At 43.0% G+C, this 545,623-nt stretch overlaps 5 protein-coding genes, 1 long non-coding RNA gene and 1 pseudogene across 29 annotated transcripts in view; 4 read left to right on the top strand and 3 right to left on the bottom strand.

Moving 5' to 3' along the window:
- The first annotated feature begins 58,416 nt into the window (after positions 1-58,416).
- Positions 58,417-90,308, top strand: SYNM (synemin). Of its 2 annotated transcripts, XM_032176056.2 has the most exons (5): positions 58,417-59,346; positions 66,634-66,758; positions 81,019-81,089; positions 83,677-86,123; positions 87,036-90,307. In XM_032176056.2, exons 1-5 carry the CDS (start codon positions 58,537-58,539, stop codon positions 87,342-87,344), a joined length of 3,762 nt encoding a protein of 1,253 aa, XP_032031947.1. In that variant the 5' UTR covers positions 58,417-58,536; the 3' UTR covers positions 87,345-90,307. The 2 variants fall into 2 exon arrangements, with proteins under 2 accessions (XP_032031947.1, XP_032031945.1); XM_032176054.2 differs by having other exon boundaries at positions 83,677-90,308.
- A 312-nt stretch (positions 90,309-90,620) lies between these two features.
- Positions 90,621-298,351, bottom strand: TTC23 (tetratricopeptide repeat domain 23). 12 transcript variants are annotated; one of them, XM_058427131.1, is made up of 14 exons: positions 298,301-298,351; positions 272,590-272,638; positions 210,072-210,700; positions 190,326-190,525; positions 183,510-183,633; positions 180,690-180,840; positions 180,380-180,505; positions 161,999-162,176; positions 137,051-137,156; positions 116,163-116,290; positions 110,576-110,725; positions 94,000-94,048; positions 93,620-93,879; positions 90,621-92,424 (listed from the first exon to the last, which is right to left on the bottom strand). In XM_058427131.1, the coding sequence occupies exons 4-14, from the start codon at positions 190,503-190,505 to the stop codon at positions 92,293-92,295; spliced, it is 1,584 nt and encodes a 527-aa protein (XP_058283114.1). In that variant the 5' UTR covers positions 190,506-190,525; positions 210,072-210,700; positions 272,590-272,638; positions 298,301-298,351; the 3' UTR covers positions 90,621-92,292. The 12 variants fall into 12 exon arrangements, with proteins under 12 accessions (XP_058283114.1, XP_058283113.1, XP_058283118.1 ...); XM_058427130.1 differs by lacking the exons at positions 272,590-272,638; positions 298,301-298,351 and adding exons at positions 208,017-208,101; positions 212,037-212,233; XM_058427135.1 differs by lacking the exons at positions 272,590-272,638; positions 298,301-298,351 and adding exons at positions 208,017-208,101; positions 212,037-212,233 and having other exon boundaries at positions 210,523-210,700.
- LRRC28 (leucine rich repeat containing 28) lies at positions 212,189-350,916 on the top strand. Of its 6 annotated transcripts, none has more exons than XR_009209553.1 (11): positions 212,193-212,423; positions 216,799-217,026; positions 237,436-237,476; positions 248,132-248,169; positions 248,691-248,828; positions 293,492-293,698; positions 311,208-311,310; positions 320,148-320,323; positions 321,927-322,086; positions 327,701-328,256; positions 347,433-350,916. XR_009209553.1 is itself a non-coding variant. In XM_032176051.2 (10 exons), exons 2-10 carry the CDS (start codon positions 216,835-216,837, stop codon positions 347,503-347,505), a joined length of 1,128 nt encoding a protein of 375 aa, XP_032031942.1. In that variant the 5' UTR covers positions 212,200-212,423; positions 216,799-216,834; the 3' UTR covers positions 347,506-350,916. The 6 variants fall into 6 exon arrangements, 2 of the variants coding, with proteins under 2 accessions (XP_032031944.1, XP_032031942.1); XR_009209551.1 differs by having other exon boundaries at positions 327,698-328,256; XR_009209552.1 differs by lacking the exon at positions 212,193-212,423 and adding an exon at positions 212,538-212,645 and having other exon boundaries at positions 327,698-328,256.
- On the top strand, positions 218,476-221,124 carry LOC116482360 (endoplasmin-like; annotated as a pseudogene).
- Positions 350,917-414,763: 63,847 nt separating the features above from the next.
- Positions 414,764-418,543, bottom strand: LOC131381103 (uncharacterized). The gene is made up of 3 exons (XM_058427192.1): positions 418,254-418,543; positions 416,392-416,491; positions 414,764-415,468 (listed from the first exon to the last, which is right to left on the bottom strand). The coding sequence occupies exons 1-3, from the start codon at positions 418,541-418,543 to the stop codon at positions 415,064-415,066; spliced, it is 795 nt and encodes a 264-aa protein (XP_058283175.1). The 3' UTR covers positions 414,764-415,063.
- A 20,890-nt stretch (positions 418,544-439,433) lies between these two features.
- LOC131381264 (uncharacterized) lies at positions 439,434-441,016 on the bottom strand. Its single transcript, XR_009209890.1, has 3 exons — positions 440,874-441,016; positions 440,281-440,433; positions 439,434-439,885 (listed from the first exon to the last, which is right to left on the bottom strand). It is a non-coding gene; the product is annotated as an uncharacterized LOC131381264 (long non-coding RNA).
- Positions 441,017-528,503: 87,487 nt separating this feature from the next.
- The window catches only part of MEF2A (myocyte enhancer factor 2A), a 158,186-nt gene continuing 141,066 nt past the window's right edge, over positions 528,504-545,623 (top strand). For all 7 annotated transcript variants that reach the window (XM_032175784.2, XM_032175781.2, XM_032175783.2 and 4 more), the window contains exon 1: positions 528,504-528,623. The gene's annotated coding sequence lies outside the window, so the exon portion shown is untranslated. The remainder of the gene's footprint in view (positions 528,624-545,623) is intronic.

Raw genomic sequence — 545,623 nt, 5'->3', positions numbered from 1 at the left:
TGTGTCTTAGTGTGACCCCCAAACACAAATAAATCTCCCGATTTCCTAGCCACCCCCACCTCAGTAACTGGCATCTCATTGGGCCAAGAAACTGGGAGTTCTTGAACTTCTCTCTTTCCCTTCATACTTTATCTAATCCACTAGTACTGTCAGTTCCACCTCCAAGGAGTATCTAGGGTCTGATTATTTCTTATTCCCTTCTGGAACAGCTCCCTCAACCCCTATCACCTGTTGCTGAGACCCCCACCTGGGTGCCTCCTACCTGGGCTCTCTCCTGGGTGCTTCTCCACTTCATGTTCCACACGTGGAAGTCAGAGAGATTCTTTCAGCATGCTGGCCGGGTGCAGTGGCTCATGCCTGTAGTCCCAGCACTTTGGGAGGCTGAGGTGGGCAGATTGCTTGGGCCCAGGAATTCAAGTCCAGCCTGGGCGACATGGTGAAACACCATGTCTACAAAAATGCAAAAATTAGCCAGACGTGATGATGTGCACCTGTAGTTCCAGCTACTCAGGAGGCTGAGGTCGGAGGATGGCTTGAGCCCAGGGAGACAGAGATTGCAGTGAGCCATGATTGAGCCACTGCACTCCAGTCTGGGCAACAGAGCCAGACCCTATCTGAAAAAAAAAAAAAAAAAAAAAAAAGAAAAGAAGGATTCTTTCAGCATGTAAATCAAATGGGGTTAGGGTTATTCCGCTGTTCAAATCCTTGCAGTGGCTCACCATTTCACTCAAAATCCACAGCCCTCACTGTGGCCTGCTCAGTCGGCTGTAGCCACATGGGTCTAACTGTTCCCAGGAAGACAGAGCTTGTTCTAGCCCCCATTCTTCTGCTGGGGATGCTCGCCCCACTGAGACTTGCAAGGCTGCATCTTCTCTGCATTCAGGAATCTCCTCTGATCGCATCACTGGAAAGGACTTCCTGTCCCCTGCATCTGAAACAGAACCCCCCCCATGCCCTGTGTGGCTCTGGGGCCCTCCTTCACCTTCATACATTCTCATCCCGCCTGCTATTCTGTTACCTGTGCATGTGCTGTTGCTTGGCACCTAGTAGGCACACAGTAAATGTCTGGGGAATGAAAGAACAGGGGATTCCTGCTGCCTGACCATCTGGAGCCATCTTGGTTCCTGTCCATTTCCTAAGCCATCAGGTTTGGTGAGTTCTGTTAGCCTCCCAACGAATGCCTTTCTTACGTAAGCTTGCCTGAGTCCATTTTTGACAGTACTTTCCAGGAGCTCAGACTGATGCACCTCTTACAAACACACACACTCCTTTCTTTCAGGTGTTCCTTATATTATCTCATGCTCTCTTGAGATGAGGGATCCATAGGAGTGGATCCAGCGAGGAGCCACCACACCCTTGACAAAGATGTGGCAGGGTATGAGGCAAGGCAGTCAGAGAGTGGCAATCCCGCTGACTTTAACTCCTGCCCCCCACAACTCAACCACCAGCTCCTTTGGCCCAGCTAGCGTCATCTCTCATCTGGACCCCAGCAAGAACCTCCTACCCAATCTCTTCTCGTAATTCAGATCCTCTCTGGATCACTGTCCACACTGCAGCCAGAGGGGTGCTTCTATCCCTCTGTGAGCTGTGAACCCAGTCACAGCAGTTCACAGCAGTTCACGTGGTTCTCAGCATGGTCCAAGTTCCGCCTGACCCCCTCAGCCCCCTTGTTCCCCCTCCCCCCGGCACACACACCTCAGAGGAGCATGTCAGCTCCTCTGATCCCTCCTGGTTCTCAGACCCCTGCCCAATTTCTGCACCTTTGCCCCACCCTGGGATAGTGAGGCAGACACTGTCAGTGCCCTGGGACCTTGGTGGACAGCTCTGTGGTTCCAGCTGACAGCTCCGTCCCTCCAACACCTGCCTCTCTCTGCCTGAGAGTCCTCTGTGGCTACAGCGGGGCAGCCAGCTGGCTCAGGGTGCAAGTTGGAAGAGCTGTGGGATCAATGCTCTCCTAAGAGCATCCTTCAGCCATGAGTGGAATTTGGAGATAAGCACCTAGCTCCTCGCTTTGTGGGTGGGACGCTCCTTAATGTGTTTCCCATGGTCCCTCAGGAGATCTCCAGCAGGCCTGAGCTTCCATTGCCCATGGCAGAAAGTCTCCCACTGACATTCCCTTCCCTGTCTCTCTTCCCCACCCCCTGTCTGAGTTTACCTCCCAGATGAATTCCTCACACACACACAAACTCTGTCTCAGGGTAAGCTTTCTGGCGAAAGCTTTTTTTTTTTTTCTTTTGAAACAGGGTCTTGCTCTGTCACCCAGGCTGGAGTGTGGTGGCACGATCACCTCTCACTCTAGCCTTTACCTCCTGGGCTCAAGTGATCCTTCCACCTCGACCTCCTGAGTAGCTGGGAGCACAGGCACGTGCCACCATGCCCTGGCTAATTTTTTCTAGAGACAGGGACTTCCTCTGTTGCCTAGGCTGGTCTTGAACTCCTGGCCTCAAGTGATCCTCCCACCTTAGCCTCCCAAAGTGTTGGGATCACAGGCATCAGCCACAGCACCTGGCCAGCACCTCTCCTTCACAGCATAAAATATACTTTGTAATAATAGGCATTAAAATTGCTTTTCAAATATCTGTCTCTCCAGTATATTCTAGTCCAGTCTTCTGCTCTTCACTAAATTCATAGGCCCCAGCACCCTGCCTGGCACCTAACACTCAGTCACTACTTGATTCATGAAAAGATGAATGACTTGAGCACAGAACTAAGTCTGCTTTTATCTACTTCCTCTCTGTGACATTTGCGGTGGGTGATCACATGACCTCTTTAAGCACCCATTCCTTCCATGTAAAGTGAAGCTAATAAATAATGTTGACCACCCAGGGCTGACACAGGATAATAAATGAAATCATATACAAAAGAATTTAGTAGATGGTGAATGGTCAATACAGTCATGTGCTACATAACATGTTAGTCAAGGATGGACAGCTTACAGGACGGCGACCCCATAAGATTATAATACATGCAGGCCAGGTGCGGTGGCTCACGCCTGTAATCCTAACATTTTGGGAGGCCCAGGCGGGCAGATCACTTGAGGTCAGGAGTTTGAGACCAGCCTGGACAACATGGTGAAACCCCGTCTCTACTAAAAATACAAAATTTAGCTGGGCATGGTGGCTGGCGCCTATAATCCCAGCTAGTCGGGAGGCTGAGGTAAGAGAATTGCTTGAACTTGGGAGGCAGAGGTTGCATGAGCCAAGATCACACCATTGCACTTCAGCCTGTGTGACAAGAGCGAAACTTGGTCTCAAAAAAAAAAAAAAGATTATAATACATGTTATTATGAACTTGTCAAAACCCATGGAACTATACGACACAAAGAGTGAACCTTGGTGTAAATTCAGGATTATAGTTAATAACAATGCATCAGTGTTGGTTCCTTGATTGTAAGAAATGTACCACATGTAAGAATTTCTTAGGATAAACCACAGTGGGGTGGGTGAGAGAGCAGGGGATGGGTGTATGGGATTCTATGTCTTTTTGCTCAATTATTCTGTAAATCTAAAACTGTACTATAATAAAGCTTATTGTTTTTAAAAAGATCATAATGCTGTATTTTTACTCTGCCTTTTCTATGTTTGTTTAGATATACAAGCACTTACCGTTGTATTACAATTACCTACAGCATTCAGGACAGTAATACGCTGTACGGGTTTGTAGCTTCAGAGCAACGGGCTGTATCATACAGCCTAGGGGTGTACTAGGCTACGTAGGTTTGTGTCAGTTGACTTTATAGTCTTCATACAACAACGACATCACCTTATGACAAATTTCTCAGAGCGTATCCCCGTTGTTAAGCAATGCATGACTGTAGCTGGTAACTGTCGTTACCATCCTCAGGTCCAAAATAGACCTGCACAGCAGGGCACCCGAGGAGCACATGGATAATGCCCGGAGGCAGAGAATCAGGAGACAAATGGGAGGAGGGCTGACACATTCCGGAGATGCAGACATCTGTGCAGGGTCAGTTTTTACCTGCCCTCTGTTCACGTGTGGGATGCGACATTGAAGTGTTCTTGGACAATGGACACCCTGGATTGCCATCAAGGGCAACTGCACCATGACTGCTCTCTGAATGGGGATGCAGAGTCTCCATCCCAGAGACTGGGATAGCGCAGGATGGGCGTGGCATGTGAAAGGCTCAGAGGGGAGACACAGGTGCTGGGAGACTCCCCAGGCAGAAGGTAGGAGGCTTCCCACTTCCCAACACCCTCAGTCTTGCAATGTGGAGTGTGCCTCAGTGGCCTCTCCCTCAGCTCAGGGCACATTTAATGGCAGGAAAGCAGCACCTTAGTATTTGTCCAGTGACTGTTCTCAAGCTTAACTGTTAGAGAAGTGACCAAAGGTCCATGACATCTAATAATTTGCCAATTTGCTCAGGCACTGGTTTGAATTGCATCAGATTGGTGTGAGGAACAAATCGTCACGCAGCTTGTGACCAAACCTAGTCAACAGCCCGGCATCCACCCTCAGTGTGGATTCGTAATGTTTTATTTATAGTTGTGTGTGCACTGACTCTCATTAAGGGTCTACCGGGATCTTTAGCTCAGCAGGTTCAGTAAGACTTTACTGCATTTTTACGTTTATTTATTATCATTATATAAAATACCACATATGTACAAATATGTATATTTATACTTATTTGTAATATTTACACTGTTAATGCATTTTGTTACGTATTCTGTTTATATTATTATGAATCATATTGTTAAAGCATTCTGCTACACTAGGACATTGAAGATTGCTAAAGTCCTTCACACCCAATCTTTATGGATATCAAGGTTTTTCTTTGTTATTTATTTTTGAGATAGAGTCTCCCTCTGTCACCCAGACTGGAGTACAGTGGCTCCATCTCGGCTCACTGCAACCTCCACCTCCCAGGTTCGAGCAATTCTCCTGCCTCAGCCTCCTGAATAGCTGGGATTACAGATGCCCGCCACCATGCTTGGCTAATTTTTGTATTTTTAGTAGAGATGGGGTTTCAACATGTTGGCCAGGCTGGTCTCAAACTCCTGACTTCAAGTGATCTGCCCACCTCGGCCTCTCAAAGTACTGGGATTACAGGCGTGAGGCACCACACCTGGCCTTTCCCTACTATTTAAAATGGGCTAGCCTGACCCAAAATGGGAGGAGTATGGGTCTCCTGTGTAACCCAAAACGCTTCTAGTTACCCCTCCCCTGCCTGCTTGGTTTGTGAGTGCCATTAGCAGCGGAATTGATCACTGATATAGTCTGGCTTTGTGTCCCCAGCCAAATCTCATGTCGAATTGTAATCCCCAATGTTGGAGGTGGGAGTCTGGTGGGAGGTGATTGCATTATGGGGCGGATTTCCCTGTTGGTACTGTCATGGAGATAGTGAGTTCTTGTGAGATCTGGGTGCTGAAAAGTGTGTGGCGCCTCCCCTGCTCCTCTCTTCCTCATGCTCTGGCCATGTGAAATGTTGGCTCCGCCTTTGCCTTCCACCACGATTGTAAGTTCCCTGAGGCCTCCCCAGAATCTGATGCCATGCTTCCTGTATAGACTGCAGAACTGAGCCAATTAAACCCCTTTTCTTTATAAATCACCCAGTCTCAGGTATTTCTTTATAGCAATGAGAGAATGGACTAATACATTCACCATTAAACCATTAAAGTTTTTTCTCTATTATCAGTCTTTTTTTTTTTTTTTAGGCAAGTCTTGCTCTCTGTAACCCAGGTTGGAGTGCAGTGGTGCAATCTGCAACTTCCACCTCCTGGGTTCAAGCAATTCTCCCATCTCAGCCTCCCAAGTAGCTGGGATTACAGCCATACACCACTATGCCCTGCTAATATTTGTATTTTAGTAGAGATGGGGTTTCACCATGTTGGCCAGGCTGGTCTCGAACTCCTGACCTCAACTGACCCACCCACCTAAGCCTCACAAAGTGCTGGGATTACAGGCATGAGCCACCTGTGCCTGGCGTTTTCTCTACTATCTTTCTGATCCGTGGTGTACTTGGTAGGGTATAGTGGACATCTGTCATATTTGCCTGCTCAGCATCCCTGACCTCTTTTAATAAAGGGAAGCATGATTTATTTTACAGACCCAAGTCTCTAAGTTTTCTTAGGCCTGGCCAACAAGGGATAAAAAAAGGGTCACTGAAAGAGCCAACCTGAGAATAAAGCCAACAGGGAGGAAAACAGGGCTGAGATATGGAGAAGGCCAGTCCATATAATGTTGTTAATCTCCTGGATCAAGCTATGCCTGAAGCTGGACCTTTCCATTATCAGTTTCATGAGCCAATTAAATTTCTTTTTTGCTTAAATCAATCTGGGTTGGATTTCTGTCTTTTCCAGAAAACAGAAAGAGTCTTGACAAGCCTGGGCTTAAAAGGGCTGCCGTGGATTTAAGAAGACAATAGTTAGGAGACCCAAAGGTAGCTGCTGTCCACTGGCATTATATCTACATGTGTAATTAGCCTTCTGTCACTGGCTTCTGCATCCGTTTCAAAGACACACGGCTAACTGCCAGTTATTCACACTGAGGAGTCAGTTTTAATTCCTCTCCATGAAGACCCTGCAGCTCACTTTACAGGACTGTTTATGATTTATTCTTTCCTCCTAGGTTGCCCATAACTGCAAAGCCACACACTTTGGTGCCAGATGGAACCTGGCCCTGCTGTATACTAACTCTGTGACACTGGGTAATTTACTTAGCCTGATTCTGAGTTCCTTGTACATGCAATAATTTTGTCTACATTCTAGGTTTCCGTAAAGATTCAAATGTATATGTAAAGAGCCTTAGTTTGTAGCATATAGCTGACCCATCAAAAGAAGTAGCTGATTATACTACTGGCCACATGACTGAGCCCTCTCTTAAATGCTAGGCCCTGGGCTAAAGGTTTTTACAGGCATTATTTCATGTAATCCTCTGAACTGCCCTGGGAGGTATGCCCTCCTGTGCTCCTCAGGGGGCAGGTACTGTGTTAAGTCCTTCACATATGAAGATATCATTAAATCCTCACAACAGTGGGAGCACAAAGAGTTTAAGGAGTGTGACTAAGGCTGTGCAGCTCTGTTCCCTATGTCCTTGCTCCATTGCTGGGCACCACTGCCCCTCCAAACAGGGCAGTCCCTGAGATGATGGTGGGACAGTGTGACATTCCTTTGGCTCCATCTGCCTCAAGGCATAAACAGAGAGCAGAATCCAGGCAATGGAATGGAACCATATCTCCATTTGGGAGTAGTTTCATGGTGAGGAGAACCTCAGGAAGAAGTGCAGAGCCAAGGCAGGCGTTAGGGACCTCTGGGCTCCAGCCTGCCAGAGCATCTGAAAGGGAAATGGCAGCAGGACTCTTACTGGCTCCTGGGATGGGGACCTGGGCTCTGGGATGTCAGGGCAAACCCGGATGGGGTTGCCCCCAACTGGAAGTGACTGCTGGTTCTCATGGAAGCTGGTGCCTGGGATCATCAGAGTCATTGCCAAGGAGAGTAAGCCTGCCTCCTGGCCTGTCAGCTAGGCAGTGCCAACAAGGGACCAGCAACAAAAGGTGCAGTCCTGAGCAAGACACGAGAGCAGTGGAAAAGGCCTGGGTTTTTCCACTAGGAGATGGGAGGCCTTACTGGAGCTGATCAACTTGTTCGTACTGTGGCGCTGACTGTAAGCAATACAACAATGCTGGAGAGTAAAAGCTACAAGATACTCTCGCTGTCCTTTTCCCACAGAAATATACTATGTATCAAGCTAAGTAAATGACTGGAAACCTGGAAACCCCCCAAAACTGGTAGAAGCAGCTTCTTTTCTTTATTCCTTTTTTTTTTTTTTTTTAACTATTTCACACACAAAAAAAGAGCTAGAGAAAAACCATGTTTCTTGGATTTAATTTTGTTCACACAAATTTTCTTTTTGAAAAAAGAATAAACTGGAACCATCTAATCTAAGGTAAGCATGAAACTGTCACAGTGACTCTTTTGAAAGTTGTCTGTAATTGTGTGACTTGGAAAATTAATTTCTTTCCAGATGAAGAAACCTGAGGCAGGTCTTATGAGTGAGAATTATTAGTAACCATCTCAGGAAGCAGCTCCAACAATGAGGAGGGGCGGAGGACCGTGTGGGACCTGCTTGCAACTTGCCTAAAATAGAAAATAGAAGTTCGCAACAGCTTCCCTGCCTGCCAGGCCCCTCTCTGGAAGGCTCTGTGGGGTAACAAGTACCGTGGCAGGATGCTACCCAAGAGCCTCTCTGGAGATGGACAAGAGCCCCTGGGGCCTTTGGAGCGAAACGAATGCCCCCTGGCTTCCTTCCCACCTCTGGGGAGCAGGTTCCCCACTAGACCCACCTCCACGTGCTGACGCCCTTTTGCTTCCTTCTGCTGAAAAAGTCAAACCAGTTACTGTTTTGATTCTTTTTTAAAGGTCTTCGAAGAATGACACATATTACACGAGCTTTATTTGGAGGAGTCATTGGCGAGGTAATGTGCTCTTAACCGTGGAACAAGCCTTGGTGCCGAAGCGTGAAGGACCGGGGTTCGAATCCCAGCTTGGTCACCTTCGCCTTTTTGAGCTGCGCAGGATAAGAAGGTTGGGCAAGGCCCAGCCTGCGCTTGGCTAGCGCTTAGAAACATAATCCCAGCACTTTGGGAGGCCTAGGCGGGAGGATCACGGGGTCAAGAGATGGAGACCATCCTAGCCAACATGGGAAACTCCGTCTCTACTAAAAATACGAAAATTAGCTGGGCGTGGTGGCGCATGCCTCTAGTCCCAGCTACTAGGGAGGCTAATCGGTTGAACCCAGCAGGCGGACGTTGCAGTGAGCCGAGATCGCACCACCGCACTCCAGCCTGGGGGTCCCAGCGAGACTTCGCTGCACATCGCCAGGCTCACCTGAGAGGCTGCAAAAGCAGGGGTGGAGGGAGGAGTGAGGAAGAGAGGGAAGGGGGTGGGGAGGAAAGTACCCGAGCCGACACTGATCCCCAAATTGTACCTTTTTAATTATCTTAGTAACTTTCACCCCAATGGCACGGCTTATCTTAACACCGATTACCGCACCCCGCACCCCCCGCTATCTTCCCCCACTCCGTGCACTCCCAGATGCTCACAAGAAATCGACATGGCAAAGTCACACCCTCAAACTGAAACGGTTTTCCAATTTTGGAAGCTTGACTAGCCATAAAAAGGTTTTGTTTTCTTCTTTTCCCTCTTCTTCCCTGCCTGTGACGCCGCCCCCTCCCCCGCCCTCCGTCCCTCCCCCCACCCCCACCTCCTCCCCCACCCCCTCCCCAGTCTCAAGAGCGGATCCGCGCCGGCCGCGGCGGAACCTACGGGCCTGTTTACCAGCGGCTGCTCCCTGGCGCTGCCCGGCGCCGCCCCCTGCCGGCGGGAGTCGGAGCTGCTCCCGCGTGCGCGCCGGCCGCTGCGGGCTGATGACCCAACGCCGCAGGCATCTGAGGATAACCTTTCCCCTTTCTTTCCAAGACCAAATAAGGGGGCTCTTCCCTCTGCGCGCCAGGCCCGCGGCAGTTAGGCCAAGGGGCGTGGAAAGGAGGATCCGGGAACGAGGCAGACAGTCGGCAACAACCGAGCACATTGTTCCCGCGGCGCCCGGCCTCCCCCTCCTCCCGTGGGCGGGGCCCGTGCCCACCGTGCCCACCGTGCAGCCCCAGGCACGGGGAGCCAGGAGGGATCGGCGCGACCCCGGACAGCTCCGCCAAGCCCTCCGGCCCCTCCCCCTAAAAGAAGCGAAGGGCAGGGTGCCCGCGGGCCCTCGCCCCGGTGCAGACCCTCCAGGCTCGCGGGGCAGCAGACCCGGGACCCCGGCGGGGGCCAGGCCCGACTGCCCGGCCTTGAAACCGTGGCATCGCCCCCGAGGGAGGGAGTCACTGGTGGTTGACAGTGTTTGGTAACCACAGAAACCGAGATTTGACCTATATTTTCGAACATGGCCTCAACTCTAGCTTTCCTTCTAGAAATCAAAGTGAGAGAATCTGACTTGCTGCTAATTTTCCTCCTGCTTTATATTCCAAAATGCCACCCGGAAGGCTAGGCAAGTCAGGAAACCTCGCTGGCGGTGTGGATGGCTGGTGAGGGTCCCCGGTGCTCCAGTTAGGAGGCAGGGGCTGCTCCTGCCGGCCACCAGCGGCCGGTGCATTTCTGGAGGGCAATTGGATGATATTGATCAGGATTTAAAATAAGCGCATTGTTTGACGATTTCATTGCACTTCTCAGTGTTTATCCTAAGTAGGTGCTGAGAAGGGTGCACAAAGATAGACATTCTAAACACAGAGGATGGCCACAGTCCTGCTTAACAGTAACAGTAGTTGGCTTTAACTGAGCATTTACTAAGTGCTAGAAACTGTTCTAAACATTTTACAAATAGCTACTCACAACATCCCTATGCTGCGGGGACTGTATTATTTTTTATTTTTATTTTTATTTTCTGTCGCCCAGGCTGGAGTGCAGTGGCACGATCTCAGCTCACTGCAACCTCTGCCTCCCGGGTTCAAGCGATTCTCCTGATTCAGCCTCCCCAGTAGCTGGGACTACAGGTGTGCATCACCATGCCCGGATAATTTTTTGTATTATTAGTAGAGACAGGGTTTCGCCATATTGGCCAGGCTGGTCTCAAGCTCCTGACCTCATGATCCACCCACCTCGGTCTTCCAAAGGGCTGGGATTACAGGCGTGAGCCTCCGTGCCCGGCCGGGGACTGTATTATTAATACAGTCAACCCTCCATATCTGTGGATTCAACCAACCATGCATGGAAAATATTCCAGAAAAAAAAATTCCGCCAAGTTCCAAAAAGCAAAACCCGAATTTGCCATGCGCCAAGTACTACTACATTGAATCCACGAGAATGAAATGAAGTGTTGGCATTGTATGGAGAATTATAAGTAATCCAGAGAAGATTTAAAGTGTACAGGAGGATGTGTGCAGGTTATATACAAATATCACACCATTTTATATAAGGAACTTGAGCATCTGTGGATTTTGGTATGGGGCTCCTGGAACCAATTCCCCATGCATACCGAGGGACAACCACACCTCCATTTAATACAGGAGGAAACTTCTCAGAGATGCTAGATTTCTGCTGACCATCACCCAGCTGGGGAGTTGCACAGCCAGGATTGATGCCACGCTCTGAGGCTCCAGAGTCTGTGCCCTTGACCGCAACACTAAATGTTTATCAATGGGGATTTGATTAATTTAGAATACATCCGTATAATGGAGTATTTGCCGGCCGCTTAAATGGTGATGTAGATTGGGAATAATTGGCATGGAAAAACGTCCATGACATATTGTTGAGTGAAAACAGCTGGTTATACAAGAGTGTGCCTAACGGGATCTTGCAGTTGTGCAGAAGGGCGCTCACAGCTGTGCTAACCATGGTCACCTTTGGGCAATAGAATTTCAGGTGGCTAATTTTACAGGTATGTTGTCTGTGTTGTTGAACTCTTTTTTTTCTTATTGTTAATCACAGTCCAGGCTGTGCTCAAATCCCACTTTCTTCACATAAGCCTTTCCTGATCCCCAAAGTTGGAAGCTGCAGCTCCCCATGATTCTGACAAGCGGGAACTTGTGTTGGAAAGTTATTCAGCGGCATGGGCATGTACCTGTGTTGTCAGCTCAACTGTGAACTCGGGAGGGAGGCACAGACTGTTTCATCTTTTTCGGTATGCCCATTTGTATATTGCATGGTACTTTACCCACTGCAGGATTCAAATATTTATCAGTAATTTGGTATAACTCAATGGTGATGGAGCAATCCACAGAAAAATTAATTGCATTAGTTGTTTGAGAGCTGCTTCCATTAGCTAGGTGGTAAGTTCCTTGGGGACAGAGATGTACCTGTTCCTTTCCTGTCCTGGCACTAGGGCAGTGCCTGCACACAGTAGGTGCTCCATAAATGTTTGCTAAGTGACTAAGCCCAGGCTGCTGTGCCCCAAGCAGCCTTCCTCCTTAAGGAATAAAAATGAGAGCTTCTTTACTTTTCTCGGGGACCTCTGTCTGTCTGTCAAATGATAGTCACCTATATGGACCAGACCCCTCAACATGAATTGGCTCTGGTTAACATAGCAGAAAAGGGAAGCTCTTGAAATGGATGGGAAGGCAGGAGAAGGCGGCTTGGAAATTGGGCAGGAAATGAAGGAAGGAAGGCAGGAGGAAGACTTGGCCAAAGTCATGCCAGGGAGAGGCAGCTGACTCTGGCACCCTTGGGCACTGCCACCACCCACACTGGATTCCCCCCTGCCCTGCCATGGCCAGCTGCCCCTGCAGTACATGAATTCTGTCTTGTTCCTGTGTCTTGGATCACTTGCCTGAGAGTCAAGGCCTCAGAGGGAAGATCAGGTGGCTAAACCCAAGTGCTGTGCTGGGTGTTGGGCTGGGAAACGTTTAACAGCTTGCTCACCAGTGGGAAAAGCCCTGATTTGTAGCATTTGCTGACTTCCATGGTGAAGACATTCTCACCATGACTGATTTTTATTTGCCAACCATTTAACAACCAGCTCGAAGGATTCCTGAGAATTTAAAAGTTGGTGCCGGTGGGCTGGTGAGCTGTGCTCCAGCAAAGTCCTGTGTGTGCCCCATTGCCTGAGATTCCCACAGTAGGGAAAATCCCCTGGAAAGGAAGCGGGAAGGATGCCAGGTAGCCCCGCAACACCAGCACACATCCATATCTCAAAGCAATCCAGGGTATTGTGGCAGGGGTGCTATAACCCAAAGTGTGCTGGCCCTTCTACTTGTTAACAGGAACTTTCCGAGACAATACCCAAAGGAAGGTGAACGATGAAATTTAAGATTGTGGGGCAGGCCAGTGGGGCAGATGTTTGAAGGCAGAGGTGGCTGAGGGAAAGATGTTTAGATCTGCACCCTTCAGATCTCAGACAGTGTCCCTCCTATACTTGTAGCCCTCCAAGAACAAGGACCCAGCCCTGAATTATCCAATAAGTTGTCGGGAAACAGAGAAGCCTTCTCCAGGAGAGATCTGCCTCTTTTCCCAGGTTTCAAGTCCAAGGGCAAGAATAATTACAACAGTGGCTACTATTGTGTATAAAGCCTACATGTGCCAGGCACTGTGTGAAGCACAGTCCTTCACCTAGGTAGCATTTCTAAGGGTAGGTCACTCATGGATAATCCCCCTGGGATTTGAGCCCAGGCTGTCTAATGGCCAAGCCATGTTCCTGATCACAAAGCCATCCTGACTTGGCCCATCTGTTGGTTGTCTCTGAAAGAACCACGAGGCATGCCCACATTTTGGAAAATGGAGACCCATTCAAAACCCTGGAGCTCCCAGACACACATTAGATTAAAGAGACTGCAGAGACAATGTGGTCAAACTGATCTACACTGGCATCTGAGGTCTGCCCCTTGGCAGCTTCCTTCTATGTGAAAATGGATCCAGGGATGCCCAATGCCAGGGCTACGGTGGAGCCATGTTGGAGCACAGGACATCCGACACATCATAGGCTGTGAGTGGCATTATGCATGTTTAGAATATTGTTTACTTAAGTTGAAATTACTACGGACATTTACTATTTTTGTTTTTAAAATCGTCTCTCAGACATCGCTTAGCGATATTCACACATCAATTTTCGAGTAAAGACATCAAAATGCAGGAGACTGGCTTATTGAGCAGGCAGTACTCCTGGGATGTCATCATGAAAGGGGGCAACAAAGTGCATCATTCCTGCTCAGCTTTGTCATAAGAGGTTTCCTGCTTGTGGGGCCTGGCAAGGGGCTTCCGTGGGTTCTTTGGCCGGCCCCAGTGGAAATACTTGACTGCATATGTTATGACAAAGGCGGTGCATTTCCCCCAGGCAGGCTCACACCCCTGGTAGTCTACACCACACGAGTTCTTTCTGTTGGGATTCTATTGCCCAACAGGGTCACACCTGCTCCATGGGGAAATGTCACACATTTTCTGTTCCATCAAATTGTGGGAGTAGAGACCCCTTCCGCTCAACTAGTCAGCTCCTCCCTTGTCCTCAAGGTTTCCTGATCAGTCATCAGATACTAGTTCACTGGGTCCCCCTTGATGACAAGGGACACATGTCAAGCTCTCCATGTGGTCCCTTGAAACCCCATTCTCCTGATTGAGGGAAGGAGGGAGGCAGCTTCACTCCACCCTTGCTGGGTTGGTTCTCTCAGCTCAGGCATCTGCAGAGCCGTGCCCTTTACAAATTTTCTCTAACACGTAATGACCCGATGCCTCCAGGGGTCTAGGCTTGGAGAGTCATAAGACTGGCTCCACGCCCACCACTCTGGAAAGCTCACCACTCCAGCACCTAAAATTCCAACTTGGCAATCCTGCAAGAATTTACCAACTGAGTGATGATTACAGGGGTCTTGGCCTGATGATATTTTGCTATATCCTACACTTAGGATTTAGGCATTTCATTCTCTGTGAATGAAAGAACACACAAAAATGCTTAAAAAGGTATACACTGACTGGGGCCAGGCGTGGTGGCTCATGCCTGTAATCCCAGCATTTTGGGAGGCTGAGGCAGGTGGATCACCAGGTCAAGAGATCAAGACCATCCTGGCCAACATGGTGAAACTCTGTCTCTACTTTTTAGTACAAAAAAGTAATTTAGTAATACAAAAATTAGCCAGGCGTGGTGGCACATGCCTGTAATCTCAGCTACTTGGGAGGCTGAGGCAGGAGAATTGATTGAACCCAGGAAGCTGAGGTTGCAGTCAGCCGAGATCACACCACTGCACTCCAGCCTGGTGACAGAGCAAGACTCCATCCAAAAAAAACAAAAAAAAAGTATCCACTGACCACCATGTGAGATGGGAAAGAACTGGTAGAAAGGACAATGGGCTGGTTCTTGGACAAAGAGTGCAAGACATGCCAATGCTCATTTTCATCATGATCTGGAATCTTAAGAGATGTAAGAACATAGTAGGAAGTAGAGTGTGATGTGAATCTGGAAGGGAACCCCAAGGGTGAGGGATGTAAGACAATGGCTGGTGGGAAGATAAGACTAGAAGAAACCATACTCTGTGTCCGGTTCTCTCTTGCAGATTAACCATGTTCAGTCGTGGGTTCTACACTGAGTCCTCTCATGTCTTTCCATCAGAGTAGTAGCAGTGACTAAAAAGGTCCCCTGTGGAAATTGTGCCTCCCTGCCCTTCCACCTCTGCGTCTGTGTTCTGGTATCCTGGAGGAGAATGCCAGTCATCAGCCATCAGCCACAGCCACTAAGTGTCACCTAACAGCTCTCTCTAGACCCTACGCAGCCCACGTCAGTCAGATTAGTCATGCTTTGTAACAAACAACCCCCAAATCTTGGTGGCTTAAAACAATGAAGATCAGCTGGGCTTGGTGGCTCATACCCGTAATTTCAGCACTTTGGAATTACACGCCTATAATCCCAGCACTTCTGTCGCCTAGGCTGGAGTGCAGCAGTGCTGTCTCAGCTCACTGCAACCTCTGTCTCCTGGGTTCAAGTGATCCTCCTGCCTCAACCTCCCAAGTAGCTGGATTACAGGAATTTGAAGCTGAGGTCAGGAATTTGAAACCAGCCTGGCCAACTTGGTAAAACCCTGTCTCTATTAAAAATACAAAAATTGGCAGGGGGTGGTGGCGCACACCTATAATCCTAGCTAATCAGGAGGCTGAGGCAGGAGAATCACTTGCCTGGGAGGCAGAGGTTGCAGTGAGCCGAGAGCACGCCACTGCACTCCAGCCTGGGTGACAGAGTGAGACTGTCTCAAAAAACAAAAACAAAAACAAAAAAAACCAACAAAGGTCTATTTCTTGATCATGTCACATGCCCGTTGTTGAGAGACTAGGGGCTTGTCCCGGCACTATCCTCACCCCAGGACCTAGGTGGGCAGAGGAGCTGTGAGCTGGAGTGTCACCAGGTACCTGGCAGAGGAAGAGAGAGCTTAGCAAATAGTGCACAGGCTCCTGATGCTTCCGCCTGGAAATAACACAGCTCATTTTCACTCATGTTTTATTGGCCAAAGCAAGTCACAGAGCTAACTCCAGTCACATGGCTAACTCCAATCCTATCATTACCCAGAAAAAAAATGAGAACTATTTAATGCACAGCACTAAAGACGACCCCGGGGCCTTCTCTCAGCCCTGTCAGAGGCGTTCAGAGGACAGGTGTCTGGGCAAGCAGGAATGGGACACACACCAGAAATGGGTTAAACAATTTGGGTTAAAAAGAAAGGACCAAGGAGAAGGTTGTACCCGTAAGACAGTGGTGGTAGTAGGCTTGGGGGGTAGCTGGGAGGAGCGGTTTGAGAGAAGCGGCCTGAGTGGCTTGGTGGGAATGGAAGAGTCAGGATCCCAGGGGAGTGAGGAGTGAAGAGGTTTTCATTGTCAGCTCTTGACTTCTCTGGATTCCCACCCATGGGACTTGCTTTGTGAATGCAGTGGATTCAGCTTGGATCCTCCACGCTGGCTTCTGTTAGCTGAGCACGCCATCCACCTCCTGAGCACAGCGAGGAAATATTGACTATTCTCCTCTGCTCTCTGTGCTGTCCTCTCTGACCCTACCAGACCTGCCCTAAGCCCCTAACAGGGCATCTATCTTCCTTCCCCTTAGAAATGGGAAATGCCTCATTGAGTTGCCTGAAGAATCCTTTATTTATTTATTTATTTATTTATTTATTTATTTATTTATTTATTATTATTAATATTTGAGATGGAGTCTCACTCTGTTGCCCAGGCTGGAGTGCAATGGCGCGATCTTGGCTCACTGCAACCTCTGCCTCCTAGCAGAGCAATTCTCCTGCTTCAGCCTCCCAAGTAGCTGGGATCACAGATGTGCACCACCACGCCTGGCTAATTTTTTGTACTTTAAGTGGAGACGTGGTTCCACCATGTTGGCCAGTCTGGTCTCAAATTCCTGACCTCAGGTGATCTGCTGGCCTCAGCCTCCCAAAGTGCTGGGATTACAGGCATGAGCCACCATGCCTGCCCTATTTATTTATTTGAGATGGAGTCTCCCTCTGTCGCCTAGGCTGGAGTGTAGAGGCGCTGTCTCGGCTCACTGCAACCTCCACCTCCTGGGTTCAAGCAATCCTCCTGCCTCAGCCTCCCAAGTAGCTGGATTACAAGTGTGGGCCACCCTCACCTGGCTAACTTTTGTATTTTTAGTAGAGACGGGGTTTCACCATGTTGGCCAGGGTGGTCTCAAGCTCCCGGCCTCAAGTGATCAACCCACCTCGGCCTCCCAAAGTGCTGGGATTACAGGCATGAGTCAGCATGCCCAGCCAGAGTCCCTTTATTTTAAAAAGTATTATAAAAATTTCCAAATACTGGCCGGGCACGGTGGCTCACACCTGTAATCTCAGCACTTCGGGAGGCCGAAGCAGGTGGATCACGAGGTCAGGAGATCGAGACCATCTTGGCTAACATGGTGAAACCCCATCTCTACTAAAAATACAAAAAATTAGCCAAGCTGGTGGTGGGCACCTGTAATCCTGGCTACTTGGGAGGCTGAGGCAGGAGAATGGCGTGAACCCAGGATTTGGAGTTTGTGGTGAGCCGAGATGGCGCCACTGCACTCCTGGGCGAGAGCGAGACTCCATCTCAAAAAAAAAAAAAAAAAAAAAATTCCAAATACTGAGACATAGAGAGATGAGTACAGTGCACCTCCATGTAGACATCATGAAGGATGTTTTCCGCAGTTGCACTAAGAACAGAATCGCCATGCTAAACTCTGCAGAAACTTGGTCCCATCTTATCTGCATGAGAGCCTTATTATTTGTCCCATTTTATAAATGAGGAACTGGGACCCACAGAAGCTAAGCGACTTGGCTAAATTTACACAGCTAGTGAGGACAGAGCTGATGGCACATCCACCCCTGGCAGGGCCGCTGGACGGTGCTACAGCCTCAGGGGTAGATAGAGCTTGGCTAGAGGCCATGGCAGGGAAGCGGGCATGTCTGTCTTAACAAGGTGCTAGCCACATGTGAGCCTGGCTCCCCTTCCAGCCTGCTTTGCTCTGAGCCGGAGCGTCACTTATCAGGAGCTAGAGGAGGAGGCAAAATCCAAGAAATCAGAGGGACCCTTATCCCCAAAGAGGGATCGTCGTGAAATGCAATAGTGTGGGCGCATAAACATTCATCTGCCATTTACGCTAGCATTTATTCATTCAGTATTTACTGAGCACTGACGCTGCACCAGCTCTGAAAATACAAAAATGAGTGAGCCAGGCCTGGCCCCTTGCCCTGTAGGGGAGACTCCTGCCTTTCTGGGTGACTGACTAGATGATCTCAGACGCCTTCACTGGAGTCTCCGTTTCCTCACATGTGAAATGGGAATAATGAGCTACTGAATTACACACTTTAAAGTGGTTAATTTTATGTTCTAGGAAATTTATTTCAATTTTAAAAATAGGCAGAGTGATAGCCTCTGTACAGCAAGACTATTGCGAAGATTAAGTCAGCTCATGCACGTAGATGAGTGGGAGCTGCTACCTCCTTCCATGCCCATGGGCAAGGGTAACATTCTAAGTACTGAACAACCCAAAAGGCATAGGCAGCAATCGCTGAGAAGGTCAGAGCTGAATATGGGCCTTGGTGTTGCTGTGTTTTCACAGATAGATCCCTAGACGGTTCTGGTTAGTGGGTGCTGTTTGGTCTTATGAACAGGTTTCCGGCCAGGCACGGTGGCTCATGTCTGTAATCCCGGCACTTTGGGAGGCTGAGACAGGCAGATCACTTGAGATCAGGAGTTCGAGACCAGCCTGGTCAACATGGTGAAACCTCATCTCTACTAAAAATACAAAAATTAACCGGGCATGGTGGCGCACACTTGTAATCCCAGCTACTTGGGAGGCTGAGGCAGGACAGCTTGAACCCAGGAGGTGGAAGCTGCAGTGAGCTGAGATCACACCCCTGCACTCCAGCCTGGGTGAGAGAGCAGAGCAAGACTCCATCTCAAAAAAATAAAAATAATAATAATAATGAGTAGGTTTCCTAAAGGTGGCTGGCCTCTCAACCCCAGCTGGCTGAGGCCCATCCATGCTGCTGGTCTCCAGGGCTGGAAGCACGTGTGGATGGACCCCACTCCTAACCTACATACCCATCCCTTCTAATACACCCACCCTTGTAAGTGCAGGGCCAAGAATATCTGGAGAGTAACAAAAGATTACAGACATACACAGATCCTCCTCTCGTGCTTAAAGCCTGTGTCTTTCACTCTGGTGGGTGTCTGCAAGAGGAAGAACAGTTTGCTACTCTCGCCTTGGTAACGAGCCCTTTCTAAGGACCTGCCATGTCCAAAGTTCCCACAGAAGGATGCATCAGTCCCCTGTACCTGCTGGAGGGGAAAGGTGTGAGCAAGAGCTTTGCCCGTTGCTGCTATGAATTCACCTGAAATAAATTAATTTGTTCTGTGCTAGTTACAGGCATGTTACAAAGCTTCTTCTTTTAAAGTGGCAGCAAATGTCTCCTGATATTAATGAGGATAACTCTGGGGGAAAAAAAGTCTCTAGAAAGGTCTTTTCTTCTTCCAGAACGTTAGGCTGTCTACGTCTCATTACTTGGGGAAGGTTCTCTTTCTCCTGCCTTTTCCATGTTATTAAAAACAAAAGCTAGCAGAAGAAATAACTAAAATCAGAGCAGAACTGAAGGAAACAGAGACACAAAAAACCCTTCAAAAAATTAATGAATCCAGGAGCTGGTTTTTTGAAAAGATCAACAAAATTGATAGACCCCTAGCAAGATTAATAAAGAAGAAAAGAGAGAAGAATCAAATAGACACAATAAAAAATGATAAAGGGGATATCACCACCAACCCCACAGAAATACAAACTGCCATCAGAGAATACTACAAACACCTCTACTCAAATAAACTAGAAAATCTAGAAGAAATGGATAAATTCCTCGACACATACACTCCCAAGACTAAACCAGGAGGAAGTTGAATCTCTGAATAGACCAATAACAGGCTCTGAAATTGTGGCAATAATCAATAGCTTACCAACCAAAAAAAAGTCCAGGACCAGATGGATTCACAGCCAAATTCTACCAGAGGTACAAGGAGGAACTGGTACCATTCCTTCTGAAATTATTCCAATCAATAGAAAAACAGGGAAGCCTCCCTAACTCATTTTATGAGGCCAGCATCATCCTGACACCAAAGCTGGCAGAGACACAACCAAAAAAGAGAATTTTAGACCAATATCCTTGATGAACATTGATGCAAAAATCCTCAATAAAATACTGGCAAACTGAGTCCGGCAGCACATCAAAAAGCTTATCCACCATGATCAAGTGGGCTTCATCCCTGGGATGCAAGGCTGGTTCAACATACGCAAATCAATAAATGTAATCCAGCATATAAACAGAACCAAAGACAAAAACCACACGATTATCTCAACAGATGCAGAAAAGGCCTTTGACAAAATTCAACAACCCTTCATGCTAAAAACTCTCAATAAATTAGGTATTGATGGGACGTATCTCAAAATAATAAGAGCTATTTATGACAAACCCACAGCCAAAATCGTACTGAATGGGCAAAAACTGGAAGCATTCCCTTTGAAAACTGGCACAAGACAGGGATGCCCTCTCTCACCACTCCTATTCAACATAGTGCTGGAAGTTCTGGCCAGGGCAATCAGGCAGGAGAAGGAAATAAAGGGTATTCAATTAGGAAAAGAGGAAGTCAAATTGTCCCTGTTTGCAGATGACATGATTGTACATCTAGAAAACCCCATTGTCTCAGCCCAAAATCTCCTTAAGCTGATAGGCAACTTCAGCAAAGTCTCAGGATACAAAATCAATGTGAAAAATCACAAGCATTCTTATACACCAATAACAGACAAACAGAGAGCCAAATCATGAGTGAACTCCCATTCACAATTGCTTCAAAGAAAATAAAATATCTAGGAATCCAACTTACAAGGGATGTGAAGGACCTCTTCAAGGAGAACTACAAACCACTGCTCAATGAAATAAAAGAGGATACAAACAAATGGAAGAACATTCCACGCTCATGGGTAGGAAGAATCAATATCGTGAAAATGGCCATACTGCCCAAGGTAATTTATAGATTCAATGCCATCCCCATCAAGCTACCAATGACTTTCTTCACAGAATTAGAAAAAACTACTTTAAAGTTCATATGGAACCAAAAAAGAGCCCGCATTGCCAAGTCAATCCTAAGCCAAAAGAACAAAGCCAGAGGAATCAAGCTACCTGACTTCAAACTATACTACAAGGCTATAGTAACCAAAACAGCATGGTACTGGTACCAAAACAGAGATATAGACCAATGGAACAGAACAGAGCCCTCAGAAATAATACCACACATCTACAACCATCTGATCTTTGACAAACCTGACAAAAACAAGCAATGGGGAAAGGATTCCCTGTTTAATAAATGGTGCTGGGAAAACTGGATAGCCATATGTAGAAAGCTGAAACCGGATCCCTTCCTTACACCTTATACAAAAATTAATTCAAGATGGATTAAAGACTTAAATGTTAGACCTAAAACCATAAAAACCCTAGAAGAAAACCTAGGCAATACCATTCAGGACATAGGCATGGGCAAGGACTTCATGTCTAAAACACCAAAAGCAATGGCAACAAAAGCCAAAATTGACAAATGGGATCTAATTAAACTAAAGAGCTTCTGCACAGCAAAAGAAACTACCATCAGAGTGAACAGGCAACCTACAAAATGGGAGAAAATTTTCGCAACCTACTCATCTGACAAAGGGCTAATATCCAGAATCTACAATGAACTCAAACAAATTTACAAGAAAAAAACAAACAACCCCATCAACAAGTGGGCGAAGGATATGAACAGACACTTCTCAAAAGAAGACATTTATGCAGCCAAAAAATACATGAAAAAATGCTCATCATCACTGGCCATCAGAGAAATGCAAATCAAAACCACAATGAGATACCATCTCACACCGGTTAGAATGGCGATCATTAAAAAGTCAGGAAACAACAGGTGCTAGAGAGGATGTGGAGAAATAGAAACACTTTTACACTGTTGGTGGGACTGTAAACTAGTTCAACCATTGTGGAAGTCAGTGTGGCTATTCCTCAGGGATCTAGAACTAGAAATACCATTTGACCCAGCCATCCCATTACTGGGTATATACCCAAAGGATTATAAATCATGCTGCTATAAAGACACATGCACATGTATGTTTATTGCGGCACTATTCACAATAGCAAAGACTTGGAACCAACCCAGATGTCCAAAAACGATACACTGGATTAAGAAAATGTGGCACATATACACCATGGAATACTATGCAGCCATAAAAACGGATGAGTTCATGTCCTTTGTAGGGACATGGATGAAACTGGAAACCATCATTCTCAGCAAACTATCGCAAGGACATAAAACCAAACACCACATGTTCTTACTCATAGGTGGGAATTGAACAATGAGAACACACGGACACAGGAAGGGGAACATCACACTCCAGGGACTGTTGTGGGGTGGGGGGAGGGAGGAGGGATAGCATTAGGAGATATACCTAACGCTAAATGACGAGTTAATGGGTGCAGCACACCAACATGGCATATGTATATATATGTAACAAACCTGCACATTGTGCACATGTACCCTAAAACTTAAAGTACAATAAAAAAAAACAGTTTGTTCCCATGTTCACGTGTGGCTATAGGATTAGACCACATGCAAGAAATTCAACAATTGGAACTGGGATTGGAATTGGGGTCAGACTGGGGAGAAAAAGTCTGCCAGCTCTATTTGCAGAAACCCACATGGAAGATAAATTGCAGTGAGAAACTCTGACAGTCAAGTGAAATAATTAATACATCATTGTGAAGTATTCGAAATCACATTCCTCAATATCATTTTCCCCATTTGGCTGCTACCAGTGAATTGAGCTGTGTGATCCTATAGTGTAGTGCTGCTCTCCCCGCAAGAAGCTCACTGGGATTAGGAAATACTAATGAATTAGGTGGCACATGACTCTGAATATGCTATTATTACACCTACGTTACAGATAAGAGACTGAATCATCAAAAAAATGTAAGTAATCTGCTTGGTGTCAACTTAGAAGTCACAGTGATGGGCTGGGCATAGTGGCTCATGCCTATAATCCCAGCACTTTGGGAGGCCAAGATGGGTGGATCACTTGAGGTCAGGAGTTGGAGACCAGCCTGGCCAACATGGCGAAACCCCGTCTCTACTAAAAATACTAAAAAATACCACCGGGCATGGTGGTGGGCACTGTAATCCCAGTTAGGAGGCTGAGGCAGGAGAACAGCTTGAACCCGAGAGGCAGAGGTTGCAGTGAGCCAAGATTGCGTCATTGTACTCTAGCCTGGGACACAAGAGCAAGACTGTGTCTCAAAAAAAAAAAAAAAAAAAAAAAAAAAAGGCACTGGTGATGATTTGGAAGGATCTGCTGCCCTACCCTGGCTGATATAAATTCATAGTTTTCCCAAGGCCAAGGTTAGCAGACAAAAGTGAGGGGCAAGATATTTCCTGAAGTCTCTGGCCTTCAGACCTCTCCTCATTGTGTGAGGGGGAAAGGGGAGGCTGGGAGGAATCTTGCAGAGACAGGAGGCATCTGGGAGGACCAGTGTGGGGACTGCACACCTGCTGTTGACTGACTGTTGCTAGGAGGACAGGGACAGACAGATTCCAAATAGAGAAACAGGTGCATTGCTCCAGGGCTGCAGCTTCGGGCCCCTCGCTCAAAGTTATCTAGAAGACCTGTATGTCTTTGACATATGGCCCTGAGGGTGTGGAGCAGGTGAGGAGGTGGGGTGCCTTGCACTGTCCCCAGTCCGTTCACCTCCTATTTTGAGGCCAGGAGGATGGGACAAGCTTATGTCTCCCAAAGACTGCTGAGAAGAGACCACTCACATCGCTTTGAACTTGGTCCAAGAGAGGAACCAGAGCCTGGGAAACTTGGAGAGGTCGCTGGGTCCTGAAAACGTTGTCATTTCAACCCTGGGGGTGCTTTTATGTTTGCAGGAGATGGAGGCCTGCAAGCATTTTTGGGAAGGTGTTTCCCTAGGTTCTGGAAAAGCCACCCAGACAAGCACACACGTAGGGAGGCCATCTGCCCCATGCAGGTGCAGGTTCTTGAACAGGGAGGCAAGCCGACTGCATCCAACCTTCGGATGTGATCTGTTCGGCCTAAACAATGTTTTAAAAATAAACAAGTTCACAGTTAAAAATTACCATCTCCTTCTTTTGTTTTTTTTTTTGTTGTTGTTGTTGTTTTATTTTGAGATGGAGTCTCGCTGTGTCACCCAGGCTATAGTGCAGTGGCACAATCTCAGCTCACTGAAACCTCTGCCTCCCGGGTTCAAGTGATTCCTGTGCCTCAGCCTCCAGAGTAGCTGGCATTACAGGCGCGCACCACCACACCTGACTGATTTTTGTATTTTTAGTAGAGGCAGGGTTTCACCATGTTGGCCAGGCTGGTCTCAAACTCCTGACCTCAAGTGATCCACCCACCTCAGCTTCCCAAAGTGATGGGATTACAGGCATAAGCCACCGCGCCTGGCCTTACTTTTTCCTTAAAGCAACAAAACCTGAAAATCTAGCATCGCTCCACCTACATTTGCAGACGGCCCCCAACTCCCCTTTGGACAGGGTTTGTAGGCTCCTGTGCACCCCTCCCCCATAGCACCAATATTGCTTGTAGCTCCCCCACCCCACATGGAAGCTGAGCACTTATCACTTCATTTGCACCATTGTTTTCATTACAGAAGAGCCTGTGTTTCTTTGTACCTGGGTCTCTATCAAACATAGATCAAAATAATATGGTAAGGTGTCTCTGTGGCTCCTCGGAGGCATTTGGGTTTGCATCCCCTGATATAGGAGATTTTCTCTTGAAGTCAGAAGCCAGTGACGTTTCCTTTGCATACTATTTTTCCTAGAAAGGGATCTAGACAACCTGCAGCATCCAACTGTTGTTTGTTTTTGAGGAAATATTAATAATAAAGCTAACATTTATTGAGCACTTGCTCTGCGCCTCACAATTTTCCAAGCTCTTCACATGAATTTTTTTTTTTTTTTTTTTTTTGAGATGGAGTTTCGTTCTTGTCGCCCTGGCGTGAGTGCAATGGTGCGATCTTGGCTCACTGCAACCTCCACCTCCCAGGTTCAAGGGATTCTCCTGCCTCAGCCTCACAAGTGGCTGGGATTATGGGCATGAGCCACCACACCCGGCTAATTTTTGTATTTTTAGTAGAGACGGGGTTTCACCATGTTGGTCAGGCTAGTCTCGAACTCCTGACCTCAGGTGATCTGCCCGTCTCGGCCTCCCAAAGTGCTGGGATTACAAGTGTGAGCCATGGTGCCCAGCTTACACGAATTAATTTATGTAATTCTCACAAGGATATGCAGTAAATACAATTATTGCTAATTTATTTATTTTTATTTTTTTGAGACAGGGTCTTGCTCTGTCACCCAGGCTGGACGTACAGCAGTGCACTCATGGCTCACTGCAGCCTTGACCTGGCTCAAACGATCCTCCCAACTCAGTCCCATGATTAGCTGAAACTATAGGCACGTGTCACCATGACCAGCTAATTTATCTTGTTTTGTTTTTTTGTTGTGATGGGGTCTTGCTTTGTTGCCCAAGCTATACATTACTGCCATTTAATAGATGATGAGACAGAGGCATAAAAAACTTGAGTAATTTTCCCAGTGTCTCTCAGGGAAGAAGTGGCAGAGCCAGAATTCAAACGCAAGCATCACAAGCCATGGGGCCCCAGAGATGGGGCAGTTACCTGCTATGCTATCCTGCCTGGGTGTGGCTTTCCTGGACCAGTTTTCGCAGGTTCATCAGTCAGGATAGGCTACTAGACCATGCTACATACAGAAGCAACACTTGAATCTCAGTGGCTTAAAACAACAAAAGCTTATTTCTTGCTTATGCCACATAATTACTGAGGGTCAGCTGATGTGTCATCGTGGTCCTGGACAGACAGAGCTAACCCATCTGGAACACTGCCAGTTGCCATGGCAAAGAGGAAAGAAAGCATAGCCCCTGTGCATCAGCTCTTAAAGGCTTTTCCCCTAGAAAGTGGAGCTCATCACTTCTGCTGCAGTTTCACTGGCCAAAGCAAGTCACATGGCCAAGCCCAACTGCAAGAGGCTGGGGCAGTGCAACCCTCCTGCAGAGAGAAGGGCTGGCGAGCAGTTTGCAGAAGAGGAGATGAAGCTGACTTGCAAGATGCACATTTGTGAGCCTCAGGAAATAAGTAGAGTTGTTTGGGGGCCCAGAGGACAAAGTTTGCACGGAGTTAGGAAGATGGCTTTCCTCCCTACCTCTGCTGCAGCTCCTTAGACAGCACTGGTGGCTTCAGAAAACTCAGGACGCCCACTTCTCAGGACTATTGGCATGCAAAGGGGCATATTTCTGTACCCAGTGCTTTGCATATGCTGTTTCCTCTGCCTGGGTCTCTTCCCCACCCCACCTCCTCACCTACTTAGTTCCTTCATCCTTCATATCTCATCCATAAGTTCAGTTCCTCTGGGAAGTCTCTCTTATAGCTTCCACTGGATTAGACGCCCTGTCTGCATAGCACCCTTTGGTTTTAATTGCCTGCACTTATTAGAGATTATCCTTGCATGTGGCTCTGCATGATAATGTGATTGTGCTTATTTTCCCCAAAAGCCTGGAAGCTTCATGAAGGCAGGCTCCAAGACTGTCTCACTCACCTTGCACCCCCAGCACCTGGTACAGTATAAGGCACATCACCAAGTCTCTCCTTAATGCCAATGAATGCCAATGAAGACAGGCCATGCAGTGGGGGACTGCAGCTGATAAACACGGCTTTGGGCACATGGGGGGGTTCCCCTTCTAGGACTTCAAGAAATAATTTAGGGGAAATTTCCAGGGGTTCAGAGGTCCTGTAGCTGAGGTAGAGTCAAGATAGGAGAGAGTTCATGGAAAGGATAAGCAATATTTTATCAGAGGCCCCCCAGAACCCCGATCCTGAGTCAAGGATCAGGAGGCAAGTAGTTTATATGAGAGGTGATCTCAAGGCGCACTGGCAGGGGACTGGGGAAGGAGGCAGGAACGGGGAGGAAGCCAGCCATTCTTGTTATCGGTGTGGCCACTGAGCACATCCCACCCACCACACGCATTCTGGGTGTGGTGTAAAACACATGCCTAGAGTTATCCCATCTAAGCAGTGAGGGAGCTGGGGTATTTATACACTGACACCAGTTGATCATTGATCCAGGGTTGCTCTCAGGGGTCTGCCAAGTGGACAACAGAGATGGATTCTGCAGCAAGAGAAAACCTCAGATGGAAATGCAGGTGCTGGCAGTTGCAGAGCAATGGGTATGGGCAGGGCACAGTTGGCATCTGCTTCACTAAGGAAGAGTCCATTTACACCATTCTCACTGTGGCATCTCCTATACTGGTGAGAGCTGAGGTTCTAATCTAAGCTTCTCAACATCCACTTTGCATTTTTTGGCTCTCTGGGAGTGCTCTGGGAAGTCCTTGGCATAGACTCAGGCTAGTCTTGTATAGAATTTATGTTTATGGCTTGGCCATATCTCTACTGCTATTTCATTCATCATTCATTATTTCACTTAACAGACCCCTCAGACATTTACTGAATTTCTTTGTTTGGCAGGCACTGACCTAAACGCTGGGGTACAACAATCAGATAAAGCACAATCTCTGCTTTGAAGTACTTTATAAAGCAGTATTTCCCAGGATTTAGAGAGGTGCTAAATGCCAAACAAGATATTTTGTTAAATAAGTTTGAAAAGCTTTGCAAAATACCACCTCTTCTTGGATAACTGCAAAGCACATTGACATATTAAAGGCTCTGAGAATGTCTGCAGAAAATATATCTGTTAATTTTACCTAGGATTTTCCATACTTATTTGGCATTGGAGCCTTTTTCTACCAAATTGCCTTTATTAACATCCCAAGGAACTTGAGTTCTGTGGAACATAGTTTGACAAAGTTATTGGATTTCCATCTAATCCATTGAAGGCCTTAATAGAGAAAAAAAAAAGGGCTGAGTAAGCAAAAATTCACTCTCCGGTCTTTGAGCTGGGTCATCAGTCCTTTGCCTTTGGAATTAGACTTGAACTGGAACTACACTGAGGGCTCTCCTGGTCTCAGGTCTTTGGCTTCAAGACTGGAACAATACCATCAGCTTTCCTGTGTGTCCAGCTTGCCAACAGCAGATCTGGGGACTTCTCAGCCTCCATTATCATGTGAGTTGCTTCTTCATCATATATGATATATCCTGTTGCTTCTGGTTCTCTGGAGAACCCTAACTGATACAAATTTTGGCTGAGATTTTTGATGGGATGGTCCGCAGGGCCTCATGGCTCACGGCTGCTTTATAGATGAATAGCTACAAAGGAAATCTCAAATCCTTCACATGAATTACCTGCTCTGGGATACAGACACTATCTGCCTCCTCGTGGAGTCAGAGTTCTTGGTTCTCAGAAATATATGATTTGTATATTCATTAAAAACACTATTTATACATTCTGATGGGAGAAAGTCCAAATAATAGAAACACTGATACGTAATTACACTTAGTTTTGGAGCTAATTTTATTGCAAAATTGTCCTTAAATTGTTTCTTGACTTTGCCCTTAATCATGACGTGTTAAACACTCACAGGAAATCAGCATATGGCTCTTTAATGAACCAGCAGTGCATGACCAAGAAGTGTGGAGGTTGGTGTTTATTTCGAGATCAAAGGGAGAAAAATGAAGCCCAGAGGTACTTATTTTCAGAAAAAAAAAATCACACTCTTGTGTGTGAGGGTGACGGGAATCTTCTTAATTTTTCTCCTGACCTATTTACTCCTACCACTAATCTGAATCTATAAACAGGGTTTAAATATTGCCCCTCTGGCTCTTTACTACACAGTCAATTATTTACTTTTAATTAAGAGATTTCCAAAGAGCATCCTTCCATTTCACCCTTGCAGCCAAACAACAGAGGGTGTGGCCTTTCCACAAAGAATGACTTTCTGTAACTCACATCCAAGAAAAGACACTGAAACAGGAAGAGACTAAGGAGCAGTTCCTCTCTTTAACTTGAAGGAAAGCCAGGCTTAAAGATGATAATTTTTTTCCCCCAGAACTTAAAAAAAAAAGTTGTATGCTCACTACGTGATGCAGGATGAGGCCAGAATCTGGCACAATTCCTGGTCCCAGGTCTGTTCCGTTCCATCCTTGGTTGCTTCCTGCTTGCCTCCGTCCACCTCCCCAAGAGTTCGGCAAAAACCTGGTTGTTGAAATGCTGTAGTGTGGATAACACGCCATCTAGTGGTTAACAGGACAATTGCAAAAATAGCTTCACATCTAAATGACGAGTTAATGGGTGCAGGAAATCAACATGGCACATGGATACATATGTAACAAACCTGCACATTGTGCACATGTACCCTAAAACCCTGAAGTATAATAAAAAAAAAAAGTAAAAAAAAAATGCATAAATAAATAAATAAATAATGAAAAAAAAAAAAAAAATAGCTTCACAGGTCATATGTCAAACTATTCCAAAATTGGGCTTCAGACCTCAGTTATCTATGCCACTGGTTCTCAGGGTTTGCTTCACATTAAAATCACCTAGGGAGCCTTTAAAAATCTGATGTCCAGGCCGTACCCCATCACAATTAAATCAGAGTATCTGGACGTAGGGCCCAGACATTAGCATTTTTAAAAATCCCCAGGTGATTCCAAAGGGCAGCCAAGCTTGAGAACTGGTGACCCTTGCAACCAAAACAATGGATTAAAAGGTAGAAACCCTTTATACAGTTATTATAAATCACATGTATCATAAAAAACATTTCATGTATAAAGCATATATAGAGGTTGCTTTTTTCCTTCTTCTTTATAATTGGATTTTATTGATTTTGTTTAGACAGGGTCTCACTCTGTCCCCCCGGCTGGAGTGCAGTGGTGAGATCTCGGCTCACTGCAACCTCTGCTTCCTGGGTCCAAGCGATTCTTGTGCCTCAGCCTCCCGAGTAACTGGGACTACAGGTGTGTGCCACCACGCTCAGCTAATTTTTATATTTTTAGTAGAGATGGGGTTTCGCCATGTTGGCCAGGCTGGTCTTGAACTCCTGACCTCAAGTGATCCACCTACCTCAGCCTCCCAAAGTATTGGGATTACAGGCATGAGCCACCATGCCTGGCTTATAATAGTACTTTAACATTGCTTTTTCAACTTAATATGTTATGGATATCTCATATAGTCAATATGCTAGATCTAACTCATTTTTTAAAAAAAACTTTTGTTTTAGGTTCAGGGGTACATGTGCAGGTTTGTTATATAGGTAAACTCATGTCACGGAGGTTTGATGTACACATTATTTTGTCACCCAAGTATGAAGCCTAGTACCCAATAGTTATTTTTTTCTAATCTTCTTCCTCCTTCCTCCCTCCACCCTTAGGTAGTCCTCAGTGTCTGTTCTCTTTTTTTGTGTCCATGTCTTCTCATTGTTGAACTCACACTTATAAGTGAGAACATGCAGCATTTGGTTTTCTATTCCTGTGTTAGTTTGCTAAGGATAATGGCCTCCAGCTCCATCCATGTTTCTGCAAATGGCATGATCTTGTTCTTTTTTATGGTTGTATGGTATTTCATGGTGTATATGTACCATATCTTCTTTATAAAGTGTACTATTGATGGGCATTTAGGTTGATTCCATGTTTTTGCTATTGTGAATAGTGCTGCAGTGAACATAATGTGCATGTATCTTTATAATAGAATGATTTATATTCCTTTGGGTATATACCCAGTAATGGGATTGCTGGCTCGAATGGTGGTTCTGTTTCTAGCTCTTTCAGGAATCGCCATTCTGCTTTCCACAATGGTTGAACCAATTTACACTCCCACCAACATTGTATAAACATTCCCTTTTCTCCACAACCTCACCAGCATCTGTTATTTTTTGACTTTTTAATAATAGCCACTCTGACTGGTGTGAGATGGGATCTCACTGTAGTTTTGATTTGCATTTCTCAAATGATCAGTGATATTGAGCTTTTTTTCTTATGCTTGTTGGCCACATATATGTCTTCTTTTGAAAAGTGTCTATTCATGTTCTTTGCCCACTCTTTAATTAGGTTGTTTTCTCCTTATAGATGCTGAATATTAGACCTTGCAAATATTTTCTGCCACTCTGTAGGTTGTCTGTTTACTTTGTTGATAGTTTCTTTTGCTGTGCAGAAGCTCCCACATTTTATTAGATCCCGTTTGTCAATTTTTGCTTTTGTGGAAATTGCTTTTGGTGTCTTCACCATGAAATCTTTGCCAGTCCCTATATCCAGAATGGTGTTGCTTAGGTTGTCTTCCAAGGCTTTTGTAGTTTTGGGTTTTACATTTAAGCCTTGAATTCATCTTGAGTTGATTTTTGCATATGGTGTCAGGAAGGGGTCCAATTTCAATCTTCTGCATATGACTAGACAGTTATCCCAGCACCACTTATCAAATAGGGAGCTCTTTCCCCATTGCTTGTTTTTGTCAGCTTTGTCGGAGATCAGATGGTTGTAGGTATGTGGCCTTATTCAATGCTATTCCTATCAAACTACCAAGGACATTCTTCAGAGATCTAGAAAAAACTATTTAAAAATTCATATGGAACCAAAAAAGAGCCCAAATAGCTAAGGCAATCCTAAGCAAAAAGAACAAAGCTGGAGGCATTACCCCACCTGACTTCAAATTATACTACAGGGCTACAGTAATCAAAACAGCATGGTACTGGTACAAAAACAGACATTTAGACCAGTGGAACAGAGCAGAGAGCCCAGAAATAAGGCCTGATTTTCAATAGCTGTGAAAAATGAAAAAGCATCTATAAATATGTGTCCTTTGAGGTATAACATCCACCAGTGGATTTCTTTGGTTAGATGGTGTATATGTTTGACATTTAACCAAAGCTTCTGGCCAGCATTCTTTGTCCAAAGGACAGTAATTCACTCTCCCACTAATACTGTATGAACTGTTCCATCTATACCTTCATAAGCACTGAATGCTATCAAGCTTTTTAATTCTTGCCAATATGATTTGTGAGAAATGCTATCATGTTACCTTATAAAATACATTGCATTTCCCTGTCTAGTGAGTCTGGGGATCTTTCATTTATTGACCGTTTTCATTTCCCTTCCTACGTATTGCCCAGTCACGTCCTTTGTGTGTATTTCTGTTGGGTAAGTTTTTTTCCTTATCAGTTGCAAGAGCTCCTTATATATTACAGATATTAACTCACAAATCAAGAATGTTGCAGATATTTTCCCCAATCTGTTCTTGTGTTTTAACTTTTATTTTATTACTTTTTATTTATTTATTTGAGACAAGGTCTTGCTCTGTTGCCCAGGCTGGAGTGCAGTGGCCCAATCACAAACTCCTGGGCTCAGGCAGTTCTCCCACTTCTGCCTCCGTGCCTGGCTGGGCTCAGGCAGTTCTCCCACTTCTGCCTCCATGCCTGGCAAATTTATAATTTTTTTTGTAAAGACAGGGTCTCCCTAGGTTTCCCTGGCTTCTCTTGGCCTCCTCAAGTGATCCTCCCACCTGGGCCTGGCAACGTGCTGGGATTACATTCATGAGTCACTGCACCTGGCCATGTTTTAACTTTTTATAGTCAAGCTTGTCTTTTCTCTTCTGGATTCTAGATTTCCTGTAATGCATAAGCCATACCCCCCACCCACACCATGCTCCAATCTTGAAATTATACACATTTTCTCCTAAATTTATTCTATTTTTTAAAATTTTTCATTTAGGGTTAATTCATTCATAATGATTTTATTCATGGCTGGAGGTGTTATTTTCCGGATCAATGACCAATTATGTTAGTAGTATTAATTAAATAAATCATCTTCTCTCCCACTGAACTAAAATGCCATCTTTATCATGTATTAAATTTGAATATATACTCAGTTTTTTTGACTTTCTGGTCTTCTGATCTGTACACTTATTTATAAGCTAAAGTCATACGGTTTTAAAATTATTATATTAGCTTTCTAGAAAGCTTTAATAGCTGGTAAGGGAAACCCACTCACTGTCTTTTCACAATTAAATATTTTTGTTGTCAGTTCTAAAACATTTAGAATTTCTCCAATATAAATGCTAAATACTTTTTATATAGCCCCAGGAAAACACCATTGATATTCTGATTGGAATTTAAGGTACATATTTATTTGGAAATCACTGACATTTATGATTAATTCTTCCCATTCAAGGATATCCTGTGTCTCACAATTAGTTGAAATATTGTTTTTACACCCTGTAACAAAATGTATGGCTTTCTTCATGGAGGTCTCATAATTTTTGGTAAATTTTAACAGTTAATTTTTCTTTTCTTTTTTTTTTTGAGACAGAGTCTCGCTCTGTCGCCCAGGCTGGAGCGCAGTGGCGCGATCTCGGCTCACTGCAAGCTCCGCCTCCCGGGTTCACGCCATTCTCCTGCCTCAGCCTCTCCGAGTAGCTGGGACTACAGGCGCCCGCCACCATGCCCGGCTAATTTTTTGTATTTTTAGTAGATACGTGGTTTCACCGTAGTCTCGATCTCCTGACTTCGTGATCTGCCCGCCTTGGCCTCCCAAAGTGCTAGGATTACAGGCTGATAATTTTTCTAAGTAAATAATATAATGGCTATACAGCACTTAACCCAAAAGTCCCATGTGTAGTAACTATTGCAAATGTTAGGCATTAAAATTGTTGTTGTTATTTTGATTATTAGCTTTACTTATTCTCATTGAGTAAAATCATAGAAAAGATAAAGCTTGAAAAAGCTCTTTGCTGGTTAACTCACATGGATCCTTGATATTGTACAAATGTAATTTCTCCCCAAAATTGATCTATAGAATCAATACAATTCCAATAAAAATTCTAGGAGATTGTATGTGTGTGTAAATTCACAAGTTGCTTGTAAAATTTATATAGAAGAGCCAAAAATAACCAAGCTAATCTTGAAGGAAAATAAGAGGACTTATACTAGAGGATATTAAGACTTCTTATGAAGCTCAATAATTAAGACAATGTGGTATTTGGAGCAAGATTAGACAAATGACGAATACAACAGAATAGTCTAGAGGTACACACACATGCTCAATTTATGACAAAAGTGACAAGTCAGAGCAATGGGAAGGTATGATCTTTTCAATAAACAGTGCTGGGTCAATTAGAAATCAATGTTTATGTTAATCTCTATAAACATTTTACACTAAAATCAGTTCCAGATGGATTATAAATCAAAATATAAAAGGTAAAACAAGAAAACATATAAAAGACAATATAGGAGAATGCTTTCATGACCTTGGGATAGACAAAGATTTCTTTCACAGGATACAAAAAAAAAAAAAAAAAAAAAACAAAAGAAAGTAAAACATTGGCTGGGCATGGTGGCTCATGCCTGTAATCCCAGCACTTTGGGAGGCTGAGGTGGATGGATCACTTGAGTTCAAGAGTTCAAGACCAGCCTGGACAACTTGGTGAAACTCTGTCTCTACTAGAAATACAAAAATTAGCCAGGCATGGCGGTGGGCGACTGTAATCCCAGCTACTCAGGAGGCTGAGGCAGGAGAATAGTGTCAACCCAGGAGGTGGAAGTTGCAGTGAGCTGAGATCACACCACTGCACTCCAGCCTGGGTGACAGAGCAAGACTCCATCTCAAATAAGAAAAAAAAGTAAGCAAAGCATTAATAAATTGACCTATATTAAGATTAAGAACTGTTTATTGAAAGGCACCATTATTTGGCTCAGCATAAGAAAATCAATCAATGCAATATACCATATTGTTGGAATAAAAGAGAAAAAAACAACATGATCATCTCAACAGATGCAGAAAAAGCATTTGACAAAATCCACCACCCTTTCATAATAAAAACACTCAACAAACTAGGAATAGAAGGGAACTCCCTTAACCTGATGAAGGGCATCTATGAAAACCCCACAACTAACATCATTCTTAATAAAGAAAGACCTAATGGTGAAAAGGCAAAAGACCTAAGATTCTCCTAAGATCAAGAACAAGGCAAAGATGTCCATTTTCATTATTTCTATTCATCATCGTCCCAAAGGCTCTAGCCAGGGCAATTTGGAAAGAAAGTAAACTAAGAGGCATCCAGACTTGAAAGGAAGAAGACTATCTCTATTTGCAGATGACATGATCCTGTATATAGAAAATTCAAAGGGATACATACCAAAGAAACTTATTAGAATAAACGAGTTTAGGAAGGTTGCAGAATACAAGATCAATATACAAAAATCCTTTGTATTTCTATATATGAGCAATGAGGAATCTGAAAATGAAATTAAAGAAATAATTCCACTTATAGTAGCATTATAGGGAGTAATATAGGAGTATATTTAACAAAAGATGTTTAAGATTTGTATACTGAAAAGTACAACACATTGTTGAAAGAAAGAAGATTTAAAGAAATGAAAAGACATCCATGTTGATGGATTGGAACACTTAATATTGTTAAGATGACAATACTCTCCAAATTGATCAACAGATCCAATTCAATTCCTAGCAAAATCCCAGCTGCTTGTTTTGCAGAAGTTGAAAGCTGATCCTAAAATTCATATAAAATTTTCTGATTCAAGGGACCCAGAATAGTCAGAACAATCTTGAAAAAAAAGAATGAAGTTGGAAGACTCAAACTTCCTTGATTTCAAAACTTACTACAGAGCTACAGCAATCAAGGCTTTGTGGTACTGGGATAAGGACAGCCATATAGATCAATGAAATAGAATTGAAAATCCAGAAATAAACCCTTGCACTAATGGTCAATTGATTTTTGACAAGCATGCTGAGGCAATTTAATGGTAGGAAGGAATATTCTCTCCAATAAACAGTGCTGAACAACTGAAGATCCACATGCAAGGAATGAAATTGGATCCATACCTCACACCATATCCCAAAATTAACTTAAAATGGATCATACACTAAAGCTCAAACTATCAAACTCTTAGAAGGAAACATAGGTGCAAATCTTTATGATTTTGGATTAGGCAATGATTCTTCAGACATGATACCAAAAGTACAAGTAACCAAAGAAGAAATAGATAAATTGTACTTCTTCGAAATTAAAAACTTTTGTACTTCAAAGGATGCCATCAAGAAAATGGAAGACAACCCATAGAATGATAGAAACTATTTGCAAATCATATATGTGATAAGGGACTTGTAGTCAGATATAACTCTTACAACTCAACAATAAAGAAACAAATAATACAATTTTAAAATGAGCTAAGGATTTGAATAGACATTTCTTTCTTTTTTTCTTTTTTTTTTAAAAAAAAAAAAAACAGTCTCACTCTGGCACCCAGGCTGGAATGCAGTGGCGTGACTTTGACTCACTGAAACCTTTGCCTCCTGGGTTCAAGTGATTCTCCTGTCTCAGCTTCCTGAGTAGCTGGGATTACAGGCATGTGCCACCATGTCTGGCTAATTTTTGTATTTTTAGTAGAGATGGGGTTTCACCATGTTGGCCAGGCTGGTCTTGAACTCCTGGCCTCAAGTGATCCTCCTGCCTTGGCCTCCCAAAGTGCTGGGATTACAGGCATGAGCCATGGCACCAGGTTGAACAGACATTTCTTCAAAGAAGATGTACAAATTGCCAATAAGCAGATGAAAAGATGCTAAACATCATTAATCAGGAAAATGCAGATCAAAACCACAATTAAATACCACTTTCTATTCTCTAGGATCGCTATAATAAAAAAGATAGACAATAGCAAGTGCTGGCAAGGATGTAGAGAAATTGAACCCTCATACCTTGCTGATGGGAATGTAAAATGATGAGGTTGCTTTGAAGAACAGTTTGGTCATTCCTCAAAAGGTTAAACACAGTTACATATGACCCAACAATTTCACTCCCAGCAATAAATTCAAAAGAATTGACATCATATGTTCACACAAAATTTTGTACACCAGTGTTCATAGCAGCATTATTTATAATGGCCAAAAAGCAAAAAAAAATTCAAATGTCCATCAGCTGATAAACTGATAAACAAAATGTGTTATATGTACACAATGGAATACTCATGTCACAACATGGATGAACTTTGAAAACACTTTCTAAGCCAGACACAAATGGTCACACATATTGTATGATTCTATTTATATGAAGTGTCCAAAAAAGGCAAATACAGAGCGATAAAGTTTAGGTTAGTGGTTGCCGAGGATGAGAGGAGAAGGGAATGGGAAGTGATAGTTAAAGGGAATGGAGTTTTTTGGGGGATGATGAAAATGCTCTGGAATTGGATAGTGGTGATGAATGAACAACCTCGTGGATATACCAAAAACCACTGAAACATACATTTTAAATGTGTATTTTATGGTATGTAAATTAGATCTCAATTTTTAAAAGATCTCATTAAGAAAAAGAAAAGTCAAGACTCAGTGTGCGAGGAAATATTTGCAATGTGTAACCATAGAGGTACAACCAGAGATACAAGAAAGTACTTGTGGCCGGGCGTGGTGGCTCATGCCTGTAATACCAGCACTTTGGGAGGCCGAGGCAGGTGGATCACGAGGTCAGGAGATCGAGACCATCCTGGCTAACACAGTGAAACCCCGTCTCTATTAAAAATACAAAAAAAATTAGCCGGGCATGGTGGCGGGCGCCTGTAGTCCCAGCTACTCGGGAGGCTGAGGCAGTAGAATGGCATGAACCCGGGACGCGGAGCTTGCAGTGAGCCGAGATCACACCACTGCACTCCAGCCTGGGCGACAGAGCGAGACTCCGTCTCAAAAAAAAAAAAAAAAGTACTTGTATTTCACACATACAAAGAACAAAGCAGGCAGGATGTAGTGGCTCACGCCTATAATCCCAGCACTTTGGGAAGCCAAGGTGGGCAGACTGCTTGAGCCCACGAGTTCGAGACCAGCCCGGGCAACATGAGGAAACCGAACTCTACAAAAAAATACAATAATTAGCTGGGTGTGGTGGTGCATGCTTGTAGTCCCAGCTACTCAGGAGGCTGAGGTGGGATGGTCACTTATGTCCAGGAGGTCGAGTGATGGTGCCACTGCACTCCAGCCTGGGGACACTACCACACTCCAGCCTGGTGATGCCACTGCACTCCAGCCTGGTGACACTACCACACTCCAGCCTGGTGACACTACCACACTCCAGCCTGTGATGCTACCACACTAGTGACAGCCTAGTGACAGAGTGAGAACTTTTCTCAAAACAAAACAAACAGAAAAGCAAATCAATGAGCAAAAGACACACAGCCCTGCAGAAAAATGAGCAAAAGATGTGGACACTTCATAAAAGAGGTTAACATAGCCAATAAATATATGAAAATAAATGTTCAGTTTCAGTAGTAATCAGAAAACTGTAAGACCCTAATCCTAACTCGACTACTACTCCTAACCCTAATCCGAAACCTTAACGGTAAATCCTACCATAACAGCTATAATTTAAAATTTAAAACTCTTGGGACATTACCCTTTCTCTCCTCCCCAGAGGGAACCACAGCTCTTGCTGCTACTTGCTGGTTGTGTTTGAGTTTGAATGATATATTCTTTTGAATCTGGCTTCTTTCACTCAACGTTCTGTTTGTGAGATTCACCCACACTGCTGTGTCTCGTGCCAGGTCATTCATTTTGGTTACTGTGTTGTATCCCATTGTAGAATAGACTATAGTTTACTTATTCATTTTTTCTGTTGCTGAGCATTTGGGTTGTTTCCAGTTCTGGTCTATTACAAATAACACTGCTATGTGGAGTGAAAGAAGTCAGATACATAAGAATGCATACAGTGTGATTCCAGCATACAGTGTGATTCCATTCCACTGGCTCGCCCAGTCTATTGGGGTGTGTGTGTGTGTGTGTGTGTGTGTGTGTGTGTGTGTGTGTGTGTGTGGTGAGACAAGGCCTGGCTCTGTTGCCCAGGCTGGAGGGCAGTGGCGCAATCTCACCTCACTGCAACCTCCACATCCCAGGCTCAAACATCCTCCCACCTCAGCCTTCCAAGTAGCTGGGACCACAGGTACATGCCACCACACCCAGTTCATTTTTGTATTTTTGGTAGAGATGGGTTTTCTCCATGTTGGCCAGGCTGATCTTGAGCTCAGGAGCTCAAGTGATCCACCCGTCTCAGCCTCCCAAAGTGCTGGGATTATAGGCGTGAGCCACTGTGCCCAGCTTCCAGTCTATGGTCTTAAAGGGAAAGGATAGTGCCTGGCAGGGGACATGAGGGAGGCTGCTTCTGGGTGCTGGTTATCTTCTGTTTCTGGATCCTGGTGATGGCGCAAGGGTGTGCTCACTTTGTGATTCTGTGAGTGTACCACTCACAGAAGACACTTAGGATTTGTACACTTAGGATTTGCACCATTCCACACTTCAATCAAAACCGATTTAGGAAACTCAAAACTCACTTGAGACCAAATTGGGCAATGTATTTCCTTTGCTATCCACAAGCTACTAAAGCCACTTTATGAAGACAGGCAAGCTGGAGCTACTCCAGATGGAGGCTGGCCACGGGGCATTTGTCATGGGTATTATTTATAGGCTTGAGTATTCCTCCTAGGCTGCCCTGCTTTTTGGTTTACTTCTCAGACATCCTTGATTCATGGGCTCCATATAGTACCTCCTTGGGTCTTCATCCCATCCTCACAGTTGCTGGTGATGGCTTTTCCATTCTTGACTGTAATAAGAGCTGATAGTATGAATGACAATAGAATCCATTCACTCTTTTAAGGACTTCCTTTACTGTAAGTAAATTACTAACAGTGATGGACAATCGGGTGAAATGATCATAAGAAAAGATATTTCCAGCTGGACACAGTGGCTCACAACTGTAATCCCAGCACTTTGGGAGGCCGAGGTGGGTGGATCACTTGAGGTCTGGAGTTCGAGACCACCTGGCCAACATGGCGAAACCCTGTCTCTATTAAACATACAATACCAAAAATTAGCCGGGTGTGGTGACTCACACCTGTAGTCCCAGCTACTCGGGAGGCTGAGGCAGGAGGATCACTTGAACCTGGGAGGTGGAGGCTGCAGTGAGCTGAGATCACACCACTGCACTCCAGCCTGGGCAACTGAGTGAGACCTCATCTCAAAAAAAGAAAAAAAAAAAAAAAAAGAAGGAAAAGATATTTCCTAACTATCCTAAATTCTGTTACATTGACACAAACAAAGATATTTGTTCCTTTATAAGTTTCTGGAGAAATCAGAATGAAAAGCCCCATGCCAGTATTATTTCAACAGTCCCTGAAACACGGCTTTGGAGAAGCACTCTGCAGAGCTAATGCTTTATACATGGGCATCTCCACTCGGCATCTGGAGTGTTAGTTGCACTTGCTATATTTTAATTTATTAGAATATGTATTCTAAAACAGTAGGCTGGAAATCTGACATATATCCTGATTTTTTTATCACATTGTCACATAAGGGTGTTTCTAAATTCAATGCCTTTCAGAAGAGAATAGAGCTGCTTGAAAATCGATTAAGTATATTTAATCATGCAATCCAGTCTCTTAGACGCACAGGAAACATCCTGCTGCTCGCTTGACAGGATGGGCTGTGAGTCTGGCCAGGCCTTTCTGCCTAGCCTTACTGCACAGCCACACTTCTCCTCTGTAATCCTGCCACCCTCCCAGATGCCACAGCCTCCCTGGTTGTTCCTCTGCCCAGGGTAGAGCCCAAGGGAACAGGCCACAGGAGCCTTCCTTGGGAAGCGCCACTCCACTCCTGGCCTTCTCGACAACTCTTCCACTCTGCCAAGGGGGAAAAATGTTTCCTGGCCTGGGGGTTCAGGGTGGAGGGCAAAAAGCTGTGTTCTTTCTCCAGGGTAGTTCTCCCAGGTGCCACATTCACGAGGTTTCTTCCATCACCCCAAGACTGAGGCATTGGAAAAGCTAAGGCCAGTGTCTGAATCTTTGCCCTTCCCTACTTTCTGCTGATCATCCTTCCCTAAGTGATCTGGAAAGCTGACAATATGGGGAAGGGGAATCTGGCTATTATTTCAGATATTACCCACCCCCTCCCACACTAGCAGCCCTGGGTCCCTCGTGCCTCCTGTCTAATCAAATCCCAGAAAATGACTGAGCCTCCACCGGACTCAGTATTCATGTCTGCCCAGGTATTCTAACCTTGTGTCCTGCTGTACAAAGTTCAACAGGAATTACTCCCAGGTTTGAGCGTGGTCTGGGGTTGTCTTCACACCACAGCCTTCTACTAATTTGCCAGGCAAAGACCTGACTGTTTGGGATCTGCTGCCTCCCCGCCCCCCACCCCTACCAGCCAAGATCCCTGTGTCAAAGCCCAGTGTGATCTCAGTGGAAAAAGCATATCTAGGACCCAAGATCTGGTACTTGTCACCCCATGACCCACTCTGTCTCGTCCTGTCACACTGAGCAAATTGTTCAAAACTCTGTGGATTGGTCTTGTTGCAAAATATCAATGACCTTTGCTTCCTCCCTTCCTGACAGTTACGTGGGGAGAGTCAGTGAAACACTGTAATACCATCACTAGCAAAACAGCAGCCTACTGGACTTGAGACACTTTCACATCTATTATCGCATCTATGCAAACACTTGGCTTCAGAAAAAATAATCCTCATGGGGTATACAAATATAAAGGAGGAGAAATTGCTCTTTAATACACCAAAAACTACCGAGTTTATCTTCCAGAATTCCGTTCCCTAGTATAGTATTTCCATTTTGATGGGTTTTTCTGCTATTCACTCCCCAAGCATGTCTTTACTTCATTCACAAAGGGAAAACTCACACGGTGAAGCAGCACTGCGTTCAGCTCTGTGTGGTCTAGCAATTGGAAAGGGATCTCTTGGAAGGAGCAAGGAAGCTACCGCAGTGAGCTTGGTGAAGCAGCCAGGTTTGCTGAAATCAATAGGAGGTTTGCAGCCAAACAACTCTCCAGTCGTGGCTGGGCGTGGTGGCTCACGTCTGTAATCCCAGCACTTTGGGAGGCCGAGGCAGGCAGATCATGAGGCCAAGAGCTCAAGACCATCCTGGCCAACATGGTGAAACCTCGTCTCTACTAAAAATACAAAAAATTAGCTGGGTGTGGTGGCACGTGCCTGTCGTCCCAACTACTCGGGAGGCTGAGGCAGGAGAATTGCTTGAACCTGGAGCTTGAACCCGGGAGGTGAAGGTTGCAGTGAGCCGAGATTGCACCACTGCACTCCAGCCTGGTGACACAGCAAGACTCTATCTAAAATAATAATAATAAAAAAAGAACTCTCTGGTCTTAAGTCCCCTGAAAGACTTGACTCTCAGACTGGGCATCCCATCAGCTTCTCCCTCTTCCCTCCAGCCTCACACATCTTGTTTCTTACTCATACTTCTCCTTTATTCCACAGCAACACCAAAAAGTCCAAAGCTCCCCATCCAGTTAAGACTATTTAGATCTTTTTGTGTGTGTGTGATGGGGTCTTGCTATGTTGCCCAGACTGGCCTTGAACTCCTGGTCCCAAGTGATCCTCCTGCCTCAGCCTTCTGAGTAGCTGGGAATATGGGCATGGTGGTTTCAATCTTTTTGACTCAAGAGGCAATTATTAAGTTCAAGATGGGGTTTATCTAAATGACCACATAAATAAGAAAATACTGCAACAAAAGCCCATTTGATAAAGCAAATGCTTTCAGAGCAACACACTTTTAATCTTCCAGAGTCACCTCCCACCCATCCATATCTCTCATTTTTCCTAATTTCTTTTCTTTTTCTTTTCTTTTCTTATTTTTTTTTATTTTTTGAGACATAGTCTCACTATGTCACCCAGGCTGCAGAACAGCGGCATGGTCTCGGCTCACTGCAAACTCCGCCTCCCTGGTTCAAGTGATTCTCCTGTCTCAGCCTCCCAGGCAGCTGGGATTACAGGCATGCACCACCCCGCCCAGCTAATTTTTGTATTTTCAGTAGAGACAGGGTTTTGCCATGTTGGCCAGGCTGGTCTCAAACTCTTGACCTCAGGTGATCTGCCCACCTCAGCCTCCCGAAGTGCTGGGATTACAGGCGTGAGCCACCACACCCGTTTTCCTAATTTCATTTTCACGTGCACTCCCATCCTTTCAACAAACCTATGTTGAGGGTCTCTTCCATAGAACACCAAATCTAGAGACCCATCGTGGGCAGAACAGACCCTTGCCCTCCAAATGTGCCTTATCACCCTCAGCATTCTCTTTCCTCTTCCAGCCCCTTCTTACCATCTTTCCAAACTCATCCCTGCACTTGTCATCAGCCCTTGCCATCAGCTGATGAGGCCATCAGCTACTTGTTTTCATTTGGGGAGCCACCAGGGCTCAAACCGAAGCCAGAGAAGACACAGGCCTCCTGAACCCACCCTCCATGCTCTTAATTCCCTTCCCAGCCTCCTGTTTATCAAGGATGTTCTCCATTTTAAACAGAAAATCACTTCTTGTCACTTGTCCTGTCAAAAGTCTTCTGTTAATCCAGTCTAACCTGGTAGCCCCATTGCCCAGCCGTCTGCTTCCAACCTTCAGCTATTTTTCTGGAGGTGACTTAGCAAGCTGCACTCACTCTTCTCCCCAGAGAGTTCCCCGGGCCCGTGGCTGCCTGGGGAGACATGTGCAAGTATTACCACCACTCAAGACACATTTCTCATGATGAGGCGGAAGTGAAACAAAGCAAGCCTGTACCTCATTTTCATTCACCACTGAGGAATTGCAAATGTTGTGAAAGCGAAACACATTTGCATTCTTCCAATCACCTAATTTATCTGGATTTCCACCTTCATTTGTTAAATAAAAGATTCAGTGAAGCAAAATCAACAAGGCTTTGGGAACTCTTATAAAAACAAATAAAATAAATATTGTGATTCCACAATATGTTTTGACATATTTTGTATTATCTCTTTATGCTTCTGGCTGGGGGCAGGAGAGGAAGGATTGACAATGGTTGTAAATCAGGCTTTTCCTGAATGCAATAGCTGTATTTCAGGGACTTTACGCTTATAGAATTTTAGAGCCAGAAACAATTTGTATGAGTTATCTATTGCTGTGTAACAGAGGACCTCAAATCAGCAAATATTTATTATCTCACAGCTTCTGAGGGTCTGGAATCCAAGACTGGCTTACCTGGGTTGTTTGGGCTCTGATTCTTGCATGGAGCTGCAGTTAAGCTGTGGGCCAGGGCTGCAGTTGTCTGAAGGATTGGCTGGGGCTGGTGAATCCACTTGCAGGCTCACTGGCATGGTTGCTGGCAGCTCTTGGTTCCTCACAGGCTGTGGGCCAGAGGCTTCAGCTACTCACTGCCTACGTCTCCAAAGGGTACCCATGACATGGCATCAAACTTCTCCAGAGTGAGGGATCCAAAGCAGAGAGAGAATGACCAAGAAGGAAGCCATGGTACCTTTTTTTTTCTTTCTTTTTTTGAGATGGAGTTTCGCCCTGTCGCCCAGGCTGGAGTACAGTGGCGCAATCTCGGCTCACCGCAACCTCCGCCTCCCAGGTTCAAGCGATTGATTCTCCTGCCTCAGCCTCCTGAGTAGCTGTGATTACAGGTGTGTGCCACCACGCCTGGTTAATTTTTGTATTTTTAGCAGAGAGGGGATTTCATCGTGTTGGCCAGGCTGGTCTTAAACTCTTGATCCACCCACCTCGGCCCCCCAAAGTACTGAGATTACAGGCGTGAGCCACCACGCCTGGCCCATAGTACCTTTTATAATCCATTATAAGTGACATACTGACCACCCTAGGTATAATGACGAAGTAACGACAGGAGATGAGGATCACTGGGCACTGTCTTGGAGGCTGGCTACCCTAGAATCTTAAAAATAACGGAGTCCTGGCCGGGCGCGGTGGCTCACGCCAGTAATCCCAGCACGTTGAGAGGCCGAGGCAGGCGGATCACGAGGTCAGGAGATTGAGACCATCCTGGCTAACACGGTGAAACCCCATCTCTACTAAAAATGCAAAAAATTAGCTGGGCACGGTGGCGGGCACCTGTAGTCTACTCCGGAGGCTGAGGCAGGAGAATGGCGTGAACCCAGGAGGCGGAGCTTGCAGTGAGCCGAGGTTGCGCCACTGCACTCCAGCCTGGGTGACAGAGCAAGACTCTGTCTCCAAAACAAAAAAAGAAAAAAGAAAAAGAAATAATGGAGTCCTGTTCCCTTAATGACCGCTAAGGAAGCTAAGGTCCGAGAGTTATAACCTCTGAGTGAGTTGGCCAGCATCACACCAGAGGTTAATCACCAAACCGGAACTTGAACCCAGACTTTCTATATTTTAAAACATTGCAATTTAGCAGCTACATATTTTACTCATTCAGTGCTTATCAAAAGCAAGAACTGGACTAGGCAGCATGGAGATTCCAGGATAAAGAATACAATCATGGTCCCTGACCACAAGGTCACAGGAGTGGTGTGGAGTGGCATATACTGAATGAGATTACCCAGTAGAATGGAGCACACTTCATCAGAAAGTTACAACTGAACACCCTTGACAGTTCAAAGGCAGGCCTGATTTCCACCGGCACCCTCAGGGCAGGCTTTGCAGAGGTGGTAACACCTGAGTTGGGCCTTGAAGTATAGATGGATTTAGGCAGATGGGGATGGATGGGGCTAGGCTGAGAGTCCACGATTCGACCCCAACGTCTCCAAATCTAACTCTGTGAGCTTCAACTATGGCAGTATTAATCAAAGGCTCCAGCTCTGAGTTACCCTTTTGGCTGCTGATGACTAAACTTTGGGGCTATCTGGAATGAGGGCCTTGGTAGCTTTTGTAAGAGCTTCAGTTGCCTTGGCTGCCGCTGACATTTTTATTGATGATGCTGACACTTTGTGATCGAGAAATTGAAACCAGCTTCCTGACCATAGCTATCGATGTCATCCAGACAATCCCCCAATACAGTGGGAAAACAATTTCAAGTAGTTTGTGAGTCCATAAATTATCCTTGCCTGTTGATTTAGCTGCTTGCGAGTTGATGTAGGAAATTTACTATCGAGGAGGTGGTAAGAGGTTAGAAAGGGTGGGCTTGAATTGAGGGCAGCATTTCCCCAACCACAGGCCAGGAGCCTTCAGGAAGGTGGGAGTGGAGCGTGGCCAGCGGAGGTCCATTACAGAATGTGTTCAATCAGACTCATTATCCACCACATTTAGAAAACCCACAGGTGGGCCGGGTGTGGTGGCTCATGCCTATAATCTCAGTACTTTGGGAGGCTGAGATTGGGTGGATCACCTGAGGTCAGGAGTTCCAGACCAGCCTGGCTAACATGGTGAAACCCCGTCTCTACTAATCACACAAAAATGAGCCGGGTGTGGTGGCAGGTGCCTGTAATCCCAGATACTTAGGAGGCTAAGGCAAGATAATTGCTTGAACCTGGTAGGTGGAGGTTGCAGTGAGCCAAGATCACGCCAGTGCACTCCAGGCTGGGCTGGGCGACAGGGTGAGATCTGTCTCAAAGAAAAAGAAAAAGAAAAGAAAACCCACAGGTGTTGATGAATGCCAGGCCCATGTAATTGATTAATGTGTAGATGGCATCATTTGAATGAAGGGTTTTGAAATTATAAAGCAAGATCCATTAATAAGTCATGATATTAAATTTATGGCACCAATACAGCATTAAAAAGGAGATTAAAACACTGGAGGGATAAGTAATGCTTTGTAGAACTTTTGTTTCAGTTACTTGCATGTGTGTGCAATGAGAAATATATTTCCTTTTGATGTGGTCACTGACAAAACAGTTTGTGTTTTATCTACTTTATATTTTTTTAAATATTTTATTTTTGGAAACAGGGTCTTGCTTGCCACCCAGGCTGGAGTGCAGTGGTGATCACAGCTCACTGCATCTTCAAACTCCTGGGCTCAAGCGATCCTCCTGCCTCAGCCTTCTGAGTAGCTGGGACTATAGGCACACCACCACGCCCAGCCAAGTTTTTTATGTTTAGTAGAGATGAGGCCTCACTATGTTGCCCAGGCTGGTCTTGAACTCCTGGCCTCAAGTGATCCTCCTGCCTCAGCCTCCCAACGTACTTCAAAGTACTTTAGAAACATAAAACTAACATTTCAAATGATATTGTAGATAGTGCTTCTTGGGATAAATGTATCTTTTTTTTTTTTTCTTTTGAGACAGAGTCTTGCTCTGTCACCCAGTCTGGAGTGCAGTGGCGCCATCTCAGCTCACTGCAACCTCCGTCTCCTGGGTTCAAGCGATTCTCTTGTCTTAGCCTCCCAAGTAGCTGGGATTACAGGTGTATGCCACCATGCCTGGCTAATTTCTATATTTAGTAGAGATGGGATTTCACCATGTTGGCCAGGCTGGTCTTGAGCTCCAGACCTCAGGTGATCCGCCTGCCTTGGCCTCACAAAGAGTTGAGATTACAGCCGTGAGGCACCCCGCCCGGCTGGGATAAATGTCTCTTTAAAAAAATCAACTTTATTGTAGCACACTTATTAAAATTTACTTTTTTTTTTTTTTTTGAGATGGAGTCTCGCTCTGTCACCCAGGCTGGAGTGCAGTGGCACGATCTAGGCTCACTGCAAGCTCCGCCTCCCGGGTTCACGCCATTCTCCTGCCTCAGCCTCCCAAGTAGCTGGGACTACAGGCGCCCGCCACCATGCCCGGCTAATTTTTTGTATTTTTAGTAGAGACGGGGTTTCCCCATGTTAGCCAGGATGGTCTCAATCTCCTGACCTTGTGATCCATCCGCCTTGGCCTCTCAAAGTGTTGGGATTATAGGTGTGAGCCACCGCACTGGGCCAAAATTTACTAATTTTAAGTGTGCAGCTTAAGGAAGTAGATATGTATAGTTGTGTTACCACCACCCAAGTCAAGATGTGGAAGAGTTCTGTTTGACCAAGAAGGTTCCTGTTCCCCTTCCCAGTCAGTCTCCTTCCATCATCCAGCCTGTCGTGTACAGCCAGGGGGCCAAGGTACCTAGGGCAGAAGCACAAGGAGGGTAAGTCGATCAATATGTATTGAGGATCCACAGCACGTAGGGCTTTGTAGGTCAGAAGATGTCCAGGGCTTTGGGTTTACTCTAAATGAAATGGGGAGGCATGGGAGGGTTTTGAGCAAAGGAGTGATCTGATCTAGGTTTTGAAAAGACTATGGAGAAACTACTTTACATATACACAAGGGGTGAACAAATAAAAAACTATACTATCGGTAATGAGAGCCAGGCTTCTCACTGCTGGAGAAAGAAGTTACAAATGAGAAATAAGGGAAGGAAGGCTAGAATGATCCTTGTGGATGGGAGTTGGAGGTATCAGTATGAACTTGTGTGTGGACAGCCAGCTAGATACATAGAGAAATAAATATAGACATGCCTGTAGACATGGGTTACATGTGTGTATGTGTGTATGTGTGTGTAGGTATGTGTGTTGCTATCTTAACAACAGTAAATCTTCTAATCCATGAACACAGGCTGTCTTTCCATCAATTTAGGTCTCTTTAAAAATGTATCTTAAGAATGTTTGGTCATTTTCAGGGTGTAAGTCTTGAATTTCTTTTGTTAAATTTATTCCTAAGTAATTTTTTTTATATCATTATGAATGGAATTTCTTTGTTTGTTTTTTGTTTTTTGAGATGGAGTCTTGCTCTGTCCACCCAGGCTGGACAGTGCAGTGGCACCATCTCAGCTCACTGCAACCTCCATCTCCCGGGTTCAGGTGATTCTCCTGCCTCAGCCTCCCTAGTAACTGGGATTACAGGCACCTGCCACCACGCCCAGCTAATTTTTGTTTTTTGTTTTTGTTTTTGTTTTTTTGTAGTTTTAGTGGAGACCAGGTTTCACCAGGTTGGCCAGTCTAGTCTCAAACTCCTGATCTCAAATGATCTGCCCACCTCAGCCTCCCAAAGTGCTGGGATTATAGGCATGAGCCAGTACACCCAGCCATGAATGGAACTTCTAAATTAAAGTTCCATTTACACAAAAATAAAAAAGTAAATGAATATTAACTGAATTTTTGGATTGTTTATTGCTAATGGGTAGGGGAGTATTGACAGTTCCCGGCAGGCTGTCGAGGTGTGGTTGCTAAGACTTTCACTTCATGAACTGGGACAGATACAGTAGAAGTGGAGGCAGGTGAAAGGGTAAAATCCCATGAGCTCTTGAGAGGTTTGGAGGGAACAGTAACTAGAAGGACTGTAAAATCAAGTGATTTTTGCTAAGTGCCACTAACTCATTAAGAGAGAAAATGTCAGTCTCAGATCTGTTGCTCAGCGATTTACAGCCAATTGTGAGAGTCACAGGGCCTACTTGGCTGCCTTTAAAGAGACCCTCACCCCCTGCAGGCAGAAGGCAGAGAGAACGGAAGAGCAGGCACAGCTTCTGATTGTAAGAGAGGCTGAGTTCTCATTCTAGGCAAGTCTCTAATGTCAAAGCCAGGGCTCTGATGGGAAACGAGTGGGACTGTGAGACTTGGGATGGGGGTATTTGGGGACTGCAGGTAAGAACCAAGGATCTCCAGATTCCCCCGCAGAAGTGACCCACTCCCTCTTTCAGGAATACAGGCCCCTGCCCCCCACCGCCAACTTCTGCCAGAAGACTACGCAGAGGCCACAAATGTTAGGCAGGGGCCTTACCAGGCAATGCTTTCCCTTCGTGGTCCACCAACACCTCTCTCCTGGCCACCAGATTTGTATCTAAGGTCAAACCTCAGCAAGCCCAGCTGGGAAGTACTGGGCCAGCTCAGGAAGGAGGGGAATTATACAGAAAGGGTGCTACAGGACCTGATTCATGCAGGCCAGCAGGGACTGGAGCGGAAAGCCTGGGAATGGGAGGATAGGTGGTCTGTAAGGTGCTGCGTCAAGGTGGGCTTGTGGGTCAAGGCTACATGGCTGGAGTATGGGAGAGTTGCCGATGTGGGGGCACTGTCCTGCGACAAGGATTCACTCTTCACTCCCTGGCAAGGGCCTTGGGCAGCTGCTAGTGTGCTGCTGGGGTGGCCCTGGGAAGTCTGGGAAAGGGATAGTACACATTAAATGAATGAAGTGGAGATGCCAGGACAGAAATGCGGGAGGGAAGGAACAAATATCAGAGAAGTGGGCGTAAGACCAGAAAACCCACCAGGCTAGCTACGCTCCTTGGGAGGCCTGGAGGATCCTCCATCTATCAAAGTGATAAGGAAGCAGCTGGTGAGGGGCCCCACCCCATTGAGAAGCTGAGTGGTACCTGTCCTCTGGAGGGGAGGGACTGACAGAAGAGACGCTGTTACAGAGTGGCCTCTCTGGTGGGAATGAGAAGACGCAGCAGTGGCTCTCAAACTAGCATGCATTCAAATCAACTGGAGGCTCGTCAAAACACACAAGGTTTCATCCGCAGGTCCGGGCTGGGGCTAGAGAGTGTACATTTCTAAAAAGCTCCGAGGTGATGCTGCTGTTGCTCATCCAGGTACTAGACTTTGAGAGCCACTGGCTACAGGCCTAGCAGAGGGTGGACGGCAGCCCGTAAGTCTCAGAAAAAAGGTGAGTATAATCACTGTAATGAGCTGCAGAGTTGGAACGGCCATGGGGGTGGGGAGTGAACTAAGGGTTCTGCAGACTCAGGGATCTGAGAGATCTGTGACTCATAGAACATGGTGTTTCTAGGGGAAAGATAAATGCGCTGCCGGCAGAAACATCCCCAAGTATATATATAATCAAAAACACTTCTAAGCAAAGTTATGATCCAGTTTTCTGACCCTCAGCCACCAGAACACACTGGCTGAAAGGAGGACCCAACAACCTCTATGGCAAGTGAGAGCCTTGGTCCTTCCCCAGAGCGACTGCAGCCGGTTAGGACACGAGCACTAATTTCTTTTCAGGATGGTTGGTTCCTACTGTGGTGTCCAAATTGATGCTGATACCCAGGGAGCCATAGCACCACCATGGCCCCCGTGTTAGAGTAGGGATCTATGGGGGTCATGTCATCCACAGAGCCCTGGCCCAAGACACAGCGGGGTCAGAACAGCAGTCTGGGCTGCAGCGACACATCCGAGGATCACTGGCATGTTATCGTATTTAAAGCCATGAGATTGGACTGGAGCAGCAGCAGGTAGACAGAGAAGAGGTAAGTGGCTAAAAGACTGGTGGGTGGCAATTAGGGGAGGAGCAGGCACTTGTGACAGCGTTGGGGAAAGAGAGCAACCTCCTCAAGCTCTCTGGCCTCCCCAGGCCCCAGGTCTATGAGGAAAACGGCTGTGTCTTTCTCCTTTCTGTGTTCCCAGGGCCCAGCCCAGCACCAGGCACATAGAGGGGACTCAAAAACTAGCTTTCGAGTCACCCTACCATGAACACCACCAACAAACCCCACAGAAAATGCGCTTCTAAGGCAGGGGGAGAGCAAATATGCTGCTCTTTGAAGGCAAATGATTCTTTTTTTAGTTCTTCAGTGGAAGTGAGAAGTCTTGTCCCTGTTGGGAAGATTAAACAGGGGATGTTTCTTTGTCACTTGGGGCCCTTCCCAAGTTCATTTGTAATGATTATGACATGACTTTCCAAATTAAGAGAGGGAAGTTGTGCAGCTTAAATTAGTGCATTTTTTTTGATGTGACAAATGCTATTTTTGTACCTTTTGAAAAGGCAGCCTATACCCCAACAAACACCTGCTGTGCTCCTATGAAACAGTGACAAATGATCTGCCCACCCAAAATAGCCAGAAGAGCTGTGACAGAGCGGGGACACTGTGGGCTCTGAGCAAGAGTGGCTGGATGCAGATTTTGGAGTGAGATGGAGCATGAAGACGCTGTGTCCTGAGGCCTTTACATTCTCATCTTACTTATTCCTTGTAGCAGTCCTATGAGGGAGGGGTTATCCTTACTTTACAGAAGAGGAAGCTGAGTCTGGGAGGTTCAAGGACTAGCTCGTCCCTGTCCTCCTGCTCCCTACACCCAGCTGGTCGCAGACCCTGCGGGGCTGGCATCATCTGCATCTGTGCCCTGACTCTTCAGCCTCTCTCCCTGGCCTTCAGGAGACAGACCTCTGACCGGTGGCCTCCATGTGGTCCTGGGCTCCAGGACTTCTCCCATGAAGATGACCAACACTTGCTGAGTGCGGTGTGCTAAGTCTTGTGCAACGCATCTCACACAGCATAACGGGCAGTGTGGCAAAGTGGGTAGGGGAAGGGTTCAAATCCTGGTTCTGCCACTTTTTACTTGCATGGGCTCGGGCAAGCTGACCACTCCGTGGCTCAGCCTCCACGTCATTCACCTCGAGCTGATGGTCCCCGCTGCACAGGCTGCTGTACCGATTGTGAGTTCACCCACATGAAGAGCTCAGAACAGTGCCCGGCGCGGCAAGACTACACAAGGACTAACTCTGATGGTGGGAGCCAGGAGGCTTCCTTGTGGTCCTGGCCTGGCAGCATCTTCCTCACCTGGGAATGGACTAATGCTTAGCCCACTCCAGGCTATTGACTCTGAAACTCTGTGTGTGCGGCCCAGGGATCTGCATTTTAACAAGCTCTCCAGTGAGGCCAATGGACGTGAAAGCTTAGTCCTTCTAACACCTCTATAAGGTCTATTTTGTTTTCATTCTTACTATTACATGGATAAGGAGATGGGCTCGGAGGGGTTGTCATGCCTAAGCTTACGCAAGTGCCAGGATGCAAAGTGGGTCAGTCCACTCTACACCACTGTGCCTGGCCCAGCCCTTCCTGCCGGCCTGACGCACCTCCCTTTCCCACTGGCTTCATTTCCTACCTGGCCAAGCCTGTCCGGGGCAAGCGTGCCTCTCAGTCCGCAAACTTAGGGAGGCAGGGCATAACCACAGGGTGATGAAAACTCAATCCCCATCCATTAAAGGGGTTAGAGATCTGACCCCCTTCCCTAGATTGCACCAGAACTGCTGAGGACTTATACAGTGCTAAGCCACCAGGGCTGGGGGCCCACCTGGTCCTCATGCCACCTATCAGTGCTGGCATCCACTAGCCTTCCAAGAGAGCCCTAGATCTTCATCCCTACAGGCAGAGGCTGGGACAGTGGACCACTTTGGCTAGTTAAGCGGCTTGTTCACTGCACAAACATATCCGGATGGGTGATCAGTGGGACTGAAATCCCACCTGTGCTGCCCTTGCTGCGCTGTGGATGTGGGTGCAGGGCAGCCTCCACCCTGAGGCAGGGCATCTCTTCCTTAGCACCAAGGAACCATCCACGGACCAGGTCATGCACCCAGTGGGCTCATTCATCTTCCCAGAAAGGGAGCCTTTCCCTAATTTGCACAAAGGAACCTTAGAGACGGATGTGGCCCTGCTGGCGTGGCCCCGTGCTGGTGCAGTGGCTCCCACAGGTCTGCGGTCCTCTGCCGTTTCCAGGTGGCGCTCAGGCACCTGGCCTCACTCAGGCTTGGGGAGATGGGGTGCAGGGGGAGGGCATGGAGGAAGGCTATCCTGGGCCGTGCCGCGGCCCTCCCTCTCAGGCCCACAACTTCCCCAAGGCTGCCTCTGGGAAGTAGGGCACAAGGGGCCCGTGGGATCGGTGCTTGGATCCCACAATATAACTGGGGTTTTGCTGTCTCCTGGGGCTCTGCCCAGGAAGCGGTGCAAGGCTCCCCTCACTACGACCCAGGGCTGTGCTTCCATTCCACTCCATCACCCCTCCTTCAATATTTTCTTGCCTCCGCGGAAACCCAACGCTACCCAGCGTTCCTTCAAGATTTTCTCCCCAACTTTCTTCCAGCTAGAAGTCCTCCCCGAGTTCCTAAAATCTTGGATTTTGGAGACCAGTCAGGCCTTTTCTTTTCGTCTAGGGCGCAGGCCTCCCTTCAGGCAGTGAGCAGAAGGAATGAGCTGGGGTAGAGGGAGAGGGAAGGGCAGATCTATTAATCGCCCCACCCCACAATAATTGCGCATGCCTGGGAGCCCCGTGGAGCGCAGGCCACACTGTCCCAGGTCCTCCGAGTGGGAAAGACTCGCTATTCCCGCTTCCCCAGCCCGGAGCAGGGGCTGATGCAAAAGGCTGTAGCCCCCCGGGCGCGCAGCCTCCTGCTTCTTGGACTTTGGTAAAATTCTGGCTGCGGGCCCGCGCTGCTTCCGATCCACGGCGCCGCTCAAGCGAAGGCTCAGGGGGTCCCCCGCCCCAGGCGGCCCCAGAGCCGCCCCTCTGGTCTCCATGCCGGAGCAGCGCCCTTCCATCCTCCTCGAGCGGCGCTGCCCCAGCGGCCTGGAGTTTTCACCCCCGACCGCGAGCTTCCTACCTTTCATCCACCCACCGCAGGAAGGGGGCGCACATGTCACTCTCTTCTCTCCAATCCGGCTACATCCCGGAGTTCGGTTTTCACTGGAAACGACACCACCTGGGGTTGATGGTCCCTAAGGTGTTCAGCCTGCGAAAGAGGGCTGTGGTTAAAAAGATAAAAATACACTAATGCCTTACTGGGTCCTAAGCAATTTGTTTTGTATTAGGTCAATTCTAGAAAAAAAAATGTACATGTCATTTTTTTTCATTCAAAGTAAAAACTGTTTTACTGAATCCCACGCTCTATCAGATATCACCTGTGTAATCTAAGCTGGAAGACTCTCTCTATAAATATTCTATTGAATAGAAGAACGTCAATAAGAAGTGAAGATTGCAGGACTTTTATTTTTGCCATTAAGCTATTAATAGAAATGCATAGTTGTTAATATGTTACCAACGTGGCTTTCAAATTTTTATTACAAAAAATAATAAAGTATACACTGGTCCTTATCATAAATTCCACATAGCAAACTGATTCTGGCAGAATGGTTTTATCGATTTTTGCAGAACTCTGGTGTTCCTAGTGAATTTATGGTTACAGTTGACAAATGAATGCAGCACTATGAATATTGATTGATATTTTTGTTTACCTTAGCAAGAAAGACAAAGGTGAAATAACTGAGAAACTTCATTTATTCTTCATCATGATGTAACTTTTTAAATTTTTTTTTGTATTTTTAAATTTTGTGAAGACAGGATCTCACTCTGTTACCCAGGCTGGAATGCAACGGCTCAATCACGGCTCACCAAAGGCTCGATCTCCTGGGCTCAAGGAATCCTCTCACTTCAGCCTCCTGAGTAGGTGGGATTACAGGTGCATGCCACCATGCCCAGTTAATTTTTGTATTTTTTGTAGAGAGGGGGTTTTGCCATGTTGTCCAGGCTGATCTCGAACTCCTGAGCTCAAGTGCTCTGCATGCCTTGGCCTACCAAAGTCTTGGTATTACGAGTGTAAGCCACCACACCCAGCCATGAAGCAACTTCTTTCCTGATCTGGATACAAGATTTGACACACCGGACAAACATTTCCTCAAGTTTTTGTGCTATTCACAATTCAGTAGCTACAGACACAACATACCACTAAATTTAATCTGCACTATTAACATACTCTCCACTGCTTTTAAAGGCTAGACAATCAACAAAACATGAAATCCACAAAAACAAGTCATTGGCTGATTTCTGTGTTGTAAATACTCAAGCTACCAACACGATGTCAGTGAATGTTGAGTAGGGTAGTACACATCAAATGGCATTTCTATAGGGCAGGCACACTACTCATTCATAACTTCAAGAACAGATCATAGGAAAATGCAGTGAAATACTGAGGAAGTGATACGTTTTGAATATGTGTTTGTTCTTTTTGTATAATTAATTGTAAGCTTCTATAATTAATTTTTAACAATGGCTGTGTTTAACAAGTGGTCCACAAAATTCTAGAAATTTAACAGTTGGCACTCACAAACCTGTGGGAGCCAACCGCAGTGCACCACTGCCAGGCTCCCGTGACTTCTGGCTTCCACAGCGGGAGGCATTGGCAAGAGAAGGGAGGCTTGGAGGAAAGAAGAACTGGGTTTTCCTCCTCCTGCTCCCTCCTGGGATCCATTCTGCTCCTCTTTTCCAGCGCTCTGGGCTTCTCCAGGCTCAGCCAACACCCTAGGGCGCTAACAGCTTCTTGACTTCTTGCTATTTGCTGGTCCCTGGTGCTTCCTCATCCCATCCACCCCCAGCCCATCAATCATTCCCTTCCCTTTGAGTTTGCCCCTGCTTCCTGGCCAGACCGTGCCTCCTCAAGTCTGCTCTTGTGGTCACAACTCTAATACTTCTAGTCACTTCACCCCTCCGAGCTTCAGTGTTGCGAGGATTCAGTATGAAGCAGCAGGATATTATCCTGAAAGAGTAGCTGGGGGTACTTCCCCCCTCCCCACTCCTGGCCCTGCTAGTTCCTGATCCCCTGTAACTCTTTCCCTACCTGGGCAGCTGTATGCTGGAGCAGTCAATTCCGCAGGGACGGGATTTACAGCAGAAATGGGGGAAAGGTTTTGAGTTTCAAAGTCCAAGACCCTGAAGGGCACCGGGCAAAGAAAGACTGATGAGTCACTGCAAAGTGTCCTGCTGGGACTCACTGGTCCCTGAGAAGGCTCTCCCACCCTGCAGGGCTGTCCCCTGCCCAGCCAGGGGATGTGGGACAGCAGAACCCCTGTTACCGTGGGGAGTCAAAGAGCTGAGAACAAACAACTGCAGCGGAGTCCAGGCAACTGTGAGAGCTGCCCCCCTGCACCCTAATGTCCCAGAGGGGCCCAGGACTGGCAGGGTCTCCACATAGGTTTGGGCGATGACACCACAGCAGCTCTGTTGTTTGACAAGCAAAGGACAGGTGTCAGTGTGCGCCTGGGGGAATGGGAGGGTGGACAATGATGGGGTGATGGGGGTCCAAATCCCCCTGTCCCACACCAAGGTGAATAAACCCAAGCACTGAAAACACCCACTCTCCACCCCCACTTAGTTTTAGCAGAAAAGGACAGGGAATTATTCATTGAAAGATACTAATTTCCACCAAGTACAGAATGGGGTCTCCAACACAGGGTCTCTAGAAAAACAAAGACCCACTTTCTGCCTTGCTTGTGATTGGAGGCTCATGCCTGTGACAAGGAGAGCACTAGAAGCTTTGTCAGAGGCCCTGGACCAGCTCGCTGAGTAGTCCACCTTTCCATGCCATCTGTAAAATACACCAACTGCTGGCCCTGCCATGAGGAGCCCTCTGGCCAGTGGATGACCGTCCAGGTCTCGCCCTGGACACTTGTGTTGCCACAAGTTCAAGGGCACCCCAACCAAGGGTCAGCTGGTTTGTCCCTGTGAGCCTTAATGACACTTATACTGAGAACTGTCATTCATAAATAACTGCCATGAAAACTAATGAAATGCAAGTGTACAAAAAAGAGCTGTGGTTTCCATGGCAATTAAACTGAATACTTTCTTAGGGAAATGCTGGAAAGAAACAGCTGTCACATTACGGGTGTGTGTTTGAGATTTGTAAAAGTTCGGGGAGATGTTAGATGTCCAGAAAGTTCTGTACTTGGAGCACTTTATGGTCTCTAAGTTTTCACGCCAAATGAAAGAAATTCGTTTTGGAAAATGTAATGTACTATGAGGGTAGTTTGTATAAGAAGGGCAACTGGGACTCCGGTCAACTGACATCAAGAGAAGTATTTTGCACATTAAAGTACTGGCAAATGGATATATATTTATGTTTTAAGTTAAAAAGATTATTTAGGCTGGGCACGGTAGCTCACGCCTGTAATCCAAGGACTTTGGGAGGCCGAGGTGGGCGGATCACCTGAGATCCGGAGTTCCAGACCAGCCTGACCAACATGGAGAAACCCTGTCTCTACCAAAAATACAAAAAAAAAAAAAAAAAAAAAAAATTAGCTGGGCGTGGCGGCGCTGGCCTGTAATCCCGGTTACTTGGGAGGCTGAGGCAGGCGAATCGTTTGAACCCGGGAGGCGGAGGCTGCGGTGAGCCAAGATGGTGCCATTGCACTCCAGCCTGGGCAACAAGAGCGAAACTCTGTCTCAAAAAAAAAAAAAAAAGATTAATCAATGCACATGTATGTGCAATGTATACACACACACACACATACATATATATGAGATGGGGTCTCACTCTGTTGCCCAGGCTGGAGCTCAGTGGCACAATCAGGCTCACTGCAGCCTTGATCCTCCCGCCTCAGCCTCCCAAGCAGCGCGTGTGACACCACCACACCAGGAGATACATATACACACACATATATATTATGTATATATAATATATACATAATATATATGTGTATATATATATATATACACATATAATATATACATATATATTTTTTTGGTAGACACAGGTTCTATGTTGCTCAGGCTAGTCCCGAACTCCTGGACTCAAGCGATCCTCCCACCTCGGCTTCCCAAAGTGCTGGGATTATAGGCGTGAGCCACCACGCCTGGCCCATATAATTTTTTTAAAAATAGAAAACCCACCAATCTCCAGGGCCTCGGGTAAGAAGTCTCTCGTAAATGGCCAGCACCACAGCAACTCAATAGGCTTCTATTTCCATCCACAAACGCCAGGACGCTCGTATGCTGCGGGCATGGGTGACGGGGCAGCAGCAGGACGCCCTCTCCGGCGTCCCTTGGCAGAGCCTGGCCTGGCTAACCCGCCACCCCGCTCGCTGTTACCCGATTGCCCGCGCCGACCACCTGCGGCCGCCAAAGTGCCGCAGGGGGCGCTGTGCGGCCGCAGAGGCCGCGCCGGGCCGCGCTCTGATTGGCTGGAGGCCGCGGCCCTCGCCCAGTCCGCCCGCCCCGTCCGCTAAGTGTCTGGGTTCTCCCGCTCGCGTCCCAGTCTGCGGGCCTCCGGGGCAGCGGCGAGGCCGGAGCGTCGCGGCGGAGGGGACAAGACCAGGACAAGACCAGGGCAGGAGGAAGCCGGCCAGCCGCGAGAGCCCCGCACGCCCGGCAAGATGCTGTCCTGGCGGCTGCAGACGGGCCCCGAGAAGGCCGAGCTGCAGGAGCTCAACGCCCGGCTCTATGACTACGTGTGTCGGGTGCGGGAGCTGGAGCGCGAAAACCTGCTCCTGGAGGAGGAGCTGCGCGGCCGGCGCGGGCGAGAGGGCCTGTGGGCCGAGGGGCAGGCCCGCTGCGCCGAGGAGGCGCGCAGCTTGCGGCAGCAGCTGGACGAGCTGAGCTGGGCCACTGCGCTGGCGGAGGGCGAACGGGACGCTCTGCGGCGCGAGCTGCGGGAGCTGCAGCTCCTGGATGCGGAGGAGCGCGCCGCCCGCGGCCGCCTGGACGCCGAGCTGGGTGCGCAGCAGCGCGAGCTGCAGGAGGCGCTGGGCGCGCGCGCCGCCCTCGAGGCGATGCTGGGCCGGCTGGAGGCCGAGCGCCAACGCCTCGACGCGGCCCACGAACGCGACGTGCGGGAGCTGCGCGCGCGCGCCGCCAGCCTGACCATGCACTTCCGCGCCCGCGCCACCGGCCCCGCCGCGCCCCCGCCACGCCTGCGGGAGGTGCACGACAGCTACGCACTGCTGGTGGCCGAGTCGTGGCGGGAGACGGTGCAGCTGTACGAGGACGAGGTGCGCGAGCTGGAGGAGGCGCTGCGGTGCGGCCAGGAGAGCAGACTCCAGGCGGAGGAAGAGACGCGGCTGTGCGCGCAGGAGGCAGAGGTCCTGCGGCGCGAGGCGCTCGGGTTGGAGCAGCTGCGCGCGCGGCTGGAGGACGAGCTGCTGCGGATGCGCGAGGCGTACTGGCTACAGGCCCAGGAGCGGCAGGTCCGTGCGCGGGGACGGCGCGTTGACCCTATACCCCCTGCTGTCGCTCCGGCACCCTGCCCTTGAGGGGGTGGGGCCCGCCCAGAGGGTGCCCGAATGGCATGGGGACCCGGACTCGGTCCGCTGGTCCATCACTCAGCGGGCGAGCGCCGGGCTTCAGGTCCTAGCGCATCGCCCCGTCCCCGTCATGGGGTTAGGTGGCAGCTGCTTTAACTCTTGACGCGCGTGACTGGGCGCATCCTGATAGGCCACCCTGTTAGCTCTAGGTTTTCCTTCCATTTTCCGTGCTTCATAGACTCAGTAGACCCAGATCTAAGAGTCAACCGAGAAACCTCTGTCACTTGCAGAAGTGACGGCTTGTGGTAGCCCCGCTGTCTATAGCGCTCCTCAGGGGAAAACTCAAATTAATTTCCAAAACGGTTTTTATTTTGCCAATATGATTTCCCAGTTGGAAGCCGCAGTTGTGGCTCTCTGGGCGGCTACCTTGTTTGTTCTTGGGAGGGGCAGCAACCATAATGCAGAAAAGAGCTTGATCGAAGATGTTTTGCTCACAGCACACGCTGACGTCGGATCTCTGCGTAGTGTAAAAGTTGTGGGAAAGTGGGGCCCTTTGGCAGGATGTTATTACAAGTGCAGAGTGATATAAACAGTTACTATTCCAGGGAAGCAAACCCTCTGACACCAGCGGGGTGACACCTGTGGCTGATGTAAACTATGCCCAGTCCAGTCCTAGCGTTTGGCCCCCCGCCCTGCCCAGCCTCACCCAGAATTGGAAATATTCCCAAATCACACTATCAGTACTTCTCAGAAGGACAGTTGGAAATAACATCTGCACAATTTCACAAATATTTTAAGAGTACAGTTTGCAGCTGTGAGTTAAAGATTTGAGACTGACTTTTAGAAATTAGAAGTGAGAGGAACATGGGGGTTGTCATATGGAATGACTGGGGTGATGTGACAGGTATCCACAGATGATAAGTAAATACCTGTTGATTCTCCGTGGGTCCCCAGCACTGCGCTAGACTTTCAGTATGGAAAGAGCTACAGGCTAGATGGGAAATCATAGAATGCAATATGGCACTAAGTTGGGATTTAATCTTTTGAGTTGTGGGTTTTGTTTGGCTTCTGCCTCATAACTTTTGAAAGTGTTCTCTTGGGGCTTTGCCATAGCTAGAGCAGGGACAGGGACTGACCCAGTGTGTACCGATTTCCACTTGGGAGCACTTGTGTCCCTTCTCAATGACAGTGGCCAGGGGTCTGAGTTCCACAGGTCCTATACCCGTTGTTGAGTGAAAGTTTAAAAATGCCTTAATGGCCGGGCGCGGTGGCTCACGCCTGTAATCCCAGCACTTTGGGAGGCCGAGGCAGGCGGATCACCAGGTCAGGAGATCGAGACCATCCTGGCTAACACAGTGAAACCCCGTCTCTACTAAAAATACAAAAAATTAGCCGGGCGAGGTGGCGGGCGCCTGTAGCCCCAGCTACTCGGGAGGCTGAGGCAGGACAATGGCGTGAACCCCGGGGGGGCGGAGCCTGCAGTGAGCCGGGATCGTGCCACTGCACTCCCGCCTGGGCAACAGCAAGACTCTGTCTCAAAAAAAAAAAAAAAAAAAAAAAAAGTGCCTTAATGTGGCATTCAGGGAGATTTAACCAGTGGCTATTGTGACTCTCCAGAAAGGAGTATCTGTCAAACCTACTGCCCAGGGAACTCCTTTGTAGGGAATCTTGGCTACCAACTGAGGGGCCTGTGCTGTGCAGGCAGGTTTAGAAAACGCTGCTTTGAGCCACACTGTGTGGACCAAATCGTCACCCTGCGTTCACAGCCACAGCTCAGTTGGCACATTTCAGACCTTCAAACTCTGGTTCCAGTGTTCTTTCTTAGCGGCAAAGCCCTTTTCCCCACTAATGAAACCTTCAGTGGAACTCCTGATCTGAGCCATATGAAAGCAGAGTTCCCTGACTGGAGGAGAGACGGGGACTTGGAAGTGCAGTTAGAATCCTGTCCAGCCCTCCTTTGACACAGAGACTCCAGGGCCCACCGGGGAAGTGCTTTTCCTGAGGTCATACCTGCCCTCAGAGTGGGGCTGGGACCCCACTCTCAGTTTCCCATCCAGTGATACCTCTCTCTTGTTGGAATTTGCTGCCTTTTCCTAAAAGCAAAGAGCGAGGAAAATGTCAATAAGGACCTGGTTTTTTTTTTTTTTTTTTGGTTTTGGTTTTTGTTTTTTGAGATGGAGTCTTGCTCTGTCGCCCAGGCTAGAGTGCAGTGGCTGATCTCGGCACACTGCAACATCCGCTTCCAGGGCTCAAGTGATTCTCGTGCCTCAGCCTCCCGAGTAGCTGGGATTACAGGAGCCCACCACCATGCCTGGCTAATTTTTGTATTTTTAGTAGAGACAGGGTTTCACCATGTTGGCCAGGCTTGTCTCAAACTCCTGATCTCAAGTGATCCACCTGCCGTGGCCTCCCACAGTGTTGAGATTACAGGTGTGAGCCATGTGCCCAGCCATTTTTTTTCCAGTTCCAATTTGTAGAGGTTTTATTGCATTAAATGTTACCAGTCACTACCTTGTCCGTATACTGAATCTTCCCTCAGTTAAGTCAACCCCATTTCAAATTGCATTCTAGAAGATTCAGCACCAATCACAGAGATGCTAGGAAGTATGTGAAAGAGCGAGTATGGATGATTTAACCCCAAGCCTGTAATTTTTTTCAGGTTCTGTAGAAGCTTACTGTGGGGAGACTGAAAAAATCCTAAAAATGGATTTAATTAGTATATGGTAATAAATATCTTATTACTAAGAGCCTTTAGCAAGTGCTTCCTGTGTGCCAGGTACCACAGATGCCCTTCACAAATATTCACTCTCAGTGCCCACACCAGTGTTAGGAAGTGGGTAGTAATATTAGCTCCATTTTACAGAGGGGGAAACTGAGGCACATAAGTCACCTAATTAGTAAGTAGTTAAGCAGGATTCAATTCAGGCTCCAGTGCCTGAGCAACTGACCACTGGGCCGCCGTTTCTCTCTTCTGTCTGTTCGATCAGAGAGAAACCTTTAACCAGTATTCTTGGATTCATAGCATAATGATAATTGCTCTCCCTAAGGGATAGCCCGAGGTACTCTGCTGATTTCCAGTCCTAGAATGCTTTTAGACCCCTCCAGCTGGCTGATGTCAGAATAGTTTTGGCATTAAAACTATTTTCTTTCATTTCTTTTTTTCTGTGTTCCATGTGCTTTAATGCCCCCCTCCCCTGGAGGCAGGAGCTGGAGGCAGTAGAGGGTGCCGCCACATCGTGCCCAGCTCTGCCTGCCTCTGGCTGTAGCTTCTGTGGCTCAAGGGGGAAGATGCTTGCTAGGATTCTACTTGAAGGGAAACGTCCTTCCCAGATGGCCCATGCGCCTTCACTGTATGAGGCGATAGTCATTGGCCTGCCCCAGGCCTGGCCTCAGATTTGCCCGAGAAGAGTTTGCTGAACTGACATCCAAGTTCCCAAATGTGATCTAGATCACTTAAAGCCTGAGTAACACACCCAGGCTGCAGGAGGGGGCTTCAGAAAACACTTGAAGACGTTTGTGATAGGGGGAAGACCAGCTTTACCCTGCAAACGCTGAGATTTTTGCATATGAAAGTGAGCCCTTAGCTGCTGAGGCTGACTGTTTGGAAAAGGCTTCCAAGCCCCCAAAACATGATTGAATGAAAACTTTATGTAGATAGCAAGGTGGGGTGGGATTAGGGTGGGATTAGCTAAGGGTCAGGGCTCTGCAGCTGTCCTACCTGGCCCTGAATTCTGACTCTGCCGCTCTTTGGGCCGGTTACGTTCCTTAACCTGTCTGCAATTCAGTTTCCCCATTTGTGAAACGAGGTACTGGAAGTAGCTCCCAGGGTGTATACAATTGGTTCATTCGTTCAGCTAGCAGCCGTTGAGCATTTAGTGTGCCAAGCTCAGTTCTTCAGGGCTGCAGATTCAGCAGTGAAAAATGCCACGTAAAACAAGGAAAGTCCCTTGACCTGAGGCCTTCAGGTGGAAACAGTGCATGGTTTTTCGGGGATGCCGCAGCCAGGCTGCCGATGTGGCTAGGGCACAGTGAGCAGGGGGTAGGGTGGCCACTGCAGGACTTGAGCATTCACTCTGAGTGCCATGGGAAGCCACTGGACGTTCTGGCAGAGGAGAGTTAGGGCCTGGCTGTGGCTTAATGGAATCACTGCTGCTGCTGTTTTAAAAATAGACTGAGTGGGCTCAGGGATGCCTTAAGAGACTGTTGCAGTAATCTAGGCGGGAAGTGCTGGAGGCTTGGACCAGGGATCTCAGAGGGGGACCTGCCTTCAAGTTGAAGCCAACAGCATTTGCTGCCAGATTGGATATGATGGGAGAGGGAGAAATCACAGTAGACGTCAGGCGTTGTGGCCTGAGCAACTGGAAGAAGGAGGTGCCCTTTACTGCAGGCGTTGGTTAGGAGGACGGGCCTGGGTGGGAGATTCAAGTTCAGTGTACATGTGTTCAGTTTGAGATGCTTCTTACATACCCACCTGGGATTGTAAATGATAACTTGAGTTCAGGATGCTATCTGGGCTGAGCTATAAATACTTCGTTGGCATCCAGTTCATGCTTATTGTTATGAATACATTTAATTTTTGTGTCTAACTGAAGTTATCACAGTATTTAAATCCCCTGGAGCGCTACCTTTCAAGGTTGCAAATGACAGTGATATTTGTGAACTGTCTCACAGGTGTGCTCAATGAGCGATAGCTCAAGTTTGGCTAAGAGAAAATTAATTCTTTTGATACTAACAGCAGCATGCCTTTCCTGGTGCGAGGCAAGATTTCATCATCAGTTGTGATGCTGCCCAAAAGTTCTCTAAATAGCAAAAAGGTGACCTCTCTCCCAAGCTTTTGCAGCATGAGGTGAAACTGCGTCTGCTTGGGTTAGATTTAGCGTCCTGTGTCTGGGGCTCCAATGCCTCTGTCCTGACCCACAGCTTGCAGACTGGCAAAGCAGGGCCCAAGTCTGAAGTTTTATTCAACAGCAGGATTTGTTGTGATTTCTGCGGAGACCGTTGGGAGCCAGTTGAGTCTTATATTCCTGCTTCCAAACGTCAACTAATTTTCCTTTGACAGTTTAGGAGGAGCTGACTCACATGGAAATGTGACTGAAACTGTACTTACTCCAACTTCAGCACAGTTTGATTTTCCTCTCTGTATTTTGTGGGGTGCAGACTGTTCTGTGTGTTCTGGGAGGAGAATCTTCCTGCATGCCCCTTTGAGGTGACTGGGCTTTCTTGACCCGCTCGGAAGGTTTGTGGTTGGAGAGCTTTCATCGTGTTTTTTTTCTAAGTAGTTTAACAACATTTGAACTTCTTTGTAAGGAATAAATTACTATAAATTTTCAATTTGTAATAGTTATGTCAAATTTCCTATAGTAGGAAGGACACACATACATACACACATACATACATACATGCATACCTACAGCCCATCTTGTATGAGAACCTTGTACCTGAATTTGTATTCCCTCTAAAACGGGAATGTAGGATTTTGACACTGAGACTTGACGATAGAATGTGTGAATATTGTGGCTAATTGTGGCAGTGCTGTCACTTACATCAAGACTGGCAGTTGCTCTTTGGTGAGCTTCTCTGTTTGTAATGCCAGCTGTGGGATCTGTTACCGTTTTTCCACCCTGGGACATAAGCCAGTGATTTTTAAGTTTACTTCTTTGCTTTAAAAGCTAAGGGGTTTTAAACTACTTTAGGACCCTTTATATTCAGAGGGAACCTAACAACAGTCGCTGGCATAGAAATAGAACTGTTATGAGAAGTGGAAATAGTTATTGGCTGATCATGCATTTTAAAAAATGATAAATTCCGGCTGGGTGCGGTGGCTCATGCTTATAATCCCAGCACTTTGGGAGGCTGAGGTGGGAGGATCATCTGAGGTCAGGAGTTCGAGACCATCCTGGCCAACATGGTGAAACCCCGTCTTTACTAAAAATACAAAAATTAGTTGGGTATGATGGCGGGCGCCTGTAGTCCCAGCTACTTGGGAGGCTGAGGCAGGAGAATCGCTTGAACCTGGGAGGTGGAGGCTGCAGTGAGCTGAGATTGCACCACTGCACTCCAGCCTGGGTGACAGAGCGAGACTCTGTCTCAAAAAACAAACAAACAAAAAAACCAAAAAGATAAACTCCATGTGCAATCTTAGTAGAGTTCGTTCCTTGGTTTCACAGACATACTTATTGTGGACCCTCAGCATCTTGCTGGGTGCCTTTGGTGAAGGGATTCCAGCAGCAATGAACATAATATTCCCTCTCCCAGTAGTCTTACCGTTTCCGAATTCTACAAAGATAAATGTTTATAGGTCTAGCTTAGTTTAGTTAATTATGTTCAGAAATAATGCAACTTCCCATTACAAACCAGAAGTTAAAACTATATGGACTTATTTCAATGTTTAAATATTTGCTTGGTTAATTGTTCCCCTGAGTAACTAACAACCTCCGCCTCCTGAGTTCAAGTGATTCCTGTTCCTCAGCCTCCTAAGCAGCTGGGATTACAGGTCTGTGCCACCACGCCCAGCTATTTTTTGTATTTTTAGTAGAGACAGGGTTTCGCCATATTGGCCAGCCTGGTCTCGAACTCCTGACCTCAAGTGATCCGCCCGCTTTGGCCTCCCAAAGTGTTGGGATTATAGGCGTGAGCCACCACGCCAGGCCCAAAAAGAAGTTTTATATCTGAGTCTGTATTTTGTCATTTATGCCCAGAGTGCATTTCTCCCCAGATGATCTTAAAGTAGCTTTTCTAAGTGAAACAAAACTCTGTATCAGTTTACCTGCTTATTATTGGATAAATCATGACTTTGGGGAGTACATTCCAGTTCAAATCTGAGTGACTTATGTTTCAAATATTGTAAAACCCCTGATTTCTAGTCTTGGCTTATTTTCCATAGCGTCTTAGTGACTGGTTTGAGGTACTGGCTTTCCTAAGCAGCCTGATGTCTGAACGGTAGAGATGATTTGAATAAACCCCTAAGCATTCGTTATTAATGGATAGTCTGAGCAGAGAAGCCAGTGTCCTATCAAAATGTTCCATATGCGATAAAAAACTTCCATATGGAAGAGATACAGCATTGGAGACCACCCTGCAAATGACTGCGTGTTTAATAACCCGGGATGGTTTTCAGGTCTGCTAATAATCCTGGTCTGTTTTTCAATTCAGCCCTGAATTGTTGGTACCTTCAGTTCGACCCAGTAAAGCTCCAGTTCTCTGATCTAAAAGTCTGTCTATTCTCTTTAGAGAGCGATTGACTGCCTGGAGGATGAGAAGGCGACCCTCACCTTGGCCATGGCTGACAGGCTGCGGGACTATCAGGACCTCCTGCAGGTGAAGACCGGCCTCAGTCTGGAGGTGGCGACCTACCGGTAAGGAGGCTGTGCTGAGTTGGCCTTGATGAAGCCATGGGGGTGGGACTCGTACATGAAGGAAACTGGTCTAGGGACCATAGCCTTTGTGGAGTCCCTGTGGCTTTGTGACAAGCAGAGAGCAGCCCTTGGCATGGCCAGGCAAGGAGTCCAAGGCCAAAAGGAAGAGGAAGAGTAGGGGCTTGCTTAGGTCACTGAGCAGGTATCACAGGTATCCCCAGTGTGGGAGTAGCTGAGCCCTGCCCCCTTATCTAGTGTTTGTATGTTCTGGGGACTGCTGAAGAGCTTTACACATGTCAACGTGTTGGATCCTAGGAACGGGAGGCAGTGTTTACAGATGAACAGACTTTGCTCAGAGAAGTTACAGAACTGGAAAGTGGAGGGCCAGGATGTGTTAGTGTGTTTTCATCCCGCCATAAAGGTCCTACCTGAGCCTGGGTAATTTGTAAAGGAAAGAGGTTTAATTGACTCACAGTTCCGCAGGGCTGGGGAGGCCTCAGGAAACTTACAATCGTGGTGGAAGGCAAAGGAGAAGGAAGAACCTTCTTCACGAGGTGGCAGGAGAGAGAGCGAGCTCAGGGGAAACTGCCACTTTTAAAGAGTCAGATCTCATGAGAACTCACTCACTGTCATGAGAACAGCGTGGGGAAAGTCGCTCCCATGGTCCAGTCACCTCCCACCAGGTCCCTCCCTTGACACGTGGGGGTTGCAATTCGAGATGAGGTTTGGGTGGGGACCCAGAGCCAAACCATGTCACAGGATTTGGACCCAGGAAGTCTGTGTGTATCTGCCTGTTGATTGTTGCTTTGAATCTCAGGGCTCTGGTGCCACCCTGTGTGGGTTTGGCCCTGAACTGAATCTCTTCCAAGAGATTAGCATGGTGCATGGTAATGTAGGCCAACTGGCTTTATTTATCAAGATGTTGACTTGAGTTCAAGGTAACCAGCTCTGATGAAAAGGTCACAAAGCGCTCAAAGGGGCTGGGTGGGGCAGAGAATGCAGTCCAGTCCCCCTGGGTGTGGCCTGCAGGCCGGCAGAACAGTGCTCGCCCCCTCCTTGGCATCACTCCTCCCTTCCCCTGGGTGCCAGTGGGTCTTTGATTGAGGTGGTGCCCCTTATTTCCTGGCAGCTCTCATGCTCAGGGCTGCTATGAAGGAGGTAGGATCTGTGAAGCTTACAGTGGAAGGAATTTTAGAGACCCAGGTGCTCAACCTGCAGGAACGCTAACAATAGGCAGCTTTATGGTGTTCTTACTGCCTGCCAGACGTGCTGCTAAGTTCTTTGCCACTATTCTTTGCTCCGAGTCAACCTCTGAGGTGGGCACCACTCTCCCCTCCTAGAGGTGAGAGAGAGAGGCCGGGAGGTTGGGGCTGCAGGCTGGTGAGGGGCAGAGCCAGCCGGGTCTGGTGCCAAAGCTGTGCCGTGCCCACCAAGCCATGTAAAAAGGGCAATGTGCCTGCTCCGTTCCCAGGATTGTGGAACATGTGTCAATGGAGGGGGTGAGCAAGCTGTGGAAACCGCTTTGGCAAAAGAGTCAAAGTCTGGTCATCAAAGCCATATTCCAGTGGTGTCTCCTTAACAGGTAGGGGAGTTAAACCTGGAGAGGTTAAGAAGGGGACCAACTCCCCTGGTGAGGGGTAGAGCAGGGACCATCCCCAGGCCTAGTTCAGCACATCTTGTAGGCTGTCTCAGTAATCTTCTGATCATGATTTTTTTTGTTTTTTTGAGACGGAGTCTCGCTCTGTCTCCTAGGCTGGCATGCAGTGGCACGAGCTCAGCTCACTGCAACCTCTGCCTCCTGGGTTCAAGCAATTCTGTTTCAGCCTCCTGAGTAGCTGGGACTACAGGCACCTGCCACCATTCCTGGCTAATTTTTGTATTTTTAGTAGAGACGGGGTTTCACTTTGTTGGTCAGGCTGGTCTCGAACTCCTGACCTCAGGTGATCCACCCGCCTCGCCGCCGCAAAGTGCTGAGATTACAGGTGTGAGTCACTGCGCCTGGCCCTGATCGTGATTTTTTGCTCTAAGAATAATATCAAGGTGGCCTGAATTGCTTTGATGTCTATTAAAAGGGTATCTGGCTGATATGTTGCTTGTAGTTTACATTGCAGCCTGGACCGGCCTCACTGTCTTTATTTCCTGGAAGACTTACATCAGCCAGGGTTCATCCCAGCCCTCACTCCCATTAGTGAAGAGGGAGCAGCTCTGTCAGGCAGCCCCTGGCCTGGGCCCCAGGAGGCTGCTAAGGGGTGAGGCCCTCCCAAGGGCATGGCAGTCTGTGGAGGAGCCACGGCTTAACTGAGGGATGAATTGAGGGCTGGTCCTGGGGCTAAGGCCATGAGGGCCTGTCTGGATCCCCCATTTGAGAGCCTTGCTGCAGCTGAGGGGCTGCTGGCCGGGGCTCAGAGAAAGGGGAAAAGATGCTGGCAGGCTGGACTTCCCAAAGCCCGTTGTTGGCATTCTCTTTGGAAATCTTGTGGGGTGAACAGTTGCACAATTAAATCGGAAGGGCATTGAAACATATGTTGAGTTAGATGATCTAAACTTTAATATGGAAAACTTGAAAACACTCAGGCTTTATATGGGGGAAGAAAGCATTAATCAGGAATTTTTCATTTGTGAGTGACAGAAACTCTCCTCAGACTGCCCCAAGTCAGAAAAAGAATTTATTACTCATATACCTGCAAGTCTTGTGCTGGTCCACTCTGTGTTATGAAGGAATAACTGAGACTAGATATTTGTAAAGAAAAGAGGTTTATTTCGGCCCACAGTTGTGCAGGCTGTACAGGAATCACGGTGCTGGCATCTGCTCCTGGTGAAGCCTCAGGAAGCATACAGTCATGGTGCAAGGTGAAAGGAGCAGGCATGTCACATGGCAAGAGAGCGAGCAAGAGAGGGTGGGGAGGTGCCAGCTTCTTTTTTTCTTTTTGAGATGGAGTCTCACTCTGTCACCCAGGCTGGAGTGCAGTGGTGCGATCTGGCTCACTGCAACCTCTGCCTCCCGAGTTCAAGCAGTTCTCCTGATTCTCCTGCCTCAGCCTCCAGAGTAGCTGGGACTACAGGCACCTGCCACCATGCCTGGCTAATTTTTGTATTTTTAATAAAGATGGGGTTTCACCATATTGGCCAGGCTGGTCTTGAACTCCTGACCTTGTGATCCACCTGCCTCGGCCTCTCTAAGTGCTGGGATTACAGGCATGAGCCCTTGTGCCTGGCCGGTGCTGGGTTCTTTTAAACAACCAGATCTCGTGTGGACTCATAGAGTGAGAACTCACTCATTATCGTGAGGGCAGTACCAAGCCATTGATGAGCAATCCACCCACATAACCCAAACACCTTCCACTAGGCCCCACCTTCAACACGGAGGTCACATTTCAACATGAGATGAGGGGAAGACGCACATCCAAACCGTATCAAATCCTTAGTTTCAGGTGCAGCTGGTCCACATGGTGGGATGGGCTCTGTCTTCTGGACTCTTCCCACCACATGCCTGGGTGGGGCCCGAGCAGCTCCAGGCTTAGGGCCACCCAGCCTCATGCCCGCGGTCAAAGGAGGGCATCGTCTCGGCCTCTCCATCTCTGTTGGGTCATGTTCCTGCCTCTGAGCCCGTCACTGGCCAGAGGGACGAAGGGCTCTAGAGCTTTGGGGTGGGGTCCCAGCCTCTTAGGAGTCACATGGACTGAGACTGGGGTGGTGGGAGTTACCCCAATTCAGGCACTGTTCTAGGGCAGATGCCAGGCAGGCCTGGAAAACTGACTTCTGTATCTGTGTTTGATAATGCCCCATGCCAGATAAATCTTTTCCCTGCAGGGCAGTTGGATTTTTCTATTTTCTTTTCTTTTTTTTTTTTTTTTTGAGACGGAGTCTCGCTCTTTCACCCAGGCTGGAGTGCAGTGGCGCGATCTCGGCTCACTGCAAGCTCTCCACCTCCCGGGTTCACGCCATTCTCCTGCCTCAGCCTCTCCAAGTAGCTGGGACTACAGGCGCCCGCCACCACGCCCGGCTAATTTTTTTTGTATTTTTAGTAGAGACGGGGTTTCACCATGGTCTCGATCTCCTGACCCTGACCTCGTGATCCGCCCGCCTCGGCCTCCCAAAGTGCTGGGATTACAAGCGTGAGCCACCGCGCCCGGCCTCTATTTTCTTTCTGTAATAGTTCTCTGAGTTAGAATCAGGAAACTTATTTTGTGCCTTGTCTCTCTGGAATTTTGAGCTCTTTTCTTCGTTTCTTCCCTACTTCGTCCTGCCCGCTGTTCTCCATCCTGAAAAGCCAGTGTAAACACGGGCATCCTGCCTGAGAGTGCGGGGCCTGCCTTTTTGGTAGGGTGTTCACAAGCCACGGGCCCAGCTTTTCCAGGGCATCGATCGCGAGCTGTTTCTGCTCACTGTCAGCAGTCCGTCAGCCAGGGCAGAGTTTATTTTGTCTGTCTGTGGCTGGCGTTTCCCTAACCCGATTATGGATTGATGTGGCCATCTCCTAGGAATTTAGGAGCGACTCGTGCTTTCAGGAGAGCAAGTGATGGATTTCACTGTACCTCTTTCTGCCTTCCAAGTTTGCGTGGGGGAAAACGAGGACCCCTGTCAGGAGCCTGCCTGACCGGCCCTGCCCCGCTGCTGCAGACTCCCAGCCGTGCTGGGTCGGGTCGCTGCAGGCCTCCTGCCACTGTGCTCCGGTTTAGTCTCGGAGCTGCCCGTCGACGAAAAAGACATACAGATGGTTGAATAGAACGCATTTTGTATAAGCCAAAAACTTAGCATTTTTGAAAATCACCAGTGCATGTCTGGAAGACAAACCCTCGTCATCCTCGACGTGAGTCTTTCTCAGTAGGCTGCACTGCTCCAATTCGGAGGACAGGTGTGAAGTTCCTATTTGTGTTAGTGGACTTGCGCTCTTCTGACCCTTATTCTTTAAAGCGCCCATTTGATCTCTGCAAACCTTGACCCACCTGTGGTGGCCGTTGGCCCAGAATTGCTGAGTTGATCGTCGTCACCCTGTGGCTTACTGGTTCTCATTCACATGCGAGGGAAGGGACTGTGGCTCTTTAATGCTTAAAGCACAGTTTGCTGGGATTTGTCCATTGTCCCAAGGACTCTCAAATGTACTGAACACCCCCCAACCCAGATCTTTGGCCCTTCTAGGTGACTGTCACAGGGAAGGAGCAACATTAAAGTCATCATAAAATAATGTGATTGTAAACTTGTAATTTCCAAAGAGGCTTGCAATTTATAAATAAATATATAATTTAATAAAATAAACATGAGATAATAAAATTAGTCTGGGCGCGGTGGCTCACGCTTGTAATCCCAGCACTTTGGGAGGCCGAGGCGGGCGGATCACGAGGTCAGGAGATCGAGACCACGGTGAAACCCCATCTCTACTAAAAAAATACAAAAAATTAGCCGGGCGTGGTGGCGGGCGCCTGTAGTCCCAGCTACTTGGAGAGGCTGAGGCAGGAGAATGGTGTGAACCCGGGAGGCGGAGCTTGCAGTGAGCCGAGATTGCGCCACTGTACTCCAGCCTGGGCGACAGAGCGAGACTCCGTCTCAAAAAAAAAAAAAAAAAAAAAGATAATAAAATTAAATTAAAACAAAGCAAACCTCAAAGAGTCTGAGACTGGAGTTTTGCCTTTGGCCAGTGCATGGCCAGGGAAGCTGCTGGCACCTCGCCTGGCAGGTGAAGATGAGACTGAGACCTCTGAGCATCCTAAGACGTGCAGCACCATCCCGCCCTTTCCTCCTGCATTGCGGGTGGCAGTGAGCAGGAGCTGTGGGGCTGGGCTTGGGGCCGTGGATACTGAGAAGAGAGGAGACACCCTGCCTGCAGCTGGCACCAGACTGTACTGGCTCTTGTGCCCTGTCGAGAGTGGCTGCAGTTGTGTGGGGCTGGAGGTACTGGTCCATTTGCTGTATGATCACAGGGTCTTGCCTGGAGTGTGCGTTTTATTGCACTGGCCGCAGAATAGTAAGGGGAAGATGCCCAGGCACAGGGAGGGGCTGCACCTGCGAATCTCCCGGCCCTCAAGATTCTGAGTAGATTAGTGACAGATGGAACCAGCACAGTGGTTTGAAACCTCCCCGGATGATTATCAGGTACCACCAGGGTAGAGAATCCCTGGTCCAGGGCCTCACTGCTCACAGGGTGGCAGCATGCACATTGTGAGGCATTGCAAGTTTGTTGGGAATGCAGAATCTTGGGCTCACCCAGACATACTGGACCAAAGTTGGCCTTGTAACAAAATCCCAGTTGATTCATGCACACACTGCTGTTGGCAGAGGGGCCCAGGGGCAGGTAAGTGCGAGGTCTTCTCACAGCAGCCTGGAAGACAAGATGAAGGATGGGTTGATGGAGGAGAGGGGAAGCAGTCACAGTAGGAGGCGGGGCCTGCACCAGGACCCACGTGCCAGTCTGGGCTGTTTGCAGTTGCATGTGGCAGTCCTCTTAGAGCTGCACTGGGCCTGTCCGAGGGCACAGAATCCTGTGGAGCCACCTGGAGAGACCGCACTTGAGAGAAGGTGATGACTTGGATTGGACAGAATCTGAAGCTCTGAACACCCCAGATGAGCAACACAACTCATTCCTTGAAGTCTTGTTTTGCAGAATCATGTCAAAATGAATAGTTTGTCTCGTTTTCCCAACATTTTGTTATGAGAATTTCCAAAGATAAGAAAAGTTGGAAGAATAATGAATGCTCCATTTGAGTTCTCCAGTGAACATTCGACTACATTTGCTTTATCTCATGACTGTCCACCCCGTATCATCATCCATCTTACTTTTTGATGCATTCCAAAGTAGGTGCCGTTATCTCAGACCATGAATGGGTAACAGGGAGTGACAGCTGCCTTCTGTTTAGTACCTACCATGTGCTAAGTGCTTTGTAGACAGTATCTCCAATTTTTATAGCTTCACCAAAGAAGTTTATTTTCCATGTGATGAAACCCAGGTTCAAGGTTACTTAAAAGGTTACACAACTCATAATTGGAGAGCCTGAGATTTTAACTTCAGGCCTTAACCCAGGGCTGTTCCCTCCATGCCCTGCTGAATGTGGAATTGGAAAGGAGCTGGATGTACTGGGATGCCGGGCGGATGATGGTACAGACCTAGTCCCTGTCCTCAGTGGTAGGGTGATGTGTTGGGTGCAGTGGGAGGGAGGCTGATGAGGCATGCAGGGAGGGCTTCCTGGAAGAGGCAATGCTTGATTCTTATAGGAAGAGAAGCTGGAAATGACTTTTTGGAAAGGGTTTTCCAGGCAGAGGGAATGGCCAGGGGGAGGCCCTGAGGACTGAGCTAGTGTGGTATTTATGACAGTGCCAGTCTCTGGGCAGCTGGGTTTTGGGGGCCTGTCATGCAGGGCCATGTGTGATGATGGGTAAGAGCCGCACCTGCCCTCAGCCTGCTCTGGAGACACTTGTATGCAGGATATGATGCCGGGTGGGGGCCTGCAAAGATACTCCCAGTGTGGGCTTCATGTCAAGGAACGTGGGCTGTAGATGAGGCAGCGTGGATCTGGGAGCCTGCCACACAGCAGGGAGCCCGAAGGGTCGCGAAAGACACTCCAGCACGAGGCTTCTGGAGATGGGGAGGGAGTTGTGAGAATCAGGGGAGGCTTCTACAGGGATTTAAGATTGATGAAGGTCTTGAAAGAAGGGGAAATGTGAGCAGACACAGAGAAGACGGGAGATGGACGGTAGGGGGTAGCATGGCAGGAGGGACACAGTATGTTGAGGTAAAAAGTCAAGCATATTCCAATAATGGAATGCACATTCCTAGGAGGTAGTGTCGATGGTTCACTGCCACCTAACAGGGAAAGCTATCCATGGGTCACCGCTGGATGGAGCACTTCAGACCGAGGTGATGAGAAGAGATTTGCAAAGGGATGTGGGGTTTGGGCCTTTGGGTGCTGGGGGAAGTGGGGAGATGGGACTTGGACTGGCAGAAAGGAATCAGGAAGGAGCTCCAGGTGGGCAAGTTTGAATAAGAGAATAAATTGAGGGAGGAACTTGCAAGGGGAATGAGGAGAGGTCTGGGAATGAGGCAGAGTGCAGGGGTCTTGAACGCCGGGAAGCTGCAGTGGGGCTTTCTGTGGCATGCAAGGGCAGTCCTAGGGCCAGCACTATGGAGGGGGTAGGCGATGCTGGGGAGGCAGCTGCAGGCAGAGGGCAGGAGGCCCGCAGTGCTGGGGTGGATGGGGTGTCTGGGTGGCTGCAGGGAGGCTTCCAGAGTTTCCTGCAGTCGCTAGCGCCCAGGCATGCAGACCTGATGGAGGTGGCTGTGGTAGGAGGGAGGAGCCTGAGGGGCTGAGAGGTAAGGAAGTATGAGAGACACGTGCCACTGTCACTCGCTGCAGGCTAGCACAGAGTCTGTAAAGCAGGTGCTTGTGAATAATCGGATGATAATTGATAAGATGGTGAAAACCCTTGTAATGTCCAGAACCTGCAGCGTCCCAAACCCTCTCACTGCTGATGTGAAGATCTGGTCCAGATTCTACAGATTGAGGACGTGCCGAAGCACAGATAGAAAAGAAACAGCTTCCCCATACACACACTCAGCATAGAGCCCAATCATCAGCAAGAAGCTGTTAGAAAACATAATCTTTCAGAAAAGACACTCAATATTGAAACAACAAATGCAAGAATACCCAGGAGTGGACAGTGCAGAAACCACAGAACAGAAGGATGCAGAAACAGCGTGCGTGACATGAGGCCCATCCTAGGTTTCTGGTCTGGAAGACAGACAGTGCGGTCTCTGTAAGAATCCAAAAAGAGGCTTTTGTGTTCTGTGTTTTGGGGATGAAAGATATGATAATTGTTCTAAATTTCACCTGAAAGAAAAAATGGAAAGCTGGGTCAAAATGATTTTTCAGTAGAAAAATTGAAAGAAGCCTTACCACGGCAGATTGGAAAATGCAATGCAGAGATGTATTTACTGCCTGGGGCCTTTAAGGCAAAAGTCCTTTTGAAAGGTTCGGTTAGAAACAACAACATCCAAAAATATTGTGTGTGCCGGGGAAGGGCATGGGAAGCTTCCTGTTTCTTCTTTCTGATCCCAGTTGGCAGAAGCAGCATGTTTTAATGGAGAAAAATGTGATGTTGTCCCTGGTCTCGATGTAGACTGCTAATGTAGCAACACAGAGTGTTAGGTAACAGGGGTACCTTAATGGCGCCGGTTCCGGGTTCTTCTCCCCTCCTTGACCGGGCACTGTCTGAACCCGCCAAAGGAGGGCCAATCAGAAAGAAGCATCTCCCGCCTTCCCTTGGGCCCGCCCCACGTAGGCCCAAGGGATATAAAACCCAGCACACCAGCAGCTCACTCTCTCCTCTTCTCTCTCTTCTCTTCTCTCTCTTCTCTCTTCTCTTCTCTCCTCTTCTCTCTCTTCTCTTCTCTCTCTTCTCTCTCTCCTCTTCTCTCTCTTCTCTTCTCCTCTCTTCTCCTCTCCTCTCTCTCCTCTCCTCTCTCTTCTTTTCTCTCTCTTCTCTTTTCTCCTCTCCTCTTCTCTCTCTTCTCTCTCTTCTCTTCTCTTCTCTTCTCTTCTCTTCTCTTCTCTTCTCCTCTCCTCTTCTCTCTCTTCTCTCCTCTCCTCTCTTCTCTCTCTTCTCTCCTCTCCTCTCCTCTCCTCTCCTCTCCTCTCCTCTCCTCTCCTCTCCTCTCCTCTCTCTTCTCTTCTCTTCTCTCTCTCCCCCGCGCAACCTGACCTCTACCTGTCCAATAAAGATCTCCTGGCTGCCACCGGTGTCGTCTCTGACTAGCCTGTCGCCCTTCACAGAGGACTCATGTTTACATCTCATCATTCTAGTGGTATCTCTGATTGCTCCATTATTTTTTAGGCCACCTGTACCTTTTCACGTGTCTATTCAAAGGGAAACGTTTCTTAGGGGTTTCCTCAGGGTTTTGCAGAAGTACATTTTGTTTTTTTAAGCTAGATCCCACCTTTTTTTGGAAGACTTATAAAAATGTGTGAACACTGAGACTTATCTAGTTACTAGATAAAATACTTGAAGTGAATAAAAATCTTGTAATTTTAAGAATAGGGTTGGGCATGGTGGCTCACACCTGTAATCCCAGCACTTTGGGAGGCTGAGGCAGGCGGATCGCTTGAGCCCAGAAGTTGGAGACCAGCCTGGGCAACATGGTGAAACCCCATCTCTACAAACAATACAAAAACAACTAGTTGGGTGTGGTGGCACGTGCCTGTAGTCCCAGCTACTTGGGAGGCTGAGGTGGGAGGATCACCTAAGCCTGGGAGGCAGAGGTTGCCGTGAGCCGAGATGGCACCACTGCACTGCGCTCCAGCCTGGGCGACAGAGCAAGATCCTGTCTCTAAATAAATAAATAAATAAATAAATAGAATATATAATTGAAAGGATCGACCAGTACCTTTGGTTGCTGGTCAAATAAATGAGTTAACATTCAGTTAACCATAAAATACAGGTGATCCACAATCCCTTCCCTTGTTGACTCATTTTAGTTAGCTGGAAATCAGTTTTCTTTGGAGGATGTAGAAGGAGGTGGTGATGACGTGAATGCTGAAGTTTGGTGAGCTCTTATTCTGTGACAGCCATGGTTCTGAGAACTTTCTGCTTCTTGATTAATTCCTACTGCCAACCTGTGAGTTCTCTCCATTTCAGAAATAGGGAAACTGAGTCACAGTGGGTTGAGCGGCCTGCCAGGGTCACAGAACTAGGAAGTGGCAGGCCCCAGATCTGAATCCAGACATCCTGACTCCAGAACTTTATCCTGTGCTTCCTTTCTGTTTTATGAGTAACGTTTATCTCTGTTGATTATCTGATTTTTTTTTTTTTCAGTCTCTAGTATTGACCTAGAGATGGCTCTGGGATGTGATTGAATACTGACCCCAGAAGGGATGCCAGGAAATGGCCCAGCACTGCCACGTTACCTCCTGTTATCCTTCCTATGAAGCTGGTGGTCATCTCACCTTTCCCATTCGGGTGGCATTGCTGGTCATGGGAATGAAACTCCCCTCTACCCCCTCCCTTCTCTTCCCTGGTCTTCCCGGAGACTGACCAGCCACAGGCCCACATCTGGGGTGACCCAGGCAGTGCCTCCACTCTGTGCGGAGCTTGGTTAACATTCAGTTAACTGAATGTTAACTCCCTTGGCACAGTGAGAGCCGAGGGAGGCGGTTCTGCGGCTCCTTGTCCAGCTCTGGAGCCTCCCTTTCTTCTCTGTACTTCTTCACCTGTTTGCTAGGAAGCACCCTGTGAATCACCCACAGGCCCAGGCCCCGGCCCCGGCCCCGGCCCCGGTGCCGGCCCCAGCAGGCTCCCGCACAGGCACGGCTTCTGGGAACATCCTGACAGTGCCTCATTTATGGGGCTGTACAGAGCAGTGGCCTTGTGCCCACAGTGCTGAATCACAGCAGATTATTCAGAAATTCCATTAGGATAATCTATCCCAGACGGAGAGCCTTGCCTTGGGGCCTGCTCAGGACGCCGGGTGGCCCATTAGGGCCTGGCGCCTGGCCAGAGGCCACATTACGGTCGGCTTCTGCACTGTGGGTTTGTCTTGGGCTCCTTAATGAGGCCAGGGACTTGAGTTTTCTTGCACTTTTACTTATTTTCCTGCATAAGGGGCCACCAGCCTGTGGAGCTGTGTGAAATGCCCACAATAGCCCGTGACTCAGGGCATTGGCATTTCTCACAGTCCCCGAGACTTGGGTGCAGATTTCCTCCACCGCTCTCAAAATAACCAGGTTTGATTGCAGCCTCAGAGAACATGCTACGCATTTCTTAAAGTGGTACGAACCTATTCCTTAAAAATGTCCCTTGCAGAGCCTTAGAGGAAATCATAGTTTCTGGCTTCTCCTCAGAGTCTTGTTGATGCTTTCGCCGTGTAGTCCTGGGGCCGTGTGGAAGGAGGGTGGCTGCCATTGGGCTGGGTGTGCTACCCGAAGCATGAACTCAATGGCCAGTGCTCAGCCGGGTGCTCACAGATAGTAAAGGTGACGTGTCCCTGCCTGCTAGGATCTGGCCATTGAGAGGGGACGCAGATGAGGGACAGCTCCTTCTCCAGCAGGAGCTTCTTACTGTCATAGGAGAGCTCTGCAGGGCCATTTTGGATGAAGTCACCAAGAGAATTTACTTTCATTAATATGGCCTGGAGGGTCTGTCTGCAGGATTTGTGCTTTCTGAAATGTGTGTGCAACACCATGGTCTCTGGCCCCACTGGGAGGCCTAGCGGTGTCGCAGGGGAGGGGGCTGAGAGCTCAGGCTGCCTGGGTTTGCATTTTTCTCTTTACTGGTGAGCTGTGTGCCCTTGACCAAGATGCTATCTCTGCACCCCACTCTTCTCACCTCTAGAGCGAGGATGCGGCCACAGGCCCTGTGTTGGGGGTGGCTTCGACTGTGTTAAGTACATGAGATTGACCACAATGCCAGGTGCTCAGTGTCAGCCAGGGATGGTAAAGGCCTAGAAAGGGGAGGCTGTGGGGCTGTATCTTGTCCCCTGAACCGGGCCAGAAGCCCCACGCAGGGCTGGTGCCTGTCTCGTGTACTTCAGGGTCCTGAACTCTATGAAGGTGTGGTGATGCTTTGGAATTCTGGAAGAGGAGCAGAACCATTCCCCTTGGAGGGGTGGGGAAGACGTATTTTTCCCTGGACAGCAACATACCTTCCGTTCTAACTTGAGCAACTCAAGGGAGAGGCCCCGTGGTACCCGAGGTTCACAGCTGAGCCAGGCCGGGAGGATCTGAACTAGAACCTAGTCTTCCTCCCCACACCCTGCTCTGGCTCCTCAGCTGTAGGACGCCACCCCTTCTGCTGCTGTCATCCTGAGGTGCACACCCTTGGAGCCTGGCTTTGACCCTGAATGTTCCTCTGATTATATAGATCTCAGAACTTGCTCAGCAGTGAAAGCTGTTTGTGTTCCTGGAATCTAAAATGCTTGGTCATGAGGGTGTGGGATTAATGGATTGGTGTCCTGTTTCCTGGCCTCTGCCCTGAGCGAAGGGCTGGGCCTCTGGACTCGGGCCCCTGCACATCCACCGTCCACCCACAAGTGCTCTGCAGTCACCGCTCCGGGGCAGGCCCGCTGTGTGTGCCTTCGCGAGAGTGCCTCCTGCCTCCTTTGCTTTCTTCCAGCCGCTCACAGGGTTCTCATGTTCATGGGGCTCACCATGTTTCAATAGATGGAAATACAACTCAGTGCAGTTTGTCCAAGCTGCCAAGTCCCTGCTCGGGTGTGGGCACCCTGCTCCGTTTTTGTGCCCAGCTCTCAGCCATAAGATTGGCATTTCTCAGTGGGCTCTGGTTCTGGATGCCTTTTGCCGTGTGCAGTGTGTTTCTTGGAACCGGAGTTAGTGACTTCACGTGTTGCTCTAGCAGCTGAGAAACTGTTGCACCTAGAGCTGCCAGCAGCCCAAGGGGTCTTCGTGAGTGACTGGCTGACAGGCATCCTGGTGCTAAGCCCCTCACCAGCAGGCTGGGTCTGCTGGGACCACTCTCCTCAGCTCTGGATCTGAAGCAGTAGACGTGAACAACCTAATGAAGCCTCTGTAATTTTAGAACTTTGGAGCAGACATATAGCCAAAGAAATCACCTCGTTCAGTACTTCTCACCATTTTATTAAAGGAGATAACAGGATGTCAATTTGGATGAAGTGAGGCCCCTGGGGGTAGCAGTGGGAGAGGCTTCTGATGGGCGGCGCTTTAGCACTACCTTTTCCGTCTGCCTGCCTTCTACTTTTTTTCGTCATCTCCAAGATGACCCCCTGGAACACAGTTTGAAACCACAGATGCAGTTTGGCTGCCTTACAAGTGTCAGTCCCTGCTGTGCTCCTGGTCAGCCCTCTGCAAGCTGCCCCCCAAGCTGTGACTCCAGGAAGACCCCAGTTGGGGGTGTAGCTGCTCTGGGGCCCTCTAGCCTGGGGCTCACATCTCTCCAGTGTCCCCTTGCTCCTACTCCTCTTCACCCTGGACTGAGAAAGCTGTCTAGAAGGGCTTGGCTCGCCAGTACTGCCGAAGCCCTGGCCTGGTCATTTTGTTCACCTGGGCTAGTAGGGGTTGAGCACCATGCTGGGTGCCAGGGATGTGGCGGTGAGCAGAGCAGGCGGCCTGGCCCAGGTCTGCTGAGGCTGGTGGTGGGCTTGCCAGCCCTATGGTGCGGCCCTGCCCGAGTCTCCTCTTCAGGTAGAAGTCCTAAAACATGTGACACTATGGTCGTTGGCCACATACCACATACTACGTTTTATTAGAGGCACTTCTTCTTTCATTTCCTAATGAATTACGTTTTTAAATTATTTTTACAGGGCCTTATTGGAAGGAGAAAGTAACCCAGAGATAGTGATCTGGACTGAGCACATTGAAAACATGCCACCAGGTAAATAAAAGCTAATGATTTAACTTAGCTTTAGGCATCTGAACTGTTTATTCTGTGGTAGGTAGTAAAGCACCGTCATCTGGAAGAAGGGGTTAGATACGCTGTTTAGATAACAGGAGTTCATCTCTATTTAAGTACCAAGTAGATTTTAGTTTAGTGTGACATCATTTCAATTATGTGAATGAGAAGGTTTGGGAAGGTGCTTGATAAACTTGGTCCCTCTCTCGACAGGATGCAGGAGCGGAAGGGGCTAATGGCACTGGGCAGTGTGAGGGCGAGCAGGAGTGCACATGAACTTGTGTTTCACAGCCCTGGAAGGGACACTTCGTCCATTTCCAGACCAAGGGGTTATGGTTGTTACACCTGTAGAGGGAGGTATGGCCTTGGATGGCAGGCAGGCAACCCTCTGGAACCTGCTACCCTAACAGGAAGAGATAGGGGAGTGGTTACATTGTGTCCACCACCCTAGGTTGGTGTGGGCAGCTCAGGAAAATGTGTCCTGGTGCCTTGAAGACTATCTTATTCAGGCCGAGAGCCTCAGGACAGGGCCCATCCTTCCTATGGCTGCAGAACTGACATAAGATAATTAATGTTCATTAGGAAGATCCTAAGAAACTGAGGGATAACTTGTTTTTTAACCTTTTAAAGCCCTATAGACTCTTAAAGAGCTCTGGATAAGCAAGTGTCAGTTAAATTACGTATAGAATGTTGAGTTCACACCTTAGGCAGCATGGTTTTAGTCTTCATTGCTTCTTTTAGGCACCTCATGGATTTGACATGTAACTGGGTTGAGAATAATATTTGGGTTCTAATCTATAACTGGAAGGGATCTGGTCTTAGACAACATGCAGCAAATTTTCTTTCTAATTTTGAGAGTAAGTTTGAAAAAAGCAAAGGCGTTCATGGAAGGGTAGGCATTGGTCAGCCTGCCTGGCATCAGTTAACATATGACATCTATAAAATAAGAATTAACTCCCCAGATTTCAAGGTTTACTTAGTTACCTACATTTTTAACCTGTGGATACCTAAGTTTGGACATCCATCGTGTAGCCTAGAGAGAGGGGAGAAGGAAGAAAAGGGCCCAGGAGCTCCGAGGAAGACCAACAGTCTAAGCCAGGGCCCTGCTCAAATTTTCCCAGTAGTAATTTTGGGGCCGAGGGAGAGCACATGGAGGGGCTAACGGCCTTTGCTATTAACTTGCTTCATTCATTCATTCATTCATTCATTCATTCATTCATTCTTTCTTTCTTTCTTTTTCAAGCTTCTTGAAGGAAATAGAGACTTAATGTTTGTAAACTAAATTTGTTCTGGCAATTAACATATTATGCCAAAAGCTTTAGAATAAAAATTACTAGTTGGGAATTTTTTTATTAGACTTTGAGCTTCTAGATAGTTCTGTTCTGTTGAGTAAATGTACAGATAAGTTCCTAGGTAGTGAACTTATCAATACTTACTAGTGTGCTTGTGTTTCTTTTATAATATGGCATAAAATAATGTTGGCCACTTGCCCACTAGCCGCTAGACCTAAACCCAGTCTGTAATCTTCCATATTTGTTGTTGAATCTTAACTGTAAATGAGGTGGTTCCTGCACTGTTGCTTGGGGGTTCATCTTCTGGGACTTCTCAGTTGGATCAGTAGGATCAGTTGGCCTGAAAAGAGGAGTCTTGTAGAAAATGTCCTGGCCTGGTCTCTTTCCTGTACGTTGGGGTCTGTCCAAAGGAGGCCTCTGGCCTTGGCTCCATAAGGGAGAGGGAAAGCCTTGTCCCCGCTAAGCCAGCTGGGGTGTGGGTAGACACCAGGGGCACTCGCGGGGTGGACGGTGCTCCTGGCTACGTTCTAACCACCAGCTGCCATTCCTAAAGAGCAGTTTACCCCGCTGGGGTTTGGACACCCCAAAGGGTAGCATTGTCTGCAAACAGCCTGGAGCAAAGCTGGAAGCCCTGAGGACTCCCAACTTTAGGATCATGACACTAAGACAGACTGGGGTGTTTCTGCACTGGCTCCTTTTCAGATAAGTGTTAAATGTAAAATAAAAGATCAGAAAGCTTAAAAAAGTTAAATTCTTTAATACTTGTTGGCCCAATATGGAAATCAGTGAAAAGTTTAAGAGTATATTAAATAGTGGAGGATAATGCTATTTGTTGTTTAATAATGACATACTTTGTAATTATAGAGCTCTTCTCTGCTAAAGTAAGTAAATTAAACTTACCTCAAAAAGCAGAAATTAATGATTTCAAAATAAAAGATTGTGAAATTTCAGCCACAAAAACGAGCATCTCTGACCTTTCTGGGATATGCATTGTGCTTTGTGATTAATGTTAAGACGAGTGAGTATTTTAATATCAGTAACTGGAGAAACGTGTTAGGCTGAAGTATTTGTAGCGCTACCTTTTATTGTAACAGGATTTTGTAAACTGCCAAAAAATAATTTGGGCACCAAATATAACTTATTTTTATAATGAGCTTTCTGTGGTAACAGTATATATTTATTATGATGGAATGGGATTTGACCTGCAACAATGCCTTTAGATGGAAAAGGGGAATGATGCCTGTCATTTTAATGAACCCTTTTTTCAATTTCTACAGAATTCAGACACAAATCCTATCACTATACCGACTCACTATTACAGAGGGAAAATGAAAGAAATCTATTTTCAAGGCAGAACGCACCTTTGGCAAGTTTAAATCACAGCTCGGCGCTGTATTCTAACCTGTCAGGGCACCGTGGATCTCAGACGGGCACATCTATCGGAGGTGATGCCAGAAGAGGCTTCCTGGGCTCGGGATATTCTTCCTCGGCCACTGCCCAGCAGGAAAACTCATACAGAAAAACCGTCAACAGTCAAACCAATGTCAGAACTTTCTCTCCAACCTATGGCCTTTTAAGAAATACTGAGGCTCAAGTGAAAACATTCCCTGACAGACCAAAAGCTGGAGATACAAGGGAGGTCCCCGTTTACATAGCTGAAGATTCCACAATTGCCCGCGAGTCATACTGGGATCGCCGAGACAATGTGGCAGCAGGTGCTTCGGAAAGCACACGGTCAAGTGAGAGGACCGTCATTCTGGGAAAGAAAACAGAAGTGAAAGCCACGAGGGAGCAAGAAAGAAACAGACCAGAAACCATCCGAACAAAGCCAGAAGAGAAAATGTTCGATTCTAAAGAGAAGGCTTCCGAGGAGAGAAACCTAAGATGGGAAGAACTGACAAAGTTAGACAAAGAAGCGAGACAGAGAGAAAGCCAGCAGATGAAGGAGAAGGCTAAGGAGAAGGACTCACCGAAGGAGAAGAGCGTGCGAGAGAGAGAGGTACCGATTAGTCTAGAAGTATCCCAGGACAGAAGAGCAGAGGTGTCCCCGAAAGGTTTGCAGACGCCTGTGAAGGATGCTGGTGGCGGGACCGGTAGAGAGGCAGAAGCAAGAGAGCTGCGGTTCAGGTTGGGCACCAGTGATGCCACTGGTTCTCTGCAAGGCGATTCCATGACAGAAACCGTAGCAGAAAACATCGTTACCAGTATCCTGAAGCAGTTCACTCAGTCTCCAGAGACAGAAGCATCTGCTGATTCTTTTCCAGACACAAAAGTCACTTACGTGGACAGGAAAGAGCTTCCTGGGGAAAGGAAAACAAAGACTGAAATAGTTGTGGAGTCTAAACTGACTGAGGATGTTGATGTTTCCGATGACGCTGGCCTGGACTACCTTTTAAGCAAGGATATTAAGGACGTGGGGCTGAAAGGCAAGTCAGCCGAGCAGATGATAGGAGACATCATCAACCTCGGCCTGAAAGGGAGGGAGGGGAGAGCAAAGGTTGTCAACGTGGAGATTGTCGAGGAGCCCATGAGCTATGTCAGCGGAGAGAAGCCAGAGGAGTTTTCTGTCCCATTCAAAGTTGAGGAGGTCGAAGATGTGTCCCCGGGCTCCTGGGGGTTGGTTAAGGAAGAGGAAGGTTATGGAGAAAGCGATGTCACATTCTCAGTTAATCAGCATCAAAGGACCAAGCAGCCCCAGGAGAACACGACTCATGTTGAAGAAGTGACAGAGGCAGGTGATTCAGAGGGTGAGCAGAGTTATTTTGTGTCAACTCCAGATGAATACCCCGGGGGGCACGACAGAGATGACGGCTCCGTGTATGGGCAGATCCACATCGAGGAGGAATCCACCATAAGGTACTCTTGGCAGGATGAAATCGTGCAGGGGACTCGAAGGAGGACACAGAAGGACGGTGCAGTGGGCGAGAAGGTTGTGAAGCCCTTGGATGTCCCAGTGCCCTCTCTGGAGGGGGACCTGGGTTCCACTCACTGGAAAGAACAAGCTAGAAGTGGTGAATTTCATGCCGAACCCACAGTCATTGAAAAAGAAATTAAAATACCCCATGAATTCCACACCTCCATGAAGGGCATCTCCTCCAAGGAGCCCCGGCAGCAGCTGGTGGAGGTCATCGGGCAGCTGGAGGAAACCCTTCCTGAGCACATGAGGGAAGAGCTGTCCGCCCTCACCAGAGAGGGGCAGGGCGGGCCGGGGAGCGTTTCCGTGGACGTCAAGAAGGTCCAGGGTGCCGGTGGCGGTTCTGTGACCCTGGTTGCTGAAGTCAACGTCTCACAAACTGTGGATGCCGATCGGTTAGACCTGGAGGAGCTGAGCAAAGATGAAGCCAGTGAGATGGAGAAAGCCGTGGAGTCGGTGGTTCGGGAGAGCCTGAGCAGGCAACGAAGCCCAGCGCCTGGCAGCCCAGATGAGGAAGATGGAGCGGAGGCCCTGGCTGCTGGTGTTCGCTTCAGGCGTTGGGCCACCCGGGAGCTGTACATCCCTTCAGGCGAGAGCGAGGTTGCTGGTGGGGCCTCTCGCAGCTCGGGACAGCGCACTCCCCAGGGTCCAGTGTTGGCCACTGTGGAGGTCAGCAGCCCCACAGGCTTTGCCCAGTCACAGGTGCTGGAGGATGTGAGCCAGGCTGCAAGGCACATAAAACTCGGCCCCTCTGAAGTCTGGAGGACTGAGCGAATGTCATATGAAGGACCCATTGCAGAAGTGGTGGAGGTAAGTGGGGGAGGTGACCTAAGTCAGGCAGTGAGCCTGACTGGAGCCAGCCGGTCTGTGAGGCATGTCACGCCGGGTCCCGGTCAAAGTCCACTGTCCAGAGAAGTCATCTTCCTAGGCCCTGCCCCTGCCTGTCCGGAGGCAGGGGGCTCGCCAGAACCTGGCCCAGCAGAGTCTTCTGCAGATTCGGACGGATCAGGGAGGCACAGCACATTTGGCTCCAGACAATTTCATTCTGAAAAGGAGATTGTTTTTCGGGGCCCCATTTCTGCTGCAGGGAAGGTTGGTGATTATTTTGCAACAGAAGAGTCAGTGGGTACCCGGACTTCTGTCAGGCAACTCCAGTTAGGCCCTAAAGAAGGGGTCAGTGGGCAAATCCAGTTCGCAGCTCCACTTTCAGACAAGGTGGAGTGGGGTGTCAGAGGAGATTCTGTACACACGGAAGGGTTGCCAGGGAGCAGCACATCCGTCAGGCACATCAGCATCGGGCCTCAGAGGCATCAGACCACCCAGCAGATAGTTTACCATGGGCTGGTTCCCCAAGTGGGGGAATCTGGTGACTCAGAGAGCGTTGTGCACCAGGCCACTCACAGTCAGACCTCAGGTAGACAAACCGTTATGACTGAAAAGAGCACCTTCCAAAGTGTCGTTTCTGAATCTCCCCAGGAGGATAGTGCAGGGGACACAACAGGGGCAGAAATGACATCGGGCGTTAGCAGATCCTTTAGGCACATTCGACTAGGTCCTACAGAAACGGAAACCTCTGAACACGTTGTCATCCGTGGACCCGTGTCCAGAACATTTGTGCTTGCTGGTTCAGTGGACTCCCCTGAGCTAGGCAAGTTAGCAGACAGCAGCAGAACGCTAAGGCACATTGCACCAGGGCCCAAAGAAACTTCGTTTACCTTTCAGATGGATGTGAGTAACGTAGAGGCGATCCGCAGCCGGACACAGGAAGCGGGAGCTCGCGGTGTGTCTGACCGTGGTGCCTGGAGAGACGCGGACAGTAGCAATGACCAGGCAGTTGGCGTGAGCTTTAAGGCCTCTGCTGGGAAAGGAGACCAGGCCCACGGAGACCAGGGCAAGGAGCAGGCCATGTTTGATAAGAAGGTGCAGCTCCAGAGAATGGTAGACCAAAGGTCGGTGATTTCAGATGAAAAGAAAGTTGCCCTCCTCTATCTAGACAATGAGGAGGAGGAGAATGATGGGCATTGGTTTTAATAAGCAGAAACATTTTGTTTTAATGGCATCCTGTTGGCGACGTGCCAACATCCAAAGGCCTTAACTTATTTTAAGAGGCCGAGGGAGTCTCTGAAAATCTCCCCTTTTTTACTTTCTTAAAGAGTACTCCAGGCATTGTCAATTTACTTTATAGTTAATCCGTAAAGGTTTCCAGTTAATTCATGCCTTAAAAGGCACTGCAGTTTTATTTTTGAGTTGGGACTTTTACAAAACACTTTTTTTCCTGGAGTCTTCTCTCCACTTCTGGAGATGATTTCTATGTTTTGCACCTGGTCACAGACATGGCTTGCATCTGTTTGAAACTACAATTAATTATAGATGTCAAAACATTAACCAGATTAAAGTAATATATTTAAGAGTAAACTTTGCTTGCATGTGCTAATATGAAATAACAAACTAACATTTTAGGGTAAAAATAAATACAATTTAGACTCTTTCTAAAAAGTCTTTTCAAAAAGAAATGGGAAATAGGCAGACTGTTTATGTTAAAAAAATTCTTGCTCAATGATTTCATCTTTAGGAAAAAATTACTTGCCATATAGAGCTAAATTCATCTTAAGACTTGAATGAATTGCTTTCTATGTACAGAACTTTAAAAAATAATAGTGTTTATGGAGAGGACAGCTGTAGTCTGTTGTGATATTTCACATTCTATTTGCACAGGTTCCCTGGCACTGGTAGGGTAGATGATTATTGGGAATTGCTTACAGTACCATTTCATTTTTTTGGCACTAGATCATTAAGTAGCACACAGTCTGAATACTCTTTTTTGTTATAGCCTAAGTTCTGGAGTGGCCAGTTCCTATCAGACTGTGCAGACTTGCACTTCTCTGTACCTTATCCCTTAGCACCCAAACATTTAATTTCACTGGTGGGAGGTAGACCTTGAAGACAATGAAGAGAATGCCGATGCTCAGACTGCAGCTGGGCTGGCAAGCTGGCTGTGTACAGGGAAATTGGAAACACACAGTGGACCGTGCCTCCTAAAGATGCTTTTCCCAACCCTCCATTCATGGGATGCAGGTCTTTCTGAGCTCAAGGGTGAAAGATGAATAACAACCATGAACAAACCCACCTCACGGAAGCTTTTTTTGCACTTTGAACAGAAGTCATTGCAGTTGGGGCATTTTGTCCAGGGAAACAGTTTATTAAATAGAAGGATGTTTTGGGGAAGGAACTGGATATCTCTCCTGCAGCCCAGCACCGAGATACCCAGGACGGGCCTCGGGGGTGAGAAAGGCCCCCATGCTCATGGGCCACAGAGTGTGGACCTGTAGATAGGTGCCACTGAGTTTAAGATACTGGGATGAGCATGCTTCATTGGATTCGTTTTATTTTACACATTGGTATTGTTTTAAAGTTTACATCTGCAAAGTGTAGCATCACATATAAAAGGTTTCGCTAGCAGCACAGCATTTTTTAGTTCAGGCTAGCTTTTTTCACATAATGCTGTCTCAACTGTATTTCCTGTAACACGGTATCATAGCACTGACTGTAGTGCACTGAGGAATAAGAGTCTGAGGTAGCACCACCCTCGGGCAGGCTACAATGACAGCACTGGAGGGTCTTCCCTCTCAGATTCACCTGGAGGCCCTCAGACCCCCAGGGCGCACATCTCCCCAGGTCCTGGGAGCAGCTACTACAGGTAGTTTCCGGAGAGCGCGTTTTCTTCATTGGTAAGTGGAGGAGAAATGCAGCACAGCTTTCAAGATACGATTTTAAAAACACCGTGAATCAGAGTATGGAAAGAAAGTTGATTTGAATGGCAAGTTTTAACCTTTGTTGTCCATCTGCCAAATGAACTAGTGATTGTCAGACTGGTATGGAGGTGACTGCTTTGTAAGGTTTTGTCACTTCTAATACAGACAAAGATGTGCTGATTTTGTTTTAGCTGTAACAGGTAATGGTTTTTGGATGGATGATTGACTGGTGAGAATTTGGGCAAGGTGACAGCCTCCTGTCTGATGACAAGACAGACTGGTGGTGAGGAGGCTGAGTCTATGTGGGTTCAGTTTGATGTCAGTGTCTGGGCTCATGACTTGTAAATGGAAGCTGATGTGAACAGGTAATTAATGTTATGACCCACTTCTGTTTACTTTGGGAAATATCTTGGATCTTAATTGTCATCTGCAAGTTTCAAGAAGTATTCTGCCAAAAGTATTTACAAGTGTGGAATCATGAGCTATTGTTGGTTGCTAAATCTGTGAGTCACCCGGGAGTGTGCCCTTGACATTGTGACAGGTCACCCCAAAGCTCCATGTCCTTTAAAACCAGTCACTCTGGACACAAGAGAAATCAACTTCGTGGTTGGATGGGGCCGGAACACAACCAGTCTTTTTGTATTTACTGTTATTTAGACAAAACAGTACCCACTGTTTCTCAGTTTCCTACTGGTGGTTTTGATATTGTTTGTTTAAGATGTATATTTAGAATGACATCATCTAAGAAGCTAATTTTGCTAAACTCCTGTTCCCTACAATGGGAAATGTCACAAGAATGTGCAAAAATAAAAATCTGAGGAAAAACCCACATTGTTCCTCAAGAGAATGAATATTTTCAGTAGATTCTGATGTTTCCTTTGAACTCGAAATAAAGAATCTGTGTGTTGACATGCATGTTTTTAGGGTAGCAGAGAATTACTCGGCAGACTGTATATGAAAAATTCCAGTTCTCTAATTCCTCACCCAAATCAGAACTCAATATTGGGAGCACAGAGCTAGAAGGCATGACAGACAGAGCGTAAGCCAATTGGCTTGTAATCAAATATACACTGGACAATTTGTGGTAAAAATGTCACCATCACAGCCTGAAGGATTAGTGGCAGCAGGATACCCACCAGCCATCCCATTTGGGATGGAGAGGTTTCTTGGGATGTGGTCCTTTGAGTGCTAAACCCAGGACTGTCCTGGGCATACCAGGACAGTTGGTTACCTTATAAGTGCAAATCGGAGGGTTAACCAAGAAATGGCCATGGCCATTTCTTAGGGGCTTGAAAAAACTGAGGTAGTTTGAGACAAAGGAATAGCTAGATATCTTTACCTGTTTGTAACCTTATAGCCCTTTAGCAAAAATAGAAGAACACAAGTAGCTGCAGTCTTCCTCTCTTGTCGAAGTCAACAGAACTAACAGATGGGAGACATTGGAGAGAACATTCTTCAATTCATTGTTTCCTGGGGTGGGGGCGCTAAATTTTAAAAATGTGTTTTAGTTTTTGTGATTCCAAGCTACTCTTCAAGAAATACAGAAAGGAAGAAGTAACATCAGAATTCACATTTATTTCAAAAACTCAGCATGGACTCTCAGTTCAGACTGCTGTAACAGAAAGCCATAGCCTGAAAGGCTTAAAAAACAAACATTTGTTTCTTACAGTTCTGGAAGCTGGGAAGTCTCAAGGTGCCAACAGATTCACTTCCTGGTGAGGGCTCTCTTCCTGGCCTGCAGATGGCTGCCTTCTCACTGTCCTCACATGGTGGAGAGAGATCGTCTCTCTGGTGTCTCTTCTTATAAAGCACTAATCCCATTCATCAGGGCTCCACCCTCATAACCTAATCACCTCTCCAAGGCCCACCCCCTAATGCCATCCCTTTGGGGATTAGGGCTTCAACGTGAATTGGGAGCATATGAACATTCACCCCTTAGCCGACTCCACCCATGTCAACTAGATAGGACACACGGTGAGTAGTGACCACATCTTACACCTTTTTAGCACACTGATGTCCGACAGGCCTGGGTCTGGGACCAGTGTGTATCAGCAAGCATGGTCTGTGGGGCCAGCTGTCAGGGTCCTGAGGAAGACAATGGTCCCTGCTTCTCTCCACCGTGGTGGCTCTATTGAGTTTATTTTCCCCATCAATAGTGGAGGTGGTGCCCTGCACAAATGGCCCTAGGGTGGTTTGGATGTCCCACTAGGGGCTGAAGGGGAGGGCCCTGTGCTGCAATCTGCTGTCATCTTAGCACCAGCCTGCAGCCTCATGGCGACAGTCTGTGGGACCAGGGGAGGGAGGGGAAGGGACGGCACTGCCCACATCTGCACCCCTACCCCTGGGTGTTCCATCCACCTCGATCTGGCACTGGATCTCCTCGTTGACGTCGTGGAGAAAGGTGCTCAAAGCTTCCTGTTCGACTTTGCCATCCTCACACGACTATGGCCTCCTTCCAGGGGGCTGAAGACTGCTGTGTACACGATAGTGTGCCAACTCAGGAAGCAGCTCCAGGTGGCGTCCAGGTTCGTCCTGCCTGCAGTGGAGGCCATAGGAGGGATGCGAAGCAGCAGGGAGTCTGCAGTCCTCCCCTCGCAGCCTCCTGCTAGCCTTTCTTTTCACTCCCTTACACCTGCCTCCCAGGCCCCAGGCCAAGTCAGGTGTTGGCCTCCTGCCCCTCCTACTGGGCTCTTTCCCAAACCCCTTTTCAGGCTCCAAAGAACTCGGAGGCAGAGGCTGCACATTGAAAACACATGCTGACAGCAGCGCGTTCAGGTTTCCCTTCATTAGCGTTTTCTTCTCATGTTATTGTCAATCCCTATTAGCCTCCTATAAGAAAGGACTTTCTTCCTGAATTTCACTGTTCCAGATCTGACTCCAGACCTATGCAAGGAGCTGTGTGTACAAGCAGATGCCGGGCTGACTCCTGCACAGGGCGCACTGAACTTTTGAAGAGAAGTTTTTCAGCCACAGTAGTGCTGATGGGTAAAAATTCTTGTTGGTAAGAAAAACCACTTAGGTGATAGAAAACTGCTTTATAGCATATATCACCCTGAAGGGCATCCACTGTCAAATGTGGCCCACGGGAGGCTTACGGTCTCACTGATGCATGTTGGGGCCAACAGTTGGCCTTGGAAATCTATCCTGACTGTTGAATTCCATTTTCTAGGCGGAGACGATTTGTACAGCACCCTAAATGACGGTGCCCAGGAATGTCCTAGGCTTTTTCAGGGTGGGGGCCTCAGTCTGCTGTTGTGCCGGGCTGGGCCTTCCCCAGCAGAGTGTCCTGAGGGATGCTGGTGCAGAAGGCCACTTTGGCTTTCGATGCCTGCCTTGGCTTTGAAGCAACCTTGGGGGCCCTGCAGACAAGCAGAGGGTGGGGTGAGTGTGGTGTCCCTCAGCCCCCCACACCGTTCCCATCCAGCCTTTGCTGCCCAGCAGGTGCCCAGACCCATTCATGAGAAGCCTTGGGAGGGGCTATAAATGAGAGGAGAATTGTAGCACAGAGCATAAAATGAGATGTTTTCCTCCCATCTTTTATTTAAAAAAAATTTTTTTTTTTCATACAGCGTCTCACTCTGTCACCCAGGCTGGAGTGCAGTGGCCCAATCTCAGCTCCCTACAACTTCCGCCTCCCAGGTTCAAGCAATTCTCGTGCCTCAGTCTCCCGAGTAGCTGGGATTACAGGCACATGCCACCACGCCTAGCTAATTTTTGTATTTTTAGTAGAGACGGGGTTTTGCTGTGTTGGCCAGTCTGGTCTCAAACTCCTGGCCTCAAGTGATCCACCGCCTTGGCCTCCCAAGGTGCTGGGATTATAGGCATGAGTCACCTCGTCTGGCCCCTCCCATCTTTTAAAATCACCTGTGACCATCCTCACTGAGCTGAGGCACCCCACTTAGCTGGCTTGGTGAGCAGGACATGGGTGACGAGGATGGTCAGGGTTGCGCTGGAGGCCTCCCTGGCTCGCCTTCCCAGCCCTCAAAGGGGATGGCGCCCTGCTGGCCAGGTTGTTTCTGCTCCGGGCTGTGGCCCTGTTTCCCTGAGCACAGACTCAGGCAGCCCTGGGGCTGCTCCCTGCGGACCAGGCTTTGTGAGATGGGCCCTCCACAGCAGAGCGCTGGGCCTCTGCTCAGGGGCTGAGAAAGGACGTAGGGGGCCAGCCTTTAAGGTCAAGTCAGTGAACCTTCCAGCTCCAGTCCTGACAACCATCCGAGGGCGGAGGGAAGCCGGAAGCAGAGCTGCAGGAGGCCATAGGAATTCCTGGGGCCCTCCCCCTGCAGCGGGTGCCTTAGCCTGCAGGGGCTGGTCTGCAGGAAGACAACATCCAGCATGTATTTCTGACTTAAAGATGAATTATTTTTAAATACCTGGGCAAGGAAGATCTTTTACAACTCAGGTTTCAAAGGAACTTGTCCTTTATGCAAGTTATGGGAAGTCAGTAAAACATTCCAGAGAAGGTTACACAGAACCTTCTAGAACCAGCTTCCTCTTGAGATTCTGAATGGAAAGGGAATGAGATACTCAGAGAAAGTGTGAGGGAAGCCAACTCACGTGGACAGGATGCCCATGGCCTGCTGGGTGGCCAGAGTCCTTTTGTCCTGCGGTCCATATAAGAGGGTCTGGATCTGGAGACACTGTAGAACACCAAGCAACTATCATGAGGCTACGGAAATGTCGCTGAGAGCAGGAAAATAAGGTCTCCCTTGAACGAGAGAAAGATGACCTCATTCTTAGGCCCTGCTGTGATGGAATTAGCACGTTCCTGGGGTTTCTCCTAGTGACTGACCTTTGATTTGGATGTTCTGAGGGATCTAGGCAAAAATGAACAGTTTTAGCACTATTTCACAAAACTCTCTGTGACTATCTGTATGCAAAAAAATAGATTTAAAAGTAGTATTTTTAAAAATCAAGGCAAGAACCTTGGTACTGACCAGATGATGGGCTCCAGTTTCTGTTTTTAAATGTGGCCCTTGCTATAGCCTGGAGAAGATTTAAAAAAATAGTTTTGTTTTTTTGTAAACACATACTCTACTTTTATTAATATATAGGCTTTCTATATTCTTTACTACACAGCAATGTCTTAGTTATTAGGAGTCAAATATTCAGCTTATGGATTATCCAGGGCTGCCTTTGGCTTGATTTCTCCCTTCTGCTTGCTTTAAGTCTTGCCATTTGATTGCTTGTAGTAGGCTAGGGCAAAGCAAGGAGAGGAGATAGATGAAAGTTGTGCCAAAAATGGCCAAAATAATTTTGAGAAAGAATGAGGTGGAGGAACTTGCTTTACTGGATGCGAAGACCCTTTTATTATTATTTTTTTAATAAAGTAATTAAGACAGCATGTTTGTCACCCGGAGTAGACAAAAAGACCAGTGGAACAGGGCAGAGAGCCCAAGCCTTGACAGATGACAGAACTGGCCTTGCAGAATTGGTGAGGAAGAGGTGGGCTAGTCAATAAATGGTCCTGGGACCGCTGGTTTTCCAAACGGAAGAAAATGGATCACTACCCCAAATCAAACACAAAAATTAAGCTCAAGAAAGATTTAAAGGACTAAATGTGAAGTGCAAAACTTGGAGCTTTTAGATGAAAATATTGGAAAATACTTTTTTTTTTTTTTTTGATGGAGTCTTACTCTGTCGCCCAGGCTGGAGTGCAGTGGGGCGATTTTGGCTCACTGCAACCTCCACCTCCTGGGTTCATGTGATTTTCCTGCCTCAGCCTCCTGAGTAGCTGAGATTACAGGCACCCGCCACCATACTTGGCTAATTTTTGCATTTTTAGTAGAGATGAGGTTTCACCATGTTGTCCAGGCTGGCCTCAAACTCCTGACCTCCCGTGATCCACCTGCCTTGGCTTCCCAAAGTGCTGGGATTATACGAGTGAGCCACCATGCCTGACTGGAAAATATCTTTATGATCTTGAGGTAGGGAAGTATATCTTGGACAAGATCTGGACAAAGCAAAAGTGAAAGACTGATAAAATGTAACTATATGAAAACCTAAAATATTTGTGCACCAAAATTCACCATAAGCAAAGTAGAAAGACAAACCATGCTGAGGAAAGATTCTTGCAGTGCACAGAAATGAGAAAGGTTTAACATTCAGAATACATGAAGAATTCCTATAAAGTAATGAGAAATACCAAACCAAACCAAAACCTCTCAATAGAATCACAGTCAAAAGGTATAAACAGATTATTCAGAGAGTTGAAATCTGATGAAATAAACATGCTTAATCTCATTAACAACCAGAAATACAAGCTAAAACTTCAACGAGGTAGGTAACATTTCACCCATCAGACTGCAAAAACTACCAAGCTTTGTTAAAGATACAAATCAACAAGAATTCTTTTACATATTGATAGTGGGTATTCAAACTGGTATAGCCCCTTTGTAAAACAATTTAGCAATATTTAGTAATGAATATATAAACTGTGATATGTATATATTATATATGTATGTGATATATAAATGTTTGATATATATATATGTGTATATATAACCACATATATGAATCTCATGATTACAAAGTCAAGGGGAAAAAGAAAACTACAGATGAATGCATATAATATATATTATAATTTAATATGAAGTTTTAAAACATGCAAAACAAAACCATAGTAAAATAAGAAGAGCATGGGAATGATATCAAATTTAAAAAAGTAGTTATCTGGGGATGGGGTAGGTATAGAGGGGACTTCAACTGCATGGGTCATGTTTTATTTCTCATATTGAATAGTGAGTTCAAAGGTCTTTGTTATGTTATCCATACTTTCCTGCATAACTGAAATTTTTCATAATATATTTTTAAAAAATTGGATGGATTGTGCTACATGGTAATAGCTTGAGTAAAAAAAAAGTGTGAGGGTTTGGGGACTTACTACTGAAGGCTGTTTATTCATTCTGATCTGCCAACCATTTTTAGGTCTTCAAGAAAATTAAAATGCAAGCAGCCAAGTGCCTTTGTCTTTATAAGCTGTGGAAACTATAAAAACTGTCTGAACGTTTCAGTCTGAGGAATTGAGAATGTGGTTTTCAAATCTGAGAATGTGGTTGTCCTTTGAAAAAAGTAACTATCAGATGAGAATATGACAGGATTTTTTAAATAACAGAAAATATTCACTATTTCGTAGTCATTTGACTAAGAAATACACAGTATCAAGAAGTAGTAAACTCTTCTTGTTCTTTTATTTAATGCATAATTCAAATTCTACAAAGGCAAGGATCCCTGTCCCTCTGTCCAACAAGCCCTTGACTTTCTAAATCTGCACGGGGACCTTGGCTTGGCCTAGGCAGTGGGGTGAGCTGCTCATTCCATGGGGTTGAGCCAGCGTTGCTTTAATGCTTTAGGTTGTTGTGACCCCAGAAATTTAGGAACTTTGACTAAGCTCCATTGCTTTGAGGGGAGGGGATGGGGACGTGTTTTTGACACCCATGGTGCCTGATGAAAACCCTTCCAGCACCCTGCATGGGTTACAGCTATTGGAAGCCTGGGCACACTGGGCCTGGCAGAGGAGGTGGTGCTCAGAAAGGGCCACAGAGCAAGAGAGGTAAGATACTTCCCCCCACCGCCGCCCATCAGTGAGAGGGCCCTCTCTCCAGGGTTAACACTTCTTACCAGAATAGACATTATTTTGCCCAGAAATAACTTCACTCAGTGTAAAAGGTCAGGGCTAATTTTAAAGCCACCCAAACTTCCCTGTGTTTATATATTTATGAGTGCCTCTGATGCAGCTCATTTTGAGAGGTGATGTTGTCACTGCTTGTTGTTAATTCATTCACTGTGGCATTAGAGTTTTACTGACACTGTAACAATTACTTGAGACAGTCTGAGGTCTCAGTTCACTCTGCCTTAACAGATTGCCTTCAAAATCTAATACTCGGGAGGAATTTCCATCCTACTCCTTTGGTGATTGAAGCTGCTTCTCCTTGGCCCCTCATTCTCTAGGGAAAGAAATACACCACTGGCTGAATATGCACGAATTCCTGGGAAGAATGAGAAGGCAACTGACAGTGCTTACGCAAATTCTCAGTGGGTCTACAACCATCCCCACTTGTTACAAACCTGTGTGCTGATCATTTTCACTGGGAGCAGTTTCACTACTATGTTCATAGAGAAGAGTGGAGTTAGGAGAGAAGATTCTGGTTGGGTCAAGAGATCCTTTTCAGTCATCAGGCCCTGAAGAGGGGAGCCCCATCCTTACCCTACCCCTAGACCTTTGTCAAAACTCAACTCTTCCTGTTATCAGTATATTTTTTCCCCCTAAGGTTACTTATCCTTACTAAGGAGATTTGCCCAAAATTCCAGCTGAAGTGAAAAGAGATGCAAAGGGGTGTCAACTAGGAGATAGAAACAGATCCTCAGCCCCTCACTAATCCCTTGTGTGATTACAGTGTAAGAGCAGGCACCAAGGCTGGAAGAATGGTCATCCATTAACTGACTACTCTTCCAAAGATAGCTTTTTAAAACAGCAAAATAACCTATTATGGACTTCTACTAGAAAATGTTTTATATAGCTATATATTTATCTAAGAAACATAGATTGAATTTTTCAACATTCTGCTCTTCTTAGCTAAATTTACTTAAGCATTTTTGTGTGAAGTAGGTGTTTTGATTCTTTTGTTAAAAACATAGGCATTGACAGAGAGGAAGTCAATAAATGTTAATTGAACCTACTGGAGCCAGGCATTGTAAACATGTCGCTGAGCTAAGTAAAGAACTCGCCAAACCTTGACAGTAGAACATTCTCCATCATAAATAAGGGTATTCTGTGCTCCTCAGATTCTTCTGAGAGGCAGATACGCTCCTCCTTGAAATCAGCCACTAAGGGGTGTTTCTCACTTTTCTTTAAAGTGAACAATAAACTGAACTCCTGAGTGTCCAGATGAATTTTAGGAACCATTCATTACATTGCTCTTATTCTCTTTGATTGTATATGCAGGGTTGTGAGAAGTCACTTGTGTTTCTATTACTCCTTAAATACCAAACAGGGAGCTCTTCTTTCCCTTGCAGGAAGACAGAAGGGAATATCTGCTTTTATACCAGCCTGCAGGCTGTCTAAATGGGGCCATGTTTGTCTTGCTCACCACTGTGTTCCAGGGCCTTGCACAACCCCTGGCACACCAGCCGATGCAGTAGTTGCTAAGTGAGTGAATGATTAAATAGGACAAACACGTAAGCTGGGGAGATTCTTACATGGAGCCTTTAGACTCCTTAAGACACAGTTGGACCCTAGGGCTCCAGTGGCTCATCAGTTACTAAAACCTCTGCTAGGGAAGTTCCACTGGGTGTGTGGTGTTTAAAACCCTCGAAATTACAGTCCAGCCTTCAGCAGGAGAAAGACTGCTATTCACTATTTGCTGCTTACTCTTAGGACTCATTCGGAAAGCTGGGGTGGTTAAGAGACAATATTAAGTATTTTCGATGCAAACTTTCAGAATTCTTTTTGACATGACTTTGAGGTTTGAAAGCTAGGAGTCCAAGGAGCCCAGGAGCCAGGCAAGCTGGGATAGGTGCCATCAGTTAGCCATCTTCCTAGCTGTGGTGACTTTGAGCTAACACCCTTCCCAGTGTGGACAGAGGGTGGCTCAGTGGCAGCTGTGGGATCAGGGTTAGGTGACTCGGTATACTCTCATTTAAACACCCACAGGAATTCAATACCCAAACTCAGGAAGAATATTCTCTGTTTTAGGGGATCTGTGAAAATGTGCAGTTGCTACTCAGGGCCACTTTCACAGCAGCATCCTGCAGAAGTAGACTGGCAGTGTCTCCCTTCCTCCCTTAACCTCCTGCCTAAGGTCCCAGAATTGCATCATAACTTCTATTGAGGAATTTCAGATGATGAAGGTACCGATGGAACACACCCTATTTATTAATGGAGACAGTGCAGCGAGGACTGCAACTAAAGGGTCATTTAAGTTACAAGGCTACATGACTCCATAACAGAAAATCGAGAAAAGCATACTATTCATTCCTGGTAAGGTTCCAAGCCAGGCTTGTCAAGCTATTACTTGTATTTTGTACTTACATGAAATGAAAAAGCTAAAGAAAGGTAAATTTTAAAAAATTGCTCTAATGCTGAGGATGTGAAATCACTATTCTTTACACACATTATCCAATGCCAGATTATGTCCATGGGGGAGAAATTACTCAGCAACTTGAAAATTGTGCTTCTGTTTTCACGTCAATTCTCAAGGCTGATACTAAGAGAAAAGATGACTTTGGAAGCCTCACTATTTGGAAGTGTGAAATGTGATAAATCTTTCAAGAAATACAAGTATGCTTTCATTTACCAACCATTACAAGGCAGGCAGAAATGACTAACTTGGGGGAATTGAAGGAACAACCCAAAACTTAATTCATCAGACAGCCTTCCCCTACAGAAACACAGTCAGGGGTAGTGGGTGGTTTTTCTGAGCCACCCAGAAACCAGCCTTGTCCTGGCTGGACCCACGTCTTCGTCCACATTCACCACTTCCTGAAGCCTTGTCCTGGCTGGACCCACGTCTTCGTCCACATTCACCACTTCCTGAAGTAGGTGTCTGCTGAACACCAGCAACACGCCAACCCTGTGGCTACTTTGGGGATGGAGTGGAGAATGGGCAGAAGTGAGCCTTGCTCTCAGGGGGCTTCCAATGGAGTGGCAGAGAAAGATATTTTTAAAATACATAAACATAACAATTTGTGATAAGAGCTACAAAAGAAAAAAGACGACGGGGCTATGAATGAATATCGGAGGGCCTTGGTGGTGGTCGATCCAGGGTTCCTGGGCCAGCAGAGGCCTATGTGAGGAGGTGACACTGGAGTGAGACCTGAGGACTGGGGAGTCGGCAGGTGAAGAACAAACAGGGCAGGATGGGGATGGAGGGAGGTGGTGGGGATGGGGGGAGGTGGTGGTGGTGGTGGTGGTGGGCTCACAGGGAGAAGAATTCCGAGTGTTTGTTTGAGAGACCACACCCCTGCATCCTCTTTCTCTCGGTCTGTGTCTCTCTCTCTCTCTCTGTCTCTCCCTCTTTCTGTCTCTGTCTATCCCTCTCACACAGCCCTGCAGCTCCCTTACTTGGAGGGCCACTGATCCTATGACCAGAGGACTGAGGCACTGGTGGGTAGGTAGGGAGCCTCCCATGAGAGAAACACAGGGAAGGTGGGAAGGGGGATCCTGGGCTTTGCAGGGAAATGGGAGATGAAGGAGACAGGGGGTGAGGTCCAGCCACTGACACCCGCACAACTCCTCAGAGTGGACTCTTTCAGAAAGCGCTCCCTGAGTATCTCCTGGGTGCCAGCCCTGGAGGCATGGATGTCATCCTTGCTGTCTCCCTCACTCCTCACCTCCAGGTTGCCAAGTCCCATGGGTTCTAATGTCCTTATCAACATCCCTCGACTCCCCTACGACTTTGTCCCATCCCTTGGCCACTGTACTGGAGCAAGGTACCATCATCCTTCTCCACAACTGCAATACAAATATTTAGAAAATAAATGCATTGGCAGGACTTGCTATGGAGAGAAATCCTGCTGTGTACCCACATAGAAATTATGGTTTTTCAAGTGGAGCCGGCTTTTTATATAAAGGCTGGATTTGCCTATTTCTAAGCCAGCCAAGGCAAGGGATGCAGACTCTTAAAGCTGGGCCTTCTGAGCTGCCTTCTCTTGGCAAATTTCCCTATTACATGGAGCTCAGCGATCTGGATCAGTCCTTCCCGAGTCTGTGCTATCCACACCAGCCATCCCTGACCATTGCTCTTTCAACTTGTTTAAAGTTACACTAGATTTATGTAATAGGAGCTTTTGCTTTTCCCTCCATCCCCGGCCATGTACCCATAAACTCACTGTTCCAGTGAAGCTCTGAAAAACCGCTAGAGAGCCTCAGGCCAGGATGGTCTGTCCAGACCCACAGTTCTGCACCCCTCCAGACCTTGTGGGACAGTTGATGACCCTCTGAGGCACTGTACACTCACTAAGCCATGGTCAGAGTTCTGATGTTTGAGGAGCTTTTCCACGGCAAATGTAGCCTTGGCAGTGGGCAGTCTGTGTACACTACAAATCAAGTGTTTTCCAGGGGATAGCAAACATGGAGGGGCACTGTGCCTGGGTGCCATAGCTGGGCAGGCCCAACCTCAGGAGGGTGCCTTTTCCCCGCAGCTGATGATGCCAGGGAGGCCTGTGGTCAGGAGAACTGGAATTCTTATTCCCACACAGCCTATAGTGGGCAAGGGAGGCTCCACATTCATTCTTGTTTTTTGAGATGGAGTCTCTCTCTGTCTCCCAGGCTGGAGTGCAGCGGTGTGGTCACGGCTCACTGCAACCTCTGCCTCCCAGATTCAAGCAATTCTCCTGCTTCAGCCTCCCAAGTAGCTGGGATTACAGGCATGCCACCACCACACCTGGCTAATTTTTGTATTTTTAGTAGAGATGGGGTTTCATCATGTTGGCCAGTCTGGTCCTGAACTCTTGACAGGTGGTCCACCTGCCTCAGCCTCCCAAAGTGTTGGGATTATAGGTGTGAGCCATAGCGCCGGGCCTCCAAATTCATTCTTTTTTTTTTTTTTTTTTTTTTCTGAGACAGAATCTTGCTCTGTCGCCCAGGCTGGAGTGGAGTGGTGCAATCTGGGCTCACTGCAAGCTCTGCCTCCCAGGTTCACGCCATTCTCCTGCCTCAGCCTCCCGAGTAGCTGGGACTACAGGTGCTCACCACCATGCCTGGCTAATTTTTTGTATTTTTAGTAGAGATGGGGTTTCACTGTGTTAGCCAGGATGGTGTTGATCTCCTGACCTTGTGATCCTCCCGCCTCGGCCTCCCAAAGTGCTGGGATTACAGGCGTGAGCCACCGCACCCAGCCTCCAAATTCATTCTTAACCAAGATAAGAATGAATGACCATGACCCCTTTAACAATTGTCTCTCATTCTCATATAAACTGATTTACAAACATCTTCAACTCATGAGTGTTTGAAGAGTCTTTAAGCACACTTCTCAACCCAAGAACAAGACTTTTTATATGCAATTAATGTCATTATGACCTTCTCTTTAAAAAAGGTGAGCTGTTGCAGTCCAACAATGGGTTAGTCAAAGATGATTAGAAAAATCAGGATCAAGGACAAATGAGGCTCTACACATCAAAACAATGTGGTGTGGCGTGGTGACTCTGTGGGAATTCCAAATTTGGCTCTGGAATTCCTGGTATATCCAGGACAACAAGGAAAACACCAAATATGCTAAAGGGAAAGTACAACAAAGTGGGCCACTGATGGAATTATAGGGAATAGATTCTAACATAAGGTATGGCCTTCCCTAGGAAGGCTGTGTGTATTGGCCTGCTTGGAGGAATGGCTGGAATATAGCAGGGACTCGATAGCCTATTCTCCAGTCTTGACCTATGACCACATAAGACCTTCCTAGGCCGGGAGTGGTGTCTCATGCCTGTAAGCCTAGCACTCTGGGAGGCCAAGGCAGGCAGAGCATGAGGTCAGGAGTTCAAGACCAGCCTGGCCAGCATGGTGAAACCCCATCTCGACTAAAAATACACAAATTAGCCAGGCATGGTGGCAACGTGCCTGTAGTCCAAGCTACTCGGGAGGCTGAGGTAGGAGAATCACTTGAACCCAGGAGGCGGAGGTTGCAGTGAGCCGAGATTGCGCCACTGCACTCCAGCCTGGGCGACAGAACAAGACTCCGTCCCCGCCACCCCCCCCCCCAAAAAAAAAAGAAAAAAAGACCTTCTTAGCACTGGCTTTCTTGCCTACAGCCTCCGAATAAAAACTATGTTCCAACTCCTTTCTTAAAAAGATTCATTTTAGTGGGCTTTGAGTTTTTGAAGAAAGGGGTCACATAAAATTATTTTGTTGTGTGGAAATGTTTAATGCCCACAGCTAGAGTAGTGAGGCAGTGGACTGAACCCTGCTGAAGATAGTACCTAATACGGAGGCCAGATGACGACTGGACCCAAATCCGCCTTCACAGTGTTCTTGGGCTCAGCGTACTCCTGAGATGTTCCTGATCCATGAAGCAGCCTTCAGGAGTTCTTTCTGCAGCCTTTCACCTGATGAAAATGTTGGTGATGATGACCATTCTAGAATACAATCAGGTTTCTATGTTGTGCAAGTAGGTGAACTTTTGCTGTGGAAATTTCCATCTGGAACCAAGAGAATTCTGTGATTTTTCCCCTGCAGGCAGATGCCTTTAAAAGGCAGATCAATAATATGGTTTCCTTTTTGGTGATTTAATCCCTCTGGATGCCTTGTTTCCCAGGTCTTCCTGTTTTTTGTTTTTCACGCCTGTGGGTCCATGCCTGGACCATTCAGTGCAGGAGGGTACATCTGGAAAAGCCACTGTTCAGTGGGTTCCTGCTACTGAGTTGAAAACGTCGGGGATGCAGCTGTTGTTGTGATAAAAACAAGAGAAACAGTCGGCGGGCAGTGTTTAGCTTTAGGAACTGCTGGCTTCACAGAGTTGAGTGCTAAATATGGCATTTGAGAAACTCCAGTCAGCAGCAGATGTGAAAAGCATGTTTCAAGTCCCCATTTGTGCCCTGGTATTCGTAGAGCAGTCAGCCTGTCCTCAGATAGGTACATGTGGAGGAGCGGAGATCAGAACTGCATGCACCACAGTGCACAACCTTCAGAAATACAAGTGCCCATCGTTTCTCTTGGAGCCTGGCAAACAGGTATCTTTAAGATGCCAATGCCATTGTTTTCAGGACTGATGGTAAACAAGGCCAAACCAAAGGAAAAAGGGGTCACCAGCTTCTACCACAGGCTTTGGGGTGATGCACCCTTAGAGTTTCTTGAAGCCGAGCTGATTTTTAGCCTCTAAGGTGGCAGTGTGGCCCACAGCAGTGATTCTCCGCCTCCGCCTAGGAAACTGGCGAACATGCAAACTCCTGGGCACCTGGCCCCTGCCCCAGAGACTCTGATTCAGAAGGTGACCCTGATGCAGGGGGCTTAAGATGCACACTTGGTGAGCCACTGGCATAAAGAGTCGGGCCTTATATAAGAGTAACCTGCCCACAGACCACTGGCTTACTTCTGGGAGCCGCAGGCCCCTTCTCTGTTTAACAGAGCTATGCAGGTCTGACGTGCAGAGTTGCTGTGAAGATGAGGAATGATATATGAGCCACACCTGGCAGCAGCGAGTGTGCGGTGGGGCACATGGTACCAGTTCAGTCCCACCAGGAGCTAGCGGTAACAGTGTGAAGGTCTGTGTGGTCCTGTTCAGCCCTGCTCAAGTTTCTGTGTATCTCTGTTATCATTTGCCACCCTCCTCTATTCTAAGGTCCTTCCCCTGCCTGGGGTGCAGTGGCTGGGCCGAACCCTAGGAAGAGTTTTTCCAGACGTCATCTACGTTCTTCACGGGATAAGTGAGGAGGGGCGAAGGAAAGCAGGTATTCCCAGTGGCAGGCAGCGCCTTGGCTCTGCGTTTTCCTCTCTCCTGCAGAGGTGCTGATGGTTGGAAAAGCTTCCCAGCGGCCTGCAGAGCCCGCACGGCCCGCACGGCCCGCACGGCCCGCACGTAGGCAGTCTCCGGTACTCATTAGAACAACCTCACTCAGTTCATCTCATTCGATCCCTAAAACTGTGGGATGGAAGGAGGACAAAGAAAACTGAGTCCTCTTGTCTCCATTCTTGGACCACTCCATTCCATCCTCAACACTATCCTCATAGTGATTAAAAAAAAATTCCAAAGGACAACTCTAGACCCGTTGTGCCCTGCTTAGCATTCCCTCCAAGCTCCCAGCTGCTTAGAGCAAGTCTCAGAAAAATTTTCTGCAAAGGGCCATATGGTAAATATTGTAGACGTAATAGTCCAAGAGACAAAGTTGAGGCTACTAGGTAGGTGCAGCACTTATATAACAAGAGGGAAGACAAATTTCCACAAATTTCTTCTGATGAAATTCAAGATATAATAATAAGCATATTTTTTTAGGGCAATATAGTTCTATAGTTCTACTAATGAGAAAAATAGATTCATTTTGGGGGGAGGATAACTTTTCACTTACTTGAAGTTCAAAGGTAGTGTTCCCTATCATCAAATGGGTTGCAAATGATCATGTGTGAAAAATGTTTAACTTGAGGGCCACACAAAAGCAGGTGGAGGGCTGCATTTGGCCTGTGGGCCATAGTTTGGGACCCTTGCTTAAAGGATCAGGTCTCAGCCCCTTCACCTGGCAAACCTGGTCTTAGGGATTTGCCCTGCGCCTCTCCCACCAGCAACCCTACAGCCAGCCAGCTCCAGCTGCTTTTTGTTCCTTAGATGTACTTTGCTGTCCTGCCTCTGAGCATCCTTCTTCCATCCCACTTCCCCGCCTGGGAATTCCTGTTTCTCTTAGCCTATACTCTTTTTTTCAGGACTACTTATCTGGACACCTTCCCTAAATCTCTTCACTCCTGTAGATCCCAGTATGGAACTGCCGCATGGAACTGAGCATGTAATACACTTGGGAGGTTACAGTCTGTAACTCCCTCATTGGTCTGGGACATTTTTAAGGGAAGGGGCTACTTCATTCCTATTGTATTCATTGCACATGTGCCAAAAACAGGGAGGGATGCTGGCAACCCTGTCCCAGGTCTTCTGACTATAGGATAGTGTTTCCTGTGCCACCTCCACCCCAGGCCACCCAGTTACCTTGGAAGCACCACGTTTTTATAGCTTACCACTCTCCTGGCCTTGGCTGACTGAGCCAGGGGTGGGCCCTGGATTCGAGCCAGGCCTGTCAGTCTTTCCCTGAGGTCTTTGAGGTCTTTCAAGCTGAGACAAGAAAAGGCACAGGGACAGAAAGTAAAACTCTGGAGTGTTGCCAGCCTTGATCTTCACCTTGAGGGAAGACATTGCCATGAGAGATGAGGAAGATGTGCAGAGAGGAACAAGGAGAAGTCCTGGACAGAGAGCACCCTCCTGGCATGACAGTCTAGCTGAGGCTCAGCTGCATCCTGCCGGCTAATCACTGGCTGTCGGCCCTTATTTGGAAACCACAAGACAATAGACACCCCTTTATACCTGAGCTAGTTTCAGTTGTATTCTGTCAGTGACAACCCAAAGACTCCTACTGTCCCAATCTTGGCATTCTCCCCACCGTGCCATTCGCTTCCAAACATTTTTTAAGCCCAGGGACCCCTTGTTCAAAAACAAGTCTTACTTGGAATTCCAAGATGTGAAATAGACGACCCTGTAGTATACACTGTGCGATATCGACCACCTGGCCAACATGGCGAAACCCTGTCTCTACTAAAAATACAAAAAATCTCCACTCCAACAACTCTGAGCCACGTGATTAAGGCTAAGACACTTCTCGCTCAGCCTCAGTTTCCCTCTTTATAAAATACAGAGTAGAGGTACCCAAGTGATATAGTTTGTATATTTGTCCCCACCCAAATCTCATGTTGAATTATAATCCCCAAAATTGGAGGTGGGGCCTGGTGGGAGGTGATTGGATCCTATGGGTGGGGATTTCTCATGTTTTAGCACTATCCTCTTAGTGCTGTCCTCATGATAGTGAGTGAGTTCTCATGAGATCTGGCTGTTTAAAAGTATGTGGCACTTCCCCATTCTCTCTTGCTCCTGCTTTCCCCATGCGACGTGCCTTCTCCCACTTTGCCTTCTGCCGTAAGTAAAAGCTCCCTGTGGCCTTCCCAGAAGCTGAGCAGGTACCAGCATCATGCTTGTACAGCCTGCAGAACCATAATCCAATTAAACCTCTTTTCTTGATAAATTACTCTATCTCAAGTATTTCTTTTTTTTTTCTTTTTCTTTTGAAATGGAGTCTTTCTTGCTCTGTGCCCCAGGCTGGAGTGCAGTGGCATGATCTTGGCTCATTGCAACCTCTGCCTCCCAAGTTCAAGCGACTCTCCTGCCTCAGCCTCCCCAAGTAGCTGAGATTACAGGTGTGCGCCAGCAGCTAATTTTTGTACTTTTAGTAGAGACGGGGTTTCGCCAGGTTGGCCAGGCTGGTCTCTAACTCCTGACCTCAGGTGATCTGCCCAGCTCGGCCTCCAAAGTGCTGGCATTACAAGCATGAACCACAATGCCTGGCCTCAGATATTTCTTTATAGCAATGCAAGAATAGCCTAATAACCAACTCTTAGGGTTACTGTAGGGGTTAAATGAGTTAATATACACGAATCACTTAACACGGTGCCACCAGTGTAACAACCACTCAAAAAGCACTGGCTCGTTTTTATACAGGGTCTCACTTTGTCACTCAGGGTAGAGTGCAGTGGCATGATCTCAGCTCTGTACAACCTCTGCCTCCTAGGTTCAAGCGATCCTCCCACCTCAGCCTCCTGAGTAGCTGGGATTACAGGCGTGTGCTACCATGCTCAGCTAATTATTTGTATTTTTAGTAGAGACAGGGTTTTGCTGTGTTGGCCAAGCTGATCTCAAACTCCTGGTCTCAAGTGGTCTGCCTTCCTTGGCCTCCCAAAGTTCTAGGATTATAGGCATGGGCCACCATGCCTGGCCAGCACTGGCTCTTACTATATGGAGGTGACAGATGGGGAAATGCAGGGAACCTGCCACCCTCAGCTTCTGTCTCACCTCTCCCTCACTAAGATGTCTTTGGCATATAGGTAATGTTCAAATTATTAAAAATGATTGATTTAATATATTTCTTCCTGCCTAGACTGGGAACTCACGAAGACAAGGTTCATATTTGTCTTGGTCACTGTTTTCCCCCAGGTCTGGCTAGCACATGACTGGCCTATTGAAGGTGCCAAGTAACTATTTGCTAACTAACTGATAGCAGATACATGTCATCTCATTAACAAAGAGGTGTCACACGTGTTATCAAATCTGTCTTTTGCAGCAGAATCAGAAAAATCATAAGAGAAAAATACTTGATTTACAGGATAGCCCCTCAGAACTAGTTAATTCATCTGGTTTGATTAATTATGTTACTTAGGGTTTCCCAGGTTTTCCCCATTTTGAAACTAATTAATGTAATGAAAACATATGATGTAACTTATGAGATACATTTAGAACAATAAGAGAAAATTTCATATTCATAAACACTTAGATTAATAAAATGAAAACAAATGAATTAAATTCCCAACTCATAAACACAGAAAAAAATTTCAACAGAGCAAAACAAAATAAGGTACAAGGACAGAAATAATAAAGATAAAATCAGAAATTAAGGAAATAGAGAATAGGATTTATGGGATTAAAGTCCTGGCTCTTTGAAAAAATTAACACAATAGACAAACTAAGTCAAGGAAAAAGGGAGAAAACCCAAATATAAAACTAAGAAATTATAATGGGAAAATAACTGTTTAAAAGTAGAAAGTTTTAAAATTCATGAGACCACTTTTCAAATCTCCATGCACATAAATCTGAAAATATAAGTGAAATGGATAATTATCTAGAAAAATACAGTTTGCCAAAATGACCCCATTAGGGACAGAAAGCTTCAACAGACCACTTTTTGTAAAAGAAATAGAGAAAATTGTCAAGGAATTTCCCTACAAAAGAAGCACCAGGCCTAAAGGATGTCACAGAAGACATAAACCTCCAAAGACTACAGAGTTTCAATGCTGCATAAATTCTTTCAGTGCATGAAAAATAAGGTAAACTTCCAAATTATTTTTATAAGCAAATATAACATTGATCCTTAAACAAATAATACATACAAATATTGGCACAAAAATCCTAAAATAAATGTTAGCATACAGGATCAACATCTGCTATGGTTTGAATGTGCCTCCCAAAAAGCATGTGTTGGAAACTTAATCCAAAATGCAACACTGTTGAGAGATGCAGCCTAATGAGAGGGGATTAGGCCATGAGGACTCTGCCCTCATGCATAGATTAATGCTGTTATCTTGGGAGTGGTTTGGTTATGAAAGGCTGAGTTTGGCCTCCTTTTCTCTCTCTCCCTTTCTCTCTCTCATTTCCTTTTGCTTTCTGCCAAGGGATGATGCAGCAGGAAGGCCCCTGCCAAATGCCAGTCCCTGGATCTTGGACTTCCCAGGCTCCAGAATTAAAAGAAATAAATTTATTTTCTTTATAAATTACCCAATCTCTGGTAGTGTGAAATAAATTTATTTATTGTGATTTATTTAAGGATCTGAGAAGAACCATCTGATAATCTCCACTGATGCTGAAAAAGCCTTTGGTAAAATTCAACATTTAGTTCTAATTAAAAAAGCACTCGTGAAAATAGAAATTGATGGATACTTTCTTAACATGATAAAATACATAAACCTTAGTTCTAAAACCAGCATCTATTAAATAAAGAATCACTAGAGGCATTTACACTAAGATCAGGAACATGGCAAGGATGCCCATTATCTCCACTACTGTTTATTATTATATTAGAGGTATGAGCCAATGTGATTAGACAAAAGAAATAAATTGGAGGCATAAGAACTGGAAAGCATAAAGTAAAACTAAGTCTATTTGCAGATAATGTAATAGAATACCCCCAAAACCTGGGAGAATCAATGATTGAATTAACTCAAGCAATAAAAGAATTAAGCAATTAGCAGGATATAAAATTTACACAGAGAAACCAACTGGGTTCATATATAAAAAAATCAAAAGATATAACAGTAGATAAATCTCCATTTATAATAGTAATAACGAAGATCAAATGGTTAGAATTAAACTTAATAAGAAATATACAAAACCTATATGAAGAACGCTTTTGGATATGCCTGAAAGATATAAAAGTAGGCATGAAGAAATGGAAAGATACCCCTTGTTCTTGGATAGGAAAACTCAATATCACAAAGTTGTCAATTCTTACAAGATTTATTTATAAATAATGCAACAAAAATACTAGCAAGCTCTTTATGGAGTTAGACAAATTGATACAAAAATTCATGTAGAAAAATAAACATGGAAGAATAGCTAGAACACCTGATATTCTAGTAAAAGAAAAGCCATAAGGGGTGTCTACTCCTATCACATATAAAATCTCTGTCATTAAAACTGTGAAATATTGACACATGAATAAATAGAAAGACTAGTGGAAGAGAAGAGAAATCTAGAAATAGACTGAAGTCCATAAGGAAAATCAGTATATGATGAAGGTGTCACCTGAAGTCACTGGAGCATAGATGGGCTCTCTAATTAAATGGTGCTGGACAACTGGGTGGCCATTTGGAAAAAAGGTAAGATTAGATCCATTCCTCATGCCATCCACACAAATAAACTCCAAATTTAAAGAAGAAAAAGAAGAATGACAATTGAAGAAAATGTAAGAGAATTCCTCTATAAACTCAGTATATAGAGAGAGCACCACAAACATAAAGGACTGATAAATTATACTATGTAAAAAATTAAAAATATTTGCATAGTATAAATAATTGATAATTCATTTAAAAAATATGTATGTCTAAGAGGCTTACTATGTCTTTTACCCAAAAAGTATTAGCTTAGATCTACCACAAAAGTGATGTCATCCTATCTAAACAAGCCACTTCTAAAGTTTCATTTAAAAGAACCACCACAAGGGAGAGAAATTGACCTTGGAGAGGGGAGGGAGAGTCTAGTCTCCTGTTAGTACTAGTTCCAGCTTTACCTTCTTCAGTTTCTTGTGGGCCCCACTGTGGTTCCCCTGTGCCAGGTCTGCTCCTCCCAGGAGCCAGTATGTCTCTGCCACCTCGGGACTGAAATCGCCAAATGCTTCCACTTTGGCTTCCAGGGACTCTCTCAGGATCGAGGTTGCTCTCTGTGAAAGGAACAAAAAGCTGTCTGGTTAACAAGCTCAAAGGCCGATTAGGATCATTACATAACTTGTATATTTTCACATGGGTGTGGCAGTCTCATGAGCTGAGCCTATTCTCCTCTTGCTGCTGTGAAGAGATACCTGAGACGGGGTAATTTATAAAGCCAAGAAGTTTAATTGACTCACAGTTCCGCATGGGTGGGGAGGCCTCAGAAAACTTATAATCATGGCAGACGGCACCTCTTTCATAGGGCAGCAGGAGAGAGAAGTGCTGAGCAAAGGGGGCAAAGCCCCTTATAAAACCATCAGATCTTGTGAGAATTCAGTCACTATCACAAGAACGGCATGGGGGTAACCGCCCCCATGGTTCAATCACCTCCCGCAGGGTCCCTACCATGACACATGGGTATTATAGGAACTACAATTCAAGATGAGATTTGGGTGGGGACACAGCTAAATCATATCACCTCTGGTTGAACAGGAGTCAGGAAACAACACAAATGTGAGGAAAGGTGTAAACTATGAAGAGACAAGACACCTGGCAAAATAAACCAACTCAGCCATTACATGAATCCATTTCAGTTGAGTAGTAAGAACAAAAGCTGACATGGATCAGTCCTCACATGTCAGTAATTGTGCTGAACACACCCAATTTGTGTGGATCTCGTTTAATTTTTGCTGTCTTCTTTAGATGGGTAAAATTTTAATCCTCATTAGGCAGAGGAGGAAACAGGCACAGAGCAGTTAAGAAACTTGCTCAGAGTCAGAGGGCTCAGCTATGGTGGTGCTGGGATCTGAATCCAGCCAGTAATCTTCATATCTTTTTTTTAAAAAATCCGTCTCAGCAGATCTTCCATTTTACAACAGCAGGTGGAAATCTGGAGTTTTTTTTTTTTTTTAGACAGAGTCTCTCTTTGTCTCCCAGGCTGGAGTGCAGTGGCATGATCTCAGCTCCCTGCAAACTCCATCTCCCAGGTTCAAGTGATTCTCCTGCCTCATCCTCCCAAGTAGCTGGGATTGCAGGCGCCCACCACCATACCTGGCTAATTTCTGTATTTTTAGTAGAAACAGGGTTTCATCATATTGGCTAGACTGGTCTTGAACTCCTGACCTCAAGTGATCCACCCACCTTGGCCTCCCAAAGTGCTGGGATTACAGGCGCGAGCCACAATGCCCGGCCTAATTTTCATACATTTTAGTCCCATGCTTTTCTCCCTCTGTCCACAATGCCATTCTTACAGAAGTGAAAATACAGCATTCCTGGGCAAATTATCTACGTATAGAACGTCCTGAACACACTCCAGGCTTTGCTATTCTCATAGGAAATCGTTTAGGAAACTGAAAGTAAACATTCCAACATGACATGACATTTTGTTTGGTTTATTCAATTTATTTATACTAACATGGAATAAAAAATATGAAATGGTCAGGACCCAGTATTTCCTGATAGTAGCTTCTTCAGACACCAAAATATGCAGGGGGAAACGCTGTTAAAGTATGTCAATCCTCCATACTTTCTCCAGAAATTCTTCCATGATCTTCCACATGAAGGCACGACATCAGCTGCAGAGCACGGATGCTGAATTTAACTGCCAAATACAGCAGGGACCATGGGAGCTTCCTCATGACACAGCCCCAAAGGGGTCCCGAAAGTGCTCCACAAACAGAAGGACGAGGAGGGCCTTTAATCCTTTTGTTGGCAATAATACAAGTTAGGGGCTAGGGCCGGGGTAGGGGAACCACATTACAGGTGCTGATGAGGTGAAAGAGGAATCTCTGTAGAGGCAGAGTAATTGTGTAACTCAGCAGTGAGGCCCCACTGAGGTACATGAGGGACTAGAATTTAAATCTAGACTTGCCTGAGGGCAAAGCCCATCACGTCTCCCAAGTTCTGCGAGCAAGGACTTAGACTGCTGAGAGTGTTGGGTTTGGTAATATTTCTGTGGGAACTGACTGTCAGACTTAGAGAAGCCAGTGACGGGGAGAAGACCCAGGGAGACTCCCTTTCCCAAATAAAGCTTTAGATACCGTCTACAGCCTGACTGCGGAAACGGGGAGATGTGAAGGAAGTTAAATGGCACGGGTTTCTAGGAAACTGAGATGGCATCAACCTCTGCTAGGAAAAACTTAACAGAGAGGAGTGAAGAGTAAAGAGGACTTAGGTGGGATGAGAAGAGGGTGTGGGCCACCGGGAGCACAGGAGGAAAACATGGCCTGTTAAGGGCCAGTGAGTGGCCAGGCTGAGGAAGTCAGAAAAGATTCTTGAGCAAAAGAGTGGCACAACTAGAAGACAAACCCTCACAGAGTAGCTTAACCTGTGGCAGAGTGACCTTCACTTACATTTGACTTTAAAAGTCATTTCGTCCCCCAAAGATCATGTTCCACAGTACCCATGGCCATGTGCTGTGGGAACAGCTGGGATGGCCTGAGCACAGCCCCATTCTTGGCTCCGGGACTGTCCTTGGGCCCGACCCTTGTTGGCCAACACCTGCTAGAACCCACAGTGAGAGGTTTGCAACCAAATGGTGAGAACAGCATGAGGCTGCCATGTTTGGCTGGGCAGGTGGTGCCACACACAAGGGTGCCTGGCAGGAGCATGGGGAGGGCTGAAATCCAGCCTATGGTCCCCTCCAACATGGGCGGTATCTACCTGAGGAAGGGGCAGCTTTTTCTATTATGATAAGGGCATTGGATGGGCTGGCAGTGGCCCTAGAATGAAAAGAGCTAGTTTGCTAAAATCTTCGAGGGCAGCTTAGGAGAGTGAGGTGCAGCTTTTGATCAACACTGATCTGGGTGACTTGGGCAAGGGCAGTGAGGCATAGCATCAGTGACACTGAGCACTGGCTGACTCAGCAAGACACTATGGTGGGAAGCCAGACAGTACAGGGGAACTGATGCATGGCCCACGGGAGTCAGAACAGTCAGCTGGCCTGTGGCCAAACATGCATCCACCTCTCTGCTCACCACTCCTCACCACAGGCAAGACGGTCTCTGCTGTCACAGGTTCAGTCTAGTTGCAAATAGATGTTAAATATCCACATGAATATATACTTACAAATATTTGATGACATCAAATGGATTCTCTAAGGAAGAATAATGGGGAGTGTCTAATGAAGCCTGGGGATAGGAATCAGAGAAGCTGGTAAGAAATGAAGAATGGGTTAGCATTGGCCTGGAGATGAATGAGGAAGGGCCTTCCAGGAGGAGGAAACAGAAGCTGGCACTGCCCGGAAGTGGGAATTAGAAAAGGCCAGTGTGGCAGGAACATGGATCAGGGAGAAGAGGCAAAAATGAGCCTGGAAATGTCAGTGGAGTTGAGGTCGTGGACGGTACTGTGGGCCATGTCAGGATTCTGATTTATCCTGAGGGCATCGGGGAGCCAGTGGACTGGCTTTTACAAATGAGTGTTCAGTGGTCAGATCTGCTTTTTGGAAACATCACCATGGCTTCCTTATTCTGAGTGGATTATAAGAGGGCAAGCATGGAAAAAGCAGCTGAGAGACAGGAACTTGGTAGAGCGGTCCAGGCAAGAGATGATGAGTGGCAGGACTAAAGACGGAAAGCAAGGGATGCAGTCAAGATCTATTCTGGAGGAAAAAATGGCTGAGGAACTGGATGGAGTGGGGCATGAGGGGGCAAACCTACCCCATTATTCTGACCTGAGCACTCCCCTTAAGTCTTCTAGAGATGTGAGAGGGGATGGGGAGGGAGGGAATCTGAGGCCCCTGGAAGGCCCCTCTCTCTCCCTGGGGTTGGGTGACCGAGAAACATCCTGAAACTCCCATTTGTCCTGGTGATTGTGGCCCTACTTTGGCCTGAGAAACATGGGTATATCTGCATAAAAGCCCGTGTTCCCTAACTGACAGAGGGCAGGGGTGGAGGGGGGATTAAGGATGAGAAAGGAGCTGTGGGGGAGGAGGTCTACAGACGGTAAGGGAAATAAAGTTTTTCATTTCCAAGATTTGCCATAATAGGTTAGAGCTGAAAAAAACACATAGTCAGCCCTCCATATCCATAGATCAAAAATTATATGGGAAAAAACAATAAAAATAACAATACAACAATAAAAACAATACAAATAAAAAATACAGTGTAACAACTATTACCATAGCATTTACATTGTATTAGGTCTTATCAGCAATCTAGAGATGACATATTCAGGAGGCTATGTCTAGGTTACATTAGAAATGTGACACCATTTTGTAAAGGGCTTGAGCATCCTTGGAGTTTGGTATCCTTGGGGGCTCTGGAACCAATCCCCCACAGATACTGAGGAACAACTATATATATATATGTGTGTGTGTACACATATATGTACTGTGTACATATGTGTGTATATAGGTATGTATGTATGTATGTATGGTTTTCTAGGAAACTGAGATGGCGTTAACCTCTGATAAGAAAAGCTTAACAGAGGCCGGGCGCAGTGGCTCACGCCTGTAATCCCAGCACTTTGGGAGGCTGAGGCGGGCCGATCACGAGGCCAGGAGTTCAAGACCAGCCTAGCCAAATGGTGAAACCCCATCTCTACTAAAAATACAAAAAAATTAGCTGGGCATGGTGGCGGGGGGCCTGTAATCCCAGCTACTCGGGAGGTTGAGGCAGAGAATTGCTTAAACTTGGGAGGCAGAGGTTGCAGTGAGCTGAGATTACACCACTGCACTCCAGCTTGGGTGACAAAGCAAGACTCTGTCTCAAAAAAAAAAAAAAAAAAACTTAACGGAGAGGAGTGAAGAGTAAACAGGACTTAGGTGCGCTGAGAAGAGGGTGTGGGCATATATGCACACATACATATATACATATATATGCACACATATATATATATAATTGTTCCTCAGTATCTGTGGGCGATTGTATATGTATATATATGTATTAATATGTATACACACACACACACACACACACACACAAAAAAATAAAGCAACGGTATGTTAGGCTTTTCAAGGAATACATTCCCAAGAGTTTAATTACAATGAATAGAAGGTCTGGGTCTTCTTCTATTTTTATAAGCCATGTAAATCAGGCTTGTACAAATCAATACTAAACAACTCAGCTGTAACTTCTGCACCGTATAGTTTTCCTTAGATATGCAAATTCCATTCATTACCCAAACTGAGGAGGCAGGGATTAGACACACTAACTGCCACACTATTCCAGCCAGATCTGCAGGACTTCCATAAGCAGGGCCTGTACACTATTTCTTTAGGATCTTTTGTAGGTGGGCATGACAATCTATATTCTCATAAAGTCTCCCAGCTTCTAAGAGCAAGTATCTCTGGAAGCTGCCCCAAAGGAGCCCTAGCCTTATTTGTGTGTCCCTCTAGAGACTGGCACATGCTTTGCACACAGTAGGTGCTTAATGGATGCTTGCAGAGTAAAGGAGTTGCCCTTTGGATATCAACTGTGAATAACTAGACAATTGTGATCCAAACTCACTTACCTCTTTTTGTCCAGTCATTTGTAGAAAATGGCAAAATTCATCTTGAATTGAAAGAAATTTGGTTCTTCCCATCCCTTCAGAATCCTTAAGACGAGCCATGCTCTCTTGAAAATACTGCTCAGCTACATCTGAAGAAAAGCATTTATTATACTTTGAAAACTGCTCACAGATTTGAAATGGAAACAGAATAAATATACTGTTAGCAGTGTTGAGCTATTTGGAAAGAGGTATTGGGACAAGAAAAAACAGTTAAGACTGTCATTTGCCCATTAATCTGCCTGTTTCATTACAAAGAATTTAGGTCTCGAAGGATACCGTAATTTACTTTCTTTAATTTTCATACATCTAGCTTTCCCGGTGATACATAAAGAAAAGTTACTGCAGAAGAAGAAACTATGCCCCAGATCTGAACACGCTGGTAAGTTTTCAGGTTGATCAACCATTAATTCTTCCTATAACTTTAGTTATAGGGTAACTATGACTTTACTGAGGGTAGGACTCTGAAAGTTCACTTATTTTGATGGATTTGGAGTGTAATCTTGGTACATATTTCTAAAACATGAAAAATTTGGAAAATACTGCTGACATGCTGCCGAGGGAAGAAATCATTCAAAACCCCAATCATTCCAAATACTTCAACATACTGGTTATAATATAACACAAATATTTTTAAATGCATGCCAATCTTGAATGCAAGAAAAAGAAAACCTCAGGTATGGAAAATGACGAGAGAACTAAAAGCCAGAGAAGTGAGTGGGAGCTGAGGTTGAATGGCCCATGAGCATATTAGAAAAAAGGTCCATCTACTAGTACTGGGGTTTTCTAAGCCTGAGCAGGACTAGGGATGAGGCCTGAGGCTCATTTGTGGTGGAAAGCTGAATAGAACTCCCTGCAAAAAGCTGGTGTGGCCAGCAGAATTCTAAGGTGACCCGTGACCCTTGCCCTTGTGTAGTCCCTCCCCTGTGGTTATGGATGGAACTTGTGAGTATGAAGATACAGTTCTCCTGAGATGAGCTTATGTTATAGGGTACAGCTGACTTTAAGAAAGTGAGATTATGGCAGGGGGTGGTGGCTCACACCTGTAATCCCAGCACTTTGGGAGGCCAGGGTGGGAGGATCACTTGAGCCTGGAAGTTCAAGACCAGCTTGGTCAACACGGCGAAACAAAAAATAAACAATACAAAAAAAAATTAGCCAGATGTGGTGATGTGCACCTGTCATCCCAGCTACTTGGGAGGCTGAAGTGGGAGGACTGTTTGAGCCCAGGAGGTTGAGGCTTCAGTGAGCTGCGATCACACCACTGTACTCCAGCCTGGGTAACAGAGCCAAGACCCTGTCTCAAAAAACAAACAAACAAACAAACAAACAAACAAACAAACAAAAACCCAGAAAGATTATCCGCTGGGCCAGACTTAATCACAGGAGCCCTTTAAAAGCAGAGTTTTCGGGTGGAGCCAAGATGGCCGAATAGGAACAGCTCCGGTCTCCAGCTCCCAGCCCCAGCGACACAGAAGACGGGTGATTTCTGCATTTCTGCTTGAGGTACCGGTTTCATCTCACTAGGGAGTGCCTAACAGTGGGTGCAGGACAGTCGGTGAAACGCACTGTGCGCGAGCCGAAGCAGGGCGAGGCATTGCCTCACTCGGGAAGCGCGAGGGGTCAGGGAGTTCCCTTTCCTAGTCAAAGAAAAGGGAAACAGACGGCACCTGGAATATCAGGTCAGTCCCACCCCAATACTGCGCTTTTCCAACGGGCCTGGAAAACGGCACACTAGGAGATTGTGTCCCGCACCTGGCTCGGAGGGTCCTGTGCCCACGGAGTCTCGCTGATTGCTAGCACAGCAGTCTGAGATCAAGCTGCAAGGCGGCAGCGAGGCTGGGGGAGGGGCGCCCGCCATTGCCCAGGCTTGCTTAGGTAAACAAAGCAGCCAGGAAGCTCGAACTGGGTGGAGCCCACCACAGCTCAAGGAGGCCTGCCTGCCTCTATAGGCTCCACCTCTGGGGGCAGGGCACAGACAAACAAAAACTCAGCAAGAACCTCCACAGACTTAAAGGTCCCTGTCTGACTGACAGCTTTGAAGAGAGTAGTGGTTCTCCCAGCACGCAGCTGGAGATCTGAGAACGGACAGACTGCCTCCTAAAGTGGGTCCCTCACCCCTGAGCAGCCTAACTGGGAGGCACCCCCCCCAGTAGGGACAGACTGACACCTCATTCAACCGGGTACTCCTCTGAGACAAAACTTTCAGACGAACTATCAGACAGCTGAATTTGTGGTCTCACGAAAATCCGCTGTTCTGCAGCCACCGCTGCTGACACCCAGCCAAACAGGGTCTGGAGTAGACCTCTAGTAAACTCCAACAGACCTGCAGCTGAGGGTCCTGTCTGGTAGAAGGAAAACTAACAAACAGAAAGGACATCCACACCAAAAACCCATCTGTACATCACCAGCATCAAAGACAAAAAGTAGATAAAACCACAAAGATGGGGAAAAAACAGAACAAAAAAACCGGAAACTCTAAAAAACAGAGCACCTCTCCTCCTCCAAAGGAACGCAGTTCCTCACCAGCAACGGAACAAAGCTGGATGGAGGATGACTTTGATGAGTTGAGAGAAGAAGGCTTCAGACGATCAAACTACTCTGAGCTACGAGAGGAAATTCAAAACAATAGCAAAGAAGTTAAAAACTTTGAAAAAATATTAGACGAATGGATAACTAGAATAACCAATGGAGAGAAGGGCTTAAAGGAGCTGATGGAGCTGAAAGCCAAGTTTCGAGAACTACGCGAAGATTGCAGAAGCCTCAGTAGCAGATGCGATCAACTGGAAGAAAGGGTATCGCTGATGGAAGATGAAATGAATGAAATGAAGAGAGAAGGGAAGTTTAGAGAAAAAAGAATAAAAAGAAATGAACAAAGCCTCCAAGAAATTTGGGACTATGTGAAAAGACCAAACCTACGTCTGATTGGTGTACCTGAAAATGATGGGGAGAATGGAACCAAGTTGGAAAACACTCTGCAAGATATTATCCAGGAGAACTTCCCCAATCTAGCAAGGCAGGCCAGCATTCAGATTCAGGAAATACAGAGAACGCCACAAAGATACTCCTCGAGAAGAGCAACTCCAAGACACATAATTGTCAGATTCACCAAAGTTGAAATGAAGGAAAAAATGTTAAGGGCAGCCAGAGAGAAAGGTCGGGTTACCCACAAAGGGAAGCCCATCAGACTAACAGCTGATCTCTCAGCAGAAACTCTACAAGCCAGAAGAGAGTGGGGGCCGATATTCAACATCCTTAAAGAAAAGAATTTTCAACCCAGAATTTGCTATCCCGCCAAACTAAGCTTCATAAGTGAAGGAGAAATAAAATACTTCACAGACAAGCAAACGCTGAGTGATTTTGTCACCACCAGGCCTGCCCTAAAAGAGCTCCTGAAGGAAGCACTAAACATGGAAAGGAACAACCGGTACCAGCCACTGCAAAAACATGCCAAATTGTAAAGACCATTGAGGCTAGGAAGAAACAATAGCAACTAACGAGCAAAATAACCAACTAACATCATAATGACAGGATCAGATTCACACATAACAATATTAACGTTAAATGTAAATGGGCTAAATGCTCCAATCAAAAGACACAGACTGGCAAACTGGATAAGGAGTCAGGACCCATCAGTGTGCTGTATTCAGGAAACCCATCTCACGTGCAGAGACACACATAGACTCAAAATAAAGGGATGGAGGAAGATCTATCAAGCAACTGGAAAACAAAAAAAGGCAGGGGTTGCAATCCTAGTCTCTGATAAAATAGACTTTAAACCAACAAAGATCAAAACAGACAAAGAAGGCCATTACATAATGGTAAAGGGATCAATCCAACAAGAAGAGCTAACTATCCAAAATATATATGCACCCAACACAGGAGCACCCAGATTCATAAAGCAAGTCCTCAGTGACCTACAAAGGGACTTAAACTCCCACACAATAATAATGGGAGATTTTAACACCCCACTGTCAGCATTAGACAGATCAACGAGACAGAAAGTTAACAAGGATATCCAGGAATTGAACTCAGCTCTACATAAAGTGGACCTAATAGACATCTACAGAACTCTTCACCCCAAGTCAACCGAATATACATTTTTTTCAGCACCACACCACACCTATTCCAAAATTGACCACATAGTCAGAAGTAAAGCTCTCCTCAGCAAATGTAAAACAACAGAAATTATAACAAACTGTCTCTCAGACCACAGTGCAATCAAACTAGAACTCAGGATTAAGAAACTCACTCAAAACCGCTCAACTACATGGAAACTGAACAACCTGCTCCTGAATGACTATTGGGTACATAATGAAATGAAGGCAGAAATAAAGATGTTCTTTGAAACCAACGAGAACAAAGACACAACATACCAGAATCTCTGGGACACATTCAAAGCAGTGTGTAGAGGGAAATTTATAGCACTAAATGCCCACAAGAGAAAGCAGGAAAGATCCAAAATTGACACCCTAACATCACAATTAAAAGAACTAGAAAAGCAAGAGCAAACACATTCAAAAGCTAGCAGAAGGCTAGAAATAACTAAAATCAGAGCAGAACTGAAGGAAATAGAGACACAAAAAACCCTTCAAAAAATTAATGAATCCAGGAGCTGGTTTTTTGAAAAGATCAACAAAATTGATGGACCGCTAGCAAGACTAATAAAGAAGAAAAGAGAGAAGAATCAAATAGACGCAATAAAAAACGAAAAAGGGGATATCACCACCGATCCCACAGAAATACAATCTACCATCAGAGAATACTACAAACACCTCTATGCAAATAAACTAGAAAATCTAGAAGAAATGGATAAATTCCTCGACAAATACACCCTCCCAAGACTAAACCAGGAAGAAGTTGAATCTCTGAATAGACCAATAACAGGTTCTGAAATTGTGGCAATAATCAATAGCTTACCAACCAAAAAGAGTCCAGGACCTGACGGATTCACAGCTGAATTCTACCAGAGGTACAAGGAGGAACTGGTACCATTCCTTCTGAAACTATTCCAATCGATAGAAAAAGAGGGAATCCTCCCTAACACATTTTATGAAGCCAGCATCGTCCTGATACCAAAACCTGGCAGAGACATAACCAAAAAAGAGAATTTCAGACCAATATCCTTGATGAACATTGATGCAAAAATCCTCAATAAAATACTGGCAAACCGAATCCAGCAGCACATCAAAAAGCTTATCCACCATGATCAAGTGGGCTTCATCCCTGGGATGCAAGGCTGGTTCAACACACGCAAATCAATAAATGTAATCCAGCATATAAACAGAACCAAAGACAAAAACCACATGATTATCTCAATAGATGCAGAAAAGGCCTTTGACAAAATTCAACAACCCTTCATGCTAAAAACTCTCAATAAATTAGGTATTGATGGGACGTATCTCAAAATAATAAGAGCTATCTATGACAAACCCACAGCCAATATCATACTGAATGGGCAAAAACTGGAAGCATTCCCTCTGAAAACTGGCACAAGACAGGGATGCCCTCTCTCACCGCTCCTTTTCAACATAGTGCTGGAAGTTCTGGCCAGAGCAATCAGGCAGGAGAAGGAAATAAAGGGTATTCAACTAGGAAAAGAGGAAGTCAAATTGTCCCTGTTTGCAGATGACATGATTGTATATCTAGAAAACCCCATTGTCTCAGCCCAAAATCTCCTTAAGCTGATTAGCAACTTCAGCAAAGTCTCAGGATACAAAATTAATGTACAAAAATCACAAGCATTCTTGTACACCAATAACAGACAAACAGAGAGCCAAATCATGAGTGAACTCCCATTCACAATTGCTTCAAAGAGAATAAAATACCTAGGAATCCAACTTACAAGGGATGTGAAGGACCTCTTCAAGGAGAACTACAAACCACTGCTCAATGAAATAAAAGAGGATACAAACAAATGGAAGAACATTCCATGCTCATGGGTTGGAAGAATCAACATCGTGAAAATGGCCATACTGCCCAAGGTAATTTATAGATTCAATGCCATCCCCATCAAGCTACCAATGACTTTCTTCACAGAATTGGAAAAAACTACTTTAAAGTTCATATGGAACCAAAAAAGAGCCCGCATCGCCAAGTCAATCCTAAGCCAAAAGAACAAAGCTGGAGGCATCACGCTACCTGACTTTAAACTATACTACAAGGCTACAGTAACCAAAACAGCATGGTACTGGTACCACAACAGAGACATAGATCAATGGAACAGAACAGAGCCCTCAGAAATGACGCCGCATAGCTACAACTATCTGATCTTTGACAAACCTGACAAAAACAAGAAATGGGGAAAGGATTCCCTATTTAATAAATGGTGCTGGGAAAACTGGCTAGCCATATGTAGAAAGCTGAAACTGGATCCCTTCCTTACACCTTATACAAAAATTAATTCAAGATGGATTAAAGACTTATATGTTAGACCTAAAACCATTAAAATCCTACAAGAAAACCTAGGCAATACCATTCAGGACATAGGCGTGGGCAAGGACTTCATGTCTAAAACACCAAAAGCAATGGCAACAAAAGCCAAAATCGACAAATGGGATCTCATTAAACTAAAGAGCTTCTGCACAGCAAAAGAAACTATCATCAGAGTGAACAGGCAACCTACAGAATGGGAGAAAATTTTTGCAACCTACTCATCTGACAAAGGGCTAATATCCAGAATCTACAATGAACTCAAACAAATTTACAAGAAAAAAACAAACAACCCCATCAAAAAGTGGGCAAAGGACATGAACAGACACTTCTCAAAAGAAGACATTTATGCAGCCAGAAAACACATGAAGAAATGCTCATCATCACTGGCCATCAGAGAAATGCAAATCAAAACCACAGTGAGATACCATCTCACACCAGTTAGAATGGCCATCATTAAAAAATCAGGAAACAACAGGTGCTGGAGAGGATGTGGAGAAATAGGAACACTTTTACACTGTTGGTGGGACTGTAAACTAGTTCAACCATTGTGGAAGTCAGTGTGGCGATTCCTCAGGGATCTAGAACTAGAAATACCATTTGACCCAGCCATCCCATTACTGGGTATATACCCAAAGGACTATAAATCATGCTGCTATAAAGACACATGCACACGTATGTTTATTGCGGCACTATTCACAATAGCAAAGACTTGGAACCAACCCAAATGTCCAACAACGATAGACTGGATTAAGAAAATGTGGCACATATACACCATGGAATACTATGCAGCCATAAAAAATGATGAGTTCGTGTCCTTTGTAGGGACATGGATGAAACTGGAAAACATCATTCTCAGTAAACTATCGCAAGGACAAAAAACCAAACACCGCATGTTCTCACTCATAGGTGGGAATTGAACAATGAGAACTCATGGACACAGGAAGGGGAACATTACACTCCGGGGACTGTTGTGGGGTGGGGGGAGGGGGGAGGGACAGCATTAGGAGATACACCTAATGCTAAATGACGAGTTAATGGGTGCAGGAAATCAACATGGCACATGGATACATATGTTACAAACCTGCACATTGTGCACATGTACCCTAAAACCCTAAAGTATAATAAAAAAAAAAAAAAAAAGAAAAAAAAAAAAAAAAAAAGCAGTACAAAGGAAAATATCTTCAAAACTTAGATCAAGAGAATTATGATTCTTCCGATTTAGTCACAATGATGAGTAAGAGTAGTGCTAAAAGTTCCATTATTATAGTTTGTTATATCTGCCACGCCTTCCATGAACTTGAGCTTCTTCATTAAGGACATAAGGGTTTTGTTTGTATCAGGAACTCTGAGTTAGAAGAGTTTTGGAGTTTGACAGAATTTGGTTAAAGCTCAGTTCCTCCACTTACAGTTGTTTTTGCTTGGCCGGATTTATTAAACAATTTGAGTTTGGGTTTATTTGGCTATAAAACTAGAATAATTTTATCTACGTCAAATACTTATTGTGAAAAATTAATTGAAAAAATAAACATTGGCTGCTCTGGTGTAATTAACATAGTGCCTGGGATACAATAAATGCTGTTTAATGTTGATGTTCTTTCTTGCCATTTTTTCCCTTAATATATAACAACTTGAACTCTGGACAGACTTTAAGATTCACTTTCACAAGCCCATAGTTGTGATTATCATTTTTTGATGACTTGTGTAATAATTCTGCTATCAATACAGCAACCCTTTGCAATGTTTCTTCCTATTTCTAATCAATGGCAACCTCAGTCTCTTTCACATGAACAGTAGCAGTAAGCTAGTGTTCTTATCATCCTGGTTTGTTGCTACTTAAATATATGGCTTACTATTCATGAATTCATCTTGTGTTTATGTCATCTGATAATGTAGGAAATTTTTTGGATTTCTGATTTTTGTCTTCTCAATTATCCTCAGAAGTATTGATGACCATCAGGCTGGGCGTGGTGGCTCACGCTTGTCATCCCAGCACTTTGGGAGGTCGAGGCGTGCATATCACCTGAGGTCAGGAGTTGGAGACTAGCCTGACCAACATGGAGAAATCCCATTCTCTACTAAAAACACAAAATTAGCTGGGTGTGGTGATGCGCGCCTGTAATCCCAGCTACTCAAGAGGCTGAGGCAGGAGAATCACTTGAACCCAGGAGGCAGAGGTTTCAGTGAGCTGAGATCACACCATTGAACTCCAGCCTGGGCAACAAGAGTGAAACTCCATCTCACCGAAACAAACAAACAAACAAACAAACAAAAATTAATGGCTATCTGTATAACTGTACAAAATATTAAGAAATGTTTTATAGATCTTTGCAGCCATAGTCCTCTGGACTTCACTTTCAGTTGACCTGAGTGTATTGTCTATATTCCTTTTCTATGGAATTTCAAACTTTGCCATCATCCTACTCATTAATTTTTTTCTTATACATGTGATTATCATGAGACTTTGTTAATGTCTTGCTGAAATTCTAAAGTGCTCTATGTATGGGTCCATCTGATCTGGTTTTCTAATATTTGAATCAATAAAGAGATTGCTATCATTCTAAAAAAAAAAAAAAAAAAGCAGAGTTTTCTCTGGCTGGTAGCAGAAAAGGAAGTCATATTTATGGAAAGCATGACAGAGATTTGATGAGAAGGATTTTGCCTGCTGCTGAGATGGAGAGGGATATGGTGGAAGGACCTGAGCAAGAGCAGCCTACGGAAGCTGAGAGGGGTCAATGGCCACCGGCTCTCCAGGAAACAGGGACTTCAGTCCTACAGATGCAAGGAACTCAACTGTGCTCATAACAGGAACGAGCTTCAGAAAGGACCCAACCTCCAATTGAGAGTGGAGCTGGCCAACAATGCAATTTCAGTCTGAACAGAGAAGCACGCCTTACCACACCAGACTTCTAACCTACAGAACTGCAAGGCAATAAATGGGTGAGTAAACAAATTTGTTACGCAGGAAATAAAATGAATACAGCCAGTGCTATGGTCTGAATATTTATGTCCCCCTCAAATTCGTGTGTTGAAATCTAACCCCCATGGTGATGATATTCAGAGGTAGGGCCTTTCAGAGGTAATTAAGTCATGAGGATGGCACCCTCATGAATGGGATTAGCGTCCTTATAAAAGACGCATCAGAGAGTTTCCTCATTCCATCCACCCTGTGAGGACACAGTGAAAAGACAGCTGTCTATGAACCAGGAAGCAGGTCAGGCACCAAATCTACCAGAGCCTTGATCTGGGACTTTCCAGACTTCAGAACTGTGAGAAATACACTTCTGTGGTTTATAAGCCACTTAGTCTATGGTGTTTTGTTACAGCTTCCCAAACACTAAGACAGCCAGGAATCTCTAAAATGAAGATAAGAACAATTGCACTGGTTCCAGGTGTGGACTTAAGGGTGTCTATCCAGAGGTTCTGACTAGAAAAAGAATACCTGAAATAAGCATATATGTAGTCTGAATGTGTACCACCTACTTGGTCTGGAAATCCTGAACCAAGAAACCAGCACAGAAACTAGTCTGAAACTGGAAAAATCACAGGGCTCTAGCATAAGGGTTGGCAAACTTATTCTGTAAAGGACAGGATGGTAAATATTTTAGGCTTTGCAGGCCATATGATCCCCATTGTTGCTATTCAACTCTGCTGTTGTAGCATGAAAGCAGCCGTAGACAATACATAAATGAGTGAGCGTAACCATGTTCCAATAAAACTTTATTTACAAAAACAGGTGGTGAACAAATTTGGCCCATGTGTGTAAGTTTGCTGCCCCTACCCTAGAAGAGGAAAATGTGACGGCTTCCTCCCCCAAGAGACATGGGATTCCCACAGAAGCACCTGTTGAAGAGAGCTTCATGGTGACACATGACAAGCACATAAAGCCTGTTGGGGAAGATTATGACCCATATATACAGTGGTCTACTTGACATTTCCACTTGGAAATATCATATTTATTATGGAGCACTGTATAAAACATTACCTTTTGCTTTTAGAAATTTCCTCAATATTTGGTTATTCCCTTCTATCATATCTAGTTTTGTATTTGTACTTTCTGTTTTCTTGATTAGGCCAGCTAGAGTTTTATCTGTTTCATTATCTTTTCCAATGAATTGATTTGGATTTATTTTTCTCATTCTGTGACGGTAATGCCAGGTGCTTCTCAAGTGGCCTCCATGATCTTCAGGTACAGCTCTCTAGAACACATGAGGATCAAAAATCCAATCAGCCCCTGTAAAGTGTGCTGCTTCTTGGAGGCAGCAGGGTAAGTGGCAAAGAGAGCAGGCTCTGGGCTTGCATTACCTAGGCCCAGGTTCTGGCTCTGCCCCTTACAGCTGTGTGCCTTGCTGTATTCCCCATTTGGAAAAGGGGACCATTATATTAATAACTCCCTTATAAGGAGGTATAAGGAGTAAACAGATTAATCATATGAATAAATGATAACAGGACTGACATATAGTTGGTGCTCAATAAATGTTGATTTTAATTTTAGGGACAGTTTTGATAATTATGGCTATGGGTCCCCATACTAGGCTGAAATAGCAGGCAGACTGGAAGCAACAAGTGACAGAAATGGACAATGAGAGGACAGAAACATGAAAACACACAGAGCAATTAAAAGACACAGAAGTCTAGCATCCTTTGCAGATAAACAGCCCTGTACACCTCAAGAGCTCTGAGAACATGCCTGAAATTCACAATGAGAATCCTGGGTCTTAAGAAATGATCTAATTACATTCCATAGGATCTGTGTTAGAAAGGAGAGATGTAAACACTTTGGAAATATGTCTACCAAATCTAGTCAACCTAAAGAAAGCTTAGGTCTGAAACAAGTTATGTTCATCTGCATGATTTACTCCATGTAGATTCTAGGCAGTTGCCAGACAGGAGCAGGAATTGCACTCAATGCCAGCTGGCCCTGGGGTCTGCAGTTAGGCAGAAATCAATTGAACTGGATTCCTGTAACCCTTTCTTTCAATGGGGCCTGTCCCCAGCCAGACCAGCAGATGCATTTCTGGAGCACTACTCAGAAGTTTTTGTCTTGGTGGGAGAAAATCTACCACATGGAAAATGTTACATCTCTTCCTCACAGCTGACCCATGTGAGAAAATGTTACAGATTTAATGTGCAAATTGAGTATTAACTTTGGCTACTTTGATAATCTAATGTCAGCACATGTTGAGGATGAAGTGGCATTAATTTTGTTGATTATAAAAGCATTACAGAGATGAACATTCATGTCTAAAATGAATGAAGACAGTCAGGAGTGGAGTACTCTTTTGGTATTTTAATTTTCTGGCTAATTGAGAGTTAACTAAAGAATGTAGCCGAGCAATTCTTTTTCAAAGTAAAGGTCTTTCTGCATCTCAGCCTTGTCCCTAAAGATGGGCCCTTACTGTGCTTACCATGAAGACCTGCAGATGTATAAGGCATGGGGCAATTGGTGCACTGAGTTTCAGACTCTGGGCTCTGGCTGAAGCAGCATTGCCATGCTCAGGGAAAGGCAGGGGCCAAAAGGGCTTAGGGAGCATTTCCCTGCCCTCTCCTGGGGAGGAGCCAATCTCCCTGGCAGGGGTGGACACAGCCACACCTCACATCTTTCTAGCCCTTTTCTTTGTAATGTTCTCCCACCTCCCAGGATTCCTTCCCCTAACTGCCCCGAAAAGTACCCCATTTGGGCTGGTCCTCTCAACCCGAGAATGGCATGCTCCTTTCCCTCAGTGCAGCTCAGCTCACAGAGAAGCTTTGAGGGAGGACGCTGCAGGGTTCAATTCCAACTAATGTGCAAATGGCTCCTAACCTCAGACTTAGGGATGCCCAGTCATATTTTCCAAAGAGGATGCTTGTTAGTGTAGGTGGAAGAGTACACTCCCTCCGGAAGAGGGAATGGGTGCGAGGGAGGAAGGAAGGGAGAAGAGTGCAGAAGGAGCGTATTCCTTACATGAAGGCAACGTGGCTATGGAAGGGACAGAAGGCCAGGTGTTGTGGTGGGCAGACGGACATGGGCCCTGCCTGGGAATCTGCCTCTGGGGGCAGCCTCCTCAAGTTGCTGCTCTCTTTCTTCCTTTAAGTCCTTGGCTTCTTTAAGGTTTTGTGCTTTTCCCATTTTTGTTCCTGGTAGGTCTCTAGTCACAGGAGGATAAGGCCATATAGAGGGTTCCCAGACAGATGTTGTCACATGCAAGCCAACCACACATCAGGCATCTGTGAACTCAGGTTAGGACCCCTGTATATTAGAATGGCCTTAGAGCTTAGGAACAGAGGAAGGTCTAGTGCGTCCATGTGTGCACCTTCCCTGTCTATAGATTTCAAACCACTTTTATCTTTATCTGGGATACAAGAAAGCTCCTTTATTGCAAGATCCTGACTTATTCCCCCCAACCCCCTCACCTCCATATTAACTTTGAGAACTAAATCCACATGAGCAGTCTTTGAGGGGAGGGCAAATTGAATCCTATTACTAAAGCAAAGGGGTCACTTCCTGAGAAGCAGTTTATTCTGGCAATGGACATCCCAGTCTATCTCCACCTGGGACAAGTGACAACAGGATTTCCAGAGGGACAGGAAGTCATGGCTGCCGCCTCCCGGCCTGAACCTTGTGCCCTGAAACAGGGTGTGGGTTCACAAAGAGCCAGCAGTTTCAGCACTCTCACACAAAGCCATCCCTACCTTTGAAAGCCACTTCTAGAATCTGCAATCTGATGCCGAAGGCCTGGGCAGAAGCTGAGGTCATTTTCTAAAACACAGGAGCATGACTTAGCTTGTAAATCTGAGCCCTAATGGCACAGGCGTTCCAAGGCCATGAATCTTCTATTTTCGCTCTAACAGAATGTTTAGGTTGTCTGTGAGTTAGAGCAGGGAGAAGGTGTGGCTCGGTGGGCAGGGTGGTTTGATGTCTCTCCAGATGGCTCTGTCTGAGGACTTGGAGCCATGTCATTCTAAAAGACCCTGAAAGATTCTGTGTAGAGATGTTCATATACAGGCAAAAGAAAACAAGGCTTCATCCCAAGAGCAAGAGGAATGCAGGACTGCAATGTGGCCCACTGGAGGGGAGGTCAGGAGGCTTTTAATTAAAATAAATTCCAGTAACCCTGCGTTCATTTTCCTGTGGCTGTCCTAAGGCAGGAGTTGGAACAGTAAGGACAGCTTTCATTAAGAGGGAGGCCTCTGTGTACAATGTGACGATTGTCTTTTGTAGCAGTCTTAGGAAATAGTCCCTACTCTGTACCAACTGCAAAGGACCCCAGGGAGTTTAAAAATGGAAAGTCCCAAATCTTAGCCTGGTGCTAACCCAGAGGAGCTCCTTTACCCAGGAAACACAATGAAGCTACGTAGACCCTGCTGGGGGCTGCTCTTCGAGTCTGTTAGCCTGTGGAGGCCACATGGGAAGTCTGAGAACACATAAAGCCCGGAAGAGACCCTTTCCTCACCCCAGAGCCTTCAGTGGTCCCCACAGGAGACCCTCTTCGTGAGGAACACTTTCGCAGTGCCATAGACAGGGGCCTGTGACATGGCTTCAGGGAGTGGCAGGACTGCTGCTCACCAGCTGTGTGATACAAGGAAGTCCGTGGCCATCTCTAGGGACAGGTGTGCATCCATAAAGTGAAGTGATCCAATGGCAGCAGACAAGGTGAGGCTCGCAAGGTATAAATATGCAGAGTGCCCACACAGGGCCTGGTCGCCATTGGGATCTGCCTACCTTAAGTGTCCTCACCACCAGGAAAGTGACCAGCCCCCCTCCACCACCACAACTTGGGGCCACCATGTAGTGAAGGCTTCCAGCAACCTCAAGTTCCTGTCACTTGTCTTGGTGATATAGATGTGTTTTCCATAAGCTGCCTTAAAAATCCTTTTTGAAGCCAAGTCGGGGTATAAGTTACATAGGCTTCTCTAAGAAGTTCTGAACACAAATTACAAACCAGCTCAGAAGTGAAAAACCCAAATCTCATGAACGTGGTCATCATGCTGCTCACGCACTTCAGCCTCCCCAGGAGAGAAATGAAGGGACAGGCTTTGCTCTCAGACACAGTGAAGGGACAGCAGTTGGTGAGCAAGCTTGATGAGGTTTCAGCTCTGCCCCAGCTAGAGGGGCCAACGCACAAACTTGGGTGGGGAACAGGCCTCCTCTCCTCCTCTTCCACTGGCCCCAAGGGCTGCCAACCCCTGCAGCCCCTACCTGCCTGTCCTTTAGGGCTGCTCAGAGCCCTGTACCCTCAGCAGGGTGGGGTAGGGATGGGGCAACTCCCTCTTTGGGTCTGGAGTGTGGTAAGTGGGTAGCACCTAGGTTCCATTCTAGGCCTTGCTTGGCCTCTAACTTGCTGAGTGACCCTGGACCCCAATCCCCTAGATGTGACTACTCTAGGGTGACTTCCAGAAGTTTCTGAGAAGGGATCCTCCTAATGCTGGTGAAAATAGAGTACGGGGTATCTCTTTCCTTCTCTAGGCCTCAGCCTCACTCCACTGCACCCTCACTTCCCCTTTCTCCCTTGCTCCCCGTGGGGCACAGAGCAAGGATGGATGCCACATGTGCTGCTTGGGGAGCTCAAAGGCAAGGCCAAACTCATGCTGGTTGGGCATTTTGTAAAAACAAATGGGCCCTGAGAAGGGACAGAGGAAGGTTCTCTCAGAGCGCACAGGGGCCCAGGGGAGTGGGAAGTCTGAAGGGAGACAGGCAGCTGGGGCATGGCCAGCCATGGCTTACTCTCACTTGACTGTACCACCAGGCCCCACTTGGAGGCTCAGATTGGAGGCATCATGAGAGAGGCAGCAGGGACAGCTAAGAAGCGCATGGGAAGGTAAAGGACACCTCACTGTGGCTGCTCCTAGGTGTCCATGTCAGGGGCCCACAAGACCTAGAGCCTGTGTATATCAGGTGTGACTGATTTCTGGTCTCTCTGGAACACACGGGGCCCAAGGAGCATCAGTAACCCATTGAGCAGGGAGTGGGGAGGGCCCAGCACTGGGCAAGCTGAAAAGGCAGGCCACAGGGGGAAGACTTGAGAAAAGGGAGGGTCGTGTAAGGTAAAAAAGAGGAGACCTGGGTGAGATGCAGTGTCCAGCTTCTGATACTGACATTTTTCCAGTCTACTGTGTAAAATGTGGCTAGAGGCTAGGACCAGTGGGGGTGGGGGAGATATACATATTTGTGCATAGGAAATTATATCTTAGGAATCCACTTAGTCAGCCCCTGCCCCCTAAGCTCTAACCAGACAGAGCCCGTTCCATCTGCTGTCACTGAACGCTGCAGAACTCCCCGGCCTGCAAGAGCCCAGACCACAGATGGGGCTACTTCCAAACAAGGCCGCCTGCACTCAGCAGGCTCTGCCCTCTCAAAGGCTGAAATGTTCTTGGCTTTGAACCATTTCATTTTAATATCCTTTAGGAGATGAGTTATAAACACAAAGCCAATGCCCTGAACACTTAGCAGGGCTGGGAAAGCTGTTAATACCAAGTTTGTCTATGGCTGCTCTGGGAAGCTGGCCAGGCTCAGGTTAGTGACATTCCAGGAGCCTGAATTGGGAATCTTTATGCAATCACAAGCCTTCGTGACTTCTTGGGCAGTTTTGTCTGCATAAGGAATACAGGGAAGGCACAGAGCAAAGGGATCAGCTTGCGCGTCGAGACTGAAACACTTGCTTCTTGGCCAGTGGCGTTTTGTTAGTGAGAGGGCAATGCCTTCAATGGGCATTCTGCACGCAAGCAGGCAGGCTACAGAGAATCCTCAAAGGAGAAATTTTTCTCATCAATAATTATTTTCTTCAAAAATCAAAACCAAAACCAACCCCCTAAAAGTCTTTTTACCCCATACAAACAGGTTTAAGCACAGGAGAGCAGAGCTAAGATTCCCCCTTGGTGCTGGGTGGAATGTGCAGATTTGCTCCTGGGATCCAGCCAGGACTTCTGAATTAGAAGTGACCAACGTCCAGGTCAGAAAGTCCTGTGCTGTTGAGAGCTGTGAGTGATTTGGTTGCCCCTTAGTTGCTACACAAAGATAAGCTGCAAATTGCCCTCTCTTATTTCTCCCTGGTGGAGGCAGCAGAGGCCTGGAGAAACCTAGGCCGCAGTAGATTTCTTTCATTCCTGCTGTGGGGGCATTGGCCACGTGAGGGGACAGCAGAGAGGTGACATAAAAGACACTGGGAATGTACCCACCTGTGCTCCTGCTGCAGCCCCTGGCTGTGTGGTGCCTGTTGCATTTCTGCTTCTAGAGGGAAGCTGATTCCCCACATGTGCAACACGTGCTGGCCTGGTGAGCTCTTTTCCAGCCTTTCCCACATCTGCCACTGTGGGCACAAGGATTTCAATGGCAGCAGTTTTTAAACTATGTTCATGGGGTAGGGAATAGTTTGAGAATTCTTCTTGCTTTTATTGCTCCTGATTTGCCCATTTAGGTGATTCGTTTGAGGCCTTAGGGGCAAAGGTTTGTGCTCCTTTTTGCACCTGTTCCAGGACTTCATGATGCTGCAGGACAATCAGCATTTATTTCTAGCCCACTGCTTCTCTGCCCTGGCTCCTCACTTAGCATTTACTCACCTTTAAGGCCTCAGTAAGCTTTTTTCCTAACAGCATCAGGGTGATAAATAGTTCAAGTGTCTTCTGATTGATAGGTGCTGAATCTGACAAGGGCCTGCCTAGGAGCACTATACAGACTGATGGGGACTTGGTCCTTTTGGGGTAGAACAATGAGTAGAGACAGTAGGTCCTTCAGATTCATGGTACCTTCTGGTACGAAGAGGTGGCAGTATGAACTCATCTGTAAAATGGGAGGTCCTGTCCTGCCTCCAAGGGTTGTTAAAAGGATTCAGTGAGCATGTCTGTGGAAGTACCAGCACCTGCATACAAGAGGTGCCCAAGTGCTGCTGCTATGGTTGTCACTGTCATTGTTGCTGTCATTATTATGATTCTTGCTTGCTCCTGAGTCTCTCCGTCTTTTCTTTTTTTTTTTGAGATGGAGTCTCGCTCTGTTGTCCAGGCTGGAGTGCTGTGGTACAATCTTGGCTCACTGCAACCTCTGCCTCCAGGGTTCAAGTGATTCTCCTGCCTCAGCCTCCCGAGTAGCTGGGACTACAGGTACGCACCACAACACCCAGCTAATTTTGTTGTATTTTTAGTAGAGATAGGGTTTCACCATGTTGGCCAGGATGGTCTGATGGTCTCTATCTCTTGACCTCGTGATCCACCCACTTCGGCCTCCCAAAGTGCTGGGATTACAGGTGTGAGCCACTGGGCCCGGCCTCTCAGTCAACTTTTGCTTCTGCTTCAAGCAACCAATCCTCCAGGCCTAATGCAGAAGCCACCCCCTTTCCCAATTTGTAAAACTATCAGTCCCAACTCCTTGTGCCTGGGAGAAGTTGTCTTCTTACCCATCTACTTTATGTTTCTCACATTTTTTTTTTTTTTTTTTTTTTGGAGACAGAGTATTGCTGTGTTGCCCAGGCTGGAGTGCAGTGGTGCAATCTTGGCTCACTGTAACCTTTGCCTCCCAGGTTCAAGTGACTCTCATGCCTCAGCCTCCCAAGTAGCTGAGACTACAGGCATGTGCCACTACACCCGGATAACTTTTGTATTTTTAGTAGAGATGGGGTTTCATCATGCTGGCCAGGCTGGTTTCGAACTCCTGACCTCATGTGATCCACCCATCTTGGCCTCCCAAAGTGGTTCCTCACATATTTCAATTCTGACTGGCAAGTGGGCTTTCTGAGTGCACGTCACCGAACGTCCTCAGCTGCTGCAGGTTGGAGCTGAGATTCTCTGCATGCTCCTGGGCCCCAGGCCTTCCCATTGGCACTCCAAACCCTTTTCTCTGGGCTGCCTTCATTCTTCCTGTGTCCCTTGTCTGCCCACAGATTCTTTGGTGGGCCTAAGGTGGGAGGAGACATATGCAGTGCCAGACCCTATAATGTGACATGGCATAAAGAGCCTCGGGGGTGGTTGGCTGCCTGGGTTCATATCTTTACCACTCACTGGTTATGGGCCCTTGGAAAAATTACCTAATCTCTGGGTGCCTCAATTTCTCCATCCAACAAATGGGGATAAATGTACCTATCTCATCGAGTTGCAAGGATTTCTGAATTAATAAATGTAGTGCGGTGAGAACCATTGCTGGTATGCCATATATAAGTGGTAGCTATTAATATTATAACTGTGTGAAGTCATTTAATTATCACATATTTATTATCTGTATCAAGTAGGTATTATTATCATTTTCAATTTAAGAGAAGGCAATAGAGTGCTATATTTAGACTGGAAAACTTTTTAAAAATATATAACTAAAATTGGATTGCCTCTGATTCTGTAAGTCATGCAAAGCAGAGTGGCCTAACTTCACAGCTATGAGACAATAGCATTCTAGGGCACAGATTCACTAGGTCCCACTCAATTCATACCTGCAGTCACTACACTGAGCACTGGGTCAAGTGCTGGAAACCAGAATCCCTCCAAGCAAAAAGATGGTCTTTTGGCCTTAGCCTCCTCTCTGTTTGGTATTCATTCAGGAATGGACCCACCTCCCCTTACTCTGCCAGTTTACGCCCCCAAGGAAAACAGGAAAGATCTGACAGCAACCTGACACTCTTGCTTTCCAGGTCAAAAGTCACAGATCCAGTCTTCACACTTGTTTTGCCTCACTCAGAGCCTTAAACATATTTCAGTTAGTTACTATCAGTTAAAAATTGGGCTGGGTCTGTGGTGGCTCATGCCTGTTATCCCAGAGTTTTGGGAAGCCAAGATGGGAGGGTAGCCTAGGGCCAGGAGTTCGAGACCATCCTTGGCAAGACTCTGTCTCTAAAAAAGAATTTTTTAAATTAGCTGGGTGCAAGTAGTGTGTACCTGTAGTCCCACCTACTTGGGAGGCTGAGGCAGGAAGACCACTTGAGCCCAGGAGTTTGAGGCTGCGGTGGGCTATAATTGCGCCACTGCACTCCAGCCTGGGTGACAGATTGAGACCCTGTCTCTAAAAAAATAAAAAATAATTAAAAAAAAATTGAAGATTCTCCAATAAAACTCCAAATTTCTACCTTCTCTTAAAAAAGGAGCTCTGCCAATATAAGCTTCCCTTCCACATGGCTGCCAGGGGCTGGAGCTTAAGTAGCAGGTATGGGTTTTAGTTTGCCACAGTCCTCACCACTCTGTTTCGTCTCTCTCATACTACAGCCATCAGTTAGCTACCATTTATAACTATGCTTGCTGCTGCTGCTGGTTTCTGATAACCACCTGCTTCACTCACATTGGTTCCTGTAGACATTTAGATTTGTGACTTGCTATTCTAGGAGTTTCCATCAAACATGTATTTTAAGTGTTTTATTAATAGGTATGGAATAGAAAGTACTTTCCTCCTATTACATGAATTTTAGGCACCAACAAGCAAACCTGATGATTAGTGTGGAATGTTCTAGGGAGCGGGGACAAGAAAGGTCACCTGTCTCCTCTCTCCATCCTTACACAGGCTCCTCCAGATCTAAAAAGGTGCTTCAAGCTCTAGCAGGCCAGAATGAGAGATCTGCAAGGTGAATGGACAGATGGATAAATGCCGATGACCCCTTCATCAGTTCCTCTGTGGACTGAAACTCCCTGCCTGGCCCATGGATCTTTTCGGACCAGGCTGTTCATTGAAGCTTTCCCTTCACCTTCTCCCATGTGCTGGCCTCATTTTAGCCGGACTTCTGCTTCCTGAATCAACCCCATGCCTTCCAGATATTGATTTTATGCTTTTGAGCACAGTGGACCTTATTTTATTCAGTACATAATTATTTTTATCTGATATCTTGGAATACACCCCTAGGTCTTCTTTATGAATTGTACTACATTTCTGAATATTATGACCAAAAAAAAAAAATCATTAGTACTGTGTTTTCTGCCAATGGAGGCACATTGTATGCTCTGTATGCTCTGAGCCCAGGATGGTGGATTAAATAATTCCTGAAGCTTGATGCTCTACCTATTATGTGGCGATAAGAAAAACCGTAAGAAAAAGCCATAAATGGCAATTTCCTTTTGGAATCCTGAAGCCGTGTAAGTTCATCCTGATGGAAAGTTCAGCCCTGACAGTGTCTGGAGGCCGGCTGGCCCAGAGGCTGAGCTGTTGCCACAACAATCTTTAAAAATAGATCACCTTTGAAAGCAGAGCAGATTTCCCGTAAGCCCAGTACAGATGCTCTGGGGCTCTTAACAGCTAACGTTTGGATAGAAAGTAGCTGTATTTAAGAATAAAAGACTAGAAGAAGGCTAGAAGGGGAGAGAAACCAAAGGACTCCGAGGAAAGCAGCAGAGTAGCATAGCTGCAGATGATCAGATAAAACAAGGAAGGCTCCGTGGCGGGCCTGTGTCGTGGCTCTGTCCACCTGTTAACCCACCTAGAAGGCAGCTCGTTTACAGACCCAGGTGCCTGTGAGACAGGAAGAGAAAAGGATTCTTCTCACCATGGTGCTCGTGTCTCCCTGAAGCGACAGCAGCGTGGGCGACGATGTGTGCAGAATCTGCTGCCTCCACTTGAGAGGGGCTTCTACTCAGGATGATGAGATGTGCCTGTCACCACAGAAAGAAGAAACATGTTGTTTACATACTTGGCAGCAGCAACAGGGAACTAACTGTCCTTGCAGAGATAAGCAGAAAGCCAAGGAACTTTCCAGCAAGCTAGAAGAAATTATTTATGTGGAAGTGAAATCAACTTGCAGGAGAGCTGGATTTTAAAAGGACTGAGTAGTGGAGGGAACACTGGACAATGAATCCAGATGGCTCAATGCTATAGCCAGGGCCTGTCACTAAGCAAATCATTAAACATCTATGATCCTTTGAGCCCAGTGTCAGCAAAGGAAGGGGGAGTTACAAGAAGTAAAGAGATGGATAAAGGTGTCAATGCTGTGCAGAGAAAGCGGGCAAGCCCAGTGCCCTGCCTACCAGTCAGCCCCAAAAGTGGGACCTACCCGTGGGTGTCAGCAGTCTCCCCACAGAAATACAGATCCCTCCTTTGTGCCTGTGCCACCAAGCCCATTTGCCTGCACCCTCTACAAACTTGCTCAGGGGAGCTGCCCAATCACAGAAAGAAGCTCAGTTCCTTGAAAATAAAGTCCACCAAAATGTTTTTGCCCAGGCGCGGTGGCTCATGTCTGTAATCCCAGCACTTTGGGAGGCCAAGGCGGGTGGATCACTTGAGGTCAGGAGTTCAAGACCAGCCTAGCCAACATGGTGAAACCCCGTCTCTACTAAAAATATAAAAATTAGCCAAGTGTGGTGGTGCATGCCTATAGTCCCAGCTATTTGGAAGGCTGAGGCATGAGTATCGCTTGAACCTGGGAGATGGAGGTTGCAGTGAGCCGAGATTGCACCACTGCACTCCAGCCTGGGTGACAGAGACTCTGTCTCAAAAAAAAAAAAAAAAAGTTTTTAAACAAAAAACTATGATCTTATGAACATAAAATCACAATCGTCCTTTCAAATAACAATGCAAAATACATGCTTTCAAATAAAAAGTAACTACTCATCTCCCTGTCAGCATTTGGAGTTTTAAAATACTATTAGTAACATGTTTACATTCATTCATACTTAGGATCGCCTACTATAGGAGTGGCATGGGCTAGAAAGTGTGGGCAGTACAAAAAATAAAATATGGTGAAGTCAGATAATACACTGATGTGAGTCAGTAGGTAGTTCACAATTAATTGCCAAAAGAGTGACAGAATACTAAAATGCCATGAGTAGGCCAGGCATGGTGGCTCACAACTGTACTCCCAGCACTTTGGGGGACTGAGGCTGGTAGATCGCCAGAGCTCAGGAGTTCAAGATCAGCCTGGGCAACATGGTGAAACCGTGTCTCTACAAAAAATACAAAAATTAGCCGGCCGTGGTGGCATGTGCCTGCAGTCCCAGCTACTCGGGAGGACTAAAGCGGGTGAATTGCTTTGAGCCCGGGAGATTGAGGCTGCAATGAGCTATGATTATGCCACTGCACTTCAGCCTGGGTGACAGAGCAAGACCCTGTCACACACACACACACATTCACACAAAAAGATAAAAATGCCATGAGTTTAAAAAAAGAAAACACCAGATTGGGACAGGCAAAACACACTAGCAATTCATAAGATGTAAGCTGCACTTTAATTCTTTTTTATTTGTGATACCAATTTTAATTTTCTTGATAATTGTTATCTTCATTTTATACATGAGAAAACTAAGATTGCTGAATGGGTGATTACGATATCTCACAGCAAATAAGAGACAGAGATAAGAGTCTGACTCTGATCCTCTAACTTCAAATTCTGCTATTTCTATCATGTCCTGAGTGCTGCCATTCCCCCCATCCTAGCCAGTGGTGGGAGATATCACTAATTGATGCCAGCACACTCCTCAGGGAACCCCGATTCAGTCCTCAGGAGCTGTGATTCATCCATGGCAGCTGGCACAGGAGATCAAGTCATCCCAGTTGAGCATTCTAGTCTGGACCATGCAGTACCTCCTCCTCTTGTGACCAGCCGAATGCATTTCTGAGACTATAATCAGGGCAGAGATAGAATCTTTGACTCTAGACTGTCACCTTACTTGTCACATGTTAAAATCTGCTGAGCTACTAGCTCTGGACTTTTTATGATGGGGCTACTCTAAAATAAGATTGCAGGTAATAATTTTTATTGCTGCATTGGAATAGTCAGAATTTCTTATTCTTAAGTGCCAACAATACCCTTTGCTTTAAAACAACATTTCTTATTATAGAATATAAAGAATTGAATATGTGATTTTGGCAACCCCAAATTAGCCACTGTCCTTGATTTGGCATGAAAGGCCCAATCTTAAGCTCTGACTTGAAATGTTTTTCAAATAATGGGCACTATGAAATTCAACTTCATGTATGCCTAGACAATAGGAGCCACAGGGATAGAGTCAAATCATTGCTTGTGTAGTGTTTGGAGAGAGGAAAAAAGAGAGGAAATACCCACTCCCTCAAAAAAAAATACCAAATGCAAATTGAGCGATGTTTACTTTGTTTTTCCCCTACTATCTCTACGATCTGTTATTTGGAGAAAACAATCACTGTGTAATGCCAGAAAAGCTTTAACTCATATGATGCAAAGACATATAGTATTTTAGATTAAAACTAAAACAAGAAAGATTTTATATTTTGTTTCTTTCTATTCAATATTATAAATTCAAGAAAATGTTAATAGATATGTGTCTAACAAAATTATTTTCAAATGAATAATTACGTGTTCTGAAACCAGTGTAAGTTGTTTTTTTGCCATGGAGACAAAGCAAAGTTTTCCAAGAGCAAAATACACACAATATCAAGAAAATGAGTCAGGCTGGGCGTGCTGGCTCATGCCTATAATCTCAGCACCTTGGGAGGCCGAGGCAGGAGGATCACTTGACCTCAGGAGTTTGAGACTAGCCTGGGCAACATAGTGAGACCCCATCTCTACTAAAAAATAAAAAAAATTAGCCAGGGGTGGTGGCATACACCTGTAGTCCCAGCTATGCAGGACGCTGAGGTGGGAAGATCACTTAATCCTGGGAGATCAAGACTGCAGTGAGCCGTGATCGTGTACTGCACTCCAGCTTGGGTGACAGAGCAAGACTCTGTCTCAAAAAATAAAAAAAGAAAGTGGGTCCTGAAAGCTTAAAGGGATCTCAATTTATCACAAAATTTTCATGACTTAAACATTTTTCTACATGAGATGCTAACATAAGCAAACATTTATTATTCATTATTCACTTCAGAAACTCAATCCCTAATGTAATTTATTTGATGTTCATGAAGCTTTTAAAAACCATACGCTAGAGGGAAGGGGGTTTGATGGGGGGACACCCATGATGTCTAAAACGTGCAAAATTAGCATCTAATTTATTCAGTAAAATTCAATTTAATTTCATTTAATTTAATTCAGTCCTACTCAATTCAATTTATTTTAATTTTTAAATGCTTTCTGCATGCCAGATATTGTGCTAACAGTAGGAATTCCCCCGAAAAATTAGGCAGGAATTTTAGTTTTAAAGGAGCTCACATGTGAACTACAAAAATGTAGGATAGTTTGTATTTTATGCAGATTTACAGACACCGCCCCTCACTAGGTTTTTGCACCCAGCTAACTAACTTCCTATCTACCCTTACTCTTGTCATCATTTCCCAAGATTTCAGTATCCATGGGATTGGCCTGTACTCAATCAGGCAGGAAAGAGATGGCACATGTAAACAGGTTAATAGAGGAAAAGAGGTCAATAAAATGATTCCTGCCATGGAGGAAACCCAAGATGAGCGTGCTGGGTCCCAAGACAAGGTGCCGGGGGCATTTGCTATAACCAGAAAGAATTGTAGGGAAATGAGCAGTGGGTTTCAGTAGAGACGCAGCCTACCTGCAGGGACCTTGAGGGGAGGGGCTGGAGGAGTGGATGCTCTGTCCCCATGTCTTCCCTGGTCCAGGCTGTGTATCTCTCAGTCTGAGGGAAAGGGCACTGAGATGGTAATTAAAGGTCAGCCTCTGGGGCACAGAGTAGGGCTGAGAAGGATGCAGAGTGTAGCTGAAGGACCAAACGGAAATGTCCAGCAAACGACCCAGCTAATACCTTGGCCTCTCAGGTTTCTGACAAACTTACTTTCCTCCTTACTCTCAGGTGCCCAGTCCCTGGGTCACACTCCAGACCTCATCATCACTCACTCAGTGTTACCACTGCATCCTCCAGCTCACAGACCCATTTTGGCTCTTGAGGGGTCCTAGATCTATTGCCTCCATGCACATCTACTCCACCGCCCCCTGACATTCTCACTAGTCATCCAACCCTCCTGCTGTCCTTCCCTTCTTGTCCAGCTTAATGGGCACCGCCTGTTGCCTGTATTGAAAATGCCCTCCACTGATGCATTAATTGAGATGGTAAAAAATGGGGAACCACGTAAATATCTATCAGCAGGGGAATGAACATATTGTGGTTTATTCTACAATGAACATATTGTGGTTTATTCTACAAGTTCTTGATTGAACTCCATCTACATATGTTAACATGGTTATATTTCAAAAACATACCACTGAGTGAACGAAGCAACTTGTAAAAGGATGCAAACACCATGGCACCACTGATTTTCAAGTTTCTTTTCTGGAGCAGAAGAACCCAAACAAAACCTTCTGTGGTTCTCAATATACACAGCAGGAAAGAGCAGAACAGCTGCTCTCACAGAAGCAGGTGGAGGGGCCTGGAAGTCTGACTACCTGCTTCCAGCTGGCTGCCCCAGAAGAACCTCCATGGAACATGAGGGCTCAGGGTGACACAGATTGAGAACCACAGCACATGCTGGGCAGTGAGGCTTCCTTAGGGAGTGAGTGCAAAGGAAGTTGACAAAGCTAGTGATAAGACTACACTGTCTTTCCAAACTCAACCATTGTTCACAATTTTCAAACAATGCTTCATTTGCTAAGGGAATATAACTACCCTGTTACATGCATCTGAGAGCATTTAAGGACTAGGAATCACAGTTAACAGAATCATAGGCATCCTGCTTGCCTCTCCTGGATTTCTGCAAGAGATCAAGTAATGGGCCTCGCTGGGGCTCCATAATTTGACCACACTCACTCCTTCTCCTCATGATTTATTCATCTCCCCAGGGCTTGCATTTCCCCTCACGTCCTTTGTTCTTTTCAGTATCTTATGGTTACATTTATCAACTGTCATCTTGAAGCTGAGGAGGAATGTTTAATATCCCCAAATCCCTTGGGGTGCTGGCATGTTGGACCGGGTTAAAAACAAACAAAAAACTTCTAATATCCCACGTTGAACAAGGTCATTAATTAAAAAAAAGAAAAAAAACTCATCCACAAGACCAAGGACCTCAACCCCTGCCAAGGCACAGAGCAGCTGTTCCATCCTGGTGCCTTGTGTGTGTGTGTGGGGGGAAAGCACAGATTCCTCAGTGCCAATCAAGCTGTCAATAGATGCAGCCAGAGCCAGAGCTGGCAGACTTTTATCTAACTGGGCCTGTCCCCTTGGATTTGTAAAATGTGTAATATTTCCTAGAGAAAGCTTGACGACTAGTGAAAAGGATGAGAGATACTTCTATTTCTGCAGGCAGACCCCATCATCTGAACACTCAACTTCAAACCCTGGGAGGAGTCTGAGTGTGGAATCCCAGCTCTTGGGGATGGGGTGAGTCTTGGGGGTGAGGGAAATATATTTTCCCCCCACTTTGTAATAATTACGGGTTCAGTGACAGAGCAAAATCTCTCCTACAGCAAAGTAGAGAGTAAGTACACAAGAAGATCAAGGTACATTTGTGGACTTAGCTTGAATGTATTTACTCTGGAGATGAGAACACTCAGCGAGGAGACAATAGAAGTCTTCAACTTAGTCACAGCCAGGATCTCTTTGTACAGCTGAGGGTGAGCACTGGAGGGACACAGGGAAGGAGGGAACTAACATCGATTAAGCATCTTCTTCTGCCAGGTGTGGCACTAAGTGAATTTTACCACTTACCAGTTCACTCAGTCTCAAAATGACCATTGAAAGTGATGTGAACAGCCCAATTTACAGAAGGGGAAATTAAGCCTCCAGGAGATTAGGCTACTGGTTGAAGGTCACATGGTGGGTCAGCAGCAGAACAGAGATTCAGACTAAGGCCTGTAATTCCAAACTGCATATTTTTCTAGTCTAACGCTTGGTTATTGAGAGGGTAGAAGTTACAGAAAGATGATTTTCTAATCAATGTAATGAAGAGCTATTTAAGGGTCAGAGAAAGAGGTTGTCAAAGAGTAGACTCTGTCCAGAAATGGAGTGGGCTGCCTAGAGGGAAGAGCGAGATGCTAACATGTGGATGCCTGAGCAGCTTCTAAACGCTTCAGAGGGATGCCATAAAGGAGAGAAAAGCGGCAGATGGTGGATAGAGACGATGTTATGGTGCCATCCACCAAGAGTCTACGACTCTGCTTTGTTTCAAGTTTGTGCCTTAATTCAAAAGAAGTTCAAGTCCACTTGTCATTGGAGGTGTGAGCTTGCTGTTTCTTTTATAACTGACCAGCTGTGAAGTTGCATAGCTTTCCTTCTCACCCTGCCCAAACTGGTCATTTCACCCTTCAAATTTAAGCTGACATCCTTATGTAAGACAGGGTCACGTTGCAGCCCCAGGTTGCCATTTCCTTCCCTCTCCCATCTCTGCCCAGCAGGGAAGCCTTTCATGGCCACACACACCTTGGAGGCCTGGGGCAGCTGGTGAACCTTGGCCAAGAAAAAGACGGAGCTGGGAATCCCTGGGGGATTAGATGAACAGGAAGTCACTGGGAGCAGAGAGTATTGGAAAACTGAGTTCTGAGGGCGCTGGACTAAGCCAGTTTCTTTTAATAGTCAGAGAAAGTCCTCAGTGGCAGCTCTCCAGTTGTCAATTTTAGCTCCTCCAAAGAGCTGGGGAGAAAAAGCACTACTCTGTATAAGCATTACCAACAAAATAGATACCTCAAGGGCTTATATTTTCTTGGTTTGGTTGCAAGTATGTGTTTTCTTAAAACTTAATTAGATTTTTAAATGATAAGAGTATTACCTGCATATAATCTTAAAAAATCTTACGTGACGGAAAAGAATAAACAATTGAAATTAAAAATACTCCTTCCCCCTTCTACCTGCCTTACCCTCTTTTTCTCCCCATTCCCAGCCTTAAAGCTAATCAGTTTCCTGTATTGTTCCAGAAATAAATCTCTCTGTCTCTCTCTCTCACACACACACACATACACACGCACGCACAATCATAACCCAACCACGTGCCGCTCTAACTTCATCTCCTATGACCCATACTGGGCTCCAGCCACAATGGCCAGACAGATAAATTGCATTTCTTTAATTACGAGTGAGGCTGAGGATTATTTTTGTATGGTTATTGGTCATTTATGTTTCCTCTTCTGTAAATTGTATGTTCCTGTCTTGTGCATGTTTCTACTGAGTTGTCTTTTTTATCCAGATTTTTAAAGAACCCTTTCTATATTTTCTCCTCTTTGACATTTATGTTTTGACTTCATGATATATTATCACAGAGTAGTTTTTCATTTTTACGCTGTCAAATTTATCACTTTCTTCTTTTCTCTTTTTTTTTCTCTTCTGTCTCCTAATGTATACTCATCTGTATATATGCAGAGAAAAATTGTTCAGCAAGTGTCAACACTGGCTATTTTTGGGCAAGGAGGCCTGAGGTGACTGGTAGCATATATTTGACCTTTCCTATATAGCTTGATTTTTAAAACACAAAGAACATGTATCATTTTTAGAAAAAGTAGTTATTACTTAAAAAAAAAAAACCAGTAATCTTCCCCTTTGTGGCACTTGGATTGATGTCATTCTTAGAAAATTTTTATAGTGAAACAATATGAAACAATAAGTGAAATAGTACGAAAATGGACTAATACAGTAAATTGGTACCAGCAGAATGGGGCATTGCTATAAGATACCAGAGAATGTGGAAATGACTTTGGAACTGGGTAATGGGCAGAGGTTGGAAAAGTTTGGAGAACTCAGAAGACAGGAAGATGTGGGAAAGTTTGGAGCTTCCTAAAGACTTGTGGAATGGCTTTGGCCAAAATGCTGATAGTGATAAGGACAATGAAGTCCATCCAGGCTGAGGTGGTCTCAGATGGAGATGAGGAACTTGCTGGGAACTGGAGCAAAGGTCATTCTCGCTATGCTTTAGCAAAGAGACTGGTGGCTTTTTGGCCCTGCCCTAGAGATCTGTGGAACTCTGAAATGAGAGAGAAGATTTAGGGTATCTGGTGGAAGAAATTTCTTTCTTTCTTTCTTTTTTTTTTTTTTGAGACAGAGTCTCGCTCTGTCACCCAGGCTGGAGTGCAGTGGTGCGATCTCGGCTCACTGCAACCTCCGCCTCCTGGGTTCAAGCGATTCTCCTGCCTCAGCCTCCTGAGTAGCTGGGACTACAGGCACGTGCCACCACGCCCGGCTAATTTTTTGTATTTTTTGTATTTTTTTTTAGTAGACAAGGGGTTTCACTGTGTTAGCCAGGATGGTCTGAATCTCCTGACCTCGTGATCCACCTGCCTCGGCCTCCCAAAGTGCTGGGATTAGAGGCGTGAGCCATTGCTCCTGGCCTGGTGGAAGAAATTTCTAAGTAGCAAAGCATTCAAGAAGTGACAGAGCATAAAAGTTTGGAAAATTTGCAGCCTGACAATGCAGTAGAAAAGAAAAACCCATTTTCTGGGGAGAAATTCAAGCTGTCTGCAGAAATTTGCATAAGTAACAAGGAGCTGAATGTTAATCACCAAGACAACAGGGAAAATGTCTCCAGGGCATGCCAGAGACCTTCACAGCAGCCCCCCTCATCACAGGCCCTGAGACCTAGGAGGAAAAATGATTTTGTGGGCCCAGGACCCCCTTGCTGCATGCAGCCTAGGGACTTGGTGCCTTGATTTTTGCTCCAGCCATGGCTAGAAGGGGCCAAGGTACAGCTTGGGTGTGGCTTAAGAGGGTGCAAGCCCCAAGCCTTGGTAGCTTCCACGAGGTGTTGAGCTTGCGGGTACACAGAAGTCAAGAACTGAGGTTTGGGAACCTCTGCCTAGATTTCAGAAGATGTGTGGAAACGCCTGGGTGTCCAGGCAGAAGTGTGCTGCAGGGATGAAGCATTCACAGAGAACTTCTGCTAGGGCAGTGTGGAAAGGAAATGTGGGGTGGAAGCCCCTACACAGAGTCTCCACTGGGGCACTGCATAGTGGAGCTGTGAGAAGAGGGCCACGGTCCTCCAGACCCCCAGAATTGTAGGTCCACTGACAGCTTGCACCGTGCTCTGGAAAAGCCACAGACACTTGATGCCAGCCCATGGAAGCAGCCAAGAGGGGGGTTGTACCCTGCAAAGCCACAGGGGCGGAGCTGCTGAAGGCCCTGGAGCTCACCTCTTGCATCAGCATGACCTGGATGTGACATGGAGTCAAAGGAGATCATTTTGGAACTATAAGGTTTAATTACTACCTTATTGGATTTTGGACTTGCATGGGGTCTGCAGCCCCTTTTGTTTTGGCCAATTTCTCCCATTTGGAAAGGGTGTATTTACCCAATGTCTGTACCCCCAATGTATCTAGGAAGTAACTAACTTGCTTTTGATTTTACAGGCTCATAGGTGGAAGGGACTTGCCTTGTCTCAGATGAGACTTTGGACTTGGACTTTTGGGTTAACGCTGGAATGAGTTAAGACTCTGGGGGACTGTTGGAAGGGCATGACTATGTTTTGAAATGTGAGGACATGAGATATGGGAGAGGCCACAGGCAAAATGATATGGTTTGGCTTTGTGTCCCCACCCAAATCTCATCTTGCACTGTAATCCCACAATCCCCACGTGTCATGGGAGGGACCTGTGGGAGGTAATTAAATCGTGGGGGTGGTTTCCCCCATGCTGTTCTAGTGATGGTGAATGAGTTCTCATGAGATCTGATGGTTTTATAAGTGTTTGGCATTTCCTCTGCTGGCTCTCATTCTCTCTCCTGCTGTCCTGTGAACAGGTGCCTTTTGTCATGATTGTAAGTTTCCTGAGGCCTCCCTAGTCATACAAAACTGTGAGTCAATTAAACCTCTTTTCTTCATAAATTACCCAGTCTAGGGTATTTCCTTATAGCAATGTGAGAATGGACTAATACAACTGCATTCTACATCTTTCCTAATTCTAAACAAAAGACTAGTATTAATATTTTCGGAGGTGTTTAAAATTAAAAATAGCATTATTCTGATTATTTACAATAAATTGATTGCATATGTATAGCAAATGCACAGCAACTACTAAGAGCCAATCAGAAGCGCTGCCATTAGCTGAGAACTCTGCACCTACTTAGGAGCCATGTGGGAGCACTGAGCAGCCATCACCCCAGGCCTGACCAAGGCCAGTAAGTTGTTCAGGCTGAGACCTAAAGCTAGATTTTCTGGCTCCAAAGCTGTCAGTAGAGCAACTGATGAATTTAATGATTTCATTACACTTTGCAAGTCAAAATACCCTAAATTTGGGAACTCTTAGAGTGGCAGAGCTACCCTGGAAACTGAAAAGAGGGATATGCAATTCAAGTGAGAGACGGGAAAAAGCAACCCAAGCTAGCACTGCTATGGGTGTGTTAATTTATACACACCCATAAACATACTCTCACTCACATAAGTAGAACCCTGTGATTTTTCTTTTGGATAGGAAAATAAGGTTTTATTGCCAAAATCTGCCATGAGGAGTTTCAGAAACAATCACATTTGCATGGTTTTCTTCCGGACCCCTGCAGCAGAGGGAGGGATGAGGTAGATGACGGCTCTTTCATCAGTCCCTGGGACTGCTGCCTTCCTTGTGTTGGCTCTCCAGGACTTGGTTTATTTTTCTTCATTTTAATGAGTTAATCACTAAAATGCTTTGGAACTTTTCTGTATTTTACAGGAAATAAAAGGTCTTTTCTCTCCGGGTATTTCTGTCACTCCAAAGGAATGAAGGGTGAAAAACAACAGGGAAAAATAACAAAACCTCTTTGTGTATACTTAATAAATGGCTTTTATACATGGGTCCCTTTTGACGGCTGTGGCCTTACTGCACCTTTCTGTATCTTAGGTAAATCTCCTAAAGGAAAGAGAAGGATTGAAAAATGTTTAATAATTACTGTTAAGAAATAAAAGTAGCGTATACTGGCAGAAGGCCTAATAGTTCACAAAGCACTTTCCATTTTGAACCTTTGAGTAGTTCTATGAAGTGGATGGAATACTTTGTAGGTTATTTTTTTTAAGGAGCTAAATGACTTGCCTACAATCAAACAGCTGATAAATAGAATAGTCTGAATTCCAACCCAGATTTTTTGACTTCAAATTCAATATTATTATCATTTCACCAAGGTATTTCTTTAATAATCTCCAGTTAGTTTTAAAACACTCTCTAATCTTTTTTAACCTCAAGAGTAAACAACAGCAAAAGTCGCCTATCAAATTTTATAAGTATTATAAAAATGAGTGAATTCCACTATAACCTGGATACAGGGAAATCCTTCTAACTTAGGGTCACAGGAAAGGTTGAAAATTTGAACACATTTAGAAAACTTGTGTGGCAAAAAGCAGAAATAGCACTAATAAATGAGTTCAGTAAGGTTGCAGGATACAAGATAAACATAAAAAATCATATATTTCTATACATGAATAATCAGAAAATGAAATTTTAAAAGCTTCCATTTGTAATAGCATGAAAAATAATAAAATACTTAGGAATAAATTTACCCAAAGAAGTACAAAGCTTATACTCTAAAAACTACAAAACATGGTTGAATGACATGAAAGAAGAGCAAGTAAATAGATATCCCATGTTCAATGATTCAAAGACTTAATATTGTTAAGACGTCAATACTTCCCAAATTGTGATACAGATTCAATGTAATCCCTACCAAAATCCTGGTGTTTTTGTGTTTTGTTTTGTTTTTTGCATAAATTGACAAGCTGATCCTAAAATTCACATAAAAATTCAAGGGATCCAGAATAGCCAAAAGAATCTTAAAAAGAAGAACAAAGTTAGAGATTCACACTGATTTCAAAACCTACAACAAAACAACACTAATTAAGACAATGTGATACTGGCATAAGGATAAACATATAGATCAATGGAACAGAATTGAGAATCTAGAAATAAACCCTTACATTCATGGCCAATTCATTTTGACATGGGTCCCAAGACAATTTGATTGTGAAAGGATAGTCGTTTCAATAAATAGTGCTAGGACAACTGGATAGCCATATCCCTCTCTACCCCCCCAAAAAAGGAAGTTGGACCCCTATACCTCACACTATATATAAATATTAACTCAAAAGGAATCAAAGACCCATGTGTAAGAGCTAAAAATTATAAAAACTCTTAGAAGAAAACACAGATGTAAGCCTTCATGACCTTGGATTAGGGAATGATTTCTGAGATGTGATGCCAAAAGCACAAGCAAAACAACAAAAGAAAACAAAACAAAACAAAAAAAACGACAAGTTGGACAATCAAAGTGAAAAACTTTCGTTCTTCAAAGGACACTATTGAGAAAGTCAAAAGACAACCTACAGATTGGGCAACACCTCACAGATAAGGCTCTAGTATCTAGTATCCAGAATATGTAAATAACTATTATCAGTCAACAATAAAAAGCCAAATAACCCTATTAAAAATGTGCAAAGATTTTCAATAGACATTTCTCCCATGAAGATATACAAATGGCCAATAAGCCTATGAGAAGATGTGCTACATCATTAGTCATTAGGGAAATTCAAATAAAAAGCCACAATGAGGTATCACTTCATACTTAACTGAAATTTAAAAAGACAGATAGTAAGAAGTGTTGGTGAGGATGTGGAGATATTGGAACTTGCATAAATTGTTGGTGGGAATGTAAAATAGTGAGGCTGCTTTGGAAAATAGCACAGTAGTTCCTTGGAAAGTTAAATATAGAGTTACCATATGATTCAGCAATTCCACTCGTAGCCTTATACCCAAGAGAAATAAAAATATATGTCTGTACAAAAAAATTGTACATGAATGTTCACAGCAGTATTATTCATAATAGCCCAAAACTGGAAGCAACCCAAATGTCCATCTACAGATGAATGGATAAAAAAATGAGGTGAATCTGTATAATGGAATATTATTCCACCATGAAAAGGAATGAAGAACTGATACATGCTAAACATGGATGAATCTTGAACACATTATGCTAAATGAAACAAGTCAGACACAAAAGACCACATACTGTATCATTCTGTTTATATGCAATATCTAGAATAGAAAAATCCATAGAGATAGAAAGTAAATTGGTGGTTGCCAAGAGATGGGGGAAGAGGGAGGAATGACTGCCAATGGGTATGGAATTTCTTGAAAATACTCTGGAATTAGATAGCAGTAATGGTTACAAAACTGTGAATATAATAAAACCACTACATTGTACACTTTAAATGGGTAAATTTTGTGATATACAAATTTTCTCAAAAAACACTATGAACTAAATTTTAAAGAATAAATTGGGTGAAGATATTTACAACATATGTTATAAATAAAGGGGCAATATGTATAAGATATGAAGGATTTCTAGCAGTTAAGAAAACTGGACCAAAGCTTCCATTTAAAAATGGTGAAATGATAGGAATATTTCACAAAAAAGACAATTGACAAAAAATATATGAAAGTCACTTAAACATATGAAAAGGTGTTCAACTCCTTTTTAAAAAATATAAATGCAAATTAAAACTATCCTGAGATGTCATTTCTCACTCATTAGATTGGAATTAACTCAAAAGCTTGACAATGTACTTTGTTGAAACAGGTTGTGGGGAAACTGGCACTATCATACATTGCTAATGGAAATACAAATGATACAAGCTTAATTAAAAGGCAATTTAGCAATGTAGTAGTAGAATTCCAATAAGACAAACTTACCAATTAAGTTTTGTAGTAAATAAAACCACCAATATATACTCCCTTCAACCTACTGGTCCCATGCCTAGGAATTTTCTCTGAAGATACAACTCCAACAATACAAAAATAATTTCAAAATATTGAAACCTATTTAAATGCCCCAAAGTGGAAACTATTTGGAAAAAACCCATAGTACATACATAAAATGTATTATTATACATCTCTACAAGTAAGGGAGATTTCTGTGAACTGCTATAAAGTTCATAGTATGAAGGTTTCCAGATATACTGTTATGTGAAAAGAGCAAACATACTAATAACAAATAAATAACTTGGTAGGGAAAAAGAGGGACATTCCTAACAGCAGAATGCCAACTGATAAGTGTGAATAAAATGGTAGAACAGAAAATAATTATTTTCAACCATCACAGTTATGACTGGTTCAGGAAAGATTCATCAATAGATGTGTTAAACCCAGAGGGAAAATTTATGTGAGAAGCAAGATATTTACACAATCTTAAAATGTGTCTTTAAAGATGCTTATTAGCTGCAAGGGGAAAATAGTTACTATACAGTGAAGAAACTGTACATCACCAAGAATGGGTGATAAAAATTAATATCACCAGAAAAGGACAGATGGATTTCATGTGCCTCCGAATGAAATATCACAAGAAGGTACAATAGCCCTTTGTAGTATTCTAGCTCGGCATGCATCACTCATAAGGAAACATTAGACAAACCCAAACTATGGAACAGTTTATAAAACAGCTGACTTACATTCTTCAAAAATTTCAATGTCATAAGAGACAGACTGAGTGAGAAACTATTCTAGATTAAAGGAGAGAGGAGCCATGACAACTAAATGTAATACATGATCCTGGAGTGGATCTTGCGTTGGAGGAAAAAGAACTGCCATAAAGGACCTAACTGGGGCAATGGACAAAATGGAATATGCCCAATGTTCAAACTTCCCTGAAAAGCCAGGAGTAGTGGTTCATGCCTGTAATCCCAGCACTTTGGGAGGCTGAAGTGGGTGGATTGCTTGAGCCCAGGAGTTTGAAACCAGCCTGGGTAACATGGCGAAACCCCGTCTCTACAAAAAAAATATATAAAAATTAGCTGGGTGTGGCAGTGCATGCCTATAGTCCCAGTTACTTAAAGGGCTGAAGCGGGAGGATTGCTTGACCTGGGAGGGCGAGGCTGCAGTGAGCTGTATTTGCACCACTACACTCCAGCCTGGGTGACAAAGCAAGACCTGTCTAAAAGATAAAGAAAGAAATAAAATTCCTGGCTTTGATAGCTGTATTGTGGTTACATAAGAAAATATTCTTGTTTTTTGTTTTTTTTTTAGATGGAGTCTTGCTCTGTTGCCCAGGCTGGAGTGCAGTGGCGTGATCTTGGCTCACTGCAACCTCCACCTCCTGGGTTCAAGCGATTCTACTGCCTCAGCCTCCCAAGTAGCTGGAATTACAGGTGTGCACCACCACGCCTGGCTAATTTCCTTGTTCTTATAAAACATACACTGAAGTATTCAGGGATAAAAAGACATGATACATTGAACATATCTTCAAATGATTAAAAAATATAAACAGTTATCTCTGAGTATATGTGTCTGTATATATATGTGTGTATGTTTGTATGTATGTCTATATAGATAAATAGAGAAAACCAATGTGGCAAAATACGTTACAATGGTGGTGAATCAGGGTGCCACAAATGAAAGGCACTACATAACTCACTTCCCATTCCCAAAGTGCTAAGGACTCCTGAGAGTGACAAGACCTACATGCCGCATGCATATTTGAATTCCTTTGCTGATTCCTACTTTTAGACATTTATATTTCTTTTTATTTTTTTTTTGAGACAGGGTGAAGTGCAGTGGCATCCAGGTTGCAGTGCAGTGATGCAATCTTGGCTCACTCTAGCCTCGGCCTCCCAGGCACAAGCCACCCTCCCACCTCAGCCACCCACCCGAGTAGCTGGGACTACAGGTGTGTGTCATCACGTGTGGCTAATTTTTGTATTTTTTTTTTGTAGAGACAAGGTTTTGCCATGTTGCCCAGGCTGGTCTTGAACTTCTGAGCTCAAGCGATCCGCCTGCCTTGGCCTTCCAAAGTGCTGAGATTACAGGCATGAGCTACCGCGCCTGGTCTACATTTCTTTCCCTAAGCTAAACTGTGGCCTGGGGACACTAGTATCTCACAGACTCATTAGATCTACTCTTGATTCATAATCCAAATTGGCATACTTAATGCACTATAAAGCCATAAGTAAATGTGTTTGATTTCAACTTAATACCTTTCAATTTTATTTAACCGCAAACACTTTTTTCTAGGAAGACCTATGAACTCTCATGATATGCTAGTACCCTATGGAACACAGTGTGGGGAATGCTTCTCTAAACCAAACTCAGATCTTTGAATGCATACTGTTGGTGTTGGCTCTTGGAGGCCATCTTTCAGTTCAATGAATTTTGTCAGGAGAAACGGTCCTTGCTGGATGACTATGTGCATATTATCACTTATATGGTTTGGCTCTGTGTCTTTCCCTGCTGTTCTCGTGATAGTGCATAAGTCTCACAAGATTTGACGGTATCATAAGGAGGAGTTTCCCTGCCCAATCTCTCTCTTTGCCTGCTGCCATCCACATAAGACGTGACTTGCTCCTCCTTGCCTTCTACCATGATTGTGAGGCTTCCCCAGCCACGTGGAACTGTCAATCCAATTAAACCTCTTTCTTTTGTAAATTGCCCAGTCTCGGGTATGTCTTATCAGCAGCATGAAAACGGACTAATACAGCAAATACAGCAGAGAGGGTCACTGCTGAAAAGATACCCAAAAATGTGGAAGTGACTTTGGAACTGGGTAACTGGCAGAGGTTGGAATGGTTTGGAGGGCTCAGAAGACAGGAAAATGTGGGAAAGTTTGGAACTTCCTAGATACTTGTTGAATGGCTTTGACCAAAAGCCTGATAGCAATATGGACAATACGGTCCAGGCTGAGGTGGTCTCAGATGGAGATGAGGAACTTGTTGGGAATTGGAGCAAAGGTGAATCGTGTTATGTTTTAGCAAAGAGACTGGCAGCATTTTACCCCTGTCCTAGAGATCTGTGGAACTTTGAACTTGAGAGAGATGATTTAGGGTATCTGGTGGAAGAAATTTCTAAGCAGCAAAGCATTCAAGATGTGACTTGGGTGCTGTTAAAGGCATTCAGTTTCAAAAGGGAAAGACAGCAAAAATGTTTGGAAAATTTGCAGCCTGACAATGCAATAGAAAGGAAAATCCCATTTTCTGAGGAGAAATTCAAGCCAGCTGCAGGTAATGAGTGAATTTTCATCACCAAGACAACGGGGAAAATGTCTCCAGGGCATGTCAGAGACCTTTGCAGCAGTCCCTCCCATCACAGGCCTGGAGGCTTAGGAGGAAAAAGTGGTTTCACAGGCTGGGCCCAGGGTCCCCATGCTGTGTGCAGCCTAGGAACTTGATGCCCTGTGTCCCAGCTGCTCCAGCCTTGGCTGAAAGGGGCCAACATAGAGCTTGGGCTGTGGCTTCAGAGGGTGCAATCCTGAAGCCTTGGCAGCCTCCACATGGTGTTGAGCCTGTGAATGCACCGAAGTCATGAATTGAGGTTTGGGAACCTCTGCTTAGATTTCAGAAGATGTATGGAAATGCCTGGATGCCCAAGCAGAAGTTTACTGTAGGGGTGGGGTCCTCATGAAGAACTTCTGCTAGGGCAGTACAGAAGGGAAATGTGGGGTGGGAGCCACCACACAGGGTCCCTCCTGGGACACTGCCTAGTGGAGCTGTGAGAAGAGGGCCACCGTCCATCAGACCCCAGAATAGTAGATCCATTGACAGTTTGCACCGTGTGCCTGGAAAAGCTGCAGACACTCATCGTCAATGTGTGAAGGCAGCTGGGAGGGAGGCTGTACCCTGCAAAGTCACAGGGGTGGAGCTGCCTAAGACTATGGGAACCTAATTCTTGCATCAGCATGACCTGGATGTGAGACATGGAGTCACAGGAGATCATTTTGGAGCCTTAAGATTTCACTGCCCTGTTGGATTTCAGACTTGCATAGGGTTTGTAGCCCCTTTGTTTTGGCCAATTTCTCTCATTTGGAATGGCTGTACTTACCTAATACCTGTACCCACCTTGTATCTAGAAACCACTTGCTTTTTACTTTACAGGCTCATAGGCAGACGGGACTTGCCTTGTCTCTGATAAGACTTTGGACCGTGGACTTCTGAGTTAATGCTGGAATGAGGTGAGACTGGAGGACTGTTGGGAAGGCATGATTGGTTTTGAAATGTGAAGATATTAGATTTTGGAGAGGCTGGGGGCAGAATGATATGGTTTGGCTCTGTGACCCCACCCAAATCTCATCTTGTAGTTCCGATAATTCCCACATGTTGTGGGAGGGATCTGGTGGGAGATAACTGAATCATGGGGGTAGGTCTTTCCCATGCTGTTCTAGTGATAGTGAGTAAGTCTCATGAGATCTGACAGGATCATAAGGGGGAGTTTCCTTGACCAATCTGTTTGCCTGCTGCCATCCACATATGACATGACTTGCTCCTCCTTGCCTTCTGCCATGATTGTGAGACTTCCCAGTCATATGGAACTGTCAGTCCAATTAAACCTCTTTCTTTTGTAAGTTGCCCAGTCTTGGGTATGTCTTTATCAGCAGCGTGACAATGGACTAATACAATCACTGATGTCTTTCCATGAACTTAAGAAACTGGTAGCTGAGACCTTTTTTTTGAATTTTTGAAAGTTTTAAAGTTTGTGCTGGGCACAGTGGCTCACATCTATAATCCCAGAACTTTGGGAGGCTAAGGCGGTCATATCACTTGAGGTCAAGAGTTCAAGACCAGCCTGGCTAACATGGTGAAACCCTATCTCTACTCAAAGATACAAAAATTAGTTGGGTGTGGTGGCGGGTGCCTGTAATCCCAGCTACTCGGGAGGCTGACGCAGGAGAATTACTTGAACCTGGGAGGTGGAGGTTGCAGTGAGCTGAGATCGTGCCACTGCACTCTAGCCTGGGTGGCAAGAGCAAGACTCTATCTCAAAAAAAAAGAAAGTTTTAAAGTTTGAAACTTTTATTAAAGTTTTGAACTTTAGAAACTGATAGCTGAGACATTGAGGATAGATCTGGATTTAGTCATGAAAAATTTAGAGAACAACTTTTAGAAATTGGATAGGAAGACTCAATGTTGTCAAGATGTGAATTCTTCCCAATTTGATATCCAGATTCAATGCAATGCTAATAAAAATCCCAGGAACTTATTTTGTGGATATTGACAAACTGATTCTGAAGTTTGTATGGAGAGGCAAAAGATCCAGAATAGCCAATGAAATATGGAAGGAAAAGAACAAAATTGGAGGACTGATACTACCCAACTTGAAGACTTACAATAAAGCTACAGTAATTAAGACAGTGTGGCAGTGGCAAAAGAAGAGACAAAGAGATCATGGAACAGAATAGAGAGCCCAGAAATAGGCCCACATAAATATAGTCCGCTGATCTTTGGCAAAGGAGCAAAGGCAATACAATGAAGAAAAGATAGTTATTTCAACAAACCGTGCTGGAAAAATAGTACATTCACGTGCAAAAAAAAAAAAAAAAGAATTCAGACACAGACCTTATACCCTTCACAAAAATTGACTAAAAATGTGTTATAGACCTAAATGTAAAATAAAAACTAGCTGGGCACAGTGGCTCACACCTATAATCCCAGCACTTTGGGAGGCCGAGGTAGGCGGATCACCTGAGGTCGGGAGGTCAAGACCAGCCTGACCAACATGGAGAAACCCCGTCTCTACTAAAAATACAAAATGAGCCGGGCGTGGTGGCGCATGCCTGTAATCCCAGCTACTAGGGAGGCTAAGGCAGGACAATTGCTTGAATCTGGGAGGTGGAGGTTGGTGAGATGAGATTGTACCATTGCACTCTGGCCTGGGCAACAAGAGCAAAACTCCATCTCAAAACAAAAAACAAAAACAAAAATAAAAACAAAACAAAACAACACTGCAAAACTATAAAACTCCTAGCACATGACACAGGAGAAAATCTAGATGACCTTGGACTTGGTGATGACTTTTTAAATATATCACCAAAGGCACAATCCATGAATGACAGAAATGATAAGCTGGATTTCATTAAAATTAAAAATTTCTGCTCTGCAAAAGACATTGTCAAGAGAATTAAAAGAAAAGCCGCAGACTGGGAGAAAATCTTACAAAAGACATATTGAATTAAGGACTGTTGTCCAAAATATACAAAGAACTCTTAAAAATTCAACAATAAGAAAATAAACAAATTGATTTTAAAAATGGGCCAGTAACTTTGACACCTCACCAAAGAAGATATACAGATGACAAGCCCATGGAAAGATGCCCCATATCATATATCACCAGGGAAATACAAATTAAAAGAACCATGAGATACCACTACACACCTTTTAGACTGGCCTAAATCCAGAATGCTGAAAACATCAAGTACTGGCTTGGATACTTGATGGATATGAAGGATATGGAGTGACAGAAACTCTCGTTCATTGCTGGTGGGAATGTAAATGGTATAGCCATTTTGGAAGGCAGTTTGGTGGTTTCTTACAAAACTAGTGGTTGCCAGAGTTTAGGAGGAAGGAGAGCTGAATAGGCAAAGCATGGAGGATTTTTAGGGCAGTGAAGCCACTCTGTGTGATACTATAATGGTAAATACATGATGTTATAAGTTTGTGCAAACCCACAGAATGTACAACGCCAAGAGTGAACCTGAATGTCAACTATGGACTTTAGGCGATAATGATGTGTCAATGTAGGCTTATCAATTACAACAAATGTATGACTCTGGTGAGGGAAGCTACGCATGGTGGGGGGCAGGGGCTATATCTTTTTACATGCCACTCAATTTTGCTGTGAACCTAAAACTGCTAAAAAAAAAAAAAAAAGCCTATTAAAAAGTTTGTTGGGAGGCTGAGGGGGACCTCTTGAGTTCAGGAGTTCGAGATCAGCCTGGCCAACATGGTGAAACCCCGTCTCTACTAAAAATACAAAATAGCGGGGCATGGTGGTGCACGCCTGTAATCCCAGCTACTCGGGAGGCTGAGGCAGGAGAATCCCTTGAACCCAGGAGGCAAAGGCTGCAGTGAGCCGAGATCGCACCACTGCACTCCAGCCCAGGTGACAGAGCGAGACTCTGTCTCAAAAAAAAAAAAAAAAAAAAAAAAAGTTTGAGAGATATGGGTTAAGATAAAAAATTAAAGTAAATTTGAGACTCTATTCTGTAAAATGACAGTAAAATAATGTAAAAAGCTGGCATGGTTTTTACAAAACTGCTTCATTTAAGAACAAACAAAGAAAAAACTGCTGGTGGCGAGGTACATCAAAAACAGTTCTGTGGCAGAATGTTAGTATGAATCCATATGAACTTCCTCCTACTAGTTTAATTTCTGGACATTTACTCCTGGAAATAATTCAAGAAACTATGAAAGGTTTTTGCATAAGAATGTTTACAGTTATTGATACTAACGAAAATTGTAAACCCGCCAGTGTTCCTATGCTAAGTAAATGTTGCCATGAGCCACACAGTGACCTAGGCCAGAAACCTGGTGTAAAGCTGGACTCCTCGAGATGTGCACAACCCCTAGGCCTGTCATGTCTACTCCACACATATCTCTCAGATCTGTCCATGCTTCTCCATTTTCACCAGCACCACCTGAGTATGGGCTGTCTCACCCCCAACCGGAACTGCTGCAGTCATCATCTCTGAGTTATCCCCCTGCTTATCTCACCACCATCCAGTCCATTCTCCATACCAGAGTGGTCCCTCCAGAACGATAATCTGATGATGCCAATCTCCCTGCCTGAAAACCTTCATCTGCCCTTAGGAGGAAGCTCAAATTCCTCAACATGATTTTTAACACCTACCTAAAAGATACCCGTCTACTGCCTTTGCCATTCCCACTGCCGAAGCAGAGGGAGCTTCTTATAGCTTCCTGAATGTGTCAAGCGTCTAACCTTCAGACCCTACCATGTGCTCTGCCCTCTTGCCTAGGCTTGTCTTCCCCCAAAAGCATCTCAGTACTTTTGGTAACTGCCAACTACACTTACTATTTTTGCTCCCTCACATCTCACCTGCTATATAATCTGGTTTCTGTTCTTTTTTTGTTGTTTTGAGATGGAGTATCGCTCTGTTGCCCAGGCTGGAGAGCAGTGGCACGATCTCGGCTCACTGCAAGCTCTGCCTCCCAGGCTCACACTATTCTCCTGTGTCAGCCTCCCGAGTACCTGACTACAGGCGCCCACAACCATGCCCGGCTAATTTTTTCTGTTTTTAGTAGAGATGGGGTTTCACCGTGTTAGCCAGGATGGTCTTGATCTCCTGACCTTGTGATCCACCCGCCTTGGCCTCCCAAAGTGCTGTGATTACAGGTGTGAGCCACTGAACCCGGCCTGATTTCTGTTCTTACCATCACCCCAGTATTCACCTCAACAAAGTCATCAATGAAAGAAAAATAAAAGAAAAATAACATAAAAGGAAAGGAAAGAGAAAATTAAAAACATCCATATTTAGCACTATGTATCAGGCACTGTGCTAAGCTCTTTACAAACTTATTTATCCTCTCTGGAATTCCATGTCCTCCAAAACAGTGAAGGTATCAAAAAAGGGAGGGAGGCCAGGCACAGTGGCTCACGTCTGTAATCCCAGCACTTTGGGAGGCCAAGGTGGGCAGATCACTTGAGGTCAGGAGTTCGAGACCAGCCTGGCCAACATGGTAAAACATCGTCTCTACTAAAAATACAAAAATTAGCTAGGCATGGTGGTGGGCGCCTGTAATCCCAGCTACTCGGGAGGCTGAGGCAGAAGAATTGCTTGAACCCAGGAGGTGGAGGTTGCAGTGAGCCCAGATCGTGCCACTGCACTCCAGACTGGGCAACAGAGCAAGACTCTGCTCAAAAAAAAAAAAAAAAGAAAAGAAAAAAGAAAGGGACAGAGGACACCACTTTCATTTTTCCTTTTCCTCTTGTTTTCCTGGCAGTCTTTCTCTGTTTCATTTGCTAGGTAATCCTTCTTTACTTCAGCCATGAATACTGAAATTCCTCAAGAATCTGTCATCAGTTCTTTTCTCCCTCCATCAACTCTCCCTAGGTGATCTCATCCTCTCCCAGGGCAATCACTATGTGTAAATGGATAACTTTCTGACCTACATTTGAGCATCAGCCCCGATTATCTAACTGCCTATTGTCATTTCCACTTGTACGCCTCACAGGCATCTCAGACTCATCATCTGAAACACAGCTTGTCATCTCTCCAATACCCAGTCACACACCAGTTCCCTGGTAGAAATGGCACAACCATCTACTCAGCAGTCCAGGCCAGAAACCTGGGGGTCATCTATAGCTCTTCCCTTCCTTCTTTCCCCCACATCCAATCAATCTCCATGTCCTATCAATTCTCCCTCCTAAATCTTTCCTACATCCATCGACTTCTCTTCATCTCCACTATCTTCATCCTAGTTCAAGCTACCAACATTCTCAGCTTTGGCTACCTCAGTAGCTTCTTAAGTGATCTAGTTCTATGGTTGGCACAACCTCCCCAATCCATTCTCTACAAATCAGCCAGAACAATCTTTCTTAAGTACTGGTTTTGAATGTGAGCATGCCATTTATTGGGTGTGTACTCCTGGGCATATCACTCAACCTCTCTAATTCTTGGCTTCCTTATCTATAAATGGGAAATAATAATGTGTCACAGGGTGGTAATAATGATTAAAAGAGACAATCCAGATAAAGTGAGAAAAAGGGGCACTCTAATAAACTGTCAGTAGGAGTATAAATTGTCAGACAAATTAAAATAAGAAATATTAATGAAGTACTCTCAGGACCTTGTCACTGTATCTCATTTCAAATAACAAGAATGGATTGGTCTGTATCTTACAAATTTTACAGGAAAAAATTATCAGAAAAACTTTTTAAAAAGTGCCTTTGGCATGATACAATATAAAGACATAAAACTCACTATTATGGTTAATTTTACATGTGAACTTGGCTAGGCTATGGGGCCAGGTTGTTTGGTCAAACGCTAGTCTAGGTGTTGCAGTGAATACACAGTATTTTGTAGATGTGATTAATATTCACAATCAATTGATTTTAAAGGAGATGACCCTGGATAATATCGGTGGCCCTCATCTAATGAGTTGAAGACCTAGAGTGAAAAACTGAGGTTTCTAGAAGAAATTCAGCTTCAAGACTGCAACATAGAAATCCTGTCTGAGTTTCTCCTGTGGATTCCAGACTTACCAGCCCCTAAATTGCATGGGTCAGTTCCTTAAGAGAGGCCGGACCTGGTGGCTCATGCCTGTAATCCCAGCACTTCGGGAGGCTGAGGCAGGAGGATCACTTGAACCCAGTAGTTTGAAACCAGCCTGGGCAACATGATGAAACCCTGTCTCTCCAAAAAAAAAAAAAAAAAAAAAAAAAAAAAAAAAAAAAAAAAATCAAAAACAAAAAAACAAACTCTGTCTCTTTCTCTCTCTCTCTCTCTCTCTCTCTCTCTGTGTGTGTGTGTGTGTGTGTATATCCTATTGGTTCTGTTTCTCTGGAGAACCCTGATGGACACACTCACTGAGGAATCTTATAAAGATAAAGTAGACTTGCAGCTAACAGACATAACTCTAGGTGGCTTCAGGTGAAGACTTTAGAATATAGAAAAAAAGAGTCCTTATCAGTTTGGTAACATACACTCTAAATAAATATTAAAGGATAAAGAAACCACCTTTAGGGCATCTCAGGCTGTTTGTGGTTTGTGCAACTACTAACAGGGGACAAGTATCAGCACTTGCCCACATGGCCATCTGATAAGAACACCTTTGTTGAGTATCTACTCTAGGCCAAGTGTTGTCCTTATCTAGAGCAAATGACAAAGCCAGGCATTTTCAGAGCTGCTGTGCCACTTGTGTCTATGAAAAGCATTGGGTCTAGAACAGCTTTGGTAGCCAGGACCTTGTAGCTTACCTGGAGGAAGTGGTTGATGGATACATCGTGGAGTCCCAGGGCTTGCTCTACAATTGCTAATTCTCTCAATATGGGTACACACTCGTGACTTTTTTCACCTTTACTGATCTCAACATATTCCAAAGCTGCTTGATAGTGGGACAAAGCTTCTTTTGATTTCTTCTGACCTTGATATACCCTAAAAAAAATCAAAGGAATTATTTTATTTAATAATTAAAATAGAAAATACTGAAAATACAGGTGAGCTGGTAGTTGGGATGTGACTCTTTGATCCCTGGTATCCAGGTTCGTTTCCTTGCTAACTAAGCATTTCCTCTAAGAGCCAGCACGGCATGGTGGTTAAGAAGATGGGCTCTGGAATCACCAGGAAGGTTTAAGTCCTGGCTTCACCACTGACTAGATGTACAACCTTCCAGTCACTCAGTTTCCTCATTTGTGAGTTAAGGATAACAGTGCCCACACTTCATTGGGTTATTATGAAGATTAAATTAATTGATATTCATAAAACACCTAGAATAACCTCTAACACACAGTAAGTGCTATATGGGTAGGTATTGGTTTAAAAACTGTTAAATACTTCACAAAACAATGATAGCAACCATCAAGGAAAGGATGCTGAGATGCTGATAACTGATCTGTTGAGAAATTTTAGAAATTTCCCAATATTGAGGAGGATGTGAAGCACTCTCATTAACTGTTGAGGAGAATATAGTTTGGGCATAAACTTTTCTATATCAAATCATACACATGTATGTACACACACACACACATACACACATCCAATTTTGCTAATTCCAATTCTAGGAATTTATCTTGAAGTGATACTCTAGCAGGGCAAGAAGATATATACACAAGAACATTTACCTTAGCATTCTCTATAATGGTGGAAAAGTCCAAAGCACTTAAAATGCACCAATAGGAGACTGTGCAAGCAGGTGACAGTAAGTACATCTATACTGTGGAATGCCATGTAGCCATGACAATTAGTGCTGATCTGTATTTATTGACACAGAAGTTTACCCATTCTATATACTTCAGTGAAAGGCAGGCTACAAAATATTCTGTATATCATCACAGGCATGTGAAAACTTTATATCTAATCTGCACGTACACATATGCACAGAAAGATGGCAAAAGCCATTGCTATGTTAGCAATACTATCTCTAAGCTGTTCGACTGTAATTTTACATTCCTTGTTTGTGCTTTTCTAAATTTCCCAAACTTTCTTCTATGAAAATGCGTTACTTTTATATCATAAAAATGCTAATTTAGAAATTATAAGTAAAGGTGGCAGTGGGAAAATATTTCTATACCTTCTTAGAATAAGAATCTCTCATATAAAAAATGTATCCCTACATGTTTTTCAGCAAACACAACATATATTTAAAAATAATCTTCTCCAGCATATTTGTTAAGACTATTAGGAACCTTTTCTTTCATGGAAAAATTTTATGTGCAAAATTTATAATCCCTCCTATGTTGCCCTCCACTCCAGAACTTTTAATATCAAAAGGCCTTGTGATTCCCAAACTGCCCAAGGGAAAACTAAAAGACTACAAAAAATAGGTATTATTTTCACCTCAACCACTGGGTATTTTTCACACCTATTTTTGCTCTCCAAAGGAATTAACTGATAGAAGTAAAGATACTTTTCGGATCTGTGGTCCAGATGGCCATAGTGGAATAAAATGCTGATTGAACAGCTTATTAATCTGGATACCTTCTATAATTGTGAAGAGGTTTAAAAACTCAGGAAGAGTTCAGGGACTAAGGAGGGCTACAGCTTGTAGAAACTGTAATCTGGGAAGGAAAAAGATTAATAGGCAACCCAGTAATACTGGGCTTCCTTTCTGATGCTGAAGGAGCTTAGAATGTAGGGGCTAATCCTTAGTTTTGTAAATATCATACTTTATATTTGAAGAGAAAACCCATTAGAACCTTTGGTGATAGAAAGAGTCTCAGAAACATATGGTTGGTAAGAAATCATTTAGCCAAAAACTTAGATTCCGTGGTAGACAAAGCTTAAATAACTAAAAATGGGGGTCAGCAAACTATGGTGTGGGGGCCAAAACTGCTGTTTTTGTAAATAAAGTTTTATTGGCACAATGCCATGCCCATTCGTTTACATATCATCCATGGCTGCTTTTGAAATATGACAGAGTTCATTGGTTGCCACAGAAACCATATGGCCTACAACATCTGAAATACTTATTATCTGGGCTTTTAGGGAAAAAGTTTGCTGACCTCTGGTCTAGAATCTAGAGAAAGTTACATACTTCCAAAATGATTTCAGATTTTTTTCCACCTAATTTAGCCTAGAGAACTCAGACAATGCCATGGATATTTGAGAGAAGGAAAAAAATATTCATCTTTTTCCTGTCTCATGTTCATAAATGATGCAGTGTGCCACTGAAGTAAAGAATGGGTCCTTTGTTTCCCAGACTGCCCGTAAAAGTCACAGAAGAGAAATGAAGGAAGTACAAATGCCAAGATAATTTCATCTGGGCAACTGCTTTTAAAGAAAGCAGTATTTAAAGTTTAGTAATCAAGCTCATAAATGAGCAAAAAAGAAAACAATAACAAGGCTTGTATTCATTGATATATCAAAAATTCCTTCTTTCCTGAGATAAGTCACTAAAGAAAAGTGTTTGGGGGTTTGTTAATAGGTGAAGACCATGGAAAACTTGTAGCCACCTATTAGCTATCTCAGCCAAAAGCACAGCATATCATCCCAAGTTAACACCTGGTCACCTTTTCAGGTCTCAGAAGTCATCCTTCAAATACCTGACTCCCAGAGAAAATGTTATGGAAAAGAACAGAAAATGAGAGGCAGGAAAATCAGTTGTAAGTAAGTGGGAGTAGAAAACCCAAACTGTAGTCCGAGCAGCCTTGTTGACAAAGCTTCGACAAGAACAAGACGTCTCGAACCTTGGTTCCGTCATCCGAACACACTGGTTGTTGTGAGAATTGAATCAGATGTCCGTGAAAGTGCTTTGCAGACAGAAGCATATCACACAGATTACTATTAAATGTCTACACATAATCATATCTCTTACTCCTTCTCCTCCCAACCTGCACACCATATGCAACAGCCTCAGTTTGTTCCCATGTTGAAACGGGCTCAATTGTGATCTCAGCTCCACCCCAACACCAACCATATAAGAGTTGGGAAGGTCCAAATAATAGGCAAAATCAAAGAAACTGATTGGAACTGTTGTGTAAATGAGGTGGGCATTTTCTTATCCAATTGAACTTTAAAAAAACAGAATAATGTATTATAAGAATACATACACATCACTAAAAGTAAGAACACATAAATAAAAACAAAAGATATATAAAAGGAGATACCATGTACACCAAAGCTCCAAGTGGATTAGAGGACAAATTTTTTTAAAAATTAAATTATTATGGATACATAATAATTGTATATATGTATGGGGTGCATGTAAAATTTTGATAAAAGCACACAAGTTAATGATCAAATCAGGGTTATAGCATACCCATCACCTCAAGCATTTATCATTTCTTTGTGTTAGGAACATTCCAGTTCCATTCTTTGTTATTTAAAAATATACAATAAAATATTCTTAACTATAGTCAACCTGTTGTACTACCAAACATTTGTCTTATTCCCACTATTCACCTATATTTTTGTACCCAATAGTTTTCCCCTCTTCATCTCCCACTCCCTACTCCCCTTCAAAGCCTGTAGTAACCATCATTCTGCTCTCTATCTCCATGAGTTCAATTTTCCTTTTTTCTTTTTTTTAATCTTTTTAGCTCCCACATTTGAGTGAAAATGTGATATTTTCTGTGCCTGGCTTATTTCACTTAACATAATGCCCTCCAGTTCCATCCATTTTGCTGCAACTGACAGGATTTCATCCTTTTTTAATGGCTAAGTAATATTCCATTATGTATATCTACCACATTTTCTTTATCCATTCATCCACTGATTGACACTTACGTTGAATCCTAGGTTGGCCATTGTGAATAGTGCTGCAATAAACATGGGAGTGCAGATATTTCTTTTGATATACTGATTTCCTTTTTGGGGGGTAAATACTGAGTAATGAGATGGCTAGATCATATGGTAGTTCTATTGTTAGTTTTCTGAGGAACTTCCACACTATTCTCCATAGTGGCTGTACTAACTTGCATTCCCACTAACAGTGTATGAGTGTCCCCCTTTCTCCACATTCTCACCAGCATCCATTACTGCCTTTTTGATAGAAGGCATTTTAATCGAGGTGTGATATCTCATTGTAGTTTTGATTTGCATTTCTCTGATCATCAGTGATGTTGAGTATTTTTTCATATACTTGTTGGTCATTTGCATGTCTTCTTTTGAGAAATGTCTATTCAGATCTTTTGCTCATTTTAAAATCAGTTTGTCTTTTTCTATTGAGTTGTTTGAACTCCTTATTTATTCTGGTTATTAATCCCTTGACAGATGTGTAGTTTGCAAATATTTTCACACATTCTGTGGATTGTTTCTTCACTTTGTTAATTGTTTCCTTTGCTGTGCAGAAGCCTTTTAGCTTGATGTGATCCCATTTGTCCAGTTTTGCTTTGGTTGCCTACGTTTTTCAGGTCTTCCTTAAGAAGTCTTTGCCCAGACCGATTTCCTGGAGTGTTTTCTCAGTATTTTCTTCCAGTAGTTTCAGAGTTTCAGTCTTAGATTTAAGGTTTTTTTTTTTAGACAGGTCTTGTTCTGTGACCCGGGCTGGAGTGCAGTGGTGTGATCATGGCTCACTGCAGCCTCAACCTCCTGGGCTCAAGTGATTCTCCCACCTTAGGCCCCAGAGTAGCTGGGACTATAGGTGCACAACACCACGCACCTGGCTAATTTTGTTTGTTTGTAAAGATGGAGTTTCACCATGTTGCCCAGGCTGGTCTTGAACTGCTGTGGTCAAGCAATCTTCCTGTCTTGGCCTCCCAAAGTGCTGGGACTACAGGCATGTGCCCCAGTGCCTGGCCATATTTAAGTCTTTCATGAATTTTAATTTGATTTTTGCATATAGCGAGAGCTAGGGGTCTAGTTTCATTCTTATGAATATGGATATCCAGTTTTCCCAGCACCACTTGTTGAAGACACTATCTTTCTCCCAGTGTATGTTCTTGGCACCTTTGTCAAAAATGAGTTGACTGTAAATGCATGGATTTATTTCTGGGTTTTCTATTCTGTTCCATTGATCTATGTGTCTATTTTTATGCCAGTATCATGCTGTTTTGGTGACTATAGATCTGTAGTATAGTATGAAGTCAGGTAATGCGATGCCTCCATCTTTGGTCTTTTTGGTCAGGATTTCTTTGACTATTTTGGGACTTTTGTGGTTCCATATAAATTGTAGGATTTTTTTTTCTATTTCAATGAAGAACATAATTGGCATTTTGATAATGAGAGTTGATATTTTGAGAATGCATTAAATCTGTAGGTTGCTTTGGGTCATACGCACATTTCAACAATATTGACACTTCCAATCCATGAACATGAAATCTTTTTGCATGTCCTCTTCATTTTCTGTCATCAATGTTTTATAGTTTTCATTGTAGAGATCTTTCACTTCTTTGGTTAAGTTTATTCTTAACTATTTTATCTTATTTGTTGCTAGGTTTTTTTTTTTTTTGTAGCTATTGTAAATGGGATTACTTTCTTGGTTTTTTTCTTTTCAGATTGTTAGCTGTTGGCATATAGGAATGCTACTGATTTTTGTATGTTGATTGTGTATCCTGCAACTTTACTGAATTTGTTGATCAGTTCTCATAGCTTTTTGGTAGAATCTATAGGTTTTTCTGAATGTAAGATCATATCATCTACAAACAAGGATAATTTGAATTCTTCCTTTCTAATTTAGATGTCATTTATTTATTTTTTCTTGCCTAACTTCTTGGGCTAAAGCTCTCTGTACTATGTTCAATAAAAATGGTAAAAGTAGGCAACCTTGTCTTGTCCCAGATCTTAGAGGAAAGGCTTTCAGTTTTTCACTGTTCTGTATGATACTAGTTGTGGGTTTGTCATATATGGCTTTTATTGCGTTGTGATATGTTCCTTTAGTAAGTTAAGTAAGTTCCTTTAAGTCCTTGTTAAGTTTTTATCATGAAGGGATGTTGAATTGTATCAAATGCCTTTTCAGCATCTATTGAAATGATCATATGGTTTTTGTCTTTCATTTTGTTGATGTGAGGTATCATATTTACGGATTTCTGTACGTTGAACCATCCTTGCATCCCTGGGATGAATTCCACTTGATCACGATGAATGATCTTTTTAATGTGCAGCTGAATTTGGTTTGAGGTTTTGTATCCATATTCATCAGAGATATTGGCCCATAGTTTTCTTTTTTGATGTGTCTTTGTCTGGTTTTGGTATTGAGACAACGCTGACCTCATAGAATGAGTTTGGAAGTACTGCTTCCTCCTCAATTTTCTGGAACAGTTTATGTAGGATTGATATTATTTCTTCTTAAAATGTGTGGTAGAATTTAGTACTGAAGCCATCAGATCTGGGCTTTTCTTTGATGGATGACATTCTATCATTGCTTCTATCTTGTTACTTATTGGTTTATTCAGGTTTCTGATTTCTTCATGGTTCAATTGTAACAGGTTTTATGTGTCTAGGGACTTATCCATTTATTCTAGATTTTCCAGTTTATTACATATAGTTGCTCATAATAGTCTCTAATGATTCTTTGAATTTCTGTGGTAGCGGTTGTTTTGTCTCCTTTTTTGTCTCTGATTTGACTTCTTTGGGTCTTCTCTCTGTTTTTCTTAGTCTACTAAAGGTTTGTTGATTTCGTTTATCTTTTCAAAAAACAAACTTTTTATTATGTTCATCTTTTGAATTTTTTTAGTCTCAATTTTATTTATTTGTGCTTGGATATTTATTATTTTTTTATCCGAATTTGAGGGTTAGTTTGCTCTTGATTTTCTAGTTCCTTATGACACATTGTTAGGCTGTTTATTCGAAGGTTTTCTACTTTTTGGAGGTAAGCATTTATTGCTATAAACTTCCCTCTTAGTACTGCTTTTGCTGTATTATATATGTTTTGGTATGTTATGTTTCCATTTTCATTTGTTTCAAGAAAATTTTTAATTTCCTTCTTAGTTTCTTCATTGCCCCAATGGCTGTTTAGGAGTCCTAAATTTAAAAATAAAAACTTTGATATGTTTGAGAGAAAACATATGGAAAAGTAACCCTGTGTCTTTGAGTAGGGAAGGATTTCTAATATATACACAAATAAGAACAGAAAAGATAGGTAAAGTTGATCATATTAAAAATAAAAACTCTTGTGCATCAAAAATCAAGGCAAACTACACATTTGAAGTACATACAATATATGTAAACAGCAAGTAACTTGTTTCCAGAAATATGAAGACTATCTACCAATTTTTAAGAAAAATGCAAATAGCTCAATAGCAAATAAGCAAAACATGTGAATAGATAATTTACAGAACAAGAATTCCAAATGTCTAGCAAACATATAAAAAGATATTTAACTTCCCTATCAGAAAAATTCAATTAAAGAAACCATAAGGGCCGGGTGCAGTGGCTCACGCCTGTAATCCCAGCACTCTGGGGAGGCCGAGGCAGGTGGATCACTTGAGGTCAGGAGTTCGAGACCAGCCTGGCCATGGTGAAACCCCGTCTCTACTAAAAATACAAAAGTTAGCTGGGCCTGGGGGCATGTGCCTGTAATCCCAACCACTCAGGAGGGTGAAGCATGAGAATCGCTTTAACCCGGGAGGTGGAGGATGCAGTGAGCTGAGATCATGCCACTGCACTCCAGCCTGGGAGACAGAGGGAGACTCTATCTCAAATTAAATTTATCTATTTGATAAATAAATTTCTATCTATTTGATATCAAATATCTATTTGATAAATAAACCATAAGATATAATTTTGCATCCATGTAATTGAGAACTATAAGAAGCCTGAGGACGGTGAGTAACAAGAATTTACACACCCTGCTGGTGGGAGCATAAATTGTTAGAAAGCGTTTGGTAAATCCAGTAAAATTGAAGATGCAGATGCTTGTCAAGTAAACAATTCCACTCCTGGGAATATACCTCAGAGATAATCCTGCATATGTGCCCAAAGAGACTTATATAAGAATGATCATGCAAGTAGTGTTTATAATAGTAAAAAACTGGAAACAATTCACATGTTCACCCTCATCAAAATAGACAAATTAAGGGAAAGTCAGACAATTAAACGCCATATGGAGGTCTAAAATGAAAAGACTAGAGCTGGATTATATCAATTGGTAGAGATATATCTCAAAAATACAGATGTAATGGGGAAAAAAGGAAGTTACAGAAGGAAACATACACATAAAGTTTTAAAATATGACAAATTTTATACATATATATACACACACATATATATATGCTATACATATACATAGTAAAGGTACAAAAACATTCAGAGGAATGAAAAACACTAAATTTCAGCATAATAACTGCCTATAATGTATGGGAATAAAATAGTATTGGTAAGAATGCATAACAAGCTTCCATTTATCAGAAATAGATTTTGTAAGCTTAGTAGTGTGTATACTATTCTTTACACTACAGAATTTACATAACAATACTACATATATATGTGCCTAAAATGTTTTATTAAAAAGATGAGTACAACATGCAATTGCACAAAGAATGAAGCACATCCTACCCCTCATCTCCTGAGGTTGCTGTTGCCGGCTATTTTACGGTCCTGGCACTAACACAGCCAGAAATGGAGGCTATCAAGCTAATGCAACCCACAATAAGCCTTCTGAAGCTCATTATGAGTACACTATTCACATAAAAGAAAAGGCAAAATAGAAAATAAAATTAGTTTTATAATATATTTAATAAAAAAGGAATTGAGAGTACTACATCAAGAAATAACTAAATTATAGTCTTACATCCATCTACGACTTACTTAAAGCATCAGTCAATTTTGGGTAATCTTGTGTGTTTCCATTTTCTCATACGTAATGTTTGAGAGCAATATTTTCTCCTTTCCAGTTCTATCTACCTGCCAGGGATGATTTGAGGATTTATTATCTGGTGTATCCACAATGAACTTGGTAGCTTCAGAAATACACTAGACAGATGAAAAGACAGAAAATTTTGAATAACAGAATGTGGCAGTATGTTAATTTAGCAGGTGCACAACTTAAGCCATGGCGTATTTTACTGAATGAAAGTTTATACACAGTAATTCTACAGAGCACAAGAGGAGACACTATCTCATTGCAGACAAGTTTCAGATCTCACAGGGATGGAGACTCGTTTTAACAAGCAATAAACAAATGCAATTTCTGGTATTACTAAGGCAACAGAGTTTCCTTTTAAAAACTCTAGAATTTGGCAAGAATATTGAGCACCAGTATAAAGGAAAGGCTTTGTGTGAATATCACTGATCAGAATCTGATGAAAAACCAATCCCAAATGATAACAAATGGGATTTTCCATAGCCAACATGAGAAAAGAGTTACATCTGGGTCTCTTTTTATCACCTGATACATACAGGTAAAGGCTTTGCTCTGCTGAATGCATTGTGGGGTTTCCAGTCTACATCAGTGAATGTAATCTGTGCCATGGTCAGGAGCTTGGAAACTAGCGTTGAATAAGCAGGGCTCTGCTGGGCCACTTTCCAGCTTTATCGCTTCCTGCCTGTGTGACCCTGGAAGTGACCTCACTTCTCTCAGCCTTAGATGCTACATTTGAACATGGGAATACTAACAGTATCCACTACACAGAGAGGACTAAGAATGAAAGGAGATGACATCTGTAAAGCACTTAGCAAAAGCCTGACACAGAAGGTGGTCAGTAATTGGTAGCTAGTGTGGTTTTAAAAAAATCATTATTATTATATTTTTGAGAAGGGGTCTCACTCTGTCACCCAGGTTGGAGTCCAGTGGCATGATCTTTGCTCACTGCAACCTCTGCCTCCCGGTCTCAAGCAGTCCTCCCACCTCAGCCTCTGGAATAGCTGGGACTACAGGTGTGCACTACCATGCCTGGCTAATTTTTTGTATTAGTAATTTTGCATTAGTTGTATTACTTTGAGACAGGGTTTTGCCATGTTGCCCAAGCCGTCTCAAACTCCTGGGCTCAAATGATCCGCCTGCCTTGGCCTCCCAAAGTTCTGGGATTACAGGTGTAAGTCACTGTGCCCTGCCTATTATTTGATATATATTATTATATATTGTGTTATTTATTTAGAGATATATGATTATATATTTGTTACATATTAATACTAATAACATGTTATTTTAAAACATTATTCTATTATTTAAATCATTATTCTTTTTTTTTTGAGACGGAGTCTTGCTCTGTCACCCAGGCTGGAGTGCAGTGGCACAATCTCGGCTCACTGCAAGCTCTGCCTCCCAGGTTCACGCCATTCTCCTGCCTCAGCCTCTCTGAGTAGCTGGGACTACAGGCGCCCGCCACAATGCCCGGCTAATTTTTTGTATTTTTAGTACAGACGGGGTTTCACCGTGGTCTCGATCTCCTGACCTCGTGATCCGCCCGCCTGGGCCTCCCAAAGTGCTGGGATTACAAGCGTGAGCCACCGCGCCCAGCCTAAATCATTATTCTTATATATTTAGGAAAATGTACATTATAAGGGTATAATGTCAGAAAAGGAAAGACAGAAATGCAGTGCTCTAAAACATTAAAGCTTTAGGAGATTCAAGAGATAGAAAGCAGATAAAGTATATGAAAGTAACCTGTGCCATGTGGTTTTTCTTTGGCTTCCCCACATTGAAAAAAATAATTAAAAAAAAAATCAGACTTGTGTAAGTTAAGAGCATATCTTCAATCACAGAAATATAGGATTAGGAAGAGTCCCAGAGAAAACAAGCAATTTCTTTCTTTGTTAAGTAAGCAAAAAGTATTCTAGGCACGTAGTGTCCCATAGGAGGGGCTGACAGGAGAAACATGTCTGCTGGAGAAGAGCAGGACATTCCCAGGGAGCAGGCAAGGGAGAAGCAGGACTTTGAACATATGAGCATTTGTTAGAGCCTTTATGCCCAAAAGAGAGAAGCAGAGAAAATGCAACTTAGACATCAAGGAACCTCAGGTGATGGTAAGAACTAAAAATTTTTTTAAATGCTGAGTCCAGAAAGCAAAAGTTAGATGTAGAAATTTCTGACTGGACCAATTTTGGGAGGACTATGGGATCTAAGAGCAAAGGTTATTATTGAAGTATCAAAAATTCCACTGGGAAGCATTTCTGGAGCAGCTTATGGAACTAAGTAGACCCCATCATCTCAACAAGGTGATGGCAGGTAGATACATACTCTGTTCCCCTTGCCACTTCACTTCTCCATTATCTTCTCCTCCTTCCTAGGAAGTACGAATTAAGGGAGAAACCTTCCCCATCCCCTTTCCTTTTGGAAAACTTGTGTTAGAATAACTTTCCAAATCTCACGACTTCAATGAATCAAGAGAGAGCAAGACAAAGAAACAAAATCAAGCTTAAGGAAATAAGAATATACAGGTTGGGTGCAGTGGCTCATGCCTGTAATCCCAGCACTTTGGGAGGCCGAAGTAGGTGGATCACTTGAGGTCAGGAGTTTGAGACCAGCCTGGTCAACATGGTGAAACTACAAAAATTAGTTGGGCGTGGTGGCACACATCTGTAATCCCAGCTACTCGGGAGGCTGAGGCAGGAGAATCGCTTGAACCTGGGAGGTTGCAGTGAGCCAAGATCACGCCACTGCACTCCAGCCTGGGTGACAGAGTCTCAAAGACAAAAAACAAAAAACAAACAAAAAAAAGAAGTATATACAATTGTCTGATTTTAGCTTAGATGATTCATGAGAGCAAAGAAAACAAAATGTAGCCTTCCCAAGGCATAGGGAAAAATGCAGAAAAAAATTGCACACCAAGGGCAGTCTTGAAGTACAAAACCTCAATATGTGATATAAGTACCTGATGTAAAATCACCTCTGGGATGAAACAGCAGAAAGGAAAATGTTCAATTAGATCATAATGATAATTATAGCTGCCCTTTTCTTTCTTGCTTGCTGGCTTCTGAGGGTCTCCCATGCACCTAGATGCTTTAAAGTAATATCTTTTTAATCTTCACAGCAACCCCTGGCGGTCTTATTATTCCCACTTCAACAGGAGAGGAGAGTGAGGCTCCCAGGAAGCACAAGATCTGCCCAAGTTCTACAGCTGGGAAGTTTGAACAAACACTGATTTGAATCCAGGGCTTCTGACTCCAAAGACTACATTTTTTTTTTTTTAAATACAGATGGGGTCTCACTATGTTGACCAGGCTGGTCTTGAACTCCTGGCCTCAAGCGATCCTCCCATCTCAGCCTCCCAGTGTTGGGATTACAGGCATGAGCCATCATGCCGGGCCCAGAGCCTACATTGGTAATGACACCATGGCACACTGCTTAGAAATACCTGGGAGGTGTCTTGTTGATGCCCTGAGGAAATAAAAGTGTTTACTCATTCCTGAGTTAGTTCAGCACAGTCATGCCAGGCAAAGTGTTCGCTGGACATGCTGCGGGAGACTTCAAGGACATGTCAAGCAGTCAGAGAGAGCTGGGGGAAAATCACATGTTCTGGAGCAATAGTCTCAATAGATCATCATCATCCTGCAGAGAAAGATAATTTAAAGAGGGATGTGTGTGTGTGTGTGTGTGTGTGTGTGTGTGTGTGTGCATGCATGTGCAATGGCATATGCCTGCATATACAAAGACAACTATTTCTCTCTGGGCATCTATAAGTAACCAGGATAGAAAATAATTCTTAACACTGGGGATAAATTTGCCCATTTTTGCAAGTGACTTTCTTTACCAGATTTAAAGAAATATTTAACTGTGCACATAGGAATACATGATTTGGATTCACTCTCCAAAGTTAAGAAACCATTACTGTATGAAGTAGCACCGGAACAGAGGAGAGGAAGAAGGGGAGAAGTTTCAGGCCATAGTTAGGGATGGGAGGCACGGAGCATGAGTCACCCTGCGGCACTTATCTGTCAGCCCAAGGAGAAAGGCACTGGGCTGTTGCGATGGGCACCATAAAAGGACAGGCAGGAGAAGGAAGATGATACACTAAAAGATACCCTTTTAAGAGGGACATAGGACTGAGTGCAGTGGCTCATGCCTGTAATTCTAACACTTTGGGAGGCCGAGACAGGAGGATCGCTTGAGCCCAGCCTGGGCAATATAGTACTGAGACCCTGTCTCTACAAAAAAATAAAATTAGCTGGGTGCAGTGGCACGTGCCTGTAGTCCCAGCTACTCAAGAGGCTGAGAGGGGAGGACTGCTCGAGCCCAGGAGGTCAAGGCTGCTGTGAGCTGTCACTGTGAAACTGTACTCCAGCCAGAGCAACAGAGTAAGACCCTATCTCCAAAAAAAAAAAAAAAAAAAAAAAGAGGGACATAAATCCAATGAGCGCTGCCTGAGAAATTATCTTGGCCTTCCACTTCCAAGACCTGGCAAAAGAAAAGGCCCTCATGGTTCCAGTGTAACTACAGAAGTGCATAAACCCAAAACACCTTGTTAATTTCTAAAGCAGATCAATTTGGACAAAATACATTTCAATAAGGAAACAAAGCAAAGTAATTGAATGAAAATTATACAGGTTAAACATGCACATTGTGGTGATTATATCAGGGTGAAGAATTAGGATGAAAAGAAGTAGCAAAGTTTGAAACAACTTGGCTAAACACAAAAGTAACTTTGTAGAACAGTCTGGAATATTAACTTAAATTCTTGTTGGCTATTCAGCCTAGATGTGTACAGGGCCCGCCATCTGCTGGCAAGGCTTGGTACTGCTAATTTGGAAAGCACTCAGAGGAGGTGCCAGAGGATCATTTACTCTTTTTCATAGCAACACTGCTCAATATTAAATACGGATATATTAGTCAGGTCTCAACAGATGCAACAAATATTATATCTTGGATCTCTGAATTGTGTATTTCCTATCTTATAAGACAGAATACCTAATTTCTGGCAGGAAGGGATTCTGGACTGGTAAAGCCCTCCCAGTCACTAACAACCTTCTTCCTCCTCCAGTTATACAAATGGAATTGTACAGCATGATTCTTTTGCATCTGGCTTCTTTCACTAAACATTGTGAGAGCCATTCATGCTGTTAAGCATAGGAGTAGTTTTAATCATTTTATTTATATTAACAGATCACATTTTTTCTGTTTTACTTTTGGTGAACATTTAGGCTGTTTCTAACTCTTGACTATTACAAATAATGTAGCTTTGAATATTCTTGGCTATGTCTTTTGGTGAAAACATGCATGCATTTCTGTTGGGTGTATAATTTAGTAGTGACACTGCTGGGTCAAAGGGTATGCAAATGTTTAAATTTAGGAGACAATGCCAAATAGTTTTCTTTTTTTTTTTTTTTTTAGACGGAGTCTTGCTCTGTCGCCCAGGCTGGAGTGCAGTGGCGCGATCTCGGCTCACTGCAAGCTCCACCTCCCGGGTTCACGCCATTCTCCTGCCTCAGCCTCTCCGAGTAGCTGGGACTACAGGCGCCCGCCACCACGCCTGGCTAATTTTTTTTTTTGTATTTTTAGTAGAGACGGGGTTTCACCGTGGTCTCGATCTCCTGACCTCATGATCCGCTCACCTCGGCCTCCCAAAGTGCTGGGATTACAGGCGTAAGCTACCATGCCTGACCTCCTGCCCATCTTTCTATCCAGTTATGTGTCTTTGTTTAACTGATATATAAGGGTTCTTTTTAGATTTCAGATATAAGCCCTTTGTCAGTTGTACGTATTACAAATATTGTCTGTAGTATAAGATATATGTGATTTAAATACAGGACAACACAGCACCAAGCAGAGAGGATAAAGAGTGCTGGCATGCTCAAAGGTCCTTGCATTGTTCAGGAAGTGGTTAAATGATTAATTTACAATTAGATTCTAATAAATCAGGAATATAAGTGACAAACTCCACAGTAACTACTAGAATAAAAAGAAAATGACAAGGCCAGGCATGGTGGCTCACACCTATAATCCCAGCATTTTGGGAGGCCAAGGTGGGTGGACTGCTTGAGCCCAGGAGTTCAAGACCAGGCTGGGCAACATAGCAAGACCTCATCTCTACAAAAAATACAAAAATTTAGCTGGGTGTGGTGGCGCACACCTGTAGTCCAAGCTACTCAGGAGGCTGAGATGAGAAGATTGCTTGAGCCCAGGGAGGATGAAGCTGCTGTGAGCCATGATCCCACCACTGTACTCCAGTCTGGGCAACAGAGTGAGATCCTGTATACAAAAAAGAAAAGAAGAAGAAATAAAAGAAAAAACAAGGCCGGGCGCGGTGGCTCACGCTTGTAATCTCAGCACTTTGGGAGGCCGAGGCGGGCGGATCACGAGGTCAGGAGATCGAGACCATGGTGAAACCCCGTCTCTACTAAAAAATACAAAAAATTAGCCGGGCGTGGTGGCGGGCACCTGTAGTCCCAGCTACTCGGAGAGGCTGAGGCAGGAGAATGGCGTGAACCCGGGAGGCGGAGCTTGCAGTGAGCCGAGATCGCACCACTGCACTCCAGCCTGGGCGACAGAGCGAGACTCCGTCTCAAAAAAAAAGAAAAAACAAGAGAAAAGAATGTATAACTTGCAAATTAATGGGTATAAAATGGAATGACAGAAATATTTGATTAATCTAAAGGAAAGCAAGTAAGGAAAAAGAAAAGAACAAAAAATTGGTAGGAGAAAAGGAAATTTAAACCCAAATAAATATTTTTTAAAAGGTATTGTAGAAAATATATACCAAAAGAGAGCCAGGATATAGTATCAGACAGAATAGATGTAGGGGACATAAAAGGACAAGGTCAACTAACCAATAAAGTGATAGGTTAAGAAGATATGAGGCTGCTAAACTCTCCTCTCACCCCAACAAAATAGCTTCAGGATATATATAACAATGCAATACAATTACAAATCAGTAACATCAAGATATCTTGAAAACTCTCATACCTGCAAACCAAAACACACATCATTTGAATAATCCTTGGACTAAAGAGTAATTTATAAACTGAGTTATGAAATACTAAGAAGTTATGACAGTGATAATGCTTCATGATAAAATATATAGAGTTAAGTAGGTCTTGGAGGTAAATTTTAGAGAATATTTTTGATATTTAGCTGGAAAAGACTTTCTAACCAGACTCCCAAAGCATAAATCATTAAGTGAAAATGAATGCATTTGAGTGAAGCAAAATTAATAATTTCTAAGCCATGAAGAACACCATAGACAAAATTTGTAAGTGGGCAATATATGTAAGAAAATATTTATATCATTAATATTTATAATATACAAGAAAACCCTGATTATCAATAGGAAAGGTACAGGAAACTCTAAAAGAAAAATGAGAAGGAATACTAACAGGCTATTCATAGAAGGGGAATCCCAAGTGGCTAAGACGTATATGAAAAGTATTCAAACTCACTAACAGAAGAAATGTAAATAGAACTTTAATAATTAGATAGCACGTTATATGCACCAGGTTGGCAAAGATCAACAATGTCAAATATTGCCAGCAGTGTGTTAGGAACCCACCCGCCCTGCAAGTGGGAATGCAAATGCAGATGGGTGTCGTGGTTGGCTGGTGCTTGGTGAACTTAAAGTTTGTTTGTACTCAGTACCACCCCTGGAATATAAACCTCAGAAAAGCAATACCACCCTTGGGATATAAACCTCAGAAAAAGTGTCACTTAGCCACGTAAGTGAAGCTGTGTAAGGATGGTCATGGCACCACTGCTATGGCAGCAGAGAGCTGGGGACAAGCTGAATGTCCATTGTTAGGAGGATGGACAAACAAAATACAACAAATGCATTCTATAGAGCATTATACAGGAAACAGAAGCAATGAACTAAAATCCAGGCAACAACCAAAACGTGCTGAGTGGAAAAAATAAGAAGCAGAATGAAATATATGCTACAAATTTATACAAATTTTCTTTTCTTCTCTTTTTTTTTTGAGACAGAGTCTCACTCTGTCGCCCAGGCTGGTGTGCAGTGGTGTGGTCTCAACTCACCACAACCTCTGCCTCCTGGGTTCAAGCGATTTCTCCTGCCTCAGCCTCCTGAGTAGCTGGGATTATAGGCATGCGCCACCATGCCTGGCTAATTTTTGTATTTTTAAGTAGAGATGGGGTTTCACCATGTTGGTCAGGCTGGTCTTGAACTCCTGACCTCGTGATCCACTTGCCTCAGCCTCCCAAAGTGCTGGGATTACAGGCATGAGCCACTGTGCCCGGCCAAATTTATACAAATTTTAAACACATAAATATAAAACAATATTTATTGTTTGTCATTCAGAGATACATACTCAAAAACATAAGCCATCATTAAAGTATTTATCTGTGATGTGTGTGTGTAGGAGAATGAAAGAAAAGATCAGAGATGAAGGGAAAAATTAATTTAAAAATCCATGCCAGAGGATTTGCATAGATGAATGAGCTCTGCACTTGCAGTTCAAAAGCCACCCAAGAAAAACAAAAGAACAAGCGGAATTGTGATCACAGAAGAAATATCTTTAACTGCATGAGTCAAAGTTGGTTCTTCCCACTTTCCATTCACATGGAAGCATTAGGCGTGTTCTCCTGGGGCCCTTTCCTAGCACCTTTCTTAAAATGATTCTGTGGGTTCTCTGAGTTGTCTTGGGAATCAACCTACACATACAATCTAGTTAGGAAGGTAAACTGAATTCTTCCGGCTTTGGCTAAGGGCACCCATGTAGGTCAACTGGGATTCTCTGCCTCTTCCAACACAGACCTTTCTCCACCTTTTCCTCTGCACAAGTCCATCTTTCCAAAGAGTGTGGGCAAACTCTGTCACCCCAGTACTCTGAGGAATTGGCTTAGGTTGCTCTTTGGAGAGAGATAAAAGTACTAACTACGCACAACCTTCTCTTCATATCTCTTCCAGCTGAGTTTATTTGGTGAATATGGAGTAAGGTGAGGAACAAAGAACAATCCTTTCATTATCATGGATTCAGGTATGTTTAAGATCTTTCTCCTTTGAGGCTTTCATCATAAAATCAGCCTGTTGAAGCATTTTAGACTGGAGCAGGGCAGGGAAAAAAGGAAGGGAGGGAGGAAGAGAAGCGTGTAGGGGCTGGGGGTGAGGAGGGAGAGCAGGTAAAATGAAAGTCAAGAGAATCATGATCAGAACTCTGGGACCCAGGGCACTCCATAGACAGTGAAAAGTGTCACTGATGGATGCCCTGGTTGGGGCTGCTCTGACATGACTGTGTTCCTCTTTTACTTTCACACAGTGACCTCCGGAGAAGCCATGGCCGCAGCCTCATGGAGATGCTCCTCCTACCTGAGACACATTCTACTGGCAAAGAGCCTCCAGCCATCGTGTATGCAAAATCCTAAACTTGAAACTTACTGTGCAAATGATAATCTGATCCGTGCTTCAATTTCTATCCATTCTTCCTTTATAATCCTTCCACATTGTAGCAGCTCCTTTGAAAGTCTCTCTGCTTTTGTCAAATTCTCTGAAGCTTCCTTAAATCTGCATTGTGTTCAGGAAATTTTCCACTTGGTTCTAGATTCTACACCCCATGTCCTGAACTTCCTTGGCTCCCATACTTCTAATCACACTTCCTAAGTTATCCATCAGCATCAGCTTTTTACTTGGCATGTAAGTATTACGTGAATAGTATTTCTATTTGCAAAAGTTAGAGGCAAAAGGATACTTTTGAAGGGAGAGTAAAGCTCTGCCCATGGTATGGAAAAGCTCAATGGAAAACTTGAAAACATCTGTATTCTCATTATAGGGAGGCACAATGGAGTTGGCGAGGATTTGTCTGGCTTTTTCTGCATGTTGTTTCGCTTGCAGTGACAGTCCTGCAGACAAAGAAAAACAGGTCTCAGTTTCTCTTTCATCTCAAGTGGACAGGAATACAGTTCCCTATGGTCTGGGAATCTAACAAGGTCTCCTTCACATATTGTCAAATGACACATGGAGACGTATCTGGGCAGCATGAAACACTGTCATGACTGTAACAACCAAAGAAATGTTTTATACCAAGTACTCAAGATAAATTTTCCCCCCAAATGGTCTTTTTAGAAATAAACAAAATGAGCTGGAATTGAACAGCTTTGAAACCTCACCAATAGCAGAAGTAAAATATGTTACATATAATTATAAGAAACAAACTGAATACAAGAACTATAGCATTCTGAGCAGGAAATAAAATATTCATGAATTTTAATCCTGGCTGTGTAACTGCAATCTTAATGAAATACTAAAAATTCTGAATCTTCAGCTCACCCACCTATAATCATAATGTCAGAGAGTTATTTTTTTAACATAATACATATCTGATATCTACAAAAACTTACAAACACAATTCCAGTGAGGTAACAGATTAATGTGTGACAATTTCATATTCCTATGTGTTAAGAGACTAATATGAAACAAAATGGAGCAAAAAAAAATTCCGACTAAGAACGAATTCCCCAGTGTGTTCCAGTGTTCCTCCATGGGCTTGTTAATCTGCGGGAAGGGAGGACTGAGATCGCCAGCAAGGCTTCAGGGCTTTGCACTTCCCTGTACTCCCATCCTCCTCCCCTACACTGACACCCACTTCCACTCACATACACACAGCTCCCGTCTTATGTTCTTAGTTACACAAAATTGTATCTCAGATCTCTAAAAAACCTGTCAAAATATGAAGTTAATTCTGTTCCTATGTCTATAAAACAGGAAGAATATATTTTCTAATGCAGAAAATCAAGGGTATGCTTTTTATGTGGGAATTCTTACACAAGATTGTCTTATTACATATTTTTAAAAAGCACAGACATGTATTAGTGCCGCCTGTGCTTGTGATGTTACACAAAGCATGTTGGATTGTATTTTCAACTGTGTCGAGTCCCTGAAGGAACCTGAACTCAATTTACTGGCGGCAGCATAGGGTGAAGTTCAAGAATATTGACTGCCCAGGATGGATCCCCCCCTGCTCTACCACTTATTATAAAACGTCGGCCTCAGCTTTCTCAGCTGTAAACAGGGATATTAAAAACACCCACCTTTGAGGACTGTGGTGAGGACTGAATAAGGTTATGCATGGAAAACAACATGATGCCTGGCACCAAATGAGACTTTAATAAATGGTAGATACTGCTTTTACTTTAAATTGAGAAAGAAAGACTGTCACGCAGAGAGGCAGCAGGCTGTATAAGAAAAGCATCATCTGAAACCCCAGATGGCAGGACAAGCTGGCATTGAAATCCTGGGTCTGAGTCTCAGGTCAGCTACTAATTCACAGTGTGGTATGGGGAAAGCTGTCCTAACTCAGACTCATTGTTTTCCCTGAATCTACAAAACGGGGTGGGAGGGCAGAGTTTAAATTAGATAATCTCCAAGGTCCCTAAGAGCCTTTGATCTAATAGGTAGGACCAGTCTATAATCAGATTTGGCCAAATTTATTGGTGGCAATAATGAAACGCTTGGTATAGAATATGCCTAGCATTTGGTGTTTTCCACTTCTATGATCTTTATTCACTGGGCCAACCCTGGAAAGCTAGCATCACCATCACCATCATTATCACTTTTCAGCTGAAGAAGCTGAGCACAGAGATGCTCTTGTCCGTCTTGTCTTAGGCTGCACAGTCAGTAAGTAGAAGCCATCATCATATCCTGGGTGTCTACTGTTTTTGCCTTCCCTGCACCCATTCTCCCCTCTGTTTCCCTTTTGGGATCCTGGCTCCTGCACATCCAATCCATGTGATTTGGCGAAGGCCTGCTTCTCCTTCAGGATCCAATGAAGCCAAAAGAAGGTTTAGCCAATCAGACTATTCCTTGCCTTTGGTATACAACCCAAGTTGTTCCAATTAGAACCCTTCCCAAATCCTGGGATTTTGGTGGAGGGACATTCTTTTACTCCTGGGAATGCTTACAAGGGAAGCCTAAAGTTGCAGGCAGTCTTGTTGCCACCATATGGGCAAAGCCTGGCGAAGAATGGAGCAAATACCAAGAAAAACAGAGCCAAGCAGTGGGAGAGACACAAACTGAATCCTGGTCACATTGTTTGAACAATGGATATAGCTAAGTCTAAAAAGTTGTTCCCTTGAATTTTTAAGTTGTATGAGCCAAAAACTTTTGTTTATGCCAATTTGGGTTAGTCTTTTTAAATTTTTTGGTTATTTACAGTCAAGAGATTCTCCAATAAAAGTGTGAATGGATCCCATTCTGGGCCCCTATTCCATACCTTGGGTTTTTTCCTACAAAGTCTTCTGGCCCAACAGATTAATTTTCTCCTAAGAACCTTACTTTTGAAATCATTAAAAAAAAAAAAAACCCAGAAAAGTTAAAATATTTTTTCCATTTTTCCCCTTTGAATGTTTACAGGTTATATACCTTAACAACTCTTTCTAAAAAGAAATGGCTTCTTGGTATTTAGAAAGGAGAATATTTAAAAACCTGATCCTTCTAATTAAGCGTGAATCAAATTTTGGGGAGAACAGCAGAAATCAACCAACTGATCCCCCTCAGTCTAAGGCGAGCTTACCTTTCAGCTGGAGGTAGCCTTGAGCCAGATTAACATGTGCCTCTGCTAGTTTCCAGTGTGAGTCTCCATAGCAAATTCTTGTCAGTGCTACGCAACGCACAAGCTCATGGACGGCCTGTTTGTACTGTTAGGAAGAGAAAACAGGCTTACCAGTTACACAACTTAAAACTTAAGAGTCACAAAACACAAAATCAACGTGCTTTTATAACCCTTTGATAAATACTGAGTGACTACTATGTGCAAAACATTGTTCTAAGCACTTCAGATGTATCAGAGAACAAAACAGACAAAGATCTATTTGGGGTGGTAGAGTGTACATCTGGTAAGATGAAATAGACAATAAACATAAGAAGTACAATTTATAGTACATTTAAGGGTGAAAAAAAGAAATAGAATTTAAAAAATAGAAAAAGTAGAGCAGACATCTAGTCATTCTCTAGGTTTCCCAGCTGCCCACCAATGAACAGCTACTACATACGCAGGCACAACAGGAGCAAATGGTAGTGTTTTCAAATACTATACTTTGTGTGTGTGTGTGTATGTGTGCGTGTGTATAAGACACGGTCTCACTCACCTGGAGTCACCCAGGCTGGAGTACAATGGCACGATATAGGCTCACTGTAGCCTCGACCTCCAGGGGGCTCAAGCAATCCTTCCACCTCGGCCTCCTGAGCAGCTGGGACCACGGGTGTGCACCACCACACCTGGCTAGTTTTTTGTATTTTTGGTAGAGATGGGGTTTTGCCATGTTGCCCAGGCTGTCAAATACTACACTTCAGCTCTCTGTTCAAAACTTTCCTTAGCCATCTATACTAGCATAGCAAATGAGATCAGCAGGACTTACAGACTTGATTAAAGTAGCAAGAAGCACATTTTCATTCAGGGATAGGACAAAAAGAACAGAAAACTGGATTCCCAGCCCCAGGTGATCTCAGAGCAGCCATATCCTCAAAGCAGAGCTGGCAGTTTTTAAAACACAGTTCCAGGCTGCACGGTAGCTCAAACCTGTAATCCCAGCACTTTGGGAGGCGGAGGAGGGTGGATCACGAGGTCAGGAGATTGAGACCATCCTGGCTAACACGGTGAAACCCCGTCTCTATTAAAAATACAAAAAATTAGCCAGGCGTGGTGGCGAGTGCCTGTAGTCCCAGCTACTTGGAAGGCTGAGGCAGGAGAATGGTGTGAACCCGGGAGGCGGAGCTTGCAGTTAGCCGAGATCGTGCCACTGCATTCCAGCCTGGGTGACACAGCGAGACTCAGTCTCAAAACAAACAAACAAACAAATAAACACCTCAGCTCCAAAATTATTTGATACTCCTTCCATTCAGAGATGGAGGTCTATGTCCCATTCCCTTTGAATCTGGGCTTTATGACTGTTTGGCCAATAGGACCTGGAGGAAATGATGCAGTGCCAGTTTTCAGGCCACAGTCTAAAGGAACTGGTGGCTTCGCTTTCTGTCTCTTCTTGGGTACTCACACTTGAAACCTGTTATGGGCTGAACTGTGTCTCCTCCCCAACCTCCCTGAATTCATATATTTAAGTCCCAACCCCCAGCACCTTATAATGTAACTGTTTTTGAAGATGAGGTCTTTAAAGAGGTGATTTAAGTTCGAAGGAGGTGTTCGGGCGGACTCTAGTCCAATACAGCTGGTATCCTTATATATGAAGAGGAAAAGACACCAGGGATGGGCATGCACATGGAGAAATGACCACGTGAGAACACAGCAAGAGGGCAGTCATCTACAAACTAACGAGAGAGGCTTTAGAATGAAATCAAGCCCTGCTCACACCTTGATCTTGGACTTCCAGCCTCCAGAACTGAGGAAATAAACTCTGTTCTTTAAGCCACAGCATCTGTGGAATTTTGTTAGGACAGCACCACAAACTAATACAGAACCCAACCACAGTGCTGTGAGGAAGCCAACATGGCCCCATGGAGAGAAGACCCACATAGAAAGGCCTGATAGTTTGAGTGAATCATTTTGGCGGCAGATTCTCCAGACCCTTCAAGACCAGCTGAAGCTGTGTGGAGCAAAGCTGAGCAAACCCCACTGAGCTCTGCAAAAACTGCAGGCTCATGAGAAAAATGAATGGCTGTTTTTGTTTTAAGCCACTAAGTTATTGGAGTGTTATGCAGCAACAGATAGTCAGAACAGCAAGAGAGATGGCTGAAGAAAGAAAGCTGAAGGGGTCAAAGCAGAGGAAGAAAGGTAAGAACAAGGATAGAGTTGTGGAGAAGATCCAGGATACACCTAGGATGCACCCCCATCAATGTCAAAGCTCAAAGGGCTTGCATTTCCACACAATTCCTACATGCATTGGAAATACCTTCACCCTAAAACAACATTTTTCTTGACAAAAATACACAGCCAGACAGTTGGCCAAAGGAGAGTCACTTTTGTGACCTAGCAGGAGGAAGCTAAGGAATACATGCTCACCATAAAGTGCTGAAAGAAGGTGGACTGTGGTATTTTTTTCTACAGTAACATGTTTCTTACTACAAAAATAACGTATGCTCATTGTCAAAATATAGATGAGCAAGAAGATAAAAACTAAAAATCACCTGTAAGTTTACCCCCTAGAGATATCTAGGTAGCTAAATATCCCTTTGTTCTTTATTTTTGTGAATCTATCTTTATATATTTTTTCTTTTTCAAAAATAGGTTCATAAACTACATGCAGGTTTACAGCTGCTGTTTCAACAATTGATGAATAACTTGTCATGTCATCTTCTATGATGTAAGTTTGAATGGCTGCACAGTATTTTATTATATGACTATCATAACTGCATTACTCAATCCACTCTTTATTGGGCATTTAGGTGTTTGTAAATTTCTTATTTACTGAATATCCTGTATGGATAGCTTTGCACATACCCATAAACATTTCCACAAAACAAATTCCCACAAATGGGATTGCTGTGTAAAGGATATACAAAATTCTGAGGCTGTGAGGAGCCATTGCTGAAGTACCTCTCCAAGAGGTTGCACCAGTTCATACTTTCAGTACAGCATATGTGAGCAGAAATGCCCCTTATGTTGAACTGAGTACAAACTGTAGAGTTTTTGTTTGGTTTTTAGTTTGTCAATTTGTCAGTTAGCCCATTTCTCCTTGATTTAGTCCACATTTTTCTCCCAAATTGATGAGGCTGAACATCTTCATGTGTTAACTGGCTGTTTGTACTTCTTTTGGGAATCACCTTTTTATTGCCTCTAGACACAGGAAGTTTAGGGAATGACTACTTTGGAGAGAATGAAAGAGAACAACAACTACAGTGTATGAAAGAGAAGGAAATGATGACAACATCATGGAATCCAGACAGACAAAAAGAGAGGTAGATCTGTTTTGATAATGAATCTGTCCCAACTACAGATTTCCAGCGAAGGGGACTGTGCAGGCTGAGCTGGGCTTCCCTGACAATAGTCTTAGTTCTCAGGACCTGAGTGGGGATAGAGGTACACAAGAAACAGCTTGTCCTCCCTTCACTTCCTTATTTGTTATAAGGCATGGTCCAAATATCCCTATTGGTTTTCCAACCTTTATTCTACCAGTTCCAGTGACTTTAGCAATAGGCATCGGTAAGGGGCAGACAGAAGACAAGGACGAAGTAGGAAGGCAATTTCAAAACTGGGAGGAGCCTTGGAAATAATGTAACCTGGTCCCCTCAATTTAAAGATGGAGGAATATAAGGCTGGAAAGTTGAGATGATTTACCAGCAAGTAGTAGCGCCAGGAAGTGGTTAAACCATGAGGGGATGGATTGAGGACTCAGAAGCCAGCTTGAAGGGTCTCTCACTGGCAGATATGGAACAATCTAAGCTTCCATAAAAATAATAGGTTGTAGTGTATTTGAAAAATACAATTTCCTGAACCCACACCGATAGGAATAAATGAATGATAAACAAGCTGTGAAGAAAGAAAAGCTCTTCCTTATAATAGAATGCCAACAAACAAATGTTGAAAGAATGTGGAAGTCAGAGACTGGCTATGTGACAAACAACACAGTAATAACTGATTCAGGTGGCAGAGTGAAGTTTTAAATATATACATAGTCTCAATCTACCCACAAAATACTTATTAATTACAAAGGGAAAAATCGCATTTCTGTAGTAAAGAAACCTTCCAGACAGCACCTTAACCAAGTGTTCAAGGTTGCCATCACTGTACCGAGACAAATAGACATTCTGCACCTCCTGACCGGATGCACTAAGGAGCGCCCCATGTCACATCTGTGGTACATCCAAATGTACAATCTGAATAGAATCATAAGGAAGCATAAGACAAACTCAAATAGAGAGATATTCTACAAAACAATTAGAGTATATATTTCCAAGATATCAAGATCATGAAAAACAAAGTAGGTTAAGCAATTGTTTCAGATTAAAGGAGACTAAAGAGACATGACAACTCTATTTAACATGAATTCACAGACTGAACCATGGGTCTGATTGTTTTCTGTGAAGGACATTATTAAGAAGAAATATAAACAAGGTTTACAGATTAGATAGTAGTATGATACTGACATTAATTTCCTAATTACAATCACTGTACTGTGGCCATGTAAGGGAATAGCTTTATTCTTAGGGAATAAACACTGAAGAATTTGGGGGTAAAGGGCCATAATATCTACAACTTACTCTCAGTTCAGAAAAACAATGAGAGTCAGAGAACAAAGCAATAAAGCAAATCTTAACAATGACTGAATCTTGTACCTTTTCTGTAAGTCAGAAATTATTCTAAAATACAAAATTACCAAAAAACTGATATTTTAAAAAGTAAATTACATCATGTTAATACCTTGCTGAAAATATTTTTAAGGCCTTCCAGGGCACTTAGCTTGAAACCTGCAAGGCCCTAAGTGAACTGACAGCCTCTCTCACTCTATTTAATGTCAGCTTGCAGCTTCTTCTCCTTGCTTCCAATGTGTCCTGCTTGTGCCTACCTTGTAGATGTATGTGGGCTGTCTCCTCTCCCTAGAACTTTTTTCCCCTCAGCTCCTCCACACTGGCTCTTCTCTTCCTCAGGTCTCAGCTCATCTGTCACGTCTTCCTGGAGGCCCTCCCTGATCACTCTACCCAAGACGGAGCCACTCTACGCCCTCCTTAGCCCTTATCACAGTCTATAATTATCTGGTTCATTTACAATGTTGATTGCCTCTCAGGTCCATCAGGGTACGCACCTTGTCTGTCCTGTTCACCATTGTATCCTGGATTCTTCACCAGAATCACAGAACAACGAAATGTTTAATACCATTCTAGCTACACAGAAAAGAAGTTAATTCTTTACATTTGTTAAATGCCTTTGGGCATGAGGGCTTAATTCTTTTGCAGAAGTCTGTTTGAGAAAGGCTGCCAGCCTAGAGCCTACAAATAGTAGGTACTGAGTGAGTATCTGCTGCATAATGAACAAGCACAACCTCAAAACCAAATTTATGCTCTTTCTCTATAATCCTGGTCTTTCTCCTGTATTCGTTATACTGATGAAGGTCATGGACAAGTCTCCAATCACCAAAGCAGACTCAGACCTTGGGTGGTGGGAATTCTACACACCCCATCTTTCTCACTCTCACATCTCCATTCCCTATGTCCCCTCGGTCATCCAGCCCTGTCCCACTGATTTGCATTTCTAAATTCCTTTCAAAAGAGCTCAGCATTTCTATTTGTCTCTGCCACATGTAGTTCAGGTCCTCATAATTACTTGCCAGGATTACTGCAAATATCCTCCTAACTGATGCTCCTCTTGCAGTTTTACTCTTTTTTTGTCCATACCCTTCACAGCTATGGGAGTGACTGTTCTTAAAATCAGACCTGCTCATGGCATGCTTCTGCTTATAACCTCATGGTAATCCTCCATCATCTTTAGGAGAAAATCAAAACTCTTTCACTAGGCCTTGAGTGCCCTCTGGGCCTCAGTTCCTGCCCATAATCCAGCTTCTTTTCTTGCCCTGTGTCACTAACACATTAGTCCCAGACAGCTCCTTATAGTTCCCCAGACAGACTGCACTCCCTCAGACCACTGGCTCTTGTCCATTTGCTACCTCTGTCCAGAACATCTGGTCCTCTTCCTCACCTGTCCAACTCCTAAGCACTGTTGACCAGTGCAGTCTACCTAACTCCCATCCCAAGAAAGTGTGCCTTAACTGCTGTCCCTCTACCACCTCCAGGCTCACTGTCCACCCCTTTGTGTTTTGCATCTATGTCACTTGAGCTCTCACAGAACTCATCAACCTGACTACCATTATCTGTCTCCTGTCTATCTTCCCAACCAAATCCCGAGTCCCTCCAAGACAAAGACTGTGGCTTTTCCTTCTGTGCCCCTGGCACCTACATTGCACCTGGCACCTACATTGCACCTGGCACATATTAGGCATACAATAGATATTTATGATGAATGGATGAACAGGACCCAACATATAAGAGGTGATAGAGAAATGCCTACTGAATGAGTTAGTGAATGAGTAAAACTTTTGAGGAAAGAATGGGAAAGAAGCATGCAGAGAACAAGATTTGAGATTATAAGGAATTACAAGCTCTATGAGAGCAGAAGCTGCATCTGCTTTGTTTGTGTTGTATCCCAATGCCTAGACTTGGCACACAGTGCGAGCTCAATAAATATTTGTTGTTGGCCATGCCAACTGCTGTGCTTGGAGCCTAGAGGTACTACATTCATTCATGTTATAACAAAGGCACTGTCTTATATACTTTCTTGTATCAAACTGCTGAGATTAGGAATGTAATCCAAAACATTCTACTTCTCTTGATTACACCTTATAGCTCAATTCTCAGAGTAGAAATACAGAAACAAAAGTCTCCTTACTTCATGACTGTTGGAATAGGACTTTGCTTTCTCTTCACAGAGGTGGAGTTTCTCTCGAGGAGGCTGGAATAGTGCTGTCTGAGGCAGCTTGTTTTGGAACTTCTTTCTATGAGTGATGCTAACAGCAGCAACAACTTCATCTAGGTGGTTGGATATGTGGGTTTCCTGTGATTCTTGCATATTTTTATATACATTGTCTTCTAATTTTAAAATAAAAAACAAAGATGTTAAATGATAATTTCCATAGTTACTTTTAGAAATATACATTTCAACACTATACCCATAACTTCTTTGAAATTAGTAGCATTATATCCCAAAAGATTATGGTGGCTACTACTGACCTGCTGATTTCTACTTTCAACTAATTAAACCTTCTTTCTTTATGCATATAGACATACATATATATACACATACATACATATACACACATACGTACACATGTATATAAACACACACATACATACATGTATATGTGTATATGTGTGTATGTATTATACACATACATATATACGTATATAAAGTCCAGTAGAAATTAGTTTAGCACATATATATGTATTTATATGTACATATATATATAAAGTCCAGTAGAAATTAGCTTAGCTCAAACAGCTCTCAATGACCCCAGATTAAATGAGCTGAAGCCCAATTGACCCTGAGGTAGAAAGTAAATAACTGTTGTTACAACTTTTGCCTCTGGCCAAGATGAAGTATATTAACTACACTTATCCTCTTGCCTGAAATAACCCAAAACAAACAAATAAACAGCCCACAGAACAAAGGATAAAACAATGGTTTCAAGAAACAAGACAAGCAATGAGAGAGCAATTCCTGAGAGATGGAAAAAATAAGTCACCCCAGTTTATTGCTTTGAGAGAATTTCCAGGAAACAGCACAGGGAAGAGGGGACCCAGAAGTTATCCCAGTGGACTACCTGAGTTGAGGAAGTAGAGTTGAGAGTTTGGGGAGACCAAGGTGACTAGAACTGACAGGATAAATTACTGAAGAGGAGAAGGCTCCAGAGACAGAGGAACCAAGATATTAGCAGAGGGACACCCTCAAGTATAGGGAGAGAATACTGATTAGCATGTGTGTAAGAAAAGTATTTAAGTCTGGAGAAAGAATCCTTCAATAAGGTTACAGGGAACAGTGTGTTGTGCTAACATAAGGCTGGTGCCTGTTCCCACCAACCAGACTGAAAAAATTTTTAATTCATGAGGCATTAGATAGATAGAGTACTCAGAAGCCTTTTATCTCAGTAGAGGTGATAATTAGCTCTAGACTGAACACTGCTCAGATCACACAGATCAAAAAAGTAAGACCTAAAAGGATCAAACTGTTTCCAAGTGACTTGATTGCACTAGAGGACAATACTCAAGGATGTTCATAGGAATACTAAAATAACCAACACCTAACAAGGTAAAATTCACAAAGTCTAGCATCCAAGGATTACCAAGCATCCAAAGAAGCAGGAAAACATCGCCCATAATGAGAATAATCAATCAAAACTGACCCAGAATTGACACAGATGTTAAATTAGCAGATAAAAACATTAAAACAGTTATAATAATTGTATTCTATATGCTTAAAAAGTTAAATAGACATGGAAGAAATAAAAAAGAACCAAATGGAACTTCTAGATAGAAAAATTATGTGTGAAGATGAAAATGTGTGGGATTAATGGCAGATGAGATAGTGCAGATGAAAAGATGAATTTGTAGACATAGCAATAAAAATTATCAAAAACGAAAAAATATCAGTGGGCTGTAAAACAACTTCAAGTTGCCTAATATATATGTCATTTGAGTCCCTAAAGAAAAGCATATTAGAGGAGGGACAGAAAACATATTTGAAGAAATAATGGCCAATATTTTTCCAAATTTAAGAAAAAGCATAAAGCCAGAGATCCAAGAAGCTCAATGAACACTAAACACAAGAAACATGAAGAAAACGATACCAAATGAAGTCAAAACATCATAAACAAATTGCTTAAAACTATGATAAAGCAAAAATCTCAAAAGTAGAGAAAAGACACATTACATATAAAAAATAAAGATAAAGATAACAGATTTCTTAGAGGAATAAAAAGCAAACAAGGAGAGAGTTAAAGATACTGCTTATCTTTAAAGTATGGAAAGAAAAAAGTTGTCAACCTTAAATTCTGTACTGGTAAAAATACCTTTTGAAAACAAAATTTTAAATAATTAATCACCAGAAGACTTGCACTACAATGTTCTCAAAGAAATGTAAAAGGAAGTCTTTCAGAAGGAAGGCAAATGATAGCAAATGGAACTCTAGTTCTACAAAAAAGACGACCTTGGAAATGGTACCTACATGGGCAAATATGTAAGATTGCTTTAATATTACAATCATGTTCAGCTTCATGGCATTTCAGTCAATGACAGACTGCATATATAAAGGTAGTCCTATAAAATTATAATGGAGCTGAAGAATTCCTATTGGGTAGTGATATAGCAGCTGTTGTAACATCATAGCATGATGTATTTACTCATGTGTTTGTGGTAATGCTGGTGCAAACAAACCTATTGTGCTGCCAGCCATATAAAAGTAAAGCATACACAATTATATACAGTACACAATATGTGATAATATTTGATAAATAACTGTTACTGGTTTATATATTTAATATACTACATTTTATAGTTATTTTAGAGCGTACTCCTTCTACTTATATATTTCTAAAAGTTAACTGTAGAAAAGCCTCAGGCAGGTCCTTCAAGAGGTATTGCAAGAGAAGGTATTCCATTATCATCATAGGTGATGAAAGCTCCATGCATGTTACTGCCAATGAAGACGCTCCAGTGGGACAAGATGTGGAGGTGGAAGGCAGTGATATTGATGATCCTGACTGTGTAGACCTAAATTAATGTGTGTGTTTGTGTCTTAATTTTGTTTTTTTTTTTTGAGATGAAGTCTTGCTCTGTCGCCCAGGCTGGAGTGCAGTTGGCGTGATCTCTGCTCACTGCAAGCTCCGCCTCCCGAGTTCACGCCATTCTCCTGCCTTAGCCTCCCAAGTAGCTGGGACTACAGGCGCCTGCCACCACGCCCGGCTATTTTTTTGTATTTTTAGTAGAGACAGGGTTTCACCGTGTTAGCCACGATGGTCTTGATCTCCTGACCTCATGATCTGCCCACCTCTGCTTCCCAAAGTGCTGGGATTACAGGCATTAGCCACTGCACCTGGCCTGTTTGTTTTGTTTATTTGTTTTTGGTTTTTGGTTTTTTTTTTGAGACGGAGTTTCACTCTTGTTGCCCAGGCTGGAGTGCAATGGCTCTATCTTGGCTCACCGCAACCTCTACCTCCCGGGTTCAAGCGATTCTCCTGCCTCAGCCTCCTGAGTAGCTGGGATTACAGGCATGCACCACCATGCCTGGCTAATTTTGTATTTTTAGTAGAGACGGGGTTTCTCCATGTTGGTCAGGCTGCTCTGGAACTCCTGATCTCAGGTGATCCACCTGCCTCGGCCACCCAAAGTGCTGGGATTACAGGCGTGAGCCACCACGCCTGGCCTGTGTCTTAGTTTTAACAAAAAAGTTTAAAAAGTAAAACAAGAAAACAAAAAATTTTAAAAATAGAAAAAAGCTTATAGAGTAAGGATATAAAGAAAGAAAAATTTGGCCAGGCGCGGTGGCTCACACCTATAATCCCAGCACTTTGGGAGGCTAAGCTGAGCGGATTACAAGGTCAAGAGATGGAGACCATCCTGGCTAACACGGTGAAACCCCGTCTCTACTAAAAATACAAAAAATTAGCTGGGCGTGGTGGCACATGCCTGTAATCCCAGCTACTCAGGAGGCTGAGGCAAGAGAATTGCTTGAACTTGGGAGGAGGAGGTTGCAGTGAGCCAAGATCATGCCACTGCACTTCAGCCTGGGCGACACAGCAAGACTCCATCTCAAAAAAAAAAAGTAACGATCAAAGGGCCTGATAGGTATTCCTCAAAAGACATACAAATGCCCAATAGGTGTATGAAAAAATGCCCAAGATTGTTATCATTAGAGAAATGCAAATTATATCCATGAGATTTCATCTTACACCTGTTAAAACGGCTATGATTAAAAAAAGAAAGATAGATGTTGGTGAAGATGTGGAGAAAAGGGAATCCTTGCACATTGTTGGTGGGAATGTAAATTATGGAACACAGTAAGGAGGTTTCTCAAAAATTAAAAATAGAACTACCATATGATCCATCAATCACAATACTGGGTGATACATCCAAAGAACAATATTAGTATATTGAAGAGATACCTGCACTCCATGTTCATTGCAGCATTATTGACAATGATCAAGATATGGTGTCAATCTAAATGTCTATCAACAGATGAATGGATAAAGAAAATGTGGTATGTATACACAATGGAATGCTACTCAGCCTTAAAAAAGAAGGGCATCCTGTCATTTGTGACAACATGATGAACCTAGAAAATACTATGTTAAGTGAAATAGCCAGGCACAGAAAGACAAATACTGAATGATCTCATTCATATGTACAATCTACAAAAGTCGAACTCACACAAGTAGAGAGTAGAACACTGGTTACCGGAGGTTGTGGGAGGAGGAATAAATTCAAGAGATCTATTGTATAACGTGGTGACTACTGTATTGTTTCCTTGAAACTGCTAAGAAAGTAGATTTCAAGTGTTCTGATCACAAAAAGCGATAAATATGTGAGGTAATACATGTGTTAATTAGCTTATTTAGCCATTCCACAACATATTTCAAAACATCATGTTGTACAAACAAAAGAATGAGAGAGATGACATCACTACAGATTCTACAAATATTAAAAGGTTAATAAGAGAATATTATGAACACCTTTATACCATAAATTTGACAATACAGATGAACAAATTCCTTTAATGACACAAACTACCAAAGCCCAAAATATTAATAAAAAAGAAAAACTGTATGATCTCACTCAACATAGAAAAAGCACTTGACAAGATCTAATATCTAATATCTATTCCTGATGAAAATTCTTAGCAAAGTAGGAATAGAATTATACTTCCTCAATCTGATAGGCACCTTTGAAAAACCTACAGCTAACATCAGACTTAACAGTGAAAGACTGAATGCTTTATCTCTATGATCAGAAACAAGACAAGAAGGTTCACTCTCAATACTTCCATATAGATTTTAGATTTTAATCTAAATGTGAAATTTAGATTTAAATCTAAAATACAGATTTATTGACCTATATTTATTATAAAGCTACGGTAGGCAAGGCAGTTTGTACTGCTGTTAAGTAGACAAGCAATGGAACAGAATGGAGAGTCCAGAAATGGACCCACACATACATGAATAACAGATTACTGACAAATAGGCAAAACCAATTCCTTGGAGAAAGAAGTCTGCTCAACAAATGATGCTGGAACAACTAGATATTCACACATAAAAATAAAACAAAAAACCCCTTTGATCTATATCTCATACTATATACAAAAATTAACTCAAAATTGAACATAGAGCTAAATGTAAAACTTAAAACTATAAAAACATGTGTAAGAAAACACTTGTGACCATGCATTAGGCAAAGCTTTCCTAGATATGACCACCAAAAAGAATCATTAAAAGAACAACATAACCAATTGGATTTCATCAAAATTTTAAATTTTTGCTCTTTAAGAGAAACTGTTAATTAAAAAACTAGAAGCTGGGAGAAAATATTTTCATAAATATGTATCTGATGTAAGATTTGTATCTTACTGGTATAAAGAACTCTCAACACTGGTATCTCAACTTACTGGTATAAAGAACTCTCAACACTCAAGAAAACAGCTCTCTATACAAATGGGCAATTTATTTATTTATTTATTTTTTGAGAGGGAGTCTCGCTCCTTCGCCTAGGCTGGAGTGCAGTGGTGTGATCTTGGCTCCCTGCAAGCTCCGCCTCCCGGGTTCACACCATTCTCCTGCCTCGGCTTCCTGAGCAGCTGGGACTCCAGGTGCCTGCCACCATGCCCAGCTAAATTTTTTTGTATTTTTAGTAGAGACAGAGTTTCACTGTATTAGCCAGGATGGTCTCGATCTCCTGACCTCGTGATCCGCCCACCTCGGCCTCCCAAAGTGCTGGGATTACAGGTGTGAGCCACCGCACCTGGCCAAAAATGGGCAATTTATTTTAACAGATGCTTCATCAAAGAAGATATACCAAGAACAAATAAGCACATGCTTTATACTCAACATTATTAGGCATTAGGGAAATGCAAGTTAAAACCACAATGAGATGTCACTCATCAATTAGAATGACTAAGATTAAAAAGACTTATTGTAGTAAGTGTTGATGAGGATGGGAAATAACTGGAACTCTCATACACTGTTGCTGGAAATGTAAAATGGTATACCACTTTGGAAAACAGTTTGGCAGGGTTTAAAAAAAAAAAAAGCTGGTAAAATAAGGCCAGGCACGGTGGCTCATGCCTGTAATCCCAGCACTCTTGGAGGTGGAGGCCGGAGGGTCACCTCAGCTCGGGAGTTTGGGACCAGCCTGGGCAACATGGCAAAACTCTGTCTCTACAAAAAATACAAAAATTAGCCGGGTGCAGTGGCGTGTGCCTGTAGTCTCAGCTACTCTGGAGGCTGAAGCAGGAGGATGGCTTGAGCCTGGGAGGAGCAGACTGCAGTGAGCCAAGATCACACCATTGCACCCCAGCCTGAGAGACGGAGGAAGACACTGTCTCAAAAAACAAAACAAAACAAAACAAAATTGTAGTAAAATATATATATATAAAATATACATATATATATTTAAAATAAAATTTCTCATTTTAACCTTTTCATTTTTTTCCCTTACTTCACGTGGCCATTTTAAGCCTTTTTTTTTTTTTTTGGTTTGTTTTTGTTTTTGAGACGGAGTCTTGCTCTGTCGCCAGGCTAAAGTACAGGGGCACGATCTTGGCTCACTGCAATCTCCGCCTCCTGGGTTCAAGCAATTCCCCTGCCTCAGCCTCCCGAGTAGCTGGGACTACAGGCACACACCACCACACCCAGCATAATTTTTTGTATTTTAGTAGAGATAGGGTTTCACCATGTTGGTCAGGATGGTCTCAATCTCCTGACCTCGTGATCCGCCTGCCTTGGCCTCCCAAAGCGCTGGGATTACAGGCATGAGCCACTGTGCCTAGACCATTTTAACCATTTTTAAGTGTGCAGTTCAGTGACATTAAGTAAATTCGCATTGCTGTACAACCATTACCACTGTCCATCTCCAGAATTTCCTTCATCTTGCAAAACTGACACTCTGTACTCATTAAACAATAACTTCCCATTCCTCCTACCCTCCACCTCTGGCAACACCCATTCTACTTTCTGTCTCTGAATTTGACTGCTCTAGGTACTTTGTATGTGTGGAATCATACATTATTTTGCCTTTTGTGACTGCTTATGTCTCTTAGCATAATGCCTTCAAAGTTCATCCATATTGTAGCATGTCAGAATTTCCTTTCTTTTTAAGGCTAAATACTATACAACATATTGTGTTTATACATTTATCCATTAATGAACACTTGGGTTGCTTCCACCTTTTAGCTATTGTGAATAACGCTGCTATTGAACATTAATGTACAAGTATCTCTTTGGGTTTCTGCTTTCATTTTTGGGAGGTACATGCCCAGAAGTGAAACTGCTGGATCATATGATAATTATGTTTTTAATTTTTTGAGGAAACATCGTATTGTCTTCCACAGAGGCTATGCCATTCTACATTCCCACTGGCAGAGCACAAGGGCTCCAATTCCTCCACATTCTCGACAAAACTTATTTTCTGTTTTTAATAATAGCCATCCTAATGGATATGAAGTGATATCTCATGGTGGCTTTGATTTGCAGTTCCCTAATGACTAGAGATACTGAACATCTTTTCATGTACTTATTGGCCATCTGTATACTTACTTTGGATAAATGTCTATTGGAGTCCTTTTCTCACTTTTTTTTTTTTTTTTGAGACAAGGTTTTACTCTGTCACCCAAGCTGGAGTGCAGTGGTGTGATCGCAGCTCACTGCAGCCTACAACTCTTGGGCTCAAGTGATCCTCCTGCCTCAATCTCTGTTGCCCCGGCTGGTCTCCAACTCCTGGGCTCAAGTGATCCTCCTGCCTTGGCTTCCCAAAGTGCTGGGATTATAGGTGTGAGGCACTGAACCTGGCCCTTTTCCCACTTTTTGTTTTTGTTGTTCTAGTTATTATTGATCTGTAGGATTTCTTTGTATATGCTAGACCTTAACCCCTTATCAGATACACAATTTGTAGATATGTTCTTTCATTCCATGGATTACCTTTTGTTGATTATTGTCCTGTTTTTGCACAAAAGTTTTCAATTTTGAAGTAGCCCAATTTATTTATTTTTTATTTTGTTGCCTTGGCCTCTGGTGCCATATCTGACAGTTTCTTAATAAGTTAAACATGCACTTAGCACAGGAGTCATCATTTCACTCCTAAGTTGTTTTTTTTTTGAGACAGAGTTTCACTCTTATTGCCCAGGTTGGAGTGCAATGGCACAATCTTGGCTCACTGCAACCTTCGCCTCCTGGGTTCAAGCAATTCTCCTGCCTCAGCCTCCAGAGTAGCTGGGATTACAGGTGCCCGCCACCATGCCCAGCTGATTTTTGTATTTTTAGTAGAGACGGGGTTTCACCATGTTGGCCAGGCTGGTCTCAAACTCCTGACCTTAAGTGATCCACCTGCCTCAGCTTCCCAAAGTTCTGGAACTACAGGCATGAGCCACCATGCCCAGCCAACTCCTAAGTATTTACATGAGAGAAATGAAAACATACATTATAAAAAGACTTACATACAAATGTTCATAGAATTTTTATTTTTAATAGCTAAAAAACTAGAAAAAAAACCCCAAATGTCTATAAATGGGTAAATGGGTAAGCAAACTGTGGTATAGCTATACAATGAAATACTACTCAGTAATAAAAAGGAATGAATATGTTACAACATGAATAAATCTCAAAATAGTTATGCCGAGTGAAGAAGTTAGGCAAAATAGAGTACATATCGTGTGATTCCATTTATATAAATTTCAATGAAATCTACTCCAATGTATAATGACCAAAAGCAGATCAGTGATTACCTTGAATTGGGCTAAGGAGGTGGTATGACAGGGATGGGACACAAGAGGGAGGAAGATGTAGGAAAGGGTGGAGTGGAGGGATTACAAGGGGCATGAGGAAACTTTTTGCGGTGGTGGATATGCTCATTATCTTGACTGGTTGCGGTTTCTTGGGTGTACACATATGCTCAAACTTAGCAAATTGTATACTTTTATGCCAATTAATAAAACTGCTAAAAATCGTATATATAGATTAGCCTTTCAGAGATCCCTCCCCATTCTTCCTTTTCAAACTCCAATTCCATTATTTACTATAGATAACATTTTAAATTTCATCCTATTGCAACTTCTTTATTTATTTTTTATTATTATTTGAGATGGAGTCTCACTCTCACCCAGGCTGGAGTACAGTGGCACGATCTCAGCTCACTGCAACCTCTGCCTTCCGGGTTCAAGCGATTCTCCTGCCTCAGCCTCCCAAGTAGCTGGGATTACAGGCACGCATCACCATGCCTGGCTAATTTTTTTCTTTCAGTAGAGATGGGGTTTCACCATGTTGGCCAGGTTGGTCTTGAACTCCTGACCTCAAGTGATCAGCCCACCTCGGCCTCCCAAAGTGCTGGATTACAGGCATGAGCCACTGCACCTGGCCACAACTCATTTATTTATTTGTTCCACAACTATTTACTGAATTCTGGCTACAAACAATGCACCAGGCTAATGTACTACGTGGAAAACAATAACCCCAAGAAATGTAAAATAGAGCAGGAAAAAAGATGAGGTACACATTAGCACAGTACTAGGTGCTAAAATTGCTAGAAGAGTGGCAAGTGCTAAGACTTCAGAAATGGGAATCATTGCTGCTGCAATGACCTTGCTTGTTTGGCTAAAAGGACTCCAGAGAACAAGGAGGGAGAAGAGAAAGCATCCCAAGCAGAGTGAATAATTAGAAAAGGCTTGGAAGTGGGAAAGTGAAATACATACATGGCTAACTGCTGGTGGTTCAATTTGGTGTATGTGAAATGAGGCTACAGAACAGCATTTTGCAAGCCAATTGCTGCAGTACACCAGAGCCACAAGACATTAATGTACATTCCATCAAGGAGGGTTATTGACAGAGGTGATCAAATGAGTTGGTAAACACAAATATTGGTTCCACAAAAGGAGGATTTTGTGATCAAATAAATGGGTAAACAGGTCTTCTCAAAACTTTAATATAATACCTTGTGAATATCCCAGAGTGGGTACAGTATACAGCACTTTTCCAGTCTTTTTTTGACCATGAGATTATCTTTTTTCTTGAGCACCTATTAAATCTTATGGAAATAACACTTTAAAAACATTTTTTGGGAAACCCTGAGCTAGGGGAAAAGTAAAATGCTGGACTTCAGGCTAAGAAGGCATTCATTCATTTCAGGCTAAGAGTTTGATTGACTCTTTTCCTCATAAAGCTTATACAGCACAAAAATATGAAAAAGAGAAAGAAGGAATCAGCCAAAGGTCAAACTGTGAGAATGCTAGAGAGGCTGATCTACAATGCAGGTGGTGTTCTCATTCCTGGGTACCTCTTAAAAATGTTAAAGGTCGGCCGGGCGTGGTGGCTCACGCCTGTAATCCCAGCAACACTGTGGGAGGTCGAGGCATGCAGATCACAAGGTCAGGAGTTCAAGACCACCCTGGCCAGCACAGTAAAAACCCGTCTCTACTAAAAATACAAAAATTAGCCCGGGGTGGTGGCATGTGCCTGTAGTCCCAGCTACTCTGGAGGCTGAGGCAGGAGAATCGCTTGAACCAGGGAGGTGGAGGTTGCAGTGAACCGAGACCACACCATTGCACTCCAGCCTGGGTGATAGAGTGAGACTCTGTCTCAAAAAAAAATAAAAATAAATAAATAAATAAAAAATAAAAATAAATAAATAAAAATGTTAAAGGTCAATGCTTCAGGTTTAACATGAAAGCTTTGCCTACACCCTGTTGTACAGAGACACAGTGCTATTTGAGATCCTAAGATGTTGGCTAACATTTTTCTAATAACTTCTTGCCTTATGCTTCCTCATCTGTTCAACCCCACTGGCTGATAAGATGACCATTTCAACAGGTGCTGCGGTCTAGAGAAAGAGCAGTAGCCAGAGATGGAGAATCTGAGATTCAAGAACCTGTGCTGTCCCAACTACCCATGTGATTTGGGCAATACCAACTAATATATACATAACACTTTATACTTTCACGTATTTTATCTCATGTGGCCCTTACAACCATGTAAGGTACAGAGGGTAGGTATTATCACCCCCTTTTTATAAATAAAGATGATGAAATGTCCCTAAATCAGTTGCACATCACAAAGCCAGAATTAGGACCCTGGTCTTCTCATAATTTGGGGGTTTCCCATGACATCATCCTGCCTTTCACTGACCACAGCCTACAGCAGTGGGAAGCAAATGCTGTTGCTTTGGAAATCTAAGCCTGCATTTTAAAAAGTGATCATACATTTTTATAAACAGGAATGCAACATCTTTAATAGATTTAACTACATTTCCTTATCTTCCATTTAGGGGGAGGCAGAAAAGAAAGTTTAAAGATGAAATAAGTAAGATGCCCTGCAGTATTTGTTATTCTGGGCCTCTGAACCTAGTGTTAAACTTCGAAATGGATTTAACTTTTCTCTTTTTGGCTTAATTGTAAAAACTGGCTTGTCTCATGCTGCCTTTTAATATTGCATCCTTAAAAGAGAGGTTATATTTATTCTGAGCACTCATAGGCTCATCTAACTTGTATATACTTTTTTTTTTTTTTGCCAGTTAAAAAAAATTGAGCCATCATTTTAAAATTAGGAGTTTCACATAAAGATGTAGATTTTGGGGTTTCTGACTTCCTTTGAAAACTCAGAATACCTGTCAACACTAGATCTATGCCACCATAGGCAGTAATCAGCTAGGGAAGAGGGGTAGCTGCCCTGGGGGCAAGGGTACCCTCCAGTTTGCCTGTTGCCACCAATCCCTATTGGCTACTGGACATGAAGGCAGCAAAGTCGTTCCCATTTGTCATTGTTCTTGTGTCTTATTGTAGGAAAGTAGGTCTCTGTATCCATTTCTCTCTTTCAAAGTGAAAGGCCAACAGACAAGGATATAATTTTCCTGGCCAACTCCACTCATTTTCTGTTATTTCGTCTAATCTAAAGCACCACGGACTATAAAGATGCTGCTTTTTTATACACCATTTGACTTGCAATTGTAAAGTTCACTCTAATTTCAGAGATGTTCAAATGCCAAAAAAAAAGTACGTCTCTGAATCAATGAAAGGAGGAGGTACGTTACCTGTCTGGCTTCTAGAGGCATTTGAGTCTGTGGCCTTACTTTAAATGTACGTGTTTCAATGTATGTGGCATCACACAGTAACATCCTCAACATAAAAACATGCTTCTCAGGCAGGGCGCAGGGGCTCACGCCTGTAATCCCAGCACTTTGAGAGGCTGAGGCGGGCAGATCACCTGAGGTCGGGAGTTCGAGACCAGCCTGACCAACATGGAGAAACCCTGTCTCTACTAATACAAAAAAATTAGCCAGGTGTGGTGGCACACACCTGGTAATCGCAGCTACTCGGAGGCTGAGGCACAAGAATCACTTGAACCCGAGAGGTAGAGGTTGCAGTGAGCCGACATTGTGCCACTGCACTCCACCCTGGGTAACAAGAGCGAAACTGTCTCAAACAAACAAACAAAAAACATGCTTCTCAGTTCACTTACTTTGAGTTACACGCTTATCATCAGCCACTTTTCTTTGTACTAGCTATAGCTGGGGCTTCAAATTTCATCAGACATCAGCCCAGGTCCCACAAACCATCCTCTTCCTGCCAGGTGTGGGTTCAGCTTTCTAGGCCTCTGAATCACAACTGCCAGTGAGACCTACTCAGTCAGTTGATACTGTTCCTTCTGCCAGACCTGCTCAGTAGAATGTTAAAGCACATAATCAGCCCCAGATCAGGGTGTTAGGAAGAAGAGGTCTGAAGTGGAGTCTCAGTCTTCCATTTCCAAGTGGTGATGTTCAAAATAATAACTGAAATAGCAGGAGGGCCAACCAATCTATATAGGTGCCAACTAGGCTGGAGCTCGGTTCTGAAGGTCCCCTGCTTTTCCAGGTGTGAACCTTTGGATGCTGACTTGTGGAGAGATGTAGGGGAGCCTGAGGAAGGGGCAGGGGCCCTCAGGGCAGTGGCTTTTAGGAAATAAAAAACCTCATCAATCAGGGACGGTGGCTCATGCCTGTAATACCAGCACTGTGGGAGGCTGAGACAGGTTGATGGCTTGAGCCAAGGTGTTCAAGGCCAGGCTAGGCAACATGTCAAAATCCCGTCTCCACTAAAATTGCAAAAATTAGCTGCGTGTGGTGGCGCTCGGCTCCTCCAGCTACTCGGGAGGCTGACGGGGGAGGATTGCTTGAGCCCAGGAGGCAGAGGCTACAGTGAGCTGAGATCACACCACTGCACTCCAGCCTGGGTGACAGAACAAGACCCTGTCTCAGAACAAAAAAATAAAAATAAAAAAAAAAGCCATTATGACTAGTTTCTTAACTAGTGAAAGTGTACACTAGTTAAGAAGCAACCTTACCCATATGTAAGCTAACGCACTGGAAAAACACCCTAAAAAGATAAAAAATACTGAAAAAATACTGATAAAAAATAACAGAAAAATGGAAAATCTGAATAGATCTATAACAAGTAAAAAAATTAAATTAGTAATTAAAAACATTTATACAAAGTTAAGCCCTGGCTCAGATGGCATCAGTGATGAATTCTACCAAACCATTAAAGAAGAAACAACATGAGTATTTTGAAAACTCTATCAGAAAATAGAGAAGGAAACTCTCACTTGTTCTATGCGATCAGTATTACCCTGATATCAAAGCCAAAGACATCACAAGAAAATAACAAATGAATATCCTTCATGAACATGGACACAAAAATCCTCAACAAAATATTGGCAAACCAAATCTAGCAACATATACAAAGGATAATACATTATGATCAAGGGGGGTTTATCCTAGGAATGGAAGTTGGTTTAACATCTGAAATCATTAATATAATATGCTATACAATAGAATATGGTCACAAACCATCTGATCATCTTGGTAGATGCAGAAAACACATTTGGCAAAATCCATTATCCAATCATGATTAAAAAACTTCCCCAACCTGATAAAAGGCTGATAAAAGCCTGATTTTACAAATCAAAGTGGATTAAAGACTTAAATATAAGACCTGAAACTATGAAATTACCAAAAGAAAACACTGGGGAAACTCTCTAGGACAGTGGTCTGGGCAAAGACTTCTTAAGAAAGATCTCAAAAGCACAGGCAACCAAAACAAAAACGGACAAATGGGATCACATCGAGTAGAAAAGCTGCTATATAGCAAAGGAAACAATCAACAAAGCGAAGAGACAACCCACGGAATGGGAGAAAATATATGTAAACTACCCATCTGACAAGGGATTAATAACCAGAATATATAAGGAGCTTAAACAAAACCCAATAGGAAAAAAATCTAATAATCTGATTAAAAAGTGAGCAAAAGATCTGAATAGACATTTCTCAAAAGACATGCAAATAACCAACAAGTATATGAAAAAATACTCGACATCACTGATCAGCACAGAAAGGCAAATCAAACTACAATGAGCTCATCTCACCCCAGCTAAGGTGGCTTCTATTAAAAAGGCAGTAACGGATGCTGGTGAGGATGTGGAGAAAGAGGGACACTCATACACTGTTGGTGGGAATGCAAGTTATTACAGTCACTATGGAGAACAGTATGGAAGTTCCTCAAAAAGCTAAAAATAGAAGAACTACCATATGATCCAGCAATCCCACTGCTCCATATATATCCAAAAGAAAGGAAATCAGTATATCAGAGATATCTGCACACCCATGTGTACTGCAGCTCTATTCACAACAGCCAAGATTTGGAATCAGCCTAAATGTTCATCAACACATGAATGGATAAAAAAATGTGGTAGATATACACACAAAACAGAATGAAATACTGTCATTTACAGCAACATGGATGAAACTGAAGGACATTATACTAAGCGAAATTAACCAGGCAGAGAGAGACAAATTTTGCATGTTCTCACTCATTTATGAGAGCTAAAAACTAAAACAACTGAACTCATGAAGACAGAGAGTAGAATGATGATTACCAGAGGCTGGGAAGGGTATTGGGCAGGGAGGGAAAAGTGAGGATAGTTAATGGGTACAAAACGTAGTTAAATAGAATGAATAAAATCTAGTACTTGATATCACAACAGGGTGACTACAGTCAACAATAAGTTATTGTATATTTTAAAATAACTAAAAGAGTAGAATTGGAATAATTCTAACACAAAGAAATGATAAGTGCTTGAGGACACAGATACCCAATTACTCTGATGTGATTATTATACATTGTATGCCTGTATCAAAGCATCACACGTATCTCATAAATATATACACCTACTACCATGTACTCACAAAAATTAAAAATTAAAAAACAAAACCAAAAAAACCTGATTTACAAAAACCTAAAGCTAATATCATACTTAATGGAGCATGTTTGAATGTTTTCCCTCTAAGATTGGAAACAAGGCAAGAATTATTTCTCTCACCACCTGTAGTCAAGGTTGTGCATATTACAGTCAGAGCAACAGGCAAGAACAACAAATTAAGGCATGAAGGTTAGAAGGGGAGAAATAAAACATTATTATCAGATGACATAACCCTCTATGTAGAAAATCCTAAGGATTCCACAATAAATAAACAAATAACCCCCCCCCCCCATTAGAACAACTAAATAACTTCGGCAAGGCCATAGGATACACAATAAATAAATAAAATTGTATTTTTATATGTCAGCAATAAATAATCTGAAAATAAAATTAAGAAAACACTTTGATTCAAAATAGGATAAAAGAGAATAAATATGTAGGAATAAACTTAACAAAAGAAATACAAGACTTGTACAATGAAAATCATACATTATCAAAAGAAATTAAAGATCTAAATACATGGACATTCCATGTTCATGGATTAAAAGCCTCAATGTTAAGATAGAATACTCCTCAAATTGATGTATAGATTTAAAGTAATATCCATCAAAACTCAGCTTTCTTTTGCAGAAATTAACAAGTTGATCCTTATTATGGATCAATTAAGATGGAAATACGAGACCAAGAATAAATAAAACAAAAAAGAAGAAGTTGGAGGACTCACACTTCCCATTTTTAAAATGTACTATAAAATAAAGTAAAAGTAATCAAAAGTGTTGTACTTAAAAATTTTCAGTTATAAGGTAAATAAGTTCTAGAGATATACAGCATGGTAACTATAGAAAATAATTGAAATTTGTTAAGATCTTATCAAATGTTCTCATCACACACACAAAAATGGTAATTATGTCAGGTGATTAATGTGTGCGCTAGCTTTATTGTGGGAATCATTACAAAAGGTATACTTATATCAAAACACCATGATGGTTATCTCAAATGTATATAATTTTTAGTTTGTCAATCATATTTCAATAAAGCTGGGGAAAAGACCCCCCCTAAAACAATGTGGTGGTACTGGCATAAGAAATGACATACAGAGGCCGGGCGTGGTGGCTCATGCCTGTAATCCCAGCACTTCGGGAGGCCGAGGTGGGCGGATCACTTGAGGTCAGGAGTTCGAGACCAGACTGGCCAACATGGTGAAATCCCGTCTCTACTAAAAATACAAAAAATTAGCTGGGCATAGTAGCGGGCACTTGTAATCCCAGCTACTCAGGAGGCTGAGGCAGGAGAATCGCTTGAACCCGGGAGGTGGAGGTTGCAGTGAGCTGAGATTGAGCCAATGTATTCCAGCCTGGGTGACAGAGTGAGACTCCGCGTCAAAAAAAAAAAAAAAAAATTAACATGGGCTGGCGCGGTGGCTCATGCCTGTAATCCCAGCACTTCGGGAGGCCAAGGCAGGTGGATCACGAGGTCAGGAGTTCGAGACCTGCCTGGCCAACGTGGTGAAACCTTGTCTCTACTAAAAATACAAAAAATTAGCTGGGCATAGTGTCGGGCACCTGTAATCCCAGCTACTCGGGAGGCTGAGTCAGGATAATCGCTTGAACCCGGGAGGCGGAGGTTGCAGTGAGCCGAGATTGAGCCACTGTAGTCCAGCCCGGGTGACAGAGTGAGATTCTGCGTCAAAAAAAAAAAAAAATTATTAACATGGGCTGGTGCGGTGGCTCATGCCTGTAATCCCAGCACTTTGGGAGGCCAAGGCAGGTGGATCACGAAGTCAGGAGTTCGAGACCTGCCTGGCCAACATGACGAAACTCCGTCTCTACTAAAAATACAAAAAATTAGCCAGGCGTGGTCGTGGGCACCTGTAATCCTAGCTACTTGGCAGGCTGAGGCAGGAGAATTGCTTGAACCCAGAAGGCAGACATTGCAGTGGGCCGAGACCATGGCACTCTGCACTAGAGCCTGAGTGACAGAGCAAGACTCAGTCTCAAAAAAAAAAAAAAAATCAGTAACAAGATGACAACCCAATTAAAAAAACAGGCAAAATATTTGAAAGACATTTTACAAAAGAAGATATATGGATAGTCAATACGCACATGAAAAGATGCTTCATATCATCAGTCATCAGGAAAATGCAAATGAAAGCTGTAATAAGATACCACTTAAAATCCAGCCGAATGACTACAATGAAAAAGACAGATCATAAGGAGTGTTGGTGAGGATGTGGACAAATTGGAACCCTCATACACTCTGGTGGAAATGTAAAATGGGGAATTCACCTTGGAAAGCAGTTGTGTAACACCTCGAAAAGTTACACCCAGAGTTACCATATGACAGTAATTCTACACATAGATATACACCCAAGAAAACTGAAAATACACGTTCATACAAAACTTGTACCCATCTTCATAGCAGCATTATTCATAATAACTAAATACTGTACTGTATTTACTGCAACACAATTACAATTAGTAAAATTAAACACTATAATTAAATACTAGAAGAAATTCAAATGTCTGTTAATTGGTACTGTTAAATAAAATGTGGGCTTGCCATAGAGTGGATTGTTACTTAACAATAAAAAGGAATGAAGTAATGAGACATACTACAACATGGATGAACCTCAAAAACATGCTAAGTAAAAGAAACCAGATGCAAAGAATCACATAATGTGTAATTCCATTTACATGCCCAGAAAAGGTAAATTTATAGACAGAAAGTTTTTTAGTGATTGGGGCTGGGGATAGGAAACCAGGACTTGCCTGCAAATGGGCACAAAGTATTTTTTTAGGATGATGAAAACTTTCTAAAATTGGAATGTGGCGATGGTTGTACAACTCTATTATATTTTCTAAAACAATCATTGAGTTATATCCTTAAGACAAATGAACTTTATAATATATATACTTCATTTAAGCTGTTAAAAATAGCTATGAAACCACAATGCAGTTTTATGTGTAATTCTGGTTTTTATACATCTTATGACAAGACTTTTATAAAGATGGGGCAACCATGATTCCCCAAGACAATGTGGCAGAGGTCCCCAAAAATCTTAAATAAGTAAACTCAATGCTTTCGAAGACTACAAAGAAATGCATCAAAATTTATATTATTCAACAATGATAAGGTAAATGTATTCGGGTAAGAAGCATGGTTACTAATCTGTGTGCCAGTATTTACATAGTATGGGGCCCCTTAGCTTCTGGTCTCTGCTCTTGTAGCCATCTTAAATTGCACTGTCAGTTTTATTGTCCTCAAATATTACTTTCATAAGGTGTGCCTCCTGTTCCAAGCACAGGAACAAAACCCCTGATTTTGGGAATTCCGGCTCTTCATATTTCTCATGTTGCTTTTTAAAATTTTTAACCAAAGCTTCCAAATGAACCTTCTGCCGCAGTCACAGCCAACTCTTCCTCAGGCTGCACATATTTGCTAACAACTCACTCACTAGTAGGGATGCCACTTCCCTTCTTTTCTCTCTGAAATTCTGCCCATTGCTCCGGCCCAAATTGAGTCTTACCCATACTGTGAAGCCTTCTCTGAATAATTCATCTCACACTGAACTGAGCTCCTGAAGTACCTGTGCCCTACAACAGTCATCTGGGCATCAAGAACTGTTCAGAAGTTTTAGTTTAAATCTTCTGAGCCTCATTTGTCCCTGTTCTTGAGGGGCTGGATTTTATTACTTTATATTCTCCTATATGGATTAACATAGGCAACTCAAGAAATAGTTATTCATGTTTATCAATGTTTCCTTGATAAATTCTCTTTTATATTTGTTTTAATTAAAAATGTCATTTTTGAAAATACGATACTGGATTTCTTTTTTGAGAATTTACCCTTACATGCTGATTCTGCTTCAGGTATCTGTAGTATGTTTTGTTTAACCATTAGCAGATCTGTCCCTGGAATCCCTAATCCACAAATATACACAAAATTTGGGTTCAAGCAACTCTATTTTCTCTTATATCTTTTAATAGATATATAATCTATTATGCCAGGTATGACAATATACAAACAAAAATATCCATTTAAAAATTACCATATTACTAAATGTCCTTCTAAATCCACACTTAAGCAACAATAACGAAGCACAGTTTCTTAAAGTAGAAAACGATCTATAATTAATCTTATTATCTTGCCTCCTTTACCTTTCAAAAATCCACTGATAATCTGGGCATGATGCTTTCAAACTTCACCCTAAAGAGAAAAATGCTCTCTGAACACTCTTCTTCCTGCTATCTTTAAATTGTGCCTGTATTTTCTCTGCTTTCCCTTTGACACTCAATCACTCCTTTAAAACTTGTAAAAAACCGGAAAAGTTTCTGTAACTCTCCAATCTCCAACTATGTCGTAAAATCCTTTGCCAGTTTACTCAGTCTGCTGGAGAGGCTCACCGTTTCTTTTTCGAGCGAATTACACAGTTGTCTTGGCAGCGTGATTTGCCCTTTGGTTCCTGCTTTATCAGTTTGGTGATTCTTTGCACGGATTGATAACCATGAAAAAGTCTAAAGTAGGGCAGTTCCGGAGCAGCCTTTTCCCGTAAAGCAAGCGGGTACCTCACAAAACTCCAGGCAAAAGAATGAATGATAGACAACTCACCAATGGCAAGTGGAGAAGAGTATTTTGTCGAAGTTTCCAAACCAATCCTTGGGAGCCAGAGGTGGGAATTTTAAAATGAGGTCTTTTCCTTGGAATTTTCTTAAAGTGGTATCGTTGCCTGTTGATATTGAAGTTTGTCAAAGAATGTAAAATCAGCAGCTTCGAGGATTTTTTTCCCCTTTAAGAGAGACAAAACGTGCAAATTGATTCTCTACAAATTGGGAGAACTTCTAAGAGTGGCTGGTCATAAGATACTATCACATATAATCACTTGGTAACTTTTGTGTCAATTGGGGAGGAGGTGAAGGTTATTTTAACGTGATTCATTTTTCATGATCAAATATCAGATACTAATCACTGAAAAACAGTATTTCCCATTTAAAAAAAGAAATGAAAACTAAGCGGCTAACATTACTTTGAAAAAACTGTTCTACTGTTAATCGTTTTTCTTTTTTGGGGGGTGTAACTCTTCATATATTAGCAGCAAGTCTTACTATTTGGGCTTACCATTAAACACCCTAAGTATCTTTGTTTTTACACAAAATGTGAATTTCCTCATTTTAAGACCAGCAAAAAATTTCTGAGTGCCACGAATTCTTAGGTATTACGAAACTATCTTAGAAATACATGACATATACCAACCATGCTATATACCTGAGTAGCTCTTGAAGACGATTTAATAGATAACTGATAAATATTTTATTACAACTCATACCTTGTTTTAAAACCAATGTTTTTTATTTAATATAACTCTGCTTTCTAGGTTATTCATCTCTATGAATAATTAAGTCAGCAACTGTAAAACTACTTCATTATAAAGTTGAGGTTCCTTGACAAGGAGCCTCGCTAATTAATAGGCTTTTCACAGAACAAAAAATATCAGCGATTGTAGTAGAGGAATATTCTTTAAAATCTTCATTTCAGAAGGAAATTTGTCATATTAATGAGACACTTTAAAAAGTGTCTTTTCAAGTATTTTAACAGTATAAAGCCCTCTTTCTTCGATGCTATTTCGCTGACATAGTAATTTTCGTCTTGAAGAAATACATATTGACGGTCTACTCAGTCAGGCTAGGAAATGTCATTGTATTTAACTCTCTAAATTGTTCCTGACCTTTTTAGCAATCTTTACTCAAAATAAACCTTGGGTGTTTGAAGGGCAGAGACTAGGTTACCTCCTCCTCATCTTTGTTATCTACCAGTGGGCAGTGACCCCTTAAATCCGGTGCTTAGACTCACTACTTGTTAACTAACGTTGGCTTCATTACATAAACCCACTGGCCTGTTTTTCAACCGTCAGACTGGTGCTGTTAGTCCCTGTGTCATGGGATTGCTGTCAAGGGTTCAACGAGATACTCTATAAATAGCTCTTAGAATGAACGCTCAACGTGGGATCATTGTTGTAATCCCTCAACGTGTGCTACTGAATGAGAGGCCGAGTGACTGAATGAATGTATGAATGAAGGAACAGGTCAGTAACTGGCGGTTCCCGAGGTTGGAGCCGGCTAAATTACCCCTTCAAGACGCTAAGCAAAAAGCCACTCCGTCGACATCAAACCCTGCGCCGGAGCCGGAAGCAAGAGTAGAGCCGTAGGCGGGGCCAGCATAGAGGAAGTCGCGCTCTCGGCCAATACACAGATCTCTTGGCAAACGGCATTTCCCCGCGCCTATCGTGAAAGCGCGAGAACACAGGGGATTATCGCGAGGTTCCGTGCTCCTCTCCCGCTCCCTCTTCCCCAGCTCCCTGTAGCGCGGGTTCCGCTCCTCCCCCGGAGCCCCGCCCCCGACGCCTGGCGCTCCGCCCCGCCCTCGCCCGGCTCCCTGCCCTGCCCCGCCCGCCGTCCCCCGCTTGCTTTCCAGCGCCGCCTGCGCTCCGGAGCGCTGGCTCTGCTGGCGCTGAGGTGAGTAGAGCTGTCCGCCTCGTCGGGTGATTCAAGTGGCAGGGCTCTCTGACTCGGCCTCCGGCGGGGACGCCCCAGACCTGGTCCTGCCAAAGCGTCCGGGTCCTGCCAAAGCAGCGAGTGGGACAGCGGGGCCGTCCGGGCCTCGGGTGGCCACAGCTGCCGGGTCCTCCTCGCACTCTGCGGCCCGCGGCCCCTGGGACCCGAGAGTCCTGATACCGGGTCCGTGAAATCCCTGCTGCTGGGCTCGCTGCTTCCCAACTGTAACGATCTCAGTGGCTGGCTAACTCGGGCGAAACGGCGCCTGTTTTGCCTAAGACTCTGCCAGTGTTTGTTACCAAAGAGCTGAGAAAATAGCCTTTTACAAATGCTTTTAATATGTAGCTTATAGTTCTCTAATCTCCAGCGTTAGGAAATTGGAATGCGTATTCCACTAAATTGAGTACGGGGAAGTCAGTCTAAGGGACTCCTTTCTTTCAAAATGCTCCTTAATATGTGTGGAATTTTGTTGAGAGGTTTTTGATGTTTTTGTTTTGTTTTAAATAATAAGATAGATTGGTGTTCACCTGTCAGAAAGCTTGTATGTAGGTGCAGCTGTATACAGCTGATATTAAGTAATACTATTTGCCTTAACTACATAAGAGGTAGTATAACTATACACGAGGTAGTTTGCTTAACTAGGTAAGATGCAGTAAAGTGAAATGGGGTAAGAAAAGTACCTTGTTAAAGGCTGCGTATGGCCCGTGAATGCATACTGCAAAACTGTGAACATTTTTGATGCTTTATTGCTGTTATTGGCAGTTTCAGGATTTCATTTGTTTAGATTTTATCTCCCAAACAGCCTTTGTAGCAATTTTAGCAGAGTGTAATGGAGTTTTTGAGGCAGCCAATCCCAGCCAGAACATTCAGAAGGAAAGCCGTCGGGTTACAGGGACTCTCTTATTGAATCTTCCCTCAGTGAGTGTGGTTTTGCATTATAGGGCGACGGTGCACAGGCTTTGTAGTCAGTCCACCTGCGATGGAACTATCGCATGCTACCTTCTGAGAAACTCAGTTCCCTCCTCTACAAAACGGGCTACATAATGTCTATTGCAATGCATGATTGTAAAGATTAGACATCCTTGTGGCATGTAGCAAGCTTATAGGCGCTCTCCGTGGTCTTGACATAGGTGGATGAGAAATCAACCTTGCAATGTTCTTCCACATGTCATCGGACATTAGAAGGCCTACTTTAAAATTTCATTTTAAGTTCCTGGATACATGTGCAGAATATGCCGGTTTGTTACATAGGCAAACGTGTGCCATGGTGATTTGCTGCACCTATCAACCCATCACCTAGGTATTAGGAAGGGTTACTTTTAGTTACTGTGCTAGATGCACGTATGCAAGCGTGAAGAAAACAACGCAGTCCCTACCCTCAGGATTTCTAAATAAGTTTCGGAAGGGTTTATTTACAGGCTTTTTGGCTTTATTGACAATAGCCAGATGCAACGATAAATATTTAAATGACAAATTGTGAGGAGTCCTACGAAGAAAAAACAAACAGCCAAGTTCCTCTGAAAGAACACTAGGGGAATACTTTGGGATAGGGAAGTGATTTTTTTTTTTTTTTTTAAGACTGAGTCTCGCTCTGTCGCCCAGGCTGGAGTGCAGTGGTGTGATCTCGGTTTACTGCAAGCTCCGCCTCCCGGTTTCAAGCGATTCTCCTGCCTCAGTCTCCCGAGTAGCTGGGATTACAGGCGCCCGCCACCACACCCAGCTAATTTTTGTATTTTTAGTACAGGTGGGGTTTCGCCAAGTTGGCCAGGCTGGTCTCGAACTCCTCATCTCAGGTGATCCACCCTCCTCGGCCTCCCAAAGTGCTAGGATTACAGGCGTGAGCCACTGCGCCTGGCCTCGGGAAGTGATTTTTATGTTGAAATCTGGAGAATGATGAGATATTGCTTTCTAGGCTAAGAGGAGAGCAGCAAGTGCTGCTTGGGGTTGGTAGCTTTGAGGATTGGAAAAGCCCAGAAGCTTGGTGAGAAGCCAGGCAGAGTCACTGGAGAAGTGGGTGGGGGCAGATGGTGAGGCACCCTCAAGGCCTAGTATGAGTTTGATTTTCTAAATAAGAAGTTTCTGAAGGGTTTATTTAGTAAGATGTGTGCCGGAAAGAGTGAGACGTAATTCGATGTACATTTTTAAAGGCCCATTGCTGGGATTAATGTGTTGGAAGTGACTAGAGTGGACACAGGGAGACCGCTAATACTGTTGGCCACGCAGGAGATGACAGTGGCTTGTGGTTCTGGCAGATGGAGAGATTTGGATGGATTTGAGATGTATTTGGGAGATAGAAGCCACTAGCCTTGTGATAGATTGGAGGTGGTCAGAATATGAGAGGATGGAATCGTTCATGACTTCCTGCTTCTCCGGCTTGAGCCACTGGGTGGATAGAGGGGTGAGCCGTTTACTGAGATGGGAAAAACTATGGAGATTCGGATTGGTGATGAAAATGGAAAGCTCTTTGAATGTGTTAAGTTTGACATGGTTGTGAGACATCTAAACTGCTAACAGTTTACTAGTTCAGTGAATAATTACCTATGAAGTTTCACTTTCTACACAGAATCATTGATGTTATTTGTAGTCTACTTCCCTTTGCTTTACAGGTAGGAGAATTAAGATGTGGAAAGATTATCTTGCACAAAGTCACATATCTCATAAAATAGGTGAGTAGGTGGAATAAATGTGGAAAAGCATTGGATCCTTATGTGGCTTTGGAAATAGTATTTCATACTTGGCCTTTTTATATAAAATGGCAAGTGCTAGCTCATTAGCTAGGAATTAGAATTTGAAAATAATAAAATATAGCCAGAAAATTACAAAACATTTGTTTATTGAAAGCTTATATTGCTGCATTTTGTACTAATTTGGTACTAATTCCCGGTGAAAATCACTTTCCTTAAGAAAAAAAATTATTGAAAGGTACTTTCCAATAGAGAGTTGGGAAAAAGCGCTGAGGAAAACAGTCAAATCTTTAAGCAGATCTCAACTTCTTTGTAGTTGTTTCAGCATTTCCTTAGTATCCTGTGGAATCTTGTGAGTCAGTGTCTGTGAAGAACCCAAGCTTTGAAATCCACTGGACCTGGCATCAAACCCTTGCTTTTATCCCTTGTGAATGGTTTGACCTTGGACAAATTACTGAAGCCTTGAGTTTGTTTCTTTTTGTGTTAAGTGATGGTGAAGTTTGTTTTAGCTCTGTGCCTAGTGGATAAAATGGCAAATGTTACTTGTCGTCTTGCCCTTGTCAATTTTGGAGCTAGAAGAGAATTTATAATAATCTGCCCTGGACTCAGGCCTTTAAACCAGTACATTAATTGCTATCTCCATTCTATATATTAGGCAACTAGAGGCCCAGAGACATTGTAATATTATAGAATAATACAGGATTCTTGTTTCTGAGTGCAGTGTTTCTTCTTTCATTGAAATAATTTAAAATAATGAAACTATGCGGCCCTGGATCTATTTCTTTGATGCCTCTGATAATCCATAAAGCTAAAAACAAAGATGCAAGGCACAGTGGCTCGTGCCTGTAATCCCAGCACTTGGGGAGGCTGAGGTGGGAGGATTGCTTGAGCTCAGGAATTTGAGACTAGCCTGGGCAACATAGTGAGACCCCCATCTCTACAAACAAATAAAACAATTAGCTGAGTGTGGTGGTGCTGCCTATAGTACCAGCTGTTTGGGAGGCTGAGGTGGGAGGATCACTTGAGCCCAGGAGTTGAGGCTACAGTGAGCTATGATTGAGTCACTGCACCCCAGCCTGGGCAACAGAGTGAGACCCTGTCTCTAAAAAAAAATAGGAAGAAAGAAAAGAATAAAGAGATAGATAAAAAATCAGAATATAGGATAATATTTATATACTAGGAAGTGAAGAAAATGAAGCTATTAGTGCTCTAGATATAAATAATATATATTTTAATATTTTTGAAGTATCTTAAGCTAAATACAAAATGAGGTAGTTGATAAAAGAAGTGGGGTTTGCTGCATTTGATTTTTAAGCTTCTCCTTTGGTTGCATGTTATGAAACTGGTCACTGTTTTTCTTAGACAAGGGTTCCTATCTCAAGTGCAAAAACTATTTTTTTCCATTAGGACTGTTTCTAATAAGTAATAAATATTGCTTAATCAGATTATTTTTATTAAATTGTTACTCATTTTAATCTCCTCCTAAATATGTGTGACAATTTTAGTTATGAAAGTAAAATGTAGGATTGAATGTATCAATATAATTATGTTTTTCAGTGTCTTCAAGTAGCTCTGTGTGCTAACTGGTTTATATGGCAATTCTTGTAAAAAAAAAATCTTACAATGAATAAATTTTCTTGTTCTCTTTATAGAAATGGACCAATTTTGACAAGATATAGTGCTGCAGCATGCCTGATGGGATATATTCAGTCATGGCATCCGAACTTTGTAAGACGATCTCTGTGGCAAGGCTGGAAAAGCACAAGAATTTGTTCTTAAATTATAGGAATCTGCACCATTTTCCATTGGAGTTACTGAAAGATGAGGGACTGCAGTACTTGGAGAGACTCTATATGAAAAGGAACTCCCTGACATCCTTGGTACAGTATTATATTACACTACAAAAAATTATTTATACATGTGGTCCTGATCAAGATACATTTACATACCCTAAGGTATTCAGACCAAGACTTATATCCCCTGTTGTTATATATACAGTTAATATAAATACACACACAGGAGTTTCTCATTGGCTATGAATTTGTTATCCAAGTTCATGCAGTTATGAGGTTGCCAGCGAAGTTGTGGAGGAAAGCAAAATATTCACTTATGTATGACTGATAAAGTTAGTACCCATTCAGAAAGCTGTCTTCGTTTAGCATGTGCTTCTGTCCTGACTTGTAATTTGTTTGTGTGTTAAGCTTCTCAGGTGATTCTTGGATATTACAGCATTCACCAGACCAGTTAAAAAGTAAACAAGAGAAAGACCAACAATGCTTTTGAGATATAGGCATTACAGGGAGAATGATTTGAAAATTAAAGCATTAAGAGAGGCACTTGGGAAGCTTAATGTAACTTTTGAGTGTTTGAAAACAAAACCTTTATGATTGCCCTGTGAAAATCAAATGATTTTGAATTGGGCCAGCATACAATTTTTTGGAAAAAATTTTGCCACAAGGGCAACATTTAATTTGCTCTTTTTATGTTCCAAGAATAAGCACGTAGTTTTCATTATAATCTGAATTGTATTACATATAAGATAAACTAAAAGTTTTTCAAGAGAATGTCCAAATCAAGCTTTTTATTCCTATTATTTATTGTAAAATTTGGTCTCTGTATTAAATGGATTTACTTTGTATGGCCTTTTCTGGTTATCACTTAACCTTATTTGAATCTTACTTGAATTCTAGTTCTTACTCATTTTAGATGATTTATGAAATCCTACTACTTTGTGAATTCACCCATTCTTCATTCCCTTCCATATATTGGACTTTGCTAAATATCTGGAAAGTGTATCTTATTGGCTTCATGTATATGGCATGTTTTCCTGGAAAGGTTTTATTTAATCTATGTACAATGCCTATAGTGGGTAGAAAGCATTATAAAATTAGTTTATCTTTGCTCTGTCTGGAAGTAAATAGATATGTATGTTTTGTTCCTTTGTGATTGGCATATTGGCATATATGTTGAATGCCTACTTATATTTCTGAAATTAGATTTTTCAGTTTTCCAACTTGGAAAATCTATATGCAGTTATAGGAATCCTTTTCTGCAAAGTCATCATCCCATGATATGAAACCATATTAGTACTTTTTAACCCTTTAACGAGAAGTGGTATAAGAAATATTTTGACAAGGATTATAGCCTAGATTTTCCCATGTTTGTTCTTTATGTATAAAGAAAAATTTGTGCGTGGATTACTTATTAGCTATCTGCCATAGCCCAGTGGGGTAGACTTTGTTCAGAGAATTGACCTTTGCTTATAAAAGTTAAATTTGTAGGCGGACCACGCGGCCGGAGGTGTGAGGATCTGAGCCCAGGGGTGAGAGGGTGGAGGCGGCTCTTGCGATGGAAAGGGACTTGAGACTCACCAGCCACACGCCGTGAAGGCCCTGTGGGTGCTGGGCCTCTGCTGCATCCTGCTGACCTTCGGGTCGGTCAGAGCTGTTGATGAAGTTGATGTGGAAGTTACAGTAGAAGAGGATCTGGGTAAAAGTAGAGAAGGCGCAAGGATGGATGATGAAGTAGTACAGAGAGAGAAAGAAGCTATTCAGTTGGATGAATTAAATGCATCACAAATAAGAGAATTTAGAAGTCGGAAAAGTTTGCCTTCCAAGCTGAAGTTAACAGAATGATGAAACTTATCATCAATTCATTGTATGACAATAAAGAGATTTTCCTTAGAGAACTGATTCTGACGCTTTAGTTAAGATAAGGCTGATATCACTGACTGATGAAAATGCTCTTTCTGGAAATGAGGAACTAACAGTCAAAATTAAGTGTGATAAGGTGAAGAACCTGCTGCATGTCACAGACACTGGTGTAGGAATGACCAGAGAAGAGTTGGTTAAAAACCTTGGTACCATAGCCAAATCTGGGACAAACGAGTTTTTAAACAAAATGACTGAAGCACAGGAAGATGGCCAGTCAACTTCTGAATTGATTGGCCAGTTTGGTGTCAGTTTCTGTTCCACCTTCCTTGTAGCAGATAAGGTTATTGTCACTTCAAAACACAACAACGATACCCAGTACATCTGGGAGTCTGACTCCAGTGAATGTTCTGTAATTGCTGACCCAAGAGGAAACACTCTGGGACGGGGAACAATTACCCTTGTCTTAAAAGAAAAAGCATTTGATTACCTTGAATTGGATACAATTAAAAATCTCATTAAAAATATTCACAGTTCATAAACTTTCCTACTTATGTACGGAGCAGCAAGACTGAAACTGTTAAGGAGCCCACGAAGGAAGAAGAAACAGCAAAAGAAGAGAAAGGAGAATCTTATGATGAAGCTGCGGTAGAGGAAGAAGAAGAAGAAAAAAGAAACCAAAGACTAAAAAAGTTGAAAAAACTGTCTGTGAATGGGAACTTATGAATGATATCAAACCAATATGGCAGAGACCATCCAAAGAAGTAGAAGATGAATACAAAGCTTTCTGCAAATCATTTTCAAAGGAAAGTGATGACCCTGTGGCTTATAGTCACTTTACTGCTGAAGGAGAACGTTACCTTCAAATCAATTTTATTTGTACCCACATTTGTTCCACGTGGCCTATTTGACGAATATGGATCTAAAAAGAACGATTACATTAAGCTCTATGTGCGCTGTGTATTCATCACAGACGACTTCTATGATATGATGCCTAAGTACCTTAATTTTGTCAAGGGTATGGTGGACTCAGATGGTCTCTCTTTGAATGTTTCCTGCAAGACTCTTCAGCAACATAAACTGCTTAAGGTGATTAGCAAGAAACTTGTTTGTAAAACTCTGGACATGATCAAGATGAGAAATACAATGATACTTTTTGGAAAGAATTTGGTACCAACATGAAGCTTGGTGCGATTGAAGACCACTCGAATCGAACATGTCTTGCTAAACTTCTTAGGTTCCAGTCTTCTCATCATCCAGCTGACATTACTAGCCTACACCAGTATGTGGCAAAAATGAAGGAAAAACAAGACAAAATCTACCTCATGTCTGGGTCCAGCAGAAAAGAGGCTGAATCTTCTCCATTTGTTTAGCGACTTCTGAAAAAGGGCTATGAAGTTATTTACCTCACAGAACCTGTGGATAAATACTGCATTCAGGCCCTTTCCAGAATGTTGCCAATGAAGGAGTGAGGTTTGATGAAAGTGAGAAAGCTAAGGAGAATCATGAAGCAGTTGAGAGAATTTGAGCCTCTACCCAATTGGGTGAAAGATAAAGCCCTTAAGGACAAGATTGAAAAGGCTGTGGTATCTCAGTGCCTGACAGAATCTCCGTGTGCTTTGGTGGCCAGCCAGTACAGGTGGTCTGGCAACATGGAAAGAATCATGAAAGCACAAGCGCACCAAACGGGCAAGGACATCTCTACAAATTACCATGCGAGTGGGAAGAGAACATTTGAAATTCATCCCAGACATCCACTGATCAGAGACATGCTTCGACGAATTAAGAAAGATGAAGATGATAAAACAGTTTTGGATCTTGCTATGGCTTTGTTTGAAACAGCAATGCTTCGGTCAGGATGTCTTTTACCAGACACTAAAGCATATGGAGATAGAATAGAAAGAATGCCTTTCCTCAGTTTGAACATTGATCCTGATGCAAAGGTAGAAGAACCCGAAGAAGAACCTGAGGAGACAACAGAAGGCAAAGAGCAAGACAAAGACAAAGAAATGGATGTGGGAACAGATGAAGAACAAGAAACAGCAAAGGAATCTACAGCTGAAAAAGATGAATTGTAAATTATACTCTCACCGTTTGGATCCTGTGTGGAGAGGGAATGTGAAATGTAAGTCATTTCTTTTGGGAGAGACTTGTTTTGGGTGCCCCCCACCAGTCCCCTTCTCCCCTGCACTGTAAAATGTGGGATTGTGGGTTACAGGAAGAAGTGGAGTTTTTAGTTGATTTTTTTTAAACATACCTCATGAATGTAAATTTGTACTAGTTAACTGACTATTCTTGATGTAAAATCTTGTCATGTGTATAAAAATAAAAAAGATTTCCTCCTCACCAAAAGTTAAACTTCTGGTCTTGTGGTAGTTTCTCAGCTTCAGTTTTTTATTTATGAAAATAAGAATCTACTGTCCAGTAAATTGATGTTTATAATAGCTTATGGTAATACATTTTATTTCTCTGCAACCTTTTTAATCATCAAAGATTAAATTGTTGTATGTGTTTCTAATGCTGTATGGATTTTTACTTTGTTTTCTCTTAGCTGTGATATTTGATTTATGTATATTAAAGAACTTTGTAAACTATAAAGTGCTATACAGATACGAGGTGATGGTGGGAATAGTAGCAGTCATCCCAAAGCCCACCCATTGCCTGATTATATCAGATATATGACAGCTTACAGCACAGTTTTTGCAAACAGGTAAAACATTACTTTTCCTAGAGTGCTGAAAACTAGTGATTCTTAGGGCTTTTGGAATATTTGCTGATGTTAAAATATAGTTCCTAAAGGAGAGTAGTGTGTGGAATTTTATTTACAACTGCAATACTGCCCAAAACTGGGGAAAACATTATTGAAAATATAGAGTATCTCGAATATGTTATTGCTTAATTGGCCTTTTCCTTATGGATTTTAAACAAGCTTGGGAATCTGTCAGTCACTTCCATTTTCATGTTGTTTTTGTGTTTCTTAGCATTGTTTTTTTTTTGTTTCCTGTTAACATTTTTGCGTGTGTGTTAAATGCCTTCTCTCAGCATTTTCCTCCTTTCCTCTCCTACCCCTCAGCATATTAGGCCTCTTGCTGAGAAGAGAAGATGTTGCTAATACATAACCTCTACTCTTCTCCCTTTTGCCCCTCAGTCGCTCAAAGCCGTGTAGTGGCTTGTATTTGTAGGATGATTGCATGACAAAAGTCCACAACTTGGTGAATGCTCATGTTTAGAACTAAAGCACAAGAAAAAGCCTTTTTGCACATTTAAAAGAACTTTTCAATTACAAAACGGGTATATGCCCTTATGTCAAACAACATAGAGGCGTATCTGGAAAGCAATCCTCTCTTTGTCCAGTTTGTGAAGCAGCCAACATTAATAGTTGGATTGTATCCTTCTGCTTTGGTTCATTCATGCTGCCATAACAAAACACCATAAAATCAGTGGCTTATAAACAAATTTATTTCTTACTGCTCTGGAGGTGGGGAAGTACAAGATCAGGGTGCTAGAAGATTCGGTGTCTGGTGAGGTCTCTCTTCCTGGGTTCGTAGATGGTGCCTTCTTGCTGTGTTCTCACGTGGTGGAAGGGGTCAAGGGTCTCTCCCCGACCTCTTTTAAAGGACATTAATTCCATTTATGAGGGCTCTGCTGTCATAATCTAATTGCCTCCCAAAGTTCCCACCTGTTTTTTTAATTTTAATTTTATTTTTAATTTTGTTTTTTGAGATGGAGTTTCACTCTTGTTGCCCAGGCTGGAGTGCAATGGCTCTATCTCAGCTCATGGCAACCTCTGCCTCCTGGGTTCAAGTGATTCTCCTGCCTCAGCCTCCTGAGTAGCTTGGACTACAGGCATGCACCACCACGCCCGGCTAATTTTGTATTTTTAGTAGAGACGGGATTTCTCCGTGTTGGTCAGGCTAGTCTTGACCTCGGGTGATCCACCCATCTCGGCCTCCCAAAGTGCTAGGATTACCGGCGTGAGCCACTATGCCCGGCTGGTCCCACCTTTTAACACCATCATCATCTTGGGGTTTAGAATTTTAGTGTATGAATTTGGGGAAACACAAACATTCAGACTATACCACCTTCCACCTCCTTGCTCGTGTTTATGTAATTACATATGTATTTTATTTATATTTTTCCTTTTTAATAACAAAAAATCATACATATTTCTCTGGAAGTCTCTTTTTTCATTTCATGATATTCTCATTCCACTAACCTCTAGGCCAGTAGATATACGTACATTCTTGTATGTATTTGTATGTTTATATTTAGGATAGCCTAAAAAGTAGGATTGCTGGACTAAAGGGTAGACATGTTTTATATTTCAGAATACCTTTAGGCCAGGCATGATGGCTCATGCCTGTAATCCCAGCATTTTGGGAGGCCAAGGCGGGCAGATCACTTGAAGCTAGGAGTTTGAGACCAGGCTGGCCAACATAGTGAAGCCCCATCTCTACCAAAAATACAAAAATTAGCTAGGCATGGTGGTGCCCATCTGTAGCCCCAGCTACTCGGGAGGCTGAGGCAGGAGAATCACTTGAACCTGCAAGGTGGAGGTTGCAGTGAGCTGCGATTGTGCCACTGCATGCCAGCCTGGGCAACAGAGTGAGACTTGGTCTCAAAAAAAATTTTTTTTAATGCAATATTTGATTATCATTTATTTATATAGCTGAGAAACGTTAAAACTTTTTGTTTTGTTTTGAGACAGCGTCTTGCTGTGTTGCCTAGGCTGGATTACAGTGGCGTGATCCTGGCTCACTGCAGCCCTGACCACCTGACTTCAAGTGAGCCTCTTGCCTCAGCTTCCTGAGTAGCTGGGACTACAAGTACACACCACCACACCATACCCAGCTGAGTTTTACATCTTTTTATAGAGATGGGGTCTCGCTGTATTGCCCAGGCTGGTCTCAAACTCCTGGGCTCAAGTGATCCTCCTGCCTTAGCCTCCCAAAGTGCTGAGATTACGGTGAGCCACTGTGCCTGGCCAGAACTTTTTTTTAAACATAAGCTGGTTTGTATTGAAATCTAGTTATATAATTGATAGGTGAAAAAGAAGTAGTTGTGGGGGCTGGGCGCAGTGGCTCGTGCCTGTAATCCTAGCACTTTGGGATGCTGAGGCAGGCGAATCACTTGAGCTCAGGAGTTCAAGACCAGCCTGGGCAACATAACAAAATCCTGTCTTATAAAAAATACAAAAAAAAAAAAAATAGCTGGTTGTGGCGGCGTGTGCCTGTAGTCCCAGCTACTTGGGGGGTCTGAGATGGGAGGATGGCTTTGAGCCCAGGAGGTTGAAGCTGCAGTGAGCCAACATCACGCCACTCCACTCCAGCTTGGGTGACAAAGTGAGACCCTGTCTCAAAAAAAAAAAAAAAAAAAAAAAAGAAGTAGTTAAGAAACATGATTTTGCTTCCTATCCTTTACCTTAGAAAATGTTTTAAATACTTTTTCCATAATTATTTTAAATGCAATTCAGGAATTAAGTCTGATCTTTATGATCGTTTTAAGATAAATAGGATATTAGAAGTAATATAGGGTCTGGGTTTGTCACATGATAGGTATTCATGCAGTGGTAGAATTAAATAAATGAATATAAAGTAGAATTGCATAAGGACCATATTATAAGTGTTCCAGACTGAGAGCTTTCAAGAGCAGGAACTGTGTCTTGCGTTCTGTACCTTCAGTGCCTAGCTTACTGCTTAACATTTGTAGTACACATAATTTCATTCTATGTAGCAGCATTGTAGAATGTTTTAAAAATAAGATCCTATTTGTATGACACTGAAGACTGACTTTGACAGGCACTTAGGAGGAAGAGCATCATTCAATCAGTGTGTATTTGTTGAGTACTTACTGTGTACCCATCACTCTTCAAGACATTGACAATAGATATATCATGGAACGGCTTCTTCTCATGGAATTTTCATTTGTTGGGATTTCAAGTTTAAGGAAAAAAAATGAACTAAGACTCAATGGCATAATGTTCGACGGACAAGTCTACATACCTGTTCTGCTTGCCTTGAGCAGTGGTTTTATAGGTTCTATTGGAAGTAAGAGCTCAGAGCCACAAAGAAAACGAGCACTCAAAAAATGTCTCAGCAAGGCCAATTTTCTTCTGCAGAAGGGTGCTGCTGATAGGCCTAGCCACCATGAGAACACACAGAACAAAAGAGAACAACGCAGATTCTGTCTCTGTGTCTTTCCCCCATTAGCTGGGGTTGGACCACACAGTCTAAACTAGTCCCGATTGGCTAAACATTTAAACTTTCTTAGACAAGGTAGGCGCGTGATAGAGGAGAGAGGGAGAGGAGGAAGGGGTCACCTACAGACGACTAGAAAGCTAACCTATTTCCACATAAGGAAAGGAATGTGGAACAGGGCCGTGGCATGTCTAGGCATATTTAGACAGGTTAAGGCTCAGCAAAAGTGGGGAGTTGGGGGTGGAACTTGGAACTAGAGAATAAAGAAGAGGGGAACTGGACAAGCTGTTTGAAGAGGAACCTTGCTGTATCTAACAGTTCCACAGAACCTCAGGTTTACTGAGCAGTGCTGAGGTGGGGACCGAGCAATAGTGTATCCCCACTTCAGTGGGAGCAGCTCTTCTTTTGTTTGAGTATTGATGTTCTCTATGCAAACCCCCACATAGATGGGGTATGCAGAGAGGACCTCTAGTAAACAGATGAGTAGATAGGTCTTAAAGTTTGGCTGTGATATGGGATGGGCATAGTGGGAGGGGATTTGACAACAAAGGAGATTTTTCTTCTATTCTTCCCTTTTCTTTTGTTTTCCCTTTCCTTTTCCCCCCTCTCTTCTCTTTTCTAAGAGGACAGAGTAAATGCTGATAGGACATTCCCATTAGAGAGGAGTTGAACCTCTGGAGAAAGGGAATAATTAAAAGTCCAAGTTTCCTAAGAATGGGCTCCAGAGTACACATGGAAGGACTGACCTTGGGAATATATCCTTTCCTCCTTTGTAAAAGTAAAGAAAGGGAGAACAGGTGGAAAGACAGATGTGCACTGAGCGAGAGAGAAGCAGTTGAGAGAGTTTTTGTCTGATGCTCTCACCAGGTCAGACCATCTGCTTGGGAATGAACATTTGGGGAGAGGGTAGGTTTGAAGACTCACATGGCAGTTTGGCTAGAGAAAGATAGAATTGTTGGGTGTTATTTAGCAAACAGTTGGTGACTAAGCTTATGGTGGAACCTTCTGCTCGTTTAGGGAACTTTCTCTTGCTGTACTCAGCTGTCTGAGGGATGGAGAAGGTAGACTGTGGCATTCATACAGATTTAGGTTTTTGCCAGGTGGGTGCAGAACAAATACAGAGAGACTAAGGAGGTTTAGGATTTGGCCAAGAGAGTGATATAACATGAAATCTGAGTTGGATTGGAGGCAAATAAAGGAAGAGTGAATACGGAGAATGGAGGTAGGCCAAAGTACCCACTGATGTTGAAGAACTGCTGTATTGGGTACGACTGAGTAAGCCGTCTGGGGTATGGGACATTTTGGTGGCAGAGAAAGACTGTGGTCGTGGAGAAGTTTCTGATGATGACACGGTCTGAGTGTGCAAGGTGGAGGGGGCTGAGGTAGAGCCTTACAACCTTCCCTGCATCAGTCCCTGTGGTCTTTGTAAGAAGGAGAAGGAATATAGTGTGGAAGCAACAATCACCAGTCCTTTCTAAAACTCTAAAGTTCCTCAAGGGAGGAAATTAGTAGTGGGAGCATTTCAGGGCTGCAGTCCCAGGAAGGAGGTGTTTCATGGTTTGGTAGCAAAACTCAGGACTGAGAGGTAAGAGAGGTAAGAGATCAAAGTCCTATGGCTTAACCTCTTTGGACCTCAGTTCCTTTATTTACGACAAAAAAGGCCACAAGAGACTTGGAGGAAAACATAAAATCTCAACCTGGAAGCAAAATCACTTAATGAATCTGTCAACTTCTTTTCTTAATGGAAACAGTTGGCCTTCCTGAGGAAATGAAAGAGTAACTTGCCCAAATACTGATAGAACTCTCACTACTTGCTAATTTTATTTTATAAATATGAATGGACAAAAAAGAGGTATCCAAATTTTAATGAAAGAGGGGAGTTTGGCTTATAGCTAAGCAACAGGAGCAGATGGATCCTGATTAAGCAGTGAATCTATGCAACAAGAGATAATTTAATTTAAAAATTATATTCCACTTAGTGAAGGAAAGAGAGATCCGTCAATCATGTTCCTGAATTGGGCTGGAAAATGAGGCACAGATGTTTTTTCTTTCCTATTAGCCCAGGAGAAAAACATTCCTGACTTTCTGCTTCAAATATGAACAGGCAAGTGAGAAAAGAATACAGATAGCAAAAACACGTAAAAAGATGTTCAACTTTTAGAAGAAGTGATAAGACACTAATTTTTACCTGTCAGATTGGCAAAGATTAACACCTAGCCAGGCATCGAGGCATACCAGCTACTTGGCTGAGATGAGAGGATCGTGTGAGCCCAGGAGTTTGAGGCCAGCCTGGGCAACATAGTGAGACCTTGTCTGAAAAAAAAAGAGATTAACACCTAGTGTTCAGAATAATTAATACCCAGTGTTGGAGACAGTTAGGAGAAGATACTGTCATATACTCCTAATGGAAATTAATGTTTTTGTTGAGTCATTGGGCCATATCTAGCAAAACTGCACATGGATATGTGTTTGAATCGGCATTTTCACTTGCAAGAATCTACCCAATAGAAAAGTCTGGTGAACAAGAATGTTCATCACAAAACTGAATATGATGAAAAATTGTTAAAACCTCGATATTCATCAATAATGGATTATTTAAAATATGATAGCAGCTAGCACTGTTTAAGTCTTTACCAAGTGCTCAAACAGTTTTAAGCAAATGACATGTATTATTTAATCCTCAGGACAATCCTACGATGTAGGCACTATTATTATCCTTATTTTATAGACAAGTAAACTAAGTCATAAAACGTACCTCACACTGAATAGTGATTATAGTTGGAGATGAGTGGAGAGTGTGAGGGTAGGGGTGGAGGCTGAAAGAAACAGAGCCTTACTTAAGTGTTTATAGGAAAAGGGAAAGCTCTACTAGTAAGTTTGGTTTATATTACTTTCAGTAAATATTTATTTTTATAATTTGGAGTCAGTTAAAATAAGATGGTTAGAATATAGTATCACTAAGTTCTTATCAAGCTTTCTAATCAGTGAGTCTGAATATTTTGATTTACAGTGATGCATATGTTTGTGCCATATTGACATAGATGACTCTCTTAGCCAGTGGTTAGGTGAGGGTGAGAGAGGTTGATGGCTAGGAAAGTCACACAACTATATCCGCCACCCCCTCCTTGAATTTGACGATAGTAGGATCTGGATCAAATAAGGATCAGAACACCCTGAGGGGAAAAACAGTAAGTTAAGGAGACGGCCTAAAAGAGCATCATACAGCCAAGTGCGGTAGGAGAAACTGGGAGCAGGAATTAAGTTTTGTCATTGGTTTGATTCATTTTGAATTCCAGAGCAAGGACTTCTTGTTTTTCTCCAGTCTGTTGGATCCTTGCAGCCTGAACTGCTGCTATGGTGCAGGGCCTCCATATCGCCATGATTGCACTGTGCTTGAGCTAGCTCTATATAAAAGCATCTCTGTTTCTTAAATTGACTGTGGAAATATGTGAGTATATCAAATAGGAAAGCATTCTAATGGTCTGTCAGTGTTTTAGTGTTTGTAAGTAATATGTGGTGCAGTTCTGGAAAGCAGCCATTGCACATTTATCCTGTCTTCATGATACACATGTGCCTGAAAATTAAGTTTTGTTACAACAGCTTCTTTTCCTGTTGAATTTTCAGGTTTAGAAGCTTTTCTGTCATTGTTACTGATTCCCTGTCAGTAATGTGGAACAGTGATTCCTTGTCAAATAATTAAGAAACTCAAGCCTCTCACATGTCATAATGACTTTCGTTTTTCAGGAAAATGAACGTCTGTTCCATAACTTAACTCTATTTATGGAGTCATAGGATTTTAAAGCTAGAAGCTTTATTGATAATTTAGACAATTTTTCTTTTTGAGGAAACTAAGAAGAGGATAATGGCTGGTTCTAAAGTCACTTTTATGGCTTTTCAGTGCAAAAATAAGGTCTCCTAATTGTGATCCAGTTAGTTTTGCTTCATTTTAGTTCCGTAGATATTTATTGATAACCTCTTCCTAGCCTAGCACCACCATGTTGTTAAAATTTAACCACATTTATCGACTGTGGAGAAATGAAGTGCTGCATGTTAAGTGAATTTTCCCAGTTAATTTTTGTAAATTCTGTGTCTGAGTTTTCCTGTGAATAAAGGTCTAGCTTAATAGAAATATTTTTAAAACATGTATCATTCTTTGCTTTTTAAATAAAATATAGGGAACCTGACTTAGCATATACCCTGTAATTTGTAGTTTCTGCCTAGGGAGTTAGGAGGGGGACATTTAGAAAGAGGTGGCAGGGCTAGGGGTCTTTTCCTTAGAACAGACTATTATCTTGTGTACTCGAAGAGTGTTATTTGCAAGCAAAAGACTCAAAACCATTGGTGTATGTATGTTTCCCAAGTTTAAATTCATTTTTCAAGCATTCACTATAATGAGGCACCTGTGTACTAGAAGTGAGATGCCAGTGTCTGTTAGTCCCATCGAATCAGTCAACAAATACATACGTTGTGTAAGTAAGGCACTTGTACACTGATCTTGGAGCATGCTCCCCACCCACCCCGCCAAAACCAAACAGTTATGTCATAAACTTACAGAATTGTTCAAGCTAGGTGTAATTTTAAATCATTGATCTGGCTTAATGGGAATGTGTTTGGTATTCTATTTTTGTGTGTATTTTTATATTGCTTTGAAAATTTCATTTATAAAATCATACTTATGGCATGTTTATTAAATAGGTTTTTTTAAAAATAAAAAGCTGGAAAAGACACTTGATGCTTGTAACCTCCAACCCTTGTTTCTGACATTTATATAACTTTCAGTTTTAACAAATATTTTTAAGATAAACACTTCAAGAGGCATTTCAGCAATTTTTAATGCCTATTTTTTCTTTTGAAAAATCTTTTCTTGGCAATCAAATTTCTATCAAATTCAGAAACATTTTATTTTTGTAAATGTACTGGATGTATAGTGTTTTTTTATTTTGAGCTCATTCTGTAAGTTTTTGCTAAGTTAAAAATATCAGTCTTGATGTTTGTTTTACATTTTTTGCCAGAAAACATTTGCAGATTTGAAGATACTTAAAATATTTACATTTACATTTCTTAAGATGACAATTTTAATCTCTACAAATGCTAAGCAAATACTTTCATTTATTTCTAAGAAAAATAATCTAAAACATTTATCATTCTTACAGTTAAGTAGTTATTCTTTATGTTTTACATTTGAAAGAGCTGACTTTAAGTGAAAAATCAGTAGTGAATATAAAGGTATGAATTCTGCACACTTTACCAGCCACATGTGCTATTAACTTTTTTTTGGGGGGGGGGGCGGGGGCGGAGTTTCACCCAGGCTGGAGTGCAGTGGCACGAACTCAGCTCACTGCAACCTCTGCCTCTCAGGTTCAAGTGATTCTCCTGCCTCAGCCTCCCGAGTAGCTGGGATTACAGGCACCTGCCATCACGCCTGGCTAATTTTTGTGTTTTTAGTAGAGACGGGTTTCACCATGTTGGCTGGGCTGGTCTTGAACCCCTGACCTCAGGTGATCCACCTCCCTCAGCCTCCCAAAGTGTTAGGATTACAGGCGTGAGCCACCATCCCTGGCCTTAACATTTAAATTAAAGTAAAATAATATTAAAAATTCAGTTCCTCCATCACATAGCCACATTTTAAGTGCTTCATAGCCACATGTGGCTAGTGTCTGCCATATTGGACAGCACAGAGAATGCTTCCATCATGGCAGAGAGAGAAACAAAGGAAAATGAGTAATTATTATAAAGTGAGTCAAGAGACAAAGGTAATGGTAACTAGGACCCTGAAGGCATTTACGCTACTGGGGAAGAAGAAAGAATGCTGGTTCCCTCATTCTGTACCATTAGCCTGCTAGGGTTTCTGATTCCTCTGTTGACAAATATTGCTCTATGACATATATAAAAATGGAGGGAAATACTGGAGAAGGAATGGACAAGTTGAAAAGAGGTCTACCACAGTTTTAAAAAATCTGGACATGTGGTATTTAACTCATGTCGTGTACCTGCTCAGAAGCAATGACATCAAATTATTGATTCAACTAAAAAGCTTGTTAAGTGTGTTGTGGTAGTTTGTGAATGAAGTACTTTTTATTCCTTCAGTGCCAAGACTTCATTAGCTTTTTAAAAATGAAAACTAATTTATTGGGGTGAAACTGACATAACATAAAATTAATCCTATTGAAATGACAATAGGATTCAGTACATTCACCGTGGATGCAGCCACCTCTGTCTAGTTCCAAACATTTCGTTCACTCCGGAGTAAAACCCCTCACCCATTAAGCAGTTTCTCCCCATTCCCTCGCCCCCACCCTCAGCTCCCACACCCAGCCCTGGTAACCAGCAATCTGTTTTCTCTCTGGGTTAACTCTAGATATTTTATATAAATGGGATCACAAAATATGAAACTTTGTGTATCTGGCTTCTTTCACTTAGCAAAATGTTTCCAAGGTTTATCCAAGTTTTAGCATATATCAGTACTTCATTTTTTTTTTTAATAATTCCATAGGGATTCCATTGTATGGCTATACCACCGTTTGTTTACCCATTCGTCTACTGATGGACATTTGGGCTATTTCCACCTTTTAGCTGTTGTGAATAGTGCTACTATGAACATGAAGGTACATGTTGAAGGACCTGTTTTCAGTTCTTTTGGGTATATAAATAAGAGAGGGATTGCAGGGTCATATGGTAATTTTATGCTTAACTTTTGAGGAGTCACCAAAAAGTGGCTGAGCCATTTTACATTACCGCCAGCAATGCACAATGGTTCCAGTTTCTCCACATTCTTGCCAACACTTGTTATTTTTCTTTTTTGGTTAGTGTTACAGCTGTCTTAGTGGGTATGAAGTGTCACCTCATTGTAGTTTTGATTTGCATTTCCCTAATGCTAATGATGTTGAGCATCTTTACATGTGCTTGTTGGTCATTTGCATATCTTCTTGGGAGAAATGTCTGTTCAGATCCTTTGCCCATTTTTTAATTGAGTTGTTGTTTTGTTGTTGAATTGTAAGGGTTCTTTTTATAGTCTGGGTGCTAGACCTTTGCCAGATATATGATTTGTAAGTATTTTCTCCCATTCTGTAGGTTGTGTTTTTTACTTTCTTGTAGTGGCCTGTAATGCACACAGTTTTTACATTTTGATGACATCTAGTGTATTTTTTTTTTTTTTTTTTTTTTTGAGACGGAGTCTCACTCTGTTGCCAGGCTGGAGTGCAGTGGCGCCATCTCGGCTCACTGCAACCTCTGCCTCCTGGGTTCAAGCGATTCTCCTGCCTCAGCCTCCCGAATAGCTAGGACTACGGGTGCGTGCCACCACACCCAGCTAATTTTTATATTTTTAGTAGACATGGGGTTTCACCATGTTGGCCAGGATGGTCTCCATCGCTTGACCTCGTGATCCACTTGCCTCAGCCTCTCAAAGTGCTGGGATTACAGGCATGAGCCACTGCGTCCAGCCTTATTTTTCATTTATTTATTTATTTATTTAGAGATGGAGTCTCACTCTGTTGCCCAAGCTGGAGTGCAGTGGCGCGATCTCAGCTCACTGCAACCTCCCCCTCCCGGGTTCAAGGGATTCTCTTGCCTCAGCCTCCAGAGTAGCTGGTACTATAGGCGCATGCCAACACACCCAGCTAATTTTTTTGTATTTTTAGTAGAGATGAGGTTTGACCAGGTTGGTCAGCCTGGTCTCGAACTCTTGACTTCAAATGATCCACCCACTTTGGCCTCCCAAAATGTTGAGATTACAGGCTTGAGCCACTGCATCTGCAGTGTTTCTATTTTTTCTGTTGCTGCTCATGCTTTTGATGTAATAGCTATAAATTCATTGCCAAGTCTAAGATTATGGGGATTTACTCCTGTGTTTTCTTCTATGAAGTGTGGTTTTAGCTCTTAAATTTAAGTTGTTGATCCATTTTGAGTTAATTTTTGTATATGGTATGAGATAGTGGTCCAAATGCATTCTGCTTTCTTCTACTTTTTATAACTTGTATAAGAACCCAAATGCATTTAATCTGTGACTTCTTTGAAATGTGTTGTTAGAAGGCAGGATGGAGCAGGTTTTGCCGAACCCGGAGTCCTAGTGGCTTGTAACAACACACATATTTCTTGTCTACACTGTACTAGTCTCTCAGAGCCTGGAGCCTCTGCTCAGGAATGAAGCTGACAAAACATCCACCGTCTGGTGGTCACTGTGGAAGGGGTGAGGTCTTTTGCACTCAATCTTGTCAAGGCTTCCACTTTGGCTTAATTTCACTGACCAAGCTAGTCACTTAGTCATGGCCAGCTTGATGAAAGATGTGCAGTCCTAGCAGACTTCGGAAAGAGAAGGAAAGAAAGTAAGTTATGCACAGTGCCCACCAGAAAATACCACTGAACGTGGTGGTGTTTGCAAAATATTTGATGTATTTGTTCCAAGATAAAAAATTTTAAAACATTCCCATTTAAGTGGAGTCTAAAAGGATATGGTAAAGCAAAATCGATTCAGAATTTGGGGTAAGTTTTATACTAACCGTGCTTGCCGGTTTATTTTTTCATTATTGTAAAGAAAAGTTGTTTAGCTAGATAATAATGTAAATGAGATTTAATGAAGAGAATCCTTGGCTTGATTTAGAGGAACAATTTCTAAGTAATTTAGTAGGAGGTATTTGAGTACATGTTATATTTATCTGATAAACTTTTCTGTTTCAAATTGTGAGAAAAGAAGGTAATAATAGTAATAGATTTGAGAAGCACTTTAAGAGTATTGCTTTTATCAGGATTTTAAATTTAAAAACATAAAAAAACTTCATAGCTTGTAAATCCTATGGATTAGGATACACTAATTTGTGTGACTTCCGTAATCCAACATTAGAGCTTAGTTACCCAGAAAGTAACAAAAATTCTGACATTAATTTCTAGTTGTCTAGTCTCTTACATGCTGTACCTAAATTATAGAAGTATAAAAATTAAAACGTATAGCATTTCTCAGCTACATTGCTAAAAATATGGCATTAGAAAACAGAGCGATATTATGGAACACCAGTAGGTGTCAGTCACAGCCTGTGCAAGGGCTGATTACTTGCCAGGAGTTTTGGGCATCTATTCCTAAGTGTCTGTGTGGTGGTGGTGTTTTTTTTTTTTTAATTTTTTTGAGACGGAGTCTCACTCTGTCGCCCAGGCTGGAGTGCGGTGGCGCGATCTCGGCTCACTGCAAGCTCCACCTCCCGGGTTCAGGCCATTCTCTTGCCTCAGCCTCCTGAGTAGCTGGGACTACAGGCGCTCACCACCACGCCTGGCTAATTTTTTGTATTTTTTAGTAGAGACGGGGTTTCACCGTGTTAGCCAGGATGGTCTCGATCTCCTGACCTCGTGATCTGCCCGCCTCGGCCTCCCAAAGTGCTGGGATTACAGGCGTCAGCCTCCGCGCCCGGCCGTGTCTGTGTGTTTTAAGGCATTATTCTAATGAACTACAATTTTCTCAAAGTGAATGTGCTCATTTTTAAATAAAACACAATGTACCTACTTGTTAGTAAAGACATAGAGATGCTCTATTGGCAGCAGAAGCATCATTTCAGTGCTTAGTTGTGTATAGAGCTACAGCTCAAAAGAACTAACTAGTTTGTCATGGAAAGATTAGAATGCTATTTGATGGAGCCAAGTAGACATCCAGAAAGAATGACTATGGAGTGTGTGAATTAGCCAGCTGTAGTATTGATATTAGCAGACGAAACCAGGTGAAGGTCTAACAGTCAAACAGCATTTCTTTTTGGACAAATCTTTCCTTTTTATAGGAACAGCTATAATTAAGGCCCTCCACCCACTGGTTCCCTAGTTTTTCTAGGATGCTTTGTATGTATGCCCATAAACGGAAGCGTGTATTCTCAAGGGAGATACTGATAATAAAAACAAAACATTCCAGGGATTTAGATGGATCCACAAGGAACATCTGAGAAATGACTAGTTTTGATGGATCTTGTTGCGTATATCAGTATAGAAATATGGGGCAAAAAGAATCACAGCTTTCAGCATTTGAAAATGAAATACAAATGGTACTGTCAAGAGTGAGTATTCAAAAATGCTTCCTTGACTTCATAACAATATTCATATTCAGTGATACTTGGTTATCACAAAAGGGAAGGATATGTATATATAAGCAGTTTGTGATAGTGTTGCTAAGTATTTAAATACATCAGTATGCCAGTATGACATTAATAATGACATTTTCTGATTTAAAATAAACCACTGATTTTCCACTGTGTTCAGGATTTTTTAAAAGCTATTCCTTAGTATAAAATATAAGCCTTTAGTGATCTGTTCCTTGCCATTCTCTGAAATCTTACATCTTCATACCCAATGGCCCAGACATACCAAACTAATGTCATTTGTCTTAGTGAGTGTTTAGATCTCAAATTGTATATAATTGATTAATCAATTGCATAACAGCTTATGCTGCACACAGCAGATCTTAAAATTCAATTTTAATTTTTTCAATTATAAAAGACACATGCTTATTTTTAAAAATTCAAGTTTATGAAAAATTTCTTGGTTATTTAAAATAGTCAACTTTCTAGTCCCTAACACGTTAGTTTTTCTATTGACATGATTGTTTTTCTAACAGGATTTTTGAAAATGTAAGATTTCTTCGGGGAGTGCTGTTATGTAGTTGGAGCAGAATGGATTGTATTTGCAGTTTCCCAATTGTACTTACTTCTTTTGGCGTTTCATATGTTGCTTCTTGTGCCTAGAAAGCTATACAGAACTACCCTCCTCTCCATTCCATGTCATCCTCTTACAATTTATGTGTTTTGGAACTCGGGTCAGACCTAATGTCTTCTAAAAAGCCATACCTGATTCATTATTATTGATATACAGTTTACCCTATAGTAGCTTGAATGTAAATGAAAAAAATTAGTTTTGACTCAGTGTGCTCCTTCAGCCTTTCGACTCTTTTCATATGTGTAAATTTGAACCCCCTGTGTGTGTGTGTGTGTGCGTGAGAGAGAGAGAGAGAGAGAGAGATTATATGTATATATATGCATATATACCTGTGTGTGTGTGTGTATGCAGACTGGCTTTCAGTTATTTACAGGAGGCTTTCTCCGCTACCCAGTACCTGCAGCAGAGAGAAGCCTGCTTTCAACCTGTGGTAGACTTGTTTTAGGATTCTTTTCATGGAAAGGCCAGCCCTTTTAGGGCTCTGACTTTTTCTGGGTAAAGGACCTAGGTTTGTCTGCCTTTCTCTCTCCTGCCAATGGCCAATTTCCTGCCCCTCTACTCTGATGTCTGGACCTGTAGCCAGGTCTGACACTCCCTTGGACCACATGAGCTCCAGCTTCCCCTGTTCATTTGGAGCTTAGTCAGGTCTTGTACCTGGGGGCCCTGCAGATTTCCCTTATTTTCTCTTGAGGAGCATGATTTGGGAATTTGGAGGATATATTAGTTTTTTAGGGCTGCCGTGACAAATTATCAAAAACTGGGTGACTTAAAACAACAAAAATGTATTCTCTGACAGTTCTTGAGGCAAGAAGTCCACAATCAAGGTGTGATTTAAATTGGTTCCTTCTCAGGGCTCTGAGGGAGCACATGCTCTTTGCGTTTCTCCTTCTTGGGAGTCGCCAGCAACCTTCGGTGTTCCTCAGCTTCCAGTTGTGTCACTTCAGTTTCTGGTTCTTCCCTCTCTCTGTGTCTGTGAAGCACATTTTTATTTCTTCCATGACCATGGATTATGAGGTTTGTGGTTTCTTTAAGGCAGGGGTCGCCAATCCCTGGGCCATAGACCCGGTACCTGTTAGGAATGGGGCCACACAGCAGGAGGTGAGTGGCAGGCAAGCAAGGGAAGCTTCATCTGTATTTATAGCCACTCCCTGTGACTTGCATTACCGCTTGAATGCCACCTCCTGTCCCATCAGCAGCAGCATTAGATTCTCATAGCACAAACCCTGTTGTGAACTGCACATGCGAGGGATCTAGGTTGCGCACTTGTTAGGAGAATGTAGTGCCTGATGATCTGTCACAGTCTCCCATCACCCCACTTGGGACCATCTAGTTGCAGGAAAACAAGCTCAGGGCTGGCACTGATTCTTCATTATAGTGAGTTGTGTAATTATTTCATTATGTATTACAATTTAATAACAATAGAAATAAAGTGCAAAATAAATGTAATGCGCTTGAATCATCCCCAAACCACCCCCACAACCTTGTCTGTGGAAAATTTGTCTTCCATGAAACCAGTCCCTGGAAGCAAAAATGTTGGGGACCGCTGCTCTAAGGGACATTGTTTTTTAATGTTCAAATTTATAAATTTAAATTGTAGTATGGTGTCTGTAAGAATAAAACCCAGACCTGCTGATTAATTATTTTCACATTTTCTCAAAATTTACACCCCTCAAAAAGGTAATACTTTGTATTTAAACAAATTAGAAATGTTTAGACATTTTTCAAAAATAAAATTTAATTCTGAGTTTTTAATTTTCAGCCAGAAAACCTTGCTCAGAAGCTTCCAAACCTTGTGGAACTGTGAGTCTGTTTATTCAAATTTTTTAAAAACAAGAATGAAAATAATTCTAAGTTGTTTGAAATAATAGGATATGTCATCTTAATGTATTAATTTGTTATTTTTTGGTATCATGATCATGGTACTCATGCAGGTAGACCTGTGGTTCTACTAAACCCAATAGTATTTCAGAGTATTTAACCATTTAAAATTGTATTTTAAATATTTCACTTCAAGGTAGTGAAGATGATGAGAAACGCCTTTTCTCTGGGTACAGTGTCTTCTGTCACAGAATCTTTCTGGATAGTCTATGTAATTGGGAAAATCGATTATTGTTATTACTACTACTACATGTGATACTTGATATAAACAGGTCGTATAAAATGTTTTAAATATACAGTAAAAGTCTCTTTTCCTGCGTCCTCCATGCTTCATTTGTTTTAGTTATTTTTATGATTACCTCCAAATGCTAAATACTATGTTTACACCTTTGTTTTTTTAATGCAGCAGTGTTAATTATCTGTTAACTTACCACTAAGGAAGACAAATTTAGATATCTTATATTTCCCTCTCTGCTTAGCTGCCTCCTAATTTTTCGCAGGAGGGTGTTCATTGCTATTTCTTGTACTCTTTGTTATTTGGCACGATTTTCAAGAAGTCAAGGAAGAAAAGCTAGCCTTATACCGCCATCTTTTCTGTCATTTCCTTTGTCCTATCCTTTTATTTTGAAAAAATTTTGAACTAATAAGAAAGTTGAAAACATAGAAAGAACACCCGTATACCCTTCACCTAAATTTAACCAATTTTGACATTTTGCAACATTTGCTTTCTCTTTCCCTTTTCTACCTGTCTCCTACCCCTCTGCCCCCTCCCCCAAGTGGAATGATTTGAAAGTAAATTACAGACATAATGTCATTATCACACCTAAGGAAAGTAATATTCAATATGATTTAATACACAGTTCATGTTTAAATTATGCAAGTTTTCAAAAATAATGTCTTTTAAAAGTAGATGTCTGAATTTACTGGATTATTTCCTCTTGATTAGATTGATTTAAACATTTTTTGTGGTGTTTGACCCCAAAACTTGCTTTATCAAGTTTTTGCTTTCATCCTTTTGTATGTATGTATGTGTGTATTTATTATTTTCTGAAGCTTTTGAGAGTTAGTTATGCACATCATGGCTTTTTCTTTGTCTCTAAATACTTAAGTACGTATTTCTAGGAACAAAGATGTCTTTCCATCTTTTTAGTCTACTTTTGCATCCTTTAGGTACTTTACAGTTTTCTTTAAAATAGGTTCTGAAGATTTCTGAAGTCTGTTACTAAGTATTTAATCTTTTTTTACTATCGTAAATGAATTTTGTCGTGTTATGTCTTCTAACTGGTTATATTTTGTATATATGAACAATATTGATTTTTGCATGTTAACTTTATATCCTGGTATCTTGCTGAAATCTTTATTGTTTCAATTCATTTTCATGATAGATTCTCTATGGAGTTTTCCAGGTATACTCTTATGTTGGAAAATACAGATAGTGTTACTTCTTCTTTTCCAACTGTTATCCCTTTAATTACTTTCTCTAGTCTTATTGCATTGGCTAGTTCCTCTAGACAATGTGAAAGTGTCCTGGAGAGAGTGGACATCCTTGTCTTCTTTCTTTTTTAAAAAAAATTTTTTTTAAGACCGAATTTCACTCTTGTCACCCAGGCTGGAGTGTAGTGGCACAATCTTGGCTCACTGCAACCTCTGCCTCCCAGGTTCAAGCAATTCTCCTGCCTCAGCCTCCTAGTAGCTGGGATTACAGGGGTTCACCACCATGCCTGGCTAATTTTTGTATTTTTAGTAGAGATGGCGTTTCACCATCTTGGCCAGGCTGGTCTCAAACTCCTGACCTTGTGATCCACCTGCCTTGGCATCCCAAAGTGCTGGGATTACAGGTGTGAGTCACTGCGCCCGGTCCCTTGTCTTCTTTCTGACCTTGCTGGGAATGCCTCTAGGGTTTCCCCATTAAGAAAGATGCTGGCTTTACAGTTAAAGTGTCTGTAGTCTATTATGTTAAGCAAATATTCACCTTTTTAATTATCTATTGCTGCTTAACAACTTACCCCCAAATGTAGTGATTTAAAAGAATAAACATTCAATATCTTGTATTTTCTGATGCCCCAGAATCTGTGCCTGACTTAGCTGGGTGCCTTTGCCTCCAGGCCTCTTACAAAGCTGCAGTCAAGGTTGTTGGCCAGGATTGCAGTCTCATCTGAAGATTTAACTGAAGAAGGATCTTCCTCTATTCACGTGGTTGTTGTCAGGTTCAATTCCTTGTAGGCTGTTGAACTGAAGGACTCTGTTTCTTGCTTGCTGTTGGCTAGAGCACTTCCCTCATTTCCTTGCCATTTGGCCTTTCTATAGGATAGTTCACAACATAGCAACTGTCTTCCATCAGAGCAAGCAAGCCAAAGAGCAGGAGAGAGTATACACTTTCCCACAATCCCTGGTAATCACTAACGTACTTTCTGTCTCTATGGATATGCATTTTTCTGGGTGTTTTATATTAGTGGAATGAGACAATATGTGGCCTTTTGTATCTGGCTGCATTAACATAGCATAATGTTTTCAAGGTTTATTCATGTTGTAGCAGGTATCAGAATTCATTCCTTTTTTATGGGTGAATAATATTCCGTTGAATAGATACATGACTTTTTGTTTATCTGTTCATCAGTTGATAGACATTTATGTTGTTTCCACATTTTGAAAGCTTTTCCTTTTACAGTTTGTGGTTTGTCAGTTGTTTGTTACAACTGTTTCAGGCAGCTGTGAAGTTAAACAATTGCCTGTAATTTGTTTCAGTTTACAGTGGTTTTTGCCCTGGGCTATCTCCTAGTCAGATGGAATAAAGACAGCCTTGCAAGTGGGTCTTCCAGGGAACCTTGAGACAAATCTTTGACGGTTCTCTGAGAAGGAAGCTTTGAAAGCACTCTAACGTGGTCCTACCCCCTTGCTACTGCTTTTCTCTTTGATTGTGGACTGTTAGTTTTTCAGGCTTCTGCAGAGCAGGAGAGTGGGGTTAGGACTAGAGCAGGCGAAAATACCATGAAGCCTACAACCCACTGTACTTACTGACGTTCAGTCATTTTTTTCTTGAATAAATTCTCCCGGTATTACTGTAAGCCTTAGGTTCATTTCCAGAGTTCTCAACATGTAGCATTTGGACATTTCTGACAGTTTCTCATTGTTTTTATGGAAGAGAATTTTTGGAGGTTCTTACTCTACCACTTTTGCTCAAAATTTTTAGTTTTGTAAAAAACTGCCAATTTAACAGATTAGCTGTCCCATTTTACATTTCCCCTGTTAATGTATGATTGTTCCAGCATCTGCACATCTTACCAGCATTTGGTGTTGTCTTTGTTATTTTAGTCATTTGGATAGATGTGTGGTTTTTATTACATTGGAATTTTCATTTGTATTTCTAGAATGACTAATGATATTAAACATCTTTTTGTATACTTATTTGTCATTGGCATCTTTTTTTGGTGAAATGCCTGTCCATGTCTATTGCTCATCTTCTGATTGTATTTTTTTTTAATTTCTGAGTTTTAAGAGTTCTTTGTAAACTAGTTTTCTCTTCTATATGTTGTTTACAAATATTCTCTCCCAGTGTATAGCTTGTGTTTTCATCCTCTTTATGTTCTTTTGCAGAGCAAAAGTTTTACATTTTGATGAGGTCCAGTTTATCATTTTTTTGCTTTGATGTGTCCTGCTTTTGAGGGCAAGTCTAAAAACTCTGTCTAGCCCTAGGTCCCAAACACTTTCTCCTTTCCCCGCCCCCGCCCCAAAGTCTTACAGTTTTTTATTGTACATCTATCACCTATATTTTTAAAATTTTTTTTCTGGGATTAGAACTCTTAGTGACCATTTTTTTTTCCTATCAGCATGTTCATGATATTCATTATTCCCTGGTGTGCATAGTTTCTGAAGAAACATCTACAGTTGTTATATTTGTTCCTTTGTGTGTATGTGTCTTTTTCTCCCTTGGGCTACTTTGAAGGGTTTTCATTTTTTACACTTATTTTAAGGGTTGGATTTAGGTGTATCTTGTTGTAGTTTTCTTCTTTCTTACCTTTGAGGTTTATGGGGCATCTTGGGGTTGTGTCTTAACAGTTTTTATCAAATTTGGAAAACTTTTGACATTGTTTCTTCAGATATTTATTTACATGCCCTGTTCCTGGGCCCTGCTTGTGGAACTCTTACGTGTTTGTTAGATTGTTTAATACTGTCCTGTAGTCACTAAGACTCTTCATTTCCTTTTCAGACTTTTATTCCCTGTGTGCTTCACTTCGGACAAATTGTATGTTCTGTGTTAAAAGTCAGTCATATTTTCTTCTTCAGTGTCTAATGTACTATACTAATCCCACTCAGTGAAGTTTTCTCTTTGGTTATTGTATTTTTTTTTTTTTTAAGAGACAGGGTCTTGCTCAGTCGCCCAGGCTGGAGTGCAGTGGCTCTGTCCTAGCTCATTGCAGCCTTGAACTCCTGGGCTCAAGGGATCCTCCCACCTCAGCCTCCCAGGTAGCTAGAAGTACAGGCATGCACCACCATGCCCAATTAAATTTTAAATTTTTTCATAGACATGGGGATTTGCTGTGTTGCCCAGGCTGGCTTTGTGTGTGTGTTTTTGAGACAGGGTCTTACATTGTCACCCAGGAGTTACACTGGAGTGTTGTGATGCAATCATGGCTCACTGCAACCTCAAACTCCTGGGCTCAAGTGATCCTCCTGCCTCAGCCTCCGAAAGCTCTAGGATTATGAGAGTGAGCCACTGTGCCTATCCTGTTACTGTATTTATGATATTTGGAAGTTCTGCTTATTTTTCTTTATATCTTACAGTTCTTATAAGGTTCATATTTTCATTTAAATAGCTGAATATAGTTATTATAGCCATTTTAATGTCCCGTTTGCTAATTCTGTCATCTGTGTCATACTGGTTCTATTTGTACTGACTGATTTTTCTCCTGGTTATGGGTCATATTTTCCTGATTCTTGGCATGTCTAATACTTTTTGATTGGATGATGGACCTTATAAAGTTTGCATTTTTGAGAGTCTAAATTTTATTGTGTCCCTTTTTTCTGGCATGCAGCTATTTGCAGTTTATTTTGATCCTTTTATGGCTTATTTTTATACTTTGTTAGGATAGGTGGGTAGGTTAGCCCTGTTACTAAAGCATGAGCTTTCCAGGATCTCTCTTGAATACCTCAAATGATCAACAAGGATTTGGCACACTTGCTCAGAACTTGAATGTCTCTCAACCCTGTGTGAGCTTTGCAGACTGTTCAGCTGATTGATTTTCAGCTGCTTTTTGCCTGGAGTACCTTTTATTTTTCTTCTATTATTTTTTGAGATGGGGGTCTCATTATATTGCTCAGGCTGGTCTTGAATTCTTGTCCTCAAGTGATCCTCCTGCTTCAGCCTCCCAAGTAGCTAGGGTTACAGGTATGACCCATGACCCACTGTACCCTGCTAGAGTTTTTCTTATGTGTGTTTGTTCTAGAATTCAGCTATGAGTGAGGCCAAGGGATTCCTTATGTAAATTTTTGGAGGTTTTTTTTTTTTTTTTTTTGTAGCAGTTGCTCTCTCTTCTTCAGAACTTCACCCCACAACTTCCAGTTGCCTCAGGTTCCCTGAACTCTGATATGTGTCTCCATAACCCAGTAAGACTTCTGTACTTTGTTTGGGATCTCCTTCCTGTTCTACAGTCCAGAATTTGCCCCTAGGGAGAAAGCTAGGGAGCTTGCGTGGCTTACTTCCTTTCTCTTAGGGCATGTAGTCCTAGTTGCCTTTGTTAATATCTGAAAATAATTGTTTCGTGTACAGTCATGCACAGCATAATGATGTGTTGGTCAATGACAGGCCACATATGTAATGGTGGTCCCATAAGATTATAATACTGTGTTTTTACTGTACCTTTTCTATGTTTACATATGTTTAGATACACAAACACATTGTGTATCAGTTGTCTGATTGTGTTACAGTTGTCTACAGTATTCAGTACAATAACATACTGTCCAGATTTGTAGCCTAAGAGGAACTACACCTTATAACCTAGGTGTGTGGTAGGCTATACCATCTAGGTTTGTGTAAGAACACCCTATGATGTTTGCACAACAATGAAATCACCTAATGACACATTTCTTAGAACATATCCCAGTCATTAAGTGGCACATGACTGTATTTCATCTGGTTTTCTTGTTGTTTATAACAGTTGGGCAAATCCTGTTTACTCCACTGCTGTTACTCATCCTGACTGAAAGTAGAAGTCCTGTTTCTTTAATTAATTTTTTTTTTTTTTTTTGAGATGGAATTTCGCTCTTGTCGCCCAGGCTAGAGTCAGTGGCACCATCTCAGCTCCCTGCAACCTCCGCCTCCTGGGTTCAAGAGATTCTTCTGCCTCAGCCTCCCGGGTAACTGGGATTACATGCATGCGCCACCATGCCCAGCTAATTTTTGTAGTTTTAGTAGAGACGGGGTTTCTCCATGTTGTTCAGGCTGGTCTCAAACTCCTCACCTCAGGTGATCCACCCACTTCGGCCTCCCAAAGTGCTGGGATTACAGGCGTGAGCCACCACACCTGAACTAAAAATTATTTTTTAAATAACTTTTTTTATTTTGGAACTTTTATATTTATAGAAAAGTTATAAACATACTATGGAGCGTACTGGTATACCCCTTACCCAGTTTGTCCTGTTGTTAACATCTTAGAATTCCATGGTACAGGCCAGGCATGAGGAGTTTGAGACCAGTCGGACCAACATGCTGAAACCCCATCTCTACTGAAAATACAAAAAAAAATTAGCCAGGTGTGGTGGTGCGCGCCTGTAATCCCAGCTACTCAGGAGGCTGAGGCAGGAGAATCGCTTGAACCCAGGAGGCAGAGGTTGCAGTGAGCAGAGATCGAGCCACAGCACTCTAGCCTGGAAGACAGAGGGAGACTCCTTCTCCAAAAAAAAAAAAAAAAAAATTCCATGGTACATTTGTCAAAACTAAGAAACTGACTCTGGAATATTCCTATTAAGTAAACATCGTATTTAACGTTATTTAAAAAAATTGCCAAGCCATTTTCCAAAATGAGAATACCCCAAAGTGACATTCCCACCGAAAATGAATGAGAGTTCCTGCATTATTTGAGTAGAAGAGGAACATTTTATTTTAATAAGAACATTGAAACATCAACATTTCAACTACTCTGAAATTACCAAAATTAAGTAAAAGGAAGTGACTTAAATTTGAAAGTCCTAAGCCTGTGATTACAAATGACTCATAAGAACTATAATAACAACAATAAGAGCATTCATTTAACTCTTACCCAGAGCCAAGCACTGTTCTAAGAGCTTTACATTTATTAATTCATTTAGCCCCTGCAACATCATAGATGAGGAGAGAGAGCAGTTCAGTAATTTCTCCATAGTCACATGGCTATTAAGGTGCAGGCAGTGTGGCTTCAGAGCCCCCTCTCTGATCCACTTTACCCGTAATGGTTCCTCATCGGTTGCACATCAGGGTTATTTGAGTTGAGAGTTGAGATGCTGTTTCACTTGCTACAGGATGGTTTCGGGCACCCATAAGACCCCTGGTGATTCTAATGTGCAGTCAGGATTGGCAACACTCTGTATTTTTTTTTTAAATACATTTATTCAGCGTCATGATCACACTACTACATTTAGCAATCAACAGCATGGGTGCAAAAAAAAAAAAAATCTACATTAAAACCCCCTGTTGGAATGCTTTACACTTTCCACAGAACAGAAACTAAAATAACCTGTTATACAGTTATTCACAAATACAGTCCTCGAGTTTTTTGCCCATATACATGAGTATTTGTCTAAACCGTGTCTTCTTTGTAGCAGGTAGGCCCTGCCACCATTGTGCTTGGCTGAGTTCAAAACTGTTGTAACCTGTAGCTTCCCTGTCACCTCTCTGGCTCTCCTTTCCTGCTAAGCTTTGTTTCCTGGCAGTAATTAAAATCTTCTGACATTGCCATAGCTGCTGCTGCTACTGGAACTGGCATAGCCACTTTGGTTTCATGGTTTGGCCAAGTATTGGCCTCCACCACCATAGGAGCCAGAGCTTCTGCCACCATTGTCCTCCCTTCATGGGTTCAAAATTTGAAGACTGACTGTTGTAATTGTCAAAATCATTGTAGCTTCCACCGCTTACAGAATGCTTCCATCATTACCAAATCTACTGTAGCCATCCCCACTGCCACCATATCTACCATCACCATGGCTGCCACCAAAGCCACCATGACTGCTGAAGTTTCCTCCACGACCAAAGTTGTCATTCCCATCAAAACCACCTCCACGACCACCACCAAAATTTCTAGAATCACTTCAGCCTCTTTGGCTGGGTGAAGCACTAGCCATCTCTTGCTTTGATGGGGCTTTCCTAACTTCTCAGTTGTGGCCATTCACATTATGGTATTTCTGAATGACAGTCTTATCCACAGAGTCATGGTCATCAAAGGTTACAAAATCAAAGCCCCTTTTCTTGTCACTGCCTCAGTCAGTCATGATTTCAATCACTTCAGTTTTTCCATACTGTTCAAAATAATCTTAGGTAATGTTCTTCAGTGTCTTCTTTAATATCACCAACAAATATCTTTTTCACAGTTAAGTAGGCACCTGGTCTTTGAGAATCTTATCTTGAGACAACTGTCTTTAGTCCTACAACTCTTCCATCCACCTTGTGTGGCCTTGCATTCATGGCTGCATCCATCTCCTCTGCAGTGGCATAGTGACAAACCCAAAGCCCCTGGTGTGCTTGGTGTTGGGATCTCTCATGACCACACAGTCCGTGAGCGTTCCCCATTGCTCGGAATGGCTCCTCAGGCTCTCATTGGTTGTTTCAAAGCTCAGGCCTCCAATGAAGAGCTTCCTCAGCTGTTTGGGTTCTTTGGGAGACTGACTTAGATATGATGGCGGAGGGCGGAGAGACTTTAACGATGCTTCCTCAGCGGCATCCACGGGCAGCCACTGTGTACTATTTCATACGGCATCTTCATTGTATGTAGATAATATTTTAAAGTCTGTTTGGAAAATTCTAATCATAATAGTGGGTACTTCAGTTCATATTTTGATTTGGACATTTTAATGTCTTTTTTTATAGGTGGAACTTGAATTGAGGCAAGTATTTTGTTGAAAAAAGTTTTTTTAATCAGTTCTCTACTTTCATTTAGGTATTCCTTCCTAAAATTAATGTTTAAAGAGTATTGATTTTAAAATGTGTAATCATTTCATATACAGAAAGCAAGGAATGAAATGTATCATAGAGTAAATGGTGGGCTTATTTAAATTGTGTTATACCCAGCAGGTTAGTTAACCTTCTACAAAATTGATTTAATTCAACATAAAATAGTCTTCATAAAATTATTAATTTTCTGTCTTATTTTGTGTTTATCGACATTTTAATATTCAATATTAGACTTTAAGAATGCAGAAGAAAACTTCTAAATTCTATTTAAAAGTACTTTATAAATTTTTTTTGTTTTTTTTTTTTTGAGACGGAACCTCACTCTGTTGCCCAGGCTGGAGTGCAGTGGCGCAATCTTGGCTCACTGCAACCTCCGCCTCCCAGGTTCAAGCAGTTCACCTGCCTCAGTCTCCCAAGTAGCTGGGACTACAGGTGCACGCTGCCACGCCCGGCTAATTTTTTTGTGTTTTAGTAGAGACGGGGTTTCACCTTGTTGCTCAGCCTGGTCGCGAACTCCTGAGCTCAGGCAATCTGCCCTCCTTGGCCTCCCAAAGTGCTGGGATTACAGGCGTGAGCCACCGTGCCCAGCCATAAAGATTTATTTTTTAAGTACAATAAATAAAACCATAGGTTTGAAAATAAAGTTTACTAAAATCTTGTTCTCTTATCTCTAAATCAATGATACAAATTTATTTTCTTAAATTATTGCTGTGTGATCTCCAGCATTCACTTGTTTTGCTCTGAATGGTTGGTTACTGATTGCAGAAAGTCTCCACCAGAGTGTGCTAAAGACACTGTCGTGGGAAAATTGTTACTTAGGCTTGCCTAGACTTCTCAGCCTCTGTGAAAAAGAAAATTTTTTAAGAGAAGCATTTGATTTCTTGTTACAAAATTTCTTTTGCCATGAGATAAATTCTGTACCTTGACAGTTGAGTATTTCTACAGACACTGGAAATGATGAGTATTTAATCTCTCTGTTCTTGGTTCTCAGTATGCATGCTAGCTAGAAATATCTTTATTTTGTGAAGTTATTTTTTAGAAACAAAAAGTTCATCTTCCTTTACACAATAGGTGTTGATTTTTCTTCACACAGTAAGTGTATTTTTTAAAGCCTGAATAAAATGAACTGGAAGAACTAGTAATTTGTGTTATGAAGTTAAAAAGACCTTATAGTTTATCCATTATGTATGCTTTTATTTTAAAATAACAACTAATTCAGTAAATAGATTTAATATTTGCAATTCTGGTACAAAATATTTTTCTCAAAGTATTATTAGTTAGCTGTGATAACCATTATTGTATGTTGATGCATTAGAATAGGGTGTGAAAGTTGTGGCCTATTTACATTTGATAAACTTCTAAGTGAGCATTTTATAAACTGATTATCTGGCAAAAGTACTTAATGATAATGGCTGTTTTTTCCCTTTTTCCTTCCTAGATACCTGCACTCAAATAACATAGTTGTGGTTCCAGAAGGTATGTTTACTTAAAAATTTTAGTTAGAAGATAATATAATTTAAGCTTTGTTTTATATAAATAGATCAAATTTTATTTTTAAGACACCTTTAATTTTTTAGCTTCAAAACTTGTTTTCTTCTAATAAGTCCAGTTAAGACCTATAATTAAATAAGTCTAAAATGGATATAATGGTTAGGTAAACTATTATTGGATAAATTGCTATTAGGTAGATAATAAGTTCTAAATTTAATAAATCTAGTTAAGAATTCTGGTCAGATAAAAAAAGCCCTGTGTATCATTTCTTGATTTATTTTAGTCTTAATGTTTTTATTTGTGCTGTATTTTAAGTTATATTTTATCTTGAGCTGGAAGTATTTATCACTTTCATGAACTTAGTTTGATCTGTGTTTTTACTATTTTGTGAGCAACTGAGACAAGGAAATTAAGTAGTAAAATATTTTAACTTGGAATACTTGCATTAAAGATTTGATGTAATTCTTGAGTCAAATTCATTTTGCCTTCTCCTTTTCTCTTTGAAGCCATTGGGTCTCTCGTAAAACTCCAATGTCTGGATCTTAGTGACAATGCCTTAGAAATTGTTTGCCCAGAAATTGGTCGTCTGAGAGCTTTACGTCATCTTCGATTAGCTAATAACCAACTGCAATTCCTACCTCCAGGTAATCATAGTCTCTAGCACACAGTAGTTTCTTGTCTATTATAAATCTATATTTATTCATATTTCTCACTATATATCTAGGCAATGGGCTGTAGATGTATTTATAAGTATTTGATTGTCCATTTGTTTGAAGATTAAACTAAAGAATGTGGGTGAAATATTACTAAGAGTTTTTTGTGATGCAAATGTAAGAAGGTAGAATTTATATTTTAGATATAGCTACAATTACTACAGTTGTGCATTGCAACCAATATCCCTTTGAATCACTGCTCTGGCAAAATATTTGTACAAAGAGTTACTTCAGTTCTGAATTTCACATAAGAGAATTTAGGTGAGCTTTGCATGATATAATCATTTTACTATCCAAAAGTCAAATACATACAATGTTTTCTCTCTTATTCTCCAGTGAGGTAACTAATGTACATTAACTTTTTTTTTTTTTTTTTGAGACGGAGTCTCGCTCTGTTGTCAGGCTGGAGTGCAGTGGCACAATCTCAGCTCACCGCAATCTCTGCCTCCCAGGTTCAAGCGATTCTCCTGCCTCAGCCTCCTGAGTAGCTGGGATTACAGGCGCGTGCCACCACACCCAGCTAATTTTTGGATTTTTGGTAGAGATGAGGTTTCACCATGTTGGCCAGGGTGGTTTCGATCTCCTGACCTTGTGATCCACATGCCTTGGCCTCCCAAAGTGCTGGGATTACAGGTATGAGCCACCGTGTCTGGTTGACTTTTTTTTTTTTTTTTTAAACAGAGTCTCACTCTGTTGCCTAGGCTCTAGTGCAGTGGCGTGATCTCAGCTCACCGCAGCCTCCACCTCCCGAGTTCAAGTGATTCCCATGCCTCAGCCTTCCGAGTAGCCGGGACTACAGGCGCGTGACACCATGCCTGGCTAATTTTTGTATTTTTAGTAGAGACAGGGTTTTGCCATGTTGGCCAGGCTGGTCTCAAACTCTTGACCTCAAGTGATCCACCTGCCTCAGCCTTCCAAAGTGCTGGGATTATAGGTGTGAGCCACCATGCCTGACCTAATGTATGTTAACTTTGATTTTAAAAGGAATCATGCTAAAATTTAGTAGAACAATTTAAATTTGAGCCTTAGGATTTTCAGTTCTGCCTGCTGAACATGTAAGTAAATTATGAATGTGCCTTATAGATAGGCAGTACTAAAATCTTGCATTTTATTGAGAGCCACCATTAAACCCTTTGATTTCTTGGGAGGAGCATCCAGAGACCTTGCTTTGTGAATCCACATATTTGCAAATTCCACTGTCATATATGATTTCCCATATTAAAAAAAAGATAGATAATTAAAAAATAAAAAACTTATGCTTCGGGTATTATATGAAAGTTACTGTGTATTCAAGAATGAGCAGAGAAAGATACAGATGTTAATTTGTCTGAGATTATTTTTACTCTTTTGAGTAAAACCAGTTCAAGAACACCAACTAGCCTTTTAGTGTATCTAAGTGAAATATGTGACTCAAATAAAATTACAAATTGCTACCTGTCATAGAACTTCAGGGTTACATGAGAATGTTAAAAATTATGCATGTTAAACCCATGAATGAAGAAGTTTATGATATTTCTTTGTTTTTTCAAGTACAGAAATGTCTAAATTAAAACATACTAATGGATTAATTTTTAGACTTTATGTTCTGGCCTTAATATATAGATTCAATACTGTGTATAAAAATGGCACCAGTCAGGCTGGGCGCAGTGGATCACACCTGTAATCCCAGCATTTTGGGAGGCCGAGGTGAGTGGATCACCTGAGGTCAGGAGTTCGAGACCAGCCTGGCTAACATGGTGAAACCCCCATCTCTACTAAAAATACAAACATTAGCTGGGTGTGGTGGCGTTGTGCCTATAGTTTCGGCTAATTGGGAGGATGAAACAATTGCTTGAACCTGGGAGGCGGAGGTTGCAGTGAGCCGAGATTGCACCACTGCACTCCAGCCTGGGTGACAGAGTGATACCCTGCCTCAAAAAAAAAAGAAAAAAATGGCACCACTCAGCAGTGACTGTATTTTAAAAAATATTTTCTTTACTGTCATGTAATGAATGTCTTATTTTTTCTAACTATAGTTAATATAACATTTTTTGACACAATACAGCAATATGGTCTTTCCTTTATTGTATATCATCAGGCCAATGGTGTTTCATCATTCTAGCTTTCATCATGTTTGTACATTCAGATACCCAGAAAATGAGATACTCTTTTGAAGATTGCCTAGAAAATGTATCAGTAAAGATAATACTTTACATTTTCCTAACAGTTTCCTATATGAAACTTATATAAGGCATACAACCAAAATTCATGAATATAATGCTGTATTTATGAACTTTTTTTTACATACATTTAAAGAATATACAAAAAAATACAATTGTGCCAGGCATGGTGATTCACATCTGTAATCCCACCACTTTGGGAAGCTGAGGCAAGAGGATCGCTTGAAGCCAGGAGTTCGAGACCAGCCAGGGCAACATAGTGAGGCTTTGTCTCTACTAAAATCCAACAATAAAAAAAAAAAATTAGCCATGTATGGTGACACACACTTTAGTCCTAGCTACTTGGGAGGCTGGGGCAGAAGAATCTCTTGAGCCCAGGATATCAAGGCTGCAGTGAACTCTGATTGCAGTATTGCACTCCAGCCTGGACAACGGAGAGAGACTCTGTCCCCAAACCCCCACAAAAAACAATTCTGTGATAAACTATTGTTCTGGGTGTTGTATTATTCTGTGTTTTCCTGTAATATAAAAACATGATGTGGTAGAATATGGTCATTGCCTTCCATTATATATTCTTAGAGGTTAAGGATGTACTTTTAATATCATTGACTGCTTCTTAATAACCAGTGAAGGGTATATGTTTTGTGACTACTTTCATATAATTTATTTATATCTCACCTGTTACACAAGAAATTCAAGGCATATACTTGCGATTTTATTTTGCTAGGTTTGTTTCTATTTGTGTTTGCTTTTGCTTGTTTTGAGTAAAATTATATACATTAATAGTTATACGTTTTGGATAGGAACTTTTGATTGAGCCATGTATATAGGCTTTATTATTTCTTGCCACCATGAGTAGCAATTGACTAGGTCTTACCAATTATTTGATTCACTTTATACATCTCATGAGGTGATTTCAGATGTTATGATTTAAGTATGTAAGGGGCAAGCATACATTCCCTAAATGCTTGATTATGTTTAGAGACATACTACGGGAGGGTATTCTAAATGTGGGAAAGAAATGTGAGGGACTGTCATATTATCCCCATTTGACCACAGTAGGCACCACTTGGTATCTGCTTAATAAGCCCTTTCTCCACAGTACATAGTCCATGCCACGTTATATTCCCTTAAAAGACTTAACATTTTACCGTGTTTCTTTGTTGTCGTTGAAAAGCCTTTGAATATAATTTTATAATTTTATATCCAACATTTAAAATTTGCTAATTAGTTTTCAAAGTGGTTATACCATTTTGCGCTGTTCTCTCAGCAATATGAGAGGTGCAGTTACTCCACATTCTTGTCAACATTTGGTGTTGTCTATTTGTTTAGCCATCTTAGTGGGTATGAAGTAGTATTGCATTTTTTTTGAATTTTATTTAATTTGCATATCTCTCTTGACCGATGTTATTTAGCACCTTCTCATGTATTTATGGGCTATTCCAAATCTTTTTGAATTATGGGAGATATCTCCCTGCTTTAAAGACCAGCTGCCAGCAGGTTCAGTTGCTGAGGAATTCTCTTTGCTCTCCAGTTTGGCTTCTGACTTTCTGTGCCTTGAGAGCTCTTTGAGTCCTGCTGCTCCATCCTTGGCCTGTAAAGGTTGACTATCATTGCCCTGTACTCTGTGACGGTGGGTCTCGCCTCTGAGAAGTTGCTCTTGGCTTTTCTGTTACCGCCTATCCTCCAGGTTTTCCCTTGCTGGAAGCCTAGAGTACGTTGAGGAGATTATCTCAGCTCTTGCTCTCTTCTCTTGCCCTCATTTATGGTAAAGGTTGGTGGGACAGAGTGTGTGTGTGTCTGCGTTGAGCAGGGGGATTTATTGATCGTACAGTCTTTCTATACCTACGGATCCTCTGGGTTCTACACGGGTATGTCCACATACAGCTTTCAAAGTTAGACTGATTTTTCCTTAACCCTTGTCTGTGGCAGATTTCTTTTCCTACCTCTATTTCAGTCATGGATGATAGCAGCCGAGGATCTCTTCTCTTCGAAAATGTGCTTCTCACTCTTTGGAGTTGATTTAGATTTCCCCATGTCCTCAGTCTCTCGTGGGTTTTTATTCAGCTTGTTTTAGTTGTTAGGGTGAGAGTGATGATCTCTTTGGAGTTTCTATTTTCAAATTGGAATTAAGTCCTCCTTCTTCCCAACTGAACTCCACCATTTGTTTCTGGTTCCACTGTGCTTCCTTTCTGTTTTTGGATTACTTGAGTGTGTTTTAGTGTTCCGCTTTATTTCTTCCATTGGCTTTTCTCTAGGGTTCACAATATGCTCCCTTAACTTACTACACTTAGAATATTGTACCATTTCATACAAATTATATGCATTTTTATATTATTGTGCATATTTTACAACAGTATACTTCCTTTTACCCCCCTCCTTTTGTACTACTATGTCATATATTTTATTTCAATGTATGTTGTAAACTCCATTAGATAATATTATTTTTGCAAGTCAGTTGTCTGTAAAATACTAAGGTTGGGCACGGTGGCTCATGCCTGTAATCCCAGCACTTTGGGAGGCCAAGGTGGGTGGATCACCTGAGGTTGGGAGTTGAAGACTAGCCTGACTAACATGGAGAAACCCTGTCTCTACTAAAAATACAAAATTAGCCAGGCGTGGTGGCGCATGCCTGTAATCCCAGCAACTCAGGAGGCTGAGGCAGGAAAATCACTTGAACACAGGAGGCAGAGGTTGTGGTGAGCCGAGATCACGCCATTGCTTTCCAGCCTGGGCAACAAGAACGAAACTCTGTCACACACAAAAAATATATATATATTTACCTGAATATTCACAATTTCCTGTGCTTTCTATTCTTTTTTTCTTAAGAGACACAGTCTTGCTGTGTTGCCCAAGCTGATCTCAATCTCCTGGCCTCCTAAAGCACTGAGATTACAGGTGTGAGCCACTGCACCCGGCCATTTTTTCCTCTAGATTTAGTTTCCATCTGTCCATTTCTCTTCAACATATGAATTTATGACTAGATTTCAACATATGAATTTAGAGGTGGGGACACAGACATTCAGATCATAGCACCCTCTTTACCTCCTCACAGCCTTTTCATCTTTGGTGCCCTGTCCTGCATCTTCCAGGTGCTTCACTTGCCCCCAGCTCTGATCTATTCCTCTTCAGCTCTGCAGGACTGGAGCTCTGTTTAGGTTCCATTTCCCTGTGCCATGGCCCAAAATATGCCCCATGGCAGAAATTCAGGTCCAACGTGAGGCTCGCCTCTTGTGTTCCCTAGATTTTAAGGATTGTAGTTCTGGGTTGCCTGTCCATTGCTTGAAAACAATTGCTTCATATGTTTTTGAGTAGTTCATTGTGTTTTGGCGGGAGGCACGTCTGGTATCAGTTACCCTGTCATGTCTGGAAGTGGAAGTCCTATTAGATGTCCTTTGATTTCTCATCTGATTGCTTCCCTGCATTCTTTTATATATGTGTTTTTGTTGTTGCTGCTGCTGCTGCTGCTAAGCGTGTACCACTTAAACATTTGTGTATTGCTTTTCCCTACACCTGGCATCAAAACTGTAACATTATTTGTCATAGAACATATTTAAACTAATTTTCTCCCAATGACATTTTGTAATTTGATTGTATAAAATTATGTAATCTATTATGAAGAGAATTACTGTATACCTAGAAATAAAGGATTGTTGGAGAAAGGCTTCCATCAGTGCAGGGCTCCTTTCTGATTAAACCTCGCTAAACATCACAAAGTCCAATGGATGTTTGAGGAGACAGAAAGAACAGCCAATCTCTAATAGTCGAGAAAGCTGATACCTTTGTGAGTTGCTGTAAACACTGAATTACCATGAGAGAAGGTTATAGTAACAAAGAAACAACAAAAAGTAACCACCAGTCAGAAAAGATGTTGCTTACATCTGGCATATAAATCAGCCTATTTTTAAAAAATACTTTTATCCTTGAAAAGTTGTTTTGCATACCAAAAAAGGAAGGATTTTTAGCCCAAGTTAAAAGCATGGATCTGTTGTGTTTTAATGGCTGAAAATATGCACAGACAGAAATGTGTACCACATATAACCAGCATGTGTTGTTCCTAAAACCCAGGCTTCAAGTGTAGTCAAATTTATTACCATTTTTTTCTTAAAATTTACTTTTCTCCAATTGAACCTCTGTAGGTTTATTGGAATGAAATTTAGTATCCTTTCTTAGGTCTGTCCCATTGCCACCTGAATTGTTGTGAAACCTCTGTGTTTATTGATCTCATGTGGAAGTGAAGAGGAGTGGATCAGCCTTTTTCCTACAGAGGACATAAAAACAGCCAGAGCCTGGTCCTCTAGGGCTTCTGCTGTTGCTTACTACCCTATTGTTGAGAGTGTATTGGCATAGGCTGTTGTTCTGCAGCACAGGCTGCAGTGATTTTTCAGAGGTGCTGATCCCACCTTGTAGTTACAAGCCTGGGCACAGGTGCTCCATATTTGAATTCCCTGTGTTACAGTTTCTAGGAATGACAGGTGGCCCAGGAACACTGGGTCAGCCCTGGTTTCCTCATCACTTCCATTGTGCCTACATACTATGTGATCAGTTCAGAAGGAGAACAAAGCAGCTCTCATTTTGAATCCTTAAAACACGAAGTGTGTTATTGTGCCTCCTGTCCCCAGATATTCAAGGCTCTTCACCCCATGTTACCCTCCTTAGGCAAATACCATGGTAATTTTGGGTGATTTACTCTTCTGGGAGACTCAGCTTTTCACTGATTACACATCAGTCTGGTAAAATAACTAGCTAGCACTTCTCTCCCTAAAAAAGAGTCTAAAAAATTAATCTCTGGCAGAGCATCCTTCTAGTGTCACCAGGCTATATATGTGTGGTCAGCAATATACGTAAATAGATTTTCTCTATTTTGTGGGGTTATCTACATGACTGGAGGGGGGACTTGCTATTTCATCTGCTTAACAAAATAGTATTTACTGCTGCAAAGTATGCCATGCTATGTGCTAGAGAAAGTGAGCACTAAGAAGGAAAACAAAATCTGGACCCAGACTTCAAGGGAGCTTATAATATTTTATTGTCTAATATTTAAACTGCATGCAGTACTTGCAAAGAAGGGATTAGACAGAGAGGAGAGAAAAGGAAGTATTGAGTGTGTTATTGTAGCTAGTGATTATCTTGGTACACAGTGCTGAGACTTGAAATACCCATTTTGACAACTAATCGGTAGAGGGACAAAATCTAACAATCTGCCTCAGCTTGCTAGATGACCACTGAATAAATTATCTACCAGATACAGAAATAATTAGCCGGGTGTGGTGGTGGGCGCCTATAATCCCAGCTATTCCGGAGGCTGAGGCAGGAGAATCACTTGAACCCGGGAGGCAGAGGTTGCAGTGAGCCAAGATTGCACCATTGCACTCCAGCCTGGGCAACAAAAAAAAAAAAAAAAAAAAATTATCTACCAGAGCCCTAAACTCATGTTCAGAACTTGTTCTTTCAGTCATATTTTATTTTATTTTATTTTATTTTATTTTATTTTATTTTATTTTATTTATTTTATTTTATTATTTTATTTTATTTTATTTTATTTTATTTTATTTTATTTTTTTTATTTTATTTGTTAGGGGCAGCATCTCACTCTGTCACCCAGGCTGGAGTGCAGTAGAGTAATCATAGTTCACTGCAGCCTTGACCTCCTGGGCTAAAGTCATCCTCCTGCCACAGCCTCCTGAGTAGCTGGGACTACCGGAATGTACCACCATGCCTGGCTAATTTTCTTTAATTTTTTTTTTTTTTTTTTGTAGAGGTGGGGTCTTGCTGTGTCACCCAGGCTGGTCTCAAACTCCTGGCCTCAAGTGATCCTCATGCTTTGGCCTCCCTAAATGCTAGGTTAAAGGTGTGAGTCATCATGCCTGGCCCTCAATGACTTTTATAGACCTAAAGTTACCTTATTATTAATTGTAACTTTGTAACTGATATAGTACTTTATTAGTAAAGTAACTTTATAGTATAATTAAATATACATATATTAATAACTTTATAATAACAGATTTTAAATTTAGATTTTTACATAAAATTATTGTGGCATAATAGATAAAACAGATTTCTCAGAAAAATATTTTTACTATAGATAAACTATCAGCTATTGTAAAATCTTTTTACAAATGAAGCTAAGGCTTTTCAATTTTATTTACAAACTTTTACAAGCTTTGAAAATTTGGCAAAACCTTAGGATAAAAATGACTGTTAAAATTATTCTAAAAGAAAAAAGGTTTTGTTTTCTGAACCATGTGTCCTTCTCAGTGACAAATACATACAGAAAATACTCCTTTTTAGGAAAAGTGTAAGGGGAAATGGTAGAAAACTTGCCAGATATCTAAAAAACAAAAGTTCATTGCTACAATACTTTAAAAAAAAAAAAAAAGGCAAAAGAAGAAAAGTTGGTTGCTCAGACTTGGAAAGCCTCTACCATCAATCATGCTTACTGCCTAAGGCACGTTGAGCTCCTTTCAAGGGCGCGTTCCTTTGTGAAAAGATTTAAAAGCAACTAACACTATAACCCAAGTGATCCAAATTCACTTCACATGCAGTACTTCTTATAGAATTAATTTATGACAGCATGGTGTATTATAAGCTCGGTGCTGTGTGGGAACAGTGATGACAGCACTGAGGTCAGTTGAAGGCTTAAGGAGAAGGCAGATGTGACGTGTTGGGACTAAGCTGGTGTGAGAGTGGTATGCAGGAGCAAATGATTTGGTTTGGGTATTTTCCACTATTTATCTCTGAAATGTATCCATCTCATAATCTGTCATACACACTACTTCCAGGATGCTCTCTCTCAAATACAGATTTGGCCAACTGTTTCCCCGGTTTAAAACCCTTCATTTAAATAAATTGCCGAAAATGTTGTGGTTGCATGATAGAAGCCTATACTGAGTTCATAACCATTTGTTTATGATGAATACCAGGAATTGGGGACATTTTTAAAAACCTGATAGATATAGAAGTGTTTTTAATCTTTTCAAGTGAATTTTCTTGAGAATATGTGTTTTCTTAGACACAGCCTATTAATGAGACTTCAGAGATCTAATTGGGAGATGGAGTCTCGCCCTGTCGCGCAGGCTGGAGTGCAGTGGTGCAATCTTGGCTCACTGCAACCTTCGCCTCTTGGGTTGAAGTGATTCTCCTGCCTCAGCCTCCCAAGTAGCTGGGATTACAGACATGTGCCACCACACCCAGCTAATTTTTGTATTTGTCGTAGCGATGGGGTTTCACCATGTTAGCCAGGCTGGTCTCCAACCCCTGACCTCAGGCAATCAGCCTGCCTCTGCCTCCCAAAGTGCTGGGATTACGGGTGTGAACCATTGCGCCTGGCTTTGTTATTTTTGTATCTAAATCAGCTTGCAATATTTTAGATGTGGCATGGAGTAATTTCTACTATACCTTTTGCTGTCTTGGCAAAATGTGGTTTAATAGTTCGTTTTTACTAAAGAACTTTCAAGTATTAAAATATATGAATAATGATTTGATGTATTGCATTTGTTAACCAAACTTTGGCAAAAGTATGTTTTAGATAAATACATTAACAAAGATAGCATTTTCATGTGTAATTATTTTATAGTTTCAGCTAATTTTTCTACCTTGATTTCAATATACTGAAATTATTCAGTTGATTTTTCTACCTTGATTTCAATATATTGTTTTGTGACATCAGAAAATTATGATTTTATGTAAATTGTGAAGAAAAATTAATATAGAGAATATATCTACATGTATTACGTAGATGGATATAATATAGATTTCATATATAGGTACACATAATATAGATACCAAAATAAGTGTTTCTTAAAAATTAATGTATTTAATATGCAGAACGTTTTATTTTTCATTTATTTGAACATGCTGTTGCTTTACTTCATCTGTAAATTATGTTTTAACTTGTTAAAGGTTTCAATTTAAATCAGATTTCTGCTCTGCAAGTAGTTTTAGAGTTAACGCTTGTTTTAATGAGTGAAAAGCTCTGTGATTTGCCAAGGATCGATGTAATGAGAGGTAATTTTTATAATGTTGTTTGATATTGTTTGTTATGAACCCCCCCACACTCAATGTGCATAATAGTTCTTTGTTTAATCCTTTTTATTAATGCTTTTATTAAAAATTGACATTTTAAGCAGATACCTTTTTTTGAGAAGTTTGGTTTTCACTGTGTATTTTTTGTAGGTAATAGGAAAACATGAAGTCAAAACTGGCTGTGGAAGTGAGGAAGCGCTCAAAAAATGAATATCTTTATATGCTTATAGTTGTTTATATGTCTGATCTACTTCTTAGCTGGATCTGCTGACATCTCTGCTCCTGACATAATCTGAAAGAGAATTAAAGCCCGGCAGAGCTGTTTGATGACTTTTTTAAATTTCAGAAGTTTGGCATTCTTCACTTTAGTGTGAATTTACAGTACTAATATTAGTGACTTAGTGTTTTTTTTTTTTTTTTTTGAAGAACAGCAGGTTTTATGGAAGTCATGTTATTTTCTTATATATTTAGGTCCTAGCATGAATCCATTTTTCTTAAATGAGACAGTTTTTACTGTAATTTCATAGTCATTATAAGATGTTGAAATAATTAAAAAGTATGTTGAAAAAAATGCTGAAAGATATATATGGATGTTTATAGTAATATAAAGTCTTAGAATTTTTATCTATTTTTACCTAGTTTTAAAATATAAATGCATATTTTTATAAAGGAAAGTACAAGTCTCATATATAAAATTAAAATTTTAATTATTAAAATATTCAATTGAGTAATCAAATAATTATTCTTACAATATTTTTGTTTACAGGGTATGAAAATAGTGTTTAATCTAAAGCAGAACAAATGTACATTGGAAAATATTTTTAAAAGTATGCACAATTGGCCGGGCACCATGGCTCATGCCTGTAATCCCAGCACTTTGGGAGGCTGAGGTGGGGGGATCACTTGAGGTCAGGAGTTTTGAGACCAGCCGGGCCAACATGGTGAACCCTGTTTCTACTAAAAATGCAAAAATTAGCTGGACGTGATGGTGTGCACCTGTAATCCCAGCCCCTCAGGAAGCTGAGGCATGAGAATCGCTTGAACCCAAGAGGCAGAGGCTGCAGTGAGCCAAGATTGTGCCACTGCACTCCAGCCTGGGTGACAGAGTGAGACTCTAAGAAAATAAAATAAAAAGCGTGCACAATTATGTACATTGTTGCATATGTCCTGAACCAAAATTATGATTTCTGTGGTGCTATTCTTCTTTTACTTGATATCTCTAGGAGACTGAATACTACATGTTCACAAATGTGAGATAATTTTTCTGTACAGCTCTGTGTACATAATCAGTGAAGGAAGAATCACCGTTACTGTTTTATATACACAGGGTGTTGTCTTGCAGTATTTTTATCCGTCAGAGGAGCTGCTCTTGTTCAGAGATAAATTTCCGTAACTCATTCTCTTTAAGTGAAAAGATCCAATAGCGTAGTTGAATATGTATTTTACAAAGACCAAATCCCTAAATTATTTAGCAATCTAAGAGTCAAATATTTGTATTGTTAAGTGCGTGTTATATTAAATATAGACTATAAAATACTATTAATTTTTAAGTAAAAGGGAAGTGAACATTTTAACCTTTTTCTTTTGAGACTCAATAAAATCAGCCTCATAAATCAGTTACTAATAATTTTATCTATTCTGTACTTCTTAATTTTTTCCTAAATTACCAACCACCATATCTATTTTATTTGAATATTCTTGGTTTGCTTATGATATCCTGTGAAACTGCATTTGAACTTTGTAGATAAAACTATTTAAGTCTCCCACAATGGAATTCCATGGAACTTTAAGTACTATAAACTTTCAATAGGGCAAAAGCCTGTAAAATTTTGCTACTTGATCCCTCTATGTCTCCATTTTCTTATCCAATGTGGTAGGTAAATTTTAACATGATGGATTCTGATACTCATTCTACCACTAAAACTCAACATTTTTAAATTTATACTAGCTCTGGCAGGTTTGATTTTATGGAGGACTTAAAATGATGCCTTTGAAAATTTGCTTCTGCTGCTAAAAGAGATGACATAATAGGGTGTGAGAATTTACATATTACCAGTGTTTGTTTCCTACCCGTAGTTTAAATTTCTAACTACTTCTAAATCAGAAGCGTATGTAAAATTATGATATATAATGGTATGACAAGAAAGAGAACCTATATTTCCTTATCCCCAGAGCATTATCTATGCTGATTTACAATGTGTGTTCCATACATCACTTATTTTTTCTACATACCACTCTTAAATGTCATCTAAATAATACCTTGTTAAACTTTATAACAATGTCAATAATTTTGTTCTTGGCATGAGTTAATAATTTTTTTTTGTTTTTTTTTTGAGGCGGAGTCTCCCTCTGTCACCCAGGCTGGAGTGCACTGGCACCATCTCAGCTCACTGCAAGCTCCGCCTCCCGGGTTCACACCATTCTCCTGCCTCAGCCTCCCAAGTAGCTGGGACTACAGGCGCCCGCCACCATGCCCGGCTAATTTTTTTGTATTTTTAGTAGAGACGGGGTCTCACCGTGTTAGCCAGGATGGTCTCGATTTCCTGACCTCATGATCCGCCCACCTCGGCCTCCCAAAGTGCTGAGATTACAGGCTTGAGCCACTGCACCCGGCCAAGTTAATAATTTTTTAAGCTATTGATTTTCTTTGTGTGTGTGTGTTGTTGTTTTTTTTTTTTTTTTGAGATGGGCAACAAGTTTCACTTTTGTTGCCCAGGCTGGAGTGCAATGGCACAATCTTGGCTCACTGCAACCTCTGTCTCCCCGGTTCAAGCAATTCTCCTGCCTCAGCCTCCCGAGTAGCTGGGATTACGGACATGTGCCACCAAGCTATTGATTTTTTAACAGCTTTATTGAAGTACAATTTATATGCCACAAAATACATCATTTTACATGTACAGTTAATTAACTTTATTCAATGTCCACAGTTTAGGAACCCTCAATACAATCTAGTTTTAGAAGACTTCTGTCATTGCAAAAAGTTCCCTAGTGCCTGTTTATTGCTAGCCTCTGTTCTCACCCGCAGTCAACTACTGATCTTGCTTTTTGTCTCTATAGTTTTGACTTTCCAGAAATTTCATGTAAATGTACATAACCTCATGTTTTAGTAGTTTAAATATATATAACCTCATCTTTTATTGCTTAGTAATGTTTTATTGTATGGATGTGCCATATTTGGTTTATTCATCAGTTGTTTATTTAGGCTGTCTCCAGTTTGGGCTGTTAGGAATAATGTTGCTATGAACATTTGTATACAGGCTTTTTGTGGGCATATGTTTTCTTTTCTCTTGGATAAATACCTAGGAGTGGAATTGCTGGATGTATTTTTAACTTTGAAAGAAACTGCCAAACTGTTTTCCAAAGTGGCTGTACCATTTTACATTCCCACTAGCAGTGTATGAGGGTTCCAGTTCCTCATCCTTGCCAACATTTGGTATCTTCAGTTTTTTTTTATGGTAGCTATTCTAGTTGCTGTATAGTGGCATCTCATTGTGTTTTAAATTTGCATTTCACTAATAACTAAAGACTAAGCACCTTTTCATGTGTCTATTTGCCATCTCTTTGGCAAATATTAACTATGCCTATCTTTTGGCCATTTTTAAATTAAGTTGTTTATTTTCTTATTATTGTAAGAGTTCTTTATGTATACTGGTGTTAATGGATAATTTTCATAAAAAAGCTAAGATCATGACTCCCATACAGATATAAAAAATGTAAAATGTGGCAAAGCTTTTATTTAACTCATTAATGAGTAAATTGATGAGATGTCATAACCAGTTCAAGGAGAATCCCTAGAACACACACATTTATAGATCAAGAATATAAAAATGGCCTGGGCATGGTGGCTCATGCCTGCAATCCTAGCACTTTGGGAGGCCGAGGAAGGAGGATCACTTGAGGTCAGGAGTTTGAGATCAGCCTGGACAACATGGTGAAACCCCGTCTCTACTAAAAATATAAAAATTAGCTAGGCGTGGTGGCGCATGCCTGTAATCCCAGCTACTCAGGAGGCTGAGGCAGGAGAATCGCATGAATCTGGGAGGTGGAGGTTGCAGTGAGCTGAGATCGCGCTATTGCACTCCAGTCTGGGGGACAAGAGTGAAACTCGCATTACAAAAAAAAAAAAAAAAAAGAAGAATATAAATGAATATTCAAATGGAGGCAAAGCCAATTTTCTCAACAAGGACAGAGCATTGTCCCCCCACTGGATGTAATTTATGTGTGTGTTTATAAACAAGAATTGTTTACATTGTTATCCGTTATCTATAGTTTACAGAATTGTAAAATTGCTGTCAGAGACTCAGTATCAGATAACCTGTACGGATATACTAGAGACCAAGGTTAGAAAACTCTGACCTGTGGGCCAAGTCTAGCACTTCATCTGATTTAGTAAATTAAGTGTTTTTTTGGAATACAGCCACGTCCATTCGTTTACATATTGTCTATGGCTGCTTTTATGCTGCAGTGGCAGAGTTGAGTAGTTGTGACAATGAACATATGGTTTGCAAAAACTAAAATATTTACATAAATAGCCCTTTACAGCAAGTTTGTCAACCCCTGCGATTATCTGGATACAAGTCATTTATCAGATATATGATTTGCAAATATTTTTTCTCAGTCTGTGGTTTGTGTATTTTTTTAGTTGGGGTGTCTTTTTCCGGCACTCCATTCATTTATATATATTCGTTTTCTTTTTTCTTTTTTTTTCAAGACAGGATCTTACTCTGTCACCCAGGCTGGAGTGCAGTGACGTGATCTCGGCTCACTGCAACCTCTGCCTCCTGGGTTAAAGTGATTCTCGTGCCTCAGCCTCCTGAGTAGCTAGGATTACAGGCGCGCACCAACACGCCCGGCTTATTTATTTATTTTTGTATTTTTAGTAGAGACGGGGTTTCACCATGTTAGCCAGGCTGGTCTTGAACTCCTGACCTCAAGTGACCCACCTGCCTGTGCCTCTCAAAGTGCTGGGATTACAGGCGTGAGCCACCGCACCCAGCCTTATATATATTTCTTTATGTGTACATAGGTAGCAATATTAACAGGAATGAGGGTCTGAAAGACTATTTATTAAAGTGATCTATGGGGATCACGACGCCATTCGGTATTATTTTTAATCATTTGGTCTATTTCTTGCTTTTATTTTTACTTATGTAAAAATACTTACGGCTTTAGCCTTGCTTCTCTCATTTTATTGGGCCTCCACAACAATGTGCCTCTTATCAACAATATAGGGAGAGACTTGAGACTGTGTGGCCCACCCCAATCCTGTGGACCTGCTCACATGCGTCACTGATGGCCAGACCTTAGTAGTAGGAGTTGAGCCAAAGAAGTGAACGGCTCTGGGTTTTGGCACACATCAGATCAGCTAGGTGCATTTTGCTATGCTCTAGAGATCATATAAATACATATATATAAAAGGAGACTAGAGGAAGGCATGCCGACAGCCAGGATGGTTATTGGAAGGGTTCATCTCTCAGGATTTTTTATAAATATGAATGAATTTTCTGTCTTGCTAAATGGTAGTAAATATTGTGAACAGCTTTTTATATAGTCATGGTTGACAAGTCTTTCAGGGCTTTTACAGCACTGAAACTTGGTTTAATTTTTCTGTAATTTCTAAACTCTGATATTTAAATGCATAAATTATCTGTGTAAAGATGTAGATTTTCTAGCACATATTCTTGTAATTTTTTATTCTTTTACAGAACTAAAGTAAGATAAATGCTACTTTGAAATTAATTAAGAAAATGTTTATAATGTTTGAATTTAACAAAATGTTTATAAGAAAAAAGTATTTCTGATATTGCCAAAACTAAAATTCTCCTAACACCTTCAGGATTCAAGCTTTAGCTTTCCATAAAATATCAGAGTTTGTTTATTTAAAAAATGTTAATTAATAGCTGCTGTCTTTTTTTAAAAGCTCTATGATATGCTAATTGGGGTCAGTAAAATTTGGAAAGAGGAATATTATATATTTTTCCTTCTATATTTTTCTGTCGTTTATAAATTAATTTGAAAATAAAAACAGTGGCTTTGTTTTCTTGAAATCCTTCTTCATGTTTCTCCACTCAAATCTCCTTGAATGTTCAAACTGAGCTCTACATAAAGTATGTTAGTATATCTTTGTAAGAATTGTGATGCATAACTTCACATTTCTCCTTCATCACTTAGAAAAAGAGGGCAGTATTTTAGTATCAGTCATTGAGAAATTAAGCCTTGAGTGGTAGTAGTTCATTTATTTTTAACAACATGATTAAGGTTATTCAGAAGAATACTTTTGTTAAACATTTGGATTTTTCCCTTTTGTCTTCATTTAATTATTTCTTAGTATTGCACAATATTAGGCTAAATTACCTTGGTATCTCTAATTAAAAATTAAACATCTTATAATGATGTAGCTTTTAGGGAGACTTGCAGGCTAATGATGCTGAGGCATTTCTCTTTGCTGTTGTCCCAGACATTGCCCACTCGGTTTCCTAATTTAGTAACAGAAATAAAACTATGCACGACTGGGCAGGTTTGGTATGCCGGCACCCTGCCAGGAAGCATGGGTTTCTTAAGCAAATGGACCGATGGGGATTTGAGGAAAACACAGATTATGTTACATGAGCTTTGCACTTTGCAAATCCCTAACTATTTAAAGGAACTCGGCTAACCCTCTGATACCTAAATAAAGTCAGTTTTGTTTAAACACACATACACACAAAATGATATATTGTTTCCTTTTCCAAAATTAAAAATTACCCTTCATATTTGTGTTTTTAATTTCACATTTTTTGTCAACTTTTAAAAGCTCTCTCTTGGTTAAATAATGTATGAAAATTATTGTTAATTTTGTTAAATTCTTTTATGTATTTGTAGTACCCTTCCATATAGCATAATATAAAGGAGTTGATAATGTATATATGCATTGTGCTTCTGTGTGAGGAAATGAAAGGAAGTTCTGGCAGGTTTTAAAAGAAGCCTAGTTTTATACCTTGGCTCTGGCACCAGCTTGGCTGAGTGACCTTGGTGCCTGTTGTCTGTCCTGCACTGTGAGTGTCATGAGTGTTCTGTGTCACGCTAACACTTTAGGTTGGTCTGCAGCAGTTTCTTTGCTGAGTGTTTGAGCACGGGCTACTTTCCTATCCACTGACATGTTTCCTTCTTGCTGGTGCATCTTGTCTGGCACATCTTTGGTCCTTTTAGGGTCCATTGCCTCTGAATTTGGAGAAGAGCCTTGAAGCCCTGAGGATTAGCCTGCTGCTTTTCTCCTTCAAGCCATTCTGTGTTTCTTCAGCCTCTGCCATTCATTGTCAGAATGGGGCCAGCTGTTCACTCTGGTGATCTTTGTTTAATTGCCATTAGATTGTATGTAAACACTGGGGGCAGGTAATTCTGAAGCATGTTTTCATTGAGAGAGAGAGAGTTTATCTCATCTTTTACTAGACTTTTGACAGATAGAAATGAAGAATTCTAATACTTGGGACACTGTGGGCTGGTTAGGGAGAATGATACAGTGTGCAGGGTCCACATCATGCTTAAGGCAGCATTGGTTACAGTGTGGAACAAAGTGGATTTAATATAAACTTAAGTTGTCAAATCCCATGGACTTTAGGACCAGTAAGATTTCCCATCCCATAAATGCCATCCAAAAGTGTAAAAGAAAGAATACTAAACATCAAAAATTCTTAACTGAAGTGGTTGGAACATTACTAATCTTTGAAAATAGTTTTTAAAAAGATCTATTCCTCTCCTTTTGAATATCTGAATAAGGCAGATAGATGCCCAGTCCTAGCATCAGAGACTAAAGATTCTAATCCTGTTCATTCATTTTCTAAAATGTAAAAGTTGTTACGTATAGAAAAGTTCTCAGACCAAATGTATGTACTCAATAAATTTACCCTCTTCCTCATCTCATTTTTCTGCCTTCCCAGTTTATTTCTATCCTCTTAGAGTCCACACTCCATGAAGACTGGCTCATTGTTCCTCTGTCATTAGCCTTGCCTTTGTTTTCCTGACTTCCAACACTCATCTCAGTTTTAAAGGGAAACTAAAGATCCTGCAGTTGAAAATCTCGTCAAGGTGCAATATGCTATACTTGTTAACAGTAAAGACTTAATTTTGTGCGACCTTGGTCACTGTGGATTCCATTCTGTATGTGAGGGGAAGTCGCTGGTGGATTTTGAGCAGAGGAGTGATATGATCTCATTTAGGTTTAAAAGAATGACTCAGATAACTGTAAAGAGGGGCCAGTGATGAAAACTTAAAGGAGGCGCCTGCAACAAAAACTGAGACGAGTTAGGAATCTGCCAAAATAACCCCAGCAAGAAATGATGATGGCTTGCACTAGAGTGGCAGCAGAACTGTTGATGAGAAGCAGTTGGATTTTAGTTTATTTAGTGCTTTATAATTTTCACAGTGTCTCACTCACTTTCTTTTACCAACAGGGCAGGTTTTATCCCTGGTTATAAATAAGAACTCTCGAGGCTCTGAGAGATTATGAATCTTACACAACGTGACTTAGTAAGGTAGAATTGAGACAATGCTAGGTCTTCTGATTCTCAGTAGTGTTTTTTCCAAGTCATTAACTTAAATACTTAATCTTTAAAAAAAGTCTGTTTCAAATATTTTATATGATTGAAGAAAGTAAAATCATGTACTAGTGACAGAGCATGGTGGCTCACACCTATAATCCCAGCTCACACCTATAATCCCAGAGGCCGAGGCAGGAGGATTGCTTAAGCTAGGAGTTCAAAACCAGCCTGGGCAACATAGTAAGACCCTGTCTCTACAAAAGATAAAAATACAAAACTTAGGCGTGGTGGCATGTGCCTGTAGTCCCAGCTGCTTGGGAGGCTGAGGTGGGGGGGATTGCTTGCCTCTAGAATATTTGAGGTTGCAGTGACCTATGAACGCTCCACTGCACTTCAGCCTGGGCAATAGAGTGGGACCCTGTCTCCAAAAAATAAATAAATAAATAAATAATCATGTACTAGCTTATCATACTATATTATTTATCTCTACATAACAAATTACCACAAAGTTAGTGGCATAAAACAACACATGTTTATTATCTCAATTTCTATGGATCAGCAGTCTAAGCACAGCTTAGCTCGATCTGCTTAGGGTCTCAGAAAGCTGTAGTCAAGGTTGGGTTGGCCAGGGCTGCAGTCTCATCTGAGGCTCAACTGCAGACGAATAAAGGAATTCTTGAGTGTTTTTGCTATCTAAGAGAAAGAATTAATTCTACTAAGGAACAGTGCCCTTGTCTTTTTTTCTATATTATCCCTTCTCACCTCAGCTTTAGATATATAAACTTATCAGTTGGAGTATAAATGCTTGTTTATTCCATTCTGTAAGAATCTTGGAATGCAGACTCTGCGTTTGTGGGTGTTACCCTCGTTTTGCTGCCATGAGTAAATATACTAATTAGGCTTGTTAGTGGTTATTTTCCATTTAGTTTCCTAATTCTGCTTTTGCTGTTAGTCCACTGTCAGGGTGATATTTTGCAGGTTCTTTGGCTGATGAATTAAGAAAATTTGTGGAACCAACCCCTGGGTTCAAAAAACAGAGTGACCCTCAACTGTGATCTGACTTTCCACTCCTGAAGCCTTTCTGAATTCTACCCCAGTTTAGTTGATTGTTATGAACTAGTCTTTATTTGTGTGTATGGCATATAACTGAGGGAAGATGTCTTTTTTTTTTTTTTGAGATGGAGTCTCGCTCTGTCGCCAAGGCTGGAGTGCAGTGGCGCAATCTTGGCTCACTGCAACCTCTGCCTCCTGGGTTCAAGCAATTCTCCTGCCTCAGCCTCCTGAGTAGCTGGGATTATAGGCATGCGCCACCACGTCTGGCTAATTTTTGTATTTTTAGTAGAGACGGGGTTTCACCATGTTGGCCAGGCTGGTCTCGAACTCCTGACTTCGTGATCTGCCTGCCTCAGCCTCCCAAAGTGCTGGGATTACAGGTGTGAGCCACTGTGCCCACTGGGAAGATGTCTTTTAAAAGCTTTTGGGTGCTCTCTTCCACAATTTCTTATCTTAGGACTTCTGCTTATAGAATTGCAAGACTAGATAATTCAGACCAACCCTCCCTTGAGGACAGTGCAGGGTGGGGAGTCTGGGAAAAGCTATTTTGAAGGCATTGGTGAGCTAATAAGGTGGTGAAGAATTCCAGGCCAAAGAGATTAAAGCCTTTAAAAACCATTTCCCACTAAAATGAACCGGGTTGCTGTGTTTGAGGCACAACTTGTAGAAGATGCACCCTTGGGACATCTTGTGCCAGAAAACAGAGAATCAGTCAGAGACTACTGAGGGTCATGTGAAAATCGTACAGAAGTCAAAAGTGGACTGTTAAGCATAAAAAGCCATGACTGAAATGTATTGAAACATATCAGATATAGAAACATGTATGAGTTTGTAATGGTGCTCTTAAAAACTTGTTGGTAAACTCTGGAGGTTGTTATACTACCAACTTGTTCTTCAAAATTTAAAGGGAAAGAATCAAACATTTTTCTGCCTTTTCTAAAACAACTATTTTTCAGGGTAACTGAATAGTTGAAGGAGGGAGAGTTTTTCTACATGGAATAATTATAGTTAATACATATAGAAGAAATGATGGAATTTTAAAAACCAACATTTGTAATTTCTAATGAAATATCTTGGCAAAATCATTAATAGCTTCCTGAACCATTAGGTAAAAAGTTGATAGGAAGCTTTGTATTGAATGGATCAGGCTGATAACACTAGAATCTACTAGTTAATCTTCACTTTGCTAGAAGTGGGACAAGCAGACATTATGTTCTACTACCTAGTGTGATGAAATTGGAAGGGTATAACCCTCTCCTTATAATGTAATCATGCCAAAGAAAAGTGAACAAGGGATAAGTGAGTATTTTTGATGACACAATGAAGGCACAGTAAACCAAATTGAGGATGTTGAAAATTCTGTAAGACGAAAATCAATGTCTTTCGTTAAGTAAACGAAAGACATGAAAATGAAGAAGGGAGAGGGAGAACTGTTATAAATTAAGAAATTTAAGAATCATATCCTTCCATTTCTTCAAGTCATACATGGTGGCCATGCCAACACTATACTCTTCTGTAAGGTGTTTCACACAATACGGCTGTCCACTTTCTCCAACAGTTTGGTTTTCTATGCTGTAGATAAACACAAATGCTTCCTATTTTTCTTATCACTGTTACCAACAGAGGTATTTGCAGACCTTTTTGACATTTTCAGCAATATATTTACACCACAAAGCAGAGAATAAACAAAAAACCACGGTGAGTAATGCACGTAGGTCTTGGCCCTGTGTGGGTCATGGTGGGGACCTGCCATTGGTGTCCTTAGCCTGCACACATGCCATTTCACTACCCTTTGTTGGTTTGCTTGCATGGGGCTATCTGGGCATGCACAGAAAAGAGATATTTCAGCTACAGGGGACTGGCAGAGTCTGTTCTCTCTTGGGGACATGGAATAAACTATGTGTTGTGTACTTGCATTTTGACTGCAACCTGTCACGTGAGGTCAGGTGTGTAATTTTCCACTTGTGGCATCATGTTGGCACTCAGAAATCTTTGGATTTGAGAGCATTTCAGATTTCAGGTTAAGTACTTCTTTCGTTGCTTTACATGAATTGTGATATGTTGTGTGTTTGTTCTCATTCATTTCAAATATGTTTTCTAATTTTCTTCACAATTTCTTCTTTACCCATGAGTTGTTTACAAGTGTATTGTTCAATTTCCAAGTGTTTGGACATTTCTCAAGTTCCTTCCTGTTGTTGATTTTCAATTTAATTCTGTTGTGGTCAGGCTATATTCTTATATGTTTTCAGTTTTTAAAAGGAAATTTAATAAGACTTGTTTTATATCCTAACATGGGTTGGCAAACTATGACACACAGACCCAATCTGGTCAGTGGTCTTTTTGTGGTTGTTGTTAATTGTCTGCAAGTTCAGAATGATTTAAAAATTTTAAAGAGTACTTTAAAAAGCCAAGAATATGCAACAGAATCTGTACATGGCCTGCAAAGCCTAAAGTATTTACCATCTGGCCCTTTACTGAAAAAATGTGCCACCCCTGCTCTAGAATATGATCTATTGGATATGGTAAATGTATGTGAAATATAAAGGGCTGAATATGTATATTTCTTAATTTCTTTTAAAAAACCCTAAAGATTATTTAAAGCAATAGTCATAACAATGAAGAAAGTGGAAACAGAGCTATACTGGAGCAAAGTTACTGTGTTTTACCAGAATTAAGCCAATATTCACCTGAAATATATTGTGATTAATGATATGTATTGTGATTCCTAGAATAATCACTAAAAAAAACCTCAAGAAGTATAGCTAAAAAATTAATAAAGGAAATTAAAACAATACACAAATATTTCTACAGTCATGCATTGCTTAATGGGAATGCATTCTAAGAAATGTGTTGTTGATTTTGTTGTTGTGTGAACATCATAGAGTACACTTACATAAACCTAGATATTATAGCTTGCTACACACTAAGCCATATGGTATGACTTATTGCTCCTAGGCTACAGATCTGTGCAGCATGGTGCTATACTGAATACTATAGGCAATTATAACACAATGGGACTTTATTGTTAAAAAGTGAGACACTAACACATTAGCCTAGGCCTAGACAGGGTCAAGATAATCAATATCACTGTCTTTCACCTCTAATCTTGTCCCACCAGAAGGTCTTCAGGGACAACAGCGTGTATGGAGCTGTCATCGCCTATGATAACAATGCTTTTTCCTGCACTATCTCCTGAAAGACCTGCCTAAGGTTCTTTTACAGTTAATTTTTTTTTATAAGTAGAAGGAGTATAGTATAATTAATAAACCACTAACAGTTGTTTATTATCAGTTATTATGTACAGTATTTGTATGTGCTGTCCTTTATACAACTGGCAGCATAGTAGGTTTGTGTTTATACCAGCATCATCACAAACACGTGAGTAATGAGTTGTGCTACAATGTTACAATGGTTACAACTCTCACTAGGTGATAGGAATTTTTCAGCTACATTATAATTGTATGGGACCACTGTCTCATCTGCGGTCTATTGTTGACCAAAACGTAGTTATGTGGTTCATGACTGTATGAGCTAAAAAATAGAATGGAAAAACAGAGACACAAAAAGACATGAGATGTAATTTTAAAAATAGCTGAATCACAAATGTAAATATAAGAACATCAGTAATTACATTAAATGTGAATGGTCTAAACACTACAATCAAAAGGAAGAGATTTTCCAACTTAATCATAAAGCAAGACCCAAACTATATTTTGTCAGAAGAGATACAGTTTAGGATCAAAGACACAAATAGGGCCAAAATAAAAAGAAGGAAAAAGATATACCATGCAAACAGGAAATAGTAGCTGTAGTAGCTATTTTAATAACAGGCACAATGCACCTTAAGACAAATATTGGAACTAAACAAAGACAATTTATAATGATAAAAGGATCAGTATATTGGGAAGATATAACAATTATAAATGTAGATGGACTTACCAAAAGAGGCCCAGAATACATGAAGCAGAAAATGACATCTGGCTCACACCTGGAATTGAAAGGGGACATAAACAACTCAATTATGTTGAAGATTTTAATAGTCCTCTCTTGGCATCTGAGAACAAATAAAGATATAGAAAACTTGAACAATTTTGTTGACCAACTTGAACTAAGTTAACTCTCCACTCAACAGGAGCAGAACGCATTATTCCTTTGCAGCACACATAGAACATTCTTCTGCAGCACACAGAGAACATTCTTCAGAATAGATCATATGCTAGGCCATAAAGCAATTCCAAAGAACTTGATTCCTTCCTATTATTTTGAATTACCATCTGATAATCATTTTCTTTCAGCTCTTTTAATATTTCTTATAGGGCAGGTTTGCTAGGAACTAATTTTCTCATTTCTTATTTATCTGAGAATGCCTTTATTTTGAATTTATGGCTGAAGGATAGTTTTCCTGTATGTAGAATTCTTGGTTGACATTTTTTTTCTTTTCCTTACAGATTTTGCCACTTTTAGATGACAAAGCTGTGGGATTTTGTCCCCTGCCCCAAATTGAGGGTGCTGTCTCTGGTAGCCAAGCTTTTGGTTTCCTTAGCCCTGTTTTGATAAACTGCTATTCTTGTAGACTGGGCTGGGGGGCAGGATGTGATAGGAGCCATCCCAACCAAGAAAAGGCTGCAGACTTCCACTGTTCTTGAATGAAGGTTTTGTAGAATACACACTACTGAATTTATTGTCTGCCTTTGGTTGATCTCTAGAGTTCTGAAATAGTTGTTTTTCAGAGTTTTGTCCAGTGTTATGCTTGTTTTTGGTGGAGGAACTTTGCTGAGTTTTTCACATGCCTTAGGCTACTATTCTTCCAAAATATTCTCAAGCCATTTATTTAATTAACTATTTAAAAATATTGGCCAGGTGTGGTGGCTCATCCTTGTAATCCTAGCACTATGAGAGGCTGAGGCAGCTGGATCACTTGAATCTAGGAGTTTGAGATCAGCCTGGGGAACATGATGAAACCCTGTCTCTGTAAAAAATTAACGAGGAATGGTGACACATGCCTGTAGTCTCAGCTACTTGGGACGCTGAGGTGGGAGGATCACTTAAGCCTGGGAGATTGAGGCTGCAGTGAGCTGTGATTACACTACTGCACTCCAGCCCGGGTGACAGAGTGAGACCTTGTCTCTAAATAAATAAATAAATAAATAAATAAATAAATAAATAAATATTTTTTTAAAGATATAAGGAGCTCGCAGAGCTGCGGAATCCATATTTTTGTCATGAATTTGTAACAGTATTTTATCATCTCTGATTCTGTGGCACTTCTGTTCTGAAGTTACTGGTTAAGTTCCTGTGTTCACAGTTACTGACATAAACATTGGGAATATGTTTTTATGTTCTTTCATTTACTGAGATGGTATTTGTCTGGGTGTGTAAACTGCTTTAAAGTGGATGAAAGCCTTCTTACCCCCTTCACCTGACCTGGGTTTTAAGTTCCTCTATAAGATGTTTGAACATCAATCTCTAATGGAGAAAGTAGCCTTTAACTTGTCATTTTAGCGAACTATTCTTAGTACAAGCATACATATAGAAATCTTTCTGGTAGTAGCATTTTTTTGAAGTGTGGCTCATGCAGGACAATGGAATTTACTTCATTCTTGCAGATTCATATAGCTAAAGACAAACGTAAATCTTTGGTTGTAACTTTCTCAGAAAGCAATAAGATGTACATACAACTTTAAATCTTGGATTTTATTTACATAGGGTGTTATTTGACATCAATTTTTATTCTCTTTACTCCAAAGGAATAAAATAGTAAAAGCTAGAAAATGTTTTTCATAGATTTCAGCTCTTCAGAGGATGAAAAAAATTTTTTATCATCAAACAAGGAATCATGCAGTTCTTGTAAAAATTCCCGGAGGAGCACAGTATAATTTCAGTGTTGATTATTTGTTTAAAATATTATACATAATTTAGTTTTTGAGGACAGCAGCAGATCAACAGACAGTAATATCTAGGTAACAGGAAAGTAAATTCATTTTATTGTTTTAGGTGCTGTTTAGATACTGTCATTGTTTAGGTTCTGTTTCCGTATTATTTCTGTGATAGAAAGTTTCTTGGTGTTTTGAATCTTTAATCAAACGAACTTTCTTATTCTCTTATTATAGGCTTAAAATGAACGTCTAGTGGAAAGTCACTACTACTATCCTAAATTTTTTTTTTTTTTTTTTTTTTTTTTTTTTTTTGAGACAGAGTCTTGCTGTCGCCCAGGCTGGAGTGCAGTGGCACCATCTGGGCTCACTGCAAGCTCCACCTCCCGGGTTCGCACCATTCTCTTGCCTCAGCCTCCTAAGTAGCTGGGACTAATTGGCGCCCGCCACCACGCCTGGCTAATTTTTTGTATTTTTAGTAGAGACGGGGTTTCACCGTGTTAGCCAGGATGGTCTCGATCTCCTGACCTCGTGATCCGTCTGCCTCAGCCTCCCAAAGTGCTGGGATTACAGGCGTGAGCCACCGTGCCCAGCCACTATCCTAAAATTTTTATGGTGGGAAACAGAATTCTAGGGTCTCATGCCAGTAGTGCTATTGACAGTCCACATGCTTGTTTGTTGATTAAACTCAATTTTGAAACAATTATAGACTCATATGCTGTCCATATATTTTGAGCCAATCATATTTTTTTTCTTTTTAATTTTTTCCAGCTATTACCTGGTTTTGTACAAATTAGCTAATGCTACTTTGTGGGTAATGAAAGAGGCCATATAGAAAGGTTTGAAGTTGACTGCTACTCTGTGGCCCCAATTTTGTTAAGCACCAACTATGATAAAAGTCATGATTAAGATAAGGTATCAGAGATACCATCTTCAGGCCAGACATCTGGCTCACACCTAGAGGCTGAGGCAGGAAGATGGTTTGAGGCCAGGAGTTCAAGGATGTAGTGACTCATGCATTCCAGCTACGGCAACAGAGCGCGAACCTGTCTCCAAAAAAAGAGAAAGAAACATTATCTTCACCTACTAGAAGCCTGTTTCCCACTCATGAAATTCTTATTTTAAATTATGAATTCGTAACAAAAAGCATCACACATTTTAAAAAGTTGAGTAAAGCATCAAATTAACAACTTTTGTGTGCTATTAATGGAATCTGCTCATGTTTTCTAGAAATTTTAACTTAAATAAAACATTTAGATATTAATGTTATATTGGCTCAACCAGTAAGCCTTTTATAAAGTTTGTGGTATCTATGTTGACAATATTTCTGAATGTAAGGTTATATAAAAATCATTTCATCCATACTTTTGGTTACTCATAAAATATAATTTGTTATGTATACTACTTATATCTCTTAATGAAAGTGAATACAAAGGAAATAATTATTTGAACAGTAGTTGTATCCATGTTTTTGTAGACTCATTTCAAAACAGAGTGCTCTTTTTTTCCTTTTAATTTTATTTACTCTAGCATTCTATCTGGCCCTTTTCCTGTGAAGAATTTCTATGGTAGAAACCACTTGCCTCTAATAAGGAACTAGATACATGGGAATTAGGGAATAAGGAAATAGGGAATTAGGGAATAAGGAAAGTCATTTTTTTGGTGGAAAGATTTGAAGGAAATTATGGATACAGTTCATTCCATATTTTATGAGAAATTTTTAAATTCTATTACTGTATTGGGAACATGTGCCATAAGGCCTGTTTTGCCTATAGGGAAGAAATTAGAAAATTAATGGATGATAGGAGAAAATTATTATACAAAGAGAGGTTTGAGGTAGGATTTAAATAGAAAACTCTTAAAAAAAAAAAAAAAATTCTTTGAATATCCTTCAGGAGAACTACAAGAATAAAACAGTATCTGTCAAGTATTGAAAGGACCCTGGCAGATACAAGCTTGGACACCAGGGAAGGTTTTTTGTTTGTTTTTTAAATATGGGGTCTTGCTCTGTTGCCCAGGCTGGAGGAGTGCAGTGGCATGATCATAGCTCACTGCAGCCTCATAATCTTGGGTTCCAGCAATCCTTCTCCTTGGCCTCCAAAAGTGCTGGGATAACAGGTGTGAGCCACCTACTGGGCCTTTTTTTTTTTTTTTGGCGGGTGGGGGGAGGTTTTTTTTAAAGCACAGCCCAAAGTTATAATAGTCAGAGCCTCATAAATGTTGCATGTACACAAGTATGCCAATGACCACAAGTATTAGACTAGGATTTAGCATCCCATTTTCATTTCGTTTCCCTTGAGCAGGGTCCAAAATAATTCCTTTCTATTTTTCCTGTAAAAAGGAAAAAAAGATTAGAACTACTATTAAAAATGTCTATGCCTTTCTGATGGAGTACCTAGGGAAAATGTGCCTTAAAACGTTGATAACCAACCTTTTCCAAACTTTCTTTACATGTTCTGTGAAAAAGTGTGTGGTGGCCAAATGTATGGGAACCTGCTGGTGAATCACAGTTAAGTGGGTTTCCTGACTCGATAATGCTCTGTGATATGCTAATGTGTATTACAGTAAACTGTATAGTGTATTGTTTTTCCTAAACTTAATAGACCATGAGAACATTGCTCTGAACTGGTGTTCCTGTGAACACAGTTGGACTAACCACTACTTGAGATGTGTGTTGTTCCATAAGGTCAGTAGTAAAAATTATTACAGACATTTGGTTTTTCTTAAAGTTAATTTAAAAATTAAATGTCAGCTTTCTTTTGTTCTTTTTTTTAAGTTGCTTTTTGGGGTGTTGTTTTGAAATAATTCCTATATTTTGCTAATCTGCCAGTTCAAATAATAGGAGAGTAGAACATAAAATTAATTTGGAAAATGTTAATATTCTTGGAAATTTTATTTGCAACTAAAGCATTTCTGAAAAAAATATGACTTATAAAACGCATGTCATCTCTGCAACATTGAACTGTTTGCTATTCTCTGTAAACATACAAGTTTTATTGTTCTTTTCCACTATTTTGTTACTTCCTATTACTGAGGAGCATTTAAAAGCTTTGTTGATGTAGTGCACAACAAAAGATTTGTAGAACACAATAAAAGATTTTGAATTCTGGTATGTATTGACTGCCTTGCAGCAAAGCAGTAGTCCTCTTTGTAGTATTTTTGCAAAGATTGGGAATAAATAGAAATCTGAAGAAATATATTTTTCTGTGTTCTCATTAGAAGCATCATACAATTTTCTATAATACTTGTAATTGACAGAAACTGTATGAAATTTGAGATTTAAAAAAATTTTATAATGACAGAACTTGTGAGACCCTCAGCAATATAGATTTGCACAAAAGCATATATACACATTTATTAAATTTTTGTTTTCTGTTGCAGTGAACCAGAATATCATTAGGAAACTCAAATTTTTAGAATTTTAATCTCAGATTTCAGTGTGATAATTCTTAGCTAAAGTGAATACAACTAATAAATAAAAATGTATCAGGTGCTTAAAATTGTTGTGTTTCTTGTTCTAAGGAATCCCAAAGTGTGTGAGGAGACACCATTAAATAATTAATTTTTATTATAGAAGTAGTTCATAGCAATAGAAATAAAAGTTTAAACAGCATAGGAAATTTTGAAATGAAAAGATAACATCTTTCTGTGCCATATTTCGTTTCTACCCTTGATATTAATCATTTTTGAGTCTTTTTTTTTCACTCTGTAGGTGGTTATCTGAGAACTCTAAACAAGAGCAGGCAGTAAATTTAGAGACTTAGCTTTTGTATTAAGATTAATAACCAATACATGCATATTCAGAAATCTCTAATGCAGTGTTTTTCATGTAAATCGTGATGTGAGTTTCTTATTGTTTCTTACAAAGGCTATATATTATTTAGAAATCAAAATTATATATTGTATTTAATATGGAATTATTTTAATTGAGAGGTTTTTTTTTAAACTAGATAATTTTGTGCATGTGTTTTTCCAGTGGTTTCCACGTGTTCTATCAGTGGAGGTCATCAACCACTTTCTATTTTTCATGGTAATTTTTTATGGGAATTTCAAAGAAATAAACTGGAATGAATAAATTTGGTAATCTGAAATGTATATACACTAAAATGTTTTCCTTTAAAATTTCTTCCTGTTTTGAATTTAGAAAGTGAGATGAAAGCAGTCATCATTATTATATCATTCTTTCCAGCAAGTAAAATAGAGATTACTTTTACTTATTCTGTGCAAAGTAGTAAAGTTAAAAAATAAATTTTTATTCTGGACTATGATGCTGTGATATTTCTTGAGGCAATGATTATAATAGTTTTATGCCAACAATAGACACCTAGTGGCCTCATTCAGGTCAAAGCCTAAAAACCCCATTGTGCTAACTCAGTAAAGAGAAAAAAGCCTACCTAGAAGAAGTCTGTAAAATTGACCATCGCTAAAATAAAACATAAAATGAAAATCTGCATATGTGATCTCCATGAATCTTGAAGAATGAGGAAGATAAAGGATTTTTCCAAATAGAAATCCATGTACAGACACAAAGTGATAACAAAGATGCTAACTGTTAGAATAAATGCTTTTAAAAATCAAAGACAATGTATCTGAAAAAGAGATAAATGCCATTTCTCTCTAGCAGTTAGTTATATTATAATTGTCACTTAGCAAGAATACTTTAATGACTAGTTGGTTAGATACCCAGCGAACACGTGGGAAATAACTTATTTGGAAGAATACCGAATGAAATTCTAGTGCATAATTTAGTCACACACAAAGCACCGAGGTAAAATGTCAAAACGGTGTGATTTTTTTTTTTTTAAAGTACTGTCTTTAACATTTAAAAATTTCTACTGGGAATTAATTGGCAAGCTTGACACCTAGACATAAATATTTAAATCAAATTCATTTTTCTTATGTTTCTCAGATGTCATATGTTTGGGAACGTTTTATTTTATTTTATTTATTTTTTATTTTATTTGAGACAGAACCAAACTGGGGTGCAGTGGTGCAATCTCAGCTCACTGCAACCTCTGCCTCCTGGGTTCAAGCTATTCTCTGCCTCAGCCTCCCAAGTAGCTGGGACTACAGGTGCCCGCCACCATGCCCAGCTAATTTTTTTTTTTTTACTTTTTAGTAGAGACGGGGTTTCATCTTGTTGGCCAGGCTGGTTTTCAACTCCTGACCTCAGGTGATCCGCCCGCCTCATCTTCCCGAAGTGCTGGGATTACAGGCATGAGCCACCGTGCCCAGCCGGGAGCATTTTATTTTAAAGCTCCCAAATAATATTTAATTATCTTTTATAAATATAATAGATATTCTGTTAAGAGGTCTTCTTAATTGCTAATATAATTTTTTTAACTTTAAGTTCTTCTTGTATATTGCTTATATTAGACAAATGCATAATTAATAGATTTTCTCCATGTGCTTCCTGGTATTGTTAACTTTAAGTTATGGTCATTTGTTACTAAATATAACCTGCCACACATTCAAAAGTTATGAATATATAGTAAGCCTCTTATAATATGGACAGTTGTGTCCTATACTAGCAGACCCTAAGTAATGTGTTACTAAGGGTTATAAAAAAATAAACATGAGTTCATGTTTAAATTTGTAGACTATTACTCTTTAGAGCCAAAATAATTGCTGGATAGGTTCCAAAGCAAGTTTCCCAACACCTGATTAACTCCTGGTGCCTTTGAAACATGTTATGCACTTGGAATTATAGGAGGGAACACATGCTAGTAAGCATGCAGCTATAATGGAGTGTAATAAGAGCGTGGAGAAATACGCTGGTGCTGTTTGAGCCCTACAAGCAGTCACACCTTCAGACTTACTGGATCATGATGTGAACCAAAGTCAAACTATTTCTGGCCCATCAGATAGACCAGGTAAGGCATAGATTTGGTTTTGCCAAACTGGGTGGATCTGGTTGTACCTTCCCAAATGTGAAAATGATGTAATAGTTAAACAAATACACCCAGATTCCAAATTTATGAAGTCAGATCATTGTTAATTCCTTCAGATTAGTTAATCTTGAAAATACATTTATTCTAAAAAGACTTCATGGTTTTTAAGTTTAAATAAGATCTAATCGAGTTTCTAAATAATTCCAAAAACAAAAGAACATCATTGTTACAAGAATGCCTCTGAGCTGTCATTGAGTATGTTATTCAGAAGATGCCAATCTTGTTAAAATATGAAAAAAAGTTTTCTTTTGGACTTGCCTTCAGAGTTTGAGGCATGTTCTTCTCAATATAATTGATGGTATCATATCCTTATCGTTTTGGGGGTAGATTTGATCCCTAGAATCCATGAACAAATTCTATATCAAGATCTTAAGGGAATTTCAAAACAAATTTCAAAAATATGAATGAACACATATCATTGGATTGGTTTTGCTGGCTTATGATCTTGAAGGGCAATATTTATTTGCTTACATGACTTCTGACATGCCTGCTGAAAATGTAGTTATGTTATTGTATAGTCAACTCTAAGTTATGCACATTACATTTATTTCTGTAAAACTGTGTCAGCTACATAGCAGATCACACACACAAATTTGAAAATGCATAACAGACTGGGGCTATTTAGCTTGTGGGCAGCTGGTCTTCTGTCAGTAATGTCTTATAGAATACTCCCATCACTTGCATTCACAGAGATAATTATAAGACATTAAGGAAAACTTAAATTATGTTAAATGTGCAACAAACCTCTAGCAGTCTTGGATTTCACTTTTTTTTCCTCTAAGGATTTGTGAGTTTCCTCAAAAGTCCACAACTGTTGTAATTTTGCTAAGCAACAAATCTGAATCGTAAGTGTGAGGTTTGTGTGCAGCTGCAAGTCTGGTCTGCGGCCACTTTACAAGTGAGGTAGTTTAAGGAATACATTAAGTCAAAAAATATTTACGTGCACCTACCATGTGCTAGACTCTGCTAGGTGCTAGGAATATAGGCAAATAAGTCAAAGCCCCTGTTCTTATGAAATTTATTTTCTAGTGGGAGGTACACACTGTGGTTTGACATGTAAATAAATGAATAAGTAATTAAATAAGTAGATGCAGGGAGGGAATAAATAGGATGCTACAATTGAGAAATAGGGAATCTGCTTGAAATCAGGGAAGGCCTTTGTGAAAATGTGATAACATTCTGAAAGACAAGAAAGAGTCTACAGTTTGGAGGGTTGGGAAAGAGCATTCCTGACCGAGGAATAACAGATTCAAAGGCTCCGAGGGAAGAAATAACTTGACACTTCATTGGGCCAGACAGAAGGAAGGACAAGGTAATTAGATTGTAGTGAGGTGGGGAAGAGAGGTGGGCCAGGGCTGATCTGGAGACCATGTTACTAGTAAGATGGTGTTAGAGATTTTATTGATATGCAGCAGAAAGCCAGGGCAGAGTTTGGGGCAGGAGAGGACCATGATCTGATGTATATTTTAATGTCACTGGCTTCTGTGTAGAAAATAGATTGGAGGGGGTGAGAATAGAAGCAAGAAGACCAATGGGGAGGCTTGTTGGTTGAGTTCAGGCAAGAGATGGTAATAGGCTGAGCTTGGTGTCAACAGTGGAGGTGGAGGGGCGAACAGATTCGGTATGGATTTTGGAGTGTGGCCTCTCATGGGGCCCTCACCTACCTTTGTTCTGTATTTGTCTCTATTCTGTAGAGGGTGTAAGTTACAGTGGTGTTCCCAGATTTGGTCATTACCCAGTTCATAAAATATCAATAAAATAAGGGTATGCTCTTTGCTTTTTTAAAAATAAAATAAATGATTAAAAGGTTTTAAAAGGTATACTTTTCATACCTGGAAAATTATCTTCAGACCCCTATTAGGGTCCAGATACCATTTTACAGTATGCTAATCACATTCTAGTTTATTCTTTCAGCAAAGAGATAATGGTGCCTCCTGTGTTCCAGACACAGAGCTAAGGCATGTTACTGCAAAGATGGGCAAGACAGTCCCTGCCCTTTAAAAGGTCATGTCCTGGGGCAAAGCAAGCAAGAGCCAAATAAACAGCTAAGTTACTATTCAACTTTGTGGAAAGAACCAGGCTACTGAGTTAGCTTGTGTGGATGGTGGCTAGCAGAGGCTTTGACCACTTTATTGATGCTGCTGACTTTTCTGTGGTATTTCTGTATTTAATTTAATTTCTGTTCTTTTCTATCATCCAGTAATTTCACACAATTTCTGGTCCATGATACCTGCCAGTATTTTTTTTTACTGCTTTTGTAGATTCTCTTTCCCACCTTTTAAAATAATGTACACTCGGAAACATCTCAGAACGGAAGTATCAAAGTTTATTTGTATTATTAAGCATAATTTACCACAATTTGATTTTGGCTCCCTGGTCTGTGAGCATGATTCACCCCACGTGTAGAGACCAGGTCCTTTTCTAGATAGGCGGCTTATTTGCAGTGACCAGTCTGGATTTAAAAATATAAGTACAATAATTTGGTGTTAAAAGATTTTAATCCTCATATCAAAGAATTAGGTTAAACTCCTTCTTAGGAAGATACGAATTCTGCTTTTTAAAAAACAATTTTAGACTATATCTAGGATTCCATCCCAAATGTTACAAGGAATGTCTAAGAGGTTGCATTGTTTGATAATTGCAGTTAAGTGTGTGGGACATCCTGAATGCTGTTCTTAGCCTTAAAAATGGACTAATATTTCAAGTGAATCTGAATTGCTTTTAATTTTTTTAATTGTCCAAGGAAGATAGTGCTTCACAGTTTCTGAAAGTCATCTATCTCCCAATAAAGAGCCCTTTTCTCTATGTTAGAGTTAAGAAACATGTTTGTGTTTGCAGTTATTTTCATAATAAAAAACTACATCAATTACAGAAATATTTATATTGTGTTTGCATTTAGAATATTTTGTAGTATGAACTGAAAATTAGAAATAAATACTAACTTTTCTGTTATGTATTATTGAATTACATGGGATATTTTCATCGCTATTAACCTCCTGAGTTAGGTGTTACTCTCTCTTCTTCAACAGCGATTCGATGATCTAAATAGTTGAGTAAATAACCCAAAGTTGCATAAGCCAATAAGTAACAGGATTATGTTTGAACCTATCTGTACGCACCAGAACATTCCACAGCTCACAAGAGAAAGAAAATGGATATAAAAAGGAAGACTTACTGTACACCAAATGATATTTGGTATTGAAATGTTGTCTTTTATTTATTTGTACAGTAGTCCCCTATTATCTGTGGGAGTATGTTCCAAGACCCCAAGTGGGTGCCTAAAACCTCAAATAGCACTCAACCTTATATACACGACATTTTCTTGATCTAATAACCTAAATGACTAAGTGACTAATGGGCGAGGAGGGTAGACAGTGTAGATACACTGGACTAAGGGATGATTCATACAATGAGATTTCATCATGCTACTCAAAATGGCATGAAATTTAAAACTTAACGAATGGTTAATTTTTGGAATTTTCCATTTAATATTTTCAGACTGCAATTGACTGTGGGTAACTGAAACTTCAGAAAGCTAAACCGCGGATAAAGGGGGATTTCTGTATCTTCTCAACCCAGTGTGCTCTGGAGCTCAACTTAGAGCTATTTTTAGTGGTACCGGAAAAAGCAAGTGCTTAAAAATAGCAAGTCTGTTATTGACTCTCTGTGGTCACTAGCTTGGTGTGGAGTGGGTGGCTTCCTTCCCATTCCCATTTAAATTTTAGGTTAGGTCATTGTGCATCAGCACAGAACTATGATTTAAAGGGGACTTACTGTGTTTTTCTTTTGAAATTGACACCATAATGTTATTTTTGTGCCTAATCTAAGTAATTACTATGTGGCAATAATAAAATCATTTTCAGGATACTCTATAAGTAGCTGAAAAGTTTCACGGTATTGTGTATTTAGCACAAAAGTAAACAATGCAAACAACTGTATAGTTAGAGACACTAAGGAAATAAGGTGTACAGACTTATGTTTGCTCCCAGGGAAGGGGTAGAAAGGATCGGGAGTGGTGTGAAAAGAGTAGGATTCTACCAGGATTCCAAAAAGAATGCGTTGTAACTCTATGTCAGTAATACAACATTAATTTCAGCATAACATAGCAATAAATATTTAAAATCAGCCTGTCAATTTCTACCTAAAAAAGCCTCCTGGGATTTTGATGGGGATTGTGTTGAATCTGCAGATCAGTTTGGGCAGCATGCCATCTCACCAGTGTTGTCTTCAAATCTATAAACATGAAATATCTTTCTGTTTATTTAGATCTTCTTTAATTTCTCTCAGCAGTATTTTACAGTTTGCAGCATATAAGTTTTGTACTACTTTTATTCAGTTTATTACCAAGTATATAATTTTTTTGGTACTGTTGTGAATGGAATTATTTTCTTAATTTAACTTTGGAATTGTTTTTTCCTGATATATAGAAATGCAGTTGATTTTCTAATATTGATCTTGTATCTAGCAACCCTTTAAAACTTAGTTCTAACAGTTTTTGTGGATCCCTTAATTAGTATTTTCTACCAAGGATCATTTTATCTGTAAATAAAGTTTTACGTCTTCTCTTCCATTCTTGATGCTTTTTGTTTGTTCAGTTTTTGCCTTCCAGCCTTTGCTAGAATCTCCAATATATTGTTGGGTAGCAATGGAAACACTCAGCCTCCTTGCCTTGTAGGCACATGGGGGATTTAAGGGGAAAGCACTCAGCCTGTCACCATTAACGTAGTGTTCCATATGTTCTCAGCTCGAGGTGTTTTGTAGATGCCCCTTATTGGTTAAAGGAGTTGCCTTTTGTTCCTAGTTTGTTGAGAGTAGTTATCATGAGTGGATTTTAGATTTTGTGAAATGCTTTATTCTTATTTCCATGAACATGTATATTACGTTGATTTTTCAGGTGCTGAACCAACCTTACATTTCTAGCATCAGACCCACTTATGGGGAAGAGAGGTGGGCCACGGCTGATCTGGAGACCATGTTACTAGTAAGACGGTGTTAGAGATTTTATTGATATGCAGCAGAAAGCCAGGGCAGAGTTTGGGGCAGGGAAGGACCACGATCTGACGTATATTTTAATATCACTTTGGCTTCTGTGTAGAAAATAGATTGGAAGGGGCGAGAATAGAAGAAGACCAATGGGGAGGCTTGTTGGTTGAGTTCAGTCAAGAGATGGTAATAGGCTGAGCTTGGTGTCAACAGTGGAGGTGGAGGGGCGAACAGATTCGGTATGGATTTTGGAGTGTGGCCTCTCATGGGGCCCTCACCTACCTTTGTTCTGTATTTGTCTCTATTCTGTAAAGGGTGTAAGTTACAGTGGTATTCCCAGATTTGGTCATTACCCAGTTCATAAAATATCAATAAAATAAGGGTATGTTCTTTGCCTTTTTAAAAATAAAAAAAAATGATTGAAAGATTTTAAAAGGTATACTTTTCTTACCTGGAAAATTATCTTCAGACCCCCATTAGGGTCCAGATACTATTTTACGGTATGCTAATCACATTCTAGTTTATTCTTTCAGCAAAGAGATAATGGTGCCTCCTGTGTTCCAGGCACAGAGCTAAGGCATGTTACTGCAAAGATGGGCAAGACAGTCCCTGCCCTTTAAAAGGTCATGTCCTGGGGCAAAGCAAGCAAGAGCCAAATAAACAGCTAAGTTACTATTCAACTTTGTGGAAAGAACCAGGCTACTGAGTTAGCTTGCGTGGATGGTGGCTAGCAGAGGCTTTGACCACTTTATTGACGCTGCTGACTTTTTTGTGGTATTTCTGTATTTAATTTAATTTCTGTTCTTTTCTATCATCCAGTAATTTCTCACAATTTCTGTTTCATGATGCCCGTATTTTTTTTTTTTTTACTGCTTTTGTAGATTCTCTTTCCCACCTTTTAAAAAAATGTACACTCAGAAACATCTCAGACCCACTTGTTCATGATAAATAATGATTTTAAGTGTTGCTAGCTTTCATTTGCTAATATTTTGTTAAGGACTTTTACACTTATGTTCATGAGGGATATTGGTCTGTAGATTTCTTATGATGTTTTTGTATGGTTTTAGTATCAGGGTAATGTTCATAGAATGAGTTGGAAAGTTTTTCCTCCTATTTTCTGAGACAGTTTGTGAACAATTGATATTATTTCTTCTTTAAATATATAATAGAATTGAAATATTTGATAGAATAGAAAAGCCATCTGGACCTGGTCTTTTCTTATGGGAGGATTTAAAGATTTAAAATTATGAATTCAGTTTTTTTGTTTGTTTGTTTGTTTTTTGAGACAGAGTCTTGCTCTGTCGCCTAGGCTGGAGTGCAGTGGCGCGATCTTGGCTCATGGCAACCTCCACCCCCCGGGTTGAAGCAATTCTCCTGCCTTAGCCTCCCGAGTAGCTGGGATTACAGGCGTGTACCACCACGCCCAACTAGTTTTTGTATTTTTAGTAGAGGTGAGATTTCACCATGTTGGCCAGGCTGGTGTCAATCACCTGACCTCAAGTGATCCACCCATCTCGGCCTCCCAAAATGCTGGGATTACAGGCGTGAGCCACTGTGCCAGGCTACTAATTCAGTTTTTTAACTTGTGATACAGCTATTTAGATTTTTAATAACTTCTTGAATTTGGTAATTTGTATCTTTTTAGAAATATGTTTATTTAAATTGCTAATTGGTTGAAATTAATTTGTTCATATTATAGTATGTCCTTTTAATCATTTTAATTTCTGTAAAGTTAATAGTGATATTTCATCTTTTGTTCCTAGTTTTTCTAATTCAAGTCAGTTTTCTTTTTCTGTGTATGTATTTATTTGCTTTGGTTAGTCTAGCTAAAGGTTTGTCAATTTTGTTATCTTTTTAAAGAACTAACTTTTGTTTTCACTGACATTTTTTTCTGTTGCTTTTCCGATTTCTATTTCATTGATATCTACTGTAATTTTTATTCTTCTTATTTTTATTTTAGTTTTTACTTTTTCTTTTTTCTAAAGGTGGAAGCTTAGGAAATTGATTTGAGAACTTTCTTTGCTAATATAGGCATTCGAAGCTTTAAATCTCCAACGAATCATTTCCTTGGCTACATTCTATGAATTTTGATATCTTGTGTTGGTTGTTTCTATTTGGCAAAAATATTTTCAAAGTTTCCTTCTGATTTATTTTATTATTATGGGTTATTTAGAAGTGTATTGTTTAATTTCCAAGTATGAGGATTTCCTAGATTTCTTTCTGTTGTTGATTTCTAATTTAGTTACCTTTGGTCAGAGAACATACTTTGTATGATTTAAATTCTGTTAAATGTGAGACTTAATAGTCTAGCATGTGGTCTGTCCTGGAGAATATACCATGTGCACTTGAAAAGAATGTGTGTATTCTGCTGTAGTGTTCTTCCTAAATGTCAAATTAGGTCAGTTTGGTTGCAGTGCTGATCACAATCCTGAAAGATACAATCCTGAATGTGAGAACCCCAAATGTTGAAAGATCAAGTTTCCTAAAGATCAGAACTCCTAACATATAAAATTCTAAAAGTCACAATTGTGAAAGATCAAAATCCTGAATGTTGAAATCCTGAAAGCCGAATTCTGGGAAAGGAGTTTTAGTACATTTTGGTTTTACCAGGATAGTTGCATCATGTTAGGTGAAACTATTACCTTGTTATCGCCTTTATTTGGAAAGTAGGTATGGTTTAAGGAGACACATGAGTGCCAGCATGACAAGGAGTGGACTTGTGGCCTTAATTTTAGGTGTCAGCTTGACTGAATTAAGAAATACCTAGAAACTTGATAAAGCATTATTTTGGGTGTGTCTGTGAGGTAGTTTCCAGAGGAGACTAGCACATGAGTCTGAGTGGACTAGGTAGGGAAAGTCTGCCCTCATTACTGGTGGGCACTATCTAGTAGGCCAGAGAGAACAAATACTGAAGGCGAATTGGTCTCTGTCTCAGAGAAGGGACAGCCTTTTCTCCTGCTGCCTTAGACATTAAAATTTGAGGTTTGACATCCTTTGGGCTCCAGGATTTACACCAGCAGCCTGCCGGGTCCTGAGGCTTTTGATCTCAGACTGAGAGTTGCATCATTGGCATCCTTAGTTCTGAGACCTTCAGACTGGGACTGAGCCACACTGTAGATATCCCCAGGTTCCAGCTTGCAGACAGTCTGTCATGGGACTTCTCATATGTGAACCGATTCCCCTAATAAGTCCCTCCTCATGTATCTATATACATATCTTATTGGTTCTGTCTCTCTGAAAAACTCTAATACAGATTTGGTATTGGGGAAGCCAAGTATCATTCCTTCTTACCATTTTCCTTTTAACACAATGGAAGAGATCAGTGAAATTGTTCTCTTGCAAAAACGCTGAGATAAATTAAGTGTATGAGGCTACTTAATGGTAAAAGATGAATTTTAAAATATAATTGGTGCTATGAATACAGAAAATCACTTAATTGTAATGGTCAAGCAATAACCAGACTTTCAAATAGACAGCATACCCTTCAAAAATTTGTAGACCACAACCACCCTCCAAATATAAGTGGAGAGAGTGTTTTGAAGATCGTAGAAGTGAAAATGCAGGTAAAAAATACAAGAAATCTCCCCTGCCAAATTTTTCAATGGTGTACTTCTGCCCCTTCACACATAGTGCCAGTTTGTTATGCTGAGCATTTCATCTTCGCATAATTTCCAACACTGGAGGTATAAATTGTGTAAAAATTTCGAGAGTTCTAATTTATTGTGTGCATTTTTATAAATTTGAGTCTGTAAAAGTACATTATTACAATGTTAATTTTGGGTATAAGCATTGGGCATGTGTGGAAAAGGTTGAAACTTCCTCAGTAAATGAAGAGATGTCCATTTTGTACATCTGCATATGTGAAAGATAAAATTTCTTGAGATCTTCGCTCTTTGGATATGGATAACTGCATATTCAGTGGTTGACCCATCATAGTTTTTCACTGATCTCGTCAGAAGACTTAGGTTGTTCGTCACGGTATTTCGTGCAGCTGACTGCAGTTATAAAGCTGGCTGCACACGGTTGCCAACCATAGTGGCATGCATTTATGCATTTTGCTTTTTGACATATTTCCTTATGAATATGGTTTTTCTGCTTGTAACTATTATACCCATGCACCTATGATTAATATATCTGAGTGTTTGTGCTTGCAAAGATATGTATGTTTATTGCCTATTTTATTGTGTAAAGTGACCTATCAAGTATTGTTAGGTTTTTATGTTTCTAAAATAAACCTTCTTTATAAAATAAATACATGTCTTTTTTAAAAAAAGAATTTTTAAAAATTCTTTCTTTCCAGAATTATACTTTTGGGATATTGATCTTTCAGGATTGTGATTTTCATTCAAGATTTTACACTTTATGGATTTTGGATCTTTCAGGATTTCAACATTTGGCATTATGGTTGTCAGGAGTGTGTCTTTTAGGATTATGGCCCAAGCCCATTTGGTTGATTGTGTAGTTTTAAGTTTTCTATATTCTTAGTGGTTTTCTGGTTAGTTGTTTTATTTTTATTGAGAGTAATGTATTAAAATCTCCATCTATCATGTTGAAATGTCTGCTTTTCCTTCCAGTTCTGTCAGTTTTTTGCTTTATATAATGTTGGGCTCTCGTTAGATGTCTATATATTTATAGTTGACTTATTTTTCTAAAGTATTATCCATTTTACTATTATGAAATATTCATCTTTGCCTTTTATAGCATTTCTTGTCTATTTTTTCTGATGTGAATATAGCTGCTCTCTCTTATATTACTTTTTGCATAATATGTATTTTTCCCATCCTTTTACTTTTCAACCTATTTGTGCCTTTGAATCTAAAGTGTATTTCTTACGGATAGCATATTGTTTTCTATGCAGTTGACAGCCTTCCCATTTGACTGGGTTATTTAGTCTGTTCACATCTAATGTAATTATTGCTATGATTGTGTTTGTTAATACATCAACCATTTTGCCATGTGTAGTCTACATATCTTGTATTTTTCCCTGTACCTCTCCTTCTATTGCCTTTGTTCATGTTAGATAAATATTTTTAGTGTGCAATTTCAATTACTGTGCCGACTTTTTTTAACTATATATTTTTATTTATCTTCTTGTTTCCTCTGAACATGATGAGTCATTTTTCTATTGATGCTTTCAAGATTTTTTATGTATCTTTGTCTTTTATAGTTTGATTATGATGTGTATAGGTGTGGGTCTCTTTGTGTTTATCCTACTTGGTCTTTATCAAGCTTCTTAAGTCTTCAATATTTCTCATCAAAATTTAAATTCATAATCACACATTGTTGCCCCATTTTACAATAACGCAAAAAAAGTACAAGCCTTAGTAATTTTTGCAGCCATGTAAAAACACTTTTTTGCACACTTATTTTTGAAATATGTTCAAAATCATTCATTTTACTTGCTGCCATGTAAATTTTGATGGATTTTTTTCAAATAGATGGTTTGCAAATAATGCAATTCAGAGGTATTGATGACATTTTAATTGTTTTTCCATAAAATAAATTTTTAGCATTGGCATCAGCACACTTAGAGTGTAATAGTCTAGAAGCTTGTGCCTGTCTTTGACTTTTTCCTATTTTATTATTTTCCATATCCAATCAAGCTACGTCATGCTTTTGTTAAAAGTACCTCTGGAATTTATCTTCAAATTCTATTGCTCTGCCTCTGTTCTAGTCTAATGCCTACTTGTTTTGTCAGCCTAGGATCTCTTTCCATATCATTGCTTTCTGCATATTTGCCTGCTAGCCTTTCCAAAAAACATCCTTTCATCCTTTAAGAATCTTCAGGAGATGTCATATTCTCACAATAGCAAGTCCAGGCTCCTCTACCCAATATTTATTATCATTCCTGCCTCCACCAAGCTCTCTCTCTCTGTATTGAATTTATTTTCTGCTCTTCTCCCATTGGTGTCTCTGTCATTTGTTGGTCCCCAAAGAGCCCATTGTGCAAGCTGTGTTTAGTTTTTCACTTCCATGCCTTTCCTCATGGTTTTAACCCCACCCCTATCCCCTGCTGGGAATGCTTTCCGCATTTTCTCTGTGCCTTATTCAAATTCCCATCTCCAGTAAGTTTTGGAAGAGTTTCTCCAAGCCTTCACATAACCTTCTCTGAGCTCCTCTTGCACTTTGTCAGTTGTGTGTGATATGCTTCTCAATGGCAGAGGCCTTGTCTCATCATTGTCTTGACACGGGCTGTGATGTGTCTGGGATTGGTTACTCTTCTCTCCCACATAGTCATTTTTTGATTTTTAAATTTAGTTCTTTTTCTTTTTTCTTTGTATTTTTTCTTATGACTTATAAAACACGATGTTTCTTCCTCATGTTTTATCCCCACACACCCAAAATCAGAAGCATTTTTGTTTTGTGAAAGAGATAGGCTTAGCAAGGTGGAATATTGTGCCAGTGGAGCCAAGCGTGAAATTGACTCCCCTGTGCACCAGTTAAGTTCAAGTAGAAAACTCCCTTTCAGAGTCACAGGCTGTATACTGAATCCTACCTGCCCGCTCCACTGCAGATGTATATTTTGTTCAGTATTGAGGAAATTGAGCAGTAATGTATGAACTTCCTAGCACAAATTTGTAAATATTAGAAAAATAACTACAAGTTAGGGTATTTTGGACTTGCATTACTTTTATAAAGTAAAATAATTATTTTAAGTGCTCCTACTAATAAAAAGTCTATAGCAAAGATCAGCAAACCTTTTCTGTGAATGGCCAGATAGAAAATATTTTTAGGTGTTGTAGGCCACATATGTTCTCTGTCACATGTTCTTTGTCTTTATTGTTGTTTACCATCCTTTAAAAATGTAAAAAACCAGTTTCAGCTTGCAGGCAGGACAAGAGCAAGCCATGGGCTAGATTTGGCCTGTGAGCCATAGTTTACCACCACCTGGTTTGTAGCAAGAGAAAAACTAATCTGTTTAATTGAGCATCCAAGACGGCAGAAGACTCTTACCCAGTAGAGAAGACATTGCTAATACTAATCCAAGTGTTGTACAAACTGGAATGTGCACAGAGGGGTACTGTCAAGTGGTAGAACCTGGGAAACCTTAACCTAGGAGGAATGACTCGGGAACAGCGACAGGATGAGAAGGGGAAGAGATGGTATCACAGTGGTCTTCAACGTCTAAGTCTCCATGATGTGAAAATAGACTTGTCCTGCAGAGTGCTGACTGTAGGTCTTCAGTGTAATGTGCTGACCTGGGAAAGAGTAAATGTCCTTCCCCTAAAATGGTGATTTACCCTGAGAAGGACTAAGTTCCTTGTAAGGACCTTCCTAATCTTCACTCAAGTCTTAAGTGATTTGATGTATGAAAAGGACCTAATTGTACTCACCATGGAAGAGATGACAACTGTAGACATCAATGATGAGGGAATTTTGGAGTAAATGGAAGTATTTAATTTGGGAATTAAAGTAAATCTTTATAGGGTATGTGTACTTTGGGTTTTTTAAAAGGTGCCACATGCCTAAACAATATCTAAAAATGTTAGTTAACTGTATCTCATTTTATTGTTATAATCTTTACCATGGTGAAAATTTCCAAAAGACATTCTAATTTCTACTCCAGAAATCTATTTAGCTCATATGAAAAAGTTGCACTGACTTCATTGCTATTATTCATAAATCTCCTATTTTCTTCTTAGATGGATGGTAAAATCACACAAGTGGCAAAAACCAAGTTCCTTGAAGTGACTGTAATTGTTCTTTTCTCACCCTGGCAACAAACTTGACTCATCAAGATGCAGAAGCCATAGTGACAGACTTCTGGTTCAGATTCACCACTTTGTGTCTCTTTTTTTCTCCATGCTAGCCAGCCCTTTTCTCCATTTAAGAAATTCTGGCAGGGTAATTTAAAGACACTCACCTAGGTTGGATTATTTGCATTTTCACCAAAAATCCTGCACTTCAGCATTCATGTTTATGGAAATAGTCGCAGCTACTGATTTCATTTGGTTAAAGTGTTATATATTGATTCATTTTGTTCATTTCAGTTCATAAGGATGCAATTTATCCTAATTTTGATTTTGGTTGTAGAGGTTGGCGATTTGAAGGAGCTGCAGACACTAGACATTTCTACCAATCGTTTGCTAACTTTACCCGAGAGGCTTCACATGTGCCTTTCTCTGCAGTACCTCACTGTGGACCGAAATCGTCTATGGTATGTGCCGCGCCATCTCTGCCAGCTGCCCAGCCTCAATGAGCTCTCCATGGCTGGAAACCGTCTTGCATTTTTGCCACTTGGTAAGTGATTGTGTTTAAAGTAAAGCAGCCAAAGAATAAGATGGAAAGCCTTTGTTTCTTTGACTAGAACCCAGTAGTTAGTTTCCTTCCTTCTGTTTATCTTGACGATTGCTTCTCTAAGTTTGTTTTTGCAGTGAACAAAGCGTCATTCCTGGTTAACAAATGGAATTTATTTCAGTGAGGGATTTTATACTTTAAAAAAGAAATCTGTGCTAAAACTGTGTTTAGGATAAAATATATGAGATGGTTTCCTCAGAGAAAGGAATTAAAGTGTGTGTGTGTGTGTGTGTGTATGTAAGATATTGAACAGTATGAAAAGATAGCTAGCTACTGGTATAAGTATTGGCTTATATGTTGACTTCTCCCTAGAAAAATTGATATTGGGTATCCTAATAATTAATATTGCCAGATAACTAGATTATCTGACAATATTAGATATTGCTGAGCTAGAAATGTCAGCCTGGCTAAAAAATAACATATTATCCACTGTAGAGTTCTGTAGCTGACCCATTTTGACATATTATATGTCAAAGTACATAGGCCTTGAATAAAACAGTACATTATAGATAGCTGAATAATTTTGTTAACTTGTAAGAAACAGAAGTGCCATTTAAAAAAATTAAAATATGAGGCCCCTTTGAACCTTAAACTGTCACAATAAGCATCATATGATTTTACTCAGAGAAGCATTTTTATAATTTATCTCTGAGGGTAGTAAAGTGAATAATTTACTAGTCCCTAAAGGAAATATTTTCCAACGTGATACAATGAACATATTATTTTCAATTCAGTATGCTCAAGGTAACTTTAAAATACTGGATACGTTAAAATCAATTGAAGTAATAATCAAATTTAAGGAGATTATTTTTCCATAAATATAATTAAATTTTGTACTTATAAAATTAACAAAATGAAATGAGGCCGTTTCAGAAGCAGGCTACATTTCTAAGAAATCAGAGCTTCTTTCAAGTGAGAAAAATATCAAATATAAATAGATTTTTAAAAATAAATGTACCTGCTGCACTAACCACACAGGTCATAGACCGATTATGGTGGTCAAGCACCAAATTACAAATCTAGAGATCCAGCTTATAGCCTGATTCCACCATTTCACAGTGTGTGACCTGGAGTAAGTCACCAGAACCTCTCTGAGGTTCATAAATTTTATTTTCTGTGAGCCAGAGATCATATTTATCCTGCTTCCTTTATAGTTATTTTGAAGTTGAACATGATAGTTTATGTATAAGAATTACAAAGCACTGTACAAATTAGATGATTCTCAAATGAGAAGATACAACTTGTAGATTACCATATCTGACTTAAAAAACTTTATTCTTGAGCCAGGCATGGTGACACATACCTGTAGTCCCAGCTACCCAGGAGGCTGAGGTGGAAGGATCACTTGCGCCCAGGAGTTTAAGGATGCAGTGAGCTATGACGATGCTTGAGAAAAGCCACTGCACTCAAGCCTGGGCAACATACCAATACCTCGTCTCTAAAAATCTTTTTTTACCCCCCTCACATTCACCCCCTCTCCTTGTAGTAAGTACCTAAACTTGTATTTACCACTTCCTAATGGAGATGGAAATGTGACCTATACCAGTGCCAACTCCCTTCCAAGTGATTGCCAGGATGTTGCAGTCAGTGCTGGCAATACATGAGGGAAGACAAGGAGAGAAGGAGGGAGGGAGATAAAGGATGTGATGGTTTGATTTGTGTGGCATGAAATGCAACTTACTGACATAACACCAGAGTTCAGAGTAAAGTTGCAAATTTTGTTATAAGCAGCCTTTAACTTACTGTGGTTTGACTTTCAGATGTTACCAGAAACAGATTAGCTTATTAAGTCTGGGGTCGCCTATACTACTATTCATAATGTTGTTATTATAGACAATATATGTAAAAAGGAGTGTTTCCATGTGCAATAATGGTATTATGTATACTACTATGACTTTTTGTAAGAAGAATAATAGCTATCATTTATTGAGCACTGAGTCTTCGGCCTGGTACTCTGTTTAATTGCTGTACATATGCTCACTAATTTAGTTATTACAAAACCTTATGACAAAATCTATTATTGTAAAAGTTATTGGCAACCTAATTTTACAGATAAGGAAATTGAGGCTTACGGAGGTACCTGCTAGAGTCACAGCTAGTAAGAGACAGAATTGAGTTTCAGACTTGTCTGATTCTAAACCTACATTCTTGCCACATTGACATGCTGTCTCCATATGTCAGACATGGTCTCTCTACAGGGGGCCCTTATTTGGGAATAGGGCTGAACCATGTTGAGCATCTTTTAGTTGTTGTGTGGCCGTTTCCAGTGTCAAAGTTTGGTTCTGCCATTTTGGGCTCAAGATACTCCTATTGACACTCTCACTGGCCTCATTCAATCTCTTTCTCTATTCACTTAGCAAGATTACCTGCTGGAGGCTAGTGCTTTCTCTCACCTACCCACTCTGTACGCCAACCAGGTGCTCCCAATTACTTGTTTCCACCTGACCTAGCATCAGTAGCTTCTGCATCAACAGAAATCTTATAAAAGCCTAGGCCTGAGACCTGTTATCTAGGTCTGTCTTGGTGCTAGTAACTCTTCTTCCATTGCCCGGCCCCTGCAACTTCAGCAGAACTCCTGATTCCTGAATTTGGAGGTGTGCTCCTAATAACTTGTTTTTCTCTTGTCTTGGTTATTCCATTACATATTCTTTGTCTCAGCTGTAAACCATTCATACAACTACTGGCTACATTGAGCCTGCCAGAGTCTGATCCACAGCCCTGTTCTCTTGTCTGATACTCAGATGTGCTATTACCAGAATGCCATCTGGTTCTAGAGCCCTAGGTCTGCCTAGACTCCTGCATACAATCGAACTCCTTAAGTCGAATGACTTTTGTTTGCTGCAGCTGGTTTCTGTGCCCTTCGCCTTGCCTGTTCTCCCTCCCTCACTATAGCTCCTTAGCCCTGGCTCCTCATTCCCCTAGTCATTGGCCACTCATTCCTGCCTTTCTTCCAGCAGTGACAAAAGCTGAGTATGTGCCAAGATGGCAGTGGTGTTCGGAGAATAGAGGGAAGCCATTCCCATAGGAAGCTGACCACTGTAATGTTTGGGGTCCTGGGGAGTGATGCTGTGTGTCATGCTGAATGCTTGCAGCAACAGAGGACCTGACTTGCAGTGGCTGGTGCAAGGTGATAGAAATGGTTGTTGGGTAGAGAACTGAGTGCTACATACACATAGCTAGGCTGCTCTTCTGCCTTGGCACCCTCAGTTATTTACTAGGGCATTTTCTGTATGCACCATGCTAATGGCCGGTGTGGCTAAGGAGGTGGGCATCTCTTCTTTGGTATATAATCTTCAGTGCTGAGTTGAATTATTACAGAGTAGCTTCTTCTGTCTCTAGGTTTCTTGTCACTCCAAAGCCTTGCCTCTGTGTCAGGAGCAACTTTCCTTTGTGAATTTGTGAATGTGGTGTCAAAGAACTTTAGAGGCAAGAGGGTCTGCTGTACACTTTGAGAAGGTTGCCTTATGGCAGTTGAAGTAACCACAACTCCCAAGTCTTGGGCTACAGATAGCCCAGGATAGGAAGCAGCTTCCACAAGGCTCTGGGCACCATTCTGGCTCACAAGGCTTACAGCCCTGGCAGAACATGGGCCTGTGAATAGGTTTTACTTTACTTTAGAAAAGCGTACAAGCAAGAGGATGATGATGATGAAGATTATCCAGTATAAAAGAAGCAGGCTACCTGAAGCAATGCTCTGCCCTGGTCTAAAACTGAATTCTTTGAGAACAGCAGGAAGAAAGGATCAGGGAGCAAATACAAGCCCCGGTGGCCTTGCTACCTCTGGTATACTGGGTATTCTTTGTAAGAAATGGATGAGACAGCTAGAGAGCTCTGTGTGAGGTCACTCAAGGAAGGCTTCAGGAGACTGGAGACAGGATAATCCACGGAGATGAGAAACTGAAGCTGACCAAAATAGCCACAGTCTCCTCAGTCTTGTCTTTCTTTTTCTGGGGGTATTTTTTGCCATCATGAAGATCAGTTTGGAAATAGAATTCAGTTCTGTCTTTAAGAAGAAAACAATTAAATTTATACACTTAAAACCTTTCCATGAACCATTTTCTGAAAAACCAAAGCCACCTAATGCTAAGAACTATCTGGGAGAGTCAAACAAAGCATGCCGCCTCTGGCACTGCGTTTTTTTTTAGAGAACTGAACTGTTCTTAGAAACTTAGCAAATAGGGGTCCCTCTTTACAGTATTTGGAAATACTCTGCACATACACACAGGCACACACTCACGTGTACCCCTAAGGTTTTCAAATATTAGAAGGCTCCTGTGTTCTAAGAGCCTTGATTCTATAAGCATAATACAGGAACTTGAAAGTTTTATGAAATGAATGCTGTGATATCGCTCCCTATGATGGAAGGTGGCAATCTTATTTTGGGGAGCCACTTAATGAATTCAATTTCTTGCCAAAGAAGTGTGACTTAGGAGAAAACCAGTTTTTAAGTGGCTTCTTAAAGAAATGTAAGATTATAGCCTCTTCAACAGATAACTAGAGACACCACTGTAAGGATGACTTAAATCACTTATAATACTGTCTTACCCGTTAACAGTCTTTGAGTATGTTTCTCTAAGTCACTTGTACTACTGTTGAAACCATTAAGACTCTTTGACTATGTTCTTCTTAAGATGAAAAGATGCATCAAAAGAAAAGGATGTTCCTATTATTACTATGCCATCACAACTGAGTGACAGAAGATTCTACAGATGGAAGCTTTGTTCACAGTGGTGACTATCAGCAAGGAGGAGGGGAAAGCAGTCACTTGAGCCTAGTGCTGTGAAATTTAATAGAGGCCTCAAGACGTGAATATTTGCATTTGATTCAATACAGCTCTGTTAACTAAATAACTCAGAGAACTGCAACTGATTTCTTGGCTTCTGAAAGTGTAGGGAGATATAAAGAAAATGATTTTTTTCTCTAAGGCTTTTTAACCATGCGCTTCTGGTTTTCATTGCATAATTAATAAGTCCAATTATCCAGGCATGTTTACAACTTATTTAATGTTGAATAATAGATATAAGGGTTGTGTTCCGTTCACAAATTGACTATGGAAGAGCATCCTTTAGTTAGCTCCCAGGAAATGCCACGTCAGCCAAACTCAATGCCAGTAACTTCTGTAGTTTAAGAAAACAAGAAAACAAAAGTATCCACGTTAGCGATGGAATTCTTATTCAATGTTAACTTAAAAAAACAGTGATGGGCTGGGAACCGTGGCTCACGCCTGTAATCCCAACACTTTGGGAGACTGAGGCGGGTGGATTACTTGAGGTCAGGAGTTCTAGAACAGCCTGGCCAAGATGGTGAAACCCCGTCTCTACTAAAAATACAAAAACTAGCTGTGTGTGGTGGCAGGCACCTGCAATCCCAGCTACTGGTGAGGCTGAGGCCCAAAAATTGCTTGAACCCGGGAGGTTGCAGTGAGCCGAGATTGCACCACTGCACTCCAGCCTGGACAACAGAGCGAGAAAAAAAAAAATAGGGATTGAATTCGTAACCAGGAACGTTTAGCACAGGTCATTGAGATTTACAGAATAGCTTGTGCATAAACCACCATGTAGTAAGCCCAACAGCTAGTAGAAAATAACTTTCTACTAAGGAAAATTAACTGAGTTTCTAAACCAGCCCCAGAATTATCTCTTGGAGATTCTAGTAGTGTTTATTTTCTTGGGAAGAGTTATTCTGTGTGTCAAGGACTTGTGCCACATAATGAAATGATGTTTGAAAAATATCAAATATAAATAGATTTTTAAAAATAAATGTACCTCTGCACTAACCTCAAATTGTTTATAGAACAATTTTAGTGGACAAGCAAGCACGTGAGTACAGAGATGCATGTTTTAGCGTGATTCTACCACTCCTCCGGATCACACACTGTGACTTTGATAAGGGTATAAAGCTGGCCCTTTATCACATAACAGGAGAACACTCCAGTTTTTTGTAGTGGTAGTACACTTGTATTTGTTTGTAGGAATTGGATGCCTTATGTAGAAAAAATATATAGCAAGTAATGGTGCAGTTTTAGAAACTAGCTCCTAGGCATTTTCAAAGCACATGCTGAAATCTCTTCTCTTTTTGTAAATGGCATATAAAAGGTACAAATCTGTTAACTGTACTTGTTTTTTCTATTGCCCCTTGTTCCTACTTTCTCTATATTTGCTTAGAAAGTCAGGAAAAGAATTGCTGTTTACTATTTTTTTAATAAAAATTAAAGTCCACACAGTAAAACTGTTTAAACTTCAGTCAAGTATTGAAACTAGTTGGAAACCAGTCAATAATTTCCTAATCTCAGACTTAGAGATGAGTGTAAACTGTACTGTACTGAACTGTGAATGTATTTCATCTGCAGTTTGAAGAACTATGGCCTTGACGTCATTATTTAATGGGACTAATTTGCAGAATTTGTGGCCTTAAGTAAATTTCAGTGAAGAACTTTATTCTAGTACAGACAAAAAGTCCCAGAAGTTGGAGTGAGTTCTGTGTTTGAGTAGAAGGTGTAGAAGGTGTGATAGCTGCTTTCAAAAAGGGAACCCAAACGTGACAAGATGATGTTCTATAGTAATTGTTGGGCAGGTCTCTATTTAATGAAAACAGAGAAAAGAAAGTCTTGAAAACAAGATTCAAAATCTAGTAGTGGGAAGAAATGAGAGAATTAGTCTGTTAACAAAAATCCATACAGATCTTGTTTCAGAAGAAAAGTTAGAGCTCTGGAATGCAAATTTTGTCAAGGAAATGGATGTGCAATGCTTCTTTTTGAGCTCTGTCTTTTTGTAAGTATTTGTAACAAAAACTCTTCTTTATCCTTGTGCTGCTTACTCATCTGAGCCTATTCTACTATCTTCTTTTTTTTTTTTTTTTTTTTTGAGACGGAGTCTTGCTCTGTCACCCAGGCTGGAGTGCAGTGGTGCGATCTGGGCGCACTACAACCTCCACCTCCCGGGTTCAAGCGATTCTCCTGCCTCAGCCTCCTGAGTAGCTGGGATTATAGGTGCACACTGCCATGGCTGGCTAATTTTTGTATTTTTAGTAGAGACGGGGATTTCACCCTGTTGGCCAGGCTTGTCTCGAACTCCTGACCTCAGGTGATCCACCTGGCTCAGCCTCCCAAAGTGCTAGGATTACAGGCATGAGCCACTGCACCCAGCCTATTCTACTGTCTTCTGACAGTGCTTTGTTTTTCTTCCATTGCATAAGGGTTTTGCTCTTGTGTTAGGTTTTCTTAGGAAGCTAACACGATTATTTCATGTGGCTTCTGCAGCACCGGCCAGATGTTGACTTACTATGCTAATGTATGAAGAGAAAAGTGCACCTAGATTAGGTGAGCTTTAAATGAACAAATTTGTATTTTTCTCTTAAGTTTTAGAGTAGGATTTAGTGGATGGGACATGATTAATGTGAAGAAAGTGAGCCCTGTTCTCCCAAATATCAATTAAAAGAAAAAGAAATGCTCATTCTTAGGGCACAATGTGAAGTTTAGAAAAATAGCAGTATGAGGGCTAGCACCATGAGCAGAATGTTTACCAGGAGAGTTTTTTGTTATTCTGGTTCTAGAACTCACAGCTTTTTAAATAGTGACAAGAATGTGCAGTACTAGTGAAGCCTGGGAGATGTTATGAATTGACTTAAAAGCAAGAATCTGGAGTTTCCATCAGTCATAGCTTTCAGTAAAGTTCTTAAGTTCCAAACAAACCAGAAAAACAGGAACATAGTGCAGCTGAGCAGCAGTTCAAGGTACAATGCAGTGAAGACATTTTGCTCTTCACACAGGCAGCCATGGCAGTGTTGTATTTTCCAAGTCCACACTCGACAGTCAGCCAGTTTCCTTTTCCAGGATCTTCTCTGAAGGAATTCTTGGTATTTGTGCCATAAATCTGTAAATTAGAACAAGCCCACCAGTTTTCTAGACCTTTAAAGCAAGCAAAGAGAAACTTTGTTCATCACTTATCTCTTTGGCAATGTCTGCTTCAAGACCCCACTCTGATACTACACCTGGATGCCTTGGGCAAGAACCAGCTCTCTCACCCTTAGCCCCCAGGGAATCCTGCTAGGTAGTACCACTCCCTGCCCTGCATGGGAATGCCCTGCTTGTATCTAAATGATGTGTTGGGGGAGGCTGTTTAACTTCCATCATGGTGAAACAGGCAGATGTGCCTTTAAATCCCAGCTCTACCACTTAATAGCTGTGTAATCTTGGACTTAGGAAGGTTATTTAAGTCTCAGTAATAGGGTAATATTAGCACCTACTTCATAGCATGATTGCGAGAATAAGATCCATAAAACACGTATCACTTATAAATACCACGTAAGCATACAGTCATTATGAACTGTTTTTACTCTGTAACTAGACTGTAAGGAAGTGTAGCAACTGTGTGTCTTTGGACCCCAAGCATTGAGCACAGTGCCCAGCCCATTGCCTGTGATCTCTTTGTTACCTGAACTGTGCAACAGAAATAGAGATGCTGCAGCATGAATATTTAAACCCACAGCAAAGGAAGCCTGCAGTCATTCAAATTCATTAAAATCTATTTATTGTAATTTAACAGTTGATGATCTACCATGTATAAAGTTATTAAATTATAATTCACCGTGAAGTCTTCTTTTGTAAAAGCTGAATAGAAAGACAGTGACTTCGTAAGAGAGTTAATGGAGTCTGTGTGCTTGTGTGTATTTAAAGAAGCTAGCACTTAAAAATTTATTACTCTGAGAAAGTGGTTGAAGGGTTCTCTTTGTAAAAAGCATCATGTAGGTAATTTAAATTCATTTTAAGAATTATTTGGGAATACACTGTAAATTATTCTGAATTTATTACTAAGAAGCCCACATTTTATAGTATTTAAAGCATTGTAATTATGACTAATAATATCTCTGATTTATTGAACTATGATAATTGGTTTAACATTGATAGAGCATTCCAAATAATTTATTTTGATTGATTGCTTTGATGTTGTTGTTTCTTTTGCCCCATGATTTTGTTGATGAGAATATACCATTCACCTTTTGATAAAATAAATGAGTTTCATACTGGTCAGCATGAAGTAAACACAGATCCTGTTCTGTCCTCTCCTGTGCTGTCATTCCATGCTTGCTTTTACAGTGTGGTTAAAAGGGCAGTAGCCTGAGTACACAGGAGCTTTTGTTCCGTTTTCAGCCATGTGGACTGCGTATGCCAGAGCCTTGAGGTTACAAACAAACAGAATTGAGTTTGTGCAGGACTCCTAGATTTTGCTAATTTCTAAGTCAGAAACTTTGATCTGTGAGTTTGGAAGAAAAAAAGGAAATATTTTGGACACAATACAGTACTTTAAAAAGCCACATGAAAAAGTTCTTTATGGCTGTAGCATCTATACGGATGGACAGCTTCCTTGCTTTATAAATTTTACATACTGAGCAATTTTGCCCAAGAACTTTAAAAAATATTATTGCATGATATATCTATCGTAAGGTATTGGTGCATTAATATTAATTAAAGGAAGAAGACAAACCACCCCAGTGGTTAGTAGTAGATGAGTGATCTCTTCCAAAGTTAATTATTGAGTGAAGGTTTTTGTGTCTTAAGAATATAAGAAATATCTCAAAGCCTTTTCATGAAGTACATGTTCATATTTCAGCCTCATAATGATTACGAATGCCATTCCATTGTGCTTGGAGTTTTTGCCAGCCAACTGCCTTCTGGCCAGGATCACGCTCTCAAGAGGCTGTCACAGCACCGTCTTTACAGCCTGTGACCTTGCCCAGCGAGCGCTGCGGTGCCCTGGCCTCCCCACCAGGCTGTGCTGTGCCAACTAAAACAGCAGAGCTGCCTGGTTCTCTTCATCATCCTGCTGGTTCTCTTCATCATCCCACACTGTTTTGTGATCTCCTCTTTGTATTCAGAAGTGGGGGGTAAAAGACTAAGATGTATCGAGTACCAATTATTTTGCCAGGAATAAAGCTGGGCACTATATATGTTGTTTAATCTTCATAACAGGTCTGTGAGAAAGGTACTGTTATCCCCTTGTTGCAGTGGAGGAAGCAGGCTCAGAACATTTCATTTCCCTTCATGTCAGGAAGCAGTTAGTAAGTGAGGAAGCAGGATTCAGACTCAGTTCTGACTCCAGCACCCACTGCATTGTCTAATTTCAGTACTGCCATTCCCCACTCTATATCAGATTGTGTATTTGGAAAGTTTAAGTGTCTGTATTACATACTCATGTCCATGTGGCATTATGCTGGCTAATGTATAATAGATCTGAACGTAGCAGATACTGATTTTCTTTCAGCTTTAACATAAAATAGTCTATTTCATGGTGGGCATATATAAAAAATTACCTTCCTTAGAGTAGCCAGGAGGTGCAAACTGAATTATGTGGAATATTGAAAAGCTAAGACAAGATCTGAACCTAATAGCATTTTTAAATTATCAACTCATTTTTTTCCTATAAAACTAACACAGAGAAAGAAGACTAAACTATGTAAGAAGTAGCAAGTGTCAGCTTTTATTTAACTGTATTGTATGATCTTTGCATGTCACCTCATTTAATTTGCATAAGCTCTTTCTGCAGTATAGAGAAAAGAGGTGCTTCCTCTGTCATGTCCCATTTTGTGTCCTTGGTTTGAGGGGATGAATCATTGTCTCTAGAGGCCGCTGCCTCCAACTCTTTTCTGTGCAATTTAAGTATAGAAAAGTGTTACTACCATTTGCTGCATGCCAAAGAGAATTCTCTCTTAATTGGCCTTCTTCTACTGTAGGCCATACTTCCAAATATGTCACTTACTAATAATGAGGCCAGTAACTGCCATATATTGGAGAAGGTTATGTGCCAAGGATTCTATTTGATAATTTTTAAACCTTGTTAGCAATTCTCACTAAACCTGAAGACAGCTTGATTTTCCCCATTATACAGATGAGGAAACTAAGCCACACAATTAGTAAATAGAACAAAGATTCAAACCCAGGTTGTCGGACTCCAAGACTGTGCTTCTGCTCTCTTAACTAGTATGCTACACCCCTTACCATTGCATGTACCCAAGTAAAGAGTATGTCCTGCTTTCTGTGAGCCCCCTAGGGGCTCTGAAAGACAAATCTGAAACGAGAGATCATTTGCGTTTTATCAACGAAGTTTCATTTTGAAAAAAATATTCCAAAGTGTTCTATGTACCTTTGAAGTCTTCTATTTGTGGCAACAGGATTTGTTGAGCACCTTTTCATCTACCTGTTGGCCTTTCATATATGTTCTTTGGAAAAATGTCTGTTTAGATGCTTTGCCCATATTTCAATTGATTGTTTTTCTTCTACTGAGTTGTAAGAGTTCTTTATGTATACCAGAGAAGTAGTGAAGAAATTTAAAATAGGAATTCTTAGTGCCATGTTGAGGCCTTTTTTATGCAAGTGGATTCTGGTATTTATAGTTTTCCCAACTATATTTTATAAATGTATTGCCTTTTATACCAGTAGATATGTCCATGCATGTTTACTTGTTAACAGTATGCAATATTTTGGTAATTCTCTAGTCTGATGCTTAAAAAACATATTGTATGGTGATTTAAATATCATAATTTTTTTAAACATTCAGTGACCTTGCAACTGGTGAGATTGAGGGACCAGGTACTGTTACACCATTTAACATATAGCAAACAGAAGCTCTGCTCACATGCCTTGTAAGTGAATAGTCAGACACATGAGTCCTCTTATCCCCACAGTGTGCAAATTATTCTCTTCAGTGACTTACTTCTGGGTTAACACCTCTCTTTTTATTTTTATTTTTTAGCAGGGTCTCACTCTGTTGCCCAGGCTGGAGTGCAGTGGTGTAGTCATGGCTCACTGCAGCCTTGAAGTACTGGGCTCAAGTTATCCTCCTGCCTTCGCTTCCTGAGTAGGTGGGACTCTAGACATGGGCCACAATGCCCAGCTAATAGTCATTCATTCATTCATTCACGTGTTTTGAGACAGGGTCTTGCTCTGTCACCCAGGCTAGAGTGCAGTGGTGCAGTTGTGGCTCAGTACAGCCTGGGCTCAAGTGACCCTTCTGCCTGAGCTTCCTGAGTAGCTGCAACTGTAGGCATGTGCCGCCACTCCCAGCTAACTGTTTTGTAGAGACAGAATCTTGCTGTTTCCCAAGCTGATCTTAAACTTCTGGCCTTAAGTGACTCTTGTTTACTTTTGTTTTAAGATAAATTACATTTTAATACAATATTTTAAGAAATAAAATTAATGCAAAGTAATCCATGGTAAACAAAAAGCAAAAATTTGAATCAAGGCAGGATCTGGCAATGCCATGTTGAGACATTTGAAGCCTACGGCAAAAGGAAAAATGTGCACTCCTATGATTTTTTTTCTAGAACATCAATTTTTTTTAGGGCATTAAAGTACTTGAAAAAATATCAAAAACTGAAAGTAGGTGTATTAAAACTTGACATTATTCTAAGTTTAAATATTTTGTTTATACTAAAGCCAGAATTCATCGTAAATTTACTTCTCTAGCTTTAATGGAAGCACACCCATCAAAAATATTTTCATTACAACCATTACCCATTAAAAAAATACATAAAAACCTGTATATGGGGTATACATTTTTCCTTTCCAAATTGTATGACCTCTGTTCAGTGTTATTTTCCATTGAAGAAGGTCGTGTGTATATATATATTTAAGTAAATTTTATTATGTATATTTCAGGTTTATAACACGATATTATGGGATACAAATAAATAGTAAAGTGGTTGCTGTAGACAGACAAATGAACATATCTATCATCTCACGTAGTTTTTCATGACAAGAGCAGCTAAAAATTTATTTAACAAAATTCTGTAATACAGTACAAGTTTATTAACTATAGTCTTCATGTTGTACATTAGATCTCTGAACTTGTTCATCCTGTATGTCTGCTATTTTCCTTACCTTCTTCCCACATGATAACACCTGTTTCAATCTCCTTGTGTACGTGAGCTCTTTTTTTTTTTTTTGAGATGGAGTCTCACTGTGTCGCCCAGGCTGGAGTGCAGTGGTGCAATCTCGGCTCACTGCAAGCTCCACCTCCCAGGTTCACGCCCTTCTCTTGCCTCAGCCTCCTGAGTAGCTGGGACTACAGGCACCCACACCATGCCTGGCTAATTTTTTGTATTTTTAGTAGAGACGGTTTCACCATGTTAGCCAGGATGGTCTCGATCTCCTGACCTCGTGATCTGCCCGCCTTGGCCTCCCAAAGTGCTGGGATTACAGGTGTGGAGCTCTTTTTAAAAAAATACTCTGCATATAAGTGAGATTGTGCAATATTTTTCTTTGTGTGTCTGGCCTATTTCACTTAGTATAATGTCTTCCAGATTCATCCAGGTTTGGCATAAATCTCTTTCTTTTTTAAGGCTGAAAAATATTCCATTATGTATATATACCACATTTCTTTAGTCATTCATCAGTGGGCATTTACATTGTTTCCATATCTTGGCTGTGGTGAATAATGCTGCAGTGAACATGGGAGTGCAGATGTCTTTATGAGGTGATGATTGTGTATCTCCTTTAGATATATACCCAGGAGAGGGATTGCCGAGTCATGTGGTAGTTCCATTTTTAATTTCTTTAGGAACCTCCATACTGTTTTCCATAATGGCTGCACCAATCTACAGTTGGTAGACTGTAGTCCTACCAACACATGCTAGGGTTCCCTTTTCTCCACACCCTCAGCAACATTTATTATCTCTTATCTTTTTGATAATAGCCATCCTTATAGGTATGAGGTGATAATCTCATAGTGATTTTAATTTGCATTTCCTTTATTAGTGATGTTGAGCACCTTTTCATATACCTGTTGGCCTTTTGTAGATGTTCTTTGGAAAAATGTCTGTTTAGATGTTTTGCCCATTACTTAATCGAGTTGTTTTTCTGCTATTGAGTTATGAGAGTTCTTTATAAATTTTGGATATTAACCTCTTATCAGTTATGTGGCTTGCAGTTATTTTTTTTCACAGTCAGTAGGTTGCCTTTTCTGTTCTGTCCTCTTGGTATGCATATATGTTTAGATTCATTTCTGGACTCTCTGTTCTGTTCCATTGGTCTATGTTTCTGTTTTTATGCCAGCATCATAGTGTTTTTGTTACCATAGCTTTGTAAAGTAATTTTAAATCAGGAAGTGAGATGCCTCCAATTTTATTTTTCTGTCTCAGTATTGGTTTGGCTGTTTGGGTTTTTTTTTGGTAGCTCCATATGAATTTTAGGAATTTTTTTCTACTTTTATGAAGAATGCCATTGGAATTTTGATAGACCTTATGTTAAATCTGTATGTTGCTTTGGGTAGTTTGGACATGTTAACAATATTAATTCTTCCCATCCATGAACAGTGGATATCTTTCCATTTATTTGTGCATTATTCATTTTCTCTCATGAGTTTTTTATAGTTTTCAGTGTACAAATCTTTTTACCTCCTTAGTTACATTTATTCCTAGGTATTTTTTTAAAAATACTATCACAAATGGGATTGTTTTCTTGATTTCTTTCTTTGGTAGGCTGTTATTTGTATATAGAAATGCTATGAATTTTATACGTTGAAATGTATCCTGTAGCTATAGTGAATTCATTTATAAGTTCTACTAGTTTTTTTGTGAAATCTTTGGGGTTTCATCTCTTTTATTTTTTACATATTTTCAGCCCGATTAACACCACGGTTATTCTCTTCTGGAATCTGCACACTTTATGATTGTTTTTATCTTCTAGTCTTAGAGATCTTTTTTTCTTTTTGGTGTACTGGAGTAAAAATGGACTAAAAAGTTCATAAATGACACTGAGACAGCTGAATCACCATTTGAAAAAAGGAATTATTAGCTTTTTATGCCATATATAATAATAGACTCCAAATGAATTAGGACTCTATTTGTTAAAAAAAGGAAAAGAAGAATGAAACCATATAAACACTAGAAGAAAACATGGGTGAATTCTGCTTAAACTTGGATGTCACAGGGAAGAGGTTTTCTAGCTACGACTCAAAATCTGGAAGCAATTTAAAAAAAGATAAATTGAAAGACTTTTCAGAATTTTGCATGACAAAAATACACCATCAAGTAAGTTAAATGATAGCTGACAAACTGAGAGAAAGTATTTACAACATAAACCACAGACATGGAACTAATGTCCCTGATACGTAAAGGACTCTTAAAAAACAAGGGATGAAATACCAAAAACCTGATCAAAAAATGAGAAAAATATTTGAACAGGCAATTTACAAAATGTATATAAATGCCCCTCAGACATAGTTTTGAAATGTTCCAACTCATAAGTAGAAAAATGCAAGTTAAAACAATGTCAAGATACCTTTTCTTACCTATAAGGATGGCAAAAATTTAAAAACATTATGTTTTGCTTCCTATGGGGAAGCAGGTGCTCTCATACGTAGCTGGGGGAGGTATAAATTGTTGGAATGCTTTTGAGGGAAATTGTGGTTCCTTTCTGTAACTGGGCAGGATGATTGTAATAAGACCAGCAGGAAGTAATGTTAACCCACCCTACCCTCTCCCACAGGAACTCTTTCTTACCTTAACTTTATATTACGCTCCTCCTGCTTTCTGGGACAAATTGTCCAGAACCCATTTGTGAACCAAAAGACCTTCAACCAGCCTGTCTGATAGCAGTGATCGTATTGTATTACAGTTCCTGTTTTTCCTGTTTCCATGTTGGTTAATGCTGTATTCATAGCTATATTTCCAAGGCCTAGCATAGTGCTTAAAGGTCCTTAATGGTTAAATGGGTTTTCTTTTGCAATGTAAATGAATCTAAAAACCTCCTGATTTAGCTATCTGGGCCTTTGACTTTCCTAAACTACAGAAAGATGAGGAGGAAGAGCTCTCCTTCAGCCTATCTTCTGTTTTCATAAGCAGAACCCTAGAAAACCTTTCAAAGACTATGTTCTTTCTTTTTTCTCTCTCTCTTTTTTTAAAATGTTTAGTCAGGGTCTGGCTCTATTGCACAAGCTGGATGCAGTGGAATGATCTTGGCTCATTGCAGCCTCGACCTCCCAGGCTCAAACAATCCTCTCACTTCTCCAGAGCAGCTGGAACTAGAGACACATGCCACCACACCTGGCTAATTTTTTTGTATTTTTTTGGTAGAGATAGGGTTTCACCATGTGGCCCAGACTGGTCTTGAACTCGTGGGCTCTAGCAGTCCGCCTGCCTTGGCCTCCCAAGGTGCTGAGATTACAGGCATAAGCACCACCACCCCCCACCCCCGCCATATTATGTTCTTTCTTAAGAGCAGATGGTTAGCAAGACTGATCAGGACTCTGTTGTGTACCTCTGTGACAATAAAGTCAAATAGCCCTAGTCAGCAAGTGCTTAGGAGTGGAGAGGAGAGCTGGTTGGACATTCCTGGGCACATGGGAAGGGATGGCTTGGATACCTGAGAAGTGTCTCCACCACCTGTACTTGCCGGGAATCTCCATCTGTACTTTCAGCCTTATTTCCTCACTGGATCCTCTTCCACTCTTTGCCCTCTCACTGCCCTGCTACCTCTGGGAAATACCTGAGTTCTGCCTCTTTCTGACATTCTTGTTACTGTTGTAGGCCCTTCTTTTGGGGCCCCCTTTCTCAACTTCCTCCCTTTCCAGGTTCATACCCATTCCAGCCCCTGCTCTCTGGCCCTTAAATCTTGTCTATGTCACTGTCACACCTCACGGGACTGGGATTTGGGTTCTGCTTCACTTCTTCCTCACAAGGAAGTTCTCTCTATTCCTACATCTGCCTGGATCCTAAGACTCCTGCCTAGCCAGTGCCTGATCCCTAATCCTCCTCCATCCACCTTTGCCCATGGGAGGTGAGACACAGGAAATCTCTGTATAAAGTGTTAAAGAAAAAGTTATTCAGTGGCACTTGTTAAAGCATAGCAGGAAAGACTTTATTTGAGACCACCAGCCTAGGTACAGCAACTGCTGCAACTGGGTCTTGTAGTTGAGGAAAGAGATTGGGCCAGCTCTGAATATAACGTGGGCAAGTAGGAATTTACAGCCAAGGAGGAAGGTGGTCAGTGGATGGAAGATTGCTCAGAGGAAACATCAGGAATAAGGAGACAATATGTAGTTCTGGCAAGAAAAGGGATGACTGACCAAATAGAATTCTTGCTGAAGACAGGCCAGGGTGATTAGACCTAGGAGATGGAGGAGAAAGCAGGAACCCAATCAGATATCCCAAGTGAGGGGTTCTTGCTAAACTGACTTAGCAGAGTTCTTTGCTAAAACTAGATTTTACAAGGTCCACACATGGACCTAGAAGAAGGTTTAGGAACCTGACTAAAGTTTAGCCAAGCAAAGAATCTGTATCAAGGGGCAGAACTAGGCTTGTTTAGGCTGACCCATAACTTACGTTATAGAACACTTTTTATGGTTTTCTTCCAGAGTAGAAATTTTCGAATATTTCTAATATTATATATTAAATTTTATATTTCACATTATAATGGTGCCTGCATATAGGAATTACAGCACTTTTCTTTCTAATCCAGATTTAGGTCGATCTCGAGAACTACAATATGTATACGTGGATAACAACATTCACCTGAAAGGCTTGCCATCTTACCTATACAATAAAGTCATCGGGTGCAGTGGGTAAGGCCGATTTCACATTTTGAACTAAAAAATAGATTAACTACTTTTGGTACTTCTGTTCAATTTTGTCTTTGCCCTTGATGATATGCTAAACCAGGTATCCTTAGAAACTAAGGATATTGGGTAGGCAGTTTGGAATATTACACGTTGGGTTCAGTCAGTAAGTTATTATTTTCTAGTCTAAGGAAAAATGAATCCATGTATACCTTTTTTTTATTACAGAGAGAAACACCTTTATTTCCCCCCAACACACCCCAGCTTTATTGAGGTAGAGTTGACAAATAAAATTGCAATTATTTAAATTGTACACGTGATGGTTTGATATACATACATTGCCACACATACCATTATAAACTCGGTGGTGCTAGTCACAGAAAGTAGAGGAATCAGCATTAATTTAGAAGGTTTTCTGTCACTGAAGCCCATTGCAATGACAATTTTACTGCAGTGACAGTCCTAGTGTCTAGGATTTTACCAGTTGGAAATATTTAGAACTCAACATTTGAGATAGTCCCTCAAAATAAATCATGATTCTAGCAACCAAAACAGATATTTCAGTTAATGGGCTTTTATTTTCAGAGCAGCAATAATCTTTTCATTTTAGTCAAGCTTTTAGAAAGATGGCTTCGTCTTCTCCTTCTACAACGCTGGCACAGAACCACCCTAAAGTGTTTCCTTGAGTGGCCAAGGATTAAGATGGGGCCACTCAACCACCAGGACCCACTTGTGACTGACCTTTCCTTCCCCACTTCAGCAGCCAAGTAAACACTCTCCCCTTCTAGTCCTCATCATCCCGCATGACTTGGCCCATGCTATGAGTAGTTCTGGCCAGAAAAGGGATGACAATAAGTGTATACATAGAAGACAGCCATTCCCCCCGTTGGCATAGCATAACTCTGGGGCAGTCCCTAGGAGTAGTGGCCTTCTTTTAGGAAAACTTAACGCAGTTATCTTGGGAAAGCCCAAGATGAGTTCAGTGCCTATACAGGCTGATGAACTCCAAGCTGAGAGATGTATTCTGGAAACTTCAGTGAAGGAAAGATAATAGAATAGGTGTTTTTAGCTCAGTGATTTTTCTACAGCTGATTATGTCACAGCTGTGATACTATGTAGTCATTAATCCTAATGAGTTCTTAAAGGATCATTAATATAGCCCAATTCTTCCAGGTGGTGAATAAAATGCCTGCAATCACCATGGTACATAGAATGATGCAAGCAAGCTCCAAAGCTGAAGGCACTTTTTCCCACACCAAAACCTTCAGAGACCACACTGAAATGTGATCTGCATCTCTGCCACAATTAAGGAGTAGTTTTTGTTTGAGGAAAAGTGCCTTATACTTTGTTGTTTAGATATAGATGTTATTGACTACTAGAAAGTTCTATTTGTGCTAAGTAGAGAGATATTTTTAAATCTTTGACTTTGTGTCTGGTAGCAGTGGTAGTGAATTTGGTGAGAACTCCACATCTTTTAAAAAAAAACAACACTAGGGGAAAATACACAAATTATTAGGTAGTAGTCTACTTTTTTATTATTAAACTTTTGTTATAGTAATAGAGAAATAAAATTATTAACAGGATGGTATCAAACAACCAGTTTTCTAATAGTAGTATTGAGGGAATAAGCAGTCCTACTTACAAATTGCCTATAATCTAAAGGCATTTTTAGCCTGTTGGTTTAACTCAAAACTCAGAATGCTTTCTTCATAGAAACAGCTCTGGCCACTACATTCCTAAGCAAACTCATTAAAGAGTCATTTGACCTATTTTGCACCCCCAAAATTATACTTATAATAATATTTCTATGGCAAAATGTGTTCAGAATTTTAATAGATGATAACTATTGAAGCTTTGACAACAGCGTTAAGAGTCTCCTTTCTTCTGCCTCTTTTATCTGTTGGATATATGAAAAGGGACTTCCCAGTTCCAGTTCAAAGTAGTGTTGCTTAGTGCCTCAGCCTAAAGGAAAAGAGGGGGAAGGGGTAGTAGCACAAGGGCGTGGGGGAAATCTAGTGAAAGGACATACGTGTGTTTAAAGCCTAGAAAGTGCCCTTCTTGATTCAGAACACGAATTTTGGTCCAGTTCTTCCTTCAGTGAACATTTATTGAGCAACTACTCTGTTTGGTCACTGTATGAGATAATGGCGATACAGTGATGAGCTAAGCGATGCAGTACCTGCCTTCATGGACCTTCTGATCTAGCCAGGGAGTCAAGCAAACCCTAAGTAATTTAACAAACTTAGTACTAGTTCTCTTTAAGGAGGTAATATTTAATCTGAGACCTGAAAGATCAACTCCCTTGGTTCTTCACTGCTATCATATGTTGCATCTGACCTAGATGTAGGATTGGGATACAAGAACAGTTTCTGCTGTGCTGTACAAGCTCTGAAACAATTACAGTACCCTTTTCAGACTGAGGGTCTAAGAATTAGAGCAACAACTGAACAAAATGAACACAGCTTTAGGGACTTGTGGGACAATATAAGAAAAGTCTGAGATATATACATATTTATTTCAGATTCACATCTCAGAGGCAGAATAGAGAGAATGGGGTATAAAACTTATAAACAGGTATAAAAACAGCAAATAACAAATGTTGCAGTTTTAAGACATCTCAGAAGTCTCATAAAATTATCTTTGGTATTCATGGAAATGCAAACAAAGTTAGCTTCTCCTTATTCTATGTTTATTTGTCAAATAATTTGTGAACATTAGCAAATCAGCACAGTGCTAGAAATTGTGGGAAAAACAAAGATAGTTTAAAGGTTTATCTTGATATGCAAAAACAACTGTAATACAAATAATAAATACCGTAAGAGAGGTAGAGTGATGGAAATGTATAGCATGGAACTGTGTTTTATAACCTAGCTTCAAAGCCACACCCCGTTGTTTCTGTTATATCCTGTTGATTACACAGGTCAACCCTATTCACAGTAGGAGGGGACTACTTGGAGAGTGACCACTAGGAGCAAGGACCATTGGGGGCCCACTTGGAGACTGGCTGTCACAGCTTCATGGCATCTATACTATTTGCTAGCCTCATGGAAAAGAACGATCTTTATTTTTTCTGGGTTTTTCTTGTTATTACAGGAGTAAATGTCCTCAATCTTCTACGTTATAGCCAGAAAGAAAGGTTCATTCCATGTTAGAATTTTAGAGAATGGTAATTGGCACATATGCTTACTGAGGAGAACTAATGGTAAAAGTAATCCTCTACAGGATGATTTTTTCCAGTTGTTTAATTATGCAAGAAAAAAAAAAAAAACCAAGCCACTGCTTTACTTTTTATTGTGTAAATAAGCAATTATAGCTGGATTTGTGTCCAAATTGGTTAAATACTATTCTAATGGTTTATTAATGTAACCACTGAGGGTAATAGAGTTGTTTGTATGAGAAACGTATTCTGAGTTAAACCAATATACTAAAAGTAGTCCCTTTTTTATGTAGGGGCTGCCTGCCCCCAGTATGGGATACCTGAAACACACTTCTGTGGAGCAGGACCAAAGTGGCCTGGCTGCAGATGAAAGTACTCAAGTGTGATTGAAACTGTCATTTAAGAGAGCAAGTTTGCAGTTTGACGCCCATGAAGTTAGTTGTTGTTAAAACAAAAATATTAATTACTTTTAAGTGTTAGTGGAATATAAGAGAACCCAGGGTCTCTACAATATAACTTTCACAATATCTAGGAAACATTCCAAAATTACAAGACATGTAAAGAATCAGGAAAAGGTGACCTATTCTCAAGAAGAAAGATGACCAGCAGAGACTCCAACTTGAGATGACCCAGATTGTTGAAGTGACAGAGATTTCAAAGCAACTGTTATAATTATTCTCAATGAAGTAATGAATGAAAAGGCCAGAAAAGTAGAGACTGAAAAAAAAGGAAATCCTAGAATTGAAAACAGTGTCTGAAGTAAAAAATTAACTTGATGGACTTCATGGCAGAATGGTCGGAACAGAGGAAATGTCACTGAACTGGAGATAGATCAGTAGAAATGATCCAATCTGAAGGACACATAGAAAATACATTGAAAACAAAAATGAACACAGCATCAGGGACCTGCTAGCCAATATAAAAGAATCTTATGCATGTATAATTGGCATCCTAGAAGGAAAATGGGGAGAGAATGGGTAACGTCAGTAACAAACATGTTTGAAGAAATAATGTTTAAAAATTTCCCAAATTTGATGAGAAACAAATTTACATTTTCAAGAAGCGTAGCAAATCCTAAGCAGTATAAATTCAAAGAAAACCATGCGTAGGCAAAGCTGATGAAAACAAAAGATAAAAAGAAAATTTTGAAAGCAACCAGAGAAATTACATACAAAGGAGTAATTCAAAAAGATTGTTAATTTTTCATCAGAAACTTTGAAGTCCAGAAAACAATGCAACTACATTTTATAAGTGCTAAAGAAAAAAGTCAACTCAGGATTATGTAAATACATTCTCAGAACAAAACTTAGCCTTAAGTAGCTCTGCCAAGATGACAGACTCTTTGTCCAAGCCAAGGTTTATTCTTTCTAGGTGACATAGTTTCTTTCCATCTCCATATCCACTTCTCCCCTTTCCTTTTACTTTTAAGCTGAAGAAAAACTTTTCTGCTAAAAAGGAGAAGGATAAATCTGTAGTAGTTCCCACAAAAATGCACATGTAGATGACACAGCATACTTTCTGAAGGAGAAAAGGTCTTTATTTGGGTACTATCAAAAGTCACACAGCTCTCACTCCCCTCTCAGTCTATTATATATTAATGTCTGTCTCTCCTCACTATAATAGGCCCAGTTCCGATCTTAAGTATCTTCCTCACAAATGTATATGCTCATATGTACCAAATACCCAATTTTTATGGAGGCACGATTTGTAGTAGCTCTACACTACAAACAGCCCGAATGTCCATCATTACTGCATAGCAATGAAAATGAATAAACTACAGTACACAAAGCAACATGGATGAATTCCAGAAGTATAATGTTGACAAAAGAAACCAGACACAGCAACCTTCATGCTATTCAAAAAGGCCAAACCAGACTATAGTGTTAGAATTTGGAATAGTAGTTCCCTTTGGGGTATGGGTTTTGCTTAGCAGTGGGACCCAAGGTGGTCTTCTGAGGTTCTTGTTCTTGACCTTGGTGGTGATTAGTGTGTTCATCTTGTGAAAATCACAGAGTAATTGTGTTTTTTGTACTTTTCTATATGATTATATTTTTAAATAATGTTTTAAGTATTTTAAAGTTTACCTTAAAATATCAATAATTTATTCAACATTATATTAAAGGAAAACACAATTATATTGGTATGTTAAGAAAAACTTTCGATGATTTTGTATGATTTCTGATTTTGATTAATTCTGTAGCCACATATAATAATAATTTTTATATTAAATGATGATGTATTCAAACTATGGCCATTAAAATCAGGAATAGGAAAGGAGTGAGGGCCCACTGTCACCACTGCCATCTAATGCAATAAGATGGAAAAAAAAGGAAATAGACATTATAAATACTGGGAAAAAAAGAACCAGAAAGACCTTTATAGGTGATATGCTTGAATACCTAGAACACTCAAGATATGCTACCAAAACAAATCTTTCAGACACATAAAAGAATTTAGTAAGGTGGCTAAATATAAGATAGCATACAAAGATTAGCAGCTTTTCTTTATGTCTTCATAAATTAGAAATCAAAGTTGGGGGGAAATGTCATTTATATTTGTACCACACATTTAAATATCCAGTAATAAATATCACAAGGAACAGAATCTATATGAAGAAAATTGTGAAATTTTTATTAAAGGATAGGATATAAAGCACTAGGTGGATAGTACAGACATACCGTGTTTTCAAATAAGGAAATTTATTATCAAATTACCTGTCTTAACATAGAAATCGATGTTAATTCTAATCCAAATCTCTGGAAGGCTTTAGGGAAATAGAGATAAAATAATTGTAAAGTTCAAATTGAATGGTAAGTGAGAATTTCAAGAAAAAAATTGAACAATAATAGTTAGGGCAGATTTGTCAAATGATAGAATGTTCTATAAGGTATTGTAATCAAAACAATATAGAACTGACACAGAGTTAAACTGATACATCACTGAAACAGACTAAAGACTCCAGAAAGCAATGCCAGTGTATTTGGGAACTTAATAGGATAAAGAGAACAGTTCAATTCAGAGGTAAATGTTAGTGTTGTTTAATAACGCTACCCATATTATTTTTCCATTTGGAAAAAAAAAAGCTATGTCCTATTTTATATTATATAACCAAGTAAGACAAATAGATAAAACATCTACATGTAAAGGTGGTGGTTCATACCTGTAATCCCAGCACTTTGGGAGGCCGAGGCGGGCCAATTACTTGAGGTCAGAAGTTCAAGACCAGCCTAACCAACATGGTGAAACCCCATCTCTACTAAAAATACAAACATTAACTGGACGTGGTGGTGGGTACCTGTAATCCTAGCTACTCGGGAGGCTGAGGCAGGAGAATCACTTGAACCCGGGAGGCAGAGGATGCAATGAGTTGAGATCACAGACTGTGCTCCAGCCTAGGTGACAGAGCAAGGCTCTGTCCTAAAAAAATAAATAAATAAATAAATCTACATGTAAAAATACAATAAACATACTGGAAGAAACTTGAGGATAATATATGCACAGTCTTCAAATTAGGGTAACCCTCTTAAGAAATTCAGAAAAATGTAGATACCGTGAAGGAAATAAGTGGATAGATTTCACATCAGAAAAGAATGCAGACAAAGGGAACCATATGCAAAGTTAAAAGACAAAAACATTTTTGTCGATAAATATTTCAGCGCATATGACAAAGGATTGTTATCACCAATATGGAAGTTCCTACAAATTGATATATTTTAATTTAATAGAAAATTAGGTAAGGGATGGACATGGACAGTTTACAGAAGAAGAAATATCAATGGCCAGCAAGCCTGACAAAAGGTGATCAAACTCATTAGTAACCAAGGAGACATTTCCATGAATCAGCCTAGCGAAAACTAGAATGACTGATAACATCCAGTTCTGATGATGGTGTGGGGAAATGGGTACTTTCTTCGCAATCTTTTTGGAAAGATCTCAGGCATTTAAAATGTTCATTTTTCATGGCCAGTGGTCTCAGTTTGGGAATTTTACTATAATAAAAACATCTGCCCACTGGAATGTATGTAAGATTTATTGTGATGTTGTATGTGTAGTAGGAGGGAAAACATTAAAACCAGGATAAACATAGTGAATAAATTAATAAACTGTGGTTCATCCGTAGTATGGAATATTACAAAAGGAGTTCTCTAAATCTATCTTGATTGGCATAAAAGATTATGTGAACAAAATCGCATTCAGAATTATTTGCTTTAGGAACTAACAGAGAAAGCCACTGGCTTCTTACCCATAATGATATTCCACACCTCTTCTGTTTATCTCAAGCTCTCATTTTCAAGACCCTAAAGACTTCCTCATTTCTGTTTCCTTCTGTATTTGGGTTCTCTTTACCTCTTTGCCACTTATCAGTCCCTTTCCTGTCTACCATACTGTGGTCAGATATTTGGTAAAAAAAAACAGAACAAAACAAAATAAAGAAAGAAAAAAAACCACACCTAACATTCTTCCCCGTGAATTAAAACCATCTAACTTCAGCTAATATTCCTGGCCTCCTTCCCCTACCCATCCATACCCTGCATCCCTGTTTCCAGCACTGTTGAAACCAAGACGTAGCCATATTCTTTCAGGCTTCTGTACTGCTGCACATGCTGTTCCCTCTGCTTGGAATGCTCATAACACATTTCCATTTGTTCCAGGTGAGTCGAACATTAAGTCAGATATTGTCTTATCTTTAAAATCTCCCCCAATTCCCTGGACGAGTCAGTCAACCCTTCTTTGCCCCCACATTAGAATAATTGTAATGATTTTCTCCCAAAGGAAGGGTTCATTCTTGTTTTTCTTAATTTAAGTATCTTAACTGACTGGCATATAGTAAGTGCTCTGGAAATGTTTTCTGACGGAGGGAAGGAACAAATGAAGAAACTTTTAAAAAATAAACGAATCAAGGGCTCTGGCTTCCAGTCCTGTCCCCTAAGCTTCATTGCTTGTATCTGGTCAAGGTTAGTGATATTATTTCATGTTGTCTTCAGAGCCAAGGTTTGTTGGCCATCTGTTTGTCGTTAGACAAGAAAAGTATTCAGGCTTTTAGGTTACTCAGTGGTTTCACACAAGAAATAGAATGATACTGGATTTGTGAGTTTCGGTAACACTGCAGCGTTAGGAACGAGGACAACTCTGCCTCCTGGTTATGAGTGGCTGCAGGGAATAGGGCATGACTTGGCTTATTGAGTATGCCAAGAATATTTTCCCCACAAGTTTATGGAAGGATCCAATAAAGTTATCTTCTGCCATTTAAAATCTATTTGCTTTGTGGGTTTAAGTTTTTCTATACAAAAAGTCTATTAAACCAAGAAGAAGTACTCTTTTTTTTTCTTTTAATTTTGAGAGTTTCAAAAAAACACGTACTTGGAGAGGGTAATAAAATTGGGAAAAGTAAAATTTACAAAGCAAATTGTGTACAGCCTAAGAAGGAAAGTTCCTTTAAAGTTCATCCTTGCTGGAAGTGACTGGGCCTCAGCAATGATTTAGCTGAGTTCCAACTGATGAGTTTAGATTGCTGGGCCAGGTTTTATGAAGGAACCCGGGATAGCATCTGTTCACTTTGAAAAGAATTCTGGCAATTCAGCAGTGTCATAAATTTTCAAATGTATATTTTGATTAACACATTTTATTGGCACCCATATTCTTTTCCTTATTGCTAATAATACTGTGAATGTGGGTCTTTCTGCAGCTGTGGTGCTCCCATTCAAGTTTCCGAGGTGAAGCTGCTTTCCTTTTCATCAGGGCAGCGAACCGTTTTCCTCCCAGCTGAGGTGAAGGCCATAGGGACAGAGAATGATCACGTCCTCCCTCTGCAGGAATTGGCCATGAGAAGTCTGTATCATACCTACCACAGCTTGCTGAAAGGTACGTGGGACTTCTGGTTTTTTTATTTTTCTGTCTCATTTAGTGAACATTGTGCTTTGTGCACTTGTTTTGGCTTTCATCTTTAAAAAAAGTTATTGTGGTAAAATACACATAACACGAAAGTAACCATTTTATCTATCTTTAAGTATACAGTTCAGTGGCATTAAGTACATTCACATTGTTGTGCAACAGGATTTTTCTGATAAGAAAAATAGTTTTGATATTTTATTAACACTGATCATTTTAGCACCCCCTACAGACACAGGGAAGCATTCTTAAAAACGTGGTTGTCAGTTGCAAAGCATGGTGCTTAAAAGTTCAAGTTTCAAGTAAGGAACTTGGTATTTGGGAATGTGTATTTGGTTGAAGTGAAAGGCTGGCAGTAGGGGAAATTTGGAAAGATCTTGTCCTTAAAGTTGGATACGTCAGTAGAGCAGGTTTTTGCCTTGCCGCCTCCTCGCATCTCAGCAATATGTAGACCTAAAGGAGGTAGAGGTACTGGGAGCCGTTGGCAGTATTGTCGCAGCGTGACAGCTAAAATTTGGAAAGGATTTGGCAGTGCATAGATTTGATAGGTATTGTGGGTGTATGTCTGAAATGCTTTAAGACAGCACTAGGCAATATTAATACGAAAAATACATTTCAGGTGTTTTTAAAACTGTGAAATGTTTCGTCTTTACTTAAAAAACAGAGTCCATACAAAAACATCTCACATTAACCTTCCAGAAATGCCTAGTGCAAAGTTAAGTTGGTTTTAAAAGCTAAACAGAAAATTATAGTTGTTTACCAATCAGTAAATTCCATTTTTCTAAGTGTTATTGGTGAGTCTGGACAGATATAAAAGGTAAAAAGATGATTTGTATTTCCTTCCCAAAGTTGAGTTGATAATTTTTAGATTTCACCTCAGCATGACCATTTCTCTCTCTGTTGGATGTTCATCATCAGTAGAAACCCAGTGTAAATGTGTCCTCAAGATTGCCTGGGCCACTGGGATGTTTTGCTTTAAATGTCTCTTTTGTGTAGCTCAGACCAAGCTGGGAAGGAAGCTCCCTGTTTTTATTAATGACAGCTCATGAGAGTAAGATAGGCAAAAGCTTGGTTTCATTATTTTTCATTCTTTTTTTATTTCCTCCCTTTCATTCTCTTCAATAAATATTATTTAGCCTTGGTGGAAGATTGATACTAAATACCTGATAGATTAGGGAGAACTTAATGAAAGTCAGTTTTAGTCGTCAGTTCCAAAAATTCTCTGACTCTTATTAAAGTTTGCAAAATCCTCTTTGGGTGAATTAACCCTTTTTGATCTTTGTTCTTAAAAAATATTTTATCTCACTTATTCCTTGCCTCTACCTCAGGACAGCTTCTGGCTCTTAAAATGAGTGACTTTGTGTTTTCTTTTAGTATCAAAAATATTTTTAAAAATCTTTCATTTTCAAATGATGTTAGATTTTTATTCAGTGTGTATCAATCAGATAACAGATTTTTCAACATGAAGTACTTTTAAGTAACTGAACTTATTTGGTAACAAATAAATATTTTAAGAAGCCTAGTTTAAGGAAGTCAGGTTTTTTACTTGTGTGTGTGATTTTCTCTTGTGTTCCAGATTTGAACTTTCTGTCTCCAATCTCATTACCCAGAAGTCTCCTGGAGCTGCTGCACTGCCCTCTGGGGCACTGTCATCGGTGTAGTGAGCCTATGTTTACCATCGTCTACCCCAAGCTCTTTCCCCTGAGAGAGACGCCAATGGCAGGGCTGCACCAGTGGTAATCATGCCTAAGTGGGCACCAAGGTTTACACCCAGGCAAGGGGTGCCGGGTGGGGAGAGGAGAGGCTGTGCATGAAAGCATTAAGTCAGCAGTTTTAAAGGGGCATGACATGCTTCCTGAGAAACAGCTAAATGAAACGATGCTCACTTTCAACAGCACAAGAAAACTGGATTTGCCTTTATTAATTTTTTGGTCATGTGCTGGACAGTTTTATTGTATATATTATTTAGAGGAGCTCATTCTTTGTGAGAATGTTTTCCTGCTGTTTCCCTATTCACAGTAGCCTTTAGGCAATAAGGGATGCGAGAAAAAAAAATGTGTTATATAACGGGATGAGCCCAGCTCTTTTGCTTAGTTGGTGTTGCTAACTGAAAATGTGTGATTGAGTTCTGTGTGTGTGTGTGTGTGTGTGCGTGCATGTGCACACACACACATTTCTGTTTTGAATTTCTAACCCTTCCAAGTGGCATTCTCATGCCACTCTTTATTTCTTGGCATATTGCCTTGAATTTGCTAAGAATGTTCACTAAGTAAAACCCCAATAGTGCTACTTTAAAAAAAGAATAGTCGTTAAAGATAGGCTCTCAAATGAAAAATTCCCCATTTGCACAACCTTAGTTTATGGGCTTCCTAAATTTAGGAAACTAAATTTAAACTTTTTCTAAGTTTGAATTTTTTAAGTAAAAAAAAAAAAGTACTATAGTACCTCATTTATCACCATCAAATGTATTTCATATGAGTAAATTTTCCACATAACTGAAGCCATTATCCCTCTTTCAATGCCAAAAAGCATTTTGCTTATAATCATGTTAATAGAAACCTTTCCAAGATTTTCTTTCCCTCCTTCGTTTCTTAATCCATGCAAGATAGGCAGTATGGGGCAGTGTTCAGAGCGTGGACTTTGCACCCGACAAGCTTGGCCCTTCTGTTGTGAGAAGGCTGTGGGACTCTCAAAATGGGGATACAACAGCCTGCGTGGCAGGGCCATGTGAGGCTTGGCAGATGAGAAAGGCACACACCTGGCACGTAAGAGGTATTCAACAAATGGTAGTTACCATTTACATAGCTCTACTCACTCCATCCCAAAACCGCGTTTATCTTTTTCTTCCTCTGGATAGTCCTGTTTTGCTATATTTCAGTTCCTATTTCAATCTTCTGTATTTTTAATGTTTCCTGCTTACAGGAGCCCTCCTCCAAATCTTTCTAATTTTCTACTTCTAAGGTGATCAGATAACCAGATTTGGTGGAATTGCATTTAAATTAGAATAAAAATAATTGAATTGGGTTCTGAGTGTATTACTACATGAATAAAATTAACAAATAAAATAGACACGTTTATGAGAATCTTACAGTGGTGCAGTGCACAGGCCCTGATTCCAACTGCACAAGGCCATCTCAGGCAACTTACTGATCATCCCTGAGCTTAGTCTTTTCATCAATAGAATGGGAATAATAATAATATCTATTTAATAAGGTCATTGTGAGAATTAAATGTGATCATCCCTGTGAAGAGCCCAGGATGGTGTCTGGCAAGGAATAAAAAGCAAATGTTAACTATTATTCTATTTTTGTAGTTCAGAGACTTTTTATTTCTTATTTTTGCTGTGTTTTTAGCAAATTATCTTTAGCAAGATATCATCACAGGAAAATCTTAACTAATTCATTAAACTACAGTTCAAACCTTTGTGCATTGTTATTATACAATTTCCTGTAGAAGACATTTCCTTGTTGAAAATATGAAAATGTAAACAAAATGATAGGGTCAGGATGCTCAGTAGCCAGTCAAATTCTGAATACCTGTTTTTAAAATTAAACTTTTTTAATCATGGCAATTCATTTACGAAAATAAAGTAGATCCTTCAAATGAAATCACTTTTATGTTATCTTTATATGAAATTTGGGGAATTTAGTCAGTACTTGCATTTTCCATTTACTGTTTAATTTCCCTGCTACAACTTAGAAATGTAGTGTGACTAATCTATTGTTTCAGAACATAAATATTATTAATTTCATAAAATGAGTATATGAAGTACATAGGACTAAGGCAGTGTCCTTTTCTTGCATAAAGCCAGAGTGCCTCTGTTTATAGCAGAGATGAAATGCAAGATACAAACATGGCTTTCTGTGGGAAGTTAATGGTAGGGTCTGAAATTGAGAGTTTGTGGCTTTCATTCAGCCCACCAGGCTGTACTCCTTCCCATGTTGCCATGGAGATTGTATTAAAAGCATCGGCTTCGGTTTCTACCATAGTCTTAAAAGTACTTTCTTTTGTAATTGAAAACCAAATACTTGAATCTCCAGTAGCCTGTTGCTGAAAATATTTTTTAATATCATAAACTCTAAAAGATCTAAGTTTTCTAATATATTCAGTTGTTTGCATTGCTTGTCATAAAATACATTATATCAGCCAATATCTAAATTAATGTGAACATCTGGCATTATTTCAAAAAGGAACATATTGAATATTCTTCTAAAATACCAAATTCAGTGGAAGTGTTAGTTTCAACCTAAATTTAATACAGAGTGAAGTAAAAAGAAATGACAGTATTTTGCATAAACAGCAAATACCCAAACTTTCAAATATATATAGCAAAGAAGAATAGCTAGTAAATTCATGACTTTTGATCCTGCAGGCATAGCAAATTTTCATTTTCAAAACTTATTGTTCATTTATTAAAATGGAGAACTTCAACGTAGAAGATTATTTCTTAGTAAAATAACATGTGTCTCTTTTCCCAAGCATGTATGGGTCTCACAAGTTCCGTATTTCCCAATAGGAAACCAGGCTACCCAAAGTTTTTCAGGGGCATTGGATTAGTTTGCTAGGGATGCTGCAACAAAGTGCTACAAACTGGGTGGCTTAAACAACAGAAATTTATTGTATCTCCGTTTTGGAGGCTGGAAGTCCAAGATCAAGGTGTCAGCAGGGTTGGTTCCTTCTGAGGCTGTGAGGGAGGGATCTGTTTCAGGCCTCCATGGCTTGTAGATGACCATCTTCTCCCTTCGTCTCTTCACATCATTTTCCCTTTATGAATGTCTGTCTCTGTGCACAAGTTTTCTCTTTTTATAAGGACACCATTCGTATTGGATTAGGGCCTACCCTAATGACCTCATCTTACCTAACTATTATATATACAAGGACATTGTTCCCAAATAGGGTCTCTATATTAGTCAGCACAGGCTGCCATAACAAAATGGCAGGGTGGCTTAAACAGCAGAAATTATTTTCCTATAGTTCTGGAGGAAAGAAGTCTGAAATCAAGGGGCTAGCATGGTTACGTTCTGGTGAGGGCTGTCTTCCTAGCTTGCAGGCAACCAATTTCTTATCGTCTCCTTACATGGCAGAGAATGTCTCTTCTTATAAGGGCACAAATCCTATCATGAGGATCCCACCTCATGACCTCATTTTAACCAATTATCTCCCAAAGACCTCCTCTCCAAATGCCCTCACATTGGGATTTGGGCCTCAACATATGAATTTAGGAAGGAAACAGTCCAGTCCATAATAGTCACATTATGAGGTACTAGAGGTTAGGACTAAAACACGGGAATTTTGAGGGCTATACAGTTCAACCCATAACAGTCTACGCTCTGGCCCCACTGAGATAAGAAAAAAAAAATGTTTTCTCCTGCTCTTACATAGTCACTCAATACTGAATATAACACTGAATGCTTCACTTCTTGTCACCAAAATTTGTGGGAAGTTCTCCCCACCAGCAACGAGTCAGTTCTCCGGTAGACACTAGCTGGGTGTCCTGTAAGTCCATCAGTTTCTAGACACTATCTTACTGGAGATAGCATTAGATCCCACAGGTTAAGGGCTCAGTCCCACAAGACTGCCTCCACTTAAGATGCTAGTTGCAAGTTGTAGATTGTCACCTGTACTTCTGACCAACCAGCTATAAAATCAGTGTTCCCAATACCTCCTTCTCATGTTCAGTTAATTTGTTAGAGTGGCTCACAGAGCTCATGGAAATACTTAACTGTTTTATCTGTTTTATTCTGCTGTGACAGAGTAATTGAGATTGGGTAATTTATAAAGAAAAGAGGTTTATTTGGCTGATGCTTCTGGACGCTGGGAAGTCCAAGATTGAGTGGCCACGTCTGGTGAGGGCCATCTTGCTGCATCATAACATGTCAGAAGGGCAGCGGGCACAAGAGACAAAGAAAATCAGACCAAACTTGTCCTTTTCACCAGGACCCCCCTCCCACAATAACTAACCCACTCCTGTGATAACGGCACTCATGAGGGCAGAGCTCTCATGACCTTATCACCTCTTAAAGGCCTTACCTTCTAATATTGTCATATTGGGAATTAAATGTCAACATAAACTTTGGAGGGGACATTCAAACCATAGCACTTGAGTTTACTGGTTTATTATAAAAGATACAGGTGAACAGCCAGATAGAAGAGACATATAAGGCAAGGCTTGTGGGAATAAATATGGAACTTTCATGCCTTCTGTGGGCATGCCATCTTCCAGCTATCCCAGAGCTCTCCAAACCCAGTCCTTTGGGCTTTTATGGAGGCTTCATTACATAGGCATGATTAATTAAACCATTGATGATTGGTGATTGGCACAACTTTCAGCCCCCCTCCCCTCCCCAAAGGTCAGGGATGGGGCTAAAAGTCCCAACCCTCTAATTATGTCTTGGTCTTTCTGGTGACCAGCACACATCCTGAAGCTACCTAGGGATTCCCCAGCCACCAGTTGTCTCATTAGCATATGAATGATACTCTAATCACTTAGGAGATTTCAGAGTTTTAGGGGCCATATGTCAGGAAACAGGGTCTAAGACTAAATATATATTTCACAATACCACATCCTCCAAAACTCATGTCCTCACATGCAGAATAAATTCACCCCATCCCATGCCCAGAAAGTCCTAAACCTATTTCAGCATCAACTCTTAAGTTCAAAATTTCAGCTTAAATATCTAAATCAGGTATGGGTCAGGACATAATTCATTCTGGGGCAAAACTCTCCAGCTATGAACCTATGAAACCAGATAACAATTTATCTGCTTCTAGCATGTAATAGTGGGACAGGAATAGGATAGACATTCCTGTTCCACAAGTGAGAATGCTAGAAGGAAGAAAAGGGGTCACAGGTCTCAAGTCTAAAATCTAGAAGGTGAAATTCCATTAGATTTTAAGGCTTAAGAATAATCCTCTTTGGCTCCACACTCTGTTCTCTGGGCCCAGTGGGGTGGCAGTCACACCCCCTTAGTCCTGGATGAATCAAAGAGGTTGCCCTGCCCTTGGGCTTTTTCTTCTCTTTAAGGATAACATATGTTTGCATCTAGGTAGTTCTTTTGGCCATCCTGCCTAAAATCCCAGAAGTCTGACAGTACTTCTTCATCTCATCCCATTTCTGTCCTGTTCAGTACAAGTTAGCAGTATTTTTGCTGAAATAGTTGATGATCCACAAGTCACATACCTAATCTGTTTGCAAACCATTGTCCAGCCACGCTGTTGGTGTTCTTTCATGTTTTGCAATATGAATAGGCTGAGAATTTTCCAAATCTTCAAGTTCTGATTCCTTATGCTTAATAATAATGTGCTCAATTTATCTCTCTCCTCTTGTATTTTACTCACATCTATAAGCAGCAAGAAGAAACCAAGCTGTGCCTTCAACACTTTGCTTAGAAATCTCCTCAGCCAAATATCCAAGTTATCACTTACAAATTCTGCTTTCCATCCAACAGAACACAATTCACTCAAGTCCTTTGCTACTTTATAACAAGGATCACCTTTCTTCCAGTTTCCAATAATACATTCCTCATTTGCAGTCTGAGAACTCGCCAGCAGCATCTTTAACATTTTTATTTCTAGCAACATTCTGTTCCTGACAATGTATTTTCTAAGACATTAGAAACTTTATAGCTCCTGCCTTTCTTTTGTGAGCCCTCACGAGATTCTTTATTTCTCCCAATAATCTCTTTTCTATCACACACCTCAAAACTCTTCCAGCCTCTATTCATTACCCCATGTCAAAGCCACTTCCACATTTTTAGGTATTTGTCACAGCAGCATCCCACTTCCTGATAGCAAAATGTCTCACATTGAAAGAGAGAGAATGACTGATTTTAAGAAATTGGCTCACACAATTGCAAAGGCTGGCAAGCTCAGAACTGTGGGGCAGACTGGCAGCCTGGACGTTGAGGTAAGAGTTGAAGTTGCAGTGTTGAGTCTGAATTCTGCGGGGCACCAGGCTGGAAACTTAGGCAGGGATTCTTTATTGCAGTCTTAAGGAGAATACCTTCTACTTTTTTGCTCTTAAGGCCTTCAACTAATTGGATGAGGCCCACCCACACTGTGGAGGGTAATCTGCTCAACTCAGAGTGTACTGATTTAAATGTTAATCATATCTTTAAAAAATACCTTTACAGCAACAGCTAGGCTAGTATTTGACCAAACAAATGAGCTCCATAGCCTAACCAAGTTGACACATAAAATTAACTAAAAGGTCTTACTTTAATCACCAGGGTATTTTGAGACAGGAACTGTAGATAGACTGGTATCCCAATGGTTCTTCCCATATTGCTGGGTTAAGCTTTAGCCATAACAGGTAGTAAAGAGTACATTCAGGCTTTATTGCTGTGTTTTCTCTGCTTTTGTGTAATAAGCCATGGTGTGCAATGGAAGAACCAGTAGTCCTAGGGATAAAGAGATCTAGTTTGGAAGTTGAGCTGTATTACTATTCTTAGTACTGTGAGATAGGTACTATCCTTAAGTTGAATCATACAAGTCATATGCATATGTTCCAACCTGTGATATCCCTTTTACAGGGCAAACAGGTACAGGAAGATTGCAAACTGGGCCAAGGTGTCATAGCAGAGCTGGGATTTGAACCCACGTGTGTGTGTGTATGGTTTGGGTATTTGCACTAAAAAGTACAGAAGGATGGAGCTCCAACTCTTTACTATGAGTATCTTGGGAAGGGGGGAATGTGGAGTTATGAGGTAGTCAGGTGGAAGGGGAGCTTTCATTTTCAACTCCATATACTTGGGATATAATTTTACAAATCTACAAAACAATATTTGAAAAAAATTATTTCTAGAGGCATTGAAAAAGCCCTTTGCCTAAAACTGTGTATACATGTTAAAAAAAGAAAAGATTGTTATGGCAAATTTTTTTGTTCAATTAAAAATGTTTTTAAGCAAGTTGCATAAAAGATTGCATAGTGTGGTCCAGTCTTTGTCAAGCAATTATAGGTGTGAATATATGTGTGTATCTATGTGCACATATATAGTAAATACATGCACATACACACATATTGAAACCATTGTATGTATATAGAAAAAGTCTTTGGAAGGACTCATACACCAAAGTAACAGTGGTTTCCTTTGAGTAGTGTTAAATTTTTGTAACAAACTGGTATTGATTTAGAAATTAAAAATATTTTCAATTATTAAAACATGAGTATGCCAGGTGCCTGTAATCCCAGCTACTGGGAGGCTGAGGCAGAATTGCTTGAACCCGGGAGGCAGAGGTTGCAGTGAGCTGAGATCGCGCCACTGCACTCCAGGCTGGGTGACAGAGCAAAACTCTGTCTCAAAAACAAAAGTAAAAACAAAACATTAGTATGCCAATGGCTTCTTGTAAAAAAAAATTTTCGGGTTACTTCCAGGTAACTCAAAAGACTCATCATCTTGTTTATTAATTTATCCAGTCGGTCAGAAAACACACTTTGAGCATCTACTGCCAGCCAGGCGCTGTGGTAGGTGAGGGCGCCATGGGCTTCAGTCAGGCCACTTTCAAGCTCAGATTTGCATAGCTTGGTTCTTTCAGGAATTCTTGGTCTTCTGGGCCAGAGTGATTCTGTGAGAGTGCCACATGTCTGAGTGATTGTTGTGCCTTTAGATAGAGACCTGTTTGTTAGAGGGCCTGCAAAACTGACTTGGTCTTACAGTTTCCTTTTGTCTTTCAGAACAATTAATACTCCCTTCTCCCACTCACTAGTAGTTTATTTTTAAAATAAGCTCTTTTATGTAATTCTTATCTGGTTTCCTCACTTATAAAATGTTTCATATTTCCTTACCCTTGCTTTTTGTGGCCATTGCTTCTTTGAAGCCAAGTAATATCAGTCATACCAACACTATTTGCCTACTCATTTTGGGGATTTTTTTTTTCCTTTTGGCAGAAGCCTATTCATTGGCACCCTCTTAAAGTGACTTATGAAATTTCCCACAAGTGAAATAGTCTTCAAAAATTTAAGTAAATTGTTCTTAACTGTTTCTTCCTCCTTATAACATTCAAAAACTATTTGTTGACCATCTGTCATGGGCTGTGCTCTGCAGTAGGTACTGAAAATTCTGCTTTGACCCCACCACCTAATTCTTTTCTCAGACATATCTCATTCCTAATGTCTAGGGCAAGGGCACAATCAAGAAAGAAGTCTGCTTGACATTTCTGTTTCTGTTTCTGCACACAGAATCTTCCTATGAGAGACAGTCACTACTAACATAAATGCAGCAAGCAGATACAATATGTTATTAGATGATTCTTGAGTAAGTTAATATGTACACAAGCTCAGGATTTTAACTTTGTCTTATAAATACTATTTTTTCTTTTGGCTTGACTTTCTGTATGAGTCAAATATATGCTTTGTGTTTTTAATCAGGAAACATATTTGCAGAAAAAATCCCACATTTCTTATGATTTTTCTGGGCTCCAATATGTGCCAACAGCATTGTGATTCGTTCTTTTAAGGCATAGTGGTATTTCTGTATTTTAAAACCAGGCTGAAATGCTCTTTCTTCTGCCTTGCCTGTAAATATGCTCAGAGATTCTAAAGCAACAAATGTCATGTCTGATGTTCTTTGTAGAATTTATCAGCATCTTTTTCTTAACTGTAGAGCTTATTGCTTAGCTCAAAGTGTTTCCCCAGACCTCTGATGTCTCCAGTGCCACAGTTCTGGATTTTAAAGGACTTAACCAGCATGAATCCATTCTTAAGGCAGCAGATTTGTTGGTGTACTTGTAATAACTCAGATTATTAATACAACAAGCAGATACAATATGTTATTAGATGAGTCTCCCAAAAGCAAATAAGTACACAGCCTTGGGATTTATTTGTTGCACAAATATGATACCTCCAGGTTACTCCACCCCCATGAGCTTCATAAGGAGTTAATGATGATCCAAAGGACATTATCCTTTAATGAGTGTAAATCCCGTATCTTCATGGAATTGAATGCTTTTGCTTGGGAGCTGTTTTAGTCCATTCTTATGCTGCTGTGCAGAAATACCCAAGACTGGGTAATTTATAAAGGAAAGAGGTTTAATTGACTCAAAGTTCCACATGGCTGAGGAGGCCTCAGGAAACTTACAATCGTGGCTCGAGGGGAAGCAAACATGTCCTTCTTCACATGGCAGCAGGCGAGAGAATTGCTGAGCAAAGAGGGAAAGGACCCTTATAAAACCATCAGATCTCATGAGAACTCACTCACTATCATGCAAACAGGAGCATGGGGGTAACCACCCCCCATGATTTAATTACCTCCGACCAGGTCCTTCTCACGACACATGGGGATTATGGGAATTACAATTCAAGATGATATTTGGGTGGGGATGCAGCTAAACCATATGAGGAGCTTTATTTTTAAAAACTAAATGGCTGTGATATGAAATGTATCCCTTGTATGAATGATTTGCATTTAACATAATTATCTTTTGATCACTGTGTTAAGTTTCATCAGCTAATCCCCCAAAATGCACTTTTTGTGTCTGTGGTTCTTTTCAATTGTGGTTTATTCAAATGTATACATCCTGGTATAGCATAAAAATTATTGGAACTAGAGTTCTAACCAACTTCATTTTTTAAATTATTTTTTAATTTTTTTTTCATTTCTAATTTTTGTGGGTACATAGTAGATATATATATATTTATGGGGTACTTGAGATGTTTGAGATAGGCATGCAATGCATAATAATCACATCATAAAAGTCACATTCCCTCAAGCATTTATTCTTTGTATTACTAACAATGCAATTATACAATTTTAGTTACTTTAAAATGCACAAATTACTGATTGTAGTCACCCTGTTGTGCTATCAAATACTAGGTCTTATTCATTCTTTCGGATTACTTTTTGTACCCATTAACCATTACCCAACCAACTTTAATTTTTTAAAATTAGAGGTAATGCAAAAGTATCTAATAACTCAAAATTTACAGAATTTCCTGAGTTAAGAAAAAAAATTCAAAAGTGATGCTTGCCTTTTTGCTTTCCTAAAGATGTCATTTGAAAACAAGTCTTCTGTTTTGATGAAGTTAAATTAATCCATTTCAATTTTATAGTAATGCTTTTTGTGTTCTAAGAAATCTTTACCTACCCCCAAGGTCATGAAGCCTATATAATTCTCTGTTAATATAATTACATTATAATTCTCTTTTCCATTCACTTGATCTGTGTCTATCTCTTAGTCAATAGAAAACTGTCTTAATTACTATAGTCAGATTATGGTAGGCCTTAATATCAGGTTGAGTGATACTTCCACTTTCCTTTTCCCTTTCAGGATTGTTTTAGCTATTCTAGGCCCTATACTTTTCCACTGATTTTTAGAATAAATTTATCTTTGTCTCCAAAAAGCCTTGTTGAGATTTTCATAAGAATTGCTTTAACTTTATAGATTAATTTGGAGACAGTTGACATATCTACTATATTGAGTTTTTTAATGTGTGAACATGATGTGTCTCTCCATTTATTTAGGTCTTTTACTTCTTTCATCAGTATCTTATAATTTTCAGCATATATATCATTAAACGTTTTCCTAAGTTTATATCAAAATATTTCACTTTTTTGTGTGCTTATAAATGATACTGTTTTAAAATGTCAATTTGCATGTGTTCATTGTTAGCATATGGGAATGTTAATGATTTTCATATTTCGATTGTATATGTTACAGCCTTGCTGAACTGACATATTAGTTCTAGGAGTATTTTTTTGTAGATGCCTTGGGGTTTTCTGCATAGAAAATCATGTCATGCTGTCTACTAAGGAATAGTTTTATTTCTTCCCTTCCAATCTGTTTGCCTTTATTTCTTTTTCTTGCCTTATAGCAGTGGTTAGAACTTCGAGTACTATGCTAAGGTTGTGAAAATAGACATCCTTGCCTTGTTACAATCTTTTTTTTTTTTTTTTTTGAGATGGAGTCTCGCTCCATTGCCCAGGCTGGAGTGCAGTGGCGCAATCTTGGCTCACTCTGCCTCCTGGGTTCACACCATTCTCCTGCCTCAGCCTCCCAAGTAGCTGGGACTACAGGTGCCCACCACCACGCCCAGCTAAATTTTTTTTTTTTTTTTTTTTTTTTAAGTAGAGACAGGGTTTTACTGTATTAGCCAAGATGGTCTCTATCTCCTGACCTCGTGATCTGCTCAACTCGGCCTCCCAAAGTGCTGGGATTACAGGCATGAGCCACCACACCCAGCTGCCTTTTTCCCAATCTTAAAGGGAAAACACTCAGCATTTCACTGTTAAGTATAATGTGTTAACTATAATACTATATATAATGTGTTAAGTATAATATAATTTTAATATTTTAAGTATAATGGGTTAACCCTACTGATAAGTAGGGGTTTTTGGTATGTTCTCTTTATTAAATTAAGGAAGATTTCCTCTCTATGTAGTTTGCTGAGAGTTTTAATCAAGAAAAAGTGTTCTATTTTGTTAAATGCTTCTTCTGAGTCCATTGATACGATCATATGGTTTTTCTTTTGCCTGTTGATATGGTGGGTGATAACTGATTATCAAATATTGAACTAGCCTCACACGCCTGGAATAACTCCCACTTGATCATGATGTGTAATTCTTTTTGTACATTTCTTTAATTTGTTAATACTTTGTTGAAGATTTTAAAATCTTTGTTCATGAAAGATACTGGTCTGTAATTTTCTGTTTTTGTATTATCCTTGTCTGGTTCTAGGGTCAGGATAATACTGGCCTTACTAAATGAGTTAGGAAGTGTTCCTCTTCTTCTGCTTTTTCCTGAAGAAATTGTTTAAAACTTTTCAAAAATTTATTTTTTTTACTCTTTGTTAAAATTCTACAGTGAAACCATCTGGGCAGGGAAATTTGTTTTCTTTTTTAAATTATAAATTCAATTTATTTAATGGTTGCAGGACTATTCAGATTGTCTATTTCATCTTAGTTGAGTTTTGGTAGTTTGTAGTTTTCTAGACACTGGTCTGTTTCTTCCAAGTTGTCAGATTTATTAGTATAAAGTTGTCCCTGGTATTCCTATACGTCTTTTTAATGGCTGTAGGATCTGTGATGATATCACCTGCTTCATTTCTAATATTAATTCGTGTGTTATCTCTTTTTATCTTTGTCAGTCTTGGTGAAGATTTATCAGTTTTATTGTTACTCATAATCCTAGTGATTGATTTCATTGGTTTCTCTTCTTTATTATTTACTATTCTTCTGCTTGCTTTGGGCTTATTTTGTTCTTTTTTTAGGTTTCTAAAAGCTAAAAGAGAAAAGGGGATATCACCACCAATCCCACAGAAATACAATCTACCATCAGAGAATACTACAAACACCTCTATGCAAATAAACTAGAAAATCTAGAAGAAATGGATAAATTCCTCGACAAATACACCCTCCCAAGACTAAACCAGGAAGAAGTTGAATCTCTGAATAGACCAATACCAGGCTCTGAAATTGTGGCAATAATCAATAGCTTACCAACCAAAAAGAGTCCAGGACCTGATGGATTCACAGCCGAATTCTACCAGAGGTACGAGGAGGAACTGGTACCATTCCTTCTGAAGCTATTCCAATAGATAGAAAAAGAGGGAATCCTCCCTAACACATTTTATGAGGCCAGCATCGTCCTGATACCAAAGCCTGGCAGAGACATAACCAAAAAAGAGAATTTCAGACCAATATCCTTGATGAACATTGATGCAAAAATCCTCAATAAAATACTGGCAAACCGAATCCAGCAGCACATCAAAAAGCTTATATACCATGATCAAGTGGGCTTCATCCCTGGGATGCAAGGCTGGTTCAACATACGTGAATCAATAAATGTAATCCAGCATATAAACAGAACCAAAGACAAAAACCACATGATTATCTCAATAGATGCAGAAAAGGCCTTTGACAAAATTCAACATCTCTTCATGCTAAAAACTCTCAATAAATTAGGTATTGATGGGACGTATCTCAAAATAATAGCTATCTATGACAAACCCACAGCCAATATCATATTGAATGGGCAAAAACTGGAAGCATTCCCTTTGAAAACTGGCACAAGACAGGGATGCCCTCTCTCACCACTCCTATTCAACATAGTGTTGGAAGTTCTGGCCAGGGCAATCAGGCAAGAGAAGGAAATAAAGGGTATTCAATTAGGAAAAGAGGAAGTCAAATTGTCCCTGTTTGCAGATGACATGATTGTATATCTAGAAAACCCCATCTTCTCAGCCCAAAATCTCCTTAAGCTGATTAGCAACTTCAGCAAAGTCTCAGGATACAAAATCAATGTACAAAAATCACAAGCATTCTTGTACACCAATCACAGACAAACAGAGAGCCAAATCGTGAGTGAACTCCCATTCACAATTGCTTCAAAGAGAATCAAATACCTAGGAATCCAACTTACAAGGGATGTGAAGGACCTCTTCAAGGAGAACTACAAACCACTGCTCAATGAAATAAAAGAGGATACAAACAAATGGAAGAACATTCCATGCTCATGGGTTGGAAGAATCAATATTGTGAAAACGGCCATACTGCCCAGGGTAATTTATAGATTCAATGCCATCCCCATCAAGCTACCAATGACTTTCTTCACAGAATTGGAAAAAACTACTTTAAAGTTCATATGGAACCAAAAAAGAGCCCGCATCGCCAAGTCAATCCTAAGCCAAAAGAACAAAGCTGGAGGCATCATGCTACCTGACTTCAAACTATACTACAAGGCTACAGTAACCAAAACAGCATGGTACTGGTACCACAACAGAGACATAGATCAATGGAACAGAACAGAGCCCTCAGAAGTGATGCCACATATCTACAACTATCTGATCTTTGACAAACCTGACAAAAACAAGAAATGGGGAAAGGATTCCCTATTTAATAAATGGTGCTGGGAAAACTGGCTAGCCATATGTAGAAAGCTGCAACTGGATCCCTTCCTTACACCTTATACAAAAATTAATTCAAGATGGATTAAAAACTTACATGTTAGACCTAAAACCATTAAAATCCTACAAGAAAACCTAGGCAATACCATTCAGGACATAGGCATGCACAAAGACTTCATGTCTAAAACACCAAAAGCAATGGCAACAAATGCCAAAATTGACAAATGGGATCTAATCAAACTAAAGAGCTTCTGCACAGCAAAAGAAACTACCATCAGAGTGAACAGGCAACCTACAGAATGGGAGAAAATTTTCGCAACCTACTCATCTGACAAAGGGCTAATATCCAGAATCTACAATGAACTCAAACAAATTTACAAGAAAAAAAGAAACAACCCCATCAAAAAGTGGGCAAAGGACATGAACAGACACTTCTCAAAAGAAGACATTTATGCAGCCAAAAAACACATGAAAAAATGCTCATCATCACTGGCCATCAGAGAAATGCAAATCAAAACCGCAGTGAGATATCATCTCACACCAGTTAGAATGGCCATCATTAAAAAGTCAGGAAACAACAGGTGCTGGAGAGGATGTGGAGAAATAGGAACACTTTTTACACTGTTGGTGGGACTGTAAACTAGTTCAACCATTGTGGAAGTCAGTGTGGCGATTCCTCAGGGATCTAGAACTAGAAATACCATTTGACCCAGCCATCCCATTACTGGGTATATACCCAAAGGACTATAAATCATGCTGCTATAAAGACACATGCACACGTATGTTTATTGCGGCACTATTCACAATAGCAAAGAGTTGGAACCAACCCAAATGTCCAACAACGATAGACTGGATTAAGAAAACGTGGCACATATACACCATGGAATGCTATGCAGCCATAAAAAATGATGAGTTCATGTCCTTTGTAGGGACATGGATGAAACTGGAAAACATCATTCTCAGTAAACTGTCGTAAGGACAAAAAACCAAACACCGCATGTTCTCACTCATAGGTGGGAATTGAACAATGAGAACTCATAGACACAGGAAGGGGAACGTCACACTCCAGGGACTGTTGTGGGGTGGGGGGAGGGGGTAGGGACAGCATTAGGTGATATACCTAATGCTAAATGACGAGTTCATGGGTGCAGCAAAACAACATGGCACATGGATACATATGTAACAAACCTGCACATTGTGCACATGTACCGTAAAACCTATATTATAATAATAATAAAAAGAAAAATAAATAAAAGCTAAAAGAGGACATTTATAGCACTAAGTACTTACATTAGAAAAGAGGAAAAGTCTCAAATCAATAATCTAGGCTTCTTTGTAATGTAAGCATTTAGTGCTATAAATTTCCCTCAGCACTACTGTCTCTAGCTGTGTACCAAAATCTTTGATTTTTGAATCGTATTTTCATCTTCACTCAGTTTGTGTATGTTTTAAGTTCCTTTGAGATTTCCTTTTTGACCTATGGAAGTGTGGTCATTTGATCCATGGGTCAAAGAACTGTGGTGTTTAATTTCTATATGTTTGAAGATTTTCCTCTTGTCTTTTTGTTATCAAACTATTGTAGAATAGTTTGATTCTATTATAATCAAAGAACATACTCTATGATTTTTCCTTGCTTTAAACTTAAATTGTTCTTCATTCTGTAGTTTCCTGGTAGAAATATGAGTTATTGATTTTAGACCTTTCTTTTCTAGTATGTGTGTTTAGTACTGTAAGTTTTCCTTTCCGTACTGCTTTGGCTGCATCCTATTATTTTTTGATGACTTGCATTTTATTTTCACTTAGTTGAAAAAAAACTTGTTTTATACTTTAAGTTCTAGGGTACATGTGCACAACGTGCAGGTTTGTTACATATGTATACATGTGCCATGTTGGTGTGCTGCACCCATTAACTCATTATTTACATTAGGTATATCTCCTAATGCTATCCCTCCCCCTTCCCCCCACCCACAACAGGCCCCAGATTGTGAAGTTCCCCTTCCTGTGTCCATGTGTTCTCATTGTTCAATTCCCATCTATGAGTGAGGACATGGGGTGTTTGGTTTTCGGTCCTTGCGATAGTTTGCTGAGAATGATGGTTTCCAGCTTCATCCATGTCCCTACAAAGGACATGAACTCATCCTTTTTTATGGCTGCATAGTATTCCATGGTGTATATGTGCCACATTTTCTTAATCCAGTCTATCATTGATGGACATTTGGGTTGGTTCCAAGTCTTTGCTATTGTGAATAGTACCACAGTAAACATACGTGTGCATGCGTCTTTATAGCAGCTTGATTTATAATCCTTTGGGTATATACCCAGTAATGGGATGGCTGGGTCAAATTGTATTTCTATTTCTAGATCCTTGAGGAATCGCTACACTGTCTTCCACAATGGTTGAACAAGTTTACAGTCCCACCAACAGTGTAAGAAGTGTTCCTATTTCTCCAAATCCTCTCCAGCACCTGTTGTTTCCTGACTTTTTAATGATCGCCATTCTTACTGGTGTGAGATAGTATCTCATTGTGGTTTTGATTTGCATTTCTCTGATGGCCAGTGATGATGAGCATTTTTTCATGTGTCTGTTGGCTGCATAAATGTCTTTTTTTGAGAATTGTCTGTTCATATCCTTTGCCCACTTTTTGATGGGGTTGTTTCTTCTTTGTAAATTTGTTTGAGTTCATTGTAGATTCTGGATATTAGCCCTTTGTCAGATGAGTAGATTGCAAAAATTGTCTCCCATTCTGTAGGTTGCCTATTCACTCTGATGGTAGTTTCTTTTGCTATGCAGAAGCTCTTTAGTTTAATTAGATCCCATTTGTCAATTTTGGCTTTTGTTGCCATTGCTTTTGGTGTTTTAGACATGAAGTCTTTGCGCATGCCTATGTCCTGAATGGTATTGCCTAGGTTTTCTTCTAGGTTTTTTATGGTTTTAGGTCTAATGTTTAAGTCTTTAATCCATCTTGAATTAATTTTTGTATGAGGTGTAAGGAAGGGATCCAGTTTCAGCTTTCTACATATGGCTAGCCAGTTTTCCCAGCACCATTTATTAAATAGGGAATCCTTTTCCCATTTCTTGTTTTTTTCAGGTTTGTCAAAGATCAGATGGTTGTAGATGTGTGGTATTATTTCTGAGGGCTCTATTCTGTTCCATTGGTCTATAGCTCTGTTTTGGTACCAGTACCGTGCTGTTTTGGTTACTATAGCCTTGTAGTATAGTTTGAAGTCAGGTAGCATGATGCCTCCAGCTTTGTTCTTTTGGCTTAGGGTTGTCTTGGCAATGCAGGACCTTTTTTGGTTCCATATGAACTTTAAAGTATTTTTTTTCCAATTCTGTGACAAAAGTCATTGGTAGCTTGATGGGGATGGCATTGAATCTATAAATTACCTTGGGCAGTATGGTCATTTTCACAATATTGATTCTTCCTATCCATGAGCATGGAATGTTCTTCCATTTGTTTGTGTCCTCTTTTATTTCGTTGAGCAGTGGTTTGTAGTTCTCCTTGAAGAGGTCCTTCACATCCCTTGTAAGTTGGATTCCTAGGTATTTTATTCTCTTTGAAGCAATTGTGAATGGGAGTTCACTCATGATTTGACTCTCTGTTTGCTGTTGGTGTATAAGAATGCTTGTGATTTTTGCACATTGATTTTGTATCCTGAGACTTTGCTGAAGTTGCTTATCAGCTTAAAGAGATTTTGGGCTGAGATGATGGGGTTTTCTAAATATACAATCATGTCATCTGTAAACAGGGACAATTTGACTTCCTCTTTTTCTAATTGAATACCCTTTATTTATTTCTCCTGCCTGATTGCCCTGGGCAGAACTTCCAACACTGCGTTGAATAGGAGTGGTGAGATAGGGCATCCCTGTCTTGTGCCAGTTTTCAAAGGAAATGCTTCCAGTTTTTGCCCATTCAGTATGATATTGGCTGTGGGTTTGTCATAAATAGCTCTTATTATTTTGAGATATGTCCCATCAATACCTGATTTATTGAGTTTTTAGCATGAAGGGCTGTTGAATTTTGTTGAAGGCCTTTTCTGCATCTATTGAGATAATCATGTGGCTTTTGTCTTTGGTTCTGTTTATATGCTGGATTACGTTTATTGATTTGCATATGTTGAACCAGCCTTGCATCCCAGGGATGAAGCCCACTTGATCGTGGTGGATAAGCTTTTTGATGTGCTGCTGGATTCGGTTTGCCAGTATTTTATTGAGGATTTTTGCATCAATGTTCTTCAGGGATATTGGTCTAAAATTCTCTTTTTTTGTTGTGTCTTTGCCAGGCTTTGGTATCAGGACGATGCTGGCCTCATAAAATGAGTTAGGGAGGATTCCCTTTTCCTGTTGATTGGAATAGTTTCAGAAGGAAAGGTACCAGCTCCTTCTTGTACCTCTGGTAGAATTCAGCTGTGAATTCGTCGGGTCCTGGACTTTTTTTGGTTGGTAGGCTATTAATTATTGCCTTAATTTCAGAGCTTGTTATTGGTCTACTCAGGGATTGAACTTCTTCCTGGTTTAGTCTTGGGAGGGTGTATGTGTCCAGGAATTTATCCATTTCTTCTAGATTTTCTAGTTTATTTGTGTAGAGGTGTTAATTATAGTATTCTCTGATGGTAGTTTGTATTTCTATGGGATCAGTGGTGATATCCCCTTTATCATTTTTTATTGCATCTATTTGATTCTTCTCCCTTTTCTTCTTTATTAGTCTTGCTAGCAGTCTGTCAATTTTGTTGATCTTTTCAAAAAACCAGCTCCTGGATTGATTGATTTTTTGAAGGGTTTTTTATATCTCTATCTCCTTCAATTCTGTTCTGATCTTAGTTATTTCTTGCCTTCTGCTAGCCTTTGAATGTGTTTGCTCTTGCTTCTCTAATTCTTTTAATTGTGATGTTAGGGTGTCAATTTTAGATCTTTCCTGTTTTCTCTTGTGGGCATTTAGTGCTATAAATTTCCCTCTACACACTGCTTTAAATGTGTCCCAGAGATTCTGGTATGTTGTGTCCTTGTTCTCATTAGTTTCAAAGAACATCTTTATTTCTGCCTTCATTTCGTTATGTACACAGTAGTCATTCAGGAGCAGGTTGTTCAGTTTCCATGTAGTTGAGTGGTTTTGAGTGAGTTTCTTAATCCTGAGTTCTAGTTTGATTGCACTGTGGTCTGACAAACAGTTTGTTGTAATTTCTGTTCTTTTACATTTGCTGAGGAATGCTTTACTTCCAACTATGTGGTCAATTTTTGAATAAGTATGATGTGGTGCTGAGAAGAATGTATATTCTGTTGATGGAGTGAAGAGTCCTGTAGATGTCTATTAGATCTGCTTGGTGCAGAGCTGAGTTGAATTCCTGGATATCCTTGTTAACTTTCTGTCTCGTTGATCTGTCTAATTTTGACAGTGGGGTGTTAAAGTCTCCCATTATTATTGTGTGGGAGTCTAAGACTCATTCTAGGTCTCTAAGGACTTGCTTTATGAATCTGGGTGCTCCTGTTTTGGGTGCATATATGTTTAGGATAGTTAGCTCTTCTTGTTGAATTGATCCCTTTACCATTATGTAGTGGCCTTCTTTGTCTCTTTTGATCTTTGTTGGTTTAAAGTCTGTTTTGTCAGAGACTAGGATTGCAACCCCTGCCTTTTTTTGTTTTCCATTTGCTTGGTAGATCTTCCTCCATTCCTTTATTTTGAGCCTATGTGTGTCTCTGCACGTGAGATGGGTTTCCTGAAGAAAACACACTGATGGGTTTTGACTCTTTATCCAATTTGCCAGTCTGTGTCTTTTAATTGGAGCATTTAGCCCATTTAAATTTAAGGTTAATACTGTTATGTGTGAATTTGATCCTGTCATTATGATGTTCGCTGGTTATTTTGCTCATTAGTTAATGCAGTTTCTTCCTAGCATCGATGGTGTTTACAATTTGCCATGTTTTTGCAGTGGCTATCAGTTGTTCCTTTCCATGTTTAGTGCTTCCTTCAGGAGCTCTTGTAGGGCAGGGTTGGTGGTGACAAAATCTCTCAGCATTTGCTTGTCTGTAAAGGATTTTATTTCTCCTTCACTTTTGAAGCTTAATTTGGCTGGATATGAAATTCTGGGTTGAAAATTCTTTTCTTTAAGAATGTTGAATGGTGGTCCCCACTCTCTTCTGACTTGTAGAGTTTCTGCTGAGAGATCAGCTGTTAGTCTGATGGGCTTTCCTTTGTGGGTAACCCGACCTTTCTCTCTGGCTGCCCTTAACATTTTTCCCTTCATTTCAACTTTGGTGAATCTGACAATTTTGTGTCTTGGAGTTGCTCTTCTCGAGGAGTATCTTTGTGGTGTTCTCTGTATTTCCTGAATTTGAATGTTGGCCTGCCTTGCTAGATTGGGGAAGTTCTCCTGGATAATATCCTGCAGAGTGTTTTCCAACTTGGTTCCATTCTCCCCATCGCTTTCAGGTATACCAATCAGACGAAGATTTGGTCTTTTCACATAGTCCCATATTTCTTGGAGGCTTTGTTCATTTCTTTTTACTCTTTTTTCTCTAAACTTCTCTTCTCGCTTCATTTCATTCATTTGATCTTCAATCACTGATACCCTTTCTTCCAGTTGATCAAATCGGCTACTGAAGCTTGTGCATTCATCACGTAGTTCTCGTGCCATGTTTTTCAGCTCCATCAGGTCATTTAAGGACTTCTCTATATTGTTTATTCTAGTTAGCCATTTGTCTAATCTTTTTTCAAGGTTTTTAGCTTCTTTGTGATGGGTTCAAACTTCCTCCTTTAGCTTGGAGAAGTTTGATCTTCTGAAGCCTTCTTCTCTCAACTCGTCAAAGTCATTCTCCATCTAGCTTTGTTCTGTTGCTGGCAAGGAGCTGCATTCCTTTGGAGAGGGAGAGGTGCTCTGATTTTTAGAGTTTTCAGCTTTTCTGCTCTGTTTTTTCCCCATCTTTGTGGTTTTATCTACCTTTGGTCTTTGATGATAGTGACTTACAGATGGGGTTTTGGTGTGGATATCCTTTCTGTTTGTTAGTTTTCTTCTAACAGTCAGGATCCTCAGCTGCAGGTCTGTTGGAGTTTGCTGGAGGTCCACTGCAGACCCTGTTTGCCTGGGTATCAGCAGCAGAGGCTGCAGAACAGCGAATATTGCTGAACAGCAAGTGTTGCTGCCTGATTGTTCCTCTGGAAGCTTCATCTCAGAGGGGTACCCAGCTGTGTGAGGTGTCAGTCTGCCCCTACTGGAGGGTGCCTCCCAGTTAGGCTACTCAGGGGTCAGGGACCCACTTGAGGGGGCAGTCTGTCTGTTCTCAGATCTCAAACTCTGTGCTGGGAGAACCACTACTCACTTCAAAGCTGTCAGACAGGGACATTTAAGTCTGCAGAGGTTTCTGCTGCCTTTTGTTCAGCTATGCCCTGCCCCCAGAGGTGGAGTCTACAGAGGCAGGCAGGCCTCCTTGAGCTGTGGTGGGCTCCACGCAGTTCGAGGTTCCTGGCTGCTATGTTTACCTACTCAAGCCTCAGCAATGGCGGGCACCCCTCCCCCAGCCTTGCTGCCGCCTTGCAGATTGATCTCAGACTGCTGTGCTAGCAATGAGCGAGGCTCCATGGGCGTGGGACCCTGCCAGTCAGGAATGGGATATAATCTCCTGGTGTGCTGTTTGCTCAGTTGGAAATGCAGAAATCACCCATCTTCTGCGGCTCTCATGCTGGGAGCTGTAGACTGGAGCTGTTCCTATTCGGCCATCTTGGAACCACCAAAAATTTATTTTATTTCTCTTCAGATTTCTTCTTTCAGCTAGATATTTAGAATTAAGTTGTTTAATTTCCAAATATTTAGGAATTTTCCAGCTATCTTTTATTGATTTCTAGTTTAATTCCATTGTAGTTTGAGAACATAATTTGTATGATATCTTTTAAATTTTTTAAGGTGTGGTTTTATGCCCAGATTTTGTAAACATTCTCATTTAAGTGTTCCTACCAGTTTATGGCTCTAGCAGCTCTGTCCAGGTGGGCAAATCTCAGCTGTGACTTGGTATATGGTCCATGGGCATATGAAAAAAAACATAGATTCTGCTGCTGTTGGATAGTGTTCTGTATGTCAGATTTTTAATTTATTGTGTTGTTCAGTTTTTCTGTACTTATACTAATTTTCTATCTAGTATATAAGTTGCTGAGAGTAAGGTATTGAAGTCCCCAATTCTATTAATGGATTTATCTATTTCTCCTTTCATCTCTCTTATTTCTAAATAGCTTTATTGAGATAATTCACATATCATACAATTTCACCCATTTAAAGTATACAACTCAGTGTTTCTTAGTACATTCAGCAATATGCGCAACCCTCACCCTAATCCATTTCAGAACATTTTTTCACCCAGACGGAAACCCTAAACATTTAGCTCTTGCCCCTGTCCCTCTGTCCCCATCATACCTAGCCCTAGGCTTATCTACTTTCTGTCTCTGTAGATTTTCCTGTCCCTGGCCTTTGGCTTGGGGGCTTGGGCTTTACTTGGAGCCAATTGCATCTGTGCCTGTTACTGGTTCTGGATTGGAGGCTTCTACAGCATCCTATTTAAGATATAGAGGGCAATAAGGTACCCAGAGAACTTGCCAGCACTGCGTTGTTCCTCAAGTCCCACTGTCCCTAGGCTGTCTGCCTTCATTTTCCCTTTCAGAGCTTGCCTGTGCTTATTTGTTGTATTTTGTCCAGAGTATTTCAGGTGTAGGGGGGAAGACCTGGGAAGAATGGGGCCTACCCCATCTTGGCAGGACCAGAAGTTCCACCAAAATATATTTTCCCCCAAAATCCAGAGGGATCCACTGAGTGTGTATCTGTTTCTCTGTAGTGGGCAGTTCTGGATACAACTCTTCTTTTCCATTTGAAACTGCACTGATGTAGTAGGCATGTGAACTCTTGCAGGATTTTTCTCTCTCATCTCTGATAATCATGTATCTATTAAGGCATCAAGGGTGCTTGCTACTTCCAGTTTGTATTCCCCCTTGCAAATACATTTAGCCTTAGGGAAGAAAAAGACTTCTTGGCCCTCCTGGAGATTTTCAGGAGGTGGCTGAGCAGGGTCCGCCACCTTGGGTCCTCTCTGCATTCCCATTTACCCTCTGTCTAGAATCTGCAAGGGGAGTCTAGCATAGCTATCTCATCAGCTGTTGGCCTCCAATGAGTCAAGCCTTCTGTTAACCATTCCCAGGTGCTTAATGTATCATATTCTGAGGTATAGGTGAAGTACCCCTGTTGGCCTGATCCAATCTTACATTCATTCTTGCTGGCTAATGTACTTAGAATCCATTTCCATGTGTGCCCTCCAGGTTCCTGCTAATATAATTTGACAAGATCCTGCAACTCCGTCAGCGTGTACGTGATTTCCTCCAGGAGTAGACCTTGCAGTGATCTCTGGATCATGCTAGGATTTTACCCTTTTTGGCCCTAGAGGCGATGAGTATTGATGGTGGTAGGTCCTGAAAAGTTTTTAGGTAACCACCCCAGGGGAAGCCATTGAAACATTTTTACGCAAGGGAATGGTAGTTTTCGTGGAAGGTGGAAAGGTCTGTTTCTGATATGCAGAAATGTTTAGAGATGCTAGAGAGTGAAGGCTCTTAGATCTGTGCCTGTCTACAGGCTCCCATATCAAGTTTCAAGTTCCCACTCTTTCCCCACAGCACCTTTTACCTTAGCATAAGAGACTTAGCATAAGAGACTTAGCATAAATATATCTTTATCTGGCACGTACTCCTGAAACCTCTACATTTAGCCTCAGCCATGTCCCTTGCAGCTTCATAAAATAAGGATTTATTTAAGGCCACCATAAAAACTTTCTGATTCTCTGCCCATGCCTTGAGTTGAGATCTCAAGGCACTAAGCTTATCGTTTTCTTTTCGGAGTCTCTTCAGCACAATCAAAAGAAGCCATCTCACCCCACAAACTTGGAATCACCATGATGCCATAGCAATCAAGTGCCACAGCCACTTGCTTTCCCAATGCCTTGCCCTCCTGTTACCTTCTGTTCCAGTGATATTTGAGTAACCATGATGCCACCACATACTACAGATTAGCAGGGTCCCACTTCTCTCTAGTAAGAAAGCCATTCATGTACTCACCAGCCCAACCTCAGAATCTCACTTGGATGAGCTGCTTCATTGGGCCACTTCTCATAACACATACTGTATTCATCAGGGCTGGAAAACAAAATGCACATTTGGCTGAGACTTTGAAGAGAAATTAATGAAGAAGGACAATTGGCTGAAGTTTGGGCAGGGTGCAGAGCACCCAGAAGGATATTGAGCACTCAGGGACTCACAGCAGTAGGAAGCCCTTACCATGCTTAATCCTTGGGCCTGAAGGGCAAAGGGAGCTCTGGAGCCTGGCGAGAACCAGAGGTGGCAAAGGGGGCCTGCCTGATAGGAGCTCCAGTCCCAGGGTTAGAGAGGGAGTGGGGTGGAAATACTCAACCTTCCTTCTTCCTGCCCTTCAGCCCCCTGCTGGTGCCTCCTGCTGGTGCCTCTCACTGGCCTAACCAGAAGCCGGAGTTGAGGCAGCTTTGCTGGTAAAGTCTACAGAGGTCCCCTTCCTGGGCCACAGAGAAAGGTGGACTGTGTTGGGGGTGAGGAAATAGAAAACAATCAGCACAGGGGGTCTCGTGGAAACAACAAGAGACTCTTCTCCCTCTACCAGAGGATAGCACTTCTGGCAGGAAAACAAGGCATCTAATAGCTGGAGCTGTCCAGAGTGGGTCGGAGGCCCCTGGGGCTCGTGACTCACTGCACAAAGGTGCCCAAACCTCTGATATGTGGGAAGACCTTTGAACTGTATTATTCAGATTCTGAAATGACCTCTACGAGCAATCTATGATAAATTCCGTAAAATTATGTTGTTTAAGCTCTGTGGTATGTATGTGTTCTGGCTAAATTGGTGACATTTTCTGTTACGTGATTTTTATAATGGACTTCAATTCTGTGATTGCACTGTTGGTTCTAGTAAGCAGAATTCGAAACATAACGTGGAAAAGGTTTTTTTTTTTCTTAGTTTCTACTTTAGGGATAGTATATCTTCTGAACGCTGCTATTAAAATGAACATTCACATGTACATACTTCACCTGATTCCAGTGTTCAGTTTGAAAAGGAAATTTAAATTTCTATTATGCAGTTTGTTGACAATGGTTAATCCTCCATTTTAACAAAGAAAAAAAGTTTCCAACAGAAAGAATCAGAGACTTTAATCTTGAACTCACAGCATTCTTCTCTCCCTTTTTCCCCTTCCAGGAAGACAACTGTTAGTTTTGTGGCTTACTGCTGCTCCACCCAGTGTCTGCAGACTTTTGACCTGCTGAGTTGATAAACACTCAAGAACCTCAGGAGCGCTGCCAGCTTGACACTGGGGAATCCAGCCAGTCCAGCACACTCTTCCATCCTATCCTGTCCAATGCGGGGGCACTGCAGAACTCTCTGGAAGTGTCATGATTGAGCTTCAGAGCTGAAATGCCTTCACCCTTCCCCCAAGTTGGAATATATCCTCCCCCACATTAAGGACCCGTTTGTCTTCTGTGTTTTTCCTTTTTATGTGAGTGTGTCTTTTACACAAACCGTTTAGATTGATGGGCATCCCCAAATCTAATTTAAAGCAAGTTTCAGGTCCCTGGAGAACAGTGATTTGATAGTCTAGCCAGATTCCCTTTTGAACCCACATACCTTCAGTGATGCTTCCTCTCCTCTCCCTTGCTTTCCCCAGAGAGTTATTTCCCCGAGGCCACATTCTCCACAGTGTCTCCAGTGGAAACTTGGCAGTTTTTGAGGAGTTTCAGCAAACCCTATGGCCTCAATGGTCTTGAGTAGCAGGGTGGGGTGCCTGAGTTGGCAGCAAAGTGAGGCTCCCATGGAGGCTCAGTGAGGATCCCAGAGCACACACCCTCTGGAAAGTTCCAGCCTTGTTTATATGTTTTACAATGTAGCAACAGACTTTTGTGAGGGATTTTAAAAACAAAAATGTAGATTGTAATGAAATATACTTCTTGTTTTTTAAAAGTGTTTGCAGAAAAATGATTTTTGAAGTTTTTGAATTTCCTGATAAGATTTTTTTTATATGAGAAGAATTTGAGGAATATTTGAAGCTTTACAAGATCTGATTTTTTTCTTTCTCTATACAAACAGTTTCCATACAACGAGAAAGGGGAAGAAAACACACATTGAAATAAGACCTCAGTGTTCTTTTTTGATGGGTTTATGATTCAATTTATACTAACTTTGAAATATTTTTGTCACATGTGAAAGACAGGCTTCACCTACTTCCACTACTAGTTTTTAACAGGATGATTCAAAGTACAGCCTGTGCACATTTACGTAGTCACCTGATGCACGATATTGTCTTCATGTTGACCCTCATTTCTTGTATACTTAGCATACTGCCCAGATGCAACTGAGAAAATACAGGAAAAGCAGGTCCAAATTCAGCCTTCGACTTCTGCAAAAGTCCATAAACAGAAAGTCTGTGAGCCTCCACCCTGCCAGAAAGAACTGCTCTTCATGAAGGAGTCACGTATTTGCTCTTCCTTTCAAAGGATGGCATTTTAATGTTGCTTTGCTGCCAGATGTTCATCTGGTTGCTGTGAAGTGATTCTTTTTTTAAAATGTTTTTTAATGATGTAAGTTTTCTAAAAGGCAGGGCTGAATGGAGAACCAAGGATTTGCTTGGTAGAAAAATTATTTTTTTAAAATTTCAGACTTACCAAAAATTTGGTTGATGGAATTTTTATTAGCTGCCCTGACTTTATAATGCTACGCTCAAACAGTGCCAAAAAATCCTACATAGTTACTGACAAATGTGTGATCTTTTTACAGTCACACCACCTGCTGCCCGGAAAGCACACCATCCACGTAGAATGGAGAAGGCAGAAAGTTACCATGTGTTCCCACTGTATCTGCACTGTTCTTACTTCCTCTTGTCCCTTTTCATAACTTGGTCTATTCAGCCTTAACATTTCAAAGGCTTATAGTAAAATAGGAACTGGAGATCTGTATCAAAATGTAACACTTTCATCCTTGGGAATAATTGAAGTTTTAACATAACCTCTACATGTATATAAGTTAGCCAGTGAAAATGTGGCATGAAACTTCACAATTTTGCTTCAGGCCTAAGTGACTGCTACCTATCATTTAAGTGACAGTAAATGTCTTGCTACATTTTTCTATTTCATCCTCTACAATCATATATCATGGAATGGAGCTATGAAATGTGCTAACTTGGTATTCAGGATTCTCATTGTGATAAGGTAATACATTAGTTTTACCTTGTTTGAAATTTTACGAAGATGCTTACAATCCAAGCATTCTTTCTCTACCTATTATGAACTACGGTGTGTTAAACAACAGCAGTGGGCTGGGCAGACAACCTTTGGGCAGTCTCAAACTTAATCCTTGGGTACAGCACCTGAACTTAATTGATGAGAAGTGGAACTTAAATGGTTTCCCTGGTGCTGTTCATTATGGAAATTTTATGCTGGATTTATCGATGTCATTCTTAATCTTTTGATACTATAAAGGAGTGTTATCAACTGGAGAAAATTTGCCTACATGCTGTATATTTGAATTGTGTCCAAAGCTTTGCAGAAAAGCAAATCTGAAGTTATTATATATGTTGTTTTCTTGAGCAACAGTTATGCTAGGTAGAAAAGTATTTCACACAATAATAGTAATGCAAAAAAAGCGAGCTACGTGGAAAGTATCATCTCTGTTGAGGTAAGTTTACTTCAGTAAACTCTTGTGTGGTTAGTGATAAATTTTAAAGTCCAGGATAGCCTCATGAGCATAGGCCTTCCTATGATGTAGTGCAAAGGGGGCCCATTTTAGTGGATTATCCTATCAGTGTTCTTCAGTATGTCCAATTGTTATCACACCAAAAACCTTAATTACATAACATTGTGTGGATGAAATGCTGCATCTTCAGTTAATATATGTTTTGAGCACACTCTTAAAATACATAATAATTAAATGATCCCTATTCAAAAGAACCCTGGCCTGGGTGGAGGATCCACTCTGGCTAATGGATAAGAGTGATGAACTTCTTTGTTACCTGGCCCTTCTCTTCTGGAAAAGTGAGGTGTACATTAAACATCTTTTGGTCACCATGCATCACTAAGACCTTTCACACTGCAGCTTGTCTGACTAGTGTAATGTACATCTCACTTCTGTTTTATGTTGAGCATTACGAATTAAAATCTTTACAGTCTGGGGAAAAAAAAGGCTTCAATACCAGTTGGCTTAAGAGGCTCTGCATATAATTTTCTCTAAAACATATAACTATTTTGTAGTCTCTGGGGACTTTCAAAGCCAGTTTTTAAAATTATTAGTAGTAAAGTTGTTTCCCTTTCCTGAATGAAAAATCAGAAATTCTAATCTTTGCTATAAAGTAGTTAAATACAATACATTGCCTCAGCATAAATAAAAACATTTTTATTAAGATGATTTATGAACATGGATTTCTGACTGGACCAACACTAATGCAACCTGATATAATTAAAAATTGAGATGTAAATTCATTTCACAGACTCATAAACACACTCTCTTTAAGACTCTTCTTTAAATGGATCCTTACCTTACCCTGCCCGTTTTATTATGCCTTCATTTTTGTGGTTTTCATTCACTCCTGCTTGCTCCTAATGAGGTTCTCCTACATTTTCCCAGAAACTCAGTGAATATCTTGCCTTTTCTTCAAACAAAGGGGGTTTTTATAAAGTTTGTGTTTTTGAAACTAGCTCTATGTCTGTCTAAAAATCAAGTCTCAGCAGTGGCTCAGGCCTATAATCCCAGCACTTTGGGAGGCCGAGGAGGGCAGATCACCTGAGGTCAGGAGTTTGAGACCAGCCTGGCCAGCATGGTGAAACCCCATCTCTACTAAAAATACAAAAAATTAGCCAGGCATGGTGGTGTGCACCTGTAGTCCCAGCTACTCGGGAGGCTGAGGCAGGAGAATTGCTTGAATCCAGCAAGCAGAGGTTGCAGTGAGCTGAGATCACACCATTACACTCCAGCCTGGGCAACACAGTGAAACTCCGTTTCAAAAAAAAAAAAAAAATCAAGTCTCACTGTGCCTACAGTGAGGAACTACCTCCTTGTGTCACCAGCTAATAGATCTGAAAGTGATGCCGGTGTCTCTAGGAAAGGGATTAATCATAACCAAGTGACTGACATTCTCGGTCAGGAAAAGAGCTTGCTTCACAGCCTTTGAAGCATGACTGTATGTGTGGTCCCCTTGTACTTTGGAGACAGAAGGTACTGGCAGCGAGTGTGGTGACTGGGCAGAAGGTGTAGCATTCGGAGATTATTTCTATATGTAATTAAGAGACTTTCAAGGGTAAGCCAGGTTTTTTTCTACTCAACAAGTGTGGATTATCCTTGCTACCTGTGTTAAAGAATATCAGGTTTTGTTTCTCATGATTTTTGAGTCTTAATGATCCAAGATTTTAAAAATAGATACATAATGAAAGGATTATCCAGGCCTCTGAAAAATTATGGCAACATTCATTTGGAGTGTGGCTAAAAACTCATACTTTATCCAGTTTGGTTGCCTCTCTCAGTTACTGCAGTTTATAGAATAATTGAGCTTGAACCATGTGAATGCTCAGAATGTCAATTGTGGAGTATTTATTCAAGAGAAATGGCTGAATCTCAGTATGAACAACGAGCTTTGTGGTGTTTTAACTTGCCCTATTCCTATCTCCCCCTTCCATTTCTGTTGTATCCTTGAAAACCAACAGTATACAATGAAGGTGAGAAGTAGCAGCCTGGAAGCCACTAGAGGGGGCAGAATGGGGTTAGAACTCCTTTAAAGCCTCATTCCCAGAGAATTGTCATTTGACCTGTCAGGCAGGTCCCTGGAAGACCTCATTTGCAAGATTGTCCTTATTTTACCGGATTGGAGCTTGCCAGTATGAAAAGCCTTTTTCCCAGGGACATTAGTCAAGAAAGACTCAGAGGCAATTGCTTAATTTTGTGGTTGCCTCAAGTGGTGGCTAACCCTTGGAGCAGACAATAGGCTAACCAAAAACGGAAAAGCTTGGGAATGAGATGTCCATAGGGACCTTGAAAAGCTCTGGTATTCTTGGGAATTTAGATGGTCATGTGTATGTGTAGAGCTTTGCATATGCCACGGGTTATACTCCTGCTCAGGAAAGACTTAAGAACGCCTTGAGCTGTCACCGTAGGTTGACCTTGACACACAAGCAGAAAGTGAGGCCAAAGGCAGCTTTCTGCCTGTCATCTTCCTGGCTAAGTGTTGAAGGGGTGCTCCAACATGCACCCAGAGCCCTTAGCACAGACTTGGAGACGTAGCACAGTAAGAAAACTCCCTTAGTGGCATTTAGGGAGATTTCTGTCCAATCATTAGCTGACCACTAAACGACCCTAGCAGTGACTTCAGTATCCATGCATTATAAAGAATATAGACTTTACTGAATTAGTTCAGAATAGTCACTAAACAAGCCAAAAACCCAGCAAGTACATCAAACCCTTAGCAAGGAGATAAAAAGGTAGGTATTGCATCCGAAATTGGTGGGTTCTTGGTCTCACTGACTTCAAGAATGAAGCCACAGACCCTCGCGGTGAGTGTTACAGCTCTTAAGGTGGCACGTCTGGAGTTTGTTCCTTCTGATGTTCGGATGTGTTCGGAGTTTCTTCCTTCTGGTGGGTTCATGGTCTCGCTGGCTCAGGAGTGAAGTGGTAGACCTTCGCAGTGAGTGTTACAGCTCTTAAGGCGGTGCGTCTGGAGTTGTTCGTTCCTCCCAGTGGGCTCGTGGTCTCACTGGCTTCAGGAGTGAAGCTGCAGACCTTCGCGGTGAGTGTTACAGCTCATAAAAGCAGTGTGGACCCGAAGAGTGAGCAGTAGCAAGATTTATTGCAAAGAGCAAAAGAACAAAGCTTCCACAGTGTGGAAGGGGACCCGAGCAGGTTACCACTGCTGGCTCGAGCAGCCTGCTTCTATTCTCTTATCTGGCCCCACCCACATCCTGCTGATTGGTAGAGCCGAGTGGTCTGTTTTGACAGGGCATTGATTGGTGCGTTTACAATCCCTGAGCTAGACACAAAGTTTCTCCACGTCCCCACCAGATTAGCTGGATACAGAGTGTGGACACAAGGTTCTCCAAGGCCTCACCAGAGTAGCTAGATACAGAGTGTCGACTAGTGCATTCACAAACCCTGAGCTAGACATAGGGTGCTGATTGGTGTGTTTACAAACCTTGAGCTAGATACAGAGTGCCAATTGGTGTATTTACAATCCCTGAGCTGGACATAAAGGTTCTCCAAGTCCCCACCAGACTCAGGAGCCCAGCTGGCTTCACCCAGTGGATCCCGCACCGGGGCTGCAGGTGGAGCTGCCTGCCAGTCCTGCACCGTGCGCCCGTACTCCTCAGCCCTTGGGTGGTCGATGGGACTGGGCACTGTGGAGCTGGGGGCAGCACTCGTCGGTGAGGCTCGGGCCGCACAGGAGCCCATGGCCGGGGGGAGGAGACTTACGCATGTTGGGCTGCAGGTCCCAAGCCCTGCCCCGTGGGAAGGCAGCTAAGGCCCGGCGAGAAATCAAGCACAGCGCCGGTGGGCTGGCACTGCTGGGGGACCCAGTACACCCTCCGCAGCTGCTGGCCCGGGTGCTAAGCCCCTGATTGCCTGGGGCCAGCAGGGCCAGCTGGCTGCTCCGAGTGCAGGGCCCGCCAAGCCCAGCCCACCCAGAACTCCAGCTGGCCCGCAAGTGCCGCGCACAGCCCCGGTTCCCACTTGCACCTCTCCACACCTCCCTGCAAGCTGAGGGAGCTGGCTCCGGCCTTGGCCAGCCCAGAAAGGGGCTCCGTGGGCTGAAGGGCTCCTCAAGTGCTGCCAAAGTGGGAACCCAGGCAGAGGAGGCTCGGAGAGCAAGCAAGGGCTGCGAGGACTGCCAGCACAGTATCACCTCTCAGTATGATTTCCAGAGTTGCCATGTTGTTCTTTGAAATGTCCAGTTTTCCACAGAAAAATTATGAGACACATAAAGAAGAAAGTATGTTCTGTACATGGGAGGAATAAAAAATAGAAATTGCACCTGAGGAAGTCTAGACATTGGATTTTTAGATGAAGACTTTAAATTGGCTATTTTAAATAGGTTCAGAGAACTAAAGAAAAATTATATGTAAAGAACTAAAAGTATGAAAATGTCTCACTAAATGGAAAATGAAAAATTATTTTTAAAAGAACCAAATATAAATCATGAAGTTGAAAATACAATAACTGAAATAAAAAATTCATGAGAGGAACTCTGTCTAGTCTGAGAAACAGAAAAAAGAACAAAGAAAAATGAACAGAGCCTCAGAGACCTGTGGCACACCATCATGCATACCAATATATGCATAATTGGAGTCCCAGAAGAGAGGAGAGAAAGAGGTAGAATATTTGAAAAAAAAAGGCCAAAGACAAATTTGATGGAAAGCACTGATTTACATACCGAAGAAGCTCAATGAACCTTAAGTAGTATAAACTCAAGAGATCCATGCCTGGATACAAAATCACACTGTGTACCAAAGAATCTTAGAAGCAAAGAGAGAAGTGACTCATATACTAGGGATCTTCATCAGAAACTATGGAGTGTAGAAAACAGTAGGATGATGTATTCCAAGTGCTGAAAGTGAATGACTATCAAATAAGCATTCTGTTTCCAGCAAAACTATCCTTCAGAAATGATTAGGACACACCTAGATAAACAAAAACAGAATTTATTAGCAAGGGTGCTCTACAAGAAAAACAGAGAACTTAAAGGCTGAAATGAAAAGATAATAGTAACTCAAATGCACATGAAGAAATAGCACTGGTAAAGGTAGCTGTACTGGTAAATATAAAAGGCAGTACGAATGCATTTTTGGTAACTTTTTTCCTCCTATCTAATTTGAGGCAACTGCATAAAACAATAATTAAAAATCTGGGCACAAAGTGAAAAAACAATTTGTATGACAACATTATAAAGAAAGGAGGAGGGAAGAGACAGAGGAAGAAAATTTTTCTATACTGTTAAGTTAGCATTATTCCAAACTAGGTTGTTATAAATTGAAATGTTATAATCCTCAGGGAAAACACTAAGAACATAGCTAGAGAATATATAGTAAAAGCTACAACAAAGAAAATGGTACACCAGAAAATAGCTGCTAACAAAAGAAGACATGGAAGTAACAGAGGAATAAAGGAACAAAAAAGACAAAAGACATAGAAAACAACAAGGCTGGTCACAGTGGCTCATGCCTATAATCCCAGAACTTTGGGAGGCTGAAGCAGGAGGATTGTTTGAGCCTGGGAGTTCAAGGCCAGCACGAACAACGTAATGAGGCCTTGTCTCTATTAAAAAGAAAAAAAAGAAAAAAATTAGCAAAATGGCAGACTAAACCCTGCCTTATCAATAATTGGCATTAAGCATAAATGGATTAAACACTCAAAAGGCAAAGATGGTAGAATGGATAAAAATCATGGTCCAACTATATGCTGCTTTAGATTCAATGACACAAGTAGGCCGAAAGTAAAAGGATGCAAAAAAAAAAAACATGTAAACTGTAAGAAAAAAGCTTGAGTGGATATAACATCAGACAAAACAGACCTTAAGATAAAAATGGTTAGTAGAGACAAAGACATTACATAATAAAAGGGACAATCCATCAAGAAGGCATAATTTTAATAGTTGAAATTATACAAAACATGTTCTCTGACCACAATGGGATGAAATTAAAAATTGGAAGAAAATTTGGGAAACCTAAAAAAATGTGGAAATTAAACAGTACTCTCCTTTTAACCAATGGGTCAAAGAAAAGAATCACAAGGGAAATTACAAAGTCCCTTAAGAGAGTAATGAAAATAACAGAACATACCAGAACTTATGAGATGCAGCTAAACCATTACTTAAAGGACCATGTAATATACATATACATACAAATGTCTCTGTTAAAAGCTTCAAATCAATAACCTAGCTTTAAACCTTCAGAAACTAGAAAACAATAGCAAACTAAACCTAAAGCAAGTAGAACAAAGAAATAATATGGATTAGAATCAAAATAAATGAAATAGAGGATAGAAAGAAAAACAAAATTGAACCAAAAGCTGATTCTTAGAAAAAGTCAATAAAGTTGACACATCCTTAGCCAGCCTAGAAAAAAAAATAGAGAAGGCAGATTATCAAAGTCAGGAATGAAAGATTACTACCAATCTTATGGAAATTAAGAGTTCAAATGACAACAAATTGGGGAACTTAGATGACATGGACAAATTTCTAGAAAGACATATACTATCAAAACTGAAGAAGAAATAAAAACTTTAAATAGATCCAAACAAGAGATTAAATTAATGAGTAATCAAAAAACTTCCCACAGCCAGGCATGGTGGCTTACACCTGTAATGCCAGCTACTTGGGAGCCTGAAACAGGAGGATGGCTTTAGGCCAGAAGTTTAAGACCAGCCTGGGCAACATAGTAAGACCTTGTCTCTAAAAAATATATAAATTAAAAAAAATAGGTGTGGTGGTGCACACCTGTAGTCCTAGCTACTTGGGAGGCTGAGGTGGAAGTATCCCTTAAGCCCACAAGTTCAAGGCTGTAGTGAGCTGTTGTCACACCACTGCACTCCAGCCTAGGTGAGAGTGAGACTTCCATCTCTTAAAAACAACAAACTTCCCACAGGGAAAAGTCCAGGAGCAGATGTCTTCACTGGTGAATTCTATCAAACATTTACAGAATACCACCAATTATTCACAGACTCCAAAAAACAGAAAAGGAGGATACCCTTCCCAATTCAGTATCACCCACATTAGAAATCAGGCAAAGAAAACAACTACAGGCCAATAGCCCTCAATATAGATGCAAAAATCCTCAACAAAATACGAATGAAACTAAATCCAGCAACATATAGAAAGGAATATACACCATAAGCAAGTGAGATTTATCTTAGGAATGCAAAATTCAACATACAGAAATCAATGTAGTACACCATATTATTAGAATAAAGGACAAAAACAACATGATCATCTCAATGCCTATAGAAAAAGCATTTAACATTTGGCAAAATCCAAAACTCTTAGGTGAAAACATTCAAAAAGCCAAAAATTGACTTTTTCATCCTGAGAAAGGACATCTATGAAAAAGCCATAGCTGATATGTTGATGCAAAATACGTAAGCCTTCCCCCGCCGGAGATCACGAATAAGACAAGGATGTTCTGTCTCATCACTTCTATTCAGTCTTGTACTGGAGGTTCTAGCCAAAGCAGTAGGCAAGATGAAATAAAAAGCATCCAAATTGGAAAGGAAGAAGTAAAACAATTTGCAGATGACATGATCTTGTATGTAGAAAATATTAAGGGATTCACACCAAAATATTACTAGAGCTAATAAACTAGTTCAGTGAGGTTGCAGGATACAAGATTAATATACAAACATCATTGGTTTTTATACATTAGCAATGAACAACACAAAAAATTCCGTTTACAATGCATCAAAAAGAATACTTGGATTTAACATCATTAAAAGCCAAAGATAATTTGAATAAATATAAAGAAATTTCGTGTTCACAGATTGGGAGAAAATATTGCTAAGATGTCAATATTCAATGTCAAATTGAACTCCTATTTCATACCATAGGCAAAATTTGCTGTAAATGGATGACAGACCTAAAAGTAAGAATGAAAATAAACTCTTAGAAGAAAATGTAGATGTAAACCTTTATGACATTGGACTAAGCATTTGATTATTTGATATAACACTAAAAGCACAAGCAACCAAAGAAAAAATAGACAAATTGTATTTCATTAAAATTAAAAACGTGTGCCTAAAGGACACTATCAAGAAAGTGAAAAGACAACTCACAGAATGGGAAAAATTATTCCAAATTATATATCTGATAAGGGTCTAGTATTTAGAATACATAAAGAATTCTTACAACTCAAAAAGAAAAAAAATTCAAAGAAAAAATGGTCAAAGGATTTGAATAAACATTTTTCCAAAGAAGATATGCAAATGTCCAAAAGCACAGGAAAAGATCTCAACATCATTAGTCATTAGGAAAATGCAAATCAAAACCATGAGATACCATTTCACACACACCAAGATGGCTATAAACAAATAGGTGGAGAATAATAAGCCTTGACAAGAATGGATAAATTGAAACTTTCATACATACTGGTGGGAATGTGTGAACTATGCACGCTGGCTCAGTCTGGCAGTGCCTCAGAAGGTCAAACAGAGTTACCACATGACCAGTAATTCCACTTCTAGGCACACATCTACACAAAAACTAGTGCATGAATGTTCATAATGGCCAAAAAGTGCCCATCAATGGATGAATGGATGAATCAAATCTAGTATACCCATATGATGGAATATTATTTAGCCATAAAGCGGAATGGGTTAGTGACACATGCCACAACATGGATGAACCTTGAAAACATTATGTGAAAACGAAATGAAAGGAGCCAGCCACAAAAGATCACATGTATGATTCCATTATGCAATGTCCAGAATAAGAAATCCCTAGGGACAGAAAGTAGATGGTGGCCAGGAGTTGAGGGGAGAAGAAAATGGGTACTAACTGCTAATGGGTATGGAGTTACTTTTGGGGCAATGAAAATGGTCTGGAATTAGAGAGCAGTGATGGTTGCACAACCTTGTGAATGTACCGAAAACCATTGAATTGAGGTAAAATTCAGCATATGGTATATAATATCTCGATTTAAAAAAATCAAAGCTGGTGATGCAACTTACTTTACATATCTGTTAGTACATTTTTTGGATAGACAAACACTCCTTCCAGAAGCCAGGGAACTGCTGTCACTGTGGCTGTAAAACAGATGAAAGCAGTACGAACAGCTCATCTGGTTTCAGATTCTGTTCTTGCTGGTTAACATCAGCATCAGGCCAAAACTGCAGTAATTTTAAATTTTCACTTGGAGGGTCTTCCAACTCACTTAATCTATCGATCAAACAGTTACCATCCTAGTGAGCGCTCCTCAAGGACTGAAACCTGCTGAAAGTAAGACACCATGAAATTAATGTGTTTGAACATAAAATCAAATGGAAAATTCTGTAAAGTACTAGGAAGTACTCCTCTGTAAAGCATTTGGATGCCATATTTGCTTTTTTCTTCGGTTTCCAATGCTGTGTTGGTACCATTCTTTAGAACAAAAATGTACAGGAAGGAATTATCTACCAAACGTCCTCCTACAACTTGCTGGTGCCTGGCACTGACCTGCACCGTTAGATTTATTGACTGAAGAATTACACCCTATTTAATGGTATGCAGTTTAATTCAATAGATCAAAGCTACATCTAGATTTTAAATAAATGATAGGGATTTAAAACTGTATATAAAAAACAGTCATTATGTCTTGCTTTCTTTGGGTATGTATTCTTTCTTTAATTGAGCAGACAAATAATTTTAAGAGAAAAATATAAAATCCAGCTATAATATTATTAATCTGATCTTGCTATTTGAAAGAATCTAGGTCAGTTATGTTTTGAGCTATTAACTGTTGAATCCTGTGCATATAATCTTTTTTCTTTTCTTTATTTCTTTTTATTTTGAGATTGAGTCTCTCTCTGTCTCCCAGGCTAGAGTGCAGAGGCGCGATCTTGGCTCACTGCAACCTCCTCCTCCCAGGTTCAAGTGATTCTCCTGCCTCACCCTCCTCAGTAGCTGAGAATACAGGTATATGCCACCACACCCAGCTAATTTTTGTATTTTTAGTAGAGACAGGGTTTCGCCACGTTGGCCACGCTAGTCTTGAACTCCTGGCCTCAGCCTCCCAAAGTACTGGAATTACAGGATTGACTACCCTAAAATGGAAGACCTGATCTTTTTTTTTTTTTTTAAAGTACAGATGTGTACTTTAATCCCAGTCTCCTTCCAGGAATTTTCTATCCATGTAGTATTTTTTACAGTTTCTAAATCATATCAAAGTAGCCTTTTTCTAATTACAAAAGTAATATGACAGGCTAAAGAAAAGCATGAAGTAAAAGCTTGAAATTTAATTAATCCCCTCTCTTTTGATGAATATTTGCCTATCTTTTCATTCTTTTGTATGAATCCTACACATACATATGTGGTCTGACTTAAATGGCATCTTTGTATGGAGTTTTATAACCTGCTTTCTTCACTTATTATGAAAATCTATATCAACAAACATAGATGTACATAATCACTGCATAGTATTACGTGTCTACTGGCCAGATGCAGTGGCCCATGCCTATAATCCCAGCACTTTTGCCGAGGTGGGCAGATCACATGAGGTCAGGAGTTCGAGACCAGCCTGGCCAACATGGCGAAACCTCGTCTCTACTAAAAATACAAAAATTAGCCAGGGGTAGTGGCAGGTGCCTGTAGTTCCGGCTATTCAAGAAGCTGCGGCAGGAGAATTGCTTAAACCTGGGAGGTGGAGGTTGCAGTGAGCCAAGATCGTGCCATTGAACTCCAGCCTGGGTGACAGAGTGAGACTTCATCTCAAAAAAACAAAAAAGTATTACATGTCTACCAATATCGTTTAATATAATTTATATGTATATTTACTATATTTTTAAACCTAAGTCTTTTTCTTTCTATTATATCAATTTCTTCCAGTTTCTTCCTCTACGACTTTGTTTGAGCAAGCAGATGGAAGATTAATTCTTATACAAGTAAGTACTAAATTGCTACTACTTTTATAAACACACATGATCGGTTCAGCTCTTTTCAACCAGGGCAATCTTGGAAAATGTTATCTTTTTTTTTTTTTTTTTTGAGTCTCACTTTGTCGCCCAGGCTGCAGTGCAATGGCACAATGTCAGCTGACTGCAACCTCTGCCTCCGGTTCAAGCAATTCCCCTGCCTCGGCCTCCCGAGTAGCTGGGATTACAGGCGCACACCACCACACCCAGCTAATTTTTTGTATTTTTTTCAGTAGAGATGGGGTTTCGCCATGTTGGCCAGGCTGGTCTCAAACTCCTGGTCTCAGGTGATCTGCCCGCCTCAGCCTCCCAATTTGCTGGGATTACAGGCGTGAGCCACCACGCCTAGCCCAGAAAATGTTATCTCTTTATTTAATGTAAGATTCATTTATGATCAGGCTTGTAATAGGATTTCATTCCAAATGTATTTTTATTTGTGTGACTGTCCGGGGGGCCACGTGGTTTTCATCAGGTTTCCCTGAACCATCTCCTTTGACATATTGTGTAAAAGCAGCAACAACAAAACAAGCTGGAGTTTCATCAATTAAGCTTTTGCTTCATATTAAATTCACAGCATTGATTTACATCAGATTCATGGCCAAAATATTAATAGTTGGCATGTTGATTTGGGGTCACTACAAAAATAAGCTGTGGGATCCAGCTTTAGTTAAAATGAACAGCTCACAGAAAGAGCTGTGTGAACACCAAGAAAATGGCATCAGGAAGACAAGGGTGGCAGCAGGGGTCCTTGTGTCAGCTGCAGAAGAGCAAGCCGCACCCTTTGGGGAGTTTTTGGGGCTGAGAAACTCTGCAGACTTAGGGAGTGTGAAGAGTAAAGAGACTGGAGAAAAGAGAAAAGAAGAGGGTGGTGGGGGTGGGGGGAGATGATGAAATACCACCGCTTTAGGAACAAGGCATTACTTACAAATGAGCATAATTTTACCAGTGCCTATGTTTGCTCTGAAAGAAAATCCAAATTTAAGGAAAGAAATGTTATGGTGTCTCACGCCCGTAATCCCAGCACTTTAGGAGGCTGAGGTGGGTGGATCACTTGAGGTCAGGAGTTCGAGACCAGCCTGAACAATATGGTGAAACCTCATATCTACTAAAAATACAAAAATTAGTTGGGTGTGGTGGTGCACACCTGTAATCCCAGCTACTTGAGAGGCTGAGGCAGGAAAATCGCTTGAACCCAGGAGGTGGAGGTTGCAGTGAGTTGAGATCACGTCATTGCACTCCAGCCTGGGCAACAAGAGCGAAACTCCATCTCAAAAAAAAAAAAAAGAATAAAGAAATGTTATGAATTGGTAACATTAGTCACATTCCTACAACTTGCTGGTGCCTGGCACTGACCTGCAGCAGCCTCTGAGATTACTAAGAGGCTGAGTGTAGGAGTAGCCTGGACCATGTCTCCATGAGTGTGGGGGATGGCTCTTCTGAAGAAAGACTTAGGCTCAGTATTCAGGAAACCTGAAATGAAAGTGAGCCCACCTCTGTTTACCCTGTAGGAAGCTGAGCTAAGTGAGTAGCTGAAGATGAAGGGAAGCCCAGAGATTTTGCAGGTCACCAGAAAAGCCCTAATCGAAGGAGGTACTATACAAATTTAGAAGAAATAGTGCATGATTGTTCACGAAAGGTTCCTGGATTTGCAGTGTTTGGCAGAGGAGGAGACATGGACAAATACTGAAACTCCTGCTAAAGGTAAACATGAAAAGGTAAGATTAAAGAGCAGAATAATCTGATATCACAAATATCAAAAGAAAGCAAGAAATAACTTGATTTTTGCCTGTGTCTGTGGCCACCTCAAGGAGTTGTCTTCGCACGCCACTTTCCTTTGGGACAGTCTTGCCCAGTCCCATATCTTTGTGTGATCTCATTGATGTATTTGAATTGGCAAACCTATCTCAGAGGATATGGAAAATTCCTCAAATAGAATTTACCATGCGTCACCCCAACTCACCCGCAGGTTTCTCCAAGAAGCCCTCTCAGCCCCTTTGCCAAACCCGTAGCAAGCAACTGTAGATGATTCCTACTTGAGATCAGTTCCTCTACTTCTATTAGATGGTTCCCATTATTTAATTTAATTTAATTTAATTTAATTTAATTTAATTTAATTTAATTTAATTTAGAGACAGAGTCTAGCTCTGTTGCCCAAGCTGGAGTGTAGTGGCTCAATCTTGGCTCACTGCAACCTTCACCTCCTGGGTTCAAGCGATTCTCCTGCCTCAGCCTCCCGAGTAGCTGGGATTACAGGTGCACACCACCACAGCTGGCTAATTTTTTGTATTTTTTTAGTAGACACGGAGTTTTACCGTGTTGACCAGGCTGGTCTCAAACTCCCCACCTCAGATGATCTGCCTGCCTTGGCCTCCCAAAGTGCTGGGATTACAGGCATGAGCCACCGTGCTGTTCCCATTATTTTTATATTAATATTTTAGTCATCTTCATCAGGAGTTGTGGTGACCATAATTTGCAAACTACATTTTCCTCATTACCAATACCAAACAATCTTTATTCTACTTATATAGAAAGACCCAGGAAAATCTGAGAGTTTCATTTGGACCACTTTCATGTCATGTTTTTCACTAGAGTCTTAAAGGTCCATCATAGCTAGAGCATTCATTTGAAAATATGCCATCTGGCACCTCACTTCGGTCACCCGAGTTTCTGAGAAGGTGCACACTTCAAAGCATGAATTAAACGGCTGCTTTCTATTTTAACCTGCAGCTTCCTCATAACAAAACTTTTTAATGGTACTGCATTAATCCATTTTCATGCTGCCGATCAAGACATACCTGAGACTGGGCAATTTACAAAAGAAAGAGGTTTATTGGACTTAGAGTTCCACGTGGCTGGGGAGGCCTCACAATCATGGTGGAAGGTGAAAGGTATGTCTCACATGGCAGCAGACAAGAGAGGAGAACTCGTGCCCCGCAACTCCCCCTTATATAATCAGATCTCGTGAGATGTAGTCATTATCACAAGAATAGCATGGGAAAGACCTGCCTCCGCGATTCAGTCACCTCCCACTGGGTTCCTCCCATGACGTGTGGGAATTGTGGGAGTTACAATTCAAGATGAGATTTGGGTGTGGACACAGCCAAACCGTATCAGGTACTTTTACTATCCAAAGTAATACACAAAGCAGTCACCACTAAGTGATATCCTGGTTCCTCTGAATAAAAGAAACAAAATCCAAACAAGACTGAAGGCTAGGAAGTGAGCCCACCCAGCCCAGCAAAACCAGAAGGATCTGAAAAATCACTCCAGGCCTATCACGTTTGCAAGTGCTTTTAAAAGTTCTCCTCCCAACCCTGGCTCACTTTGTACTTAGGAAAAAGGAATTCAAGGTATAAATTGAATAAATAGATATGATAGTGATGACTTGTGTAAAAGCAACTGCTCATACTTTTAGACTGGTGAAGTCAATTCTGTAGCTATGTTTTGGCCTATATAGAGGTTTAAGAATATTCAGACATGTATCTGTTACATGAAATAATCATTTCACTTCTAAAAATGCTCTTCTGCTACTAATTCAATTTAAACAATGCAGCAGGAAAGCTTAATTAAGCTTTCTAGGTTGTTAAAACTCTGCTTCCAGAAACATATACTATTCTTAGAGTCCCACAGTCAAATTGCAAGAAACAACTAATACATTATCAGTCAAGAAATGTTCGTCCCTTTCTTGTGCTTAGCACAGAGCCCAAGCTAAGAGATTTTTAACTTGGTAAACCCCAAGAGTGGGCAGCTGGAGAGGACTTTGTTCTGCTGCTAATGTTAGCCTCGGGAGAGGGGAATTGACAAGAGGCCAAATTCCTCCAGCAAATTTGAGACTAGTTGAAACCATCCTACCCCTCCTTGCTTTGATGATGGTGATTGATAAGTTTTAATCTTTCAGCACCTGGTGTTAACAAGGCAGGCTTCACAGACCAAAACAACAACAAAGAAAAACCTAAAACATCATTTACAGGTTGGCAGCCTGATCCAGAGCCTGCAGAGGGAGGAGAAAGTAGCGAGGGAGGGGAGTGAGAAACTTGACTCCCTTTTCCAGACACCGTAAGGAGAAAATCCAGCCTGCTGAAAAGCCACAGGAGACATGAAGACTTTGTGGTGTTTGCTGGCTGGGTGGAAAGAGGCCTGCAGGCAGGGCTGGCCTACCTGTGAGTGGTTCGAGGCAGCGTCCCCCAGAGGTGCGGCCAGGAACGGCGCCTCATTCCTGGGCACAGCGCTTGGTGAAGATGCTGGTAACTCCCTCTGGGCTCCAGCCCCTCTTCTCTGCCAGGCCCCCAGTGCGAAGCAGGGCACAAACGGGAGTGCCAGTCTGCAGAGGAACAGTCTACAATGATAAACAATCCCAATTCAGAGAAAACTAAGGCTTTCCAATGGTCTAACCACCAACCAGAGCTGTATGGCGACACAGCAAAGAATCGCTGTCTCTCCCAGCCTGGCCAACATGGTGAAACCCCGTCTCTACCAAAAAATACAAAAATTAGCCAGGTGTGGTGGCACATACGTGTAATCCCAGCTACTCAAGAGGCTGAGGCAGGAGAGTCGCTTGAACCTGGGAAGAGGAGGTTGCAGTGAGCCAAGATCGCGCCACTGCACTCCAGCCTGGGCAACAGGGCCGGACCCTGTCATAAAAAAATAAATAAATGAAAAGAATTACTATCTCTCCTGTGCAGTCCTGGGTGGGGGCAGATACTTTTGCCCACATTTATTACAAGAGAAAAGTGATACCAAAGGAAATTTAGAAGATGTAGCGAGGGTTTCACAGCCTCATTGTAAAAGAGTTGAGGCTAAAACTGCATCATTCATTCATGTATTCGCAGGACACTCCTTCAAAGGGCAGACGCTGTGCTGGGCTCTGGGACTCGCGGGTGAACTGCACAGAGGTAGGCCCTGACTTCAGGGAAAGAAGTCAGACAATAAGCAAAACATGCCCAAAGAGATGGTTACAAAGACAGCGAGCACCCGGGAGGAAAATGGAAGGTGCCAGCAAAGGGGCTCCTGGGCCTACTCACCAGGGAGTCACAAAGAACAGAAGCAGCCAGTTGTGGGAACAGCCCGGGGAAGATTGTTCCAGGCAGAGGAAGGGCGGGGCTCTGAGGCGGGGTCCCGTGGGACGGGATGGGAATGAGTGTGGACAGATGTGAGTGTGCGTGAATGGGGGGACGTGGGTGCGTGTGAGTGTGGATGGGGGGCATGAACAGGGTGTGAGCATGGACAGGTGTGAGCGTTGACGGCGGGTGAGTGTGGATGGGTGTGAGCATGGATGGGGTGAGTGTGGACGGGGTGATCATGGACGGGTGTGGGTGTGGATGGGGGAGAGCGTGAACGGGTGTGAGCATGGACAGCAGGTGAGCACGGATGGGGGTGAGTGTGGCTGGGGGTGAGTGTGCATGGATGTGGGTGCGAACGGGGCAGGCGTGGACGGGTGTGGGCGTGGACAGGGGTGAGCATGGATGGGGCGGGTGTGGGTGGGGGTGAGCATGGATGGGGGGTGGTGAGCTTGGATGGGGATGGGAGTGGATGGGGGTGGGTGTGGACAGGGTGGTGGGCGTGGACCAGGCCGCAGGTGAGGCCTGGCTTGAGGAGCACTGCTGAAGGGATTGTGTTTTCTTCCCCAGAAACGACGGCTGCGAAGCTGTCGCATCATTTCAGGGAGGCTGACATTTGGTCACATTTAGTGCAATGCTGTGGAGAAGGGACTGGGGTCGGCAGGGGGAGGCAGGGCGCAGGGAGTGGGCACAGAGGTCCAGGGAGCAGTGGTGGTGGCAGCTTGGACTAGGCCGGAGTGCAGATGGGGTAAGGGACTGAGGGCAGAGGCTAGGAGGTGACGAGAGGTGGGACGGCGAGGAGGGTGAGGAGGATGGAATGGTGAGGAGGGCAAGGAGGGTGGACTGAGGGAATGGGTCTGGGGTTTCCAGCAGGATTGCCCTCTGCCCCCTCCACCTCCACCGCCCCTTCAGCTTCCATGTCTCCCTGTTCTCCTCACCTAGAGAGTGGGCCCCCTTCCCACACCCATTTCCCACCACCCTGCCTTCCCCACCCCCTGACACCACCCCTGCCCCTGATGGGGGCACTGCCAGCAGCTTCACCCGCACTGTCCTCCCATGAGCTCTGAGCCAGGCTCCCGGTCTCCTTGCGCCTCTCTGGCTAGGTCACTTCCTCCTGCTCCCACCCCAAGCTGTTGGACTAGGGGTCCACCTGGTCCACCCACTGCCTGTGGTTCCCACTATGGCCTTGAAGGAGGGGCCGTCTCAACCCCACGTCCAGTCCTCACCAGCCCTGAGGCCTGGCCTGCATCCTCAGCCTCACAGAAGCTCAACCAGTCACTTAAAGCAAGATTGCAGTGATGTTTTACAACTCTGTGAATGTACTAGTAGCCACTGAATTCTACACTAACGTGTGCATTTTATGGTACGTAAATTATACAAAACAAAAGGGAAAGGCCACCAGCTCTCCTTTCTCCCCAGCCCTAACGTCCACACCCATGCCTTTGTCGCCAGGGAGCCACCACCTGCCCCCAACATGACTCACACTGCACTGACTCTTCCCTCTGACTAACTTCCCAGTCCAGAAGGTTTCCACAGTTGGCCAACCCTGGCCCACCAGCATTTCTCGAACCACCCACCTCAGCCCCTATCATCCATCGGCAAACCCCTGAGGGCTCTGGGTTAGTGGCTCACAGCACAGGCACTGCCACCCAGGGAGCATTCAGACCTTTGTGTGGGGGGGGGGGCGGCGCTTTCGGTTGTCACATGACTGCAGGGCACTGTCAACAGAGGTGGGTGGGAGAGGATGCAGGACAGCATCTTACAACAAATCCTGGTGTCCCGCAGGCCTTTAGAACACCCCATCCACTTTCTGTTCTGTCCGGATCAGTCTGGTCTGCTGTGATCCCTCCTGCTTCTCCATTCTTGTATTAACCTGTTCCTCTGCTCTTTGTTTTCATGAATTTCTTATACAGAATGGCTTCTGATCCTCTTATTTTCTTAAATTCGAAATGCCCCTCCTATCTAGCTGCCAGCAACCGATTCCTTTGCTGTCTATGAAGAAGGAGCAGGGCACTCTACAAACACCGGGATCACTGTGTGGCTCAGACCATGCACTAGTGGGGACCTGGACCCCCATCTTCCAGCCAGAGGGGCTGCCTCTGAGCTCGGCCTCATCTGGGACAGATGGTCTCCTTGCAGCTTTCCTGGGCTAGGGTCTCCAGTTGCCAGACAACTGGCATTCCCAGACAACCCCCAAAAACAGCTGGTACCACCAGCCAGATTTCCTGGCACCCTGCAGTGTGGGTATTCCCTCTGTGACAGGGCCACTTTCTCATGTGGGCCCTACAAAAAGGGAGAGTGACAGAGGTGGGGAGCCTCCCGTGGGACATCTGTTGGCCAGCTCCCCACCACCACTGCTCTGCTCTCTGTGGGATGTAGGAGGATGGGGGGCCCACCTCCTGTCTCTTGCTGATCCTGGCTTTGTAAGGGTCCACATCCCCCGGCAAGGCCTGTTCCCTACTGGGGCTAGCGGCGGCATGGAGTCCAGCCTGAGCCTGTGAACGTGCCGCCCTTTGCTTATTCTTGGCCCTAGGGGTCAGACGCCTTTGGACCTCCTCACTTCCACGGGTCAGCAGCAAGCTCTCCCTCTCTCACTCTTAGAAAATGTTTTATTTGTAGTTCTCTAATGATGTAGGTCACTTCCTTCCTTACATAAAACAGTCCCCTTTCTCCCACTGCAGTACTTTCCATGCAATCTATGACAAGTGCATGCAGGAGGGAAGTTCAGGCCTCATCATTCTAGAAATATTTAACATGTACCTAAGGTCTTATACTAGATACCACTTTAAGGCCCCGCAGAGATACTGTTAAAGAAAAATTATTCCATGGTAGTCGTTAAAGTGCAGTAAAGAAGACTATTCAGGACCATCAGGATAGCTACAGGGACTGCTACGATGGGCTTATACAGTGGGGAGGGGAGATTGGGTCAGCTCTGAATATGGTACGGGCAAGGGGGAATTGACAGCCAAGGATCAGGGTAGGGGCAGTGGACGGAAAATTCCTGAGAGGAAACATCAGGAGAAAGGGGGATTTGGGGGATCCAGAGCAAATGGACCTCACGGGATTCTTGCAGAAGACAGGCCAGAGTGAGCAGACCCCACCAGGGGCATGGTGGAGAGGGAGGAACTGGATCAGATATCGAGGGTGATCAGGTACAAATGGTAGGGGGTTCTTGCTCAATGGACTCAGCAGGGTTCTTGTTAAAACTGGATTTTACAAGGAAATGCAAAGATGAGCCTAGGAGAAGGCCCAGGAATCTGACTAAAGTTTGGTCAAGCAAAGAATGTTTGTCAATTCCTGCAGAGGAAACACAGTCCCTGCCTTTGAGAAGTTCATAATGTATTCATGTGTAGCCATTGGAGTACAAAGACATTAGTAGGAAAGGAGAGTAGAGGGAGGGAAGAGGCAACACTTATAATCCAATAAGGATAAATGCCACCCTGTCCAAACGCACTACTGGGTCCAGTCAGGGATTTTGTGATGTGGCGACTGGAGCCGTCAGCGGGCCCAGCCATTCTCCCCGGAGCTTCCCCCTTGCAGGCTTGATGGGGTGCCCCTTGAATGTCCCCTCAAGACTTCCCTCTGCTGTGGGATGGAAGAAAGCTCACCTGCACCTGCGGAGGAAGAGGCAGGCTCCGTGAGAGTCTCTGAGGTCCCTGATTTCTACTTTCTTAGACAGGAGTGCTGCATCTGGATGGCATGGCAGAGGGATGCCCCAACTGCTACCGCTCCAGTTATAGTTCCACGGTGATGGGGAGAAGAAAGAGGCTCTTCCAGGAAACAGCCTTGGGGACAAGGAGACCACACTCCTGGGTGATTTGAAGATCAGACAAGGCTCCTGTAAAATGAACGAATGAAGTGAATGAATGAGACAGTAAGTCAAGTGAAATGAAAGGTGTGGGTGTGGGCTTCTGGCTCTCCACCATCTTACCATTCCAAAGTGTCCCTTCCTTACAGGGAAGGGGGACGACGTCCCCCGGGGCCTTACTCTTTGGCAAATATCGCCATTTCCAGCCAAGGCACTCTGGGCAAGCTGTGGTTAAGTAACTGAACATGGCGCGGTCAGGGCACACAGGACACCTGTGTTCACAACCAGGAAATGAGAAAGCAGAGATATGACTTTGTCAGGATAAGGACCACGCATCTCTGGAACTAGGCGACTCTTGCAGGTGTGAAATGGTGACAACAACGTGTCTTCTTGCTCATAAAAATAATTCTCGAACTGGGCATGGTGGCTCACGCCTGTAATCCCAGCATTTTGGGAGGCCGAGGCGGGCAGATGACCTGAGGTCAGGAGTTTGAGACCAGCCTGACCAACATGGAGAAACCCCATCTCTACTAAAAATACAAAATTAGCTGGGCATGGTGGTGTGCACCTGTAATCCCGGCTACTGGGGAGGCCTAGGCGGGGAGAACTGCTTGAACCTGTGAGGCGGAGGTTGCGGTGGGCCGAGATCGCGCCATTGCACTCCAGCCTGGGCAACAAGAGTGAAACTCAGTCTCAATAATAATAATGATAATAATAATAATTCTCACCCCTAAAAATGCTTCAACCAAACAAAAACCTTTCCTGGTTCTGAGCCATTCAGTTGGCCTTTCCAGAGCCAGAAGTTTGTGGCGAGAATTCTCGTCCTTGCTCTAAAAGCAGTGGCCAGCCTTCCAGGTGCACCCACATAGCCCCGTCAGGCTTTCTGCGCTCCCTGCCAGCTGCTGCTCTGGAGCTAGGATGTGCCAGGGTTAGCATCTTAAAAATAAAGATTTCTTCCAGCTGAAGATCAAAAATAGACTTGGTGAGAGTTTTTCAGATGAGAAAGAGGAGAAGAGCAGATTCTCTAAAAAACTGGTCTTGATTCTTACCCAAACCCAAGCTAGAGAGCTGGAGGTGCTCATAAACTCAAGTCCCTCTTCTCAACCTCTCAGAGTCCACCTGTAGCCTGAAATCAGGCCCGTCCCCACCTCGTGCCCAGCATGGTGCTGCACATTGCTCTGAGGAAGCTCTCGGTTCCTCCAGGTGGACAGTCGGGACTAGAGCAACAAAGAAGCCTGCAAAGCCAGGTGCAGCAGGACTGCGTGGGCACGCCGTGGACCGGCCTTGCTCTTCCCTCCCGTCCCAGCCAGGCACGCTGCCTGGGTGGTCCTGGCCTGGATCCTTGCCAATCAACAGACATGAATGGAAGTGCATCTGGCACAGATACCCTCCCCAAATTGGTTGCCATTGCCACTTTGCTGTGCTGGGACCTTGGGCAACACAAGGGCTGAGGGTGATCAGCTGAGAGCTGGTGCTTCCAGCCTTCGGGCAGGTAGGGCTCAGACAGAGGAGCTGGTGGATTCTGCCTAGGGGCTCCACCAAGACCTTTTGAGGGCTGCTCCCCAAGACCTGCCCTGGGCCTCATGTGCCTGAAAGGTTTTTATCTGCCTTGGAAACCTGCACGTATTAAGTAACAGCTACTTTACTGACCCATTTTTCTTGATAATCAAAGCACATGTATCTTTGCACACAGCCTCAGGTCAGGCTGGAGGGTCTCTGGGTTGCCATAAATCCCACCTAAGGCAGGTGTGCTGGGCCTGTGGCGTGGGCACATGTCTGCCTCCATGGGGTGCTCCCTGGACCCTGCTTCCCGTTTGCAGACCTCTCGAGCCCTGGACTCAGATTCAGAAGGGCTGGGCTTTGAGGACCTAGCCCTGCAGCCAGAGAACCACAGAAGCTGCTGAGGGAGAGCTGAGACTTCCTGTAGGCTGATGAGGCTGATTCTGGAGGTGACGGTCCCCAAGTCCTAGTCACTGGCACCACCACATTCTGCTGCCCCTAAAGTCCAGAGCCACCTTTGCCCTGGAGGGGACACAGCTCTGCAGCTAGATGGCGTGTGTTTGCCCCCAGCCCTGCCATGCCCCTCGGCCTCTCTAAGCCTCATTTCCTGATCTTATAAAGGGGGACAATGAAGAGATTCTCCTAGGATTTTTTTGAGGGATAATGAAATGTGCCTGGTATATGACAAGGCCTCAAAAGGAAACCTTCTCCCCATTCCCCACCATCCCCCAAACACTGCCCACTCCCTCCTGCCCACTCCCTCCCTCTCTTGGGTGTGGCTCAGTATTTATCTTCACTCCCTGGAGCTGAGTTAGGTTGGAGGGAGAGGGGTGCTATAGGAAAGCCCTCCTCCTGTCCCCACAGAGATAGCATTCCCAAGGGGCCGATTCCAGCCTCCGCTCGCATCACACTCCTGCCAAGCCTGCGGCCTCCTTTTTTCTCCTTATGGCTGGAGGCCCAGTTTTGGAGACATTTGGCTCTGATGCACTTCTAAGTGCTGAGACAAGTTACTTGGATGCCTTTAAACCCAAAACAAGGTCAGACATCAAACCACATCTCGCTGTGCAGCCAGGCTTCCACTCCCAGCTACCCCAGGGAGGTTGTGGAAAGAATAAAAAATATTAATGGTGGAGTTAATATTGTGCCCACCCAGCCTCCAGGCCCTTCACCAGCTGTAACTGCTCTCGCTGATGGTAGTCTGGGGTCTCTCTGTTTATTTGCTATGTTTGCACACGTAAATGTTGCGCATCTTATATAGTATGGTTTTGTGGGCATTGCACGGATAATAGTGTTCTTCAACTGTACTTTCACTAACTTGGCATTGCTGAGATGAGGCCCTGTGGATAAGTTTTGTGCATGGTTCTCCTGAGCTCCTGGCTGACGCCTGTCCTCCCCAGAAATGGCCAGCATTTGCTGACTCTGAGGCAGTGTCTGGCCAAGGAGTGCCTTTCCTTCCAGACCACAACACAATCACTTTAATAATAATGTCACTTAAAGATATAAAAAAAAAGGCACATTTGCCTGATTTGAAGCTGAGAGCGTATTCTGTGTGCTGGTTTAGGGCTGCAGAAAAGTTTTTGGTGCCAGTGACACATAAACAGCACTGTTTCCTGATCTGGGTCATGGTGACGGCCATGGCACCCTGAAGAGCACCCAGCACCTAATACTGGCAAGGGGTAGAGGGAGCTCCAGAGCCAAGGCTGGGCTGGAGATTGCTGCTCTTCCTGCTCCTCCCATGTCCCCAGCTGCCAGAGGGAAGCTGCTGCCTTCCTGTTTAAACGCATCTTAAATCTGTGCTCATCAAAAGCATCACCCAGGGCCGGGCATGGTGGCTGACGCCTGTAATCCCAGCACTTTGAGGAGCTGAGGCCAGCAAATCACCCGAGGTCAGGAGTTCAAGACCAGCCTGGCCAACATGGTGAAACCCCGTCTCTACTAAAAATACAAAAAAATTAGCCAGGCATGGTGGCGGGCATCTGTAATCTCAGCTACTCAGGAGGCTGAGGCAAGAGAATTGCTTGAACCCAGGAGGCGGAGGTTGCAGTGAGCTGAAATTGCACCACTGCACCCCAGCCTGGATGACAAGAGTGAGACTCTGTCTCAAAAAAAAAAAAAAAATCATCACCCAGAACATGGGCCTGATGGGCAGCCTGGATTCCACCCCAGCAGCCACCTGGTGAGCGGGGCCCCACTTAATGGGAGCCCTTCTAGAACAGCTCTATTGTAAATGCCCCCCTCAGCAAGCTGTAGGTTATGGGCAGGGGACCTCAGTGCCTGCCTGGTGCTGTGTGAGAGGCTGCTGTGCCCATCAGGAACAGAGGTGGGCTGGATGTCAGCCTCCACTGCCCATAACACATCCCTTTCTTCACTTGGGGCTGTTTGTCTGAGATGTGAGTCAAACCTACCCTCAGATGGCTTCATAAATATCAAATTGACAGGGTGGCCTGGTGCTGTCCCTGCTCACACCTATAATTCCAGCACTTTGGGAGGCTGAGGCAGGTAGATCACTTGAGGCCAGGAGTTCAAGACCAGCCTGGCCAATATGGTGAAACCCCATCTCTACTAGAAAGAAAATATGAAAATTAGCCTGGTGTGGGGGCACGCACTTGTAATCCTAGCTATTTGGGAGGCTGAGGCAAGAGAATTGCTTGAACCTGGGAGACGGAGGTTGCAGTGAGCTGAGATCGCACCACTGCACTCCAGGATGGGTGACAGAATGAGACTCTGTCTCAAAAAAAAAAAAAAAAAAAAATTAAATAAAAAAATAAAAATAAAATAAACAGGGCACCAAAGCTACGAGTTCCCAAGGGTCTGTGAAGATCTGGTCAACCTTGGGGAGGTGGCCCACAACAGAGGGGTTCCATCTCTAGCTGTCACCACTCTGCATCAGGTAAGGTGCCAAGTGCAGGCCAGCCAGGATGCATCCTAGTGGAAGGATCCATGTTGGGACATAGCCACCAGCCAGCCTAGCTGCCCAGCCCTAAGGCAAAGGCCCAGTCTGAGCTGCAGAGTTTGATTTTCTGGTGTTTGACTAACGTCCTCTCCTTTTAGAGCTCGGGTTCCTCTGCTGTTGTCCGCCAGCTCCCTCCCCTCTCCCCTAGGCCTGCCCCAAGCATCCCTGGCCCAGGGCTGAGCCTGACTGGCCAAGCAGCATCCCACCGTCTTGGGCACTGTGATTGGTGGAGGAATCCAGGCTTGAGCCAATCAGCACAGACATTACCCTGGGCCCCAGAGTTGCAGCTCCAGTGGCTTGGAGGTGGGCGTGTGACCTAGTTTGAGACAGCGAGATGTGAAAATGCTTCCTTGCTCTTAAGAGTGCGCCAAGGAAAGAAACACCTCCCCTGTCTCTGGACATCTGGGCGGGGTTGGGGCCTGGGACAGCTGCCACCATTTTGCCACCATGAAGGGAGCAAGACTGAGGATGAAGCTGACACAGTTAATTCAGGGAGACAGAGAATCACTGAGAAATGGGGCCGCTGCTCCTGGATGAAGCCAGTCCCGAAGCCCACCCTGAGCCTCGGCATGGAATTTATGTGAGAACAAACTTCCTTGTGGTTTGGCATCTTAGTGTAGGTGGTTTTCTTTGAGCTTAGGTGAGCAAGGGCTGAGGGTCTCTTCAAGGAAACCTCCCTGCAAACTCCCTTTCTGGCAAACACACCTACTGTAAGACTAGTCCAGTGTGACTCGAGGATCAGTATTGCACGTTGATGTCACCGAGTGAGTTGTCTGGATTAACAGGCATGTCAAAGGCACCTGCAGCCTTGGCTCTGCCTGTCCTGGATCCCTTTCCAAGTGACCCCCCAAAGACCCTAAGTGGAAGGAGTACAGGCAATGGGCTTTGAGACCAGAGAAGAAGACAGCAAAACCACAGGCATACCTCCAAGGCCAGGACGCCACTCTCTGGTGAGATCAGCTCCCTCATTACAAAGAGAGAGCCTGGATTCACCGCTCCACAATCCCAATGGCTGTGCTTCTCCTTAGAGAGGCAGGAGGGCTCACAGGTTCAGAGCGCTGGGGTACCCAGCTCTGCTGCTTGTTTGTTTTCTGACCTTGGGCAGATTACTGAAGGCCTCTGTACTTCAGTTTCCTCATCTGTAAAATGGGAGTAGTATCGCCCTCCTAGGGTTGCTGTGAGGATCAGATGAGCTAATTATTCATAAGAAACTTAGGACGACGCTAGACAAAGAGTAGGCACACAATCTAACAGCAGTTAGTAGTAGTAGAATTCTCATTGGCAATCATTAGTAGTATTCTCATTAGCGATTATTATTAGTATTATTATTTTCATTCTTGGTAGGAACAGAGAGTCAGTTAAGTTAGTTTCTGGCTTTCTTTTTTTCTTTTTCTTTTTTGAGACAGAGTCTCACTCTGTCGCCAGGCTAGAGTGCAGTGGCGTGATCTCAGCTCACTGCAACCTCTGCTTCCCGGATTCAAGCGATTCTTCTGCCTCAACCTCCCAAGTAGCTGGGACTATAGGCGCTCACCACCACACCCAGCTAATTTTTATATTTTTAGTAAAGACGGGGTTTCACTATGTTGGCCAGGATGGTATTGATCTCTTGACCTTGTGATCCACCTGCCTCGGCCTCCCAAAGTGCTGAGATAACAGGTGTGAGCCACTACGCCCAGCTCTTCTTTTTTCTGATAATTTTTTTTCTTTTTTTCCTGGGGAATGGAGTCTGAAGCTCTTAGTGCTCTCCAGCAGCACTGGGAAGTAGACGGATTCTAGAACTCTTAAACATATCAAGATTCCCACACCCACACACTGGGTGGATCTCAAGGGCAGGGCAGTCTGGGGTCTAGTGTCTCACCACACCCAGGACAGACCAGTGAGCAGGGCCTCCAGCATCTTGGCCTCATAGAGAAAGCCTGTGACCTCTGCTCTTCCCAAACAAGAAGCCTAACGATGGCTGAGGTCAAGCTCCCTCCAGCCCAGCATAATGAGGCCTAGAGCTGAAAGTAAATGAATCCATAGAAACAAAAGCAATGAATCTTCCTTCCAGCGTGTGGTCATGCCCAGCACATGTATACAAATCCTATACGCCATTGCTAATCACGGAGGGCTTCCCTGCCCTGAGTGCTTGCGTTGGTTTCATGTTCTGAATGAGTCTCTTTATGAGACGCCTTTGCCTGGAGCCTCATTTTGCTCCAGCACCAAGAAGGTGAGGGGAAGGGTGCTAACACGAGGAGAGCCACAGAGGCACAGCAGGGCATGGCAGGGCTGCATCAGGCTGCTGAAGGCAGGCAGGACCTCAGGCTGAGAGAGGTCACAGGGACTTGGCACTGGAGGGGACTGCATGGCAGACATCGTCTGGTGTGTTCCCCCAACTGCACTGCCTGGCATCCACCAGGAGTCCAGCTTGGGGAAGAACCCCGGGGAAGGCTGCTGGTCCCTCTCCTGCTGGCCTCCCTGTGCCCCTCTCCCCTCCCTGGTCATGGGGTCCAGGCCAGTCCATGTGGCTGTGATTGGGGACAGGCTTCAGCACTATGCCAGCTCAGAGCAGGGCCTCAGCCAGCCCATGCCAAGTTCCCAATAAGTCACTTCCACTCAGGGCTAACGAGTACCCTTGGCATTTTTCTTGCTCTGGACTCCAGAGGCCACATGGTGATGCAATCATGGGCACTTTTTTTGTTGTTGTTTGTTTGGTTGGTTGGTTTGTTTTGTTTTTTGAGGCGAAGTCTTGCTCTGTCATCCAGGCTGGAGTGCAGTGGCACGATCTCGGCTCACTGCAAGCTCCGCCTCCCGGGTTCACGCCATTCTCCTGCCTCAGCCTTCTGAGTGGCTGGGACTACAGGCGCCCCCCACCACACCAGGCTAGTTTTTTTTTTGTATTTTTAGTAGAGACAGGGTTTCACCGTATTAGCCAGGATGGTCTCGATCTCCTGACCTCGTGATCTGCCAGCCTCTGCCTCCCAAAGTGCTGGGATTACAGGCGTGAGCCACCGCGCCCAGCCTTTTTTTTTTTTTTTGAGATGGAGTCTCGCTCTTGTTGCCCAGGTTGGAGTTCGATGGCGTGATCTTGGCTCACTGCAACCTCTGCCTCCCGGGTTCAAGCAATTCTCCTGCCTCAGCCTCCCAAGTAGCTGGGATTACAGGTGCCAACCATCATGCCCAACTAATTTTTGTATTTTTTTTAGTAGAGACGGGGTTTCACCATGTTTGGCCAGGCTGGTCTCAAACTCCTGACCTCAGGTGATCCACTTACGTTGGCCTCCCAAAGTGCTGGGATTACAGGTGTGAGCCACCACACCCGGCCATGCCCACTTTTTTTGGCGGGGGGGATGGGTGGGGGGTGATACAGCTAGTGGTAATTATATAAAATTGTTTGCAGTAGTAGAGTTTAAGACAAAAACACAAATGAAATAAAATGAAGTTCATTGCATAGAAACACTGAAAACATGGTTATGTCCTTCTACAACCCTATAAGACATACAAACATTGTCAGAAACACCCCCTGGTTCACATTTTAGATTTCATTCATTGAGTAATTATTTTTTTGCCCACTGTCTGTGCAGGGGTTGTTATAGATGTGAATCAAATGAAGTCTCTGCTCTCCCAGAGTGATTGTGGCCACATTAGTCCAGCCCAGAACAGTCTCCAGGGATCTGAGCATCTGTCCTCATATCAGAACTAGCTTTGGGATTGTGACTTTGGGGTTGCTTTTTTGGCCTTCCTTTTCCTGTCAGGCAGCATATAGGGCTGGGGGCTGTCAACCGCACCCTCCCTGAATCCACATCCATCACAGGTCCCCTTGCAGGGCCTTCTGTTTTTCTGACCCAGCGTCAGTCACGTAACTTGCTTTGGCCAAGCGATGTCAGCAAGCGGGATACAAGCAGAGGTCTGAAAAGTGCTGGCAAACGGGGCTTGCTCGCTCGGCTCTGCCACTGTGTGAGAACGTGCCTCGACTGGCCTGCCGGTGGACAGGACACTTGGAACAGGACTGGTGTCACCAGCTGCCCCAGCCGAGGCCACCCTAGACCAGCCAGCGGCCAGGAGAATGGCCCGGGCGAGTCCAGCCTGCATCACTGGCTGCAGATTCGTGGGCTAAATAATTGCTCATTGCTTCAAGTCACTGAGTTTCAGGGCAATCTGTCCCACAGCATTATTGTGGCCGTGGTCACTGATGGAGCAGCAGGAGGGCTCCTGTCAGTACCAGGAGCTGTTGGCTCTTGTCAGAAAGGACCTAGTGGTAGCCAGTGTGGACCTGGAACAAGAGAGTGGGCCTTAAAATGAAGGTCTCCAGGCACCATGTGGGGCTGAGCCTCATAGGCAGCCATTCCTGAAGCTCAGGAGGTGGTAGGAAATTAGGAGGCAAAGGTATGAGATGCTATGGCAGCTTCCCTGAGTGGGGACGATGGGCACCACTCATCAGTGGGCACCGCAGGGTGAGTCAGTTCCCGGCCCTGCTGCTTGAACTCATCTCCCACAGGCACAGGCTGGCTGTGGGAGTCCACGGGCCATGTGCAGTCTCCTCATTCCCACCTCCTCCAGGTTTCCTTGCAGCCTCCACCTCCAGGGCTGAGTCATGAGCTCATGGCCCCAGGGAAGGAGAAGCTGGAAAGCCTAGGACTTCAAGGTCACAGAGCTGTCAGCCCTCTGGAGAACTGCCTTGGCAGAAAAGAGCAGCCTCCTCAACCAAGGCAGCCCCCAGCAAGGGACGGATCAGCTTGGGGGCGTAAACCTTGGTCCCCTCACCGCAGCTTGGTGCAGCCTGCAGGGCCACCCCAGCTCCGGGGCTCCTGAGACCAACTTCTCCCTCGGGCCATCCTGCCTGTCCCATTCTGTCCCCTTCCATCAGGACTGACCCCCAGAGGACACCCTAACAACTCCCTGCAGCCCAGGCTCCACCTTGGTGGGTAGCAGCTTCCCTGAAACCAGGGGTGCTTCTCATTCAGTCCCTGCAGAGTGAGAAGCAGCCTGAAGGATCTCCACTGCTTCCAGGGGAGGCCCCAGGGATCCGCTGAGAATCTGGCTGGTTGGCTTGCCAGGAAACACCACTGTGAGGGTGAAGGGTCCCAGCCTTTGAGGGCTGCACGCCCACTGCCCAGGAGAGGGCTGAACGGGAGCTGTAGACCTCAGGAGATCACAGTGTGGGCAAGCCTAGGCTGCAGGACGGAGCCACAGCAAGGGTGACACAGGTTGCCAGTGCCCTGTGGAGGACACCACAGAAGCCCAGAAGCCTGGGCCTGCCGTGCCTGCACTGTCACCTACTTGGGGTGGAGCATCCTTCTCTGCAACCAGCTATAGCAAATCCATAGTCTTATAATCTTTGTCCACCTGAGGAATTACAGACGGTCCCTGGCTCTTGGTGGCTCAATTTATGATTTTTTGACTTTATGATGGTTTGAAATCTTGGCAATTTTGATGAATGTACATTATTCAATACATTGTGTGAGGTATTCAACATTTTATGATAAAATAGGCTTTGTGTGGGATGATTTTGCCCAATTGTAGGCTAACCTGAGTGTTCTGAGCATGTTTAAGGTCCACTAGGCTAAGCTAGGATGTTCGGTAGCTTAGGTGTGTCAAATGCATTTTCAGCTTAGGATATTTTCAACTTGGATTGGGTTTACCTGGATGCAACCCCCACGTAACTTGAGGAGCGCCTGTATGCATCAATTGCCTTCACCCTCTAACAGGGTGGGTGTGAGGGCTGCCATGTCAGAGAAAGCAGGTCTGGAATGGAGGTCAGAAGAGGATCCTGGAAATTCTGAGGTTTCCTAACAAGGCCCCAGTCATGGCAGGAGGCTCTGGAGGCTCCACTGGGGCTGGAGAATCTGCTTCCAGGCTCTCTCTGGCATCCCTTGCTGGGGCTCCAGGCCTTCTCCAGCTGCTGGTGGCAGACCTGGATCACAGGGCTGCTCAGTACAAGGCAGCTGGCTTTTCCCAGAGCAAGGGCTCTGAAGGGGAGAGAACAAGAGAAGGTGGGCAAGGTGGGGGGCACAGACATTTTGTAGCCAAATAATCTTGGAAGGGATAGCCCATTACCTTTGCCAGATTCTACTTAGTAGAAGCCAGTCCCTAGGTGACAGGAATCACGAGGGTCATGGGAGAGGCTGCTTGCCCTACGGGATTGCAGAGGGGACGAGGCACAGCAAAGGCCATGGAGCTAGAGGATGCCAAGCCCATTCAGGATGAAATGCAGAAGGATGCTGCAGAGCCTGCTTCTCTGTTCCTTCCCCTCACTGGGGCAGACCAGCTGCAGCCAGCCTGTGTCCACTCCTCGCGAACCTGGGTACTGCTTCCAGGGGTCCTTCAGTCCTGGGAGTCTAATCATTCTGTCCTGGCCTCTTTGCTTCCAGCCCTCCCCTGGCAGTTGCTGCTCTATTGTGCTAGCTCAGTTTTCACTTTTTGCCTTTGCAATGCACAAGGGTTAGCAATTCTTGATGGTACAGTCTCTATGTTCAAACAGCTGGGGTGGTTTCTACTTCTAACTGGACCCTGAGTGATCCTTCAGGCAGGGGTCTCTGCAACTGGAGACATGCTCTATGCATGAGGTCCCATGTACACTCCAATTGCATCCCCCACCCCTGCCCAGCCCTGAGAGGCAGGGGAGACAGTCCCCCTCTCACCATCTCTGGGGTGGGCGTTGATTTATTGGCTGAAGAATTACACCCTCTTTGATGGTATGCAGTTTAATTCAGTAGATCAAAGCTATGTCTAGATTTTAAATAAATGATAGGGATTTAAAATTGTATGTAAAAAACAGTCGTATCTTGCTTTCTTTGGGTATGTATTCTTTCTTTAATTGAGCAGGCAAAGAATTTTAAGAGAAAAATATAAAATCCAGCTATAATATTATTAATCTGATCTTACTATTTGAAAGAATCTAGGTCAGTTATGTTTTGAGCTATTACTGTTGAGTCCTGGGCATTGATTATATAATCTTTTTTATTATTATACCCTAAGTTCTAGGGTACATATGCACAAAGTGCAGGTTTGTTACATATGTATACATGTGCCATGTTGGTGTGCTGCACCCATTAACTCATTACTTACATTAGATATATCTCCTAATGCTATCCCTCCCCCCACCCCATGACAGGCCCCGGTGTGTGATGTTCCCCACTCTGTGTCCAAGTGTTCTCATTGTTCAATTCCCACCTATGAGTGAGAACATGTGGTGTGTGGTTTTCTGTCCTTGCGATAGTTTGCTCAGAATGATGATTTCCAGTTTCATCCATGTCCCTACAAAGGACATGAACTCATCATTTTTTATGGCTGCAGAGTATTCCATGGTGTATATGTGCCACATTTTCTTAATCCAGTCTATCATTGATGGACATTTGGGTTGGTTCCAAGTCTTTGCTATTGTGAATAGTGCCACAATAAACATACATGTGCATGTGTCTTTATAGCAGCGTGATTTATAATCTTTTGGGTATATACCCAGTAATGAGATGGCTGGGTCAAATGGTATTTCTAGTTCTAGATCCTTGAGGAATTGCCACATTGTCTTCCACAATGGTTGAGCTAGTTTACAGTCCCACCAATAGTGTAAAAGTGCTCCTATTTCTCCACATCGTCTCTAGCACCTGTTGTTTCCTGACTTTTTAATGATGGCCATTCTAACTGGTGTGAGATGGTATCTCACTGTGGTTTTGATTTGCATTTCTCTGATGGCCAGTGATGATGAGCATTTTTTCATGTGTCTATTGGCTGCATAAATGTCTTCTTTTGAGAAGTGTCCTTTGCCCACTTTTTGATGGGGCTGTTTGATTTTTTCTTGTAAATTTGTTTAAGTTCTTTGTAGATTCTGAATATTAGCCCTTTGTCAGATGGGTAGATTGTAAAACTTTTCTCCCACTCTGTAGGTTGCCTGTTCACTCTGATGGTAGTTTCTTTTGCTGTGCCGAAGCTCTTTAGTTTAACTAGATCCCATTTCTCAATTTTGGCTTTTGTTGCCATTGCTTTTGGTGTTTTAGTCATGAAGTCCTTGCCCATGCCTATGTCCTGAATGGTATTGCCTAGGTTTTCTTCTAGGGTTTTTATGGTTTTAGGTCTAGCATTTGAGTCTTTAATCCATCTTGAATTAATTTTTGTATAAGATGTAAGGAAGGGATCCAGTTGCAGCTTTCTACATATGGCTAGCCAGTTTTCCCAGCACCATTTATTAAATAGGGAATCCTTTCCCCATTGCTTGTTTTTTTCAGGTTTGTCAAAGATCAGATGGTTGTAGATGTGTGGTATTATTTCTGAGGGCTCTATTCTGTTCCATTGGTCTATAGCTCTGTTTTGGTACCAGTACCATACTGTTTTGGTTACTGTAGCCTTGTAGTATAGTTTGAAGTCAGGTAGCATGATGCCTCCAGCTTTGTTCTTTTGGCTTAGGATTGACTTGGCAATGCAGGCTCTTTTTTGGTTCCATATGAACTTTAAAGTAGTTTTTTCCAATTCTGTGAAGAAAGTCATTGGTAGCTTGATGGGGATGGCATTGAATCTATAAATTACCTTGGGCAGTATGGTCATTTTCACAATATTGATTCTTCCTATCCATGAGCGTGGAGTGTTCTTCCATTTGTTTGTGTCCTCTTTTATTTCGTTGAGCCATGGTTTCTAGTTCTCCTTGAAGAGGTCCTTCACATCCCTTGTAAGTTGGATTCCTAGGTGTTTTATTCTCTTTGAAGCAATTGTGAATGGGAGTTCACTCATGATTTGGCTCTGTTATTGGTGTATAGGAATGCTTGTGATTTTTGCACATTGATTTTGTATCCTGAGACTTTGCTGAAGTTGCTTATCAGCTTAAGGAGATTTTGGGCTGAGACGATGGGGTTTTCTAAATATACAATCATGTCATCTGCAAACAGGGACAATTTGACTTCCTCTTTCCTAATTCAATACCCTTTATTTCTTTCTCCTGCCTAATTGCCCTGGCCAGAACCTCCAACACTATGTTGAATAAGAGTGGTGACAGAGGGCATACCTGTCTTGTGCCAGTTTTCAAAGGGAATGCTTCCAGTTTTTGCCTGTTCAGTATGATATTGGCTGTGGGTTTGTCATAAATAGCTCTTATTATTTTGAGATATGTCCCATCAATACCTAGTTTATTGAGAGTTTTTAGCATGAAGAGCTGTTGAATTTTGTTGAAGGCCTTCTCTGCATCTATTGAGATAATCGTGGTTTTTGTCTTTGGTTCTGTTTATATGATGGATTACGTTTATTGATTTGCATATGTTGAACCAGCCTTGCATCCCAGGGATGAAGCCAACTTGATCGTGGTGGATAAGCTTTCTGATGTGTAAGCGTTTTGATGTGCCGCTGGATTCGGTTTGCCAGTATTTTATTGAGGATTTTTGTGCCGATGTTCATCAGGGATATTGGTCTAAAATTCTCTTTTTTTGTTGTGTCTCTGCCAGGCTTTGGTATCAGGATGATGCTGGCCTCACAAAATGAGTTAGGGAGGATTCCCTTTTTCTATTGATTGGAATAGTTTCAAAAGGAATGGTACCAGCTCCTCCTTGTACCTCTGGTAGAATTCAGCTGTGAATTCATCTGGTCCTGGACTTTTTTTGGTTGATAGGCTATTAATTATAGCCTCAATTTCAGGGCCCGTTATTGGTCTATTCAGGGTTTCAACTTCTTCCTGGTTTAGTCTTGGGAGGGTGTATGTGTCCAGGAATTTATCCATTTCTTCCAGATTTTCTAGTTTATTTGCGTAGAGGTGTTTATAGTATTCTCTGATGGTAGTTTGTATTTCTGTGGATCGGTGGTGGTATCCCCTTTATCATTTTTTATTGCATCCATTTGATTCTTCTCTCTTTTCTTCTTTATTAGTCTTGCTAGCAGTCTATCAATTTTGTTGATCGTTTCATAAAACCAGCTCCTGGATTGATTGATTTTTTGAAGGGTTTTTTGTGTCTCTATCTCCTTCAGTTCTGCTCTGATCTTAGTTATTTCTTGCCTTCTGCTAGCTTTTGAATGTGTCTGCTCTTGCTTTTCTAGTTCTTTTAATTGTGATGTTAGGGTGTCAGTTTTAGATCTTTCCTCCTTTCTTTTGTGGGCATTTAATGCTGTACATTTCCCTCTACACACTGCTTTGAATGTGTCCTAGAGATTCTGGTATGTTGTATCTTTGTTCTCCTTGGTTTCAAAGAACATCTTTATTTCTGCCTTCATTTCGTTATATACCCAGTAGTCATTCAGGAGCAGGTTTTTCAGTTTCCATGTAGTTGAGCGGTTTTAAGTGAGTTTCTTAATCCTGAGTTCTAGTTTGATTGCACTGTGATCTGAGAGACAGTTTGTTATAATTTCTGTAATTTTACATTTGCTGAGGAGTGCTTTACTTCCAACTATGTGGTCAATTTAGGAATAAGTATGACGTGGTGCTGAGAAGAATGTATATTCAGTTGATTTGGGGTGGAGAGTTCTGTAGATGTCTATTAGGTCCGCTTGGTGCAGAGCTGAGTTCAATATCCTTGTTAACTTTCTGTCTTGTTGATCTATCTAATGTTGACAGTGGGGTGTTAAATGTTATTATTGTGTGGGAGTCTAAGTCTCTTTGTAGGTCTCTAAGGGCTTGCTTTATGAATCTGGGTGCTCCTGTATTGGGTGCATATATATTTAGGATAGTTAGCTCTTCTTGTTGAATTGGGGATTGCTGGGAGAACCACTACTCTCTTCAAAGCTGTCAGACAGGGACGTTTAAGTCTGCAGAAGTTTCTGCTGCCTTTTGTTCAGCTATGCCCTGCCCCCAGAGGTGGAGTCTACAGAGGCAGGCAGGCCTCCTTGAGCTGCGGTGGGCTCCACCCAGTTTGAGCTTCCTGGCAGCTTTGTTTACCTACTCAAGCCTCAGCAATAGCAGATGCCATTGCTCAAGGCCACCCAGCTGTGAGTGGAGCTCACTGCTCTTGCTCCTCCACTGCTCCACACTGCCCTGCAAGGAGGAGGAGGCCAGTCTTGTTTCTTGGGGAAGGTGGGGACTTACGACCCCAGAGCCGAGTTGCCCCCCTGTTTGGGAGCATTTGCTTCAATCTGGGAATTCAATCATCTGGGAATTATTTAAAAGAGGTGTAGAGGCCTTGAAAAATCTCAGCTTGGGTTGATTGGGGGAGGGAGAGGGACAGTGTCCTGTGTTTTCCATTATCTTTTTTTTTGGAACTTTTATTTTAGGTTCAAGGGTACATGTGTAGATTTGTTATATAGATAAACTGTGTGTCACGGGGGGTTGGTGTAAAGATTGCTTTGTCACCCAGGTGATAAGCACAGTTCAGATAGGTAGTTTTTCTGCTCCTTTCTCTCCTCCCACTCTCCACTCTCAAGGAGGCCCTAGTGTGTGATGTTCCCCTCTTGGTGTGTCCATGTGTTATAATTTAGCTCCCATTTATAAGTGAGAATATACATGTGGTATTTGGGTCTCCTGCATTACTCTGCTAAGGATAATGGGCACCAGTTCCATCCACATTCCCACAAAGGACATGATCTCATTCTTTTTTATGGCTGCATATTATTCCCTGGTGTATATGTACCACATTTTCTTTATCCAGTCTACTGTTGATGGGTATTTAGGTTGGTTCCATATCTTTGCTATTGTGAATAGTGCTGCAATTAACGTATGTGTGCATGTGTCTTTATGATAGAACGATTTATATTCTTTGTGGTATATACCCAGAAATGGGATTGCTGAGTTGAATGGTAGTTCTAAGTTCTTTGAGGAATCACTACACTGCTTTCCACAATGGCTGAAATAATTTATACTCCCATGAACAGTGTATAAGTGTTTCCTACTCTCCACAACCTCACCAGGGTATCTTTTGTCTTTTAAATAATAGTCATTCTGCAGGCTGGGCGCAGTGGCTTACACCTGTAATCCCAGCACTTTGGGAGGCTGAGGCGGGTGGATCATGAGGCCAGGAGTTCAAGAGCAGCCTGGCCAACATGGTGAAACCCTGTCTCTACTAAAAATACAAAAATTAGCCAAGCATGGTGGTGGGCGCCTATAATCCCAGCTACTTGGGAGGCTGAGGCAGGAGAATCCCTTGAAACTGGAAGGCAGAGGTTGCAGTGAGTGGAGATTGTGCCACTGCACTCCAGCCCAGGCAAAAGAGTGAAACTCAGTTTAAAAATAATAATAATAATAATAGCCATTCTGATTGGTGTGCAGTGGTATCTCATTGTGGTTTTGATTTGCATTTCTCTAATGATTAGAGATATTCAGCATTTTTTCATATGCTTTTTGGCCACATGTATGTCTTATTTTGAGAAGTGTCTGTTTATGTCTTTTGCCCACTTCTGAATGGAGTTGTTTTTTGCTTGTACATTTGTTTAAGTTCTTTATAGATGCTGGATATTAGATATTTGTGAGATGCATAGTTTGCAAATATCTTCTCCTGTTCTTAGGTTGTCTGTTTATTCTGTTGATTTGCTATGCAGAAGTGCTTTAGTTTAATTAGATTCCATTTGTCAATTTTTGTTTTTGTTGCAATTGCTTTTGGCATCTTTATCATGAAATTTTTCCAAGTTCTAGGTCCAGAATGGTATTTACTAAGGTGTCTTCCAGGGTGTTTATAGTTTTAGATTTTCCCTTTAAGTCTTTACTTCGTCTTGAGTTGATTTTTGTATATGGTGTAAGGTAGGGGTCCAGTTTCAATCTTCTGCATATGGCCAGCCAGCTATCCCAGCACCATTTATTGAATAGGAGGTCCTTTCCCATTGCTTGTTTTTGTCAGCTTTGTTGAAGATCAGACGGTTGTAGGTGTTCAGCCTTATTTCTGGGCTCTCTATTCTGTTCCGTTGTGTCCTGTATTTTCAGTGAGGGAGACAAGATCCTGAGCTTTCACAGCCCCAGTCCCTCCGGGGCTGCACGCCAGGGACTCCTGCCCAGACCTGCCTGGAATGGCTGCTCCTGTGTGGGCCTCCAGCTCAGCCATGCATGGACACAGGAAGGCCAATGGCCAGAGGCTGAAGGGCCATAGGAAGGATGCTGGGGCAGCATCAGCTCCATGGAGGGGGCCGTGGACCACTCTTACATTTAAATCCATCTGCCAGTCACAAACAAGTTCACTTCCATAACACAACTTTATTGTGTTTACACAGTTAAACACAGCCCAGGTGTTCACTGTAGACACAGAACTGCTGTGAAAGGACTGCCCATTTCTAGGCTTTTCCATGAAGATTAATATGCCATTTGTTTGTTCCCTGTGTCCATCTGCTAGCATTGGCCAGTCAGCAGCGGGTTAAGGAGAACTCACCATGGAAAAACTTAAATTGGAGAAAAAGAAATTCTAGTAGATACTGTTTGGCTACTCACCCAGCTTCCACCACCCTTTCTGCTGTCTCAAGAACCCAGATATTTTTTGTCGTGGTCCCCCGAGTCCTCTCTCTGTAGAGGCCGCAGGAAGAGCCCTCAAAGGCGGAGCTCTCCAGACACTGTCAGGAGCAAATGCGAGCCCAGGACAGCCGTGGCCACCCAGCAACACACCTTGTGGAGGGAAGTGTGCACCACTCAGGGGGACTAGGGGACCAGAACAGGTGCCATGGGAGAAGCCCGCCCTGCAGCCCCTGGCCTCCACTTAAACCCGTTTGAGCTGGACTTCCTATTACCTGCAGCTGAAGCATTTTGACTGCTACAATTCTACTCATCTTCCCTTCTCTCTTAAGCTGATCAAACGCAAGTTAACATGGGTTCCAGCTGGATGCCGAGTTGAACTCTGCATTTGCACTCCTGCTGCACCCCCTGTGGCACACTCAGCCAGAGGCCTGTGCTTCTTCTGTCTGCCTGGAAGGGGCATGGCTACATGTGGGTTCCCCCTCAAGCAGACCGCAACGAGGACTTGGGTGCATGAAGTGATCCCAGGAAGTGCAGGGCAGGGGTGGAGGTGGAGAGGGAGGCAGGGGAGGGAGACAGGTCCATGAATGAGGGGTTTCCACTGTGGGCAATGGGCTCAACCCACTGGGCCCTCAGAGAGACTGTGGGACACAGGCCTCCAATGTCGCCACTGGAGAGGGCGGAGGTGAGCATTTCTACAGACTCCCGCCCCCATGGATGAGGGGGCCCTGGGGCACAGACTCCCCTGGCATAGCCGACCTGTGCTTGCAGGTGGGAGGGACATTCCCAAGGTGGCAGAGAAGAAAAGAATAATTGAGAAGCAGGCTAGTAGGTATCTCTTGTCCTGCAGGAGAGCTGGGTGGCTGGGGCTCTGGATGGGACATCACAGCCTCTGCTTAATCACGGAAGCCTCAATTTTCTTATCTGTGAAATGGGGCTAATGTTTGGAGTACATACCTGGCGGGGCCAATGTGACAAGAAGCAATAATAAATGTACTTCCTGGCATACAGCAGGGGCTCTGTAAGTGCTGATCCTGTCAGTGGCAGCTCCGTAAGGAAAGCAGCTGCCTCAGTTATGGTGCCAAATGCTGTGTGCCAGGCTCTGCTCTCCCTCTGCCACCTCTACCCCACCCCTTCCTCCTGTATCCATGAGTGGCCCGGGGCTCCAGGCAAATTAGGCTTTAGCACCCCTAGCTGGCCTGCTGGCCTAGAGGCCAGGCCACTGTCCTGAGGTGTCCCGACAAAGGCTGTGGGGGCCACATGAGGCAGCCAGGCCAGGCAGGTGCCCCTGCTTGGTGTCCGCAGCCCAGGCCCAGGTTGATCTGCAGGGTCACTGCCAGCTGCCGGTGCCCACAGACCGCGCCACTTGGCCCTCTGGCCTGAGCAACCACCTGCTCCCTTCCACGGGAGGCCTAGCCGCCTGACCTTTCCTTCCCAACGTCATTTTCCATTCTGCTGTGTTATTGGCCAGGCCTGAAACGCTCCTCTGAGGGAGCGGGAAGGACCGTTCTGAGACTTGTCATTGTTTCAGGATCAGGTTACCTCAGCCTCAAAATCTGACAGAAACCAGAACTTCCTCTGAGTCACCCACACCCATGACAGGGGCCTCAGGTGGAGGGTGAGGCTGGGGTGGAGGGTGGGGGCTCTCTCGGCCCATCTGGGCCTAGAAGGCCTCAGCAGTGCCCTCCCCCTGGCAGCCCAGCTCCAATTTTGCAGCTCTGGCCAAGCACCAAGCTGGCATGAAGGTCTGGACCTCAGCCTGAACTCTTCCCAGCCTGAGCCAACTTAGAGGGCAAGGTGGGAAGGAGGTGGCCCCTCTCAGACAGGGGAATGCAACCGCTCCTGCCACGGAGCCAGGGGAAGGAGGCTTTGGGGTTTGGGATGAATGCTGCGAAAGGCCCACAGGAAGCCCCTTCAGAGCTTCCTGAAGGCAGATGAGGGAACCCCAGGACCCCAACACTCACTTCCTGTCTCCAGCCCCATATCCAAGATGGGGCCGGGGCGGGAGGACCCCTGCACAGCTCACCGCTTGGGCCCTCTCTTAACAGCCTCCTGTACATCTGCGTCCCATGTGTCCTTTGGGGAGGAAGGAAGCCGCCCCCGGGGGTTCTCAGCCGCTCCCTGGAAGAAGTTGGCTCTGGCCTCAGACATGCATCTCCCGTCAACAAATGAAAGCCCTGCCACTCATCAGCTCCACTGTCGGTTAGGAACCTGCAACCACCTCTGGCTCTCCGTCTGTACAGCCGGGGATCCTGGCCCCATCCCCGCCTCAGGCTAGCTGGCTGTGGATTCCATGCCAAGACACACTGTCCAGACACATCTCCAGCTGGCAAGAGGCTACGGTGCCATGTTCAGCCTCTGCCAGTGCTTCTAGGGCCTCTTGTCCCCTCTGAATGTCCTCAGGTGGAAAACCTGGGCCACTCCTCCTAGGTGCCCCTTGTTCTTCCACTACAGAGTGGCCAAAGGAGGGGCTCTGGCTCCCGGCCCCGGGCCCCAGGAGCAGGGCCTGTCTGTCCCTTTCCTGCCACTCAGCCTTTCCCATAGTGCAGCCTTTGAGGACCTCAGCTGAATCCCACCTGCCTGCCCTCCACTCCACGGGCCACAGCCCTTCCTCATGGTCACCTGCATTAAGCACCTACTGTATACCCAGGGCTGTGTCTCATGAAAACAGAGCAGATGTAAGAGCCAGGTCTTTGGTCATGGCGCCAGGATCTGAAAAGCATTTGCAGTTTGAGAAACATTCACTTGACCCTCATGGTCACTTCCAGGTGTGCAGAGTCCAGGAATTGTCCCGTTTTCCAGACGAGGAAATGGATGCTTTTGCGAGGTCACATCACATGCACGGAGCACAGGTGTGCCCGAGGGCTGCGCCCTGCAGCAGAGGTGGGATTAGAATCTAGCTGTTTTGGAGCCATTGCCTTTCCGTGATGTTCTGAGGGGGCTCTCTGTTTCTTTTGAGGAGTTTCATGCTGATTATTAGAGACAACGTGGTTCAGGCAAGACCGCTTTGAGCATGGACGCAGGCACATAAAAGTTCACACACAATCACACCGTAGGCACCCAGGGCACCTCAGACGGGAGGGGCCTGCGGGAGGATAAAGTCAGAGGGCCCTGGGTGGGCAGCAGATGCAGCAATGAGGAGAGAGCATCCCGGGGAGCTGCTCTGGGGATTGGCGTGGGAGGCTGGACGAAGCAGTGTGGACAGAGCACAGATGTGGTCACAAGCCACACCCAGGTCAGGCTAGACTGGTGTTAGAGTCAAGAATGGGAGGCTTGGGACTGTGGTCTGTGCTGCAGGGTGATAGTGTCACAGCAGGTTTTGACCTGGGAGGTGACTCCCTGAATGCATTCAGTCTGGAGTAGCCTGGGAAGAGGCAAACGGAAAGGGTATCCACTGACAGTAACTGCTGTTGCCCACCTGGCAGGTGAAGAGAGCCTGGAAATTGGATTTTAAAACTTAGAGTCAACCTGATCATTCAGTAACAAGTGGGGCACATCCGGCTTGTAATAATAATAACCCATTCTGCACTGCAAAGGCCTCTATGGACCACAGACTGTTTTCTCCTCTTGTGCCTACAGGAAAGACGTTCCCATCTTTCATGGCAGCTCATCACCTTCAGCAGCCTCTGGAAGGATCCCACAAGCCCTCACCTTGCACTGAGGGTTGCCCCACACCTGTCTGCACAGGCTATTTGAGGGTCTCTGCACCCAGACCTCTCCCTGGATGGAGTTTGGCAGGTGGTCAGTTTTGCTGTGTGAATTGTAAGTAAAGAGTCTTTTAGCAACCACCTCCCCACTCTCTGCAGCCTCAACTTCACGGTTCTGTGCCCCTCCCCTCTTTCCTGCCTTGTACTATTTGGACTCTTTTCTCTAATCAAAATCTGCTCCCTGGAAGAATCAGAGAGCAGTCACTTACTTTCCTTAGGGCCAACATCTTCACTTGGTCATCATTCTACTGTAAGCTGGTGAATATCGCACCTGACATAGAGTAGGTGCTCAGTAAACTAGAAGGAAAGGAAAATGTGTTTGGAAGGACTGGGTGGATGCATGGGTAGATGCGTGGGTGGATGCATGGATGTCCATGTGAAGAGGCTCTCTTATGCAGAAAAGCTACTGAAAATGGATCGGATTAGATAAAAGTGGGAAGAAGTCTCTATCAGATGCTTCACCTCTCTTACCACCTGGGCATTACTCTTCGGGCTCTTACTTTCTTGCAAGTGGCAAGAAATAAAGCTGATGAGTACGTGAGAGGGTGGGCAATGCGACTAGAGTGCTTACAGTCACAGGCAGTAACATGCATGCAGTGTGAGCAGAGGTGGTCCAGTTCAGGCTGAGACAAGGTGCAGCAATCTCAGCGGGACTCGGAATGCTGCAGGGCCAAGCCTCAGTGTCACTTGCAGGGTCCTAGATCCCTCCAGATGGAATGGGAGTCAACACATCCCTGATCTAGCTGGTGACATCAGGCGTCCTTTACCTCTTGAGGCTCCACTTTATTCCTCTGATGAGGGACTACACTGATGCAAGATGGTTCCCAGGGCCTCTTTGCCCCTTCGCTGACCCTTAGGTCTCATGGGTTAGAATGGCAAAGGTGCTGGGACCCCAGGTTCTCTCCAGAGCTGTAAGCCATCTCCAAAGGAAAGCTGCAAGGAACATCTGTCCATCTATCTATACGTATATATAGATATATAGTTAGGCTGTGCATGGTTGCCCATGCCTGTAATCCCAGCGCTTTGGGAGGCCGAGGTGGGCAGATCACCTGAGGTTAGGAGTTCGAGGTGGGCAGATCACCTGAGGTTAGGAGTTTTGCCAACATGGGAAAACCCCCTCTGTACTAAAAAATACACAAAAGTTGGCCGGGTGCAGTGGTGTGCACATCTATCTATCTATCTGTCTATCTATCTATCTATCTATCTATCTATCTATCTATCTATCTATCATCTATCTATCTAGTTTGAAGTCTTTGGAGACCTTTGCTGTATGTGTGTATATACATGTGTGTATAGATACGGTCACATATGTATACATCATATTGTACACATATATAATTTATACGTATACTTTTTTTTAATAAGAAAATGTGTGAGTCATTGGGGTCTGAGTCCATGCTCAAAAGATCAAAAGTGGACATGTGGTCTGCATGCCCATGCTCACTGCAGCACTATTCGTAAGTTACGGAATCTACCTAATCAACCAACAATGGTTGAATGGATAAAGAAAGCATGGTGTATACACACAAAGCTATACTATTCAGCTGTAAAAAAGAAAGAAGTTCTGTCGTTTGTGACACCATAGATGGAATTGGGGACATTATGCTGAGTGAAATAAGCCAGGCACAGAAAGACACATACTGCAGGTTCTCACTTGTATGTGGGATGGAAAACAATCAAACTTAAAGAGGCAGAGAGCAGAATGGTGCCAGAGGCTGCGGGAGGGCTGGCGAGGGGAGCGAGGAGATGATGGTCAAAGGGCACAGGGTCTCAATTAGGCGGGAGGAATATATGTTTCGTTTTTCTTTTTAGGAAATGGGGTCTCGCTGTGTTGCCTGGGCTGGTCTCAACCTCCTGGGCTCAAAGGATCCTGCTGCGCTTGTCCTCCTGTATGGCTGGGATTACAGGTGTGCACCGTAAGTTCTCTTTTCTTTGCGATACATTGCACAGTGTGGTAAATATAGTAAGTAATAATGTACTGTACATTTCAAAATCACCAAGAGAGTAAATTTCAAATGTCCTTACCACCAAAAATGATGAGTATATAAGGGGGTGGATATGTTAATTACTTGATTTAATTTTCTACGTTGTATTTATCAGTCATCACATCACTTTGTACCCATAAATACATACAACTGTAATTTATCAATTTAGAATTTTAGAAGTAAAATTTAAATGTAAAAAAGTGGACATCTGACATAGGAAGCTCTATGGGTAGCCCAGCCTGAGGATGTAGGCAGGCCTGGCCCTGAGCTCTGTGACATGTGATCTGCCCGGCATGTGGCTTTGCTGGGGACAGGAGGGGGAAGCAGGGGAGGAGGGGTCCTGCTTGGGTGTGGTCTGGTGCCTGAGAACTGGGCAGACCCATGGTGGGCCCCGGTGTGACTGCCCTCCTGGCCGGACCCCAAGCATTTGGGTGGCCAACGGACTACTCCTAGCCAGGGAGCACAGGTGACCTGTGACACTTCCTGGCAAGAGCTTCTGAATGCTGGTGTGAGAATGTCCAGAGGGCTTCTTGCCTCTGAAATGGAAGCCAACAGTCTAAGACGGTGGCTTCCTGTCAACCGAGTCCTGGATAGATGACCACGATCAGTCTCTTGCCAACCATGGTGGATGCTTACTGTGGGCAAGAAAGAAGCTTCTGGTGCTATCAGCCACAAAGACTTGGGGCTTGTGACCATTGCACCACCTAACCTATCCTGGCAGGGTCGAGGCCCAAATATTCCCAAAAATCCCAGAAAAATCACCTTATTTTTCTTCTTCCCATGTGCTGGCCCTCAGGTTCTTGGTGGCTGATCTGGGTTTCCTGGCCAAGCTTTTCAGCAACACTGCTGATGACCTGAAGTGTTCCAGCACCTCCCCTGCTCCTCCCGCAGCCCCCCAGACACTCACTCTGGGGCATCGCTGCAGATGCAATGTTTCTTGATAGGAGGGAGGGTGTGACTCCACAACAGGCTGAGGAATTGCAGTGAATGGGGGCCTCCAGGAAAGGCCTCCCCTGGAAGTGGAGCCCCAATTGGCATAAAAAGCTGTTTTCACCGGGTGCAGTGGCTCACACCTGTAATCCCAGCACTTTGGGAGGCTGAGGCCGGCGGATCACCTGAGGCCAGGAGTTTGAGACCAGCCTCAGCATGGAGAAATCCCGTCTCTACTAAAGATACAAAATTAGCCAGGTGTGGTGGTGCATGCCTGTAATCCCAGCTACTCGGGAGGCTGAGGCAGGAGAATTGCTTGAACCTGGGAGATAGAGGTTGCGGTGAGCCGAGATGGCGCCATTGCACTCCCGTCTGGGCAACAAGAGCGAAACTCCATCTCAAAAAATAAATACATAAATAAAAATAAAAATTTTAAAAAATAAAAAGCTGTTTTCACACTTGCCTTATTTTCTGCTGAGAGCTGATGGTCTCCTCTGGATGTGAAGCAGCCAGGCAGAAATCTCTCTCCCGGGAACGCAGTGTTAAGCAGGGAGCTGAGAGGTGCACGCATAACCTTGGCAGGCTTGGCTCTGCCTCCTGGTCGTCTGCAGCCCACGTGCATGCCTGGCACACCCAGCGTGGACGCGCCCTAAGTGGCCCTGGGGCAGGGCGGACCACAAAACGCACAGCCTTCAGCTCCGGCAGCGGCAGGTTCGATGGGGAGGTGGTTTTTAAAAACCTCCTGCTTATCGATTTCTGCGTGGTGAGGGAAACTTCAGCCGGCCTTTCCGTGGAGAGAAGCTGAAAACCGACCCTGCTTTGTCCGCATCTATTTCCTGCTGGCTCTCAGCAGCGTGACCGGCTGCCTCTGCTGGTGGCGTGACCTTGGGTATGTCACCTCACTGCCTGCTCTCAGTTTCTCCCTCATCCCTGTCATCACCAACATTTCCTGAAGCCCCCCATGGGCCACACATGGACTCCATGTCTCACACGAAGTTGCTCCTTAAATGCCCACAGAACCACCCTGGGTAGGTACAACTCTTCTCCATTCCCATTTTTCCAGACGAGGCGATTGGCACACAAAGAGGTTAAGAAATGTAACGGAGGTCACCCAGGGGTGGCGTCGGATGAGAGAGCGCTCAGCCCAGTGCCCACCTCTGAGGACTGGCCACCCAGACGTGTGTTGCCAAGACCCACTCCCCTTCTGATTGGAGTCACTTTTTCCTCCGTGTCAAGCCCGTTCCCACTTGCCCTGGCGTTTATGAACATGTCGTTCCCTTCTCATCCCCATGGGGACAGCACAAGGGATGCTGGTGTCTGGCTGTGCCCCCAGCCATGTGAAGACCTGATAGGCCAGCCTCCCTGTGGGGTTCAGGACCTGGCCTGCCAGTGGGCCTGAGTCACAAGAGAGGCCGTGGCTGGTGAGGAGGGTCACTGGCCCGCCTGAGCGAGGCACGGGGACCAGCCTGATGCAGCAGCGGAAGGCAGGGCTGGCCTTTTCTCCAGTGGTCATCCCTGCACCCCATACAGAACCTTGGTACCAACATGACCCCGCGTGGCAGCCCCCGGAAGTGTGGTGAGCAATCACCAGGGCCAGAACCCCAGCTGGTGCTGGGAGACAGGCTGCCGCCCCTCCAGAGGCCTGGATCAAGAAAAGGTGACACACCAGGGAGGGGTCAGGCCCCTAGGGGAGAGGCTGGAGGGTCTCTCATCTAGAGAGTACAAGCAGGAGCAGGCATGGGGCCTTGCCCAGCTCTTGGCCGTCCTGCTCTGTTGCCCATGTGGGGTAATGTCGAGACCCAACCAAAGATCCCAGCAACATCAGTCTGACCTGGGGTAAGGGGGCCTTCATTCCAGACACTCAGGGTCTCTTCCTTCGGAATGGGATGGGGGTGTAGTGGGGAGGGTGCCCTGTCAGGGGGTGCTGCTCAGCACAGGGTAAAGACGTGCAGGTGTCTGGCCTGCATCTTCCATCAGCCCCCATAGCAGGAAGGAGACCCACAGCAGGGGATCCTGATGGGGGGACACACCCACACCCCGTCCTTCAAGGCTGGCCCTGATGATGAGAGCTCACAGCTCCTCCCAAGTCCTGTCTGGGCCCTGTCATGTCCATCCAGGTCCTCCTGCGACAGACATCAAGCCAGGAGGAGAGGGGCAAGAGATCCGTCGGGGGAAGCACCTGTGGCAGATGGGGAGAGACCTCGAGCCAGGATGCAGGTCTGACGCTGGGACAGGGAGAGAGGGAAGGGGGATTGGGTAGGAGGACGTGCATACCCAGGGAAGCCCCGAGAAAGCCGTGCTGCTAGGCTGATGAGAAGCCCCAGAGAGAGGCCTGCATACAGGGCAGTCGGTGGGTCAGGAATGGCCTGGTTCTAGGGACTAGTGCCTGCACCGTATCCAGTCACTGGCTAGAGTGGCTGGGGAAGGGGAGGCCTCTGTGTGAGCAGTGACTCCCGTTGGGGCAGCAGTGGGCAGCTGAGCCTTGCTCCAGCATGTTCTTTTAGGAGATCCCATAATTCCCATTGGTTTCTGGGGCCCCCTTTCCCCAGAGGCCCCCAGACCTTCTAGCCCCCCACGCCCTCTGCCTGTGGACCCCTCACCCGAGTGGACTGCCATCCCCTCTGGTCCTGTCTGGCAGGCAGCTCGTGCTGCCGGGCCTGGAACCCACCTGCCAGGTGCTCCTTCTGCCCTCCAGCTGCCCAGAGAGGGGCACCCAGAAGCATGTGCAGCCTTGTTTCACAGGGAGTCCTGTGTGGGGCAGAAATGGCTCCCTGTGGGTGAGCCAGGACAGGAAAAGGCCGTGGAGATGAGGAAGAGACCCTGAAGACAGACCTGGCCTCGGCCACACTCATGCCTGGAGCTGGCTTGAGCCCTGTGGGGTGGGGTCAGATGGAGCCCAGATGCTGGCTGGAGGGTCCAGGTGAACATGTGCCAGGCGCAGGGGCAGCCTGTCCGGTTCTCAAGGGAGAACCCCACCTCAGCTGGGCCCAGCTTTTGAGAAGAGTGAGAGGAAACGGAGGCCTGAATGGGCAGGGCCCTCACTGGACACAGGCCTACCTCCTGGGAAGGAGGCCTGCGTTTGAGAAATCCCCTCAGCCTGGGAGGGCGGAGAGACAGCACCCTGTGTGGGTGTTCGGCCTTCAGCAGCACCACGCCCTCCCACCCCCAGAGCTATTTCTGCAGCTTCCTGGCTTGGTTCCTCTTGCTCCACCCCCACCTCTGTTCCGGGTGAGACCTGCTGGGAGCAGAGGCCCTGGAGCCACAGCAGGGCAGGGCCTGGGGAGGGGGACACCCCCCCGTGGAACAGCATGGACGAGTCACAGCCAAGTTTAACCCCTAGGATTCCAGTTAAAATGGAAAATCGGGACTCAATCTGCCTCTCCCCACTGAGCAGAAGCTGGTGGGGCTCCAGCCTGTGGGCTCTGGGGGTTTCTTGGTAACTTCTCCCATGGCAGGGACGCCACAGCGCTTCAAGGGCAGATGACCACGTGTGGCTGCTCCTGTTGGCTGGAGGGGACAGGAACCTGTGACAGTGTCCTCTTTCTTCCCCTAGAGCAGAGCCGAGGACCAGGAAGGCGCCACAACACCAAGGGGACAGGCCCCACAGAACGCTGTGGGGAGGAAGACATGATGCTACAGCTTCAAAGCACCCAGCAGAGCTCTCGCCTCCTTCCCTGCAATTGCCAGAGTCCAGATGGGCAGTCGGTCAGCCCTGGGACTGCCCGAGTGTTGCCTGCGCTTGGGAGCCGTGACCCAGAGCTCAGCTGCGCAGCATGGGAAAAACAGGGGCTGTCGTGGAGGAATTTGTGTTCTCCTCACACATTCGGAATTACTTTTTTTTTTTTTTTTAAGAACCTATACTTTTGGGCTCTTATAAACAATCCATCTTCTAAAAGTCCACCTGGGACAGGCTGGATACCCTCATGGCCACCTATTTAAGTAAACTCCCCATCTCCATCACCGTGCAGACTCCTCTCCGCTCCTGCTTCCTTTTTTCCCCTAGCTTGCGTTGTCAGTAACACACTCCGGATTTGACTTACTTACCTTGTTATCATCTCTTCCTACCCTGACTCCCAGTAGAATAGAAGCTGGAGCAGGGAGTGATGTTGCCTGTCTTGTTTACTCTGTATCCTCAGAACTTAAACTGTGCCTGGCATGCCATAGGCACTCGATAAATATTTCTGGAATGAACAAAAAGGAAGCTTTCTTCAGAAAGTAGTGACGCTTTCTCAACAGGGCTGGAAGGGCGGACGCTGGCATCCCCGTTGCTCCTAGAAGACCCCCTGACAGGGTCTGCCCTGGGCGAGAATCCGGTGCACCTCCCTTTCGGGTTCTTACCACAACCAGGGACATCTTGAGACTGAACCCCCAGATTGGTGGCAGGACCTGCTCTGAGCTGCCCAGCGAGACCTGGGCAAGCCGCCCCCACCAGCCTGGAGCTCCCGACTTCCTCTGTGCTGGTCCCTGCGCCTTCATGCCTCACCTGGGAGCTGATGAGACACGAAAAAGCTCCAGCCCCACCCCGGACCTGCAGGGACCAGGGGATACATTTGAACCAGGGATCCAGGTCAAACAAGTGCACGTTGCAGTTTCCCATGCAATGCCCTGCTCACAAACGCCCCCTTCTCCCAAGCTAAGTGGAGGGCTTTGCTGAAGCCATCTTGGTTCTTCCTCCCTGCAGCTACTAAAACAGGCAGCGCTGGCAGCTGAGGGGCGCGGGCCTCAGCATTACCGCGGAAACTGTGAAGGGCAAACCTGGTAATTAGCCGGAGAGAGTGGGGAGGTGAGGCAGGCACAATGGGAAGGCAGGGGAACGGCAGCTGTAATTGCAGGGTGTGCCAGCCCTGGGGATGCGCAGGGGGAGGGCATTAAGACGTGGAGGCAACCACCTATGGGTGAGCTCCTGTCGCGTGGGGGCCCACAGGGGCCAGCAAGGGAGGAGTGGGGTGACAGGATGCGAGCAAGATGAGTCCAGCCACCTCGAGCCTGAACCCAGCCTGCCCAGGTGTGCAGGGGGAGCCTCCCTCACTGTCCCCACCCTGGCTGGGTGACACCCAAGGGACGCTGCCCCAGGCTTCTTGGCCACTGGAGGGTGAGGCTTCCTGGAAGCTGTTTCCCTGTTTGCTGCATCTGAATTGGATCCAGAGAGTTCTAAGCCATCAGAGTGAATTTCACACTGAGGCTCCCTGGCACCCTGGGGCTTCATGGCAGGGTGTGGAGGCAGCCTGCAGGGCAAAGAGGAGGCCAACCTGGTGGGCTTCCTGCCCCTTGCCTGACCCCTCCATCCCACACACCCTGACTTCAGCCAGGCAGTGCTGCTTCTGTTTTATATTGAAATTTCTTAATGAGATTTCATCGCCACTTTAAAAAAGAGAGCAAGAAAGGAACTTGATTCATCTGCTCTGCTGTCTCATTTTATAGACGAGGAGGGAAGCCGTGTGCTCAGAGATACTTGGGTAAGAAAAGGCAAGTTCCGTTCTCCTTCTACTTCCTGGCTCCAGAGAAGGAAACGGCACATTTAGGGAGGACCCTGTCTCCTTGGGCAGATTCCCAGAGCCTGGGCATTTTTTTTGTCCTAGAAAAATGATGCGGAAGCTGAGAATCAGGATACTTCGCTCCCTAGAAGACACACAGAGGTTTGAGAGGGAGCTGGGCTTGGCACCCAGGTTTGCGGGGAGCATTGGGCCATTTGGAGTCCAGGGTGACATCACCCCACCCTGCCAGCCCCTTCTGCTCTGTCCTCAGCTCCACTTTGTCTACTGCCAATCAGTCATTGCAGGGACAGGCGTCATGCAGGGGATGGAGCCCCCAGCAGCCCCAATGCTGCCCTCCTTGGCCCCAGATCCAGCAAGACTGGGCACAAAAGCATATTTGATTTCACCCATGGGAGGGCTTCAAAGGAAAGGGCAACAGTTGGGGCCAGAAGGGGCTGAAACCTCCAGAGAGCTGCCACTCCCTCCTGCCCCCTGCCCCTGGGACCCCTACACCATCTCAAGCCCGTGAGATCTGATCGGCCCCTTGTGTTCCATGACAAGACCCACTGCATCCCAGGCGCCCCCCCCCCCGAACCCTCAGCCACCAGGCATGCTGACTTCTTTCACTCCCCCTCCCCGGCCAGGGCAGGTGCCCCGCGGCCCCCGACAGAGGACCCAGTTCTGCCTGCAGAGAGATTCTCCTGTGCCAGCTCCACATTCGCTCTCCTGTGCCTGTGGGAGGGCCTGACAGCCCCTCTGTGGGGTGTGGACCTGGGTGGCAGGAGCCCCTGACACTAATCTGAGTGTGACCTCGAGGTGACAGAACTTTTCTGGTTCTCCCTTTCCTCACACGTAAAACCAGAAGACGGTACTGGAAGAAAGGTCTCTTGGTGACCCCCAGCCTGACCTCTGTGACCCCTGCCGTCCAGGGGTCCATCAGCATTTCTTAGCAACAGGACATTTCTGCCCTGGATGCTGGGGAGTGGGGTGGGGCACCGTGCCTAGTGACCCAAGGGCCAGGCCCACGTCCCAGGGCCGCCTTTGTGGACGTTGCCAAGTCATATGCCAAGTGGGGACACGGCCCTGGGGTTGGTCAGCATCCTTCCTCCCCTCTGTCCAGCACCCTTGCCTCTGGGGACTGCCTTCTGCCCTCCATGTACTTCTGGGGGTCTGCCAGGCCCAGCTGCCCCCAGCCTCATGCAGCGTGGGCGCATATGAAGACAGCCCTTCCCTCCCTGGCCCTAGGCTGAGAAGGTTGGCTCTGGAAGTCAAATGGAGTGTCCCTTGGTCCTGGGAAAGCTTGTCCAACACCAGAGAGTAAGGTCCACAGGCAGGCAGGGGTGGCGCTAAGTGAGACAGAGCAGAGCCCCTCCACGATGGCGCGTCCTTGGGCCCGTGTGGCCTGCACTGGCTCTTGGCAGGGGCACTCTGGCCCTCCTTGCTGCCCCCGACTCAGCTCTCCCTGCCCGACCTCTCCCTGTATCCCTCCTCGCTGTGTTTGCCCAGGATGACTGACTGCCTGGCAGGGAGGGCAGCAGCTGTTGGCTTTTCTTATGTTCCCTACCTGGAGCATTCAGCACCACACCAGGGATCAGGCTGCAGTGTAGCCTGGGCATCAGGCAGCCAGGGCGAGAACCGCGGCTCGGGGAGAGGAGTCTCTCTGGGGTGCAGAGCTGGTGAGGAAAGCGGCTCCAACACTATCTGGGGAGGCCGCCTGCTCCAGCCTGGGAGGATTGGGGCCCAGCACACTGGGGGTCTCTGCCCTCCAGGGACCCAGGACCCAGGGACCCAGGACCCAGGACCCAGGACCCAGGACCCAGGGAGCGAGAGGAGGTCAGCGCTGAGCAAAGGCCCGTAACACGAGGCAGGAGGATGTCGGCACCCGAGAGACCTGACAGCCACTGGTGACTCAGGGGGAGTGGCTGGGCTGCCTGCAGGTTCCCCTGGGCACTCTCACCCCTGTGGGCCCCCTTTCGATCCCTGGTTCCTGGGCTACGGCGTGCTCCCGCGGACCCCTGGCAGGGCTTCCCTATTCCCTCCAGCTTTCTGTTTCCATGCAGAAAGTTCCCGAAGCCTGGACCAGGAGGGCTAAGCGCCAGGCTGAAGGAAACAAGGCAAGGGCCACACCAGCCCGTCTGCCCTTCCCCGGTTTTAAAGTCTCGTGCTTGGAGAAACATCAACCTTTAACTTTAGCCACGTGCGACTGCTTTTCTGCCGGAATAATTAGCAGCATCCAACCCTGAAACCCGGACACTTTTTCCTGAATCATCCTGGGCCTCAGGACAGCTGGAAGGGCCGAGTGGCTCACACAGCCTTTCATGCTGCCCTCCTGCTGGTCCACATGGGGACTGGAGTCACACTGGCCAAGTGGGCTGGATGACAATATTTTATTTTAAGACCCAGATTTCCAGCCAGCTACCCCAGCTGTGTTATGACCCTCTCTGTTCACACAGGTTGAAAGGAAGATGGCAGGCAGCGTCCTGCTTTGGGGGTGGGGAGAGGGCAGCGGCACTACCCTTTCCCTGGACTCCCCTATTCCCTGACACCAGGATGAAAGCAGACGCCTCATTATCCCCCGGCCAGGGCAGCCCAAGACCCAGCGTCACCGGGCCCAGGCGGTGGGTCCTCCCGCCGGGACGGGGATCGGGGGAGGCTCCTGTTTCCCGATACCCCCATCTGGCTTCCGAGAAGGTGCAAATAATGAACGAAAGGAGGGAAGGGGGGAGGCACCCAAAATAAAGGCCTCTGAGGATGAAAGCCCGAATCCAGTCTTTCCACGGAAAAAAAGACTTCCATTTGTTCTTGGGTAGAGTTTAAAGAAGAACAGAGTATTGTCATCACGAAATGGTTTCATTTCAAGCCTTGACTTTGGGGGGTTTGTTCTGGTTTTGTACTTTCTCTCCTCCCTGTGGCTGCTGCACATGAAAGGCTGGGGTCAGGCCCGGCACGGGGGTGGGAAGCAGGGGCTGTGCGTTTTGCTTTCATTTCCCCGAGAACAGCAGGAAGCTCATTCCACCTGGAGATGTCTGGCTGTCTCCTTCCGGCCAGTCCCAGACTTTGCTGAGAATAATTCCTTCTTGAAAAAAACATAACAATTCCCATTAAATGTTTCAAATTGCCCACACCAAACTCAAAGCTCCGAGTGAGTGCTTTGAAGGCTTTTCACGGAACAAAAATAAAACCCTTCGCAGACCTTGGAGAGATGTGGCTGAAATAACTCCCGGTATGTGAAATGAGCCTGAGGTGTGTGAGTGGCAGAACAGCAGCCCTGGTGCCCGAGGAGGGGAAGGTTTGATGAACAAACAGAAGAAATGAGGATGGTGGCTGGAAGAGGCATTGCTCCCAGGGATTTCACAGATTTTTGTGATTTGATCCAACACTGGGTGATTATCTCCACTAATGAGGGAAGCAGATAATCCCAAACAATGACTAATCCCTCCAGCAACCTATCGCCCTCCGGCCTTCCATCAAGATGGCTGGGGAGAAGGGGACCAGCCCAGGCAGAAAGCCCTGCTAAGGTCCTTGAGGTCATTCTGAGCTCAGTCTGAACGCAGCCATACTCAAATTCAATTAATGCACTCAGTAAACATTTACTGAGCACCTACTATATGCCAGGCATTGTTCCAGGTGCTGGAGATAACAGCAGTCAACAAAATGACAACAATCCCTGGACATCTCGGCTGCGGCTGCGTGGTCCTACAAACCCAGAAGGAGCATGTGACGGTTCTCTGGGGCCACCTTCTCCAACCGGACCAAGCACATAAATCACCTGGGGCCTTGTGAGGAGCAGCCTCTGATCAGAGTCTGAGGAGGGGCCTGGGGCTCTGCATTTCTGACAAACTCCCGGGCAGTGTCATGGCTGCTGGCCCAGCTGTCTGGGTTCCACCCCAGCTCCGTCACCCACTATGTCAGTGTGGGCAAGCTTTTTAAATGCATTTGCCTCCATTTTCTCATCCACAAAATAGAGCTTCAAATAGAGCCCACCTCACAGAAATGTAGTAGGGAGATACATTTTCTTAATTTTTTTTTTTTTTTTGCCTAAGCCCACTTGCACTGGGTTTTCCATCCCTCACAGTGTCTGTGGATGCATCTTTATATCTTGCTCTTGCTCCGAATTTCCCCGTCTTTCTTGCCAAGCCACCACATACCCTTGATTCAAAAGGCTCCTTTCAGACCCGAGAGGGTAGAAGGGTGCGCAGCTTTCTTCTCAAACGCTGCCACTTGGGGTGGCTGAGCAGGGAGACGGGAGTGAAGGGCTTCTCCATAGAACTGCGGCTGGGGAATCTTATCCTGCACAGCCTTTTAGCAGCCGGGGGACTGAGCGGACTGCGGTGCACTGCCACATCACCTGGGGACCACGGAGATTATCTGGAAAGATGGACTAGCCAAGAGTTACCCAGCACCCTGGATCTGCGGTCAGACTCCCCACGTGCGACTCTTGGCTCCTCCGCTCAAGACCTCGGTGACCTTAGGCAAGGGACTTAACCTCCCCACTCCTCTTCCTGTCCAGTAAAATGGGGGTCAAGGTGGTGCTGACTGCTAGACTGGGTTGTTCCTCCATTTCTCTGCTTTCTTGTGATCCAATTTGGAAGCAGGCCCACAACGAACATGGCGGGGAGGCATCTGTTCCAGGCAGGTGGCATTTTACCTTGGGGCTTTAAACTCCCCAGTGGGTGAGTTTGTGGTTTAGATGCCACTAGTGACAGTCACATTGATGGGTCACGGAGACTGACGCCAACCTGGGTTCCAGCAAGGGGTTCGAATGTCTTAATGACATTCCAAAGCTCTTCCAAAGCTGAAAGACTGAAAATGAACCTGACATTGTGAGACCCACAGGGCAAAGCAGGGAACATGCCCAGTGAAGCCCGAACCCCTTCATCTGGGTGGTGACCAGCCTGAGCACTTGAGTGTGAGTCAGGCTCAGGCAGCCGCGGCTGCAACTCACAGCCTTCAGCAACCCCTGCACCCACCACACCCTCCTGGTGTAAGCAGGAGGCCTTGGTCTCAGGGAGAATCGCATCTACCACCTACTGGGTAGATAACTATAAAGCGACCAGGCAGTTTGCTTAAGCCTGCTGGGTCTCAGGTGTTTCATGTATAACATGAGAATATTGGAATCACGGTTTCTAAGGATGCTTGGCTTAATGCCAGGTGGGACGACAGCGACTCCAGCAGGACAAGAGTCTGCAGTGTCACTGTAGCAGGGTGGGGGGGCTCGCCCCAGGCCATCCCCACCCAGAACCTGTGTGGAGGCTTCCTCCTCCACAGCAACGCCATGCAACATATGGGACATACTTTACAAATAATCACTGTTTATCTGATATTCAGTTTTAACTGAGTGTCTTCCACTTTCTCTGTCAACCCTACCCCCTGACTCCATGCTCCACTTTGGTCTCCCACCCAAAGCCTGGCAGCCTCCCTGAAGTCTGCTCACCTTGCTGCCCCCCCCCAGCTCAGATGCCCCTCCTCAGCTGCGGGAAGAGGATGTTCCGTCTCCTGTCTGTACTATTATTAAGTACAAACTATGTTTATCTCCAGCTTCTTTTTTGATTTGCAAAAAGCTGTCTTTGAGTTTGTTGTTGTTAAGCACAGTGCCTGTTTTTTGCTTTTTTTCATTCCCACAATCACTTTCCTTCTCCGGAAAGCAATGTGCATGTGAGGACTTTGGGAAAGGAAGAGCTCAAGGATGGATCCTTCGAGACACTGTCTCTAAGCGCAGGGAGCCGAGGAGGCTGCCACTGCTGGGGCAGAGGGTGGGGAACGGAATCACTCTGGAACTCAAGGGTGTGGATGAGGTTTAACCGTTCTAAGGGCATCTTGTTTGGAGCCCAGCTGTATGCATTGATGAGGCCCATTTAAATATTTTAAATAATTAGTAAATTCCTTTTTGCAATAGGAAATGCTTGTATGTTTTTTTTTTTTTTTTAACTCAAATGGCACAAAATGGCATTGAGTGAAGCCTCATTCTTTCCCATCCCCAAGCTTTTTCTCTATTCCCTGAAGACCAACTTGATGACAGAGGCAAATTGTGCACCCTGGGACATATTCGTCCCTTTTGGTTGGGTGTGTTTCGGGCACTGGCGGTAGCTGCGCAATGTGCACGGTTCAGCATCCTGCTTCCCCCTCACTCTCCTATGCTGGAGAGCATTGTAAACCCACCCCATCTGCAGTTGCCTTTAGGTAGGTCACCACAGGCAGTGGGGGATGTAGTCTCAGCACCTGTGCTGGGGCTCACAGAAAGGACCTGGAACCAGACATCCATGAAACACTTGGAGAGCCCCTGGGAATGCTACCCTCCTCCCGGAACAGTTGGTCCAGACTGCTGATTAATGTTTACCAGAACAATTTAAAACTCAGCCTTGCATTAAAAAGAGAGCCCAATGCTATACCAGGGGCATAGCTTTGTGATTCCATCTGAGTTTTGTTGATGTGCTTAGAGCTGTTTGTACGCACTTTTAATTAGTATATACACACCGACTTTTGTTTTGCTCCCTTTAATGTCACTGCTCATAAACAGTTCCCTGCACTAACATAAGATCATATCTTTTTGATTTGCAATGGAAAAACTGTGTCACTATTTTTTCCACCACTCAAGCATCTATGGACTTGATCTTTTTGCCAGAGTTCTCTGGCTGGCGTTTGAATAAAAAAAAAGAATGTGAACTATGTCATCTGAAAACTGCTGATTAACTCTTAAAATGTCTCAGCTCTCATTTGCTCCACATGTAAAGATTAAAAGCAATAATAGTCATGTGTCTGCCTTCTTCTGCTTCAGAACACTCCACCCCCACCCCATCTTCTCCACACATGCCATTCCTTGCAGGCTTCTGACAGTGGAAAGGATTAGTCAACTATGTCAAAGGCCAGGAGCCAAACATCACGCCCCGCGCTAGCCAGGAAAACCCTCTCCCCCCAAGCCATGCCCTCTCCCTGCCAGCCCCAACACCCCAGGCACCTGGTACGAAATCATTGAGCCGAGAGTGGGTGCTTCGGTGGCTAACTCTCCCCTTCACAGCATTCACGGAAATACTCATGGACCACGCTGGAAAAGAGCATCTGGGGTTTCCCCTTGAAGGGTGATGAGCTGAGTCTCCTAAAGACAGGAATGCCACTGCAAATGTCATGGCAAAGATGAATTTTGAGCTTGGTGCAGACATCGGTAACCAGAGACGTGATATCACCACATGTACTGGTGTTGGAGAGCAGTCACCCAATCAGAAAACATGACAGTGGATGGGCTGGTGCTGGACCCTGGAGCCCACTTCAGGGTGGGGTGAGGCTGTTAACCTTCCAGATGCTGGGTGCCCTGGGGTCCTGGAGAAAGGCTAGGTCAGCCAACAATGGGGGCACAGCAGTGGGTACTGGGCCATAGTCTGGAAGGATGGCAGGGTCCTCATAACCAGCGCAGCCGTCACTGGGAGTACTGCCTAAACACTAGCCCCTGGAGTGAGGGAAGTACCGGGCTCCCATGGGTGGCCTCACCTTCTTTCCATGCACCTGCCCTGAGGCTGCCCTCAGCAATCCTTATATCCTGCAGAGAGACCTCATTCCACAACAGGTTAGTAAAAAAGGGGTAGAGTACTGTCCGGGGAGCCAAGAGAGACATGGTCCAGCACAGGGCAGAAGCATAGCAATTCCTCAGGAGCTGTGCCCGTTTTGTTTGTTGGTTTGTTTTGTTTTGTTTTGTCTTTTCCTGAAACGGAGTCTCGCTATGTTGCCCAGGCTGGAGTGCAGTGGTGCAATCTCAGCTCACTGCAATCTCCGCCTCCCAGGTTCAAGCGATTCTCCTGCCTCAGCCTCCTGAGTAGCTGGGATTATAGGCACCCGCCACCATGCCTGGCTAATTTTTATTTTTTTGTATTTTTAATAGAGATGGGGTTTTGCCATGTTGGTCAAGCTCGTCTCGAACTACTGACCTCAGGTGGTCCACCCAGCTCGGTCTCCCAAAGTGCTGGGATTGCAGGTGTGAGCCACTGCGCCCAGCCAGGAGCCATGCCTGCTCTTTCCCAAACAGCTGCCCAGCCTACCCCTCCTCTCCTCCACACAGCCTCTCAAGACCTTGCTGGAGGTCCTGGGCAGCTCAGCTCTGACACACGTGACTGTTTCGGTCATGGTTCACACTGGGCAGTCTGAACGTGAAATTAGGGTGATTAACAATCACGCCAGGTGCCACCTTAGCAAACCACGAACTTCTGTCTCCCTCGCTCTGACTTTTAAACCCTCCTGGGCACAAGAAAAGCCAGTGGTTTGCTAAATAGACAGCCTTTATTCCCTCCAAGCATTCTCCTTGGAGACAAGAACAAGTTTCTCCCTATGGGTCAATTCAGCTGCAGAGAAAACACCTGCTTTCTAGTCTTCCATGTATATAGTCAGAAGGAAGAAAGGAAATAAACACATAAATAAATGTACATTTTGTGGGCAGTCTTTTTGTGCCGGGAGCTCCATGTTCAATGTTATTTAACTTAAGCCACACAGGTCTGTAAGAAAGGTGGGGTTTCCCCCCTCCTTTTTTTTTTTTTTTTTTTTTTTGAGACAGAGTCTCACTCTGTCATCCAGGCTGGAGTACGGTGGCTCCATCTTGGCTCACTGCAACCTCCACTTCCCAGGTTCAAGTGATTATCCTGCCTCAGCCTCCCAAGTAGCTGGGATTACAGGCACCTGCCACCATGCCTGGCTAATTTTTGTATTTTTAGTAGAGACATGGTTTCACCATGTTGGCCAGGCTGGTCTCGAACTGCTGACCTCAGGTGATCTACCTGCCTCGACCTCCCAAAGTGCTGGGATTACAAGCATGAGCTACCATGCCCAGTGGTTTTCCCTGTTTTACAGATGAGGAAATTGAGACTCAGAGAGGTTCCCAACTGGTGGGTGGTAGGGTCAGGATTTTAACCAGCTAATCAGCTTGTCTGACATTATGTTCCAAGCTTTTCAGAGGACAAATCACCCATATCTCTAAAAGGCAAGACACAAGGTACACTCAGAAGGCCATTTACCCTTAAAATGAGGACTCAACTTGAGGCTGGAGACATTTGGCCCCTTCCTTCACAGCATTTTCCTGTTTTACTTCGGACCTTTTTGACATTTTTCATCAGTGGGCTGCTGCTGACTGGTTTTGATAGGCACATTTTTATTTACATGCAAATTCTCAGCAAGCAGCTCACATGTAAATACTACACTAATTATTAAACTTGTATGGCTCATCAGAATGCTGCATCCTAATTGGCTGCAAGATTGTCGATAACCCACAATAGCCTGATTTGGAGCCTTACCAATTTTTGCATCTGCATAATAAAAGGGAACAGGAGGTTGAGAGTGTATACCTATTTTATATGTGTTTCTTCAAGGTCAAATAATCTTTTATTTCCTTCCCAATCTACATATTCATAAAGACCTTTGTACAATTAATGAGACGGAAGATTAAATGGTTGCAGATTAAGAACAAACCCTACCGTTCTAATTAGAGTAAAAGTTACTTAGTCAATCAGATTAGAATTCCAGATTCAAACCAGCAAACACTGAGGCATAATAACACCAGCACACACCATCCCCCTGACTGAACTGGTAGCTGACACACAACTAGTGCAGCCGGGCAGGAAAGCCATGAGCCCTGGGGGTTCTTTTTGCCTTTGCAAAGACCCTTCTAAGTGCCGCCAATGGTGGAAAAATTGAGTAGGGGATGGAGTCTCATCACATCACAACAAGGCAACATTGTTTGGCCCCATTGGGGTTACAAGAAGAAAGAGTCTGCCCACATCAATTGGTTTGTGATTTTCCCCAGAGTCCTCTTTGGTTAACCTTAAGGAGTTTTGGCAAGTAGTGAGTGCTTATGGATGAGGTCTTGGGGCAGTGGGGCTGGGTACAGAGATTTAAGATTCAGTCCCTTCTGTAAGGGAGCTTGCAGTTTCCTTCGGGACATCAAGACCTGTACATCTGGAGATGATTTGGAACGAGGTCCTCACTTGGGCTCCACAGACTCCCAGAGCAGTGTTTCTTGTTGTTGCTCTTGTTTTGTTTTGTTTTGTTTTGAGATGGCATCTCGCTCCATCGTGCAGGGTGGAGTGCAGTGGCACCATCTCAGCTCACTGCAACCTCTGCCTCTTGGGTGCAAGTGATTCTCCTGCCTCAGCTTCCCAAGTAGCTGGGATTACAGGAGCGCAGCATCAAGCCTGGCTTTTTTTTTTTTTTTTGTATTTTTTTAGCAGAGATGGGTTTTTGCCATGTTGGCCAGGCTGGTCTTGAACCTCAGGTGATCCCCCCACCTTGGCCTCCCAAAGTGCCAGGATTACAGGTGTGAGCCACGGCGCCTGGCCACGGAGTAGTGTTTCTTGAGGTGCAGTTCTAGAACAAGCATCTAAACGACTTCAGGCACTGGCCAAAATGCAGATTCCATGTCACCCCGGACCAGCTGGTAAAGCTTGAACATCTGTATTTTTGACAAGCCCCTGATAATTCTGATGCACATTGAAGTTTAGAAACCACTGGCTTGAAGGGTCCCTGAATGGACTTTAGTGAATCCACAGACCCCCTGACATTGCAGACATTTTATATTTTATGTACATTTTTCTAGAAAGAGGTCCATAGCTTCCATCAGGTTCTCAAAAAGTGTCCATGCTCCAGAAAACAGTTAATATCCCTAGAATAGCAGAAAGAGATTAGGAGAGGGGAATCCAGCAAACCAGCAGACACTGGCCACATATGACCCAGGACAAATCATGGAATCTGAAGTTTAGAGATATCCCCAGTGCAGTGAGGTGTTGGTAATTCTTTCCTTCAACCCCAGTGGTGCAGGCAACAGCACTACAGGAGCTCAGAGGAAAGAGCCAGGGTGAAGTGATGGCCTGGAGGAGAGCTCTTCCCAGCAGAGGAGGGCTCATCTGGTCCACAGAGGAAGGGCACTCCAGCTGTAGACCCCACCCGAGCACACGTGGGGTTTGCATAGCCAAGGCACTAGCCAGGCGGGGACACGCACACAGGGAGCACTGGGAGTGTGAGACTCCTCCTTTGTTAAACATGCCCTGTCTCTCCTTTGCCTCCATATTCCCAGGAAACTTAGAGCTTGGTCCCATTTGCACCTGGAGCAGATGGTGCACCTTCTCTGTCTTGAGTGCCGCCCTTACCCGGGGAGGCAGGATCGCTAATGAGATCAAGTCTGCCTGTCGGGAGGGGCGATTATCCTGCGGCAATGGGTTATTACCTTTTAAGAGTGGCGCTCGGCCTGCCCCGCTGCCTGCGCACCTGGGGCGCACACACCTGGCGGGGACAGGGCAGCTGCTGAGAGCAACTCCCGCAGCTGGCGGCTCATTAGCAGACGCAGCCTCGCCGGCGGGCAGAGCCACATGGGGGACAGCACTCGGGGCTGTCTGGGCCTCAGGACCAGATCGCAGGAGGAGAGGGGCAACCCCAACCGCCCTACCCCCAACCCAGCTCAGCCCTGGAAGTGCAGCCTGGGATTCCCTACCATGCAGGGGTCCGGGAGTCTTAGAGAGGCAGGATCCTCACTTTTTGTGGAAGGCTCTGAGGCCCTTGCCCTGCCTGGCCCTAAATGAAAAACCTTCCTCTGGGCCCGCGGGACAGTGAAGGGAGGCATCAAGTCTCCAGGCAGGTTTATCCTCCACTCTGACCTGCGGCTCCTCGTCCCTGAAGGTCAGGAGAAGCCTCTAAATTGCAGTCCATCTGCCCCAGAAATGGATTTTCCTGCCCCTCCCTGTACATCCCATTGCTCTGGGGTCGAGCTGGCATGCTTGCAGAGACAGAGGAAGCGGAGGCACGGCGGGGGGTGGGGGTTAGCGCAGTGCCTGGACACGCCCACTGCCCCGAGGAGGCCCCGCCCACAATCTCCGGGCCAGCCTGCAGGGAGGACCCGCAATCCTAGAGCCAGGTGCTACGCGCTCTCCCCATCACTCTTCCCCCACGTTAACCTCCATCCACCCGCTGTGCTGCACTCCCCAGCGCGGGGCCTGTGGAGGCTGTCAGCTTCCTGCGGCCCCCACACCTGTTTTTGATGCAGCTGCGTGCAGGCCTCTGGGGGTCTGCCAGGGCTTTCGGGAGGTCCGCGTGGATGTCTCTGTCCTAGCCCAGTGAAGGAAGCCTCCTCACGCTCTGCCTGAGCACCTGTCCTTTGGCTTTGATCTTCGTCCAGACCCAAAGCCCCACATATTGTCTTTCATATTATTCGGTGGGGGGAGAGGGGTGACTGTGGGAGGGGAGAGAGAACGGAGAGAACAGTTGTCTGCACCTGGGTCATGGTCTGCAGCATCAGATAAGGGGTAAAAGACACCCAGATAATCCGCACCCCCCACCCAGCTTGGGGCCTAGAGGAGCAGAGGCAGGGAGGCCTAATGGACGGTGTCTCTGCTAGTCTCCTCTGGCTGCCCTAACAACACGCCACAACACACCACAACACACCACAGAGCCGGTCGCTTAAACAACAGAAGCCTGTTTTCTTAGATTCTGGCAGCTGGAAGTTTGAGATAGAGATGCTGGCAAGCTTGGTTTCTTCTGAGGCCCCTCTCTTTGCTCTGTAGACCGCCACCTTCTTCCTGTGTCCTCACATTATCCTTCCTTTGTGTCCAAATGTCCTCTTCTAAGCACACCAAGTCAGGCTGGATTCGTAACCCCCAATGACCTCATTTTAATTTAATTACCTATCTCCAAATATGGTGACATCTGGAAGTACAGGGAGTTATGACTTCAACAAGAATTTCGAAAGAGGACGCAGTTCAGCCCATAACAGCATCCCAGGGACCCCAAAATTCCTCCAGGGCTTGCCAACCTCCAAGGCGGAACCTGAACCCCTTTCCTCGGGAGTTCCCCCGTCTAGGTGGCGAGGCAGCGGTGAAGGAGGCAATCACGTGTCCAGGTGCAGGGAAAGCCTCTTGTTCTGGGAGCCAGGAGATCCTGGAAATAATTGTGAAAGGCCATCCGATCCAGGTGCTGGTTCCAGTGGGGCATCAGGGAATCTTTCAAGTTAACCTGTTTTTTTGTTTGTTGAGACAGAGTCTTGCTCCGTCGCCCAGGCTGGAGGGCAATGGCGCGAACTCGGCTCACTGCAACCTCCGCCTCCCGGGTTCAAGTGATTCTTCTGCCTCTGCCTCCCAAGTAGCTGTGTGCACCACCATGCCCAGCTAATTCTTTCTTTGTATTTTTAGGAGAGATAGGGTTTCACTATGTGAGCCAGGCTGGTCTCGAATTCCTGACTTCAGGTGATCCACCCGCCTTGGCCTCCCAAAGTGCTGGGATTACAGGCGTGATTAACCTTCTTCGGTTGAACATTCGAGGAGGCCTCCCCTAGAGAAGCACACACCCAACCTGATGCTATGAATCAGGTTTCCTTATCCCCACTTTACAGAATAGAAAAGTGAGGCATGGAGTCACCCAAGAATCAGAAGAGCCAAGATTTGAACCCAAATTGTCTAGTCCTGGAGCTCAGGCTTGGACTTGAAGAACTTGAAGAAAACATGAATTTAAAAAAACATATATCAAAGTGGAAAAAGCTTTTTAAAGCATAACACGCATCCAGAAGCATTCAAACCACATACATTTAACATCATTCACAGAAACCCCTTCATGTCCTATAATAATAATAATAATGACCATCACCACAACTCAGACAAAAGAAGTGCCAGGGAAAACCACTTGTAATATACAACAGTTTCCATTTTCTTTAATATAAAATGAGCTCTTCTAATCAATAAGAAAAAGTACAACAACCCAAAGGAAAAATGGGGTGGGAGGCAGGGAGAAAAGCTGTGAGCAGACAGTTCACAGAAGAAATGGAATTGGCTATGAATCATTTCTTTTTCTTTTTTTTTTTTTTTTTGAGATTTGCACTCCCATGTTTATTGTAGCACTATTCACAATAGCCAAGATTCAGAAGTAACCTAAGTGCCCGTCAACAGACGAATGGATAAAGAAATGTCATAGATATATACAATGGAATACTATTCAGCCATAAAGAAGAATGAGATTCTGTCATTTCCAACAACATGGATGGAACTGGAAGTCATTATGTGAAGTGAAATAAGCCAGGCACAGAAAGATAAACTTTGCTTGTTTTCACTTATTTGTGGAAGCCAAAAATTAAAACAACTGAATTCATGGAAATAGAGAGTAGACAGATGATTACCAGAAGCAGTGAAGGGTAGTGGGGAGTGGGGTGTAGGGGAGTGTACAAAAAACTAGTTACAAAGAATGAATAAGACCTAGTATTTGACAGCACAACAGGATGACTACAGTCAGTAATAATTTAATTGTACATTTTAAAATAACTAAAAAAGTATAATTGGAATGTTTGTAATGCAAAGGATAAATGTTTGGGGGGATGGATACCCCATTTACCATGACGTGATTATTACACATTGCATGCCTGTATCAAAGAATCTCATGTACCCCATAAATAGATACACCTGCCACGTACCCACATAAATTAAGAATTAAATTTTAAAAAATGAAATAAAATATGTGGCCCCACAATTATACATGTCATTATGCATTTGTTCAAATCCTTAGAATCTACAACACCAAGAATGAACCCTATTATAAATCATAGACTCTGGGTGATAAGGATGTGTCCATGTAGGTTCATTGTGTGTAACCAATGTAACATTCTGACGAAGGACATTGACAATGGGAGAGGCTATGCCTGTGTTAGGGCAGGGGAGAAAGGGAAATCTCTGTTCCTTCCACTCAATTATGCTATGAATCTAAAACTGCTCTAAAAATAAAGTCTATTTTTAAAAAAGTAAAATACTTAAGAATGCCTTTAACAAATAATGTATAAGACTTCTATCACTGAAAATTTTAAATTTTTATGGGGGCATTTTAGAATATTTAATAAATAGAAATATGTACCCTGTTTTTGAACAGAAAATCTAACATTATTATTATGAGAAAACAATTTTTAAGCCACCCTAATAAAATTACATATATTATATTACATATATACATATATATGATGGTAGTGGTGGTAGAAAAGGGACTTCAGAGACTATAGTATGTTTCAAAAATATATATGAAGAGATAACAAGAATAGTCAGAAAATTACTGGAAAAAAAGGAATAATGATTAAGGCCTGCTTTTATCAGATATTGAAACTTACTATCCAATTACTACTGCAGCATAACAAACCATTCCAGTTCTAATGGTATAAAATACCCATTTTGTTATGTCCATGAAATCTGTGGGTCAGGAATTCAGTCAGGGCACAGGGATGGTGGAGGGTTTCTGTGAAGCCTCAGTTGGGGTTGCCTCTGTGGGTGGGGAACAGAACAGGGGCAGCTTCACTCACGGGTCTCCCGCCGGAGCTGGGATGACTTGTTGATGCAGCTCAGCTGTAGCACCTACATGTGTTCTCCATGAAGCCCAGCTGGACTATTCCCTCCACTGTGAGAGTTATCTAGAGCATCTGTGATGGTCCTGTAGGCTTCTGAGGCGATTGGGCGGCGTCAGTCTTCAGCTGCTAAGCCGAGAAGATCTGGGAAGGAGTCAGAGAACCTTGGGCCAGAGTTCCAGGGCCGCTGGAAATGGCTGCCAGGTGAGTGGAACAGTCCAATTTTCAGTGGGGTCCCGCACAGATGGGACGCGGCTTAGGAGGGATCCCGGGCTATGGGCATTCCTTGGCCCAGTGGTCAGATTTCCGGCACTTGTAGCAAGCTCCGGATTTGAAATTGGTGAGATGTTCCTTGGGCTGGTGGGTCTGACGACCAGAGGTCGTAGGTGGATCTTTCTCACGGAGCAAAGAGCAGGAGGACAGGGGATTGATCTCCCAAGGGAGGTCCCCAGATCCGAGTCACGGCACCAAATTTCATGAGCGTCCGTGTGAAGAGACCACCAAACAGGCTTTGTGTGAGCAATAAAGCTTTTAATCACCTGGGTGCAGGCGGGCTGAGTCTGAAAAGAGAGTCAGCTCGGCTATGAATCATTTCTATGTGCAAAGTCACCCAAGGACACTCATAGTTAAAGAAATGCAAATCAAAATGCTGACTCTCCATTTTCACCTGTCAGAATGGCAACATGGAAGATACTCACAATTCTAGTACTGATGAAAGAATGGCAAAAGGGAATTTTTTCTATATTTTGGGAGAAAATATAAATTGATGGAACCTGTTTTAGGGCTATCTAGGTTCTGGCAAAATTGGCATCGCAAACACCATTCCACCTGGCAATACGTTTACTAGGCGGTATCTGCCCCAGAAACAGATTCTCACAAGAATGCTCACGGCACCAGCCTTTGAGAGAGTAAAAATCTAGAAACAGCCTAAATGCCATGGATGGGGCAATGGCTGAATGAATTATGCCCCTTATCCCCTGGAAGGGAATTCTATACAGGTATAAAAAAGAATGAGGTTGGCCATGTGTGGTGGCTCATGCCTGTAATCTCAGCACTTTGGGAGGCCGAGGCAAGTGGATCATCTGAAGTCAGGAATTTGAAACCAGCCCAGCCAACATAGTGAAACCCCATCTCTACTAAAAATACAAAAAAATTAGCTGGGCATGGTGATGCATAACTGTAGTCCCAGCTACCTGGGAGGCAGAAGCAGGAGAATCACTTGAACCCAGGAGGCAGAGGTTACAGTGAGCCAAGATCACACCATTGCACTCCAGCCTGGGCAACAGAGCGAGACTCCCTCTCAAAAACACAAAACAAAACAAAGCAAAACAAAAAAAACAGAATGAGGTTGACACCTAAGTTCTGGAGTTGGCAAAAGGTGGGTGGATCTAAGATCTATTTATTAGGTGAAAGCATGAAGCGCTGAGCAGTGTGGTGCTGGGAGTGATCCCATCTGTGTGAGAAAGTGAATAAAGGAAGGTACCCCCAGGGCGTGGCCGTGGGCATAAGAAGTTTGCCTTCTGTGGTCTTCATTCTGTATCGTAGGGTTCTCAGACTCTGGTGCCTTGGGGTCCCCTGGAGATCTTGTTCAAACACAGTCTGCTGGGCCCACCCCCAGGGTGTCTGATTCAGCAGGTCTGGCGGTGAGTGGTGACGTGGGGAGGAAGCAGAATATGCATTTCCAGCAAGTTCCCAGGCAAGGCTGCAGCCGCTGCTGCTGCTCCAGGAGCCCTACTTTGAGAAGCCCTACTGTAGTGTTCGAATCTGGGCACCATGTGCAAGTATCGGTTTTATAGTATTTTAAAAATAATTTATGAAAATGATCCCTGGGCCAGACTCTTCTCCACCCACGCCAGTGGTTTGTTGTCTTCACCTTGTCGGTCGGGAAACCACTCCCTGTGTCTAAGCCCCGTCTTTCTGGCTTCGTTCCAACCACCCCCTCTCCCCAGTGAGGTCAGCTACTCACAGGAAGGACAAGCCACGCTTGGAACAAAGCTCCCACCCACTGGAAGACAATGACCAGACCCCGCCCCTTGAGCCTCCTGTCTAAGAGCAGAGCTCCAAACCCTGATCTTCGGCACAGAGCAGCCCTTTCCTGGTTGCATAATCACAAGCCTCAGCCTCAGCTTCCTGCTCCTTCCCCCTAAGCTGGAGGATGTGCAAAAGGAACGCTGACACCTGTGTCTGTGGAAAGGTTATGACTTCCCCGTGACAAGCCAGAAAGCTCAGAGCCCGACTCGCAGGAGCCTGTGCACCCAGAGACTTGCCATTATACAACCAAGAACGAAACTGCGCATTGGGAGGAGAGGACGAAGGAGTCCTCCTTCAGAAGGCCGGTTCTGTCTCATGAACCCCATTTGAACCTCTTGGCTGTGAGGGTGAAGGCAGGGTCTTGGGACAACCTCCAGGTCACCCCAGGAGGAGGCCCCAGCAGTGGGGCTCTGATCACTGTGGCAACCCAAATTCCGTGCTCAGAGCTTCTAGACACTCTCTGCCCTTCTTGCCCCTAAATAAGTGGAATTGAGTCATGCCCACGGTCCTCTCCCATCCAGCACCCCTGTGAAGCTGGTGGCCACCATGTAGAGCCCAGAAAGGGACATCTCACCCTCCGTGTCCTGAAAATCATGTAGTCACACAGTGCCTTGGAGCACATACCTGCTGAGTGGAGTGGCAGTGTCCTTTGGCCACCCTGTCTCTTCTCATGTACCTCACAGCCTCACAGAGGGGTTGCTCCCAGCCCCCTCCCGATCTGCCTCCAGCGACCTGCCTCCCCCTTTCCTCCTCCTCTCTCCTCCTGCCCAGGGAAGCAGTGACCCAGCTCCCCTCTGTCCATCCTTCACATGCTCCCTCCATTTCTGCTTTCAAAGGAGGGAGAAAACGTTTTGATTATGAAGCATTTCCAGGGCTGTTTCGGTTTGCCATTGCTAGGTCTTTTGTTTGCCTTTCCCCCTAGCCTCCGCCTGGGTCGAGGCAACATTATTATCTCCTCTGTGCAGGTGAAGAAATGCGAATTGAGAAAGGCCACAAGACGGCCAAGGTCAGACACCCACGCGGCCTGGAGCAGGGCAGAGGCCCCGCCACCTAATCGCAGGGCCCGGCAGTTTGCAGGACACAGAGATATTGGCCCCTCATTCCAGAGCCAGTGACTGCTGGGGGGAGACACGAGCGCCCCGTGGTAGCCACAGAATTGAAGAGGGTGTGAGTGCAAATCCTACCTGGTCAGAGAGGCAAATCCTACCTAGGTCTGAATTGAGGGATGATGAGGAAGAAGGGAGGTGGGCAATGGGCGAGTCAGGGCTTCATCCTCTGCTTCGACCAGCCTTTTAACCCTTCAGTTGTTCTCACAATCGTATCCTCACTTGATTCTTAGAAGCACCAGGGGTAGTCGGGAATGTCAGGGAAACCATGGCTCTTGGGCACAGAGACGCATCCCAGGTCACACTGCTTGGCTGTGATGACTTCAGTGAGCTCTTTCTAGCCAGGGGATATGTTACAGGCTTGGTGGGTCCAGCGTCGAGAAGCAGGAGGCCCTGTTCTGCCCGGCGGCCATCTGGGAGTGGGGTCACTGTGACCCTGCTGTGTGTGGCGAAGGCGGCCAGGAGCGTTGAGTGCATTGCAACCAGCCAGGAGCCCATTCCGCTCCTGACCCGCCTCCACCTCCCGCCTCACCACCTGGTTTTTGTTCCAGGCAACCACGTTTCTCAGCTTTCCCCCAAGCTGAGACCTGGAGGGGATCCAGTTTGACCAGTGAGTTGCACGTGGCAGGGTGCCGGGACGCCTGGGGAAGTGTGGTGTTCCAGACACAGCCACCGCCCTGTCTCCTCGCTGCTTCCTGCCTGAATGCAGAAGCGGAGTCCGGCCGGGGGTGGCCATCTGGTGACTCTGAGGACAGAGTCTACGCTTGGGATGGCAGAGCCGGATGCTCAGAGGAGCCTGGATCCCCAGCACTTCCTCATGGGGCTCCACCAGCCCTGCCTGCTTCTGGACTTGCTCTGTAAGAAAACGAAACTCCTATCAGGTTCAGTGGCTGTGGTTGGCTGTGGTCAGGGGCGGCCAAACAGAACTTGAAGTCTCAAAGGTCGTGAAGCCCATCAGAAAAGAGGAGCCCCCTGGTGCCTGCAGCTTCTCGGTCTCAGATCCAGCTCCTGGGACCTCAGGGCCTGCCCTTTCCCCTGCCTTGCACCTCAAAGTCTGTCTGGGACCCACAGCCCCCTCCTCCCTGCAGCTGCCGGGATCTGCGAGTGGCACTCACACACTCTGGGCCTGGTCTTTCGGCCACGACACTTGCCACCTCTGCTGGGCAGTCTCAGTAAGTATTACTCCTTCCACGCAGCCCAACTGTAGGTGGCCAGAGGACAGTCAAGCAGTTCCTTCTGTCTGTCCTACCATCCACAGCGGCCAGCCTTGCCCAGATCTAGGTGGTCTCAGGACTGTGCTGAGGGGTCCAGGGAGGCTGCTGTTTTCCCCAAGTTACGCACGAAGCAACCATAGGTGAAGGGGCTTGCTGGGGGCCTGTGGCTGGTGAGTGGTAGAGATGGAACCAGAAACTCATTCAGATGTCCCTGTTCTGTGGCTCTCAAAGGGAAGATCCCTGAGCACACATCAGAATCACCTGAGACATTGCTCACGATGCACACTCCCCAGCCCCACTCCAGGCCAACCAAACGGGGATCTCTGGGGAAGACTCCCAGGCATCCTCATGGCTGGGCACCCCCCTCACAGCCCAGGCAGGTTCTGGCGCACACCAAAGACCAAGCACCTCTCCTTAGCTGAGCTGTCTCCCCAGGCATGAGGGTCAGACTTGCAAGGTGTCAAGTGCAAGCCTCCATCTCATGGTTCATGGTTCCAGGTGATGACCCTGAGCCCAGCACCCCAGAACACAGAAGCACTTTCAGCCTGCAAAACAGCCGAAAATCCTGATGCCCAGGCTAAAACCCAGACCAGTGAAATCTGAATCTGTAGGGGTGAGACCCAGGTGTAGGCACTTTTAAAAGTTCCCCTAGTGATTCCAAGGCCAGAGCTGCCTGTCCCCAGGCTGTGTAGGGGAGAAAGATGCTTCTTCCTGGGGGAAGGTGGTGGGGTGAGGCTATTAAACACACAACTAGGCCCCACCCCAGAGTTTCCCATCCAGCAGGTCTTGGGAGGGCCCAAGAATTTGCACTTCTAACAAGTTCCCAGGTGGTGCTGGTGCTGCCGGACTGGGAGCCACCCTCTCAGAACCCCTGGAGAAGGAAGCAGGAGTGGAAGAAGAACTGAGGGTGGTTACATGTAGTCCTTGTTAAGGGGCAGATGACTTGCTCCACTGAGCAGGGCCCACCTGTCCTGTTTTCTCAGGTGCTGTGGATTCTCCAGATGCACCTCTTCTAACATCATTGCAGCCACATAGATAAAGAATCGTGACCTTCCATCCGGGGCCCCTGGGATGGCAGGGCAGAGTGTGTGCTGCACAAATCCAGAAGCCACCATTCACCTCCCCTGGACCGTGGCCCTCCCTGGCATTGCCAAGCCTAACACATTTCCCACTGAAAGCACAGCGTGTGGCCATGGAAAGTTTCCTGTGGCACCTCAGAAATTCTGCACCCATGTTTGCTTTCATTTGTCTCCTTCCTGCCCCTCCTTCTGTTGGAGCTCCATCCCCCTGGAGGGTTTGGGATGGGATGGATCTGGCTGGCCTGGTACGGGGGCTTCTGCCCTACACAGGACCCACCAGAAGCGAGCCTCCATCCTGGAACCAGGCGCTCGGCCTGGCTGACCCAGCTGATCCGGGCATGGGCAGCTCAGCTAGGTCAGGAGCATATGGCCTCCCTCCTTTGCCACTTCGTGCTGCTGATTAGGCCTCCTCCACAAGGAGATAAACCTGCTGGAGGAATTTGTTTTCTCTGGCAGCCCACACTCTGTCCAACAGAACTGCAGGCTGACTCACCGGCGCTGGTTTCCTCCAAGCCCCCGCCCATCCACGGCCTGTTCGGGCTTCTCCCTTTCAGGAGGCACTTCCTGGCTTGACCTACGTGTCCTGGGTGTTTCTGTCTTGTGATTCGGGCCCAGCTGCCACCACATTCCTTCCGTGACACTTGGCTGGTGTGGGTGGGCAGCCACGAGCGGGCTGGGGAATCTTATCAGAGGGTGTTCCGTTTGGTGCCTGAGCACAGAGAGAACTCGCTAGCCCAGGAGCCCAGCTGGCAGGAGCGGAGGGCCCCACGCTGCCCCCCAGCTCACTTCTATGCAGGGAGCGAGGGCAGGTGGGCAGGGCCCCCAGGGGAGAACACACCCAACCCACCAGTGGGGAGTGAGGCCTTGCCAGGTATGAAGTCGCTGGGGAAAGAATGTCCAGACCAGCTGGTGCCTCCCTCATTTCTATCTCCAGACCAGCCCTCTCCCCTGAAATCTGGGGTCATAAATCCAACTGCCTCCCTGACAAGCCTGCCCTCCTGATTTCTACCCCCAAAAGCTATGTACGCCTCCCAACATCTCAGCAACTCCATCGTTTCTTAGCTCAAGCCAGAAATCATGATGCTATCCTTGACTCCAAGCCTTTGGCACATTCTACTTGCCTTTTTTTTTTTTTTTTTTTTTTTGGTACACATGAGTTTGACTGGATGACTGACTGTGAAATGTCACCAGTAACTCTCCACAGGGCTAGATGGGCACTGTGAGACTTTTTACTTTTACTTTGCACTTAGGCTTACTTCCCTGGGAGGAGAGCATCATCCTCCAACCTCTCCCACCAAAGTGAGGTCCCATGAGGTCACTGATGGTCCTGAGTTGGGACCGAAGGCTGGCAATATTCTCCAAGCCCTGCACTTGGGACAAAGCCTGGAAAAGCCCCTGGCTGGGATAGCTCACAGGCTTCCTGAGAACTGCTACTCAGGGAGCTGTGCTCTAGCTGGGAGGACCACCTTCTTGCAGGTCATGCCCCACATTTTGCTTGGTCCTTGGATGAGAGGAGGGAGAAACAGAGGGGACGAGGCATGGACCAGATCCCTTGGCAGTAGCTAAACCTTGGGAGCTGCCACCAGCTGCAATTACTTGCTTCTGTCTTTAATTTCATGTTGAGAAGCCACGGGTGATGGAAAAAGAAATTGGTCCCCATGGGCAGAATGCTTTTTCGATATGCATTTATTAGCAAAGCTTCTGAAAGTGTCGTAAGCTGAACGCGAGGCAGCTGCCTCTAGAAGTGAGATTCACATACAGGGTGGAAATGGTAGATGGGAGATCTGGAGGAGAGACACTTTGGAAAAAAAAGCTTCTGTTTGCAAGGGATCGTTATTTTAAAGTTCAGAATATTTTTGCAACTATCTCCCTCCCCCCGGCAACCTCCTGGCTTGTCCCTTATTTCAAATCTATTGTTGCTCTCTAAGGGCCCATCCAAGCAGATGTTCTTCTTCGAATCGGTGAACCAAGGAATTTTAGTACAGATGCACCTTGTTTCACGTAATTGATATGTGTCTGAAAAATTATGTGCGAATTAGCTTTGTTATAAATTAAATGCTGTTTTAAATGCAACAAGATGGTTTGCATTTTAAGATAATTTGATGGCAAATTCATTATTTTCAAAGGCTCTTACAGCCAATTATACTCAGTTCATGGCTCCTTCCCCAAGCAGCCTCAGAAACGTGGCTGGGATGGATTATGATTCATATCATCACAGACATCTACAAATAGAGAGAAACTCAGATATTTTCACCATGGTTTCCAAATGCTTTCTCTCTCTTTTTTCAGCCATGGAACTAATGTTTCAAATGAAATCTGGCTCAGAGCTGAGTGAATGAGACAGGGGAGAGGGGGGCCTCTCCTGCTGAATTAGTGTGGAGAACCCAAATCCCCACCTGCCTGACACCCATGTAGCTCCCTATGCTCCCTCATGAAGTCCCCAGCACCCCTTGGAATACCCAGTTTGAAAAGCATTGCTCTCAAAGTGTCATAAGCATTCTCTCTTATCTGCAGTTCTACCTCTAAGATTCTAGATCCTCCCACTGGAGCACAAATGTTCATCACAGCTTCATTTCTGACAGCAAGTATTATAGAAGAAAACAGTTTAGCTCCTGCCACTGTGTTGTCAATGGAGAATACACGGAGAGCCTGGACTTCGTAATAATGAGGCATCCCTCCCTGTCTCCCACAGGCGTAGAATCAGTGGAGCCTAGTGGGGAGCTAGAATTGCCACTCTGGGCTAGTAGGAACAAGGATCTCCCCCCCCCACCCCAAACCCAGGCATTAATAAAGGACAAGTAGAGAACATGAACTTCTACTTCCACCTGGCAGTAACAAGACAGCATAGTGTCCCTGCTTTGGTGCTGGAGCAATCTCAGAAGAAACCAACTGGAACAGAAGGTTTAAATAGAATCCAGAATTTCACAACATAATACCCCAAATGTCCAGGTTTCAGTCAAAAATCACTTGTCTTATTGAGAACCAGGAAAACCTCGATTTGAATGACAAAGACAATCAATATATACTAATACTGAGATGATGAAATGTTAGAATTATTTGACAAAGATTTAAAGCAAATATAATAAATATGCTTCAACAAGCAATTACAAACACACCTGAAACAAGTGAAAAATAGAAAATCTAGGCAAAGAAATAGAAGATATAAAGAAGAACCAAATGAGAAATTTAAAACTGAAAAATACAGTAACTAAAATTAAAAACTCAGTGATGAGCTTAACAGTAGAATGGACAGAGAAAAGTATCCACAAACTTGAAGACAGAACAACAGATATTACCCAGTTTGAACAAAGAGAGCATAGAAGAGTAAGAAGAAGGAGGAGAAGGAGAAGAGTAGTAGTAGAAGAGCAAGAGAGTTTCTGGGATATGTGGGATGATTAAAAAATTCTAACATTTATTGTCATCAGAGTTCCAGAAGAAGAGGAGAATGAGGGCTGAAAAAGTACTCAAAGGAATAATGGCTAAAAACTTCCTAAATTTGTCAAAAGACATAAATTTACTGATTCAAGAAACTTAGTGATCCTCAAACAAAATAAATTCAAAGAAATTTATCCCAAGAAACATCATGGTAAAACTTAATGGAAACTTTCACATTATAGTGAAAACCAAAGACAAATGAAAAATATTGAAAGCAGAAAGAGAGAAATGACACCTTACCTAGAGGAGAAACAATTCAAATGACACTGGATTTCTCATTAAAAACCAAGGAAGCCAAAGAGAAATGTCACTGCATTTCCTAAGAGCTGAAAGAAAAGAAATCTCAGGCTGGGTATGGTGGCTCATCCCTGTAATCTCAGCACTTTGGGAGGCTGAGGTGGGTGGATCACTTGAGGTCAGGAGTTCGAGGCCAGTGTGACCAACATGGTGCAACCCCATCTCTACTAAAAATACAAAAATTAGCCAGGCGTGGTGATGGGCGCTGGTAATTTCAGCTACACAGGAGGCTGAGGCAGGAGAATCGCTTGAAACCAGGAGGCAGAGGTTGCAGTGAGCCGAGATCATGCCACTGCACTCCAGCCTGGATGACAGAGTAAGACTCTGTCTCAAAAAAGAAAAGAAAAGAAAAGAAATCTCAGCCCAGAATTCTATATGCCATGAAAATATCCTTCAGGAATGAAAGAGGAAATTAAGACATCACAGATGAAGAGAAACTAAGATAATTTGTCACCAGAGACCTAAAAGAATGGAAGTTCTCTAAACAGAAAGGCATGATAAAAGAAGAGGCATCTTGGAGCATTAGGAACACGAAGGAACAATGGAAAGGGCAAAAATATAGACAAATACATTTTCCTTCTCCTCTGGAGATTTCTGAATTGTTTCATGATTGAAGCAAAAATTATAGCACTGTTTGATGAGTTTCTAAATGTATATAGAGGAAATATTTAAGACATATTATAAATAAGAAAGGGTAGAGGAATATAAAGGGAGGTGTGGTTCTACACTTCACTTGCACTGGTAAAATGTCAACACCAGTAGACTGTGATAAGTTATATAGATATAGTGGGCCGGATGTGGTGGCTTATGCCTGTAATCCCAGCACTTTGGGAGGCCGAGGCAGTTGGATCACTTGAGGTCAGGAGTTTGAGACCAGCCTGGCCAACATGGTGAAACCCCGTCTCTACTAAAAATACAAAAATTCGCTGGGTGTGGTGGGGGGGGGGGGGGGGCCTGTAATTGCAGCTACTTGGGAGGCTGAGGCAGGAGAATTGCTTGAACCCAGGAGGTGGAAGTTGCAGTGAGCTGAGATCTCACCACTGCACTCCAGTCTGGGCAACAAAGTGAGACTCTGTCTGGAAAAAAAAAAAAGTTATATAGATGTAATGTAATACCTAGAGCAACCAGTTAAAATGCCACACAAAGAGAGACACTCACTCCAAAACACTATCAATAAATCAAAATGGAGTCCAAAAAAAAGTCCCAGTAACCACAGGAATACAGGAAAAAGGAAATAGAGAAATGAAAAACAGAGAGAACAAACTGAAACCAAAAAATAAAATGGCAGACTTAAGTCCTAATAGGTCAATAATTACATTAATGTAAAAGTTCTAAATACATAATTTATTTTATTTTATTATTTTTTTACCTTTATTTTAAGTTCAGGGGTACATGCCCAGTTTGTTAATAGGTAAATTGTGTGTCACAGAGGTTTGGAGTACAGATTATTTTTTCACCTGGGTAATAAGCATAGTATCAGCTTTTTGATCCTCCTCCTCCTACCCTTCACCCTGAAGTAGGCCCTGGTGTCTGTTGTTCTCTTCTTTGTGTCCGTGTGTCCTCAATGTTTAGCTCCTAACTGTAAGTGTGAACGTGCAGTATTTGGTTTTCTGTTCCTGTGTTAGTTCACTTAGGATAATGAACTCCAGCTCCATCCATGTTGCTGCAAAGGACATAATCTTGTTTTTTTATGGCTGCATAGTATTCCCTGGAGTATATGTACCACATTTTCTTTATCCAGTCTACCGTGGATGGGCATTTAGGTTGATTCCATGTCTTTACTATTGGAATAGTGCTGCAATGAACATATGCATGCATGTGTCTTCATGGTAGAACGGTTTATTTTCCTTTGGGTGTATACCCAATAATGGGATTGCTGGGTCTAATGGTAATTCTGCTTTTAATTCTTTGAGGAATCACCACACTGCTTTCCACAATGGCTGAACTAATTTGCATTCCCAGCAGCAGTTTATAAGTGTTCCCTTTTATCTGCAACCTTACCAACATCTGTTATTTTTTTGACTTTTAAACTTTTCAATTCTAGCATATATATATGCTATGTTTTGCCATGATATATATATATATATATATATATATATATATAAAACATGGAATCACAGTAGCAGAACACACATTCTTTACAAGAGCCTATATAGCAAAGTCATGGAGTCAATCTAAATGACCATTAATGGTTCCTGGATTAAAAAAAAATGTGGTACATAGACATGAGGGAATACTATGCACCCATAAAAAAGAACAAGAGTATGTCCTTTGCAGAAACATGGATGGAGCTGGTGGCCTTCAGGCATCACACCAAATTCATTGCTCCAACAGGCATGGACAGAAGCCTCAAGTTCTGCAGCCTGTAGTCCTTGGCGCTTCTGACAAAAGCTGGGCCTCATCTCAATAGACGGATAGAATTAGGGTTGGGGGGCTGTGGGGAGTCTATGAGGGGAAGGAGCATCTGTAGTGTGGGATATTTACATCATTTCACTCTGGTCTTGGTGGTGGCCTGAGAGCCATGGTGGCATGGACCAACCTCATCCATGCACCTCCAGGCCCCATAAGAACAGATGTGGAAGGAAGAACTGTCACCCCTAAAGGCCCAAGGTCAGAGCCTCTCCCTTCCTGTCATTCAATGGACGTGGTAGTGGCTGTTGCACACCCACTTTGCTGCAGTTCCTGTGAGATGGGAGAGGCTGAGCCAAGGGAACTGTGAAAGGGATGGGCAAGAGGGCTTGTGCAGGGTTGTATAAGCAGTGATCTAGTTTCATTAAAAGAAGAAAACTGTAAATATATAGATATAGGTTTGAAAACTTAAGTAAATGGTGAATTTTGAAGTCAAGTTTCTCACTATTGGAATAGGAAGTTAGAGACAAGCAAGAGGAGAAGGCTATAATTGGGTGGGGTGATTGATTAGAGCTGGAGATATGGATATAAACTCATGTCTAACCTAATATAGGTACAGATGGATACATATTGAAATATTTATAGATATGTGTGTATACACAGGTTAGTACACACACATAGAGTTTTCTGCTCTCTCTGCTGAGAGAGCCAAGAAGCAATGTCACCCCAGGAGCACACCTGGTGCCCAGATCTTGATTTCTAACATCAATCTTCAACAAAAGAAATCAGAGTTCTCTGGGGAAATGGCTGACACTACATCAGGGGCAGAGACTATCTGAGATGATCCTGGATCATCTTTTAATGTCAGAAAGCAAGAAAGTCCTCAAAACTAAGCCAAAATCCACAAAACATGATGATGGGAGTCTATTAAAGGAACACAGAAGCCAACCCAAAGAGCTCCCAGAGACTAAGACTGGGACAATTTAAACAACAAATAAAGTAGTGTTAGATCATAACCTACAATAAATATCCGAGTCCATATTGTCATAAACAAATTATTCAATACATAGATACATGGAAAAAATAGAGAAATATTCTCCCTTCAAGGAGATAGCACATAACTCCTCATTCCTTAAGTATGGACTATGCCTAATGAATTTCTTTCCAAAAAGTACAGTAAGAAGGCAGGGGATGGGGAGTTGGAGGTAGGGGTAGGGTGAAGAGTAAATTTTTGGTAGAGAAAACTGACAAACACTCTCTCATCCAGATGACCAAGGTTAACATTACCAGTGACAAATCATGTTGATGGTATATGTCGTTAATATGATGTGATAAGAAGGGCACTTTTTGTTTGTGGTCTTCCTCCCCAAAACCCATAACCCCATTCTAATTATGAGAAAAAACATCAGACAAATCCCAATCAAGGGACATTCTATAAAATATCTTGCCAGTACTCCTCCAAAGGTCATCAAAAACAAGAAAGGTCTAAGAAACTGTCCCATCCAAGAGAATCCTAAGGAGACAATGATGACTAAATGTAATGTAGTAACCTGAATGGAATCTTGGGCAGAAGAAGGACATTAGGTGAAAACTAAGGAAATCTGAATAAAGTATAGACCTTAGTTATTAATAATGGATCAATATGGGCACATTACTTGTGACAAGTGTATCATACTAATGTAAGGTGTTCATGAGGAAAACTGGGCATGAGACATAGGGAAACTCTCTTCACAACTTTTCCATAACTCTAAGTCTATCCTAAAATAAAAAAGTTTACTTAAAAAAGAAAAGGAAGCAGGAGTGGCTATATAAATATTAGATGAAGAACACTTCAGAACAAAGAAAATTACCAGAGACAGAGAGAAGCATTACATAATGACAAAAGAATCACTCAACCAAGAAGATTTAACAATCAGAAACATGTATGTACCTAACAACAGAGCTGCAAAAAATATGAAGTAAAAAGTCATAGAACTGAATGGAAAAATAGACTAATCCATAATTATAGTTGGGGACTTGAATATTCCTTTCTCAACAATTTATAGAACAACTAGACAGAAACTCAGCAAGGATAAAAAGGGCAACAACATCAACCAACAGGAGCTCATTGACATTTATGAAGCATTTGATTCCACAGTAACAGAACACACATTCTTTATAATAGCCTATGAAACATATATCAAGATAGACTATATCCTGGGCCATAAAATAAATCTTAACAAAAAAGTTTAAAAAAACTGAATTCATGTAGAGTGTGTACTCTGACCAGAGCAAAATCAAACTAGTAATCAATAACAGAAAGATACAGAAAAACCTCCAAATGTTTGAAAATATAACACACATACACTTCTAAATAATCCATGAATCAAAGAGGGAGTCCCAAGGAAAATAAAAAATATATTGAAGTAAATTAAAATGAAAATATGTCAAAATTTGTGGGATATAGCTAAAGCATATGGAAAGAACATATAATTAAACCCAAAGCAAGTGGAAGAAAGGGAATAACTAAGGTAAGAGCATAAACCAGTGGCATTAAAAACAGGAAAACAAAAAAGAAAATTCTATGAAATGTAAAGATCAATAAGATTGACAAATTTTTTGCCAGACTGACAAAGAAAAAAGAGAGAAAACAAACTAACATTATCAAGAACAAAACAGAAAATATCACTACAGACCCTACAGCTATCAAAAGGGTAATAAAGGAATACCATGAAGAGCTCTACAGACATAAATTTGACAACTTGAATGAAATGGACCAATTTCTTGAAAAGCATAAATTACTACAACTCACCTGCTGTGAAATAGATAATTTTAATAGCCCTGTAACTACAAAGAAAAACACATTTATAATTTAAAAATTCTCCAAAAAGAAATCTCCAGGCCTAGATGATTTCAATACTAAATTGTATTTAAAGAAGAATTAACATCAATTCTAGACAGTCTCTTCCAGGAAATAGAAAAGGAGGCAATAGCTCCCAATTCATTTTATAAAGCTAGTCTTATTCCGACCGTGAAAGCAAACAAAGATAGTTGTAAAAACTAAAACTACAGAACAATATCACGTATGAGTATAGAAGCAAAAATTCTTGACAGAAAAATGAGCACACAGAGTTCAGCAATATAGAAAAAATTAATTATACATCAAAACTGGACAGGATTTACTCCAGCTATGCAACAATGGTTTGTCATTTAAATATCAATCAATATAATCTACCATATCATCAGGCTAAAGAATAATAATTACATGATAGCATAAATGGACTCAGAAAAAAAATTTGACAAAATACAACACCAATTTATGATAAAAACTCTCAGCAAATTTAGAATAAATGGAAACTTCTTCAGCTTGATAAAAGGCATCTACAGAAAACCTACAGCTAACATTACATTTAATCACAAAAGGCTGAATGATTTTCCTTTAAAACTGGGGACAAAGCAAGGATGTCCACTATCATCAGTCTTATTTAGCATAGTATTGGCAGTTCTAGCCACTGCAATAAGACAAGAAAAGGAAATAAAAGCCATACATATTGGAGAGGAAAAAAACAAAAGTGTTCCTATTTGCAAATGACATCACTTTCTACATAGAAAATCCTAAGGAATCTGTGCAAAACAAAAAACTTACTAGAACTAAAAAGTGCATTCAACAAGGTTGCAGGACATGGTTGCAGGATCTAAGATAACTATACAAAAATCAATCATACTTCTATGTACTAACAATGATCGGGAGACATTAGCATACAATTTATAATTGTTTTTTAAAAAGCAAAATACATGCAAATTTAACAAGACATAAGAACCATATGCTAAAAATTACAAAACTGTTGAAAGAAATCAAAGATCTAACAAATGAAGAGATGGACTCTGTTTGTAGATTGGAAGACTCAACATAGTAGAGATATCAATTATCTCCAATTTTATATACAAGTTTAACACAATTTCTATCAAAAGTCCACCAAAAGTTTTTTGAAGATGTTGACAAAATTATCCTAAAATTTACATAAAAACACAAATTACTAAAATAGCTAAAAAAAATTCAAAAAAGAAGAGCAAAGTGAAATTAGTCCACCAATTTCAAGACATATTATCTAGCTCTAGTAATCAAGACTGCAGTACTGGCAGAGGGATCGACACACAGATAAATAGAAAGAATGGAGAATCCAGAAATAGACCCACAGAAAAATGACCAACTGATTTTTGACAAAGGTGCACAATCAATTCAATGGGTTAAGTACAGCTTTTTCAATGAATGGTGCTATAACAGTTGGACATCTATAGGCAAAAAGTGAACTTCAACCTCAGCCTCACACCTAATTCAAAATGGAACATGGACTTAAATGTAAAATATAAAACTATAAATCTTTTAGAAAAAAATTGGAGGAAATCTCTGGGCTTTATGGTTAAGCCAAGAATTCCTAAACTTGACACCAATGGCACAATCCATAATGAAAAAAACTGATAGATAGGACTTCATCAAAGTTTCAAATTTTGTTCTAGAAAAGACCCTGTTAAAGGGATGGAAAGACAAGCCACAGACTATGAGAAAATATTTGCAAACCACATACCTGACAAAGGACTGGTATCTGGAATATATAAAGAAATCTCAAAACTTAATAGGAAAAAAAACAAAAACAAACCCCAAAAAGCCAATTAGAAAATGGCATAAACAGACACTTCACCAAAGATGTCCAGCATCATTAGGCATTAGGGAAAAACAAATTAAAACACAATGAAATATCAGTATGTATCCATCAGAATGGCTGAAATACAAAATAGGGACAACACCAAATGTTACTGGAGAAACTGGATCACTCATAGATTGCTGGTGGGAATGTAAAATGGCTCAGCTGCTCTGCGGTGCAGTTTGGTAGCTTCTTAGGAAACTAACATGCAACTGCCATATGGCCCAGCATTTGTACTCCTGGACATTTATCCTAGTGAAATGAAATTTATATTCCCATAAAAATCTGTACACAAATGTTTATAGCAGCTTTATAGGTAATATCCCCAAACTGTAAACAACTCAGATGTCCTTCAAGAGTGAATGATTAAACAAACTGTGGTACATCCCTTCTGAGGAATACTACTCAGTAGTAAAAGAGGAACAAACTCTGATATGTGCAACAACCTGGATGAATCTGCAGGGAATTATGCTAAGTGATAAAAACAAATTCTTTAAGGTTACATTCTATATGTTTCCATTTACATAACATTCTTGAAATGACAACATTATAGAAATAGAGAACAGATTAGTGATTGCCCAAAGTAAAAGACCAGGTGCAGGGAATGGGAGTGAGGATGTGAGGGACATGGGTGTGGCTAAAAAAGGCAACAGGTGCTCACGCCTGTTATCCCAGTGCTTTGGGAGGCCAAGGTGGGAGGATCATCTGAGGCCACCTAGGAGTTTGAGACCAGCCTGGGCATAGCAAGACCCTGTCTCTAAAAAAATAAAATAAAATAAATAATAAAAAAGGCAACAGAAAGGATTCTTGTAGGGATGGATCACTGTATCACTGTATCCTGGTTATGATACTGTACTATAGTTTTGAGTGGTGCTACCATTGGGGGAAACTGGGTAAAGGGTACATGGCATTTCTCTGTATTATTTCTTACAACTGCATGTGAATCTACAATTATCACAAAGTCAAATATGTAATTTAATAAAAAGTGTCTTTAAGAAAAACACTCTAAATGTCTGTAGTTAGAAGCCCAACAAAATAAACTATGGGTCATTCATACTCTGCAAGACAAGCAAGTGTGACAAAGAACAAGAGAAGCCAACCAGAAGGGCATGGAATCAGAGTTGAGTAAAAACAGCAAGACATAGAAGAGTATGTAGATGTCATTCTTTGTCCACAAAACAAGACCAATTTTAAGAATGTCTGTAAACTCATGTAGAAAAACATCTGGGCAGGCACACTGAGCGGTTAACATTGGTTTCTTGGGGTAAGGGAATTAGTTGGGAGGCACACTTATACTTTTAACAACAAACTTGTGCTAAACAAACAACAACAAAACCCACTGCATGTTACAGATTAAGCAACTGAGGCTTAGCAGTGATGAAAACAATGGTCAAGGTCACTGATTGGGGAAGAGGTTCAGAGCTTGGCTCCAAACCCAGAGCTTCTGACTCAGATCAGAGGGGTGGGAGCAGGAAACCAGTTGCGTGGGCCTCCTGCAGGCCTGCTGCCGCTGTGCACTCGAGGGCCTGCAGATAAGGAGCGCTCCAGAGAGGAAGAACCTGGGACAAATAAGACCTGAGCGGATGCAGAGGACAGGAAATGGTACCTGCTGGGGTTTTCCCTGCCTCCTGGTGCAGACAGTGCTGGGACCTCAGCAGGGCAGAGGGGCAGACAGGGCCAGGGAGTTTGGATTTGGGGAGATGCCCAGCTACTTAACAGGCTGTGCAGTGGGCACTGGATGGCCACCTTTCCTGTGTCTTCCTGGGTTCTCTCTTCCCAGGCAGGAGGCAGATCGCAGTCAATCACCAGGGTGCAGTGTGATCCTGGAATCACAGCTCAGGGAGCCCCAGCTTGGCTGGAGGCCTGTGGGGAGCCCCAGAGAAGCCACGTTTGACTTCGGCTCTGAACAAGGATAGGTACGACTGCGCTGGGTAGAGTGGGAAGAGGTGGTTTTCTAGGAGAAAGGATTAGCATGGACAAAGGTGTCGGGGCAGAGGGTCACCTGGGGCTGAAACCAGCAGGCCTGGCCGGAAGCATGGTGCGAAGCCAGGCTGCCAGCGGGGGTCCCGGACTGAGTGTCCCTTGTACTGCAGGCTGTTGTGAGCCCTGGAGATAGTCACAAGACAGGTGTGTTTTTCTGGAAGGGAGTTCTGGCAGCCAAGTGAGGGGAAGGGGAAAAGGTGGAGAAAAGTGGGAGGGCTGCTGCCCCCCAGCTCAGGCACCGCGTGATAAGGCAGCAGCCTGGGAATCGTGCGGCGGGAATAGATTGGAGAAGTAGCTTGATAAACGGATTTGCAATGTATCTGAGAAACATTTTGTAGGCAGAATGAGCAGGACTTGGTGTGGGGCACCTTTGCTGAGCCATGTCCCCCTCTCTGGTCACAGGGCCTTGATTTTCTCTGGGGACATCTTGGAGCGACTCCCAGCCAAGGAACCCTGCCCACACCCCAGGTTCCACCATCTTTACTTTCTGCCCTGGGACTTTGACTCTTGAGAGGAGGAGTACTGTAGACAGTACATGTCTACAAATGTGGTAGAGCGGCTGGAATCCCCCCAGCAGCTGCAGAGCCCTGAGCTGGTGTCTTCAGGCTTCCCTCAAGCCTGTGGCCTTCCCTTCCCTGCAGCCCTTGCCTGCAGCTCATAGCCAGAGGGCCTTGGTGCTGGGTGGGCTGTGGTGTTGGAGACAGGGAGGAGTCCCCTTGGTTCTCTGTCCTCACCATTCTGAGCAGGTATGTTAGAAGTTCTCCTGGGCCTTGTGGGCTTTTTTTTTCATTCTATGTGGTCTGATTTCTGCTATAATTGAATCATCTGTGATGCTGACTCACTCATTCAAGGAGCATAATTAAAAATTAGGCTGGGCCTGGTGGCTCCTGCCTGCAGTCCCAGCACTTTGGGAGGCCAAGATGGGAGGATAGCTTGAACCCAGGAGTTTGAGGTTATAGTGAGCTATAATCATGCCACTGCACTCTAGCCTGGGCAACAGAGCAAGACCCACCTCTAGAAAAAAAGCAAAAGCAAAAAGAGTTTCCATGGCCCAACTTCCCAGAATCTGTCTCTGATGATGATTTCAAGGAAATGTTCTATGGGTTCTGCTCCCTGAGGCACTGGGTCAAGATGTCCTGCCCGAATATAAATGCGTGGGCCTACTTAAATGTTTATGACACCCAGTTCCCCTAAGCACCCGAGCACCCTGAGCAGTGGTGCCTAAGTCTACTTGTGGATGGCACTAATTTCCATTAGGACATTGGTTAAAAGTTGCCCTCTCGAGGAAGAGGCGGGAAGAACAACACTGTTGCCCTTGGGGGATTTTGTGTGTTGGCAAGGAGACCTAAGGGCGCTGGGGTATGTTGAGCATCTTCTATGTCCCAAGCGCTGAACTGAGGATCACATGTTCTCACACAGCCCTGAGGGATACATGTTACTTACCATCTCCATTTTATAGGCCAGAAAATCAGAATGTAGAAAGATCTGATGTTAGCAAGTGGCAGAGTGTGTGTAGAACTCCAGGTGTGTCTGATATTGAATTCTGCATTTTCCACCACACCACACTGACCCTCATTGGAAGGAGGGTTCCAGAAGAAAGAAGGTGATCTCAACACCCAAAATTCTGCTGCTTGGCAAATTGATAAGGCTGAAGATGACTCCTACCAGAGCCTTTACTAAGCCGGGGTATAATAAAGAGAAAAAGAGAGAGCCTGAGAGGGTGGAGGTGGGATCCAGGTCTTCCACCTCCTAGGATCCTATCCCGCTATTTGTGGCGTCAGGAAACTCTGAGAGCACCACTTTTTAATTCATTTTTTTAATTGACAAAAAAGTATGTATTGATGGTGTACAACATGTTCTGATATATGTATACATTGTGAAATAGCTAAATAAAACTATTTAACATATTCATTACTTCACAAACACCATTTTTGGGGGATGACAACACTTAAAATCTACTCTCTTAACAATTTTTCGAGTATACAATACATTATTATTAACTATAGTCATTCATCATGATGTACAATCGATCTTGAATGTATTCCTTCTATCTAACTGAAATGTTGGATCCTCTGACCAATATCTTTCTAATCCCCCTGCCCCCCAACCCTTGGTTGTGACCATTCTATTCCTACTCCTATGAGTTTGAGCTTTTTAGATGCCACATGTAATACGTAAGACCATGCGGTATGTGTCTTTCTGTGCCTGGTTTATTTCACTTAATATAATATCCTCTGGGTTCATCCATGTTGTCATAAACAACAAGATTTCCTTTTTTAAGGCTGAATAGTATTTCATATATATGCCATATTTTGTTTATCCATTCATGCACTGATGGGCACTTATGTTGATTCCATATTTTGGCCATTGTGAATAATGCTGCAATGAACATGGCAGTGTAGATCTCACTTCAACATACCAATTCCATTTCCTTTGGATATATACCCAGTAGTGGAATTTCTGGGTCACAGGGTAGTTCTAGTTTTAATTTTTTGAGAAAACTCCATACTGTTTTCCATAATGGCTGTACTAATTTATATTCCCACCAACAATATGCAAGGGTTCCCCTTTCCCCAAATTCTTGCCAACACGTGTAATTATCTCTCATCCTTTTTTTTTTTTTTTTTGAGATGGAATTTCACTCTATCTCCTAGGCTGGAGTGCAGTGGGGTGATCTTGGCTCACTGCAACCTCCGCCTCCTGAGTTCAAGTGATTCTCCTGCCTCAGCCTCCCAAGTAGTTGGGATTACAGGCACCCGCTACTACTCCCGGCTAATTTTTGTATTTTTAGTAGAGATGGGGTTTCACCATGTTGGCCAGGCTGGTCTTGAACTCCTGACCTCAAGTCATCTGCCTGCCTTGGCCTCCCAAAGTGCTGAGACTATAGGCTTGAGCAACCACACCTGGCCCTCTCATCTTTTTGATAATAGCCACTCTAACAGTTGTGAGGTGACAGCTCACTGTGGTTTTGATTTGCATTTTCCTGATGATTAGTGATGTTGAGAACCTCTTCATATACCTGTTGGCCATTTGTTTGTCTCCTTTTGAGAAATATCTGTTCAAATCTGTTGCACATTTTAATATCAGGTTATATGTTTTCTCACTATTTAGTTGTTTGAGTTTCTCATGTATTTTGGATGTTAACCTAATCAGATGTATGATTTGCAAATATTTTTCTCCCATTCCATGGGTTATCTCTTCACTATTTTGATTGTTGCCTTCACTGTGCACCGTTTTGATCTCAGGAGCAGGACAAGTCTCCTTTTGGAGTGCCACCCTGCTCACAATGACTATTCTCTTAGTGCTGATCCCCTCCACCCACCTACATACAGAGGAGGGCTTCTGGTGTCTGTGTCTGTGTATTACAACCCTGTCCCCCTAATCCCAGATGTCTGGATTAATCCTGGACACCTAACCCAGACTGGACCAATCAGTGCTCGATTCTATACAGGGAGGAGATGTAAACTCAGAAGCTGTGTTATGACCACCTTCCACCCACCACATGACATGCATAGGGCAACACAGAAGATGGGTTGGTGGAGAGAAGCAGAGGCAGGAACACGTGGCTTTTGCAAGAGACAGATAGGAAGTAGCTTCCTGCATTTCTGGCAGCTTCTAGGCCTGGTTCTCACCTCTCTTGTGGTCCAATGGTTCAATTCCATCTTGGTTCCAAAAGAGCACCCAATTTCCCCCCAACAAATTCCATGAGCTCGTTTGAAGTGGGCTTCTGCAACTTTTGACCTAAAGTGTCCTAACAACCCCAAATGACAGGGATGTGTATCCTTTTGAAACAGTAGAATTTTACTCCTCAAAAATCCTTCCCAAGGATCCCAGAGAAGCTGGGGAGAGAAAAGGCAAACTCTCTTGTGCAGTTGAAGTTAAGATCCTCACTCTGACATTAAGCATCTATGATGGGTAATTTTGTTTGTCAACTTGCCTGGGATAAGGGATGCCCAGATGCTTGGTAGAGCATTATTCCTGGGTGCATCTGTGAGGGTGTTTCTGGGAGAGAGGAGCATTTGGATCAGTTGACAGAGTGAAGAAGATCCACCCTCCCCAATGTAGAAGGGCATTATCTAATCTATTGAGGATCTGCTTAGAACAGAAAGGTGAAGGAAGGGTAAATTTTCTGTCTCTTTAACCTGGGACATCCATATTCTCCTGCCCTTGGATATTGGGGCTCTCGGTTCTTGGGCTTTTGGATATCAGGACTTAAACCAGTGTCCTCCCCATGCCCTTGTTCCCAGGCCTTTGGAATTGGACTGAATTCCACCACCAGCTTTCCTGGGTGAATTGGACTGAATTCCACCACCATCTTTTCTGGGTCTTCAGCTCGCAGATGGCAGATTGTGGAACTTCTTGTCCTTCATAATCTTGTGAGTCAATTTCCATAATAAATCTATCTATCTATCTATCTATCTATCTATCTATCTATCTATCTATCATCTATCTATCTATCTATCTATCTATCTATCTATCTATCTATCTATCTATCTATCATCTGTCTAATCTATGTAGCTAGCTATCTAGCTATTTTTCTGTCTGTCTGTCTATCTGCCTGCTATCTATCTATCTATCTCCTATTTGATCTGTTTCTTTGGAGAACTCTAATAAGGTATCTCAGGCAGTTAGAGATGCTACAGCAAGATATTGCAGACTGGGTGGCTTAAATGACAAACATTTATTTCTCCCAGTTCTGGAGGCACCAGCAGATCCAGGATCTGATGAGGTCCAGCTTCCTGGTTTATAGACAGCTGCCTTCTCACTGTATCCTCACATGGTGAAGACAGAGTTCTAGTGTCTTTCTCTTCTAAGGACACTACTGTCATCATGGGAGCACCACCTCAAGACCTCGCCTAAACCCGATCACCTCCCAAAAGGCCCACCTCCTAATACCATCCCACTGGGGGTTAAGGTTTCAACGTATGAGTTTTGGAGGAACACAGACATATAGGCCATAACACTAGGTGGAATGAAAGGGTTAAATTCTGAAGGCATTTATCATAATAATTAAGCCCTATCGAAATTAAGCAGACATCGCTCTCCCTGTGATAACTGAAACTTTCGGTGTCAACATCAAGGACAGGGCTTCTGGGTGTAATTCATCTGTGGAGACTGTTCTGTATTAACCTACTAATCTGCGTGTGGCTAATGACTCAGGACGGCATGTTGACCTTGACTTCACTTCAAGGTTTTCATCACGCCTGCCCTCCCAGATAAAGGACAGTGATTGCAGATGTGTGGCTTGTCATAACACTTATTTCCCTCCACAACCTGGCTCAGGTGTTTAAAGCATTCCACATAATCCTTTGCCCAGTATTTTACAAACTTTCCCTGGATCTTTTCCATAAGTCAGAGAACCCACCACCTCTGCTGCTGGCTCTGGCAAGCCCTCCACTGTGGCAGCAACACACCTCACCTTCTTTTTGCAGTCACCCCCCTGCAGAGGCCCAACCACTTCCAAGCACCCTGTGCCCCACATGGGGACAAGCAAATCAGCTTTTGCCTGGGGGGACCCTTCCAAGGCCTTGACTCCCTGCTGTTGTCAGACCCCTGTCTGGCGCTGAGAAAAGACCTGGGGAAGCCGACAGTGGCAGGAAGTTGGGGCAGGGGCTGTTCGGAGTCACCCAGCCTCCTTTTCTAGAGCACTGACCAAGCCGGCTGCAGCAAGGAGCAGGAAACATGACTCTTCCCCTTTCTTTTTCTTTCCTTTTTTTTTTTTTTTTTTTAAGACAGAGTCTCTCTCTGTCGCCCAGGCTGGAGTGCAGTGGCGTGATCTCAGCTCACTGCAACCTCCGCCTCCCAGGTTCAAGAAATTCTCTGCCTCAGCCTTCTGAGTAGCTGGGATTACAGGCGCCCACCACCACACCCAGCTAATTTTTGTGTTTTTAGTAGAGACGGGGTTTCACCACCTTGGCCAGGCTGGTCTTGAACTCCTGACCTCGTGATCCACCGGCCTCGGCCTCCCAAAGTGCTGGGATTACAGGCGTGATCCCCAGGCCACCGCGCCCGGCCGACTCTTCTCCTTTCTGATGAGTCCCGGGGTGGCCTTGGGGCAGATGGTCCCCAGCGGCTGCGCGCACCAGGTTTGCAGATCAAGGCACCAGCACTGTGCATGCTGTGACCAGAGGCCTGAGGACCACCCTGCGTTCAGTGTGTGTAACCTCTAAGCAAAGACTTTACCTTTTATTGGGAGCCCCATGCAAATCAGCAGCCTCCAGAGGCACTTATTAAGTGCCCGTTTCTTCTTTACCTGCTTAGATGCTAGACCAAAGAGCTACATTCTAAAATTTCACTGACTGATTTATATCCTGCTTGTTCCCAAAAAGGACGACAATAAAACCACAGGTACAGCATGGCCAGGAACATTTAACCAAGACAAAGGAGGGGAACAAAGGCAGAGAATTGTGCCTAGCCTCAGCCTTTCAGGAAAGTAAAATCCAAGATTTCATTCTCCAGGTGTCTTTAAACTTCCGCAAGATGTAAGGGTGACTTCCTTTTTTTTTTTGAAAAGCTCCTCCAGCCCCATTGGAAAGGCAGCCCGTGCTTTGTGATAAGCGTGGGAGGCCTGTTCCCACTAAGAGGAATTATTCTGTCGCAGGATGGACTGCTGCGGCCATGCAGGCTGAGGCTGGCTTTTTTTGCCCGGTCACTTGACAGCCTTCAGCCCAGCAGCCCTACCCTCTTGGCCGCAGCCACAGAAAGCCTGGGCAGGATTGTGTTTCTCAGCTGACTCTGCACACTGGTGACAGATTGTCCAAGCTGTGCCCTGGCCCAGGTTTGCAGAGCTTCCCCATTTCCCTGTGGATACAAAGGTGAGCGACCAGAGTGAGCCCCCAACGCAGGCCATCGTGCCTTGCACCCTGGGATGCCCAGATGAGTGAGGAACGCTGTGCCCTTGGAGGAGGCAGACATAGCCCCAAATAGTGTCAGGAAGTGAAAGGGGAAGGGAAGCGGGTGAAAAGTGCTGAGTGTGGGCTTTGCAGGGAGCTCCTCTGGTCAGCAGGGTTCCTCCAGGAGCCCAGGGCACAGGGACACCCAGTGGATGGGGCCACTGGGCCGGCATCGCCTACGCAGGAGAAAGGCCGGAGGGGGCCTTGTTTAAGCTCTGTCCCCTTCTCGTGGCTCTCTCTCAACCTTAAAAACAGGAGACACAAACCCTTCCCTTTGTTTCTACCAATGGAGCAGAACAAAACCTGTGATGAGAGCTGGGGCTCGAGCCATTCCATGGCTGTGACCTCTTGTTTTATGGCCATTGCCTGAAGGCGCAGAACGTGGGGCTTGAACTTTTGTTCTGCTGTCTGCTTCTCAGCTTAGTGTCGTGGGACTTCTCTGAGTCTCGCTTCTCCCTGCTTAGAAAAAGGTGATAAACGATAGCCACTATCTAGGATATGGAAATTCAATAAAACTACAAACACACCGATAAAAGAGTCACATATACGTACAGTATACGCATACACTACATTGACATATACACGTGTGACTGTACACGCCACACCTTCTGCACGCCCTCCCTGCAGAGCCTGGAGTGCCCCTGGCCGTGGCTCCCTGGCCCGAGTGTGACTCAGGTCCTTAGGGCAAGGACAGCTGCCCCTGTCCCCGGCGGGGCTGCCTCTCTCACCCCCACACTCTGACCCACTCCAGCCTGACAGCAGCTGGGGCCCCCTGGGATAGGCCAGAGCGTCAGCAGCTGGCCTGGATGGGAACTGGGAGGCCTGACCACGGCGGAGCGCTCCCTGTGCGGGCCCCGGCCCTGGAATGCCCGTTTGTGAAACCCCAGCCTGCTGACCTTTGGGGCATGGAGTGAAGTGAAGCCTACCTGTGACTTGGAGGTAGGAGGACGACTGGAGTGGCGGGAAATGATGGCAGCCATCTGGCTGTGCTGTTTACCCTGCCTGCGAAGCCACCCTCCTCCAGCTTTTCTTTTCCCTTCCCTTCAGCATCCTCGCCCCAAGCGTACTGCCACGCCCACTGACAGTGATCAAATAATAACAGCAGCAGTGACATCTCCTGAGCTCCCACTGTGTGGGGGTGTGCATTCTCCCCTCTGTTGTCACCCTCCTTGGGTCCCTCCTGCCTCCCGGGCTGCACCTCTTCAGTCTTCTGTGCTGGACCCCTTCTCTGCCCAGCCCTGGCCTAGCTCACTGATGGCTGTGTGGTTCTGGCCTGCACCAAACTCTGTTCTCTGCTTGGTATTCACCCACCACTGGACGTGCTCTAGAGGCACAGGGCTGTGTTGACTGTGTAATGTCTAGAACCTAAGCATCAGTGGGGTGGCCTGGCCCTGGCACAGACGCATACCCAGGAAATGAATGGGTGCATGAAGAAACAGAGGCTCAGAGAGGGCAAGTCACTTGTCCAAAGCCACAGAGCTGGAAAGTGGTGGAAGGAGGGTTCAGACCCCATTGCCTCTGACTCCTGGAGCCCTTGGTATCTGAACTGCCATCTCCACTTCCCACCCCCTGTCCAGAGGTCCCCTTCCCTTGCCCCACCACCTCCACAAGGAGTGCCTCACCCCTACTGTCAATCACGCTCTACTTCCCCTCCCCCGCTCCCAGATAGCATTACCTAGGGGCACCGAGGGGGTTCACGGGCCCCACTGGCCCAACCTGTGGCCTTTCTTAAGCTGAAAAACCTGCTGAAGGAGAAAATGATCACGTTACCTATAAGCAGGATCATCTGGGAAGGAGCCCGGGGAACATCTGCCTTCTGGCTCCTTCCAAAACCCCAGAACCCAGTGCACGGGCAGCCTTTTGAAGACAGGCGAGCTGGCTCTACCTGTCTTTCTGATTTGAAATCTAGGTCACTCACCGCCTCCCCTCCTCCTTTAGAAGATCAGCAGGATATCTTCTGGGGTCTCAGAGTGAGAGAGGGGACGACAGGGAAAAGCGTTTCAATGGAACCCACACCCTGCCAGCCGCTGTCAGGAACACTTCATTTTGGAGCCAGTATAATTTATGAGATGCAAATGGATTTAGCACTAAAAAAGAAAAAAAATCTTGGAAAAGGTACAAAGTGCACCTCACACCCTGTGTCGAGGCGTGTTTGGGGCTCTATTAATCATCTGAGACAAAAGAGATTTAATCTCAGGCTAGCTGATACCGAGAGTGCCAGCATCTCTCCCCAAGCCCAGGAGGCTTGCCCGGGGAGCTGCATGCCTGGCCTCTGTGCAGGCTCCGGGGCTCCGGTGCACGGCACTTGTGCTCAGCTCTTGTCTGAGTCACGCAGTAGATGAAATTACAGAGGTTCCTGCACATGATGAATCAGAAAGCAGGATCAAGCCAAATATTTGGACAAGCCTTGCCCCGCATAGAGCAGGATGAAGACTTAACAGCCAGCAAGCAGCCTGCCAGCAGCAAGCCCAGAGACTGTTTCTGACAAAGTGCTGCCGTGGAGTAAGCTGCAGCTCAGGAGGGAATTAGCTCAGACCCATGAAGCCACGCTGCAGTTGGATCTCTTGGCCAGCGCTGGGCAAAGGGGCCTGTGAGCATCCCAGGGCCCTGAGCCGTGATTCAGTCTTGGGTTCAGAAGAGGGGTCTTGTCAGGGTGCAGCGTGCAGGGTGGGGGACGTGGGTTGGGGGAGGAGATGGTTCACTTTGAGTCACCCTCTCAGCCTTCTCTTTCTGGGAGTCTTCGGACAGCAGGCAGCATTTCCTGCAGCCGCGGGGAGACCACGCGGCCCTCCCCATGCTCCCGCCTGGGCCCTGGGGGGGATGCAGCAGACACGGTGACCACAAAATGGGGAAGGAAATGAAGCCATGAGTCCCTTGGCAAGGCCTTAAATGCTTTGGAGACTCTCACCAGAGGCCTAATTGCTACCCTTTGGCGCTCCAGAGTTCGTTTTTCAAGGTTGTTTGGAACAATGATACCCGTAATAACAATGCTACCTTAGATTTGTCTGGAATCTTTTTTTTTTTTGTAAATTAACTTTTGCAAGAACTCAACATTCTTGGGTTTATTTTAAGCTACTTTTCTCCTTTGCAAGATGCTTCCAGGCGCTAAAATAGTCTGCATTGGAGAGAACAAACAAATCCCTACAAGTAAACAGTTGATATTGATGACTAGCAACAGTAGCTCACATGGGCTGTGGACTGACCCTGTGCTAGGCAGACCCCTGCTCCATGCTTCACAAGAAAATGGCTTGTCTGAACTTCACTAGAACCCCTGTGAGGTGAGTGCTATATGGCCCCATTTTGCAGTTGAAGAAACAGGCTCAGGGAGGTTATTATAACTTCCTAAGGCCACACAGCTAGTGTTGCACAGCCAAAATTTAAACCCAGGTGGTCAGACATCCAGCTCATATTCTGCCTCCCGACAGCCCTAATGTTGCACAAACTCATCAGCCAAATGTCCCTGAGAAGAGGTTCAAGCCATACTTCAATGAGGTCAGCCTTGATGGCTGCCTTTAGGAGCCTGGCCCGCTCTCCAAGCTTAGAGAACGAAGCTGGGGAGATGGCTTCCTGAAAGGAGGTTAACCACGAGTGAACCAGAGTCTAAGCCCACGTGGGCCAGCCCTGCTTCCCCAGAGACAAGACTCAGCAAAGATCTTCCTACCTGGGCACCCTCTGAGCAAACAATGCTGCTGAGCTTGCATGAGAGAGCAGAGCAAAGACCTGCAGTCCACGGCAGTCCTGGCTCAGAACCTGGCTGGGGCCCTCATTAGCTGCGAGGCTACTCCTGTTAGTGTTGCTACATAAAGTCCCAAACTTGGTGGCATAACACTGCCATTTATTGTATTCACAGATGCTGTGCTTCGGGAATTCGGACACGGTACAACAGCATCTACTTGCTTCATGGTGTCTAGGGCTTCATCTGGGGACACTTGAAAACAAGGGTTGGGGGATGTGACTTGACGGCTGGGGGCTGGAACAATCTGGAGACATTTTTGCCCATGTGTCTCATGGTTGATGCTGGCTGTCAGCTGGGACCGCAGCTGGAGCTGTCACCAGAATACATAGAAGTGGCCTCCCCATGTGGCCTGGGCTTTCTCATGGGCCTCTGGGTAGTCAGACTTCTTGCATAACAATTATATTCATTTTCTAGGGGTGCCATAGGAAAGCACCACAAACCGGGTGGCTTAGAACAACAGAAAGTTATCGCCTTACAGTTCTGGAGGCTGGCAATCCAAGATCAAGGTGTCAGCAGGGTGGGTTCCTTCTGAAGCTGTCAGGGAGGGATCTGCTCCCCGTGTCTGCACGTCATCTTCCTTCTACGTGGGTCTCTCTGCTCAAATTTCCCCTTTTTATAAGGGGGGACTTCATAATCCAATAAGTCATATTGGATTAGGGCCCACCTTAACGACCTCATCTTAACTTGATTACCTCTATGAAGATCCTATGTCCAAATAATTTCACATTCTTAGACATAAAAACTTGGGGGGGATAACACAATTTAACTTATGTGTCACACCGGGCTCCAAAGGCAAGTGTTCCAAGAGAACCAGCAGAAACCACATGGCCTTTTCTGAGCAGCCTTAGAAGTTGAGCTCCATTCTATTTGGTTATAAGTAAGTCACTAAGGTCAGCCCAGATTCAAGGGGGAGGGACAGAGATCCCACCTCTTGGTTGGAAGAAGGTCAAATAATTTATAAACTTTTTTTTTTTTCTTTTTGAGATAGGTACTATTTTTATTCCTCTTTTATAGGCAGAGAAAGCAAATCCTAGCATGATCAGGCAACTCACCTGGGGTCTGACAGTTAGTGGATGACAGGGCCAGTGTTGGATCTCAATGTGGATGTGCTTTCAAACTTCCTTATGACCTGGTGCAAGTTATGTAACCTCAGTAAGCCTTGATTGCCTCATCTGTGAAATGGTGATAATGATACCCAATTCACAGAGTTGTTTTAAGTATTGAATGAGGTGAGTTATGTAAAATGCCCAGCACATTAGAGGAGCTCAATTAATGATAATTCCTCTCCTCCTCCTCCTTTTTCTTCTTCTCCTAGCATCATCATTATTATTATCATCATTAATCTTAAAAGTGGAAACATGATGACAAGAGCTTTGCAGGGTAGGGTAATGAAAAAGCACCAGATGGGAGGTTAAACTCCTTGGATCTTCATTTGAGCTGTGGATGTTTACAGCTGCTACCCTTACTGTGAGTGTATGGTGTGTCCAGCACAGAGCTGATCATTTCCACATTTGGTCCTATTTAACCTGTACACCAGCTAGCAAAGGCCAGAACTCATATTTGAACCCATGAGCCAATGCACTTAATCTCTACGCTAGCCCACTTCTGACAATCTGTAAGCCTTTTTTTTTCCCAGCAATAACAATGTATTACCCATAATAATGGAGCAGGCACAAATGCCATGGCGCATGCTCTCATGTGTGCAAAGATTCAACTTTATTTGCCTTTCCATGAGAAACTACTTCCTATCTTTAGTCCCCATTTCTCCCTAATGACAAAAAACAAAAGGTAACCTAGTCATTTCCATGGAAAACCAATTGAATTCGGTGATTTCTCAAGTTAGGTTAAAGCTTGTTGAAATTTAGGATTTTTCTCCCTGAAATGACATCTCAATTTCACAGGGAATGTACAGATCATTGTGTCTAAGACATGCCTGGTTCGTGGTGGTGATAGAGATGATATTAGGTTTTCCCAAGCCCCGTTTAATTTCCCTCATCCTGGGCACATGGACGACTGCATTTCCCAGCCTCTTTTGTGGTTAGGTTGGGGTCATGGTGTTAGTTCTGGCCAAGGGGCTGTAAGGGGATATAAGGTATGTCATTTCCTTGCTAAGGCAGTGGGAAACCCTCTGTGCAGCCTTCCAGTCCTCCCTTTCTGCTGAGGCTATCCTAGAAGTCAAAACCAAAATGGAGCAAACTGGACTCCTGAGTCATGGCTTGGAAGGGAGCTACTTAGGAGACCCTCAAGACATGCAATGGATTAGACCACAGTGAAAGAGAAACACATGTTCGTGTGTCAAGCTACTAAGTTCTGGGGTATGTTTGTTACTACAGCAGAGCCTATCCTATCCTATGCTGATTATAACGAGTCATCCTGTGCTGGCTCCTAACATCAACATTGATTTCCACTGGTATCTGCTGAAGCGACCAGCATTTCCACATATCAGTGTCTACAGGACTGAACATATCTCCATCTGGCCCCTGGCTTGCCCAGCCCTCTCTGCCACCGATGACTGTGTCTGCTTGTCACGTGAGAATTAGCCACCAGCCTGGGCCTCTGGCTTCCATTCTCTGCTCACTATCACATCCATCTCAGGAGCATAGGCAATTTGGGCTACTCTCCCAATCTACAGTCCCAGTAAGACTGCAGGAGACCCCATTCTCACTCTGCTGTCCCCACACCCATCTCTTCTCAACAGCTCTCCTGCCCAGGAAGCTGGTGTAAGTTTCTCCTACCCTTTGATTTCCCCAAAATTCATATAGGAGTTGCTTTGTCTTCCCCTGAGTTTGAGCCATCTGGTAGGACAGAGGGCTCACAGACTTCTCCCTTCCAGCAGCCCCTTCTCCCTTGGCCTTGGCAACTTGGCTCTGGTCTGCACATCACGTTGCTCATGTGGCCTCTTCTCCTGTCCTCTTTCCTTTCCACTCTTTAGGAAATAAACTTTATGCTCCAATTTTTTAAGAGTTTTTTAGTTTCTCTTTGAAACTCAGTAAACCATTTCTCTCTCAAAAAGCTTCCCTCTCGCATAGCAAAAAGTCTTGATTCACATGATTACTTTTTCTTCCATACATTTTTAAAGCCCATTTGAAACTCCCAAGTCAAGAACTGGATTCTTTAGTATTTGTATTCTGCTGGTTCTTTTCTTTCCCAGGGAAAGGAGACCTCTGGAAGAATCAGAGCAACAAGGACATGCTGGGAGGAGTGGGAGCTGGATTCTGAATATGCATCTCTGCATATGATTGTGCTGCAATCATAAGGGACATTTGCATGGTGCCAGTGCACTTTAACCACTTACAATTCATAACAGCCCTGCTGTGTAGAATTACCTGTATTTTACAGGTTGGAAAAGGGGCTTAGGAAGTTCAAGTGCCCTGCCCAGGATCAAATGGCAATGCCTAAACCTGGGGAGAGTGGTCTTTTTCTAGGGCGTGTGTCAACACAGCTAAAGAAAGAAGCCCCGACCAGGAGAAGACGAAGCCAAATGCATGCAGCCAGTGCAAGCTCCCAGGGTGTGACTGTGCCCAGCAAAACCACAAGAATCCTCAGGACCAGAATGTTGACAGTCATGGACTGCCATACAATTCAAAAAAGAAACGTAAGCTCCAAGAGAGTAGAAGCTGTTCTGGTCAGCGCTGTATCCTTGGGTTCTAGAACAGTGTGTGGCCCACAGCAAGAGCTCAAATGATATTAGTCAAATGAGTGAATGAAGTAAGAAGAATAGGATCTGCTCTCAGGCACCTCATCATTTGGCTGAGAAAGCCAATTTCCGAAAGAAGGAAAATTAGCAGATTAAGTGCTAAACCAGGCGAAATTAACTATAAGCAAATGTAGATGCAATAAAGAATAAAAAATCAGTCTGTGGGTGAGGCCACCCACAGATCACAATCTGTCATAAATGTGTCACACACAGTGTCATATATGTCACACATGATATAAATGTCACACCTCTGGGTCACACATCTGAGATGCTCGAGGGTTGACTCTGAATGGCATTATACAAGTCATGATGTACTGGGAGCTCCATTTCCTGTTAGAGGTTGGTATGGGAACTTCTCTCAAGGGGAGACTTACTTTATCAGGGAAAATATCTTTTTAAGCAGATTAGGATAAAGAAGGACTCTAAAGGGTACACCAAATCCACAGAAGATGGCTGCTTCAGGGAGGGACAGGGATTGGAAATTTCCAAAAGGAAACCTTCATGGGGTAAGAACAGTAGGGTCAGATCTTGAAAAAGACATGTCTTTGTCTATTTTGTGCTGTTATAGCAGAATATCACAGACTGGGTAATGTACAGTGAACAGAAATTTATTGACTCACAGCTCTGGGGGCTGGGAAGTCTAAGATTGAGGAGCTGGCATCTGGGAAGGACCTTCTTGCTGCATCTTAACATGGCAGAAGGGCAGAGAGAGAGCACAAGAGAGAGCATAAGAGGGGAAAAACCCACTCTTTATAAAAAACCCACTTCCATAATAATGGCATTAGTCCATTCATGAAGGTGGAGCCCTCATGACCTAAATATCTCTTAAAGGCCCTACCTCCCAATACCATCACAATGGCAATTAAATACCACATGAGTTTGGAGAGGACAAGCATTCAAACCATAGCAAGATGGGGTACACATGTCAGAGATAGAAGCCCCACAGTGGGATGATAAAGAAGGCGATTTGAAGAAGAGGCTTTTCCAAGTAAAAATAATGTGCATTGTATCACGTCCCTTCACCAAGCACCAGTGAAGTCTCAATGGGAGTGCAATATGCCTGGCTGGGTTGATTGGCTTTCTTATGGCAAGAGGGACTTCCAGTTCCTGACTGGAGAGGAGCTGAAACAAAATCAAATGCATGCGGCCACACTTTTCTCACAAGATTCGTGTGAGGGTTTCTAATCTAAGTACTTAGTACCTGGGAATTATTGGACACGGAAACCTTATTGACTCTACAGGTGCTCTGGGTTGGAGTGGGCTGGGGTAAGGTGGGGGGATTTAACCAATAAGATTCTGGAGGAATGGGGACTGAATGCTAGTTCATTCTGTATAGTGTCTAACCAGTCAGGAGAGCTCAAGATATAGATGCTGTCATTCTTCCAGGCTGTGCCTGTGGCAGACATGACCAATGGATTGCAGCACTCTTTCTCATTGAGGCCAGACTTACACTCAGAATCCCTCTCCATATTGTTCTCCAGGTAGCCACTATTAATGGGATAGAGTTGATGGGAGATTAAACCAATCTGCCTTCCTTAGCCTGAGCCAGAGGCCATAGGCAGACAACCCATGAGCTGGATGTAGACTGTTTTGTCTTTTGTCTTCCTTACATACGGTTTTGAAAAAGTTTTTTTTGTTTGCTTGTTTGTTTGGTTTGGTTCTTTTTTTTTTTTTGAGACAGAGTCTTACTCTGTCACCCAGGCTGGAGTGCAGTGAGTGATCTCGGCTCACTGCAACCTCCGCCTCCTGGTTCAAGCGATTCTCCTACCTCAGCCTCCTGAGTAGCTGGGATTATAGGTGTGCACCACCACACCTGGGTAATTTTTTTTAATTTTTAGTAGAGACTGGGTTTCACCATATTAGCCAGGATGATCTCGATCTCCTGACCTCATGATCCACCCGCCTCAGCCTCCCAAAGTGCTGGAATTACAGGCAGGAGCCATTGTGCCCAACCCAATTACATTTTTGTACTAAGAATTTCACATAACTATCCAGATTTCCAGTCGCTCTTTTTTTGTTTGTTTGTTTGTCAGGGTCTTGCTCTGTCGCCCACACTGGAGTACTGTGGCACAATCTCAGCTCGCTGCAACTTCTGCCTCCGAGGTTCAAGTGATTCTCCTGCCTCAGCCTCCCAAGTAGCTGGGATTACAGGCATGCGCCACCACGCCCAGCTAATTTTTGTATTTTTAGTAGAGATGGAGTTTCACCATGTTGGCCAGGCTGGTCTTGAACTTCCAGCTTCTCTTGAAAAGCAGGAGTGTCTGACACACTGAGCCTGCTTTCCTGCAAGGTAACAATTGCCTGTGGTTCAAGAGCAGCTGCCCACTGCCCCCTGGCCCCATGAAGGCTGAGGGCTGTCTAGTCCGGGGGTCCCTGCAGGCATTTTGGATTGGCTTCCATACCTGCCTCTCAGCTGAGGCCAGCTGAGCACACACGAAAGTAGACTCTGAAGACGGCCCGAGTTCCAGCCTCACCTCTGCCACGTATGAGTCATGTGACATTGGACAAGTCCCTCATCCTCATGGGGCCCTAACTTTCTCATTTGTAATGGGGGATAATAACAGAACTTACCTCAAGAAATAAGAGCTGTGAAGATTAAATTAATTAGAATAGTGCCCGGCACACAAGAATCACTAAAATAAGCTTAGCTCTCATCGCTTGACATTTCCATAAGCACTCAAGTGTCTGTCTAGAATGGCACCATAATTCCTGCCTCATGGGTGAGGAACCAAGGCAAGGAAGGGCCACACAGTGTCTCTAGGGGCACAGATGAGCCCAGCTACCTGGGGGTCCTTGCTGGGTGAGGGAGGGTCTCTGTGTTCCACCCTAGGCCTTGGAAGTGGATTTCCGTAGCTGCAGCACTGGGGCACACATGCGAGGGTATAGATTTGAACTCAAGAAATGGAAAGAGGCCAGACGCAGTGGCTCATGCTTGTAATCCCTGCACTTTGGGAGGCCAAGGCTGGTGGATCATTTGAGGTCAGGGGTTCGAGACAAACCTGGCCAACATAGTGAGACTCTGTCTCTACTAAAAATTCAAAAAAAATTAGCCAGATATGGTGGCAGGCACCTGCAGTCCCAGCTACTTGGGAGGCTGAGGCAGGAGAATCGCTCGAACCTGGAAGGCAGAAGTTGCAGTGAGCCAAGATCACGCCACTGCACTCCAGCCTGGCGACAGAGCAAGACTCTGACTCAAAAAAAAAAAAAAAAAAAAAAAAAAGGGAAAGAGGCCGGGTGCAGTGGCTCACGCTTGTAATCCCAGCACTTTGGGAGGCCGAGGCTGGTGGAACATTTGAGGTCAGGGGTTTGAAACCAACCTGGCCAAAATGGTGAAACCTCGTCTGTACTAAAAATAAAAAATAAATAAATAAATAAATAAATTTAGCCAGGTGTGGTGACAGGCACCTGTAGTCTCAGCTACTGGGGAGGCTGAGGCAGGAGAACTGCTTAAGCCCAGGAGGCAGAGGTTGCAGTGAGACAAGATAGTGCCACTGCACTCCAGCCTAGGTGACACAGTGAGACTCTGTCTCAAAAAAAAAAAAAAAAAAGAAAGAAAAAAGAAATGGAATGAATATTTATTCTTTGTCCTCACTTTTCAAAGAGTTAAAAGATGAAGCTAACTAAAGTAGAGATGTTGGCTGATATTCATACTCAAAGCCTCGTAAGAAGGGCCCAGGGCTTCCCTAATGACATACTTTAATGGCGTGAGGATTTTTTAAATGGACCCCAAAATAAGGCAAAAATAAACAAACACAAAAAAGCCTCCAGCAGGGAGGCACAAAGCCTGAAAGGCAAGTGGCATCCCTTCTTGCCCTCCTCAGCTCACGAGGCAGCTTCTTCCTACCTTCTGAGCATAGGCGACTGAACTTCACACAGAGCACTTGGAGTCTTCTGACCTTCATGAAAGACCTTGTGTCTGACCACCCCTCATCCTGGGAACATCCCACAGCCTCTAGGGGCTGCCTGCATCCCTGGGGACTCAGAGTGTCCATGGTGGCCCTGAGGCCACAGCTGAGATTGTTGGTGGGGACATTCCTGGGGTGGGGTCTATGCAGTGTGGGTGGTACATTAAGCAGGCAGCCAGAGGGGCACAAAGGTTTTGAAAGGAAAGGGGTGTTTTGGGGACAGGAGCAAATCTCCCCACCCTAAAGAGACTGAGCCCAGCCTGCGTTTGAACTGCATGCACTGTCTCCTCTCTCTTTTACAGAAAAAGGCCATCCGTCCTCAAAATTCAGCTGAATGAGTTCTTCCGATTCAGCCTGTTGTTCCTCCAGCTGTGCCAGCTTCTGCTTTGCAGGTCTTGCCAGGGTGAGAGGGTGTGAGTGTAGATCTACCAGCACCCCAAAGACCTTGGAGCATGTTCTATAGGCTCCAAAGCCACTTCTGGGCAGGAATGGAGGGGAAGGCTGGGACCCGGAGGTGAGAGGAAGCAGTTAAGTCAACAAGCAAGATAAAAGGTGGAGTGGGGGGCAGAGGCGGAAGACAAGGAAGGAAGGGCTGGGAGGAGAGGTGCCGTTTTTGTCCTTGCCATTTCAAGGATGGCAGGGAAGAGAAGGAGAAGAGAATAGAAGTTTTGCAGAGACTATGAGGGGTGCCACATCTAAGACCTTTGGGGGAAATGCGAGTGAGGAGTGGAATTCATTTCTGATTGCTGAATTGTGCTATTAATATTTTGAATCCAGCACTGCCCCAGGCCTGAACCACGGGAGCCCACAACTTCTATGGGACTGCCCAGGGCTGGGGTGGAGTGAGGGGTGAGGGCAGAGACACTCCATGAAAAAGGGATCTGTCCAGCAAGGACCGATGAGATGGAGAGACTCAAAATAACCAAGCCTGCTCCTGCCTTCAAGGAGCTCACGTCTGGCAGAGGCGAGAGAAATGCTGGAGAAACAGATGTGAATCCTACAAATTCCCTGAGCGTGCAAATCCCTGGCACCACCCAGTCAGCCCCTCGGGCTGCGCTCCGTGGGCCAGGTTCCCCAGGCTGGCAGCAGACACGCAGCCCACGTCTCCAAGGGCTGGCTGCGTGAGTGAACTGCTCTGAGGTCGCCTGGGCTCCTACGGACCCCGCCTTCGCCCTCTGTCCTCTATGTGTGTTTCGTGACAGGAGGAATGTGCAATGTCCAAATATTTTTCCTGGAGCAGGAGAGAGGTGGAGTCGGGGGAGGAAGGAGGTGGGGGCGGGAGGAGGGGGCGTTACCCAGTGGTCTAAGCAGCCTGGGAGGCGGGTGGCTTGCCAGGGCGCTGGGCATGGCTGTCGGCAGGGACTGCAACATGTGCGTGTGGCACCCTGCCCAGGGGAGAAATCCGAAACAGCTTTCTACACGGAGCTGCTGCTCCTGCGTGCGGACCCCACCCAGCTCAGAGCCAAACAGCTTAGGAAGCCAAGGGATGCCTTGAACCCTGCAGGGGACAGGAAGGAATCTCTTGGGCCAGGGTATTTGTAGCAGGTATAAAATTTATAATTAATATTCAGATGCCCAGAAATGTTAACTTTATTTTCTACCATTGACTCTATTTGTTGGAGTGCCCCATTGCTATTCAGTAGTGGAAAAATACAAACCTCATCCATCCTGGAGAACGCAGTCACATTGAGTTCACAGTTTAGTCCATTCTGGGGGTGAATTCAGTCTTGGAAAGTGCTCAGTCTTCCCAGGAGGCATGTGAGAGCTTGGGACGTACAAGTACAATCTTAGGAGGGGGCTGGGCCCTCTGGCTGGCAGCAAGTAAGCACCCTCCGTTCGGGGATCCCCTAACCTGCCGGGGTCCCCATCCTTCCTCCTCCAGTGACAGAGGAGTGAGGGCGCTCACTGAGGCCTCAATTCTTTTACTCCACCCTCTCTGTTCATGCTCTTCTTCCAGCCCAGGAAAATGGGATGTACTGCATTCCTGTGTGGCAGGAAATTGCCCACATATTCTATCCTGCTCCTTTCCCATTCTAGAGCTGAAAAGCAAAACTCTCCACTCTTCTGCAGAACATGAAATAGTCTGATTCACAGCAGCAGAAAGGGGAATGAATGGCAGGGGCCGGGGCAGGGGAGAGGGAAAAGTGGAGTGAGTGCTGAGTGGGGACAGAGTTTCAGTTTGGAAGATGAAGAAGTTCTAGAGATGGATGGTGGTGATGGTTGCAAAACAATGTGAATATATGTAATGCCCTTGAATTGTACACTTAAAAAATGGCGTGTGCCTGTAGTCTGGGCTACTCAGGTGGCTGAAGTGGGAGGATCTCTGGAGGTGTGGAGCCCGAGGCTGCAGTGAGCTCTGATCAGACCTGTGAATGGTCACTGCACGCCGGTGGAGTTCAGTGTTTCTGGGAGAAACATAGTGAGACCCTGTCTTTAAAAAAAATAAAATAAAATAAAAATAAAAAATAATTCTTAAAAATGGTTAAGCCTAGGGGCGGTTGCTCACACCTGTAATCCCAGCACTTTGGGAGGCCGAGGCAGACGGATTGCCTGAGGTCAGTAGTTCAAGACCATCCTGGCTAACACAGTGAAACCCCGTCTCTACTAAAAATACAAAAAATTCCCCGGGCGTGGTGGCGGGTGCCTGTAATCCCAGCTACTTGGGAAGCTGAGCCAGGAGAATTGCTTGAGGAGAATTGCTTGAACCAGGGAGGCGGAGGTTGCAGGGAGCAAGAGTCAAAAAAAAAAAAGGTTGAAATGATACAAACAAAGCTCATGTCCAGTCTTTCCGGCTTTGGTGCCTGATATGTTAAGAATGCTTTTGGAATTCAGAAGACTTCTTTCTCTCAAGTACTTGGCTCTTAGGATTGAAAGACTCACTCTTGTTTCTGAAACGGGTTTCAGAAGCTTATCCAGGATGTCAAGAAGGAATGCTGTCACTTTCTCTTTGTAATCCAGCTATAATAATCTGAATCGTCCCCTAGCAAAACTGGGGGAAGGTCACCGACAAGGAAGCGTGAAAAAAGAAAAATAATTAATTAGTCTTAAGTGTTATCTCCTGTTTTCAACAACCATGCATTAGAAGTGCTGGAGTTGTCAAGAGACTGGAGTCTCATCTGTCTCTAGGACTGCTTGAGGTATCAAAGTTTACAATTAAGGGTCTCATTGTGATTAGTTTTAAGAATACAGAGATACAGCCATAAAAAAGGAATGAAATAATGGCCTTCACAGCAACCTGGATGGAACTGGAGACCATTGTTCTAAATGAAGTAACTCGGGACTGGAAAACCAAACATCACATGTTCTCACTCATAAGTGGGAGCTAAGCTATGAGGATGCAAAGGCATAAGAATGGCACAATGGACTTTGGGGACTCGGGGGAAAGGGTGGGAGGGGGTGAGGGATAAAAAACTACACACTGGGTACAGTGTACACTGCTCGGGTGATGGGTGCACCAAAATCTCAGAAATCACCACTAAAGAACTTACTCATGTGACCAGACACCACCTGTTCCCCAAAACCTATTGAAATAAAATAAATAAATAAATAAATAAATAAATAGGTACTTGGAGGCAACAAAAAGAATACAGAGAGAGGTAAGGGGTCTGGTGGGCAAAGTGGCAACAAATCTATTCATTTATGTACTTACAGCACCTCAGCAAGGTACCTGCTATCTTCTATTGTGCATTGACTCCCTTCCGCTGCTGTAGCCAATGACCACAAACCTAGAAGCTTAAAAACACACAAATTTATTTTCCTACTGTTCTGGAGGTCAGCAATCTGAAACGGGGCTGGGCACGGTGGCTCACACCTATAATCCCAGCACTTGGGAGGCTGAGGCGGGTGGATCACTTGAGGTTAGGAGTTTGAGACCAACCTGATCAACATGGCGAAACCCCATCTCTAGTAAAAATACAAAAATTAGCCAGACATGGTGGTGCACACCTGTCATCCCAGCTATTCAGGAGGCTGAGGCAGGAGAATCGCTTGAACCCAGAAGGCGGAAGTTTCAGTGAGCCGAAATCACGCCACTGCACTCCAACCTGGGCAACACAGCAAGACTCCAAAAAAAAAAAAAAAAAAAAAGACATCACGGTGTCCGCGGGGCTGTGTGCCTTCTGGGGGTTCTGGGAAGAATCTGTGTCCTGCCTTTTCCAGCTCCTGGAGGCTGCCCTCATTCTATGGCTCATGGCATCTTCCCCAGCCATGGCATCAACCTGACCTCTGCCTCCATCCTCATATCTCCTTCTCTGACTCTGACCTTCCTACCTCCCTCTCATAAGGACCCTGGTGATTACGTTGATCCCACCTAGACAGTCCAGGATGCTTACCCTATGCAAAGATCTTTACCTTAATCCTATCTACAATGTCCCTTTTGCCATATGGGGTAACATATTCACAGGTTCCAGGGATTAGGGTCTGGACATCTTTAAGGATCATTATTCTGCTCACCAAGAGTTGAAAAACCAGCTGTACACCTTATAGTTGCTCTTTTGCAGGGCATCTGCCTTTTTCTAATAAATGGTTTTCAGCAGTTTGACCACGATGTGCCGAAGAGTGGTTTTCTCTGTATTGATCCTGCTTGGGGTTTGCTGGGTTTCTTAAATGAACACCAACTCAGTTGATGCTTTCTATTGGTTTTGGAAAATTCTCAGCCACTATCTCTTCAAATACTACTTCTATGTCATTCTCTCCTCTCTTCTCTAGGCCCCCAGCTACATTAGACATCTGATGGTTCCCCATGCGTCTTCCACACTCTCTTTTGCTCTTTTCATGCTCTTCTCTCTGTGCTTTGGTCTGAAAATTTCCTATTGGTTTTTGAGTTCACTCATGCCATCTTTTGTTATGTCCTGCTGCTGTTAAATTCACCCCAGAGTCCTTGATTTGATACTATATTTAAAAATTCTAGAATGTTCAATTAATTATTCTATAGATTCTAATATTCTGTTAAATTCCCTATCTTTTATCCATTTGGTCATCTTTTCCTCTATTTCATTTAATGTATTTTTTATAGTTATTTTAAAGTCCTTATCTACTAACTCTAAAGTCCTTGACCACTTCTGTAGTTTGGATTTAAAAAACTTTCTGGTCATGTTTTCCTGCCTCTTCATATGTCTTAATTTTTTTTTTTTTTTTTTTTGGAAACAGAGCTCTGTCGCCCAGGCTGAAGTGCAGTGGCATGATCTTGGCTCACTGCAACCTCTGCCTTCAGGGTTTAAGTGATTCTCGTACTTCAGCCTCCCGAGTAGCTGGGACTTAAGGTGTGCACCACCACACCCAGCTAGCCTTGTATTTTCAGTAGAGACAGGGTTTCACCATGTTGGCCAGGCTGGTCTTGAACTTCTGACCTCAGATCCACCTGCCTCTACCTCCCAAAGTGCTGGGATTGTAGGCGTGAGCCAATGTGCCTGGCCTTAAATTTTTAATGTATGCTGGATGGTGTGTGTGAAAGAACCCCGGAGGATGTCAAAGAAGGTTCACCCTTTCCTCTGTCCAATTGGTGGAAGAGGGCCGGTCACCTCAACCCATGAGGAACTGAGCTGGGTTGGGGCTGGACTGCAGGTTTAGTTAGTTTGACTCATTCATGGTTTATTATTCTTGTTCTTCAGCCGAGGTTCTCCTAGATGTTTTACTGAATGCCTGGTGGGTCTCTGCCTCTTTATCCCTGGGAAGGGGGTCTACCTTCTCTCATATCTTAGTTTATCTAGTCTTCATTGCATCCACAGCTCCCTAAGGTCTTCGCAATGTGTTCCTGATGTGTTTGTCTTTTCTCTATTTGTTGCAGCATTGCATTGCATGATGCTGTCTTCTACTTTTTCTTGGAAGTGAAAGTCCTTCTCTCTACATTTCAAAACACCAACAGGCGAAAAGACCTATAGAACAACAAGGTATCAAAGGAGGCAACAAGTAAGTGAGGAAATGGGTGGCGATCTCTCCAGAGAAGTGGAGACCCTCTATTTGGAGGTCTTTCAGGGGGCTCAACAAATAGCACCCTTCTTCCCCACCCAACGTCTGAAGCAAGTCAGAAATAAGTAGTAAGACAGATAGAACCCAAAATATCATCTTTATTGCTGACACGATGTCTTAGTTTGGGCTGCTATAACAAGGTACCATAGACCGGGTGTCTCATAAACAGCAAGATTTTCTTTCTCATAGGCCTGGAAACTAGAAATTGGAGACAAAGGCACCAGCCTGGCTGAGCTCTGATGCAGGACCTCTTCCGGATTGCAGATGGCCACCTTTTCTCTGTCTTCACATGAGGACAAGAGAGGTCTCTAGGGTCCCTTTTATAGGGGCATGAATCCCATTCAAGAGGGCTTGACCCTCATGACCTAATCACCTCCCAAAGTTTCACCTCCTAATCCCATCACATTGGGAGTTAGGATTTCAACATGTAGATCTGGAGGAGACACAAACATTCAGTCCATACACAGGCTATGTTAGAAGACATAGCATTTATCTGTGGGCCTTCATAATACTGGCGCTAAATTTTAAACTAACACTTAATGCCAGAGTTAGCAAGTGTAGCTAAGGCAGCCCAGAGAGAGAGCAATCGAGACAACGTGCATTCAACAGGCAGTCTCCTCCAGAGACACAAGGAAGGGGATGAGTGGTGTGGGTCATTTCCACTTCCAAACCAGCTGATCAAAAGGGATCCCAGGGGCACAAGGGAGACAATGAGTCCCCAGGAGGAGCCAGCAAGAAGATGAACAGACAAATATAAAGCCAGGAGGAGGGTTCCATTGAGGGGAATATGGAGGGATTTGGGGATGAGATGCTGCAGGTGTGAGGTCTCCAGCAGGACAGAAAGAAAGGGAGGTAGAGGAGGACAAGCCACGGGGAAGGGAAAGAGATGGTGGAGCTTGGAGCAGCTCTCAGGGCTCGGCACGGGGCTGTGGTGACTGTCAGCCTTTGGTTGGGGCAGGAGGGGAGCTGGAAGGGAGCCTCTGTGCTGGGAAAGTGGGTCCTGAGTTTTCAGTCCTCCTGCCCCATGGCCTTGGCCCCCAGGTATCTTTTGGAAACTCAGAGCTGACCCAGTCCCCAGTCAGTGACCTTGGGCATGTCTTCAGCATCTTCAAGGAAAAGGATGATGCCCTTGGCATGACTTCCCAAGCCCCCTCTATAACCCTACTTGTCTTCCCAACCTCTTCTCCCATCGCTCTGCCTTGTCCCCCTCCTGCCTTTGCCTTCACTACAGGACTGTCCTCTGAGCCGCGGATCCTCCAGGGCTGAGGAGGGATGGGAAGGCCAAGGTGGACAGCTCCTGGAAGGTCAGGCCTGCCAGGGAAGCCCATTGAGGGGGCAGCCCTGAGGCCAGGCCAGGCCAAGCCATATTCTAAGCAGTATTTAGAAGGGAGGACACAAGCTTTGAGCTCAGAGACAAAGTTGGAGGAGAACAGACACAGCATGTTCTGGGAGGTCATGAGCCCAGGAATGACCCCGCCACAGCATCCCTTTTTGACAAGGCTGACCACCATATGCATGGACCCCAGCTATGACCACCGCATGCCTCTATGCCCCCGATGTCATTTTGCCTTCACTGTGCTTGTGTGGCCCGGTGCAGTGCCCTTCTTGAGCTCAGTGGGCCCTCATCCTCGGAGGCCTGCTGGGACCTGCTATCGCCGCAGCACTCGGCAGGCACCTCCCTGGGCCTGTAGCTGAGGCTGTGTGCTCCCCATCTCAGGGAGCATGGGGTGATCCAGCGTCCCCCAGCCTGTACCCAAGGTGCAAGAGAACTGGGAAATATTTTATTTTTTCGGATTCAACAATAATATATCTAAAGGCAGGGAATTATTTATTTATTTATTTGTGAATCTGAGTCTAGCTCTGTTGCCCAGGCTGGAGTGCACTGGCGCGATCTCGGCTCACTACAAGCTCTGCCTCCCGTGTTCACACCATTCTCGTCTCAGCCTCCTGAGTAGCTGGGACTACAGGCACCCACCACCCCTGGGTAATTTTTCGTATTTTTAGTAGAGACGGGGTTTTGCCGTGTTAGGCAGGATGGTCTCGATCTCCTGACCTCGTGATCTGCCCACCTCGGCCTCCCAAAGTGCTGGGATTACAGGCGTGAGCCACAGCGCCCGGCCCTAAGGGAGGGTAGATTTTAATGACATGTTTGCAACATCAGATGATTAGCTTCCCCAGACCAATTGCAATCACCTGGGTTCTTGGCTGCACCTGGAGAGACAGCACTGCTAGCTCAGGCCCACGTTCCCCGGTGGAAAGATACCCCCACCTCCTCCTCAGGAGACCCTTTCTACCAAGAAGCTGCTGTGCTGGCCCCTCAGCTGCCGTCAGCCCATCAGGGACACCACGGTGCCCGAGGGCATCCCTCCTCTGCAGACCCTGGCCCTCCCATTGTGTCCGGAATTGGTGGGTTGTTCGTCTCACTGACTTCAAGAATGAAGCCACGGACCCTCGCGGTGAGTGTTAACAATTTTTAAAGGCGGCGTGTCCAGAGTTTGCTCCTTCTGATGTTCTGATGTGTTCGGAATTTCTTCCTTCTGGTGGGTTCGTGGTCTTGCTGGGTCAGGAGTGAAGCTGCAGACCTTCGCGGTGAGTGTTACGGCTCTTAAGGGGGCGTGTCTGGAGTTATTCATTCCTCCCAGTGGATTCGTGGTCTCACTAGCTTCAGGAGTGAAGCTGCAGACCTTCGCGGTGTTACAGCTCATAAAGGCAGTGTGGACCCAAAGAGTGAGCAGCAAGATTGATTGCAAAGAGCGACAGAACAAAGCTTCCACAGTGTGGAAGGGGACCTGAGTGGGTTGCTATTGCTAGTTCAGGCAGCCTGCGTTTATTCTCTTATCTGGCCCCACCCACATCCTGCTGATTGGTCCACTTTACAGAAAGCCGATTGGTCTGTTTTACAGAGAGCTGATTGGTGCATTTTGACAGGGTGCTGATTGGTGCATTTACAATCCCTGAGCTGGACACAAAAGTTTTCCATGTCCCCAGTAGATTAGCTAGATACAGAGTGTCCATTGATGTATTTACAAACCCTGAGCTAGACACAGAGTGCTGATTGGTGCATTTACAAACCTTGAGCTAGAAACAGAGTGCTGATCAGTGCATTCACAATCCCTTAGCTAGACATAAAACTTCTCCAAGTCCCCACCAGATTAACTAGATACAGAGCGCTGATTGGTGCATTCACAAGCCCTGAGCTAGACACAGAGTGCTGATTTTACAAACCTTGAGCTAGATACAGAGTGCCAATTGGTGTATTTACAATCCCTTAGCTAGACATAAAGATTCTCCAAGTCCCCACTAGACTCAGGAGCCCAGCTGGCCTCACCCAGTGGGGCCCACATGGGACGCAGGTGGAGGTGCCTGCCAGTCCCGCACAGTGTGTCCGCACTCCTCAGCCCTTGGGCGGTTGATGGGAAACTGGGCGCCTTGGAGTAGGGGGTGGCACTCGTAGGCGAGGCTTGGGCTGCGCAGGAGCCCGTGGCGGGTGGGGGAGGCTCAGGCATGGCGGGCTGCAGGTCCCGAGCCCTGCCCTGCTGAGAGGCAGCTAAAGCCCAGGGACAAATCGAGCACAGCAGCTGTGGGCTGGCACTGCTAGGGGACCTGGTGCACCCTCCACAGATGCTGGCCCAGGTGCTAAGTCCCTCTCTGCCCGGGGCTGGCGGCGGGGCCAGCCGGCGGCTCCCAGTGCAGGGCCCGCCAAGCCCACAGCCACCAGGAACTCCAGCTGGCCCACAAGCGTGGCAGGTCACGCCCACGCCTTTCCCTCCACACCTCCCTGTAAGCTGAGGGAGCTGGCTCTGGCCTCTGCCAGCCCAGAGAGGGGCTCCCACAGTGCAGTGGCGGGCTGAAGGGCTCCTCAAGCATGGCCAGAGTGGGTGCGGAGGCCGAGGAGGCGCCGCGAGCGAGGGCTGCGAGGGCTGCCGGCGTGCTGTCACCTCTCACCATCTCGTGCCTGTCACCCTCTGCGGCCAGAAGCACTGCAAGCCAGGGCACTGAAAGGTCCTCCTCTCTCAAGGCTGATTTCTCGAGAGCCAGTCCTCTGGTCTGGTCTCGGGAGCTGTGAACTCAGTGGGGGCTTCAGCCTCGGGCCTCCCTCAGGCCAGCCTCTTCCCAGTGGAGGGGCCTCACTGCTGACATCAGCAGATGAAACCAGCCCAGGTGGGATGCTCCCTCACCGAGGACCCAGGAACAGCACAGGGTTAGTAATTCCAAGGACACAGGCTGGACTCCTGGGTGGCCTCCGTTACCAGCAGGTGACAGAGCCTGAGCCCCATGCTCGGTTGATGGACCAAGAATGCTTTTCACTGACCAAGTGAGGGCCAGGGGAGCATCCACAGGAAGGGTGGGAAGCACCCAGGCTCTGGCCCAGGCAGGCCCAGCCTCACCAAGACCACTAGCTGGGGGACAGGGACAGAGATGCAGAGGGGGCAGGGCCTGCCCTTATGGACTTGGAGCTTTGCTAGCTGGGGAGCAGCCCTCAGTTCTGACTGCTGTTGGATTGGTAAATATTTGGACAGTGTGAGCTTCAGAATTTCTCCTAAAGTAGGCAGGGGCTAGAACCATGGAGATGTGGATACTGACGGTGAATGCATTTGTCCTTTGGGGTTGATAACATGGTGTGTGCAGAGATCCTGTGGAAAGGGCTGCTCCTCTGGGAACTGCATGCACAAAAGGACCTCCCATGCGGACCCAGAGGCCGCAAGGACATTGCTGAACTGCTTTGGGCAAAAGCAAGATGGAGGGGAAATAATGCACTTACATGTAACAAAGTGACTGAGCCCCAAGACAAGGGTGACTTCAAGAAAGTCAGTGCCACTCCTCCATCCCAGTGGCAGGGTAGGGGTCGCTGCTGGCCAGACTTGAGAAACAAGGAAGCAACCCGGAAGAGGCTGGTCTGATCCAAAACACAGAGAGAGTCCACATTTGTAATTGAGATGAGAGAAGGAGCTGCATTATTTATGAAACGGCTGAGCCCAGAGTTAACAAGGAAGGAGGAGGCCTTTAGAGGGGAAAGTGGTTTCAAAAGCATCCGTATTTCACCGAAAAAAAGACACACAAACTATGATTTAGAGTGTGCTGGGGTTTAGAACCGGAGATGACTCTAGTGCAGTTGAGACCACGGCGGGAGGACGAGGGTGTGGGCAGGGAGGGCAGAGGGACAGAGCGGCAGGGGCAGGGTGTTCCTGCAGGCTGCATGTGAGAGAGGGGCATGTGGGGAGGGGGCTGCCCCTGGGGATGAAGCAGTGTCTGTACATGTACACGCTCACATTCCCCAAGTGTGCAGTGTGTGTGTAAGACGGCATGTAGACACTTGGAACAGACGAAGGGACAGAGGGAGGGTGCACCCACTAAAGGTAAAGAGCCTTCTGGGGCTTGTGTGCTTGCCAGCCTAATCTGTCATAAGAACTGGAGCCAAAATTTTAAGAAGAGGGGTTTCTTCAATTTTTTTTTTAGTTTTAGGTATAATTTATGTACAATAAAATGTACAGCTCTTCAGTGTTCAGGTTTGACAATGGCATATGCTTATGTAATCACCACCAAACACAAGATATAGAACATAACCATCAGCCCAGAAAGTTCCCTCATGTTCCTGGCCACCTTTTGACTTGTATCAACATAGATCAATTGTGTTTGTTCTAGAGATTCATATAAATGAAATCATACTGTATATACTTTTTTTGTGTCTGTCTTATTTCACTCAGCACAATTTTTTTTGAGGTTCATCCTTGTTGTGAGTCTAACAGAAGATGGATTGTTGGCCAGGACTGGTGGTTCATGCCTGCAATCCCAGCACTTTGGGAGGCCGAGAGGGGAGGATCACTTGAGGTCAGGAGTTCGAGACTAGCCTGGTCAACATGGTGAAACCCCGTCTCTACTGAAAATACAAAAATTAGCTGGGTGTGGTGGCATGCACCTATAATCCCAACTACTCGAGAGGCTGAGGCAGGAGAATCGCTTGAACCCAGGAGAGGGAGGTTGCAGTGAGCCAAGATCGTGCCATTGCACTCCAGCCTGGGTGACAGAATGAGACTCCATCTCAAAAAATAAAAATAAGATGGTTCATTGTATTGCTGAGTGATGTTCCATTAAATGGAGATGCTGCATTTTGTTGATCCTTTCTGTTGACGTGCCTTGGGGTTGTTTCCAGTGTTTGACTCTTATGAGTATGGCTGCTGTAAACATTCTTGTATAAGTCTGTGTGTAGACATTTGTTTTCATTTCTTTTGGGTTAATAAGTAAGAGCGGAACTGACTGCTGAGTCATAGGGTAGATGTATGTTTATTTACTACCATAAGAAACTGCTAGACACGTCTTCATCCACAATGATAAAGAGTTCCAGTGTCTCCACACACTTGTCAGTGTTCATTATATTTCACCTTAGCCATTTTAGTGGCCGTGAAATGTTATCTTATTGCAATTTTAATTTGCATTTTCCTGATGACTGGGGATGTTGAACACCTTTTCAGTGCTTACCGACCATTCATTTGTCTTGTGAGATACCTACTCATCCATCTAGCCCCATCGGCTCAGAGCTGAGGAAGTAGAGGCCTAGAGAGGTCGAATGATCCATCACCACCACACATCTGGTCAATGTCCAAGCCACGCCTTGGCTTCCAGTCCCATTTTAGATAAACTGATCTTCAGCTCCGAGTAGCTTCTTACGATGGGCGCGGTGGCTCACGCCTATAATCCCAGCATATTGGGAAGCCTAGGCAGGCGGATCACTTGAGGTCAGGAGTTTGAGACCAGCCTGGCAACATGGTGAAACCCCATATCTACTAAAAATAGAAAAATTAACTGGGTGTGGTGGCACATGCCTGTGGTCCCAGCTACTCAGGAGGCAGAGGCACAAGAGTTGCTTGAACCGGGAAGCAGAGGTTTCAGTGAGCCAAGATCGCACCACTGCACTCCAGCCTGGGCAATGGAGTGAGGATCTGTTGAGACAGATCAAAAAAAAAAAAAAAGGGAGGGTGGCGTCTTGGATTTCACCATTCATGTTTCCTGTGTGCTGGCTTCTCCATCCTGTGGTGCCTAGTCATTAGCAGAGTCTAGGACATCCTTTTGCAGTAGGCAGGGAGTTGGAGGGGGGTAAAGCAGGCTGACAGGCGTTCTGGGTTGAGGAGATAATGAGTCTAAAGGCACAGCAGTGTGAACATGGGTGGCATTTTTGGAGAGGAGTGAGTTGTCTACTGCGAAAGAAGGCAGGGGCCATACAGAAGAGCACCTTCATTAGGGCATAAAGTGACACTTCCTGGAGCTCCTGAGACAGCCAAGGGCAGGTGTCAAACTTCCTGCCTCGAGTTCAAAACAGGACAGTGTTTGTCCTCGAAGATGGAGGGCCCCAAAGAACAAACACCTATGGGAGGGTGTGTGTTATTAGCCTGAGTATTGTCCAAGGCAACATGCCATCAAAGCATGCAGGGTTTGGTCAGTCCCATTCATGCTTGATCAGGGGAGATGTTTCAAGAATAATATAAAGCTGGAGGGTGCAGAAGAGAGTCCCTGCAATAGCAGATCTGGGGCTCCAGGAGTAGCCCTGATGACCAAGAATGCTGACCTTTTTGGCAAACTTTCTCAGCAGGCTCTCAACAACCTCTGCGCCTGAGATTCCCAAAACGAAGGCTGAAGCAGCAAATGCAGATGGGATGTATTGATTCCTCTGGTTTTGTTTCACCTTGTTTTCATTCACTGCAGTAATTTTCTTCCCAGGAAAGCAGAGAATTTCCCGGAATAAGGATCCTAGCCCTTCTCTATAACCTGCATATGGGTATCACTTTTCAAGGCCAATTTACAGACATATGTTTCTTGCCAGTAAGTTCAAAGATGTAACCACATCAAGTGCAGAAAGCCTGGTTCTTAAAGAGAAGGATAAAGCTGAGTTGGAAGACGGTAGGTTTTCTAGCCCCAATCTCCACCTTCTTCCAAAACCTACGGTAACCCCAAGAGGTGAAGAAGGTTGAAATTTTTCAGACTCACGCAGGCAAATAACTTACTTAATTTTTCTGATTGAATTTAATGCGGCTCCCAACCCCTTATTTACATTCAGTCACTATCAAAATTTTCTCAGTGTCCTTTAAGTAAAAATGGAATCAGTTATGGATTTTTTTAATTCCTCTTTCCTCTCTTTCTCACCAGGTGTTAAACTTGAGTGAGGTGTATTATGGGTTGGGAGGCACCGTGTGTCCGCGACCCAGACAGTCGATGTTCATTGGCCTCAGGAAATTGACACCTACCCTGCTACCCCTGTATCTGTGGCCTCTCCGCTCTCCAGTTGCCAGGCCCAAGCAGGTGCCCCCGTGTTCTCTTTATCCCACTACCAAGGCTCTGCAGGCTGCTCTCAGGCACACCTGTCCTCTCTAAATGGCATGGAAACATTGGCTGCACCACCCTGGGAAACTGGGGGCTCTGGGAAACCACGTGTGGCCCATCCACTGGGGCCCCTCCATGCTTCTGGTGCCACGGCACATGTGGGCTTCTCAAGAGGCTTGCTGCCCCTTTCTCCCTCCCTTTCACCTTCCATTTACTTGAAGAAACTAAAGCCTTGGATTTATAAAGAGTATTGTCACTGCCATGTGTTTAAAGACATCCATTAGGAAATTCAGATGGCTTTCCCTCCCTTTCCTTGGGTAGAGGCTGCAGGCCAACAAGGAAAATAAGATACAGAAACCTTGAAAATGGGAGTTGGGATGTGCTTTAAGGTGGAGGGAAACGCTGTTTGCAACAAGTTCTTAGTAGCAAGCAACAGACACCTATTTTGGCTAATTTCAGTGAAAGGGAGTCTCGTGAATGGCTATGGGGCAGCTCCGAACCATTTTAGAGGGCAGACAGGCACAAAGCTGACCTTTGAGGAACCATGAGTCAAATAACGCCACAGAACAGGGCTGATGGGGAAACCCTGCCACCACCGCTAGCACCCACACCTCGCCCACCCCAGGAGCTGTGCCTGGCTGCCACTGCTCCTGCGGCCACCACTGTCCCTTCCCTCCTGAGTCACCAGCTCTGAGTCTGGTGTTGGCACCTTCACCTGGCTGGGAAGCCCCACTCTTTGAGCCCCAGCTGCAAGGCAGCCTGGAAAAAGGAAGTATCTGACCATCGCTTACCTTTCAGAGAGGTGGTTTTGCTCTTCACAAAGACTCAAAAAAAAAAAAAAAAATAGAGAGAGAGAGGCAATTCTCCACATAAATATCAAGATCATGCTTCAGGTGCTGGGAAACCAAAGCTCATGACAAGAGCCCTCCTTTCACATAAGAAGCACACTGGGGCTGGCCTGAGAAGGTTCTCTGAGAGCCTCCAAGGTGCTCCACTCAAGGACACAAACCAAGCAGCATGGAGAGGCTGAGGGACACAGAGATTCTGCCTCCAGGAAGAGGAGCAGAGGCCTGACAAAGACGAAGGAGCTGGGACGGGACTCAGGAGAGGGTTGAGAAGCACAAGGAAAGCCCCTCCACTGTGGAGGAGCCTGGGGTGAGGCACCAAGGAGAGGAGCCCCTCCCCTGAGGACTGCGTTTATCCAGCTGGAAGATGGGACTGAACTGAAGGAAAGGCCACTGTGGCTAGACGTAATTGAGCCGTCAGCAGTAAAGCTACTCACTGGGCTGCACCAGCCCTCCCGCCCATTACTAGGAGTGCAACGCTGGGATGAAACCAGATTCTGTGGAAATTCGCTGAGGGCCAAGAGGACAGGGAAGAGCTCAACGCTCGGATGTGGATGTCGGAGCCCACCTCCCATCCACCTGCTTGTGGGGAGGAGGGGTGGGAAGTGCAAGGTGGAATCGGGGTAAACGCCCCAGGTGGGCGAACAAGGCCGCTCCCCGCTGGTCCACATGTTGACCTTTTGCTTGTGGCCTCTTGCCCACAAGGACAGTGTTTCCACTTAAAGGTCACCTCCCCCAGGCAACAGTCATTACTGTTTTGCAGCCTGTTGGGAAGGTCAGAGGTAAGCCATCAGATAACAAAGAAAAAATATGACAAGAAGAGAAACAAATATTTCAGGGCACTGCTCTTGTCATTCCTCACCCCTGAGCGCGCCGATCACCCTGGCCGGCGGAGATGGCTCCCGCCTCCTTGTTCAGCTCTTACGGTCACAGGGTTTGCCTTCCTCGCTGATGCCACCAGCATCCTTTGGTTGGAAACAAAACAGCCCCATCAATTCAGATTGTTCTTAGAAGCTTTCAGAAGAGATATTGGTTGCATTTAACACACAGTTGGGGCCAAAATAAAGGCTGGGCAGGTGCCCGGGTTATTCAGCGGGAAATGACATCCTGCTCAGGCACGTAAATGTCAGGCTCCCCCAAGCTCTGACACAGGCAAACCGTCTCACAGCATTCCTTCCCCAGGACTCCAGATTTTCCAACCGATGGTTCTGTTCTTGCCTTCAGACACAACCTGTCCCGGTTGGGAAGGCCAAGATAGTCAGGAGACCACGGTGGCAGGGAGCAAACAGGAAACAGAAGAGTGGTATCACTGACCTAATCTTTTCCTTTGTAAAAACAATCTCAATTAAAATGCATCACTTCAGAAACCCTATGAAGGACCCGCTCTGTGAATTCTTTCAAAGGTCATCTCAATAATCCAAACCAGTTGCACGACCAGGAAAGAATTATTCTCTAATTTGGTTGAAAACACCCACAGGCAGGTGCTTATTGCTTGTGAAAATTAAGACTCATGCATCACTGGAGCCTTAATTCCAGAGAAGGTGGGATGTGCACAGATCTGTTCTTTTGACAAAGCAGCATGAGGAAAAAGACTGTGTGGCCATTGCCCCTAAAAATAAAGGTATCCCGCCAAGCTTCTCACTGGCATCCTCAGCTTCCCCTTTCTGAGGCTGAGATGAGGTTTCCTTGGCCTCCTCACCCCCATCACCATAGAGCAGAGAGGCCCAAAGTCTGTTCTCAAAATCACTCACATTCAAATGCGAGTAACTGACATCAGCCAAATTGGGAACCAGAGTCAAATCTGAAACTCAAAGGAAAAACCTCCCAGATAAACTTCAGAGATCTTCACTGTGGGGAGATGGGAGGGACCCACTAGATGGAGTAGAGGATCTTTATGGCCACTGTTTCTCTGAAGGGACAGAAGGACCAGACTCGCTAGGTCTGGGTAGAAACCCTAGCTCTGAAAGTTCCTTCTTACGTGGCTTTGCGATGATGACTCGGGGTGGTTCTGAGCTTACTTATTTCATCATGAAAAGGAGAGACCCACGCGGACTTCTCAGCGAGGATGAAGTGGGATGCTATTTGTGAAGGTGTTTGGCCCATCAGGGTGTCCATAGGACTAAAGAGCCTGCGCAGGAACACTTGTGGCCAGGACCGGGCTCCTCCAGGCTGTGATCAGAGCGGGCCAGGTTCTAGTGGAAAACTCTGCCTCGGTCAAGGGCTGGTCAGGGGTTGGTGCTCTCAGTAGAAAGCCAGTCTCTGGTGCGTGACTGACACAACCTCCAGGGGCTTCCAGAACCCATCACAGCGGTGTCCCTGGCCTGCAGGGGACCTGAGCATTGCTCTCTTAACCTAGCATTTATTCATCAGCCTCCTGGAGCTGCTCCTGGAGGCCTGGCCTCAGAATGAGTCATATTGCCCGACACCACACTCTTTTGTTTAGAATTGATACAGGACATGGAGTTCCTGTGAAATTAGCTCGAAATTAATTTAGCCACAATGGCTTATTGTTAGATTTAATTGTAAATGAAACAATTCACCAGGGACGTTTTACTTTGTAAACAAGCACCTCAGAGTCAGCAGGGACTTTGGACATTTTTTTTTCCTACTCTCTAGTCACCGCATAGGTTTTTACAAAATTTGTGGCCAAGCATAAAAAGCATTTTGGACACGGCTTTGGAGGGACAGCCCACTGCCATTTGTCACCCTCTTAGGTGCCCTGGCATTGGGTAGCAGTCTGCTTTCACACAGCCTGCCAGGCACAGGAAGGTGCTCTTTGCTGCAGTTAATACATTGTCCAGAAATCACCCTGACTCCATTCCAGAATCCCCAGTGCTCCTGCAGAAGCATCAGTGCTGCTCAAATTAAAGAGTCCAAAAAACAGGGTCTGGGCAGTCCAGACTATGGTTCCCTTCGAAGCCCTAAAGCCAGTGTTTCTTAGAACATGATGCCACACCACTGTTGGAACATACAGTTATTATCAACATATAGTTCTCATTTTAATGGTTACATGTTCATTTTAAGATGTATTAAAACAAAAATCATTCCGCAAAGCTGTGATTTCATGGCAATACACATAGGTCTACATTAAAAGGTAGGTCAGCCGGGGACAGTGGCTCATGCCTGTAATCCCAGCACTTTGGGAGGCTTAGGCAGGCAGATTGCTTGAAGTCAGGAGTTCGAGGCCAGCCTGGCCAACATGGCGAAACCTCATCTGTACTAAAAATACAAAAATTAGCCAGTATGGTGGCAGGTGCCAATAATCCCAGCTACTCGGGAGGCTGAGGCAGGAGAATTGCTTGAACCTGGGAGGTGGAGGTTGCAGTGAGCCGAGATTGCACCACTGCACTCCAGCCTGGGCAACAGAGAGAGACTTCATCTCAAAAAAAAAAAAAAAAAAAATTTACCTGTATTTGTATGTTCATTGCAGCACTATATAGAATCAATCTAAGTGTCCATCAACAGATGATTAGATAAGGAAAATGTGGTGTATATATACAATGGAATACTATTCAGCCATGAAAAAGAATGAAATCATGTCTTTTGAAATAACATAAATGGAACTGGAGGCCTGTCTTAAATGAAACACTCAGATAAAGAAAGACAAACACCACATGTTCTCACTTATGAGTGGGAGCTGAATCGTGTGTACACACAGACGTATAGTATGGAATGATAGACAGTGAATATTTGGAAGAGGGGGTTGGTGGGAACGGGGTGGATGATGAGAAATTGCCTAATGGATACAGTCTACGTTATTCAGGCGATGGATACTCCAAAAGCCCTGAGTTTACCACTCTGTAATTATCCATGTATCAGGTTGGTGCAAAAGTAATTGTGGTTAAAAGTAATGACAAAACCTCAATTACTCTTGCACCAACCTATGACAAAATTACATGTATACCCCATACATTTTACAAATAAATTTTTTCGAAAAATAAATAAAAGCTTAATAATTAAAAAAAGATGACGTGGCAAAAATCATGACTGAAGTTTGCTAAAGAGCACCATAAGCCTAGCTTCTTGGAAAGTGGTCATCAGAGAGATCAGGAACATTACCTGAGAGCTTGTTATGATTTGGGCATCTCCAGCCCCGCCCCAGACTTTCTCAGTCAGAAGCTGCGTTTTAGGCAGGTCCCTAGGGGATTAAGCACGCATTTTAGAGTTTGAGAAGAGTAGCCTAAGAAAACCCGGGGAGCAGTGTCCCGTGGTACTGCTGACATTGCTGGGCACATCAAACACATCTAGCTGAATGCCCTCTGGCACGACTGGGTGAAGTTTTGGCCAGCAGACACAATTGTTTTGAATATCTGTGGCCCCTCCTTCACTCTCACAGCAAGATGGTTTTTCCCCACTGTGTACGACTCCGGGCCGCCTCAGTGACCTTGCTTTGCTTGCACAGAAACATGGGCTCAGCTGGCCGTAGAGTAGGCAAAAAAGCCCAGAGCGTAAGACAGTCTGGGATGGCCCGGGACGACTTCCCAGTGCACACGGCTGAGCCGAAAAAGAATGCCGCAAAGACTACGTGGAGGCTGCCAGCTGCAGGGGCCAGAAGATAAGAGTGTTAATTTAGCTTGGCTGGCATCCAGAAAGCTGAGCAAAGCTAGGCATCCAAGCTCAGGGTAAAAATAAATAAATAAAAATAAGTAGGCAGATGTTTATGCTCCCTTCCTAACACTAGCTAGCATGTATCTGGTACATCCTATGTGCCTTGTAGCAGCTCCAGAAAAGGCATCGTTGTCCTCTGTCTCGCACTGAAACCCCCAAAGGTTAGCGTTGTCACCCCATCTCACAGTGAGGGCCATGTGGCTCCAGTGGTGTTCTGCTTGTGGTCACCCAGCCCTCCCCTAAGCCCCACCACTTTCTGCTGAGAGCTGGCTTTAGGCAGGAAATGGAAACAGGCTGGTCTTTTTCAAGGCTGCAGCATAACCAAAGCCCTAGTGGATGCTGCATTGAAAGAACTCTCGGTATCCTAATAAGGTTTCAGAACAGAAAGGAGTGTCTTCATCACTCTCGTCTTTGCCAACACCATCCCATCAATCTTCTCTGTACTTTGACGCAGACACGATGGACTGTTATCCACGTGGCAAACTTGGAAGCACCTTGAAAGAGAGTCTAAGTAAGTTGCCAAGACGCCCGTCTTAAGGCCGGGTGCCTCTGTGACAAATAGCCTGAGCAGCTGCACCTCGCCGAGATGCCAAACGGATGAAACGGGGTCACTTTGAGAAACTGCACACGATGTGCCTGATGCATGGTAGGTGCTCAGTACGTGGGCAGTTCCTTCCCCGTCCCCTGCTCCCTCTGAATGTGGCTGACCACTTTGGACCATTTCCTCCACTCGCCCGGCAAAGAACTAAAGAGATGAAGTCAGCCTTTGTTCAAACAGGAATGAATTCTGCCACTGGCAAGGCAGTTGGAAAACTCTCCGTTATAATGCTAATTCTCAACCATTTTAAATCTATGTCCCATTTTGATCAATGTAAACATTGTGTGCCCTTCTTCAATATTATTTGAAATTTCAAATAAAAATAAATATTGTGATTCAAAGCAAAGGAAATGAATCATATAATTTAATACACTTTAGGCAACCGTCCCCGCCCTGCAAGATCCTGCTATGACCATCCAACAAGGATAGCCTGGCTGCTCTCAGTTGAGTCCTTATGGATTAAGCCATTGCCGGAACATGATGAAAACACGTGGACAGCAAAACGGAACGCCATAGCATCTGAACAGCACTCTGATCGCCCTGCCTCTGGTAAAGACTTTGCCTCTCCTACCCCATAGACGGGGGCATCGACAAAGCTGGGCCAATCATAGTACCTCACCTGCCACTGGATGCAGTGATTGGCCCAGGTGGTGGGCACATGACCAAATCTGGGCCAATCATAGTACCACACCTGCCTCTGACGCAGTGATTGGCTCAGGGGATGGGCACATGACCAAATCTGGGCCAATCCTAGTACCACACCTGCCCCTGATGCAGTCATTGGCCCGGGGTGGACACGTGGCCTAACCCTACAAGGACTTTTCTTATTGTAGGGGCAGGGCTTGGTGACGGAGGAATGGGGTCTCTCATCTCTGGTCTGGAAACTGGAACGGGAAGCAGGAGAGCCTAAAGCCCAGGCACGCTGTCTCCTGCCTCATGGAGGAGTGGTTTGAGACAGTGAAGCCCACTCACAAAGAAAGGCCGAGATGAGAGGTAGAGAGCAGCCAAGAACGGCCCCATTTACCCCGTGGCAGGTACCCACCTCCCCACCCCACAGTTTGGCTTCAGGAGGTATCATTCTCTTATTTTAGCTAAATATTGTCCAGTTAAGGTTCTCTCCCACATCTCCAATCAAGAGTGGCCCAACTAAAACAAGGGGCATGGGAGAGAGGATTCCACAATATCCCTGGACGCGGAGGCACGGTCTCTCAGTGCCTCTTAGTTTGCACAGACCTTTCCCTGCACAGACGTGGCTTTCTTCCTCTGTCTCTTCACACCTTCCTCTTCCTTCTTCTCTCTGCATCTGCCAGTTCCTCTCAGTTTTTCTACACCTCCCCAAATTCTCTTCTTCTTCACTGCATCCTTTTGTCCACCCAGGCCTCTGACTCTTACCTACTTTTGGCTGTTGGTTCATACTTCCTGTAATATATTTTCTCCTGGGAAATCAAGGTGCCCACATGCCCCCGCTCTTGGGGCTCTGTGCATGCTCCCTGGCTCTATGCTCTTGAGACGCTGGCCTGGCTGGACCTGGCCGGTCTGCCCTCATCCACATACTCTAGCCAGATGCGCCTGGGGGTGGGAGGGTGGTGTGGGACTAAAGCCACAGCAGACTTGAGAAATACACACAGGAAGTAGCCCATTTCCTCAGAAGCTGCCCAAACTTCTGCGATACAATTTTAGCATCTGGCCAGCCAAGCAAGTTGGGCTTGATACATTTATAAAATCATTTGTTGAAGAAATCATATTCCAGAATCCCATCTGTGATCTTTTATTTTCTGTTTGGTGTTGCACATGTTTGGGGAAAGAAGTCAATAAAAACCATCACAATTTAATTTTAATTCCCACAAATACAAGAGACCGCAGCAAGTGACATGACAGAAATCCAGAAGGTTCAGATGACAAATGCAAACTCATGTGAATGACTGTAATGTCAACTCTGTGTTCCGCGAGCCAAGGTTTCAAGTCCCATCTAGTTACATCAGCTCAGCAAAGTTCCTCAACTTCTCTTAGCATCTCTTTCTTCATCTGTAAAATAGAGGATACTACTAACGCTTTCTCTGTGAATTCAAGATGAAGTAAGTCACTAATACCATTGCTGTTCTGGCCCTTGACTAGCCTACACCTTGTATATTTGCACTAAGGAGTAGATTAGGGATGCAGTACCACAGCTGTATGTCAATTTCCAAATCTGAGTGGAGGCCAGGCACGGTGGCTCACACCTGTAATCCTAGCACTCTAGGAGGCTGAGGTGGACAGATCACTTGAGGTCAGGAGTCCAAGACCAGCCTGGCCAACATGGTGAAACCCCAAAATTCCATCTCTACTAAAAATACAAAAATTAGCCGGGTGTGGTGGTGTGCACCTGTAGTCCCAGCTACTGTGGAGGCGAGGCAGGAGAATCACTAGAACCCAGGAGGCAGAGGCAGTGAGCTGAGATTGCACCACTGTAATTTAGCCTGGGTGACAGAGCAAGACTCCATCTCAAAAAACAAAACAAAACAAACAAACAAACCAAAAAAACACCAAAAAAAAAAAATCTAAGTGGAGCCTGTTGGGTTCAATCATGTCATAATTTGTGTTAAAATCTCAGTTAACCACATTGTGTGACATTACATAACACTGTTTAAAGTTTTAGGGAACAGTAACTCTGCTGCGATAATTCTGCCTGCAAACAAGCACCACAGTGGATTTGGAGAACTTACTAAAACCACCGGCCATCCAAGAAGACTACAAACTTCCCATTTGTGGGGGCACTTAAAAATTACAAATTCAGTTTGGCTTTTCATTGCATTTTGCGCTATTACTTTGCATTTTAATGAGAATGGGTTTTTAAAGATTTTCAGTTATCTCAGTAGCTGGAAATTTAAACCAATTAATTTTCTACTTTAAAAATTCTACTGTGATATCTGTACACAATAAGACTACATTTTTCACTATGGGGGAAGGGAAGGAAACCCTCATTTTACCACCTACCCTTTTTAACTTTTCTGTAAGTTTTTGCTTCAGAAATGTAAAAGGCTATTTCACGCCCCAAGGCTGAGGGCTAGTGAATATACTGTTTTTGATAAAATACAGTTTTGTGGTGAAATGAACGAGTAGTTTAGAAGGAGAAAAATATGATCTTACGAAGAAAATACTAGACTTCTAATACCTCTTCTCTGAGGTCCATTCAGATTGCCGACTTTTTATAAGATGTCCAATTCTAACCCACCTAGGTCCACCCAGACTCTATAAATATACACACACCTAACACACTTCTAAAAGGAGTAAATGTGTGCTGGGGAAATATTGGAACAATGACGTTCCTGAGAGAAGCTTGTTTTTTCAAGTTATTAAAGGAAGGTGGCAAGCATTCATGAGGATATAAAAACTTAACGTCGTCTGAAGGAAACTCTTGAATATGGTTAACATTGCTGCCAAAAATCTCAGCTATGTTATGTCAGAATGTTCAATTGCAAGCTACACTTTAATGAATGGAAAGATAGGGTAACAGCAGGAAGTTTCTGCAGCAACTCACAGCAATCTTGAAAACCAAGTTCCCAGAGTTGGCTGGGCTCACTGGTTCAGGGGCTATGCTGTCTGGTTGCCTGATCTGCCAGTTAGCAATCAGGCATCCCAGGGGCCAACAAGGGAACAGTGGGAGAGCGGGAGAGCAGGGGCTATCTGCCCTCTCCTCATTCTCCTAGCCAACACTCCCATGGACAAGAAGCTCACTTTGCTCTTTGTGAAAAAGTAGATGGTCCGAGAAATACACCACTGGACTGGGAAGACAAGAAATCAGTGCCACTCTGCATTAAGTGCGTGACTCCCCTTCTTTTCCATGCAGCCTGCTTGCAGTGTGATGCTGCTATTTTTATCGGCTCCCTTCAACCCAGCTGTTGCTTCATGTTAACATGGCGAATGGTGTGAAAATCCCAGCAGAGGAGCGTGAATCCCAGAGGGACCCATCTTCTGTCATTTCTAGAACAGATAAAATGTCATGAGACTCAGTGGGGGATGGCGTAAGAACATTTGGCCAATGGCGCCAATGAGAACGTATCTGACATTAAAGTGACACAGAGCTAGGGGCCAAAGTTTGTCCTCAAACCCAATCAAAAGCACAGACGTCCAATGGCCAGTAAGGATCACGAATCTTTGTGGAAAAATTGGGAGCAGGAGTCTTCGCATTTTCAGGGCAGGCCATGGTTGTTCCAGGTGTTTGACCTTGTGGAGTTATGAGGTTGGGACAACTGCCTGGAGTCCAGCCTGGAGGTGGTCCCAGAGAACCCACTTCCTTTTCCTGAGTTAGAATGTGACTTGTAATTTTAAGCCCACTCTTTGTATTTCCTCTGTGAAAATAACAGCATTTTGGCAAGACTGCGTGTAGGGGGGAGAAAGTGCCACATAAAACTTACACAATTTAAAAATATAGCTCTAATTGCAGGTTTGTTGTCCCATGGTTTGGCAAATTAGGGGGGCAAATTGGAGAGGCCCTTGGAACTTGCTCCAGGCACGAAAAGATTATTCAGTTACACATCTGACTGTGTAGCTGGTGAACACTTTCAAAAACTTATGAAAATAGGATTTTAGGGGCTTCCTTCTAGAAGAGCAGCTATTTTCTATGGGGGGATTATTTTGTGGCTGAGTGCTCAATTTAGAATTTAAGCATCAAGGGCTTGGACTTCTCTGCACTTTTCTTTCTCCAGCTTTATTATGAGAATAAAATGATTTCTCTTCCTACTCCAAAATTTTCAGATTCTCTCAGGTCTAGATGAAATTCAGTGAAAAATCAATACCTTCTAGTATCTAAGTGAAAATACTAAATGCCAGCAAATTTTTCATTTTTAAATGATTAATTTTAAAATCACTTAGGATTTGCAATCTACAGAATTCTCGAGGACAAGAGTTAGAGCTTCTATATTTCAGTGCAAACTCTGATTCACTTCAAAGATGAATACTTTTAAGGTTTAAAAACGTCTAAGGGGAGGCTAAGGGGAGAAGGATACTGTGGATGGACACACAGTCTGTTTGACCTTCCTGGTGGGCCTTTGTGTACTGCAGGGCTGGTTAGCTAGCATCTGCTTTTTCCAGGATCCCTTGCCTCTCAGCTTTTGATATGATTCTGTTTGGGCTTTTGCACAAAGTTTGGGAGGCAGAAGTAAGGCACAGACTATGCTTTTGTTGTTTCTGTGACAAATCCCACCGAGGCTGTGTTGGATCCTGCTGCAGCATTAGCCAGCCCTGTTTCCATCTTTTCCCCCGAAGGCAAGGCACGGCACACTCATGTTTTTGCTGCTGTGGGTCAAAGTCACTGCTTGGCTTGACAGCCAATATTTGCACAGTAGTTTTCTGATGCCCGGATTGCAATGAAGGGAAGGTGTCCTACAGGCAATGTATCCAGGGCAGCTTCTGGATTTCCCTTGCTCCTGGTTATGGCAGCTCTCAAATACACCAGTCATGTTCCTTGTCCCCCATCCTGAGGTCTGTGCCTGGAGCCGTCTGATGATTTTTTTAAAGCATACTGTTCCTTGTATTAATTTTTTTTCTGTTCAAAATAGCTAGTGTGGTTCCTGATGTCTACAAATGAACCCTAACATAGAAAGTAGGGGTGTGGGGCTATGGAAAGTGGGATCACAGACTCAGCTGTGTCCTCACACGTTGGGATGGGTTACCCTCTGCAAAATCTCTTCCTTGGCTCTGTCCTCCTCCCTTTCTGCTAATATCATAGCCTCTACCTTCACAGAGAAAAGTGGAGGCACTAACTCCTTCAACTTTTCATTTTTACCTATAACCGGATGAGTCTTATGCCCTTTATGTGCCTTTACATATTAAGAGAAAACAAATCCATCGCCTGGAATCTTGATAAAGAATACGGGGCTTTACTTTTGGTATTTCTAAGGGGTGGAACTTTGCGAGTATTACCCAGCACACACCACGGATAGCTTCCCTCAAACCCCGGCCACCTCTGGGCAGCAGCTCCCTGCTCTCCCTCATTGGCCTTGGGCTTCCTTCCCTCCATGCAGCCCCCTCCTCTCTTGTCCTCCCCTCCACAGTGCTCTCTCTGTAGAAAGTCCCCACAGAGACGTTTGCTTTATCTGCCCACCAGGCCCACCAGGCCTGCAGGTGGCTGGGCCACAGCACCGTACCCTCTGCTCCTCCGTGGCCTCCCGGTCAGAGAAGCTCAGGAAGGCACTAAGCCTGAGAAGCAGAGTTCCCCTGTCAGTCTGACTGCTTTTCTCTTGGGAAAACTTCTGGTGAGTCACATTTTCCTGGCCATACACCTTTATACTGGAAGCAAATATATGAACAAGTCAGATCTTTTTCAAAGCAGATGGATATAAATCTAAGAAGGCAAGAAGATCTTTCCATCCGTTTTTTAAAATTTAGGTGAAATTCACAAAACATAAAATTAATCATTTTAAAATGAACAGTTTGCTGGCATTTAGTATCTTCACAATGTTGTACCAACCGCCACTTCTATCTGGTTCTGAAACGTTTCCATCATTCCAAAGTGAAAACTCCATACCTATAAACTAGTTACCCTCCATTCTCCCCTCACCCTTCAGCCCCTGGCAACCACCAATCTGCTTTCATTTACCTATTCTGGATATTGCATATAAATGGAATCCTACAATATGTGATCTTATGTGTCTGGCTTCTTTCACATAGCATATTTTTGAGGTTCATCCACATTGTAGCATGTATCAAAGCTTCATTCGTTTTTATGGCTGAATAATATTTCAACGCATGAATAAATAACAATTTGTTCATCCATTCACCCATGGATGGGTATTTTGGTTTTTCCACCTTTCGGCTTTTGTGACTAGTGATGCTATGAATATTCATGTGTAAGGATTCGTTTGAGTGCCTGTTGTCATTTTAGGGGGTTTACACCTAGGAGTGGAATTGCTGGGTCCTGTGGTCATCCTGTGTTTGACTTTTTGAGGAAGTGCCTTACTGTTTTCCACCATGGGTGAACCACTTTCAGTCCCACCAGCAATGAATGAGGTCTCCTATTTCTCCACACCCTCACTCCCACTTGTTATTTTCCATATTTTTTATTGTAGCCATTCTTGTGTGAAGTGGTATCCTACTGTGGTTTTGATTTGCATTTCCCTGATGACCAAAGATGTCAAACATCTTTTCACGTGCTTCTTGGCCATTTATTTGTTTTTTTATTTTTGAGACAGAGTCTCGCTCTGTTGCCCAGACTGGAGTGCAATGGTGTCATCTGGGCTCACTGCAACCTCTGCCTCCTGGGCTCAAGCAATTTGCGTGTCTCAGCCTCTCAAGTAGCTGGGACTACAGGCATGTGCCACCATGCCCGGCTAATTTTTGTATTTTTAGTAGAGACGGGGTTTCGTCATGTTGTCCAGGCTGGTCTTGAACTCCTGACCTCAAATGATCTGCTGGCCTTGGCCTCCCAGAGTGCTGGGATTACAGGCGTGAGCCACCATGACTGGCCCATTTATTTATCTTCTTTGGGAGAACTGTTCGTCCATTTTTAACCTGGAAAGTTGATGGCCTTTAGAACTAGTGAGACTTGAGTTCAGATATGTTCAACTATTTAGAAGTAATATGACGTGAGCACATTATTTCTCCAGGCTTCATTTTCTCCCTCTAAGAAAAGCATAGAATAACTTCCCACAGCTGCCTGCCTGACATCCTTCAGGTCAGGGTTTAAATTGATTGGCTCAGAGAAACTTTCCTGATACTCTGCTTCTTTCCTGATCGATTCCTGTGTTGCTGTGTTTCACAGTAGCCAGTTCTTTCTTTCATAGCACTCAACACAGTTTGTAATTACATATTCATTTGTCAGTTTTTGTCATCTATCTCCTCTACTAGATCATTCGTTCTTTGTGGTCGCCAGCCATTGACTATCTTATTCACAACTGCATATCCAGAGCATAGCACCATGTCTGCATCTAGAGTGTGCGTGATGTTTGTTGAATGGGAAAAATTAGTAGATTATTAAATAATATTTGTAGGGAACTTAGCGCAGTGCCTGGTGCATATTAAATTAATGGTTCACAATGGGGGATTTTGGAAATGTGTTGGTGGTGATGGTAATGTTTGTGGTTATCACAATAATTGAAAAGACAATACTGGTGTTTAGAGAGCAGAGCCAGGAGCACTAGACAGTACCTGTGGAGGCATCCTACCATACAAAGAATTGTCTCACGTCCCACACAACTTTAGAATATGCCACCAGACATCAATATAGGGGGAAAATCTGTTTGTAATTATCTGCACTTATAATGCTGTGTTTTTCATATAAACAGAGAGTAACATTTGCACAGTTTTAATATGCACTGAATTTTCCAAGAATGCAACACACATAAATTTCTAAAGTTGTTTCACATTTTGTTTGAAACTCCACTGAGAGTTGTTTGCTTTTTCAGAAAAATCACATCTCCGTGAGCAATACTGCTCATGGTGAATCCTCAATATAACACTCCCTGATCAGCCTGTGTTTGTAAGTGTGATTCCATGTATTGGTGCAAACAAACCTGATTAGTATATTATGTCTTCCAGTCTAGGCATGCCTGGATATGTACATGTTGCAATACACATTTTATTATAATTTTTTTGCCTTCTTCTTTGTATTGTATTTAAAGTATTATATTTAATTATTTTGAAATTATGTATATAGGTAGATTATCTATGAATTTTATTACAGGATCTTAGAAAAAAGCCTTTTTGTTTTAAAGAAAAACATTGAGTCAAATAGGGATTAGATGTATTAGGTGTGTATTAGATACTGTCTTTCTTTTAATAATAATAATTACAGTGGAACTTTACAGCCTTTTCTGAGATAAATGGCAAAGGAAATAAAATCTTATTTTTATCCTAAGATCTTATTTTCTTATTCTTATTGCCAAAATGCTCCTTTTCACATACATAGGGACACTTTTAATACTTTGTGCACCCCAAAATATTGTTGGTTCAATGTAAAAAGTACATTACAGAACTTGTGAGCAAAACTTCTACAGAGCAACCCAAAGTGAGGTTTATGCAGCTGTAATTACCTACAAAGTCTGGCTAGTGTTTGAGAAGGATGTATTTGCTGGACTTGAATCCTGGCTCCACTCCTCAGTAACTGCATTATTTCAGACTAGTTGTTTAACTCACTGGTCCTCAGTTTTCTCAACTATAGAATGGAGTCAATGACAGCTGTCTCTAGGGTGCTGTGTCATGAAATGTAATCAGGTATATACCAGGCCCAGGACAATGCAGTCACATGGTAGGTACCTAGTGTTAATTTTCTTCTCTAAAATTATTTTCTTCATCTCCCAAATTATTATAATAATTGCCATCAAAGACAGATCCTACATAGAACTTCATAAATGCAAAATCATAAAATAATACATCACAGACACCACTGGCCTGGATTACACAAGTGTATTTTTACACTACATTCCATGCACTCTGCTCAATGTTAAGTCTTTTTTTTGAGACGGAGTCTTTCTCTGTCCCCCAGGCTGGAGTGCAGTGGCGCGATCTTGGCTCACTGCAAGCTCTGCCTCCCGGGTTCACGCCATTCTCCTGCCTCAGCCTCCCGAGTAGCTGGGACTACAGGTGCCCGCCAACACGCCCGGCTAATTTTTTGTATTTTTAGTAGAGACGGGGTTTCACTGTGTTAGCCAGGATGGTCTTGATCTCCTGACCTCGTGATCCGCCCGCCTCAGCCTCCCAAAGTGCTGGGATTACAGACTTGAGCCACCGCGCCCAGCCTGCTCAATGTAAGTCTTAGTCTGTGATTATCGAACCTACAGTCTGTGCATGTGGAGTTTTCTAGAAGTCCCCAACTTTTGCCATTCTAAAAGGAGACTGCAATCTCCAAAGGTTAGAAATAACCACCTGGCTGGGCGCGGTGGCTCACACCTGTAATCCCAGTACTTTGGGAGGCCAAGGCGGGCAGATCACCTGAGGTGAGGAGTTTAAGACCAGCCTGGCCAACATGGTGAAACCCTGTCTCTACTTAAAAATAAATAAATAAATAAAAATCAGTGGGGCGTGGTGGCACAGGCCTGTAATCCCAGCTTCTTGGGAGTCTGAGGCAGGAGAATCACTTGAACCTGGGAGGCAGGGGATGCAGTGAGCCGAGATCCTGCCACTGCATTCCAGCCTGGGCGACAAAGCAAGACCTGTATCAAAAAAATATTATAATGTAAAAGTAATTTAACCTTTACATATGCAGTTTCTTCTGTCAGGAATGTTCTTTTCCCCTTCATCCTGCTAATTTCTTTTCATCCTCCAAAATTCAACTGAATCATCACGACCTCAGGAAGGTCTTTCTGGACTTCCCAGGCTAGATTTGGTCTGGATACATGTTCCGGAACACCCTGGTTCTTTCCTGTGTTGTGGGAGGCAGCTGTGTGCTTGTAACTCGATAACATCAACCAACCCTCCTGGGACATATATATTCCATGGGGGCAGGGATTGTGTCCTACTGCTCACCTGGGCATCCCTATCTTCTTATTCAGTGCCTGACACATACCAAAAATTCAATGCATATTTCTTGAACGAGTGCATGAATTTTCCATCAAAACCAATGAATTGACTTCAAGTCAACTTTTCTACTAGTAAGATTGAATTGACTATGATACAATAGCATATTTATTTGACCTCAGTTAAGAGGTCTTTGTGATATTTTCCTCCAAATATTGTGCTAGTCCTAGACCCATACGCATTGACAACACCGAGAGTGCGTCACCAGGATTCCACCTCCTCCGACTTTACCTTTTCTATGTGAATTCTCTTTGTTGAATGTCCTCAGTTTTGACACGTGCATCGTGAACTATAGCTAGTGACAGTTGCTCTAATTGTTCAGAAGTTGTCTGAAGTTTCTCATCTCCTAGACTCAGCCAACAGCTCCTTGAAACCAGAGAATCTTTCAAATCCCCATGGAGTTATTTAGCATAATAGATAGCGGACGGATATTGGTGGTTGAACACCACTAACTTATCTAACACACTTCTTACACGTTTGTAAAGTACAAAACAACTTCATCATCTGATAATTGCATCAAAACTAATAAATTGACTCTGTCTAAGGTGGTTATTTCTTTTTCTTTCTTTTTTTTTTCTTTTGAGATGGAGTCTCGCTCTGCCACCCAGGCTGGAGTGCAGTGCTGCGATGATCATGGCTCACTGTAGCCTCAACCTCCCAGGCTCAAGTGATCCTCCTTCCTCACACTCCTAAGTATCTGGGATTACAGGTGTGCACTACCACATCAGGCTAATTTTTTTTTATTTTTAAATTTTTTTGTAGAGATGGGGTCTCACTATGTTGCCCAAGCTGGTCTCGAACTTCTGGGCTCAAGCAATCCTCCTGCCTTGGCCTCCCAAAGTGCTGTCATTACAGGCATGAGCCATCCCACCCAGTCTGCCTTGTAGTCTGTCTCTCTATCTATCTATCTTTTTATTTTTTGAGACAGGGTCTTGCTCTGTTTCCCAGGCTGAAGTGCAGTGACATGATCATAGCTCACTGCAACCTCAACCTCCTGGGCTCAAACTATCCTCCCACCTCAGCCTCCTGGGTAGCTGTGACTACAGGCATGAGCCACAGCAGCTGGCTACTTTTTTGTTTGTTTGTTTGTTTTGATAGAGACAGGGATCTTGCTATGTTGCCCAGGCTGGTCTCAAATTCCTGGGCTCAAGTAATACTCCCACCTCAGCCTGCCAAAGTGCTGGGCTTATAGGCATGAGTCACTGTGTCAGGCCTACAATATTTTTAAAGAAATCTGTAAAGATAATTCAAAATGTCTGATCCAGTTAATTCTGCATATGATATTATTCAGGCTGTAATTAAAATATTTTATATTTTTTGTGGTCTCAGTCAATTAAGAAAATGGCCCCTAAATATTTTAAAATATCATCCTAGGACCCCAAAGAAGACAATGGCCTGGAGTCCATAAAACCTGTAGGGGCAGGGGACACCTACTAAAACAGCCGAATGATAGACTGGATCTTTATCCAAGATAGAGACATGGCTTGGAGAGAGACAGAGTGGTTGGTGTTGAGGACTGAAGGGCCATTGGGATTCAGCGACAAAGGCTGTATGCAGTGAAAGAAGCTGCACTTCATTTGCCCTGAGTTGTAACTAACTAGTGGGAAGAGAGAATCATGGAATTTTAGATCAGAAATGATCTTAGAAAGAAATTTTTTCTATTCTTTTATTCTCAAATAGCCAGATTTTTGCTGTATTATGCCATCTGGCTAAGAACTTTTTGTTAGCTAAAAACTTTGCTCCTTTTTTTAAAAAAATGATAAAAATAATGCACTCTTATTTTTGAAAAATTGGAAATTGTGAAAAAGAATGGTCAGAAATGCACTCATTATCCTGTATCTATTCTATTCTGGAATACAAATATGGATAGACAATTGTTCCTACAGTATTTATTGAAAAGTCAATCCTTTCTTCATTGAATTACCTGGTACCTTAAAATTAGATAATTTTCTTTATTTCCTAATATAAGTATTTAATGCTATTAATTTTCTTGTAAATACTGGCTTAGCTTCATTTCACATATTTTAATATGTGTTATTTTACTTTCATTCTGTTCTGAATATTTTCTAATTTCCCTTGTGATTTCATGAATTTTTAAATGTATTATTTAATTTCCAAATATTTGGAGAGATCTCAAATACCTATTATCAATTTTACTTTAATTTTGTGTTTAAATAGTTCTTCTGGCCAGGGGTGGTGGCTCACGCCTGTAATTTGGGAGGCCAAGGCAGGAAGATCACCTGAGGTCAGGAGTTCCAGACCACCCTGACCAACATGACAAAACCCTGTCTCTACTAAAAGTACAAAAATTAGCCAGGCATTGTGGTGAGTACCTGTAATCCCAGCTACTTGGGAAGCTGAGGCAGGAGAATCGCTTGAACCCAGGAGGTGGAGGTTGCAGTGAGCCAAGATCGTGCCATCACACTCCAGCCTGGGTGACAGAGCAAGACTCTGTCTCAAAAAAAAAGCTCTTCTATATCCTCACAAATGTTCTTTATAGTTGGTCTATCAATCACAGATTGAAAGGAAAGTAGAAATTTTCAACTATAATTATGGATTTGTTTATTTTTCCTTTCAACTATTTCAATTTTTGCTTCAGGTATTTTGAAGCTCTGTAACTAGTTGCATACACATTTAGGTATTATCACATCCTCCTGATCAGTTGACCCTTTTATCATTATGAAATGCTCTTCTCTATTCCTGGTGATATTAGCAGTCGTTAAATCTACCGTGATATTAATGTAGCCATTCCAACTTTCTTTTGATTAGTATTTTCATGTTATGTCTCCCAAGACAACTCCCAGTTTTAATGATTTACTAGAAGGACACATAGAGTTCTATTCATAGCCATAATTTATTACAGTGAAGAGACACAAAGCAAAATCAGTATACACAGATGCACTTAATTCTTCCAGCAGTGAATTGTAACAACACATGTGAAATGTTTTCTGCCAGGGAAGCTCATTAAAGACTCATGGCCAAGGTTTTTTCTTCTGGTTTTTTTTTAGAGCGTTGGTCATATAGACACTCTCTGACTAGCACATATCAAAATTCCAGACTCCCAGAAGGTAAGTGGTTGTTCACCATAAACCACATTATTTGTGCAAACAGTTTAGGCACAGTAAGCCTTTGTCATCCGTCCTGAAAATGGTAGTAACACTCCCAAAATTCAAGTTCCCACACACCATTGAAGGCCAACTTTGCAAGAAGGCCTGTCTAGGGATAGCAGTTTTAGACCTTTTATGTTAACTCTTTTCTGCACACAGGGTATATTGTTTTCTATTTTTTTCTTTTTAACATCTATGCAACTTTATACTTAAAATATTTTCCTATAGGCAGCATATATTTGGATCTTGCTTTTTAAAATCTAATTTGACTGTTTTTGCCTTTTAATAGGAGTGCTTAAATCATTCATATTAAGGACATTCCTCTTCAATAAATGGTGTTGGGAAAACTGGATATTCATATGCAGAAGAATGTAACTGGACCTTTATCTCCCACAATGTATAAAAATCAACTCAAGATGGTCTAAAGACTTAAATGTAAGACCCAAAACTATTTTAAAAAGCAGTAGAAGACATGCAGGAGAAACACTTCAGGATATTGGTCTAGGCAAAGATTTTATGGCTAAGACCTTAAAAACACAGGCAACAAAACCAAAAATAGACAAATGGGACTATATTAAATTAAAAAGTGTCTGCACAGTAAAGGAAACAATCAACAGAGTAAAAAGACAACCTGTTGAATGGGAGAAAATATTTGCAAACTATTCATCCAGCAAGGGATTAATATCCAGAATATACAAGGAATTCAAACAACTCAACGACAACAAAAAACAAATAATCACATTAAAAAGTGGGCAAAGAATATGAATAGACATTTCTCAAAAGAAGGCATACAAATGGCCAAAAGGTGTGTGAAAAAATGCTCAATATCACTAATCATCAGAGAAATGCAAATTAAAACCACAATGTGATATCATCTTACCCCAGTGAGAATGGATATTATTAAAAAGACAAACAGATGCTGGCCAGGGTGTGAAAAAAGGGAACTCTTCTGTACCATTGATGGGAATGTAAATTAGTAAAGCCACTGTGGAAAATAGTATGGAGATTTCTCAAAAAACTAAAAATAGAACTACCGTATGATCCAGCAATCCCACTACTGGGTACTTAGACAAAGGCAAGGAGATCAGTATATCAAAGGGATACCTGTAGCCCCATGTTTATTGCAACACTATTTGCAATAGCAAAGATATGAAATCAACCTAAGTGTCCATCAACAAATGATTTCATTCTTTTTGGTGGCTGAATGGATAAACAAAATGTGTATATATACACACAATAGAACACATTTAGCGACAGAAAAGAATGAAATCATGTCATTTGCAGCAATATGGATGGAACTGGAGGTCATTATGTTAAGTGAAATAAGCCAGGCTCAGAAAGACAAATGTTGCATGTTCTCACTCATATGTGGGAGCTAAAAAAGTGGATCATATGAAGATAAGGAGTAGAATGAGAGAGACCAGAGACTGGGAAGGGTGTGTGGTTGGGAAGCGGGGATGGAAAGAGGTGGGTTAATGCGTACAAGAATACAGTTAGATAGAAGGAATAAGTTATAATGTTCCATAGCAGAGTAGGGTGACTATAGTTAACAACAGGTATTATATATTTCAGAATAGCTAGAAGAGAGAACGTGAAATGTTTCCAACACATAGGAATGATAAATACTTGAGGTAATGGATGCCCTAAACACCCTGACTTGATCATTACACATTCTGTGCATGTAACAAAATATCACAAGTACTCCATAAGTATAGACAAATATTATGTATCAAAAATATTTTTTTAAATGTGCTTATAAGTATGGTGGAGTTTATCTTGTTATATTTTTATTTTATCTGATCTTTGCTCCTTTTCTTCTTTCTTTTCAGTTATTTTTTAATAATCCAATTCAATTTCCACTCTGTTTATTGGCTATACCTCTTGATTTTGCTTTTTCAGTGGTTGCTCTAGGGTTTACAGTTATATGTGTATGTATTTTATAATATATGTATATGTATGTATGTGTGTGTGTGTATATATATATATACACACACATTATCTTCATCTTATTTCAAATAACCTATTTGAAATATTACATCTTCTGTAGTATAAGAAACTTAAAATAGCGTAGTTCCAGTTCTACTGACCTTTGTGCTATGATTGTCATATATTTTACTTCTATATATGTTATAAAACCCACAATACATTGTTTTTTATTTTTGCTCTAAATAGCCAAATACTTTTTTAAAAAAAATTAAAAATAGGTTGGGCACAGTGGCTCATGCCTGTAATCCCTGCACTTTGGGAGGCCGAGATGGGTGGATCACCTGAGGTCAGGAGTTCGAGACCAGCCTGGCCAACATGATGAAACCCTGTCTCTACTAAAAATACAAAAAATTAGCCAGGCGTGGTGGCAGGTGCCGCCTGCTACCTGTAATCCCTACTCAGGAGGCTGAGGCGGGAGACTCGCTTGAACCCGGGAGGTGGAGGTTACAGTGAGCCGAGATTATACCACTGCACTCCAGCCTGGGCAACAACAGCAAAATTCTGTCTCAAAAACAAACAAACAAAAAAACAAATAAAAGATTAAAAATAAAAAATATTCATTTTTACTGTAGCTTTATTCAAAATTCTGGAAAATAAGATACTCATGTCTGGCAAATGGCAAAGTTAAAAAAAAAACAAAACAACTCCTAGTCATTTTGATTTAACTGTCAGCAAACTCTCCATCATTTTAAATGAGCCGTGTCCATGGGCGAACAGTGAGTGCTTGACTGGTATTATTTAGTAGTCACCACAACTCTCTTTGTTTTGTTTCACCAAAGATTAATAGAGATTGCGGCAAGTACCTAGCATATAAACATTTCTTTCCCATATAAAGAGGTTTTTTCCTCAACTGCTCTTAATACTTTTATCCAGCAATCTAGCACCCTCAGACTTTTTTACACCATATTATGACCCACTTACTCCAAATACCCAACTCTGAAATTGGATCCTCATCTTTTATTGGTTTCTCTGAAACTTCTCTAGCTTCAATGTGAGAAATTAAAGAATCTAAACAGCTTAAATTCTTATTTACTAACCACAGCAGCAGTTCTATTGCAATATCTTCCTCTAAACCGTGCCAATCAGTTCTTCAAATTAATTGGATTACATTTTCAATATTTTCATTGGCACCATGTAATTATATTTCTCTATTTAGGTAAATGACATCTCATCTTTTTTTTTTTTTTTTAGTGTTAAGTTTCAGGTTTTGGGTTTACACAGGAAATTAAGAATTGTAGAGGAAGCTCTTTGTCGTGAAGGAACAAACAGAACTGATATAGGACTTGTGTTTGGAGCCTTCCCGTCAAGCTTATTATCGTGGTATAATTTTGTTGCTTTCCTTTTTCTACAACGTCAATATTACTGATATAAACTATTAACTGACCTCGAAGGATGTAGTCAGACTACTATGAGTTTAAGATACTTGAAATAACTATTTGCTGTGTATGAATAGGTTATCCATTGGATATAGTGTTTTTTAGTTTCTGTTCATTTTTTTTTATAGAGACAGGGTCTCACTATGTTGCCCAGGCTGGTCTTGAATTCCTAGCCTCAAGAGATCCTCCCACCTTGGCCTCCCACGGCACTGGGATTACAAGCATGAGCCACCACGCCTGGCCTAGTTTATGTTCAGCTTCAATTTTTCCTTTTTTTTTTCTATTTCTTTTTACTTTAAATGTTATTTCTAAATATGTAAGACATTTATACAGATCAAAACTCAAAGCTATTAAAAAGGGGGTGGGAATCTTGCCATTCATATTCTCTTTAACGTACTCCTGTCTACCCCTCCTAGGTAACCATTTTCGTTAGCTTCCGTGTTTCTATTTGCAAAAATAAGCAAATATGTATGTGTGTGAATATTATGTATTTTTTCTCGTTTCCCTTTCTTTCTTACATGAGAGGTAATATATTACATACACTGTTCTGTGTCTTGCTTTTTTTAGTAGTTATTTAATCTTTGAGTTTGTCATCTGTGTCATAGGGAGAAACACTGTGTGCGAAAATTAAATAGAAGGGGGCACACAACAAGGACCAGGCACAGTGGGACCTACCTCCACATGGTGCCTAGAGCCTACTCCTGTTCCTCCAAGTGGCAACATCATGGCTACTGATACTCCCATTACTTCAGGTAGTGGTTTTAGATTAAAATGTTCTTGGAGAAGTTGGGAGCACACAGCAGATCATCCAGCATGAATAGTTTGTAGCTTTCTAGTTGCATCTACAACCAAGGCCACTGTTCCTTTTCAATCCAAGACAAATTCTCAGAACCCAAGGAGGGCTGCTGGCAGGTCTCCTCCTGATGGTGCCCAGCACCCAGTCTTCCCACAAATTTAGCCGTGAATCCATCCCATCTGCCACATGGAGGCAAACAGACTCATGGCCAGGCTGCAGGGCAAAGACTTCTTATTAATAAATATGTTTTCTATTTGCCCACGTATTTACCATTTCCAGTACCCTTCCTTAATTTGTGTAGATTTATTTCCATCTGGTATCATTTTCCCTTTTCATGAATAAATTCCTTACCTTTTCTTGTGGTGCAGGTTTACTGGGAATAAGTTCTATTACCTTTTGTTTGTCATTTTTTACCTTTATGTTAAAAAAATCTTTTTGCTGGATATAATATCCTACATTGACAGGGTTTTTCATTCAGTACTGTTGCCTCATTTTCCAATAGCTTGCATAGTTTGTGACTAAAATTTGCCATCCTTCTTATCATTGTTCCTCTGTAGGTAGTGTATCTCCCCCAACTACCCACAGCTGCTTTTAAGATTTTTCTCTTCATCATGGGTTTTGAGCAATTGGATTATAATGTACTTTGGTGTGGTTTTCTTTATGTCTATTCTGCGTGAGTTTTGTTGAGCTTCCTCTATCATGGGTTTATAGTTTTCGTCAAATTTGAAAAGTGTTTGGCCATTATTTCTTTCATTTTTTTGCTGCTTCTTCCTTTTTTCTGGGATACCAACTACATGCCAATCAGACTACTTGTTTTCTCCGACAGGTCACTATGTTCCCTCGATTATTGAGACATCAGTAATTGAGAAAGGACTATTGAAATCTCTGACTATAATTTTCTTTTTCTCTATTTCTATCCAGTCTTTGTTTAATGTATTTTGAAGTTCTGTCACTAGATGCATACATGTTTAGCATTGCTATGTCCCCTTGATGACGTGACGTCTTTATCCTGCTGCAACAATCCTCTTTTCCCATGGTAATATCCTTAGCTCCGAAGTTTACTCAGTGTGAAATTAATATAAGCATTCCAGTTTTCTTTTAGTTAGTGTCAGCATAATATATCTTTTTCCATCTTTTTATTTTTATGCTATTTAGTTTTCATTTTTAAAGTAGTTTCTTACAGGCAGCATATACCTGGGTCTCTCTCTTTTATCCAATCTGATGATCTCTACCTTGTATTTAGATCATTGAGGCCACTTATATTTAATGTGAATGAATATGGTTAGGTTTAAATCTACATATTGTTATCTGTTTTCTATGTGTCTCATCCCTTTTATGTTCCTGTTTTCCCTTGTCCTCTTCCTGTGGATTGCTTGAGTATTTCTTTTTATTTCACTTTATCTCCTTTGTTGCCTTATTAGCTCAAACACTTTGTTGGGTTATTATAGAGGTTGCTGTAGAGATTATAATAACCTTTTAAATCTTATCACAGCCTACCGCAAGTGATATTATATCACTTCATGTATCATATAAGAACCTTAGAATAGTACGCTTCTATTTCTTCCATCCCAAACTTTGTGCTATTGTTGTCATACATTTTATTTCTATATATAAGCCTCACAATACACTGTTTCGGATTTTACTTTAAACAGTGACATCTTTTTTTAAAAATTATGTTTTAAAGTTTTATATTTACACATATTTCTAGTGCTTTTAATTCTTTTGTGTAGATCTTGATTTCCAAATAGCATGATTTTCTGTCTAAAGGACTTTCTCTAACTTTTTTTTGCAGTGAAGACCTGCTAGTAATGAGTTCTTTCAGCATTTGTGTGTTTGCAAAAGTCTTTAGTTTGCCTTCATTTTGAAAAGACTTTTTTCTGGATAAAGAATTCTGTGTTTGCCATTTTATTTATTTGAATTTTCTCTCTTTTTCTCTTAGTTTGGTGAAAGCTTTGTCAATTTTGCTTATCTTTTAAAAAAAAACCAACCCTTAAGTTTACCAATATATACTGTTGTCTAGTATCTGTTTTATTTATTTTTACTCTGATCTTTACTATTTCCTTCCTTATGCTATATTGGGTTTAGTTTGTTGTTCTTTTTCTAGATCCTTGAGGTGTGAAGTTAGGTTATTTAAGATCTTTCTTTTCTCTCAATGTAGGTGTTTATCACTACAAACTTCCCTCTTAGAACTGCTTTTGCTGCATCCCATAGGTTTTGATATGTTGTATTTCCATTTTTGTTTGTCTCAAGATATTTTTTTATTTTCTTTTGATTTCTTGATATAACCATTGGTTGTCCAGGCGTATGTTGTTTAATTTCCATGTGTTTATAATTCTTGTTTTCCTCCTGCTATTGATTTCTAATTTTATATCACTGTGGTCAGAAGAGATATTTGATGGATTTCAGTTTTCTTAAATTTGTTAAGACTTGTTTTGTGGCCTAACGTGATCTACCTGGAGACTACTCTGTTTGTGTTTAAAAAGAATGTATATTCTGCTGCTGTTGGATGGAATGTTCTGTATATGTCTGTTACATCCTTTTGGCCTACAGTCTGCTATTTCTTTATTGATTTTCTGTCTAGATAACCTATCCATTGTTGAAAGTGAAGTATTAAAGTTCCCAACTATTACTGTATTACTGCCTATTTCTTCCTTCAGTTCTCTTAATATTTCCTTTATATGTTTAGGTGCTATGATGTTTGATGCATATATATTTTCAATTCTTACATCCTCTTGATGAATTTATCCCATTATTATTATATAATGACCTTCTTTGTCTCCTGTGACAGTTTTTGACTTAAAATCTATTTTGCCTGATAGTAAGTATAGCTACCACTACTCTCTTTTGGAAAGAGAAGGCATTACAACGGATACCATGGAAATTCAAAGGATCATAACAGACTATGAACAATCATATGCCAACAAGTTGGATAGCCTAGAAGAAATTGATAAATTCCTAGAAATGTCCAACCCACCAAAACTGAATCGTGAAGAAATAGAAATTTTGAACAGACAAATGTTGAGTAAGGAGATTGAGTCAGTAATAAAACCTCCCCAAAAATAAAAGTCCAGGATTTAATAGCTTCACTAATGAATTCTACCAAATATTTAAAGAAGAATTAAAGCTTATCTTTCTCAGAATCTTCTAAAAACTTGATGAGGAAAGAATACTTCCAAGTTCATTTTATGAGGCTAGCATTACCCTGATGCCCAAGCCAGACAAGGACACCATAAGAAAATAAAATTATAGGCCAATATTTTTGGTGAACTTGTATGCAAAAATTATCAACAAAATACTAGCAAACTGAATTCAATAGCACATTAAAATAATTATACACCATGATCAAGGGGAATTTATCCCTGGGATGCAAGGATAGTTTGATATACAAAAGTCAATAAATGTGATATACCATATTAACAGAATGAAGGATAAAAACCACATGATAATTTCAGTGGATGCAGAAAAAGCATTTGATGACAACATTCTTTCATGATTAAATCTCTCAATAAATTAGATATAGAAAGATTGTACCTCAACACATTAAAAGCTATATATGACAAGTCCACAGCTAATGTAATCAATAATGAAAAGCTGAAACCTTTTTCTCTAAGATCAGTAGCAAGACAAGGATTCACTTGTCTGGCATAAGCAAGACAAGCTCACTCTCATTGATTCTATTCAATGTAGTACTGGTAGTCCTAGCAGAAATTAGGCAAGAAAGAGAAATAAAAGGTGATATGGTTTGGCTCTGTTTCCCCATACAAATCTCACCTTGAATTGTAATCATTTTAATCCCCATGTGTCAAGGGCAGGGCCAGGTGGAGGTAATTGGATCATGGGGACAGTTTCCCCCATGCTGTTTTCATGATAATGGGTGAGTTTCATGAGATGTGATGGTTTTATAAGTGTCTGGCATTTCCCCTGCTAGCACACACTCCATCCTGCCACCCTGTGAAGAAGGTGCCTGATTCTCCTTTGCCTTCTGCCATGATCGTAAGTTTCCTGAGGCCTGCCCAGCAATGTGGAACTGTGAGTCAGTTAAACCTCTTTCCCTTATAAATTACCCGGTCTTGGATATTTCTTCATAGCAGTGTGAGAACGGACTGAAACAAAAGGCAACCAAATCAAAAAGGAAGAAGTAAAGTTGTTTCTGCTTACAGATGCTATGATCTTATATACAAAAACCCTAAAGCAAAAGTGTCACCAAAAAACTCTTAGAACTAATACACAAATTCAGTAAAGTTGCAAGATATGATATTAAAAATCGGTTACATTTTTATATACAAACAATAAACAATTTGAAAAAAGAAATTATGAAAACAATATCATTTTCAAAGGCACCAAAAATATTTAGGAATATATCAAACCAAGTAGAGAAAGATCTGTACATTGAAAACTATAAAACAGTGATGAAAGAAATTGAAGAAGACACAAATAAATGAAAGAACATCCCATGTTAATGATTGGAATAATTAAAATTGTTAAAATATTCATACTACCCAAAGTGACCTGTAGATTCAATGCAGTCTCTATCAAAATTCCAATGGTGTTTTTCACAGAATTAGAAAAGGCCATCCTAAAATTGATCTGAAATTGCAAAAGACCCTGAATAGTAAAAGCAATCTTGCACAATAAGAACAAAGCTAGAGACATCACACTACCCAATTTCAAAATATACTGCAAAGTTACAGCAATCAAATTAGCATGGTACTGGTGTGAAAACAGACATATAGACCAATGGAATAGAATAGAGAGCCCAGAAATGAATCCACACATTTATGGTCAAACGTGATTAACCTTTGATCTTTGACAAAAGTACCAATAACATGCACTGGAGAAAGAATAGTCTTCTTTTATCTCTCTTTCTTTTTTTTCCATAGGATTTTGTTCTGTCACCCAGGCTGGAGTGCAGTGATGCAATCATAGCTCACTGCAGCCTTAAGCTCCTGGGCTCAAGCAATCCTCCCACCTCAGCCTCCCAAATAGGTAGGACTATAGGTGCATGCTACTATGCCCAGCTAATACAAAAAAAAATTGTAGAGATGAGGTTCTCCCTTTGTTGATTCTCTCTACACTGGCTGGTCTCAAACTCCCAGCCTCAAGGAATCTTCCTGCCTTGGCCTCCCAAAGCACTGGGATTACAGGCATGAGTCACCACACCTGGCACATGCAGAAAAAAATTGGACTCTTATCTCATACCACATGCAAAAAATCAACTAAAATAGATTAAAGACTTAAATATAAGACCTGAAACTGTATGTCAGTAGCAATAAAACAACCCAATTAAAAAACTGACAAGGGACCTGAATAGACATTAAAATAAGTTTTAGGGTACATGTGCACAACATGCAGGTTTGTTACATATGTATACATGTGCCATGTTGGTGTGCTGCACCCATTAACTTGTCATTTAGCATTAGGTATATCTCCTAATGCTATCCCTCCCCCCTCCCCATATCCCCCAACAGGCCCCAGTGTGTGATGTTCCCCTTCCTGTGTCCACGTGTCCTCATTGTTCAATTCCCACCTATTGAACAGGCGGTGTTGGTTTTTTTGTCCTTGTGATAGTTTGCTGAGAATAATGGTTTCCAGCTTCATCCATGTCCCTACAAAGGACATGAACTCATCCTTTTTTATGGCCGCATAGTATTCCATGGTGTATGTGTGCCACATTTTCTTAATCCAGTCTATCATTGTTGGACATTTGGGTTGGTTCCAAGTCTTTACTATTGTGAATAGTGCCGCAATAAACATACATGTGCATGTGTCTTTATAGCAGCATGTTTTGTAATCCTTTGGGTATATACCCAGTAATGGGATGGCTGTGTCAAATGGAATTTCTAGTTCTAGATCCCTGAGGAATCGCCACACTGACTTCCACAATGGTTGAACTAGTTTACAGTCCCACCAACAGTGTAAAAGTGTTCCTATTTCTCCACATCCTCTCCAGCACCTGTTGTTTCCTGACTTTTTAATGATGGCCATTCTTACTGGTGTGAGATGGTATCTCATTGTGGTTTTGATTTGCATTTCTCTGATGGCCAGTGATGATGAGCATTTTTTCATGTGTCTGTTGGCTGCATAAATGTCTTCTTTAGAGAAGTGTCTATTCATATCCTTCACCCACTTTTTGATGGGGCTGTTTGTTTTTTTCTTGTAAATTTGTTTGTGTTCATTGTAGATTCTGGATATTAGCCCTTTGTCAGATGAGTAGATTGCAAAAATTTTCTCCCATTCTGTAGGTTGCCTGTTCACTCTGATGGTAGTTTCTTTTGCTGTGTAGAAGCTCTTAAAGGAAGGCATACAAAAGTCCAACAGGTATATGAAAAAAAAGCTCAACATACTAATCATCATGGAAATGCAAATTAGAACCACAAATAGATATTACCTCACATCTGTTAGAATGGCAATTACCAAAAAGACAAACAATAACAAGCGTTGGTGAGGATGTGATAAAAAGGGAACCCTTGTACATTGCACTTACTCTATGATCCAGCAATCTCAGTTTAGGGCGTGTATACAAAGGAAATGATATAAGTCTATTGAAGGGATATCTGCACTCCATGTTCATTGCAGCATTACTAACAGTAGCTAAGACATCAAAGCAACCTAAGTGTCCACTGGCAGATGAACGGAAATACACACACACACACACACACACACACACACACTCACACACACAATGGAATATTACTCAGCCATAAAAATGAAAGAATTTCTGTCATTTGGAATAACATGAATAAACCTGAAGGATATTATGCTACGTGAAATAAGCCAGGCACAGAAAGGAAAATACTGCATGATCTCATTTATGTGTGAAATTTGAAAATGTCAAACTCATAGACACAGAGTAAAATGGTGGTAGCCTGGAGCTGTGGGGTGGGGGAAATGAGGAGGTATTGGACAAAGGGTACAGTTTTTTACACAGGATGAGTAAATTCTGGAGATCTAATGAGCAGCATGGTGACTATAATTAATAATATTGTGTTGTATACTTGAAATTTGCTAACAGAGAAGGGCTTAAATGTTCTCACCACACACACAAAAAGACAATTGTGAGATGATAGCTATGTTCATTAACTTCACTGTGATAATCATTTCACAATGTATAACTATATCAAAGAAATCCCATCATACACCTTCAGTATGTATAATTTTTATTTGTCAATTTTACCTTAATAAAGCAGGAAAAAAGTTAAAAATAGAAAACTACAAAAAGGCATACATAGTTTAATATTGTTCAACTACATTGACAAAACTATTGATTTATGTCATAGATTTAGGAATTTTTGTATAAACAAATTCAGTAAAATTGCAGGGTACAAAATCAGTATACAAAAATTTGTTGCATGTCTATATGCTAACAATGAACTAGCTGAAAAAAGAAATATTGGGGCTGGTCATAGTGGCTCACGCTTGTAATCCCAGCACTTTGGGGGGCCGAGGTGGGTGGATCACTTGAGGCCAGGAGTTCAAGACCAGCCTGGGCAACATGGCGAAACCCTGTCTCTACTAAAAATACAAAAATTAGCTGGGTGGGGTGGTGCCTGCCTGTAATCCCAGCTACTCAGGAGGCTGAGGCAGGAGAATCACTTGAATCCAGGAGATGGAGGTGGCAGTGAAAACAATCCCATTTACAATAGCATCAAAAAACATTTAGGAATAAATTTAACCAAGGAAGGGGAAGATCTGTACAGTATTATGTAAATATTTAATTACTTATTAAATATATAAATACTAATTTTTAAAAAACTTTTTAAATAAAGGATTTAGCATAAGGAGAAAAATTGTATGTTGATGGGCTTTTTGCTTTGTTTTCTTTTGTTATTCTAATACTTTGAGGATGTTGCTGTACCATCTTCTCACTTGCAGTTTCAGATGAGAAATGTGCTAGAATCCTCACTTTGTTCCTCTGTACGTAAGGTCTTTTTTCCTTTGGCTGCTTTAAGAGTTTCTCTTTTTTATTTTATATTTATTTATTTATTTATTTTGAGACACAGTCTCCCTCTCTCCCTCTGTTGCCCAGGGTGGATTGCAGTGGCATGATCTCGGCTCACTGCAACCTCTGCCTCCCAGGCTCAAGCGATTCTTGTGCCTTAACCTCCCAAGTAGCTGGGATTACAGGCATGCGCCATCAAGCCTGGCTAATTTTTTAATTTGTAGTAGAGATGGGGTTTCGCCATGTTGGCCAGGCTGGTCTCAAGCTCCTGACCTCAAATGATCCGCTCACCTTGGCCTCGCAAAGTGCTGGAATTACAGGTGTGAGCCACGGCACCCAGCCCAAGAATTTCTCTTTACCATTGGTTTTAAGCAATTTGATTGTAATATGCCTTGGTTTTCTCAACCTATTTATTTTTTATGTTTTAAATTTTGGAGACAGGGTCTTGTTCTGTCACCCAGGCTGGTGCAAAGCTCACTGCAGCCTCAAACTCCCAGGCACAAGTGATCTTCCTGCCTCAGTCTCCCAAGTAGCTAGGACTACAGGTGGATGCCACCATATCTGGCTAATTTTTTTTATTTTTTGTAGAAATGAGTTCTCGCTGTGTTGCCCAGGCTAATCTTGAATTCCTGGCCTCAAGCGATCCTTCCACCTCAGCCTCCCGAACTGCTGGGATTGCAGACATGAGCCACCATGCCCAGCCTTCTTCACATTTCGTGTACTTGGGGGTTCATTGAGTGTTTTGAATTTATAGTGTGAGTTTATATTTTTCATCAGCGTTGAAAAAATTGAGGGTATTATTTCTTCAATTATTTTTTCTGCTCTCTCCTCCTTTGGATACTTCAATTACACATATAGTAGACCACATGAAATTGTTCCACAGTTCACTGAATCTCTGTTAATCATTTTTTTTATTCTATTTTTTCTTCTGTGTGTTTCATTTTGGATTGTTTCTGTTACCATGTCTTCAAGTTCACTAAACTTTTCTTCTGCAGCGTTAATCCTATCCCAACTATTTTTCATCTCAGACATGGTAGTTTTCATCTCTTAATTCGTGTGTGTGTGTGTGTGTGTGTGTGTGTGTGTGTGTGTGTATGTATAATATCTACCATATATCTACTTAACATGTTTAATCTTTATCTTCTTGTACACATGAAATACAATTATAATTACTATATTTATGTCCTTGACTAGTAACTACATCATCTGTGTTATTTTGGGGCCAGTTTCTATTGATTAATTTTTTTCTCATCATGGGTCATAGTTTCCTGCTGTTTTGCATGCCTGGTAATTTTTTCTGAGATACCAGCATTATAAAGTTTACATTTTTAAGTGTTGGACGCTTTTGTATTCCTACTTCTATTAATATTCTTGAGTTTTATCCTGAAGTTCAGTTAAGGTACTTGGGTCCAATTTGCTTCTTTCAGATTTTACTTTCAACTTTTGACAGGAGGGCCCAGAAAAGCATTTAGTCTAGGGTTAACTTTTTCCCCATTACTGAGGTGGAATCAGTGACCACTAAACTATGAACCCTTCCCTGCTCAGGCTGATCTCCAGGGCTTGCTCCCTGTAATCCTTTCAGGGGCTTCTTTCCTCAGCCGTGGGTAGTTTTCTCTTATGCATGTGCTGATCTGTCCATAGCTGAAGACTTACAGGGACTTCCTTGAAGATCTCCAGAACTCTTTTCTCTTTGCAGCTCTTTCTTCTTTGATACTATGTCTTGCATACTATAGCCACCTCTGTCTCTCAGACTTCCAGCTGAAGTCTTCTTAACCAGGGGAGACCAGCAGGCTCCAGCTGGGTTCCCCCACCTGCACTCATGCCTGGAAACTGTCTTCTGGCTGTACACTTTGGCAATGGTAGGCTTCCCTTTATTCATTTCCCAGCTCTCATGGATCACTATACTTTGTTAGCTGATATCCAATGTTTTGAAAATAGTTGTTTTGTATATTTGGTGCAGATTTTAAGTTATATTGATGGAGAGTCTCTGACCCATTATTCCGTCTCGCCTGGCAGCAGAAGTCTTCAGAGGTAATCAAGTGCCAAAGATTTAGTCTAATGTTGAATGTGGATGAAAAAGGAAGTACCATATTTTTATTTTAATGCAGTCATTCTTAAATGTTTTTATGCTGCAGATCCTCTGGCCATCTTGTGAAACCTATGGATTACTTTTGAGAATGTTTTGAAATGCACGAGGTAAAATACAGAGGACTATAGTGGAAATCATTATAGTGGATGTAGTTATTGGAATATTTTTCTAAGTGAATTTGTGCCATAGTAATAGATGTGTTTCTTAATTAATGCATTGAATAACAAGACCTAATAGTGGGTCTAATGAGTTCTGTAATTTTCAAGTAGTAATAAGCATAAGCATTATTTTGAGATATTTACAACAAGGTAATGTAATTTAAATATATCACTACTTCCCGTTGGTGACAACATCAGGGTACTATTGATGTTCATGTGGTTTGTTGCCAACATAGGTTACAGAAGACAATGCTAAATTTCGGTCATAGGTTAATAAAAATAAACATCCAATTGCTCTTTCACCCAAGATCAAAGACCCCTGAATTCTGTCCACAGACCCCTGAGAAGTCTGTGGGTCCAGTATAAGAACCACTATTAATGAATGGAAACTGGAGTGCCTGGGAGTTGTGAGTCTCACACAATTGGCTAAGCTTGTGAACTGACAATGATTTTGTCTGAATCTACCTTGAGAATGTGAGATGCCATGAGGATAGTTTTGGTGCGGGTTGGGGGGATAGCATTTACAGGACAACTGGGAGTGTCCTTCGTGCCAAGATGGGTCTCCCTACTGTGGTTCCCCTACCTAGCGAGTTTGCCCCCACTGCTGAGGAGTCCACCTGTCAAATGGCTTCTTGCCCAACTCCCATCCTGAAGCTCAAGATTCATCACTCAAAACTGACAAATCGGACAGGTCTGATGTTTATTTTTGCCTCTGGCCCTTTGGCCAGGCCACACACTCTTGGATTTCTGAATATGCAGTTCTGTTCCTAACCAGTGTGTCCCAACCAGAAAGTCACTGTAATTTTTGGTTTTGTTCCCAATCTCCCTCCAAATGTCATTAGTCATATCCTCCTTCCCATTTCTGCCTTGAATAGGCAGTCATTATGATGAAGCCAGGCTTGTTTCAGAATTCCATGAGAACCACAGTGTCAGGCTGTGACAACTCTGGGGCTGGAAATGGAAAAGGCTGTGATCTGGGGTTGGCTGGCACCGTCCCCATGAGTCATTATGGAAACACTGTCCCCGGATGCTGCTGAGAGGACTGGGTTGCTGGTGAGTCCATCTGTCAGATGAGATCCTGACCCCCTGACATCTTAAAACGTTCCATAATATGTGGGATGTTGGGCCTTCTGTCTGGTATCCTGGCTACATTAAAATTTGGGTTGTTTTATTCTATTTTTGGTTCCTTTGCAGTTTCCAATGTGTTAAAAAACAAAATACAATTTTTTTCAGATTACAAAAATAATACATATTCATTGTACAGAAATTGAAAAAAGCAGAAAAACATACAGAAGGAAATTCTACCACCCAGAGACAAGGATTTTTTAAAATGTTGCATTTGCTTTCAGATGCTATTTAGATTATAGTTTATAAAATACTTTTGTAAGCTGTGTGCTCTTTAAAACTCTAACAGTATAGCTCACACAGTCTGCCTTATAAAAAGCATAAAATTCTATCATTTTTTTTCTCTGGAGGAGGCCTTATATAAGACCATCTAGTCTAACACACTCTTTGTAAAAATGAGGCAACTGTGATCCCAAGAGGGTAAGTAACTTGCTCGGGGCTCCCCAGCGCATGAGCCACAGAGTCAGGAATGGGAGTCTGGATCTTTGTCTCAGCATCCTGCTGCCTCGTGACCTGCCCATGTCTTGTCAGTGTTCATCTTCAGACAAGAGCTGAAAGCACTCTGGCCTCTCTGCCTCTTGACCCGGAGGAAATGTAGATGAGTTCCCAGGCTTACTGAATAGGACATTTGCCCCTGCTTTAGACCTTGAGTTAGGGAACTATTTAACATCTTTGAAATTTTCATTCCCTGGGGAAAGCTTAAAATTTGAGGAAAAACAAAAGGCTCTTTCCCATGCAAAAATTATTATTATTATTATTATTTTTTTTTTTTTTTTTTTTGAGACGGAGTCTCGCTCTGTCGCCCAGCTGGAGTGCAGTGGCGCAATCTCGGCTCACTGCAAGCTCCGCCTCCCGGGTTCACGCCATTCTCCTGCCTCAGCCTCTCCGAGTAGCTGGGACTACAGGCGCCCGCCACCACGCCCGGCTAATTTTTTTTGTATTTTTTTTTAGTAGAGACGGGGTTTCACCGTGGTCTCGATCTCCTGACCTCATGATCCGCCTGCCTCGGCCTCCCAAAGTGCTGGGATTACAAGCGTGAGCCACTGCGCCCGGCCAATTATTTTTGATTATCATTTGGAAAAGAAAAATAGGCATTACTAACAACTTAATGACTTCACTAATATACCTGCCTTTAAACTTAAGAATGGTTATTTAGTAAAGTTTATAAACTCTACTAAAGTACGTACACAATAATATGTATATTTTATAATATGTATTTTCCAAGAAATGTGAATTCACCCCAGAAAGTAAGGAGGCTGCCTGTATGGTATGGTATGGGATGGGATGGTATGGTATGGCATGGTAACGGTATGGTATGGCCTGGCGTAGCATGGTATGGCATGGCATGTTATGGTAATGGCATGGTATGGTATGATAACATATGGTATGGCCTGGCATGGTATGGTATGATAATGGGATGGTATGTCCTGGCATGGTATGATAATGGTATGGTGTGGTATGGTATGGCATGGAATGGTATGGGATGGTAATGGTATGGTACGGTATAGTGTATAGTATAGTCTGAAGTATAGTGTAGTGTTATATTGATAGTATAGCATAGTATAATATAGTAAAATGAATGTAATTCAGATTTAGGTGGTCTTGGATTTAAATCCTATCTCAGCACCTACGTGGCTGGGTAATCTTGGAAACTGAGCCTCTTCGAGCTTTATTTCATTATCTGTAAAATGAAAATAGTAATAACAGTTATCCCAAGATATAGATACAATAAATAAAACAATGCATTCCCATTTCCTTTTTAGAAGAAAGTAGAGAAAAGGTAAGAAATGAATTTATGAACTGGTGATTGTAATATTTCTGAATTGTTGATTATGACAATTGCCTACTGCTCATCTGTATTAATGTGCCAAAGAGTTGTGATGAGAGGAACAGGGATAAGGCCTCCCCCTAAGTATGGGTGCCAATTCCAAAAGAAGGAACCGCTGAGAGTTTCACATTGCCACCCCAATTGGTGAATATTTCACTCTTTACGATCTTCTCATTCTATAATTTTTAATAAAATAAAAATCAAATCTATAAAAATTACAAAATCAAATATTTCAATTAAATTGAAATTTTGGGTAACAGATAATCAATTTTTCAGAATACACAAGGACATGGACAACAGGATGTGTTAACTTCAAGGACAAAAAATAGGGTCAGACTTCAAGTAGAATATGGTTGAGTAAATCAACATCTTTCACCTTGTCCTCCAGAGAATCCTACAAAAGCAGCAAGGAGAATGAAAAATGCCCTATCCACTCGACTTTCAGTGAAATCAAGATAGGTAGATATTATATGCAGACTCTAAAATATGTTCAAGGAATGTCAAGGCAGCTGATATTAAGCAAAAGCTATAAGAAGAATATAAAGAAAGAGGTTCAGAGAGCAGCGAGATGGTCCAGGGTGGGGGTGGGGGTAGCAGAGTTGAAAGTGCCAATAAAAACAGGTAAGAGGCTCTACTTGATGTGTAAATATGTATCTCCTGTTTTCAGTAAAAAAAAAAAAAAAAGCAAGAACTGTAGTAAGCAAAGCTGGGCAGCAGAAACACTCTTGGACGTCATATGACACAAAAAAGCAAAAAGGGTGGAGCTGCTCAAAGAATAACAAAGATGCGCCTGATTTGCAAGAAACTCTGTGGTAGAGCAGAGAAGAAGAAATTCTGTGAGTTGTAAACTTTAGAAGGTTATATTGTCTCCAGTCTTCCTCTCCATACCACTCCCCTGCCAGAAACCTTTTGATCCAGGGAAACCCAAGTCATTCAAAGATGAATAATTTTTAAAATGAACTACCCAAACACAAATTTAAAGATACCTGCTTTTATATCTTGCTGAAAAAATCAGCAAGATTTGCCAAGAAATAAAGAATACTTATCAGAAAAATATTGTCATCATGAAACCAATAAAATGTTGCTCAATATGTTGTCATGAAATTTAAAGATTATTGAAGAAATTTCCTCTAAAAGTAAAACTACAAAGCAAAAATTAATATTAAAAAGCAAAAATATCGGCCGGGCATGGTGGCTCACACTGTAATCCTAGCAATTTGGGAGGCCAAGGCAGGTGGATCACCTGAGGTCAGGAGTTTGAGACCACCCTGACCAACATGGTGAAACCCCATCTCTACTAAAAATACAAAAAAAAAAAAAATTAGCCAGGCACAGTGATGGGCACCTGTAATCCCAGCTACTTGGGAGGCTGAGGCAGGGGAATTGATTGAACCTGGGAGGCGGAGGTTGCAGTGAGCAGAGATCATGCCATCACACTCCAGCCTGGAAGCAAAACTCCACAATACTACTCACTATATCTACTACTACTACTACTACTACTATCCACATATAATGAAATGTGATAAAAAAAGAAAAATGGAAGTAAAGAAAGTTTTTCAAAAGATGAAAGAGAAAATGTTAGACGTAGAAGACAAGCAAAGGAGATCTAACACATACAGACAAACTTCAGAAAACCAAGAGATGGTTGAACATAGCATATACCTAACTATAGTTCTAAGGCTTAAACAAATGTGGGGATTAGCATGACAGATCAGAAAATGTGTCTCATAATCTGCTGAGATGTTAGAAATGATACAATTCCAGAATAGAAAAGAGAAGGGAGGAAAAGGTGGAAGGTAGAATATGCTCACTAATCGACTCCTTTGTAGTCACAGAAATCAAAGGATATCACTTAAGGTTGAACATCAAATAAAAGATTTACAGGCATATTAAATTGTACAAAGATAAACATAAGAAAGATAACACTGACTAAAATTAGATGATTAAGGAAAGGAAAAGGTAGGGAAGGAGGAGGAAATATGCTAATTTCGTTATTGCTCATAATAGGGACCTAATAGATATAGTCCAAAGTACAGAACTAAGAGCATAATAGGAAGTTATCATTACAAAGATAAACATCAAACATGCAAACTTGGCTAATTTGCAGAAGAAACTTGTACAAAAATAAAGTGAGAGAATAAGGTAAGTAGTGAATGATTTTAATAGATAAAGTAAGCATAATATAAAATAATATGACAGTAGTGAGATCACACATATCTGTCATATCAATCACTATAAAGCAGCTTAACTTACCTATAAAAAAAGAGTTTCAGGTCGAAGTACAAAACTAAACCCAGTTCTTTTTTTTTTTTTTTTTTTTTTTGAGACAAGAGTCTCACTCTGTTGCCCAGGCTGGAGTGCAGTGGCACAATCTAGGCTAACTGCAACCTCCGCCTCCTGGGTTCAAGTGATTCTCATGCCTCAGCCTCTTGAGTAGCTGAGATTACAGGCACACACCACCACGCCCGGATAATTTTTTGTATTTTTAGTAGAGACAGGGTTTTGCCATATTGCCCAGGCTGGTCTTGAACTCCTGAGCTCAGGCAATCCACCCGCTTCAGACTCCCAAAGTGCTGGGATTACAGGCAAGAGCCACCGAGCCCAGCCCAACTCTATTTTTGTGTACAGAAAGAGTGAGAGCAAAAGATAAAAAGAGAAGTTTTCCTGCTGGCCTCTGATGGAGTATCAGGCACAGACTTAATGTCCCACCATCAACAACTAGAAAACTGGACCAAATATTTCAAACAATGGCTTTTTAACATCAGACATTGGACAGCACAGGACTGCGATCTCTTGGAGAAGGAAAATAAACGAGGTGAGCCCGACAATTGTCCCAGTCTGTCTGGAGACAGTTTCTAGACCACTGGGGCAAAGGGAGGACACAGACTGAGCCCAGCGGCGTCGCTGAGCTAAGGAGATGGAGTTTTCAGTTAAGGACATTCTTAGCAGAAATCTGGGAAAACAGCCACTCTCATACATTTCCAGTAGGAGTGTAAATTGCTACAAATCTTTATGGTGGCCAATTCGCCAATACATGGCAAACTGATTTTTGAGTTAGTAATCTCATGTCTGGGAATTTATCTTACAGATATACGTGCACAGGTGCAAGATGGCATATATACAAAGTTACAGCAGCATTGTAATTTGTATTTGTATGAGAAAATTTTTGGAAGAATGTGAATGTCTGTTAATTGGAAGCTGGCTAAACATATAACACATCGAGACAATGGAATAGTAGGTATCAAAAAGTGCCAATATATACAACAATCCTAATAAAATGTTCGCACCTCAAATCCATCAGTTGATTAAAAACAATATATTACCCCTAAGGATAGGATTTGTTCCAATTAAAGGAGAAAAAAAGAATGATTCTCCTGAGAGACACAGAGAATTCAGTTGACAAAATTCATGTCCATTCCAGCTGAAATCAGAAGGAAATTTTTCCTTCTAAAATCAGATGGGAAGTTTTTCCTTCTAAAATCAGATGGGAAGTTTTATTAACTCGGTTAAAGGTATGTGATATTTACTAGTGCTTTTCTCCAGTGTTTCTAGTTTTCATCTTCCCAAGCACAATATATGGTGTTAGAAAGATTGACTATCCATTGCGAAAAAAAAAAAAATTGAATTAGGCTCCTGTTTTGCGCTACAATTAAAAACTAATTCTAGATAAAGAACAAAACTAGCAAATAATTGGGAGAAGGTGCAGGAAAATATGCTTATAACTTCTGATGGTATTACAAGCAAGATTCACACTCGACAATCCATACCGAAAATGATTAATATAGTTGCCTGCATAAAAATGTATTCCTCTGTACCATAAGAGAATGTATTCAAAAGTTAAAATATAAGGATAAGACTGTGGGGAGGGGAGGAGTGGGGAGAGAATGGGGGGAGTGGGGAGATTGTTGGTCAAAGATTCCAAGGTTTCAGTTGGACAGGATAAATACTTTTTGGAGATCTATCACAGAGCAGGGTGACTGCAGTTCATAATAATGTATTGCATGTTCCCAAATTGCTCAATTTCAAATGTCTCATCACAAAAAATGATAAGTAAGTGAGGTGATATGTTTATTTGCTTGATTTAATCATTCCACATTGTATACCTATATCAAAACATCACATGGTACCCCATACATATATATACTTATGATCCATCAATTAAAAATGATATTAAAAATAGGAATAGCCTGAGTGAAAATATTTCAACAGAAATATTTTTAACCCTGTCTCAAAAAAAAAAGGAAAATTGATAGTTTGTTAATATGCAGGATTGGTGAAGGTGAGGGGAAATAGTTACTCTTTTTCACTGTTGGTAGGAAAAGGATTGCAGTCTAGACCAACCCTATCTGATAGAACTTTCTTTGATATTGGTAACGTTCTCTCTGCACTCCTGAACAGGACAGCCACTAGCCACATGCGGCTAGTGAGTACTTGAAATATGGCCAGTGTGACTGAGGAACTGAATTTTAAATTTTACTTCATTAATTCAAATTTAAATAGACAGGCTGGGCACAGTGGCTTACTCCTATAATCCCAGCACTTTGGGAGGCCGAGGCCAGTGGATCACCTGAGGTCAGGAGTTCATGACCAGCCTGGCCAACATGGTAAACCTCGTCTCTACTAAAAATACAAAAATTAGCCAGGCATGGTGGTACGCCCCTGTAATCCCGGCTACCTGGGGGGCTGACGCAGGAGAATCGCTTGAACCTGGGAGGCAGAGGTTGCGGTGAGCTGAGGTCATGCTACTGTACTCCAGCCTGGGTGATAAGGCACAACTCTGTCTAAAAAACAAAACCAAAAAAACAAACAAAAAAAACTTATTTTTTGATAGACAAATAGGGCAAGTGGTGAACCATCTTGACAGTGCAGATCTAGAATATATAAAGAACTCTTACAGATAAAAATAGTAAAAAGATAAATAGCAGACAAACTAGCCATGAATGTGAACATGCAAATCACAGAAAACATGCAAATGGCCAATAAATGAGTAACAAATATTGAACCCCCTCCTTTTTAATGAGGCAAATTTTAACACAATAAGATACCTTTTTTTGGTAAAAAATTGTGAGTTTGGCCTGGCACCGTGGCTCACACCTGTAATTACAGCATTTTGAGAGGCCAAGGCAGGAAGATTGCTTGAGGCCAGGGGTCCAAGACCAGCCTGGACAACATAGTGAGATCCCCATCTCTACAAAAAAATACCAGAATTAGCTGGGTGTGGTGGCACATGCCTGTGGTCCCAGCTACTTGGGAGGCTGAGGCAGGAGGATCACTTGAGTACAGGAGGCCTCAAGTGAGCTAGGATCACGCCACTGCACTCCAGCCTGGGCAACAGAGTAAAACCCTCTCTCGAAAAAAAAAAAAATTGAGAGTTTGTTAATATGCAGGGTTGGTTAAGGAGAGAGGAAACAGTTACTCTCTTTCACTCTTGGTAGAACTATATATTGACATGACCTTTTTGATGGGCAGTTTTGCAGTATCTATTAAAACTTTAAAAGTGTGTAGCCTTAATCTAGCAATTACCATTTTTATGGATCTCAATAAATTCATTATAAAATTCACCTAGAATAGAAGAAAATGAGAGAAAACAAGAAACTTTTTCAAAAAGAAAAATAATGTGAGAAGTAGGCTTTTGCCTCACCAGAAATCTCTTCCCTAGAGAAATATTAAATACAAGCACAGAGGCATAGATTAGATGTTAATTTTTTAAAAAAACAGGTAAGTTCAGGTTTTGATGATGTGATGATACCGGGCAACCAGAACTCTCACACACCACTGGAGAAAATGTATATTAGTACAACCACCTTGGAAAACTATTTGGCACTACCTACAAAAACCGAACATATGTGTATGCTAAGGATATATAAAAAGAAATGCACAGCTATTTGCACCAAAAGACACACAAGGCCAGGTGCAGTGGGTCACACCTGTAATCCCAACGCTTTGGGAGGCTGAGACAGATGGATCACTTGAGCCCAGGAGTTCAAGACCAGCCTGGGCAACATGACAAAACCCCGTTTTTTTTTTTTTTTTTTTTTTTGAGACGGAGTCTCGCCCTGTCGCCCAGGCTGGAGTGCAGTGGCGCGATCTCGGCTCACTGCAAGCTCCGCCTCCCGGGTTCACGCCATTCTCCTGCCTCAGCCTCTCCGAGTAGCTGGGACTACAGGCGCCCGCCACCACGCCCGGCTAATTTTTTTTTGTATTTTTTAGTAGAGACGGGGTTTCACTGTGGTCTCGATCTCCTGACCTCGTGATCCGCCCGCCTCGGCCTCCCAAAGTGCTGGGATTACAAGCATGAGCCACCGCGCCCGGCCGACAAAACCCCGTTTCTACAAAAAATACAGAAAACTAGCCAGATGGCACAGGTCTGTAATCCCAGCTACTTGGGAGGCTGAGCTGGGAGGACTGCTTGAGCCCTGGGAGGTCGAGGGTTGAGGCTACAGTGAGCATGATCACACCACTGCACTCCAGCCTGGGCAACAGAGCAAGACCCTGTCTCAAAACAACAAAAAAGTCATACACAAGAACATTCACAGCAGCACCACAGCACCATTCAGAATGGCCTCAACTGGAAACGCCCCAATTGTCCATCAGTAGTGTTATGGGTTTATAAATTATAATCTGTTCATGCACCAGAAAGTTGTACAAGAATGACAGAGTGAACTATTGATACATGCAATCATATAAATAAATTTCACAAATGTAATGTTGAGTACAAAAGCAAGACAGAAGAATACATTTCAAATTATTGCAATTATATACATGTTATAAACAAGCAAAGGTAGTGTATGGTGTTAGTAGTCAGGATAATGGTAAACTTGAAGGGAAGGGAGACTGTGAGTGATGGGCATCCTGGCAGGGGTTAGTCCTCTTAGTGTCTGGTCCCTGGTTCCTTCATGGAAGTGGGGCCTGTTTTTCACTGGTCCATCTCACACAGGATGCTACATCAGCAGTCAAGATTTATTTCTCCCTGCTTCACTTACTCCTGAGACCCATGCATTGAGAAATAGGAGCTTAATCTTTTCTGGCTGGAGGCTTCCTTGCTTAATTTTAGTAAGTGAGGCTGAATTGGAAACCGTAGCAACTGAAACCATTTGTTGTCTGGTAAGCAGGTCCTTGAATGGAGATTTTAGCTGGTACTTGAATCAAGGTGTTAATGATTAAAGGGTTCAGAACTGTGCCTGGCACATTTTAAGCACGTATATGTTTGCTTTAATTTGTATTACGCCTTTTACATACCCAGACTTGACATGTGTCTCCCTCTTCTCATCTCCAAGGCAAAAAATCATAGGCAGAAATTTTAGGGATCCCTGTACACACCTAGGTTCCATGACATTGACTTTCTCCATTCCATCACTTTTTTAAAATTTATTTTGATTACGAAGTTTCAAAAGTACAAAAAAGTACAGAAAATAATATGACATATGACTACAGAGCCTCTACTTCCCAGATGTGACAGATGTTGATCTTCTGCTGTTTCTTTCAGATCTTTGTGTGTGTGTTTTCAAGTAAGCAGAAACAGCCGAGTCCCCCACTCTGTCCCTCTTTCCTCTCAGAGAATTTCTCTGTCTGGAAGTTAACATTTGCCATCTGACTTTTACTCTAAATGCATCTGTTAAGTGATATAGAGTCCCAATGTAATTATTTAAACTATTAATTAAAAGTTGAAATCACATACAATCCTGATGATCAATTTTTTAAAAATGTCTTTAGCAAGCAAAGAAAAAAACTTCTTGAAACAAAGAAATGTCCATTCAAGGGGGATTTGGTGGGATAAAGGAGTCCCAGTCACATGCAGGAAAGTTTCTGCCTTGCACATAAACCCACTTTCTGTAGAAATAACTACTGGACCATAGCCCATCTACCAACTCATCTCAAAATTTTAAGCACTGGCATCATCTACCACACAACCCACAACATATGCTGCATGGAATGTCCGACAGCTGAATGATCAAGGTATCCACTTCTGGTCTACAGCATTTATGGGTGGCACCTGCTAGTGGCTGCTGGCCTGCTTGCCTGAGGCCAGGGACAGCTGTGACCTATAGGTGAGGCCCCTGTGGTTATCCAAATCCTTTCTTGCCCTTTGGATAGCTGGCCCTGGGTTCTTTTTTGTGACATACCCAGGAGTTTGTGGCGGCTATGCTGACAGGTGCTCTAGCACCTGTTGGACCAAAGACTGGGCTGTTGCATGTCACCTGACATTAGACGTGATGAGTTGCCCAGGTCCTACAGCTTCTTCTGCAACAAGGATTTCTGTCTCCCTGGAGTGGCTTTTCTGATTCAGCCATTACCTCCAGCCCCTATAGAGACTCCTCTAGGGCTTGTGAATGCCCTGGCAGCAGCACAAGATCTGATCATTGCCTCGCTAAGCATTTCTTGGGGAGCTCCCTGTGCAAGCCCTGCAGTAGTTTCATGAGAATTGCATGAACCCTGCTGCCTGAAACGACAGAAACATGTATCTCCAGCACATAGGTATCTGGGAGTACTAAGGAAATTCAAACAAGGGGAGATTTATGCTAGCACTTTCACAACTGCCACCTTGGAAGTGGCCCTTGATGAGCCGGTCCTATTGTCCCCCATCTCCCATCAGCGACAGCTGCCAAGATAACAAAATATGAGTTCTCCTCCAACATCTCTGGGGTGCCCTTCAGGGGACTCACATCAATGGCCTTGCAGATGATCTTTCTCTCTCAGCCATGCCATGCATTAGGTAATTTGGGGGTGGGGGCCTGTCTCCTGGCCTGGAACCTGGCTCCAAGGGGTCCACTCAGGCATTCCTAGATTGCTTTAGGAGCTCCCACCTTCCAAGGTGGTTTTGGATTCTCTGGGGTCTCATTTGGGTGTGTCTTTCTCCAGCTGTTTTTTGAAGTCAGTAGCCTATTCTCCTGGTATTTCCTGCTTCTTTTCATTATCCCATAAAAAATTACCTTTCCTGGATGCCATCTTATTAAGGCTTTATTGTTTTCTTTACTGGTACTTTTATTGGTAGCAGAATAGTTGATATGTGATATCATAAGAATTTTAGGGCAGGGCGTGGTGGCTGGTGCCTGAACTCTTAGCATTTTGGGAGGCTGAGGCGAGCAGATCACTTGAGGTCAGGAGTTTGAGACCAGCCTGACCAACATGGTGAAACCCCATCTCTACTAAAAATACAAAAGTTAGCCATGTGTAATCCCAGCTACTCAGGAGGCTGAGGCAGGAGAATCGCTTGAACCCAGGAGAGGGAAGTTGCAATGAGCTAGGATCACACTACTGCACTCCAGCCTGGGTGACAGAGCAAGATTCTGTCTCAAAATAAATAAATAAACAAATGAATAAAAGAATTTTAGAGCTATGATATTTTTCGTTTCTTTTTTTTTTTTTTTTGAGACGGAGTCTTGCTCTGTCGCCCAGGCTGGAGTGCAGTGGTGCAATCTCGGCTCACTGCAACCTCCGCCTCCTGGGTTCAAGCAATTCTCTCACCTCAGCCTCCTGAGTAGCTGAAATTACAGGTGTTCACCACTACACTGGCTAATTCTTGTATTTTTAGTAGAGATGGGGTTTCACCATGTTGGCCAAGGTGGTCTCGAACTCCTGACCTCAAGTGATCTGCCGGCCTTGGCCTCCCAAAGTGCTGGGATTACAGATTACAGGCATGAGCCACTGCACCTGGCCTCACTTAAGGTTTAAAATCATGGATTCAACGCCAAACTGTGTCCAGCCATGTTCAGCTACTTAGGTGCAGTCCTCAAGAGGGCAGATGAAGAGTTCATGACAATGTTACGGTGTTGCCAGCTCATTATTTTGAAGGCAGAGAGGGCCAAGAGAATGGAGGCTATTCGCCAGGTGCAACTACGGTGATTGTGGTGCAGACTGCAATGCATCCACCCAAATCCATTTTCCTCTCCTTCCTTCCTACGTTTCCCCGATTGTCTCGCAGGTAGGCGTGGCCCTGGGACTGGTTCTAACCAGTGGAATGGGAACAGAAATCTTGAGGGCCACTCCTGACAAGCCTGGCCCATTAAAACCTTCCAGATGTGTCTTTCCATGCTCTTGTCCCTGTTGAGCTGTTTTGGTGACCTCTGGGGGAACCACAGAAGCTGCTGTTGAAGACGGCACAGTTGCAGTCAGTTTGTGTTGCTGAGGCCTGTGTGAGGCCACTCTACCACCACACTCGTATTCAACTTACCCTGACACCTGCGAGCTAGATTATGTGAGCTAGAAATTAATTCCTCTTATTTGCACCATTACACATTTTGGTACATTTGTTACTAAAGCCATGCCTGCCCCAACTAGTACAGTGACAGTCACGTCAGAGGGTGAAGAAGGAGTGGAAACTATTGAGGCAGAGCGCCACATGGGGGCCCATATCTTCCACTGAAACCTCAGAGAGCTGAGTGGCTCACCTAGAGAAACTAGGGCAGTGGTTCGCAACCATGGCTGCACATTAAAATCACCTGAGGACCCTTAAAAAACCCTGAGGCCCAGGCTGCACCCAAGACCAATTAAATCAGAAGATCTGGGGAAAGAGAGAAGCCCAGACATTTTTCAAAGCTCCCCAATTGATTCCAATGCGCAGCCAAAGTGGAGAACTACAAAACTAGGAGGAATACCAAGGCAACCAGATGCATGGATCTTTGTGCAGTGGGGTTTTACAGCCATTTTATGATGAATAGGGCACTTATAGGAGCCTTATAGCTGAGTACGGGAGCACTGCATCCAAGCCATAGCAGACACCAACAAGGGGGTGACTGTGCCTAAGATCCAGAGCGGACTGGAGATCTCAGGGGATGCCAACTGGTTACAGAGAATGACTATGAACCAGCACCTCCCTTCCTCCACTCCAATACAGGTCAGCAGCAGACTAAAAAGGCAGAGAGTCTTTTTGTTTTGTTTTGTTTTGTTTTGGAGACAGTCTCACTCTGTCACCCAGGCTAAAGTGCAGTGGCATGATCTCAGTTCACTGCAACCTCTGCCTCCCGGGATTCCAGCGATTCATGTGCCTCAGCCTCCTGAGTAGCTGGGATTACAGGCACCCGCCACCATGCCCAGCTAATTTTTGTATTTTTAGTGGAGACGGCGTTTCACCATGTTGGCCAGGCTGGTCTTGAACTCCTGACCTCGAGTGATCTGCCCACCTCAGCCTCCCAAAGTGCAGGGATTACAGGTATGAGCTACCACATCCAGCCAGATTCTTGAATTAGATGAGATTCAATTTGAAATAACCTACTTTGCACCCAGTTGGCTGAGATTTACATTATCTGCTGCTATCAGGAGGAATAAAAGTGTCACATTGAGACATTGGGTTGCATGGCTTGAGAAATAAGTACCTGCTCACCTGCATTTTAATCATGAGCATTTTGTTTTATTTTATTTTTTTCAATTTAAAAGCAGGCACTGTTTATTAATTGACCAGATTAGAAAAAATCCTGGTAGACACCTTAGTTCATCCTCCTAAGAAGCCTGTTGATCTGGTCTTCTATGTCGCCAGCATCTCCACCTTCTACAAAATGGGTGGTCTTTTTCTTCATTTTACCTCATGGGGAGGATAATTTGAAGAGCCACAGGCAGTTATTAGCTTCTTTGAAGTGTTTTCCAACAGTATAGATCGCATGCAGGCAATGCCATATTTACCAAGAGATGGAGCAATCAACATGTTATCTGCCAAGGCAATTCGCTTCTTACTGATTTTGCCATAACCAGGCTTGTAGATTTTTACTGACTTCAGGCTTGGTTACCCCCATGCAATATGTGGTTCTACAATCCTCAACATGTTAATTGAAGCCTTGTTTTGCTTAACAAAGGTTCCACTGAAGATTTGACAAAGGCAAAGAAGCTACAACACCTTTCAGACCTTTGGGCTCACACCATTGATACCTCTGATCCTGATGACAAACACCAATTTGGGTTCTGCAGATACTTAGAAGTTATCAGCTTTTCTTGCCATCCAAGCCATTTGAATCTCAGTTCTGTACATATGTCTATATTTCCTGTGATAATGCTTTGCTTTTTCATAGATAAGCTTCCTCCTTGCCTTTCAAAGCATCTTTTAGGCAAAATTCTTTCTCAGGTGCTTGATCTTCAGCTCTGCAAAATGCCTTTGCTTTTTCTTAAGGGTTTCGGGCACAGCAGGAACCTTCTTCTCTTTGATACCTCCAGGGTTCCAGTGGACAAGAGTGCATTTTGTTTTAAAACAGCCTCTGTTGTCATCCCTAGGACTCACTGTAATGGTGGAGATTTCAGGCCCTGGTCTATCCACATGAAAGAGATTTTTTGTGGCAATTGGTACTCAAACCACTGGTCCAGTTCATGCCCTGAGCCTTTCTTGGATGTTACCCAAGTTTTTGGCCCTGGTTAGCTAGCTTGCAGGCAGAATTCAGTGCAAATTCATCCCCTCAGCTGGCAGGTACCTCAAGGAGTCTATGCCTGTGTCTATGTCTGAATCATATTTATTTCCTTCATCAAATTAACCACAAATGTTTTTTGCTTATTGCAGACATTCAAAAATACTAACAGATTAAAGGATAATAGTAACCCTAATAATAATAATAATAATAATAATAATAATAATAACAAGACATGTTCCACTCATACTTTTTTTTTTTTTTGAGACGGAGTCTCGCTCTGTTGTCCAGGCTGGAGTGCAGTGGTACAATCTCCGCTCAATGCAACCTCTGCTTCCCAGGTTCAAGTGATTCTCCTGCCTCAGCCTCCCAAGTAGCTGGGATTACAGGTGCACACCACCATGCCCGACTAATTTTTGTATTTTTAGTAGGGACGGGGTTTCACCATGTTGGTCAGGCTGATCTCGAACTCCTGACCTCGTGATCCACCCACCTCAGCCTTACAAAGTGCTGGAATTACAGGTGTGAGCCACCATGCCTGGCCTCCACTCATACTTATTCAATGGCATTGCTCATACTTGAGGGCTCCTCTATGTGCCATTTTTACTGTAAATAAATTTCGCTATAACTTTAAAGTTTTTAATTGTCTCTTTAATTCTTTAGTCTTTTACATAGCCTTTTTTACATTCTGATGTTTCCTAAATTTTCTTTTACAATATTCGTATGTTTGCATTTGTATAAGTAAAAAGGAATATAAAGAAAAATATTTCAAATAATCCATACTCTTACCACCCTGATGACATCCGTCAAAAATTTTTTAAAATGCATGCATATGTACATGGTCAGAATGTTTGAACAGCATGTGAGAGTATGAAATGCTAGGAGAAACCTGCCCTCGGCTCCTTTCCCCATAGCAATGATGTAAGTGACTATTATTCCTTTCAGAAAGTGAAATGTCTATGTCAAGATGCAATTTAATATATATATGTACATAGACTGACAGATACAAAGACATAGATAGATAGATAATTGTAATTTACATAGAAAGAAGCCTATCATTCTTAGTGTTCTCTAACTGGCTTTTTTCAAGGAATGTATCTTAGAGATTATTCTATATCAACACATATGGACTCACCTCATTTTTTAACAGAAGCAGAATATTCTATAGCGTGACTATGATGTAGTTTATATGACAGTTTTCTCCTGGACTTTTAAAAGTTTTCAGATTCTTGCCATTATGAACAATGCTGCAACCAATATCCTTGTAGCCCCATCTTGGCAAATTTTTATGGGTAAATTTTTATATGCTAAATTTGAATTGGTGTTTAAAATATCTCAAGAGCTAATCTATATGATTTGAATAGTAAAAACTGCACATTCTGGCCATCAGAGAGGTGTAGCCCTGAGGTTAACTATCCTGAGAGGAAGAGAAAGAGTGATTTGCCTTTCTACATCTCCAAGTTCTAGAGTCAACATGAGCAGAGGCAAACAGTCAAAGAAAGCTACCCACTTTCCTTTTAAAGTCAACACCCATCATATCAGTGATGTTTCTGTCCCTGCGTGACCAGAGACGGCCCAGGAACTTGTGAATTCCAAGCAGTTTTTCTCAACCTCAAGCTCACTCACTGCATCTGCCATTTTGTCTAAGCAAGGAGGGGATCAAAGCAAAAGAAGATGAAGGAACGGCTGTTGTGAAACCTGCTACCATCTCAAATCCAGCCCGAGACAGCCTGAGAATGCACATCGGAAAACTGGTTAGCATTTACTCTTCAACAGAAAATGTGGAATATAAACACGTGCCCACCAAGCCAAAAGGGTCTTCCAGTTTCCCTTCTGGGAGGAAGAGATTTGTCTAGAAGAAGGATTTTTCATCCTTGGCACTGTTGACATGTTGTGCTGGATGGTTCTTTGTTGTCCATGGGGAAGTGCTGCTCTGTGCATAGGAGGATGCTTGGCAGCGTCTCTGGCTCTACCCACTAGATGCCTGTAGCACCCACTCCCCACCTCAACCACAGTTGTCTCCAAACGTCATCAGATGTCTCTCTTGTTGAAAACCACTGGTCTAGGAGCACACACACACATATGCACGTATATTTGTGTCATGTATTTATAGTAGGTAAATAGCATTCTCTTATATGGTTGTACTATAAATTGTTTACCCAATCTCACTTTGATAGATATTTATTCCTTTTTTGAATTATTTTGTAGTGTAAACAATTCCACAAGGAATATATTCTGCAAGGGACAATTCTTAGATGTGGAATTGCTGGGTCAAGGCTAAGCACATTTGACATTGTGATAGATATTAACTAAATTGCTTTCCAAGGAGAATGCACCAATATTCACTCTCGCTAACAATGTATGAGAATGCCTGTTTCTATACGCCCTTGCCAACTCAGCATGTTAACAAACCTTTTCATGTTTTTTAATCTGAAAGGTGAAAAATGGGGTTTTTCTGTCACAGCTCTGCCGCTGTGTTCAGTTCTAGAACAGGTAGTCTAAAGAGAAGTTGCTCAAAAATGCACCCTCATATAGATCCAAAGACCAGGACAGAGAATTCTGGAGAAGAATTCTGATAAAGCACTTCAGTTTCTTTTTTCTTTTTTTAGGTTAGGCCAAATCCAACTTACCTAAGCTGCTGGAAATTGCAAATGACTCTCAACGAGAGACCCAGCCCCTTGAAACTGTGTGCTTAATTCACACAACATGCCAGAGCATGATTTCTGGAAAGGCTTTTTGCATTCCTGTAGATCCATATGTGATAAATACTTTTATCATTTTCTGTGGCGTTCACCATCATGGTGCTGAGAGGTGCTGTCTGCTTTCATCTATGTGCTGAATTACAGATATACATGATCAAATAAAGTCAAGACAAGAATCAAACCTCATAAAAATCTTGCCTACAGCATGTACCCAAAAAAACTCAGTCATGCCAAGGCTATGCAGGCCAAGTGAAGCCAGAAGTTGTGCAATTACCCAGAAGAGGTTGAAATTTCTGACAAAAACAGGGACCTTATTGAAAATGTAAGCATAAAATGAATCCTCATTAAAAGAGAAAAAAAAGCTGCTTTGATACTTTGCTAATGTGAACATTGAAAATCATAGTTTCTGACCTCCAGTATGTACCTCCTCTGTGAAGCCCACGGTGAAATAGATTTTCCATTCCCCAATTTTCTGGGTTTGTCACTTTGGCTCTAACTTGAAACAAGTTTTTGAATCAGACCAGAGTGTTCCACACTTTGCAGTTGCCTGATTGAAGACAAAGATCTATTCTTTCACTCAGGACTCATATATTGGAAGCCTACTATGTGTCAGGTCCTTAGCTAGACTCTGGGGAAGGTACTAATGAGGAAGACACCACAGCTGCTGGCCTGACCTCACATCAGAGAAGATCTGAGAAGAGAGGCTGGGGACCAGCGGAATAGAGGAGCTTTGCTGGTGTGTGCAGCGGCCCCCATGCCTACCAGTAGGAGCTCTTGGGGTTTACCATGGTCCAGTCCAGTCTGAAATCAAGTGACCAGTGCAAAGGGCTCTTGGCTACTGTCGGGAAAGTAATTAGAGTGTGAGTTCTGATCACCTCCTGTTTACTCTCTTGGTGAAGGAGGGATCCCTTCCTCTAATTAATATGAGATGGCCAAATACAAGACACTTGACACTGGATAGGTGAGGTTGGCACCAGTTTATTAGTCACATATCCTCACAGCCTTGGGGAGGAGGGTACCGCACACCATGTGGAGCCACATTGGGGTTACACTCGGGGCAGAGGGAACCAGCAGGGGCCATGGCAATCAGGCCTTGTAGTAACAAGAGGGTGAGGTGTCCCCAAGTTCCTGCAGGAGGATGTCATTGGCTTGTTTTGATAATTTTACAGGCTGGCAGTGACATGGAACCTATTAGGTTTAGGTCCAGATGGTGTGCAGCTGGTCTGGCTGATAGGGGAACTAGCTGGGTAAAGAATCTTTCCTGCTCGGTGGGGGCCATATCTGGTGAGAGAAAGCAGGGGGACTCAGAGTGAGATCTTTGGGATCTCATGAGGGTCAAAGACGGTCAAGGCAGCAGCACATGACATTTCAGGCCTTACAAGATAGTCTGTCAATTTCTTACTGACAATTTTCCTTCTCTATCTCTATCTCTTCCAATAGTAGCCCAGGATTATCTTTGAGGATATGGACCAAATTGCTGCCAGCTACAGCCTGAATACAAGCACACAATCAACACTTGCTGAACAACTGTTGTGATATTGATCTTCTTTTTGTCTGTCTGACATACAGGCTCCCTTCTTCTGATAAGAGCATCTCAGTTTGGGGAAAATAGCTCCCCTTACTCTCAGTCCATGTGCCCCTGAGGTTTTGATGAGTCTGAGTCCCCTTCCAGGACTCCAGGGGTGGGGGAGCCACTCAGACATGACCAATCAGAGTACTCTATCACCCTGGCCATGGTGATTGGTTAAGAGAGACATGTGACCTGGGCCAGGCTCAACTCTGGGACTTTGCTAGTAAGAATGTAAAATAAAGCTCTTTTTTGATGGAGATTGTTAAGCTGGAAACTATAAGACGAGAGTTGAGGCCAGGAGTGGTGGCTCACACCTGTAATCCCAGCACTTTGGGAGGCCGAGGTGGGTGGATCATGAGGGTCAAGAGATCGAGACGATCCTGGCCAACATGCTGAAACCCCGGCTCTACTAAAAATAAAAAAATTAGCTGGGTGTGGTGGCACGTGCCTCTAGTCCCAGCTACTCGGGAGGCTGAGGCAGGAGAATCACTTGAACCTGGGAGTTGGAGGTTGCAGTGAGCTGAGATTGCACCACTACACTCCAGCCTGGCGACAGAGCGAGACTCCGACAAAAAAAACCAACAACAACAACAACAACAACAAACTCAGAGCTGTCGCAGGACCGGCTGTAAAGAGGGCCTGCGTGGGAGTGAAGGCGACACAGAGGGGCACCGAATGTGGTGGTGGTGTTGGGGAGCAGGATCTGAATGGATGATGTCATTTCAGCTTCTAATCCAGCAATGCTGGGATTTTAAATATCCCTGAACCCTTCAGTCAAATGAATGAATACATTCTTTCTCTTTTACTTTTTGGCTTCAGTTGGTTTGACTTGGGTTCCTGTTACTTGCAGCTAAAAAGCTAATAGACAGCCAGGGCCAGGTGCAGTGGCTCATGCCCATAATCCCAGTACTTTGGGAGGCCGAGGCGGGGGGATCACTTGAGGTCAGGAGTTCAAGACCAGCCTGACCAACATGGTGAAACACCGTCTCTATTAAAAATACAAAAATTTGGGTGTGGTGGCACACGCCTGTAATCCCAGCTACTCAGGAGGCTGAGGCAGGAGAATTGCTTGAATCCAGGAGGCGGAGGATGCAGTGAGCCAGGATGGAGCCACTGCACTCCAGCCTAGAGGACAGAATGAGACTTTGTCTCAAAAAACAAAACAAAACGTAACAAACAAACAAAGACCTACTAGACAGCCAGAAGTAGAGTCACTTGCCCCTTTTGAACAGGAAGGGAGCAGTTTGTACTAACCCTGCTAACGATTTAATCTACTACTTATTCCTGGTTACCCTCCTTAGGTAACAACAACGCAACAACAACCGTCCAGTGGTTCAAAAACCACCCCCTGCCCCCAATCTTGCTTCAGCCGCACTTGTGCTCTTTCTGTTCTTTCAACAAAATAACCTCTGTCCCACCTCGGGAACTATGCTATTTCCTCTGCCTGAAATACTCTTCTCCAGGTCTTAATCTGGCCACTCGGCTTAAATGTCACTGCCTCAGAGAAGCCTTTCCTGAACTCATAGCTAAGGCATTGGCCCAATTACTCTATCTCATGATTACTTTCATCATAGCTCTTATTACCATCTGACATTTTCTTGTTGGTGCATTTTTTATTGTCTGTCTACCCCCAAGACAAGCTTCATGGGAACATTGATCTTCTCTGGAAGATCGATGGAATTACTTCCTGGAAATACCAGGGCCTGAATAGTGCCTGGCTCACAGCAGGGGCTCAGGAGTTTGTGGAAAGAATCAATGAACCACACATGTAACTATTATTTATGTTGGTACATGTAGCTTATGGAGGCGCTTTAAATAACGTTGAATAAGATAATCTTACTCAAGGTTATCATCTTTTACGATAACCTTTCATCATCATCTTTTATATGGAGGAAAATTGGGGTTTGGAGAGGTTGAGCAATGTGCCCAGCATAACACATGTAGGAAATGGTGGAGATGTGATTTAAGCAAATGAACTTTTGACTCGAAAATATGTGGTCTTGCCTTTTCAGTCACTCCCAGATTTGTCTCCAATCTCAACATTCGAAAATTCTTACAGATATAAATCCTTGCTAGATCATGAGTTGCAATCTGGAACTGATTTGTGTTCCCTCTGTAGCCATCACAGAGAACTGACCGTTCTCTCTGTACAAGATCTTCGGGGACATCCGGACCCAGAATTGGTCTAAATGGACATCTTAATAGGCATGGTAGAGTCTGACAATGCCTGGAATGCATTTCAAAAGAGATTATTGAAGGGTAACTAAAGGGTTCTTGGTAGGAGAGGTCAAGCCTTTAAAAGAAATTTTGAGACAAAAATGCACAGGCAAAGAGAACAGTAGAGAGAGATCATGATGGTTACATATGCAAGGGTCGATGTGGGTGGGATATCGGGAGATGTGTGAAATGCAGTCTCTCTTTGGATAGAATATAAAACATGAAAAGAAAATAAACTCAAGGTTTGGAATTACTGTAATTGACATGTGAATATATTGTTGGTTGTGGAGAGAATCACAAAGTCTGAATAAACTCTACAGGAGAAAAAATACAATATAACAAAATGACAACATATAATAGAAATTGAAAGACTTATTTGAAGTTCAATTGTGTAAAACATCCAGCTGTCAAAGATTCAATTTCTTATATTTTGAAAGTTTATTTAATCTTTAGGTAGGCTTCTACATGCAAGAATATAAACTGAGCGAAGAAAATCTCTTTTATCTGCTTCTTTGAGAACCTGAATTCATCCTTTTCATCATCAGCCATTCCAGAATAAAAGCCCATGTGATATTAAAATAAGAAAAGTGAAAACACCCCTTTCAATACCTGAAAAGGGTGTAATGGGCCACATTACCCATGTGTATGTCAGTTTCTGATGTTTAGGAATAGCCACATGGTGGACATGGAACCCTACGGCTTTGTGTAATAATTGCAAACATTTTGTTATTTTCTGTGATTTCCCCCCTCACTTCAGAACCGATCACCTTAACACATTCATACTTATAAACATTTTCCAATGGTCTTAATATTGCCCAAACTGAAGTTGAATTTACCATTGTAAAGCATCATAAAAATACTTTATACTGGATATATTAACTCCATATGAGGGTTAAAATTGGGGAATTGAGTAAAGCATAGAATACTAAAATATTTTATCACTTAATTTTTTTATCCTGAAATAATGTTAGACTTACCAAAAGTTTTAAAAATGCTGCAGAAAATTCATTGAATTCTTCCATAAGGGTAGTATGATTATCAAAATCAGGAAACTAACATTGATATAACTCTATTCTATATACTCACAGAATACAGACCTTACTCACATTTCACCAGTTTTCCCATTTCTGTCTCTTTTCTGCACCAGGATCCAATCCAGAATCCCGTTTTACATTTAGTAGTCAGGTCTCCTTGATTTCCTCCAGTTTGCAACAGGTCCTCAGTCTTTTCTTGTCTTTCATGGTCTGGACACTTTTAGCGAGCATTGGTCAGTTATTTTGTAAAATATCCCCGCAATTGCAGTTTGTCTGATGTTTTCTTATGGTTAAATTCAGGTTATACATTTTTAACAAGAATACCAAAGAAGTGAGATGCCCACCTCACTGCATCATATGGTGGGGTAGATGATGTTGATATACTTTATTACTGATGATGCTAGCCTTGTTCACTTGCTTAAGGTGGTGTCTGCTGGGTCTCTCTACTATAAAGTTACTATTTTTCTCTTTGTAATTAATAAATATCTTGTTGGAAACTACTTTGAGACTATGTAAACGTCCTGTTTCTCATCATCCTTTCACCCACTGCAACAATTATTAACAGTGGTGTCTACCTAATGATGGCTTTGTATTGTCCTTATTCCTTCTACATTTTTTAGTTGGAATTCTTCGGTCAGGAAGATCTGTACCTTCTCTCCCATTTATTTATTCACTTAATTATTTATTCGTATCAGTATGGGCTCATGGATATTTATTTTATTCCTTTGACATGGCCCCATCATTTTTTGAGCACTTCCTTGTTTTCTGGTACCATAAGTTCATCTTGCTTTTTTCTTGCCCCAGTCCTGAAATCAACCATTTCTCTAAGGAGCCATAGTTCCCTAGCCATAGTTTATTGTAAAACGGCACTTATTACAGATCTGGGTGTTTATCGTAGAACTTGCAATAGAAGAGGAGTGTACAATTTTCTCCCTCTGGCACACAGACATTAGGGATCTTAAAGTTGAAGAACTTTCCATGAACAGAACAAAGCAGATTCTGTTTTTATCTTTAGGTTTAATTAATAGTGTAGAACTTTGATTTTCTGAAATAGTTACAAGTCACTAGATCCTCGATGTAACAAGTAAGACATAGTTCTCTTATATGTGGCATTTCTCAACAAGATACAAGTCTTTATACAAAGTTAAATTTGGAGGGAGAATTTACTACTAATTTGGGGTAACAGATTAAAAACCTTCAATTTTTAATTATTTATACTCATACATGATTGACGTACAGAAATATGTATTAGATTTTTTTTAGATACTTTGCTTGGGTCACACCATACTTAAAAAATATCAACTTTGTGTACAAGTATTGGAGACAGAAGATTGAACATGGCATAGTCCCTGTCTTCAAGTGGCTCACAAAACTCCTTCGAGGCTCATTTTACCCCAATCACTTATTTGCTCTAGTTTTCCCTGGTTCGGGTAAACTTCCTTTTTTCCTCTATGAATCCATTCTTTTCTCTGACCACCTCCCTCTGGTCATTCTTCTACTCCATAAGTCATTTCCCTTTTTCTTCAGCCCGTATACCTCAACTTCAAAAATCTGCTTAGATTTTTCCTGCTGGCTGGGCACGGTGGCTCATGCCTGTAATCCCAGCACTCTGGGAGGCCGAGGCAGACGTATCACCTGATGTCAGGAGTTCAAGACCAGCCTGGTCAACATGGCGAAACCCTGTCTCTACTAAAAATATTAAAATTAGCTGGGCATGGTGGTGGGTGCCTGTAATCCCAGCTACTCTGGAGGCTGAGTCAGGAGAATTGCTTGAACCCCAGAGGCAGGGGTTGCAGTGAGCCAAGATCACGTGATGCACTCCAGCCTGGGGACAGAGTGAGATTCCATCTCAAAAAAAAAAAATTTTTTTTTCCTCCTCCAAGAAGTCCCCTGCTAACATGTCCAGTCTCATTTAGTTGTATCTTTCTCCAGCTCCTGAGGCTAAGGAGATATTGTCCCATAGGCATCTCAAATTCAACACAAGCATAACGGAACTCATCCTATTTCTTTCTGTCCAGCCCCAGCTCCTTCCATCTCGTCTTCCTCCAGTGTTCCCCACTTAAATAATGCTGCTACTGTCCACCCAGGAGCCTGAACAAGAAACCTCGTAGGGAAAACTGGGATTTCTTGACTCCCCCTAAGCCCTGGTTCAAAGGTCAGCAAGCCAGTGAGTTGTGACTTCTAAACAGCTTTCTATTTTGCCCCTGCTTTCTCATTTGTATCAGGAAACTGCCTTCATTCAGGTCCTCTTTCTTATCTCAGGTAGCATCGGCATCAAACAGGTCCCCTGAGAAGTAGACTCCCAAAGATTCTGGTAAAGGTCGAGTGTTTGGAAGGTGATCCCAGGAAGTGAGAGATGGGAAAGGAGAAGAGGTAACAGAAGTGTGCAAATGAGTAAGTCACCACTGCTGTCAATGGGTGCCCAATCTACTGGGACATCCCATCCCTCGACAAGAGACTTGGGGGAGCATGCCTCAGAAATGTCTTCCTGAGTTTTGAGGAAGCTGGCATATTTATCTACCAAGACCAGCCCTCTAAGCTAGAGCATGCTCTCAAACACAGACACACAGGAAGTCATCAGCATGTGTGGGAACTTTGTGGAGATCTTTGGAGATGAGGGCGGGAGGGGGTCTGACAACATCAGTACCTCCTAACTGGTTGTCTTGCCTCCAGGCTTGCTCTCTCCACCAACCACTACTCCCTAAGTCATCTTTCTAAAATGCCAAATAGCTCAAGCTCCTCACCTGCTTAAAATCTATCAGGGGTTCAGAATAAAATCCAAATGGCTTGATCTTGACATGTTAATGATCTGCACCACCTCACTCCCAACTACTCTTTGAGCTGCTTCCCAGTACTCAATGCAGACTCCAGGCACACTGTGCTAGCTGTCGGGTCTCAGAGCCACACTCGAGGTCCCCGCACACAGCAGTCCCTCTGCCTAAAGTCTGCTCGTAAATATTTAAGAAACATTTATTTGATTATCTAGGACATTCCAGGCACTGTGCTAGACACAGCGAATACAATAAAGAATAAGTTACAGTTTAAGTCTTCAAGGAGCTCACTCTCTAAAGGGAGGAAACAGACATACAAAAAGAAATACACTATACGTTGAGTAAAACCCCATGTTAGAGAAAATGATGCCTAAGGGGAGACTTGATGGATTGGCTTGATGCAGTTTGCCCTGCAGACAGGAGGAAACAGGCTGGTGTGCACACAGAAGCTTCTCAAATTTCTGAATGGAGAAAGTGGGGTGTCAGGAAGGAAGAGGTGGCCAAGTCGTCAGGGGTTCCTTTGGCTTCTAGGCAGCTTGAGCATTATTCCTCTCATCAAGACACAGTGAGGGCCCTTTTCTCATCCTACCAGGAGGTTTTCCAGATTCACTGTGGGCGTTACCTCCTCTAAGAAGCCTATCCCAATTCTTGTCCCTCCTTAGGCACTCACCATCTGTGCTCTTCCCGCACCCTAGGAAACCCCTCATGATGGATTGTGTTTTAAGGTGTATCCTCCCCACGGCCTGCCAGCCCCTTTGAAGAAAGGGCTGCTCTTTCTCACCTCTGTATCTCAGTGCCTGGCCCAGTGCACAGCCCCTGCAGCTCAGAAACACCTGGACCCCTGAGTGCCTTTAAGGAGGCCAGAGGGGAAAGACTGACAGATGCTGCTCCTCAGTTCCGTCCAAGCCAGTGGCACATGTAAGTGCTTGGCACAGGGTCTTTCTGAGCGCTCGAAGTTGCTAGAGACACTAGACTTCAGGTACAGGTTTTCAACAGCTGAAACAGACGCTGTGGCAATTTCCTAAAATTGGTTGCTTTAACTACAAATAACAGTGATTGTGCTCTGCTAATAGCTGTGCTCCACAATTCTTAAACTTAGCCTTCCTCCTTTCCTTCTCTCCTTCCTTTCCTTCTTTCCTTCTTACCACTGCCTGCAATTCTCAGACAAGGGCTTTGACAGGCAGAGCAGTGGGGAGAGAGGTGCTCTTTACGGTGATGCAAACACTTTTCATTTCTGCTTTGGCTGGACTCATAGTCGAGGTCTCTGCTTGGCATTTTGAGGGTAACAATAGCATTGGAATGGGGAAGGGGTGGGCAGTCTGAGCGGAGTCTTCTGTGCCTCAGGAGGCTCAACTTCTGAAAGGGTGGGAGCTGGAGTGGAGCAATAAGGGTGAAAACATCTTTTGGAACAGTCTGTTTTCATTGCCTCTTCTTCCAGGGTGACAGCAGGTGGCATTGAGGGGGCCACTGATCACTGTGCCCCCACTCCAGACCCTAAGCTTTAAAGGATAAGTATCAAACTCTTCTTGTCCTCTTGGAGCAGAAGAGCCAAATCCAGCTGGCTCTGCAGCTTCTAGCAGGTTAAAAAGCATGCATTTCCACATGACTTGCTGATTTACACCACATTTTGACATGTTTTAAAAACCTCCCTGCAGTTTCTTTTGCTGGCTCCCCTGAACACTGGTGTTGTGGAGCTCCGAGCAGAGCTGCAGGTTTATTTTCTGGCATCTACTGTCTATGTGCCGCATTTGTTTTGGGCTCTCCCCAGCACATTGCCCCGTTGTCCTTGAGGGAGGAAGCCAGCCAGTCTCTGGCTTCCTTTGTAACTTCCCAGTTCCTCTGCTCACAGCCTCTGCTCATCTGCTCACCCACCCCAACCACTTTGTTTTAAGTGCTGTGGGATTGAATTTCTCATCTTCAAATGCAAACAACCATTTGGCTTCGTGGCCATTACACAGGCACCTCCGGGGGCACATGCAGGCACTGTGGCCCCGAAAAACTCTTCAGAGGTGAGCGGCTTTCAGGATGAGAGGGCCAACAATGGCTCATCTCCTGAAGACCTCTCTAAACAAGATCAGTAGCCCCAGAAACCACAACAGCTGTCCCAAGCCTATCCCCTCTGCACCTATCTCAGAAAAGGCAGCATGCAGAGTGGTCAGGAGTTCAAGTCCTCAGGGCCCTACTCTGAAGCTGTGACCCTGACAGGTCCCTTTAGCGCTCAGCTTCCCTTTCCTCATCTGTAAAATGGGAATAGAAACTGAATCTGCTTCATGGGGCCTTGTAAGTATTACATAAGCTGTCATATGCAAAATGTCCATCACATAGTTTACCGCCCCAGGCATCCTAGCAACTATTAAGTCACGATAAGGAGGTTGCTACTGTCCTGGGACCTGCGGAGCTCGGCTGGTCAGTCCGAAAGGGCCTTCTCGCCCTCGAGACCCCTTCAAGTCCCTTTCTATCCAGGCCCGGGTCCCAGAGTCCCCTTGTGCTTGCTCCTGAGGGTGACCTGCCCGTGCCCCGGGGCGAGCACAGGTGCGGCCCTGACCACAATGCGGGCGTGGCGAGCCGACAGCTGGGGAGGCCGAGGGCGCCTCGAGGTAGGGATGGGGCTGGCCCGGGCGTCCCGAAGGACCAGCCTGGCCCCGGACTCCGGGCGGCACCCGGCCTCGCGCCCCGCCCCCGCCCCGGGAGCCCCGCCCCGCCCCGCCCCGCCCCGCTCAGCAGCCTCGCCGCCCCGCCGCCCGTGTTGGCTGCCCTGCGGGCCACGCGCGGCTATTTGCCACGCGCCGCGTCACCGGGCCGCTCCCGCCTTGGGCTCCCGCGGGCCGGTCAGGGAGGTGGCGGCGGCTGAGCGGCGGAGCGGGGGCGGCAGGGCGCGACGCCGCCGGGCCGCCCCGCCCTGGGAGGCGCCCGGGCCCTCATCAAGTGACCAGTATCCCTTCCAGGAGAACACGGTCCTTCAGAGGAAAGCGAGCTCCAACCCGCGGCCCCGGCGCCAAGCCGCCGTCATCTCCTTCCTGTGCCGGGTGATCGTCTCCTCACCCACCCGGAAAAACATAGTCCGCCCCCACGTCCTTGTGGAATAGCGCCCGCTTCCAAGCACTGTGACTCTCTTTGCCCTACCCTTGTCTTTCCCATTCCAATTACTCTAGAACCCACCGAGAGGACAATTCAGCCCTGAAAAGAAACTGATGGGGAGAAGCGAGGAAGGGAGCCCAGGAGGGAGGGGAGGCAGGGCTGCGGAGGGACACCGAGGCGGCGGACGCAGTGCGCACGCGCAGCACAGAACGAGTTCCGGTCTGGCCGGGGCTTGTCTCCTAAAAATAGCCCCGGTGTGGGGATCCGTGCGCGGATGTCCCGGCGAGTCCCGGGCTGAAGGAGGCGGCTCCGGGCGGCGCGGAGCGCTGGTGGCGGGCCCGGGCTGCGGCGTGTTGCGCGCCCGCCAGCTGCTCCGGAGATACGGTGAGGGCCGCGGGCAGCGGGGCTCAGTCCGCGGCGCTGGCAGTGCTGGAGGGGGGCGGCGTCTCGCTTAGGGGGCCGAGTAGGGGTTGTGGTGGGGGTGCTGGGGCAGGGGACGGCGCGGCCGAGAGGGTCGCCCGGGGGGGCTCCGGGGACCCCTGGACGAGGCCATGTCCGGCTTGGAGGGGGCCAGGGTCGCGTTCGCGCATCAGCGGGGCGGATAGGGTGCTGGGAGGCGGGTGGGGTGCTGGGAGGCGGCGAGGGGTGGTCGGGTCGGGGTCGGCGCTGAGGAGCTAGGCGTCCGGGGAGGTGGGGGCGGGAGGCCCTGAGGGCGGGCCGGGGGGCTGGATGCGGCTCGGCCGAGCGGGCCGAGGGGAGCTCAGTCGCGCGGGCTGGTGGCGAGCAGCCTCCCCGGGCGCGCACCGCTTGGGGCCGGGGGGGCGGTGGTGGACGTCGCCTCCTTGAAAGTTGAAGGAGTTGTCTGGGGACCCCGGAGCTTCTCCGGGGCGGTGCGCTGCGAGGGCCCTTTCCTTCCCCTCTTCCCTCGAAGTCCGGGGGTCTCCCCGAAGGGATTAGCCCCAAGTGCGGGGGGCCTTCTGCCCTGTTGGACTTGAAGAAGTTCCCCCACTTCTGCTTTGGGAGAAGATGGGTCTAAACGGGGCGGAACGCTTAGGTGCGATTTCTGTGAGTCTGTAGATGTCAGTGGCGGGGTCGGTGTTTGGGGCGGACACCTGCGGTTGCGGACGCCCGATCGTGCGGGGAGACGTCGCGGTGACCGAGGGGCTGCACGGGGAACCGCTGGCTGTCCCCCTGCCATCCAGCTAGATCCCAGCACGCAGAAAATATTTTTTGCTTTAGAAACTTTGCTTTTTGGCTCGATTTCATGCCTTTGAGCAGTGAGGGTTAAAGTAAGTGAGATAGTGCAAACAAGTTTGGAAAAGGTGAGCAATCCTGAATAAGAAAACAGTTTTTCTTTAAAAGTGTAACTGTAGAATTGTAGCTCACATCCAAAATAGATTTCTGAGCTGTGAAGCGAGCCTCCTGTTAGGGTCCAGCAGGGAACCGTGTGTAGCTTGAATATAACATAGTGTTAACCTGCGTTTTAGTTTGCAGTGAGATTGGGATTCCAATAAATGCCCCATTAGAAAGGCCTGCTGTGATGTGTTAACAGTAGCATATGTATTTTTAAACAAACATTGTCTTAACATTTTTTCGGGTTTTTAGCACAGTACGTTTCCCTTGTGTCTTGTATCATCTATTCCTATATGAAGAGGAGGGTTCTCTAAAGCTGTAATTAGGTGTACATTACCCAGGAGTACTTTCCCTTTAAGAATCCAGCTGTGTTGTTTTGGCAACTGCTAAGTACTCTAGTTGTCAGTTTTAAAATCTGTGTTACCTTGGCAGTTCTTGAACAGTCTGTGGAAAAGGTAAACAAAATAATTCTTTTTTAAACATACAAAAATGACATTTCTTTTAATATGAATTTAGGAAGTGAGGATAAAAATGACTGCATTGTGCCTTTATGGCTTTTGTATGTACAGTGCGTGTGTGTGTGTGTGTGTGTGTGTGTGTGTATTTTTGGAGAGCTCAGTCTCTATTTCTTTTTCTGTAAATTACAACTTTTGTTTTAGGGAGTCAAGAGTTTTCACTAAAGCAGATGCCGATTTAGATTAGTTTATATTAAATGTCATAAACACACACCTGTATATCATAAAACATTAAGATCAGTATTTGTTATATATGGTGATGCATTAATTGACAATAGAATCACCTTTATTTTAATTCTCGGTGAGCATTGTTGCAAAAAGTTGTGATAATTGTGTTACAATAATCAAAAGTACTCTGAAGAGCTAAAACTGGTGATTTGAATGTTTGTAGACTAGAGATTAACAATTTTGTTGAAGAGTGTGGTTCCAGTAGCTACTTAGTGAAAACAGTGACTGTGAAGTAATGGTGACCTCTCTAAACGCAATTTGCTTACCTATTTCCTTTAGTTCACACTATGGTTATATATAAAATTGTGGTTTGATTTCATATTAGAACAAAAGTGTTAAAATTACACTTTACTTGCCTTCAAAAGTTTTTTTAAAAATTAAATTCTGGGGGGTGTTCAGTGGAAGGAAAATAGCTTATTGAGGCCCAGAAATAATTGTAATGTCACCATGTTGAATTATGGTTTGAGAATAATTTCTTTCTGTATTCTTAGAGTTTTTTTTCATATGGGTATGTGTGACAAAGATTTTTTTTTGTAAATGCAGTTGGAAATAATCTCTTAAAAATGTTGAGTTGTTTCAAATGGTGATGTTATGTTTTTCAAAGCAATTTCATTACAATTTGCCTTTTCCATCATGCATTGTGGGCTAATATTAATTTTATTAATATTCCAGCAATAGTAGTGTCATCCATTAATTGGCTACCAAAAAGAGGAATATTGAATTATATTCTGAGGGTGGTTAAGAAATTATGGAAATGTTTATTAGAATATGATTTTGGAGTTTGAAATAGTCTAGTGAAATCTTTTCAGTAGATTTTGTGTTCTGATTTAGGAGGAAGAAGCCATGAACAAATTTGTTACTGAAAAGTAGCATGCTTGTCAGTTTGGAAAACCATCTTTTTTCCTCCCTTTGCTGCTTTTAGTCTGGCAAGAAGAATGTAGTGTAATATACGATGATGATGGGCCTGGATTTGGGGGCATTTCTAATTTCACATATTCTGTCTTGTCATCAGACCATGCCCCGGTTACTCATGGTACATACGAATGTTTCGAAGTCTAGCTGAAGTTTTCTTTTATGCGATGACACTATGAGAAAACCATTTGTGGACCGAAAATGATCACTATTTCTTTTTTCTAGATAAGAAAGAAAATCTGTGGATTCTTAGTAAATGGAGAAGTGAGTGCCTTCTCTCCTAATGTTTAAATAATAAGTGTAAATATGGAAATCAGATCACCCTTTAAGCTGGATAACCTCATACAAGAGAATGCTTTTAACATATGCTGATTTGCAAGCCCCCCCCCCCGCCCCCCGTAAAGGAAGGCTGCTTGACTCTGTAGTCAGATCTTGATTCAGATCCAGCTCCACTGCTGACAAAGTTGAGATATCTCCTGCAAAATGAGATGGAATTACACTACCTGCCCCGTGTTGGAATTAAATGAGATAGTGAGTGTAAAAGTTCTAGCACACTGCCTGAGGCTTAATGTGCAAAAATGCATATTGCCTGGTCTCCCTGCATCCCTTCTGGCTTTTATTTCTTCTTTCCTCTAAAGATTATATAGGTACCCTGCCCAGTACCCATACGTTTAGTGTTTGTGACCAAAGGATTTCGTATAATGTATCAATAGAGAATGCTTAATGTATTTGTTTTGGATAAAATATCCCAGCATCTTAAATTCATTGTCAGATTATACGTAAAATGCTTAATTGGCTGTTTTAAACATTAGAATTTTGATCTTCAACCATAGTTTGTTTCTAATCTCCATATCTCCATAATCTCCCCAAATATTTTTCTAAAGATTGAAGTTAAATATAAATATTTTCCCAGTCTTCAGTGAATTCTGTCTTTTAGGGATTGTCTGTGGGAGTGGTCTCTAAGATACAGTATTTAAAATTTAAAGTTAGAAGAATACTTCTGTAATTCACCTTGAATAGGTGTTTTAAAATAGCTTAATTTCTGAAGAAAAGTTTTTAAATATTTTAATATTGAAAGTTATTTTAATATTTTAAAATAACTTTAGTAGTTAATCTGTGATTTTTTAATACTCTTATTTGGTGTGAAATTAATGATTTTCTTGTGTATAGTTTATCTGTGTGCCTTATAAATGGACCTTGTGTCCAGTTTATTATAATTAAGAGTGTAAATCCATTTGTTAATTAGTAAATCTTACACACAGCACACGATATAGGTTGGTACTTATTTAATAAGTACTAAATTTTTATATAGATGCTTTATACTTTAATAATATTTATATTTACTGAATTTAATTGATATTTACTGAATTTAATATTTTAATTATATTAATTATCTTAGTCGAGATGAAATCATAAGCATATGAGTTAAAAATATTAGCTCCTTTGTGAGGGAATACCGTATTTAAACACTGGTGTATGAAGGCAGGTAATTTACTTCATCATTATTTTAACAAGTGATGTTGATAAAAGCCAGAAGAACAAACATGGGTGAAAAACATATTAATTAATCAAACTTCTAGTAAATACCAACCCGGGCATGTCTTTTTATGGTTGTCTTGAATTAATACTAATTTTACTTCCTTACACAAAAATATAAACTTCAAAAACAAAATAAACAAGAAAACATCAAAACAAAGCAAACACAAAATAAAACAAAAACCTTTAATATATGGACTTAAAAAAATTCTCACCATTCTTAAAATTACATGCTTGAGAAATGTTTTCAGTAGTGGTCAGTAAGTTTATACTGCATGAGCTGGACGTTTTTACTTTGTTACTTGCGTGACCAGCAGCATGCATGTGCAGGTTGACTTGGATTCATTTGAGGCATGATTTGTGACACTTGGAACAAAGGGCTGCTTCCCATTCGACCTGGTAAGAGAAATTGTAACTTTTGGGCTTAGTAAAACAAGCTGCTCTTGCATTGACTAATACTGTATTTGCCTGTTTCACCTCTCATCTTCATCCTTAGCTGTCCATCTTCTACATAGAAATTGGAATTATATTTCTAAAATTCAGATCTATATGTCATTTCTTAAAGAAGAAAGAACAACTTTTGAAGGCATATGAGATCAATAGAGTGGCGGTAACGTAAGGGATAGAAGATTGGCCTGTAAAACCAGACTTCTTGGCTGGGCGCAGTGGCTCATGCCTGTAATCCCAGAACTTTGGGAGGTGGAGGTGGGCAGATCACCTGAGGTCCAGAGTTCGAGACCAACCTGGCCAACATGGTGAAACCCTGTCTCTACTAAAAATACAAAAATTAGCCAGGCATAGTGGCTCACACCTGTAATCCCAGCCACTCTGGAGGCTTAGGCGCGAGAATCGCTTGAACCCAGGAGGCAGAGGTTGCAGTGAGCCGAGATTGTGCCACTGCACTCCAGCCCGGGTGATAGAATGAGACTCCATCTCCAAAAAAAAAAAAAAGAAAAAAAACAGACTTCCCATCCTAAGTTAAAATACCTACTGTTCTTACTGTGTTCTTATTTAGTTACGTACACTTTGTGTTCTTTGGCAAGTTCTTACGATTTTTGAGGCTTAGTGTATAAAATGGTAATTATAATATTATTTCGTACAGTTTTTGAGAGGATTAGATGAGGTGTGTATTATAAAGTGCAGTGCCTGGTATATAACCTGCATTAATTTTCCTCCTACCATTGCTATCATTACTGCTACTGCTATTGCTGTTAGTCATGGCTCACTTTATGATTCCATCGTGTCTTTTGAGGCTCGTTTTCAGCCATCACCTTTCAGTTTCTATGCCCTAGTCAAAGCCAACTATTAGCGCTAATCTGAAAAGGCCATGTGTTTTCATACCGATGACGACTACTTTTATTAATCCAGCCCAGACTTCTCTTGAGTTTGATGTTCACTTGGAAGTCTAGTTGGAATCTCAAATATAATATAAATGATATGGCTAAAATATAGCTATTTTTTCCCTCTCCCCCAGCCTTCTTCCTACCCCTAAACCCTGGTGTCTCTGCTGGCACTCCCCATATCCATAAATGGCAGTACCCAAGCCAAAAACTTCAGATATTATTCTTGATTCTTTCCATTTCTCTTAAGTCTAATACATCCCCACATCCTGTTGTACCTTCACAATTTGTCTTGAGCAGTCCACTGCTCTTAGTCTTCGCTGCCACCTCTTTATTTGAAGCCATTGTTCTCTTGCGTGAAGTACTGCAGTAATTTTCTAAGTGGGCTGCTTCTTTCTCTTCTTGCTCCAGAGAAGTTTTTTTTTTTTTTTTTTTCTTCACACAGCAGCCTGAGAATCATTTTAAGAGCCTACATTGGATCATATCATTTCTCTGCTTAAAATCTTCTGGTGACTTCCCATTCCTCTCAAAATCAAGTCCTCCATTCTGTGGCCTAAGTGGCCCTGAATGATCTTTCTGCTCGTCATTCTTCCCCTCATTCATCGCATGCCAGCCACGAAGGCCTCTCAGTGTTTCTTAAACCCTCTGCACCCTTTCTTCTTTTAGGACCTTTTGCACTTTCTGTACTCCTTCCTTGGGATATTCTTCAAATGTCTGGCTTGGCCAAACATTTTGGAGTTTGGCCCAAATCTCACTTCTCTCTCAGAGGCCTAATCTGACCATCCTATTTAATATTGCACTCTATCATTTTACTCTCTTACACAGATTATTTCCTTCAAGACAATTGTAATTCGTGTATACCTGGTTTGTTTAGTTATTGCTTATTTATGGTATTTTTCCATTACCTGAATATAAACTCCATGAAGGCAGAGGCCTTGTTCATCTTACTCTTAGCTGTATCCCCAGGCATTAGCATGCCGCCTGGCATTTGGAAGATAGTAAATATTTGGTGCTTCTGTATCTTTGTTCGTGTTTTTGCCAATGATTGGAATGCTTTCTTGCACACATAGTAATAGTTATTGAACTACTTATCCTTGAAGTCTTAGCTCAGATGTCATCTGTGATACCAGTTTTAATCTCCTAGACAAAAGTTTTCTGCTCTTGCTCTTGTGTGCTTCTAAAGCCCATGATAAATGCGTTATTTGTAGAGTAAATCCCATGTTAGATGTTTAGAATATTATAATTGATGTCACTCTCTTCTATTAGGCTGAGTTGCTATGTCAAGGACCAGCTGGCTCTTTTGTGTGCTCAGTATCTACCAACCAACCTATCATAGTAGATACAGTGAATTCTCAGTAAACGTTGAATTGAGTAGAAGTTGTCCTAATCAACGGAAATAACCAGCCACAGACCAGTTTTCCCAAATCACACTTTAAAAATCATAAAGGTACTTTCCAGATTATAATCTGACTTTATGTGTGTTCTGTTAACATACGGTCATTATTCTAAGGGCAGGAATTTGAGAGCTGTGGAGCACAAGGGGCATTTCCTCAGTTCTGTTTTGATTTCTTGCTGGGTACTGAGTAGCCATCTTGTCTGAGGGAAGTATTTCCAGTTTGAAATGCATATCTCTGTTGTTCCTTACTAACCAACATGCCTTCTGGCCCTGTTCCTTCCCTCTAGCTTATCCAACTAATTTCATATGTTTATAGAAAAGCTCCAAGTTGAGGGGGGAACCTTATGGAAATTAACACAGTATACATGAAATACATTACTAATTCAGCTGTATTGCTAATGAAAATACATCGAAGAACTTCTGTGGCCAATGTTAGGAGCCCAGCCACCATTTGTAATAGTGAAAGTCATTCCCCATTCTAAATAGCTGACTTACCAATAGGCTTTTGGAACATATCCATTTGTAAATTGGGAACTCCTTTGGCAAAATGTTTATTTTGATACTGAAAACCTTTTTATTAATGGTGTTAAACCTAATTGATGATATGGATTACGAAGAGAAAGGGAGAGAAGAATCTAGGAGTTAAGGTTTTGTTTTTGTTTTCCTTCAGAAATGGCTTAATTTCCACAAAGTAAAGTTTGAGTTGACAGATTTTTTTTTTTAATTTATTTAGGAAAAAAATCAACCCTAGAGAAAAGTTACAAGAACAGTGCAATGAACTCCCATTTATATCTGCTGCAGATTCACCAGTTGTTAACATGTACCACATTTGCTTTGTCATTCTTGCTTTCTTTTTATATTTGCAGAGTGGGTACAAAGTCTGGAAACAGAGATTATTATTTTATTTACAGTTTGAAACTCCTTGATTACATCTTCTGCCTAGAGCAGCTATTACCAGCCTTTTTGGCACCAGGGACCAGTTTTGTGGAAGACAATTTTTCCACGAATGGTGGGGGGAGGGGATGGTTTCAAAATGATTCAAGCACGTTACATTTATTGTACACTTTATTTTCTATTATTATTACATTGTAATATGTGATGAAATACTTATACAACTCACCATAATGTAGAATCAGTGGGAGCCCAGAGCTTGTTTTCCTGCTAGTAGAGGGTCCCATCATGGGGTGATGGGAGACAGTGACTGATGATCTCATCAGGCATTACGTTCTCATAACCTAGATCCTTTGCGTGTGTGGTTCACAGTGGGGTTTGTGCTTCTGTGATAATTGAGTGTTGCCATTGATCTGACAGGAGGTGGAGCTCAGGTGGTAATGCAAGTGATGGGGAGCGGCTGTAAATACAGATGAAGGTTCATTCGCTGGCCTGCCACTCATCTCTTGCTGTGTGGCCCCATTCCTAACAGGCCATGGACTGGTGCCGATCTGTGGCCCTGGGGTGGGGACCTCTGGTCTAGAGTATATCAAAGATGGAAGTTTATTTAGTTAAAGTTAGTGGCAAAACATCACAGGTATGATTAAATTCAGGTTATATACAGGGATAGATGGAAATGCTGTGTTAATACACTGTGTACATTTCTAACAAGGAAACCTGATATGTTATTATCATTAACATATCAGGTATTGTTATGTAATATCGAGAATCCACTGTGTAGATCTTTTTCCTCATCTCCTTTTTTTCTCTGTTTTGTTCTCTTCCTATTAAAATTATTTTTATTGTTGAACCATTTGAGAGGAGGTTGTACACATCAAGTTCCCTTACCCCTAAATGCTTCAACTGATATCTCCTAATAAGGGCATATTCTTACATTAGTATGGGGGATTCAAGAAATTTAATATTGATCTTATTGTTTAATGTACAGTTCATGTTGAAATTTCTCCTGTAGTGTCAATAATATCCTTTAATATTTTTCCCATTCCAATATTATACAATGCATTTTAATTATAGTTCTTGTATTGTTTAATCTGAAACAGTTCTTCAGCCTTTTTAATTTTTGGGTTTTGTAGAGTACAGACCCTTTGTTTTGTAGGATGTCCATCAGTTTGGATTTGTCCAGTTGCTTCTTTGTAATTAGATTCAGATTTTGCATTTTTGGCAAAAATCCCATGTAAGTGGTGGTATATCCTCAGTGCATCACATCATGAGGCAGTATGGTGTCATTTTGACCATGTTGTTGATGTTTATTTGGACCACTTAGTTAAGGTTTTACCTGCTGGTTTTCTCTATTACAAAAGGTATCATAGTCCCCTTTGTTATTACTGAGTAATCTGTTGGAGACACTTGGAGAGTGAAAATTTCCTCCTCCAAACGCTTACAGAATGGTTTTAGCATTCATTGATTACGCTTGCCTGAATAACTTACTACACAGAATTGCAAAATAGTGTTTTTCTAACCATTGTTCCCTCTCCATTTATTAGTGGGCATTCTAGTTTGTTTTAAAGAAGACCTTGTCCTATTCATTTTGATATCAGTATGATAGATTCTTTTTTATTAAGTAGATTGTTGTCTATTACCTGCCAGTATTCATTTTGATGTTCCAAATTAACCCACATTTGGTTAGTGAAAACTTCTTCACATTAACTTATTGGTTGTTTTAACATGCCCCCATCATTTGTTGAGCACTTTCTTGCATTCTGGACCAGTAAGATATTCCAGGCTCATCTTACGGTCATCTCCTGCTGTTGTCCTGGAATCAGTCATTACATTATTTCAAGTTTTCCTTTATTGGGTAAGAGTATTTAGAAACCAGAAACTAGGCAGCAGGTATGCTATTGATATTGGAGTTTCGTTGTTTTAGAGCCCTTTTGGCTTATTAAGCTAAGAAATTTTGAATTTATGCTGATTCCTCGGGCAGTAGTTTGTAATTTCTCTTTATAGTCCCAAAACTCCTAAGAGAAAACCGTTTTCTTTGAAAGTGTTAATTTAAATAACTACTTTTACCGAATTCTTCTATTTAATTCTACAGTGGTTGGGTCTTGTTTTCCAAAACGTATTTGAAAACAGGAGTATGAATCCTGTTTTATATCTTTTACTTACTCAGTGAATATGTTCAATAGTGTCTTGAGTGTGGTTGATTTGTCTTGAACAAGGTTGTTGTTTATAATGTGTAATTATAATAATGACCCAATATTATTTTTATTACTTTTATATGATAATGAAATATTCCTGTATTTGTTATAATATTTTAGTTAATTTTGTGGAAACCTTTCTTTTAAGTGAAGTGTTGATTTTATATATTTTGTTTTTAATAACTGTTATTCTAGAAGAAACATAAACTTTAGTTTTTTGTTGTTTTGTTTTTTTTTTTTTTTTTGAGACGGAATCTTGCTCTGTCACCCAGGCTGGAGTGCAGTGGCGCAATCTTGGCTCACTGCAAGCTCCGCCTCCCAGATTCACGCCATTCTCCTGCCTCAGCCTCCAGAGTAGCTGGGACTACAGGCGCCTGCCACCACGCCCGGCTCATTTTTTTTCTTTGTATTTTTTAGTAGAGACGGGGTTTCACCCTGTTAGCCAGGATGGTCTCGATCTCCTGACCTCGTGATCCACCCACTTTGGCCTCCCAAAGTGCTGAGATTACAGGTGTGAGCCACCGCGCCTGGACATAAACTTTAGTTTTTAACTTAAAAAATTCAAAAGCCTAATTCCTGAAATTAAAGTATATAATTAATGAACTTCAAAATGCCTAATCTTGGCATTGCTGTTATACTGTTTTGTTCATTAGCAAGTGAAATAACCTTTCTGGGCATCACTTTAATTATACAGTAATATGATAGCTAGATCCTTTTTAACTCTGTGTTACACACTGTATATGTAATTAATGTTAAATTGTTTATGAAAGTGAAATTAAGTGCTATAAATCATAGTGGAATATTATGCTTCTGATCCAGGAGTTATTGAGTTCGAATTCTTTGTAACTATTGTGTTACTTTGGCTTATATATTTTGTTTTTAACAACTGTTATTCTAGAAGAAACATAAAGATTTATTTCACAGTTTGAAATAGCTGGTAACAACTGGTAACTTCATTACTTTATTCAGTCCACTGGGCTAGGTGCTGCGGAATACCAGTGAGCAAGGCTTGGCTTTCACAGTCAGGGGGGAGTGTGGACACAGATGATTTGTGCTTGATTTTGATGTGTAATAGATGTGTACAATGCAGAGTACACATCTGCAAGTGTAATTAACCTAGTTTCAGGAATGCCAGGAAAATAAGCTTTAATGTTGGACAGCTGTATAACCGTAATGTAAATGCCAAAACCAGGAAAGTAATACTGGTATGATACTGTTTACCTTTTCACTATGAAAACCTTCTTTTGAATTTAATCAGTTTTCCTTTTAATGATGTTTATCTGTTCTAAGTTTCAATCCATAATCCCACATTGCATTTATTTGTTGTGTTTCTTTAGTCTCCTGAAATCTGTGATACTAACTCATTTTTTTGTTGTTGTCTTTATGATCTTGATGCTTTTTTGGAGAGTACTGGTCATTATTTTGTAGAATGTCTTTCAATTTGGGTTTCTCTGATGCTTTCTTATGATTAATGTGAGATTATACATTTTTGGCAATACACTGAAGTAATGGTATCATATCAGGAGGTATGTTTATATCAGGGGCTACACGATGTCACTGTCTTATTACTAATGATGTTAATCTTGTTCACTTAATTAAGGTAATATCTGCTGATCTCGCCTCTGTAAAGTCATAGTGTAGTTGATAAATATTTTTGGTGAGATACTTTGAGATTATGCTAATTTCTGTTTTTTCTTCCAACTTTCATCCATTCACTTTAGCATTCATTGCTGGAACTTATCTGTGATACTTACTACTGTAGTATTAACCTCATGGTGATTTTGTGATTTCCTTGTTCCTTTCTCATTTATTAAAATTCAGCAAAGAAGTGTCCCTTCTCCCTCGTTTATTTATTTATTCATTTATATCAGTATGGACTCAGGTTTTTATTTTGTAGGTTGCAATCTGATGCTGTCGCTTATGTTGCTGCTCAGATCCTTCTGCTTTGGCATTGAGAGCTCTGTCCGGTTGGTTCCTTGTCCTTTTTACATGCTCCCTTCTGCTTGAAAGCTCTTCTTCACTTTCTGGCACTGAAAAGTTTCTGAGAAACTTCAGGCTCATCTTGCGTTTTACCAGCTCTAACCCTGTAATCATCTTCTTTTCCACAAAGCCCTGGCTCCTTGTTTTGGGGGATAGCAGTTAGAAGCCAAGATCTGGGTACTAGGACTGCCGCTCATTGCTACTGGGGAGTCTTTTTCCTTCTCAGCAGAGGGAGTTAAGAAATATGTGTGTATACTAACCCACACATTTACTCACATCCACAGTCAGTTCTATGCATAGTCATGCAGTGAAAGCCACAGGGTTCGTGTGATCAATGAAGTTAGAGAAATAGCATTCAAAAACTTTGTCACTGACACATTAAGAGAAAGGATAGGAACTTAAACCTGATTAAAACAGCGGCATGGTTTTAGACATGTTAAATCATTAAGAAATACATAAGTACATGATAAATGTGTTACTTTACCATGAAAAAGCATGAAGTTTGCTTATGTTAGTGTCCTAAGGTGTGTGGCTTTTGAGTTACTGTGAAATGGTGGAAGGAGAGTTGTCAGATGAAACCTAACACCAGATGTGGATAGATGGGGCTCATAACACATGACCTGTGGTAGCTCATTTTCATTTGAATCAGTTCTCTCTTGGGTGCCTTGCAATTTAGTCTTCATTTCTGTACTAATTTTGTATTTTTTCCCATTTCTTGTCTGAATTTAGCCACCTTATAAGATTGCTCTTTGTATTTTGTCCATTTAGTTTTTAGATTTCTGATTCACGGTGGTTTTCATATCATCAAATGCTTGTTTGAATATATTTAATTCTGTTTGGAGTATTGGCTTATAGTTTTTTTCCGCTTTGAGGTTTTTTTTTCGATCAGTGGAGGGTGGGGCAGGGTTCCTTGCTGGGTATGTACCACATTCTCTTTCTTAATTTTCTGGACTTTATTTTTCTTCTTTTTTTTGAGACAGTCTCACTCTGTCACCCAGGCTGGAATGCAGTGGCGTGATCGCAGCTCAGTGCAACCTCTGCCTCCCAGTTTCAAGCGATTCTTGTGCTTCAGCCTCCCAAGTAGCTGGGATTACAGGCACGTGCCACCATGCCTGGCTAATTTTTTGTATTTTTAGTAGAGGCGGGGTTTCGCCGTGTTGGCCAGCCTGGTCTCGGACTCCTGGCCTCAAGTGATCCACTTGCCTCAACCTCCCAAAGTGCTGGGATTACAGGCGTGACCACTGTGTCCAGCCTTGTTCATTTTCATAGTATTGAGTGTTTTATAGTATTCCTAGTTTATTGATTCCCTCTTTTGTCAGTATAGAGTAGTCCTGTTACTTCGGTGGTTTTTATTTGTTTCAGTGGTTGGAGAAGAGTTGTGGGACTTGGAATTTTATGAGTCTTTTAAGGTCTTGTAGGACCTTAACTATTCCCTTTTCTTTTTCCTTTTACCTTACAGTTAACGGAAGGACAGTTTCCCCTCCCTTTTGCCCATTTTTGCCTGCTGCCAGAAGCTGTGTGTTTCGGTGTGCCTCTTTATGTGGCCCTTTAAATCGACAGAATTTTGAAATTCCTTCCCTGTAGTCTGTGTTTTGATCTCTCCAGACACTTCTCCACTATTTTCAGATTTTAGGGTGGGTTTAATATTTCTGATGATCTTTCCAGATGATCCTTAGGTCCCATTGCTAGCCTCTTGCCACAAAGCCTTGGGGTTTTGGATGAGAGTTTGGGGGATCAAAGAGTTAGGGCGAATGACAGTTTGAGGGATCAATGGCTGGGATTTGGTGACTTCCCCCGCCCCCCTCACAGTTTTGCATTGTCAACATTCTTTGTCTTCAGGCTGTGCTGTGTGGTTTGGAATAGAATTTCCTTTTCCTTTCTTGTTTTTTTCACATGGTTTAGGGATAGTATTTTAGAGTTGCATAGATATACTTGCCACCACTGTGGCAAGTCTTTACTTTGAGAGGGGTGAGGAAAACCCGTTTACTTATCCTGCCAGTGCTAATAAAGCTTTTAGTTAGGAAAAGACATAGGCAGTCAACTTCCACTGGTGAGCTAGAGTCTCCGGAAAGTATCGTGGAGGAGGAGAAATAAACTACATTTAAATGCCCTTACTTCATTCTGATAACATGCAAATACTGGTTCTGGGTTATTGCAAGTCTTACTGCTTTTTCTGAAAAGCAAGGTTATTCAAAGGTTTGTGTCTATAATATAAATAGGAAATGGCTTGGTTTTATTATATGAAGGAGTTATAGGCCTGTATTTGACCAAGGGCTTCCTTTGGTACTTTTTATTCCAGTGTCAATCTAACATAAGATGTTTTCTGAAAAGGTAACTTCTAAACTTGTGGATTGGTTTGGTAGATGTTAGTTTTTTGAAAATTAAACTTCATTACCTCTTTATATATTTATTCTACTTTTGGTTTTCTTGGTTTTATTTTATAGTTTTGACAGTTGTTCCTTTCTTCCAATAAATGGTAGGTATGATGTTATTCCTTGACCCTACACTTGTTATTGTGTTTAATAAGATGGCACTAAATCCGTTAGGTAGCTTAATTAGTTCTCTTTTATGCCTTTTATCTATTTTTTTAACGTGAGAGATTTAACATAAAGTTGGAATTGTGTAGAAGTTCTTTATGCTTGGTTTTCCTGTATAAATTAGTTGCTTAAAATATTTATTACCTGTGAACCTTTCTTTCCCTAGAGATAGTAAGTAGTCTGTCAGTATTTTCTGTTGCAGTAAGAAATAGACTTAACTTCATTAGTCATTATATATTTCTTTTTGTAAAAATATCAACCAGAATTAAAGGGCATATTGGCTTTTAACATCAGAATTCTATCATAATATAAATTAAAACCTTTTGCTATTAATGACACAGCTTTGGAGTTATCCATATGGCTTTCAAATGTTGTTTAAAGGCAGTCGGTCTCTATGCTCATGTGTCTGTCATTGGGAAGTCATTTATGAGCTTTCATTTTTTTTCCATAGTTTCCACAAGTCTTAATGACTTCTCAGACTCATTATACCTTCATTTCCTCATTCGAATGATAATTTGCCAAAACTCTTTCTTTTTATTGACCTCCCGTTTTTTTCTTTCAACTGGTAAATATGGATCGTCCCTATACAATGGCCTAGGCTCTGGTTCCCCCAAACCCTTCCTCTTTTGGACTCTGTCCCTTATCTGTTTCTCACTGTTTTAATGATCATTTCTATATTGCTGATTCTGAAATGGAAACATATAGAAGATATAGCTCTTTGCTTCTAGGAGGTAATGGTTTAGGGAGGGTAAAATCCCATTAATTACTAAGTGATATGTAAATCTTACACATGATAATGGATTAGGGAGTTCAGGAAAGGAAGAGTTTGGAGGTGTTCAGGGAATGCTTCACGGAAGGATTGACATTTGAACTGGATATCAAGGTTTATTGTCAGAGTTGTGGAAAAAATACACCACATAGAACAGTTTGAGCAAAAGAGCCAAAACAGAAAAAGGAGAGCTGCTTGTTGGACACAGTTTGGCTAGATTGGAGGGTTTTTCAGAAAAAGAGATGGTAAAGTGGGAAAGAGAGCTTGAGACCAGTTTTTAGTGCCGCTGGAATGTTCAGCAGTTTAAATTTTGTTCTTCAGGTAAAAAAAAAAAAAAAAAAAAAAGCCATTGACAGTTTTTAATCGTGGAAGTGACCAAAGCCGCCTTTAATATGCCCATATACGATAATGAAGATAATGTATATGTCCTTATTATTAACATTAATAATTATTAATAAAGCTTGGTGCCTTAAAGAATAATGCTTAAGATACTTTTTTAGAAAGCATAGTGATAGGCTCATTCTTTGATTGTTTGGAGGGAATTGGGAGGAATACACGGCTTTCGAGTGGGAGATGTGGGTAAAGATTGTCCTTTCCTTATTCTTCCTTGTATCCCACTTTCTTCTTGATTTCCTTTCCCAGGCCAGACTGTGCTGTCCTTGAAAACTGGATTCCTTCTCATTAGTAGTTTTTCTCTTTTAAAATTCGATAGTATTTTTTCTGCCTTACTGTATTTTTCATATTTGACCTTATACTAAGGCAATAGATGTATACACACTGCATTGAAGGCTTTTATGCTTGTCTTATTTCGTCTTGTATTCTCTTCATGTAGCATCTCAGTAAAAATATAGTAAGTAAATGAATCCTTTAAATTGCTGTCTTACAAATGACTCAGGATTTTACACTTTGCAAAGTTGCTATTGATCTAGCATTTGGACTGAGCTAAGGTTTTGAAATAATGGCTTTAAATTCATCTCTGTAGCTCTGCTGGTCTAGATAAGTAGTTGTCAACCTTTTTCTTCTGTGAGATACAGTAGGTAAAATTTTGACATGCATGATGCACTCCCATGACTTTTATAGCAGAGAGGTATAGTATTACAGTAATTTATAATTGCCACAACTATCCTGGGATATGTTGTAGATATAACAGTTAGTAGGTAATGTGCAATTCTTAGGGCGGTAGCTATAAATCACCCCAGTTCTCTTCCGTGGAAGAAGGGATACCATAATGTAAGCAAAAGGGGATGTTACGAGGATAATCTGAAGCCACTCATTTTTCTTCTAAGATTCAAACTAATACTTTAGGAGTGTCACATTACTTGTGAGAGAACTCCCAAGTTATTATGATGTTCATCTGTCAAGTTAGCTTTAAGACCTTTTGGAATTTTTATTTTCCATTAGTTCAGGTGCTTTTTGTTTGTTTTAAATAGATAGAACCTTATTTCAATATAGATTCGATTGGTAGTTGGGACTATACTCCTGGATTCTATTTCATTTCTGTGAGCTTTAGAGTTTGCATTCCTCAGATGTCCTCTGAGGCTTCTTCCAGTTCAGAACTTTAGAAAGTTGGTGAATATCATGAATAGAGCATCCACGCCTTTTCTACATTCTGGTTAAAAGCCTTATTAATATGGAAACCTGTTTGATAGACTTTGACACTTTACTAGATTGTTTAACCAAAGTCATGCGTATTTGGCCATTATGTGAAGTACAAAAGATTACATTTTAAAGT

The sequence above is a fragment of the Hylobates moloch genome, unplaced genomic scaffold (assembly GCF_009828535.3).
Source record: "Hylobates moloch isolate HMO894 unplaced genomic scaffold, HMol_V3 SCAFFOLD_14, whole genome shotgun sequence".
NCBI lineage: Eukaryota > Metazoa > Chordata > Mammalia > Primates > Hylobatidae > Hylobates > Hylobates moloch.
Note: the sequence above shows the minus strand (reverse complement) of the source record. Positions and strands in the feature narration are given on the sequence as shown.

Bases quoted from the DNA above. Each gene is read 5' to 3' on its own strand.
- SYNM (XM_032176054.2), top strand. From the start codon at position 58,537: ATGCTGTCCTGGCGGCTGCAGACGGGCCCCGAGAAGGCCGAGCTGCAG. The intron at 59,347-66,633 runs GTCCGTGCGCGG...TATTCTCTTTAG, and splicing joins TACAGGCCCAGGAGCGGCAG to AGAGCGATTGACTGCCTGGA. The intron at 66,759-81,018 runs GTAAGGAGGCTG...TTATTTTTACAG, and splicing joins CTGGAGGTGGCGACCTACCG to GGCCTTATTGGAAGGAGAAA.
- TTC23 (XM_058427131.1), bottom strand. From the start codon at position 190,505: ATGCAAGAATCACAGGAAACCCACATATCCAACCACCTAGATGAAGTT. The intron at 110,726-116,162 runs GTAAGTGAGTTT...TTCCTTTCACAG, and splicing joins AAATGACTGGACAAAAAGAG to AGAGCAACCTCGATCCTGAG. The intron at 92,425-93,619 runs GTGAGTTGGCTT...GCTTGTCTGCAG, and splicing joins GCCATGGGCATCCTGTCCAC to GGCCCCCAAGGTTGCTTCAA.
- LRRC28 (XM_032176051.2), top strand. From the start codon at position 216,835: ATGCCTGATGGGATATATTCAGTCATGGCATCCGAACTTTGTAAGACG. The intron at 237,477-248,131 runs GTGAGTCTGTTT...TTTCCTTCCTAG, and splicing joins CTTCCAAACCTTGTGGAACT to ATACCTGCACTCAAATAACA. The intron at 248,170-248,690 runs GTATGTTTACTT...TTCTCTTTGAAG, and splicing joins CATAGTTGTGGTTCCAGAAG to CCATTGGGTCTCTCGTAAAA.
- LOC131381103 (XM_058427192.1), bottom strand. From the start codon at position 418,543: ATGGGCTCCTGGCTGGTTGCAATGCACTCAACGCTCCTGGCCGCCTTC. The intron at 416,492-418,253 runs GTGAGAACAACT...TGTTTGAACAAG, and splicing joins AATCAAGTGAGGATACGATT to ATCTCCAGGGGACCCCAAGG. The intron at 415,469-416,391 runs GTACCTTCCTTT...CTCTCTTTTCAG, and splicing joins CCCACGGCCACGCCCTGGGG to ACTCAGCCCGCCTGCACCCA.